Consider the following 532,903-nt stretch of genomic DNA (forward strand, 5'->3'; position numbering starts at 1 on the left):
CCGTCTGATCCATAATCTTCCTACCGAGACTCAGCATACATCGAAATCTCTCGCTCTTGCTGAATGACTAGGGAAGGAATGGGCACAGACAGCAGGGATGGAGGGCTGGGTGGAAGCCAAAAGCTTGGCTTAATAGTTCTGCATTATGTCCTGTTTCTTTGGACGTTGGGGAAGCTCTTACATCTTTCCTTTGGCATGGGAAACTGAATCACGGTGTGTCACCCACCTCCTCTCCTTGGCTTTGCTTCATGGCCTGGGACCCTTGAATGCTGCAGAACTGAGGGCAGGCAAGGAAGTCCCCTCCTGGCCCCATACTTGTCCCCAGCACCTCCCTGAAGTCAGCGCATGGCAGCAGCAGGGTGAAGATTGGGGGCCCCAGCGACCTCTGGGGCTGGACCAGGGATGACAGCACATTTACTAGCAGGAGACAGAGTTGACAATAACAACCTCACATTGGGGGCCACAGCAGGCACTTCGCAAGTGATTCTACCCTCGCCGTAGCCCTGTGACATACAGGAACGGAGAAGCTCAGAGCTGAGGCAATTTGCTCAAGGCCACAGAGTGAGTGGGGGGGCACCTGCTATCCCATGGGTCACAGTGCCACTCTGCTCAGCTGTGCTGTTTGCTAGATTCCTACGTGCTCCCACCTTGACCCCCTCCCTTGTGTCGCCTGCCTACCCTACCTCTGCTTTTCAGACCACATTTTGGCCTTTTATCAATGCACAACTTTTGGGGAAGAGTTAACAAAAAGTGTGTGTGAGCAATACCCAGAGATCTCAGAGAAAAGGGGAACCCAAAGAGTCATTCAGAAGCAACCTCTTAGAGAAAGTAACTGTCCTACACGTTAGGGGGTCCTGGGCGCTCACGCCCACTCACTTCCCTGGTGAGGCTGCAAAGTGGTTTCATTTTTCCATTTAAGGAGAACTCCAGTGAATTTCTGCATTGTCTTTAAGGAAAAGGTGGGGGCAGGGGAGGTTCCAAGAGTTCAGTTCACATTTAGTAGAGCTGAGTCACAGAAATACTCTAAATTCCAAATTAGAAGCCAAAGACTGCAAGCTTTAAAAGCACAGTTGTCATACACACACACACACACACACACACACACACATATATACACACATACATACACACACACACACATACACGTACCTCTTATTCCAATTGGGAAAATAACTTTGCGGGAGAGTGTGAAAAATTAAATCATTCAAGGACAACCATTTGAATTCACATGGTTTGTGGGGAAGACAAGAGCACTAGCATTTCCGAATGCCTACTAAGATCCATTAAAAAAGGATTTTATTTCATTTAATCTTCCCAACAGTCCTGGGGGGAGATAATAGTCTCTCAATATTATACAGAAGAGATAGACTCAGGAAGCTTACGTAACTTTCTCAGCCAGAATTTGGCCATCACTCCAACTCCAAACGTGTGCTTGTTTCATAATACCATGTTGCCTAAACTGTTTTGTCACTTAACCTTCAGGCCCTCAGGACCCAGTTTTGGCAAGAGTGGGATTTCATACAAAAGTTAAGGACCTTGAGAGGATGAACTTATCCTGGATTATCTGGATGGGCTTTAAATGCAATCACACTTATCCTTTTAAGAGAGAGACTACACAGAAGAGAAGGGGGCAATGTGACCACGGAGGTAGAGATTGGAATCAAGGAGCTGTAAGCCAAGGAATGCCTGGAGCCACACGAGCTGGAAAAGGCAAGGTACGGCTTCTCTCCTAGAGGATTCACTCTTAGAGTCTTCATAGGAAGTGTGGCTCTGCCAACACCTTGACTTCGGCCAGGTGATACTGATGCTGTACTTCTGGCCTCCAGAACTGTGAGACAATGTGTTTCTGTTGTGTGTAAACCACCCATTCATGGTGATTTGCATTCAGTGTATCATAATTCCCTACTCATAATCAGTAAGCAGTCCCAGGAAGCTAATACATATGCTAAGTTAAAAAATCGCTCCTGTGACCACATGATGAGCTCATTGTTAGGCTGTGAAGTTCCCACCTGGTTTTCTTGCTTCCTGAACAAATATGGTGGGTGATCACTTCTGGGAAGTATGGGAAGAGGCAATTCTCTGGACCCATCTCTTCAAAGATGAATCTTTTAGACTTTATAAAAGATAACATTGGGACTCTCAACTCACAGGAATCATGGAAGAAAATCTCTGGTTTTATGGAAAGGCCACTGGCTGGAAATTAGAAAACCTACATTGTACATCCAGGTGGAAACCTGAGTGATCTTGGGAAGGTCTCAACCTCTCTGAGCTATTATTTCCTCAACTAGGTATGAAGGAGTCTGATAAGCAGTACCTTAAATATCTTTCCAGCATTAGGATTACTTAAGGTTATATATCTCACTCCGTTGTTAGCATAACAAGTCATGTAATTTTAGGTGAAATACATCAACTGTATTATTTTTTAAATAGATGGCTGTATTGACTTTCTAATGGATGTCCTTCCAGCTCCAAGAATCTGCACACCTCTAAGTTTTGGGGTATAAAGAATCTGACCAATGGCAGTGGTTAGTAACATCCCAGTCCTAACCAGTCTTACATCCTAACTTGACAAATGGTCATTGAACAAGTTGGTGGAAACCAAGAAAACCCACTAGTACTTAACATTAAGATGGATTTAAAAGATCAAGAGATAAAACAAAAATAACATTTATTTCCTGAGTTGTTTTAATACCTGGTATTAATAGTGACACAAGTGTGCAACTCAATATATATTTCAAAAGAAACCTGCACTTTTATTTTAGCATTAAAACTGTGTAGTTAACAATTACTTTATTTTGTTCAACTTGATTAGAATAGGATCTAATGCACACTCTTCAATCGAGTTGATCTGAAAAAGATAATCTAAGAACTGCAATAGAGGTTAGAAACTTAGAATTTTAGAGCCCAAAGGGGACTTAATCGGTCTGCTTCCATAATTTTACAGATAAAAAATACCCAGTGAAAGTTACTTGACTTACCCAAGGTAATTCAAATAAGAGCCTCAGTTGTCTGAATTCAGAGCCCAGCCATCTTTCTGAAACACAACATAGCAGTAAATAGAAACCTTCATAGAAAACTTTGTAAGTAGCAGGAAAGGGTTTAGTATTGAAATGTCAGTTTTTACCAATGTATATACAAAATTCAGAATTGAAACAAGCAGTACTACTTTTTTAAAAAAATCATCATAAAAAACCTAAAAACGTAATTTAAATTAGAGCCAGAGCCTGTGAAAGTATTGGCAATGTAAAAAGTTGCTCATCTTTCCTGGGCTGTTCTAAATGGATTTTGGAAAAAAAAAAAAAAAAGTATCATTCTCTACTCATAATCTTCCAAATGATGGAACATTACTTTGTTTTTAAAATGGACTTTTCCTTCTCCTGTAACATTTTTTGTGGTAATAGAAACATTGAGGTCTTTTTTTCATTCATCATTTTTTACATTTTTAACTTTGACCTATGCTAATATGCCTACTAACTCCTAGCACGTCCTGATTTTGTCATGAATTTGAGTTTACTTCTGAACAACATCTGATTTCTTTTAGTTTTATCTACATTGCCCAAGTGAACTGTTTACCAAAAACTAAACAGCACCAATTCAACAGGACATTTTGGTGAAGAACAAAGTGTCACCTATGATTACAGGCCTAGTTTATACTGCTCTTGGTGGTGATGGTGATGTTAGGAGGTAGGTTTTCATGCTCAGTGTAATTCTGTTGATTTACTGTATGAAAGCTGGGGGTCCAGCTTTCCTCTGGATTTTTCCAAATCCACATAATACTTAACTGTATACATAGTTGTTTCAGTTTCATTTTCCTTTCTACCTGGATTCTAAAGTCCTAAAGTAAAAGAGCACAGATTATGCAAACAACCTGACTGACAAAGAGGAAAGAAGGCAACAGTACAGAAATGCTCATTCATTCCTTCAGTGACTATGTGAGTCTATGCCAGGCATTATGCCAGGGATGAAATTTAAGAAAAACAACAACCTGATACCATGGCATCTCCTACAGATGATAAAATAGGAAGACTGAACACAGTACACTAAAATATTTGTAGTACACTTAGTTGACCATGAGAGCCAAACAAAAACCTCCATGTAAAGGGAAAACAATAACTAACAAAAAGCATCTATTTCTTAATTCATCCATTTCACGATGAATGTCAAGTCGATCCGTGACTAAAGAGATTCGTCATCCCATCTGTCATAGTTTGAATGAGTCCTCCAAAAGTTCACGTGTTGGAAACTTGGTTGCCATTGTGGTGATGTGAAGAGGTGAGGCCTTTTGAAGGTGATTGGGTCATAAGGGCTCTACCCTCATGAATAAATTAATGCCATTACCTTGAGAGTGGGTTAGCTGTTGCATGTTTGGCCCCTTTTTCCTCTGTCTTGCATGCTTGCTTGCCACGTGATGCCTTCCACCATGGGATGACCTCACCAGATGCCAGTGCCACGCTCCTGGACTTCCCAGCCTCCAGAACTGTGATCTAAATAAATCTTTCTTTATAAATTACCCCATCTTTGGTATTCTGTCATAATGCCAGAAATTGGACTGAGACACCACTCCTGCCCACTCCCATGGGTGTTAAGTGGGGAGGGAAGATGGTATGTTGGAGAGGAAGACCACAAAACTTGCAGCTTTTTCTTTCTAAACACCAAAACACCATTGAATGCTTTGGGAGGAAATGGATTTCATATTCTCGCCATCCATCCAGAATGGTATCAGAACAATGGAAGCAAATAAATCTATTACAACACTAAATTGTCCTTGGAGGAAGGAAAACTTACTTTGTCTAGTCTATTAGCCTATAATAATTAAAGACCAACTTTTTTTTATTTAGTTCTAGAAAGTTGAAAAACCTGGCTTGAATACTTAACATTCTCATTAGAACTATTAAGCTTTTCTCAATGAATTTAGTTATTAAGCCTGTTTTTATTGATCACAGGGGCAACTACAATCACATTTTCTGAATTTAAAGTCCTTTTAAAATTAGTTACATTTTAAACAAGCAGTTCTCATTTATGTAGGAGGCTAGTGTGGTAAGACAATGTCCTCCTAATCGAAGGAAGCTGGGGGAGAGGGATGTTGTGTGTGTGAGGAGTAGGGGAGGACAGGATTGTGGCTTTTTCTGACTAAAAATCGTCACTTTTACATTCCTCTTCTTATCCCTCTCTTGTGCCTACTTATAAATTCTGCAAAGGTTTGATTTGTTACTAACTACAATTATTGGCTGAATATAAGATCTAAATGCTTTCCAAAAGCTGCAACACACAATTACTGTTTTCACTCAGTAGATAACACATTGATATCTGAACTATCTGGAAGTATTAGGGGGCATTTTGAGTTGTCATAATGACTGGAAGGTGCTATTGACATTTAGAAGCAAAGGGCTTTGCTGTAACCCTCTACCAGGAAAAACTGCATCAACCAAAATGCCTATGCCTTGTTAAGAAATCCTGGGAGACATTTTAAAGGATCATACAAGATTTTAAGAATATTACCATTAAAACATAAAGCTAGAGATCACTGAACTGGCTTCACAAACACACAGAGAGTGAGGTCCAGTGGGGTTAGCTTCCCTTAGCTGGGAAGACTGGAGCCAGGACTACATCAGGCCTTCTGACTCTGGCTGGGGTTCTTTCTGCTCCACCAAGTTTATTTTCACAAAGCCCTTTACACAGGTCTGTGTGAGTTATCATGATGCCAGGGACTCTGCCTGGATGCCAAGGGCTGCATCTTCTAAGTTTTGGAACACACTTTGGGAATAGGACTGACTGGGATGAATGAGTTTTAACAAATGTCCAAATTCCATCAAGAAACTACAAGCTGAGCCCATTGGGTTTTCTTTACATTACTGTTAACTTTACAGATGATCATTTCAACTAACAGCAGCTGCCCCGTGTAACTCTACAATTGCCCACGTTAACATTAACCAGTGTTTAGACCCCTTGCAATCTGGACTTGTGTTTTCTGCCCTAATATTCCTTAGTACAATCTTCTTGATAATAAATTGTTAATAGTGGCCCTAATTAACATTTTGATGTATCATAGCCACATAGAAGATACCAAAATCGATTCCTGAAACCTCAATTCCCAATGGGAGTGCAAGAATCCAGCATGTGTGCCTGGGCCTCAAAGCCACAATGGGGCATTTGAGCTGGCTATGGGGCAGTTCTGGGACCTGCTTCCTTGCAATTTCTTGCATAGGAAGGACAGCGTTACTCCAGGCATCAGCACGACCCTTCTTCCTGCCCTTCTCACATGAAGTGAGAGGAGAAGCAACATAGGAGACCAGCCAATCTTGAGGTTACCAACCTGGCTCAAAAAAAGAGGAAGGAATGACACAGGCTTCAGTAAGCATGAGTTAGAATCGTTCTGCAATGGCTGAATCTCTCCCCTCCCAAAATGCCTCCTGCTTTTGTATGCACTGGCCTCAAGAGTTTGAAGAGACATTGTGCGTTCTACCAGCAGTGCCCCAACAACTGCCATCAAGATGGAAAACTTCTTCCATACACCCATTAACATGCCAACACTAATTCATACAATCACATCAACCAGAAATGCAACGCTACCCAGCTCCAAACACAGAATTGGTTATCTAGACAACATCAGATTGGTTATAAACTTCGATGCCTGTCTTGTGGTGAGCTTGTATTTAGTAGTGCCTTTCATCTCTGATTTAGAAATTTTACAGACCAAGAGATTCATCAAAGGAAATGTGTTTTTCCCTCAGACAGTTGTATCAAGACAATCTATGTGTGCGTGTATATGTGCACATACGTATGTGAGTTGTGTAACTGTACACAGACCTTTAAAAATAAAACTAAATTCAGTCATCACTCTTCTAACAAAAATCCATCTTTCACTTTTGTAAATCAATTCTACTTTGCTTTTTCTGTTTCAGTGAAATAGATTGGACATTTGCTAAGGGCAGAAGAGTCAGTCTTGAAAGTCAAGCACGATGACTTCATAGTGTTCCAACCAGTAGGCTCTATTGTCTGTGCACACTTTCAATGCCAATGGCACTATTTTGCCAGCGCACAGGGATACCTTACACAAACGCTCCACCAACAAGCAGGTAGCAGGGCCACCTTTTTTAATGTATTTGTTTTCTAAACAGTGTTCTCCACTATCTGCCTCCAAAAAAAGCGAAGTTCACCCACTGCATTACTTACCAAAATAGGAAGCTTTCCAAAAGTCACCCACGCAAGCACATACCACGTCTTAGAAGAACCCTCTAGTTGTGTATAATTTAATAAAACTGACCATGTAGGATAATGCTGTTTATTAAAAATATAGTCAGGGAGAAGGAAGTCAGTGCATTTATGCAATTTTACATACACATCTGTAGTTTGAGGTTCCATTATTCCAACAGTTCATATAAATCACTGTTTCAGATAAAAGGAAAAAAATGCTTTACACAGCAATTGGTTATAGGTTTGGAAATATGAGTCGGCTTGTAGTAAAAATAAAACCACCTCTTCCATTATTAAAGAATGTCTCCTTTATGCAGAACAAGTCTTTAGCGTTAAGAACTTTTCCTTGCATAAGAATTGTTAACTTGAAGTTCTTGGAAAACAGCCAATCCTGTTTTCTATATTTATAAATGCTATTTTGTCTGGATTTTTTTTTGAGGTAACAAAGGAAGCATCTTCAGTGATCTGTCACTAGGTTATCCTTTACCGTGTATGTCAACTACTGCAATGTCAAACCTAAGACTCATACAAAAGCATTTCTCAGAGAATCATAAATACAGAATATGACATTTCCAAACAATGTTCTCATTACAGCAGGGAAAACAAAATGCATCAAAAAACAAAGCCTAAAATAAATGAAGGCTTGATCATTTTGCTAGTAGAGAAATGAACAATAGCATCCAGAATCCTCCAAAAAGGATTTGGCATATGAATGCACTTTTAAGAAAAATTTCATCACATTTTTTTTTTGGAATAGACTCCACTCCCATTTCCTGAGCTCATGCTCACAGACAGGAGTCAAGAGTACAGCTGCAGCACCTGCTAAGCCAGAAGGAAGACGGCAAACTTACAACTTACTCGCGACACTCAGTGTGGAAAATCAAGAGTTTTGGATCTAATTTCTTGGATACTGAAGTTGGTGCTCTGTCCCTTGGCCTTCTGTGGTAGGATGTATAGGATGCCCTAGGGAAGTCACTCCACAATAGGGAGTGGTCACATTCATCTGAAGGCACCACTCCTTTCCATGTTATGTACCTAACTCAAACCCAGTAAAGAGGGACTCCAAGCATAGTTACTTTCTTTATATCCTGCTAGTGAAAGAAAGTTCTGTCACTACAAATGCAGGGAACCAGACACAAGCATGAGAAGAGAAAAATCTGCGTTTCTTACGATGAGTGGCTGTGTGAAAGGTTTCTGCTGGGTTTGGCTAAGGCATCTAAAACTCCATGTCTGCTCCCAATTAGTCTACCTAGAACTTACAGTTCAGTTTTCTGGGGGGATAGGAAGAGGGAATTACATTTAGCTACCTCTTCTTGGAATAGTTAAAAATATGTTCTCATATATAAAGCAGATCAAATCAGTAACTGTCTAAATGACAACACAAATTCGGTGTTAGCTATGACTAACATCTGACTGACTCCATCTCAGCAAGAACTAAAGGACAACAAAATCTCAGTTGCTACCCAACTAAGTATTTAAAGTATACTAAGAAATTAGTGCTTGTTCATAGGATTACCAAGCAAATAAATTTAAGGCATAACTGGAGTAATAGCAAATGAAGTATATACTTTTTCCCTCTGATGCAATAAGGCCTCTGCCAAGAGAGATTAAGAGTTTTCCTGCCCCAAATTAACCAAAGGTCCCATGTATTGAAGGAGGAATAAGCTAAAGGCTGAGGCTTTTAAACAGATAACGACTGACTTTGAAACACTCAAGACTTCAGAGTTTGAGTCAAAATCATCATATATACTCATTAGATGCTGGAATCAATGAGGCCAAATTTGCCAGGGCTGCAACATGGATAAAATGTCAAGTACAGATGAAACATTATTTTGTTTATACATGTCTAAATTTTAACAGAACCCTTTAAAAATCAGGAACAAAATGCTATGTTCACACAAAATTCTTTGCGCTTAGTTTGCAGGAAGATATCAGAACAGTTGAAAAGAAATTGTTTCAGTCTTTAACTTCACTTGATGAAGCTGCTCAGCAACTGTGCTGTTAGCGGTGAAACTGCAGAAACACAATTCCCTTCTTGGATTTCAGGGAAAAGCCATTCACTTGTCAGTCTCTGCAGAGACAGGGAGAGACTTCTCTGCCCCCAACTCCTCTGACAGTTCCCTTCCACTTAACGGGGTCACTGTCCAAGTGAACTCTCAGGAGGGGACATTTCCATATAAGGCCATTTCAGTGTAAATTGACACAGCAATCTATGTCAAACAAGCCACTGAGTTTCTTTTGGGTGATGGGACAGGGAAAAGGGCTTTTGTGTCAATTAAATAAGACTTACAAAACAGTCAAAGAAAATTGATTTCTCAAAGTTCAATTAAAAAAAAAAACTAGCTCATCTCTTATTTTCAAGGAGATGAATTATGGAAAATTCCTTCAAATTTAGGCCACAAGCTTGGTTTTGGACCTTAGGAAGGAATCTCCTCCCATTTTCTCTTCACATTTTAGGTTCTTCAAGTTGCTATTATAAATTGTTTGAATAGCAAAATCAGCCATGACCCGAATCATGGAGATACGTGGATTTCCTTGCATTGAAATACATCTATACAATTGAAAGTTATGCATACAGCACAAAACTATAAACAAAAAGGTGAAGCAAACTTTCTTTATTTTCAGGTAAAAACATTAACCTGATAGATTATTGCAGATTTGAGAAATCAGCACATAAAACGACTGGACAGCATTGCTTACAGGTGCTTTTATCTGCGTCGAGACAAAGGCTGAACTGTTTTGTCCCAAGTCAGCACTGGGAGAAGGGGAAGAGGAGCATGGAATAAAGAAGACTATGAACAAAAACGTAAAACAAGAACAAAGGGAAAAAAATTTTTTTACTCCAACAGGGAAGGAAAACTGCTTATTTTGTTTAAAAAATTTACATTAATTTAAAATGCTCTGGCCACAGAATAATAAATACCGGCCAGCCCAAGCTGTAGACTTCTTAACCTTCATAAAAAACAATGAGCTTTCCTTGTCTCATTCCAGAGGCTGTTGCTGCTGGAATTGCCATGTAAACAGTCCTTAGTGTGTCACCTGGGAAAAAGCCAGTAATACCCTAAACTATAAGAAAAGTCTACCTAGTTACAAAAGCTGAATTATATTCAATAAATTTCAATCCAATGAATTTTAACTTAGATCTTAACTGGGGAGAACATGGGACAACAGAAGCCCATGGGTAACGAAAATTTGAGAACTGTGAGCTGTATACAAAAAAAACCTGTGAGCTGCACAGATAATAATGAATCAGGGAGAGAAAATCAGAGGAAAGTGAAAAGCACATAGAGCTAGTCTACTAAACTATATTTGTCAAATACATGTGAGCTTAAATTTCTGTACTTATGTACAAGAGTTGTCTTTGGAGGAAACAAAACTGCAGACTTAGCTAGATGGATACACACAGCCCAGAATTAAACTGCACAGCGACATTTATTGTTCCAGCCTGGAAAAACATCCCTTTTTTAAATTTCACACAGCAAAGCATGTTAAAAACTTCACTCATCAAATAAATGATAATTTAAACAAGAACTTGCTAAAGAAACCTCATCACAACAACGTTTTAGGGCCTGATCACTTTAAGTCCATGGGGCCATTAATGAATATCAACCAAATGTCTCTTTATAATCTGCAAGCCGTTTTTCCTACAACAAGAAGGCGTAACATGTTTCCTTGACTCAGGTGATACATTAGAAAAGAAATCATGATTTGTTTCTTTTGCTGTAACAGGCAGACATTGCATTTCTTGTTGTGATCAGGAAAGATGGAACGACTGCTGCCCTTCTCTTGCTGCTATTAACAGTTTTTCACGCATTATCTCAATGCTTGAATAGTCCGGCAACTTAAGATAGTTCACACAAGTCATTACAGAGGGCAAGAAGTCATCTGGGTTTTCCGTTGATTCAAACGTCTTTCGGACAATTGTCAAAGGTGGATTCAAACTCCGGAATCCTGATTAAGAGAAAAAGAAAGACAAGGAACTTAAGTTTTTAAAAAACATCAACTATCAGAAAACATTCCACTGCTTTGCCGTACAATATTACACACAAGATATTCTTTCTTGCTTGGCAATTGCACATTCAATATACATTAAGTGCAAGGAACCTGCTTTATTTATCATTTAAAAACTCGCTGTATAACATGGAGGCAACAGTTCTTTATGTCTTCTGATTTTTAAAATGGAATACCCACAGTGGTTCATGCCTGTAATCCCAGCACTTTGGGAGGCCGAGGTGAGCCAATCGCTTGAGAGTTTCAGACCAGCCTGGGCAACATGGAGAAACCCTATCTCTACAAAAATACAAAAATTAGCCAGACATGGTACTGTGTTGTGCCCGTAGTCCCGGCTACACAGGAGGCTGAAGCAGGAGGATCTCGCTTGAGCCCAGGAGGCAGAGGTTGCAGTGAGCCAAGATCACGCCACTGCACTTCAGCCTGGGCGACAGAGTGAGATCCTGTCTCAAAAAACAAAACAAAAACAACAGAATACCAATTTAACTTATATTAGGATTCAATCTGAAAAACCAGATTTTAGAATCCATTCTCATCTAAGTCAACTAAGAGTTTAGAATGTACAAATGGCCTGGAATTTTATCGAACCAGTATTACATGTGCATTAGTAATCCTACTTCAATATGTTTAAGACAATCCCCATGGATTTCCCTGCTAGCGGTCTCAATGTACTATAATGATATTGGAATAACTAAGAGGCACTGCAAGTGAGATAAAGAATCTCCTGCTGATGGTACTGAAGTTTCACACTCACAAACCCACCCATAGGTAGAATAAATGCTAAACATCCACATTGTACCCACCTCCAACAGGCAATCTTGGGCTACCAGTCACAAACTGGAGAAATAACCTCTGCTGTTCATTATCAAAACTACTGAGAATCTCAAACAAAAACTTCACAGCCCGACTATAACAGAAATAAATATACCAAAATTATTTCATCAGGTTAAAATAGAGTTTTAATCACACTGCATCGCATCACATGACATAAAAATTAGATTAGCACTTTTAAATTACACATATATTTCCATTACAATGTACTCAAATCAAATTTGTTTCTGTTATGACTAGAATTCAAATGGAATGATTACAGTTGTAATAAGTAAGACTTCATCTGGTACTGTACAGATATTTCTGCTTTACTATATGTAATAATGGGGAACAAGATTAAATCTGTCTTCCCCAACCCCTAGTATTTTCATAGAAATACTTGAGAAAGAAATTCTTGGGTCTTAATTTCCCATCTTGAGAGAAATAAGGCCAAAACAGAAGTAAGCATCCATTAACAGGTAGACACATTTTAAAATGAACCACTCCAACTTTTGTTGTTTACACATGTGCGCATGTGTGCGTACACACACACCCCTCTCCACATTCTTCAGAATCAACAGAAAAACTGGCAGACCCCAGTACTTACCTGTCATGAGTATAACCGTGATCAGGCCTACAGCATTCCATCAGTGTTTTTGCATCCCAAGTGTCTGCTTTACTGCCACAAAGGAGCTGATCCAGCTGTGAGTTTAAATAAGGGTAAAAAGAATTACTAAAGAAACATTTGCTTACCTGAGTGAAAATAAAGGTCTACGTGTACCATACAAGAGTATCAGTCTCAGTACTAAAACCTGCTTGGGACCTCTTTCCAAAAAAAAAAAAAAATTTAGAGATTCCATTTCCTTTTTAGCTGTACACTAATTAAGTACCCTGCCCATCTGCAGGGACTTGGTTCCTGAGAGACCCTTCCTCTCACACCAAAAACACCTGATGACCCTTGATTTCAGTTTTCCTTTCTTCTCGTGACCTTAGGTGCTTTAAATGGATAATCTGCTTCTAATCAGGGAGATTTTATAAATCCTGGCTTTCAGAAACACAAAGGTATACAGTAACAGATGCCAAGGGAGAGAACACTGAGCTGGAGAAAGAAGTGGGGGAAGCAAGCTGAACTAGGACACAGCAAATGGGTAGGTCTTTACACTTTGTAGAGAGGCATGTCTGCGCTACATGGTTGGTTGTATGGGGACCAACCTAGATATTATAGAATGAATATTGGAAAGCAATAAATGCTTTCAAGTCCTTAGAAAATCTATCACCAGTTTCAAATTAAAACCATGCCTTTCTCTGGTTAACTGCTGATTTGTAGAAGACTGCATACTTTGAGAAAATCCAATTTGAGGCCAATGAAATGTAGTATCTGTTATATAATGCTCACTGTCCGGTCCTATATATTTAAAGACAAAGCTTTGCTCTGTTGCCCAGGCTGGAGTGTAGTGGCCTCATCGCAGCTCACTACCGTCATGATCTCCTGGGCTCAAGTGATCCTCCAACCTCAGCCTTCCAAGTAGCTGAGGCTACAGGTGCATACCACCACGCCCAGCTAATTATTTTTTTTAATTTTAGACAAGATCTCACTATGTTGCCCAGCCTAATCTTAAATTTCTGGGCTCAAGTGATCTTCCCACCTCCATCTCCCAAAGTGCTGGGATTATAGGCTAAGTCACTGTGCCCCGCCTATTTAATTTCCATTACTCTGTGATAGGGGTTATTCCAATTTTACAGATGAAATAGTCCTATCAGATACAGTAACTTGGATAAGGTTATACAGCAAGTGGTGAGGACCATGATTCTATTCCAGGTGACAAGCAGTGCCTGCAAGTATCAGGCACACTACATGCTTTAAAAAAGTAGTAAATCAAAGTAGACACAAATATAACTGAGATTAAGATGTTAAGTTACTCAAAAATTTACAGATTTAGTCAGTAGTGAACATACACTCTAAAACTAGTATTCAAACAATAAATAAAAAGGTTTCAAAACTGAGGGAAACTGGACACATTCTAGACCCTTTCTATATCTCACTACCAGTGAGTAGTTCTTTTGAGATTTGGCACTTGAAATAAAGATGGTAATATGGTTTGGCTGTGCCCCTATCCCAAATCTCATCTTGAACTGTAACCCCCACAATTCCCACCTGCTATGGGAATGACCTGGTGGGAGGTAACTGAATCATGGAGGCAGGTCTTTCCCAGGCTATTCTCATAATAGTGAATATGTCTCATGAGATCTGATGGTTTTAAAAAGGGGAGTTTCCCCGCACAAGCTCTCGTCTTGTCTGCTGCCATGTGAGATGTGCCTTTCACCTTCCACTATGATTGTGAGGCCTCCCCAGCCACGTGGAACTCTAAGTCTAATAAACCTCTTTCTTTTGTAAATTGCCCAATCTCGGGTATGTCTTTATCAGCAGCATGAAAACAGACTAATACAGGTGGCTAGGGAAAACCAAGCAAATAAATCCATTTCTTCCATTCTCGGAAGTATTCTCTGTATTTGGCAATTAGATAATTTATAATACTTTCTTAAAACTTCAAGGACTAACTTGGATTGTGAAACAATATCTCATCGAAACAAAGTTTAGTTAAGGAATAAAGTCAGGCCCCCTCCATGTCTCTTTGCTTCCACAGCAGTATAGAAACATGCAGAACATGCCACACACAGCACAAGTCCCCATTCTCCACTGAATGGCATCGAGGGTCTCAGCTGACAAAGATGCTATGCTTACTGTCATGCATGGAACCCGCTCCCCCAGTCTAAGAGGGGACACCTATTTAACATTCTTCCTTGCTCAGGAAATTTCCTTGTCTTTCCCAAACATCCATCCCCTGCTATCAAAACACCCATTTTTTTGTTTTTGTGCAACAATACGGCCTTTGACTAGGCAGCACAGAAACACTCCACTAAAATTATAGGTATGACCATTTCTTTTAGACATAAGCTACTCACTTCCTCCGGGTAGAAGTACTGAAGATGACTGAGTGGGAAGACTGATTCAAATCCATCTCTGAACGAATCAAATTGCCTAGAAACGCCTTCATTTAGTGCCCAGAATATAACCAGCTGCAAAAAGAAAGTTTTCAAAAAACTGTGACAAGATTTCAAATCTCTTTACTATTTAATATGTGGCAAAGTACAGTGAAACACCCTTTTGGATCACTTTATAAAGAACAAACAAGTTATTAAGTCTTTAAAATAATCTGCTAGAAAACTACATGAGTAAAACGTCAGGTCGACATCTAATGTGGGGCCCTTACCAATAACAAAATGTAAAAAAAAAAAAGAATGCCATGTGCACTTATATTTAGTGTGTTTTAAAAATCTATTTATGTAAAACCCATGCCATACAGTTATATTACCTCACTAGATGGGAATCAAATGAGAATTTCCCAAGAGGATAAAATGTTATTGAGAATTAAAGGTAATGTTTGAAGAATCACAATTAGCCACTATTAAGGGTTTTTAATTTTTAATGTAAAATGTTTAGCTCTAAATCCTGTGAAGTTCTTAGAACCCAACCTGTCTGCAGTGTGTGCTTCCTATTAGAAGTAGGCAAAGCCTGGAAATGAAGTCACATGCAACTGAAGGGTAAGAAAAAGCAACTCTTACTGGTCCAACATTATCTAGTCATCACTGACTTTGGGTAGTCCAATGGGTAGAGAAACAACATTTTCAGATAAAAATGAAAACATTAGGATTTTCTTGATAGAAAATTATAAGCATTAGTATAGATTATTTTGAGATAACCTTAATCTAAATGTTAACTCATTATGTGCTAGTAAGATGGAAGAATAGCTTTCACAAAGTCAGTAGAAGAAACAGGATGAGAAGACAGTCCTAATGAATATTAAAAGGAATTACTTACGAATCACAGAACTGTTAAGTAACAGGGGATTCTGGTTATTATTATTTTTGAGACAGAGTCTCGCTCTGTCGCCTAGGCTGGAGTGCAGTGGCACAATCCTGACTCACTGGAACCTCCACCTCCCTGGTTCAAGCAGTTCTCCTGCCTCAGCCTCCTGAGCAGCTGGGACTACAGGCGTACACCACCACGCCTGGCTAATTTTTGTATTTTTAGTAGAGACGGGGTTTCACGATGTTTGTCAGGCTGGTCTTGAACTCCTGATCTCATGATCCGCCCGCCTTGGCCTCCCAAAGTGTTGGGATTACAAGCGTGAGCCACCATGCCTGGCCAGTTATTATTTAACCTGTATACTCTCTCTCTCTCTTTTAAAGCTGATGAAGAAACTGGTGATCAAGTTTTTCAGAGGCTCCATCTAAAGTCACACAGCAAATTAGTGGAAAGGTCAGTTCAAGGGGTAAATGGCCATTCTGACCTAAATCCAATGCCCTTTCCACCCAATGTCAGGAATAAACCAAAACAAATTTTTCAAACATTGGTAATAAGGATCTATATAGTGGTAATTTAAAATACAATTTATGTTCAATATAAAATTACTTTTCCTGAATTTAGCAAATATAGTCAAGCATCACAAATTAATATATATATATATATATATATATATATATATATATGCTTTTTTTTTTTTTTTTTTTGAAACGAAGTCTCACTCTGTTGCCCAAGCTGGAGCGCAGTGGCGTTATGTCGGCTCACTGGAACCTCCACCTCCCTGGTTCAAGCAGTTCTTCTGCCTCAGCCTCCTCAGTAACTGGGACTACAGGTGTGTGCCACCACACCTGGCTAATTTTTGTATTTTTAGTAGAGATGGGGTTTCACTATGTTGGTCAGGCTGGTCTTGAACTCCTGACCTTGTGATCTGCCCACCACGGCCGCCCAAAGTGCTGGGATTACAGGCATGAGCCACTGTGCCCAGCCTAATATATATACGTACATATATATATGTATATATACATATAATATATATATATATGTATATATACATATAATATATATATATATATATGTATATATACACACATACATATGTATGTATTTCTAAGAGAAAGGATCTCACTCTGTCGCCCAGGATGGAGTGCAGTGGTACAACCTTGACTCACCGTAACTTTGAACTCCAGGGCTCAAGTGCCCTCCCACCCCAGCCTCCCAAGTGGCTGGGACTACAGGCTCATGACACCACACCCAGCTAATTTTTGCATTTTTTTGTAGAGACGAGGCCCCCACTTTGTTGCCTAGGCTGGTCTTGAACGCCTGGCCTCAAGTAATCCTCCTGCCTCTGCCTCGCAAAGTGCTGGGAGGATTATAGGCGTGAGCCTCTGCACCTCACCCATAAGTCAGTAATTTGAAAGGTGTCACCAAACATAAAAGTGTGCACTGCATGGTGCCTGGAGTAAATTCTGTCAAGCTAGCTGCCTTGATGGAAATGCAAAAATGCAATTTAGTAAGAACACAAAAAATGTCTCTTTTCACTTTTTTTTTTTTTTTTGAGATGGAGTCTTGCTCTGTCACCCAGGCTGGAGTGCAGTGGCGCGATCTCGGCTCACTGCAAGCTCCGCCTCCCGGGTTCACGCCATTCTCCTGCCTCAGCCTCTCCGAGTAGCTGGGACTACAGGCGCCCGCCACCACGCCCGGCTAATTTTTTGTATTTTTAGTAGAGACGGGGTTTCACCATGGTCTCGATCTCCTGACCTCGTGATCTGCCCGCCTCGGCCTCCCAAAGTGCTGGGATTACAAGCGTGAGCCACTGCGCCCGGCCTTCACTTTTTTTTGAACTAAGAAAATGTGGTGTAATTAGACAGCATTCAAGCCTGAGGAGAAATAATTCAAGGTTATATAAGACAGGAAATATCTGATACGTGCACTCAAGAGCAAAGAGAAGCTAGCGCCTTGTAAAGCAGCCTTCATGCAGTGGTCCTGGGGATGTGGAAGGTCTCAAGCCATAGCGTGTGCAGCCAGAAGCAAGGTACAATCAGGCAAAGTCCGCCATCTTCACAACTGGCCTACCCCCCAAAGACGCAGTTACATACTCTTAGATACTCCTCTAAATTGTGGATAGTGACTGGTATATCCTTCCCTCCTTTCTTCAGTTCGATATTGGGAAACCCTGGGAGAGTGAAATCCAGTCCTAGATCTTCAACTGAGCAGCCATTCATAGTCAAGGTTTCTAATGCATACTGTAGACTCTCTTTGGTCTAAAAAAACACAAATGGGGGAGAAATGGTGTCAAGCAAAATTAACTCATGGTTTTTTGTTTAAAAAAAAAAAAAGATATCCTAATAAAGCTGATGGGTTCCTTTAACTCTTAGCTTCTTTATTTTTTTCCTGGTCATAATCTACATATGAAAGAGTCACTGAGATCATAAAGGAAGTATAAGAAAAGAGAGCTGAAGTGCTTCCTCATTATGAGATGCTGCTGCTCAATTTAAGCACACACAAATTAAATTTCACAGTAAGTGCATAATAGGTTGCATATTTGTTAATTTTAAGAATGTGGACCCTAGAACTAGACAAACTTTTCATAAATTCTAGGCTAATCTTGAATCCAATACTGTATAAGTATACAGCGAATACTGATAATACGGTTGGGAAACTGTAAATATAAAAAACATACTATCTAGTGATAGTGATAAACTTTCTACCCCTGCAAAGCTCAAGTCTACAGAACGAAACCTGGAGAGGCTTCATTCAACTACTTGAGGCCTCTGATGCATAACAAGTTTGCATCTATGCAGCAACACTGTGATTTAAAAAAAAAAAAAAAAAAAAAAGTTCCAAGAAATCCCTAAGAAAAGGCAAGCAATACTTTATAAGACAAACGTTAAAAAAGTCTTTATTACTCACTTTTTAAAAAATGTCTAAGATTATGAAAGGCCTATGTAAATTTTTTTAAACTTAAGGATCAAAAACCAACATACAAAAATGCAAATTCCATCTAAAAATGAAGACATCAAGTTAGGACAAAGAAGACAAATGGCTTTCCAAACTGGAAATGCCTCCATGTACGAAATTCCTACAGAGTAACAATTAAGGTACAGAAAATTAGTCATTTAAACTAGAAATGTTTAGAACGTTCTGATTAAGTAATTAGTCATTTTTTAAAGAGCAAACTAAATGCTGTTTAGGATTCTAAATGATTCAGAATACCAAGGAGGTGGCAGATTATTGAAAGTAAATGGTCACAGAATTATGTCCATTTTTACTTCTCTGCAAAAACCCACTTTTAAGCCTCTCTCCATTTTAGGTGTCATTTGAAGACCTCTAAAGGCAGGCATTTTATTTTACATTTGAAGTATTCTTCAGCAGAAAGATTTAAAAAAAAAAAAGAAAGAAAGAAAGTTCTGCGTTTTCATGTTCCCCCCACTGGTAAGCTCTCAAAACGATCCTTGTACTCCCTGTCACAGATCAAGGTGATTACTATTACACTATTGGAAAGTCTTCTCTCATAGCTACCAAGGAAATATCTTATTTCTAAAGATGTGCATTACAAAGTGTTGTTATTAGATAGGAATCCAGAATTTACAATGTCCTAGAGATGTTTAAAAGGAATTTACATTAGTTTCTCTAGATTTTACATATTAAGTCAAGAAACTAATGTAAATTCCCTTTAAACATCTCTAGGACATTGTAAATTCTAGCACATTTTCCATATTTCTTTAGAGAATTTAAGCTACCAAGTAGAATCTGAGCCAGGACAACTTGCCCCATCTGTATATATACTTTATTAAAGAAACAGGATGTGGTTTTTCAGAATGTCACCATTTCTCATGCTCTTGTTCACAGTTGGTTATTATAATAAGTCAATTTCTGGAGTGTGGATTCTGTGCCACTCATTTTATATTTTAAAACTGACAGCATCAGGAATAATAGAGAATAGAACAAATCTCAAAAAACAAACAAGAAAACTACCGACAAGAGAATTGTGGCGGCATACTGCATTTGAGACAAGCATATATAATAGAGCTTGCATGGTGTGGAAGCATGCAGACAGCCTGGGTTTGAGTTCCTACTCTGTGTTCTCTAGGTGTGTGACCTTAGGCAGATTGCTCAATCTGTCTGCCCTGGTTTGCTCACCAGTAAAATAGAGATAACAACAATACCCCAACCTCACATGGTAGTTGTTGGGATTAAATAAATTAACATATATATGGTATCTAAAACAGAGCCTCCTGTTTTACTTGCTTTTTTGTTCCTCCTTTTTGTTTTGCCATTATTTACCTAAGAGATCATCCTAAACAACACTGTAATAGTTTAAAACTTACCAAGTTGTGAAGAGAAAATAAAAATGGTTCTAAAAATTCTAAAATGACAAATTCTGTACAGAAAAGGTGGACTTAGCCTCTTTGAATACCAATTTCTCTTAACAGACTTTTTCAAACAGCACCAAATAATTACAAATTAATATGGGAGATAAAGTGAATCTCCTTACAAATCTTCTAATAAAAAGACACTCTAAAATCCTATCCCTCTACTGTAAGATCCTCTCCAACTCATCAGGAGAGGTGACGCTCTCCCTCACCACAGAATCTTAACTTGCTATTCTTACTTAATTTATAAAATGAGACTTGATTTAATATTGGTCCATGTTACCAGCCCAAACAAGCTTTTTGGGTCTGTGCCACAAAAAAATAGAATCTTGTTTTCTTCTAATACCAGATACAGAACCATTATTAATCTCAGATTGAGTTAAATAATTTATCTATTGTTAATTTTATACATTAACATTATACAGTAATGATATGAAGTTCAAGGTTATTTATGAGATGTCACAGAGAAACCTCAAAATGTATTACCAAGGAATAGTTGTTGGCACTCAGTGACCTTTAAAAAATATCTTCCTGAGATCTCTAGAAATAAGACTGTTCCTAAATTAAGCTACCTTTCTTGAAAATAAATCTGTTCTGAGACTAGATTCAAATGCTAAAAGATGATATAATATCTGCCCAGATACATAATACTTCCATCTAAAATTTAGTTGAAAGGAGTCCTTATTTATGGTTTGACTTAGAATTGTATTTGCTAATCAAGATGTTTATAGCCTGCTGTGAGTATAGGTCATGTGACCCACTGTGAAATCATATGTCTTAGTATAATAAAAGAATTAATATCTTCTAAAATAAAACATTAATATAACAACTGAGTCAAATACAAACCATTTAACAAAAGCCTCATTTTTCTAAAATAAAGACTTGATCTATTCGACTGTTTCTTCTAAGCCTACCTGGGATTTATCTTGTTCAAGTCTTTTCTTCTGTCTGACAATGTCTTCTAGGTGATAAACTGATCTGGCTACAACTGGGTCGATGTCAAACAAATCGTGTGATGTCAGTGAAGTTTCTTGCCGTAGCATCCATTTATAAAAGGGTAAGCCAAGGGGAAGGTCCACCTGAAACGGAATAGGTCACACTGAGCTTCCAGCATTACCTCTATCTAAGGCACTTCAGGAGATCATTTAAATATTAATAGGTCAAGTAATCCCCAAGAAAGAAAATTCGATAGTTGGGAACTATTTCTCCCACTACACAAAATTGATTCTCTTGATTTGGGGCTCTAAATGCAATTCCATTGTAGTCTGTATTATTGAATATCCCAAAGCAAAAAATGTTAAGGGAAAAAACTTACTATATTTAAAATAGAAAACTAAATGGAATTTCTAAAATAACTGATAAACTGCCCACTCTTCAGTTAAAGTGAAATTGTAAACTTGTCAATTTGGCCACAGGTGAAAATGTCTTAAACATACTGATAAAGTGCCTCCGAAAACGTGAGAAGAGCACGGTGGCTCATGCCTGTAATTCCAGTGCTGTGAGAGGCCAATGTGAGAGGAGTGCTTGAGGCCAGAAGTTTAAGAGAAAAAGAAATGAAGAAATGTCCAGAAACATTCCAACCTCTATGAATACTGATCACTTGGGTTATTTTCACAACAGCACTCTAATGTAAATTTAATGAAGTTTAGTTACATGCACAAACTTTCCTACTGAATTAAAAAGGTAATGTCACACTTTAAAAAATAAATAATTAATACCACCTTAACTTGCCTGATTATCTGAACCCTTGCTATCCAAGAAGGGGTCCACAACCTGGCAATTGGGCATGCCCTGGGAGCTGACAGGAAAATTCAGAATCTCGGACAGTAAGACAGTCTTACCCCTGCCCTACTGAATCAGAACTGGCATTTTTAACAAAATCCCCAAGTAATTCATATGTGTATTAAAGTTTGAGAAGCATTGCTCTAAACTATAGCAGTAAACTACAGGGGACTGAGGTACTTGCACAGAACATTCTACAACAAAACTGCAAAAAGCAAACCATCTTAAACTTACCAATCTGAAATCCATGATAGCCTTGGCCATTAATTTTCCTAAGAAGCGAAACTTCATCTTAACCTTTGCGATATGAGCTGGCTTTGCTGTCCTGCCAAAGGGAAGCGCAAACAGGCCCTGGAGGTTTTGAATATACTTGGTCCCTTCTTGGCTCCCTGAAAAGCAAGCAATTCACCAAACTTTAGCTGATGTTTCCAAAAACAAAACAAAACCTGGTAACTAAGAACATTTAAGAAATTGAGTATTCTCAAAATTGGAGTGCAGATCACTGAATGAAGTCCTCTAGAACTGGACAGGCCTTCCCTATTTGATAAATGAGAAAACAGAAGCTAAAAGAAAGTAAGCACAGCTGTCCATTAGAAACTACATATGTTTAATAAACTGTCAGAGTCCATTACCTGATCTGAGTAACACAAACCAACTAACTTACAGATAGGCATTACCTTTTGGATTGCTAAGAGTTACTTCTTCACCTCTCCAAAGACCCAAGTCAGCTCTCTGTAGTTCCTGAGATACAAGTGCATAAAACTCCAGTGTAGGCCCAAGACCTGTACCAACCTACAGAAGAACACAAGTAGAACAATTTCAAATTTTAGGAATTGTGCTTTTTTACTGCCAACCTCTTGGAAATGTGGACACTAACAGCAACTGTTTACCAGGATGCATTAGAGATTATTTTCCAAAATGTCCTGATTGGATTTATTCTTTCAGTCCTGGTCACCTGAAACAAAAACTGGCAACTCTTTATTATTTCCTACCCGCTAGGGCCCCAACATGTCAGTTGAACAATTTCAGGTTGTACTCACAGAAGTGCCACTGTGGCTACATATCTTTCCTTCAGGAACAATATGGCACTGTCTGCATATGGATGTCTTTCCCCTTTTTCTCTTTAGTGAACTGTTACCCCAAACCAGCTCAAATGTCACCCTCTCAAGGGGAAGGCTCCCCCCAACATCTGCTCCCAACAGTTAGTCTGTTCCTTTTTTCTTGGGGCTTATTTTTCAGCTACTTAAATACTTTCTACATTACTTTACCACAATTTCAGTATATGCTTGCATATTTCACAGGATGATAACTGTTTTGGTCACCCTGTATCTCTGATAGTACCTGACACACAGTAGCCATTTAATAGAGATATGTCGAATAAAATACAAATAATGGAAGGTCTGATTCCACACCAGCACAGAAAGGACTGACGGCCTCATACAGGACACCAATGCTTCTCAACTCCCAGGGTGCACTAGAATCCCCAGAGCTTTATCAACATGCACATACAGGGGTGCCATGTCCTGAAGATTCTGATCTGGCAGGTACAGCTTACAGCCTGGGCACTGGTATTATTAAACAAGCTCTGAAGGTGACTGTGTAGCTTAAAGTGAAACTACTCCTCCATGAGACACCTGATGGTGGACATGCCTGAAGCAGTGTTCATAGCTTGCTCATTCCTTCATGTTCTGTCAAGGTCCCGCCAGATCAGACCATAAACAAAGATATGCAGGTAGTGACAAGTTCATATCATAGGTTATACACTAACTCTAATTGTAACCCTGTCAAGAAGGCAACATTTATGGATTACTTGTAAACAAAGGGTACTATTTTAGCATTATTACAGTTACTCTTAAAAATTACCCACACTAGCTTAAAACTTTAGAGGTAGTCCACTAAACGTTTAACTCTTTCAAAACAGAGATCTGCTTGGGCCTAGTGGTGCTTGCCTGATTAACCCCTAATCCTATTAGATTTCCACACCAGTAAATGGTATCACCATTAAACCCAAAATGAATAATCCAACCAAATCCTTAGAGCCGTCCTTGGCCATTCTCTAAACTCGCACAATCCAATCCATCAGTAAATACAATAAGCGCTGCCTTCAAAATGCATTCTAAACTAATTACCAACTTTACCCAGCTGCCATTCCCTGTCATCTGGTCTACTGTTAAAGCCTCCTAGATGGTCTCTGCACTAGCATTCCCGACATCTTATGTCCCATTCTCACAGGAGCAAGCGTAATCCTTACAAAACGCAAGTTCGTGGCATTCCTTTGCTACTTTCCAAAGGTTTTCCATCTCAAAGCACAGCTCCAGTTCTTACCACGGCCTACAAGACCCCTCTGCCCACCCTACTCAGTCTCTTTGACTCCTACCACTCTGCCCTTGCTCTCTATGCTCAAGCCACACTCATCCTCCAACAGGCTAGGAACACTGCTTCTCTGTTCTTGTGCTAGAGATACTCTTCCCCCAGACCGCAATGACTTGCCTCCACTCAAATGTCCTCAGACTGCCCTACGCGACCCCATAACGCTTCATCCTCTTATTCTGTTTACTTTTCTTCCACATGGCCTAACATATATGTGTACATGAATGTGTGTGTATGTATTGGCCTCCCCAAACTAAAAGATAAGCTCCATCATGGGGGTGGGAGTACTTTGTATATTCTGTTCTGCACTGAATCCCAGGCACGAGAGGACTGAGGAACAAAAGAGAAGCAAAGAAAAACCTGCAGTAACAGATGGTATCCACTAGATGGTGCTAGTTAATTCTCCTTTTGGCATAACATTATCCCAGGTTCAACAGAAGTCACAGATCAAATTAGTCTATTTCCTTCATCCAATGCTGTTGTTTCTAAAAGGACTCTTAAAATATTAAATCACTAAAAGTACTTCCTCTGTGAGCCTCTGCAGAAGGTGGAAGGCCCAGGTCATGTTTGCTTTGCTGATACAACCTAGGGGTGGCCAGCATCCCCACAGAGTAACCTGATCTCTTCAGAGATTATCATTCTACCCAACTACACCACTAAAAGGGTAGGTACTTGGTTGACCTTCATTTTTCTTTTTAAAGGAAAGGAAAGCATAAAACCCTAGAAACAGAAAAACAGAAGTTTGACAACTTGACTTAAAATGTAATCTTTTTCTCTCAAAACTAACACATACTGGCACTTATTACGTGACAATGTTCTCAGTGCTTCACACATTTCAGCCCATTTTATCATTCTAACAACATGAGGAGGCAGGTGCACTAATTATGTAAAGGGCTGAGAGGACACTGCTGAGTTTATGTTAACTTGCCCAAAATCGCATAGCCAGCAGGTGGGCAGGCCAGGCTCCACATTCCCTGCTCCTGATCTTTCACCTTTCCAAAAGGATACTGGGTCACTGGGTCATTTGTAACCCCAATCCTGGGGGTTTGTGAGCCCAAAGACTGGTATAATCCTTCCCTGGCTTACCAATCATCCCAATTCAAATAGGAGCCCACACTGTGACCTGACATTTTCATTGGGATTCTTCTAGAGCTAGTTAGAAATTCTTCCTAAAGGCCACTAGCTGACATGTACAGCTGAATTTGAATCATAACCTGAAGCCCTATGCATCTCACAAAGCCAGTGCTTGTGAGGTAGGGGTGGAGGTACTTCCCTCTTCCCCAGTGAAGCAGCTCCTGGAATCTTTTCTGAGGTCAACAGGTAAGACCCATGAAGGAAGGGCATAAAATCTTGACCTTACATTAGCAATCCAATCCTGCTTCTTAGAACAATCTGTGTGAAGCCATTTTGAGCTTGTTTAGGTTTCATGCAAGATACAATTTTAACAGAACCATGAGGGATGAGAGAGGAAAGATATTTCCTGGTAAGAGAAAAATATGCTGAAGAAAGTAGAATGTACGTTTAAAGAGAATAAAAACATACCAAATGGTTAGAGCAAAGTTCCTGCAGTCTTATGAGTAACAAACTTGGATGCATCAACATATAAGAATCGCATCCTCTGAGCAACTACCATGATCAAGCTAGATGCAAAAAATCCGTATCTCTTATGCCAGCAGTCCAGAGCCCCCACTCCATCTGGCCTCCTCCTTTCTATCCCCCTTCTCCCAACACTTCTACAGCAGTACTAACTTCTGCCACTCACCACCAAGCCTGACCCTTTGCTCAGGCCCCATCTCCTACTAGAAAATGGTCTCTCAATCTTCCTGTTCTCTTTCACTAAGGTCTAACTCAAGACATCTTGAGGACAGCACTCCTTGTCTGAATGCGTCATTCAGTTGGCACCTGTACCACTACCTTGCCACACTCTTTGGTACCTTTGTCCTGTCTCCCTAACTACACTGTAATCTTTTGAGTGCAGAGACTCTGCCATAACCTGGAACCCTAGCATGCAGTATACTTTCCAGTACACAACAACTTATAATTTTACCTTTGGTGAATGAATACTCTTAGCTTTTTAAAAGTCATGAAGAAGGAGAAAATGCTTAATAAAATGAATGAAAAATCAAAGTCATGATTAAAATTACTTAAATAGGCACAGTTAGTATCACACACTAAACTGCTAAATCTATGATACTTACCATGAGCCAGTTCATGTACATGAACTCAGTCACAACTTTGAGGTTATACTATTATTACCTACATTTTACAGATAAGAAAGCTGAGGGGCAGAACCTCCATAAGAGGTTCAGGGAAGCCCCAAAACTCTAAGTTTTGTCTTGAAAAAAAAAAAAAAAAAATCAGGTGAAAGAAGAAGGGGGAAGTATCCCAAGAGACTTAAATATACATAAAATACACAGAAAATCATTACTTGAATCTTTTGGTATACAGGCCTGTTTAAAAGTACATGAAAAGGAAGAAAAGACAAAGACTAGAAGTTTTATTTTATTCACAGATGATATGAATGTCTATGACACAAGGCAGCAAGCTATACAACTGGTGGGCCAAACTACAGCTCCAGCCCCAGGGTCTGTTTTTGTACTTTCTGCAAGCTAGGAATAACTTGTATTAATTTTAAGCGATTAGAAATAATTTGAATAGTATTTCACAACATGTGAAAATCACATGAACTTTACATTTCTGTGACTATAAAGGTTCACTGGAACACAGCCATGCTCATTCAGTGTCTATTGCCACTTTCACGCTACAAAGGTAGAAGTGAGTAGTTGTGATGGAGACCATGCGACCCACAAAACCTGAAATATTTACTATCTGGTCCTTCACAGAAGTTTTCCCAAGCCATGGGTCTACAATAATCCTAAGTGATTTATTAAAAAGTTTTAAGTTTATGAAGGTCACAGAAAACAAGGTTATGATACAAAAATGAACTATTTCTAGAAACCAACAAACAATTGAAAACAAAAGAACAGTATCATTTTCAGCTTCATCAAAAAACCATAAAATATCTGGAGGGAAACAAAATATGTGCAAGAAAGACCTCTAGATGTAAATAATGAAAAACTAAAGATTCAGGTAAGTGGACACGACGTTCATGGATCAGAAGACACAATGCTGTAAACATGTCAATTCTCTCCAAACTGATCTGAATTGAAAGAAATCTGAATCAAAATCCTGTCAAACTTTTTGTAGACACTGGCAGGCTGATTCTAAAATTCACATGAAATAAAAGTTGAAAATAACCAAACCATCTTTTAAAAAAAGAAAGAAAAAAAAAGAAGGCCAGGCACGGTGGCTCATGCCTGTAATCCCAGCACTTTAGGGGGGCCGAGGTGGGTGGATCACCTGAGGTTGGGAGTTCGAGACCAGCCTGACCAACATGCAGAAACCCTGTCTCTACTAAAAATACAAAATTAGCCGGACGTGGTGGCACATGCCTGTAATCCCAGCTACTTGGGAGGCTGAGGCAGGAGAATCACTTCAACCCAGGAGGCAGAGGTTGCAGTGAGCCGAGATCGTGCCATGCATTCCAGCCTGGGCAACAAGAGCAAAACTCCGTCTCAAAAAAAAAAAAAAAAAAAAAGAGAAAAGAAAAAAAAGGACTTATACTACCTGATTATGACTTACTATAAGGGTACGGTGATCATCACAGTATAGAATAATAAGAACAGAACAGAAAATCTAGAAAGAGATCCAGACATCACAGTCAACCGGTTTCCCACAAAGGGGTCAAGGTAATTAAATAGGAAAAAGAACGGTCTTTTCAGCAAATAGTGCAAAAAAAAATCTGAATAGCCTATGTCTTAAAGAACTTCAAATTGTAATTAATATACATATATAAATTAACTTAAAATGAATCACAGATGAAAAGCCAAAACGATAAAACTTCTAGAAAAACACATATAAGAAAAATCTGAGACCATGGTTTAGAGAAAGATTTCTTAGGATGCAAAAAGCACAAACAAGAAAAAAAAAAAAAAAGATAAACTGGATTTCATCAAAACTGAAAATTTCTGCTCTTCTAAAGACATTTTATAAATAAAAGATAAGCCACCAACTGGAAGAAAATAATGGCCAAAATTCTTGAATACTTCTCCAAAGAAAGTACATGAATGATCAATAAGCAATGAAAAGGTCACAATATCAATCATGAGGGAAATAAAAATTAAAACCACCATAATATGCCACTATACATCCACTAGAATAACTAAAACAATACCAAGTGTTGTGAGTATGAGAAGCAACTGGAACTTGATATATACATTACTGGTGGGAATGTAAAATGTGATGGCCACTTTGGAAAAGTTTTGTATCTCTTATAAAATAAAAACACATCTCTATCTTACCAAATGACTTAGCAATTTAGTTCTGAGGCATTTACCCAAGAGAAGTAAAAACATGTGTCTCCACAAGGAAATGAATACAAATGTTCATAGCAATGTTACTCAAAATAGTCAAAAATTGGAAACAACCCAAATGTGAATCAATTGGTGATTGTTAAACATATTTTGGTGCACTCATATAATGGAATGCTCAATATATAGTTCATATAATGGAACTACTCCATAATAGGAAACAAATTGACACATGCAACATGGATGAATCTCAAAAGCATTACGCTAAGTGAAAGAAGAATGACAAATGGCTACGTACTGCATGATTCCATTTATGATATTGTAAAAAAGACAAAATTACAGGGACATAAAACATATCAATGGTTATCAAGGGCTGAGGATGGGGTAGGGGATAGAATGACTGGTTTTGCAAAGTGAAATGGGGGCACTTTTTGTGGTGATCAGAGTATTCTTTATCTTGACGTGAAAGTGATAACAAACTGCATCTGTCAACCCTTAAAACTACATTTTTGAAGTATGCAGTTATTATTTATAAGATATCTCAGTAAACCTGATTTTTTTAAAAAGGTAATTCAAACATTTTGAAAGTTATCAGCTGTTTAAAATATCCTTTCAATTTATCAGCTTAAAGACTAACAACACAAATGTGTTCTTACGCCAGGAAAAAAACTGCCTTTCATTATTTAGTTGAACCTTTGAAAAATGGAGAACTTAGAACAAATCATTCAAGAGAAAAGAGAGCAAAGTCTCCCAATTGTCTTTCAGAATTTCATAGTACCAAGAAACTCAAATAACATTTAATCAAGAGCACAAGTCAAGCTAAATAACCATCACCGGACTCCATGCTCACCTCATTTTCATACTGGATTTCTAACATGGCCCGTGAGCTGCCGAGGTCCTGCATCACAGACTCCGCCTGTTTCAGCAGCTCCTCTCGGTTCACAGTACGCTACAAAGAAAGTACAACTGTCAGGAAACTATGCTCTACCAATATTACACTTTTATAAACAGGTGGCATTTCTTGAAATGCAAAAGAACAAAATCAACTCAACTGTTAACACTTATTTCCTTAAACAGATAACTCAGAAAAGGTTAAGAGGTAGCTGTATTGCTACAAACATCAATAGCACCCTGGCATACATTAAGGAAATCAGATGCAAGAGTAATTACTAATTTATCTTGTGGCCATGGCAAGTTCAGAAAATTCAAGTTGGGGAAGAAAAAAATCATCTTTGCCAAATATCAATGCAATTCTCAGGGCTGCAGTTTCATGAAATCTCCCTGGGTACATTTATATTTAGATAGAGAAATAGATATGGAGGTGACAGGTCAAACAGGTGAGCTGGAAACCTATTGGCTCTGATCTGCCAAGATCCTACAAGCACTACTACAAACACCTGCGAATGAGATTTTAAAAGGTCCTGCTAGATTTCTAATTTATGCTAATATCAGTGCTTATGGAATCCTAATAAAGATACAAATAGGATGACCTTTTTTTTTTTTTAGACGGAGTCTCGCTCTGTTGCCAGGCTGGAATGCAGTGGCACAATCTCAGCTCACCACAACCTCCAACTCCCTGGTTTAAGTGATTCTCTTGCCTCAGCCTCCCGAGTAGCTGGGATTACAGGCATGCGCCACCACGCCCAGCTAATTTTTTTTTTTTTTTTTTTTTTTTTTTTTTGTATTTTAGTAGAGATGGGGTTTCACCATGTTGGGCGGGATGGTCTCGATCGCCTGACCTCATGATCCACCTGCCTTGGCCTCCCAAAGTGCTGGGATTACAGGCATGAGCCACCACGCCGGGCCCAAGAAGATTTTTTTAACTACAATGTTTGCTTTATGTGGTTTTGCTTTTCAGTATACACTTTACTCCCTGCCATCCATCTAACTCCTTTATTTTATTACTAATGTCTCTTATGAAACTTTTGGAGATAAAGGCTTTAGGAAAGGAAACTTAAATCCCTAGCGGAAAAAAACACGTAAATGAACAGAAAAGACCTAAGTAAAAACAGTGCTGGTGAGAAACGTAGAATCGGTCTCCACTGGAAATGGCTCAGGGCCCCGTGGTTCAGAGCCACAAATGTGGAGCCAAGATTAAAAACACAGATTAAGTTGGCTACACTGGGGCTAACTGGTATAAGAGACTCAAAATATATTAAGGATTTTGTTTCAGGCTTTACTAATTGGAGTGATTTGTTAAGGGAATGAAATGGATCTGATTAATTCCAACTATTACATAAGGGATCAATTTTTAAAGGCAGGAGATAGTTTGAACTCCTAATTTACAATGAAAAAAGTTTCAGTGAGAGAAGGCAAGATTCTTTCTTGGTCTAAGAGTTACGGCAACTAAAAGAGAAAAGAGAATTGTAGAAATTATTTCAGAAACTGGGGGGTGGGGAGGAGAGAAACTCTTAATAAAGGATAAGGAAGAATCACAGCCCAGTTCCAAGAGCCTGAAAGGAAAATAGGGCTAGCTGACTATGACCAAGGCCTCCAAGACCAACATGCATATTTAGATACACTACATTTCTAGTTTTCCCATTATTTTGAAAAGCTCAGATTATTTAAAGATTTTGGGGAGAAACTTACTTTTTTTCTATCCAATCTAGGTGCAACTCTGCTATCTTGAGAATCAGACTGGTTGATTTCTGGGTTGGTATCAAGTAATCTTTGCATTGCTCGGTCCCGATCAAATGCAGTTACATAAAAAAGCATTTGCCGGGTATCAAAAGGAAAGAAAAATGGGCTGTAAAAAGATGCAATGTAAGTTTATTATCTGGATGAGAATCAGAAACTACTAAAAAAAAAAAATCCAAACTTATATTAGAAACAACTTTTGATATGATATAGAAAATTGTAAATAAAATCAGTAAAAATTGTTTAGGTCAATTTATTTATTTATTTATTTTGAGATGGAGTCTTGCTTCCGTCGCCCAGGCTGGAGTGCAGTGGTGTGATCTAGGCTCACTGCAACCTCCGCCTCCCGGGCTCTTGCAATTCTCCTGCCTCAGCCTCCCAAGTAGCTGGGATTACAGGCTCCTGACACCACAACCGGCTAAATTTTGTATTTTTAGTAGAGACGGCGTTTCACCATGTTGGCCAGGGTGGTCTTGAACTCCTGACCTCAGGTGATCCACTTGTCTTGGCCTCCCAAAGTGCTGGGATTATGGATGTGAGCCACCACGTCCAGCCAGGTCAATTAATTTTTAAGAATTTTCATACTTCTTATATGAAATTTCTAAGTGATCAAGTAATAGAGCATTAAGTAGCCTTTCAATGCAGAATCTGATATTTTATTTTTTAAATCCTACACTTAAGTTGACAGATCATCTTTAATCTACCTGAAGGAAGTATAACATGACTAATGAAAGCTCATTTTTAAAATATGACCACCACCTTCATGAGGCACTTGAATCATCCTGAAACCAGCCCTATCTCCCAGTCCATGTCTGTGGAAAAATTGTCTTCCATGAAACTGGTCCCTGGTGCCAAAAAGAGTTGGGGACAGCCGATTTAAATGTATATGGCCAGTGGCTTACATTTATCACTGCAGTTCTAGAGTCCCTGACCCAAGCAGGCTCAGAGAATCAAGCAACTACACCTTTGGAATCCAATTTTATGATAGCAGATAATTTTGACTATCCTCAGCCAAACTGCTATGTGACTTTCCTATTTCATACATAGACACATACTACCAATAAGATCCAGCCCCCAAACTTGCCTAGTCTGTTTACATGCTAAAGCCACACAATTAAGCAAGTTGTGATCAACAGTATTAATAAACATTTGACTAGGTCCAGTAAAGACAATGTTTCTGTAATAAAATACATCAAGACCAACCCAGTAACATTTCCAAGGCCACCATTACAGAAGTGATTGTCTTACCAGGTTTTTCCTAGCTCAGTAAGCCATGTTGGGATGTTTCCTGTCATGATTACTAAAGGATCTTGAAGTTGCCTATTTGCTTTTGCTGTTAACTTACTGTTAATAAATTCACTAGTTGGAATAATTTCCTTGCACATTGCATTCTGTAAAATGTTTTAAAAAAAAAAAAGTCTACATGTAGTAAAACATTAGGATTATATTCACAATCTCTTCCATTACCCCCAAATCCATGCAAAGTACCCTGAATTCACGTGCTGGTTTCCAACATACAACACACAGCCTCTCATTACTGTGTCCCAACTAAAACAACAATTCCCACAATACACTGTTAAGCCCTCACACGTACCCGCTGCCACTGCTGCGCACCCCCCCAAGCCACTGCTGCTGGCTCAATCATTCAGTGAGGTTGCAGCTAATGTTTCATACAGGGCCAATTCCTTTACTCTTCTCTATGCTATATAAATTTCAAAGGCAACATGCAACTTTCACCCAACTTCTACTTGATATATAAACTTCCGGTTATGTGTACCTAAAGAATTTTAACTACAATAAATCCATGTTCAAGTTTCATATTGTAGCTTAATTTCACAAATTTATTGCTAGAGAAAATTTTACAAATCTGCCAAGAGAATTAATCTAAGACTGTGGGCGAGGAGGAAAAAAAGTAGGGGAGAAGTTTCCACTGATGAGTACATTGTACTTTACTGGGCTAGGATCCCTGCATTTAGCTGAATCACTGTTTCCATTTCTAGTGCAATAGGAAATTTATCAATCACAGACCATGAAAACTTCACAAGTAGGCAACATTACTCACATCATACAAGTAATACCAGTATCGACTGATAGCATGTAAAACTCTTAAAAGAAGGATCACATCTAATGACGGGTCTTCAAATGTTATATTTTCAGGTGGTGTGGGAATGAGGTAAACTTCTAAAGGATTTGATACTGATGGGCACACTCCATCTAAAGGACAAAAGATCAAAGTAAGTTTTGATCAAAGTTAGAAAGGCTAAGCCAGTGCAGCCAAGGTCCTATCATCGCTAAAAGAGTAACAGAAGTTGTTAATAGTCAACGCTTGGAATCCTATTAGTAGGGTATTGATAAGTTTCACAATCTTCCCATTTTATCTTACATATAAAGTGCCTTGGCTTATAAAAATTTCACATTCCCCTCCCATACACAAACACTATAATGGAGAAAAGCTGACTCCTCCACATTTCTCCTTTATACCAGAAACAATGGCAAACAGTAAAATGGCTGGAGGAATAAAAACAAACTGTTTAAATTTAAGTTCACTGTTATAGAAATTTCCCAGATTTTTCATATCCAGTTTATAACTAGATGAATACCTCAAAATTAAAAATCTGATAAAAGAGACTTGGTTATTTAACCCAAGGCTTAGGACTGAACAGATTGTGAGGGTTTTCAAGTAGGGTCTGCAAATCCTTTGTTATTAGACTGCATTAAGTAAAGGCACCAAAAAAATAAATCTGAGGGATAGAAACAGTTGCCATTTACTTATAGCAAGCAAAATAATAAAAAATCATACCACCATTTCATAAAAGAAAATGGCATTTTTAACACCAAAAACATAACAATCTCAAAACTAAGAGCCTTTTATATTGAACAAACTTAGTTTTGTGAAAAAAAAAAGTGCTACAGGGCCCTTTTCTGTGGACCAGGGAAACCAGTGTGAGAAAATTACTGCAGTGGCGGCAGGGAGAAGGGTTGGCGGGGTCGGGGGGGTCCTCCATGGAACAATAATATTGTCTAACTCTAAGGCATTGTTAGTATCGTATTTTTAAAGGGAAGAGGTGGGGGAAGAGAGGAAAACTGTAGACAGGATGGAAGTATTACAGAGGAAAATAAGTCTATTAGAAAGTGACAGTTATATTCAATGGTCATTACATTACCTGCCATCACTTTTTATAATTACTATAATTATACTACTGTCATGGATGACAATAAAAAATTAGGGGCCAATTGGCCAATGATCACTACCTTCAGTCTCTTCTTTAGTGAACGTGTTCTACCAATGAAATTTGTTTCAACCTTCATAAAAACCTGAACTCTTAATGAATTGGGAATAAGTTTTTTCTCAATTTTCCTTCCCAATTTAATTTTGCAGGTACTTAATTTTTCATTTTCTAGATATTAAAGTTGAGGATTAAACGTGATCAAACTGTTTGTAATTTCACTTACTTCTCGATTATATTCAAAGATTTTACTACTAAATCCAAATCACTCTTTGAAAATCATGAAAATGGAAGACTGCCCAGTTGGCAATCCACTTTCTCCTTTATCTACCATCTTACCGTGCCATAACTCATCATGCTTTTTTGCATTTCTAGGGGAAGTTTTCGTTGGAGCTGTTTGGGCTCTTCCTCTTTTACCACCAACACAATCTTTATTACTTTCTTCATCCTCTCTCACAGGTTTATACCTAAAATGACAAGACAGTATATAAACCAAATGTAGATTTTGAAACTGATACAAAGCCAAAATCTAAGCCACAGACACCACAGTTACCAGAAGACCATTCTGAGATCTATTCCCCTCTCTCTCCCTAGTGTGAATTTGGAGAACTTCTTAGAAGAGATCACCTAGAGACCACCTTCCCAGGAGGGGCTGCCTGAGAAACTCCAAGGGTGGTTCTGGGAAGAATGGCTCTCTTCAAGCATATGTAGCAGACACTCACAGACAATGCAGGAAGCTGCATCCAAATGCCTCTTAAGGACTCAGAGATGCCCAACTTCAGATTACCTAATGGAACATCATCTTATGGCAACATTTTTGTCTTAAAGACCTGAAATAAATCTAGAAAAGTAGATGTAAACCATGATTACTGTCCATGAATATGTGTTTTCCAGTAGAATGAATGAGGAGGCTACATATACATATGCACCTTATCAAATATTTGAAATCATCTTTCAGAACTAAAATGTGTGATTTAGGGCCCCCTATCCTTATGAAAGCCAGCCATTAAGTTAACGTGAATTCTAAAACACAAGAACAGTTTCAAAGTTTATGAAAAACCAAAAGAAAGAATTTTCAGACTTGCCATATTGTATGAGTCTTTGTCCAAATACCAGCTCTGCCTAGAGGATTGCTCTCATCATCTGTGGATTCTCTTTCATCTTCAGCCTGTATACTAAACTGCCGTACTGCCTGATACACAGTCATGTTATACGGCAGCAAATGTTCTCCAATATAAAACTGCAGCCTGTGTCTTACATTTCCTGAATTCAGGAACTGAGCAGCCTGAATAAAGCAAAGCAAAAGCCATTTAAGTCAAAGGCCCTGAACTTTATATAGTACATTATGACATGGTGGGAATATAGTACCTTACCAGAGACTCATCTATTTCCTCATCTGATCCATCATCATCGCTGTCTTCATCATCTTCTCTTACTCTTCCATACCCTGAAGACCCAAGTAGACTTTTAAACTCATAGCAATTTTAGGTGTGAAAAAAAAAATCCTTTATACACTGGTTGAACATATTCTTAGAAAACACATATAGGTTGAGTATCCCTTATCTGAAATGCTTGAGCCCAGAATTGTTTTAGATTTCAAATTTTTTCAGATTTGGAATATTTGCATGTACATAATGAGACACCTTGGGAATGGGATACAAATCTAAATACGAAATTCATTTATATATCCTATACATGGCGTGAAAGTAATTATATACAGTATTTTCAATAATTTTGTGCATGAAACAAAGTGTATGTACATTGAACCATCAGAAAGCAAAGTTGTCAGGTGTGGAGTCTTCCACTTGTGGTGTCACAGCAGCAATCAAAGTTTCAGATTCTGGAGCATTTTGCATTTTAGATTTTCAGGTTAGGGATGTTCAACCTGTATATATTACACTCTGATCTATGAAGCAGAAAGGTCTAAGAAAATTGCCAAACACAAAACGTCATTTCTACTACATTTCACCAAGATAAATTAACTCATCATTCAAGTAAGCAGTCAACCCCTGGTAAGTTCAATGTATGACTATATACTAAATAGAAAATAAAAGACAGGAATATAAGTTCCTGCCATCTAGGTTTTAACAGAAACAACACTGAACAGAGAAATAATGTATGTATCTCTTTATGTAAATTTCTCCCAAATATACATATATAACACACAAAACAAATACATGGAAAGTACCTCTAACTACAAGGTATCTCTCGATGGCTTGTACCAAAGCCAGAGGGTCGATCTTGACAGGTCCACCCTTCCACTGCTTCACATTTGCACAGTCTGGATGTCTTTGTAACTGGCATTTTAATTGATGTGTGTTGAAAAATTTTAAAGCCTGTGATCCTCTGTTGAGAGAAAAGCTCAAGATAATTTATGAAAAGAAAGTTAGTCTATTATTTTCACATTAATATACATTAATTCAAATAAAGGCAAGTTAATACAAACTGCATTTTCATAAGACACACTAGTACTAAGCATTTACTTACCAGTTCTGTAAATGGTAAAGCCAACAATTCAAGTTATTTAGAAAAAATTTTTATACGTAAGAAATAAAAGACGGATGTGTATGCGTGCATATGAAAACCTTAAGTCAACATTTGATGTCTGTCCCATCATAAATCCATGGGAGCAGAAATACTTCACCCATGAATATTTAATTATTTTTCTGGAAGAAAAATTCCTGAACTATTTAAGTACACTCACTTCTGCAATATTTTGCCCGTTCCTACTGAATTATATTTTTAAAAAAGCAAAAAACAAAACAAAACAAAAAAAAACTGTTTATTTCAAAGATTTCAGCTACAAAATTACATTAAAAACTAACCTTTAAAATTTACTTTGCTATAATAGTTTTGAACGAAGCGGTTTAATAGCTACTGCAGTTGAAACCTGGTCATGATGTTTAATTGCTCATTTCAGAAAAGCTCTGGCAGGAGTCAGATACAAACTTAAACTATGATTATCTGTATGATTCCATAAAGCAAGCTTGTCCAACCTGCGGCCCACAGGCCACATACAGCCCAGACGGCTTTGTATACAGGCCAACATAAATTTGTGAACTTTCTTAAAATACAATGAGTGTTTTTTTTTTTTTTTTTTTTTTTTTTTTAAGCTCATCAACTAACTTTAGTGTTGGTGTATTTTATGTAGCCCAAGACAATTCATCTTCCAATATGGCCCAGGGAAGCCAAAAGATTGGACCCTCCTGCACATAAAGCATACAAATAGGGATGTGGAGAATAATATTCCATTTTATGAATATATACATATGCAAACATACTTTATATAAATTTGGACACAAATAAAAAGCTTCATGATTTTCTCAAGCACAGGTATGAAAATGCCCCCTTATTTCATGAACTCCTCCAGGAAATCATAACGATCAAAATTGAATACCACAAAAGCTACATTAAATTTCAAAGCAGAAAAGAAACCCTAGTCCATGATGTGATTGCTTTATCACTCAACAATGCATATTGTTTTTAATTCAAACAAAGTTTTTAAAATGTTTTTAAAACATCAAAATGTGGATTTAAAAACCAAACTAGGCTGAGTGTGGTGGCTCAGTAATCCCAGCACTTTGGGAGGCCAAGGCAGGGGGATCACTTGGGCCCAAGAGTTTGAGACCAGCCTGGACAACAAACTGAGACCCCGTCTCTACAAAAAATAAAAAAAATTAGTGGAACATGGTGGCACATGCCTGTGGCCCCAGCTACGTGGCAGGCTGAGGCAGAAAGATCTCTTCAGCCCAGGAGGTCAAGGCTGCAGTGAGCCATGTTCACACTAGTGTAATCTGGCTTGGGCAACAAAGTAAGACTCTGTCTCAAAATAAATAAATAAATTAATAAAAACCAAACAAATTTCCTATTTTCTAGGCTTCCAGTCAAAATATTCCATGAAACTTGTAACATTCCACAACATAGAACGATTCTTTCCTGTAGCACCTCGAGTCCTTAAAACTACATTAAAAATATATATATTTATTAAACTAATAAAACTTCAAACGTTTGACCCCATCAAAATACAAAGTTATAACCACTAATATTACATATAAATCATATTGCTCAAAATGTAAACGTTATTCACAGCTGCAAAAAAATTTTTATCCCTACTGAAGTTAAACTCAAAGTTCTTAAGGAAGTTTTGTGTGCTGAAATGTATCAATTTAAGGAAAACTAAGCCTATTACAAGTTACGAATACAATCACTGGATTATATATTTATAAAGCATCCTGTTTAAGGCACATGGTATAATTTTAAAGATAAGAAAGGACTTGATTCATTCTTTACAGTGCTTAATTTCTTTCATCATTACAGCTGAATGTTTTCTGGGCCGATCAAGATTTTACCAGACCTCCTGCCATCTTACCTCAGTGAAATTAAGTACCAAATTCCAGTGGCAAGGGTATAGCCAGGCAATGGTCCTTACCTGCCTCCTGTCCCATTTCCACTAGGGAAATCATGTACTTTGACTGGAAATTGTTCCATCTGGCTGAGGCAGTTGTTCATCTTGTGAACTAATGCCAACAAAGGTGCATTACCCACTGGTTCCACTCTTCCAATGGGCTCTTCTCCAGGAAGCTAAAGTTACAAATAAACAAACAGGTTAAATAAGGCCTTTTCAAAACAAACCTCTCCTCAAAGAGAAGATTTAATAAGCAGCTTTATAAAAGAGAATAATTCATCTATTCATCTTTATCTTTTATGGCAGATTTGGTTTGAATGATGTTACCACGTCAATTATTTCAATAAAGACAATTGTTTTGTACAGCCCACAATCCTGTATTCACAATCTCTACCATCCAAAGGTTCTGAAAACACAAGTCACTTGGTGGCAAAATCTGATCCAAACAGACATAAGGCTATTTACAGTCTTTATTTATCTGACTTTAGTAAGAATATTCATGTTATGCTATAAAAATATTTAATGCATATAATATAGAGTGCTATTCAGAAACTGCTGGGAATTTTAATGTACTATACACTGTAGGGCCTTTGAAACCCACCAAACTCCAGGGGTTTCAGAAAAGAGATTGCACATAATCTTAAGTATGTTGTAAAACTATACATAATACTGTCACGCTTCTAATGAATCTCCAATAAATACTAACTCTGCTTTAGGTTGACCCACAAGTTAAAATACAAGCAATGCTCAAATGCCTCTGAGCACAGCAAGCACATGGTGAAATAGTGTTAATACATAGGAGAGCTATCCTAAGCCCTATTACATAGATAATCCAGAGGGAAACATTCCAAGTGATGTCTTCTCTTTAAGCCACTGTAAAACAAGGAGAATGCTGTCAACAGCATCCAAGGATTACCCTCTTGCTCTGGCCCACTTAAGAGTGAAGGAAGGGGAGCCACTCTGTGGCTCCTGGCTTTGTAATCCACATTATAAACGGTGACATATATGGTCATTAAGCGCCCTTGATTGGAACTGTTACAACTGTATTTTATGTACAAAACAGGAAAATATATCTCCTCTATCTTATTATAGACGTCTGTTTCCCTAAAAGGAACTAATACAAACTTCAATACATTTAAAAACAAATATTGCAAGTAAAATACATTCACAGGTGAGAGACTACTATTAATGGCTCATCTTGCAAGCAAAAAAGACTCAAGATACTTCAACCATAGAAATAGTGACATGGGCTTTGTTAAATCCCCATTTCATTGTTTTACTATTTACTTTGATATATAGAAGTTGAAGGATTCCAACTGTGTAAAAACCTAGAAGTTTTCCCTCAATGTCTTGACCAAGACCTGCTGGAAATTATTACTGAGATGAAAATATATGCATTAGTGAACACTGATTCTTAAAAGATACACAGGCATTATTAGATAACTTACTGGAGAAGAAAAAAATACATGAAGAAATCTCTTTAATCTGATCTCTCTGCTCACAGCATCCTTTTCACTTTTAGATGTCAAATAAAGCAACAGCTGCTTCACAAATCCACTATGTTGGATTTCAAATGATGAAACATCTGACTCTGAGACTATGCTACGGATTTCTACAAGGCACTCAGCTCCACCATCCACCTGAAAGAGTTAGGAAAAGTATTTCTATATTGATTTAAACAGCACTTAAAAAATATACAACTCACATATCCTCAAAAGGAACTGGATATATTCTCAACGCCCTTAAAAAAGAGGGCAGGGGAGTGGTACAGTCTTAGTAAATCCTTGGAAATTATGATTTTAAGCACACACACACACACACACACACACACACACACACACACACTAAATATTTCATGAGGAAAACCAGGTATCCATAATAACATAAGAAGAAAATCTTCACATTCAACCAATGTAGTTTTCTTTAAAAAAGGGTATTTTTAAAGGATGAGAACAGAAAACTGAAGAATAAGTGGCTATAATACCAGGATGAAAAGATGAATCAAGATTACAAGGTGCGGTTTTAAATTAATACATTTAAGGTCTCAGCAAAATGAATAATTTCTTGGAAAACATACTACCAAAACTGCTCAAAGTACATCAAAAACAACAAAACAAACAAAAATAAAAACAAAAACTGAGAACGAGATGAAACGTAAAATACTTATTAGTAAACCTCTAGCCTCTCCTGCCACTCTGAGACCCCATGTGGAGAGAGGGCCTAAGGAAGGCCTATCATCTATACCTACAGTAGAGGATGACTTAGAAAACAGATGTGCTTATGAGGACATTTCTGAAGTTTCTTCATTTGTCAAGAATGATGAGATGTGAAGGAAAGAAAGTCAAAGATGAGGTTTCTAGTACGTTTAATACAGACTGATGAATCCTGATAGTCAAGGGATTAAGTAAAAGAAATGCCAGCACCAAGGGTGTATATAAGGCAAAAGTCGATGTAGGATAGCTAAATCCACAGGAAGCTAGAGAGTCATGAAGGAAAAGAGTAGCAGGAGATGCTGGGAAGAGACTGAAAAAGACCAGCAAAATGCACTGGACACAGCACCTGGAGGTTGAGTTGTTCGGTTGCAGCACAAAGTCTCTGAAGGACATTCAATGCAGGGTTGCTTCCATCCATATTCTCAGAACTGAAATAACGTTCTACAAATTTATGTGCCTGCTCCTTAATCCAACCTTTAATTTTTTCTCTACAAGAAACAAAAAGGAGATATTAAAGTCCCAGTGTATGTAGGAAGAATATAACTTCTGATCAAGGCAAACAGCTGCTACATTTAAAATCCGTCCTGGTCTATGCTTACAGACTAATAAATCCAGATTCCATAACCAAATTAACTTTCACTTTGAAAATGGGCTATGATGTACCACCTGGAGAATTGTTTAAAAACTTAAAATACACTGCAGGTCATTACATGAATTGTAAACAAAGTGTAATAATTTTTTGGAACCCTGCAATATAACACTTTCCTAAGTGTTCCCTTTACTTTCTAAAGTACATACATATCTGCATTATCCTTAACTTGTGTTTCCTGGAGAGCTGAAGTAAAGATTTACAGACCAGAAACATGCACCTATTAAGGATGTAGTAAGCTATGGCAAACAAGACCCGGCTGCTTAAATTACAAATGCTGATGGCTTCAGAAATTCATTCACTTAATTATTTTTATACACTGAAATTCAGAAAAACAACCAACAAAACCAAAGAGAGCATGTTTATTTTCTCAATGACATTTGGTCTTTTAAAATTTCTTATCTGCAGAGGGAAGTAATCATGTTGGTATGCTACATGCAGAACCCAAAAATAAAACAAGTCCTAAGGACTTTAAAAAAAAAAAAGGCTCTCCCCTAAAATCCCGAAGTTCCATTGTAATGGGTAGAGAAATTTTATCATAAAAGATGTGAAGAGTGTGGACAGAAAATGTCAGCTTTTCCTTGTCTGGAACAAAACTGAGGAAGAGGTTCCCCAAGGAACACAACTTGGTTTTGAACATATGAGACGTTCAGCTAGGTATGCTGGAAGGAGTTTCAAAGCGCGTGACTGGAACTTAGGACACAGCCAGATGCACGGTTCATAAACTGAGAACCTACCTAATTCTTGAACTATGCTTCTAAGAACAAATTAAAGTGCTGTGTCTATGTATCATCTCCACACAATAAACATACTGGCTGAAATAATGTTAAGTTTTTCTGATACGGGAATAGAAGCAACATAAAATTCCCCCCACTTCACCTATTATTGGAGATGGTATCCTTTGAGGCAGCCCTGGCAAGGCCACTACCTCCCGCAGTCCGTGCTGGCTCAATGTTGTTGCTGTTGGACTGTGTACTTAACCTTCCCCATGTTTTTGGATTCAAGCTTGCCAGGAAAGAAGATTTAGGTGACTGAGTAGTGGTGGGGCTTTTAGCTATGAAAAGAAAAAAGAACTACAGTTACGTCATTTTAGTTTAAGTGATGAAAAACAACTGATTTTTAAGATTCACAGTCTTAACAGATTAATTAACTAAAAGAACTAAGAACACTCAGTCCTCAGGAAACTTAGGCATACTTCAAGAGCTACTGGCAGTTTTAATAAAGTACATTTCTGCACCTGCCACCACCCTCCCCTTTACCTCCCCATAGTGTCATCAAAGGGGTTACCTTGATTGTCTACTTTGTCATCATCTCTTGGAGGTGAGTACTTTGGCCTTCTTGGCCCTCGTTTTGGCAGTCGTTTTCTCTTTAGAACATCACTTAATCGACTGTCCATGGGAAAATATGAGATAAGTTTAGCAATTACCACTGTTTTATATCTTCACTCACTGAAAAAGCAAACTAAAATGGCAGAAACAGTGAGTAATAAAATACTGTCAGGCCGGGCGCGGTGACTCACGCCTGTAATCTCAGCACTTTGGGAGGTCGAGGCGGGCAGATCATGAGGACAGGAGATCGAGACCATTCTGGCTAACACAGTGAAACCCCGTCTCTACTAAAAATACAAAAATTAGCCGGGCATGATGGTGGGCACCTATAGTCTCAGCTACTCAGGAGGCTGAGGCAGGAGAATGGCATGAACCCGGGAGGCGGAGCTTGCAGTGAGCCGAGATTGTGCCACTGCACTCCAGCCTGGGAGATAGCGAGACTCCGTCTCAAAAAAAAAAAAAAAAAAATACCGTCATAACAAGGTATGTTCTTGTTTAGTGATTATTTAATGCCAATTCTGTGCCAGTCATGTTCTAGAGGTGTACAGACACAGCAAATGACTATTCAGAAAATAACTAGCTGTTTAACTATACTGAATTATGAAACATAAAACCAAATAAGATGACTGATCAATTTTCTATGTGTTCAACTTTAAATAGTAGTATGTAAGTACATAAAACAAATATGCAACACAAAGGAGCAAAATAAAAATAAATGGGTAATCACCAACCTGAAAAAGAATGTTAAATCCGCATATCATACTTTTTCCCTAACCAAAATGGCCATGAGTAAAATATACATGACACTTAGTGTTCATGTTGTCAAGATACTCATCTGCCTCTAATATACTACCTAAAGTAATTTCGTAGTGTGACAATGGTAATAACACACTAAATAAATGCATTTATAAACATTTTAGTGGGTTTTTTTAAACCTATATACATATCTAGTGAGTAGTGTGAGTAATTTATTCTGAATTAGAATCATTTGCAAAATTAAAAACCTGTAGCCTGTTCTAACAACAGTAGAAATAGTTTGTAGTAGCAATAAATTTTTGGAATAACAAAGCTAAATAAGATGGAAAGGCTGAAAAATGTTGTGGTTTAGTTGGTCTGTGGCCCAAATAAAACTGGAAAAATCTGAAAAAAAAATTGGAAAGTTTCCAACACCTAATATTTCTATGGAATATACTTAATAATGTGCTCAAATGTGCTTGACAATCAGGAAAAATGAACTTTCAAAGGATGAAAAATGTAATTAACAATTTCCATTTTAAAAAATTAACATGAATTTTTCATTTGCAACCATGCTGTAATATGGAACCACTTAAAACTATTTAAAACCACATAAAAATATTTTAAGAAAAAAGTTATTTTCTCTTTCTTTGGCATAATCAACTGTTAGACTCTATAAGCCTGCACTAACTTATGTTACTGCAGCAGCTAGTGGGTAGGAATGGGGCTGGGAAGGAAGTAAAGGAGAGAGCAAGGTTGGAAAGGAAAATGGCAGACAAAAGCAACTGCAGAATCAGGGAAGTGGAAGAGTCCCCAGAACTCTCCAAGCCCAATCTCCTCAGACTGGTCAAATAACATGGGTACCAGTTAAACTCAGCATTATTTTAGTTTCCTAAAATAATACCCACTGTGCCAGAAGTTCAGTCTGCCACAAGTCTTGAAACTGCCAAAATTCATATTTAAGCTAGACTAGAAAACTGCCACCAGGCGGCACCAATTCCCCTCATCCCTTCTCCTACCTGAGCTGGCTGCCTGCACAAGACAATGCTACCCTGCAGATTATAAGATTAAATTTTTGGACCCCACTTATTATTACTATATTTTAGCATGATCTACTTTTCAGCTTAAAAGGAGCCAAAAGGAGTACTGCAGTGAATACATTCTGAATTTCAGAACTGAATTTGGTTCATCATGTACCACTCATCTAGTAATATTAAGCTTCTAATAGCAAGGAAATAAAAACACTTTTAGACTGTGATTTGTTTCTAACACAACAAAATGGAAACCAATGGAAGGTCTGGAAACACTCTTAGTAGCACGGTATAACAAAGATTAAAAGGTGATAAATAAATGGGAGTAGAGAATTTAAGAACTCTCATTTTCCCTTATTAAAAGCAAAGTATTTAACTCCCAGTTGCCAATTAAAGATAAATGGGAAAACAGTATTTTTTGGCCTTTATTCTAAGACTTCTGATTTTCAGTATTTTTAACTGTTATTAATATCTGGATGTCTCTAAGGTTTTATGTATGCAGCAGCACAAAAAATAGTCACAAGATTATGAAATCAGAAACCAGAATTCAAATCCCACAACGTTAGAGCCTGCAAGTAACATAAGTGTGTAACACTGTGCAAGTCACAAATGTCTCTGAACTTTAGTTTCCTTGTATGTCAGTGGGAATAAAACTAATCTCTTACAGTTCCTAAGCACAGCCCAATACAGTAGGTTTCCAATAAATGTTTTCTTCCCATTCTCATTAACAAAATACAAATGGAAAAATATAATATATATATATGCTAATATGTTAGCATTTTACTCCCTATATGATTCTTAGGTACCAAAGCAGTGCTAACAGCAAAGAAATAAAAATCATAACATAATTCTTACTTACCCTTGAGGGCTGAGATCTAAAGAATCATCTCTGCTGTGCTGCAAGCTGGGTGATCCCAAGTCAGCTGCAGCATGAGTGGCAGCTGTGGCCGTCCCACTGCTGACTGAAGTTGTGGATCCCAAGGATCCTGACCCATTCGTACATGCCTTTGGTGGACTTGTCAACAAAGACTCTGATTCTGCTAAGTGTTTTACTTGATGCATTACACCTTTATAATAACAGAGATGAAAGGGAGTCAGTTTTAATCAGGAACAGAACCTCCTCCCTGCCATTACAAAATCCCTAAATACCAACACTGACATAAAACACAAAAAGACTAAAACATAACTGGCAAAATAGGTAAAATAAATTAGGAGTCAGAGTTTTCAACTTGACTTCAATCAGAAAAAAGTACAAAAACTAAAGGTTAAAGAAAAATACTGATACTGAATGTCTTCTAATCTTCAAAACCAGATTATATAAAACTTAATAGGGTCACAAAGTCCTACTCAGAGTTCAAAATTCTCATTATAAAAACAATAATCAATAACAGAAATACAGTGCACACCCTGTGGTGTGACAACCAGAAGGGATGGAAAAGACCAAGAATCATCAGTTAACTTCAAGTGCTACAAAAAGACAAGATCACATTAACACTGTCACCAAAAAAAGAAAACAGCTATTGAAGGGTGGGAACTATCACAACCTTGAAGGTGTGTAAAGAGAGCTAAACATTAACTTGTGAGGCAGGGGTTCCTATCTGTCCCGGAATCATAGGAGAGTATGTATGAAAGAGTGTGACTAAGAACTATCAAATTGTATACCAATGTGTATGTCTGATTATCAGCTAGTATAAACTATATGCAAATATGTGGATATATTTAATGTGAGTGAATGAGCACACATTCACACTTTTCTGGAGAAGAGTCCACGGCTTCTATCATTCTATCAGACTCTTATTAAAAGACAAACTGTAATCCCATGCTGAGGCAGTAGGATTGCTTGAGGCAAGGAGTTTGACATCAGCCCAGGTGTGCACCACCACACCCGGCTAATTTTTGTATTTTTAGTAAAGACGGGGTTTCACCATGTTGGCCAGGCTGGTCTCCAACTCCTGACCTCAAGTGATCCACTTGCCTCGGCCTCCCAAAGTGCTGGGATTACAGGTGTGAGCCACCATGCACAGCCTAAAAGACACATTCCGTGTACACCGAGCTATAAGCTAACAGAGCTTTAAATGTCATTTTTAAATTGAAAAGCTATCAGTTTTTGTTCGACAGATTAAAACTTTATTTCTACTGAAGTACTATCTAGACTGAACGACTACTAATTTATATGACATTACCTTCTCTTCTGAAGTAAACACTAAAAATATCAGGTAACTTCTGCATTAAGATTTCTGCCATCTGAAGTGCTCCCACTACTATCTTCAGGTCTTGGCTTGACAGCATGGAAGCAATGTGACTAAAAAAAGAAAGCATTTGTATATAAAACTCTGCCTGAATTTGATGATTATTTTTGGCCATACTACTTTATATTGAGAGCAAAGCATTTTCATTGTGAAACCATTCTATTAACATAAAGATTTTTCTTAAATGCTCAACTTTTATATTTTATAAAACCTATATGTGAATATAAATAGACAAAAAAAGAGCTCAAGATACTCCAAACTTTTGTGCATATTTTTTCTATTATTACTTTAGAGGTTTCTGAAATTACTTGCAGAGATTTGAATTTGTAAAATGTTTCTACTATTTTCATTAACACACCTTGAAACAGCATGATTTTTCAGAACATCCTTCAGAAGTTCAGCATCCGCAAAATAAATTATCCTAAGAATTGCTCTAAGGCACTTATGTCTGACCGCAGGTCCTGCTGAGGAACTATACACTTCATAAAGAACACCAAATAATGTCTTAATAAAAGACTTAGCCAGTTCCGGATCCTCTTTCATAAGCTGTGCTCGAGCATCATCCTTCTTTGACTCTGAATATCCACCTATTACATTAAAAAAAAAAAAATTATGCAATCCTGAAGTGCCAGACTTCAGAAACACAATAAACAATAAAAAATACTCAAGCCAATGTAATTCTTGAAACGCTATGAAACTTTTTCATTATAAAACACATGAACTTCTATGATATGATCGATTAGGATTTACAAAGATGCTAAAGGCAACATTAAGACAGACAAAATTCAGCTGTCTAGAAAACCAGTGACCCATTCGGGCCAGCTGAAAGTAACAATTCATCACTGCACTGTACTTCTTTATTTTACTAATACACATTCAATGAAACAATAGGGAAATCCAATCCTAACCAACTAAACCAGTGATAAGAAACTGAGTTCTAGAAATGCACAGTATTTCACTAAAAGCTTTGTAAAATGGATAAAGAAGGTAATTCTCCCACTTTGCTCAGTGACATAAAGTGTAAGGAAAAGATAACTGATAAGCAGTAAGTTATATACAAGGGGTTGACAAAGTACGGTCTGTAAGCTGAATCCAGTCCACCACCGGTTTTTGTAAATATAATTAGAACACAGCCATGTACATTTGTTTACATATTGTATATGGCTAATTGAGGGCTACAATGGCAATGGTGGTGAGTATAGACTATATATAACCTGCAACACATATTATTTACTATCTGGCCCTTTATTTTATTTAATTAATTAATTTATTTATTTATTGAGACAGAGTATCACTCTGTCGCCCAGGCTGGAGTGCAGTGGCGGGATCCCGGCTCACTGCAAGCTCTGCCTCCCAGGTACATGCCATTCCTCTGCCTCAGCCTCCCGAGCAGCTGGGACTACAGGCGTCTGCCACCACGCTCAGCTAATTTTTTGTATTTTTAGTAGAGATGCGGTTTCACTGTGTTAGCCACGATGGTCTCTATCTCTCAACCTCATGATCTGCCTGCCTCAGCCTCCCAAAGTGCTGGGATTACAGGCGTGAGCCACCACGCCCAGCACTATCTGGCCCTTTTCAAAAACAAAAACAAAAATTTGCAGACCACTGTTCTCTAAACTAGGGCTGCAAAAGCAATCCCTGAGGGGACAGATAAATGTCAGAAACCTGGTTTTGTTTTGTTTTTTAAGTCACGATTATCTGTCCTTAATTAGTTGAGATAATTCTGGCAGGAAGGTATAAAATACAAGGTTGGAAAGAAATAGTCAATGGATCTAAAGGTATAAATAGTAATAACAAGATCAGATAAAAATCTGTATGAGCAAATTCTAACTCAAGTCTCAGGACACCAGGTAAGGAGTCAAATTGTGGAAAAGATATCAGTTAATACTGGCTCACTCATCCATTAATGGACATGATTTAAAAAATCGAAAACCAAATTATTGTTATACAATTGTCTTAAGCTTAAAAAGATACTTAATGAACCAATTATTATTATGCAAACCCAAAATGTTGCACAATAGTATAGTGCTATTTTAACTCAGAATGTACTTACTAGTGTTACTATTGGCTAAGGGGTTAGGTTTTCTCTGAATGGCACGTGCTGTTCCCGTGTCCTCATTGATTTGCTGCATAGAATTAAAATCAATAGTATAAACTCGTCCCAGAGTGGACAAGCTTATCTCATCCTCACCGACCTGATGGGCTGCCTGAGAGCAAAGAGAGAGAAACTTTGAATATAAACATTGAGAAATCTATTACCTTAAGACACAGTGGGGACCCTCCAAATATGCTATCTTACATATTTATTTCATCAGGTTTTAGATGGTGAAGTTAACAGAAGATGGAAAATTTAATAGTGTAGATATGACAAAACTCATTCATTCAACAAATCATTTTTAATTAGACATAGGTTATATGCCTCAAGCCTTATCAGGGACCCTTAGACATAAATGCAGGTAAAATCTTGATGAAAGATCCACCTATGTAGCATCACTGACACAAAGAAGACACCGTTTGTATTGAGAATGCTCTTGAGACATTGCTTATAAAAAATCAGTTATCCATAAATCTTAGTATTCTTACATTAAAAACGTTATTTACACAATGAATTCTTAGCGACCTACCAAAATCCTCCCTTAAACAAAATGATCCTATAAAATTGTCCTCATTAAACAAAGATAACTTTAAGATTGAAAGGGACACAACTGAAACAGTTTCATCACCAAGGTTGTGTGTGGTATATAGAACATATTTAAATTGAGACAGTTCAATTAGCACAGTTTGATTTTAAACAGACTAAGGAAGTGACAAAATATTCTCATTACAGAATCCAATCTATGGAACTCCTAGGCTGAATGGAAGACAAGACTCTCAGCGCATATGAGAGAGTAAGCTAATAATGAAGGTGCAATGATCAGGAAAATGCTAAAAAGAAGACGACTTAGAGTTAGAAACCAGGACCACTATTAGCAGGACTGGCCTGCTTACATACTGCTTATATATAATGCTGCACAGAAGACCAGTCAAAGTCAATTTTCTCATAAAAGCTGGATCTGAAATCGGATTTATTTTTAAAACTCTTGATTTTATGATGTAAGTCATTGGTTTAAAATTTTTTCTAAAATTCATTTTTAGAAACGAACTAGAAGGCACCTTTAAAGAAGACTGTCTATTCAAAATGTGTGATGTTCTAAAAAGAATTCAAACATCAAAGGTTGAAATTAGAAAATACATAAATTCTTACAGGTGTCTCATGTATTGAAAATAGTAAATTATGCATGGCATCACAAATAACACAGTGATCAACACCTCCTAAGCTAGAGCAAATATTATGCTAATTTAGTTTTAAAAATATGTCAGTGCAAACAATATATAAGGAAGTAAAAATAAAAATCACATTAAACTGTCACAGAAAATCACTGTCAACATTTTGGTATATTCCTCCCCTTTGTATTCTTCATATGTTCACTTATTTTGCTGAATTCCAAAAAGATCACATAATATTGTTATTATGTGATCTGTGTTTTTCATTCATATTTGATTTTACATCATTAAAATTTGTCCCAATAATATCTGGATAACCTACAAGCCTATGTGCATCACAATTTACTTAACTATTTACCCAGAACTAGCTATTTCATTTGTTTCCACGTTTTTGCTCTTAAAAAATACTGAAACTATTTCTATGTAAATCTTTGCTCATGGGACACTGCTTTCTGATAGAAGATAGATAAGTTTTAGAAACCTACAGCCTAAGTCTTCCAACGTTTCCTTTCAGAAATGAGGAAACTATGGAACAACAAACTTAAATTACTTGCTCCAAGTCAATCAGGTAGTTAGCAGCAGAAGCAGGACTAGAACATGAAGTTTTCTGACCTGAACAGAAATGAGGACCTTGTTCTCAGGAGACAAAATGAGAGAATCTTGAGTTAATTCAAAATCAAGCACATTCAAGTCAACATATCCACCTCCCCACTCCATCCCTACACCCACTCTCCAACAAAATAGACATATTTAAACGGTACGATGAAACTACTACCTCAATGATCCGGCTGTCAATCCTGTTATATGGATGCCAGAGGCCCCGATCATCACGCCACTGCCATATCGCACCATCTGTGTTCTGTGCATTTCCCTTCTTCAACATGGTATCAACTGCAAAAATGCCTTCTTTTGGTAAACATGGCATAAGTTCACTGAAAACAAAAAGTACAATAATTTTAGTAACTTTATGAAGTATTAGTAAACGTTAGGTCTGTAAAGAAAAATAATCTCACACAAACCACAAGTTATATTTAGCCCAATTTTTTTTTTTTTTTTTTTTGGAGACAGAGTCTCACTCTGTCACCCAGGCTGGATGGCAGTGGCACGATCTCAACTCACTGCAACCGCCATCTCCTGGGTTCAAGCAATTCTCCTGCTTTGGCCTCCCAAGCAGCTGGGATTACAGGTGCCCGCCACTACGCCCAGCTAATTTTTTGTATTTTTAGTAGAGACGGGTTTTCATCATGTTGGCCAGGCTGGTCTCGAACTCCTGACCTCATGATTCACCCTCCTCGGCCTCCCAAAGTGATATTTAGCCCAATCTTTACCAAATCAGAGATGTCAGTTCATACAGTTCTTGAGGGCTTCGTGGAACAAGATCAATCTGTTCCTGACAACTTCCATTAGAGGCACCACACAGGAGAAAGTGAAGCGTTTCTGCAATGTCTGTAAAAACCAACAACAAAAAACGAAAGCCTATTAAACTAGTTATACTACCTCATTCAAGGGCAAACATTGCCCAAGGGGGGAAAATAATCAGAATCATTTTCTTATAAGGCAATATAATGCAGAAATTAATGTAAAAAATGCAAAAGTGCTATAATAAAGGCCTAAAAAAAAATTTGTGTAGATTTTAACAATCTCTTTCTGGAGACTTCATTCTTTAGTCCAAACCTAGCTGGGTGCCTAATCACAATTCCTTCTCACCCCTGAGACTTTAGGAACCCTTTATTTCTTTCCTTGAGAAGCACCATACTTTGCACAAAAATGCATTCAGCATACCACAAATCAAATATATTCATGTATTTGTCTTCAATTCAAATATACTGAAAATATGTGGCCCACAGTATAAAACGTAACAATTAAATGTATCTGAATCTTACTATATTGTGATCAGGAAAACCACTACCTAAGCAACAATGATTACATGCAAACTTGATACAAGGATCAGGCAAGCATTCTCTACTGTAAGTCTCCATTCCCAGAAGACATCATTTTCTGGAGGACTCTGCATGATAACCACGCAGATGTGCTGACACTGTGAGTGGAGGGAACTCTCAGTCTCTACCGTTTAGTCAGTCTAAACCTAAGGAAAGCTGAAACCTAAAGACACAGCTGGGTCTTTGCTGACTGTGCGTGTGTTCTTGTAAATATTATACATATGCAAAATATACATAAACATTTTATTAGAATATTTTGCCAATAATCAGCAAGTTCATTTATCAAGAAAAATATTCATTAATGATTTGGGCAGAGAGATGTGGATAGTGAATTGCCTGCCACACAGAATTTCACAATTAGTGATTAAGATTTTTTTTTAATTACAGTTTTGCAACTTTATAGAGAAGTTTGCATACATGGCATGCTGCATTATAAGGATTTTATTTTTTTTAGAAGTCAAGGGATGACAAAAAAATAGAGACAAATAGAAGAGGTCTACATTTCCTTTTATAGGGTTATTACGGTAAGCAACTATGGTGACCTCCATATGATAAACATGTGGTAAACTGCCTGGAGCATAGAAAAGAGGTGAAAATATACTAAAAGGAAAAAAATGTTAAAACAAAAGGCAGCCAGCAATTTCCCAAACTAGTATTTAGGGATGTGCTGTAACAAAATGTACATTAACAAGAAATAATCTCTCTTAATGATTCAGGAAATGTTGGGATAAGCAAGGTTCAAAGAACTCCTAGAGACTTTAGTAAGTAAAATAAATTGTGGATACTCAAGAAGGAGTTGAACCTTTCCCAATCTTATTTAGGGAAAGAGCACTTTCTTCAGGACCACTCAAAATAGGGTTGCCTGGAATACCAAGTTTGGAAAAGACTCAATGCTTTACGGATAATCTTTCCAAGTAGCCACCTCAACAACATTATTTTTCTACAAAGTTCTGTGCCAGTGTGTTAATTCACAAGAAAAGCAACTAAATATAAAACTGAGTTCCCCTAAAACGAAAATATTATACTGCTAAATATACTGTCTCAGACAGTACGAGACCACTCAGACAGAGTGGGACCAAAGACCATTTTATCAGTTAATATCATCACTGACTCCCAAGGTAACATCCATAGAGATTAGAATTATGGCTATGAAATTACACGCAATTAAAGGTATTCTATACAAAAGTGATCAATACTCTACTAGAACTAATCATAACAGCCAGGTGTGATGGCTCATGCCTATAATCCTAGTACTATGGGAGGCCAAGGTGGGAGGAAGGCCTGAGGCCAGGACTTCAAGAACAGCCTAGGCAATACAGTGAGACCTTGTCTCTACAAAAAGTTAAAAAGAAAAAAAAAATTATAACATATAGATATTGTCTGATGCCCCACCATTCTCTGACATCAACTTAAGTCTACGGATTGAGAGAGGAATGGTCAACTGCAAGAGCAGTGCAATAAAATTTTATTTCCCACACACTGTATAAAGGTTTAGACATATCTTTCTAAATTTGAAAGGTTTGAAAGGTCTAAATTTGAAAAGGTTTAGAAATACCAAATTAGCAAACATCAGAGACATTCATCAGTATAAATACATTCCTACTTTTTGAGGGAAGTCAGCATTCGGAATCAGAAGAATTGCTAGAAAATCTAACATGGGCAGAAAAAGCAACCTATATAAGCTGAAGACAGCTGGTTATTGGTTAACATAAAACTCAGAATTCTCCTAATCAAGGATGGTTATATGACTAACATTGCATAGATATTAATGACTTTGTATTGTTTGCCCTAGAAACACCAAGGGCAAACATTTAATTTATACTTTAAAAGGAGTATGTTAGAAACATTAACATATTGTCCCAACACAAATTTATTACATATTAACACTTTACTATCCAGTGCCTATGATACTAGTAATCTCTTCCATTTGCTCGGCTCATGTTGACTTTACATATTAATGAAGAACCAACTTTTCCTGCTTAAAGTAGAACAGTAAATTTGCACTTACTTTGTTTCATAAGTTGAACAGCCAAAGTTGGACAGTTGGAACACATCAGAGAAAACATGCGAACCACCATTATAAACATCCCAGAACTTAAAATGGGTGGAGTCACTACCAACAGCTGTTGAACATTTGTAAGCAGATCTTTGGAAGCAACCTGCTGGAGTAAATTCTTCACAAACACAAGAATAAAGGAATTATTACATCAAGATTCAGCAATTCAACAACCTCATAAAAATACTACCAAAGACTAAACACTTACCTCCTCATGCTGGAAGTTGTCCACTAGGCGTGCAAAACAAAGGCAAGTGCTTTCTACTGACTTTTTATCCTATTTTTTTAATAAAGGAAAATAAAATTTATTAGCACAAAGCATTTTCACTGTCATGTATCACTGCTTTATCTTCTTCCTAACCCCAGATTCTTCAAGGCAAGCTCAATTAGTAAATGACAGCTTTGAAAGGGCGGTGGTCAGCTTGTAATCCAGACTTGGGGCGAGGGGGGATCAGAGGTCAGGAGATCGAGACAGGTGAAACGTCTCTAAAAAAAAAAAAAAAAGCGGACGTGGGGGGGGTGTCCAGCTCGGAGGGGGAGGAGAATGGGTGAAGGGAGGGGAGCTTGCAGTGAGCGAGACTGCGCCACTGCACTCCAGCCTGCGTGACAGCGTGACAGAGAGATCTTCAAAAAAAAAAAAAAAAAAAAAAAAAAAAATAAAAAAGCATTTCACTGTCATTATCATCTTATCTTCCTAACCCCAGATTCTTCAAGGCAAGCTCAATTAGTAAATGACAGCTTTGAAAATGCAAATGGGCCTAAGCAAGGTACAGTCAGTAACGTAACAATTTCAAAACAAACAGGAAACAAACCAACCTCTCTCTTGTATAAAGGCCCCTACTAGATAAAAGCAAATACACAGAAAGGAAGAACTATTATGCTTATGCAATCTCAATACCTAAACAAATGTTATACTAAAGAAATATATAAATATCCTACTTTCCTTTAAAAGCAATACAAGTAGAAATGTTTAAGTGGGTACACACTAACAAGTCAGAAAAGGGAAAGTTGCAAGAACCAGAGGTTTCTTGACAGTGTCAAAAATAGGGCATAGACTTGCAATATTCACTATAAAAACAAATAATTCACTATGAAAAAGTTACACTATAAAAACAATTTGCCATATTTGTCATAAAAACAGAGTGTCATCACTGACAAAACATTTGAAATAATTGTCATAAAAAGAAGGGAAAGAATGTTTCACTGGCTAGACTAATGTTTTGATAGACCTTGATTTTTCCTAACTTATAAGTGGACTTTTTGTATGTAAAAATTAGACTTGTTTCTACAAAAATGAGAATAATTCAGGTATTATAAAAGCCCATAGCCTAAACCTTCACTGACACTACATAAATCTATAAAGAGTGCTACAAATAGTGACTATTTAACTTCTCTAATTCTCTTATCCTATTTCTAAAGAATATCATATGGAACTGATTATCACATAACACAGAACACACTTTTAGACTACAGAAAAGATTATCTCAACTATGTTTTTATTTATTTTTTATTATTATTATTATTTTTGAGACAGAGTTTCGCTCTTGTTACCCAGGCTGGAGTGCAATGGCATGATCTCAGCTCACTGAAAACCTCCGCCTCCCGAGATCAAGCAATCCTCCTGCCTCAGCCTCCCGAGTAGCTGGGATGCGCCACCATGCCTGGCTAATTTTTTATTTTTAGTAGAGATGGGGTTTCACCATGTTGGTCAGGCTGGTCTCTAACTCTTGACCTCAGGTGATCCACCTCTTGACCTTGGCCTCCCAAAGTGCTGGGATTACAGATGCGAGTCACTGTGCCCCCAGCCAACTATGTTTTTAAAAATAAACACATAAACAGATTTTTAAAAAATGAATAGCACTACTTTGTCTGGATCATTTTAGAAGCAAAAGACTCTAGGGTGATTCAATGATCACTACTATTTTATCTTACATAAATGCCTTATTTGGTCGGGTGCCGTGGCTTATACCTGTAATTACAGCACTTTGGGAGGCTGAGACAGGTGGATCACTTGAGTGCAGGAGTTTGAGACCAGCCTGACCAACATAGCGAAACCCTGTCTCTACTAAAAACACAAAAATTAGCTGGGCGTGGTGGCATGCACCTGTAATCCCAGCTATCCATCAGGAGGCTGAGGCAGAAGAATCGCTTGAACCAGGGAGGCAGAGGCTGCAGTGAGATCACGCCACTGCACTCCAGCCTGGGCAACAGAGTAAGACTCAGTCTCAAAAACAAAAACAAAACAGAACAAAAAAAAAATTCCTAAATTGTTTAAAAATATTTTTATGAACCTATTTTCCCTGGCGTCTTAGACACACTTTGCAATGGCAATTTTAAAGCCAGGTTTCTAGAAATATCTTTAGCAATAACAAACAATGCTTTAAAATATTTCTCTGTAGTTAAAAAAAAAAATTCAATTTCTCCATAGCCTTGAAGCTGCACTCACAATTTGTCCTCACCATCCCCGGCCCATAAACCCTGCTTTTCACACTGTATCATCAGGTCCATTGATTCTGCCATCTAGATAATCACTTTTGCTCTTCTCCAACCCCAGATAGCCACAAACTACGTTTTTCATTTCTGTTTGCGACATAGTCTAGTCTCTCTTCTGGTCTTAACCCATATCCTCCTGCTCCCATCTGCCTCCTCCAATGCCTCTCAAGAAAGAGTAATCTTTTCAGAAGGAACTTCTGATCGTGTCACAGAGTAAACACTCAACGTGTGCTGAAATAACAAAGCCATCCCTTAAAGTCAAAATTGTTAAAGTCATCAAACAGATGAATTACTATTCATTTGAATCAATCTACCAAAATTTTATGAAATAACCTAATATGGCACATAACTGGATAAAAATAAAAAATATTAATCAGAACATTTTTGATTATATATGCAGTTAAAGATTTAAAATACTAATTGAAATTGCCATTTAAAAAAAGTGGCTGGGCGCGGTAGCTCATGCCTGTAATCCCAGCACTATGCGGGGCTGAGGCGGGTGGATCACCTGAGGTCAGGAGTTCAAGACCAGCCTGGCCAACATAGCAAAACCCCATCTCTACTAAAAATACAAAAATTAGCTGGGCGTGGTGGCACACACCTGTAATCCCAGCTACTTGGGAAGCTGAGGCAGGAGAATCGATTGAACCCAGGAGGCAGAGGTGGCAGTGAGCTGAGATCACACCACTGCACTGTAGCCTGGGTAACACAGCGAGACTCCCATCTCAAAAAAATAAAATAAAATTAAATTAAATTAAATTAAATTAAAAAAATAAAATACTTTATGGCACATAAAATAGATGCATATTTTACCTGATGTGTTAGCCTTTGGGTTAGCAATGGGAGGGAATCTGCCACAAAATGAAATTCATCTGGCGTGATACTCTGGCAGCAATTGGCTGCAATTGCTAATGCATTTCTTTGGGCATTTATGCTGAAGAATTCTAGGTACAGCAAGCAATCTGCCAAACCACCCTAAAATACAGAAAACTGTTAAGGTAAAGAAAAATCCTTTATCAGCAATAAAAAATAATTTAACTCATAAAAAGTCTAGCACATTACTTTGGAAACAACATTTGTATCTTACAAAAACTGCAATTAAGTAGTTTATACAAATGTGGATTTTAAAAATTCTACGTAAAGTGAAATGTAGTCCTTCAGTAACAACACTTACCGCCTGTAGAATGGCTTTACTGTGTCTCCGTGACAACATCTCCAAGGCAGTCAAGGCCTGCTCTGCCACATCAATACACTGAATAACTTGCAGCTGGGAGCATATAAATAATTACCATAAGGTTATCATTTAAGTTCTTTTCCAATAACTTGTCTTCTACATACTTTCTCTAATTTACATCAATGTATACTATCTCTAACATGTAACCCACCATAGGATGCAAGTCACTTAGCAGCTTAAGTTATAAAGTATAGCCAAAACAGTTTCCTTCTAACCAGTTTGCAGTTCTAAGATACTGAAAAATGTTTTACATAATAAACCAAACCCAATTACATAACTTTTAAGTCTTCAGATTTAAAACAGATGAGTTGTTTTACATAACAAAATTTTAAAATCAGATTTTAAGTTTCCACCATACTGCAAGTTTATCAGATAAAGCAAATTTTGTTGTGCGTTAAACAAACAAAAAGGTCCGTACACACACAGACCAAAAACACAATTTACTACAAACCATATGAAAATTTCTATTCCCCACTGATTCAACTTTCTCAGCTACATAATGAGGGTATAAATAGCTATCAACCTCACTGGGATGTTTTCTAGAAATTAGATTATTTTTAATCAAGTACTTTAAAGTTCTTCTCTGAAAGTTATTATATTAATGTGCTAATTATTAGTAAAAATTACAAAACTAGGCTATTCTCTAAATGATTTATCTTCACCTTCAAACTATTGATCTGCTGGACATAAAACATTTCTCGGGAATCTTGGCTAAAAAATATACTTTACTTAGATAATGAAAGCTAAAATTCAAGAGTTTGAAACTTGATTCCCTATGCCTGCTTTTGAACAAATGGGGTAAAAGTAGGATCACCTTTTCTAAAAAGACAGGAATAGCATCTACTACAACAGCAGAAGATCGAGGAAGTGCTTCCATCATGTATGTTAAGGCTCGACAAGCATGGTTCATCTAGAAAAGAAGAGATTTTAATGAGTAAAAACTCAAAACTTAAATATACACCATTTAAAAAAATACAATATATACTTACAATATCAAAATTATGCTCCATCTGAAGTAACGTAATCTGTTAAAAAGATAACAAAGTATTAGAAGCTACATTCCTTGAGAAAATCCTAGAGGTATTTCTTCCCCTTCTATTTGAACTTCAACTGAAATGGAAGTATTATTCGTAACTTTTACCACACAAAAATAACTTTAAGATAAAACCTAGTAGGTGTACACAGAAATGATTACACTCAGGATGGTTCATCACACACGGTGACTCCGACTTGAGTGTGCTGCTAGATAACCATCACCTCGTGATACAGGTCACAAACACAGCCTCCTTGTTACTTACAACCTATCCTTTTGGTAGCTCTAACCCCTTTCAGAAGCCTATTAATATATCCCTGAGGACTTACCAGTGTTAATAAATACTAGATACATAAATAAACAGGATCAGCAATGCACTGACATTTGTTGAATTAACAAATGTCAGCACAGATTCAGGATCATAACTCAAACTCTTGTGAACAAGCTTCTCTAAAACAGATAAGCACCATTTAACTCAGCTTTAAAATGCACAGTAATATAGGATTTAAACACAAGATAGACCACATTAGAAACTAATTATGCACTAATTAAAGCCAAATTAATATAATTACTCCATATATGCATGAATAAGTTTAAATATCTGATTTCATTTTAGTTTTTCTTGTGGAAAAGATCTTAAGCAGATTTCATCTATGTTTTTCTAATGAAGGAATGCAAAACTGCTGAGGATACACACTCTGTACTCTCGAAGCAGCTGAGTCACCAAAGAAATTTCCTCCTTGGGGGTAAGACAGTCATTCACTGTCTTCTGGTTCAATGGAAGTTTTTAAATGCACTGAATTTAAGCTTGTTAAGTACCCTTCAATTAAATTTATAACAACAACAACAAACATCAGATATTCTAACACAATACTCACTTAATAGGAATGTCTTCTCAGCTCTGAATTGTGCTGGGTAAAGTATACTTACATACCAGAAGTCCTAAGAACTATTTTTGTTTAAAAGCACGCATACAAACACCATAACACGTACACACACTCCATTTCAGGACTTAAAAAAAAAAAAAAAAAACTATCAAATCACTTAGTATCAGTCACTTAGAACACTTGGTCTAATTTGAAAGGGGTTGTCATGTTAAAAGAAAAGGTACTAAGTTCCCCAATTATTAAATAACCTTGTTATACTGTGTTTGGGAATGACTGATATAAACAGATTCCCTTTCACCAAAAATGGCTATTTATGTTACATGACTGTATTGTGATGAAGAGATATACATAAATAATATTCAACTGTGATAAAAGATATTATCTGGAGAACTCATTAATAACAGCCATTATTAATAGCAAGAGCATACTTGTATAAGTCAATTAGGTACTTAAATCTAATCAACAACCAGCACATTAAGTAAAGTGAATTATGTGTCAACATTTCTGCGTAGACTTAATGGCTTCTTTATTTAACTAATAAAAACTAAATTTTAACTGTAGATAGTATAAGGTAAGCCTAGTTATCTGTTGCTATTTATTAGTGAACAAACAACAACAACAATAAAACAAATGCAAGTTTGATTCAGGTCACAGAAGCCAGCTATTGAACAAATCAGCAATCTGAGAATGGACATTGACATAGGCAAAATCTTAAAGTTAAAAGGTTAATAATATTGCTATTATGACACACTCAGAAAGCAACATGTACAACTTTTACTAGAATGGAAATGATAAAATTTAAAAACTGGCTGTTACTATCTGCATCTGGGTGGCAGGTGAAGAAATTGTTCTATCCTTTATCAAACTCTGCCAGAGCTGAGCCATCCAAATAAGAACAAGCAGAATAAGGATTGTCACCTTGTATTTCATAGGCTTTTCTTTATTCAGCTCTCTCACCAAAACTCAAGCTATCTCCATAATTTGATAATCTCATGAAATGGGACAATATGATGTACAAACCATAACTTCATTTTCTGTCAGCTTTACTGGATATACAAAAAAGATTTACATAGCATTTAATTGTAATTTCCAAAATAAAACATGCTGCAAATGTAATCATGTTTGTTTGTCTTTTGGTAGTGTTTGATTTAGACTCAAATTTTAATCTTAAATTATAGCCAATTTCTTTAATTTTGGACAAAGAAAATTATCAATCCACTATTTAAATGCTGTATTGTGCTAAGATGCCTACATTTTATAATGGCAATTTTTCTTCCTATTGTTTTCATATGTAAAAGTTTAAGGAATCAAGCTGTTAATAAATCTATCATATCAAAATATCAACTCACAACTGTGTTGAAAAGGCATTAAGAAGATTTTTTAAAGTCTTTTATTTCTTTTTCTGAGACAGAGTTTTGCTCCTGTTGCCCAGGCTGGAGTGCAGTGGCGCGATCTTGGCTCACTACAAGAGATTAGAGCGATTCTCTGCCTTCCAAGTTCAAGTGACTGTCCTGCCTCAGCCTCCTGAGTACCTGGGATTTACAGGCACCTGCAACCATGCCCGGCTAATTTTTGTATTTTTAGTAGAGACGGGGTTTCACCATGTTGGCCAGCCTGGTCTCGAACTGCTGACCTCAGATGATCCACCTACCTCGGCCTCCCAAAGTATTGGTATTACAGGCATGAGACATCGCGTCTGGCCAACATAAAAGCTTTTAAACTGAAAGGATCCACATATATATCATATGGCTTGAGTAGTAGTCCCATGTAGACACGTACTACATATGAAACCTTTCTGGACCCCCGACACAACCCAAAGTGAGCAAAGTGAACTTCCCTGGCCTATTGCTCCGTGGATCACCAGGCTAAAAGAAAAAGCATGTACATTTTACACGGCAGGAGTCAAGGTTACTGATGAGGTGAACAACTTAAAACCAGTCATTTAAGTACCAAGAATTGGGTGACTATTCATCAAAAAATGATTTAGAAAATTTGCTAACTCATTAGCAATTGCTCACAATATCTGTAAGCATGAAATAAAAGCACCAAGTCTTATACTCCTCTCTTAACTCTATCATGTTTTAAAAATTAATAATGACAATAATCATACATTCAGTACAAAATCAGCAGATTTCAGAGGACAAATAAGGTAAAAACGAGGGAAAAACACTACGCTTACCAAAGCTGGAACAACACTCTTGACAGGAAACCCTCCCAGTGTCTCCTCATTTCCCATGACCAGTAACTGACACATCTCAATAACTGCCTGAAGCTGTTGACTTTCATCACTGGCTTGCAATCCTTGTAGTAGCTGCTGGGCCTTAGAACCTTTAGAGAAAAAAATAATTATCTTTAAACATTTAAGAAAATTATTACTAGGTATAAGGTGTGACTCAAAATGTAACTGATTGCTTATCTTCTTTGCATCCTAATGAAAAACTAGGCCTATACCAGGGTTAAGGCACACTGCTAATACATTGAAGGAAGAATTAAATTAGTTGGATCTACTCTGCCTTAACATGCTTTCACAGTTATATATTTCTGTCTTCTTAATTGAAAAGTTGACTGGTTTTACAGCAAAAACAAAAAATAATATCCATAAGACCAGTATGAACTGATAGCTTTAACATTGTCTGTTTTAAGGAAATATAAATTGTGAGCAAAGGCTTGCTACAATAATAAAAACCTGTTAAACAATGATGCCCATACTTCAAAGGAAACGTTATACACCTCTAAATATCTGTATCAGAATAAATAGAATCCAATTAACAGTGAAAGGGCAAGGAAATAAAAAACAAACACAACAACATATCTAACAAAAAAGAGAATGGAAATAATATTCTGTAAAAATAAAAACAAAACACACAAACACACATACACAGTTATAAACCCTTGCATCCTCTTTCATTTCCTGCACAGATGATGGCTATCAGAATGTTTCTGCTTTTAAGACTTAATTCCATTACTCTAACAATTGAAAAATGAATACTCGACAACCACAGAGAAGTTAGTTGTCATTAAGCTAAACAATACACTCCAAAATAAAGTCTACAGAGGCTGGGTGCAGTGGCTCATGCCTGTAATCCAAGCACTTTGGGAGGCCATGGCAAGTGGATCACTTGAGGTCAGGAGTTCGAAACCAACCTGGCCAACATGGCGAAACCCCCATCTCTACTAAAAATACAACAATTAGCCGAGCGCAGTGGTGTGCACCTGTAGTCCCAGATATGCAGGAGGCTGAGGCAGGAGAATTGCTCGAATCCGAGAGGAAGAGGTTGCAGTGAGCCGAGATCATGTCACTGCACTCCAGACTGGGCCAGAGACTGAGACTTCATCTCAAAATTAATTAATTAATTAATTAATTTTAAAAAATAAAGTCTACGAATGTGTTTCATTTTTCATGGATACTTTCCTACTTGAAACCACAATTAAATTAACACTTAACCAATCTTATATGATGTTACTTTTAAAGCCCCTTCACTTCTTACACCTTTTCAAGTTATTCTTTGCAAACTGGACTTTTCCAGTCCTATATCATTAAGTATTGAAATGTGTAGAAATGGGATATATGTCTGGAAACTGTCAATGAATGCGAAATTCTCAAAAAAACTAAACCTAATAATTTCAACTGAGCTTCAGTGATATTCCTGGGGGCATACACCTCTCACAGGGGCACATGGCAATCAATGGAAGTTGTTTTATGGTTTAAGATTGTGGCTACTGCATTCCATAGCTACTGCTGCCTACCTACCTTTACCATAATTAAACATCCATCCAAAAATACACCAGAAGAAAAGTTCGGGGAAATACAATTTAACAATTTTAAACTAAATAATATCAATTCTAGTGAGAGCAGGTTTATCACTTCTGTGTTGACATAGTGTGGAAGGAAAAACAAAATGATAGAAAAATAGTGAAAACAAATGAATCCTCCACTGATTCTAACTTGACTTTAAAAGGATTAAACAGTTCACATCAAGTATGACCTAATAGCACAACCCCCTAAAAGAAGGAACCGACATGTATGTGACTAGATGGAGGTCTTATAACCATTGGGGTTGGCAACTGTAAGGACACGGATCTTATACAGCATAATCAAAATTATCATCAATACCAGTAAAACATCTGGGATGTTCCTAAAAATAACTTACAGTAAACTCAAGATGACAACAAAAAGCCAAAATTATAACCAAAACCTGATTTATCCTCTGATCTATGAGGAGAAACCAACTCCTAGAGTAGTGGATTTTGAATTTAGAATCATTTTTACTCTTAAAAACTACTGAGGTACCACAAAGCACTTTTGTTTATGTGGGTTATATTTATTGATAATTTTAAAATATGTTAATTGAAATACAAAAATTTTAAATATTTGCCAGTTAACTCATTATATATTAATATAAACAATTTTGATTTTAAAAGACCTTATTTTCCAAAACAAGTGGCGTGGTCTCAGCTCACTGCAACCTCTGCCTCCTGGGTTCCAGCAGTTCTCCTGCCTCAGCCTCCCAAGTAGCTGGGATTACAGGCACGGGCCACCACACATGGTTAATTTTTTTGTATTTTTAGTAGAGATGGGGTTTCACCATGTTGGCCAGGCTGGTACTGAACTCCTGACCTCCGGTGATCTGTCCACCTCGGCCTCCTAAAGTGCTGGGATTACAGACATGAGCCACCGTGCCCGGCCCAAACACTATTTTCAATCTGAATTTGGTTGCTAATGTAGAACTCATGGATACAGAAAGCTAACTGTATTTATTTTTAAAATCCATGAATAAGTGGACCCAGCACAGTTCAAACTCATGTTGTTCAAGAGTCAACTGTATATAGAAAAGATTGGCCTTATTTTGTTCCAAAGATTATTAAAAAGACATGTCTTGGGAGTAAAGACCTAATTAAATTAACTTTGGTTCAGTGAGGGCATCTTAGATAAAAACTGAATTATATTTACTAGGAGTATGTGGCAGTGAAAAACACAATGACTGCTAGTACTGTTCAGTGCCACTGCTTTGATGCTTAAGATCCCACCAGTTTTACCCATTACAGCTTTTGCACCATCAGTTCAAACATCAATGAAGTAGAAAAGGAAAAATCTTGGTAACTATTATTAGTTTTGACCTTATGGAACTCATTTAAGGGTCTCTCTCAGGAACCAAGAGTCCACAGATCACACTTTGAGAACCGTTATCGTAGATCAGGGTTTGGCAGGAAAACGTTTTCTCTCGAGGGCGAGATAGTAATTATTTTGGGCTTTACAGGCATATGGTCTCTACTGCAACTACCCAACTCTAGCACTGTAGCTGGAAAGTATCCATAGAAAGTAAGACTAATACAAACAAATGAACACGACTGTATTCCAAAAAAAATTATGGACACTGAAATTTGATCTGCATTTAATTTTCACATCACAAAATATTCTCTTTTAAAATGTTTTCAGCCACATAAAATATAAAACCCATTCTTAAGAGTACACAGGTAGTATAAAAACAAGCAGGAGTGTGGATTTGGCCCTTGGGCAGTAGTTTGCTAATTTCTGATAGGAATGGAAAGAGAAGCCTATAATGCTTTAGGGAGTCACAAGAGGCTAATGTGTTGAAATCAACTGGCCCCACCAGACAGGTATTGAGTTGTGGAACTGTGAAAACTGATAGAGGGGCCAGACACCGTGGCTCACACCTGTAATCCCAGCACTTTGGGAGGCTGAGATGGGCGGATCACCTGAGGTCAGGAGTTTGAGAACAGCCTGGCCAGCATGATGAAACCCTGTTTCTACTAAAAATACAAAAATTAGCCGGGCGCAGTGGTGTGCACCTGCAGTCCCAGATACGTGGGAGGCTGAAGCACAAGAATCACTTGAACCCGGGAAGCAGAGGTTGCCGTGAACCAAGTTCACGTCACTGCACTCCAGCATGAGCGACAAGCGCGAGACTCCTCAAAAAAAAAAAAAAAAAAAAAAAAACGGATAAAGGGGAGAGTAAGACGTTTTGATAAGATAGAAGAAAATCTTCTGCAGTCTCACGGTGCTTAGAAGCCGACATCTCAACAGAGAGAGTAGGCGTCAAAGACACACAGCTGCCACATTTTGAGACTGCTCAACTATTCAAATCTGAACTCCCAAGATATTTGCCACATTTTGAGACTGCTCAACTTTTCAAATCTGAGACATAGATTTGCAAAGTTGTCAATCAAAATTCTAGGAGGGCCACAACAAAGAAAACAGGGACTAGCAAGAGATGAAATGAGTCATACCAAAATTACCAGAGGTGAAAGGAGTCATACCAAAATTACAACTCTGGTTAAAACAAGCTCAAGTCCTGATTAAAGTTAGAGTGATCAGCTCTGGACCCTTTATTTTTGGTAAAGAAAAAAGAAAGCTAGCACTAGCAGAAAATATAATTTTGGGCCACTTTAGTTCTTTTATACAAAACGTCTGTCACATAACCAAACAATTACTAGACTTACAAAGAGGCAGGAATATCGGACTGAGAATTAAGTGGGGGGAAAAAAGACAATAAAAGCAGACCAATACTTTTAGAGAGAAAAGACAAGTATTTTATAAAGTATTAAAAATACAAGCAAAGATGGACAAAATTGATTAAGAATATAGAGATTTTCAACAGATGATTGGCGTCTATAAAAAGAGAATCAAAAAACTATTCAAAACTGAAAAACATATCTGAAATTAAGAACTAATTGACGGGTTTAACAAAAGATTGAAGACAGCAGAAAAAAGAACTGGTGAATTTAAAAACTGATCAATAGGAAGTTTTCCAACTAGGCAAACAGAAAAAATTCTGAAAACAAAACCAAAAATAAAACAGAGCCAGAGAGACATGCTGGATGCAGTGCAAAGTTTCAGTGTGTATGATCCTGATACTCTCCAAAAGGAAAGGAAGGAGAAAATGTGACGATGAGATAAGAGAAACAATACTAGACGAAATAATGACCAAGAATTTTCTAAAACTGAAGACACCAACTCACATATTCTAAATTTTAGTGAAGGGCAAGCACATTAAGGGTCAAGGAAACATCACTTAAACCCTATATAGTCAAGCTATTAAAAAATAATAGTGGTTTTTACATTTTTTTTGAGACAGGGTCTCATGCTGGATTGCAGTAGCCCGATCTCGGCTAACTGCAACCTCTGCTTCCTGGGCTTGGCCGGGCACAGTGGCTCAGGCCTGTAATCCCAGCATTTTGGGAGGCCAAGGTGGGGTGGATCAGCAGGTCAGGAGATCGAGACCATCCTGGCTAACATGGTGAAACCCCATCTCTACCAAAAATAAAAAAAATTAGCCAGGTTTGGTGGCAGGCACCTATAGTCCCAGCTACTCGGGAGGTTGACACAGGAGAATGGTGTGAACCCGGGAGGCGGAGCTTGCAGTGAGCTGAGATCCTGCCACTGCACTCCAATCTGGGCAACAGAAGAGATTCTGTCTCAAAAAAAAAAAAAAAATTACAATAAAAAATAAGTGCAAATAAAGCACATGCCTGTAACCCCAGCAACTTAGAAACTGAAGCAGGAGGATCACTTGAGGCCAAGGGTCTGCGACTAGCCTGGGCAACATGGCAAGATGGCATCTCATTAATTCATTCATAAATTAATAAAGACACATCAAGGATTTCTCAAACACAGAAAGAAATCATTATTAATAGTCCGACACTATGTTAAAAAAAAAAAAAAGTTCTTTAGGCTAGAAGGAAACAATCCTTTAAAGAAAAAAGAAACTGCAAGAAGAAACTAAGAGCACTGCAAAGGTTAAGTATGTTGGCAAACATAAAAGAAAATAGATATTCTAAATAACATCTTATCAAGTTTGTAACACATGTATATACAGGTAAAACAAATTAAATACAACAAACATTAAGGAGGGCAGGGGGTAAAAAAGTGTTAATAAACTGTTGTAAGGTTCTTGTACTGTTTGAGATATAATAAAGTATTAATTTAAGGTATGCTATAATAAACCAATGAATTTGCATTATAGTCTCTAGGGTACCACTAAAAGAAATACATGAAGATATATGTAACTAAAAAAAGTTAGTATTAGAGAAACAATGAATTTTGGTAAAAATCCAAAAGCTTGATACCATACTACTGTCATTCACACATGACTGTTGGAAAAGCAAAATGGTACAACTCCAAATGGGAGGAGTTTGCAATACCTACCCAAACATCGTATGCATTTACACCCATTTAAGCAGCAAACCCACTTCTAGAAATCTATCCAAAAGATAATGCTTGAAAAAATACAAAAGCTACATTTCACTGAAGCCTTGCCAATAGAAAAAAAACCTGAAAATAACTCAAATGTCCAACAGGGGACTATATAAATAAACTATGTATACCCACACAATGGAGTAATGTGGCAGCTTTACAAAGGCCTATCAGCTGAACATGCAACATGCATGTGGCAGCTATGAAGGGTGAACACCAAAATACAGTGTCAAAAGCAAAGTGTATAAAGTTTGCTACTCTTAACTGAGAAAGGCAGTCCCATGGACAATTTAGATATTTATGGATTTTTTTTAAGGTAAATAACAGAAGGACAAGCCATAAAATTTAAAAGATTATTTATAAAATTTAAAAGAGGAAGAAGCAGGGAAAATGGAAAGCAAAAGAAGATTTTTCTAAATATATGTTGTTTGCAGATTTGACTTTTAGAACTACGTAAATATTACATAATTATAAAAGCAAAACATAAAACTTTAAAAAGCAGTCCCTAAAAATCAGAAGCAATATGAAGTAAATGAACCAATCCAACTTGGTGGCATAAACAAAGAGATGGATTTCAAATGACTTTAAAACACATTAATTTTAACACAAAGTAAAAAATATCCCAGGAACAGAAAGAACTGTAAAACCACTTTTTAACTTTTTTAATAATAATACTTTCAGTAGCAATTTGAAATCTTGTACTGTGGGATAAAGCAAATGAGTCACTATGTTATAATTATTGGGAATTAGGACACTCACCATTGGAGAAAGGAAATATAACATCAATGAAGTTAAATAAAAACCCTGTAGACCTAAATATGAATTGGTGGTATCAGGGTCAACTTTTAAAAGTCTACAAATAATGGTCAATCCAGTAGAAATGAATATGCCAGACTGTGGTCTCTAAATACAAAATAAACCAAGGATCTATGGGGAAATGAACAATTTCAGGTATGGGGAGTGTATTAGTCCATTCTCACACTTCTATGAAGAAATATCCAAGACTGGATAATTTATAAAGAAAACAGGTTTAATTGACTGAAAGTTTGGCATGGCTGGGGAGGCCTCAGGAAACTTACCATCAGTGGAAGGCACTTCCTCACAGGGCAGTAGAAAATAGAATGAGTGCCAACAGGGGAAATGCCAAATGCTTATAAAACCATCACATCTAGTGAGAACTCACTATCAGGAGAACAGCATGGGGGAAAACACCCCCATGATTCAATTACCTCCCACTGGGTCCCTTCCCAGTGGGGATTATGGGAATTGCAATTGAAGATGAGATTCGGGTGGGTACATAGCCAAATCATAGCAGGGAGAAAAAATAAGTCAACTGAGTTTGACACATCTTGTCATACCAGAAAATAAGAGGCTATCAAAAATTACTAAGGTTATGGTCAAAAGATTCAGAAGCCAAACTCAAAAAGATCCCATCATCCAATGGTGGGACAACTCAAGTATCAGTAAAAATCACTGAAATGTTTAATACACATCTAAATCCACTGCTTACAATTACACTTAAAAACAAACATGTTGGCTGGGCACGGTGGCTCACACCTGTAATCCCAGCACTTTGGGAGGCTGAGGCGGGCAGATCACGAGGTCAGGAGATCAAGACCAACCTGGCTAACACAGTGAAACCCCATCTCTACTAAAAATACAAAAAAAAAAAAAATTAGCCAGGCGAGGTGGCGGGCGCCTGTAGTCCCAGCTACTCAGGAGGCTGAGGTGGGAGAATGGCTTGAACCCTGGGGGGCGGAGCCTGCAGTGAGCTGAGATCGCGCCACTGCACTCCAGCCTGGGCGACAGCGAGACTCTGTCTCAAAAAAAAAAAAAAAAAAAAAAAAAAAAAAAAAAAAAAAAAAACAACAACAACAACAAAAAACATGTTAAAAAGCAAAACAAAAATGTAACAATGGCACTTTGGAGGATATAAAAATCACTCCTTTTATTAACCAGTAAAGAGTGAAAAATAATTTTTCCTATATCAACTATTGTCCTGGGCAATCAAATAGAAGGTGAGAAGATATCCTTTATATATTTCTACTACACTATTAATACTTTCTTTACTTCTCATAAATGAAAAGTGATTATTAAGTCTAAAATACTACAATTTTGTAACCCCTATTACATAGGTACTTAGTTTCAACAGCTTCTTAAAAGACAGACACTATGTACTTCCTAAGAACACACTATGACTTTTCAATAGGCTTTCTTTACCAAGAAAAGAAGATAAAGGCTCAAAACTCAATCTGAAGAGGTCTCTAGATCCAACAACCAGTTTGCAAGAAATACAGTTATGATATTGAGACAATGAAACTTTGACATCTATTGGGTATCTATTATTAAGAAATTACTGTTTTATTTTTTAAGTGTGATCATGTGACTGTGTGTTTTGAGGAGCATTATCTTGAACTACATGATGAAATTTTATAGATTAAAATTAGGTGTCACTTAACAAATGGTGTATGTTCTGAGAAATGCGTTGTTGGCCTATTTTGTCTTGTAAACATCATAGAGTATACTTAAACCAAGATGGTACAGCCTACTATACACCTAGGCTGTCTAGTTTAGCCCACTGCTCCTAGGCTAGAAACCTGTACAGCATGTTACTTTACTGAATACTATAGGCAGTTGTAGTAAGTATTTGTATATGTTAATATATCTACACATAGAAGAAGTACAGTAAAAATACGATATAAAAGATTAAAAAATGGTACATCTGTATAGGGCACTTACCATGAATGGAGCTTACCAGGAATGGAAGTTTCTCTGGGTGAGTGAGTGAGTGGTGAGTGAATGTGAAAGCCTAGAATATATACTACTATCAATTTTGTAAACTGTGTATTTACGTATACAAAATTTATAAGAAATATCTTTCTTAAAGAAATTAACGGCCAGGCGCGGTGGCTCACGCCTGTAATCCCAGCACTTTGGGAAGCTGAGGCGGGCGGATCACGAGGTCAGGAGATCAAGACCATCCTGGCTAACACAGTGAAACCCCGTCTCTACTAAAAATACAAAAAATTAGCCAGGTGAGACGGAGGGCGCCTGTAGTCCCAGCTACTCGGGAGGCTGAGGCAGGAGAATGGCGTGAACCCCGGGGGGCGGAGCCTGCAGTGAGCCGAGATGGCGCCACTGCACTCCAGCCTGGGCGACAGCGAGACTCTGTCTCAAAAAAAAAAAAAAAAAAAGAAATTAACTGGCTGGGCGCGGTGGCTCACGCCTGTAATCCTAGCACTTTGGGAGGCTGAGGCGGGCAGATCGCAAGGTCAGGAGATCGAGAACATCCTGGCTAACACAGTGAAACCCCGTCTCTACTAAAAATACAAAAAATTAGCCGGACGTGCTGGCACGCGCCTGTAGTCCCAGCTACTCGGGAGGCTGAGGCAGGAGAATCGCTTGAACCTGGGAGGAGGAGGTTGCAGTGAGCCAAGATTGCGCCACTGCACTCCAGCCTGGGCGACAGAGCAAAACTCCGTCTCAAGAAAAAAAAAAAAAAAGAAAAAAAAAAAGAAAAAAGAAATTAACTTTAGTTTCCTGTAACTTTTTTACTTCATAAACTTTTTTTAACTTTGACTATTTTGTAGTATTAACTAGCTTAAAACACAAACACGATGAACAGCTGTACAAAACATTTTCTTTCTTTATATCCGTAGAGTATAAGCTTTTTCCTATTTTGAAAAATTTTTTTTTTTTTTTTAGTTATTAAACTGTCTTTTAAAACACTCAGACACAAACATTAACATTAACCTAGGCCTGCACGGGGTGAAGATCATCAATATCATTATGCTCTACCTCCACATCTTATGTCCCACTGGAAGGTCTTCAGCAGTGACGACAGGCATGAAGCTGTCATCTCCTATGACAATACTTTCTTCTGGAATACCTACTACTGAGGTTTATAGTTAATGTTCTTCTTTAGTATATAGAAGGAGTACATTCTAAATCAAGCTTGTTCAATGCATGGCCCAGGATGGCTTTGAATGCAGCCCAACAAAAATTCGTAAAGTTTCTTAAAATATTATAAGATTTTTTTGCGATTTTTTTTTTAAGCTCATCAGCTATCATTAGTGTTATTATAGTTAGGGTTACTGTATTTTATGTGTGGCCCAAGACAATTCTTCTTCTTCCAATGTGGCCCAGGGAAGCAAAAAGACTGGATACCCCTGGCTCTAAATGATAAAAGTATGGTTTAAAAATCTGTACTGTATATTAGCTAGATGACAGGCATTTTTCAGCTCCATTATAATCTTGTGGGACTAATGTAGTGTGTGCGCGATCTGTCGTTGAATGCAACATCATCATGCAGCACATGACTGTATATAATGCCTGGGATTCACTTCAAACTAATATGGGAAGAAGGATGAGAATGAGGCTAGAGATAAAGATTAGATATGAAGTAGGCACTGTTGAAGCTGGGTCATGGGCACAAAGAGGTGTGGCATTGTTTTTGACTCTAGTTCTACTCTACGGTTTATATTAATTTAAGTTCATGTGTAAAGGTTGATGGGAAATACAGGTTTCAGATACTTTAAAATCAATACCCTTCGGGACCCCCTGCAACAGTATTTTTTTTTTTTCCTTTCCAGGCCTCTCCCCAGTGATAAATAAAATCAAATTTCTCTTAAAAACAAACAAACAAAAATCTTAAGAAACATTATTACCTGGTTGTAATGTATAGATCATATTTTGATCCCAATTCAAAGAAACAGACCAGGCACAGTGGCTCATGCCTGTAATCCCAGCACTTTGGGAGGTCAAGGTTGAGTGGATCACCTCAGGTCAGGAGTTCGAGATCAGCCACCCAACATAGTGAAACCCCATCTCTACTAAAAATACAAAAATTAGCCGGGCTTGGTGGCACACACCTGTAATCCCAGCTACTCAGGAGGCTGAGGTGGGAGGATTGGACCTGACAGGCAGAGGTTGCAGTAAGCCGAGATCACGCCACTGCACTCCAGCCTGGACGACAGAGCAAGACTCCATCTCAAAATATATATATATAAAAAAAAAGTACTCATGAGAACCAACATCCTTATGTCTAAATATTTAAAGCTATAAAAAATTCAGCTAGCAAAATGTTTAATGTTTTATCCTCTCACCTTGACAAATATATCATTATGACAAACTCAAGATTCAAATCTATGCAAAACATGCCATCAGGTGCCATAATTACCAGTGTAATTGTTTGAGATTCTTTATTCTTATTTTGTTCAAACAGAATCAATCGCTACAAAATCTGGATAATTCAGCAATGAGAGCTGTATTTAAGGTGTGATTGTGCACCAGCCTTATTTTTAAAAATGGGTTAAAGTTGATGAAAAACTTCTTAATACTTAACATCAATAGGTTACAAGTAACAATAGCAGTTGGCTAATTATTGAGGGGCTTCAGAGAAGGAACATTTTTACTTACTAGCTCCACTTCCAATTGTTCTATGGAAAAGCTGTGACATCCGAGGACCAAGAGGACCAAATAGGTGAGGGGGAAGACCCCTTGCCTCTAACAAAGCTAGAGAAAAAAGAAGGGCAGAGTCAACAACTAAGATGACTTCATGCAACTGATCTATCTAAAAATTTCAAGTAACTGATTCATCTCGCTTAACTCATTCAGTCAATGTTACTTTGCTTTCTGGACTTTTAAGAGAAGCTACGAACTTTCAAGACCACCCTAACATATTAAATCAGTGCCAGCAGGAATGTGTAAATATTTCAAGAAAAATCTAAGGTAAATATTTTGTTATTTTGAAGAGCTAATATGTTAAGCACCCTTGCTCTGTTTTCTGTATGACATTATTTCCCAATCAGATATTGGTCATCAGATCCTATAAAACCATATGAATGCAGTATATGATTTTTATTAGTTCCAAAAAGTGAAAACAAAACAAAACAGGCCAGGCATAGTGGCTCACACCTGTAATCCCAGCACTTTGGGAGGCCAAGACGGGAGGATCACCTGAGGTCAGGAGGTCAAGATCAGCCTGGCCAATATGATGAAAGCCTGCCTCTACTAAAAATACAAAAATTAGCCAGGTGCAGTGGCAGGCACCTGTAATCCTAGCTACTCAGGAGGTTGAAGCAGGAGAATCATTTGAACGTGGGAGGTGGAGTTTGCAGTGAGCTGAGATCATGCCATTGCACTCCAGCCTGGGCAACAGAGTGAGACTCGGTCTCAAAACAATCAAACAAACAAAAACTATGTGTTCCTGAGAGTCCGAGTCCTAGAGATACTTGTATGTTCCCTCAGGAACTTAAAAGCAATCAAAAATGATTTATAAATAATACATTTATTATAAGCCTCACACTGAGATCTGTTATAAATCAAATGAGATAAAAATACATACCCATACATACATACATAATATTAGGCTGCTTTTGTAAAAGCATTTGTAACATTAAAAAAACCCTATAATTTGTGTATACACTATACGTTCATTTTGAAACATGATCAAGAAGACAAAAACCATGGCCAAATGCCTTATTAAAACCCATTTATGCTGCAGGTTGCAATTTTTTGAATTTTTGCATGAGTGAAAAGTCAGACCTTAGCGATGGCCTTGAGCAGTAGGATATAAATAACTCCCACATCCTTAGTGTTCCAATAATGGAACACTAGGCCTAAGCGGGTTAAATGCATTCATAATGCTACTGGATACCAGACAAAAATATATTAAGGTACCCGTTTTTTAAGATTTTTAACTTATTTATTACAGAAACCAGCTACACATGCAACCACAATTAAAAAATTTTAAACAAAAATAAATATGTAAGGCTTCCTCTAGTTAAACAGTAAACGTGAAGAGGCGGATAGCTCATCTTCCAATTCCAAATCATGAAATTGCTACTAAAAAGAATAGTATTAACAGGTAGCTCATGGTAATGGTTTCTTGTAGGCTCAATAACTGTTTTTACCTTGCAAACGTCCCATCTCGGAATCATCTGATTCACTCTCCCCAGAGGTGGTCATGCCAACAGCCCCTGCAACAGAACTAGAGGCTTGGGGTGGAGGGGAAAGATGAGGGTTAGGAGGAGCACTTAAACACATTATGTCTGGCTTATCTTAGAAAAACCAAAGTTTTGTGGACTACAATTGAATAAAGGCAATTAAACTTGTCTTGCTACTGTACACTCAGCTATTCTTCTAGACTTTATCCTGTAGCTTTTAGGAATGAAAGGAGAGCTCAACTATTTTAGTATTAAAAAGGTTGTATTTTTATGCTTGTTCTTCATTTATACGTGGCTTTTGACAAATTTCTTGTGCCTTTGAAACTGTTCTTTAATTAAGATGTCCTGAATCCCTCTTCTGAAAGTCAATAAAGAACATACTGCTATAACAATTGTGATTATTTAACAGATGGCCAATTAGTAACAAAAATAATAAAAAGGCAAAATTGACATTTGAGGGTAATGTTGTATGTAGATATCTGCGTTCTAAGTCTGCTTTATTCCCGGACTACAGTCTTGATACAATTATTTATCTGTTTTCATTAACTTCAAGAGTGCAAAAAGATATTACAACTAACAGATGACTGCTATGAAGCATGAAGGAGGCTGGGCATGGTGGCTCACTCCTGTAACACCAACACTTTGCGGGCCATGGCATAAGGATCATTTAAGCTCAGGGGTTCAAGACCAACCCGAGCAATATAGTGAGACGTGTAGTCCCAGCTACTGAGTTGGGCATGCCTGAGTTGACAGCACTGCTTGGGCCCAGGAGGTAGAGGCTGCAGTGTGCCATGATCGTGCAGTGTGCCACTGCACTCCAGCCTGAGCGGCAGGGCCAGACTCTGTCTCAAAACAAAAACAAAAAGTATGAAAGACAGGGCAACTAAAGTGTCAAAACTAGTGTTAAATGAAGAGTTAAGATTCAGGATACTATTAATCGAAATACTAACCTGACCAACAATGACAAAAAAACAGTCTAAGCTAATGGAGGAAGAATCTATTATAAATCTGAACAGGAAGTAAAACCATATTCCTGCAAAACTAGCAGTTAATTGTGCCTCTATGTGTCTGCTGAGGTCAAAGGGTTTTTATTTTTTTTATTTTTGGGGTTTTTTTTTTTTTTTTTTTAAACACAGATGATTGATCTACATAAGCTCTTCCACAATACCTTAAGCCCTATATACTGCACAGATTGTGACAGAATGCAAGCCAGGAAGAATATTTTTGTCATAATTGTTAAAGAGGCATGTGTGAATAACATATGTGAATTTAAAGAGCTTGTCTGAAGAAAAAGATGCCAAAATACCAGCCACTGACTGTATTTTCATATTACCATTCTCTTCACACACCATTAAGTATTTTCTATGTAACTTCATTATTGGGATTAAAAAAAATTCTTGGAAAAACTTATGGTTTAGAACAGGGTCAGCAAAATATGGCCCAAAGGCCAAATCCAGCCCACCACATGGTTTTGTAAATAAAAATTTTATTAGAACACAGCTGTACTCATTCATTTACAAGTCTGTGGCTGCTTTCACGCTATAATTACAGAATTGAGTACCTGCAACAGAGACTACATAAAGCATAAAACATTTACTATCTGGCCTTTTACAAAAATGTTGGAAACTCCCCCACCACTCCGAAAGGTTTAGAGCCACAGAGAGACAGATTAACCAGAAATACTAAAGTTGTATAAAGGTTGAGCAAAATCCACACTTCTGGTAAAGAAAAAGGAAATTAACCAATAACTACACACTATAATGTTACTTACAGGTAGGCAGCATTTATGAAACGCTTACCATACATAGGCATTGTCTAAGTCTCCTCGTAACTGTACAAAAGGTATTATAATCATCATGCACATAAGGAAACTAAAGTTTTGTGACTTTGAGCATACTTGGCCAAGGTCAGATAGCTGGTTATGGATGAGAGATCTGAACTCAGGAAGTCTGACTTCACAGGTTGTACCCTTAGAAACTGTATGACTCAAATATATTCTTTAGCAGTGATTTTTAATTCAAATACAGTTGCTTCTTCACATTATACAGAAATGCTGTTAACGAATACTGTTACTAGGTACAACTATAACTGAAATGGCTCTTAAACTTATCTTAAGACTATTCCATCTATATGGGAAGCAAATACCAAGTTTTAACAAATGAAATAGTGGGTATTTTTAAAACACACTCTGGAACCCATACATCAAAAAACAAACACATAGAAATCTAACCTGTTAGAGTACTGCTGAGTTTTTAAGGTTATTTATCAGAGAATCTACTTGATTTTACTTTAAAATGTTCTCCAGACCTACAAACATTAAAGGTTTCTACCTTACATTACTTCTTAAATATTTTATTCTAATGACTCTCATAATGAGTATCTCGAACTGCACTGCCACAAAGACATCAATTAATCAAAACATAAAACCTATAGAAGAACATAATTAAAAGAGATGCTAAGGTTCTATTATAGCAGGGTCCCAACCTTTGGGGAGCCACAGAATCTTTTTTATTTTTATTTTTTGAGACAGGGTCTTGCTCTCTTGCCCAAGCTGAAGTGCAATGGTGCAATTTACAGCTCACTGCAACTTCCGCCTCCAGGGCTCAAGCGATCCTCCCGCCTCTGCCTCCTGAGTAGCTGGTACCAAAGGCACATGCCACCAAGCCTGGCTAAGTTTTGTATTTTTTTGTAGAGACAAGGTTTCACCATGTTGCCCAGACTGATCTCAATCTCCTGAACTCAAGTGATCCACCTGCCTCGGCCTCCAAATGTTGGGGTTACAGGTGTGAGCCACTGCCAGAAGTCTGATTATCAGTAGAGGGTAGGGTGCTGGTTTTGACAGAAACTGGAAAATAACTGTGAAGAAAAGGACTCTTTTGCCATGCCTCTGACAGCAAGTATTAAGCTTTTGTTCCCTTTTATGAAGTAGTTTAGGTTATCTAAAATGGGAGTTTAGATATGAGTCACGAGTTATTTAATTCTGTAAAACATATATAAAAACTATTTTTGTATGTTTTACAAAATTAGTTTGGTTTTACCAAAACAAAACAAAAAAACTACTAGTTTTCTAAGTTTTACAAAATTAGAAAACCTAAACCAGCCAAGCCTCTGGCTAATTTAAGTGGTAGTATAGAGATAACTGTTCTGTAAGGTCATGCAGATACGAAAATGTAATTAATCAACAGGAGTCAGCTACAGTTCTTTAGTCAAGGCTTCAAACCTCCTTAGGCATAGGCCAGATTTGTTCCCACAGTCAAATATAAAAATGTGACTATCACCGGGTGCGGTGGCTCACGCCTGTAATCCCAGCACTTTGGGAGGCCGAGGCGGGCAGATCACCAGGTCAGGAGATCGAGACCATCCTGGCTAACATGGTGAAACCCCGTCTCTACTAAAAATACAAAAAATTAGTCGAGCGCAGTGGCGGGCGCCTGTAGTCCCAGCTACTCGGGAGGCTGAGGCAGGAGAATGGCGTGAACCCGGGAGGCGGAGCTTGCAGTGAGCCGAGATCGCGCCACTGCACTCTGGCCTGGGCGAAAGAGCAAGACTCTGTCTCCAAAAAAAAAAAAAAAAAAATGTGACTATCAGTAGATAAAATCCAATTCCAGATTTTCAACAGATATTTCCCGTTTAGTCTTAGCCTATCTTCACAGTACCGTGTAAGACAGTTTACAATACACACAAGTGAAAACACTGGAGAGATATTGTCTAAATCAGAATACAAACATTCTATTATGGAGTGACAAGTTTTTATACTTAACCAATTGATGCAAAGTTAACAAAATTGGACCACTTTCTTTATGTGATCTAACCCTGATCATTTCTTCTGAAACTATAAAGCTACCCAATGCAAAATGAAGCTGACATTATTTTACAAGCATAAAAAAATAGTTCATTCCTTACTTTAGTACCCCTAGCATTTGCAAGACTTTATCAACACTATAAAGGTCTGTACAGTTCTGATTATGTCCAAATCTAAGAATGCGCAGGAGACCAGGTGCGGAGGCTCACGCCTGTAATCCCAGTACTTTGGGAGGCCAACGTGGGCAGATCACTTGAGGTCAGGAGTTGGACAGCAGCCTGGCCAACATGGTGAAACCCCTTGTGTACTAAAAATACAAAAATTAGCCAGGTGTGGCGGCAGGCGCCTGTAGTCCCGACTACTTAGGAGGCTGAGGCAACAGAATCACTTGAACCCAGGAGGCAGAGGCTGTAGTGAGCTGAGACTGCAACACCGCACTCCAACCTGGGCAACAGAGAGAAACTTTTCCTCAAAGAAGAAAAAAAAAAAAGAATGCACAGGAGTCTGCCTCTGACTCGTGGGAAAGTGTGGCAAACACTACTTCAACTTCGAAGGCTAGCATTTCTTACATGAAGAGCTAATGTGGTTGGGCTTTTTAAAATAATAACAACATTATTTCCAAATAAATGTTTCCAATGGAGTCTTACACATCGACTATACAAGTACTATCTGAAAACGTTTACTTGTCAAAAGAAGCTCTAAGTCCACAAACCTATATACACCATACTAATTTAGGTTTGTATTTTCTTTTACATTCCCATTTTACACATGCAGAAGCTAAAGCACATTATCATGAAGAACTTAATGCAAAGCTGCTAAATAATTAGCTTATTTCCCCACAAATACTTTCATGAGTCAGCAGAGAAATTCCTATAATTCATAAGAGATCTATCCTCCAAAATGTAATGAAGTCAGTCTTCTAATACAAGTGCACATGCCACATGTATTTTTATCACCAGCTACAATACACAGCTTGGGAAACACCTGTATCACACTGTAATTTCAAACATAAATGACAATGGAATGCCTGGAAGTGTTTAGAAAGGCAGTCGGATGAGCCTGATTCCCGTATGCTTTTATCCTCTTAGGTAAATAAATAGGGGAACAAAATTTTACACCCCGTTCCCATTCCAGTCTTCAATTATATATTCATATAAATTATATAAACTCTTGTAACTGCATTAGACAACAATGCTGTTACAAATATGCCTGGCTTTGGGAAGTCACACATCACAGCTTGTAACCCTGAGCAAGCATAAGCAATGTTTGTCTCCGTTTTTCCTCACTTAAAAAATAATAACAGCACTCATACCTCAGCAGGTTGTTTGGAATATTAAATGAGAGTATATGTAAAGTGCTTAATACTATGGCTGGACTGCAACGTAGTGTACACTGTGTATTAGTTATAATAATTACTGTAGTGAGTCTACATTAACAGCCTGCAGCTCCTTTTCTGTTACCCATTTGGGAATTGCCCCATTTCTACGTTCAGGCTTTGAATAAACATTAAAGGACTGGGAAGGAGTGTACAACACTGGGACAGACTGTGAGTAACAACCAGTTTTAATGAGTTGCAATGAAATGGACTTTCCAAATATCTACCATTTAAACCTTCAAAAAACTATTCTAGGAAAACAAATATGGAAAAAAAACTCCTCTCTCACCATGTAATTTATCATATAAAACTAAGAAAGTGTAGTGCTTAAAAGAAAAAAATGCTAAGCTAGACAAAACAAGAAGACATCAATAGCAGGTAAATCACAACCTTCCTGGCAAACTATGACATATGATCAACCACAGACATTAAAGAAAATGACAACGTATCCTAATAGTAAACAACAGTATCTGAAATATCTTTGTTCAAAAGGAAGTATATGCCTGTATCTAAACCTGTATGTATCATCTGATTTAAGGGACTCATATATATAAGCCTATAGTGATTGATTTTAACATTTTTTTATCTGTTGTTCATGTCATTGAGAAATGTCAATAGAAACTACATTTTGATATCCATCAGCAAGAATTAACAGTTGAAGTATTAGCCTTGTTTTGGTACAGGTAATGGGTACATATTTAAAGCTGAGAGAAAAGCCTTAATTTTTGTGCTTCTATTATATCAAGAATAAAAATGAGAAGCCCATAACAATATAAATACTATTCTTATAGCTAAGGTTCAGACTGAATACTTGTATTTTAGGGCTTACAAAAATTCTAAATTAAAATTTATATATGTGTGAAGAAATTTAAACTATATCCTTACATTTTTACTATGAATTTAAATTCTTTCAATCAGTGGGCAGTTATACACACTAGTCAACATATAAAAAGCTTAAACAGAGTTTACTTCTTCCTAAAAGCCTTTTGAATGTAATTAGTGCAAATTTGGATGAGAATTTTAAAATGGCAACTGAATCCAACTAATCAAAATATCAAACTGGTAAAGTAAAACAAAACAGAACAAGAAGTTTATACGATAGTAACACCTAGCATACTTCCCTCCCTCCGCCCATCAAATCTGTAAAAGACAGAAACACATTTTAAAGCTAAGAAGTACCAATCTACCTGCAGCTCCTTGGGGAGCTTCATCTGTCCGAGCAGCTGAAGAATTTACTGCCTCCTGGTTGCTTTCAGGGTCTGCCATTTTCTCCTGTCGACGAGCTTCAGCTGCTCCTCTTTTGCCCAGGCCAGAGCCTCGCCGACTACAACAGAAAAATGTCATCATGGGCAGCATTACCAGTGAACCAGGAGCAATGTATACACAACACAAAGCTCAAATTCATGGAGCACAAAGCCAGTTTCTTCTTCGTCCTCTTTTTAAATAAAAGTAAGTGCAGAAACTCACCATGTATAACAACCAAGACTTTGTATATTTAAAATTCTTCCAAGTTATATTGCATTTACAATACAAGCTTTTGTGTTACTGTGAGCTGTTGTCATCCTCAGAAACAGAAATGATTTTTAAAACACTTCCAGCTAAACAGAAAAGTGACTCTTCCTGCAGAGTAAATTCAATTCATTTAAAATAGAGCATCATTTCCAGGGTAAATAGTGGATTACTACTGGCTGGATGCGGTAGCTCACGCCTGTAATCCCAGCACTTTGGGAGGCTGAGGCAGGTGGATCACCTGAGCTCAGGAGTTCAAGATCAGCCTGACCAATATGATGAAACCTTGTCTCTACTAAACATACAAAAATTAGCCAGGTGTGGTGGCATGCGCCCGTAGTCCCAGCTACTTCGGAAACCAATTAGGCAACAGTACAGCCATTAAAACAGGCATCCTTTTTGATTCATTAATCACACTATTGGGAAATTTAACTACCTTTAAAAAAAAACAACCCAAATCTGCATAAAGATGCTCATTAGAAGTATATTTGGCAGACTAGAACTCTGTAAACAGCCAAAGGTCCTGCTACTGTCAACAGTATTGTGAAAATAGCATAACAACAAAGGAAAAGTAGAGGATAAAAGTATCGTCAAGAAATAGAATGATTAAAACTTAGTAAAAACATATAAATAATAAATAAATATTGCGGAGAAATTCACAAAGATAATACCAGTTATGTTAGAATATGTCTTTACTCAAGTAAAAAAAAATTTAAATAATTTTTTAAAAATCATCAGGCACGGTGGCTCACGCCTGTAATCCCAACACTGTGAGAGGCTGAGGAGGGTGGATCACTTGAGGTTGGGAGTTGGAGACCAGCCCGGCCAACATGGTGAAACCACGTCTCTACTAAAAATACAAAAATTAGCTGGGTGGGGTTGCAGGCACCTGTAATCACAGCTACTAGGGAGGCCAAGGCAGGAGAATCACCTGAACCCGGAAGGCGCAGGTTGCAGTGAGCCAAGATTGTGCCACTGTACTCCAGCCTGGGTGACAAGAGCAAGACTCCATCAAAAAAACAAACAAAACAAAAAACAACCTATGGAGTTAAGTATTTTGATGAAAGTTGAAACTGAGCAAAAGAAGATAAATGAACTCACTATAAACAAACTAACAAAAAAATTACCTGGTACTAGCACAGGAGCCCGTGGTCTTTTGGCGTGTGCTCCGCCTCAAACTGGGGAGCTCAGCAGGTGGAGACTCACTGCGTTTCTTCGTAGATTTTCTTAAACCTATCCATGGAAAATGGAAGTGTAATTTTATAATGAGAAATTATCATTAATTAAAAATTATAAAATTCTTCAGGTCATCATGTTCAAAACTTGACAGAATATTTTTATAACCTCTCCAACAGTATTGCTAGCTTTATTTCCACAGCCTATTCATAATGAAAAAGCTAATGGTACTTGGCACTCCAGTTCAGGATCAGTCTTCTCACTTGGACCCAACCTTGACCCAAGCTATCCCCAGAGTCCTGCCTAGCTCTCCTCTTTCAAAGTTCTTTTCTCACCTGCTCCTCTTCTCCACTAACAAAGGTGAGTTTTTTTGTATATACCATTTTATTTCAAGAATTTACTAAATGTCATTAAGTTTATCAACTTTGTTACACTGTTCTTGTCCCATTTCAGTTAGTTTATATAAGGTTCATCAATAAGGTATGAGAGAACAAAATGAGTTATACCACCCATCAGAAAGGTACATGCACTTGGACTGAAGGTTATTAGGAAGTCTGATTTATAAAATATTGTATAATTAGGGGGGAGAGTCAATTAAGCATACTTTACATTTTATTCTGGAAGCTAACTTATGCCTTTACAGGTCAATAGGCTCGAAAATGGTGTATCAATTAAGTAAAGTTTATTACTATTTTATGAACAATAAGAAAGCCAAGACAGCATCCACCCTCGCCCAACCCTCACGGTCTTACCATAAATGACATCCTAGGCTTTATACTCAATCTAAACAAAGACCTCCAACAGTGAAAGGTCTCCAAAGTTACCAATCATATTTCCATGAGAACTCAGCATCATCTGAAATAGCTGTTAACTTTTTCAGAGACCAATTAATTATAGAATTGGTCCTGGTCACTTGCTTCTTTTCAGGAAGTTTTAATTTTGCTGATTTCATTGCTTTAAAGGGGAAAAACAATTCTTTACTCTTTTGGGAAAAAACAGCAGTAAAAGAACTGGGAGAGAAACAGTAAAAAGGATTCTAGACATTTTCTTGATCTTTTAGACTCAAAACTTCAGTTCATTCAACTTGGGACGGTCTTTACAGCAGACTTAAAGGGAGAGTTGCTAAGTGAAAAATCAACTTATTCAAGAATCTGCAAACATGAAACAGAAGCTATATAGATAAAAATCTATGTTTAGACAGGCATTACCTTTTAGACATCTAAACTATATCTTTTGGGCCTTTTTCAAAATAACTTTCGTGAAAGATTATCTAAACAGGTGAAGCTGACATAAAAGAATCAAAGAATGAAACTTTAATTGGGAAAAGATGATTGGCTTAAGAGTTTATTAAATTTCAATCTTATTTTTAGGTTGGTTTTCTACACAGCATACTGCCAGAATTACTTGATATAATCATATGCCTGATATCCTATGCTGTCTTTGTCAGGGCACACAGTCTGGTCACCTAAGAGACAGGGCATGGAAACAGATCTAGGGAGCTAGCTTGGTAATACGTTTGGCTAATTAGCATCATGTTTAATATTTTAAAAATTCATAAATTATTTTAAAATAGTATTTCAGAAAGTATTCAATTTTACACTTGCTTTTCTATCGGATTTGTGTGACTAAGTTAAAGTAGACTTACGAATGTACAGTTTAGAGAGAAAAAAACGCAAACGTACATTATATTAAAACACACCAAAAAATATAGTGTTTTTGCTTATAACAAAGCACTTAAACCCTGTATTCTTGTCATTTAGTATTATATAGTACTTCATTCATGAATACTAAAATATCTTTATACATACCATGATACAGTAATAGACAGTAGCACACACTTTTGCATCTATTTAGTGACATTAAAAGTAAATTATTCAAACTAATGTACTGTGGGCTACACTGCTGATTTGAAGTGATGACATATTTTTTAATCAAACTTTATTTTACTCTTTCACTATTCATGTCCTAAAATAGACTTCACTGTTTAACTCTCTTTTACACTGTCTTCAACTATAACTTACATGTGATAATAATATACTTATTGTGAGTGGTTCAACGGGTTTGACAAATGTATTTACCCATATAACCAGCATCACCATTAAGACACAAACATTTCCATTGCTCTAAAAGGTCCTTCCTGATCCCTTGTAGGTAATTCTCTTATTTTCTCTTTCTCTCTCTCTCTCTCTCTCTCTCTCCACCCCCCTCCCTCCCTCCTTCTCTCCCTCCCTCCCCACCCCCCTTTCCCAGGCTCTGTAATGCAGCAAAACTACATTTATCGTTTACCTTTATGACGCCACTCAATAAGAATGTCACTGGTCAGATTAATATACTCTTACCCCAAAGGTTTTGTGTAATGAAGTTAGGTATAAATGTAGATGTACTCTTTCCCTCAAAATTCTTGACCTTATTATATTGGTATAGGTATACATGCCCTTGTTCCTATCATCTTTAAACCTCTGGATAAAGATGAAACTGGAGGTTAGTATTGTCTGCCTAAAAATCCTAATTGTTCTGTTCTCCAATATAGATGTGTCTATAAAACAAACAAACAAACAAAAACAGGCTGAGCATGGTGGCTCATGACTGTAATCCCAGCACTTTAGGAGGCCAAGGCCAGAGCATCATTTGAGTCCTAAGAGTTTGAGACCAGCCTGGGCAACACAGATCTTGTCCTCACAAGAAAACCAAACCAAAACAACAAACAAAAAACACAGGCTGGATATAGTGGGGCTCATGCCTGAAATCCCAGCAATTTGGGAGGCTGAGGCTGGAGGAATGGGGGAGCCCAGGAGTTTGAGACCAGCATCAACAACACTGTAAGACCCTGTGTCTCCACAAAAAATAAATAAATAAAAATAAATTAGCTGGGCATGGTGATGCATGTCTATAATTCCAGCTACTTAGGAAACTGACGTGGGAGGATCCTTTAAGCCCAGGAGTCCAAGGCCACAGATCACACTACTGCACTCCAGCCTGGATGATAGAATGAGACCTTGCAAAAGAAAAGGAAGAAAAGGAAGGGAGGGGAGAAGAAAAGAAGGAAAATAAAGAAAGAAAAAAAAGAACATGTATTCCTAATTTAAAAAAAAAAACTGATTTATTCAAAGTTCAAGGTTTCAGTCTTTCAAAACAGCGGCAATTTGCAAGGTTTGGCTTTCAAAATGTGATATAATTAAAAATATATGTATCCAGTTGCAAGCTTTGAATGTTTAAAACAACATTGTAAGAGAATCAGACTGAGGAGTGACAATGACCTTAGATATTTTACTTACTCTTATGTAAGAATAGTTAAGATGCTTTGGGGTACTTCCTACTTACATGATTTACTTGTCTACTTCAAATTTTATAAATTTTAAAATGTATTTCTCATTACATTAGACTATTATTTAATGATTCCAATCTCATCATTTTGCAGGAGAAATGAGCTCAAGTAATATGTCTGCCTACTTAAAAGGAGTCACCAAAGGTAGGTCACTACCAATACTGGAATGGCTTTTACTCTTAGTTATGTTACGTTACTTAAAAATTAGAAATAGACAACTGAATAATATATCTTCGCTGTCCTGTTTTTATGCTATCTTCCATTCTTACATGATCTATGTTAAAGGCATGTTAATCTTTCATATGGTAATCTGAGATACACATATCAGACCTATTACACAGTCCCACAATCAAAATATAGTCTCCCCCACCATGATGAAGTATTCTAGCAACGAACTAAGTAAACTTTCCAGCTTCTTCAAGATTCCCTCTGTTATACAAGAAGTCAAAACAAACATCAATGTCAATGTATTTGATAAGACTCTATAAAAATTGGGCAGGGACGAAGAGGTGAGGGAAGTTAATTTAAGATCTTCATTCCATAAGTAATTATTCCATTCAACTAATTACTGTTATCTTCCAACTTACATGTGCATTTTAAAGTGACTTTAGATGATCAAGTACACACACCTATTTTTAATGTACAGAAACTCTTTTTCTGAGCGCACTGCTTATTTATTTTTTAAGTTCTCTGGAAAGCTATCTCCTACCTCTTCTCCATGTGGTACCATTGGAAATGTATTTTCCAACACATTCCTACTACTGCTCAAGAGGGTCAAACACCAATCCTCACCATCATCCCCCTTTTTTCTCCTCTACCATACTGATTCATTCAAGGACAGGTATATAACCCAAGGAAATCAGGACTTCCTTAAATGTTGATATATAAATGAGTAGATATTATCCTCTTTTATTGTAAAGGGAGAGTCTGAGGGAGGTCACAAGAAGTGAGATTGCAAGTGCTATCTTCATTTGACCTCTGGATCCAGCCAAGCCTGAAGCTAGGCATTCTCTTGGCTTTACTCATCATGTGAACTGATTTGTACTTCCATTTAATTTTGGTTGAATATCCACCATTAATCCCAGAATTCAGACCATAAGTCATTATTAGAATTTTTAGTCTAGAGCAGGTGTTGACAAACAGCAGCCTGTGGGACAAATCTGACTGGCAACCTGAGCCTCTCAAACTATGAATGGTTTATACATTCCAGAGAGTCATAATAAATGAAGAAGAATATGTGGCAAAGATTGTATGTGGTCAGCAACGCCTAAAATATTTACTATATGGCCATTTGTAGAAAATGGTTACTGACCCAGACTTTGAGGAGGGAAAAAAAAACATGTAAGAATTCATCCAAATTTCAAAAACTAGTTAAAACTCTCCAAAACAAAAGAAATAAAACCTCTTTATATTTTAAAAGAATATAGTATACAAATTAATGTCTTAAACAAGGGTAGATATCAAAAAAATTGCTATAAATCATTTACATTTATAGGCATATCAGGGGATGACTATGATGGATCTTTAAAACACAAATGCCTGGCCGGGTGTAGTGGCTCACATCTGTAAGCCCAGCAGTTCAGAATGCAGAGGCAGGAGGATTGCTGGAGACCAGGAGTTTGAGACCAGCCTGGGCAACATAGTTTCTACAAAAAATTACGAAAAAAAAAAAATTAGCTGGGTGCGGTGACATAAGCCTGTAGACCCAGCTGCTCAGAAAGCTGAGGAAGGAGGATTACTTGAGCAGTGAGCTATGATCACAGTACTGCGTTCCAGCCTGGGTGACAGATCGAGACCCTGTCTCTTTTTTTCCAAAAAAAAAAAAAAAAAAAAGGTGGGGGGAGGGGGTAGTTTTTGTCTTGAGATGGAATTTATTCGTGGAAAGATGCTGTGGACATCACTGAAATGAAAAGAAAGGATTTAAAATATACATAAACTTAGTGATAAAGCAGCAGCAGCAGGGCTGGAAAAAAATTGACGCCAATTCTCAAAGAAGTTCTACTATAGATAAAATGCTATCAAACAGCATCACATGCTATATTGAAATCTTTCGTGGAAGCAAAAGTCAATTAACGCTGCAAACTTCATCGTTTTGAAACTGCCACAATCACACCAACCTTCAGCAACTACCACTCTCATCAGTCAGCACCTCTCAACACTGAGGCAACACCATCCACCAGCAAGAAGATGATGACTCGCTGAGGCTCAGATGATCATTAGCAATTTTTAGCAATAAAATATTTTTAACTGAGCCATGTACACTGTTTTTTTAGACACAATGCTATTTATTGCATTCTTACTAGATTACAGTATAGTGTAAGTACAACTTTTATGTGCATTGGGAAGCAAAAAAATTCATGGAACTCACTTTACTGTGATTTTAATTTTATTGTGGTGGCTGGGAACTGAGTGCATTAACATCTCCAAGGTATGTCCGTGTAACTACGTTGATGGTTACTCTGGTAAAAATAAATTCAAAAAAAATGAAAAGTAATCTATGAGGTTATAAAAAGGAATCACAGACTTTTATTTTAAAATAACTCAGTAATAAGACAGATTTTGCAGATGAGCTAAATCCCAAATGCAATTTTTAAAGCAAATTTTTATTTCCTAGTCAATGCACAGCCATTTCATGCACTGATTTGTCAATATGAATTACAAATATTGGAAATGTCCAAAGGTATTCATCTAAGCAGTATTTATAATAAGGAGAAACTAGAAAGGAGCTAGATGCCCAATAATAGGGAATAGTTAAATAAAACAGTATGGTAATTAAAGTTGCAAGAAAACAGTTATTATTTAATGAGGATGTGAACACTTTGGCACTTTTACACAGCTGGTGGGAATTAAATTCATATATTTCTAAGTGCAGTTTCAAAATATATGTCAATATCTAAAAAGAATATAACCAGTGACTTAACAAGGAAAGAGTGGTATAAATTACAAAGCTATACTTAATTAGGGTACATCCATATCTAGCCATTACGAATGATGTAATTTATAGTTATTTGAAAGGAAACCAGTCTATTACAAAGTGTTTAGACAAATAATGCACTTTTGTTTCTCCACAACTACAACTATTACCTTGCTCTGTCATTCTGAAGATGAAATTTAACGGACATCAAATGTCTATTTCAGAGCCTGGCACATAACAGGCACTCAAAAAGTAATGCCTACTGTCATGTACAGCGAGATCATACTTTTGCATATGCCTAGCGAAGTGTCTCCCTTCTGGGTAAAGAGAGAAGATTTAACACACATGCACTCACTTCTGTCTCCACATGAAATGCCACTAATATAGCATTAAAACAATCTGAGACATAAACCTACAAGGATGAGAATGGAAGACACTATCATTACAATACCATTTTAGGAAATGAACACCAGAAATGCCGGGGCTAAATGCACTGGGAAGTCCAGAAAGCTGAAAGTAGAAAGCTGAGATTAACTACCAATTAAACTGACACCAGAGAAACCCAAAAAGGCTCAGGATCTGATGATGCCAGATACCTCTAGGGCAGTGTTGGGATTAAAACTGAAGATTGGCTGATAGGCTGTTTATAAGGCATCAGATCCTCAGATCCTCTCCCACACTTGTACAGCTGGGTAACGATTCCTCTCCTGGTTCCAGCAAAAGACAAGACCTTTATTCTTTAGGAAGTATAGAATATAGAAATTCCTGACTAAAGTACACAGCACAAATAGGTTCACTATACCAAAAATAAGAGGGAGAGAAGGGAATCGAGTACAAACATACTGTCTGACAATATACATTATCCTGCCTCAGTCTGTGGCCTCTTCTACCACTTGGCCCCCAGAACTCAGGCACTCAGGGCTTCACCTTGAGGCAGAAGTTTGAAACAATCTTCTCTGTGGAATTTTACCAGCTAAAGAAAAAAAGATCTAAAAATAATGATAAGAGGAAGTTTACAACAAAATGACCCAACCAGATCACTAAACAATGAATCTTGGTCAAACCTCCCTTATGTACTCAGAGCTTACAAATTAGACTTTTGGTCTCAAATTACACTTGACTATGAGGAGACAACCAGGAATTACCAGAATTACCAGAATACGAGGAAAGTTCCTAACACGAAAGACAAAACCAATCCAAAATGCAGCCCCCCCTCCCCACACACACACAAATACTTAAGATTACACAGGCAAAGAAAACTCACCATTAATGTCATCAAAAAAGAAATGCAACCATAAACCAAACACATGATTCTATAAACAAGGAAATGAAAACAAAATCACCTCTTGGAAATAAAACATGGCAAACATGGGGGGAAAAAAAGCATTTCAAGAGAAAAGTTGGAAGATGAAGTAGAAATCTATCAGAAACAACGAAAAAGGAAAGCAATGTCAAACAGTAAGATCAAGACCATTTAAGAAGACAAACACTCAACAGAAAATCAAGAAAGAGAAAAGAAACAAGTACATAGTGACCAACAGTCCCAGTTTGCCTAGGACTATGCTGGTTTTAGAGCTGTAAGTCCTGAGTCTTCAGAATGCCCCAGATCCAGAGAAAGCAAAACCAGTTGGTCCCTATCAAGGAATAAATCGGAATCAGGAATGGTGCCAGTATTGCAAGACAGAATACACTATATACTACTGGAAAATTCTGAAGGAAAGTAATTCCCAACCCAGAACTCTATGTTCACCGATCTGGCAAATAAGTATCAGGGTGGTATAACATTTTCAGACATCTAAATTTTGAAAAAATAAATTTTATTAAAATCTCATAAATACTTTTCCTTAGAATCAGGAAGAAATATTCCACCAAAACAAGAAACCAAGAAAGATGACATGAAACCTAGAAAAGGGAAACTAAGAAGACTGAAGAAATCTCAAGGCTAAAGCAGTATAACCAGGCATAAAGAACAACCATCCAGAGGCCTCATTTCTTCAAGAAGATGAAACAAATGCATGCAGACAGCTTGAGAAAAGATTGTGGCAATTAGTAAGGAATGTGGAGTTTGAGTAAGTTCATGGGAAAGTAAGGAAAACAACAACAAAAAGGAATTTAAAATTCAGGAAAAGCAAAAATGTGTGAGAAAGGAAATGTTCCTACATGGCTCAGTGTAAATAACATTTAGATGTTCATGACACAATAAACCCTGCATGCTGATCACCACTGGGAAGACAGGAAGTATATAACAGTATGTGTTTGGTAGGTGAATGGGGTGGGGTAAGGTTAGAATGCAAAATCTTCATTTTCCATAAGGGGAACACAACAGGGATCAAACAGTTGGGGGTGGGGGAGAAGAATCAACAAGGGACATATAAAAGCACATAATCTAGACACTGAAACATCAAAATAATCAGCTATAGAAAAGAGCAAAGTGGCAGAAAGACTGCTTTAAAAAAAAATAATAGATCTGGCCAGGCGTAGTGGCTCATGCCTATAATCCAAGCACTTTGGGAGGCCTAGACAGAAGGATCGCTTGAGTCCAGGAGTTTGAGACGAACCTAGGCAACATAGTGAGACCTCATCTCCCCCCAAAAAAAAATATTTCTAAAAAAATTAGCTGGGTATGGTGGCATGTGCCTGTGGTCCCAGCTACCCGGGGTGCTGAGGTGGGAACACTGTTTGAATCTTTTGAGATCAAGGCTGCAGTAAGCTATGATTATCTTCTTGAAGAAGAAGAAAAAAAAGATCTCATATAACTCTTTCACTTTACACTGCACATAAGTGTTGATAAATATAAAGCGAAAATTTTTGGCATGATACACACCAAAAAAATAAATATAAAAAAAAAAAGAAAAAAAGAGGTAGCCCTTGGTGAATGAAATTAAAAATGATTTTGTATTTTTCTTCTTTGTATATTTTGGTACTTTCCGGATTCTTTTTAACAAACATATAGCAGAACCAGAAGTGTCAAAACCATTCCAGAATACACGTAAGAATATAAAGGGCAATTACTAATGTAAGTTGAGTAAAACATAATTTGGTTAATTTAATTCTTATTTTGACCTTGTATACAAAAAAATATGTAACATGGTCATTTATAATTTCCAAACAATGTAATACAAAGCAAAGTCTTGTTAACAAAGAAGTCAATGCTGTATTTACAATTAAATGATCTCTTTTTTAAATCTGGCCACTTCTGTTTAGTTTTTTCAAAGCCTCAAAAACACTAGGATTATTTGTTAGTAATTTTTCAAAGCGGTCACATATTGGAACTTTTAAACTTTTAAGTTGCTAAATTACTTTAATAGCTGCCTTGTAATATAGAAAACTGACACTCAACCCGTTTCCTTAAAAGCTCCCTGCCCAACTCTTCACAGGGCTCACAGATAATCTACTTTGTTCACGCAAGTAGAGATGATCCTACAAGATGCAAGTTGGTGAAACCATGTATCTAACTTAAATTCATCTCTCCTGCTCAACTCATTCTTATTTCCTCCCTCCATGCTAGGGGTGCAAAGCACTATGTCTTCCTAATCTAATCAGATCTCCTTTCTAGAATTTGGCTTTTGCCTGGTTCTTGTCTAGGTCTGATAAAAACCACAGGCTATATGCAAGTCACCAGGAGAATATGAAACTCAAGACAAAAGTAAGCTGTTAACTACTGCTATGTTACTAATAACGTGCACGTGATGTCCACTTTAAATAATAGAGAGTAAAGTAGATCTTCAATAGAACATCAGCCTGGAAATATAACTTAAGTTTTTCTATAAACAGGTTCCATAATTACTCAGATTTTGATCACCAATTGTTTCTTATAATTCTATACAACCATCACCTACTCGTTTTGAAATTATTGTAAAATTTTTTTTTAAATTAGCTTTTATAAGTAGATTAGCAAAATGTATTTTGAAGCCAAACTAGTTATAAAATTATTTAAAGTATATTAAAATATAAAAAGACTTTTGAAGCCATCTACGAATATCATTACATTACCCTACTGGTTTTATATCTAGGCTGTATAAAATTTGCAAAAATGTCTACTTACTTAGGCTAAACAACAGAGACAGCTATAACTTCCTAATGTACATTAAAAATTGTTACATAACACTCTTCTTTCTGGGGTATTCAGGAGACTTTTACCAAGTAACACAGAATGACCTTTGTCTCAGAGCTGTTTTGATGAGATATAGCTGGCAAGCAGCAATGCTTCAGGAAGTCTATCACTAAAGTAGCGGTTTCACTAGATCTTCTGCCAGCCCTAGTGCCTCGCCGAGAACTTGTTCACTGGCCTATCAACAATTGACTAAGCAGCACAATAACAAGGTCTTCCTGTTTAAGCTTCCTCACTAAATGTATTATATCATTTCCTGAGTGTATTCCATGAACCACTACTGATTCCCAAATAATAGCTGGTCAAATTAATTTGCAAATTATTGGGTGAAGAAGTTACTGCAAGTCTTCCCACAGCGTTCAACGTATTCCTGCTTATCTAGAATCTCCTTGAATAATACTTGAACACGGGGAATGGTTTTACACAAAGCATCTTAAAAATACTGTTGTTCCTACAATTTTTAAAACATTTCCTTTACTATGAAGCTCTCCTACTGACCAATTATGTCTTAGAGTAAGTCTTTACCTAAGGAAACACATCACATTCAAAGAGGTTCGATTCTTAAAAACTGGAAGAAAACAAAGGATATCCAAAATAAAATAAAATAACCTACCCAATGTGAAATTTCTCACAATGGCCTACTCTATTTTTAATATAATTTTTAGATTTTTATTCTACTAAGATTTGTATTAATCAGAAGCCCATCTCTCAACTTCCATCCACCCAGTGAATCTAATTCTGGCCTCTGGACTAACGTTAAAACAAAAAACCCTGATGCATACAAAAGCCCTTTAAATACATGACCTGGCCGGGCGAGGCGGTCAGATCACCTGAGGTCAGGAGTTCGAGACCAGCCTGGCCAACATGGCAAAACCCCATCTCTACTAAAAATACAAAAATTAGCCAGGTGTGGTGGCACCTGTGAATCCCAGCTACTTGGGAGGCTGAGACACTGGCTGTGAATATTACATAGCAGGACTGACAGACACAAAACACAGGGAGGAAAGGCAGTATAAAAGCTGACATATATAACTCCAATTATCAATAAAGCCTTGGAAGGACAAATAGTTGGGTTGTCCTTTTAACTTGGACCTTTTTTTCCTTTCTCACTTCAAGATACTGATCTAGCCTATCTTAATCCTTTAAACTTAAAACATTTTATACAGGTGTTCTGCATATTTAAAATACCAAAACAGAACAAAGTTCAATCTAAAAATAAAATATGTTACTTCACAATAACCTATCATACAGGTTAAACATAAAATTTTTTATACAGTACCTACTATTAATAGTATTGTCATTTCAGGTAATACGTGAATCAACCAAAAGTAGTTTTAGATTGCAGTGTTAAATTAAACAGAGCTAACAGTTCCGATTCAGTTTTAAGTTAGGCTGATTCAATATGAGCTATACTTTGACAAGAATGCTAGTAGACACTATATACAATCTTTTTAAACCAAGAAAACATTATAGCCCTACCCAAATGTAGATCTAAAATTCATCAAAGAAAAGATGCTTAAAAGCAAGCTTCCTAATTAGGTATTATAAAATTTAAACGCTTTTAAAAACTGTAGAGATAAGTGCTTTATTATCCTATTTGTCCTTTATAGGTTTCTGAAACAGAAATAAGCAAAGAAGCCTGGGCACAGTGGCTCACACTTATAATCCCAACACTTTGGGAGGCTGGGACAGGTGGATCACTTGTCCCAGTTCAAGACCAGCCTTACCAACATGGTGAAACTCCCTCTCTACTAAAAATACAAAAATTAGCTGGGTGTGGTGGCGCACACTTGTAATCCCAGCTACTCAGTAGGCTGAGACAGGAGAATTGCTTGAACCCAGGAGGTGGAGGTTGCAGTGAGCCAAGACCGCACCACTCACACCACTACTCCATCTTGGGCAACAGAGTAAGACTCTGTCTCAAAAAAAAAAAAAAAAAAAAAAAAAAAAGAAGGAAGGAAAGAAAAGAAAGACACTAGCATTCCCCAGATGAGCAGCTGGTTCCCTGGTAAAGAGAGGGGGAGAAGAGTTACTGGATATCTCCAAAACTGACTCATGAAGGAATGCACATAACACTATGTTTCTTCCATCTACTTTCTGTTTCTTTGCTTCAATGTATTCTCAAAACACAAATTCTTTCTACTCCACTGTAAACTTTTAGAGAGCAATATTCTTTCTCACTCAGGACACACAGTAGTGTATATAAGAGTAGTGAAACATAAGTAGTATTCATCTTTAGACAAAGCTCCTTAAAGACCATGAGATATTACATATGAATAAGGTTTAATTTATATTGCGGTATATTTATAGCAATAACTTAATTCATTGTATCTACACATCAAGAATATCTCATATAAAAAAATGTATTTGGCCAGGCATGGTAGCTCACACCTGTAATCCCAACACTTTGGGAGGCCGAAGTGAGCAGATCATTTGAGGTCAGAAGTTTGAGACCAACGTGGCCAACATAGTGAAACCCCATCTCTACTAAAAACACAAAAATTACCCAGGCGTGGTGTGCACACTTGTAATCCCAGCTACTCTGGAGGCCAAGGCAGGAGGATCGCTTAAGCCCAGGAGGTGGAGGTTGCAGTGAGCCGAGACTGCGCCACTGCACTCCAGCCTAGGCAACAGAGTGAGACTCTATCTAAAACAACATATATATATTTGATCTCTGATCATGGCAACTCATAACTAAAAAGAACTCCTAACTAAATGATAATTTTGTATGTGGTATAGAAGAAAATCCAACTTTATGTCCCATCCTGATATTAGGAAATCGGTGAAGTAGGAGATGCTGTGAGGACCAATAAAGACACAGACACTAAAATGTGATGGTTTCATAATAATGGGAAGGCAGTATTCCTTACCTGTCTCAACAAAACTAAATGTAGTAGCAGTTGCTACATGCTGTTATGTACTTAATTATATGGACAGTAATACATCTAAGATTATGTACAACTGGGGGAAAAAAACTCTTAACTTTAAAGAATAATTGCTTTTGACAAACCAAGAGAAACTTTCTTTAATTAAAGAAAAAGACCTTTTTGTAAACTTACTTGCTAATTTGGCCTGTAATCCAGAAGGTCCAGGTTTTGATGTCTCTGACTTAGAAGACCCTGGAAGAGACAGTTTTGTTTTAGGAAGGCTAACTTTAGGGCTGAAACGAGCAGCCCAATCAAATTTTGAAGAGCCACCAGTTTTACTCTGTTCCTTTTCCCTGCTACTTCTTCTGGGGCTGGGACTGGATGCTGAACGGGAACGCCTGGCCTTGTTCTGATCTTTTCCTTGTTTCACTCTGGCACCTGGTGGTACAGTGGAGGAGGCCGAGGCTACAGCAGAAGACGAGGAGGACGTAGAGGCAGCAGAAGAAGAATCAGTGATGGTGCTACACCCAGCTTTGGCTGAGGTGGCTGATTTTGAAGCCAGCTTGGTAGGTTTTGCAGATCTCTCTTCTGCACCAGTTGATTCAGACCCGGAGCCACTCTTTACACAAGAACTCTCTGTCCTTTTTCTTTTCTGACTCCGTGAACCGCCAGTGGCCCCACTCTTTCTGGTATGAGCCTTGCTTGTTGATGGTGATTGTGCAGATTTCAGTTGTTGCTCCTGGTCTAAATGTCTCTTCTTTGACTTACTATGTGGCTTATTTGTTTCTGAGGGAGATTCAGTATGCTGAAGTGCTTTTGGTTTTTTTGCAGAGCTAGGAGAATTGGTCCTGTTGTAGTCTGGACTAGCACTGCGCTTCACTCCTCGAGAATTGTCTTTCTTAGGCACCTGCCCCGTTTTTTGTCTTTCTGAAGTATTGGCTCTGTCTGGATCTTCTGGTTGTGGAACTATCACAGCAGATGATGAACTGCAGCTTCTAAGAGGTTAGATAAGAAAACAGTTAATATCAGCTTGTCATAATTACAACTGTCATACATAATGCTTTCAAAAAATAAAGTACGAATATGTCCCTACTAAGTCCAGTATTAAACATAGGTTTTCAGAAGGTTCAAATCTGTAAAACGCAATAAAAGAACAAAACAAAAGCAGATGTGACTTTGGATAGTAAAATATCTGATTAAAAGATAAGGGTGTTCTTTAGCCCAAAGATTACTGACACTAACACTCCTAATCACAAAACAAGAATTAAGATTACAAGAAAAACGACACTTAATTGTTCAGAACCAGAGGAAGCCAGAATATTGATGCCCTATTCACAAGCACAACTGCTTTGTCAAAGCTTAGAAGAAATAAGCATTAACATACGCACTTTCGAAATGAAGGTTAGAGATTTTTATATTGTAGTACTATCAAATCTTCACAGTTAACATTGCTTTCCAAAGTCTCTTACCAATTAGATCTTAAGAATCACTGACCTAAACCTAAACTACAGCTCTGACAATAAAAACTAAAAAAAGATTAAAAAATAAAAAGAAATAAAAAATGGCCATAACGGTTTGTTAAGCAAAGGGGGAATCTTATAGCTCTCCAAACAAAAATATCATTTTATCATTGACAAACTCATTGTCTACGGTATAATGCACTAATCAATGCAAAGGTGATAAACTGTCAATCCTAAAAGTTAGAGAATAATGAAAATATGTATCATAACATTTTGGAATAACCTCAAGTTTTAACATTATGCAATGATTTGAATGCAAATAATTCTGCCTTGAAAATGTATAAGCAACATGAAGATTTACCTTTTAGAAAGGTGTCCCCTTGACAGTTCGGAAGTAGTATTAGACTGCACTTTGGGTGCCTTAGAATTAGATTTTCTACTCTCAGGAGGGCTATATCCCTTATGTTTTGCCTGCCCTAAATGTGACCTGTCAGCAGAAAATCAAAACAGAAATCTATCAGGAAACTGAGATGCAAATACAATACTGAAAGTGAAATATTTTTATATATTTCTTAAAGCTTCCCACAATTCATTGTTGACCCTACCCTTTTTCCAAATATTTATAAGTTTTAATTATTATTCTACTAAATAATCTGGCAAAAAGAAACCGCCTCTTAGAACCTCCCCCCCCATACCAAAGAGTTTATTATCACCAGTAGTCATAATTGCACAGCGTTGTTATGGTCGCTTAAGCAGTAACACATTTTTCAGCAATTTTAGTGCAGATATTCAAATATGCTACATTTTAACAAAAAGCAAATTTAGACTTTAGATCTAAACACTACTTTTAATACATAATGTGACTGTAATGGCTTTAAAAGTTTACGGAAAAGACAATTGATGATTCCCACACTGATACCGATTTCCAATTTGTCCGTTAAAATTCAGGTAAACACAGCAAATGCAGAGACAGACGAACCAATTCTCAAACTGATTTTACACAGAAAACCATTTCAAGCACTACACAATAACTAAACCTACATGAAATCAATATAGTGATATTTGCTAAAACTTTAAAGTACTTGTCAACAGAAAGAACACAAAAAAGTCCTGGAGAAATATGGAATTTACCACAAAAGTTCCAAAAAACATTCAAATAATTCCATGATTGATATGGTGCATCATATTTACAATAAATCAAATCCTTATGCCAGCACTGTTCTAAAAGCAAGTTTGAGGAACATGAAAAAACTGTTTTCAGTTAGACTATTTTTTAGACCTTGGGGAACGGTTACATGAGATTTACACAAGCAATAAAAAACAAACATACGTTAATAGATATCCAGAAAACTGCTGCCATTTGGGTGAGATATTAATGTAATAAATGCAATTTATGTAATTCATAGCTGATATCCACCTTCCACATAAGAGCATACACTAATGAAAATTTAGAAAAAAGTTTCATTAATACCAAATTTACTTGTTAAAAAAAAGTTTAAGGCTTTTATTCCAAACACCATCTCAAAAGAACTTAGAAATGAGTCACTGAAAATCTCACAAAATAATTCTAACTCGATTTGTAAGGATGCCATAAATTTCTTAAGATATCATACAAGTACAACCATCTGTTCCAAAAGAGGACCTAAGGTTTCTCTTTTCTGTATCACTTCTTCCATCTTTCCAGAATTCATGAAAAGAGTCTTAAAAGAAGGTAAGAAATTAGCTTCTTAAGAAAGGAAATAGTTCCTGGATCCCTCATATCATTTTTATTTTTAACGTTCTAATCTGAAAGTAATAATATTTTCTAAAGACTTATTAGAATAGAGGGATTTCTTTAAAAAAAAAAAAAAAACTCTAGAAAGGACACATATACTTCAAGAAGTGTATTTTCTAAAGTTGTAGCTAAGCTGAACTTTGTAAGATTTTTTATACATTGTGTTTTTTTTGTTGTTGTTGTTATTTTTTATTTTTTGGTGTTTCAGACAGGGTTTTGCTCTATCGCCCAGGCTGGAGTGCAGCGACACCATCTCGGCTCACTGCAACCTCCACCTCCCAGGATCATGTGATTTTCCTGCCTCGTATATATTGTGATTTAATTTTAATTTTTCCTAGATATTTTCCCATTGCAGACTAAAATTTTGCTTTAACCGATGAGTTTCTTATTAGAGATTTAATTTCTAAGAATTGCTTTTGTTTTTGTTATATTTCTACTAACAGATCTCAGAGTTCAACTCTTTTTTCTTCAGAAATGAGACTATTTTTCAAATAATTCCATAGTTATTCTAAGAAAGAGTTGTAATGTTCTGTTTTTGGGGTATGGAATTTAACAGCTACAGGAAATATAAATTATGTCATTCAGGTCCTCTACATTCTTATTTTCTTAAAGATTGTTGCAGACAGATGTTTTAATTAAATCACGTTTTCTACTTTATTTCATTTTAAAATTTACAATATAGCTTGTTGCATTCCTTGATAATTAAACAACTCATTTTGAAAGAAAACTACATACAAAGCTAGACATCTTGTGAAAAATAAGTGCCCAAAACAATTAAAAATTATGATTCATTCCATTTGTCATCAGGAACTGGCCCATATGAAACTAAAGGTGAGGGCTGGGGCAGCAGCCCTCCTCTTTTTACCTCAAATAAATTGTTCTGTTGACTTTTATACAGCTTACGTTAGATCCACCTAATTCTACTCCTGTGTTATTTCTCACGCCCTTACTAATACCTTCAATGAACTTAAGAACTTAGCAGGTAAACTCTCTATATTATACCACAAAAAAGCAAACAGTATCCAAATCATTTAGAAAACCAAGGCTCACAAAACTGGCTTAAATTCAACAATGCCCAGCAGGGCACCGTGGCTCATGCCTGTAATCCCAGCACTTTGGGAGACAGAGGCGGATGGATCATGAGGTCAGGAGTTCAAGACCAGCCTGGCCAAGATGGTGAAACCCCGTCTCTAATAAAAACTACAAAAATGAGCCAGGCATGGTGGCGCACGCCTGTAGTCTCAGCTACTTGGGAGGCTGAGGCAGAAGAATAGCTTGAACTCAGGAGGCAGAGGTTGCAGTGAGCCGCGATCGTGTCACTGTACTCCAGCCTGGGCGAAAGGGCGAGACTCAATCTCAAAAAAAAAAAAAAAAAAAAAAAAAAAGAAAGAAAGAAAGAAAAAATCAACAATGCCCACACTGATCTTACCTAAAATTATTTTAAAGTGTGATATTCTCACTGAGGACTGTTTAAAAAATATATTTTAAAAATATAAAATAGTGATACTTAACTGTCCCTTCTGCCTATCTGTTTAGCCCATGGGACTTAATACATTTTCCATAAAGGACAGCAAATATTTTCAGCTTCCTAGGCAATACTGTATATCAAAAAAACAGGTACGGAAAATTCTCAAACAAATGAGCATGGTGGCTATACTTCAATCAAAATTTTATTTACAAAAACAGGCAGTGAGCCAGATTCAGCCCGTGCACTACAGTTTTCAACCCTGGCTAATAAGGAATAGACAACCAGATGGTACCATGAAGTGACAATATGGGGCCTCCCAAAATGGAGCTCTATTTTATTATGTCCACTTATAAATTATTAATGCTCAAAAATGCTGCAAAGTAAATCTCCATAAAATAATGATGTCCAATCTGGAATAGCCAATTAGAACATCACAGTATTCAGAGGTAAAGGAGTCTTGGACGCCTCCTTTTAGCTCATTTTACCACCTCTCTAATTTAGCAAGCCTTAATGCTCAACTTTAGCTTTTATTAAAAAGCATAATCTTTTTAAAACCTAGTAAAATTTATATTCACTATAAATAAAATTTGTAGAACAGTATAGTAAAATGCATGACAAACTCTTTTAAATAGCACTAGAATAGAGGCCATTTAGTAAATTATAGCCCAAAGATTTGGGTGAGAGACAGAGAGAGAGAGAGCAAGAGAGTGAGTGAGTGTGTGTGTGCGCGCACGCGCACGTGCACACGTGTTCAGGAGCTTCTATAACAACATATGGGTATTCTTGAAAAAAAACAAAAAAAAAACTCATGTCTCTGCAAAATTACCCACTAAAAATAACTGGGCTGATATGTTAAAAATAAGATAGGGCCCAGAGCACACAAACCTATGTTATTTTGTAATGAGCATCCCAGCAAAATCACATCAATTTTAATAAAAAATTAAATCTCCCAATAAAATTTGCACCAATAAACCCACTTGAGACTTATTTTTGTATTTTCTCCTTTTAAGTGTAACTTTTTAAAGGCATTTTTTAAAACGCTTCAAAAAATTAAAAATATAATTATTCTTGGGTAGACTTTCCTGTTTGTTATCTTCTTTCTTTAGAAACAAAGGAGTAAATGGTTTTGAACTTCCTGAGACTGCTTTCGACAGTACAAAGTATGGTGGTTTTAGAAACCACTGGAATAGATATTTCTTTCACTAAATTATCTCTGCCAGATTTGCAACTTTTTTTTTTTTTTGGTGTAATGTCTTCAAATATTACCAAACCTTCCTCTTTAATTGAAACGTCTTTCCCCATTTTCAGTTTATACATTAGCACTATGGGAAAAACTGCTTATGAACCAACACTACTTTCATGTTATATTGACATCATCTCTCTATTTACCAAGTGTGTATGGGCCAATTCACATTAAAGAAACCAACATTGCAACAGAACAGACTATAATCAACTCTGGGTTATGTGCTTTCGAGATCATCGTGAAGCCTCAAATGCCTCTGAGTGTTAACTTTTAGGCACATAGTATTGACTGTACCCTTCCACCTACATTTGTACTGCTATTTAGTCAAATTCTTTACAGTAGTCCACAGAATTAAAAACCATCTCTAGTCCAGAGGAGATCTAAGAGACCTAAACTTTGTATCAAGAGCACAATATTGGGCCAGGTGTGGTGGCTCATGCCTATAATCCCAGCACTTTGGGAGGTTGAAAGCAGGTGGATTGCTTGAGCTCAGGAGTTCAAACAGACCAGGCTGGGCAACATGGTGAAACCCTGTCTCTACAAAAATTAGCAGGGTGTAGTGGTACACACCTGTATTCCTAGCTACTCAGGAGGCTGGGGTGGGGAAGATCACTTGAGCCTGGCAGGTCAAAGCTGCAGTGAGCTATGGTTGCACCACTGTACTCCAGCCTGGGCAAGAGTGAGATCCTCTCTCAATTAAAAAAAAAAGAAAAAGAAAAAGAGCACAATGCTATCTTAATGTTAGGAAAAATGAGCAAAGTGGCTAGTTACAAGTAGCTAGTTAATTCCTATTATAGGTATTAAATTGCCTGAATTTAATTTTTATGCTAGACATTCACAGCTTATGTGATATTTGACATATTCACAGCTTGTATGATATGCATATATACAATATATGCGCACATATTACCACTTATATTTGGTAATATATGCACATATTACATAATACACATGCATATATTACCAAATATAAATAGAGCGTGGGTTTAATTACAACTCTAAACTTGTTTGTGTATATGTGTATACAGACACATTTTTATGCTTTTCTACTTTAAATACACAATTATAACATTATAGCTTTGTCTTCTAAAAATTAGATATTTTCTTTCAAATGCTGGAAAACACATGCTTTAAAAGAGCCATTGATTTTCAATAATGATAGAAAGTTCACTTTAAGCCACTTTAAATAAATAACTCACTAATGTTCCCTGTAAAATGTACTGTTTTTCTATTTCTATTACAAAAAGAAGCTTGATTCAACTGATCAATGTTCCTATCTTTAGTTATAGTGAAACACTAGCCCAAATGATTCTGTAATTTAGAGTAAAGCAATATTTCTAAACAGCAAAAATACTGCCCCTAGGAAGCTTTCTGAAAACATACACTGGGAAGCAGGGGTGCTATTCCTATTTAGCAGGTGTGGATTAGAGGTAAAGATGGGCAATATACAGAACAAAAAGACCCAACAAAGAACTGTCCCATGCCCTCATATATTTCAAAGTCTTGGTAATATATGAAAACCTGATGAAAAACCCTGACAATGTGGCAGTGACATAGGTGAAAAACGTGCTTGCAATTTCTCAGATTTGTTTTGCACAGTTCTTACATACTAAATTTTCTAGGAATGCAACAACAAGCGATTATACTATTTTTTTGGCAGCTTTACCAAGAGTCAGGCACCATTTTTAATGCCTAGGATGAAAATGCTGCTTATGGCATTTAAGTCTACTGTTGTAGCTGTCACATTCAGTGACTCCAAATACAGATGCACTATAATTTTGTGTCACTGTGTCCAAGCATTTACCTATTGAGATGTTATTTTTGTCATCAACTATTTTCCTTTTGTTTATCTTTGTAAAATGCTAAGACATTATAACAATATTTCTAAACTGTGTGTAGGCAGGTATTTTATTTCTTCATTTGTTTGAAGATATTAAAAGAGCATAATAATAAAGACATTTATATGATATACATTATAGACAGGGAGTACTGCCTCTTGATAGAGTTGAGAACCACTGTACTAAGCTACTCATTTCAAAAGATGTTAGGTTTGCCACCAACAAATATATGCAAGTCACAACGGGGCATATAAATATAGGTAACAAATAGTCTAGTCCCTGTCCTCAAAGAGGTCAGAGTCTCACAAAACAAAGTAATCTAACAGGTACTCTCCATAGACGTTTCCAACGAACCCTTTTAGCAGGAGAATATAAGCTTTATAGGCCACACTATTTAAACCTGGCCCTGAAGGATGAAAAGCTGAGGAAAAAAAGCTTTCCAGGCAAAAGCAGAATACAGGCAAAGGCAGAGGCAGGAAACTACAAAACCCATAGAGTAACTGGCAAATGATATAAACTGCTCTGAACATGGAGATACATCAGAAAATATGGATGAAAGGATGTTCACCACTATGCAATTCATTCACGTAACCAAAAACTACTTGTACCCTGAAAGCTACTGAAATAAAAAAAAGTATATATATATATACACACACACACACACACACACACACACAGAGTTTTGTGTTTTTTTTAAGGATAGGCCATGGTCAGACAGGGAAGGTTTTTGTTTTTGTTTTTTTTTTTTTTTTTTTTTGGAGACAGTCTCACTCTGTCACCCAGGCTGAAGTGTGGTGGCATGATCTCAGCTCACTGCAACCTCTGCCTCCTGGGTTCAAGAGATTCTCCTGCCTCAGCCGCCTGAGTAGCTAGAACTACAGATGCCTGCCACCATGCCTGGCTAATTTTTGTATTTTTAGTAAAGATGGGATTTCACTATGTCGACCAGGCTGGTCTCAAACTTCTGACCTCAAGTGATCCTCCTGCCTCAGCTTCCCAAGTTGTGGGATTACAGGTATGAGCCACTGTGCCCAGCCAAAATAAATGTCTGAAGACTTTAGAGATAGTATATGAGAAAAATGGAGGAAAACACCACTATTAATCTTCTAAAAAGAAGCCCTCTGCTTTCTTTTGCTCTCTGTATTACAAGAAAACAGGCTTCCAAATGTGATACAAAAGCTTGCAGTTAGTGTAAGAACCATTTGTATATATATTTTTAAGTGACACTGAACCCTTTCAAGAAGGCATTCCAAGACTGGGAAAGCTTTTTAAAAGTGGTTTGGAATATCAGAAGAATAAAAGCAAATCCTCAGTGAGGGATATGAGACAATCTATGGCAGCTGATAATTTCTTATAGGTTTTCCAGTAGGCTTATGATGCGACTTTGACTCAATTCCAAACTTGATTAAAATAAAGCATAGTGCAAAGGAAATTACTAACAGAAAACATATAAACTATTACTTTGTAGGCCCCCCCCAAAAATTTAACATGGGTACTATTAAGAATCAAATGTTTCTAACTTCCAACTACAGAAAAGTAGCCTCTGCTTCTCCTTAGACCAAGGCAACCATGCCATTGTTGAATACAGCACCATATTATCTTGCCTCCTGATCCCAAGGCCTGATGGGACAGGCTAGTTTCAGCATTACCAATGCAGCAGGCACACATGTCTCCACAGCTAAAACTCCAGTCTGCCTAATTAGAGTAGCAAGATTTACTATTACTGAAAAGAGCAAGTTACAAATTACCCAGCCAATTCTAGTATAAATACTTACTTTCATTCATTCATTCATTTTTTGAGACAGGGTCTCTAGTCCAGGCTGGAGTGCAGTGGTGTAATCTTGGCTTACTGCAGCCTTGACTTCCTGAGCTCAGGTGATCCTCCCACTTCACCCTCCCAAGTAGCTGGAACTACAGACACTTACCACCACACCTGGCTAATTTACTGTATTTTTAGTAGAGACAGGGTTTCGCCATTTTGCCCAGGCTGGTCTGGAACTCCTGGGCTCAAACGATCTGCCTGCTTCAGCCTCACAAAGTACTGAGATTACAGGCATGAGACACCGCCCCAACCAATTCTAGCATAAATATTTTTAAAAAGTGGCTCAAATTCAGTCATAAGAGGCATTAAATTATTTTTGCATCACATCATGTCTCCCCATAACATTCTCCTCCTCCCAAAGAAGCAGTTTGAACTTGCTTCTGACTGAACAAATGAGAGGACAAAAAAAGAGACAGGAAAGAAAAAAGAATTACAGAATATAAAAGGAAAGCACTCACACTGGTTAAACAGAAGCATGAAGAAAACACACAGGACCACTGGCTAAGTTTCACTAAGTAGGCTTTAGGGAAACAAACTATCATAGAGATGCAAATAAGAACGCAAAATAACGTATAAACATCCTATGACAGCTACATCTCAAGAATATTCTGTTTTTCCTTTTTCCAGATGCAAGGTAGGATGGTACTTGTCCAACCACTTGGAAGCACATACTGCTATGTGACTTGCTTCAGCCAAAGGAATGTGAACAGAAGTGAATCACTGCTGGGGGAAGTTTTGGAGATTCAAGAGTACAGTTCACCATATTCTCTTACTTGACAACACATCAAGGTATCTGAATATCTGAATGTGCAGACATGGAGCAGAGCTTACCGCTGACCCGGACAGACAACTTTTTTAGTGGCTAGATTATAACTACTAATATCTAGGAGATGTTTTTTTCCTGTAGTATCATCTAACCTTGCTACATAGCCCATTTTAACTATGCCCTATTTCAACCCTTCCTTACTCCAATCATGTTTTCATCATTTCAGTAAAAAAGAAAGTCACATTTCTGTGCCCAGAAATTCCAAGGAAACAAATATCCTTTGTAAACCCATACTAGTAATTGTTGAACACCTACCACTTACCAGCAAATTAACATGATACAAAAAACTTCGAAACAAAGCCCAAACTGTGAAAGGAATTAATAAGTCCACATGTCAAAGACAAATATAGTTGACATATACCACACCTGCTTTGCAACTGTTGCTTCAGCCTCAGAGCCCAGATCAATGAGGTCATCTCTAGAAATGTTTCTCATCTGACTCTAATAACAACCTGTATCCCCATTTCCTCTACCGAGCTGGGTTGCTTTCTGGGTTCTTTCCCTGGTAGTAGAAGAAAAACCCTATCCTACCCTCATTTCTGTAACTACTATACAGCACAGTGCTTACTAACGTGGTGTTCAACAGATGAATGAATACAGTCTTATACTGATGTTGTATTAAGGCAGAACTCTAAAATGCCAAAAGAGGCATTATTAAAATAACACATGCATTATCTCCAGAATCAGAACAACAGTGGAATAATCAATCCTAGAAAAGGCTAAGAGTCAACACGACTTTACAGAACTACTAAGGAATTTAAACTTGCCAGAAAGTTATTAGCACACACATACTCTTTGCTCTTCTCCACCTGTTCCTCCATAAGGCATGTACACAGCAGTTGGCAACTTCAGACTCACATCTTCCCATCTTTGTCACCAGAAAGAAAAAACCTAAATCTTCCAACTTTTCTCATCTTGATCATGTGACCACACCAGGCTTATCACTGTGCTCAGAAAGAGGGAGTACTGTCGATTCCCCTAGCTTTCACCAAAGGTTAAGGAATAGCTAACAGGATCAGAGTAAAACTATATTAGAACAGAGTAACTACCCATCAAAATGCATGGGAAGCCAGTCCATAAGACTACTGTTTTAAGGAGAGGTGCCATGCAGAACAAAAACCGTGAAGAACATTATTTATTGCCACCTCCATGAAAATTGTATAATCTTGTTAATAATACAAAATGAAAGAGGGCTTGATCTAGCTTAAGATGAGAGGCTGAAAAGTTAAGCCTTAAGGCACAGGGAAAGAAAGAAACATGGTGTACAAAGAGATGGTGAGATCTGCCTGGATGGACACGACATGGCAGGAAAAAGCAGTGACGTAAGGACAGATGAACAGAGAGGAAGCAGCCAGACAGACATTCAGTCTGTAGTTCCCGGGGATCTCCAAAATGTTACAATGCTTTGGGATCTGTATAAGATTTCTAAGACTGGAAAAGAGTATAAACTACATTGATGTGTAAACTTTTGAATGGATCTTGAAAGACTGGCAGAACTTCAGTAAGATATGGTCTAGAATACAGAAGGCAAGCATTTTAAAAGGAAAATGGCATGATCAAAATTACTAAAGAATGAAATTGCAAGGTATTTTAAGTAGTTAAGCATAGAGTAAAAACTATCAAATTTTAGTCTCTGAAACCAGTAGATATGAATTAAGTTTCGCATTTTATTTATTTATTTTTTTGTGGTATACTTCTTTCAAAAATCAAGAAAAGGAAAGTTAAGTTGATTGGTACACTGACAGCTTGTCCTGAGTCACATTCTTGAGTGTGGCTTCATTATTTCACTAGAAAACATCCTAATCCAGCTAGGCACGGTGGCTCACACCTGTAATCCTAGCACTACGGGAGGCTGAGGGGGAGGATCACCTGTGCTCAGCCTGGGCAATGTGGTGGAAACCTGTCTCTACTAAAAATACAAAATTAGACAGGCATGGTGGTGCACACCTGTAGTCCCAGCTACTCGGGAGGCTGAGGCAAGAGGAGGCTGAGGCAGGAGGATCACCTAAGCCTGAGAGATGGAGGTTGCAGTGAGTCAAGGTCAAACCACTGCATTTCAGCCTGGGCAACGGAGCAATACACTGTCAAAGAGAAGAGAAGAGAAGAGAAGAGAAGAGAAGAGAAGAGAAGAGAAGAGAAGAAGAGAAGAGAAGAGAAGAGAAGAGAAGAGAAGAGAAGAGAAGAGAAGAGTAAGAGATAGAGTAGAGAGAGAAGTAGAGAAGAGAGAGAAGAAGAGTAAATACTTGAAAACATACTCAACCCAGCATTCCACTTGCAATAACCTAGCTTAGAGAAGTACTAGTACAAGTTCACAATGACAGTTAGAATGTTCAGGTGTGGCATCATTTGCTATGGCAAAAACGTGAAACCAAATGATGAAAGGAGTGATTTTATATATATGCATAATTGATATATCCACATAATGGAAAATTATAGAGACATTAAAACTGATAATAGTCCAGGCGCAGTGGCTCACGCTTGTAATCCCAGCACTTTGGGAGGCCAAGGCAGGCGGATCACGAGGTCAGGAGATCGAGACCACGGTGAAACCCCATCTCTACTAAAAATGCAAAAAATTAGCCGGGCGTGGTGGCGGGAGCCTGTAGTCCCAGCTACTCGGACAGGCTGAGGCAGGAGAATGGCGTGAACCCGGGAGGCGGAGCTAGCAGTGAGCCAAGATCGCACCACTGCACTCCAGCCTGAGTGACAGAGCGAGACTCCGTCTCAAAAAAAAACAAAAACAAAAAACTGATAATATAGTTTTAATGACAGATATTGTAAAAAAAAAAAAAAAAAAAAAAAAAAAAAAAAAAAAGAGCCTACATTAAGGCCAGGTGCAGTGGCTAATGCCTGTAATGCCAGCACTTTGGCAGGCCAAGGCAGGAGGACTGCTTCAAGCTAGGAGCTTGAGACCAGTCTGGGCAACACAGCAAGACCCCCAACTCTCTTTTAAAAACAGAAGAGTCTGGGTGTGGTGGCTCATGCCTGTAATCCCAGCACTTTGGGAGGCCGAGAGGGGCAGATCACTTGAGCCCAGGAATTTGAGACCAGCCTGGACAACAAAGTAAAACCCTGTCTCTACTAAAAATACAAAAATCAGCCAGCTGTGGTGGCGGGCACCTGTAGTCTCAGCTGCTCGGAAGGCTGAAGCAGAACTGCTTGAACTCGGGAGGCAGAGGTTGCAGTGAGCCAAGATCCCACCACTGCACTCCAGCCTGGGCGACAGAGCAAGACTCTGTCTCCAAAAAAAATAAAGAAAAAATGTCTATGATACAGTTAATGAAGATAGCAACTCACATTACAGTTAAGTAAAATAATTCTATCCTTAAAAAGAAATGAACCAAAATACACTACTACTTTATTATTTATTTATTTTTTGAGACAGGGTCTTGCTCTATCGCCCAGGCTGGAATGCAGTGGCGTGCCCAGTCATAGTTCACTGAAACCTTGAACTCCTAGGCTCAAGCGATCCTCCCACCTCAGCCTCCTATGTAGCTAGAAATATCAGTGTGTTCCACTGTGTGCAGCTAATTTATTTTTTGTAGAAACAGAAAATTTCTACATGTGTCTTGTGATGACACATGATGTGTATTGCTATGTTGCCCAGGCTGGTCTCAAACTCCTGGCCACAAGTGATGATCCCACCTCAGCCTCCTCAAGTACTGCGATTATAGTCATGAGCCACCATGCTCAGCCTTACTCATGTTTTTAAAATATATGATACTAGGTTGGTGCAAAAGTAATTGTGATTTTTGCCATTTAAAAAAATGCAAAAATCACAATTACTTTTGCATCAACTTAAATACATAGCTGGGCATACTGGCAGGCGCCTGTCGTCTCAACTACTTGCGATGCAGTGAGCTATGATTCCATTACTGCACTATAGCCAGGACAATAGAGTGAGACTTTGTCTCTAAAAACAAAATAAAAACATAATACAATTAAAAAAATTTTTTAGGCCGGGCACAGTGGCTCATGCCTGTAATCCCAGCACTTTGGGAGGCCAAGGCGGTTGGATCAGGAGTTCAAGACCAGCCTGGCCAAGATGGTGAAACCTCGTCTCTAGTAAAAATACAAAAACTAGCTGGGCAAGGTGGCAGGCGCCTGTAATCCCAGCTACTACTTGGGAGGCTGAGGCAGGAGAATCACTTGAACCCGGAGGGCAGAGGTTGCAATGAGCAGAGATCACAGCACTGCACTCCAGCCTGAGTGATAGAGTAAGACTCTGTCTCAAAAAATAAATTAAAAAATTTTTTTTAATTTACGTAACACTGATACATAGAAAAAATGACCATGCTGAAACACTGTGGATTTTAGAAGCAATGCGCTGTTGATAGCCCAAAATGATTGTCAGTTCACATGCAAGAGTCCCAATACAACCTGAGGATTAATATGCATAAAACCGCAGTTGTTCTAAAGGTACAAGTTACTTATATGCACATACATACATATAGGTACATCTACATGCAGTTTTTTAAAAGACAGAAGAAATGTCAACAGTAACCAATGTCAACAGCACACATTATAAGTGTGGAATTATGTTTCTTTTTAGTTTTCTATATATTCAAAATTATCTAAAATGAACATGTAGCACTTTTATCACAGGAGGAATAATATTTTAAAATCATTCCCACGAAGTTGAGTGTGGCTGCTCCAAAGAATAACCTGAATGTAAAAGAGCAAAAATTTTCAGAACAGAGCTCTATATACTAAGTATAAGTGACAAGAGCTTAACATGCTAAAATACTGAAGTTTACCAATAATCCTATAAAATAGCTATCCCCATTCTGTGGACTAAGAAACTGAGGTTTCCTGAAACTCTTAAGAAAAGACACATAGCTATTTAATGGCAGAGGCAGAAATCACACACAAAGGCTGGGCGTGTTGGCTCACACCTATAATCCGAGCACTCTGAGGCCAAGGCTGGTGGATCACTTGAGGTCAGGAGTTCAAAATCAGCCTGACCCACATGGTGAAACACCATCTCTACTAAAAATACAGAAATTAGCCAGGTGTGATGGTGCGCGCCTGAAATCCCAGCTAATTGGGAGGCTGAGGCAGGAGAATCTCTTGAATCCGGGAGGCGGAGGTTGCAGTGAGCCAAGATCATGCCGCTGCACTCCAGCCTGGGTGACAGCAACCGTTTTTAAAAAAAAAAAGAAAAGAAAAGAAAAGAAAAAGAAAAACACACAAAGCTGCCCTAGTCCAAAGTCCCTATGCTTAACCACTGAATAGTCTGACATCACCATGATGTGCTTTTATTCTTTACATTTGACATTAAAAAAAATTTTTTTTTGAGACGGAGTCTCACTCTGTCTGTCGCCCAGGCTGGAGTGCAGTGGCGCAATCTCGGCACATGGCAAGCTCCGCCTACCGGGTTCACGACATTCTCCTGCCTCACCCTCCGGAGTAGCTGGGACTACAGGCACCTGCCACCAGGCTCAGCTAATTTTTTTCGTATTTTCAGTAGAGATGGGGTTTCACTGTGTTAGCCAGGATGGTCTCGATCTCCTGACCTCATGATCCGCCCACCTCGGCCTCCCAAAGTGCTGGGATTACAGGCGTGAGCCAGCGCGCCTGGCCTAAAAAATTTTTAAATACTTTACTAGATAATATGCATTCATGGTTATGGCCGCAAACTGCTGTATGAGATAATCCTATTAGAATTCAGCGGCTGAGCACAGTGACTCACACCTATAACACCAGCACTTTGGGAGGCCGAGGCGGGTTAATCGCTTGAGGTCAGGAGTTTGAGACCAGCCTGGCCACCGTGGCGAAATCTCATCTCTATGTCTCAAAAAACATTAGCTGGGTGCGGTGGCGCACACCTGTAATCCCAGCTACTGGGGGGGCTGAGGTGGAAGGATTTTTAAGCCTCAGAAGCAGAGGGTGCAGTGACCTGAAATAGTGCCACTGCACTCCAGCCTGGGTAACAGAGTGATGAGACTCTCAAAAACAAAAAAATTTAACCATTATCTATTACAAGCTAAACATAATCAATGTTAGTCCCAAAATTAGAGGACTAGGCCTTGCAAGAAGAGTTCCGAGTATTTTTACATGAAGTGACAGTCCTTGGCTAAATCTGACTTGGAGTATTACATTCAAGAAAACGCATCTGATCTGATTCTTCACACTACTTCATATGTAACTACTCCAACTAAAAACGAAACACCAGACCACTAAAAACATAAGACAACTTGTTCACTAACAAAGTCAGAGTGCCTCACTACCCTGTTAATATCTATGTTGTCAAAAGGCACGATGAGGACAAAAGCTGCTCAAAAGCTGAGTATCAAAACTCAAGTTCTTAAAACAAATGAGGCTTCTTTTCAATAAAGTATCATTAAGTGAACACATAAGGAAAAAGACCACGAATGGTGAAAGATGTGTTGTAACATACGCTTAACAAAGTGAAGAGAAAGGGCAAACAAAACATGACATACCATATGCTAAATGAGGTGTCTGATCATGTCAGTGGCTATGAACTACTTCTTTGAGTCTAGCCTATCTGGGGAAAAATTTAGGAACTGCTTTGGATTCCAGTTTGCTTTTAAGTACTTGGCTCACAAATCAGGAAAAATTACCCATATGCAATGAACCATTCAAGTTTTGGACCTCACAAGGAGGCTTAAAAATATTTTTTCTTTTACTCCCAATTCCTTTACAAATTACCATGAAATACATACCTTCCTCCTATTGAGTCGTCTTGTGGTTGGGCCCCGGCAGTGTTCCTCTGTGAACGTCGCAGTGACCCCCCTGGATTGTTATTAGGCCGGTTGGACATTGGCACCTCTCTCTTGAAGGGACATACCCTTTCTAGACACTACCATTCACTAAAAGAAAAAAAAATAAACAAAATTTATCAGATGTACAAAATACAATATGGAAAAGAAATGAGGGGAACTTACAGTGACGTGGAAATTTTCTGCAAACTATCTGATTTTACAGCCTTCACCCATGCTGCAATGTCTCACTGAACTGTGAAGCCTGACTGATCAATGTGTTCACAAAATGTCAGGGGTATAACATACTCAAGCCATGTGGTCCACGACTCAGTATATAAAATTAACTTAGATTTCACGGAATAGCCAGAAAATTCTCAATTCAAAGAAAACAGAGCACAGGTAGAAATATGTCTTCATTTCCACATTCTAGTATTGTGCAGAAACAGGCACTACACCTAAAGTCAAAAGATGATGGCTCAAGTCTTGTGACAGAATAGGTGTTAAAGAAGTTTGCCTTTGTACAAATCACAGCCTCTAAGCCTAGGATTCCTTAGACACAGAATTAACAATGTATGTCATGTCTTCTTCACAGTATTGTTGTGAATAACAAATGAAAAAATAAATACAAACAAAATTGTGGCCGGGTGGAGTGGCTCACACCTGTAATCCCAGCATTTTGGGAGGCTGAGGTGGGTGGATCATCTGAGGTCAGGAGTTCGACACCAGCCTGGTCAATATGGTGAAACCCCGTATCTACTAAAAATACAAAAATTTGCCAGGTGTGGTGGCACACACTTGTAAACCCAGCAACTCGGGAGGCTGAGGCAGGAGAATCGCTCGAACCCGGGAGGCAGGGGTTGCAGTGAGCCCAGATCATGCCACTGGATTCCAGCCTGGGCAACAGAGAGAGACTCCACCTCAAAACAAAACAATACAAACAAAATTGTAAAACTGTAGTATCTTAATGAAAAGATGAGGAGAAAACAGCTCAAATAGAGTAAATTGAGCAATGGTCCCAGATATTCTGGATTTTCAACAGCAGCTCTGCTGGCCGTGACCTTGGACAAAATAATCTCTACATTTAATTTACTCTTCTTTAAAACCAGTACGTTACCTACATCAACAGAGTTGTCGGCAACAAGAAATTGTGAAAGTATTTTTATAAGTTTAACAATTTAGCTCAAAACAGTTCTTAACCAAATTGAACTTTCTATAAGAAATGATTGTGCAGATAAAATATCGACACTCAGAAAACTAGTTTGATAAAACAAGCCAACACTACAATCATAGAATTACATGTATAAATAAAATCTTGCACTATTTTTTTGTAAGCCTGCAGTCAAATTTGAAGTGGAGTTCTTTCGTTACTTCTATTTACTGGGAAAGAGAATGAACATATGACATGATAGAAACTGGTGCCAAAGAGAATGCAAATTAATCATAATTAAATCTATTACTGTACTGGATTTTGTTTTAGAGATTCCTTATACTGAAATAAGAAAGTAGGTTTTCTTTTGGGTTATATTGTTGATACAGTTCAGTAGAAAAAGACTGTTTCTATCACATATGTCCAAATTAATATAATAAACTTTAATTAGAAAGTTCAAATTACTAATTTAAGGATAGTCAGTTTTAGAAAGAAAAAATAAATACAATTAAACATTAAAAGAGAGGCAGGCAGAGAGAGAAGAAGAGGTTAAACTTACACGTACTGATATGGAAAGATATGAAACGCTCATTTGTGTGTATGTATACAAAGAAGACTTGTATATAAATTTCTGTATACTGTCCTCATGTTAAAAATTCATGGAAAGATGCATGAAACATACTTCGTTAATAATGACTGCTCTTGAGAAAGGACTGGGGGATCCAGAGTTTAGAATGAAAGAAATCATTTTTGTTGTCACTGAGACTGATTGTTTGTCAATTTATAAGGAATTAAACAGGCTGCTCTAGCATAACAGCTTTAAGCACAGAGCTCTCGAGTCAAACTGTCTCTGCCCAAGTTGAGTTCTGGACTCTAACACTAACAAGTTGTATATAATCTTGCATATATGACTGTGTGCATACATACTTCCTTATGCTTCAATCTATCAAATGAGGATAAAGAACTCACATGGTAGTTGTGAAGATCAAATGATAAATCCATGTAAACTACTCAATACTGTGCCAATCATATAGCAAGTGCTCAGTACATGTTAAGTATTATTATTACTATAAACATTTATTCAAAAGAATAAAAATACTTGTGGTAAAATAAAATCTAATATATTGGGAGAGGCTTCACCATAAAAATCACTGTCTATATGAGTCTTAATTTTTGGCAAAATACTTTCAAAAGTGAAATGTTTTTAATTAAGGGAAAACATCTCAATCACCTGGGAAGCTTTGACAAAATATGAATGCCTGTCCCTAACCTCAGATCCTCATTCTTTGGGCACAAAAGTTGGAGATATAGTTTAAAAGAGCTTTCTTGGGTATACTGCAATACACCAAGAATTTCAGCACATTAAAGAATAAAAGGCCAGTCTTTTTCAAAATTCATCTTAGAAATTTCTCTACTTCAATCATCTCAATGCCATTTCACCTGGACCCAAACAGCAAGGACAGATGCAAGAGAATAGGATGAAACTGCTGCTCTCACTTTAAAAGGCAAAGAATAGTATTATAAACAAGGTTAGTAGTTGTCACCTGCCCACCTTCTGCTATTAAACGCCTACTGTATGTCATGGAGCGTTAAGTCATTCAAATGAAACTAAGTCACGCTAGTTATTTTGACCTAGAGTCACCTAGGTAACCTTAACAATGCTCCCCAACATCTTCAGTGCTGGTCAACCAGCACCATTATCAGCCAACAGCCTATTTGTGGATAATTCTTGAGATATAAGAGGAAGAATAGCAAGTAAGAACAAAGCTGTTTATCAAATTACTACCTGCTGTTAAAGCATAAATTCATCTTTTTAAAAAGAGGCCAGGCTCTGTAAAACATTGGAACTTTAATTTCCTGAAAGTAAATAAAAGATTAACATATGATGGATACAGGATCTCTCCCTCTGCCAGGTATCAATAAAACCACAGGGCTGGAAGGGACCCTCAGAGATGATCAAGTTCAACCCCTTACACCTTGCAGACAAATCCAAATGAAGAAAGTTTCAAGTAATCTGTTGAAGAACCAGTCTTCTGAATCCTGGTACTGAGCAGTTCTACACCCTTCATAGGTATCACCACCTCAACTTCAAAAAAAGTTTAATGCCTCTTTGGCTTCAGCTAAAAACCCAGAGGCCAAAAGTTTTCTCTACGCAATGAATTCCAGAATGATTTCCTTATAGAATATTCTGTACTGACTTGACCAATTACTTATGTTTACCATATGCTATTACTTTTTAAAACACAAGTGGGAATTACACTATTATACTGCTAAAAGTTATGTTTTCATAGCCGGTAGTGAATACGAACTCGAAGATTCCATCTTAACAGGTTAACTCCTAGTGTGAAACTGGAATTATAAACCCAATTTAATATCCCTATCAAATCCTGAAATGTACTAGTCTTTTCTAACCATGGCCATACCTTCATTTCTGTAAAACTGATCAAGATTTTTCACATAAAACCTTTGATATGCAGTCCTAAGGCACTGAAATAAAATAGAGAACATGTACGACTTTAACAGGAAAAACAAAAAGGCTAATGGATGTCTTCAAGGTTGAAAACAAATTCACGACAACTCTGATCACAGAGTGTACAACCAACTTATTCACTGTTTAAGTTAAACGACTTTTCCATTTTATGTGAAAAAGTATTTAACTCTACATGCAAATACCACATAGAAAAAAAAAATAAAAACAACCGGCTGGGCACAGTGGCTCATGTGAGGTCATGAGTTCGAGACCAGCCTGGTGAAACCCCATCTGTACTAAAAACATGGTGAAACCCCATCTGTACTAAAAACACAAAAATTAGCCAGGTGTGGTAGCACGCACCTGTAATCCCAGCTACTTGGGAGGCTGAGGCAGAAGAATCGCTTGAACTCGGGAGGCAGAGGTTGCTGTAAGCCAAGATTGCACCACTGCACTCCAGCCCAGCTAATAGTGAGTCCATTTCAAAAAAAAAAAAAAAACAAAAACCCAAAAACCTGTCTGTTGTTTTATATTTACATTTAAAAATTCATTCCTAAAATATGTATCAAGAATAGTCCTTCAGGGAAAACTTAAACTAAAAACATTTTGCAATTTTTCCTTTTTTTTTGAGACGAAGCCTTGCTCTGTTGCTCTGGCTGGAGTGCAGTGGCATGATCTCGGCTCACTGCAACCTCCGCCTCCTGGGCTCAAGCGATTCTCCTGCCTTGGCCTCCAGAGTAGCTGGGATTACAGGTGCCTGCCACCACACCTGGCTAATTTTTGTATTTTTAGTAGAGACGGGGTTTCATCTTGTTGGCCAGGCTGGTCTTGAACTCATGACCTTAAGTGATCTGCCCACCTCAGCCTCCCAAAGTGCTGGGATTACAGGTGTGGGCCACTGCCTGTGCCTGGCCGGAAATTAATTTTTCTTCTAAATTCTTAATATCATACACACACAAAGAAAGGCTAAAAAAAAAAACCCCAAAACATTTTTTAAAAATTCAATCCTTCCTCTGGTACAGAACTTTTAGAACACCGAAAGAAATCAACTGCAAAAAAATAAAGCCAGGCACGATGGTGGATGCCTGTAGTCTCTGCTGCTGGGAGGCTAAGGCAAAAGAATCACTTGATCCCAGAAGTCTGAGGCCAGCCCAGGCAACACAGGTATAGAAACCTTGTCTCTGTAAGAAACTTAAAAATTAGCCAGGCAGGACGGTGCACACCTGTGGTCCCAGAAACTCACAAGGATTACTTAAGCCTGGGAGGACAAGGTTGTGGCAGGCCGTGATAACACTACTGCACTCCAGTCTGGGTAACACAGGGAGACCCTGTCTCAAAAAAAACAAACAAAAAATACAGCCACACATTGCACTAGTGACATTCTGTTCAACAATTGACCAGAAATACAACGGTGGTGCCATAAGATTATATAATAACACATATTTACTGTGATTTTTCTATGTTTGGATACGTTTAGACACACAAATATTTACCATTTTGTTACAACTACCTACAGTATTTGGTAGAGGAACAGGTATGTTACAAACATGTATGCTACAAACATGTTGCTATGTTTGCAGCAGGTTTGCAGTGTAGGAGCAACAGGCTATACCAGATAGCCTAGGTGTATAGTAGGCTATACTATCTAGGTTTGTGTAAGTACATTCTACAATGTTCACACAAGGACAAAACTGCCTAACAATAAATTTCTCAGAACGTATGCCTATCTTTAAGCAAAGCGATGTCTGCATAGTAAGTTTTTAGAAGTAAATCTCATTTGCCCAGTATGTACCCCCTAATTTCTTATGGATTTATTTAGATTTGATCCTCCAAAAAGGCTTGGTTTAGCTTCAGATCATTAACTTGGAGGTAAATTACAGTAATAAACACAATTTGCAAGGTACTTTATTCATTTTGTAAAATTTAAATGTGACAAGGAGTCATGAAAACCACTGCACATTAGTCCTATTTTACAAATAAAGAAACTGAAATGTTACAAAATTAGTACCCTGCATGAAACAAGTAATGGCATCCAGACCTGCAGACTGCAAGCAAGAACCGACATCTGGAGCTCCCGTTCTGAACTACACACTCCAGATAAAGAAGGAAATGACTAGGTCCCAGAACCAAGTGTGGTAAGGGGCAGTATATATTAAACCACTACAATAAAACAAAATAGAAATCACCCTCGTGTATAACTGAAGTCATTCTTGCCTACCTAAAAACAGCAAGGACTTCAAATAAGCCTCTTTAAAGTGGGAATGAATAATCTTTAAGCTTCCCCAAAAGCACTGAGAGGTGCTGAGAAACAATGACGAGACAATCCCTCCTCACAAGGAGCTTACTGCTCTGTATCTCCCACCTAGGCTCATATTCTGCCTCTGCTGCTTGGTAAGACCTACAGGTACTTACCTTCATCTCAGTTTGTTTCTCCATTTAATTAGAGACAGTATTATACTTTGGGATTTAAGTATTAGAGAACTGCATATAAGGCTCTCAGAACCTTACCTGAACATGATAGCTGCCATTTAATGAGTGCTTATTAAGTACAATCTTAAAGAAAAACGGGGGAAATCATCAGGTCCATCATGTGCCAGAAAGGAACCGAAGAGGAAAAAGAACAAAAACTTTCTACAAAACCACTGGGACAGTTTATTATTTTACTTTGATTTAGGAAGGAGGTAATACAAAATCAGCAGTTTTGTATGGTATATTCATGAGTCAAATGTCAAACTCTTACATAGCCATATGTCAAACCTGAAATAGCTGTATCTGATATAGAACAGCACAATGCAGAGTTTATTAGTTCACGTTTGAATTAAGGGCAACAGAAATTTACTGCCTTTTTCTCCAGTTAATCAGAAAAGTTCTATAGAGAAATTAGGAGAGTAAGGGCCACTGAGTGCAAGAGAAGGGGCTACGTTAGGGTCTGTTAGGCACTGAATGCAACTTATGGGCATCAAAACCATTTGAATGGGATAACAGGATATTATACAACATGTAAAAATAGCATTTTTTTTTTTCATTTGAGGCGGGATCTCACTGGACACCCAGGCTGGAGTGCAATGGCGCAATCTTGGCTCACTGCAACCTCCGCCTCCCAGGTTCAACCGATTCTCCTGCCTCACCTCAGCCTCCCGGGTAGCTGGGACTACAGTCGTGCAACACCATGCATGGCTAATTTTTGTATTTTTAGTAGAGATAGGGTTTCACCACATTGGCCAGGCTGGTCTCAAACTCCTGACCTCAAGTGATCCACCCTCCTTGGCCTCCCAAAGTGCTGGGATTACAGGCATGAGCCACTGTGCCCGGCCAAACTAGTATTTTCAAATTGTATTTTTATAACACTAGAAAACAATATTTAATGGAAAAAATACAAGATTTAAGTCGAATAGTAAAGTATGGGTTATGTTTATTCTGTGCTTAGCATGTACCAGGCAATGTGCTTTAAATCATTTAATTTTCACACCAACTTTACAAAACTGGTAGTGAAAATAACCTTAAAAGGAAACTGTGACACACAGTAAGTTAAAATACCCTAAGGCTACAAAGCTAATAGGGGACAAGGCCAGCACTCAAATACAAGTTTGACTGAGCAAACAAGGAAAAATAATTATATATTTACCTTAAAAAAAATCAAAATACTAGAAAGCCATGACATCCCAAGCTTAAAGGATTATGGGGGATAGAAAGAAAACTCTGATCCTTTGCCATTTGGTAAATCAGCTTAGCTGGCCAATCATTAAGTGAATAATTATAAAATATGCTAAATTGATTTGAGAAGCAAGATCAAATGTACTACTTTAAACAAAGAAGAAAACGGTGGCTAACTTTGCCTTCACAGATTGAGGATGACCGCTCACTTCTGCTGATGTTCCTTGAAATGCTAGAGCAGTGAGGAAAGACATGGAGGAATGAAAGAATAAATTATAATGGAGGGATATGGAGTGGTTCCTTGAGCCCGAAAATAAGCCTAAACTCTATTATGAAGGGCCAGAAACAAAAAGTTTTACATTTAAGACCTACAGATAAGGAGGCAGATCAAATAGAAAGCTACCAAATAGATCTAAGTATAGATGAGGATCTGTTAACAATGGAAGAAGGCAAAATGAAGATGGGGTCAAGAAACATTTTGATGACAGGATCTACACAGTGAGAAAGAATAGTCTAAGACTGTGGTTCTCAGACTTCAGACAAATACAAACCCTAAAATGACTCAAATTTCTTACGCTGGTGACAAAGGTTAAGAAAAGTTATCTAAAACATATAAAGAAGATGACTGCACATCCTTTCAATGCCCTAGGAAATGCTACGTCAGAGGCTTACCTATGAATTATTTAATTTTCTCCAAGAGCATATTTTAATTTTGCTATTATATTTATTATTAATTAGGGGTTCAGACATTAAAGTTACATGTTAACCTGTAGATTTAAGTCTGGAGAAACACAGTTTATGTACAGAAGAAAAGACAACCCCAAAGATTGCAGTTTGTTGCCTGTAGGTTATCAGTAATCTCATTGTAAAATTCTTTATTAAATTGCCTATAAATACCCAGTTCCCCAAATGCTCTTTAAACTAGCTTTACCACAACAGCTTCCTGTCCTCATTAACTAGTCAAACAGTATCTTTGCTGTTTACATTCTACAGTTCTAAAAGTCATGCTTTTAACTTCAGAAAATTATACAAAATAATTGTAGCAGCATTATCAAATGATACACATGAGCAGAAAAATTACATTTAGCGTTAATCATATAAAACCTGACTCATCATGTAGGTATCTAGGTAAAGAGTTTCAATAAGCAAATGAAAGTAAAGATTGAGAATTATGTAGGCAACTGGATATGCAGATGGGAGAAATTACATTGACATGCAGGAGGTAGGAGAAACCAAGGTAATCAATAAGACTCTATTTTCTCTATGAAAAACAGACAGCATAAAGAGAGGAACATGCCCAGGATGAAATATTGGGAAATGCTAAAATCTAAGGAAAACATAAAAAAAAAAAAAAAAAATCCAGTCAAGGAAAATCAAGAACTTACCACAAGCATTGGGAAAATAAATCAGGATAATGGTGTTGGCAGACACCAAGAAGAAGATAGATAGGCAGAGTTCAAAAAACTCAACAATGTCCATCAGATTTAGAAAATGGTGAGAGCAGCCTAGGCAACATGGCAAAACCCCATCTCTACACAAAATACAAAAATTAGCAAAGGCATGGTAGCGCGCTTGTAGTCCCAACTGCTCAGGAGGCTAGGTGGGAGGACTACTTGAGCTCAGGAGGCGGAGGTTGCAGCGAGCCAAGATTGCGCCACTGCTCTCCAGCCTGGGGGACACAGCGAGACTCTGCCTCCAAAAAAAAAAAAAGAAAAGAAAATGGTGAGAGCTATTTCTAGAAATGGTAGGGAAAGAGAAGGTATATGGTAAGATAATAAATAACAACTCTCTTCTGGAAGTGCTAGACTTTATAAAGAGAAGAGACAATAGCCAGGAGGGAAGGGAAGGCAGAGAGGCAAAGGCTGTGTTTGCATGGATATATGTAATTTCCCTGTTTGCCGTTTTTAAAAAAATAAATTTTGAGCATATGTATTTAGGTAAAGAAAAGAATTACTGAAAGAAAGGGTTGGGAATAAAGGACAGTCTACTAACAGGATCCCACAGGGGGAAAATAATTAAGAGCATAAGCTTTGGATCAGAAGAGCACATCAATCTCTGAAGCATGAGAAGATGACAACTCCAAGTAAGGAAGTACGTGCCTAACTTGTTGAATCTGTGATTAACGGGTATGAGAAAAGCAAAGAAAGGAGGTAACCCTTCCCAAGGAGGTCCAAAATAGACCAGAAGTCTATTTTGTAGAACACTGTAAGATGATCAATTATCCTGAATAGCTATTGCTAAGCTATTTCTAAAATACAGAACCATTCATTCTCTAATATAAATCCTGTCTTAGTTCACATGGCTTGTATAATCCTTTAGAATACTAACTGCATTTATGTAATACAGGATATTCTTCAGGTCTCAAAAGCACATAGACAGCAACTTTTAGTCCACCAAAAATGGTGCACAGACCCAATTTTAACAGGTCTACAATCCTGCTGGCTACCATCACTAGCCAGTGAATGGGGATAGTAAGTCAGCTTATCAATAGCCTTTTTAGTTACCTCCTCTTAAGGGTATCAGACTAGATAGTCTCTAAAATCAGATTCAGTTTCAAATTTTTTAAGACTCCAACCTAATGTTTATTTCAGTTTTTCTTCAATGGGGTACTTTAAAAGTTCTTCCTTATAAAGATATAATAATACCATTTATTAGGGACTCATTAGGTGATTATGAAAAATGAGGAGCTGCTGAGGGAGCAGACACAGAATGATTTGTAAATGCTTCTCTCCCTTAAGCGACAGACAGAAACCTCCTGGCTAAGAATCAAAGTTATTCACAGTACAATACAAGGTATCCTGTAGATTACAGCAAGGTGCTCCCTATGGACAAAAACAATTTTATATTTGGTAAATGACCTTTCCAGCATTCAGACACACATAATAAGGCAATATTTTCAAAAATATTCTCTTCAATATATATTCTTGTCACTATTGTGAACTCCACCATAATAATGACATCACAGAGGTTAACTCTTTTTTTTTTTTTTTTTTTTTTTTTGAGATGGAGTCTTGTTCTGTTGCCTAGACTGGAGTGCAATGGTGCAGTCTAGGCTCACTGCAACCTCCGCCTCCCAGGTTCAAGTGATTCTCCTGCCTCAGCCTCCTCAGTAGCTGGGACTACAGGCACACACCACCACACCTGGCTAATTTTTGTATTTTTAGTAGAGATGGGGCTTTACCATGTTGGCCAGGCTGGTCTCAAACTCCTGACCTCAGGTGATCCGCCTGCCTCGGCCTCCCAAAGTGCTAGGATTAAAGGCTTGAGCCACCATACCCAGCCTACAGAGGTTAACTCTTTAACATAGTTCAGATTAGGACGTCTATTCCTGACTTGCAATAAAAAATATTTCAACATTGTGATAATCATGGATTTGTGTTATAATCTTTTCCAAACAAGTATGTAGCCTGTCATCAATGGAGCTACAACCTGGGGAACTGTCAGAAACAAAAATTATTAAGATTATAGTTAAGGTAGGGGGAAAGGAAGCATTAAAATGTAACTCAAAGTCGGGGAGAAAATACAGACTATAACACCTGGTGAATAATAGTGTCAAATTTTTGTTTAAGGTCATGCATTTCAGAGTAATTATACCTAAATTCATTTAGAATGTCTCGAATATTTTTCAAAAGTTAAAATTTTTAAATGCCATACTCTACAAACTAATGCCCCACATTTCTACATTTAGCATTTTTACCAAAAATAAGCAGATGCCAAAGACTGCCTCTATATTGAGCCAGAGTATGTACAAAACAGGAGCCAAGAAAAAATTCAGAGCTGTATTTCCCAAACATAAATTTCTATAATACAGATTCCTGGACCCTATCAGAATGGGGGTATGGGAAAATCAAACCATTCTTAAAATCAGAATAATAGGCTGGGTGCAATGTCTCATGCCTGTAATTCCAGCACTATGGGAGGCCAAGGCACAAGAAGGTGGCTTGAGCCCAGGAGTTCAAGACCAGTCTGGGCAATATAAGGAGACCCCATCTCTACAAAATATTTAAAAATTAGCTGGGGCTGGGCGCAGTGGCTGACACCTGTAATGCCAGCACTTTCGGAAGCTGAAGCGGTAGGATCACTTGATCTCAGGAGTTTGAGACCAGCCTAGGCAACATGGTGAAACCCCCTCTCTACCAAAAAAAAAAAAAAATTAGCCCGGCGTGGTGGTGCACATCTGTGGCACCAGCTACTCAGCAAGGTGAGGTGGGAGGACTGCTTGAGCCTGGGAAGTGAAGGCTGCAGTAAGCTGAGATCATGCCACTGTACTCTAACCTGGGCAACAGAGTGAAACCCTGTCTCAAAAACAAAAAATAAAATTAAAATAGCCAGGTGTGGTGACATGCACATGTAGGCCCAGCTACTCTGGAGGCTAAGGTGGTGAGGTGGGAGGACTGCTTGAGCCCAGGAAGTCAAGGCTGCAGCAAGCCATGATTGTGCCACTGTGCTCCAACCTGGGTGACAGAGAGAGACCCTGCGTCAGGCCCGGCGCGGTGGCTCACGCTTGTAATCCCAGCACTTTGGGAGGGCGAGGTGGGCGGATCACGAGGTCAGGAGATCAAGACCACCGTGAAACCCCGTCTCTACTAAAAAATACAAAAAATCAGCCGGGCGTGGTGGCGGGCGCCTGTAGTCCCAGCTACTCGGAGAGGCTGAGGCAGGAGAATGGCGTGAACCCGGGAGGCGGAGCTTGCAGTGAGCCGAGATTGTGCCAGGGCACTCCAGCCTGGGCGACAGAGCGAGACTCTGTCTCAAAAAAAAAAAAAAAAAAAAAGAGAGACCCTGCGTCAAAACAAAAACACCAAAAGAAATTAAAAAGGAAAAAAAGCTAAATAACAATTTATTTTTCTAGTATCAGCTAGGTTTGACAACTGTGACACAGATTTGCACTATTGTTTTGGTATCATTACGTATCATCTTCTATTCCTTTGTAATTTTTACATGACTTTCCCACCTCCCACAATTAAAAACTGCCACTGATATCCTTAGAAACTTCTAGGAAACTAACCTAAAGAAATACTTGCACAAGTAAGCAAGGATGTAATCACGATGCTCACTGCAGTATGTCACTGTGGAAAAATGGAGATGATCCGAATGTTCTCAGCAAAGGAAGAGTTAATAAGTATACTGTATCAATACTATGGCATATTTAGAGGTCCTCAAAAGCAAAGGGGTAAATCTGTATATACTGCACTGACATTCATGGACAGAACATTGTTAATTCCTTCAGCAAATATTTGAAGGCCTATTTGACAGGTGTCAATACTGTTTGCTACAATGGAGCTTACACTCAATTGGAAAGAGAAAATAAACAAACTATATGCACACTGTGGTAAGTCCCATGAAAAGTGAAACAGGAGAAGAATAGGAAGGAGTAGAGGATAATGGGAAGGAGGAAGGAAAAAGCTACTTTGGGTTGAATCATCAGGTAACAGCTCTCTGAAGAGACATTTTAAGCTGAGACTCAAAGCATAAGACAGAAACAGGGGGAAGGAAAGGTGTATCTATTTGTTTATATATGTGTAGGAAAAAAGTGTGGAAAAATATACCTAAACGTCAACAGTGGAGGAGAGAGAGAAGTAGTAAAAAGTACCTACGTCTTGAGTCTGTCCAAACCCTGGTTCTACCATTTTAAGTCATGTTATCTTGGAAAAATTTCATAACTAAGCCTGAGTTTTCTCATCTGTCAAAGAAATCATTATGCCTTTCAGAGGTAAAGACATTGTCACTCACCCATTTGAGAATAATGTGACTAAATACAAAAAAAATTAGGTCAGGCACGGTGGCTCACACTTGTAATCCCAGCACTTTGGGAGGCCAAAGTGGGCAAACTGCTTGAGCCGAGTTTGAGACCAGCCTGGGGAGCATGGCGAAATCCCTTCTCCACAAAAAATACAAAAATTAGCCAGGCATGGTAGTGCACATCTCTAGTCCCAGCGACTTTCGGGGCTGAGGTGGGAGGATCGCTTGAGCCCAGGAGATGGAGACTGCAGCGGGCTGAGATTGCACCACTGCACTCCAGCCTAGGTGAGAGAGTGAGACCCTGCCTCAAAAAAAAAAAAAAAAAAAAAAAAAAAAAAATTAAAGGCCATATTCATATTCAAATCAATAAGACTACAGCTACCACTTGTCTTCAAATGGGCATAAACATAAATTGAACAACATTTGTAAAACAGGCTAGTTATACAAATTGAATTATCTTCCTGAACTTTCCATTTTGATTCTTCTTTTACTTCTCACTACCTTTCCCCTGCATGCAGATTATAAAATTTCTCAAAATACAAAAAAGTTGAGAATTGCTCAATACCTGTAAGTCCCATTTAGCTTCTACAATGAAAAGTTTTACACATGCTTTATTATATATGTATCCATATCCTCATTTATGTACCCCTGTGTCTGCCATCTATCCATCCTATTTTTTTATGTATTTCAAAGTAAGCTGCAGGCATCATTATACTTTGTGTATCATAAAACAGTTTTCAAATTTTGCTTCATGTTTTCAGTTAAATATTCAACAACGAAATGCCCAAGTGTTAAGTGTAAAATTCAACGAGTTGTGACAAACACACACACCTGTGTAACCCAACTCCTTACCAGGATATACAGTCTATCACCCAAGAAACTTTCCTCACACTCCTCCCCAATCAGTCCCTGCACTTCACCTCTCAACTCTGCAACTACTGTTCTAATTTTTTTTTACCATTGTCTTGCCTATTCTAGAATTTTATGTAAGTCGAAACATATAATATGTACTCTTTTGTGTAAGGCTTGACTCAGCATAATAATATGCTGAGATTCATCTATGTTGCTGAGTTTTATCAATATTTTTACCTTCTTATTGCTGAATATTCTACTGTATGAATAAGAACATTTTGATTACCCATTTTTCTGTTGATGGACTAAGTTTTGCCCGTTAAGTTTAAAGCTGCTAGATTTTTCTACAAGTCTTTCCATGGATATATGCTTTCATCTCTTTCGAGCAGAATTAACTAAGAGTAGAATCACTAGATCATCATAAGAAAGATTAGATTAACTTCTTTTTTTTTTTTTTTTTTTCTGGTAGAGAGTCTCACTCTGTTACCCAGGCTGGAGTACAGTGGTGCAATCACAGTTCACTGCAACCTTTAATTTCTGGGCTCAAGCAATCCTCCTGCTTCAGCCTTCTGAGTAGCTGTGAGTATAGGTGTGTGCCACCATGCCTGGCTTTTCTTGTGGGAAGATGGAGGTGAGTAGAGACAGGATCTTGCTATGTTACCCAGGCTGGTCCCAAACTCCTGGACTCAAGCAATCTGCCCACCTCAGCCTCTCGAAGTATTAGGATTATAGGAGTGAGCCCCTCACCCGGCCTATAATTAACTTTTAAAGGAACCTCCAGATCTTTTTTCCAAAGCAACTGTACTATTTTACAGACTTACTAACAAGTATAGAAGTCCCAGTTGCTCCATATCCTCACCAACAGTTGGTGTTGCCAGTCTTTTAAATTTTGGTTATTCTAGGCCAGGTGTGGTGGCTCATGCCTGTAATCCCGGCACTTTGGGAGGCCAAGGCGGGCAGATCACTTGAGGTCAGGAGTTCGAGACCAGCCTGGCCAACATAGTGAAACCCCATCTCTACTAAAAATACAAAAAGTGGCCAGATTGGTGATGCATAACCATAATCCCAGCTAATCGGGAGGCTGAGGCAAGAGAAGCACTTGAACCCGAGGGGTGGAGGCTGCAGTGAGCTGAGATGGCACCACTGCACACTCCAGCCTGGGTGACAGAGTGAGACTCCGGCTCAAAAAAAAAATTTTTTTTTTCGTTATTCTGCTGGGTGTGTAGTAGTATCTTATTATTGTTCTAATATATATTTCCCTAATAACTAATGACACTGATTATTTGTGTTTGAAGCTAACCGCCCCCCTGCCAACTTTCCAAACCCAAAATACTCAAGAATCTAATTTCAAGCTTTTTAAAAAAAGTCTTTATCGTGATCATTTTGGCAGCACATACACTAAAAGTGGAACTATACGGAGAATAGCATGGCCCCTGTGTAAGGATGACACAATTTAATATTGTTTTTAAAGGCCTTTATCAACTCTCAACTCATGAAATAAGGGAAAAAAAACTATGGGATACACTTTCATGATGAAGATGACCAGAAATATTCCTGAACCCCATCCCAAACCGACTGCTGGGAAAGTTGCCTTGTTGCTAAAAAAGCAAGCAAGACAGAGGAGACATCAGGAGAAGAGAAGGAAGGGGAAAAGAAAATCTATACCTGAGAATTTATACATGCCTAGCCAAGATTTGTAGGCATATTTCGAATCAGGTGAATGATCCAAGGAACTTCAAATCTTACTGATCACTTAACGCAGCGATGCTCAATATTTAGCGTGCCTAAGAATTACCTATGGATCTTGTTAAAATTCACATTCTTGTTAAAATACAGGGATAGAACTTGAGGTGCCATGTTTCCTAAAAAAACTTCTCTGCCAGTCTGAGAACCATACTTTGGGTGGCAAGCTCTTAGTGCATCTAAATACTTGACAAGAGCAAAGTAAACCTTTAGAGAAAGGCACTTTTAGGCCTCGGAAAATGTTACACATAATCTAAGGACAATGAACAGAATATACATAACACTCAAGTAAACAAGGCACCATGAATAAAAACCTGCAAAAAGACACAAAACATTTCAGATAGGAGAATTATCAGATCTTAAAATACTCACAATGTGTAGACGCATAAACGACAAACATGAAAAAGATAAATGAAACAGAAAAACTATTAAATGTTACATAGATTTGGAAAACAACCAAACAGAATTTCTAATATGAAAAATAAAATAATAAAGCTCAGACAGGTCTGGCAGCCTATTAGACAAAGACAGCAAAGTGGAAGACAGAAGGAATTATATAAAATATATCACAGAAAGAACAAAAGATTAAAAATAAGATATGCAGAGAATAAAGTGAGAAATTCATATATAAGTTTAATAAAAATTCCAGAAGTAGAAGAGTGAAGAAATGTGAGAGACATATCTAAATATTATTGGCTGAGAATTTTCTAGAACCAGTAAATGATATGAATCCACAGATGCAAGGGACCCAACTGAGCTCAAACAGGATAAATAAAAGACATCTAAACCCAGACATGTCATAATTCAAAAGCAAAATAAACTAGCCACATGTAGAGGTGCGCAGGAGGATCGCTTGAGCCCAGAATTTTGAGGCTACAGTGACCATGACAGCACCACTTCATACCAGCCTGGGCAACAGAGTGAGACACCATCTCTAAAAAAAAATAATAAAATAATAAAATAAAACATTCTACACCAAGTGAAATTATCTCCTATGAATGAAGTTTTGGTCAGATTAAAACAGTGTTTCCACCAGCAGAAAGAAAGTGCCCCAGGAAAAAAAAAAAAGGTGACAAACAGCTAAATGTAAATGAATATTAACTCTATATTATACTATAGAGTAAGATTCAAAAAATTTATTCAAATGACAGTATCTTAAAGCCAACAGGAACTTGGTAAATGGAGTTATCATTTTCAGGTCGTTGTATTTTCCACAAAAAGACCTTGTTAAATATACTGTTTTACTTTGTAAAACAGGCAGGCAGAGACTAGAATCATCTATTAAAAATAATAAACTCAGCCAGGCGTGGTGGCTCACACCTGTAATCCCAGCACTTTGGAAGGCTGAGGCAGGTGGATCACCTGAGGTCAAGAGCTCGAGACAAGCCTGGCCAACATGGTGAAACCTCATTTCTACTAAAAATATAAAAATTAGCCGGGCATGGTAGGGAGGCTGAGGCAGGAGAATCGCTTGAACCTGGGAGGTGGAGGTTGCAGTGAGCTGAGATGGCGCCACTGCACTCCACCCTGGGTGACAGAGCGAGACTCCGTCTCAAAAATAATAAAATAATAATAATAAACTATTATGAAAGCAACAAATGAGAAAATAAAATGAAGTAAAACTCCATCTCTAGTTAAAATAATCAGACTAGGCTTTCAAAATACTCTACAAGAGATAATCTAAGAAACAAGAATACAGAATGAAACAAGATGAAAAATACCATACAAACACCAGGCAAAGCTGGTGTAGTATCTAAAAAAGACTTTACAATAAGACTCTGTTTTTAAAAGTAACAAAAACTTTTAGGGTGGTAAAAATTACAGTTTATAATACTACAATGGTAGCTGTATGTCATTACAAATTTGATAGAAGATGCAAAAAGAATAAATCCTAATGTAAACTAGGGACTCTGGGTAATAACATGTCAATGTAGGTTCACTGACTGTAACAAATGTACCACTTCCGTGGGGGATGTTAATCACAGGAAAAGGCTATGCATGTTGTGGGGTAGAGGAGTGTATGGGAAATCTCTGTACCTTCAGCTGATTTTTGCTATGTGAGCCTAAAACTACTCTTAAAAAGTCTTTTAAGGCATTAAAAGGCATTACTAGAGATAAAAAGAATACCTCCATAGTGAAAAAGGGTTTAATCCAGTGACACTGCAATTCTCAATTTATATACACTTCATTTATATACAAGGCCTAATATTACATATTAAAAAACTAAAAAATACCCAAATCCAAAGTGGATTTTAAAACACTTCTCTCAGCAACCAATATAACAAGACAACCAAAAAATAAATAACGGGCCAGTTGCAGTGGCTCACGCCTGTAATCCCAGCACTTTGGGAGGCCAAGGCGGGAGGATTATTTGAGGTCAGGAGTTGGAGACCAGTCTGGCCAACATGGTGAAACCTTGTCTCTACTAAAAATACAAAAATTAGCCAGGTGTGGTGGCACGTGCCTGTAATCCCGGTTACACTGGAGGCTGAGGCAGGAGAATCGCTTGAACCAGGAGGCAGAGGTTGCAGTGAGCTGAGATCGTGCCACTGCACTCCAGCCTGGGCGACAGAGTGAGACTCCATCTCTAAATAAATAAAGATAATTATCCATTCAAGTTTTACAAAATCTTCTTGTCTTAAAGTTCTCCATACTTCTGCATAATTACAACTCTGAAGAGCCCCATGGCACTTTGCAAACTTAGACATTTCGTTAGATGCCTCTACAAGTGGGTACTTACATTAGACAACCATGTTTGCCTCCTCTCTCTCCCCACTACATTCCCACAGACTCCTATGAATGCTGCAACATAATACCTAATACCCTTCCAGATAGTCACAACACCTGCCACAAGTTAACTAGGATTCAAGACTCAACAAACGGCTGGGCGCAGTGGCTCAAGCCTGTAATCCCAGCGCTTTGGGAGGCCGAGCGGACGGATCACGAGGTCAGGAGATCGAGACCATCCTGGCTAACACGGTGAAACCCCGTCTCTACTAAAAATAGAAAAAATTAGCCGGGCGTGTTGGCGGGCGCCTGTAGTCCCAGCTACTCGGGAGGCTGAGGCAGGAGAATGGCGTGAACCCAGGAGGCGGAGCTTGCAGTGAGCCACGCCACTACACTCCAGCCTAGGGGACAGAGCAAGACTACGTCTCAAAAAAAAAAAAGACTCAACAAACAACCTATGATGGACCAATGAGAGTCTCCTCCCAAGACTCTTTGGGTACCTAGATTGTAAAACCTAAGTTTGGCATTATAATGGCTGTATTTAATACAGTCAAATTAGAAAGCAGTCTTTAGAGAGAAAGAGAGAGACAGCAGACAGAGACAGTAGAGACAACAGGTGATAGTTTCTGAAATACTGGTTTCCCTAAGGCCCAGCTGCCTAATTCCATTCTTAAGGATTTCATTAGACACACACTGACAAGTCATTGTCAAGTAATAGTCTTAGGGTAAGCAGGCATTCAATTAATGTTTGAATTTTTTTTAAGTCCCACTTTATTTTTTACACCTCCAAATTGACATTAGTGTAAACTTGACTCAGAGATTTCCCCCATAACAAAGACAAAATGAAGCCACAGCACACGAAGTAACAACAGTGTACAAAGACTTCTGACATACGTCTCTCTCTTTAACCCTAATAACCCCAGAATTATAGCAAGAGAAAGCATTACTCACATTTAACACAAAAAGTAAGACGCAAAGGAAATTCATCTATGCTCAAGCATCTAAGGATTAGAATTAGAACTCCAGTCGCCTGACTCTCAGGCCAATTTACTTATATACTGACCTTTAAAAAGGTAAATTCATATCAAAACTTTCTATTTGTATTATACTATATACAGTAATAAAAAAATCAACTTTTTAAGTGATAATACACAGTATTAAAAAAAGATTCTTCTCTAAAATTTGTATCAGATAGCATTTTTTTTTTAATTTTTTTTTTTTTTTTTTTTTTTTGAGACGGAGTCTCGCTCTCTTGCCCAGGCTGGAGTGCAGTGGCGCCATCTCGGCTCACTGCAAGCTCCGCCTCCCGGGTTCACGCCATTCTCCTGCCTCAGCCTCTCCGAGTAGCTGGGACTACAGGCGCCCGCCACCACGCCCGGCTAGTTTTTTGTATTGTTAGTAGAGACGGGGTTTCACCGTGGTCTCGATCTCCTGACCTCATGATCCGCCCACCTCGGCCTCCCAAAGTGCTGGGATTACAAGCGTGAGCCACCGCGCCCGGCCTAATTTTTTTTTTAAAGACAGGGTCCCACCGTCCACCAAGGCTGGAGTGCAACAGCACAATCAAAGCTCACTATAACCTCCAGCTTCTGGGCTCAAGTGGTCATCCCACCTCAGCCTCCCCCGTAGCTATTATAAGTGTGCACCATCACATCCACCTAATTTATTTTTATTTTTTGTAGAGACAGAGGTTGGGAGGTGTCTCACTATTGCCCAGGCTGGTCTTAAACTCCTGGCTTCAAACGTTCCTCCAACCTTGGCCTCCCAAAGCATGAGCCACTGTGCTCAGCATTGCTGAATACACTAAAAGTCATCATCAAGAAATAATAAAATGGTAGATTTTCTTCTCCCATTCCTTATTGAAGTAAAAGAGAAAAATATTGAGAAACCAGTAAAGCAAGAAAAAGAGGGCTAAACAAAACCACAGCCATCAAATTTTTTTTTTTTAATACAGATGAGATTTCCAGGCCTGTCTCGAACTCCTGAGCTCAAGCAATCCACCCACCTTGGTCACGAGCCACAACACACGGTCTAGCCACCAAATTTCTATATGCAATCACTTTTTCAGCCACAGGGAATAGAAAAATAGTTAAAACTGTAAAAAGAAGAAGAAACAGGAGGTACTGCCACACCTCCGAAGTGTTAGAACAGTTAAGGTTTTCCTCAGGTAGAAAAAAATCAGGAAAACCAGCAAGAATGAGCTAGAATAAACTAGACCAAGATTCTACCCTGTGCTATCAGCTGTGAAAGACATGAGCTAGCCCAAGCCCTCTTTTAAAGACAACTTGAAGTAAGGTGTGCAGATAGCCAGCGGTGATATTGGAATCTTTGGTAGGATGCATGCAAGATTTAAAAGAATGCTGGGAAGCTCAGACCAAAGGAAGACCAAAGTGGAAACAAGTAACTGGAGTAAAAGGTGACAAACTACTACTTTAAGTACTATTAGAGAAGAGCAACCCGAGCCCTAGGGGTGGCAATACACATTCCAGGAAGGGCTGGTATGTAAGAACTCATGAAAATAAGGTATTTCCCCAAGAGAGAAGTGAAATGGTCTAGAATGGGAGGCAAAAAGGGAGTTCTAGCGAGAGACAACTTCAGAAAGGCCTAGGGGCATGAATGAATGAGCAATATATAACTGCTGAGCAATATATAACTGCGGATAGGTTTGAAAGGAAAGCCTGAAAACATGGAAACAACTGAAATGACAAAACAACCCAAAGATACAATTCACACCTATAATCTTCCAAACAAACTGCATACCAAATATATAGAAGGCGCTAATAGGTCTTTTAAAACAAGTTGTTCATATAAAAATAAAGTGTATGGAAGTTCTGTTGTTTTGTTTGTTTGTAACTAACATGGCTTTATTCAAAACACAGTTGCACAAAATAACTTCAAAGTTTTTAAGGAGAGATTCTTGAGAACTTAACACACTGTCATACAAAGGAAGTACAGACAGTACAGACTCATACAAAGGAAGCTCTTAAAAGTCCATCACACATCTCATGTTTGCTTTAGTTGAACTTCTACAACTTGGGAATTAAAAAACAAACAGAAACCTGGTAAATTGTTTCGCAAAAAGTAGGGTCACCACTATACTTGAATTTGGTTCTGAAATGAATTTGCCATCTTCCAATAACTGTTTCCTATCTAACCTTCTTGAAGTGACACTATCATAACCAACAAACGTTATTTTCTAGTTAACGAGATGTTTAAATTCAAATAATTTAAGTAGAAATAGTAAATTGAAATTGCCAATGGGGTATTTCTTCCTAAAGAGAAATCCAAATAACAGTTTCCATTTGCAGTCCCATACTACAGATGATTAAGATATTTTTCAGTTGGTAAGATTTTTAACTAAGAAGACAGCACATCATAACATTAATTCTAAAATTTAACCTAAAAGTTAACAGAATTTGGCCAGGCGCGGTAGTTCACGCCTGTAATCCCAGCAATTGGGAAGCCAACACAGGTGGATCACTTGAGGTCAGGAGCTGGAGATCACCCAGGCCAACATGGTGAAATCCTGTCTCTACTAAAAATACAAAAATCAGGTGGGCGTGGTGACACATACCTGTAGTCCCAGCTGCTCTGGAGGCTGCGGCAGGGGAATCGCTTGAACCTGGGAGGCAGAGGTTGCAGTGAGGTGAGATCGCGCCACTGCACTCCAGCCTGGGCGACAGAGCGAGACTCTGTCTTTAAACAAACAACAAAAAAAAGTACTGCCTACTGTAAATAGGTGAATTGTATGGCATGTGAACTCTGTCTTTAAACAAACAAAAAAAGTACTGCCTACTGTAAATAGGTGAATTGTATGGCATGTGAATTATATCTCAATAAAGCTTTTTTTTTTTTTTTTTTTTTTTGAGACAGAGTCTTGCTCTGTTGGCCAGGCTGGAGTGCAGCGGCGCAATCTTGGCACACGGCAACCTCCGTCTCCCGAGCTCAAGCAACTCTACTGCCTCATCCTCACTAGTAGCTGCGATTACAGGTATGTGCCACAACGCCTGGCTAATTTTTGTATTTTTAGTAGAGCCAGGGTTTCACTATATTGGCCAGGCTGGTCTTGAACTCCTGACCTCAGGTAATCCGCCCGCCTCAGCCTTCCAAAGTGCTGGGATTACAGGCATGAGCCACTGCACCCGGCTCAATAAAGCTGTTTTTAAAAATTCTATTTTGTTCAGAAAATGCTTTCTACCTTCAAAAGTATTACATAATAAGAAAACTTTGGCCAGGCGCAGTGGCTCACTTTGGCCAGGTGAGGTGGCTTATGCTTGTAATCCCAGCACTTTGGGAGGCTAAGGCGGGTGGATCACCTGAGGTCAGGAGCTCAAGACCAGCCTGGCCAATATGGTGAAACCCCCCCATCTCTACTAAAAACACAAAAATTAGCCGGGTGTGGTGGCACACACTTGTAAACCCAGCAACTTGGGAGGCTGAGGCAGGAGAACTGCTTGAACCTGGGAGGCGGAGGTTGCAGTGAGCCGAGATTGAGCCACTGCACTCCAGCCTGGGTGACAGAATGAGACTGTCTGAAAAGAAAAAAAAAAATGAGAACCGAATTTTATTTTTACTGTTACCCTACTTCAGAACGGCTTTTTAGGAACTGGAAGGTAATAAGACAGTCTTTTCCCTCGAGGAACATACACTCTATCAGGGTCGGCAGACAAATAGCAATTATCAGACAGTTCTGTGAGGAAAACTAAGCAGTGGGAAGAGAAGAAGATAATAAGTAGAGACTACAGACAGAAGATGGTAGCAGACAGGGTTCCCTATCCAAATTCCAACTACCCCACCTTTCTTCCCTGCAAAAGAATCCGGCTACAACCGCCTTTACCTCCCAGGAAGCAGGCTATTCCCTCGCCCTCAGGGATGAGTCATGATTGGGCTAAAGCCAGTTATTTGTTTCATACTTCAAGATTAGAGGCATGAAATCAATTTAGACCATTGGTTCATAATGAGGATTCTTATACTTGGAATAGAAGAAATAATTTCACTAATCTCTAACTGAAATTAAAGCCAAGCGTGGTGGCTCATGCCTGTAATTCTAGCACTCTGGGGGGCCAAGGCAAGTGGATCACTTGAAGTCAGGAGTTCAAGACCAGCCTGGCCAACATAGTGAAACCCCGCCTCTGCTAAAAATACAAAAATTAGCTGGGCATAGTGGTTGTGCCTACAGTCCCAGCTACTTGGGAGGCTGAAGCAGAATCACTTAAACCCAGGAGGTGGAGGTAGCAGTGAGCCGAGATCGCGCCACTCTACTCCAGTCTGGGCAATGCAGCGACACTTCGTCGTCCCCCCCACCCCCCCAAAAAAAAAAAAAAAATTTTAACATTTCTTTCTCATATGAATAGGCAACAAACCACAGCATTATTGGCGATACCTTTAAGTTTGTACCAGGAGAAATCACAGATATTATATCACATTACAATTGCTGCAGATACCTCAAACTATCCTTTACACTCAACTACTTTGAGAAGCTGCTAGATCGTTACTGGCAGTGCTAACAAACATATTACTGATTACATACCAGCTTTCACAGTTTGAGAGCTAGACTTCAACATTTTGAGATCTTTGGTTTTTTGAATCTTACGGGTATTAATTGTGTGAATTTAGCAATATTATTCTGAGGTATCCACGACCTTCAGACTGCCAAACAATCTATGCTTCAAAAAAGGTTAAGGGCATCCAGACTTAAAAGGTCCCAAGCAAAACTTTCAAATGAAACAGAGAAAAGAAAATAGAGCATGCATAATCATTAAGCACAGCTCGTCCAACTTACTTCAGTTACACAGATATGCCTTCACACACAGTGGTGACACACAGTAGGTCATTCATATTAGACTGCATATTAGAAGAATTTAAAAGCCAATGGTCTAAACTTGGCTGTGTACAAAATACCATTACTGTGTGTGGGTTTTTTTGGTTTTTTTTTTTTTGCCAGAAGTATGATCCAGTTGTCAGTAATAAGATATACAGGGAGACAGGCTAGGCATCCTCTAGGAATACTCTTGCTTTCTAGATAAACAACAATAGGAACACAACAGTATCTTTTCTTCTTCCTGACTCAAATGCAATGGACACAATGACTTCAAGCCTTGAGAGCCATTCAGTAACCGTGAGAACCACTTGCTGCTTAGAATGGCAGAGCAGAAACACAGAGCCTGGCCCTTGCTGGAACCACTGTGCAAATGAACCATGTCGTGCAAGGAAAAACAAACCCTAATCTGTTTAAGGCCTTGTTGGTCAAGTTTTCCATTTACTTGCAGGTGAAAATGTTCCTATCAGAAAAAGGAATTATTATGGATAGGGTGACCCAGTAAGGCCATCTGAGCTAAAACCTTACGCATAAAGAAACAGCCATTAAGATCTAGAAGATGACGTTCCACAGAGCAAGAGCAAGTAGAAGGCAAGAAAAGCAGGAGATGATGTCAGAGAGGTGGCCATGTAGGAGCCTGTGAGCCACAACAAGGCGTCTTTCTTACTCTTCCCATTGGGCTGCCACAAGCAAAGAGCCACATCCTGCACAAGGGTAATACAAAAGATATTACAATACAAGTATCCCAAGTTAATATAAGATATTCCAAGGTAATACAAAAGATAAGGGAGGAAAATTTCATTTAAAAACATGGCTTTGCCCGGCGCGGTGGCTCACGCCTGTAATCCCAGCACTTTGGGAGGCCGAGGCGGGCGGATCACGAGGTCAGGAGATCGAGACCATCCAGGCTAACACAGTGAAACCCCGGGCGCGGTGGTGGGCGGGCGCGGTGGTGGGCGCCTGTAGTCCCAGCTACTCGGGAGGCTGAGTCAGGAGAATGGCGTGAACCCAGGAGGCGGAGCTTGCAGTGAGCCGAGATCGCGCCACTGCACTCTGGCCTGGGTGAAAGAGCAAGACTCTGTCTCAAAAAAAAAAAAAACAAAAAAACAAAAAAACCATGGCTTTGACCAGGCGCAGTGGCTCACACCTGTAATCCCAGCACTTGGGGAGGCCAAGGCAGACATCACTTGAGCTCAGGATTTCAAGACCAGCCTGGGCAACATGGTGAAACCCCATGTTGTGTCTACCAAAAATACAAAAAAAAAAAAAATTAGCCAAGCATCGTGATGCACGCCTGTAGTCTGAGCTACTCAGGAGGGCTGAGGCAGGAGGATAGTTTGGGCCCAGGAAGTGAAGGCTGCAGTGAACCAAGATGGAGCCACTGCACTCCAGCCTGGGCAACTGAGCAAGACCCTGTATCAAAAAAAAAAAAAATTAAAAAAATTTAACTTTTTAAAAAAGCATGGCTTCACAGATGAGTACAAAGCTAATATTTTTAAAAAGGATTATTAACAATAGTTTTTGGCCAGGTGTGGTGGATTACACCTGTAATCCCAGCACGGGTGGCCAAGGAGGATGGATCACCTGAGGTCAGAAGTTCGAAACCAACCCGGTCAACATAGTGAAACCCTGTCTCTACTAACACTACAAAAATTAGCCAGCTGTGGTGGCGTGAGCCTGTAGTCCTAGCTACTTGAAAGGCAGGAGAATCGCTTGAACCCAGGAGGTACAGCTGCAGTGACCCAAGATTATGCCACTGCACTCCAGCCTGGGCAAGAGTGAGACTCCATCTCCAAAAACAAAAACAAAAAAATTTAATCTGACAAAGGGGAAAAGATTTTAACAATTATGGTTAAGTAAATATAAAGCACATTAATGAAGAACTAATAATGCAACAGGAAAATGTTCATCATATAATAACATAAGGAAAAACAATATGATCTATTATTAAAACAGAGGCTAGAAGGAAAGACTACATACAAAAATGTTTATAGTGGTTATATGACGTGGTAAAATTGGGGGTGGTTCTTAGTTTCCTTTATTCAAATTTTAACAATTGCTCTATACTTTATAATCAGAAATAAATGCCTCAAAAAGCATAAGTTTTAAAAAGTCATTCACTACATGTTACGTGACACCCTTGATAGGATCCTAGAACAGAAAGACATTAGGTGAAAATTAAGAAAATTCAAATAAAGTATAGGTAATAATAATGTATCAATACTGGGTTATTAGTTGGGTCAAATGTACCATACTAATGTTAAGATCTTCACAAAGAGAAACTGGATGTGCAGTATAGGAGAACTCTATCTCGGAAGCTTTTCTGTGAATCTGAAAGTGACCTAAAATAAAAAGTGTGTTTAGGCCAGGCGCAGTGGCTCATGCCTGTAATCCCAGCACTTCAGGAAGCTGAGGCAGGTGGATCACCTGAGGTCGAGAGTTCGAGACCAGCCTGACCAACATGAAGAAACCCCGTCTCTACTAAAAATACAAAATTAGCTCAGAGTGGTGGCACATGCCTATAATCCCAGCTACTAGGGAGGGTGAGGCAGTAGAATCGCTTGAACATGGGAGGCAGAGGTTGCGGTGAGCCGAGATCGTGCCATTGCACTCCAGCCTGGGCAACAAGAGCAAAACTCCGTCTCAAAAAAGAAAAAGTGTATTTAAAAAGACTCTTCAAGTGGGCAAGTGCAGATAATAGGAGTCATTACTAAGTTATAGCAGGCAAAAAGACAAAGTCGTTTAGGAAGAGAGAAGTTATATTTTGAGAGAGTCAAGGGCAAAACGTTACACACAATAATGTATGCCCAGCACACCACAGACTCTCACTTGTAGAATAAGGCCCTCAGTTATTTTTCTGTCTTTTCTGCAGTATCTTAAAACAGTTTTCAGACACAAAAGGTTTAAACCATCTTCAAAAACAATAAAAGCGTTATTGATCCCTTCAGGTAACAAAGTGCTGAGAATAACAAATATACTTTTAAAAATACCTTTGAGCTACCAAAATTATCACTGTCTTAAAGCCACATAATGCAAGCCTTTACGCTGAACTTAAGGTACGCAAGTCTAGAAAGTAGTTTTGCAACTCAATGCATATTAAAAGCTGGGGGAGGAGGGTGTAGCTCACAGTGCCTAAACACCAAGACACCCACCAATCAGAGCAAGGAGAGAACACATGCACAAAGCAAAAGCTATAAAAGCAGCATGGCCCAGCCAAAGCAATTAAGCGGCATCATAAATAGACATGCAAAGCGCCATTTAGGAGTATCCAATAGCCAATGAGGGCCTTAAGGCTAAGTATAATAAACCAATGTTTACTAATGACGGCCACAACTCAGGAACAAAACATTACAGTGCATTCAGAACATTCTGAAAAATCAACACCTATATAATAACTGTTGAAGAATCACATAAAGAAACATGTTCATGGCCAGGCGCAGTGGCTCACGCCTGTAATCCCAACACTTTGGGAGGCCGAGGTCAGCGGATTACCTGAGGTCAGGAGTTCGAAACCAACCTGGCCAACATGGTGAAACCCTGTCTCTACTAAAAATACAAAAATTAGCTGGGCATGGTGGCACACGCCTGTGATCCCAGCTACTCTGGAGGCTGAGGCAGGAGAACTGCTTGAGCCTGGGAGGTGGAGGTTGCAGTGAGCTGAGATGGTGCCACTGCACTCCAACCTGGCTGACGGAGTGAGACTGTCTCAAAAAAAAAAAGAAACATGTTTACTGTTTACTGCATCAATCTTTCTTCATCAGGTTTTACATCTATTTCTGAAAAAAAAAAAAAAAAAAAAGAAAAGAAAAAAAAGACTTCCATTAATTAAAAAAAAGAAATTAGGTTGGGCTCAGTGGCTCACACCTGTAATCCCAGCAATTTGAGAGGCTGAGGCAGGTGGATCACGAGGTCAAGAGATCAGGACCATCCTGGCCAATATGGTGAAAACCCTGTCTCTACTAAAAATACAAAAATTAGCTGGGCATGGAGGCGGGCACCTGTAGTCCCAGCTACTCAGGAGGCTGAGGCAGGAGAATTGCTTGAACCTGGGAGGTGGAGGTTGCAGTGAGCTAAGATCACACCACTGCACTCCAGCCTGCGCAACACAGTAAGACTCCATCTCGAAACAAAAAAAAAAGAAAAAAATTAAGAAATTTATCCTCCAGCAATTAAAAAAAGACCTTGAAACTAGGTAAAGAGGAATATGGGATGTTCCTTATACTATTTTTGCAAGAGTTTTATAAATCTGAGACTATATCAAAATAAAGACATCAAAAAATGTATGCCATATCACACTGCTCACACTGACCTTATTTGAAACTGTAAGTAGTCAAAGAGACTATAATTAGCAGTGATAAAACACTTGAATCTAAATCAAATTTAGAAACAGCCCCCCCACAAAACTTTTCTAAGTGTGTAATCTGGGTCAGGGTTATTTTTCCTTTCAATTTTTAGGTTCCACTTTAATTGTCCATTAAATTTACTCAAAACCTAAATTATAACATCTTAAAAATAAATACACACTGTTGACTGTAACTTTATAGATTGCCACCAACTGTGAAAATAGGTCACTGTTTAGGAGAACTATTAACATTTACAATAAAACAAATACTATTTGATCACTTAACTAGGAACCAGGCACTGTGCTAGGTAAGAACTTCATTTACTTATTAAAAATTGAAAAGAATCCTGAAAAGTATGTATGTTCTATATTTTACACAGTAACATGCTCAAGGTCAAACAAGGAAAAACGAGAACCCAAGTTCATCTTGCTGCAGAGTCCGTAACACTCGCAATGATCTCATTTCAACTCTAAAAGTCTACCACTCAAATAATTCAAGATACTATCAGAAAAATCCATCCTCTCAAAACTGTCTTTTCAGATGCAAAGAAAAGGAAAATAAAAACACTGTCTCTCAAAAGGCATGGTTACTAAAAATAGTATTCTTACAATGCTGAGGAAGCTGAGGCAAGAAGATTGCTTGAGGCCAAGAGTTCAAGACCAGCCTGGGCAACATAGCAAGATTTCATCTCTACAATAAATAAAAAATTAACCAGGCATGGTGGCGCATGTCTGTAGTCTTAGCTACTCCGCAGCTAAGGAGAGAGGACCACTTGAGCCCACAAGTTCGAAGCTGCAGTGAGATATAATCACACAACTGCACTCCAGTCTAAACAACACAGAGAGACCTTATCTCTAGAAAAAAATAACAAAATAATAATAATAATAGCTTACAAATGCAAGCACTTATCCTATACCAGGCATTGTTTTAAATGTTTTACATATATTAACTAATTTAATCCTCATAACAATCAGGATATAAATACTATTTTTACTCCCATTTTACAGATGGGAGAACTAGTGTCAAAAAAAAAAAGTTTATTCAACTAGTAACGTTGGAGCCTAGATTTAAACTGAATCTCAGTGTTCGCTCTTAACCACTTCACTAAACTTATTATTATTTATATATTATCACATTATCCTCCACCAGCAGAGACTGTGCTAACCTATATAAGGTACTACGGGCCCAGCCCTGAGCCAAGGGAAGGATTCAATACAGGTTAGTTACTAATATTATTCAAGATGCCTTTTCTTAATATTCTTATCCCATTTATTTTCCACACCAGTGGACTGACCTAGATCATTAGACTATATTATATACCTTTTTTAGTGACACATCAAAAAGGGAACCAGGAATTTAAATCTGAATTCAAGGTGGACAAATACATACAGATGCAAATAATGCAACTATTCTGAGAAATATCTTGGTAGTATTTTTACCATATTCTTTATTCCAAACAGTTGGTCATCTTATGAAGCATCTGCGTAACGTCTCACAATTCAGTTTAAGAGATTTTAGGCCGGGCACGGTGGCTCTCGCTTATAATCCCAGCACTTTGGGAGGCCGAGGCAGGCGGATCACGAGGTCAGGAGGTCAAGACCATGGTGAAACCCTGTCTCTACCAAAAATACAAAAAATTAGCCGGGCGTGGTGGTGGGCGCCTGTAGTCTCAGCTACTCGGAGAGAATGGCGTCAACCCGGGAGGCGGAGCTTGCAGTGAGCCGAGATTGCGCCACTGCACTCCAGACTGGGTGACAGAGCAAGACTCCGTATCAAAACAAACAAACAAACAAACAAACAAAAAAGGAGATTTCATGCTGCTGGACATGGTGGCTTATGCCTGTAATCCCAGCACTTTGGGAGGCTATGCGGCCAGACATGATGGCTCATGCCTGTAATCCCAGCAATCTGGGAGGCCGAGGCAGGCAGATCACTTGAGGCCAGGAGTTCAAGACCAACCTGGGCAATATAATGAGATCCCTCTACAAAAAATAAAAAAAATTAGCCAGTCACAGTAGCACATACCTGTGGTCCCAGCTACTGAGGAGGCCGAGGCAGGAGAATCACCTGAACATGGGAGGCAGAGGTTGCAGTGAGCTGAGATCACGCCACTGCACTCCAGCCTGGGTGACAGAGTGAGACTCTGTCTCAAAAAAGAAAAAAAAGAGATTTTATATGTTAGTTTTGTCCACGTTTACCACTCTCCCTTTAAGACTGTAAACTCCAGGCCAAGGACTACATTTTATATACCTTTATAATCCTAAATCTTGGCCTAGGGCCTGAAATAAGAAGTGTTCAAAAATACTTATTATACCCTGATAAGGGCCAGGAGTGGTGACTCATGCCTGTAATCTCGGCATTTTGGGAGGCCACAGTGGAAGGACCACTTGAGCCTAGGAGTTTGAGACCAGCCTGGGCAACATAGGGAGACCCTGGCTCCACAAAAAAAAAAAAATTAAAATATTAGTTGGATGTGGTGGTGAACACCTGCAGTTTCAGCTAGTCAAGAGGTTAAGGTGAGAAGATCACTTGGGCCCAGGAGGTTAAGGCTGCAGTGAGCAGTGATTGTGCCACTGGACTCCAGCCTAGGTGATAGCATTGAGACCTTGTCAAAAAAAAAAAAAAAGCCTGGTACAGTGGCTCATGCCTATAATTCCAGCATTTTAGAAGGCTGAGGCAGGAGGAGTGCATGAGGCCAGGAGTTCAGGATCAGCCTGGGCAACCAAAATTCTGTCTTTACCAAAAAACACCAAAATAGCCAGGTATGGTGGCGTGAGCCTGTAGTCTCAGCTACTCAGGAGGTGAAGGCAGGAGGATCACAAGATCCAAGGGCTTTCAAGGCTATGGTGAGCCATGATTGTACCATTATGCTCCAGCCTGGGTGACACCCAACTCTAAAAACAGAGTGAGACACCCAACTCTAAAAACAAAAAAAACTTAATAATATATACCATTTGCTTATAATTCACATGTATTAATTCTATATCCACTGCTAGAGTAACTTCACTGAGATGCCTTAAATGATTGCTTTTCTAGGTTTGAGAGTATTGCTACATACAATTCAAGCAACACCTTTAAGAGCAAAATGCAGCAGTTGCTGAAACCAAGATAACTTCTTTCCTTGAGCCATGATTCTAATACTAGCCCTTAAAATAGAAACAATTCCAGAATTTTTTTAGAACTGTTGTTTTACTAAGTCCTTGATTTTACACTCCTTAAAATAACTATAGATAGATTAAGCCATTCCTAACTTTACGACTGTCTGAAGAAATATGGAAAACTTCCCAAATCCTTTACTATTGCATTACAAATTTAAATAAACTCAGCAAGAATCATGAAAAAGTTCTAAGTTTCTTGAGATACAGTAAACTCTCAGAAGTTAACTCTGTAATTACAAATCACCTTCATTTTCTTTTTTAGTAATAAGAAACAAAACCTTAACACTATGGTTGAATATCAGTAAACACGTGAGTTAGGTAGTAGACCCATTTTACAGAAGAGAAAGAAACTCTGGTATTCCAGCAAACATAAGTTTACCAATCCCTTAACTGATTGAAAAAATAAACTGAGTGTCAATTAAAACAGGTACCACAATTAAAATATAAAATGATGGTGTATTATCTCCTCAGCAATTCCTTTCAGTAGTCCTTAGTTTCTGTAATGAAAAGATACCTGGAAAAAACATCATGGCCTAATATACAGGCAGCTGAAAAGTAATACTAGATGGTTAGAAGAGGCAGAAGCAGATTATCTTACAGCACCACACCAAAGGCTGAAATACCCCAAGTCTTAGTTCATAGCAGTAACTGGAAAGGCAACACTTTTCAAAAGGCAGGATGTAGAGTAAAGTAAAAAAGATGAACTCTGCAATTAACAGTCTAGTTTTCTGAAAGGATTTTTGAGGCCAGAATGTGAAAATCAACACTAACATTACTAATGACAGTTGAGAAATAATTAGCAAATAGGTCTGATCACCTATTCAGAAGTTAAGACTACTGAATCTTCTTAAACATCAGCCTACGTGTTGCCATCTACTGGGGGAAGGGCACAAATGCATTTGGACCTGGGGTGGAGGGGTAGAGATCAGGGTCAAATTCCCTTGAGACTAAGCTGTTTCCCTAGGTGAGAAGAAATGAAAATACATGCTTCATAAAGGAAAAAATATATGAAGCTGGGTGGCTGTTTTGCAGAAAAACAGGCACTCTTGTGCTACATACAGCAGTAAAACATATAGACTTCACGAATATTTTTATTCTAAAGTAAGTCCACAAAATGTTGGACAATACAACCTTCCTTACTCCACAAACAGGTACAATTCTGAGTCATAAATCTGCATAGCTAGCATCTCTGCTTTCTACATAAGAATCAAATAAATCCAAACTGCAATTAGGAAAGTCTGTAAGAACACACTAGAAATAAAAGCTGCTAAAGAAAGCTAAATATCATAGCTATCAGAACAATGAAAAAACTTTTTTTTAGTTTCTCTTCAGCCACCATATAACCTAACTTCTCATTTTTAAAATCCTGTGTACATACTTGTATAAAAGTAACGGTATTTGTTAAAGGATATAAAACTATGCTAGATAGGAAGAGTATGTTCTCCTGTTCTATTCCACTGCAGGGTGACTATAGTTTAATACATAGTTTCAAATAGCTAGAGGGAAGATAATGAATGTCCCAACACAAAGAAATGATAAATGTCTGCGATGATGGTATGCTAATTACCCTGGTCTGACTACTATACATTGTATGTATTGACACATTACTAAGTGCTCCATAAATACATACATATTATGTGTCGAAATAAAATTTTAAAAACAAAGGGGTAACAACTCTACTATGCAGAGTGCAAAGCAAATATTTTATTAGAATATTTAATTTGATTAAACTACGTAATATTAATTTGTACTTTTTACAAGTATTTACATATTTATCCCAGAGTCAGTAATGGCTAGAAAAAAAAAGTATTTAAATATTTAAGCCACAATTCACTTTTGTTTTAAACATAATTTCACTGTATTGAATGCTAAGCAAAAGTTTCCCTGTATAAGACTTACAAATTACTGAGGACAACTCACAAAAAATCATGCATTAGGCATCAAAAAGTATTTTGAATTACAAAAAATCTGAACAATCAACAGTTGAATGTACTGAGACAAAATGATTGATAGCTTCCACTAAAGGAAGACGTCTTGTCCAACAGAGGACTGGTGTGAGTCATTTAGACAATAAACCAGCTCCTGCTTATTTAACATTTTAAACAACAGGAAAAAACAAGAAGCTTTACCTTCACTACTTCTATCTCCTCCAAAGCTTAACACAAAAACTTTTATATTTAGTACCAGAAAGGGAAGCACTGTCATAAAAAATAACATCTAAAAGCACTTTTATTTTTGTTTTCAGTTCATTCATAAATATTTCTGTATACCTTTTTCACATCACCTATTCAGGGATCAACAATCATTCAACATCATCTGTTAAATCTAATTCCGTGATCTCCCATTTAAGAACTTCAATAATCTCAGCCCAATTTCCTGTTATTTCATATATATGGACCCTCTACTCCAGAGAGCCCATTTACCTTAATATTAGATCCTCACGACAATTACACCTTTAAGCTCCCCATTGTTCCATACCTTCCTCCAAACAATCAGGGCCAGTTTAAGCCCCTCTCTTCATAGTCTTCCTAAGTAACTTCAACCCAGAACTGAACCTCTCTAAACTTCCAAGTACCCACTGTATAAAACTCAATCTTGTACTTAATAACAAATATGCACAATGTTAGATGTTGTGTGCTGTTGTCGTAAGTTTGAACTCATCTACAGCAAAATACATTTCAAGATAAGGAATCTCCTTTTACAAATCTCTTCTTTTTCAGCACCCTCTAAGAGGGCAGATCTTGTATGGAACCAGATATGCACTCACATTAGCTGCTGATGAATATTTGTTTTTGTTTTTTGAGACAGGGTCTCACTCTGTGGCCTAGACTGGAGTGCAGTGACATGATCTTGACCCATTGCAGCCTCAACTTCCTGGGTTCAAGCGATCCTTCTGCCTCAGCCTCCCAAGTAGCTGGGGCTACAGGCATGCACCACCACATCAGGCTAATTTTTTTTTTATTTTTAGTACAGATGATGTCTTGCTGTGTTGCCTAGGTTGGTCCTGAACTCCTGGGCTCAAATCATCCTCCTGCCTCAGCCTCCCTAGGGGTTGGAGTTACAGGCATGAGCCACAGCACCTGGCTGAATATTTGTAAATGAAGATGCTTCAACAATTTATTTAGTATAGCCACAAATCATGCCCTAATTCATGTTTCTTAATTTACATTCTAATATCAGATTTTCTAAATGCAGAAAATCTACATTTAGAATATTTACACAATATTTCTCTATGCTAAATACTATACTCCTATATACAGTTTTAGACAAATAAGCTGTGATGGAATAAGTTAAATATCAACTATATGAAACATAACAGAACTTGGAAGACAAGGAATAACTTTCAGGTCCCCTTTATATTCTGCCAAGCACAACTGTGGCACACAGTAAGCACTTGATAAATATGTACTGATAAATAAATCATCATCTACTAATAAACATAATCTCCAAATGCTAAATTTGGGGTAACCAACTAACTAAAATATTCTAGGGCCTTAACAATTCCTTAAGTAGCTGATTTTAATGAGCCTAATTTTGAAAAACTTATATTCTACACGCAGCTGCCAACCCCTGAAAAATGAAAACAAGTAAATTATGGCAAAAGATGCTAATATTATTTCACAACATTGTTTCTCAATGTGTCACACCAAAGCACACTACCACGTACACCTACCATGTACAATGCATTATGTTGGAAGCCTTGTGCCAGACAATGTGAAGATAAAAGAATGAGATCTCTACCTTGAAGAGGCCAAAAATGCAGTTAAGAAGTTAAAATGTAAACAACTAATTATATAAGACACAATGTGAAAGTCATCCTGAAATATGTTACAGAAGGAGAATAGGAGAGTAAGGAGTAAAAATTTTAAAGGAGTCACTAGAAGAAAGTTAAGTGCGTGTATATATAGTTGCAAGAGATACAGGCCAGGCGCGGTGGCTCACACCTGTAATCCCAGCACTTTGGGAGGCCGAGGCGGGTGGATTGCCTGAGGTCAGGAGTTCGAGACCAGTCTATAATCCCAGCTACTCAGGAGACTGAGGTAGGGAATCGCTTGAACCAAGGAGGTGGAGGTGGAGGCTGCAGTGAGCCGAGATCACACCACTGCACTCCAGCCTGGGCGACAAAGCAAAACTCTGCCTCAAAAAATAAAAAAATAATAAAAATAATAGATACAAGATGTGAGAGGGGTATCAATTCAAGTAGACAAAAAACCAAAGCAAAAATGCTAAAAAGTTGCTGGGTGTGTTCAGAGAGGAAGACACAGTTCAATCTGATTGCAGCCAAGGATGCAAAACAAACATAATCACAAGATACTGGGGTCCTAGAAATTGATAGCATTTGCATATATTTCCTATTTACAAGGCTACTAGAAGCACTTGGTTTTTGAGAATCAAAAAAAGTAGGGGACCTTCATATGATCTCTATGAACCTGCTCTCTAAGGACACAAAGCAGCTTAAATTACAACTGAAGAGAGAATTTCAAGAGATGGGCTACTGTGAAAACTCACTTTAGGTTTCCAGGGCATCACACATGTTTACCAGTATAAAATCTTTAAATTAAGTTCATCTGACCTTAAGAACACAGCACAAGGTACATCTATTTATTCAGCGCACTGCCCACGGTTAGAATGAGTAGGAGTTTTGAAGTCAGGGTAGAACTCATTGGTTATGACAGCCAACAAGTTGATTAAAATACACACTGAAATGCTGTAACTTCAAGTCTTGAAGGCTTGTTGATGGACACTTACACTTATAAATAGCCTTCAAAAATCCATGTATGGGTAATAACACCATATTTATAGAAATATGTACATGCTCTCTAAAAAGAAACAGAATAAACTAGAATGATGTATACTATTATAAATTGGAAACACTAATCATTTAGCACTGCATTAAAACATATTGGCCAGGCACAGTGGTTCATTCTTGTAATACCAGCACTTTGGGAGGCCAAGGCGGGTGTATCACACGAGGTCAGGAGTTCAAGCCCAGCCTGGCCAACACGGTGAAACCTGTCTCTACCAAAAATACAAAAAATTAGCTGGGTGTGGTGGCAGGCGCCTATACTCCGGCTATTCGGGAGACTGAGGCAGGAGCATTGCTTGAACCCAGGAGGCGGAGGTTACAAGTGAGCCAAGATTGCACCATTGCACTCCAACCTGGACAACACAGCAAAACTCAATCTCAATAAAAAACTTACTTAGGTCCTCAATGTACTTTATCAACTATTATAATGCACATAATGGTCAATTAAAGAAAAACAAAATGGCTTGCCCTAATTCTTTTTTAAAATGTATGACTTAAAGTAACTTGCAGTCTCCAAAATATATACTGATTAAAAGTCTCAAAATCATTTTAGCATTAACGATGCAAAATGAGAATCAAATGTTTAAAAATAGGACATTAAGCCATTACAAAATATTTCCACTTACAGTATCTTATTTTATTTTCACAAAACTTATTCTATCAACAAACACTTAATCCCTATTATGGGCCAGGTACTGTGCTAGATGCAGAGACAAAAAGGGACACTACTTGAGATTAGTGTCCTCATAAAAGTTAAAAAAAGAAGGGTGGGGGCTAAAGACTTTAAAGAATTCATAATCAACTAAGGAATACTATTGTATACTAAAAAATATATATATATTTTTTGAGACACGGTCTCAGTGTCACCCAGGCTGGAGTGCAGTGGCACAATTATAGCTCACCACAGCTTCCATCTCCCAGGCTCAAGCAATCCTCAGCCTCCCAGGTAGCTGAGACTACAGGCATGTGCCACCATGCCCAGCTAATTTTTTATTTTTAGTAGCGACAAGGTCTCTACTAAGTTTCTCAGGCTAGTCTCAAACTCCTGGGCTCAAGTGATCCTCCTGCCTCAGCCTCCCAAAGTTCTGGAATTACAGGCATGAGCCACTGGGTCAAATGTTTCAAGTAGGATAACTATGCATATAACAGAGGTATGTTCGAGTTAAGAGTTTTAACAAATGAGGCAATGGTCGACAGTACTGTAAACCAGTGGAGAAAAGGCCTTGTGTTCCAATTCATCTGTGGAGCCTAATCTAAATACAGAATGTCTAGCATATAAATGACAATTGACTCTACATTAGGTGGTAATAATCAAATTTTTCAGATTAGGCACTTGAAGGTCACAAAGTACTAAGTTAAATTATTTGCCCAAGGTTGCAGAGATGGGAAGTGCATAGCCAGGATTGGAACCTAAGTCTTGCCTTCAAATCAGATAATCACTTGAACAGTGCTATTAAGGAAAACACACAGAGTAGCAGGTATTTTTCACTCTAGATCATCTGAATGACTTTTTAAATCAAGCATAACCATGATACCCGGGTGTGGTGGCGCCCGTCTGTGATCCCAGTACTTGGGAGGCTGAGGCAGGAGAATCACTTGAACCCGGAAGGTGGAGGATGCAGTGAGCCGAGATCACGCCACTGCACTCCAGCCTGGGTGACAAGAGTGAGGCTCCATCTCAACAAACAAACAAGCATAACCATGAAACTGACTACTGCCAATAGCTACTGCACTCTCAAGACAAAGCATGTAAGCCTGAATAATGAGTAAGTTCCTTTTTCTTCTATCCAATCCAGTTTAATGAAATCACTGAAATCACAAGAAACAACCAAAATCTAAAAGGCCTCAGAGAAAAATGACTGAACAGACTTATTTCAGTCTAGGAAACCTCTTCTTGCCAATAACCTAAAACTATCAGTAAGTTAGGATATTAAAGAACTACATTTTTTTAAAAACCCAAGACATTAGCGGAGTTAAATTTTACTTAAAAAAAAAAAAAAAAGAAAAATCAAGGGACAGGTCTAGCATCAGTATACTTATCTATTTATTACAAATAACAGCAAGCATCCATTATGCACAGAGAAACCCAGCAAAGAGGTAGAGAACAACTGCTTTGAGGTTATGTCTTCAAGTCTGTAACACAGCTTTTGAAATGATACACAAGTACCAAAAGAAAATACACAAGTAAAGCTTACATTAAACTACACGTTAAGAATTACCAAGCACTGGCCTGGCGTGGTGGCTCACGCCTGTAATCCCAGCACTTTGGGAGTCCAAGGCGGGTGGATCACGAGGTCAGGAGATCAAGACCATCCTGGCTAACACGGTGAAACCCTGTCTCTACTAAAAATACAAAAAAATTAGCTGGGCGTGGTGGCAGGCACCTGTAGTCTCAGCTACTGGGGAGGCTGAGGCAAGAGAATGGCATGAACCCGGGAGGCGGAGCCTGCAGTGAGCCGAGATTGCACCATTGCACTCCAGCCTGGGCGACACAGCAAGACTCTGTCTCAAAAAAAAAAAAAAATTACCAAGCACTAAGATTGTATACAACAATCTAAAAATTATACTTTTCTGTAATATCCACCAGATTTTTACTCTTCCACCCTATCTGGCCTGGACTCCCCTCAGGCTTGGCCTTATTAACTAAAGCTTGGCCTATGAAAAAAGTGGCACCGAATAATTCACTGGCTTAACACTAAAACATGGCAGTGACAGTTAATATCCATCCAGGCACTCTAATGGCACATTAGTCAGGGGAGATGTGAAGAGGCCATGATCACTGAACCAACCAAGAGAAAGCATTCTGAAGAATCTGCTGGGGTCAAAGAACCCTTCCAAGCAGATTGGAGTGCAGTGGCATGATCATAACTATTAACTTCCAATCTTTGGGTTCAAGCAATCCTTCCGCTTCAGCCTCCAAAGTTGCCTAGAACTACTGATGCATACCACCATGCCCAGCTAATTTTTTTTCTTTTTTGTGGAGACAGTCTCACTATGTTGCCTGGGCTACAACTCCTCGCCTCAAGCGATCCTCCCACCTCCCCATCTCCAATGCCACCTCACCCAGACCAATCAGGTTTATTAGTATACCTTCACACATACCACATTAACATGAAATCATCCTTGCCCTCAGGAAGCCTATAGTCCAATCAGGGAAACAAAAGCAACACATGTCAACGAATGCAATACTGTAATGCAGAAACGAAGCAAGTACAGTTAATCAGAAATACAAAGATCACAGGTAGAAATTTGTTTGAGGAAGTGATCTGAAGGGATGAGTTGTAAGTTGTTCTTTACATCCTTTATCTTCTATGTTTTTCTGTACATAGTGGGTGCCTGCTTGATTTAAATGAGGGAAAAGTCCATGTCAAACAGGCAATTGCAAAGAACGATTTCAGTGAAGATAAAAAAACCAAGTAGGTTGCTGTTTTGACTTGAGTCCATCAAATAGCAAACAAAAAAATAAAGGAGCAACTGTTATCACATTTGCTCAAAAAGATCCCTACCCATCCACTTAAAAGGGGGGAAGTTCCCTAGGTTCTGTAAAGAAAACAGGGACCAAGATTCAGACGCATTATTCCCTAATTGTAATCTTTTACGTTAAGTCAATTTCATTAGAGTCACAAACCAGAACAGGTACTTTGTCAATAAAAAACGTAAACGAATTTGAAGTTTCTTTAAACAGATAACAAGTTTTTTCGGTAGAATGTATGGCAAACAAGTATCTGGCATGCTGATACCAAAAAAAGAAGGTAACTTTAAAAAGACAAAAATGAGACCCAAATTCTACTACCAATTAAGCAGCAATTTCAAATCATAAAGTTCTATAACTTTGTACCTTCAACCTACTTTACATTAATTCTCCCCTGCCCCATGGACCACCACCACTAATGAGAAGCTGTATCTTTTAAAAATGACCTCAAAACAGCTAATGTAATTTTCTAAAATTAACTTATTTAGCATGTTGTTTTTTTTCAGTCTTTACATCTGTTGGGTCTCACAACCACCCAGTGAGGTAAAATAGAGATTACCTACTCCCATTTTACAGATAAAATAAATGAAGACCAGATAGGTTAAGTGACTGGCTCAAGGTCACAAAGCTACTAACTGGTAGTGTGTGAATTTCCAAGCCAGTGATGTTTTCTTTGCTAAGATGACAACCTTAAAATAAAGCAGAATATTAAAACCTTGTCTAGATAACATAAATACAATAATCTTAAAAGTTACACTGGGGCCGGTGTGGTGGCTATCCCCTGTAATCCCAGCACTTTGGGTGACCAAGGCGGGCGACACCTGAGGTCGGGAGTTCGAGACCAGCCTCGCCAACATAGTGAAACTCTGCCTCTACTAAAAATGCAAAAATTAGCCAGGCGTGGTGGCGCGTGCCTGTAATCCCAGCTACTCAGGAGGCTGAGGCAGGAGAATCGCTTGAACCAGGAGGCAGAGGTTGCAGTGAGCCTAGACTGCACCACTGTACTCCAGCCTGGGCGACAGAGCAAGACTCTGTCTTAAAAAAAAAAAAAAAAAGTTACAATGGGAAAGGAATCATACATAGAATCATACATTACTACAAATTTATTTTGCCAGGTGAAAGTACTGATTTTACCGTGATCTACCTAGCATCCCATTCGTTTTTTAAATGTAACTACTTTAGTTTAGCACCTTCTGGAACCTAACTGCCAAAACTGTTCTCAAACTTTCTGAAAGTAAATGAAAAAAACAAAAAACAAAAAACAAAAAAACGCCTGTTCATAGACACAGGCTAAGTAGTATAAATGTCAGCTGAACAGACTTAAAAACTGCTCACACTCCTGAAAAACTGGGGACTAAATGGAAACAATGATGATCAGTTTTCCAATTCTTATGGATATTGGCACATTCATAGAAAGGCAGACATGTACAAAGCCCAAAAACCCCAATCATATTATATACTCTTAAAAGCTTAAAATAAATGAAATAAAAATTCCCTCAATCTCACAAAGATAGTCACAGCAGTTCAATATTTCTGGGGCTGAACACAGCAGGAAGTGTCAAAAGAAAGAATTAGAAATTTTGTATACTTTAAAACTTGCACTTAATATTGATCACTTCGCATGCGGTAAATATGAAAATCAGCCTCAATAAAATCCTCTACAATTTATTGTCTCTAAACCTCTGCTAATTCCATTCCTCAACCCCCCCGGGGTGTTAATGCGACACACACAGGCCTCATATACAGGCCTCTTGCCTTTTTTTCTAACACAACTAGGACCTTTGTTCTGAGCGTCGTTTTACCCCACTCAATAGCTCTTTCAACTTTCTACCCCGTATTTTTTGTTTTGTTTTTAAAGAGGATACTCTGAGCCTCAACTTGATAGGTCTTTAAAAAATGAAATGCCAAAAATATCTAATGAGACTCTCGAGAGGAATAGAAAGTTAAACACATCACTAAAGGGCCTACAAAACGGAGTAAAGCCTGGAGATCGGGTGATCTGGCAGCCCAGGCAAGACAGAGGACCGCGACTAGGAAGGGAGACAGCAGGAGAGCAGTTAGACGTCCACTTAGAACGGATTCACTGCGCTATTAACCGTACACGCCCCGCCACCCCCCACCGGCCCAACCTTTATACACAGACACATTCCCTCCCTCAATTAACTAAAGAAGCAATTAAACTATGCCCACCACCAGACTCCATGCTTAGGCTAAACCTCCCCCAGACAAAGTAAAACAGCATTATCAAAAAAACAAACATCTGTCTTAAGGGTTTGGAAGCTGCCCCTTCCGTTCTCTCCTCACCACGTAAGGTAACCAATTCCCTCCTGTCCCCCACCAGCAGTTCAAACGTGTGATTTCCCCCCGATTTACATGTGTTTTTATGTTTTTCCGTCTAAGAAATGAAGGATTTCTTATTCTGAGGAAGGGAGAGACGCCGAGGAAGACAGGATTTGAGGTTTTACTACCTTCGTTATTCGAACTCCCCTCTAACTTCTTCCTGTACTAGAAACCCACTCACTATAGAGAAGGAAGGAGAGGGGCTCAACTGACGGACAAACGTTGTAATAGGTTTTATGTAATCCACATATAAATAAATTAATCGCCTGACTCGCTCTGAATGCTAATACGATTGGGGTGACAATTGGCCCACCTCCCTCCCCCAAGTCTAGTTAAACCCACCTACCACCAATTTCCATTCTGATCTATTTAAAAGGATACTCTATTTCTCTCAGTCAAGTTTCTCGGCTTCTTTAGGCCTCCCTGCATGCCCTCCTCCTCATCATCCTCCCTCAGCCTCAACTTCCCACGGCTTAAAAAACTGCCCCGCGCAGACCCCGTCTCCGGGCTCGCCCTCCCTCAACCGTCCCTCGCCATCCCCCTGGGCAGGAAACCCCTTACTGCGGTCTAAAGTCACTCCGGCCTCTCCCTCCTCTGACCCTCGCTTCCCACAACTGTTGTCACTCGAGCTGCTCCCTAGTTTCCATTTCCGGGCCGTCCATGGCCCCGGAGCCTCCCCTTTCCCGATTTCCGGGCCCCTCGTCCCATTTCCGGGGAACCCTTGCCGTCTTCACACCCCCCACCTGCACTTCCGGCCCCCCACTTTCTCTCTTCCCAGACACCCTCCAAGCTCCAAAGCCCACTTCCGGCCCCCCTTGGCCCCCGCCGAGCTCCCCAACACCCGCAAGCCTTACCCCGGTTCTGTGAAGGACCCTCCTCATTGCGGGGAGCCGGAGGAGGGACCCAGCGACCCCTGCCTCCCGCCGGGCCCCGGTCCCTCCGGCCGCGGCCGCCCTCGAGCGTCTCTCCCCTCCACCCCCGGCCCAGTCCTTCCGCGGCCCCGCCGCCGCCGGCGCCAGGAGCAGGCCAAGCGGGGGCCGAATCGCGGCGATGACACAACCGGGCTTCCTGGGACTTTCTGTTCCAGCTCCTCCCCCCGCCCCCCCAACCCCTCAGCTGGCCCCCTCCCCCAAGGCTTGCCCCCGCCGCCCGGAGTTGCGCCCCAATTACCTAGTTAGGCCCCAAAGTCTCCGGTCCAGACTCGGTGGCGCGGCAGTAACTTCCACTAGCTCCCCCCACCCCCCCCAGCGGCAGCGGCGGCGGCGGCTCCGGGTTCCTTCAATTATCAGCTGAGCCGCAGCACCGCGCCCGGCGTGCGCCTCCGCCCGTACCGCCTCCCTCCCCGCCCGCCCGCTCAGACACCCTCGGGGAACTACTTTGCCCTCGGGCTGCGGTGACGGGCTCGTCCGCGGGACCGGCCCCGCTGCCTACTGGCGGCCCATCACATCGCCCCTCCCTCCCCCGCCGTCCTGCTCGACTCTCTCAGCAGCCTCCGATCTCCGCCCGATCCCTTCGAGGGACCAGGAAGGGGACTGTGGAGAGCTTCTTGGTATCCCTCCGCCGGGGTCACCCCCTCCCCTCCGTGGTAGCAGGAACTAATTCCCCTTCGGGTCACCCGGGACCTAGAGCTGGAAATTTCACGGATCAGGGTTCCCTGAGACCTTTAGAAGAGGAGACGATCGCCCCAAGTTAGAAATCCTTCTGCCAGCTCATAAGCGTGGTTCAATTTAAACTAGGGTTTTGGCCCCTTGACCCCAACCAAGCCCCGCCCCTTCCTGGTTGTCTTAGCGACGGCGGTGGCGTCCAAAGATGGCGTCGTGGCTGCCGGAGACGCTGTTTGAAACTGTAGGACAAGGCCCGCCGCCGAGCAAAGACTATTACCAGTTACTGGTCACCCGGTCTCAGGCAAGTGCGAAACGCGGTTTACCCTCTCTCCTAACTCCCTACCTGGCCCGGTTGGGGCCCGGGACGCAGGCCGTGCTAGGCCGAGAGCAACCGCAGCCCGCCGGAAGCGCCCAGTCCCGGCTCCGCGCCGGGAGATTTCCTCGTCACCTCGGCCTCCTCGGTGTGGTGGCCCGCGTGTCCCTGCTCTCCCCGAGCCCGGCTAGTCCCTGGCAAGCCTTCTCTGCCTCCCCGCGGTGCCGCGCGCTCCTTTCCCGCCACCCTGCCTTCTTACCCCTAGAGTTCCCTCCGCGCGAAGAGGAAAACGGGCGTCTCCGGCTTGCGTGCGGCCTCACCTCAGCGTGAGGAGGGAAATAAAGACTCAGCCAAGTGTCCCAAGGAGGAGCTGGCTAGGGAGGGGAAAAGGAGATTGCCTCTTTTCCAGGATAGGAATTAATCATGGAGAATTTTGTAAATCTCTTTGTGGCCTTTACGCGTGCCACGGCCACATCAAAACTTAGTTATTTCTAGTAGCAACTGACGATTGGGAGCTCTTACCTTTTGGAGTCCCTTCTATCCCATTGAAAGTGTGCGGGTGGTGGTATAAAAATGTTTCAGCTGCTCTGCCCTTCAGCCCCACCCATAATGACATCTGCTCCACAACAATAAGACCGAGGATTATATTATCTCCAAAGTAACCGTCGGCCTATTTTTATGCCTACTTTGGTTATTGAAGGTGGGCTTTTGGATGATTTACTGTGTCCATGAAATTCTCAACTTGAGCGGGGCCTCCATTGGGAAGACGTTTCTAATCCTAGCTGAGCAGCCTGTCACTGAGTTATTCATGCACCCTGCCCTTTCAATAGATACTATTCCTATAAAATGAAATTTAGAAGTTTGTATATATTTGTTTTGGTGTGCATATTGATCATTCCCTCAGTTTTTCCAGGAGCCCTTAAAGTAGGTGAGTTAATTTTTTTATATTTTTAAAAGCATCTTTTAAAATATAAATGTTAATATATAGTTTTTAATTAAGATTTAGAAATATTACAAATGTAATATCAGCCTGTCCAAAAAAAAATTTTTTTAAAAACAGTACTGCTCCTTGCGGAGCGAGGCTAATTCATAGGCAGTGGGCCCAGAGTCAGCCTCAAGTTTTTAATTAAACTGTTTTTAGGGGTTTTTGCACATTTAGTGATTTATGAAATACTGAAAGGCATCCTTTTTTATACTTTTTTTAGTTTTTTTTTTTTTTTTTTGAGACGGAGTCTCGCTCTGTCGCCCGGCTGGAGTGCAGTGGTGCGATCTCGGCTCACTGCCACCTCGTTTCACCATGTTGGCCAGGATGGTCTCGATCTCTTGACCCCGTGATCCTCCTGCCTCGGCCTCCCAAAGTGCTGGAATTACAGGCGTGCGCCACCGCGCCCGGCCTTGTACATTTTTTAAAAGGATTATTGATTTTTCCATTGGCTTTAAGATTGTTTGTTTGTTTATCGAGAGGGAGTCTCCCTCTGTTGCCTAGGCTGGAGTGCAGTGGCGCGATCTCAGCTCACTGCAACCTCCGCATCTCCTGGGTTCAAGCGATTCTCCTGCCTCAGCCCCCGGAGTAGCTGGGATTACAGGCGTGCGCCACCACGCCCAGCTAATTTTTGTATTTTTAATAGAGACGGGGTTTCGCCATGTTGGCCAGACTGGTCTCCAACTCCTGACCTCAGGTGATCCAGCTGCCTCGGCCTCCCAAAGTGCTGAGATTATAGATTTGAGCCACCGCGCCTGGCTGGCTTTAAGATTTATGATCCTAACATTTCTTCACCTCCTAACATGAGTGGTCAAAAATATGATCTGTTCTAATCTTACATGATTTTCTATTTTTATCTACCTCAAGTAAGTTAGAATGTTTTAATTTTTACAGCCTTTAAAAATTTGTCTTCTTTAGCATTTTCTTTCCCTTGAGGGTCTGGTATTTTACAAGTATGCTTCATTTCTCTCATTTGTAAGCCTCACCAGGCTGAATATCTTGTTACCTTTTTGTTTTAGTAAATTATCCTTAGGAGTGCTCCTGGCCTTCGGCTTCCTAAAGAATAATTCTGTTGTTGGTGTTCTTCAGACTTTGCCCTCAAGTCTAACTTAGGCGCATGCCTTTAACTATTCTTTTTTTTTTTTTCTTTGAGACAGAGTCTCGCACTGTCGCCCAGGCTGGAGTGCAGTGGCTCAATCTCGGCTCACTGCAAGCTCCGCCTCCTGGGTTTCACAACATTCTCCTACCTCAGCCTCCCAAGTAGCTGGGACTACAGGCGCCTGCCACCACGCCCGGCTAATTTTTTGTATTTTTAGTTGAGATGGGGTTTCACCATGTTAGCCAGGATGGTTTCACCATGTTAGCCAGGATGGTCTCGATCTCCTGGGATTACGGGCGTGAGCCACCACGCCCGGCCCTAACTACTCTTTTTTAAGAAATCTTTCCCACCATCCCTTCAATGTTCTTAATTTTTCTTTTTCTTTATTTTTATTTTTTATTTATTTATTTTTTTTGCAAGTGAAAAACTCTCCTTTATCTCAGGTTCTGTCAGTTACATATACATAAAATCCTAAATTCTGATCCATTTTCTTTTTTAAGCATGCTGAATAAATCCACTACACTTCTACCAGTGAGAGTTAATCTCCAAGCTAATTAATTCACCCTCTTTTTAAAGTAAAATTTGTTGTAAAAAATGGCATGCCAAAAAAATATACTTTTCAGTCAACTGCCTTGAGAATATGCTATTTTTTAACCACAAGACAATTTTTCTGAGTCTCAGCACAGGAAACCAAACATCCAGTAAGAGGTGGCCTGACATAAATAAGTACTAAAAGACTAGCATTAAAATGTGTTTTATAAGATAGATTTTTTTCTGGAATGATTTTCTAAAATTATTTCTTGTACATTTCCTCCCCTTTCTCCTGTCTTTATTTTTTTAATGTTGTATATTATCCAAATTATGCCTCAGATTTAGATGAATCCTTCTTTCATGCTGATTCTGTTTTTTAGTCTCTTTTTCACTGCATCTTTTTCGTTGGCCTTAAATCCAAATAACTGCACATTTGACATGGATTTGAGGGCAGATATTTCTGTCATTAGTGTCATACCACCACTGACATAGTCCAGAATATAAATGTTATACATAAATATTTCCTTTGTTTATATAGTAACATTTGAAATATATTGTATGCTTATACAGGCACTTTTACTGCTTGATACCATGTTGTTTTGGGTTTGGGGGGGGGTTTATTCAAATAAATAACTTTCGGATTATAGCTTGGGGTCAGTTTAGTTTCTCAAAGCTGATCTTTATAATGATGATCTCCAGCTTTAGAAAAAATAGTGCACTGCTTTCTAAATCAAAGATTCACTCAAAGGTTGGGCACAGTGGCTCAAACCTATAAACCCAGAATTTTGGGAGGCTCAGGTGGGAGGATTGCTTGAGCTAAGGAGTTTCAGACCAGCGTGGGCAACATAGCAAGACCCCTTCTCTTAAAAAAATAAAGGGGGGGTGGGGCTGAGCGCAGCTCATGCCTGTAATCTCAGCACTTTGGGAGGCCGAGGCAGGCGGATCACTTGAGGTCACGAGCTCGAGACCAGCCTGGCCAACATGGCAAAACCCTGTCTCTACTAAAAATACAAAAAATTAGCTGGGCATGGTGATGCACACCTGTAGTCCCAGCTACTCGGGAGGCTGAGGCAGGAGAATCGCTTGAACCCTGGAAGCAAAGGTTGCAGTGAGCCAAGATCACACCACTGCTTTCCAGCCTGGGCAAAAAAGCAAGACTCAGTCTTTAAAGTAAATAAATAAATAAGATTTACTTGGCCAGGTGTGGTGGCTCACACCTGTAATTCCAGCACTTTGGTAGCCTGAGGGGTGGATCACTTGAGGTCAGGAATTCAACACCAGCCTGGCCAACATGGTAAAACCCTGTCTCTACTAAAAATACAAAAATTAGCTGGGCATAGTAGCATGAGCCTGTAATCCCAGCCACTGGGTAGGCTGAGGCAGGAGAATCACTTGAACCCAGGAGACAAAGGTTGCAGTGAGCTGAGATCTCACCACTGGGCAACAGAGTGAGACTCCATCTCAAAAAAAAAAAAAAAAAAATACTGTTATTCTTACTCTAGTTCTAGTAGTTTACATATATTTTCTTATATTGGATTCTAATTCTTTGAAAACTAGTAGATTAATAAAGTGTTAGGGGTGGAAAGGATCTTTGTGGTTTTTTTTTTGTTTGTTTGTTTGCAACAAGAGTCTCACTCTGTCACCCAGGCTGGAGTGCAGTGGGGCGATCTCGGCTCACTGCAACCTCCGCCTTCTGGGTTGAAGTGATTCTCCTGCTTCAGCCTCCTGAATACCTGGGATTACAGGCACCCGCCACCACGCCCAGCTAATTTTTGTATTTTTAGTAGAGATGGGGTTTCACCACGTTGGCCAGGCTGATCTTGAACTCCTGGCCTCAAGTGATCTGCCCGCCTCGGCCTCCTAAAGTTCTGGGATTACAGGGGTGAGACACCAAACCTGGCCAGGGCTAGAAAGAATCTTGAATATTATTTAGTTCCTACTTTTATCACATATATATTCTTATTTATAGTGGGGAGAATGTAGCTAGTATTTGATTTGTAAAAACACTTTAATGACTAATCTTTTGTATGTTGTATTTTTTCTAACTCCAAAGGAAGGTCATGACCAATTGGCAAGTTAACTAACGAGTGCAGGTGTTTTAAAATCTATGAGTCTAGAAGAAGCGAAAAATCACTTTATACTAAGTGGTCCAGGAGGGTACTGTTACCAGTATTGTACTCTTGAAATGTTGTCTTCTTTGTCCTCTCAAAATGGAAGTGTTGCTTAGGTGGCCAGAACAGTTAACTTAGGTTTAATGTGACAAGTACTGGAAAAGTGTTAGAAAGAGAGTAATGGTATGCTAAGTAGATGGGAACTGGCAGATGTGGCCTCTTGCAGCCAGTAACCCAGGTGGTTGTCCGAAGAGCACCAATATGTTATAGTTAACTCCAGCAGATGAAAGAAGGAAGAATTGGGCGATAGATTAGTCTTGTTTTATCTCTTTTACTAAATCCTATCCAAAGCTCCAAAAAGATATATGAAGCTAGTGTTCTTTGAAAAAAAAAAAAATGAAAAACTCAGCCCCCTAAAAGAAATGGCAATTATTTTTGAAGTGCATTAGAGTTGTAGCACTAACAGACTGAAAACACCTGAGGTTGCATGCCAGCCTGTGACAGGAAGCTGTCATCTCAATGACTTCTGACAAAAGAATTAAAACTAGACTTGGTGACGGCTGGGCGAGAGACAACAAAAAATTGAGCTAGTGCCATTTCAAACTGCAGACCAATTTTGAAGATTTAAAATGTAAATGCAGTCTAATAAAAATGTTAATGCACACACCCTTTGACCCAGCAAATCCATTTCTAGGATTTGGATATCTAAAAATGCTATCACATGTGCACAAGGATATGTGAGCAAGATTATTCACCAAAGTCAATAATTGTAAAAACATTTTTCCATGAGAGGAAATGTGGTTAAACTGTGATTCATTCATGCCGTAGAATACTATCCAACTTTTCAAAAACAATGCGGTGGATCTCTGTTTACTCAGTAGACCAAATAAAATCTTTAGCAAGAAAAGCAAGTTGCTGGATTAAACATAGCATATCCTACTTTTTTAAAAAAGTGTTTTAAATAAATGTTAGTGAGGTTTTAAATAATTCTTAAAAAGCTGGAATGTTGCACTCTTAGAGTTACAGATTTTTACTCTCTGCATTCGTATTTCTGGAAGATCTGAAGTTTCTACCATGAGCATTTATTTTTATAATCAGAGAAAAGCAATAAAGATTTAAAATGAAAGTGTAAATGGATAACTGTTACTTTGAGGTGGTGTCCTGCCTGTATTCCCCCTATTTGGCCAGCACCACCTTTCACCCACCTCCTTCATTGAATATTGAGGTTAAATATTGAATATTGAATATTGAATAGCTTTGACGGCTGTGTCCCAAACTCCTGCTGTTTTTGTGGAGGGAGGATAATTCTAATTCTACAGTTTTAGAGTGCAGATTGATTAATGATTAATTTTGCAATTTTCCTTGCAAAATTTTAAGGAGGATTTTTGGCATTTTTGTTTTAGAGGCAGAATCTGATTCTGTCCCCCAGGCTGCTATGCGGTGGTACAGTCAGCTCACTGCAGCCTCAAACTCCTGGGCTCAAGCAATCCTTGCACCCCTGTGTCCCAAAGTGCTGGGATTACAAGCATGAATTTCTGTACCCATCCTTAAGGAGAATTTAGTGTCTAGAAACTTCTGAGCTTTTTTTCTTTTCTTTTTTTTTTTTCTTTTCTGAGACAGAGTCTTGCTCTGTCACCCAGGCTGGAGTGCAGTGGCATGATCTTGGCTCACTGCCTCCCAAGTAGCTGGGACTAAAAGCATGTACCACCCCACCCGGCTAATTTTTGTATTTTTAGTAGAGATGGGGTTTCACCATGTTTGCCAGACTGGTCTCGAACTCCTGGCCTCAAGTAATCCGCCCGCCTCGACCTCCCAAAGTGCTGGGATTACAGGCGTGAGCCACCGCACCTGGCCTCTTTCTTTTTAATATAAGTAATAATTACTTTTGAGAAACTACAGGAGCCAGGTATGGTAGCTCACGCCTGTAATCCCAGAACTTTAGGAGCCTGAGGCAGGCAGATCACAAGGTCAGGAGATCAAGACCATCCTGGCCAACATGGTGAAACCCTGTCTCTACTAAAAAAAAAAAAAAAAAAAATATATAGAAAAATTAGCCAGGCATGGGGGCGGGCACCTATAGTCCCAGCTACTTGGGAGGCTGAGGCAGGAGAATGGCTTGAACCTGGGAGGCGAAGCTTGCAATGAGCTGAGATCAGGCCACTGCACTCCAGCCTGGGCAACAGAGCAAGACTCTGTTTCAAAAAAAAAAGAAAAAGACACAGCCAGGCGCGGTGGCTCATGCCTGTAATCCCAGCACTTTGAGAGGATGAAGCAGGTGGATCACGAGGTCAGGAGTTCAAGACCAGCCTGGCCAACATTCTACTAAAAATACAAAACAATTAGCTGGGAATGGTGGCGCGTGCCTGTAGTCCCAGCTACTCGGGAGGCGGAGGCAGGAGAATTGCTTGAACCCGGGAGGTGGAGGTTGCAGTGAGCAGAGATCATGCCACTGCCCTCCAGCTTGTGCAACAGAGTGAGACTTTGTCTCAAAAAAAAAAAAAAGAATGTTTTTTGTGGACTGCTAAGCTATCATGCCCATTCTGCCCACTGACCACCGTCCACCGCCAAAATGTTTCCACACAGAAAGAACTACTGCTGCTCCTTTTAAATTCCAAAAGTCAGTATCATACTTGTGCTTATTTATTTCCACAGCCTGGTCATCATAGCGAGATCCCATCTCTACAAAAAAATCTAAAAATTGTCCAGGCGTGGTGGCTCACACAGGTAATCCTAGCACGTTGGGAGACCTAGGCAGAAAGATCACTCGAGGCCAGGAATTCAAGACCAACCTGGCCAACATAGCAAGACCCCTTCTCTGTTTTTAAAAATAAATAATTAGCTGGGCGTGGTGACATGAGCCTGTAGTCCCAGCTGTTCAGGAGGCTGAGGCGGGAGGATCACTTGAACCTAAGTGTTTGAGGCTGCAGTGAGCCATGATCGTGCCAGTGCACTCCACTGAACAGAATGAGACCCTGTATCTTAAAGAAAAAAAATTACTTTCCTCATCTCTGTTGTTTGTGTTGATTTACACTCCACTTTTCAGCTGTCTTTGTTTTTCTTTCAAAGTCCCTTATTCTTCCCTCTTCCCTTAAGAAAGATGCTTTAGGCTGGGCACGGTGACTCATGCCTGTAATCCCAGCACTTTGAGAGGTCAAGACGGGCAGATCACCTGAAGTCAGGAGGTCGAGACCAGCCTGGCCAACATGGTGAAACCCCGTCTCTACTAAAAATACAAAAATTATCTGGTTGTGGTGGTGGGCGCCTGTAATCCCAGCTACCTGGGAGGCTGAGGCAGGAGAATCGCTTCAACTTGGGAGGCAACAGTTGCAGTGAACCACGATTGCGCCACTGCACTCCAGCCTGGGCAACAGTGATAACGCCGTCTCAAAACAAAAAAGAGAGATGCTTTACCCCTTCGCCACTGCACCTGAGAACCTCAGCCCAGCTCAGCTGTGCTGGAGCCCTCCTCAAGGTGTGCTATGGTTTTCCCTCCTGCTGTCATTTACCCCCTCACTGCTCCTCCTGATGGCAGCAAGTGCAGCAAACATTCCCTTCCCTGCCCTACAGGTTAGGCCAGGTGTTTATAATAATAAACTGCATTATTCTTCTGTTCCTCATGTCTGACACACTTCAGAAAAATGATTCCCAATCATTGTGTCTTATGACACTCCAGGATGTGCCCAATTTAAGTTGTGAAATCCCTTTTAGTCAGAAATTTTTAATTTCTTTTAATTTTTTTAAGCGGCATATGGCACTTTTCTGAGGAGAGGGATGGCATGATCCAAGTAAGGTGATTAAACTCTTAAAAATAACAGTATTCACTGTTTAGTTAGTCTAGTCAAGTGGCTCCTAAATCCTCATTTCAAAATCACATGACAACTGGACATAATTCCGGTATCACCTTTTCCCAGGTAAATTGTTCACTTGGTACCTGTGAGTGCCTGCTCAATCTGGGCAGTTAATTTGGTCTCACCCTACATTGACACAGATTTGCTTCATAATTATATGGGGCAGTAGAGCACTTAACTGGAAGTCACTGAGTCACAGATCCTTTCATTCCTCCTGCAGTCTGCAAGCTCTTGACCTGGGGCAAGGCACTTAATTTGTCTGAGCCCTATTTGCCTCATCAGCATAATAAGGTTACTAGTCTAAGAGATCACTAAGCTTTATCCCAGCTCTAAAATGATGTTTCACGACCGGCATGTTGGCTCACACCTGTAATCCCAGCATTTTAGGAGGCCAAGGCAGGCGGATCAGGGGTTCGAGACCAGCCTGGCCAGCATGGCGAAACCCCGTCTCTACTAAAAATACAAAAATGAGCTGGGTGTGGTAGCGCATGCCTGTAATCCCAGCTACTCTGGAGGCTGAGGCAGGAGAATCGCTTGAACCTGGGAGGTGGAAGTTGCAGTGAGCCAAGATCATGCCATTGCACTCTGGCCTGGGCAACAGAGTGAGACTTCGGTCTCAAAAAAATAAAATAAAATGCTGTTTCACATGAAAGTAGTGTTTTGTTTTTTGCTTGTATTTGTGTATATAATTTTTTTTTTTTTTTAGACAGGGTCTTGATCTGTCACCTAAGCTGGAGTGCAGTGGTGCAATCATAGCTCACTGCAGCCTCCCCATGCTCAAGCGATCCACCCACTTTAGCCCCCTGAAAATAGCAGAGACTACAGGCCCGTTCCAGCATGCCCAGCTAAGAAAGTAGTGTTTTAGGCTGGGCACGGTGGTCACACCTGTAATCCCAGCACTTTAGGAGGATGAGGTGGGCGGATCACGAGGTCAGGAGTTCGAGACCAGCCTGACCAACGTGGTGAAACCCCGTCTCCACTAAAAATACAAAAATCAGCCAGGGCCCGGCACGGTGGCTTATGCCTGTTATCCCAGCACTTTAGGAGGCTGATGCGGGTGGATCACCTAAGGTCAGGAGTTCGAGACCAGCCTGACCAACATGGAGAAACCCTGTCTTTACTAAAAGTACAAAATTAGCCTGGTGTGGTGGTGGGTGCCTGTAATCCCAGCTACTCAGAAGGCTGAGGCAGGAGAATCGCTTGAACCCGGGAGTTGGAGGTTGCAATGAGCCAAGGTCATGCCATTGCACTCCAGCCTAGGCAACAAGAGTGAAACTTTGTCTCAAAAAAAAAAATTAGCTAGGCATGGTGGTGCACCTATAATCCCAGCCACTCAGGAGGCTGAAGCAAGAGAATCGCTTGAGAGACGGAGGTTGCAGTGAGCCGAGATCGCACCACTGCGCTCCAGCCTGGGCAATACAGCAAGACTCTGTCTCAAAAAAAAAAAAAAAAAAAAGAAAAGAAAGTGGTGTTTTATACTGGAAAAAGCACTGGAGTTTTGTTTTTTTTTTTCCTTTTCTTTTAGACAAATTGAGTTTGCATAGCCGGGCACAGTGGTTTACGCCTGTAATCCCAGCACTTCGGGAGGCCGAGCCGGGTGGATCACGAGGTCTGGAGTTCAAGACCAGCCTGACCAACATGGTGAAACCCCATCTCTACTAAAAATTAAAAATTCGCCGGGCGTGGTGGCGCACGCCTGTAATCCCAGCTACTCAGGAGGCTGAGGTAGAGGAATCACTAGAAACCAAGAGTCGGAGGTTGCAGTGAGCTGAGATTGCGCCATTGCACTCCAGCCTGGGTGGGCGACAGAGCGAGATTCCGTATCAAGAAAAAAAAAAAAATTGAGTTTGCATCGAAGATTGTGTATTAGAGGCTGGGCGCGGTGGCTCACACCTGTAATCCATTTGGGAGGATGAGGTGGGTGGATCACCTGAGGTCAGGAGTTCGAAAGCAGCCTAGCCAACGTGGTGAAACTTCTACTAAAAATACAAAAATTAGCCGGGCGTGGCGGTAGATTCCTATAATTCTAGCTACTCGGGAGACTGAGGTAGGAGAATCACTTGAACCCAGGTGGTAGGGCAGAGGTTGCAGTGAGCCGACATCACACCACTTCACTCCAGCCTGAACAAAAGAGCAAAACTCACACACACACACACACACACAAAGATTGTGTATTAGTAGCTGTGTGACCTGGCGTAACCTGCCTGATGTTCCATTCCGTTCTTCTGTGAAGTTAAGTTGTGGCTACTTCACAAATATAGTGAGAACCAGATGTATGTAAAAAGCACTCCAGGCCAGTATTTCTCAAAGAGAAGCATCATGAACCTGGTGCAGGGGTGCGAGCCTATAGTCCCAGCTATTGAGAAGGCTGAGGCAGAAAGCTTGAGCTCAAGAGTTGAATACAGCCTGTGCAAAATACTGAGTCCCCCTCTATGTTGTTATTTTTTTTGAGATGGAGTCTTGCTCTGTCGCCCAGGCTGGAGTGCAATAGCACTATCTCAGCTCACTGCAACCCACACTTCCCAGGTTCAAACAATTCTCCTGCCTCAGCCTCCCTAGTAGCTGGGATTACAGGCACGCACCACCATGCCCAGCTAATTGTTGTATTTTTAGTAAAGACGGGATTTTGCCATGTTGGCCAGGCTGGTCTCCAACTCCTGAACTCAGGTGATCTGCCCCCTTTGGCCTCCCAAAGTGCTGGGATTACAGGCGTGAGTCACCGTGCCCAACCCCCCTTTAAAAAAAAAAATACACCAACATTAAAAGAAGTTTCGTGATTAGAAAAGATTGGAAAATTCTAAGTAAAACAAAATTATATTTCCTTCGTTTCTCTGAAATTTCTCAGAGCCTTTAAAATCCTATTTTGCAGCCGGGTGCGGTGGCTCACGCCTGTAATCCCAGCACTTTGGGAGGCCGAGGCAGGTGGATCACGAGGTCAGGAGATCAAGACCATCCTGGCTAACATGGTGAAACCCCGTCTCTACTAAAAATACAAAAAATTAGCTGGGCATGGTGCGGGCGCCTGTAGTCCCAGCTACTCGGGAGGCTGAGACAGGAGAATGGCATTAACCTGGGAGGCGGAGCTTGCAGTGAGCCAAGATTGCACCACTGCACTCCAGCCTGGGCGACAGAGTGAGACCCCGTCCCAAAAAAATAAATAAATAAATAAAATAAAATGCTATTTTGCATATGAATCTCCAAGAGACTACTGCAGAGTGGAGCTTTTCCTATGACCACAGAACTGTCTTTTCCCTGAGCATCTTTAGGGACTGTGACTGGAATGCTGTTTGGAAAACCACTCAGCAGTCTGCCTGGTACACAGCAGAAAATGCTGAAGAAATGTTAAATACCGGCACCAAATCAGTCAAATTTTACCCTTTCCATGACTGTTTCATTTTCCTTATTTATTTTTACTTTTATTTTTATTTTTGAGACGGAGCTCTGTTGCCCAGGCTGGAGTGCAATGGCGCGATCTTGGCTTGCTGCAACCTCTACCTCCTGAGTTCAAATGATTCTCGTGCCTCAGCCTCCCGAGTAGCTGGGACTACAGGCACTTGCAACCACGCCTGGCTAATTTTTGTATTTTTCATAGAGACAGGGTTTCGCCACGTTGGCCAGGCTGGTCTTGAACCCCTGACCACAGCCTCTCAAAGTGCTGGGATTGTAGACATGAGCCACTGCACTCAGCCTTTCCTTTGGTTTTACAAATAAATATGCTGCTGAGTTTCTGCAACCATTTTATTCTAACCTCCTCTTTAGAAATATTTTAAACTAATAATCCAAAAGAAAATACCTGTACCCTCAAATGTGTTATATGCCACATTTTAACACCTTAACTTGTGCTTCCAAAATCTGGATGAACATGTTTTGATGCACGCCACAGAGGAAAGCATCTGTCATCACTGTGAATATGGTAGAATTTCTTACAAATGCTTTATTGTTTAGGAAAGCTCAGCTCTGACCAACCCCCTGGATTTGTGCCTATACAAAGCAGGTATAATTGGAGCAGAGAGTAAGCCTGAAAATCATAAGAGTCTCAGACGCACCAGCTCAGCACAAAATCTTGGAACGCTGACAGTTCACAAAAACGCACTGACCACCGTGTGATAATAATATCGAACATTAGCCAGATGTGGTGATGCATGCCTGTAATCCCAGCTACTTGGGAGGTTGAGGCAGGAGAATGTCTTGAACCTGGGAGGTGGAGGTTGCAGCGAGCCGAGATCGCACCATCACACTCCAGCCTGGGCAACAAGAGCAAAACTCCGTCTCAAATAAGTAAATAAATAAAAAAATAATAATAATATGGAGCTAGGGAGAGTATTAACACATAGTAATTTTCAATGCTTTTTTCTGAATTTGGTATTTGATAAGGAGATAAGAATTTGGTAGATACTGTTAATGATTCAACTCTGTTAGTGATTCGAACAGAAGTCTTCCTGTCCTTACATTAGTGGATCTTTTGGATCCTTGGAATTGAAAGGTATCCTAAAATCAGCAGCATGAATCATTTTTTAAAAAATGGACTTCAGCTCATTCCGTTACCAAATGTTCAAGTATCTTCTGTATATCAAGTGCTACCATGTGCTGTGCCAAGCACTGAGGATATGGTTGGGAGCAAAAGTATGTAGTCTGCCCTCATGGAGCTTACAGCCTAGTGGGAGATAGAGATACTGATCAGAAGGCCAGGTGCGGTGGCCCACCCCTGTAATCCCAGCACTTTGGGAGGCCAAGGCGGGTGGATTATTTGAGGTTAGGAGTTCAAGATCAGCCTGGGCAACATGGCAAAACCCTGTCTCTATTGAAAATACAAAAATTAGCTGGGTGTGGTGGCAGACGCTTGTACTCCCAGCTACTTGGGAGGCTGAGGCAGAATGCTTGAACCCAGGAGGCGGAGGTTGCAGTGAACCAAGGTCACGCGCCATTGCACTCCAGCCTGGGCAACGAGTGAAACTCCGTCTCAAAACAAACAAACAAACAAAACAAAAACTAACCCATCCTCTCTCTCCCATTCTCACAGCACCTTCCTGTCTCTCCCCATCATGCTTCTATATTGCTGTGGCCAGAGTCACAGTTCTATCCTACAACTTCAATCATTTTATTCTCCTGTGCAAAAATCCTTGGCTAATGAATCCCTATTACCTAGACCAGCAGTTTCCAAACTTTTTAAAACAGAACACTTTTATGAAGAAAAATTCTTTACAGATTTTAGCTGTATCTGTTTACAAATATCCATGTAAATTTATGCTTATCTATTAAAAGGGGCATTTTATAAAGATAGATTGTTTTATAAGTTCAGATTAATAGTATTATTATGAAGTTAATGAGAACAAAGGAACTACTGTGATAAGAAAACTTCAAGCTGGGCACAGTGGCTCATACCTGTAATCCCAACACTTTGTGAGGCTGAGGCAGGAGAATTGCTTGAGCCCAGAAGTTCGAGACTAACCTGGGCAACAAAGTGAGACCTTGTCTCTACAAAAAAAATTTAAAATGAGCCAAGCGTGGTGGCATGCAACTGTGGTCCCAGTTACCTGGAAGGCTGAGGCAAAAGGACTACTTCAGCCCAGAAGGATGAGGCTACAGTGAGTCGTGATTGTGCCACTGCACTCCAGCCTGGGTGACAGATCAAGACCTTGTCTCAAAAATAAAAAAGATTTGAGATGAAAACATTAGTGTTACTCAGCATCAATAGTAAATTTCTGCATTTTATTATAAAATTAAGCCTGATCCATGTAGCTGATCATAAATCTATTCTCCATATTACATCTAACATGAACTTCTAAAATTGCAAATGTAATCACCATATCTCACCAACTCTAAAATGCCCCTGATATAGGTCACATCATTATTTTATATATAGCCCAGAAAGAAAACAATGCTAATTAAACTTTGATTTCAGCGATTTTGTAAGAAAAAATGTGTCTCACAATCACTGGAATATAGTATGCCAACCACCTCACCTCCTTAAAAACCAATAATTTGGCTGGGCACGGTGGCTCACGCTTGTAATCCCAGCACTTTAGGAGGCCGAGGCGGGCAGATCACTTGAGGTCAGGAGTTTGAGACCAGCCTGGCCAGCATGATGAAACCCCATCTCTACTAAGAACATAAAAACTAGCCGGGTGTGGTGGCGGGCACCTGTAATCCCAGCTACTCGGGAGGCTGAAGCAGGAGAATCACTTGAACCCAGGAGGCGGAGATTGCAGTGAGCAGAGATTGCACCATTGCACTTCAGCCTAGGTGACGAGCAAAACTCTGTTTCAAAAAAATAATAATAATTTAAAAAATAATAAAAACCAATAACCTTTCATCTTCTCAGTATCAGGACAAAGCTCCTGACCGTGTTCTACAAAGCCAGCATAGCCTGGCCTCTGCCTTGCCACCCTGGCTCTCCCTGCTTCAGCAGTGTTGGCTTTTTTTCCACTCACCCAATTTTCCTGATCTCAAGTCAAGCTTCACATCCTCTGAGGAGGCTTTCCTGACCTTCTTACCAAGGCCACATCCTATCATAACACATTGTAGAACACATGGGTTTCTCTTTTTTTTAAGCAGGCTCAGAAGGGAAAGGGTGTCTCTTCTTGCCCAGGGGCCATGCTAATCTCTGTATCGTTTCAGTTTTTAGTATACGTGCTGGTGAAGTGAGCACAGGTCTCTCTTCTTGATAGCACTTACCATGGTGGACATTCTTAGTTTTGCTTATATGTTTATCTGATCAGTATCTTTTGGTTTGTTTGTTTGTATTTTAGACAGAGTCTCACTCTGCCGCCCCAGGCTGGAGTGCAGTGGAGCGATCTTGGCTTTCTGCAACCTCCGCCTCCTGGGTTCATGTGATTCTCCTGCCTCAGCCTCCCGCATAGCTGGGATTACAAGCACCTGCCATCATGCCCGGCTAATTTTTGTATTTTTCGTAGAGATAGGGTTGTAGAGATGGCGTGAGCCACCGCGCCCAACCGGATTGGTTAGATACAACTTTCTTTTTTTGTTGTTGTTTTTTTTTGAGGCAGAGTTTCGCTCTTGTCGCCCAGGCTGGAGTGCAATGGCGCCATCTTGGCTCACCACACCCTCTGCCTCCTGGGTTCAAGCGATTCTCCTGCCTCAGCCTCCCAAGTAGCTGGGACTACAGGCACCCGCCATCATGCCCGGCTAATTTTTGTATTTTTTGTGTAGATGGGGTTGTAGAGATGGTGTGAGCCACCGCGCCAGACCGGATTGGTTACATACAACTTTCTTTCTTTCTTTTTTTTTTTTTTGAGGCGGAGTTTCACTCTTGTCACCCAGGCTGGTGTGCAATGACGCCATCTCGGCTCACCGCAACCTCTGCCTCCTGGGTTCAAGCAATTCTCCTGCCTCAGCCTCCCGAGTAGCTGGGATTACAGGCACCCGCCATCATTCCCCACCATCATGCCGGGATAATTTTTGTATTTTTTGTATAGATGGGGTTGTAGAGATGGCTCGAGCCACCGTGCCCGGCTGGATGGGTTAGTTTTCTTACCCCAAAGAACACCCTTTTTTTTTTTCGAGGCGGAGTTTCGTGCTCTTGTCGCCCAGGCTGGAGTGCAATGGCGCCATCTCGGCTCACCGCAACCTCTGCCTCCTGGGTTCAAGCGATTCTCCTTCCTCAGGCTCCTGAGTAGCTGGGATTACAGGCACCCGCCATCATGCCCGGTTAATTTTTGTATTTTTTGTAGATATGGGGTTGTAGAGATGGCTCGAGCCACCGCGCCCGGCCGGATGGGTTAGTTTTCTTACCCCAAAAAACAGATACACTTTTTTTGGTTTGTTTGTTTGTTTGTTTGTTTGTTTTGAGGAGGAGTTTCGCTCTTGTTGCCCAGGCTGGAGTGCAGTGGCGCCATCTCGGCTCACCACAACCTCCGGTTCCCGGGTTCAAGCGATTCTCCTGCCTCAGCCTCCCCAGTATCTGGGATTACAGGCATGAGCCACCGCGCCCGGCCCAACAGATACAACTTTCTACCTCGTAATAATGTTTCAAGGATTATATGAGGTAAGATATACAAATTTTTTGCACATTTTCTTGCCCTATTTTACATTTTTATTATGGTAACGTCCTTTCGTCCCAAGATGAGTCTTCCTCCTGTCTAAAACTGTATTAAAGTATCTGTTCAGCATTTTCTGAAAAGAACAACCTGGCCAGCATGGTGAAACCCCATTTCTACTAAAAAAAAAAAAAAAAAAAAAAAAAAAAAAGCCGGACATGGTGGTGTGCACCTGTAATCCCAACTATTCGGGAGGCTGAGGCAGGAGAATCGCTTGAGCCCGGGAGGTGGAGGTTGGAGTGAGCTGAGATCACGCCACTGCACTCCAGCCTGGGTGACAGAGCGCGATTCTGCCTCAAAAAAAGAGAGAGAGAGAAACAGATTGGCATTTGGCTGGAAAAGTCGTTTCCACATTCATACCCTTTAAAGCCTCCGCTCCCGGGTTCCTGTCTTCCACATGTTGGTTCCCCAAGGCTCCCTCTTCTGAAGTTGGCGGCCACCTTGGCCTTTACAGAAGCTCCTCGAGACCCTAAAGGAGCTAAGCCGGGCGTGCTGGCTCACGCCTGTAATCCCAGCACTTTGGGAGGCCAGGGTGGGCGGATCACCCGAGGTCGGGAGTTTGAGACCAGCCTGATCAACATAGTGAAACCACGTCTCTACTAAAACATACAAAAATTAGCCAGGCGTGGTGGCGCAGGCCCGTAGTCCCAGCTACTTGGAGGAGAGGTGGGAGGATTGCTTAAACCCAGGAGTCCAGGGTACAGTGTACCGGGATTGCGCCACTGCATTGCAGCCTGCTCCGCTGGAGTGAGACCCTGTCTCAAAAAAATATATAAAAAAGGGCTAAGAAGCTGTTGGCAACATTTTTAATGCGTTTACATTCTGCCTACTGTGTCAAACTAATTGTTCCCAATTAGCGGAGCTTAAGCTGTGACTAAAGGATGTTTTTATATATATAAGTGAAATAATTATTCCTAAATATTACTTTTAAACACGGATTTTGTTTAACCTTGTTTCTTTTTTGGAGGGTGGTTAGTAACACCAAGACTACTTTATTGAAAGCGTAACTAAGAGCGATTGATGGATACGTAAAGACATAGTAGGCACATCCATGTAATAGTACCGCAATGAGGAGCATTCAGGAGTAATTCCGCCATAATGCTTAGGTGTGTATCTGATTTATGGAAGATAGGCTATAGGCTGTATAACCCATGTAGATATATGTTAGGGGCTGAATTATGTCTCCTCCCAAAAAGATACTTGGAAGTCCTAACGCTGAGTACCACACACTGACCTTATTTAGAAACAAGGTCATTGCAGATGAAATTAGTTAAAATGAGATCCTGCTAGAGTAGCATGGGCCCCTAATCCAATACTATTGGTGTCCTTATGTGAAGACAGACACACAGAAAGCCATGTGATGATGAAGGCAGAGATTGGAGGGATGCAGCAAAAATTGCCAAAGATTTTCAGCAAACTAGCAGAAGCTAAGAAGAGACTTCCCGCCGGGCGCGGTGGCTCATGCTTGTAATCCCAGCACTTTGGGAGGCCGAGGCGGGCGGATCACGAGGTCAGGAGATCAAGACCACGGTGAAACCCCGTCTCTACTGAAAATACAAAACATTAGCTGGGCGTGGTGGCGGGCGCCTGTAGTCCCAGCTACTTGGAGAGGCTGAGGCAGGAGAATGGCGTGAACCTGGGAGGAGGAGCTTGCAGTGAGCCGAGATTGCGCCACTGTACTCCAGCCTGGGCGACAGAGCGAGACTCTGTCTCGGGGAAAAAAAAAAAAAAAGATGAGACTTCCCGTTCAGAAGGAAGGAGCATGGCTTTACTAACACTGTGATTTTGGACTTCTATCGCCAGAATAGTGAGAAATAAATTTGTGTTGTTTTAAGCCACCTCATTTGTGGTCCTTTGTTATGACAGTCCTGAGTGTGTAAAGCTGTTTGTGGCCCACCTACTTGATTCACCTAAATATGTTAGTGGGAAAATAGAGTTGCCTGGGTGTGTTGGTCATTTCACACCTGTCCAAGCCTCCACCTGAGATAAATCACTATCTGTTTGGCACAATCCGCCTGGCCTACTGCTTGCCACTGGACCAAGGATAGACACCTGACTCTAGTGCAGTGAATCTACAGACTGACCAGCAGCCATAGGACTTGGGTGGCCTGGTGTGGAAAGAGGAGCCCCTTCTTGAAAATGGGGACTAAGCCGGGCACGGTGGCTCACGCCTGTAATCCCAGCACTTTGGGAGGCCGAGGGGGGCAGATCACGAGGTCAGGAGATCGAGACCATCCTGGCTAACACGGTGAAACCCCATCTCTACTAAAAATACAAAAAATTAGCTGGGTGTGGTGGCACACGCCTGTAGTCCCAGGTACTCGGGAGGCTGAGGCAGGAGAATTGCTTGAACCCAGGAGGCAGAAGCTGCAGTGAGCCAAGATAGTGCCACTGCACTCCAGCCTGGGCAACAGAGCAAGACTCCGTCTCAAAAAAAAAACAACAAAAAAAAGAAAATGGGGACTAAGACACAGAAGAATATAGCTGCAGGGAGTAGCTTCAGGGAACTGAAATAGGTCCAGAGGAAGCTCAAAGTGGCCATTCTGAAGTTTATGCAAACTGCTGGCCAGGAGAGGCAGAAAAAAAAAATACTCAGAGAAGGGACATGACAGTGGGAAAGGGGAGATAGGAGGGGATTTGTTAACTCTCACTCGAGGCTGCAAGTTGCCTCTCCACAATTAATCTCACCTTTTAGTGGAGAACCCAACTTTTCTTTTTTTTTTTTTTTGAGACGGAGTCTCGCTCTGTCACCCAGGTTGGAGTGCAGTGGCGCGATCTCGGCTCACTGCAAGCTCCGCCTCCCAGGTTCACGCCATTCTCCTGCCTCAGCCTCTCCGAGTAGCTGGGACTACAGGCGCCCGCCACCACGCCCGGCTAATTTTTTTGTATTTTTAGTAGAGACGGAGTTTCACCGTGGTCTCAATCTACTGACCTCGTGATCCGCCCGCCTCGGCCTCCCAAAGTGCTGGGATTACAAGCGTGAGCCACCGCGCCCGGCCGGAGAACCCAACTTTTCAGGCCTGGCGCGGTAGCTCACACCTGCAATCCCAGCACTTTGGGAGGCCAAGGCAGGTGGATCACTTGAGGTCATGAGCTCAAGACCAGCTTGGCCAACATGGTGAAACCCTGTCTCTACTAAAATACAAAAATTGGCCGGGCGTGGTGGCGCATGCCTATAATCCCAGCTACTCAGGAGGCCAAGGCAGGAGAATTGCTTGAACCCAGGAGGCAGAGGTTGCAGTGAGCTGAGATTATGCCACTGCACTCCAGCCTGGGTGACAGAGCAAGACTCGGTCTCAAAAGAAAAAAAAAAAACTTGGATGGGCTTAATGCTTCCCAGTAAGACTGCGTGTCCTAACCTCCCTGGCAGCTAAGTGTGACCTTGAAGCTAAGTTTTTTTTTTTTTTTTTTTTGAGACGGAGTCTCGCTCTGTCGCCCAGGCTGGAGTGCAGTGGCGCAATCTCGGCTCACTGCAAGCTCCGCCTCCTGGGTTCACGCCATTCTCCTGCCTCAGCCTCTCCGAGTAGCTGGGACTACAGGCGCCCGCCACCACGCCCGGCTAATTTTTGGTATTTTTAGTAGAGACGGGGTTTCACCGTGGTCTCGATCTCCTGACCTCGTGATCCGCCCGCCTCAGCCTCCCAAAGTGCTGGGATTACAAGCGTGAGCCACCGCGCCCGGCCGAAGCTAAGTATTAACTAAGGACTTTTAGGAGGTTTCTTTAAAGGGAGGTGGAATAGGGCTGGGCCCCTTCGTCTGGCCACTTAGAAATAAAATCAAGGGTGAGAGGTAACATGGATAATAGGAGGCAGCGTCCTTCCCCCACGCACCACAGCCCTGTGCCGGAGCTCCCGAGAGTACATGGCATAGCAGTGCATTCTGCCACTCCGCTGTGTGCCACCCTCTGTCCTGTCTTGCCTTTCCCTTTCTCTTCAGTTCTTCTTTGTTTCCTTTTATTTCTTTTCCTTCTTGTTTGTCTTTACCTACCCTGCATAGAAATGCTGGTTAGGACCTTTGGGTTCCTCATTCCGGTTACCTGTTGCAGTGAGTCTGTATCCTGAGAAATTCATGGAGATCACCACGATTAGAAGTCGTGGCTGCTGAGCCAAGCGTCATAGACTTGAGGCCTAGCAGCTTCCAGGGGCTCCAGGACCATCAGGTGGGAAGGCCCTGGGGGGTCCGGGACAGCTCCAGCCTAGCTCCACAGGGGCAGAAGTGTACCAGGGCCTACTTGCTGCTCCACCACGGGCTCGGCCACTTGTTTCCCACCACATCTCTGGGTTTACGTGTCCCTCGACTTTTGCTGCCAATACCAAAGGCTCAGTCCTGAGCCTCAAGTTCCCTTTCCTCCCACTAGAGGATGTGACACTCTCATTCAGCCACTCTGCCCTGTTCGGGAGCTTTTTCCTACAGTCGAGCCGGTCTATTGCCCATCCTTGGATCATGTGGTAGGAGCTGTTGTTCTTACCACCCGCCTCTGTCCATCTTCTTGTGGTTACAGTACCCTGGTTTTCCACAGGAAAGTCATGCCTCCCTCACCCTCATTTTATACGGTCCAAATAGTCTCATATGGACCCACCATCCTCAGTGTCCATAGTAATGCAGAGATGGGTCCACTCCCCAATCCGAGCCAATGAGATGCTTGAGAAAGGCGCACTTCCTTTATCCCTGAACTCGTGGTTGTAGTGATGTTAACCAGGGTCTAGCAGCCATGCTGTCACCACCAGGGACAACCTACCTACAGATGCAGCCAATATGGAGGGAGAGGAGCCAATAGGTGAAAGAGAGGTGGGGTCTCTGTGGCACTGTTTGAGCCTCCACAGCCAGCTAGGCATTACCGTTAGGTAAGTCAGTAGGCCTCTCTTCTTTGCTCAAATCAGGTTGAGAGGGTTTTCCATCACCTGTAACTGAAAATGTCCTAACTGGTCCAGGTCGGATGGCCACCCTGGTCCAGTCAGCAGTGGCTGGAGTAGCAGGCCAGATGTCACCTGCAGAACAAAGTGTGCTCAAGTCAGTCCTTGAAATGGGGCTGTGGGACGGGCAGTGTGAAGCTGAGTCTTTCCACTATAAATAAGGCTGTGCAAGGCCAAGTTGATGTTTGGAGTTCGTAAATCGTGGTGGCTGTGGTTATCAAATAAAAAAAAATCAAACCAAAACCACCAGTAGCCTCAAAAAGCACATGATTGGAAATGTGAGAGGCTGTCAGGAGCCCTGGCCCGTGGGCAAACTTGCTGGAAGTGCTGTGACCGTGTGTGTGTTTGAACCTGGGCAAACTGCTGATGTAGACATCTCCCCAGATCCATTCCTCAAAACTCTATGAAGTGATTATGAAGCGGTGGCTCATGCCTGTAATCTCAGCACTTTGGGAGGCTGAGGCGGGCGGATCATCTGAGTTCCGGAGTTTGAGACCAGCCTGGCCAACATGGCGAAACCCTATCTCTACGAAAAATACAAAATTAGCCAGGCATATTGGCTCATGCCTGTAATCCCAGCTACTTTGGAGGCTGAGGCAGGAGAGTCCCTTGAACCCGGGAGGCGGAGGTTGCGATGAGCTGAGATTGCGCCATTGTACTCCAGCCTGGGTAACAAGAATAAAACTCCAGCTCAAAAAAAAAAAAAAAAAAAAAAAGACGAAACTGGTAATTGGGAGGATGAAAAGGAAGTAAAACAGGAGTAAGAACTTTGCATTGCAGCCCTAGGGGGTTGTAGTGGAGGGAAGGAAGCAGAGGTGGGTACCTGAGACCAGAGGACTGCACTTCCATGGGACATGTATGATCCAGGTGGATCCAAGCCAGGTCTTGATGCACTGCTGTGTTTAAGGTGTGCTGTGAGCTAAGCCTCTGCAGCATAGTTTATGGTCGTCCTACCGCCTTGTAAAAATTATCTTTTGAACTCACCCATTGTCACCTCTATCCTTCATTCAGCCTTTGCTTATGCTACTCTTCCACTTGGAACACTCTTTCCCCAATCTTTGCCTAGTCATTCGTCCTGTTAGATCTGCCTGCATCTCTGCCAAGAATCCCCTTAACTTGGCCTTTTTCAGGGGTGAGTTTGAGGAGAAAGCTTAGGAAATAATAAGCCAAATTTTTGTGTCTTTTTTTTTTTTTTTTTTTTGAGACGGAGTCTCGCTCTTTCACCCAGGCTGGAGTGCAGTGGCGCGATCTCGGCTCACTGCAGGCTCCGCCCCCCGGGGTTCACGCCATTCTCCTGCCTCAGCCTCCCGCGTAGCTGGGACTACAGGCGCCTGCCACCTTGCCCGGCTAATTTTTTGTATTTTTAGTAGAGACGGGGTTTCACCGTGTTAGCCAGGATGGTCTCGATCTCCTGACCTCGTGATCCGCCCACCTCGGCCTCCCAAAGTGCTGGGATTACAGGCGTGAGCCACCGCGCCCGGCCATTTTTGTGTCTTAAACATCCAGGTAACTCTGGATGGTGACAGCCAACAATATGGAGTCATAAAAGCAAAAATAAAAACTTGAATATGCAACAAGACATTGAAGAAAATATCTCTTGACATGATCAGCAACAGGCAACATTGGTTTCTTAGCATCTCTTAAAGACTGATAGAGGAGAGGCAGTTTCTTTTCTAGCAAACAAGAGATGGTGAGTGGAAATTAGCCTCTTCTAATGTAAGCTGTATAGACTAAACACTGTAAGAGCCTAATGTTCAGCTTGCACATGGTCATGAATCCAGCTTTTAGTACAATGCCAAGCACAGTGTGAACTCAGTACATATTTGTTGCATTAATAAATATTAGTCCTATTTGCTGTTGGATTAAAAGCAAGTATAGAGGTCAGGCACTGTGGCTCATGCCTATAATCCTAGCACTTTGGTAGGCTGAGGCTAGTGGATCACCTAAGGTCAGGAGTTCCAGACGAGCCGGGCCAACATGGTGAAACCCCGTCTCTACTAAAAATACAAAAAATTAGCTGGGCGTGGTTGCAGGTGCCTGTAATCTCAGCTACTTGGGAGGCTGAGGCAGGAGAATCACTTGAACCCGGGAGGCAGAGGTTGCAGTGAGCCGAGATTACAGCATTGCACTCCAGCCTGGACAACAAGAGCGAAACTCTGTCTCAAAAGTAAATAAATAAAAATAAAAAGCAACTATAGAGTACAAAAATGGCACAAAGCAAGGAAGTAAGTCAGGAAGGGTTTTAGGCGAGTTGTGACTATATGATACGAATCTCAAAAAAATGTTATATTTTACAGAGTAAAGAAGTAGGGAGCTGGAATAATTCTAGGCAGGAGGGATTCATTTTAGCAGTCAGTGAATTGTGATACTATAGTTTGGAAGTACAGTGATGTGCTGAAATGTAGGGCATAGTCAGTGGCTAGTATGAGATGATGCTGAAGAAGAGATGGACAGGGGTCACTCCTTGGCCTTCTATGCCACCCCAAGGATTTGGGCCATGGGGAAGAAAAAAAGATCACATCGACACCAGCATCTTAGTAAGCAGCCTTTGGCTGCTGTGTAGAAGATTTCTTGGATCAGTTCAAGCCCATGGAGGCAGAGAGCTTTCTTATTAGATTTTGTCATGATCCTCTAGAGTACCACGGAGTTGAATGTCAAGTTATATTAAGGCAGTGAAATCAATAGAATTTAGTCATGGAGTTGATGTTTTGTGATGATAGAGGCTAAGAGAGTCTAGAATGACTCAACTAGTGCCACCAAAATAAGGAATACAGGAAGTGGACTAGGTAGGTTTCAAAGGGAACATGATGAGATCAGTTTTTTATAGCTGAGTATAAACTACCCCTGTGGATTACAGGTGGGTGTGCACAGTAAGCAGCTGCATAATTTAGTAGGATTCAACATCAAGAGTGAAGATACAGATTTTGACTCAGCACTGAAAACCATTTGGATTAGATTACCTAGACAGAGGACGGATGTCACTAAGGACAGAGCTTCAACATTTAGAAGTCAGGCTGGGTGTGGTGGCTCACGCCTTTAATCCCAGCACTTTGGGAGGCCAAGACAGAAGGTTCATTGAGACCAGGAGTTCAAGAGCCACCTAAGTAACATAACAAGACCCTTTCTCTACAAAAAAATAAATAAATTATGTTTTTAAAAATAAACATTTAAGAAGTTAAGGCAGAGGAACACTTGTGTCCCCACATTTACATGTTCTTTTTACTTTTGGGGGGAAATGTACATCATTGATATTGGTGTTCTAATCTACACAAGTTATTTGAGGTTGGGTTAAATTTTTTTTTTTTTTCTTGAGACGGCGTCTCGCTCTGTCGCCCAGGCTGGAGTGCAGTGGCGCAATCTCGGCTCACTGCAAGCTCCACCTCCCGGGTTCACGCCATTCTCCTGCCTCAGCCTCTCCAAGTAGCTGGGACTACAGGCGCCCGCCACCACGCCCGGCTAATTTTTTGTATTTTTTGTAGAGATGGGGTTTCACCGTGGTCTCGATCTCCTGACCTCGCGATTCACCCGCCTCGGCCTCCCAAAGTGCTGGGATTACAAGCGTGAGCCACCGCGCCCAGCCAAATATTTTTCATTGTAAGTAACGAGTTGCGTTTAGAGCAGAAACAGTCTGAAAAAACAGTGTTGGTAAAGGCATGGGAAAAGGCCTCCTCTGTGTGATGTCCCAAAGAGTGTAAATGAGTACATCCTTCCTGTGGCAGAAACCATTAGTTGCCCTCAATATCCATGTTCTCTTTTCCTTAGTAAACAATTATCTGACTTTTAGCTGAACACATGGGCTTTAGAGAAAAAACAAAAAAAAGACTTCATTTCTCATCCTCCCTTGGAGCTACAGTTAGCCACATGACTAAATTCTGGCCAAGGGGATAGCAGTGGAAGGGGTGACTGGGACTACACAGAAGAGTCTGTGAGAGTTGGACCCTTTTCATCTCTTCCTCCTTCCTGCTGTCTAGAATGCAGATTCTATGGCTAGGACTTCAGCAGCTATCTGGTACCATGCAAAAGCAGCCAAATTCTGAAAGTGGCGGGAAACCCAAATGGAAAGGGGCCTGGTTCCCTGGGTTATGGACTGCCTACTGCCTCTTTTTTATTTATTTATTTATTTTTTTTTTATTATTATTTTTGTTTGTTTGTTTTTGTTCTTTGAGACAGAGTCTCGCTCTGTCGTCCAGGCTGGAGTGCAGTGGCATGATCTCAGCTCACTGCAGCCTTCGCCTCTCGGGTTCAAGCGGTTATCCTGCCTCAGCCTCCCGAGTAGCTGGGACTACAGGCACCCACCACCACGCCCGGCTAATCTTTGTATTTTTTAGTAGAGATGGGGTTTCACCCTATTGGCCAGGCTGGTCTCAAACTCCTGACCTCGTGATCCTCCCGCCTTGAGCTCCCAAAGTGCTGGGATTACAGGCGTGAGCCACTGCGCCCGGTCTCAGGATGCCTCTTTTTTTTTACATAACTGCCTGTCTGTATAAACCACCCTTTTGGATGTTTCATTCAACTGGACCTAGTTCTGTCTGATGTGCTTCCCAAAGACAGCTTAGCAATGTTTTGTCACGTGTAACATGTGCACATCCTTTATTCTGGTGTCCCACCTCAGGGAATTTACCCTAAGGAAATCATTACACAAATAGGGAGTGGGGAAGAGTAAAATAAAAGTCCTTCAAAGAAAATTGGTTAAGTAAATTAAAATTATGTAAAAAAGAACACTGTGAAGCCACTAAAAATGATGATGCTATATTTAGACATCACATGAATAGATGTCTGTGACATAAAGTATAAGAAGAGATTATAGACAAGCATGTTTAGAATTATCCCATTCATGTAAAACGTATACACACACACACACACACACACACACACACAGAAATTAACCTATATATGTATATAGATGCTGAGAAATACTTGGTGGATGTCTGTAAGTATAAAAATATTCCAATATTCTTTGCCAGGCATGGTGGCTCACGCCTGTAATCTCAACACTTTGGAAGTCCGAGGCAGGCGGATGACCAGGTCAGGAGTTCAAGACCAGCCTGACCAACATGGTGAAACCCTGTCACTACTAAAAATACAAAAGTTAGCCGGGCGTGGTGGTGCGTGCCTGTAATCCCAGCTACTCAGGAGGCTGAGGCAGGAGAATCACTTGAACCCAGGAGGCAGATGTTGCAGTGAGCTGAGATCGCACCATTGCATTCCAACCTGGGCGACAGAGTGAGACTCCGTCTCAAAAAAAAAAAAAAAAAAAATTCCAATATTTTTCAGTACCTGGAAATGGAAATTTTTTTTTTATAGTTTCTTCCTATGCTTTTTTTATTAAACTATGATCAGCTTTATTATAAAAACTATAACGTCTTTTTAATTTTTTTAAGTGCTCTCTTTAAAAAACTAGTATCATTAAGAAAATAGGCCAGGCACAGTGGCTCATGCTTGTAATCCCAGCACTTTGGGAGGCCAAGATGGGAGGATTGCTTGAGCTCAGGAGCTTGAGATCAGCCTGGGCAACATAGCAAGATCTCCGAGATCTCAACGGAGTTTCACTCTTGTTGCCCAGGCTGGAGTGCAATGGTGCAATCTTGGCTCACTGCAACCTCTGCCTCCTGGCTTCAAACGATTCTCCTGCCTCAGCCTCCTGAGTAGCTGGGATTACAAGCATGTGCCACCATGCCCGGCTAACTTTGTGTTTTTAGTAGAGACAGGGTTTCTCCATGTTGGTCAGGCTGGTCTTGAGCTCCCGACATAAGGTCATCTGCCCACCTCAGCCTCCCAAAGTGCTGGGATTACAGGAATGAGGCACCACGCCCAGCCTACTTTTTCTTTAGAAATATACTCACAGGCATTGGGAAGTCCTTGAAGGAATATGTAATGGGAGACATGCAGTGGCGCGATCTTGGCTCACTGCTATCTCCACTTCCTGGGTTCAAGTGATTCTCCTGCCTCAGCCTCCTGAATAGCTGGGATTACAGGCACGCACCACCTCACCCAGCTAATTTTTTTTTTTTTTTGTATTTTTAGTAGAGACGGGGTTTCACAATGTTGGCCAGGCTGGTCTCGAACTTCTGAGCTCAAGTAATCCACCCGCCTCGTCCTACCAAAGTGCTGGGATTACAGGTCTGAGCCACCACACCCGGCCCTGTGGTATAGGTTTTAATAGCCAATCTAAGGCAAGTAGTGTGTGACTATAGTGAAGGGGTGGATTAGAGGGAGATTTAGGAGTTGAATTGAGGTTTGGTGACAGATCGAATGAGGGATGAAGACGTATAGGGTCTTCCAGATTTCTGTCTTGGGTGATTGGAATTGGGATATCATTAAAATAAGAACAATAAAGAAATAAGGAAATCTAGCTGAGTGTGGGGTCATGCGCCTGTAGTCTCAGTTACTTGAAGCGGGAGGATCCCTTTAGTATAAAGAGTTAAGGGCGGGGCTCAGTGTAACCAGATTAGGCCACAGGTCAGAGAACCACGTGACCCGTCTCTAAAAAATACAAAAAAGGCCGTGGCGGCCATAGCTACTCGGAGAGGGAGGAGAATGCGGAACCAGAGTGAGTGAGGAGAGATGCCCACCACTCCGCTCAAAAAAAAAAAAAAAAAAAAAAAAAAAAAAAAGAACAAGGCAAATAGTGAAACCCATCTCAAAAAAAAAAAAAAAAGAAAAGAAAAAAGAACACTGCTCTGCCTACAGAGTAGCCATTCTTTCTTCTTTTACTTTCTTAATAAACTTACTTTTACTTTACAAACAATAAAATTTAAAAATTAAGAAAACAGAAGAAGAAAAAAAAAGAAGCAAATCTAAATGGACTTTCTCCTCCTACTAAAATATAAGCTCCATTGGAACAGGGACTTTTAAGCATTTTATATACGGCTGTATCCCTAGCACCTAGTAAGAGTGCATGGCACATAGTTGACACTCAATAAATATTTGTTGAATCATTATTTCCCGGTTAAGCCACTAAAAAGATCATTGCTGACTTAAGCAATAGCAGTGTCCATGAAGCCATGTGGAGCTAGGCTATAGTAGGTTGAAAAGTGATTGGAGGTGAGGAATTTGAGACAATACAAAGACAACACTTGAAAAGAACTTGTCTCTGGAGGCCAGGTGCAGTGGCTCACACCTGTAATCCTAGCACTTTGGGAGGCCAAGGTGGGCAGATCACGAGGTCAGGAGATTGAGACCATCCTGGCTAACACGGTGAAACCCCGTCTCTACTAAAAATACAAAAAAATTAGCCGGGCGTGGTGGCGGGTGCCTGTAGTCCCAGCTACTTGGGAGGCTGAGGCAGGAGAATGGCGTGAACCCGGGAGGCGGAGCTTGCGGTGAGCCAAGATCCTGCCACTGAACTCCAGCCTGGGTGACAGAGCGAGACTCCCTCTCAAAAAAAAAAACAAAAAAGCAAAACAGAAAAAACTTGTGTCTGGAAAACAAGAGACACATTAGATGGCAGCCAACGGGAAGAAATTTTACATTAACTTGTCTCAGGAAAAATTAATCATAGCGTGTAGCTTCAGTGCCTCCAGCAGCCACCCTGAGCTCTAGGACAGGGGAAACTGGCCCAGGGGAGCTAACAAGAGCAGTGAGACCAGGAACTTGCTTTAAAATCACAGCCCAGGCCGGGCGCAGTGGCTCAGGCCTGTAATCCCAGCACTTTGGGAGCCTGAGGTGGGTGGATCACGAGGTCAGGAGTTCGAGACCAGCCTAGCCAGCATGGTGAAACCCCGTCTCTACTAAAAATACAAAAATTAGCTGGGCATGGCGGCACGTGCCTGTAATTCCAGCTACTCAGGAAGCTGAGGCAGGAGAATCGCTTGAACCCAGGAGGCGGAGGTTGCAGTGAGCCGAGATCACTCCATGGCACTCCAGACTGGGCAACAGAGCAAGACTCCATCTCAAAAATAAATAAATAAATAAAATCACAGCCCAAAGGGAAAAGAGAGAGCTGAATGCAGGAGAGTGAGGGAGGAACGTGAGGTATGGAGGTAAAGTAAGTTCTTTGTAAGGTCAGAAATGTCAAAAGACAACATTACAACAAATTTTATCATAGATCTAATTAGCTATTATTCGCAATTCATGAGTCAGGGCAGCCTCCTTTCCACAGAACAGAATGAGAGCTCCCACTGAGCAATGGCCGAACAGTGGGTTTTGTAAGATGGAAAACAAGGAAACAGAACAATAGGGAAAAAAAATCATATTGGTTAACACAGGTTACTTCAGGCTACTTTTTTTTTTTTTTGAGACAGTCTCGCTCAGCCGCCCATGCTGGGGTGCAGTGGGGCGATCTTGGCTCACTGCAACCACTGTCTTCTGGGTTCAAGCGATTCTCCTGTCTCAGCCTCCCAAGTATCTGGGATTACAGGCATGCGCCATTATGCCCCGCTAATTATTTTATTTTATTTTATTTTTGAGACGGAATCTTGCTCTGTTGCCCACGCTGGAGTGCAGTGTTGTGATCTCGGCTCACTGCAGCCTCCGCCTCCCAGGTTCAAGCGATTCTCCTGCCTCAGCCTCCCAAGTAGCTGAGACTACAGGTGTGTGCCACCACACCCGGCTAATTTTTTGTATTTTTAGTAGAGACGGGGTTTCACCGTGTTAGCTAGGATGGTCTCGATCTCCTGACCTCGCTATCCACCCGCCTCAGCCTCCCAAACTGCTAGGATTACAGGCATGAGCCACCGCGCCCGGCCCAGGCAAGTTTTTTCTTTTTTCTTCTTTTTTTCAGATGGAGTTTCGCTTTTGTTGCCCAGGCTGGATTGCAATCGCGTGATCTTGGCTCACTACAACCTCCGCCTCCCGGGTTCAAGCAATTCTGCTGTCTCAGTCTCCCAAGTAGCTGGGATTACAGGCACGTGCCACCATGCCCGGCTAAGTTTTGTATTTTTAGTAGAGATGGGGTTTCATCGTGTTGGTCAGGCTGGTCTTGAACTCCTGATCTCAGGTGATCTGCCTGCCTCGACGTCCCGAAGAGCTGGGATTACAGGTGTGAGCCACCGCGCCTAGCCCAGGCTACTTTTTTGTAAAGCATTAAATCAGAAAGGACTTCCTTATGATGCTTACTCAGGTAGACTGGAATCTCCTGATTTCAGGGAAAATTGATCTGCTTTGGGATCTATCTTCTCCCTTGAAGTTTCAGTTGAATGATGCGGCATTTAGAAGAAGTGATTCTATTTTAGTTGGTCTGCTCTCTTTGGGCCTAGTGCAGGAGCACAGGCCAAAACAATGGTCTCCCATAATTTTGTTTAACTGAAGTCAGCAAGTGGAAACAAGGAAAGATCTAGATTATATGACTGGTCAAGTGATTGCAAATGATTTTGCTCAATTCCAATTTAGCTTAAACACAAAGGATCCTGGAATGCTTTGGCCATTTGAGCCTGAGAATGAAACCTCATAAATATTGACACGAAAGCTCTCGCCAAGTTTTTCACTGTGGTCATGGCTATAACTTGGTGAAAAAAAATTTTTGCATGAAATGTTTTATTTAAACTTTTTTTCAAGAAAATGTTTTTTTTCTCCCTGACAGAACATTTCATAAGTTATCTTAATTACTGTATCTAATTTTTTTTAGGCATTGCTTTATTTTAAATTGTATGTTTGAAAGTTTATAACTATCATAACCAGACTGCAGGCCAAACAACTTCAGGTTCGGTGGAGAAGGACATTCCCTTGAATTTTCTCGTCTTCTTTTCCCTCTTGTTTCTGCTTTCCTCCCTTAAATCCTCTTCATTCCTTGCCTTAGGGGAGTTTCCCAAGACAACACCTTGAGATGCAAGAGTTTAGGAGTTTTACATTTCAAAAGCCCAAACATTGGGTAGAGGCTTAAAGTTTAAGACACAGATAATAGAATGGTTAGAATATGCAGAGTCCATCTCTGTATTGTCTAATCAAGCAAACATCTCAGATTGCAAGAGGGAGAAGATATTCTCAGAGAAAGAAGTTAGATACTGCTGTTTCCCACGAGGCATCTTCAGTTTTCAATCAAGTTGAGGAGTGAAGGTCAGTAAACCAGTGGCTGAGCAAACCTCCACCCTGACCATTCTCATAGGGCGGCAGATGAATGGGAGAGCCAGCCGAGAAATCCGAAGTGCCTCGCATCCCCAGCACTTTGCTAAAGGAGGTGGTGGCTGGACAGGTTAAGACACCCTCCCAGCCCCCCAGCCTCCTGCAGTACTCAGGGAACCATTAGGCACCTTCTTCTGCAGCCACCAGTGGGGCAGTGTTGCCAAGAGGGTACCAGGAGGAGAATCCTGCAGCCTTGAGCTGTGCAACTGATAACGAACTACAGATGGGATGGACGGCATCTTACCTGATGCTGGCCAGTAGATCATGACATGGAGAACTCACCACTATTCCTGAGAAACTTGGACTTTGACTCAACAGAGAGGTGAGGGATGTGCCAACGTGACCAATATTTGGTTTTAGGAAACATTTTCTCGGGTTGGGATGGAGAGAGATGTTTTTCCCTGTTTCTGTGTTCATTTTGCCATGTGCATGTAATGCCTATTTGAAAAGAAAAAGGCTGGGTGCGGTGGCTCACGCCTGTAATCCCGCACTTTGGGAGGCTGAGGCAAGTGGATCACCTGAAGTCAGGAGTTCGAGACCAGCCTGGCCAACACGGCGAAACCCTGCCTCTACTAAAAACACAAAAAATTAGCTGGACGTGGTGGCAGGTGCCCATAATCCCAGCTACTTGGAAGGCTGAAGCAGGAGAATTGCTTGAACCCGGGAGGCGGAGGTTGCAGTGAGCGGAGATTGTGCCATTGCACTCCAGCCTGGGTGACAGAGCGAGACTCTGTCAAAAAATTAAAAAAATAAAAGAAAAATAAAATAACGTTCAGTTAGAAAAAAAAAATTTCTTGGCAGGTGTGGTGGCTCTTGCCTGTAATCTGAGCACCTTGGGAGGCCAAGGTGGGAAGATTGCCTGAGCTCAGGATTTTGAGACCAGCCTGGGCAATATGGCAAAACCTCATCTCTACCAAAAATTAAAAAAAAAATTGGCCAAGCATAGTGGTACATGCCTGTAGTCCCAGCTACTCAGAGGCTGAGTAGGGAGGGTCACTTGAGCCCTGGCTGCAGTAAGCTGAGATCATGCCATTGCACTCCAGCCTGGATGACAGAATGAAATCTTGTCTCAGAGAAAAAAAAATAAAAAAAGATTTTTTTTTCAAGAGGGGAAGGAGAGAGGAGGGAAAAGGAGAACAAGAAAAATTTATTTCTTGCACATCTTTGTTAGTGAAATGAGAATCCTGTACTACCTTAGTATAACAGTAAAAATTTAAAGTATTCAAAGCCATTGATTCATCTTTTACAAGTCAACATAATTATTTCTTTTTTTTTAAATTTTAAAGACAGAGTCCACTCTGTTGCTTAGGTTGGAGTGCAGTAGTGTGATGACAGCCCACTGCAGCCTTTAACTGCCACCTCAAGGGATACATATGCCTCAGCCTTCCAAGTGTCTGGGACTATAGGCATGTGCCATCACGCCAGCTAATTTATTTGTTTTTGTAGAGACGGGGTCTTGCTTTACTGCCCAGGCTGCTCTCGAACTCCTGGCATCAAGCTCTTTTCCCACATTGGCCTCTCAAAGTACTGGGATTATAGGTGTGAGCTACCACACTCAACCTTATTTAAGTGATAACTTTGTTGACCCAATAGGTAAATGAATGATGCAACTGTCATTACAAACCCTTTGAATTTTTTTTTTTTTTTTTTTTTTTTTTTTTTGAGATGGAGTCTCACTCTGTCTCCCAGGCTGGAATGCAATGGCCCGATCTAAGCCCACTGCAACCTCTGCCCCCTGGGTTCAAGCAATTCTCCTGCCTCAGCCTCCCTAGTATCTGGGATTACAGGCATGCGCCACCACACCCAGCTAATTTTTATATTTTTAGTAGAGGTGGAGTTTTGCCATGTTGGCTAGGCTGTTCTCAAACTCCTGACCTCAAGTGATCTGCCCGCTTCGGCCTCCCAAACTACTGGGATTACAGGCATGAGCCACTGCACCTGGCCTTTTTTTTTTTTTTTTTTTTTTGAGACGGGAATCTTGCTCTGTCACCCAGGCTAGAGTGCAGTGGCGTGATCTCGGCTCACTGCAAGCTCCCCCTCCTGGGTTCACGCCATTCTCCTGCCTCAGCCTCCCAAGTAGCTGGGACTACAGGCACTCGCCATCATGCCTGGCTAATTTTTTGTATTTTTATTGGAGACGGGGGTTTCACCGTGTTAGCCAGGATGGTCTCCATCTCCTGACCTTGTGATCCGCCTGCCTCGGCCTCCCAAAGTGCTGGGATTACAGGGGTGAGCCACCGAGCCCGGCCTTTTTTTTTTTTTTGAGACAGAGTCTCACTCTATCGCCCAGGCTGGAGTACAGTGGCGCCATCTCGGCTCACTGCAACCTCTGTCTCCTGGTTTCAAGCAATTCTCCTGCCTCAGCCTCCTGAGTAGCTGGGACTGCAGACATGTGCCACCACACCCGGCTAATATTTTTGTATTTTTAGTAGAGATGGGGTTTCACCCTGTTGGTCAGGCTGGTCTTGAACTCCTGACCTCAAATGATCTGCCTTCCTCGGCCTCCCAAAGTGTTGGGATTACAGGTGTGAGCTACCGCACCCGGCCTGATCACCCTATTTAAAATTGAAACCTCATCCCCTGCCCAGCACTTTTTATCTTTTCCTTGTTTATTTTTCTTCACAGCATTTTTCAGTAACACACTATGAAATATGTTGGCCAGGCATGGTGGCTTATACCTGTAATCCCGGCACTTTGGGAGACTAAGGTAGGCAGATTGTTTGAGCCCGGGCAATATGGCAAAACCCTATCTCTATAAAAAATTAGCTGGACATGCTGGCACATGCCTGTAGTCCCAGCTACTTGGGAGGCTGAGGTGGTAGGATCACTTGAATCCAGGAGGTCAAGGCTGGCGTGAGCCCTGCTTGTGCCGCTGCACTCCAGCCTGGGCAACAGAGTGATACCCCGTCTCAGAAAAAAAAAAAAGGAGAGAGAAATATGTTTACTTGTTTTATGTATTGTCTGCCTCCCTTTTCTCTCCCTCGTCAAAGAATGGAATCCCCATGGGAGTCGGGGGTTTTGTCTGTTTTGCCTAAAACAATGCCCTCTGTGTTTCTGGAATGAATGAAATACTATGATTGCTCAAGCACACCATTCGAATTCCTATCAAATTTAAGTACAAAACCCATCTAATTCCAAACATAAATGATTTGTGGATTGGCGTCATATGGATTATGAACACCACTACTTCTCTACATTATCATGGCCAATGAAAAGTTAAGGCTTTCTGTCATTCCTGTAAGGTCACATATTTAACAGGTTTATGGACTGTGGGACCAAATAGACCTGGATTCAGGTCCCACTGAGCAGTGAATGGTTGAGGGCAAGTTCTTCTAAACTTCCTTGCATCTTGCTTTATTCATCCCAGCACCACAATCCTAATTAACCTCTTAGGGTTGTTGTAAAGATTAAATGGGATTCAGTCCAAAGCACTGTGTACATGTCACATGGTAGCCACTCAGTAAAATCTATTCTTACAATTATCATTTTGGGAGCTGTATTAGTTTTCTCAGGCTGCCATAACAAACTGCCACAGACTCGATGACTTAAACAACAGAAATGTATTTTCTCAGAGTTCTGGAAACCAGAAGTCCAAGATTAAGGTGTTGGCAGGTTTGGCTTCTGCCAAGGCCTCTCTCCTTGGCTTTCAGATGGCTGACTTCTTGCTGTGTCCTGCCATGGTCTTTTCTCTGGGCATACACATTGTCAGGGCAAAGGGAACTTTCCCATCACCCTCTGAAGGTTCCGTGATTTGAGTCTATGAAATGAACTGACTGTAAACAGATTAACAATAGAAAAGGGGCATCACAAGAAAGAAAATATCCGCAAAGCAGTGAGATTTAGAAGCTTATATGCTCTCATCACAGGGGAAGGGAAGGAGGGATGCAGACAGCTTAGGGGAGCATAAATGATTTGAGGGAGAGAAAGAATGGGCCAGAAGAACAGGTGATAACTTGTGACAAAGTCTGTCCGGATATTTGATGTTAACCTTTGGTCTTCTTTCCTGGGTAAGTCAGTCTCCCTACATGATGGGATTCTTGTGGAGGGGGATGCAGGACAATTGAGTTCTTTCTGAAGGATCTCAAGGCAGATAAGGGAAATTTAGGGAATGCCTCTCACTGCACTTTGGGAGAGAAAAAGGGACAAGAGACAGAAGGGCAGGAAAAGGTCAGAGAGACTCTAGTTCTCCTTTAGTTCAGAGCACTCAGCGCCAAACCTCATAAGGTGGGGTATTGTTTTCTAAGCCCCAACAACACCCCTGGGGTCTCTTCCCCTTATTCTAAGAACCCCAGTCCTATTGAATTAGGATTCTACCCATATGACTTTATTTAATCTCGATATCCTTCTTACAAGTCTTATCTCCAAATACCATCACACTGGGGGTTAGGACTTCAAAGTATGTATTTGGGAGGGACACAGTTCAGTTCCTAACAGGAGTGGAGGAAGATTTCATGAAACTATATCCAATTTTGTTATCTTTCATAATTTTAGAATATTTAATTCCCAGAAACACAAGTGCATTAGTGGATATTCTTTTCACTGGCAGATAGGCACTGAAAAGGGCATAGATGCAGGCATCCCGCAGCAGGAAGAAAGGAAGCCACACAGTAAAGAGAGAAACGTTACATATGCAGAGAGACTGAAGGAGGCTGAGAAATCAAACTATGAAGTAGGCCAGGCACGGTGGCTCATGCCTGTAATCCCAGCACTTTGGGAGGCCAAGGTGGGCAAATAGCCTGAGGTCGGTAGTTTAAGACTAGCCTGGCCAACATGATGAAGCCCCATCTCTACTAAAAATACAAAAATTAGCTTGGCGTGGTGGCGGGCGCCTGTAATCCCAGCTACTCAGGAAGCTGAGGCAGGAGAATTGCTTGAACCGGAGATGCGGAGGTTGCAGTGAGCCGAGATCGCACCACTGCACTCCAGCCTGGGCGATAGAATGTGACTCCAAAACAATACAAAACAATGAGGTGACCCTTTCTGAGTGACAGGACTCTACCTGAGGATGCATTTGAAGCAAGCAGTAATAGGGAATGAGTCAATAACAAGAAGAAATTAAGAAGCTGTCACTATTGAGAAAGGGACAAGAGAAAGAAAAATTGTGTTTCTGACAGCAAATGTTTGTCTGATCCAAAGTTAACTGTCAGCTTCTCAACCAGCTGGACCTGGCATTTCCCTCATTCCCCACCAGGAGATTAGACACTAACAGAGTTCCTTCCAGCTGTGCCTTCAAGAAACTTGGGCAAAATTTTTAAAATAAATTTTTTATTACTAGATTACAATTTTGTACCAGAAGTAAAAGCATAGACACCTTCAAGTTGTAAATAGTAACTTTTTGAAGAAGCAGCTTGTAGGCTTAGAGTCAGGTTTATCCCAAGATGAATTTGGTACAGTGGAGCCACAGACACTTGGGGGCTTTGTACTACCTTAGTCACTTTGCCTACCCATATCTGGGAAGGTTTTGGAAACAGGATTCCAGGTTGTATTATTTTTTCAGAGGTTTGTTCTGGAAGATAATATTGTACTAATGCAAATTAAAAAAAACAAATTTTATAAAAAACCTTCACTTCCATCTGTTTGACCTTTACAATTTTTTTTTGTTGTTATTGTTTATAGAGGGCTCTGACTTTCTTTTTTCTTTTTTTTGAGTCAGAGTCTCACTCACTCTGTCATCCAGGCTGGAGTGCAGTGGCACAATCTCAGCTCACTGCAACCTCCGCCTCCTGGGTTCAAGCAGTTTTCCTGCCTCAGCCTCCCGAGTAGCTGGGACTACAGGTGTCCACCACCACACCTGGCTAATTTTTGTATTTTTAGTAGAGACGGGGTTTCACCATATTGGCCAGGCTGATCTCGAACTCCTGACCTTGTGATCTGCCCACCTTGGCCTCCCAAAGTGCTAGGATTACAGGCGTGAGCCACCGCACCTGGCCGAGGGCTCTGAATTTCTTTGAAATTTTTAGCACACTTATCTGCAGACACCTTGAGTGTTTTGGGGTTAGGCCTCTATAAAGCGTGTGTTAGAATTGTTGGTGTGGCATTGACTCACCCTGTCCCTCTGCACTTGGGAGTGATGTCTCACAGTGTCCCGCTGCAAGAGTGGATCTGAGCTTCTTCCCATAAACCTTAGGGAAGTATGACTACATTCTCGCCCTATATGTAAACAAAGTCCAGTAATAAGTTAATGGGAGAGGAAACTAAAAATGTTCCTGGTACTGTGCTAGGCATGTTTACATGTATCATTTCATTTCCATCCTCCCAAAACATTGTGACCAAGGCATTATTATCTCTTTGACACTGAAGAAACAGATAATGAGACTCACCCAAGGTCTCCCAGTTAGTAAGTCCTTGAGCCGGAATGTCCCTCTAAGTCCAAAACTGCTTGGATGCTCTCAAAGTCTCCTTTGTTCCTTCACACTGTAGAACACAGTGACATTCCATTCACTTAGGTTATCCATCTTGTAGCCTCTTATTGCTTATCTGAATCGTAATTACCCATGTTAGATTTTGCCCTCATTTTCTTTTTTAAAATAATTTTTAATCTTTAATAAAAAGAGGTGGAATCTTGCTGTTTTGCTCAGGCTGGTCTTGAACGCCTGGCCTCAAGTGATCCTCCCATGTTCGTCTCCCAAAGTGCTGGGATTACAGGTGTGAGCCACTGAGCATGGCCTCCCTCATTTTCTTTTTTTTTTTGAGACGGAGTCTTGCTCTGTCGCCCAGGCTGGAGTGCAGTGGCGCCATCTCGGCTCACTGCAAGCTCCCCCTCCCGGGTTCACGCCATTCTCCTGCCTCAGCCTCTCCGAGTAGCTGGGACTACAGGCGCCCGCCACCACGCCCGGCTAATTTTTTTTGTATTTTTAGTAGCGATGGGGTTTCACCGTGGTCTCGATCTCCTGACCTCGTGATCCGCCCGCCTCGGCCTCCCAAAGTGCTGGGATTACAAGCGTGAGCCACCGCGCCCGGCCGCCTCATTTTCTTTTGGAAAGATTTTGACCATTTGGTATTTACACTTTACTATGTATCCTTCTTCCCTTGTGCAAAATCTTGTGCAAGTTTTGCTTTCAGAAAATCTGCCTAATGTGAGATTGTGTCTGAGGTGTAAACATCCAAGTCTTTATGCATGGTGAGGAGAAAATGACAGCAATCATGAATTCTCCAGTTTGCTTTATTGTAATAGAACATTTTTCTCTAAAGAATATTGCCAAAGTAGGCCGAGCACGGTGGCTCATGCCTGGAATCCCAGCACTTTGGGAGGCCGAGGCGGGTGGATCACGGGGTGAGGAGATCAAGACCATCCTGGCTAACACGGTGAAACCCCGTCTCTACTAAAAATACAAAAACATTAGACGGGCGTGGTGGCAGGCGCCTGTAGTCCCAGCTACTCGGGAGGCTGAGGCAGGAGAATGGCGTGAACCCAGGAGGTGGAGCTTGCAGTGAGCCGAGATCGTCCCACTGCACTCCAGCCTAGGCAACAGAGCTAAACTCCGTCTCAAAAAAAAAAAAAAAAAGAATACTGCCAAAGTTACATTTCTGGATCTGAAGACCTAGGAGAGGAAGCAAAATGAATAACTACCATCTCTAGTGAATTGTACAGTTAAAATAACAGCTTCTAATCAGTCAACTCTAAAGTTCTAATTTCAAGGTTTCAGCCTGATAATAAGGATGGTATTGAAAGTAGGCATAATGATTCTTAGTGTGGGGGTGCTATCCCTGTTTCCTGTACCCTTTTCTGAAATGAAAGTGATATTATAATTATTTATTATTATTAAAATACTGTAGTATTACTTTGGCATTTCTCATATCCATCTAGAATTTATTTATTTATTTTTATTTATTTATTTTTGAGATGGGGTCTCGTTCTGTCATCCAGGCTGGAGTGCCGTGGTAAGATCATAGCTCACTGCAGCCTCAACCTCCTGGGCTCAAGTGATCCTTCTACCTCGGCCTCCTGAGGAACTGGGACTGCATACAGGGGCACGCCACCACACCTGGGTAATTTTTTATTTTTGTAGAGGTGGGGTGAGCTGTGTTACCCTGGCTGGTATCAAACTCGTAGGCTCAAACCATCCTGCCATCTTGGCTTCCCAAAGTGCTGGGATTACAGGTGTGAGGCACCATGACTGGTCTTTTTTTTTTGGGCGGGGGGGTGGTGTTGGGATAGGGTGTCACTCTGTCGCCCACACAGCAGTGCACTGTTGCCGTCATAGCTCACTGCAGCCTCGAACACCTGAGCTCAAGCAATCCTCTTGACTCAGCCTCATTAGTAGCTGAGACTACAGGCATGTGCCGCCATGCCTGGCTAATATTTATTTTTACTTTTTAGTTTTTTGTAGAGATGAGGTTGTGCTGCATTGCCCAGGCTGGTCTCAAACTTCTAGCCTCAAGCCACCCCAAAGTGTTGAGCCATGACACCCAGCCTAGAATTTATTTTTGAGTGTCATTGGAGGTAGCAGTTTAAATGTATTCCTTTTAGGCTGGGCACAGTGGCTCATGCCTGTAATCCCAGCACTTTGGGAGGCCGAGGCGGGCAGATCACCTGAGGTCAGGAGTTCGAGACCAGCCTGGCCAACATGATGAAACCCCCATCTCTACTAAAAATACAAAAATTAGCTGGGCATGATGGCGGGCACCTGTAATCCCAGCTACTCAGGAGGCTGAGACAGAATAATTGCTGGAACCTGGGAGGCAGAGGTTGCAGTGAGCCAAGATCACTGCCATTGCCCTCCAGCCTGGGCTTCAGAGTGAGACTCCATCTCAAAAAAAAAAATAATAAATTTATTCCTTTTAGATGGGTGGCTTATCATGTTAATACTGTTTATTAAGTAAATCATCCTTTCTTCCCAAATTAAAATACTACCTTTTCCATATATACCTGAAGATACTGGTGAACTCTTCCACCGATATATTTATTATATACAAATACCATGCTATTTATAATAGCCTTATATTACTTTCTAATATATTGCAAGACACAATTTTTTTCCCAAGATTTTCTTGGCAATTTTCACACAACTATTTTATTTTATTTTATCTATTTTTGAGACTGTGTCTCGCTCTGTCGCCAGACTAGAGTGCAGTGGTGCGATCTTGGCTCACTGCAACCTCCGCCTCCCAGGTTCAAGCTATTCTCCTGCTTCAGCTTCCTGAGTAGCTGGGATTACAGGTGCCTGCCACCACGCTCAGCTAATTTTTGTATTTTTAGTAGAGACGGGGTTTCACCATGTCGGCCAGGATGGTCTCGATCTCCTGACCTCGTGATCCGCCCGCCTTGGCCTCCCAAAGTGCTGAGGTTACAGGCATGAGCCACTGCACCCAGCCACATTTATTTTACTACATGAATTTAAAATAATTTTGTCCTCTTTCCCCGAAAAATGTGAATTTTGATTGGCTTTGCATTAGGTTTACATATTCATTTGGGAAGGGATAGTTTTTTAAAAAGGAAATTAAAATTTTAATCTTAGACTATAAAATGCCTCTCAGTTTGTTCAGGTATTGGCTTTAGGGCCATCAATAAAATTGAATAGTTTTAAAATTAGGTTTTCGGCCAGGTATGGTGGCTCACGCCTGTAAACCCAGCACTTTGGGAGGCAGAGCTGGGCCAATCACATGAGGCCAGGAGTTTGAGACCAGCCTGGCCAACATGGCGAAACCCCATCTCTACAAAAAACACAAAAATTAGCTGGACACAGTGGCATGCACCTGTAATCCCAGCTACCAGGGAGGCTGAGGCATGAGAATCACTTGAACCTGGGAGGCAGAGGTTGCAGTGAGCCAAGATCGTGCCACTGCACTCCAGCCTGGGTGACAGAGTATCTCAAAAAAAAAAAAATTAGGTTTTATACTACTTATGTTATTTTTTAGGTATTTTATTGTTTTGAACTGTTGCATGTAGGGTATATTTCTTCCCATATTCATTTTCTAACTACTTATAAATAATTAGATAATGAATAAAGTTAATTTCGGTATCTTTTTTTCTTTTGAGACCAGGATCTTGCTCTGTCATTAAGGCTGGAGTGCAGTGGTGTATTCATAGCTCACTGCAGCCTCAAATTCTTGGACTAACGCAATCCTCCTACTTCTGCCTCCCAAATAGCTGGCACTACAGGCATGCACCACCACACCTAGTTAATTTTTATTTTATTTTATTTTATTGTAGAGATAGAGTTGCACTGTGTTATCCATGCCAGTCTCAAGCTCCTGGCCCCAACTAGTCTTCCTCCCTCAGCCTCCCAAAGTGCTGGGATTACAAGCATGAGCCACTGCACTCAGCAGCCTAGGCATTTATTTATTTATTTATGAGACGGAGTTTTACTCTGTTGTCCAGGCTGGAGTGCAGTGGTGCGATCTTGGCTCACTGCAACCTCCGCCCCCCGGGTTCAAGCAATTCTCCTGCCTCAGACTTCCGAGTAGCTGGGATTACAGGCATGCACCACCACATCTGGCTAATTTTGTATTTTTAGTAGAGACAGGATTTCACCATGTTAGCCAGGCTGGTCTCGAACTCCTGACCTCAGGTGATCCACCCACCTTGGCCTCCCAAAGTGCTGGGTTTACAGGCATGAGCCACCACGCCCGGCTTCATCATTCTTTTTCAGGGTAGCACATAACTAACAGAGTACTCCTTTGTGAGGTTATGTCAAAGTTCATTCATCCAGTCCCTATTGCTGGACCCAGGTTGCTTTTTTTTTTTTTTTTTTTTGAGACTCCGTCTCACTGTCATCCAGGCTGGAGTGCTGTGGCGTGATCTCGGCTTGCTGCAACCTCCGCCTCCCAGGTTCAAGAGATTCTCCTGCCTCAGCCTCCCAGATAACTGGGATTACAGGCGCCTGCCACCAAACCCAGCTAATTTTTGTATTTTTAGTAGAGGTGGGGTTTCACCATATTGGCCAGGATGGTTTAGATTTCCTGACCTCGTGATCCGCTCACCTCGGCCTCCCAAAGTGGACCGTGCCCGGCCCCCCAGGTTTTTTTTTTTTTTTTTAGCTTTTGCCAGTAATACCTCAATGAAGAAACTTATACGTGTATCCTTTTCATTTCTTTTTTCTTTTTTTCGAGGCGGAGTCTCGCTCTGTCGCCCAGGCTGGAGTGCAGTGGTACAATCTCGGCTCACTTCAAGCTCCGCCTCCCGGGTTCACGCCATTCTCCTGCCTCAGCCTCTGGAGTAGCTGGGACTACAGGCGCCCGCCACCATGCCTGGCTAATTTTTTGTATTTTTAGTAGAGACGGGGTTTCACTGTGTTAGCCAGGATGGTCTCGATCTCCTGACCTCGTGATCCACCCGCCTCGGCCTCCCAAAGTGCTGGGATTACAGGCGTGAGCCACCACGCCTGGCCCTTTGTGTTTCTTATGTGTGGCACTATTGTCTGTAGTATGTAATCCTATGAATGGAATTGCTGAGTCACAGGATGAAAGCATCCGTAATTTTATTAGATTATGCCAAATTTCCCTCCATACATTTTGTACCACAGTGGTGAGTTCCTGTTTCCCCAAATCCTTGCAAATGAAGTGTGTTTTTATTCTTTTGGATTTTGCTAGTCTGGATGGATGAGAAATAATATTTCAGTAGGATTTTAATATGCTTTACTATTATGAGTGAAATTGAGCATCTTTTTATATGTCTATGAGGCTTGTGAATTTTTTTTTTTCCCTGTGAACTATTTGTTGATATTTTCCCTCTTTATACAAACTCTTTAGGGAGATTGCCTGTTTGTCTGTAATATTAATTACAAATGTTTTTTACAGTTTATCATTATTTTATTTTTTACTTTGTTTTGATGGTTTTTGTTTTCAAATCACATTTGAGATATGCTTTTAATACAGTAAAAATCACTCTTTTCAGTTTGCATGAATTTAAAAAAATGTATAACCACCATCATTATCGAGATATAGACTATTTCCATCAACCTGAAATTGTCCTCATACCTCTTTGTGGTCAGTTTCCTCTTCCATCCCTAATCGTTGGTATCATTGATCTGATTTCTGTTTTTTTCTTTGTTAGCCTGCCGTAAATGGAATGTTATGGAACATAGCATTTTCTGTCTGGCTTCTTTCACTTATCTTAATGCTTTGAGATTCAACTGTTATTGCATGTATCAGTATTTCTTTTTTTTTTTTTTTGAGACGGAGTCTCGCTCTGTCTCAAAGTGGCTGAAGTGCAGTGGTGTGATCTCGGCTTACCACAGCCTCCACCTCCCGAGTTCAAGCGATTATCCCGCCTCAGCCTCCTGAGTAGCGGGGACTAGAAGTGCCTGCCACCACACCCGATTATTTTTTGTATTTTTAGTAGAGACAGGGTTTCACTGTGTTGGCCAGGCTGGTCTCGAACTCCTGACCTAGTGATCTTTCTGCCTCGGCCTCCCAAAGTGCTGGAATTACAGGCGTGAGTGACCGCGCCCGGCGCATGTATCAATATTTCTTTTTATTGTTGACTGACATTTTGTCATATGGATGTACTTACCCATTTACCACTTGATTGTTTTCGTTATTTCCAGTTTGGAGCTATGATGAACTAAGCTGCTTTAAACATTTCTAAAAAGGTCTTTGGAGATTTTTCCATGCAATAAGTTTTTATGTTTATTTAGTAGAATTTATCAGTCTTTATTTGATTGTTTCCGGATTTTGAGACATAGTTTGAAACATGTTGAAGGAATTCACCATTTTTTTCCTTCTAGGACTTATATGGTCTGATTTTTTAATACGCAGACCCCTTCTTTCTTCCTTTTTTTTTTTTTTTTGTAGAGATGCGGGTCTCACTATGTTGCCCAGGCTGGTCTCAGACACCTGGGCCCAAGTTCCCACCTCAGCCTCCCAAAGTGTTGGGGTTACAGGCTGAGCCACTGCACCTCGCCTGTATGCTGATCTTTGATCTACTTACAGTTTTTCCTGGCGTGAGGCATGAATGAATTTTCTTTTTTTTTCTTTTTTCTTTTTTTTTTATATTTATATTCTTTTATTATAGTTCTAGGGTACATGTGCACAACGTGCAGGTTTGTTACATATGTATACATGTGCCATGTTGGTGTGCTGCACCCATTAACTCGTCATTTAACATTAGGTATATCTCCTAATGCTATCCCTCCCCGCTCCCGCCACCCCACAACAGGCCCCAGTGTGTGATGTTCCCCTTCTTGTGTCCAAGTGTTCTCATTGTTCAATTCCCACCTATGAGTGAGAGCATGCAGTGTTTGGTTTTTTGTCCTTGTGATAGTTTGCTGAGAATGATGGTTTCCAGCTTCATCCATGTCCCTACAAAGGACATGAACTCATCATTTTTTATGGCTGCATAGTATTCCATGGTGTATATGTGCCACATTTTCTTCATCCAGTCTATCATTGTTGGATATTTGGGTTGGTTCCAAGTCTTTGCTATTGTGAATAGTGTCACAATAAACATACGTGTGCATGTGTCTTCATAGCAGCATGACTTATAATCCTTTGGGTATATACCCAGTGATGGGATGGCTGGGTCAAATGGTATTTCTAGTTCTAGATCCCTGAGGAATTGCCGCATTGACTTCCACAATGGTTGAACTAGTTTACAGTCCCACCAACAGTGTGAAAGTGTTCCTATTTCTCCACATCCTCTCCAGCACCTGTTGTTTCCTGACTTTTTAATGATGGCCATTCTAACTAGTGTGAGATGGTATCTCATTGTGGTTTTGATTTGCATTTCTCTGATGGCCAGTGATGATGAGCTTTTTTTCATGTGTCTGTTGGCTGCATAAATGCCTTCTTTTGAGAAGTGTCTGTTCATATCCTTCGCCCACTTGTTGATGGGGTTGTTTGTTTTTTTCTTGTAAATTTGTTTGAGTTCCTTGTAGATTCTGGATATTAGCCCTTTGTCAGATGAGTAGATTGCAAAAATTTTCTCCCATTCTGTAGGTTGCCTGTTCACTCTGATGGTGGTTTCTTTTGCTGTGCAGAAGCTCTTTAGTTTAATTAGATCCCATTTGTCAATTCTGGCTTTTGTTGCCATTGCTTTTGGTGTTTTAGACATGAAGTGCTTGCCCACGCCTATGTCCTGAATGGTATTGCCTACGTTTTCTTCTAGGGTTTTTATGGTTTTAGGTCTAACATTTAAGTCTAATCCATCTTGAATTAATTTTTGTATAAGGTGTAAGAAAGGGATCCAGTTTCAGCTTTCTACATATGGCTAGCCAGTTTTCCCAGCACCATTTATTAAATAGGGAATCCTTTCCCCATTTCTTGTTTCTGTCAGGTTTGTCAAAGACCAGATGGTTGTAAATGTGTGGTATTATTTCTGAGGGCTTTGTTCTGTTCCATTGGTCTATATCTCTGTTTTGGTACCAGTACCATGCTGTTTTGGTTACTGTAGCCTTGTAGTATAGTTTGAAGTCAGGTAGCATGATGCCTCCAGCTTTGTTCTTTTGGCTTAGGATTGACTTGGCAATGTGGGCTCTTTTCTGGTTCCATATGAACTTTAGTTTTTTCCAATTCTGTGAAGAAAGTCAGTGGTAGCTTGATGGGGATGGCATTGAATCTATAAATTACCTTGGGCAGTATGGCCATTTTCACGATATTGAGTCTTCCTATCCATGAACATGGAATGTTCTTCCATTTGTTTGTATCCTCTTTCATTTTGTTGAGCAGTGGTTTGTAGTTCTCCTTGAAGAGGTCCTTCACATCCCTTGTAAGTTGGATTCCTAGGTATTTTATTCTCTTTGAAGCAATTGTGAATGGGAGTTCACTGATGATTTGGCTCTCTGTTTGTCTGTTATTGGTGTATAAGAATGCTTGTGATTTTTGCACATTGATTTTGTATCCTGAGACTTTGCTGAAGTTGCTTATCAGCTTAAGTAGATTTGGGGCTGAGACAGTGGGGTTTTCTAGGTATACAATCATGTCATCTGCAAACAGGGACAATTTGACTTCCTCTTTTCCTAATTGAATACCCTTTATTTCTTTCTCCTGCCTGATTGCTCTGGCCAGAACTTCCAACACCATGTTGAATAGGAGTGGTGAGAGAGGGCATCCCTGTCCTGTGCCAGTTTTCAAAGGTAATGCTTCCAGTTTTTGCCCATTCAGTATGATATTGGCTGTGGGTTTGTCATAAATAGCTCTTATTATTTTGAGATACATCCCATCAATACCTAATTTATTGAGAGTTTTTAGCACGAAGGGCTGTTGAATTTTGTCAAAGGCCTTTTCTGCATCTATTGAGATAATCATGTGGTTTTTGTCTTTGGTTCTGTTTATATGCTGGATTATGTTTATTGATTTGCATATGTTAAACCAGCCTTGCATCCCAGGGATGAAGCCTACTTGATCATGGTGGATAAGCTTTTTGATGTGCTGCTGGATTCGGTTTGCCAGTATTTTATTGAGGATTTTTGCATCAATGTTCATCAGGGATATTGGTCTAAAATTCTCTTTTTTTGTTGTGTCTGTGCCAGGCTTTGGTATCAGGATGATGCTGGCTTCATAAAATGAGTTAGGGAGGATTCCCTCTTTTTCTATTGATTGGAATAGTTTCAGAAGGAATGATACCAGCTCCTCCTTGTACCTCTGGTAGAATTCTGCTATGAATCCATCTGTTCCTGGACTTTTTTTGTTGGTAAGGTATTAATTATTGCCTCAATTTCAGAGCCTGTTAGTGGTCTATTCAGAGATTCAACTTCTTTTTTCAAATGGCCACCCAGTAGTTCCTAAATCATTTATTCCGAAATCAATATTTTTAATCTGATTTGAGTTCTATTTTATAATTATTTATATTTAATTAGTATTAAATATTATATTATTCAATTAAAGTTATGAATTAAAAACGTATTTTCCCTTAAACTTTCTTTTTTTTTTTTTTTTGAGACGGAGTCTCGCTCTGTCGCCCAGGCTTGAGTGCAGTGGCGCGATCTCGGCTCACTGCAAGCTCCACCTCCCGGGTTCAAGCCATTCTCCTGCCTCAGCCTCCCGAGTACCTGGGACTACAGGCGCCCACCACCACGCCCAGCTAATTTTTTGTATTTTTAGTAGAGACGGGGTTTCACTGTGTTGGCCAGGATGGTCTCGATCTCCTGACCTCATGATCCGCCCGCCTCGGCCTCCCAAAGTACTGGGATTACAGGCGTGAGCCATCCCTTAAACTTTCAACACACAACTTACAAACCTAGTAAATTCAATTATAAATCAAATAATTTTGTGTTAAAACTTAAAACTCTTATTTTCATTGTACTTTGATTAATGTTTAATTATACATTTGACAAATTAAAATCTCAAACATTTATGCACTGTTCACAAATTTAAACTGTCTTAAACACATTAATTAAAGACACAAAACTTATACATCTAGCAAATTTAATTCTCTTAAATTTTTGTTTTGTTTTGTTTTGTTGAGACAGGGTCTTGCTTTGTCACCCAGGCTAGAGTGCTGTTGCAGGAATACCACTCACTGCTGCCTTGACCTTCGGGGTTCAAGCAATCCCCTTGCCTCAGCCCCACTACAAGCTGGGACTACAGGCATGTGCTACCATGCCTGGCTAATTTTTGTATTTTTTGTGGAGATGGTATTTCGCCATGTTGCCCAGGCTGGTCTCAAACTCCTGATCTCAAGCAGTGTACCCACCACAGCCTCCCAAAGTGCTGGGATTACAAGCATGAGCCACCATGCCCGGCCAAATTATTATTATTATTGTTTTTTGAGATGGAGTCTCACTCTGTTGCCCAGCTTGGAGTGCAGTGGTGCAATCTCCACTGACTGCAACCTCTGACTCCCAGGTTCAAGTGATTCTTATGCCTCAGCCTCCCGAGTAGCTGGGATTACAGGCATGCACCACCACATCTGGCTAATTTTTGTATTTTTAGTAGAGACAGGGTTTCACCATGTTGGCCAGGCTGATCTCGAACCCCAGACCTCAAGTGGGATCCAGCCACCTCGGCCTCTTAAAGGTATGAGCCACCACACCAGGCCCAAATTATCTTAAATGTATATACCCCTTATAAACTTGAGTAAATTCTGTTAAGCATTTCGGTCTATAATCACGAACTGAATATATTTAATTTTCTCAAGCATTACCAAAATCTAAAGACGCATAATTAGAATTCTACCAAGATCAAACAAGGCTTTTTTTTTTTATTTTTTTGAGAGAGGGTCACACTCTGTTGCCCAGGCTGGAGTGCAGTGGCACAATCAACAGCTCACTGTAACCCTGACTTCCCAGGCTCAAGCAATCCTCCCACCTCAGCCTCCCTAGTAGCTGGGACTATAGCTGGAGGCCACCACACTCACAAATTAAAAAATAAAAATAAAAAAAATTTCAGGCCAGTCACGGTGGCTCACACCTGTAATCCCAGCACTTTGGGAGGCTGAGGCGGGTGGATCAGGAGGCCAGGAGATTGAGAACATCCTGGCTAATACGGTGAAACCCCATCTCTACTAAAAATATAAAAAATTAGCTGGGCGTGGTGGCACATGCCTGTAGTCCCAGCTACTCAGTAGGCTGAGACAGGAGAATCACTTGAACCCAGGAGGCGGAGGTTGCAGTGAGCCAAGATCAGCCACCACACTCCAGCCTGGGTGACAGAGACTCTGTCTCAGAAAAATAAAAAATAAAATAAAATTGATAAATTGGGCTTTGTCAAAATTAAAAACTTTTGCTCTGTGAAGACCCTGCTAAGAGATGGAACAGAATAGGAGAAAATATTTGTAAACCACATATCTGACAGAGGATTAGTATTTACAATATATAAACAAACAATCTTGTTAGAAAATGGACAAAAGATATTAAGAGGTATTTCACTGAAGAGGATATATAAATGGCAGATAAATCCATGAAAAGATGTTGAACAATTAAAATCACAGTGAGACAGCACTACTCACCTATCACAATGGCTAAAATAAAATAGTGACACTACCAAATGCTGGTGAGGACCCAGAGAAGCTGGATCATTCATATACTGCTGATAGGAATGTAAAATGCCCATTACCATTTTAAGTGCCAACATTTTGACAGTGGCAAAAAAACTAAATATTCAGCTACCATATGGCCCAGCAATTGCACTCCTGGGCATTTATCCCAGAGAAATGCAGACTTATATTCATATGATAACCTACACACAAATGTTTATAAAAACTTTATTTGGGGCCGGGCGCGGTGGCTCACACCTGTAATATCAACACTTTGGAAGGCTGAGGTGGGAGGATTGTTTGAGCCCAGGAGCTCGAGACCAGCCTGGGCAACATAGTGAGATGCTATCTCTATTTAAAGAAAAAATATATATATATTTGTAATAGGCAGAAACTGGAAACAACTCAGAAACCTGAGCATCAAAGTAGCAGTGTGGAAGAAAATCCAGAAGCTAGAGAAGAGTGCACTTTTAACCTAGGCTGTAAATAGTTATGGGAGGGCATAGTGTGAGCCCTATATGTTTACAGCATTCTCAGAGTCAAAATCAAAAGGAAGCAATCTCTATGTAATTGCAGCGCCAGCTTAAGAGCCCAGCACCTCATTACTGTTATCACCAATGCTCTTGACATCACAGAGGACAATATTCCGTGTGAAACACTGCAGACACTCATTTAGGACATGATTCAGAACACTCAGATCCTGAAGACAGATAACTTTTAGGAGAACTTTCGTCTGTTTATTCCACTTATATTTTCCTTTTTTAGATATATTCACGGGTAATATAGATTTGTCATATTAAAATTAATATAATGTTACTATAACTTGTAAAATGAATGAATTAGTATAATTACTAACAATAATGTTCTAAAATACATGCCTAATGAAGAATTAAAGAGATCTTTCAGTAACTCTGAAATAAGTGATGAAAAACCATTGTCTTAATTTCCTGGCTCCCCTCATAGTCCAAAATGGCTGCAGCAATTCCAGCAACTGCATCAACACACAAAAATTATCAGTGCCCCAAAAGGAGCTGTGTTTTATTGTGTCTCTTCTTACAAGTGATAAAATCATGGCCGGGTGAGGTGGCTCACGCCTCTAATCTCAGCACTTTGGTAGGCTGAGGCGGGCAGATCACCTGAGGTCGGGAGTTTGAGACCGGCCTGGCCAACATGGTAAAACCCCATCTCTACTAAAAATATAAAAAATTAGCCAGGCATGGTGGTGAGCGCCTGTGATCCCAGCTACTCAGGAGGCTGAGGCAAGAGAATTGCTTGAACCCGGGAGGTGGAGGTTGCAGTGAGCAGAGATCGTGCCACGGAACTCCAGCCTGAGTGACAGAGCAAGACTCCATCTCAAAAAAAAAAAAAACAACAACAAACAAACAAAAAAAACAAGTGATAAAATCTTTCTCAGAGTCCCAGCAGACCTCTGGTATCTCATTGGCTAAAACGTTATCACATGCCTATGCCCATACCAATTGCTGGCAGGGGGAAAAAAATCTACCCAGAAATGACTTAGACCAATCAGGGCTTGCCTCCTAGAGCTACTGATGAGGCCTATACTCTGAGCACAAGCTATATGCAAAAGAGGATACTGGAGAAAAGGAAGGGCAGGTGGGCAAATGAATGCTGTGTGGCAAACAGCATCTGCCACAGATTCCCAATCACATCCACTGTGTTTGAAGATTATTAATTTAACTTTTTTTTCTTGAGATAAGGTCTCATTTTTTAACCCATGCTAGAGTGCAGTGGTACAATCATGGCTCACCACAGCCTCAACCTCCTGGGTTCAAGTGATCTTCCCACCTCAGCACAGGCACGCACCACCATGCCCAGCTAATTTTTTTTTTTTAATTTTTTGTAGAGACAGGGCCTCACTGTGTTGACTAGGCTTGTTTTGAACTCCTGGGCCCAAGTGCTCCTCCTGCCTTGGCCTCCCAAAGTGCTGGGATTGCAGACATGAGCCACTGCACCTGGCCCAAGTATCCAATTCTTTTTTTTTTTTGAGATGAAGTCTCGCTCATCTCAATGATCGCAATGACGCGATCTTGGCTCACTGCAACCTCTGCCTCCTGGGTTCAAGTGATTCTCCTGCCTCAGCCTCCCAAGTAGCTGGGATTACAGGCTCCTGCCACGGCGCCCAGCTAATTTTTGTATTTTTAGTAGAGACTGGGTTTCACCATGTTGGACAGGCCTGTCTCAATTGAACTCCTGACCTCAGGTGATCTGCCCGCCTCGGCCTCTCAAAGTGCTGGGATTACAGGCATGAGCCACTGTGCCCGGCCTACCAAGTACCCAATTTTTAACAATTACTAGTAATTAGGAAAATCAAATACCAGGTCCGACTGAAAGCTGAAATAATTATCTTTGAAGATTATGATTAGGAAAATAGATCTCAATGAAGTATAGCTATGATTGAATACTATTAGACAGTTGATGAAAAAATATGGTTCTGACCTCCTGGCTTTTGGGGCTGAATTTATCACTGTAAATATGAAGGACTGACCAGTAAGTGACCAGCAAGTGAACAAAGGGAGAGAGGAGGAGGGAAGACCTGCCCTTATGGAACATACTCTGTGTCTGGCATCATGCAGGGCACTTTGGATATTCTCTCATGTCATCCCACCAAAATTCAGTGGGATGAGTATCATCCCACTGCCTCAGCCTCCCAAAGTGGTTACAGGTGTGAGCCACCACGCCCGGCTGGATTCTGAGTTTTTATTATCATAATTCAGCTATGACAACCATCTTTATTAAAAAATATTGTGGCCAGGCGTGGTGGCTCACGCCTGTAATTCTAGCACTTTGGGAGGCTGAGGCGGGAGGATCACGAGGTCAGCAGTTCGAGACCAGCCTGGCCAACATGGTGAAACCCCATCTCTACTAAAAATACAAAAATTAGCCAGGCATGGTAGTGTGCGCCTGTAATCCCAGCTACTCGAGAGGTTGAGGTAGGAGAATAGCTTGAACCCGGGAGGCGGAGTTTGCAGTGAGCCAAGATCCCACCACTGCACTCCAGCCTGGGACAGAGCAAGACTCTGTCTCAAAAAAATAAAAATAAAAAATACTGCGTACCTTGTCAATAAATTCCTTAGGAAAAACTCTTCCAAGTTGGATGTCTGGGTCAAAGGGCATGGATACCTGAAAGGCTTATAATAGCTATTGCCAAACCAGTTGACACTCCTCTCAACGATTTTTTTAAAGGGCTTCCATTTTTCCCTGTCCTCACCAATATAGGGTTTTATCACTTAAAAAAATTACCAATTTGAGAAAAAATAAGTGTTAGAAAATATCTTATTATTGTGTTCGCTTTGGCAGCACACATTCTAAAACTAGAACTATACGGGGAAGATTAGAATGGCCCCTGCGCAAGGATGACATGGAAATTCGTGGAGTGTTCCATATTTTTAAAAAATGTCTTTAAAATTTTAGGCCAGGAGTGGTGGCTCATGCCTGTAATATCACCACTTTGGGAGGCCAAAGTGGGCAGATCAGGAGGTTAGGAATTCAAGACCAACCTTGCCAACATGGTGAAACCCCGTCTCTACTAAAAATACAAAAATTAGCCAGGTGCAGTGCGGGCACCTGTAATCCCAGCTACTCAGGAGGCTGAGACAGGAGAATTGCTTGAACCCAGGAGGCGGAGGGTGCAGTGAGCCGAGATCACGCCACTGCACTCCAGCCTAGGGACAGAGCAAGACTCCATCTCAAAAAAAAAAGTCTTTAAAATTTTAAATGTGTCTATTAGGCTGGGCACAGTGGCTCATGACTATAATGCCAGCACATTGGGAGGCTGAGGTGGGCAGATCACTTGAGCCCAGGAGTTTGAGACCAGCCTGGGCAACATGGTGAAACCCCATCACTACCAAAAAAAATACAAAAATTAGCCTTGGGGTGGTGACACGCGCCTGTGGTCCCAGCTACTCAGGAGGCTGAGATGAGAGAATCACTTGAGTCCAGGAAGTCGAGGCTGCAGTGAGCTGGGGTCGTACCACTGCACTCCAGCCTGGGTGACAGAACAAGACCCCGTTTCAAAAAAAAAAAAGAAGAAAATAGCTATTAATTCTGTTTTAATAAGCACAATACATGGAACATAATTGAATCTTGCAGTTAAGTTGTGATTGTGAACATTAGTTTTCTGTGTACTGTTCTGTAGAGTGGTCTGATGGGTTGTAGTGTGAAGGTTATACATAAAAAAAAAGCGTCAGGCCTCCAAAGAAACTCTGTGTTTATGAGTTAGCAGAGAGGAAACTTGGATTCTGGTCCTAGCTAGCCGTGTTTCCTTAAGCAAGTGTTACATTCTCAGTAATTTACTTTAAATACCTTGGAGGGGCCAGTGGGAAGCTTATCTGTGTGTGCGACTTAACTTGAATGTGTGCCATGGAGAGCGTCCCTCCAGTGGCCATTGTGACAAGCACTGCAAATGTTGCCTTCTAAATCAGTACCAGAGGGTTCATTAGTTAGTATAAGGAATGTCAAAATAATTTTTCCTTGATGAAATGAATGGTATGCAAGATATGAGGCCAACAGATTGTACAGGCATCTCTCTGCCTTTTCATGAACAAGTTAAGAGGCAAGCCCAGCAGTGTAACATTTCTGGAGCGGTGCCCTGGGCTCGATCTCCATTTGTTCAGGAATCCCCCACTCAACCAAGGATTTTGTTGCTTGATCTGGCTGGAAGGATCACCGACTGTAATTATAACATAGAGGCCTTGCCTATTAATATTAAATAATGTTTAATGGAAAGGAAACTTGCAGTGCAGAGAGATTGTCCAGGCCTGTGTTGCTGTAAAATGCATGCCAATTCTACTGCAGTGCTTGATACCCCTCTGTTGTTAATTGAATTGTGTCCCTGCCAAATTCTAATGTTGAAGCTGTAGCCCCCAATGTGACTGTATTTCCCATCTTTCTCCTCCTAGCCTTCATCGAAATGCAGGCATAATTTGGTCTGTTTCTCAAATCGGAGGAAGTTTTGTCATCTTAATTACCTACCCAGCTCCATTACAGGTTTAAAAACATAATATAAGATATGTTTCAAGGGGCTTCTCATCAGGCCCATTAGTTGACACTGCCATGAAATCAACACAGCCTTTAAGTGCAGTCTATAACCATGGAAATGAAGTTTGCTTCAGATAAACCAAAATTCTCAGAGAAGACAAATGTGCTATCAGCAGATCCATTACCAAGAAGTGTCCTGTGTAATGACACTTTTTCATGCATCAAACTAAGCATAATGATGCTTTCCCTATGTCTGTCCATGTAACGGTTGCTCTCTGTGGGAAAATTATCCACTCATCTTTTCTGTCCCTGTAGACGGGGAAGGAAGGAGGAGAGCTGAGCAATTTCTTTGGAATTAGCTCCCCAAATTATGGAGTGTTTATTCTCAGACATCTTCCGGAAACAGATAACCATTTGGCTCTGGGTGATTTTAACATCAATTGACCTGATGGATTTTTTTTTTTTTTTTTTTTTTTGAGACAGGGTCTCACTCTGTCACCCAGACTGGAGTACAGTGGTGCGATCTCAGCTCACTGCAGCCTCAACCTCCTAGGCTTAAGGGATCCTCCCACCTCAGCCTCACAAGTAGTAGGGACTACAGAGCACACCACAATGCCCAGCTCATTAAAAAAATTTTCTTGTGGAGATGGGGTCTCACCATGTTGCCCAGACTGATCTAGAACTCCCGGGCTCAAGCAGTCCTCCCACCTCAACCTCCCAAAGTGTTGGGATTACAGACGTGAGCCACTATGCCCAGCCTTTGACCTGATCTATTTTATTTTATTTTTTTTTTTGGTTGGGTGACGGGCGGGGGATGGAGTTTCACTCTTGTTACCCAGGCTGGAGTGCAGTGGCGCAATCTCGGCTCACTGCAACCTCCGTCTCTAGGGTTGAAGCAATTCTCCTGCCTCAGCCTCCCTAGTAGCTCAAGTGATCCACCCACCTCAGCCTCCCAAAGTGCTGGGATTACAAGTGTGAGCCACTGCACCCGGCCGACCTGATCGATTTTAAAGGTTCCTTTCAGCACTATGGTTTTGTGATTTTAATCTCTAAGGAAAATGTTCTTTGATGCCCAGACCTTAATTCTAATTTGATGTGATGCTAGACTGCAAAGTTATAGCTAATGTTGGACACATAGCCTTATGCGAATTTTCAAAACCCCAAACTTAATGTAACTGTTAGTATTGAAATCAATTTTAATTCATATCACTTTGTATTTAATTATAGGTAATCTTTAGATGGTGGAAGATCTCTCTAAGGAGTGAGTATTGATCAACAAAACCTGGAGAAGCAAAAGAAAACCATGAAGACTTCCTAGAGAATTTACGTCTTCAAGGTAAGGAAGGGAACATATTATATACCACCATTAAGTTCTCATTAATTAGCGGTAGATTTTGTTAAAGAAGTTTCAAATATATTATCACTTGAAATATTGATATGCAATTATGTACTTACATATACAATGTTAGATTCTTAAAAACCTGAAAACTGTTATTTTTTTCTCTTGGAAAACATTAGCGTTTGGCTGGGTGCGGTGGCTCACGCCTGTAATCCCAACACTTTGGGAGGCTGAGGCAGGTGGATCACAAGGTCAGGAGTTCGAGACCAGCCTGGCCAAAATGGTGAAACCCTGTCTCTACTAAAAATACAAAAATTAGCTGGGCATATTGGCACACGGCTGTTATCCTAGCTACTCAGGAGGCTGAGGCAGGAAAATCACTTGAACCCAGGAGGCAGAGGTTGCGGTGAGCTGAGATCAGACCATTGCACTCCAGCCTGGGCAACAAGAACAAAACTCTGTCTTAAAAAAAAAAAAAAAAGATCCTAGGTTAACATGTGGACTCCATTAATGAAGTTAAAATCAAGTAAATATAGTTTTATGCTATGATATTTCTGAATTGGGCAGTGGCAAACAGCCAAGTGGTTTGGGCTTTACTGGGAAGGGCTTGAGGGGAAAACTTTTATATGGTGTTTTCTGAAGGAAGACAAAATATTTGATTGGTTAGAGTGGAAATTCCCTGGTTAGAGGTTAGTTGGCAGTTTCTGACTGGTAAAGTCTCTAGTTAGAGGTTAGTTGGCGGTTTCTGACTGGGTAAGCAGAAATTTCCTTTTCCTATGCTACAACCATCTATATTTAAAAAACATTTTTTTTAATTAAAAAAACATTTTGTAGAGCCAGGGTCTATGTTGCTCAGGCTGTTCTTGAACTCCTGGCCTCAAGTGATCCTCCTGCCTCAGCCTCCCAAAGTGCTGGATTACAGGCGTGAGCCACTGCACCTGGCCCAACCATCTGTTCTGAGTTGGGTTTCAGTTTGCTTACATAAGAACTCAGGACACTGGAGACATCTAAGCCCAATTGCTTCCCAATTAATTATTTTAACACTTCTCAATATGAATAATTCAAACATAAAAAGCAGACAGAATGGTTTTTTTTTTCTTTTTTTTTTTTTTTTTTTTTGAGATGGAGTTTCACTCTTGTTGCCCATGCTGGAATACAGTGGCATGATTTCGGCTCACTGCAACCTCCACCTCCCAGGTTCAAGTAATTCTTGTGCCTCAGCCTCCCGAGTAGCTGGGATTACAGGTGTACACCACCATGCCAGGCTAATTTTGTATTTTTAGTAGAGATGGGGTTTCACCATGTTGGCCAGGCTGGTCTGGAACTCCTGACCTCAGGTGATCCACCCGCCTCAGCCTCCCAAAGTGCTGGGATTGCAGGCGTGAGCCACCGCGCCTGGCCAGAATGGTTTTTAACTAACTCCCATATACTCATGACCCAGCTTCAGCAATACTCAAAATGTGACCCAAACCTATAGATGAAACCCACTGTTCTCACTGGATTATTGTGAAGCAAATCCCAATTGTTATGTCTTTTAATCTTAATCTACTTTAGAATGTGTCTCTCAAGGGACTGTCTTCGACTAAACTCTTTAATAATTACTCCTTAAAAATAAAAATTTGCCAGGTGCAGTGGTTCATACCTGTAATCCTTGCACTTTGGGAGGCCAATGTGGAAGGATTAGTTGGGCCCAGGAGTTCAAGACCAGCCTTGGCAACAGAGTGAGACCTGGTCTCCACAAAAACAAAACAAAACAAAAAACAAACAAAACTTTTTAATTAGCTAGGTGTGGTGACACGTGCCTGTAGTCCCAGCTAATCAGGAGGCCGAGGTGGGAGGATTGCTTGAGCCCAGGTGGTTGAGGCTCCAGTGAGCCCTGATCGTGCCACTGCACTCCAGCCTGGGCAACAGAGCAAGAATATCTCAAAAATAATAATGATAGCTGGGCACGGTGGCTCACGCCTATAATCCCAGCACTTTGGAAGGCCAAGGTGAGCAGATCACCTGAGGTCAGGAGTTCAAGACCAGCCTGGCCAAGACGGTGAAACCCCATCTCTACTAAAAACACAAAAAATTAGCTGGGCGTGGTGGTGGTGGGTGCCTGTAATCCTAGCTACTCAGCAGGCTGAGGCAGGATAATTGCTTGAACCCAGGAGGTGGAGGTTGCAGTGAGCCGAGATCACGCCATTGCACTCCAGCCTGGGCAACAAGAGCGAAACTCCATCTCAAAAAATAATAATAATAGTAATATTTTAAAACTAGAAAACACCTTAGAGATTCTTATTATAGTTAACAATGTTATTTATATTAATATCCAGTACTTTTGCTCTCATTTTATTGTTATAATATCCTTGTGAAATAAATATTATTGCCATGAGATTCAGAAAGGAGGATCTTACAGCTAAATACCAACATTGCCAGGACTAAGCATTGAAACTCAAAAAAATCAAGCATGTTAATCTCATTTAGAAGGCAAACTCTGAGTGGATCTTTGATAATCAACACTCTTTAAAAAATTCCATTATTTAGACCAAGCGCAGTGGCTCATGCCTGTAATGCCAGCACTTTGGGAGGCCCAGGTGGGTGGATCACCTGAGGTCAGGAGTTTGAGACCAGCCTGGGCAACATGGTGAAACCCCGTCTCTACTAAAAATGTAAAAATTAGCCGGGTGTGGGGGCGGGCGCCTGTAGTACCTGCTGCTCAGGAGGCTGAGGATCGCTTGAACCTGGGAGGTGGAGGTTGAAGTGAGCAGAGATCATGCCACTGCATTCCAGCCTGGGCAACAGAGTGAGACTCTGTCTCAGAAAAAAAAAAAAAATCCATTATTTAACAATAATAGTATGCAATAGGCCAGGTGTGGTGGTTCACACTTGTCATTCTAGCACTTTGGGAGGCTGAAGTGGGAGGATTTCTTGAGCCCAGGAGTTTAAGACCAGCCTGGGCAACATGGCAAGACTCCATATAAATATATATAGTGTGTGTGTATATATATATGTGTGTATGTGATAGTTTTGTTTTATGTATGTATATATATATATATGTGATAATTTGTTGTTGTTTTTTGTTTTGTTTAGAGAGGGAAGGTTTTGTTTTGTTTTGCTTTCTTAAATAGTTAAAAGTTGGGCTGGGTGCGGTGGCTCATACCTATAATCCCAGCACTTTGGGAGGCAGACGCAGGTGGATCACCTGAGGTCAGGTGTTTGAGACCAGCTTGGCCAACATGGTGAAACCCTGTCTCTACTAAAAGTACAAAAATTAGCCGGATGTGGTTGTGCAAGCCTGTAATCCCAGCTACTCGGGAAGCTGAGGCAGGAGAATCACTTGAACCCGGGAGGCGGAGTTAAAAAAAAAAGAAGTCTGGTGGATTGAGTGGTTCACTGTCTTACCATCTGTATGCAATATCATTAACTCCTTTATGGCAAATACTTATAAAATCCATTGTTGGCTTAAGAACAACCATGTTGTCAAATAATGAAAGAGAAGAAAATGTGACTGAGATTAGAAGAAAAAAAAAAGAACGATCATATTGGCAGAAGACTATTTACTTTTGATTGAATTTCCATCAGCCCAGGCATGCCTAACTTCTTTAATTGTGGACCAGACATGTCTCTATGCAGCTCACTATAAAGTAAACTTCCATAAAACACATTTCATTTTCAAGTTAAGATTCGTTTTTTTTGTTTTTTGTTTTTTTGAGACAGAGTCTTGCTCTGTCACCTAGGCTGGACGGCAGTGGCACGATCTCAGCTCACTGCAACCTCCACCTCCCAAGTTCAAGCAGTTCTCATGCCACAGAGCCCCCGCCCCCTGCCCCTGAATAGCTGGGACTACAGGCGCACACCACCACACCTGGCTAACTTTTGTATTTTTAGTAGAGATGAGGTTTCACCATGTTGGCCATGCTGGTCTCGAACTCCTGGCCTCAAGTGATCTGGCTGCCTCAGCCTCCCAAAGTGCCAGGGATTATAGACAGCCACGGCGCCCTGCCTCCATTTTATTTTCTAACCACTGTAGGACCTTCCCCAGAGCTATATGTCTAGTGAATGCTGCATTGTTCCTTGAGACCATGTGGTTTTCTGATTGTCTTCCACAAAAACCTGGAGATGGGGATTTGGGCCAGAGATTGGAGTCAAAAGCCTTCCACTGCCTTCTGAGTGCTGGCTTACTTGCAGACCTCACCAGTCTCTTGCCTGCTCCAGGCACCTTCCAAGCCCTGCCCTTGATAAGATATTGGGGGTAAGGGTCAAGCTCCTCATAAGATACTGGGGGAGGGGTTTCACTTCAGGATAACTACTTGAGGGGTTCTGATAATGGAAGAGAAAAGCCAATATAGTGAAGATTTTATGAGTCTGACAGCAGGCCTGCCTCCCTGCTGGCTCTGTTCCTGCTGGACAGCAGGAGAGTTGAGGGATTCAGCCAAGGCATGTACTAACCAGGCTTTTTAAATGGTAGTTTACAGAGCTGCAGTCTCGGGGCTGCCAGGTGGTTTCCTGCCAGCAGCAGCACTGTGATACCAAATTAAATCAGCCCGGCAAGTTCAAAGGCTCCTGTGTCTCTAAGGGGAAAACTCCAAACCATGGTGTTGGTAGTCTCTGTACACCTTCTTCTTACAGAATCCTTCAGGAAGTCCTCTGTCTTCAGAGGAAGGTGGAGGGTTCATGGTAGCACAGATTGGGACTCAGTAAGCTGGCGTTGAAATCTCTGTCCTGCCACCAGCCCGCTGTGTGATCACAGCTGATTGCTCCTCCTCTCTGTGAGTCAGTTTCCTCATCCTTAACTGGAGATAATGGTTACTCCATGTAGCCATGGTGAGCATTCAATGGCCTGATACAAGGTCAGGCGCAGTGGCTCACGCCTGTAATCCCCTACTTGGGAGGCTGAAGTGAGAGGATCACTAGAGGCCAGAAGTTTGAGACCAGCCTGGGTAACACAGTGAGACCCCCCATCTCTAAAAAAAACTTTAACAAAATGAAAAGCAAGACAAAATAACCTGATACATGAACAGATTTTTTTTTTTTTTTGAGACAGGGTCTCACTCTGCTGCCTAGGCTGAAGTGCAGTAGCACGATCACGCTCACTGCAACTTTCACCTGCCAGGCTTAAGCGGATCACTTGAAGCCAGGAGTTCGAGACCAACCTGGCAAACATGACAAAACCCTGTCTCTACAAAAAATACAAAAATTGGCTGGGCGTGGTGGTGCCTGCCTGCCCAGTTACTCAGGAGGCTGAGGTGGAAGGATCACCTGAGCCTGGGAGGTCAAGGCTGTGGTGTGCAGTGATTGTGCCACTACACTCCAATCTGGGTGACAGAATGAGACCCTGTCTCAAAAAAAAAAAAAAGGAAAAGAAAAGAAAAAAAAATTTCCCAGCATGTCCTTATTGTTTGCTGTTGTATTAGTCTGTTCTCACATTGCTATAAGGAAATACCTGAGAATGGATAATTTATAAAGAAAGGAGGTTTAATTGGCTCATGGTTTTGCAGGCTATACAAAAAGCATAGCAGCTTGTTTTTGGGGAGTCCCCAGGAAGCTTCCAATCATGGTGGAAGGCAAAGGGGGAGCAGGTGTCTTACATGGCAGGAGCAGGAGCAAGAGAGAGTGACAGGGTGAGGTGCCACACACTTGTGTGTGTGTGTGTTTTTTTTTTTGGAGAGACCTAGCCTCACTCTGTCACCCAGGCTGGAGTGCAGTGGGGCCATCCTGGCTCACTGCAACTTCCACCTCCCAGGCTCAAGTGATCTTCCCACCTGAGCCTCCCAAGTAGCTGGGACTACAGGCATGTGCCACCATGCCTGGCTAATTTTTTTGTGTTTTTTGTAGAGATGGGGTTTCACCCTGTTGTTCAGGCTGCTCTCAAACTCTGGAGCTCAAGCAATCTGCCTGCCTTGGCCTCCCGTAGTGCTGGGATTACATGCGTGGGCCGCTGTGCCCAGCCTCCTTCCTCTATCTGCAAAGCCAACAATGGCGGGTCTTGTCTTTCTCACGAGGCATCACTCTCACCTTGCCTCCGTGGTCATGTCTCCTTCTCTGATTATGACTCTCCTGCCTTCGTCTTTCCCTTATAAGGAACTTTATGATGACATTAGGCTCACCAGATAATCCAGGATTATCTCCCATCTCAAGATCCTTAATTTGGCCGGGCACAGTGGCTCACACCGGTAATCCTAGCACTTTGGGAGGCTGAAGCGGGTGGATCACTTGAGGTTAGGAGTTTGAGACCAGCCTGGCCAACATGGTGAAACCTTGTCTCTACTAAAAATACAAAATTTAGCCAGGCATGGTGGTGGGCACCTGTAATCCCAGCTACTTGGGAGGCTGAGGGAGGAGAATCGCTTGAACCTGGGAGGCAGAAGTTGCAGTGACCCCTGACAGAGCAAGAGCTTGTCTCAAAAAAAAAAAAAAAAGATCCTTAATTTAATCACATCTGCACAGTTACTTTTGCCATGTGAGGTCCCATATTCACAGGGTCTGGAGATTAGGACATGGACATCTTTGGGGCCGGGCATTATTATGTCTACCACGGTGATTTATGTTACCAAATTGCAAAATCAAAAATGTTGCTGAATTCTTTTTCCAGATTTGCATTTTTATTTTATTTATTTTTGAGACAGGATCTCACTCTGTTGCCCAGGCTGGAGTGCAGTAGTGCAATCACAGCTCACTGCAGCCTCCATCTCCTGGGCTCAAACAATCCTCCCGCCGGGCGTGGTGGCTCACGCGTGTAATCCCAGCACTTTGGGAAGCCGAGGCAGGTGGATCACCTGTGGCCAGAAGTTCAAGACCAGCCTGACCAACATGGAGAAACCCTATCTCTACTAAAAATACAAAATTAGCCAAGCATTAGTGGCATATGACTGTAATCCCAGCTACTCGGGAGGCTGAAGCAGGAGAATCGCTTGAACCCGGGAGGCAGAGGTTGCAGTGAGCCAAGATCGCACCATTGCACTCCAGCCTGGGCAACAAGAGCAAAACTCTGTCTCAAAAAAAAAAACTAAAACTAAAACAAACAAACAAAACAATTCTCCCACCTCAGCCTCCTGAGTAGCTGGGACTGCAGGTGCACACCACCATGCCCAGCCAATTTAAATTTTTTTTTATTTTTTAGTAGAGATGAGGTCTTGCTATGTTGCCCAGGCTGGTCCCAAACTCCTGAACTCAAGCAATCCTACCTGCCTTGGCATCCCAAAGCGCTGGGATTACAGGTATGAGCCACCCAGCCTGGCCCAGGTTTGCATTTTTAAGAGTCAAAACTGTCATGTTTATTATTTTAAACATTACTCTTAACACTACCAAGTATAGAGAACTGTTAGCATGTGAATAAGAGTGTTGCTTAGTACAGACTACCTCCATTCAAATCCTGGCCCTAAACCCACTAGATATGTGATCTTAACCAAATTATTTAATCTTTCTAGGTCTCAGTTCCCTCAACTGCTGAAAATGGGAATAATAATGGCATCTATCTCACAGGATCCTTATGAGGACTAATTGAATGAAGTGCTTAGAATTTGCCTGGCACGTAATAAGTACTCAAAAAATTCTAGCTGTTGGATTTTTTAATATTTAAAAAGTGAAAATTATTTCTCTCCTCCAAGCTCCGTTCCCCAGAGACAACCATTCCAAATAGTTTCATTTGTATTTGAATTCTTTCTGTTTGAATTGTATATATGTTTATAAAAATAAAATCAGGTCGAATGCGGTGGCTCATGCCTGTAATCCCAGCACTTTGGGAGGCCGAGGTGGGCGGATCATGAGGGCAAGAGATGGAGACCATCCTGACCAACATGGTGAAACCCTGTCTCTACTAAAAATACAAAAATCAGCTGGGCGTGGTGGCGTGCACCTGTGGTCCCAGCTACTCAGGAGGCTGAAGCGGGAGAATGGCTTGAACCCGGGAGGTGGAGACTGCAGTGAGCCAAGATCATGCCACTGCACTCCAGCCTGGCAACAGAGCAAGACTCCATCTCAAAAAAAAAAGAAAAAAGAAAAAAAATCCATTTCATCTTTAGGTTTTTAACTTGTTTTTGCTCTTCATATATTATGATTATTTTTCTGTTAGTGTACATAAAGTCATCTGTTCTTTTGCAAGGATGTATGGTATTCTGTGGGTACAGATACACAATCCTCACTTGATGGGCATTTTCGGATGGTTTCCAGGTTTTGCTGTTCTCACTGAAGCCTTTAGGTACATGCTGGGACATCTATATCTGCACACTTACATGAGAATGTCAGTAATATGGATTCCTACAGGTGGAATTGCTATATCCAAAGAGATATACCTTATAAATTTTGATAGATTTTATCTGAGGAGTGCATTCTTGAAAATCTTGCAAAATTCAAGGTTAACGTGACCAAGGATGGTCTTTCTGTGAACTGGCTCGCATGGCACTGCCACGGGATGCAGTGCAAATGGCATTTGCAACACATTTGACCTTAATAATTATGCCAACTTTATAATTATGCTACTCTTGAAAGAATTTTAAGTTGTGTGATTTACATTATTTTAACATTTGCACCTAAAATGAGACTTCATTAATATTTTGATGTCACAATATTTCAATTTAGAGTAATTTAAAAGTTACATAAAATACGTTACTTTCTTATCCTCACAAATTGCCCTCCAAAAAACCGCAGTGTTAATTATACTCCATTCAATAGGAGGTAGGTGTTTTCTTACCCCTTTTGCCATCATGCCTTGTTCCATAATCCATTTTCTCAGTAGCTCACACTTGTAATCTGAGGACTTTGGGAGGCTGAGGCTAGAGGATCACTTGAGCCCAAGCAGTTCACGACCAACCTGGGCAATGTGATGAAACCTGTCTGTACAAAAAATTAGCTGGGTGTGGATTCACATTCACCTGTGGTCCCATCTACTGGGGAGGCTGAAGTGGGAGGATCACTTGTATACAAGAGGTCACGGCTGCTGTGATTGTGCCTCTACACTCCAGTATGGGCAACAGAGTGAGACACTATCTTAAAATAAATAAATAAATAAAATAAAATAAACATTAAAAAGAAGAATTTTTTTTTTTTTTTTTTTGGAGACAGTCTCCATCTGCAGCCCAGGCTGGAGTGCAGTGGTGCCATCTCGGCTCACCACAGCCTCTGCCTCCTGGGTTGAAGCGATTCTCCTGCCTCAGCCTCCCGAGTAGCTGGGACTACAGGCGCCCACCACCATGCCCAGCTAATTTTTGTATTTTTAGTAGAGACGAGGTTTCACCATGTTGGCCAGGCTGGCCTTGATCTCCTGACCTCAGGTGATCCGCCCACCTCAGCCTCCCAAAGTGTTGGGATTATAGGTGTGAGCCACTGCACCCGGCCAAAAAGAAGAATCTTATGCATCGTAAGCTTGCTGTAGCTTGCTCTTTAAAAGTTTTCAAATTCAGAAATATTTTAAACCTACAGAAAAGAACATTACAGAGACTCTGGCTGGGCACAGTGGCTCACACCTGTAATCTCAGCACTTTGGAAGGCCAAGGTGGGCAGATCATTTGAGGTCAGGAGTTGAAGACCAGCCTGGCCAACATGGTGAGACCCATCTCTACTAAAAATATAAAAAATTAGCCAGGCATGTTGGCGCACGCCTGTAATCCCAGCTACTCGGGAGGCTGAGTCGTTCAAAACCCAGGAGACAGAGGCTGCAGTGAGCTGAGATTGTGGCCATTGCACTCCAGCCTGGGCAACAGAGCGAGACTCCATCTCAAAAAAAAAAAAGAATATTACAGAGACTCAATACCGCTAACAAAAATGTTAACATTTGTCCTATTTACTTCATTTTATCTAAACTATCACTTTTTTTGTTGTAATTTGTTCATAATATCCTCGTCTTTTGATGTCTGTAGGATCTGTAGTGTGTTCTCTTTTTCATTCCATGATAATGGAAATTTACATTTTCTCTATTTTTTTTCTTAATTACTCTTGCCAGGGGTTTATTTCTTTCATTAATTTTTTTCATAGAACTAACTTTTAGCTCTGTTGATTTTGTTTTTGTTTTTAAAAAGTGATTTCTGTTCTTACCCTTATTTCCTTTCTACTACTTTCCTTAGATCTGGTTTGTTGTTCTTTTTTAGCTTCTGGAGATGGAAATATAAATCATCGTTTATTCATTCATTTTGTTTTATTTTTGAGATAGGGTTTTGCTCTGTCACCCAGGCTGGAGTGCAGTGGTGCGATCACGGCTCACTACAGCCTCAGCCTCCTGGGCTTAAGTGATCCTCTTGCCTCAGCTTCTGGAGTAGCTGGGACTACAGGTGTGCACCACCACACCTGGATAATTTTGTAGAGACAGGGTCTCACTATGGTGTGCAGGCTGGTCTTGGGACTTATCTCTAACTCCTGGCCTCAAGCGATTCCTCCCACCTTGGCCTCCCAAAGTGCTGGGATTATAGACATGAGCCACTGCACCTTGACTAAATCATTGTTTAGAGCCATTTTTTCTCCTCTAAATTTTCTTTAACTGCTGCTTTACCTACATTAGACAAGTTTTGATAACTTGAGTCTTTATTCTCATTCATTTTCATTCAGTTAAAACATTTTCTAATTTCCATTTTTTTTCTTCTTTGACCCTTAGATTATTTAGAAACATATTGTTTAATTTACAGGTAGTTGGGGATTTCTTAGTTACTTTTTTTGTTCCTAATTTTTAGCTAAATTACATGTAGTCAGAGAATCGACTCAAAATTGTAACTTATTTTTTTAGATAACCATCTCAAAAGTATAGAAAATTATTTCATATAAATATTTCTACCATCTATTATAAATGAAAACTCCTAGAAAGCTAGTAATAGCTTTGTCCTGGATGTAAACACGTGTGCTTTTATTTACTGTTCCAGTGTTTCTTTCTGCAGATATAAACAAATTCATAAATATGTTTATATTTTGCTACCCGTTTCTCATACAAATAGCATTCTGCTCCTGCTGTTCAACACTTTACTTTTTCACCAGTATATCCAGGAAATCACTTCATGTCTTTGGAGATATTCTTTGTTTTGTTTTTGTTTTATTTTTGTTTGTTTGTTTTTTTGTTTTTGAGACCGAGTTTCACTCTAGTTGCCCAGGCTGGAGTGCAGTGGCACGATCTCGGCTCACTACAAGCTCCGCCTCATGGGTTCAAGAGATTCTTCTGCCTCAGCCTGATAACCTGATACATAGGAGTTACCAAAACCCAATAACAGTAACAATAATAATGAATGGTACAAATATGGGTTGGTATCATCTTCAATATTTGCCAGGTACTGCTCTAATATGTATATATATAAAGTGTGTGTAATATATATAAATATGTATATATATATATATATATATATATATATATATATATATATCTGGGATTACAGGCATGCGCCACCATGCCCAGCTAATTTTGTATTTTTTAGTAGGGATGGGGTTTCTCCATGTTGCTCAGGCTGGTCTCGAACTCCTGACCTCAGGTGATCCACCCGCCTCAGCCTCCCAAAGTGCTGGGATTACAGGCATGAGCCACTGCGCTGGCCTGTTTTTTTTTTTTTTTTTTTTTTTTACTGCATAGTATTTATGGTTTAATAGAGTATATATGCTTTATACTAAAGCATATACTATATACATATCATATATATGCTTTATCTGCATATAATATTTCTTTATATGTAGGCACCAAAATTCTAATGATAAAAATTGGGTTGTTTCCAATCTTGTTGTATCACAAATAATGCCAAAATGAATAACTGTGTGCACAGATCATTTCAGTGTGAGATTGCTGAGCCAAAAGATAAATGCTTAAGTTATAATTTTGAGTTAATAGTTGCTGGTATATAAATAAATGATACTGATCTTTTTTCAGTAGGATTTCTTGACTTTTGTATGTTGACATTCAGATCATTTTGTGGTAATGGCAGTTTTTCTTTCTGAAAAACTCCCAAAGTGCTGGGATTACAGGCGTGAGCCACTGCACCCAGCTCATGATGTATTTTTATATTTTCCTTGTTTTGTTCTTTCTATGACCTCTAAAACAATGTTGAGTAGAGATGGTGATAGTGGGCATTCTGTCTTATTTCTGACATTAGAGGTTACATACCATCATGATTGGAGGGTGCATTGTAGAGCAAACTCCCTGGGTTCAATCCTAGTTCTGCCACTTTCTAATTGTGTGATCTTGAACAAGCCACTTACCCTTTCTGTTCCTCATTTCCTAATTTCTCTCTCTGTCTTAAATTCTCTCCATATTCCAGAACTCCTTTTTTTCCTCTATAAAAGGGGAATAATAATAGTACCCATCCAATAGGGTCATTGTGAGGGTTAAATGACTATATATGTTATATAATATATATATTACACACACTTTATGTATATACATATTAGAGCAGTACCTGGCAAATATTGAAGATGATACCAACCCATATTTGTACCATTCATTATTATTGTTACTGTTATTGGGTTTTGGTAACTCCTATGTGTCAGGTTATCAGGTTAAGGACGTTCCCTTTTATTACTAGTTTTCTAGGAGTTTTCATTTATAATAAATGTTAGAAATATTTATATGAAATAATTTTCTATACTTTTGAGATTGTTATCTAAAAAAATACGCTAATGTGGCAAATTCTGTAAGATATTTACCAAAGTTATAACATCCTTGGATCATTCCAGGATTAATCCTACTGGTCAAAATTTGTTTACTTTTTAAATATGTTGGTGAACTCAATTTCCTAATGTTTTGTTTAGAATTTTTACCACGTATGTTCCTAAGTAAAGTTTAGCATACAGTTTTCCTTTTGCCTACCATCATTGCTGGTTTGCACAACTTCCTAATTTGAGCTGGGGAGTTCTTCTATTTCTATTCTTTGGAACAAATCGTATACCATATGGATTGGTATACAATTCTTTGAGAGTTTATAAAGCTAATCTGTAAACCAGTATAGACCTGAAACTTTAGTTAAGGTTTCCTTTTCTTAATTAATCAGTGAATTCGTTTTATTTACTAGTCACAGTCTCTTGGGTTTTCTTCCTTTTTTTTTCCCCTCCCCTGCCCCAAGATGGGAGTCTCACTGTCACCCAGGCTGGAGTGCAGTGGTGCAATCTTGTCTCACTGCAACCTCAACCTCCAAGCAATTCTTCCACCTCAGCCTCCCTAACAGCTGGGATTACAGGCAAGCACCACCATGCCTAGCTAATTTTTGTATTTTTAATAGAGATGGGGTTTCACCATCTTGGCCACTCTGGTCTAGAACTCATGACCTTAAGTAATCGGCCCACCTTGACCTCCCAAAGTGCTGGGATTACAGGCATGAGCTACTGTGCCTGGCCTGATATCTTTTTTGACTCCTTAATTATTCAGAAATGTGTTTAAAATTTCCGAATGTTTCCCAGGATTGTGAACTGAATGTGTCCCCCCTCACATTCATATGTTGAACCCCTAACTCCCAGTGTGCTATATATTGGACATGGAGGCCTCTAAGGAAGTAATTAAGGTTAAATAAGGTCTTTAAGTTGGGGCCCTAATCTGATAGAATTGGTGTTCTTGTTAGAAGTCGGACCAGAGGCTCACTCCCTGTCTCCTTAAGCTCACAAAGAAGAAGTCATGTGAGCACACAGTGAAATGGCAGCCCTGCACAAGCCAAGAGAAGAAGCCCAAAGCTACCTTGCTGGTTGAGGGTCCAAAGTCTTCTCCTCTTGTACTACGTGTGACCCTTTCAGTTCAGGCTGGATAGCAGTATTTTTACCAATATAATTCTCTTAAAAACATCATGGGTTTTCCATAATTCTTATTGGGGTCTACTGCATTAGAGAAAACCATACGTATATATTTCTTTGAGATAAGCACTTCTCTACCTTGGGTTTCCGCTCTTGACTCTTGAGTGACAACACCCTTAAGCTTCATGAAAACCCTAAGGTTTGACTGAATGGTTTTTGACAGAGCATCTTGTAGCCACCTTTCCCCACCTCCAATTTCTTCTTTATACCATGTTTTTCTTGCATTGTCCTAGATTTGATCTTTGCCTGAGAGTCACTTCTTAATTTTAGCATTGTTTGACAGCTGAAGAGGCAGAGAATGTTCAAAAGCAGTAAATCCTGTGTCCTTTTTAAGAGACCTTCCTTTAGCTTGTCTCTTTTCTCTCATCTTTTACTTTAAATATCAAGAAGAAATCAGGTAGTGTGTTCCTGCTCTGCTTGGACATTTCCTTAGCTAAATGGCACAACCCATAAGGTGCATTTTTTTTTCTCACTTAATCCTTTTTTTTTGTGTGTGTAAGGTGCATTTTTTTTCTCACTTAATCCTTTTTTTGTGTGTGTGTTGAGATGGAGTCTTACTCTGTTGCCCAGGCTGGAGTGCAGTGGTGCAGTCTTGGCTCACTGCACCCTCTGCCTCCCGGGTTCAAGCAATTATCATGCCTCAGCCTTGTGAGTAACTGGGATTACAGGTGCCTGCCTCCATGCCCAGCTGATTTTTGTATTTTCAGTAGAGATGGGGTTTCACCATGTTGACCAGGCTGGTCTCGAACTCCTGACCCCAAGTGATCTGCCTGCCTTGGCCTCCCAAAGTGCTGGGATTATAGGCATGAGCGACCACACCTGGCCCTCACTTAATCTTTTGTCTTCATCTTTAAAACCTCAGAGTCCATTAGGCTTCTACTAATGGTTTCTTCTTGGCTCTTCAGGCTTTCACCAACCCTCTCCTCATACTCATTCACATTTTTGTGGACTTTTCAATATCAAAGCCACTCCCACATTTTAGGTTCCATTGTGGCAGCACATCTCTTGCAGGTACCCAAGTCTTTATCATCTGTTGCTGTGTAACAGATTATCCCAAAACGTAATGACTAAAAACTATAATAAATGTTAATTATCTCAGTTCCAGTGGACCAGAAATTTGGGAGCAGCTTAACTGAGTGGTTCTGATTAGGAGACTTGTGTGGGGTTGGATGGCACCTCAGTCATCTGAAGGCTTGATTGGGGCTGGAGGATCCCATTCAAGGATGGCTTATACACATGGCTGACAAATCACTGGTAGTTGTTGGCAGGAGGTTTCAATTTCTTGTCTCATGGACCTCTCCATAGTGCTGCTAAGTGAGGACTAAACTCTGATTTTTTATCTTGCCCAAATTCCTGTCTAAGGGGTCTGGGGAGTCATGCCCTACAAATCATAAAGTCTCATCAGATGGGTTTTATTTAACCCTATATATCCTAATTTACTTTCCAACCTGACTCTGGCATAACATTATGAGACAAACAAGAAAATCAACATATTTTACCCCAAAACATGTTGATTTGCCATATTTTGAAATGGCCCTGCAAAGCTGTTCTTTGTGGGGGAAAATTTGTATCTGTAAAGAATCTCTATTAACATAGCTAGATCTTTTTCTTTCAGACCCTCCCAATCCTAACGAGATGAACTAAGATCTGAAGAGGAAACACTGGTCATTTATTGTCTCTAAGGGCAGCCACTATAAGACTTCAGAAGAACTTGTGGGGACATGGCCGTTGGCTACTTGCAGAGTGAATGATCCAAGAGCAAAGCAGAAGGCTTTATGATGACCTACCCTTTGAATATCATTTCTGCAATATCCTCTTTGTTAATAGGGCAGCCCTATTCAGGGTGGGATGGAAATATGCAGGGGCATAAGTTTAGGAAAAGAGAGTCACTGAAACTGTCTTGGAGACTGTCTACCACATAATCCAACAAGTAGGCAGTGATTTTATGTTTCAAAACAGAGTTTGTTTTAATATACATTTTTTTAATTTCAAAAGAAATATATGTTAGTTATATTTAAAAATACCAAAAAAGCAAGAGTATTTTTTCGAAATACTCTAACCACCTTACACTTTCAAACCATCACATTTCATACCTAGCTGTACATGTCCTAAAACTTTTACACTTTATTTATTTATTTGTTTGTTTATTTATTTTTGGCGAGGACGGAGTCTGGCTCTGTCGCCCAGGCTGGAGTGCAGTGGCACGATCTCGGCTCACTGCAACCGCCGCTTCCCGGATTCACGCCATTCTCCCGCCTCAGCCTCCTGAGTAGCTGGGACTACAAGAGCCCGCCACCACGCTCGGCTAATTTTTTTTTTTTTTTAATTTTTAATTTTTTATTTTTAGTAGGGACAGGGATTCACTGTGTTAGCCAGGATGGTCTTGATCTCCTGACCTCGTGATCCGCCCTCCTCGGCCTCCCAAAGTGCTGGAATTACAGACGTGAGCCACTGCGCCCGGCCAACTTTTACACTTTAAATACTTTATTGGTGGAGACTTTCTAAAGTATGTTTGAGCATGCTTTGAACGCATTTTCTTGTCATTTTAAAGTATTCAAAAATTATCTTCAATTATGTCAAGGGCTTTAAATGAGCACCGCTTTTTCTTCTTATTCTGCTGGTGGGCAGAGGATCATCACAATACCTACTCTTTAATGCTGAGTTTTTGAAAGGGCTATTCCTCACCCCCAAGAAGGCCCTTGTACTTTAGAGGGGCTTTGAATGGGAAGCACTTGGAATTCAGAAGCAACTTAAATCCTTAATGCCTCTATTTTCTATTTCTATATTAATGCCTTAATGTAGGCTAACCTGTTTGGGAGAGAAATCTTATATAGCTACTCTTCTAAGCTGGCACAATTGAGCTTTTACATAAAAACAGCCCACACCTTACATCCATTCTGAAATCAGAGAGCCCAACTTCTAGGATCACAGTTCCGCCTGCTTCTGCAGGGAGCATAATGCCCTTGACAGCTCTGTCCTACTTGCTCCAGAAGGAATGGTTCAGGTTGAATAGGGAAGGTGGTCGCCAAATATTGGACACTGAATCTGAGAGAGTGCACTCTTTCTCTTCTAAGAGCCGTTTCTGGAAAGACTCCATAGTGGAGCTTTCAGAGTCAGAAGGGGAGAAGAGAAACTGACACAGTCCCCAACTTTGGGGCCCCTGTGATCTACATGCATACCCCAACATCACCCTGTTTTTCTCTCTCTTAAAAGGAGATAGTCTTGGCTGGGCATGGTGGCTAATGCCTGTAATCCCAGCACTTTGGGAGGCAGAGGCAGGTGGATCACCAGGTCAGGAGTTCAAGAGCAGCCTGACCAACATGGTGAAACCCCATCTCTACTAAAAATACAAAAATTAGCCAGGCGTGGTGGTGTGTGACTATAATCCCAGCTACTCAGGAGGCTGAGGCAGGAGAAGTGCTTGAACTCGGGAGACGGAGGTTGCAGTGAGCTGCAATTGTGCCACTGCACTCCAACCTGGGCGACAGAGTGAGACTCTGTCTCAAAAGAATAAAAAAAAAAAAAGAGGTAGTCTTTTTTTCCAATATTTAAAAAAATTACACTGGTAATATGGGTTTATTGTACAAAGATCAGAAAATACAGATAGACAAAAGGAAGAAAATAAAAGTCACCACATTTAACCACTGTTTACATTTAAACATCTATCCTTCCAAACAAGTTTTCATTTCTTGTTTATTCAGAGAATTGGGGGGAAATCCTTTTTTCCTACATCAAACATAGTTAGATAGATCATTGATTGGTTGATTCTTTATGAACTATTTTTTAATTTGGAAATAAGTGAACAGGTACAAAAAATGTCAGGCAAAAGTTAAAATACTATGAAGCATCCAGCCTGAGCAACATAGTGAGACCCTGTCTTACAAAAAAATTATCATAATAACTTTTTTTTTTTACTATTATACTTTAGGTTTTAGGGTACATGTGCACAATGTGCAGGTTTGTTACATATGTATCCATGTGCCATGTTGGTGTGCTGCACCCATTAACTCGTCATTTAGCATTAGGTATATCTCCTAATGCTGTCCCTCTCCCCTCCGCCAACCCCACAACAGTCCCCAGAGTGTGATGTTGCCCTTCCTGTGTCCATGAGTTCTCATTGTTCAGTTCCCACCTATGAGTGAGAACACGCGGTGTTTGGTTTTTTGTCCTTGCGATAGTTTACTGAGAATGATGGTTTCCAGCTTCATCCATGTCCCTACAAAGGACATGAACTCATCATTTTTTATGGCTGCATAGTATTCCATGGTGTATATGTGCCACATTTTCTTCATCCAGTCTATCGTTGTTGGACATTTGGGTTGGTTCCAAGTCTTTGCTATTGTGAATAGTGCCGCAATAAACATACGTGTGCATGTGTCTTTATAGTAGCATGATTTATAGTCCTTTGGGTATATACCCAGTAATGGGATGGCTGGGTCAAATGGTATTTCTAGTTCTAGATCCCTGAGGAATCGCCACACTGACTTCCACAATGGTTGAACTAGTTTACAGTCCCACCAACAGTGTAAAAGTGTTCCTATTTCTCCACATCCTCTCCAGCACCTGTTGTTTCCTGACTTTTTAATGATGGCCATTCTAACTGGTGTGAGATGGTATCTCACTGTGGTTTTGATTTGCATTTCTTTGATGGCCAGTGATGATGAGCATTTTTTCATATGTTTTTTGGCTGCATAAATGTCTTCTTTTGAGAAGTGTCTGTTCATGTCCTTCACCCACTTTTTGATGGGGTTGTTTGGTTTTTTCTTGTAAATTTGTTTGAGTTCATTGTAGATTCTGGATATTAGCCCTTTGTCAGATGAGTAGGTTGCAAAAATTTTCTCCCATTCTGTAGGTTGCCTGTTCACTCTGATGGTAGTTTCTTTTGATGTCCAGAAGCTCTTTAGTTTAATTAGATCCCATTTGTCAATTCTGGCTTTTGTTGCCATTGCTTTTGGTGTTTTAGACATGAAGTCCTTGCCCACGCCTATGTCCTGAATGGTATTGCCTAGGTTTTCTTCTAGGATTTTAATGGTTTTAGGTCTAACATTTAAGTCTTTAATCCATCTTGAATTAATTTTTGTATCAGGTGTAAGGAAGGGATCCAGTTCAGCTTTCTACATATGGCCAGCCAGTTTTCCCAGCACCATTTATTAAATAGGGAATCCTTTCCCCATTTCTTGTTTTTGTCAGGTTTGTCAAAGATCAGATAGTTGTAGATATGCGGCATTACTTCTGAGGGCTCTGTTCTGTTCCATTGATCTATGTCTCTGTTGTGGTACCAGTACCATGCTGTTTTGGTTACTGTAGCCTTGTAGTATAGTTTGAAGTCAGGTAGCGTGATGCCTCTAGCTTTGTTCTTTTGGCTTAGGATTGACTTGGCGATATGGGCTCTTTTTTGGTTCCATATGAACTTTAAAGTAGTTTTTTCCAATTCTGTGAAGAAAGTCATTGGTAGCTTGATGGGGATGGCATTGAATCTATAAATTACCTTGGGCAGTATGGCCATTTTCACGATATTGATTCTTCCAACCCATGAGCATGGAATGTTCTTCCATTTGTTTGTATCCTCTTTTATTTCATCGAGCAGTGGTTTGTAGTTCTCCTTGAAGAGGTCCTTCACATCCCTTGTAAGTTGGATTCCTAGGTATTTTATTCTCTTTGAAGCAATTGTGAATGGGAGTTCACTCATGATTTGGCTCTCTGTTTGTCTGTGATTGGTGTACAAGAATGCTTGTGATTTTTGTACATTGATTTTGTATCCTGAGACTTTGCTGAAGTTGCTAATCAGCTTAAGGAGATTTGGGGCTGAGACGATGGGGTTTTTGAGATATACAATCATGTCATCTGCAAACAGGGACAATTTGACTTCCTCTTTTCCTAATTGAATACCCTTTATTTCCTTCTCCTGCCTGATTGCCCTGGCCAGAACTTCCAGCACTATGTTGAATAGGAGTGGTGAGAGAGGGCATCCCTGTCTTGTGCCAGTTTTCAAAGGGAATGCTTCCAGTTTTTGCCCATTCAGTATGATATTGGCTGTGGGCTTGTCATAGATAGCTCTTATTATTTTGAGATACGTCCCATCATACCTAATTTATTGAGAGCTTTTAGCATGAAGGGTTGTTGAGTTTTGTCAAAGGCCTTTTCTGCATCTATTGAGATAATCATGTGGTTTTTGTCTTTGGTTCTGTTTATATGCTGGATTACATTTATTGACTTGCGTATGTTGAACCAGCCTTGCATCCCAGGGATGAAGCCCACTTGATCATGGTGGATAAGCTTTTTGATGTGCTGCTGGATTCGGTTTGCCAGTATTTTATTGAGGATTTTTGCGTCAATGTTCATCAAGGATATTGGTCTGAAATTCTCTTTTTTGGTTATGTCTCTGCCAGGCTTTGGTATCAGGACGATGCTGGCCTCATAAAATGTGTTAGGGAGGATTCCCTCTTTTTCTATCAATTGGAATAGTTTCAGAAGGAATGGTACCAGTTCCTCCTTGTACCTCTGGTAGAATTCGGCTGTGAATCCATCAGGTCCTGGACTCTTTTTGGTTGGTAAGCTATTGATTATTGCCACAATTTCAGAGCCTGTTATTGGTCTATTCAGAGATTCAACTTCTTCCTGGTTTAGTCTTGGGAGGGTGTATTTGTCGAGGAATTTATCCATTTCTTCTAGATTTTCTAGTTTATTTGCATAGAGGTGTTTGTAGTATTCTCTGATGGTAGATTGTATTTCTGTGGGATCGGTGGTGATATCCCCTTTTTCATTTTTTATTGCATCTATTTGATTCTTCTCTTTTCCTCTTTATTAGTCTTGCTAGCAGTCTATCAATTTTGTTGATCTTTTCAAAAAACCAGCTCCTGGATTCATTAATTTTTTGAAGGGTTTTTTGTGTCTCTATTTCCTTCAGTTCTGCTCTGATTTTAGTTATTTCTAGCCTTCTGCTAGCTTTTGAATGTGTTTGCTCTTTCTTTTCTAGTTCTTTTAATTGTGATGTTAGGGTGTCAATTTTGGATCTTTCCTGCTTTCTCTTGTGGGCATTTAGTGCTATAAATTTCCCTCTACACACTGCTTTGAATGTGTCCCAGAGATTCTGATATGTTGTGTCTTTGTTCTCGTTGGTTTCAAAGAACATCTTTATTTCTGCCTTCATTTTGTTATGTACCCAATAGTCATTCAGGAGCAGGTTGTTCAGTTTCCATGTAGTTGAGTGGTTTTGAGTGAGTTTCTTAATCCTGAGTTCTAGCTTGATTGCACTGTGGTCTGAGAGACAGTTTGTTATAATTTCTGTTCTTTTACATTTGCTGAGGAGAGCTTTACTTCCAACTATGTGGTCAATTTTGGAATAGGTGTAGTTTGGTGCTGAAAAAAATGTATATTCTGTTGATTTGGGGTGGAGAGTTCTGTAGATGTCTATTAGGTCCACTTTGTGCAGAGCTGAGTTCAATTCCTGGATATCCTTGTTAACTTTCTGTCTCGTTGATCTGTCTAATGTTGACACTGGGGTGTTAAAATCTCCCATTATTATTGTGTGGGAGTTTAAGTCCCTTTGTAAGTCACTCAGGACTTGCTTTATGAATCTGGGTGCTCCTGTGTTGGGTGCATATATATTTAGGATAGTTAGCTCTTCTTGTTGAATTGATCCCTTTACCATTATGTAATGGCCTTCTTTGTCTCTTTTGATCTTTGTTGGTTTAAAGTCTATTTTATCAGAGACTAGGATTGCAACCCCTGCCTTTTTTTGTTTTCCATTTGCTTGATAGATCTTCCTCCATCCCTTTATTTTGAGTCTTTGTCTGTCTCTGCACGTGAGATGGGTTTCCTGAATACAGCACACTGATGGGTCTTGACTCCTTATCCAGTTTGCCAGTCTGTGTCTTTTAATTGGAGCATTTAGCCCATTTACATTTAAAGTTAATATTGTTATGTGTGAATTTGATCCTGTCATTATGATGTTAGTTGGTTATTTTGCTCGTTAGTTGATGCAGTTTCTTCCTAGCCTCGATGGTCTTTACAATTTGGCATGTTTTTGCGGGGGCTGGTACCGGTCGTTCCTTTCCATGTTTAGTGCTTCCTTCAGGAGCTCTTTTAGGGCAGGCCTGGTGGTGACAAAATCACTCAGCGTTTGCTTGTCTGTAAAGTATTTTATTTCTCCTTCACTTATGAAGCTTAGTTTGGCTGGATATGAAATTCTGGGTTGAAAATTCTTTTCTTTAAGAATGTTGAATATCGGCCCCCACTCTCTTCTGGCTTGTAGAGTTTCTGCCGAAAGATCAGCTGTTAGTCTGATGGGCTTCCCTTTGTGGGTAACCCGACTTTTCTCTCTGGCTGTCCTTAACATTTTTTCCTTCATTTCAACTTTGGTGAATCTGACAATTATGTGTCTTGGAGTTGCTCTTCTCGAGGAGTATCTTTGTGGCGTTCTCTGTATTTCCTGAATCTGAATGTTGGCCTGCCTTGCTAGATTGGGGAAGTTCTCCTGGATAATATCTTGCAGAGTGTTTTCCAACTTGGTTCCATTCTCCCTGTCATTTTCAGGTACACCAATCAGACGTAGGTTTGGTCTTTTCACATAGTCCCAAATTTCTTGGAGGCTTTGTTCGTTCCTTTTTATTCTTTTTTCTCTAAACTTCCCTTCTCGCTTCATTTCATTCATTTCATCTTCCATCAGTGATACCCTTTCTTCCAGTTGATCGCATCTGCTACCGAGGCTTCTGCAATCTTCGCGTAGTTCTTGATACTTGGCTTTCAGCTCCATCAGCTCCTTTAAGCCCTTCTCTCCATTGGTTATTCTAGTTATCCATTTGTCTAATTTTTTTTCAAAGTTTTTAACTTCTTTGCTATTGTTTCGAATTTCCTCCCGTAGCTCGGAGTAGTTTGATTGTCTGAAGCCTTCTTCTCTCAACTTGTCAAAGTCATTCTCTGTGCAGCTTTGTTCCGTTGCTGGTGAGGAACTGCATTCCTTTGGAGGAGGAGAGATGCTCTGCTTTTTAGAGTTTCCAGTTTTTCTGCTCTGTGTTTTCCCCATCTTTGTGGTTTTATCTACTTTTGGTCTTTGATGATGGTGATGTACGGATGGGTTTTTGGTGTGGATGTCCTTTCTGTTTGTTAGTTTTCCTTCTACCAGACAGGACCCTCAGCTGCAGGTCTGTTGGAGTTTGCTAGAGGTCCACTCCAGACCCTGTTTGGCCGGGTGTCAGCAGCGGTGGCTGCAGAACAGCGGATTTTCGTGAGACCACAAATTCAGCTGTCTGATAGTTCCTCTGGAAGTTTTGTCTCAGAGGAGTACCCCGCTGAGTGAGGTGTCAGTCTGTCCCTACTGGGGGATGCCTCCCAGTTAGGCTGCTCGGGGGTCAGGGACCCACTTTAGGAGGCAGTCTGTCTGTTCTCAGATCTCCAGCTGCGTGCTGGGAGAACCACTACTCTCTTCAAAGCTGTCAGTCAGACAGGGACATTTAAGTCTGCAGAGGTTCCTGATGAATTTTTGTTTGTCTGTGCCCTGCCCCCAGAGGTGGCGCCTACAGAGGCAGGCAGGCCTCCTTGAGCTGTGGTGGGCTCCACCCAGTTCGAGCTTCCTGACTGCTTTGTTTACCTAAGCAAGCCTGGGCAATGGCTGGCGCCCCTCCCGCAGCCTCGCTGCCGCCTTGCAGTTTGATCTCAGACTGCTGTGCTAGCAATCAGCGAGACTCCGTGGGCATAGGACCCTCTGAGCCAGGTGTGGGACACAGTCTCCTGGTGTGCCATTTTCCAAACCCATTGGAAAAGCACAGTATTAGGGTGGGACTGACCCGATTTTCCAGGTGCCGTCTGTTACCCCTTTCTTTGACTAGGAAAGGGAACTCCCTGACCCCTTGTGCTTCCCGAGTGAGGCAATGCCTCACCCTGCTTCAGCTTGCACACAGTGTGCTTCACCAACTGTCCTGCACCCACTGTTTGGCACTCCCTAGTGAGATGAAACCGGTACCTCAAACAGAAATGCAGAAATCACCCATCTTCTGTGTCGCTCAGGCTGGGAGCTGTAGACCGGAGCTGTTCCTGTTCGGCCGTCTTGGCTCCACCCCTCTATCATAATAATTTTTGTGAAATACTCATGTTTTTCTCTTTGCCTCTTTATATTTTTTCTCTTTCTTTCCTTCCTTCCTTTCTTTCTTTCTCTTTCTTTCTTTTTTTTGACTGAATTTTGCTCTCATTGCACAGGCTGGAGTGCAATGGTGTGATCTCAGCTCACCGCAACCTCCGCCTCCCGGGTTCAAGCAATTGTCCTGCCTCAGCCTCTCGAGTAGCTGGGATTACAGGCATGTGTCACCACGCCTGGCTAATTTTGTATTTTTATTAGAGACAGGGTTTCTCCATGTTGGTCAGGCTGGTCTCGAACTCCCAACCTCAGGTGATCCGCCTGCCTTGGCTGCCCAAAGTGCTGGGATTATAGGGGTAAGTCTCTGCGCCCAGCCCTCTTTCTATTTTTTTTTTTTTCCCTATGAAATGAAGATAGGGATGAAAGGAGATGGTAAAGAAGGAAGAAAGTTTGGTGTAGACACAATGTATAAAAATAACAGGCTGGGTGTGGTGTCTCATGCCTGGAATCCCAGCACTTTGGGAGGCCGAGGTGGGAGGAGTGCTTGAGCCCAGGAGTTCTAGACCAGCCTGGGCAACATAATAAGGCTCCATCTCTAAAAAAAAAATTAAAAAAAAAATAGCCAGGCATGGTGGCACACACCAGTAGTCCCAACTACTCGGGAGGCTGAAATGGGAGGATTGGTTGAGGCTGGGAGGTCGAGGCTGCAGTGAGCCGCGATTGCACCACTGCACTCCAGCCTGGGCGACCCCATCTAAAAAAAAAAAAATTAAATAAGAGATCAAAAGTCAACTAAAATTAGGAGACAATGTGTTTTAGACCAATGGAGAGTAGCAGGGCTGGCAGAAAAGCCACGTGGACCAGCATCTTTTTCCTCCACATAGCTGCCTGCTTGCAGGGGCCGTGAGTACAATGGTAATGTCAAGACCAATTAAGTTCGTGGTAAAGACTGGAGTTTGGTGCTGATGAGATCAAGGGGATGCAGAAATCACTGTGTTAAACAGTGAGTGTCCCTAAAAGATTCTGATCTCCAGGCAGGGACAGAAATTGGAAACAGACGCCTCAAAAATGCATTCGGTTAGTCCCAAAGGCAGCTCGGTGAAAGTAGGAATGACTTAGCATCATCTAACATCACTCCCAGGGGAAAAATGCCCTGAAGCTTGTATTTCACTGATTGTTATTATAGTTTTTATGTGACTGTACCTGATAACCATGTTGGTTTGTTGGCTTCTCTGAATTACAGGTCAAACTGCCTTAATATTTGGTGCAAGAATGTTAGACTATGTCATCAATTTGCGCAAAGGTAAATTTGACTTCGTTGAACGGCTCTCAGATGATTTGCTCCTGAATATCATTTCTTATCTGCATCTTGAAGATATTGCCAGGCTTTGTCAAACATCACACAGATTTGCAAAGGTAACGGTCAATTATTTTATGTCTATATGGAATTTTCCATGTGCTTTCTAAAAAAAATTTTTAACATAGCAATCATTTGTTGAGTACTAACTTTGTGATGGACACTGTGTCAGGTGCACAAGCAGCAGAGATGAAATGACATTCCTCCCCTCAAAGAACTTACAGTCTTATAGTAGAGATTTATGTAAATGCAAAGAATTACAATACAGCGTGATCAGTTCAACAAGGAATGTGTATGCAAGGTACAAAGATAGTGCAAAGTGATTTTCTCTGCCTGGCTTCACAGAGGCAGATTACTTTATCTGGCTTTTGAGGGTGAAGTTGATGAAGACAGGTGATCTGGGTTAGGGGGCATTCCAAGGAACAACCAAGCAGAAGCACGGTGGCATAAGAGAATAGGGCACTTTGGGAGGCCGAGGTGGGCGGATCACCTGAGGTCAGGAGTTTGAGGCCAGCCTGGCCAACATGGGGAAACCCCGTCTCTACTAAAAATACAAAAATTAGCCGGGCATGGTGGCAGGCGCCTATAATCCCAGCTACTCAGGAGGCTGAGGCAGGAGAATCACTTGAACCCGGGAGGCAGAGGTTGCAGAGATCTGAGATCACACCACTGCACTCCAGCCTGGGAGATAGAGTGAGATTCTGTCTTCAAAAAAAAAGAGAGAGAATAGGGCAAGGAGGACTACCTGACATCCGTTTCCATTTCTTCTAGTAATAGCCTTTGCTGCATTGCCTGTCTCCCAATATATGTGTTTCGGTAGGCTGCCCATTGCAGTACCCCATTTTCTTCCCTGCCCAAAGCTGACAAGATGCACTGTCTCACTGCTTCGAATCCTCAGCAGAATGACCCAAGAGCAGGAAGCACAGTTAGTGCTGATTTCAGCCAGTGTCAAGGCTTCAGTACAACCAGGGAGTCAGTTGTACTCCCTGGATCCTGGAAGATGTCTTGGTCCCTACCCCTTCCATTGTTCCTTCAATTCTAGAACCCCCAACCCTACCCCACAATCACACATGTACTAATTTTCCATTAAATCTCTTTTTGGCTTAAGTTAATCAGAATGGCAATCTGTCGCTTGCAACTGAGGAACCCTGACTAGCTCGGTATTTAGCTGTAATGTATTGGGGCAATGTCCATTTATAAAAGAACATACAACATTTTCCAAGATGATTCAAATCATAATCTTATTATCTAAAAAGCCAACAATTTTTCCCAATAATGCAATAAAATGTCTTGATTTTAAAAATTAATTTTAGTTCAGGCACGGTGGCTCATGCCTGCAATTCCAGCACTTCAGGAGGCTGAGGAGGGAGGATTGGTTGAGCCTAGGAATTTGAGATCAACTTGGGCAAAATAGGGAGATTCCATCTCTATAATACATTTTTAAAAAATTAGCTGAGTGTTATGGCCGGGCGCGGTGGCTCATGCCTGTAATCCCAGCACTTTGGGAGGCCGAGGTGGGTGGATCACCTGAGGTCGGGAGTTCGAGACCAGCCTGACCAGCATGGAGAAACCCTGTCTCTACTAAAAATACAAAATTAGCCAGGCGTGGTGGCACATGCCTGTAATCCCAGCTACTCGGGAGGCTGAGGCAGGAGAATCGCTTGAACCCGGGAGGCAGAGGTTGTGGTGAGCCGAGATCGCGCCATTGCACTCCAGCCTGGGCAACAAGAGCGAAACTCCGTCTCAGAAAAAAAAAAAAATTAGCTGAGTGTCATGGCATGCCCCTGTAGTCCCAGTTACTCTGGAGGCTGAATAGGAGAATCACTTGAACCCAGGAGGTTGAGGTTACAGTGAGTTGTGTTCACACCACTGCACCCCAGCCTGAGCAACAGAGCAAAACCGTGTCTCAAAAAAAATAATTTTAAGTAATATAATTTTTTTTTTTTTTGAGACAGAGTCTTGCTCTGTCGCCCAGGCCAGAGTGCAATGGCATGATCTCAGCTCACTGCAACCTCCACCTCTTGGGTTCAAGTGATTCTTGTGCCTCAGCTTCCGAGTAACTGGGATTACAGGTGCCCACCATCATGCCCAGCTAGTTTTTATATTTTTAGTAGAGACGGAGTTTCCCCATGTTGGCCAGGCTGATCTCAAACTCCTGACCTCAGGTGATCCACCCACCTCGGCTTCCCAAAGTGCTGAGATTACAGGTGTGAGCCACCTTCCTGTCCAAATATATATATATATTATTTTTTAACTTATATTTTGGGTTTGGGCGTACATGTGAAGGTTTGTTAACAGGTAAACTCATGTCACAGGGTTTTTTTGTATAGATTATTTAATCGCTCAGGTTAATTATTAAACTCAGTACCCAATAGTTATGTTTTCTGCTCCTCCCCTTCCTCCCACCCTCCACCCTCAAGTAGACACCAGTATCTATTGTTTCCTTCTTTGTATGCATAAGTTCTCATCATTTAGCTCCCCAAAATATATTTTTTACTTGATTTTCCTCCCTAAAAATGGAAAGCTGAAAACAAGCACTATTGTATATATTTTTGCCATTAAATAAGTATCCTAAAGTTGAAATTTTGTGCTTGGTGCTGATAAGAAGCCGATTTATTAGGGCTGGGTACGGTGGCTTATGCCTGTAATCCCAGCACTTTGGGAGGCCGAGGCAGGTGGACCACCTGAGGTCAGAAGTTTGAGACCAGCCTGACCAACATGGGGAAACCACATCTCAACTAAAAATACAAAAATTAGCTGGGCCTGGTGGCACAGGCCTGTAATCCCAGGTACTTGGGAGGCTGAGGCAGGAGAGCTGCTTGAACCCAGGATGCAGAGGTTGCAGTGAGCCAAGATCACACCACTGCACTGCAGCCTGGACAACAGAGTGAGCCTGTCTCAAAAAAAAAAAAAAAAAAAAAAAAGCAGCAGCAGCAGCAGCTGATTATTCATATTTTAAATGAAAAGAGAATTCTACGTAAATAAAATATACTAGTGGGGATATAGTAAAAGTTTCTGTGCTGTTGCAGGGCCTGGATTTGATTTTCTATCAAATCCTTCCATTTACTTTCAGTAAATTTCTGCTCCTGCAAGTAAATGGAAGGATTTGATAGGAAACAGCAGCAAGTGAGTGGCTTCTGGTAGTTATTTCTCACGCTGAGTGGCTGCCTTCTCTCCAAGTTTTACTCACTTCCACTATTAACTTTCACTCTCAGTGTCCTGCTATTATTTCAGTGCAGTCTTGAAAACATTCTCCATAATTTAGCCAGTGCTCTGAAGTAGGGCTTCTCTGAGTTGCTGATTTCAGCCCTGAGCATCTTTACAGAGCAGAATTATTAGAAGATGGAACATGACTCAGGGCTGCTGCTTTTATTCTCCCCACATAACATTAACCACTTTTTTAATTTTTTATTTTTTTTGAGTCAGAGTCTCACTCTGTCACCCAGGCTGGAGTTCAGTGGCGAGATCGTGGCTCACTGCAATCTTTGCCTCCTGGGTTCAAGGGATTCTCCTGCCTCAGCCTCCTGAGTAGCTGGGTGGGACTACAGGTGCTTGCCACCATGCCTGGCTAATTTTTGCATTTTTAGTAGAGACTGGGTTTCACCATGTTGGCCAGGCTGGTCTTGAACTCCTGGCCTCAAGTGATCCGCCTACCTCAGCCTCCCAAAGTGCTGGGATTACAGGCGTGAGCCACTGCACCCAGCCAACCACTTTTTTTTCTTGTTTGCACACAGGGAAAGAAGGAAAACCAATTATTTCTGCTGTCAATCTAAGTTTTATCTCTGTTCCATTTACCTGTTACACACTTCATTTATAAGTTATTTTCTTCTTTGTTTTTCTTTTTTTTTCTTTTGAGACAGTCTCACTCTGTTGCCCAGGCTGGAGTGCAGTGGCACCATCTCGGCTCACTGCAACCTCTGCCTCCTGGGTTCAAGCAATTCTCCTGCCTCAGCCCCCCGAGTAGCTGGGATGACAGGCGCCCACCACAGAGCCCAGCTAATTTCTGTATTTTTAGTAGACACGGGGTTTCACCATGTTGGCCAGGCTGGTTTTGGACTCCTGACCTCAGGTGATCCACCCACCTCGGCCTCCCAAAGTGCTGGGATTACAGGCATGAGCCACCGTGCCCGGCCTTATAAGTTATTTTCATTTAACTACTTTATTTTTTTATTATTATTTTTTTTGAGACGGAGTCTCGCTCTGTCGCCCAGGCTGGAGTGCAGTGGCGCGATCTTGGCTCACTGCAAGCTCCGCCTCCCTGGTTCACACCATTCTCCTGCCTCAGCCTCCAGAGTAGCTGGGACTACAGGCGCCCGCCACCGCGCCCGGCTAATTTTTTGTATTTTTAGTAGAGACGGGGTTTCACCGTGGTCTCGATCTCCTGACCTCGTGATCCACCCGTCTCGGCCTCCCAAAGTGCTGGGATTACAGGCGTGAGCCACCGCGCCCGGCTTAACTACTTTATTAATGAAAAAAGGGCTTCCTTTTCAAATTCTGGGGGACAAGTTTATTACCAAATTATTTGTGTCCAGTGCAGCTCCTTCCTCTGACCTCGGGGAGGGAGGTGCTCCTCTCCTGCTCAAGATCAGTGCTACCTGACACCTGGTTCCAGGGCCTACTCCTGGGAATTCCACTTATTTCCTTTCTCTTCTGTTTGTTGTTGTTATTATTATTGATTTTTTAAGAAACAAAGTCTTACTCCATCACCCAGGCTGGAGTGCAGTGGCGTGATCTCTGCTAACTGCAATCTCCGCCTCCCAGGTTCAAGCGATTCTCATGCCTCAGCCTCCTGAGTAGCTGGAATTACAAGTGGAAGCCACCACACCTGGCTAATTTTATTTTATTTATTTTTATTTCTGTATTTTTGGTAGAGACAGGGTTTCACCACGTTGGTCAGGCTGGTCTCGAACTCCTGACCTCAAGTGATCAGCCTGCCTCAGCTTCACAAAGTGCTGGGATTACAGGCATGAGCCACTGCTTGGCCTATTGTTATTTTTTTTTAACTTTTAATTACCCAGCTTCCCTCATGTTGACGTCTTACATAACCATGGTACATTTATAAAAACTAGGCAATTAATATTGGTACAATACTATTAACTAAAATAAAGATGTTATTTGAATTTCATTAGTTTTTTCAATAATGTCCTTTTGCTGTTTTATGTCCAATCTAGCTTACTACACTGCATTTAGTAATTAAATCTTTCTCTGTTTTTTCCCCCCATACATTAATTTTTTTTTTTTTTCCTTTTTGAGACAGGGTCTTGCTTTGTTACACGGCTGTAGTGCAATGGCATGATTATAGCTCACTGCAACCTCCACCCCCTGGGCTCAAGTGATCCTTCCACCTCAGCCTCCTGGGTAGCTGGGACTACAGGCCTGCGCCACCACACCTGGCTTATTTTTGTATTTTTTGTAGAGACGGGGTTTTGCCATGTTGCACAGGTTGGTCTTGAATTCTGGGGCTCAAGCAATCCTCCTGCTTCAGCCTCCCAAAGTGTTGGGATTACAGGTGTGCACCACCATGTCCAGCATTAATTTTTTTCTTAAATCAGTTTCATCCTTCAAAAAACAAAAACTCTTTATCCTTATCCAATCTCTCTTCTTCAAAAATGGTTTACATAGCAGTGCATGCTCAGCAAACCAGCAGCATCAGTGACTTTATAATCCATGATGAAATGAGAATAATAAGGATGTTATAAAGTTTTTGATAAAGCTAAACTTGTTTCATATAAATGACCGTCTTTCAGTGGATGTTAGGTCTTTCCTATTTTGGGGAGGGTTAAAATGTTCTTTCTTGGCTGGGCATGGTGGCTCACGCCTTTGGGAGGCCAAGGCGGGTGGATCACGAGGTCAGGAGATCGAAACCATCCTGACCAACATGATGAAACCCCATCTCTACTAAAAATACAAAAAATTAGCCAGGTGTAGTGGTGTGTGCCTGTAGTCCCAGCTATTTAGCAGGTTGAAGCAGGAGAATCACTTGAACCTGGGAGGCAGAGGTTGCTGTGACCCGAGATTGGGCCACTGCACTTTACCCTGGGCTACAGAGCAAGACTCCCTCTTAAAAAAAAAAAAAAAAAAAGTTCCTTTTTTTATGAAGTGGTGGCAATAATACATGATTATTTTAAAAATTGTTCTTATTTGACAAAATGTGAGTCAGCAGCACCCTTATTTTGGTTCTTTATTATCATTTTATTTTGTTCTACTTTTTAAAAAATTCACTGGTCTTAGGATAACCCAAAATTCTGAGAGGCGTTGATCTAATGTCAGCCTACAGCTCCTCTTTCATTTTCCCCTCCATCCGTGCCTGCAAAATATCTCTGGCTTGTTCACAGCAACCCTGTGTTTGTTGTATCAAAAGGGCCTGTTTCAGGCGTTCTGCTTCTTTTTTTTTTTTTGACAGAGTCTTGCTGTGTTGCCCAGGCTTGAGTACAGTGGTGTGATCTCAGCTCACTGCAACCTCCACCTCCCGGGTTCAAGTGATTCTCCTGCCTCAGCCTCCCAAGTAGCTGGGACTACAAGTGTGTGCCACCGCACCCAGCTAATTTTTAGTATTTTTAGTTGAGACAGGGTTTTGCCATGTTGGTCAGGCTAGTCTTGAACTCTTGACCTCAGGTAATTGCCTGCCTTGGCTTCCCAAAGTGCTGAGATTACAGGCATGAGCTACCCACGCCCAACCAGGTCTTCTGCTTCTTGACTCATCTCTGCTTCCAGGACTCTGGTGGGTTTTCTCCTGGGAACCCCTTCATTGCTTCAGTGGTTGCTTGTCCATGTGAGTCAGGGTGGCCATTTTACATTGCACTCTGGTCATGCCATTGTCCTGCTCACTGGCCCTTAATGGCTTCCTGTCATTTTCAGAATGAGGTCCACAGTCGTAGCCAGCACAGCCACGGGGCCCTCGCCCTGCCTCCTGCCACCGTCTGCCCCAGCCAGGTCAGCTCCTTGCGGCTCTCTGTGTGCTGTGCTCTACTGTGCCTTTTGCTTTTGCTTACACTGCTCTCTTTTCCAGGAGTATTCTCCTCCTGACTCATCCACCACCTGAATCTCCCAAATGCCCATTGATTGGCTTTTGTGCTTGCTTGCCCCACCCCCTTGACTTGTCTCCCTGCCAAGCTCAAGGGCAAGGATTATGTCACCTAACTTCATATACCCACCTTAACGGAGTGTCTAGCCCAGAGTTACCTCCCAGAAAACGGTGGTTGAATGCTTCCATATCAATTTTGTTTATATTTTTGAAAAAGAAAGTTGACATCCATTGCAATGGTCAGATTGGAAATGTTTAAAAATTATGTATCCTTGTATATAAACTAAAAAGTTATTGCCCTTCCCAGTCCTGACCCTCATTCCTCTGATTCTCGTCTCTAGTGGCAACCATATTAACTGTGTTTTGTATGTCCTTCCGGAGATATTCTACACATGTAGAACCATATGTGTGTGGGATGTGCGAGTATATATACCGATACACACACCCTTCTAAAAAGCATGTGGTAACATATATTTTTCTTCATCTTCTACTTCACAACATATTTTAGACACTTTTAAAATATCAGTACTGGCCAGGCATGGTGGCTCACACCTGTAATCCCAGCACTTTGGGAGGCCAAGGCAGGTGGATCACTTGAGGTGAGGAGTTTGAGACCAGTCTGACCAACATGGTGAAACCTCATCTCTACTAAAAATACAAAATTAGCTGGGCATGGTAGCACACACCTGTAATCCCAGCTACTTGGGAGGCTGAGGCAGGGGAATCGCTTGAACCCGGGAGGCAGAGTTTGCAGTGAGCCGAGATTGAGCCATTGCACTCCAGTCTTGGCAATAAGAGTGGAACTCCATCTCAAAAATAAAATAAAACATCAGTACCTATCAATCTTTCTCCATTTAAAAAACTGCCATAGGATATCAATGTATGGACAGATTATTTATTTATTTATTTATTTATTTATTTATTTATTTATTTTCCTGAGACAGGGTCATCTTGCTGTGTCGCCCAGGCAGGGTCATCTTGCTGTGTCGCCCAGGTGGCACAAACACAGCTCACTGCAGCCTTCACCTCCTGGGCTCAAGCAATCCTCCCACCTCAGCCTCTCAAATGGCTGGGACTACAGGTGCACACCACCACACCTGGCTAATTTTTGTGTTTTTTGTAGAGACTGGGTCTTGCTATCTTGCCTTAGCTGGTCTCGAACTCTTGGGCTCAAGCAATCCTCCTGCCTTGGCCTTCCAAAGTGTTGGGATTACAGGTGTGAGCCACCACACACAGCGTAGATAATTTATTTAACCAGATTTTTTGTTTCCCCTCTGTATTTATAAATGATGCTCCATACTTTATATACAATTTGCGTTGTATGTTTATCTGTAGAAAAAAATTGCATAAGTGTAACTATTTAAAATAATCAAATATGTTGAAATATGCATGATATAGGTAGTGTACTGGGACTATAATATGTGCCTCCATGCATCTGGAAAAAAGGAAATAAGTGTACAGCTTGGGTCACAGACTATAACATTTCATTCATTCATTCATTCATTCATTTGAGATGGAGTCTCACTCTGTTACTCAGGTTGGAGTGCAGTGGCACGATCTTCATTCACTGCAGCCTCCGCCTCCCAGATTCCAGTGATTCTCCTCCCTCAGCCTCCTGAGTAGCTGGGATTACAGGTGCCCTCCTCCATACCTGGCTAATTTTTGTATTTTTAGTAGAGACAGGGTTTCACCATGTCGCTCTGGCTGGTTTCAAACTCCTGACCTCAAGTGATGTACCCGCCTCAGCCTCGCAAAGTGCTGGGATTACAGGCATGAGCCACTGTGCTCGTCCTGGCCCAAGAATTTGACCAATCGATATTAAGATTGTACAGATCAAATGTCTCAGGGGACTCTAGAAGGCTGGAAGCTTGCGGGAGGGGATCTCCTAGCATCACTGTGTGCAGGCAGTGTGGTGTGTTTAAATAAGCGGGAGGCTGGAGAGCTGGGTTCTGTTCTGTTCTTAGCTCAGCCACTCCCCAGCATGAACCTGGAACAGCATCGTTCTCCCTTCTCTTCTCTCAGCCCTGGTTTTCCTATTTGCAAAGGGAGAGGTTTTAAATAGATAAGCCCTAGGATTCTCTTCAACTTGACAATTTATGTATGCAAAATTCATGCACCACCACCAGGGGGAGCTAAACCCATGGTTAGCTGGGCTTTGGATCAGAGTAGCTAGAACTATGGAACCTTTCGTTTTGCAACCTGGCAACTACTAAGCAAAAGATCGTCAGGGTTTGGGAGTCATAGATGGGGGTATTTTGTACACCAACTTGTAATATAAAACAGAACTGTAAATATTTTCAGTATAAAATTTGATGAGTCATAAATGAAGTTTTACTAGTGGAAATTTTAGCTCTTTTGAGAATTACTTCCTTTCCCCCCAAATCTTGTAGTTTTCTCCCATAATCTCTATTACAAGACACATTGATATCCTGAAACGTACTGTGCTAGTAATGGGATAGTAATCCACATCAGTGCTGGAGTTCAGATCTTTTAAAGGAGGGTCAAATGATCTGTTTTTCATATTAAGACATTTTTAAAGTTTTCCTTTGTTTATGTTTAGAATAGGTTGTAATCTGAGTAGAGGAACTAAACCTTGAAGGACTGTTAAAGGAGAGGTAAGTTAATGAATGACCCATCTAACATCAAAATGTTTTGGGGTCTGTAGATACCGTATGATTCAGTGTTGCTGGTTAGCAATAACCATTATGTGAATATAATAGCTGTTGCTTTGATGTTTATGCAGAAAGGATCTTAAAAAATTATGCCTTATTGTACTATTCATTTCTATTTGTAATTCATTCTCTTCCCTTATTGGAGCACTTTTAGAAGAGCATGAAGTATGGAAGGAAGGAGTGGTGACCGCTTTCTGTTCAGAAGTGAATATAGTGGTGTCAGGAGGTAGAGATCACACTTACCCATTTCTTCCTCCCAGGATGTCAGGACACGGGGGCACAGCACAACAGGGCTGGCCAGGGCTGGTGCTGTTTGGGATAGGAGGTAGGATGGGCAGGGGGAAGCTGGGTATGGGCCAGGGAGGCTGCCCTGGTGCTCCATTATGAGGGGACAGCAATCATGCCTATGTTTGTGTGAACCCAAGATTTAGCTCCCACTTACAAGTAAGAACATGCGCTATTTGGTTTCCCATTTCTGTGTTACTTTGCTTAGGATAACAGCCTTCAGCAGCATCCACATTGCTGCAAGGACATGGTTTCATTCTTTTTTTATGGTGTGCAGTGGCAAAAGTTAACAGAAGAATAGAACATCTACATTCAAGACCAAGAAGTGCTCACACCTTGCAAGAACTGGAGAAGGTTTGGATCACATCACTGGGTGTAGCATCTTGATGAGTTGAAGTGCTGGCTAAAGACAGAGAGAAGATGGAGTGATGGTAGAGGGAGAAAGTTATAAATACAACTTCTGGCCGGGCACGGTGGCTCACGCCTGTAATCCCAGCACTCTGGGAGGCTGAGGCGGGCAGATTACAAGGTCAGGAGTTCGAGACCAGCCTGATCAACATGGTGAAAACCTGTCTCTATAAAAAAAATACAAAAATTAGCCAGGCATGGTGGTGTGCACCTGTAGTACCAGCTACTTGGGAAGCTGAAGCAGCAGAATCACTTGAACCCAGTAGGCGGAGGTTGCAGTGAGCTGAGATCGCACTCTTGCACTCCAGCCTGGGCAACAGAGTGAGACTCCATCTAAAAAAAATAAATAGATAGATAAATAAATAGATAAGGCTGGGTGCAGTGGCTCATGCCTGTAATCCCAGCACTTTGGGAGGCTGAGGCGGGCAGATCACCTGAGGTCGGGAGCTCAAGACCAGCCTGACCAACATGGAGAAACCCCGTCTCTACTAAAAATACAAAATTAGCTCAGTGTGGTGGCGCATGCCTGTAATCCCAGCTACTCGGGAGGCTGAGGCAGGAGAATCGCTTGAACCCGGGAGGCAGAGATTGCAGTGAGCCGAGATCGCGCCACTACACTCCAGCCTGGGCAACAAGAGCAAAACTCCATCTCAAAAATAAAAATTAAAAAAAAAATACATGCATAGATAAATAGAGATGAATTGGAATTAACTAGAGGCAACAAATTTCACCCAGATGTTGACAGTGACTGATGGGACTTGGCCACAGTGGGGTGGGGGTGAAGATGGAGAATAAACACATTTTCCCTTGCATGAGAGAGTGTTGCCTGGTGTTGGTAGGGGCATGTTCTTTCTACTGCCGTCACTGGGAAGTTTAAGTGTGTGCGGAAGGGTATGTCCTTTAGATATATGTGCACTTAGATATTTGTGTCTGGTTCTTTTCCTCAAAGAGGAGGTTTCTCAAGGCAGGACCTGTGTCTGGCACAGGTAGTGTTTCTCCCAGTATCGCACAGGCAACAAGAGTTTGATAATGAGTTTGAGTGAGTAAATGGCTTTTACTTAACACATGTGTGCTGTAACCCACCTCTGACTTTTTCCACCCACAGCTGTGCATGTCTGATAAACTGTGGGAACAGATAGTCCAGTCGACCTGCAACACCCTCACTCCTGACGTGAGGGCCCTAGCGGAGGACACGGGCTGGAGGCAGCTATTCTTCACCAACAAGCTCCAGCTCCAGCGGCAGCTCCGCAAGAGGAAACAAAAATATGGAAGCCTGAGAGAAAAGCAACCGTAGGCACATGTTTTCCTACCAGCAGGGAGCTGAGGCATGGCTGTGTTTCTCTTCAGTGTCCAAATCTCTTCCGTCTCCTTAAGAACTAAGAGGTTTTGTTGATGCATGGAGCCATTTGAAACTCATAGAGGATTTGCACACAAATGCAGCAGAATCTGGCTCCCCAGTGCCTTGCTAGAGTCACCGTCATTCTGAGGTCAAATCATGGTCCAAGGACAAGGGCTGTCAAACAGGGAGCCCCACAGGCCATCAGCATCCTTATCCCACACCCATTAGAAAAGAGGCTTCTATTGTGTATAAACAAACAATAAATGATTATTAGCAGGTTTTTATTCAGTATCTATTTTATCTAGGCATTGGAAAGGGTAATGGGGCTTTTGAATTTTTTCCTGGCATTGTGTCATCTGAGTCCAGCCACGAGGCTGCTGGCTGAGTGTCCCCACCAGAAACCGTGAAGGGCGGGTACCACAGGAGGCACTCAGGGTGGGTGCAGTTGCCTTCCCAACTTTGTTCTACTCAGTCCACATTCAAGGCCCTGTCCTTGTGGGCCCAGGATGCCAGGCTCCATCCCCGCATGTAGACAGCTTCCGACCTGGTGCTGGAGCATGACTGGAGAAGTGCAGGCATCCTGCCTGTGGACCTTGCTCAAAGTACCACTTCCCAGGACTACTTCACATTGTTAAATAAACCTATAAACTTTTCTTTTTTTTTTTTTTTTGTATTTTCTTTTTAGTAGAGGTGGAGTTTCGCCATGTAGGCCAGGCTGGTCTTGAACTCCTGACCTCAAGTGATCCACGCACACTGGCTTTCAAAGTGCTGGGATTACAGGCATGAGCCACTATGTCTGGCCAAAACCTATAAACATTTCTTAGAGAAATGCCATTCCCCAAAGGAATGTGAACAGCTGCCACTTTTAACAAGGATATTTAAGAAAACAGGCTATGAGTTAACTAAGTAAAAATGTAAATATGGTTTGCATGCTGTTCACATGGCAGAGGGGTAAAAAGAATACAGTCCTTGGGGAGAAAGGTCACTTCACTGAGAAGGCTTACTTAAAAATGTTTTTCTCCCTGCACTTTCATGATTATTAAGTACCCCTAGAAAATGAACTCATAGCAGCAAATCATCTAATGACTCCTTTTAGGTTACAGAGCAAGGTAGCTTTCTACTTCCACATCACGTTATAATATAGCCTTATAATTTCTTCTTTCCTGCAACCTCCACTTTCCTACCTAGGAAAACTCACATACCTCCGGTGCCAGAGAAACTGCCCAGGATGCACCAGGGCCCCGTGAACAATACAGAAGTTGTGGACTCTGGCTCTTTGTCCCACCTAAGTCCTTCCAGAAGGGCTCTACAGCATGGCTTAGTGACATTAAAAGAAAAAACTGAACCCATGTTAATATCAAAAAAGATTTTAATCTTCATTCACGCACCCTTAAAACCCAGTCACGGGGCTCCCCGGTGCCAGTTTGAGACCCTCAACCTAGCCCTCTCTGCTTCTCATTGCTGGAGGTACACACAGTCAAAAGTTTTCCCTGACTGTGAAATCCAGTGCAATCTGCTACCCGGCAGATGAGGAGCCTGACGTGGTTATGTCTGGACTTAGTCCAAGAACAGAGCAAAGCTTTAATTGTCAAGAGACCCAGGCCTCATTCTCCACTCAGGAGAGTCTGCTAGGGCAGGTACCGGTGACCAGCAGGCAGCTGAGATCAGGAAGGCACGTGCTCTGCAGAGCTCTGGCTGCCTTGGCTCTCCCTGAGCTCCCAGATTTCACTCATGGCCTAATTTTCAATGACAGAACATAGGTTTTATCGTGAGGATGCAGACACAACCACAATTATGTATGTCAACTAACTTCATAAATATGTAACTGTAACTTATTTGTAACATCAGTGCAAGGTGATTAAAGCTTCATGTGTAGTATTTTATCAACAAACAGATTCTGAAATCTTATGGACATGCGCAATAGTCAATTCAATGTCAATCAATAAGAACACAAATATGGCAATTTGAAAACGCTACGTATACACCTACTCACATAATATACTTACAATATATACTTATATGTAGTATATAATAATACTACATATAAAAATGTTATAAAAATAAATGCCAAAGTAAATAAAAAGCCATTAATATGTTGACTATTGTTAAATAATAGCTAAAATAATACAGATTATTAAATTATTTTAATACTTACTTGCCCTAATAATCTGAGTGCCTTATTACTTGATTACAATTGTTTTTGCCGAAATAGAAACAGTAGCATCAAGTGAACATCCTGTGTGTCCCCAGCATCCTTAGTGGTTGAAACACTTTGTCCCTCCCTACCCCATCTCATTTTCCATGTGAGGTTCCATGTGATGCTCCCATAACATGGTAATAGGCAGCGATGGTCTTGACTTTCTGCTTCTATTAACAGCTGTCATGTGGATGGATCAATCTGCTTTATGTCTTAACATTTCAGAGTGAAATGCCACATAATTTTTTTTTTTTTTTTTTTTTTTTTTTTTGAGGCAGAGTTTCGCTCTTCTCACCCAGACTGGAGTGCAATGGTGCAATCTCAGTTCATGGAACCCTCCACCTCCTGGGTTCAAGCGATTCTCCTGCCTCAGTTTCCCAAGTAGCTGGAATTACAGGCGCCCGCCACCATGCCCTGCTAAATTTTGTATTTTTAGTAAAAACAGGGTTTCACCATGTCGGCCAGGCTGGTCTCGAACTCTTGACCTCAGGTGACCTGCCTGCCTCAGCCTCCCAAAGTGCTGGAATTACAAGTGTGAGCAACGGTGTCCGGCCTTACAACATTTTATAATCTTGCCCTTTCTCATCTTTTCAATCAAATGTGTTTCTACTCTGTTCTCATTTACCATTGTAATTATACAATACTGAAAATTTCTGATGGTTTATATATTTAGTGTTATAAGAACAATCTATTAACAATAGAAAATATGTATTTTTAATTTATAACGAAATAATGAACATACTTTACTTAATGTCAAGTTCTACTACTACTTTTTTCCCCAAACAGGTTGGCATATATATGCATTAAGCCTCAGCAATATAGAATCCAAAATGTTTTCATTCTCTTTTTTTTTTTTTTTTTTGAGACAGAATCTTGCTCTTGTCACCCAGGCTGGAGTGCAATGGTGCAATCTTGGCTCACTGCAACCTCTGCCTCCTAGGTTCAAGCGATTCTCCTGCCTCAGCCTCCCAAGTAACTGGGATTACAGACACGTGCCACTGCACTGGGCTAATTTTTGTATTTTTAATAGAGACGGAGTTTCACCATGTTGGCCAGGCTGGTCTCAAACTCCTGACCTCGTGATCCACCCACCTTGGCCTCCCAAAGTGCTGGGATTACAGGCCTGAGCCACTGTGCCCAGCCTAAAATGTTTTCTTTTACTGAGTGGGCCCCAGAACTGAGGCTGAGATGATCATGTGGGGAGGGACTGCAAGAAGGGGTAAGGACAATGCACCAGGTACCACTTGTCATTGTTTTGCGAGCTGCTTGTGTACATAATGGTCATCGGTCTTTATTTATTACCCCAAACTGGCTCCTGAAATACTGAAGAATAATATAAAACAACCTTACTCAAAACATAAAACATGTGCATCACAGTTTTTTGCTCTGAGTTTTAGTATAATGACCTCTATCTTCAGTTTGTATTAATATACTGTTAGAGAGTATCCAAGCTTTTCAGTTGTGAGTAGTTGGTTTCAACTTGAAATGGATGTCTTTGATGTCATGTTAAAAACATCAAGTGATAAAAAATATCTTGAGACAAATGACAATGGAAACAAAATATCAAAACCTATGGGATGCAGCAAAAGCAATCTAAGAGGGAAGTTTATAGCAATAAATGCCTATATTAAAAAAGAAGACAGACCCCAGGCCAGGTGCAGTGGCTCATTCCTCTAATCATAGCACTTTGGGAAGCTGAAACGGGAAGATCCTTTGAGCCCAGGAGTTCAAGACCAGACTGGGCAATATAAGGAGACCCTGTCTCTACAAAAAATAAAAAGATTAGCCCAGCGTGGTGGCACAGGCCTGTAGTCCCAGCTACTTGGGAGGCTGAGGTGAGAGGATCGCATGAGTCCAGAAGGTCGAAGCTCTGGTGAGCTGTGATCACATCCCTGCACTCCAGGCTGGGCAACAGAGTAAGACTGTTTCAAAAAAAAATAAAAAGGAAAAAGAAATACCCTAAATAAATAGCCTAACATTACATCTCAAGGAGCCAGTAGAAGAACAAACTAAATCCAAAGTTAGCAAAAGGAAGGAAATAAAGATTCAAACAGAAAAAATCAAATAGAGAACAGAAAAACCATAGGAAAAACTCAATAAAACCAAGAGTTAGTTCTTTGAAAAAATAAACAAAATCAGCAAACCCCTAGCTAAACTAAGGAAAAAAGAAGACTCAAATAAAATCAGAGATGAAAGTGGAGCCATTCCAACAGATGCCTCAGAAATAAAAGGAATCATAAGGGACTATTATGAAGAATTATATGCCAACAAATTGTATAACCTAGAAGAAATGGATAAGTTCCTAGAAAAGTATAACCCACCAAGATTGAATTGATGGGAAATAGAAAGCTTGAACAGAATAACAAGTGAAGAGATTGAAGAAGTAATTAAAACCCTTCCAGTGAAGAAAATCTCAGGACCAGATGGCTTTCGTGGTTGATTTCTACAAACATACAAAGAAGAATTGTCACCAATACTTCTTAAACACTTCTGAATAGTAGAGCTAGAGGGAATACTTCCAAACATATTTTATGAGACCAGCATCATCTTGATACCAAAGCCAGATAAAAACACAAGACAAGAAAGGAAAACTTCAGGCCAGCATCTCTGATGAACATTGATGCGAAAATCCTTCATAAAATATTAGAAAACTGAATTCAACAACACAAAAAGATTGTACATCAAGACAAAGTGAGATTTATCTCTGGCATGCAAAGCAGGTTTGACATACACAAATCAATCAATGTGATACATTATCTTAACAGAATGAAAGAGAAAATACACAATTATCTTAATTGACAAAGAAAAAACATTTGACAAAGTTCAGTATCCTTTCTTAATGAAAACTTAACAATTTATGTATAGAAGGAAAGTTCCTCAACATAATAAAGGCAGTTTACAAAGACCTCACAGCTAACAACATAACCAACAAGGAAAAACTGAAAACTTTTTCCACTAAGATCCAGTACAAGGCAGGGACGCCCACATTCCACTTCTATTCAACATAGTACTGCAAGTGCTTGCTAGCAAGAGCAATCAGACAAGAAAAAGAAAGAAAAATATCCAAGTTGAAAAGGAAGAAGTAAAATTATCTCTATTTGCAGATGACATGATTCTATAGGTAGAAAACCCCAAAGATTTGACAAAAAACTGTAACTAATAAATGAAGTCAGTAAAGTTGCTGGATACAAAATCAGCATTCAAAAAAATCAGTAGCATATCTATACACAAATAGTGACCTAGCTGAAAAAGAAATCAAGAAACCAGTGACATTTACAACAGCATCACAAACTATCTGGCCAGGTGAAGTGGCTCATGCCTGTAATCCCAGCACTTTGGGAGGCCGAGGCGGGTGGATCACCTGAGGTCAGGAGTTCAAGACCAACATGGTGAAACCCCATCTCTGCTAAAAATACAAAATACTAGCAGGGTGTGGTGGCACGCGCCTGTAATCCCAGCTACTCAGGAGGCTGAGGCAGGAGAATTGCTTGAACCCAGGAGGCTGAGGTTGCAGTGAGTCAAGATTGTACCACTGCACACCAGCCTGGGTGACAGAGCAAGACTCTGTCTAAAAAAAAAGAAAGAAAAAGAAAACAAACTTAAAATATCTGGGAATAAATTTAGTCAAGGACATGAAGGATTGATACACTGAAAACTGTAAAACTGATGAAAGAAATCAAAGAAGACACAAATAAATACATATCTTATATTCATGGATGGGAAAATTTAATATTGTTCAAATGTCTGTATTACCTAAAGAAATATGCAGATTTAATACACTGCCTATCAAAATTCCCAAGGACATTCTTCACAGAAATAGAAAAAAAAAAAAAAAAAAAAAAGCCTGGGTAGTATAGCAAGACCCTATCTCTTAAAAAAAAAATTAAAAATTAGCTGGGTGTGGTGGTGCATGCCTGTGGTCCCACCTACCACGGCGCTGAGGCAGGAGGATTGCTTGAGCCTAAGAGTTCAAGGTTGCAGTGAGCTATGATCATGCCACTGCACTCCAGCCCGGGCAACAGAGCAAGGTCTTGTCTCTAAATAAAATAATAAAGAAAAAAATCCTGAAATTCATGTAGAACCACAAAATACTTAGAATAGCCAAAGCAACACTGAGAGAAAATGTTTGAGGCCTCACACTTCCTGATTTAAAATTATATTACAAAGCTATAGTAATCAAAACACTATAGTACTGGCAGAAAAATGGAAACATAGACCAATGGAACAAAATTGAAAGCCCAGAAATAAGTCCAAACACATAGGGTCAATTAATTCTCAACGAGGGCACCAAGAGGACAAAATGGGGATAGGATAATGTCTTCAATAAATGGTGCTGGGAAAACTAGATTGCCACTGCAAAAGAATGAAATTTGACCCTTACCTGACACCATACATAAAACTCAACTCAAAATGGATAAAAGACCTAAATGTAAGACCTGAAACCATAAAACTTCTAGGAGAAAACTCCTCCTCCTGGGCTCAGTCCTTGACATGGGCCTTGGCAATGACTTTTTGGGTATCATGCCAAAAAACCAGGCTACAAAAGCAAAAATAAAGAAATGGGATGATACCAAACTAAAAAACCTTTGCAGAGCAAAGGAAACAATCAACAAAATGAAAAGGCAACTTACAGACTAGAAAACAATATTTGCAAACCACATATCTGATAAGGAGTTAATATCCAAAATGTATAGAGAACTCTTACAACTCAATAACAATAAAAAATAACCTATTAATAAATGGGCAAAAGATCTAAAAAACAGACATTTCTCCAAAGAAGACATAAAAATGCCCAACAGTGGCCGGGCATGGTGGCTTATGCCTATAATCCCCGTACTTTGGGAGACCAAGGCAGGAGGATCATGTAAGCCCAGGAGTTTGAGACCAGCCTGGGCAATATGGCAAGACCTGTCTCAACTTTAAATTTAAAAAAAAAAAAAGTGGCCAGCAGGTACATAAAAAGGTGCTCCACATCACTAATCATCAGAGAAACGCAAATTAAAACCAGATCGAGATACCACCTCACACCCATAAAGGTGGCTCTTGTCGAAAAAACAAGTGGTAAATAACAAATGTTGGCAGGGGTATGGAGAAAAGGAAACCCTAGTCACTGTTGGTGAGAATGTAGATTGGTACAGCTATTATGGAAAACAGTATGGAGGTTCCTAAAGAAATTTAAAATAGAGCTACCATGTGACCAGCAGTCCATCTTCTGGGTGTACATCCAAAGGAGACGAATCACCGCCTCGCAATGATGTCTGCAATCCCATGTTCATTGCAGCATTACTCACAATAAGCAATGTGGAAACAAGCTAAATATCCATTGATGGGCAAATGGATAAAGTAAATGTGGTAGATGTATACAATGGAATATTATTTGGCCTTAAGAAAGAGATCCTAGCATTTGCAACAATACAGATGGACCTGGAGGTTATTATACTAAGTGAAATAAGCCAGAAACAAAGAGAAAAACATTGTCTGATCTCACTTATATGTGAAATATATGTTGTTTTTAATTATATATATAAATATATATTCACATATATCTGTGTGTGTATATATATGTCTGTGTGTATATATGTGTGTGTGTGTGTGTGTATATATATATATATATATATAATTTTTTTTTGAGGCAAAGTCTCGCTCTGTCACCCAGGCTGGAGTGCAGTGGCATAATCTCGGTTTACTGCAACTTTGCCTGCCGAGCTCAAGCGATCCTCCCACCTCAGCCTCCTGTCCTGAGTAGTTGAGACTAGGGCGCCACCATACTCAGTTAACTTTTTAGTTTTTTGTAGAGATAGGGTCTCACTATATTGCCCAGGCTGGTCTCAAACTCCTGGGCTCAAGTGATCCTCCCACCTCAGCCTCTTAAAGTGCTAGGATTATAGGCATGAGCCACAGTACCTGGCCCTAGAATATATATAAATATAAAAGCACTCATATACACTGAGATAGAGAATGAAACAGTGGTTACCACAGGCAAAGGCTAGGGAGAGAGAAAATGAGGAAATATAGGTCAAAGCACGTAAAATAGGAAATATATAGGATAAAAAGTTTAGAGATCTGATGTATAACATGAGGACTAATGTTAATAAAATTGCATTGTATTGGGGATTTTTGTTAAATAAGTAGATTTTAGCTGCACTTGTCACCAATAAAAAGGAATTATGTGAGATGATATTGTTAATCAGTTTCACCATAGCAACCATTTTACTGTCTATATATATCCCATAACATCATGCTATAACTCTCAGATACACACAATAAAATTTATATTTAAAAAAGCCAAAAACATCAAGTGAACAAAGTGCCACCACATTGAAGAAAAATGGCACCTGCAGTTAAAACCCTAACAATATGCATTGTCATTTTACGAAATAAAATTAATAGCTTCACTTCTACTTCATTTTAAAATAAGATCATCTGCACTCTGAGGCAGCATTCGTCTGCCCTTGCAACGTGTAACTGTCAGGGTGGGGTGCTACAGAGGACGACCTGTATTATATTCTCTCAAAAAATGGTTTTCCACTCAGGAAAGTTATTTTCAATTGGGAAATCTGTTCTGCCCATTCAAAAAGTCTTACAGCCACTGATCCATGGCCACAAACTGCATTGGAATAACCTCAGAAAAAAAAATAATATTAGCGGTTTCTATCTATTGTCTACTGTGTGCCAAGAAATAAACAGATAGTAAACAATTGAATTCTTAACAGCAATCCTTAAAGGTAAGTGATATTATTTCTGTCATTTCTCTCAGGGGTCTACAAACTATGGCGTGGACCTAATCTGACCAGCCTCCTGATTTTATAAATAAAGCTTTATTGGAACAGTATTTATGTGTTATCTATGATGGCTTCCACACTACAATGGCAGCATTAGGTAGTAGTCGTGACACAGACTGCATTGCCTGCAAAATCTAATTATTCTGAGAGGACAAGTTAATTTTTTCAAAGTTTCATAAAACTGATACTCAAATCTCTACCTAAGTCTTTGTTCTTAACCACAAATGCCACAGCACCTCTCCTTTCAGAGCCAACACCACATCTCACCAATAGAACTCGAAAAGGTGATGGGATTTGTACAGGTCACATTTGAAATTATAAGCAGAAGGCCTTGAGCATAATATGAGATCATTCAAGATTGGTTGCCCAGAGAATACGCCAAGCTTTTGATGAACTAAATTATTGCCTATTTTTAATAAAGTATCTTTTTGTTCTTGTTGTTTTTGAGACAGGGTCTCACTCTGTCAGCAGGCTGAAGTGCTGTGGCACAAACACAGCTCACTGCAGCCTCAACCTCAAGGGATCCTCTCACCTCAGCCTCCAGAGAAGCTGGGACCATAGGCACACATCACTACACCCAAGTAATTCTTGCATTTTATGTAGAGATGAGGTCTTGCCATGTTGCCCAAGCTGGTCTCAAACTCCTGGGCTCGAGTGATCCTCCCACCTCAGCCTCCCAAAGTGTTGGGATTACAAGCATGAGCTACAGCACCTAGCCTAAAGTGTCTTAAGGCATTTAAATAATGAGTAAGGGGCAAATTCTTCTTTGAGCCCCTCATACACTCTTATGGAAAACTACCAGGATGATTAAAGGGGGTGAGTAAATACAGCTTACTGGTTCTTTCCCAAACTCAGTCCTCTCTTCCTACCACTTTCTTCTACTTGACCACTTGGAAATCTGCCTCTGTCAAGAAACCCTTACCTCTTTCTATTTCACCTGGCAATTCAAGAGGAGGTGGGATTGGCTCTCACCTTGCTCGCCAGTGCCAATTGGAGACCCTCAAACCAACTCTCTCCTCGCAGTCCAACTGTAGCACCTTTCCTGCATTGCAGTGGTCTCTGCTCTCCACCATGGCTCAATTCCCTTTTCATAGATGGCAGCTGCTTCCCCGTTCCAGTCTTTGCAATTCAACATCAGCATTCCCTCCCCAACTCACTGTTCTCCGAACATTTTGACGCTGGAGACCTCCCATCCACACATACCACGCTCCAACCTGGCCAACCTGGAATGCTTCTCCTTCCACGGCCTTCACATCTGAGCTTTCTGGTGTGGAGCCATTGCTTCTGGAGGGAAGCCTCCTTACCTTCTTGAGGAGTTGCCTCATTTCCAAAGCTTCTTCTAAGCTTCCGTGAATCTGTAGATGTGACCGGTTTGCTCTCTGCCCTAACCTGGGTCCCTTACCGGCTGTTCATCCAGTAGCCCCTCCCTGACTGTACTTGATTGCCTGCCCTCTCTGAATCCTAGGATTAGTGAAACGCTCAACGCGTGAAATGCTCTTGCCCTGTAACCTGCAGGATGTCCACCCGATGGGCGATTTATGTCTTTTTCCCTATGGTCGGACAGCAGAGCATAGCTGGAGCACATCAGATGTGCTGCCTTGGCCCCCGACTGACCTAGCCTGGCTTCCTTTGGCTTCCACCCATTGCCTTAACAGGCCTTGTATTATCTATTTCCTGGGCTTCTCACAGTGGATCTTCAAGCCTTATCTCCCACTTCGCAGAGACTAAGCTTTTCAGTGTGAACGTCACAGCTTCTCTTCTCTCCTGCGTGAAACCTCCCTGTCTTGGGCCCACCTTGTCTTTCTTCTACCTTCAGAGGGAGGAGTTGACTTATTTACAGTGCTCACCTCTCCATTGTTAGGGATTCTGGTCTTTCTCATCTCCTTGTTCTGTATATCTTCCATCTCTCCTCTTCACAGATTCTCTTTCCTTTTCTTTTTTGAATACTTATGTAAATAGAGACAGGGTCTTGCTATGTTGCCCAGGCTGGTCTCGAACTCTTGGTTTCAAGTGATCCTCCTGCCTTGGCCTCCCACACTGGGATTACAGGAATGAGCTACCGCACCTGGCACCCTTTTCTTTTCTTAAGAACATAGGAATCAGCCAGACTGTAATCCCAGCACTTTGGGAAGCTGAGGCGGGTGGATCCCTTAAGCCCTGGAGTTTGAGATGAGCCTGAAAAATATAGTGAAAAGTAACTCCTTACCTCATGATCCACTCCACCTCGGCCTCCCAAAGTGCTGGGATTATAGGCATGAAAGCCACCACGCCCAGCCTTTTTTTTTTGAGACAAGAGTCTCACTCTGTGGCCCAGGCTGAAATGTGGTGGTTCGATTTCAGCTCTCTGCAACCTCTGCCTCCCGGGTTCAAGTGATTCTCCTCCCTCAGCCTCCTGAGTAGCTTGGATTACAGGCATGTGCCACCACTCCCAGCTAATTTTTGTATTTTTAGTAGACAGGGTTTCGCCATGTTGGCCAGGCTGGTCTCGAACTCCTGACCTCAGGTGATCCACCCACCTCGGCCTCCCAAAGTACTAGGATTATAGGCATGAGCCACCATGCCCGGCCACCATCCTGTTCTTTTGATTAATACTTAGAGACTCATGACTTGACAATCAATGTGACCTCCCACTTTGCAGAGATTAAGCTTATCAGTGTGAACTTCTCTTAGCTTATCTGTCAAGGTTTTGTATAAACAACCTTCCCCTACCTTTGCAGCCTGGCCTCATCCCTATTCTTGCTTACTTCAGGCTATTCTTTGAACCTGAGCTCCTCCTATGCTTTCCGGGTCTGTGTTTTCACCCATGTTGTTCTCCCCTTGCCCCGTCATCATGCCAGCCCCCTAACCAAGTCATGCCCAGCCTCCAGGGCCACTTCACACTTCAGCTATCTCTCCTTCTGATTCCTCTAGCACAAAGTGTGCTGCTGGGATCCTGGGAGTCCTCAAAACCCCTTTGGTGGTCTGTGAGGTCAGACCTATTTTCCTAATAATACTAAGACATTATTTACCTTTTTCATTCATTCATTCATTCATTCATTCTTTTTTTTTTTTTTTTTTTTGAGACAGGGTTTCACTCTGTCACCCAGGCTGGAGTGCAATGGCGCAATCTTGGTGCACTACAACCTCTACCACCCAGGCTCAAGCAATCCTCCCACCTCACCCTCCCAAATAGCTGGGACCACAGGTACGTGCCACCATGCCTGGCTAATTTTTGTATTTTAGTAGAGACGGGATTTCACCGTGTTGCCCAGGCTGGTCTCAAGCTCCCGGGTTCAAGCAATCCTCCCGTCTCAGCCTCCCAAAGTGCTGGGATTATAGGGAAGAGCCACTATGCCTGGCCCCTTTTGTATTCATTCTTTCACGAGTAAGCAGTGGAATTTTCCAGAGGCTATGTGAACTGTGATGTTGCTATTCTGATGACTAGTGGAACGTACGCTTGTCTACTTTTGTGTTTTCTAGACTTTCTAAGGTAGTAGGTTTAGGGTATGAATATGTTGAATTTTCAGAGGCTAACCTAGTTTGTTTTCAGTACTTCTACTGTGCTCTTGCTAGTTATCTTTGTTATACCTGCTATCTTTTTTTTTTTTTTTTTTGAGACTGAGTCTCGCTGTGTTGCCCAGGCTGGAGTGCAGTGGAACGATCTCGGCTCACTGCAACCTCCACCTCCCGATTTCCAACGATTCTCCTGCCTCAGGCTCCCAAGTAGCTGGGATTACAGGCACCCGCCACCACGCCCGGATAATTTTTTGTATTTTTAGTAGAGACGGGGTTTCACCGTGTTAGCCAGGATGGTCTCGCTCTCCTGACCTCGTGATACACCTGCCTCGGCCTCCCAAAGTGCTGGGATTACAAGCGTGAGCCACTGCGCCCGGCCACTCATTTTTTTAAAAAGTGGTTACTTTTTCTCCCTCCGTCGCCCAGGCTGAAGTGACACTGCCAACCTCCGCCTCCCGGGTTCAAGTGATTCTCATACCTCAGCCTCCCAAGTAGCTGGGATCATAGGCACCCGCCACTACGCCCTGCTAATTTTTGTGTTTTTAGCGTAGACGGAGTTTCACCATGCTGTCCAGGCTGGTCTCAAACTTCTGGCCTCAAGTAATCGGCCTGCCTCAGCTTCCCAGGGTGCTGGGATTACAGGTGTGAGCCACCGCACCATCTTTAATACTGTGTGACAAAGAGGGGAGGAAGCAAGAGCACATCTGCTGCACATCAGAGTGTCACGGTTGTCATGAGGAAAAGCAATTGTGTGAGGAATCACGAGCTCAACTACCCCTTTTTTCATGAAACACCATGTTTATACTTGGCAGACACATTATTGGAAATGAGGCTATCCCTTCAAGGAAAACAAGTGCAGTTTTCCTTGCCAATGATAATATTCAAACTTTCAAAAGGAAAATAATATTTTGGATAACTTAGACCAACTTCCATGAGCTTGTGCACTTTCCAATACTTAAAGTATTTTTAAATACTTTAAAATACTTTGAAAGTCTTATTACCACCCATCTCATCAGACTGCCTAGTAGTATTAACACATGTGATTCTAAAAATTGAGATATAATTCATATATTATAAAATTTACCCTTTAAAAGTATATATGTCAGTGTTTTTTGTATTATATTCACAGAGTTGTGCAATCGTCACTGTTATCTAGTTCCAGAACATTTTCAGTACCTCAAAAAGAGACCCCGTACTTATAAGGTGTCACTTTCTACTCCCATCTGTCCCCAGCTCTGGCAATCACTAATATAATTTCTGTTTCTGTGGATTTGCCTACTCCGGACATTCCATATAAATGGAATAACTGATTTTTTACACAAATAATAACTGTGATTTTCAAAATATTGTATAAAATATGAAAAAATTTCCATTGTGGAAGTCAGTGTGGCAATTCCTCACGGATCTAGAACTAGAAATACCGTTTGACCCAGCCATCCCATTACTGGGTATATACCCAAAGGATTATAAATCATGCTGCTATAAAGACACATGCACACGTATGTTTATTGTGGCACTATTCACAATAGCAAAAGTTTGGAACCAACCTAAATGTCCAACAACAATAGACTGGATTAAGAAAATGTGGCACATATACACCGTGGAATACCATGCAGCCATAAAAAATGATGAGTTCATGTCCTTTGTAGGGACATGGATGAAGCTGGAAATCATCATTCTCAGTAAACTATCACAAGGACAAAAAACCAAACACCACATGTTCACACTCATAGGTGGGAACTGAACAATGAGAACTCATGGACACAGGAAGGGGAACATCACACTCCGGGGACTGTTGTGGGGTGGGGGGAGGGGGGAGGGACAGCATTAGGAGATACACCTAATGCTAAATGATGAGTTAATGGGTGCAGCACACCAACATGGCACATGTATACATATGTAACAAACCTGCATGTTGTGCACATGTACCCTAAAACTTAAAGTATAATAATAATAAAATTAAAAAATAAATAAATAAATAAATAAATATCCATTGAATTGTAAAAAAAAAATATCTCGGAACATGGATGTTTTGAAATGTTAAAATCATGAAGAATTGTAAGCTAATATTATTAACATCTTACATATCTAATGAAGAATAAGGAAGAAAGGAACTGTATGTTGAATATCGGTTATAAGATTTAGAGTATAGAGTTTTAAAATGTATTTCCTACTAATAAAACAAATATTCACAATAAAAAAAATGTTGAGACCAGGTGTGCGATTTTACTATGCATAAGAATCTACTGAGAAGCTTATCTAAAAGGAAGATTTACTGGTCCCATTCTCAATTCTCTAGGTTTTAAGTAGGCCCAAGAATCTGCATTCAAAATAATTTTGGATACAAGTTTTAAATCGAAGAAGCATTATGTACATATGGAAACAAAAAAATCAGACCTACCTTAGTCCCCAGATTTTCTTCCCTGGAGCCAACAACTGTTAATGTTTTCTTATGTTTCTTTATGTTTCTTCCCAGCAATTTTCAATTCATGTCTAAGCCTATTATATATATGAATGACTTTTCTTGTAATGAAAACATATAATTGGGGGCATATTAAACATATTGCTTTATCTTGCCTTTTTTTTTCCCTTTTTTCTTGAGACAGAGTCTTGCTCTGTTGCCCAGGCTGGAGTGCAATGGCGTGATCCACCTCCTGGGTTCAAACAATTCTTCTGCCTCAGCCTCCTGAGTAGCTGGGATTACAGGTGCCCAGCACCATGCCCAGCTAATTTTTGTATTTTTAGTAGAGACGGGGTTTTGCCATGTTGCCCAGGCTGGTCTCAAACTCCTCAACTCAAAGTGATCCATCCGCCTTGGCCTCCCAAAGTGCTGGGATTACAGGCGTGAGCCACCATGCCCAGCCTATCTTACTTTTTTTTTTTTTTTTTAAGCACTATATCTTCAGGCTGTTTCCGAATTCTACATATAGATCTGCCTTTTTTGTTTAATAATTCCATAAATTCTGCTGTATTATTATTAGGTCTATACTTTAAAATACTTTATACTGTACTTTAACAGTTATACTACTTCAACAGTTCTCTAATGGTTATCTGTTGGTAGACATTTAAATTGTTTCCAGTCTTTTATTTTTTTATTTTTCTTATTTGAGACGGAGTCTTGCTGTGTCGTCAGGCTGGAATGCAGTGGCGCAATCTCAGCTCACTGCAACCTCCACCTCCCGGGTTCAAGCGATCCCCTTGCCTCAGCCTCCTGAGTAGCTGGGACTACAGGCGCCTGCCACCATGCCCGGCTAATTTTTTGTATTTTAGTATAGACGGGGTTTCACCATGCTGGCCAGGATGGTCTTGATCTCCTGACCTCATGAACCGCCTGCACCCGGCGCAGTCTTTTATATAACAAACCATAAACAAAAAATCCTTACATATTAGTCTGTGTTCATATGTAGAAAATGATGTTAGAAATGCAATTGCTGGATTCAAAGATGTGTGCATTTTAAATTTAATACTTAGACTCGGCACTTTTCATAATCATTCTAGGTGATTTCTGTCCACGTGGTTTGTGACCACACCTAGAGAAATAGTTTTTCAGGGGAAAGAATGAAACAAATAGTTACCACCTGCATTTTAGGAGTATTCTCTTCAAAGCCAACAAAATAGAAATTTTATACAAAAACTCACTGACCGTCTTCAAAGAGGACAACATTTATTTGGTTGTATGTAAATAAAAATTACTTGGATACATGAGGGGAAAACGATAAAGCACACGATATAAATATACAATTAACCCTTTATAATATCTTCAAAGAATGGCAAATAACATAAACAGGAAATATTTGCAGTAATTCTTACCAGTATTCTCTTTCACTCTGTTGTCAACATGAATACTGCAAGCAGGTCTTTATTTTTTTTGACAATGGGAACTTCCACTCATTTGGTAGAAGTCACCACTTTCAAAACATAGTAAGTCAACAGACAACTGTACAAATTGAACGTGAGCAAGTCTAACTTAGATGTAATTAGAGTCGAGTCATTGGATAAAAAGTTCATATTGATGATACACAACCAGCAGTGCAAGCATCCAAATACATTGGCTATAGCACCATTTAAAATATTTAACACTGCCTCTTGTTAATTTGATGTTGTCGGAAAATGAAAGTAATGAAGCCACGTAGTTTTTAAAACATACAACATGTGTTTCAATCTAATCATCCTAATTCTATGGTAAATTACATAGAGAGAGATAGAGGAGGGAGCATTGCCTCAGCTTTAAGATTATCTTTATCAAAATAGAGAGCTGGATTCTTTAACAGCAGCCAAAGCTGTAACGATAACACATAGGTTGTTGTGTTGAACCAAATGGAGTATGACATGCAATCTATTGTCTATAATAATTTACAGGCAATTCCCGAGTCATTGGAGGTAATATTAAGTGTCTATATTAACCATGCTTTTGTCTCTCCTTTCCATTAGCTGCCTTTTATTATTTTGGTGGTCCTTTCATTATACAACCCCTACCACTAGACATTAGAGCAGGAAATAATGGAGATGGAACAAAAAGAGAACTTGTCCATTGAATCACTTGTTAACAGCTCGGAAGGGCATGGTTGAGTATAACTGAAACTGCTGGCTAAAATTACGCTTGGGGTGGCATTGTTTGATTCCAATTCCTAGTAGCATTCCTGCCTCTAATTGTCAAGGATAATTGAGAATGGGCTGTATTCACTTTAGATAAATTTGACCTAAGACACTGGCAATGATATTCAAGGATTTGTGTGTGTGTGGTGATCAAATTGTGAGTAGAAATTTAAATAGTCTTAAACTATCTGTAAACAAGTAAGGCAGCCAGAAATTTCAAATGATCTGGGAAGAACATTCTGCAGTCTGAAAAACGTTTGGCTTAGAAAAATAGACATCTCAGATAAAGAAAGGGCATTATTAGATGTCATGGATCACAGTCATCTTCTGTATGAAATCAATCAAGAGAACTATTTTTAAAACTGTGCCACGCTCAGGAAAATGAATGGTCTATATAACAACACAAGAGTCTAGAAATGGGCTATTTGTTATCACTACTCCAGTTTCAGGTGTGGCACAGACATCTACACTATGGGCATTCCATTTATTATCCTCACAAATTGATCGTGTTATACTTTGGATTAGCAATATTCCTTGGAGATGATTTAACTATTAACTTTATTTGTCAGTTAGCAATTAGTTCTATATTATATTTTTTTGGGCAGAAAAAACTCAGAAAAAAATATTGCAGGCCCCAGATAATGCTTATCATCTAAGAGGCCAATGATATGAATAAAAGTGCTTGAATTGTAGCCCTTGATTTAATGTTGTGTGTACAAATACAGCTTCTGCTAAGGAAATCATTACTGTTATTTCTTTGTCAAGGTTTTGTCTCAAGATTCCATTTATAACTGGATAGCACTGAATTAGGATTAATGGCAAATGCTTTCTTTTAGAGGAGGATTTATGAGTCACAATCCCTAGCTGCAGAATTCCCTCATAAAAATACAAGCCGTGTTTCTTTAATTGCACTAAATTGTATTACCTGTGGAATTAGAGCTTGCCTTTGTTTGATGCTAGCAGATCAATAGCTCCCTGTAATAGTTAATTTCTGAAATCTAGTCATATTCTTGTGCATGAAACCCATTTATCTGTAAGCTTTCTGGAAGCACACAGATACTTCAGTTTTGTCTTACAAAGAAGTGGTTGAGTTGAAAAGCTTTTATTCCCTGTTTTTGTTTTAGAAGCTGTATTTAAAACCCTAGTCCCAGTAGATGACAAGGGAATGGTTTTTATAAGGGCATTTCTACCAATTATTTACTAGGCTGTCTTTGAATAACACTGTCATCTCTAGAATGTATGTAGTCCTTAAGATCTTGTAGCATTACATCTCCCCAGAGAGGCAGTGCTGCTTACAAATGAGGCTGTGACAATGGCATTTACAAATGACAGTGCCAGTTACCGTACAAATGCTTTCCCACGTCCTGTCATAGGTGCCTCACAGCAACCATGCGAGGTAGGCATGAGTATTACAGTGAAACCCACACGGAACATTACATGATACTAAACATGTGCACCATCCATGTATTTTCTTCTGGATTGTTCTATAATTCGAATGCACGGCTGAATAAGTAAAAAGAGTATCCCTATCATATAAAGCAAACCACATATGTAGAAGGAAAAATCATATTTTTGCGTGATGTCATAGATCCACCCTACAAAACAAAAAAGAATATATTGAGTGTCATGGAGTTGATACAATAAAAGTCAAGAACATAAAGCAGGCATTTATTGCTGCTATAAATGTTTCTAAAAGAATTTATATGTCGTTTCATACCAATATAATGTTTCATTTATGCATTTCTTTTCCTTTTTTTTTTTTATATTTTTTGGTTCTCATTTAGCCATTTTTAAGGGTGTGCTGTACACCAGCATTCCCTGCGCCTGGGGAGGGCTGCATTCATTAAGCCACTTGGTTGCTTTGGAAGGCATCTGAAGCAATTCCCGGCTGACTCATGGGGAGAACCTTCCGGTTCACTCAAAGGCCCGCACAAGGCCAGCAGTGAAAAGCGAATCCAATGATTTTCTTTTTTCACAAGTGCAAACACGAATTTTTCTAAAATCTACAAAAACGATTCTGAAGTTTTTAGTGTGTATCAAAGGAGGCTGGGCAGAAGACATTTGAACTTTCATTCATTCTGAAATATTTGAGGGTACACATCTGCTCTAGAAAGAATCAAAATCTTCAGGTGTTATAAAATTCACATTTACAGCCACAAAACCTTAATATTTACACTTATAGGCCGGGCGCGGCGGCTCACGCTTGTAATCCCAGCACTTTGGGAGGCCGAGGCGGGCGGATCACGAGGTCAGGAGATCGAGACCACGGTGAAACCCCGTCTCTACTAAAAATACAAAAAATTAGCCGGGCGTGGTGGTGGGCGCCTGTAGTCCCAGCTACTCGGAGAGGCTGAGGCAGGAGAATGGCGTGAACCCGGGAGGCGGAGCTTGCAGTGAGCCGAGATCGCGCCACTGCAGTCCAGCCTGGGTGACAAAGCGAGACTCCGTCTCAAAAAAAAAAAAAATTTACATTTATAAAACTCTAAGTTGCCAAAGATGCTGACTAAATTATGTTATTTTCAAATAATAATTTAATATTATAATCAACAGCTTAATATAATAATCTTATTAGACATTCTGTAAAATACCACTATATTTCACGAATTCTAAGACAATGATGTGCCATTATTTTATGTATCAGTAAGAAATAAATATCCTTGTCAATTCAAATATGACTCAATATTTCCTCAGGACTTTGTAAAAGGTATTCTAATTTGAGACATTAAAATATGAGAAAAATGTGTCTCCGAACCTATGAAATATGTTTCCTATATTTCAGTGATTAATTCTAAGAATGGGTCACAAGTCATGGTTCCCACATAGTCACTACGCAAACTGAGAGGATTGAGCTACACACAAGAGTTTTATTTATGGTAAAAATGTAAATTTTGGCCGGGCGCGGTGGCTCACGCTTGTAATCCCAGCACTTTGGGAGGCCGAGGCGGGCGGATCACGAGGTCAGGAGATCGAGACCACGGTGAACCCGTCTCTACTAAAAATACAAAAAATTAACGGGCGTGGTGGCGGGCGCCTGTAGTCCAGCTACTCGGAGAGGCTGAGGCAGGAGAATGGCGTGAACCCGGGAGGCGGAGCTTGCAGTGAGCCGAGATCGCGCCACTGCACTCCAGCCTGGGTGACAGAACGAGACTCTGTCTAAAAAAAAAAAAAAAAAAAAAAAAAAAAAAAAAAAAAAAAAAAAAAAAAAAAAAAAAAAAAAAAATTTTGAACATTCATTTTTTTTCCCCTTTAGTAAGTACATTAATTAGCAAAGACTTAAAATATAAATGATTTAGTGGCCAGGCTCAGTGGCTCACACCTGTAATCCCAGCACTTTGGGAGACCAAGGCGGGCAGATCACATGAAGCCAGGAGTTCGAGACCAGCCTGGCCAACATGGCAAAACCCCCATCTCTACTAAAAAATACAAAAATTAACTGGGTGTGGTGGTGCACGCCTGTAATCCCAGCTACCCAGGAGGCTGAGGCATGAGAATTGCTTGAACCCAGGAGGCAGAGGTTGCAGTGAGCTGAGATCATGCCACCGCACTCCAGCCTGGGCAACAGAGCAAGACTCCGTCTCAAAAAATAAGATTTTATGATCAAACATAGTGTTCCGTGGCCACTTTTCAGAAACATCTTTAAAAAAATTGAATTGGCAAATGAATGCATAAATGCACTTAAACTTCCCCTATCAAGAAACAGCCACACAAAAGCAACCAGGAAAGGTGTAAACCAGTCCCTCCAACTTCCTGGTTGTTATCTGTATCGCTTTGTTTATTGTATCTAGTGTGTGATGAATCTGCCTGGATTATGTATTTACAGGGATCAGTCAAGGCATTCATAAAGAAAAACAAACAATAGCATACAAATTTATAATCTTTTTTTTAAAAAAACAACACGTTAAAAGGTATGAATTCTGGATCTACTTTAAAAGTAAACCAAGTTTTTGAATTTGTTATTTGATGTAAAAAATAGAAAAGAAAAAAAAATCTGACTCTTTAGAAGTGGCTCAGTAAAATGTTCTATCATCTTTTCTTAATCTATAATTGGAGACAAGGGGGACAAAAAAGATGAAATATAATCCAAAAATAATGCTTCAGCTTCAGAATTGAATTGGAAAGGCACATTGACACTGACCTATGAACAAAAACACACCCAACTTCTACTCAGTGTTACCAGCTGGCAACTGTGGACCATTGTGAATTAGGACAAAATGAACAATTCACTTGCAGATAATGCAGAGTGATCTGTATCTACAGAATACATGATGGGAATAACTGCAATCTACAATGTAAAAAAAAAATCAATAAATACAAATGAGGTTCTCACAGTCCACTCATCTCCATATGAAAGCTGACCAGGTCATTTTAATGGCTAAATCCCCGCTTTCCACAGGATCAAGTGATTGAGAGCAGAAATGATGGCTGTAAGTAACAAACATCTGAATGGCTTGTTTCAAATGGCTGAAACAAGTTGAACTATTACTGCTGCTTAATGTGAACTTTGGAAATAGGACGAAATCCTACCTGGCTGGAAAATTAAGCTGTATTTCGTTCAGACTATTTATTTACTTTTTGGTGGAAGTGGTTGATTTTAAGCTCCAGGCTCTGTGATGTGGCCCCTGCCTACCTCTTTCCCCTGCTCATCAGCACAAGCCATGCTGAATTTGTTAGCATCTCAAATACATTTCTCTTGGCTCCTTGTCTGATCACGTCCTGTTCCCCCTTCTGGGTGGGATAGTAATAAATACCGTCACCCTTAGAGCATCCTAGGATTCCCTTTTCCCCATCCCATCCTTCATCTTTACTCCGCAGAATATAAAAAATGTCTGTTAAGTATATTACATATTGCAACAGACTTAAATTGAATTCATTATTATTACTATTATTATTATTATTTTTTGGGACGGAGTCTCACTCTGTCACCCAGGCTGGAGTGCAGTGGCACGATCTCAGCTCACTGCAGCCTCAACCCCCTGGGTTCCAGCAATTCTCCTGTCTCAGCCTCCCGAGTAGCTGGGATTACAGGCATGCACCACCATGCCTGGCTAATTTTTGTATTTTTAGTAGAGACAGGGTTTCCCCATGTTGGCAAGGCTGGTCTCAAACTCCTGATCTCAGGTGATCCACCCGCCTCAGCCTCCCAAAGTGCTGGGATTACAGGCGTCAGCCACCGTGCCCAGCCAAATTCATTATTATTATTATTTTTTTAAAATGGTCCTCTTTCCTCTAAAAATATAAGCATTTGTAAAAGTATCTCCACATGCCCAAGCTTCAAACGTAACTCATGTCAGTTTTTTTTAAAAAAAGCACACCCAACTTCACCGAACAATTTAACATAGTTCAAATTGTAGGAGTAGTCCTAAATTTCATGTTAAGTTAATCCCATAGGTTTTCTCCAATCTACCTTTAGGATTTATTTATAAATAACTCTGGATCCTGCCATCTCCCTTTGGTACCTGTTTTAATATTTCTGCTCGTTTGAATTCAAACCCAGTCGGATGTAAAGCAGGTCAAGAGAGACAGGACTCTACCAGGAGCTTTGACTCTCAGCACATGTTGACACAACTTTTTCAGAGAGAAGACAGTTCCTATAAGCTGCCCTCCTCATGCATCCTTCACCACCCCTCCTGGAGGTCTGACCTCAGTTCCTGGATTGGAAACCCGGGATTCTTGGCAACCCTGGATTCTTGGCAACCCTCATCCAAGCACCAATTCAAACCTACAGCTTCAAAGTAAAATCTGGTTCCCTATTAAAATGCATTTTCTTTTCATTTGAGTCTGTCAAATAAGTAATAGCTGTTTTTTGTATTAATTAAATAAGGGCCCCCAGCTTTTGGTGGAAAACGTTGCAAATTATTGTTAAGGTATTAGATTTTATGTGAATGGAAGAGACGTGTGTGGAATATTGGTCAGTCAAATCTGATGGCTGAGGTTTTGCCATAATATACACTGAAACATCTAGGAAAGTATGTACTACTATTACATAATTTTGTTTTATTTTGTTTTATTTTATTTTATTTTAATTTTGAGACAGAGTCTTGCTCTTGTCGCCCAGGCTAGAGTGCAGTGGCATGATCTTGGCTCACTGTAACCTCCGTCTCCCGGGTTCAAGCAATTCTACTGCCTCAGCCTCTCAAGTAGCTGGGATTACAGGTGCCTAATTTTTGTATTTTTGTCGAGATGAGGTTTCACCTTGTTGGCCAGGCTGTCTCCAACTCCTGACCTCAGGTGATCCACCCACCTCGGCCTCTCAAAGTGCTGGGATTACAGGCATGAGCCACCGCACCCGGCCTATATTACATCTTTAAAGGGGTTGAACAAAATGCCCAACAATATTATAAATAAATTAGATCAAGAAGTCCATGCTGCTGAATGACATGGTTGAAATGTCTGTTCAATATCTCTGATTATACATTCTTGAAACTGTTTTTTTTAAAAAGAAGGTAATGTGAACAGTAATTTTCCTTGCAGCAAACCCAGCTAAGTAATAATTTCTAGCGCACCTCGAATTTCTAGCAAGAGTGTAATGTGGTCATTTAGTCACTCATGTTGCCAGTCACTCTGAGCCTACAGTGCACATAAATGGTGGCTTGCATCTCATTGCAATCTTGGCTCCTTGGTCTGGAAAGTCAATAAATGAAACATCATGCAGGTAGCCAGTCAATGTTATGCATCATTCTTTAGTGCATGAATTCAATGGAAGATGAAGAAACCAACAAATGCAAATAAAGAAAGTCCCCTTTAGCTTGCTGGCCTAGACAGGCACATCCGAATGTTGATTTTGGGGTTTCCATAGCAGCATATGATATGCATCATAGAAGGCTCCCAACCATTAATACAACAATTTCTACCATCCATGGTGGATCCCATTCCACTAAGGAATCCACCTCTAGGGAGGAAACTTGAAGCAGTCAAGAGATAAGACCTGATGACTGAGGGTTGGGTATAACTCCCTGTCCTCTACTTATCATTCCTTTCTCTTCCACTCAGGAAAGCTCACTAGAATGCAGATGAGTGGACAGCACATGACCACAGGGAAGGGAAAAGGAAACTATCCTGGCAAACTCTGGTGTTTTGATTAACATCGATCTTGAGAATTACTCATGCCATACCTCACAGTTGTGTTGTGATGCCACCATTGAAATCTGACGGATCAAGACAAAACGACCCGAGCCTGCCCATTAGAAGAAAGTACCCCTGGATCATGCAAAGAACCATCAGTGACAGAGTGCATTTCTGCATATTATGTATCTGAAGGACCTCCAACAAGAGGGTGGAGGAGCCACCACTAGGTCCCCATACCTCCAATGGATATTTAACATCTCTAGCAGGCACCATTGGCTGACTGATTCAACTGCCAATCCTAATTCTTTTCTCCTTTCCTTCCTCTAGTACAGAGGCTAGAAAGCAAAATACTCCATTCACAGCTCCCCTTGAAGCTTGAACTAGCTATGTGACATAGTTCCGGCCAATCAGATATAAGTGGAATTTTGCTGGGACTGAGCCTTTCCCCACTTGCTTCTCCCTGCTATAAATGATGATGTGGTGGCTGGAGATACAGCAACCATTGTGTCACTATGAGGCAGTCAGCATGAGGAAAGGGTCAAGAGGATCTCTGAGACATTGCCCCAATATCCTCCAGTCCCTGAACTCTATATTTCTGGTTATGTGACAGAAATCTGCTTAAACTATCATTGTCAGGATGTCATAATCAAATGCATTCTGACCTGACAGAGAATTTTACATAATGAGATCAGTGAGCAATTTTAGACCTTTCAACTGCCAATATAGTTTGCCCCATGGCTATAGTCATTTTCACCTAAATGCTCCATTTGCACTTCTGTGCACAGGCAGACAACAGGAGCAGCTTGCTCCAGGAGGAGGCCTATATGTAGCCCTGGGGATTCCTAAAGTGACTCTTGGACTTTAAACCTTTAGTCAGCCAACTGCTGGTGTTGTCTGCCGTATAGGCAAAAATCTATGATTTCTTGTACTTCAAATTTCAAGGGGATTTAAAAGCGTGTTTGTTGGCACAAGCTCTCTGCCAGTGGGGGTCTTAAGGGAGGAGGTGACTTATGACTTATAGAAAGACTGGGAAAAAAGGGGGCAGGGAGGGCTTTGTCCTGTACCCATGGGATTCCTTCACCCACTGGGGAGAGATATTCCTGCCAGAGGATATTAGAATAAAGGGCCTGGAGGGCCCAGACAGGAGGGTGCTTGGGGGTGGCTGGGGAGAGGGGACATCTGAACAGGTGAGGCTCCACTGGGTTAGCCTGAGGCTCTGCACAAAACCTCTAGCAGCTCTGAGGTTTGCACAAAACCTCTGAGCTCTGACAATCACCACCAGCCCTGGCTGTCTGTCTGAGGGCCACCACCAGAGAGCACCTTTGTGTTGGCCTTCTGCCATGCTATGCAGACTCCTGTCTCCAGTTCTTGGACAGAAGATAGACCTCATTATCGTCACACAGTACCTGGTGTCTTGGGGCATGAGTCTACCTGCCGAAACCTGACTTGCCTTTCCACGAAGGCACTGGCCCAGACACAAGATTCCTTGGTACCCATGGCTTCTGGTATGCCCAAATACCAAGTTCTCTGGTTAATTTGCTTCTTGCAAATGAAGGGAATACATGACAGAGAACGTATCCTAGATGTTGCCAACTAGTGGCCTCCGGGCCTGTGGTAGGCAGAATGCTTCTATCCCCCAAAACACCAAAGTCCTAATTTCTGGACCCCATGAATATGTGACCTAATAGGGCAAAAGGGACATTGCAGGTGTGATTAATTTAGGACCTGGGCTGGGGAGAGAAGCCTGGATTTCCCAGGTGAGCCCAATATAATCACAGGCACCCTTATAAGTGAAAGGAGGTGGCTGGGCATGGTGGCTCACGCCTGTAATCCCAGCACTTTGGGAGGCTGAGGTGGGAGAGATCACAAGGTCAGGAGTTTGAGACCAGCCTGGCCAATATGGTGAAACCCCGTCTCTACTAAAAATACAAAATAAAAAATTAGCCAGGCATGGTGGCACATGCCTGTAATCCCAGCTACTCAGGAGGCTGAGGCAGGATAATTGCTTGAACCTGGGAGGCAGAGGTTGTGGTGAGCCAAGATCAGGCCACTGCATTCCAGCTTGGGTGACAGAGGGAGACTCCGTCTCAAAGAAAAAAAAAGTGAAAGGAGGTGGCAGGGAGTCCAAATCAGAGAGAAGTGGGAAGATGTTACACTGCTGGCTTAGAAGATGGAGCAAGAGGGCACACGCCAAAGAATGAAAGTGGCCTCCAGATGCTGGAAAAGACAAATTCCCCACTAAAGCCTCAAGAAGGAATTCAGCTCTGCTGACCTCCAGAACAGTAAGATAATAAATCTGTATTTGTGTGTGTATGTGTGTGTGTGTATGTGTGTGTAGATGGGGTCTCACTGTATTGCCCAGGCTGGTCTTGAACTTCTGAGCTCAAGTGATCCTCCTGCCCCGGCCTCCCAAAGTACTGGAATTACAGGTGTGAGCTACCACTCCTGGCCAATCTGTATTGTTTTAAGTCACCATAAGTTTCTGGCAACTTATTATAGCAACAATAGGAAGCGAATGTAGGGCTGGATTGAGTCCATGGATGTGTTCTGTTGCACCTGCCATATGGTGTTTTGGAAATCTGTTAGGGCTACCTAACAGTACAGATTCTTAGCTTCTCCTGGGGGAGAAACAACAACAGAAGATCTGGCAACAATTCTCAGTATTTCTTGGTGACAGAAATCAGCTGGAACTGCCCAGAGGCCACCTTCAAATGGGTAAGGAGCCCGTCAGTATTCCATCACCCCATCCGCTTTATTTCCTCACTGTACCAGCCTGGCTGCTTTATCATGTGGATAGGATCAAAAGTTCGTCTACATTTCATCTGTATTCTACACAAAAGAATGGCCTTGGCCAGGCGTGGTGGCTCACACCTGTCCACCACTTTGGGAGGCTGAGGCGGGTGGATCACTCGAGGTCAGAAGTTAGAGGCCAGCCTGGCCAACATGGTGAAAACCCATCTCTACCAAAAACATAAAAAATTAGCAGGTCGTGGTGGTGCACACCTGTAATTCCAGCTACTTGGGAGGCTAAGGCAGGAGAATCGCTTGAACCTGGGAGGCAGAGGTTGCAGTGAGCTGAGATCGCACCACTGCATTCCAGCTGGGGCAAAAGAGCGAGACTGTCTCAAAAAAAAAAAAAAAAAAAAGAAAGAATAGCCTTTAACTTGCTAAAATGTATAAATGAGAAAGTAGGGAGCAGGAATGGGAAGATAAAAGGAACATGTACAAAAATGGAAACCTCCTTATCTCGGACTTTATAACATAACACACCATATCTGCACGCACTCTGAGCTCTTAAAACCTCAGAGAGTTTACCTGCAAAAGGTGGTCCCAGCAACGCAGAGATGCCATTAGCACAGATGATGATGCCATAGGCATTGGCCAGGTGTTCAATGCCAACCAAGTCTTCAGTCACTACGGGCATTAGGGAGAAATAACCGCTGGAAAACCCTATCAGCGCACAGATGACCGCCAGGCCAGCGTACGTGTGCATCAACGGCAGAATAAAAATACTGAGGACAAGGGTGAAGTTGGCCAACAGGAAGACATTCCAAACACTAATGCAAGGCAAGTCGGCTATGACGCCCAGGATCACTTTTCCAAAGATGTGAACTATTGCTATAATTGACGTCAGAGGGAAAACGTCATTTTGCTCCGATAAGTTATACAAATTGACGATTTCTGGGAGGTGAATGAAGGGGATGACAAAGCTGCTGTATGCAAACAAAGCCCAGAAAATAAAGGCTACAAACATTCGATTTGTAAATAGAGAGGCTGTCCCAAAGTAGCCCGAGTACCAGTCCTCGAAGCCCTTTCGGACTCTCATGGTGAGCCAGCTGACAGTCTTCAGAATCCGGAGAGCACACATGTTCTTCCTGTGCCCGGTCTGATGGGGGCACTCCTGGGCTTGTAGGTCGCAGAGGGTCTCCTCGTTCCCGGGCCCACCATCCTTCTCTTCTGTTCTTCCCTGCTGTCCAGTTGACTTCACAGATTCCGTGGAGTGCGCTGGCAGGACGCGCAGATCTTTCTCTCCTGGGTCGTTTGGGTTTTTACCAGGAGAGAGGGGCCTCATGAGCGCCCCACAAACACACAGGTTTAAGGAAACGGCACCTTGGATCAACATGGCATTCCTCCAGCCGTACTCTGCGCACAGGTACTTCAGCAGCACAGTCATTAGGAACGTACCGAATCCGGTCCCCGTGGTGCTGAGGCCCTGGGCGAGGGCGCGTCTCTTCTGGAAATACCTGCCCACCATGACCACAGCTGGCAGGTAGGCCATCCCGCTGCCCAGGCCTGCACAGGCCGACAGGGGAAGAAAAGACACAGTGCAACATCAGTGGCCATATCCAGAATTCGCAGCAAAGATCACCTGCATTTCCTTAATTAGTATCTATTTATGCTTTTATTTCTAACAAAGCAATAACAGTGATTATTAAAAAAGCAGCCCCCAGGGATAAGCAGCAGAAAGACCATCCACCCAAGCAGGTTTCTAGCCCACCGTTTTCCCCAACAGGCTTTGTGGCACAAGTTCCTCCAATAACAAAATGGAGCAGCATTCTCACATCAGAAAAATATAAGCTCCAGGCAGGCAGGACCATGTATTTTCACCACTGGTATGCCCAGGACTGCCCAGAACACACAGCATGTGCTTAGCAAGTTGCTGGGAGAATGAATGTCTTCTCTGAGGGCCTCTGCTGTCTTAAGCCTCCCTTGATTGCACTGTGTCCAGAGACCCTGACCTGGCTCCTTAGTCTCCGCAAAAGGAGTATTTATTTCCTCGCCTATAACACAAAAATCCCAGTGCTAGCCCTATTCATTGGACTATTATAGGGAAGAATTTCTAATGTACTCAGGGAAAATATCTGACTTTTTTTTGTTTTTGAGACAGGTTCTCACTCTGTTGCCCAGGATGGAATGCAGTGGTGCAATCACTGCTCATTGCGTCCTCGAACTCCCCAGGCTCAGATGATCCTCCCACCTCAGTCTCCCAAGTAGCTGGGACTATCACCGTGTGTGGCTAATTTTTGTATTTTTTTTGTAGACACGTGGTTTCACCATGTTGCCCAAGCTGGTCTCAAACTCCTGGGCTCACGCGATTCACCTGTTTTGGCCTCTCAAGGTGCTGGGATGACAGGTGTGAGCCACTGCTCCTGGCCAACATCTGACATTTTTAAAGAACTGTTTTCACCAGAGGAATATGTTCTAGTGATCTATTGTACAATATGGTGACTGTAGTTAGTAATAATGTATTCTGTATTTTTCAAATTGCTAAATGTAGATTTTAAATGTTCTCATCACAAGTATGTGAGGTGATGGATATGTCAATTAGCCTTATTCAATCATTCTACAATATATACATGTATCAGAACATCACATTTGACTCCACGAATGTTTACCATTGTCAATTATGACTAAAATAGAAATATTAAAAATGTATTACATATAATGAGGGAAAAAAAGAACTGTTATCAGGTCCTTCAGTCAATGGTTTTTAAACTGTGCTTCAAAGGATACAGAAGTGCTTTATGTGTGTGTGTGTATAGACATATATTACAAGAAGCAACTTGGGGATTTATATGGACAGTAGGTTATTATGTTCACTTTCTTCTCCTATCAAAAGATACATACTTAAGCTTATATGTTTTATATATATGTGTATATATATAACCATATTTACCTATTAGCTAACATTTACTGAGCACTTTGCTAAGTGCTTTATACAAATTATGTCATTTAATGGTTTCAACAACCATGTAAACTAAGCTCTCTTCATTAGACCCATTTTGCAGATAAGGAAACTGAGGTATAAGTAGGTTAAATAACTTGCCCAAAGTCACACAGATAATAACAATGAAAAAAGAAAAGCCAGAATTCCAAGCTAACTTTTAACTCTTATGCTAACGCATTCATTGTAGCTCTGCACTCAAAAAGAATGTCAAGCTGGATTCAGTTTATTTAAAATGCAATTGTACAAGTAATTACTCATCTGTGTGAATCACACTACCTGTTGATAAAGGAAATTGTGGCTGGGAATATATTTTGCATAATGGATATGCAGATTGTGGTGCCTGGCAGCCAATATTAACCTCTTCACTGGGGAATGACAACTTAACTGTACTCTAGATTTGCTTGTCTCTACATATATGTGTGGTTTATGCTATTTTATGAATTTGAACAGGGCTAAAAGAGTAAATGATTATAAGGCCGGGCGCTGTGGCTCACACCTGTAATCCCAGCACTTTGGGAGGCCAAGGCAGGCGGATCACCTGAGGTCGGGAGTTCGAGACCAGCCTGACCAACATGGAGAAACCCCGTCTCTACTAAAAATGAGTAATTAGCTGGGCATGGTGGTGCATGCCTGTAATCCCAGCTACTTGGGAGACTGAGGCGGGAGAATTGCTTGAACCCAGGAGGCGGAGGTTGCAGTGAGCCGATATCGTGTCATTACACTCCAGCCTGGGCAACAAGAGTGAAACTCCGTCTCAAAAAAAAAAAAAAAAAAAAAAGAGCAAATGATTATTAAAGAGTAAATGAACGTTTTTGGTTTCCTTAATCTTTTTTTAATGTTTACTTATCTATTTATGTTTTTTATTTTCTATTTTCACACAGGAGGCTTTATTATTATTATTATTATTATTATTATTATTATTATTATTGAGACAGAGTCTTACTCTGTCAACCAGACTGGAGTGCAGTGGCGCAATCTTGGCTCACAGCAACCTCTGCCTCTTGGGTTAAAACTATTCTCATATCTTAGCCCGCTGAGGAGCTGGGATTACAGGCATGTGCCACCGCACTTGGCTAATTTTTTTTTTGTATTTTCAGTAGAGACGGGGTTTCACCACGTTGGCCAGGCTGGTCTTGAACTCCTGGCCTCAAGTGATCTGCCCACCTTGGCCTTCCAAAGTGTTGGGATTACAGGCATGAGCTACTGCCCCTGGCATATTATTTAGCTTATTTCCCACACCACACCGATGTAATTTCCTTAATCTTTGGTCCATTCACCTAAGTCAACGTTACTGCCTTCCTTTTCCTCTTCCTCACTGGAGATAGCATTGGCATTTAGAACCAGGCATATGGAAATATAATTTGATTCTATTAGGCAGGCCAAGTATTGTTGTTAGGTGGGCTTCCCCCACTTGAGGCATATTAAAATGTAATGTTAAAATGTATTTCCAGGAATGTAGGGAGGGGTAGGGGTGAAGTGGGGTGGAGGAAACAGAACAGAATGTTTTAATGTGTCTCTTTTCTCCACAATTAAATCCATTGCCAAGATGTCTTATAAAACATTTAAAATCGAGTTTAAAAAAAGCCACATGCTTACCAGCTGCGACTCCAAAAGTAATGAAGAGATAATGCACGTTTGCAGCATAGGCACTCAACACCCAGCCCAGGGAATTGACGAGCCCTCCAATGATCGCAGTCTGGCGGCACCCACAGGTGTTAATGAACAAGCCGATGAAAGGGCCTGTCACAGAGCATTGGAAAAGGAATTGACTAAAGGCGCTTCAGTTTCATTCTTTCTGATAAATCTTCACGTGAAGACAAAGAATAAAATGTTACTAGAGCTGTTAAATGAAACAAAAAGCCCCCATTGCTTTATGTGCCAAACATTTTTAGCATGCAAAGATGATTTCAAGTAATTTCATCAGAGAGCACAAGGTTCTAGGTTTTCAAGAAAGGCAGACCTGAAATAAATAGACATTCATTCTTTCATCTACAAGAAAACCAGTGATCTAGGAGCTATCTCTAGCCTGTGGATGCATTTTGTCGATCCCATACAAAGTCTAAAAAATGTCTGGAATTAGTTGCCAATGTTTAAAAATTAAGAGGATTCACAAAAAGTCCAGTGGCAACACAGACTACCTTCCCACAGGACCAAAGTTAGTTGGAGCTGTGCAGTGGCTGAGCGCATTTGACTGGGACACACCCTTTCCGGTTTGCTGCAGTCTCTATCCTTCCCTCTGGTCTTAAACCTGGACTCACTTCCATTATTTCTTTGGCTTCTTTCAAAATAAAAAACATTTCAGTTTTTGACTAAAATAGAAATATTAAAAATTTATTACGTATAATGAGGGAAAAAAAGAACTGTTATCAGGTCCTTCAATCAATGGTTTTTAAACTATGCTTCAAGGATACAGAAGTGCTATATGTGTGTGTGTGTATAGATGTGTATTACAAGAAGCAACTTGGGGATTTATATGGACAGTAGGTTATTATGTTCACCTTCTCCTTCTATCAAAATATACATACTTAAGCTTATATGTTATATATATATATATAACCATATTTACCTATTAGCTAACATTTACTGAGCACTTTGCTAAGTGCTTTAAACAAATTATGTCATTTAATCGTTTCAACAACGGTGTAAACTAAGCTGTCTTCTTTATACCCATTTTGCAGATAAGGAAACTGAGACCAAAAGGGAGTACAGGAAGGGAGTCTTCAGAACTCCTGTGCTTCAGGCAGAAAACTAATAGCTTGTTTTCATGAGGATACCCAGATTGAAACCAAGCTGAAAAGAACTAGTTGTCATCACTTCATACAGACTCCCATCCCTGCTGGTGTGCACAGTCTCTGACCAGACCTATCAGGCTATGGAAATTCGGGAATCCATTTCCATTGTGTAAGATGTGACAACACTCACAGCTGCACAGTATTTTATGAGATGCATTCTGATTGTTTCCTTTATGCTGACTTTCTAGTTTTGTTTTGTTTTCTCGTTTTTGTTTTTGTTTTGATACAGGGTTTCCTGTGTCATCTAAGCTAGAGTTCAGTGGTGTGATCAAGGCTCACTGCAGCCTTGACCTCCCTGGGATCAAGCGATCCTCCGATCTCAGCCTCCTGAGTAGCTGGGCCTACAGGCTTGTGCTATCATGTCCCGCTAATTCTGTATTTTTTATAGAGATAAGGGTTTCACTGTGTTGTTCAGGCTGGTCTAGAATTTCTAGGCTCAAGGGATCTGTCTGCCTTGGCCTCCCAAAGTGCTGGGATGACAGGCTAGAGCCACGGCACCTGGCTGACTTTCTAGTTCTTAATTGTCAACCTTCTTTATTCTCCTGCTGATTTTGTGGTAATTTCTGATGTCACTGAAGCTGAATGCTTATCTTGTGATCAATGATTCCTTGTTTAAATAGGAATCCAGATTTATATGAGCTAGTACTCAATATTCAGTAAGATGGCATATTTTAATCATCTTAGTTTTGATCATTACAAAGTTATGAAACCTTATATGCAGATGAACTATGTTAAAAACTTGTTTAGAGAGCTTCCCTTTTGGCTTAAACTGAAATAAAGTTTCCTTTAAAGTTCTAACTATATTCATGTGTATATCTGGGTACAGTCAGCTAATGAGTTTATTTTGTCTAGTGGTTTTGTGGGTGCCTAATGCTAAAAACTATGAAGGTAAAGACTTATTAATTTAATTAACTCTGTTGCATTACAGGAAAAATTCAGTAAATTAACTCCTTAGAATAGACTTAATATATTAAACATAATTTATATAAATGTCATTTGTTATTAAATATGCACATTATAGAAATAATATGTAAAATACATGCCCTGATAAAAAATCTGATGGAATTACTGGGGTTAACTGAAATTCACATACCATAAGTTAGAGATACTCATTTGATTTCTTTACACATTTTTATTTTTGTTTTTCTAAACCCATGGTTACTTGACTACGCCTAGCTTGGATGAGTGGGTAAAAAAGAGAAAAATGCATGACTTGTCAGTTTGCTGTTTGTAGCCCTTTGAAAGGTCAACAGATCACAGTTCAGTAGCACAATCATATTTTCCACTTCACAGAAAGGGCCCAGAAGCAAATTTTTCTGAGGTGCTTTATGAAACATTACATTAAAAAGGCGTTTGAGAAAAAAAAAAAAAAAGAAGAAAATTCCAAACTCAGTGCAAATATTCATGTCTGGAGGAATTTTATAAATTAAAAAAAAGTATAACTATTTTACTGCTAAAAACATTAACTAAACAGCCAGGCACTGTTATCAATTTAATCAACTCTCGCATGCTGGGGCTTCAGTCATTTATGATTTGCAGATGAGCAAAGCGAGACCCAGAAATGCTGTGACTTCTCCATGGTTATAAAATATATGTACATTGAAAAAAAAATAAAAACCCAAGCTTTTTGACTCTCAGTTTCCTCCCTCCCTCCCTTCTTTCCTTCCTTCCCTTTCTTTCTCTCTCTCTCTCTTTCTTTCTTTCTTTTTTGAGACAGAGTTTCACTCTTGTTGCCCAGGCTGGAGTGCAGTGATGCCATCATGTGATCTTGGCTCACTGCAACCTCTGCCTCCCAGGTTCCAGAGATTCTCCTGCCTCAGGCTCCTGAGTAGCTGGGATTACAGGTGCTCGTCACCATGCCCAGCTAATTTTTTGTATTTTTAGTAGAGACAGGGTTTCACCGTGTTGGCTCGGCTGGTCTCGAACTGCTGACCTCAGGTGATCCACCCGCTTCAGTCTCCAAAAGTGCTGGGATTACGTGAGCCACTGTGCCAGCTCAGTTTCATTTTCTACCCACTGTTTACTGATGGTCCACTAGCATTGCCAAAATCAAACCACCATTTCAAGAAAATAAAAGAAGTCCCCTCACAATCTAAGGAGAAGGGAGAATCATACAATTGAGACACAATCCTTTGACCATGACTCACACTTTTATAGAGTAATTCAGTGTTTTAGGATGAGATTATTCACATTATCTGACTTTTTCATTTTCAGAAGGAATCTGAATCTTGGACCATTTCCCACTGTAAAAAAGTGTCCTGGCCAGGTGTGGTGGTTCACACCTGTAATCTCAGCACTTTGGGAGGCCGAGGCGGGTGGATCACAAGGTCAGGAGTTCAAGACCAGCCTGGACAAGATGGTGAAACCCCGTTTCTACTACAACTACAAAAATTAGCCAGGTGCGGTGGCAGGTGCCTGTAATGCCAGCTACTTGGGAGGCTGAGGCAGGAGAATCGCTTGAACCTGGGCAGCAGAGGTTGCAGTGAGCTGAGATCCCGCCACTGCATTCCAGCCTGGGTGACAGAGTGAGACTTCGTCTCAAAAAAAAGTGTCCCATTGCTGTGGGGAACACCCTCAGGAAGTTATATTTTATTGACCCATCCTGGCAGCTGACAGGTTGGAAAAAGCGCCGGTGAAGAGAGGAGCAATCACAGGTGAGCCTTGGCAGTGCTCAGGGATGGTTACAGGTGCTTTGAACTCCAGGTCTCTTAGGGTAACCCCTCACCATAGTAAAGAGTTAGGAGCCTCTAAATCAATGAACTGTCTGCCTTAGCTGAACAGTGGTGTCGCTTAGGAGCTTAAAAAAAATCCTGATACTTGGAGCCCATCCCAGGTGCAGCCTGAGGGGGGAAGTTAAAGCTCCCCAGGTGGATCTGATGTGCAATCAAGATTGACAATCACTGCTGTAAGGTGATTTAACAAGTAATTTATCTTGTGTAGCCTGTGGATTCCCCCAACAATAGGGCATCCACCAAGAATGATTCAGAGAGCTAGCATCACAAAGGCTGCTGTAGATACTGTGAAAGGAAAATACAAACTTGGCACCCCAATTCACTCTGCCAAAAGAAAAAAATTAAGCTGAAAGCTGAGTCATGCAAGCAACTGCCTTTCCTTTTATTCCTAAGCAGATAGCCACAGAGAAAGGGTTATATAGCTCCACAGGTAGCTACTCTATGTTCACCTTATTTTATGTAAAAGTGCCGATTTACTGAGTGTGAGATGAATACAAAATTGATGATTCCCCTATCTGCACCTTTTCTCTTGCAACACGTGGGTTACTGTACCCTCCCTTTCCCCTCCAGCCCACTTTTCCCCTTTAAATATTGAAGTCCTCAAAATCATCTTTGGAGAAAGGCACAGGTAACAGACTGTTTCTGTGATTCTGTGTTTATTTCTTTTGGGCACGTCCCTACCCTTGGCAAAATTAACTTCTGGATTGATTGAGACCAGTCTCAGATATTTTTTGGTTTACAATACAAATGAGGTGATTACATTTTATTAAAAGTTGGGACCTTCTGCAGGACAGTGGCAGATTCATGCTACTCATGGGGCTGGGGCAGGAGAATCGCTTGAACCCAGGAGGCAGAGCTTGCAATAAGCCGAGATCGCGCCACTGTACTCCAGCCTGGGTGACGATGCACATTTATTGAATTTGCCATATGCAAACCACTGCCCGAGAGGACTTTCAACTACTGTCATATAAATCATGGATTTTTTGGCTGGGCCCAGTGGCTCATGCCTGTAATCCCACAACTTTGGGAGGCCGAGGCGGGCGGATCATGAGATCAGGAGATCGAGACCATCCTGGCTAACATGGTGAAACCCTGTCTCTACTAAAAATACAAAAAATTAGCCGGGTGTGGTGGTGGGTGCCTATAGTCCCAGCTACTCGGGAGGCTGAGGCGGGAGAATGGTGTGAACCCGGGAGGCAGAGCTTGCAGTGAGTTGAGAGAGCGCCACTGCACTCCAGCCTGGGCAACAGAGCGAGACTCCGTCTCAGAAAAAAAAAAAAGAAGAAGAAAAAAGAAAAAACCACGGACCCTTTTAAATTTAAGAGACTGCCCAAATGTGCTTACAATGATTAGAACGTAAAAACCATTTGTATTTTCATTTCAAGTATGTTTTCAGTTCTCATTTGATGTAAAGGCAGGCAGTGTCATAATAGACACAATTTTGGAGTCCCACGGACCAGGTTTAAGGCCAGTCCTACACTTACTGGCTGTTCAACCTTCAGTAAGACTTAATGTCTCTGAGTGTTGCATATTCTTCCTCTGTGAGATACAGACAATGGTCTGGCCTCCAGTGTCGTAGGATCAAATGAGATCATGTACATTAACGTGCATTTGGCATGCAGTACGTGCTAAATAAAGGGGAGCTGTTACTGCGCGTTTCTGGCTTGGAAAGTTTCCCTGAGGTTGCTCAACAAATCTGCAGCCACCCTGTACCAGGAAGCTTGGGATAATGAACAGTAATTTTAGGTAAATAGATAGAATAAAAGACCTTTCATTTATATAGCTATGAGGCCTGCTGTGTTAGGATTTCTGAAACTCAGAGCAAAAAATGTTTATCTGGCAGGCAGCTTTCCCTGTAGAAAGATTAGTCTAAAATTTGAAATTCCACAGTGTGGAATTCAGGGACTCTCAAACAAAATTCTGAACACACAGTTACCTGTCAATTAAATTAAGTATGACCATCACATTTCACCATGAGTTAGGGGTTCTTATTTTGGGGATCATCTTTAAAACCATATGGAATAATTTCAGAACTAGTTTCTGTTGCTTATTTTCATAGGACTTATGAAACATAATATCTAAGACCAACTTATTGGATGGTTTGGAAAATATTGGGACAGTTCATATCCTGGCCTTCTTCCGAGTCTTTTTTTGATGTTACTGCATGCGTACACTTCCAAGATTAAATCTACATGTGTTTTGTTTTACCCCTTAAAAATATATTTTTAAAAAGGAAAGAAAGCTGGATTTTAAGTGTTCTAGAAACACAGTTTTCCTTTACTAACTTATTGAGAAAAGTAGAATTACAACTGACGTAAAACTTGAACATGCCTGACACTGAAATAAACCTACCTGCGTGTTTCCTGTGACAAACAGTCCTAGTTTAACAAAACAATGCAGATTTGAAGAAGTCAGTTCAATAATGTTACAGACAAAAATGATTTCTCAGTAATTTTCTGACATACATAATGATGCCTTTATTTAATTTTAAAACTATCAGTATTAATTCCCTTCGGTAAACATACACACATGCGCACACACATATGCCACACAACTTGAGAAATAACATTTTGTCCTTGTTGTCTGTCATTAGGACTACCATTGTTACTAACATTGGTTTTTTGTTTTTTGTTTTTTGTTCTTTTGTGATGGAGTCTCACTCTGTTGCCCAGGCTGGAGTGCAGTGGTGCCATCTCGGCTCACTGCAACCTCTGCCTCCCGGGTTCAAGCAATTCTCCTGCCTCAGCCTCCCGAGTAGCTGGGACTACAGGCGTTTGCCACCATGCCCAGCTAATTTTTTGTATTTCTAGTAGAGGCAGGGTTTCACCATGTTGGAAAGGCTGGTCTCAAATTCCTGACTTCAGGTGATCCGCTCGCCTCAGCCTCCCAAAGTGCTGGGATCATAGATGTGAACCACCGTGCCTGGCCTAATATTGTTTGTATTATCAAAAATAACATTGCTGGTGGAGTGGCTCACACCTGTCATCCCAGCACTTTGAGAGGCTGAGGCAGGAGGAGCTCTTAAAGCCAGGAGTTTGAGATCAAACTGGGCAATATAGCAAGGCCCCATCTCTACAAAAAAGTTTTAAAAATTAGCAGGGCATGGTAGCATATGCCTGTAGTTTTAGCTGCTCAGGAAGCTGAGGTGGGAGGATCGCTTGAGCCCAGGTGTTCAAGGCTGCAGTGAGTTATGATTGTGCTACTGCACTCCACCCTGGGCAACAGAGTGACACCCTGTCTCTACAAAAAGGAAAAAAAAAAAAAGAGTTGAATGCCAGCCAAGATCAACAAGTTTCTGAACTGCATTCGAGCAATTAATTACTAATTGGGAATCACTGAAAAGACACAGATTCCAATCAGACACACATTGGCCTGGCATACACATACTTGCACAAAACCGAAAAAGATTAGAGGCCATTTATGTTTCCAGTATAAAATATATTATAAATATTTTAAATTCAAACAATTAGATATAAATATATGGCTTTCACCTTCAAGTGAAACAACTGAAAAACGTCATAGTGGTGGTTACCTCAGAGCATTGTTAAGGGAAGGAAATAAAATTAAATGAGATAATGTAAGGGAAAGCCCCCTAGTATATCATAGATGCTTATTAAATATTAATTGACAGTAAGAGTTATTTCATTTTCAAACTGAAACACATTAGCCATCATAGCATTATATTTATAATAACTTCCCAGATTTAGTATCTCCAGCTGTGTAAGACTTGACTTCATAGATTGCTGTGTGGTTAGGTTTAACTAGAAAATACAAGAATAGGGAGTGTATATTCAGGAAAACTTGAATTTATGCTTCCATGTTAAACAATTTTTTTAAAAAAGAAAATGCAGCCAGCTGCAGTGGCTCAGGCCTGTAATTCCAGGACTTTGGGAGGCTGAGGTGGGCAGATCTCTTGATGCCAGGAGTTCGAGACCAGCCTGGGCAACATGGAGATACCCCGTTTCAAAAGAAAAAAAAGAAAATACAAGAATATATTGTTATTTCTTTCTGTTAGCTATATATCAGTAAGCTTTCTAGAAACAATTTAGAAGATTTTTCAATAATGAATAATCAATAATATTTCAAATTGAAAACATCAGAACTCAGGCTGGGCATGGTGGCTCACGCCTGTAATCCCAGCAATTTGGGAGGCCAAGGCAGGTGGATCACTTGAGGTCAGGAGTTTAAGAACAGCCTGGCCAACATGGTGAAACCTCGTCTTTGCTAAAATACAAAAAAATTAGCCGGGCGTGGTAGTGGGTGCCTGTAGTCCCAGCTACTAGGGAGGCTGAGGCAGGAGAATAGCTTGAACCTGGATGGCCGAGGTTGCAGTGAGCCCAGATTGTGCTACTATGCTCCAGCCTGGGTAACAGAGCAAGACTCTGTCTCAAAAAAAAAAAAAAAAAAAAAAAAAAAAATCAGAACTCTGAAATGAGATTGTTACTGGACTTTTATAGTGTTTTATCTAAAATTTTTATCTTTAAAAGTATTCATAAATGTTAAATAAGCAGAGATTTATAATGGTAGATAATGAATTATAATAGTTAGGCAAACAGAGTTTGGGGCTAAATAAAGTTGTTTAAATGATAGTTTTTGTTTTTAAAGCCAGTTAAATTTAGCAGTTGGGGGTTGTATACCAACTTTAGTGACACTAATGTTAATAAGTTCTGATAATCCACTACCACTGGACCAGCCAAAATGATCAATTTTTAAAATACTCCAAATGTTTAAAATATTTAAATTGTTATATCACACAAGAGACAAGAGGACAAATATTGTATGATTTCACTTACATGAGGTACCTAGAATAGTCAAATTCATAGAGACAGAAAGTAGAGTGGTGGTGGCCGGGGTGAGGGAAGATGGGAATGGGGAATTCGTGTTTATTGAATACAGTTTCCGTTTGGGAAGATGAAAAAAGTTCTGAAGATGGATGGTGGTGATGGTTGTGCAAAAATATGAGCGTACTTAATGGGACTCAAAATGCTTAAAATGGTAAAATTATTTTTTTTTTGAAAGGGAGTCTCGCTTTGTCTCTCAGGCTGGTGTGCAATGGCACAATCTCGGCTCACTGCAACCTCCACCTCCCAGGTTCAAACAATTCTGCTTCAGCCTCCCGAGTAGCTGGGATTACAGACACACGCTACCACACCTGGCTAATTTTTGTATTTTTAATAGAGACAGGGTTTTCCATGTTGGCCAGGCTGATCTTGAACATCTGACCTCAACTGATCCCCCCAACTTGGCCTCCCAAAGTGCTGGGATTATAGGTGTAAGCCACCGTGCCCAGCCTAAAATGGTAAATTTTATGTTATGCATATTTTATCACAATTAAAAAATAGTAGCTAGTAACATCCAATATCGAATGTTACAACAATATAAAACATCACTTACAGTGGGGAATTGTCATTTGATAACGATTCAGTTTTACGACAGGTCACACACGAACATACCCACTATCAAGGTGATGCCCATGCTGAGGGAGCTGACCCATGCGGTCAGGCCACGGCTCTGGTGGAATTCTTCCAGCCATTCTACGTTGAGGACACCCAGGGCCATCTGGGAGCCCATGATGAGGATGTGCACAAAGAAAGAGGAGAGCACCATCATCCAAGCCCATCCGCCATCAATGTTCGGGTGGGGCTTCAGTGTCTTTTTGTCTTTGGGGCCATCTTCAAAATCATACCCAACATCTTCATGACTGGTATACATTTTCCAAGATTTTTCTGAAATACATATAACAAATAATTTCATGGAACATCAAAAGGAAAAATAATCTTCATCTTCTTTGTACAGCTCTACCTCCCCATCAGGGTCAAAGTGGCTCCAGTATCACATCTGATCTTCAGGTTAATCTTTGTCACCATACAGATTTGAAAACACTCCTTACTGTTTCCCAGGATCAAGTGCTTTTATGAAACCTGTTTCATCTTACAGCCATCACATATATAGGTATTACAATCTTGGGAATAGACTCACAGAAGTAAGGTGATTTTCTAAGGCCTGTATTTAGTGTGGTCAATTGGGAAACTAGGATTTGACCCCAGTTAGTCCTGACTCCAAAGCCCATACCCTGTCTCCCTTATAGAGATGATACTGACAGGTGACAAGAAAGATGTCAGAGAAGGAAGATCTGGCTTCAGGCAGCCTTTCAGGGTAGGTTCACCTTGGTGGGGCCCCTAGCAAAGGATCTGGTTCTCAGTTTTTGTGGGTGCAAGTGTTAATTTGTTCAGTGCAGCCAGAGTGGATTAGCCTCAGGGGGTCTGGCTCATACTAACTCAACTCAGGAGAGACTGATAAGGCCAATTGATGACAATGAAAGACATAGCTTTCTAATAATGGTGGTACTTATGTCTCATTATACAAGACACATACTTTACTCCTCTCCACCCAACCCCATTCCTAGTATTTACATGGGGAACTTAATTAGTTGCTAGAAAATTACTTCAAAAATAGGGTATCAGACTAAAGGAGTTTGAATAGATACTGTGGTGACATACAGGTCACCAGGTGAGGTTACCAGGCAGGCAGGGGCTAGATCATGCAGGGCCCTTGTGAGCCAAATAAGGAACTTGTAGTTTATCTTGTACATAATGAACATCCATTGGCTGAATTTACATCAGGAGGAGACATAATGAGATGGGTACTTTGCATAGATCTATCTCTCAAGATGTTTGAATGAGAAGAGGGAGGCTAGATGGAGCTAGAGGATGCTAGTTCCTCTTTTGTTTGTTTGTTTGTTTTCTTGAGACAGGGTCTTGCTCTGTCACCCAGGCTGGAGTGCAGTGGTGTGATCATAGCTCACTGCAGTCTTGAACTCCTGGGCTCAAGGGATCTCCCACTTCAGCCTCCTGAATAACTGGGACTACAGGTACATGCCACCATGCCTGGCTAATTTTCATATGTATGTATGTATGTATGTATGTATGTATGTATGTATGTCTGTATGTAGAGACAGGATCTCACTATGTTGCCCATGCTGGTTTTGAACTCCTGGCTTCAAGTGATCCTCCTGCCTCAGCCTCCCAAAATGCTGGTATTACAGGTGTGAGCCACTGTGCCTGGCCCGTTTCATTTTTCATGGTTTTTTTTTTTTTTTTGGATGAGAATTAAGTGTGTGTATAAAGACTGAGGATAAGGAGCAGGAGTTGGGGGGTGGAGAGAGAGAGATATTATGATGATAATGACTAATCCTGGAGATGGTGAAACAGATTGGTCTTTATTAGGAAGAGAGACCCATCCTCTGAGTCTGGAGAAAGGAGGGGGTGGATGGACCTATGATGGTAAGTAGTGGGATGAAAAGCCACATCTGATGGTTTAATTTCTTTGGTGAAGCAGGAAGTTAGGTTATCGGCTGAGAATGAGGAGGGTGGAGGTTGTGTAGGAGCCTTAATTCTCAGAATAATGGAAAAGACTGTTGCCTACAACAAGTGGAATGATTGCTGGGCAGTTCCAAAGGTCAAGTTGAGCCCTGCAGGGTCCCACTGCCCAGCTATGGCCATGGAGCACCAAGGACAGAGCCAGGGAGCACTCTGCCCCGGAGCTTGCAATAAGCTGGAGGACTTCAAAACAACAAACAACTAAACGTTGGTCTGCTTTCTAAATCATCACTGCATGCCAGCAATTCTAGACAGTTACATTCAAAAAATGTTTAGCTGGTCTAAGTTCCAATTATGTTGAGTTTTAATTATGTATATGTATATTTCAAATTAGCCAGTTTTAATTTCTCATCCTTTTGTAAACATTGTATTCTACATGGAAGTTATTTCAAGAACTCCTGGTTTTACAGTTGACCCTGGCACATGTGTAGCCCCAGCTACACACATTAGTTGGGAGAGGAAGCTCCTAAGAGTTCAGAATTGTTGACAAAACAATACCCACTTGGCAAAATCCACACCCACAACCCCTGTGGCATTATGTGTCGCCGCCTTTCTCAGAACACTCTAGGTGAACTGTGCCAGCACAGCTATTGTCCAGAAAAAGAACCAGATCTCGAGTCACTTCACTTCTGTCACTCTATGTACTCACTTGGATATTCTAGTTTACAATTTATAATAGTGAAACAGTGAAGACTACGAGGTACAAAACCTTGGTTTGGAAAGTGACATTTTAAATTAATACTCAAAATGTTTTACTCAATTTGAACAATATCTGTTTTTTTTTTTTGAGAGTGTTGCTCTGTCACCCAGGCTGGAGGGCAGTGGCATAATCTTGACTCACTGCAACCTTTGCATCCTGGGTTCAAGCAATTCTTGTGCTTCAGCCTCCTGAGTAGCTGGGACTACAGGCGTATGCCACCACACCTGGCTAATTTTTGTATTTTTATTAGAGACAGGGTTTCGCCACGATGGCCAGGCTGGTCTTGAACTCCTGACCTCAAGTGATCCTCCTGCCTCGGCTCTCAAAGTGCTGGGATTACAGGCATGAAGCACTCTGCCTGGCTCAATATCTTTAAAATCGAAATATATTCTTCTTTTAATTATTTTAACACAGAAGAACAATAACATAATGAGTATTACTGACCATTACATGATTATCACTGAAAATCATTTTGTTGCCATGGCAGAGGGTGATGTAAAAACACTATCCATTCTGGGTGTCAAAGGCACTAAGAAGTCTCAAATTGTAGGGCTTTTCTCAGGAGCGTTCTGATGTGGACAGGTAGGAGAGAGGAGCAGATTGTGGCAAACTGCACAGTGCCTACAGCCTATTTCTATCCACACCTGAGTTAAGAACTTTTTTGTTTGTGTTTGTTTTTACCTTTTTTTTTTTTGAGACAGGGTCTTGCTCTGTCACCCAGGCTAGAGGACAGTGGCGTAATCATAGCTCACTGCAGCCTTAAACTAGCAGGCTCCAGTGATCCTTCTGCCTCAGCCTCCCGAGTAGCAGGTACTACAGGCACGCGCCACCATAACTGGCTAATTTAAAAATTTCTTGTAGAGGTGGACTTTCACCATGCTGCCCAGCCTAGTCTCAAGCAATCCTGCTTTGCAATCCCAAAGTGCTGGGATTACTTCATCTTTCTAAAGGCTATGTTTCCCAAAAACCCTAAAATACTCTGACCACTTAGAGGAAAAGTTTGCTGACCTCTGGACTAGAGCATTGGTTCTGGCTAAGGGTTTATTGGGGGAAAAAATGAGTGTAGGGGAACCAAGGGTACCAGCGGAGGAGCAACTTAGTGGATCTCTCTGGGGCTCATCTTCTTTCTTTCTGTCACACCTTGTTCTCATTATTATTTTTACGTTTTAAATTATTCCATCTCCTCAACAGCTGTCCAGTCCTCAGCCACTACAGCACCTATGTGCAGTGCTGCTCTTGGCCTGGGTCCTTCCTCCTTCACACATCCGGCTACCTCCCATTATCCAGATTGCTGGGAGTGATAAAATGTTAATCTCAGAAGCCAATTTCCAGGCCGGGCGCAGTGGTTCAAGCCTGTAATCCCAGCACTTTGGGAGGCTGAGGTGCGTGGATCACCTGAGGTCAGGAGTTTGAGACCAGCCTGGCCAACATGGTAAACCCCGTCTCTATTAAAAATAGAAAAATTAGTTGGGCATGGTGGCAGTTGCCTAAAATCCCAGCTACTTGGGAGGCTGAGGTAGGAGAATTGCTTGAAGCTGTGGGGGCGGAGGTTGCAGTAGTGAGGTGAGGTCACGTCACTACGCTCCAGCCTGGGTTAAAGAGTGAAACACTGTCTCAAAAAAAAAAAAAAAAAAAGCCAATTTCTTCATCCCTTCAAATTATCATTAGGATGGAGTCCCTTCAGCACCTTCTCCCAGCTATTGTGTGTGATTTTCTCTCCTTCCCCTCCTCTCTCCTTCCAGCCTCCTCCCCTCTTCTGCTGATCCTTCAAGATTCAGCTAATTTATAATAGCAAAACCCAGAAACAGTGAAAAAAGACCCTGAAAACATCTTTACTATCTAACATCAGAATACTTGTTAAATCCATTGATTGTAGCATAGCTAGACAATGTAGGTCTGTCATCAATAATCAAGTTCACACTTTAGCGTGACCCTCTACCTTTTCAAAGAGCCCAGACAGCTTTTTTTTTTTGACATATGTAATAATCTCTGTTATTTCTACCAAGACATGTATCCATAGGAAAAAAGACTGGAGCAAAACAAAGAAAAATATTGATGGAGATTATTCTTTGAAGGATAGCCTTAACAGGAATTTCCCCCTTCTTTCTACTTATCTTTGTGGTGAGAAATTTCCTCAATATGCCAGGTGTGGTGGCTCATGCCTGTAATCCCAGCAATCTGGGAGGCTGAGGCCGGAGGATTATGTGAGCTTAGGAGTTTAAGACTAGCCTGGACAACAGTGAGACCTCATCTCCGTAAGTAAAAATTAGCCAGGCACGTGGTGGCGCATGCTTCTGGTCCCAGCTGTCTGGAGGCAGAGATGGGAGAATTGCTTGAGCCTGGGAGGTTAAGGCTGGAGTGAGTCGTGATCGTGCCACTGCACTCTAGCCTGGGAGACAAAGTGAGACCCTGTCTCAAAAAAAAAAAAAAAAGTTCCTCAATAGATACATATTACCTGTATTACAAGAAAATAAAAGCCTATCTTTTATATATTGTCTGGATCAGCCTCTTACCTCCAGGTAAATTAGTGGCTGACTTGTAAAAGAGAAAACAAAACAAAATGACCTCTGTTGGGATGTCTTCCAGTCTGTCTTGGGTTTCAGGCTCGTGTGTGTGTGTGTGTGTGTGTATGTGTGTGTGTCTGTGTATGTGTGTCTGTGTATGTGTGTATCTGTCACCAATGTCTGAGTCTGCTTGGTGCTAGAAAGGGATGGGGCAGCCCTTGCTCTCCAAAGCTCACAGCGCAGGGCAGAGCTGCATTGTCAAAGGGCCAGTGGATGAGCCCAGAGAGGGTTCAGAAGGGATGGTTGGTGGTTGTCTTCCTTCTGCCTCTGTTGTGTTCAGAATCCTGAGGAGCCAGAAACAGGAGAACCAGGCAGCTTGACACAAGGTGTGAATAGCTCATAAAAATGTCATTTTGCTATCCATGGGAAAATGCTCAGCTATGTTTAATATGATGAAACAACAATACGTGGCATTTTCCTGAAGTTCATTTACAACCAAGGAAGGCTTTGAAGTAATACAAATTTAAAAGAGTTTTTTAGGCCGGGCGTGGTGGCTCATGCCTGTAATCCCAGCACTTTGGGAGGCTGAGGTAGGCGGATCACCTGAGGTCGGGAGTGTGAGACCAGCCTGACCAACATGGAGAAACCCTATCTCTACTAAAACTACAAAATTAGCCGGGTGTGGTGGCGCATGCCTGTAATCCCAGCTACTCGGGAGGCTGAAGCAGGAGAATCTCTTGCACCCGGGAAGCAGAGATTGCAGTGAGCCGAGATTGCGCCATTGCACTCCAGCCTGGGCAACAAGAGTGAAACTCCGTCTCAAAACAAACAAACAATCAACAACAACAACAAAAAGTTATAGTTTTTCAGCCCATGGGTTGAAATATTAAGCACTTTTCTAAATCAATGATAAGAACTTTATATTCTTACTGAATTATTTATGGGTGAAGAGATGTAGGTGCCATCAAACTGCTCTTGATATTTCCAGTTTGTTCATAAATAAGTGACACTGAATAGCATTTAATGGACAAATTTTATTCAAGAGGCTCAAGGGTGCATATAGAATATAGTATCAAATGCGTAGCACTGGTGGCAGGCAGGGGTGGGGCAAAAAGTTCTTTTTTTTTTTTTGAGATGGAGTCTTACTCTGTTGCCCAGGCTGGAGTGCAGTGGCATGATCTCGGCTCATTGCAACCTCTACCTTCCAGATTTAAGCGATTCTCCTGCCTCAGCCTCCCCAGTAGCTGGGACTTCAGGTGCGCACCACCATGCCAGATAATTTTCGTATTTTTGTAGAGATGGAGTTTCACCGTGTTGGTCAGGCTGGTCTTGAACTCCTAACCTCAAGTGATCCACATGCCTTGGCCTCTCAAAGTGCTGGGATTACAGGTGTGAGCCAGCATGCCTGGCCCAAAAAGTTTTTGGATTCTCAGGAGGCCGCTATAGGTGTGCTGAGCAATGGAGTCATTTGTATTTCACACTTAAATCTCTCCAAAAGTACTGTTTTGACTATTCATGGTTAACTTCTAGACCAACTAGTTAATGAAAACAAAAGACAACAGAAAAACAAATGTTTATCCCTCCAACTCCAAGATTGCTTGTAGCATTCATATAATTCTATACATGTATAATTATATATGTATTTATATAAGATATAAGAATAATTTGAGTATTAGAATCCCACTCCACACCTGGAAAGAGGGAGAACTTAGAGGGTGTATCTGTACCCCCAGGCTCCATGTCTTTGTCCACCATAGGGCCTTCAAGCTCCCTTACATTTTCTCCATCCTGACATACATGTAAAATGACGATATGCATGTGGCACACTGAGGCAGTGAATGCGGGGCTTCTGCTAAGGATTAATATGTAAAATGTGGCAGAACACGGTGGCTCACGCCTGTAATCCCAGCACTTTGGGAGGCTGAGGGGGATGGATCACTTGAGGTCAGGAGTCTGAGACCAGCCTGGCCAACATGGTGAAACCCCTTCTCTGCTAAAAATATAAAAATTAGCCAGTGTGGTGGTGTGCACCTATACTCCCAGCTATGCAGGAGGCTGAGGCAGCAGAATTGCTTGAACCTGGGAGACGGAGGTTGCAGTGAGCTGAGATGGCACCACTGCACTCTAGCCTAGATGACAGAATGAGACTACCTCAAGAAAAAAGAAGTGAAAGGTAACCCACTCTAAGCAAGCTTGCTATTGGAAGCTTGACAAAAAATATTAGGGCTTCATTATGAAGAGGGTGAAATAAGAAAATGGGAAGATTACGGGAGCAATAGTCAGCCTTCCATTCTTCCCAAATGAGTTCATAGACGATGAAAAAGAAATTGTAAATGGGCGGTAACATATATAGGCTATGAAACTGGGTCAGCTACATATTTACGTGATAATAGGCAGAAATGAAACTAACAGATCCTTCTAGGGTGTTTCAGATATTAGAACAAAATTAAATTTTCTACAGTAGTGAAGAAAGTTTTACAAGAAATCTTTTTTTTTTTTTTGACAGAGTATGGCTTTGTCGGTCAGGCTGGAGTGCACTGGTGAGATCTCGGCTCACTGCAACTTCCGCCTCCCGAGTTCAAGCGATTCTCCTGCCTCAGCCTCCCGAGTACCTGGGACTACAGGTGTGTGCCACTGCATCTTTAGTATCTTTAGTAGAGAAGGGGTTTCGCCATGTTAGCCAGGGTGGTCTCGAACTTCTGACCTCAGATGATCCACCCGCCTCGGCCTCCCAAAATGCTGGGATTACAGGCATGAGCCACCGCGCTGGGCCAAGTCATTCATTTTTAATTTGGCTATTGTCATTACATTGCATGTGGTGAGCTCATTACACATAAGGAAAGCGGGAAGCACGAAGCTAAAATTAAAATTACAGTCTTCCCCAAAGCTACGCAGAGCGTGGTGGTAGCGGCTCTGCAACCCATGCAGGTGAGTGCGGGGTTCACCTTTAATTCTGCTCTGCAGGCGCTTCCGCGCTCTTCACCTGGTGTGTACAGGGCATTTGGGGCCTTTAGAGGGCGCGCTTGCGGCCAGCAGGCTGAAGAGGCTGCCGCAGAGAAGGCTGGGGAGCTGAGCTGAGCTGGTGCAGACAGCACAGGAGAAAAACAGAACCGAAAAATTCACACCGAATTAGGAGGACTCAACACATACATGCTTCGCTCTGGGTCAGGGACTGTGCTTGGTGGCTTCTCCAGCTCGATCCAGTCCAATTGGCATGAATGTCCCCATTTTACAGATGAAGAATCTGAGCCATCAAATGGGAGCAATGAAGCTTAGAGAGGTTAAACTAGCAGGCTGTGGAAACCAAATCGGAACCCAGGCCTGCAGGATCCCAAGCCTGTTTTACCTCCTCCCACCCCCAACACTCCCTCTCTCCCCTCTCTTCTCTCTCTCTCTCTCACACACACACACACACAGCCGCACACGCACGCACACGCAAACAAAGAAGCCAGACAAGGCAAAGGAGAATCTCTCTAATCCCCAATAATGGCCCTCAGTCATCCTTGTTAATGAGCGCGAATCAACTTTTCCTCAGGGAGAAAATGGCTTAATTGGAATGCAGAGTTCAGCTCCTAAAACATCGTCATGGTCTTGGCAGCGTTTAGCCCCGAAATGGCCGTCCCCGGTCTCTCACCCCATTTCAGCCTCTCTTGAGGAGCCTCGATAGCAAGCGCTAAGGGGGCCCAACCTCTGCGCGCCCTGGGTGCGGGATCGTGCCCGCGGGGTCCGGCCTCGCGCCCCACCCTTCGAGCGCCCGCCCCCTCCCGCGCTCGGTGCTCCCGCTCCCTCGGCACCGCGAGACCACATCCCCACTTCGGGCACCCCGCATCCCTTGGCGCGTTCGGAAGCCAGCAGCCCCGCGGGGAAGCTGGGCCGGCTGCAGCACCACAGCCTGTGCAGAGAGGCATCCGCAACCCCCGAAGTCCCTAGGCGCAGCCCCAGGTCCCCCGCTCTGCGCCTCATCACTGTCCAGTTCGAGTCCCAAACGGGCCTAGAGAGCAGCCGGACAGCGAGGCTGGGCTCTGGGCAGAGCGCGCTTCTCCAGCCGGACGGGGGTGCCCCGGATGACGCTCGCGGGGCCCCGGCCAGCTTGAGCAGCAAGGCGCGCGTCCCCAAGCTCCGCCTGGCGGTCTGCCCTGAACCGCCGGTTACCCTGCCCGTCCGCAGTTCCCGAGCCCCCGCGGCGGCCTTGGCACTACCACCTCCCCCGGCACAGCCTCGCTCTCCACCGCCCGGGCAGCCTTTCCCGAGCCTTCCTTGGGCTGGGGCTGCCCCTTCCCGGGGGTCCCTGAGGTGCAGCGGCCATCCGAAACCTAGGCTCCGATGCCCCCCGCGCCTCTCCATTCCTCAGGCCCGCGGCGCGCGCGGCCTCGGATACTCACCGCCCGAGGCCCGCTGGGCTGCGGCCTCACTCGGCTCCACGCCCGGATCCTAGAACTTGCTGCTCTGCTTGGAGCCCCCTGAGCTGCTGGATGTAGAGATTTGTTGCAACGTCGCCTATCATCCTGGAGATGCGGGTGCCTGCGGCTCAGCTCTCCTCCCGGCTCGGTGCGCTCTGTGAGGGGCTCCCGGGCTCTTCCGCCGCTCGCTGCCAGGCCAGGTGAGCGTTTGGTGGAACTGAAAGCTCGACGCCTCAGTCCAGGTAGCTTTAAAAAGGGTGCGTTTGGAGGTGCCCAAACCTAACCTGGGCTTCCTTCCAATCGGAGCAATTTCAAATCTTCATGCTCGTTCATTCCTATACCGGCTAATTCTGGTTTGGCAGGGGAAAAAAAATGCAGTCACCTCACATGCACACTCTTGTGGCCGGTTGAAGTTTATAGCTTTGGCTGAGGTTCCGCTAAGGCGCTGCACATTTATCACTGGAGGAAAGGTCCTGAAATCTAATCTAGGATGCAAGTGAGACTAGCAGTAGCCTCCATTTCTCTGAGATGGGAGAGAAGGGATGAAACAGACCCTCACTGCAATATTTTTGGCCAAAGAGGACTCAAAGTCCCTTATTCTCTCTCTTTTAGAGACATGGGTTTCACTATATTGCCAGGCAGGTCTCGAACACTTGGACTCAAGGGATCCTCCGGCCTTGGCCTTCCAAAGTGCTGGGATCACAAGCTGAGCCAACGTGACCGGCCAGTCCCTCATTCTTGGTTCCACCCTGGGTCCCACCTCTCCCTGCTCTTTCTGCACATCCATTACCTACCTTCGTGGGCACCAGGCACAACTTTCATCTCAATGCCTCCCTACCTCATTCCCAGCAGGGCACACAACACAGTGCTTTGCCTTGGACAGTTTTCTGTATTATTGAAGTGAATGCATGAGTCGATGAAGCCTGTGCTGTTTTTTCCCACCTGAAGGTTTTGCAGTAATTCTCTACTGCTGTTGTGATAGACTGCCACAGTAATAGCAGAGGAAAACCATACAAATTCACTATTTTACAGTTCTGGAGTTCGGAAGTGTGAAATGGGTCATACTGGGCTAAGATCATGGTGTTGGCACCTTGAAGGCTGTGTTCCTTCTCGTGGCTGTAGGGGAGAGCCACCAGCTTCTGCAGGCCGCCCACATTCCTTGGCTGGTGGCTCTTCCTCCATCTTCAAAGCCAGCACTGCTGCGTCATTTTGTCTTCTTTCCATACTCACATTGCCTTGTCTCCTCTTTTCTGCCCCCACCCTTTTCCACTTTTAAGGACCCTGGGGATTACATCGAGTCTAATGAAATAATCCAGATAATCTCTCTATTTTAAGGTCGGCTGATTAGCAACCTTAATTCCATCTGCAACCTTAATTCCCCTTTTGCCATGTAAGGTAACAAATTCACAGGTTCCAGGGATTAGGATGTGGACATCTTTGGGAGACCATTATTCTGCCTACCACAGATTTCCTTCTTTCTTCCTTTCCTTTTTCTTTTCTTCCTTCTTTTTCATTTCTTTGAAAAAAAAATTCACATGTATTTCACATTGCCTTGCTCGGTCACCCAAACTGGAGTGCAGTAGCATGATCACAGCTCACTGCAGCCTCAACCTCCTGGACTCAGGCGATCCTCCCACCTCAGCCTCCTGAGTAGCTGGGACTACAGGCGCACGCCACCATGCCTGGCTAATTTTTTTGACTTTTTATAGAGACGGAGTCTCATTATGTTGCCCAGGCTGGTCTTGACCTTTTGGATTCAAGTGATCTGGCTGCCTCAGCCTCCCAAAGTGCTGGGATTACAGGCATGAGCCACTGCACCCGGCCTATATTGCTACTTCTTATATCAACTCTCTCTCTTTTTTTTTTTTGAGATGGAATCCCATTCTGTCGCCCAGGCTATAGTGCAGTGGCAATCTTGGCTCACTATAACCTTTGCCTCCCAGGTTCAAGCAATTCTCCTGCCTCAGCATCCCGAGTAGCTGGGGTTATAGGAGTGTGCCACCATGCCCAGCTAATCTTATATCAACTCTTGATTTAAAAATAATTGAGGCTGGGCACAGTGGCTCACGCCTGTAATCCCAGCACTTTGGGAGGCCAAGGTGGGTGGATCACTTGAGGCTGGGAGTTAAAGACCAGCTTGGCCAACATGGTGAAACCCCGTCTCTACTAAAAATACAAAAATTAGCTGGGTGTGGTGGCGCCTGCCTGTAATGCCAGCTGCTTGGGAGGCTGAGGCATGAGATTGCTTGAATCTGAGGCAAGAATCACTTGAACCTGGGAGGTGAGCTGACATCGTGCCACTGCATTCCAGCCTGGGCGACAGAGTGAGACTCTGTCTCAAAAAAAAAAAAAGAAAAAAATTTTGAGAAAATTGTGAGAAATTGTGGCCAAGTGAGGGCATTTTGATGAGGTGCTAGGCTTCAGTGGTTTACATATCTTACTTTTGCTAATAAGAACACGGGCAACTGGATGGTTAGTGTTCCCTTGGGCGGTGCCTCTCATATCCACTCATTTCAAGCAGACTTTTGATAGCAAGATTAGGGTTCCTGACAAGCACTTCAATTCCCAATGATCTATTTTGTTTGAAAAGAAGTCTGTAAGATTTTTAAGTCTGTTTTTTTTTTCTCTGAAAACTTGCCCACTTATGGAGGTATGATGGATCTCATATGAACTGTGCATATTTAGTGTCCAATTTGATGAGTTTCAGCATATGGAGGTAGGATGGATCTTGTACGCACTATGCATATTTAGTGTACAATTTGATGAGTTACAGCATGTCTGTGGAACTACTACCTCAATCAAATGATTCCAAAACTTTCCTTGTGCTGCTTTGTAATCCTCATCCCACCTCCACACACCCAGGCAGTCTTTAATTGGCTCTCTGAGAAGCTTCTACTCTGGACCATGAAGGCTTTTCTGATCAATTATTTTGTCCTCATAAGTTTCATTGCTCTTACCTGTCTGTTGGTCTCTCAGTGACACAGGTGGATTGAGGACAGGCCCAAAGCAAAGAGGACTGTGACCCATAAGTTGGTATGTCTCGGTTAAATAAATAGAAATCCACTATCAGACCAGGCGCAGTGGCTCAGGCCTGTAATCCCAGCACTTTGGGAGGCCGAGGTGGGCAGATTGCCTGAGGTTGGGAGCTTGAGACCAGCCTTAATTTTGGTGGTTTAATGGTATAGAATAGGCACAGAGTGGGATAGAATTAGCTTTTGAGGAAGTTGCTAGCACAGAACATTGAAGGGGTTAGAGAAATGCCTTAAAGTGTCACCGTGACTGCCTCATTGTCATAGCCAGCCCAGATGGAAAGATGACCCACAACCCACATGGTCACCAAGAATATCCTCTGTCTCTCAGTGTGGTCCTCTTCCCCACTCCTCTGAGTTTAATGTGGGAGATCAAAGACTAGAATCCAGAACACATGTGCCTGAAATGCAAGTGTGATCAGAAATCACAGGGCAAGCCACACGCTGCACAGCCAGGCAAAGTTTTATGAAGGAGGAAGGAAATGCTTTCTCTTACACAGGGCCAGAAATCCAGTGCTGTACCCAAATCCATGCCACCTCTTGGCTTGGGGGGTCAGTCTGTGCCCACCCAGCATTCTCCCTATGACTGGATTTATCTTTCCTTAAGTGCAGATGCTTTTACCAAGTGGGGACGTTAGTTACATCTGGTCTTGGCAGGTATCTTCAGTCTTTGCCTGCTCCCAAACCAGCCTCCAGGGATTTCGGACTTCAGCATGGCTTGTGGGGACAGAAGGAGGTTGCAGGGCTGATAGCAGCCTTCAGCAGCCTGGAGTCTCGTGAGAACCACCACACTGAGATGACATTGGTCATGGCTCCTGGGTGCCTCATAAATTTACTTTCAGATTTCAGCAAGGCCTCATTTTTATGCTTTATCCGTGAACCATACGTGCTAGTAGTTACTTTATAGCTATTCGTTTATTTTTTCATTCAACAAATATTTGCTGAACGTGTATGATGTGATTTTATGAAGTGGTGGGGATACAGCAATGAACAAAACCAACACAAATGCTTTTCTGCACTAAGTATATGTTCCAGTGAGCAAGACAAACAAGTTATATATATGTAATGCATATATGTGTATATGTATTTATTTCTCTCTCTCTATATATATGTATATATATACATACATATATATACAAAAACTAAGACAAAAAATTAGGCAAGGACAGGGAAATTGAAAGGTTGTTGTGATGGGAAACTTTAGAAGGGAGAGAAAGCATCAACAAGAAGTGCAGGAATGAGCCATGAGAATGACAGGAGGAAGCTCATCCTAGCAGGAAGAGTAACAGGTGCAAAGGCCATGAGGCAGAGGGAAGTGTCTGTAGGCCTTAAAAATCATAGAAAAAAAGTTGGCTTTTATTCAGAGACAGGAAGCCACTGGAGAGCTGAGCAGAGTGGGCCGGGCACGGTGCCTCACATTTGTAATCCCAGCACTTTGGGAGGCCGAGGTGGGTGGATCACTTGAAGCCAGGAGTTTGAGACCAGCCTAGCCCGTGTGGCGAAACCCTGTCTCTATCAAAAATACAAAAGTTAGCTGGGCGTGGTTGTGCACGCCTGTAATCCCAGCTACTTGGGAGGCTGAGACATGAGAATCACTTGAACACAGGAGGTGGAGGTTGTAGCGACCTGAGGTGGCACCACTGCACTCCAGCCTGGGCAACAGAGAGAGACTCTGTCTCCAAAAAAATAAGAGTTGAGCAGAGGGGTGACGTGACACTCACCAAGATATGTCTGGCTACTAGATTGGAAAGAGGATGCAGGACAACAGAGCAGATGCAGAAAAATCAGTTAGGAGATGACTACAATAATCCAAGGGAGAGACAATGGCTACTGGGACCATAGAAGTGGCAATGAAGGTTGTAAAACAAAATTGGATCTGAATATACTTTGGAGGCAGAGTTGTAGGATTTGCTTTCAGATTGAATGTGTGAGAGAAAGAGGAGTCAAGGATGACTCCAAGGTTTTGGCCTAAGTGATTGGAAGAATGGAGCTGACGTTAACAAAGATGGGAAGTCTGCAGGAGGACCTTGTTTGGGGGAGATATTAGGAGTTCAGATTTGGACCCGTTACTATTTTAATATGGCATACATAGTTACTCTTTTAATAGTTACTATTTTTAATAGTTACATGGGATATATAGTTATGGCTTACATAATTACTATTTTAATGTGGCATACATAGTAGTCACACAATGGAATATTATACAGCAATCAAAAGGATCAACTCCATTAACACACCATATGTTTGAATCTTAGAAATTACATATTAAGTAGAAAAAAGCATAATACTCTTTGTGCAAAATTACAAAACTTAAACCAAATATTTTTGGAATGCATCTAGGTGCAGTGCAACTATCCAGAAAGGGAAGCAAGGAAAGATGAACATGGGATTTAGGTCAGGGATGACAGGGAGAAGGGATGGGTATGATTAGATGTGCCTTATTGTTGTGCTGGTTTCATGGACACTTATTTAATTATTAAAAACAATTAACTTAGCCAGGCGTGGTGGCTCACCCCTGTAATCCCAGTACTGTGGGAGGCTAAGGCAGAGTGACTGCTTGAGGCCAGGAGTTCAAGACCAGCCTGGGCAACCTCAATAGTGAGGCCCCATCTCTACAAAACAAAAATTAAAAATAACAGCTGGGTGTGGTGGCGTGCACCTGTAGTCCCAGCTACTCAGGAGGCCAAGGTGGGAGGATTGCTTAAGCACAGGAGTTTGAGGTTACAGTGAACTATGATGGTGCCACTGCACTCCAGCCTTGGTAACCAAGCAAGACCTTGCCTCTAAAATAAATAAATAAATAAATAAATAAATAAATAAATAAATAAAAATAAATGAGCTCACTATGACCAAGTGGGACTTATCCCAGGAATGCAAGGTTGGTATGTATTTGAAAATCAATTAATGTAATAGATAGTATCAATAGAATAAAGGATGAGGTGTGGGCCTATAGTCCTAGCGACTCAGGAGGATGGGGTGGGAGGATTGCTTGGGGCTACAGTGAGCTTTGATCCCACCACTGCACTCTAGCCTGTGCGAAAGAGCAAGATCTAAAACAACAACAACAACAACAACAAAACAACAAAAAGAAAAACAGCCTGGTGCGGTGGCTCATGCCTATAATCCCAGCACTTTGGGAGGCCAAGGCAGGTGGATCACTTGAGGTCAGGGGTTCAAGGCCAGCCTGGCCAACATGGTGAAACCTTTTCTCTACTAAAAATACAAAAAGTATCCAGGCGGGTGTGGTGGCATGTGCCTGTAGTCCCAGCTACTCAAGAGGCTGAGGCAGGAGAATCGCTTCAACCCAGGAAGCGGAGGTTGCAGTGAACTGAGATCATGCCACTGCACTCCAGCCTGGGTGATAGAGCGAGACTCTTTCTCAAAAAGAAATAAATAAATAAAAATTTTAAAAAAGGAAAAAATCAAAATAATATGATCATCTTAATAGATGCAGAATAAGTATTTGACAAAATACAACACCCTTTCATGATTTAAAAAAACACATAACAGACTAGCAATTGAAGGGTACTTCCTCAGCCTGATAAAAGGCATCTACAAAAACTCACAGCTAACATCATACTTGATGGTGAAAGATTGAATGCTTTCCCCTAAAGATCAGGAACAAGATAAGGATATCCACTTTTGCCACTCCTATTCAATATAGTACTAGAGGTTCTAACCAGGGGAATTAGGCAATAAATAAATAAAAGATTAAAAATTAAAAAAAGAAAGGGCATCCAGAATAGAAAGAAGAAAATAAAATTATCTCTATTTTCAGATATATGATTTATATACAGAAAACATAAGGAATCCACTAACAAAAATAGGACTTAAGAAGTGCATTCAGCAAAGTTGCAGCATACAAGATCAGTGTATGCAAATTAATGATATTTCTATACACTAACAACTCCATTTACAATAACATCAACAAGAATTTTAAAAATTGGGAATATGCTTAAAGGAAGTGCCAAGCTTGTACTCTGAAAATTACAAAGCATTACTAAATGAAAATAAAGACCTAAATACATGAAAAGACATCTCCCTGAACACCAGTGGGCCTTACAGCCCAGGCAGATTCTGTAACCCTGGTTCACCAGGCCAGTCCCCAGCTGGGCCTACTTTGTCTCCTCTGCAAGAAAGGATCAGGAGATATCAACGTATTGCCAAGACCAAATACCAGCATTAGAGAACTTTTAGGACTGTGTAATCAGTGATTATGAAAATAAAGAGCTCTCCTCTTCCTTGTTGCGAAGTAGCAGAGCATTTATGGTGAAAGCCAAGAACGCACAGAGTTGAGCTGTTTCCGAGGTCAGCCAGACCGAAAGCCCAGCTCCTCCATCTGTGTGTACTTGGCCTGGCATCAGCGCTGGAGTGGGTGTAATACCAGCACCTACATCAAAGGGTTGTTGTGAGGATTAAATAAGACAACACATGGATAGCACTGTGCCTGGCGCATCATTAGGGGACTTATTTCTAAAGTAGTGATAAGAGCGTCATCCAGGCCTATTCCACCTCAGAGAGAGAATTGCCTGACATGAGAGCCCTCTTGAGAGGCAGCATATATTAGTCATTAAGAGTGTAAAGCCTGGAGCCTCACTGCTGAACTGCAATCCCAGCTTTCACCACTCACCTCTTTATCTGTTAATGAGGTTACTTAGCATCTCTACATCTCACTGTCATGTTCTGTAAGATGAAAATGTCTCAGCTCATTTGGACTGCTATAACAAAATACCATAAACTGGGTGGCTTATGCACAACAGACATTTATTTCGCACAGTTCTGGAGGCTGGGAAGTCCATGATCGGGGTGCTGCAGATTTTAGTGTCTGGTGACGGCCCATTTCCCAGTTCATGGACAAAATCTTCTCACTGTGTCCTCACGTGATAGAAGGGGCAAGGGCAATTTCTGGGGTCTCTTTTACGAGGACACTGATCTCATTCATAAGAGCTATGCCCTCATGACCTAATTATATCCCAAAGGTCCTACCTCCCTAATACCATCACCTTGGGGGTTAGGTTTCAATGTATGAATTTGGGGGGATACAAACTTTCAGACCATAGCAGATTAATAATATTAATACAATAATAAAATATATAAATATTTTAACAATATTTTATTATTTTATAAATAATAAATATAAATTTTATTTATATTTTATTTTATAAAAATATAAATATATTTTAAGAATAATAATAATACCTACCTCTTGAGTTGTTGTGAGGAGTAAATTATTTAAAGTATGTGAAGGCTGGGTACAGTGGCTCACACCTGGAATCCCAGCACTTTGGGAGGCTGAGGCAGGAGGATTGCTTTTGTCCAGGAGTTTGAGACCAGCCTGGGCAACAAAGTGAGATCCCTGTCTCTACAAAAAAATGAAAAAATTAGCTGGGCATGGTGGCATGTGTCTGTGGTTCTAGCTACAAGGGAGGCTGAGGCAGGAGGATCACCACAGTCCAGGAGGTTGAGGCTGCAGTGAGCCACTGCACTCCAGCCTGGACAACAGAGTGAGACCCTGTCTCAAGAAAAAGAGTATATGAAGTCCATTGACCTGTACCTCCTGATGAGATATACTGAGAGGAACACAGTAGCCCTTCTGTGAGATCGTTGACAAAAAATACGTAAGTCTAATCATGGGGAAACATCAGACAAAGCTGAATTAAGGGACATTCTACAAAATAACTAGCCTATCCTTCCCAAGAAGGTTGGCATCACCAAGAGTAAGCAAAGATTCATGAAGAGTCCAGCTTCAAGGAGACATGAGAGAAATGACAAATAAAGGCAACACATGATCCAGGGTTGCTTTTACCAGTTGTGGTGGGACCATCGGCTAAATCTGATTAAGGTCTTGAGATTAGGTAATAACACTATAAGCCTATTAGTTTTTTAAAATTTTAACAATTACAGTACTGTGGTTATGTAAGAGAATTGTCTTTTTTTAAAAAAAGAAATGCTCACTGAAGTATTTAGGAGTAAAAAACAATTTTTTAAAAGTATGAAAAGCTCTTAGAATGATCCTTGGCACATAGCACCCATGGGTGTTAGCTATTATTTTCTAGCTGAATTTTTGCAGTGCCAAATTCCATTTAGTATCCAACAGTGCTATTGTGACCTTCATTAACAATGCTGCAGGAAACTGGCTAATCTAACTGCTTTTTCTTTTCCTGTTTCCCAGCATTTGGTTTCCGATCTTATGCAGTCCCAGAAAATATGTACCCCATAAATATACACATCCACTAAGTATGCATAATTTTTTTAAATTAAAAAAGTAAAAAAAAAAAAGAAAGCATAAAAGAAAATATAGAAAAGCTACAAGGACTTTCCTTTTCTCACACTTAACACCTCTCTATTCCTCTTGGTTCCTTCTGCCCTCCCTACCTCTCTCCACTCCCCTTTTATGGGTCTCAGTTTATTGGTGGAAGCTGAGCCCACCTGTGGCTCCCGGGAAAGGAATGGGTGGATCAGGCTCCTCTGCCTCAGCAGGGAAACCTGCTGCTGAGCATGGAGAGGGCTGCTCAGCAGAGAGGAGTGGGGACATTTGCAGAGAAGTGGATCTCCCGAAGAAGGCTTTTAAATAGTTCTGTATGGTCTCCTCTCTTGCGTGGGATTGGATAATCAGGTGAGACATGGGGGAGGGGTGGTGTCACATAAAAATGCCTAACTAAGCCGTGTGCTGCTTCCCAATTTATTGTGTGACTAGCTCCCTAGGGACCAGGATGGCCAAACAACGGCAAGAGAACTTAGGGTTAGTTAGTTAGGGTTAGTTTTCTCAAAACTCTTGTCATGCATGGATGGCTAAATCTTGAACCTAGTCCTCAGTGACTTTTACCTTGGGATGAGAGGACCAAATTATTGTGTTTGTTGGTGATTTGACAGCTCCTAATAAAACATAGTCATCTGGATTCACTGTAAGGAAGGACAGCACTGATATGGATGTGTAACTAGCCTGGAGTCCCACATACTTGAGCCACAGTGGGGCCTTCAGAATACTTGCGGTAAAACAAAAATCATAATTGAACGCAGTTCATGGGGTTTTAAACCTCCATGGAAAGAGGTCTGCCAATGGGAAGGATGAAAAAAATGGTTTGATCCGGCCAGGGGTGGTGGCTCACTCCTGTAATCCCAGCAGTTTGGGAGGCTGAGGCGGGTGGATCACGAGGTCAGGAGATCGAGACGATCCTGGCTAACACGGTGAAACCCTGTCTCTACCAAAAATACAAAAAAAGAAAAAAATTAGCTAAGCGTGGTGGCGGGTGCCTGTAATCCCAGCTACTCGGGAGGCTGAGGCAGGAGAATGGCATGAACCCAGGAAGCGGAGCTTGCAGTGAGCCGAGATTGGGCCACTGCACTCCAGCCTGGGCGACAAAGCGAGACTCCGTCTCAAAAACAAACAAACAAACAAACAAATGATTTGATCCCCTCAATACGTATAGAGGTGAGAGGACGGAGAAGGACATTGTTCATAGAGGTTATACTGGCTGCAAAAATAGGAGGGTGTGCTTCTTGGGTATCAGGACTGTCAGAATGATTTGAGGCAGTATCTTCTGGAGGGTGAACTGGTAGCATTGGTGATTTTATACCCACACTGACTAGCAGTAACTAACACTAGGTCTCCTTCAGGCATTTTAAAAGAGTACTGAGCTTCTACAAGGTGCCAGACACCAGGTGTCTAGGTGCTGACATATCAGTAATAAACACGTGCATGTGCAATTCTTTTTCAGTTCATTCAATACTCAAGGAGAAAGCCAGGGTGGAGTCTTTGACACCTCTAATTTATTAAGAGAGAGAGCAGTCTTCAGATTCAGAATCGTCAACAAGTAGCCCTACCTAGTTGGAATTTAATAACCATATATTGTTTTTATGTACTTATTTGTGGTTTCTCTTATTGATTTATTTAACAATAGTTATTGAGGGCCAAGTGAGTCTTGGGTGACAGAGAATACTATATCGGACAAGCTGACAGGAGTTCCTGTTCTCATGGAGTATGCATTCTAAGGGAGAGTGGAACAGGCAGTATTTCAGGTGCTAAGCGTTATAAAATAAAACAAAGTAGGGTGAGGGGAGTGACGAGGAGGTTTCTTTGCTCTTTTCCATATTTACAAGTGGTAGACTTGCTTTCCATTTACATAAATGATAAGACAAAAAAAATTTGTCTTATCAAAACAAAATTTAAGTTAAACCTGATTTCATTTAAAGAAAGTGATAAGTAAGTAATTGTTCAGCAAGGTGGTAGGCAAATAACTGACATGTGGCAGGCATTGCTTTAAGGCAATAGTTCCCTGCCTTGGCTACACATTGGAACACCTGGGAGCTTTTGAAAAAAATCCAGACAGTCAGGCCAAACTCCAGACCAATTGCATCAGAAGAATTAGCCAAGAACTCCTCATCCCCTAGCCTCACAGGGTGTTTATTTTCTGGAGAAATTGAACCAGAGAGGGTCCAGATTCAGATATCAGGCAGGGCAGAAGGTGGAGCTGAGGATCCAGAGATCTGTGGGGCATACTAAGTGGTAGGACACCACCACTAACCTTTCACCTCTCCTGTTCCCAGGAGGGCAGCCTGGCTTATTTTCCCAAAAAGGAGACTAGAAGATTCTTCCCTGGAGAAACTGAATAAGTTCAAAAAGGCTGAATTGAAAATAATGATGTTTGGGGGTACCCAATGACAAAGTAGGCTTTCCACCGAATAAAAACCAGTGAAATATAAGCATTGGTATACCCTTCCCTGCCCAAGAACACAGAGCTTCTAATTAGCTATAGGATGGAGGTCTAAATCTATGCCTGCTAAGCTAATTGGGTTTTTAAAAGTTGGTTACGGCAGTGGCATTGGAGGGATGGCCCATGCTTAGAGTGTGGGCATTGACTAATCCCATCCTGAGCGAAGTAGGTTACATAGAGGTGCCAGCCGGCTGGAGGTGCCTCTCCACTGGCCCACCATTGGTGTGTGCTCGCTAAGAAGAGTAATTGACCATGCTTACAATGAGCCTGGCTTGATTCTCACATCTTTATGAATTATTTTATTCAATTGTCACAATACCTCCACAAAGGAGAGGCTATTATTTTCTCATTTTCAGGTGAGGAAACAGGGGCACAGACGGTTAAGGAACTTGCCCCAGTTTATGAAGCCCCAGTTTATGAAGTGGCTGAGCTGGGATTTGAATCAAGCAGTCCAGCTCTACAGTCCCTGCGTCAACCATGAAAGCATGCTGCCTTTAGTTGAGTACACATTTTAAGTGGGGGAAAAATTGCAAGAGACATGTCCCTGGTTCCTGCAGGCTACAGTTGGTTTGAGGAACAGGTGTCCCTGTCTCCCTAACCAGGTGCTTAAAGGCTTCCTTGACCTGACCCAGCTCACGTTTCAAGCGTCCTCTTCTGCTACACCTGTGTTGTCACTGTTCCAGGCTGAGTGGGTTGCCCTCAGTTTCCAGGAGACATTTATGCTTTGTGTTTCCATGTGCTTTTTCCTTGGCTCGGGATCTCCTTCTACTGTACTTTTTTATTTATCATAATCCTTTTCTTTTTTCTTTCTTTTTTTTTGGTCATGACTCAACTCAAGCTAGCTCCTTCGTGGCCACATCTCTTAGATCAATTTTTTTTTTTGAGACAGAGTCTTGCTCTGTTGTCCAGGCTGGAGTGCAGTGGTGTGATCTCGGCTCCCTGCAACCTCCACCTCCCAGGTTCAAGTGATTCTCCTGCCTCAGCCTCCTGACTAGCTGGGATTACAGGTGCCTGCCACCATGCCCAGCTAATTTTTCTGTATTTTTAGTAGAGATGGGTTTTTGCGATGTTGGCCAAGCTGATCTTGAACTCCTGTCTTCATGCGATCCACCTGTCTTGTCCTCCCAGTGTTGGGTTTACAGACGTAAGCCACTGTGCCCAGCTCAGGTAAAAATGAACAGGACCTCTTTTGTGAACCCATGGGATTTGTCTCGTACTCTGTGGAACACTTCTGCTGTTTTCGTCTGTCTGTCCAGTGCACATCTTCTTTTCTTCTACTAACAGCAACCTGGTTTTCCCCATGGTGAGCCATCTCTGATAAGGGTTGAGCTGCTTTTTTTTTTTTTTTTTTTTTTTTTTTTTTGAGACAGAGTCCCGCTCTATCACCCAGGCTGGAGTGCAGTGGAACGATCTTTGCTTACTGCAACCTCTGCCTCCCGGGTTCAAGCAATTTTCCTGTCTCAGCCCCCCGATTAGCAGGGATTACAGGCATGTGCCACCACATTCGGCTAATTTTTGTATTTTTAATAGAGATGGGGTTTCACCATGTTGGCCATACTTGTCTCAAACTCCTGACCTCAGATGATCCACCTGCCTTGGCCTCCCAAAGTGCTGGGATTACAGGCCTGAGCCACTGTGCCCGGCTGGGTTGAGCTGCTTTTACAGGATCCCAGGCCCATCCTGTCAGGGCATTCTTTTTTTCTGACTATAGAAATTGGCTTGGGAATAGAACTATGACCCAAACCAGGCCAATTATACCTCAAATCTCAGCTCTTTGACTATAACTGTTGGGGAAGAGGCATTGTGTGCTGGGCTTGCCAACCTGATAGAAACTAAGCCTCGAAATGCTGGGGGAAACTTTTACTGCCTTATGGGAGCACACCCCTATCTAAAGTTAAAGTCAGTGAAAACAGAACAGAGCCAAAAATTGGAGAGATGAAGAAATCATGGCCTCATTTAAGCTGCTGGGTCCAGCCTTGCTTTCTAGAATCTCTGTCTGTGTTTTTCTGTTACTTGAACCGATACGTGCTCTTCAGCCAGTGTGAGCTGCAGTTCATCCTATGCAAGTGCAGGAATCCTGACGCACACATGGCCCCTGTGCCTTGTATTAGGATGATTCATGGTTCTGAGTTCTAGGGGGAAAGGATACACATGTGATTCTCTGTGCAGCACGGGGCATAGAGTAGGTATCCCGTCATACCTGCGGACTTATTGGGCCACTCACACTCACTGCTGTTGGGTGTGTTTGAGGATCCCATGGTGTTCCTTGGGGCCTTGGAGAGCGTTCTGTGGTTTGCTGATCTTGTTCTCTACTTCCTTCTCTGGAAATCAAACTTTCCCTAGTTGCCGACGGCAAAACCAAGTTGCTGTGGAAAAACATCTTTTTACTTGTTCAGTCCAGAACCACCGCTCCCCTGTTCCCTTTTCCTTGGAAATTCCACCTTGGCAATGAGAAGGGTGTGTTCTTCTCTTGAAGTTTCTCTCAGGGCATTTGAGATTCTTGGTAGATAATCTCTATGTTTTGTTTAAATTTAACAGGAAACCCAAAGGTTTGTGAGAGGATGGGATTTGGAGGGAGCCATTTTCTGATCAGGAAAGGAGAAGAAAGGAGAAGTCTTAACATAAAGGACTGAAGTTCAGAACCTCAGGACTGTCTGTACACAAGGTCAGTCCACAGCAACGTTGTAAAGTAAGTTAAGTGTCTTTGGAGCCCAGTCAGTTCCCAAAGCAGTGGCCCATCTTTTCCCTCCTGCAGTTCCTCTCCAGGTGGTTTCTTACCCCTCAAGCCTGTGAGGTCAGTTGGTCCCCTACTCCTGTCCAGCTGGCTCTCCCACACCCTTTACCTTAGATGGCTGAAAATTACATTCCTCATTCTCCATTCAATTTGCCCATCTCCCGAGTCCCCAGTGTCTTAGTGGTAACATTACTGTTGGTCACCCAGCTAGAACAGATGGGCATTTCAGAAGTAAGGGTCAGATAATGTCGTACCTCTCTGGCCCACACTGCTGAATCAAGCCCTCCCATTTGAAGCACTCTTTGCCCCCACTTCACCCCCCTCCCTCAGCCTCAGCTCCCATCAGTTAGGCCTCGGGCCTCTGCACGTCCTGGGCTCCAGCCCTGGGCTCTTCATACATTGGGAAAATAATAGTTAAGGACAATATTCTCAGTCCCCTGTGATCTGTCCCAAACTGTCTTCTAGTCTATTTTGAGGACAGCAGGGCTGATGCCCAGCTGGTATTTCCATTATGGCCGTACAGGGTATGAAAATGTTGACGCATGACTATCATGACTGGTCAGTAGGTAAATAGCTGCTTCCTGGTTCTTTGCTACACCTTACCTGCCTCCTGCCAAGGCTGGGTTTGTTCTGATTGGTGGGTGATCTTGCCTTACCAGATATGAAATATTTTGAATATCTCTCCTGGGATGCCTAAAATTGCTGTACAAAATAGCTATAATTCTATGTTATACATTTATATTTTATTATCTTTTTAAACATTTTTTTGAAGAAAATATAGATGAGGTCTCACTACGTTGCTCAGGCTGGTCTAAAACTCCCAGGTTCAAGCAATCCTCTTGCCTTGCCTTCCCAAAGTGCTGAGATTACAGGTGTGAGCCACCATGCCCGGTGTATTAGACATTTAGACATTTAAATGTACTGAGTTAAGTCATTTGCTGCAAGGCTGGGTGTGGTGGCTCACACCTGTAATCCCAGCACTTTCGGAGACTGAGGTGGGCAGATCACCTGAAGTCAGGAGTTCAAGACCAGCTTGACCAACATGGCGAAACCCCTCCTCTACTAAAAATACCAAAATTAGCCAGGTGTGGTGGTGCGTGCCTGTGGTCCCAGCTACTCAGGAGGCTGAGGCAGGAGAATCACTTGAACCGGGGAGGTGGAGGTTGCAGTGAGCTGAGATCGAGCCACTGTGCTTCAGCCTAGGCGACAGAGTGAGACTCCGTCTCAAAAAACAAAAAATTCATTTGGTGCAAATATATAGTTTTTGAGTGTCTGCTATGTGTAAGCCTTCCAGGGTCTACCTGCCAGGCCTAATGCAGGAGAGAGCTACGCCTCCCCACAGGGATGTACTGTACCCCACATGGACACACTACACCCCACAAAAGCCCAGATGCTTGCATGCCCCCAGTCTCTCATTCCGTGTGGCACAGAGAAACAGGAACAGAGAAGACAAAAGGTGAATACCATGATGCAGGGGCCACTGGACAGGTTTCTGAGTCTGGTGGATGAGTGGAGGCTATGGGAGCTGGACAGCTGCGTGGCAGAGTCTGCCGGGTGACGTCGCAGGGAAGAGACTGCACAACTTGGGAAGAACCTCCTAAAATCTATGGAATTTGGGAACAAAAATCTCAAGTTTCTGACCATGGATAATATCTTTGCAGTGAAGGCTCGCTCCTGCCCCCAATTTTTTATTTTCCTTAAAATGCACATGTTATCCTTAGATGATTCCTATGCCACTGACTCAGTTTGGTATGGCATAAAATAAAGCTAGTAGATGGAAAGAATTTTTAAAAAGCCAAACGGAAAAAAATGCTGATGTGCTCAGTTTTTCTCCTTGTTATTAACCCTTTGAGAGCTGGTTTATTCCTCTGCGGTTCCCCAGGCCCCATCTCAGTGGCCCTTAGAGTGCAGGCTCTCCTCGTTGAATGCACACCCAAGTAAATCTACAGCGTGAAGGTTCCTGCTCTAGGGGTTAGCAGGTTTTGGCTTTCAACTTGCCTTACTACTGGGAGGATGAAATTGGCCTTTCCTCTGCTCTTGCTGTGAACATGCATCTGTGTCATTCATTTCAACACACAGGGTGGTGGAAGCAAATAGCACTGTTCTTGTTTCCGAACTGCATCTGGGGGTGGCGGGCGGGGGGGTGCTGGCAGTGGGCAGTGGGGAGATTGGCTGGAATAGAAGCTGGGCACATAGAGACCATCTCTGTTTTTAAGACATGTACAGCCTGTTAGTCAAGCAGGACCAGAGTTTCCAGCAACTCTTTCTCTTCCTCTGCACACTGACTCTCCCCACTGGGGGCCCACCTGTGTCCATTCTCATGGGCCTGGATTGCAAACTAATTCCAGGCTAGTGTTCAAATTGTTAAGGGACCACCATTGGGGAGTGCTGGCATTCTAAAAGTTAATTTGCCAGTATCCAAGGGTCAAAAGAGATGTTGGAGATTAACTAAACCAGGAGTCAGCAAATTGGGCCAAATCCAGCTTGATACCCATTTGGGGGAAATAGTTTTAGTAGAATACAGTGTCCACTTATTTATTGCCTAGGGCTGCTTTTGTGCTATAATGGCACAAAATAGTTGCAATAGACACCACATGGTGTCACGGTGTGCAAAGCTGAAAATAGTTATTATTTTCTCCTTTTCAGACAAAGTTTGCCAACACCTCATCCAATCTAACCCTGTTTACCTCCCCATACAAGTGATTGTTCAATTACAGAACACCTGTGATAGCTCATTTCCTAATACTCACCAGCTCTTTAATTCTAGAAGATTCCTTCTCATGTTAAGCTGTATTTGCATTCTCTTTTTTCCCTACCACTTTATTGGAAAACTAGAGTCAGATAATCCCAAAGAGCTAGCCAGCTAGTTTTCTTTCTTTCTTTTCTTTCTTTCTTTCTTTCTTTCTTTCTTTCTTTCTTTCTTTCTTTCTTTCTTTCTTTCTTTTTTTTTTCTCTCTGTCCCTTCCTTTCTCTCTCTCTCCCTTCCTTTCTTTCTCTTTCTTTCTTTCTTCTCTCTTTCTCTCTTTCTTTCCTCTCTCTCTCACTCTCCCTGTCTCTCTCCCTCTCCCTCTCCCTCTCTCTTTCTTTTTTTTGAGACGGAGTCTCAGTCTGTTACCCAGGCTGGAGTATAGTGATGTGATCATGGCTCACTGCAGCCTGGACCTCCTAGCTCAAGTCATCTTCCCACCTCAGCCTCCCGAGCAGCTGGGACCACAAACTTGTGCCACCATATCTGGCTAATTTTTGTATTTTGTTTTTTTTTGTGTAGAGATGGGGTTTTACCTGTTGCCCAGGATGGTCTCAGACTCCTAGATTCAAGCGATCTGCCTGCCTTGGCTTCCCAAAACACTGGGATTACAGGCATGAGCCACCATACCTGGCCCGAAGATTAGTTATTTCATTTTCTTCTCACCAATTATCTCTTCCACCAATCTGTGAAGATGTTGGTAATTCCACCATTAGATCATTGGCAAGAAGGAAATGAAATAACAACCTTTCAGACCACCTGACATAGGTAGTTGCCTCTTTTCTTCACACTTCAGGGTTTACCCTTGTGCTGAAAATTTGGAGATTCAGCTTTGTTCTAAGCAGAGCCAAATCAACCCAACCACCAGCATTCTCTTTTTAGCCCTTTGAAAGTGGTCAGCTTATAATATTATCATGATTCACACATACATGGAGTATGGATTTCAGATCTTTCTCCCAGAAAAGGAAAAATACTAAAATAGAAATAATTATGCAAGGGAAGAAAACAGTCTGAGATTTTGTAATTTCAGGGTTTCAGTTAGATACTATTCCCTTTACTAGTGCTATGTGACAAATCACACCAAAACTTAGCAGCTTAAAATAACCATTTAATTTTGGGCAGGCCCGGTGGCTCATGCCTGTAATTTCAGCAGTTTGAGAGGCCAAGGCAGGAGGATCTCTTGAACCCAGGAGATTGGGACCAGTCTGGGCAACATAGTGAGACCTCGTCTTTACAAAAACAAAAACAAAGTAAGCCAGATGTGATGGCGTGTGCCTGTAGTCCCAGCTACACAGGAGGCTGAGCTGCAGGGATCACTTGAGCCTGGATGTCCAGGCTGCAGTGAGCTGTGAATGAGCCACTGCACTCCAGCCTGGGTGATGGAGTGAAACCCTGCATCAGAAAACAAAACAAACAAACATTTAATTTTGCTTACAATTTAGTGGATCTGGATCTTGGGAAGGGCTCAGTTGGGCCATTCTGATTCAAGGCTCCTCATGTGGACAGTCAGATGTCAGCTGGGCTCGACCTGCAAGGTGGCGCACTCTGATGGCTGGCAGCAGATGCTTTTTGTCAGCTGGGTGCTCAGCTGTGATGTTGGCTGGAGTGCCTACACATGACCTCTCCAGCATGGCAGCCTCAGTGTCATTGGACTACTTACATGGCAACTCAGGGCTCCAAGTGTGAGTGGTCTGGAGCATGGCAGGTGCATTCCTGATTGGTTGAAGCAGTCACTAGCCCATTCAGATGCAAGGGGAAGGGGACTAGAATCCCACCTTTCAATGTTAGGAATGGAAGAGATATTGTTGTGACCATCTTTGGAAAATGGGATTTATCACAGGTACTGTCCTGAAATTGTATTTTCTATTTCTTCAGGAACCATGGCACACCCAAAATATGACCCAACTGAGAGGAACTTTAAAATAAGTTTTCTCCACTTTCTATTCATTAGTCCTTCTCTTCTCAATTGCTTCCCACCCTCCATCCATAACAATGGTACAAATGAACTATCCTCATACGCTGGATGGCCTATAATATTAGTTCTAGACATCAATGGCAGTGTCATTCAGTCACAGTCTACTTTGATACTAAATTTATGGCTTTGCACAATCATTTTATCTATTGCAAGTTGCTCAACAGTTTTGTTTTCCTGATGTTTGTGTCAGGATTGGTGGACAATAGAGGGTAATTGATCATTTTCTGGAAGAGGTTCTGAAAAATTTCCCAGAAGAGTGAGAGGACCCATTGCCCACCTGCCCCAAGAAAGGCACCTGACTCTGGTACTCTACATAGTGTATCTTATGCAGTCTTGCCCCCGAAACATTGCCATAAGCCACACATCTGCTCTTCTTTCCTCTCTCCCTTTTCCTTAGGCCTCACAGCTATTCTACTGTTTCTTAGAATTTTTGAATAGTGGTTTTGGAGAAAAATTTTTATGCAAAATATATAAACACATGAATCACATTTAAATATTTCCTGTACCAGCTATTCTAGTGCTTGCTAAGCTATTTAGGAGAAACAGGTAAGAACCTGTGGGGAAAGAGTGGATTAATTCTTTATAAGTATTTTATTCATCATTTGTATATGACTGTCTTAGTCTGTTTCCTGCTGCTATAACAGAATACCACAGACTGGGTAGTTTATAAAGAAAAGAGATTCAGTTGGCTCATGATTCTTGAGGCTGGCTGGGAAGTCCAAGGGTGTGATACTCAGCCATCTGGTGAGAGCCTTCTTGTTTGCATCTTCCTGTGGAGGAAAGTGCAAAGTTATGTAAGTGCTCAAGACAGAGAAAGAGAGGGCCAAACTTATCCTTTTTGTCAGGAGCCCACTTCCATGATAACTAACCCACTCCTGAGATAAAGACATTAATCCATTCATGACAGCAGACCCTCACTGATGACCTAATCACCTCTTAAGGACCCTATCTCTTAACATCATCACAATGACAATTAAATTCCAACATGAGTTTTGAAGCAAACATTCAAACCATGGCAATGACTAAGCTGTTTTCTAACTTGATATAATTCAGGTCTGTATAAAAATTAAAGGGAGAGGTTCCCTGCAAAAAATAAAGTTTGCATTTTTTTTTTTTTTTAGACAGGGTCTCACTTTATCATCCAGGCTGGAGTGCAGTGGCACAATCACGGCTCACTGCAGCCTTGACCTCCTGGGCTCAAGTGATTCTCCCACTTCAGCCCCCTGAGTAGCTGGGACTACAAATATGTGCCACCATACCTGGCTAATTTTTTATTTGAAGACACGGTGTCTCACTATGTTGTCCAGGCTGGTCTTGAACTCCTGGACTCAAGAGATCCTCCCACTTTGGCCTCCCAAAATGCTGGGATTACAGGCATGAACCACTGTGTCTGGCAGTTTGCAATATTTTATGAAAGCATTAGGAAAATGTGTGTGTGCGTGTGTGTGTGTGTATACTTTCTGTACACCCATTCTATGAAATCACATGACTTGGGAATAATTTCAATCCCCTCACTGTTGGGAACTAACTATGTATTAGTATATATGCTTGCTATGTTGTCAGCTAGTCCACCTCTACTTGGTTTTCCTCCAGCAGCACATCTTCCCTTAAAGCCATGTACTAGTACTTGCTGGTGTTCAGACAAACTAGGCAGCAGGTAGAAGATACAGTTTGGGAGTCTGTCATGCCCAATATCTACTTTTTCCATCCTAGAGTTGAAGAGCCATTTTCTTATGCTATAAATGCACCCAAACTTTATTTGCATGAAAATCACTGCAGGTGTTTGTTCAATCACAGCTTCCTGAGATCCGTCTCTGAAGATTCTAATTTAGTAGTCTGAGGTGTGTCCAAGGGATCATTTACCATAAACGATTCTGCTGATCCAAGCTCTCCCAACCTACTGCCTCACTGACTCTCATGTACTCCTTCTCCTCTTATCCCAAGCTTCTATTTTCTGCTAGGTTATACCCTAGTTGTTTAAACCATCAGAGAATGAGAGAGAGAAAAAAAGGAGAGAGAGAGAAGAAAAGAAAGAGAGAGGGAATCCAAGATCTGATGGGCGAAGACATAAACAATCTTCTCTATGGCCTTCATTTAGTTGAGCATAAACCTGATTTCTTAGCCTGAAGGGCATCTGGCCAGGGGTGGAATTGGACCAAAATAAGCAGTTTATCAAATGATATGGTTTGGATATTTGTCTCCTCCAAATCTCATGTTGAAATGTAATCCCCAGTGTTCGTTGGAGCTAGAGCCTGGTGGGAGGTATTGGATCACGGGGACAGAGCCTTCATAAATGGCTTAGCATCATCCTCTTGGTGACAGGTGGGTTCTCACTCTGAGTTTTTGTGAGATCTAGTTGTTTAAAAGTGTGTGGCACCTCCCCACGCTTGCCTCCTCTCTCACCATGTGACACGTTGTCTCCCCATCACCCTCTACCATGATTGGAAGCTCCCTGAGGCTCTCGCCAGAAGCGGATGCTGACACTATGCCTCCTGTACAGCTGAAAGAACCATGAGCCAATTAAACCTCTTTTCTTTATAAATTATCCAGCTTCAGGTATTTCTTTATAGCAATACAAGAACAGCCTCATACATCAAATGAGCCTTTCTCTTCATTCTCCCTCCAGCCTCTTGCTGAACAGGCTTGGCGGTATCTGTGAAATGACCTGGCAGTGAAAACAGCCATTTCAGGGGGCGCATCCAAAAGGTGGGAGGAGGTAGAGCTCTCTTCCCTCAAGCTCGGGAGGTGAGAAGTTTTTTCTACTCTTCTGAATTCAAGGGAGAATTAGGTCATCCTAACAAAAATCTCAGTGGTCTCCAGAGCTGTGCTATTCAGACTTCGATGTGTCTATAAATCATCTGGATCTTGTTAAAATGCAGAACATGACTCTGCAGATCTGGGGTGGGGCTGGAGATTCTGATGTTCTCATAAGCCCCCAGGTGATTCCCATGCTTCTGTTCTTGGACCACACTTTGAAGCAGGAATAAATGCCAGAGTCTCATTGGAAGAAAGCACCATGATCACTTCAGGAAGCCGTGTCACCAATGGACTGTTTATGGGGTGGAGTGGGTAATTAAATAAGTTATGGAACTGAGGTTGCTCAAGAAATAGAGCAGGTGAGGGTTGTCAGAGGGCCCAAGATAAGGAGAACAGGAAAAGAGAAGCAGGATGAAATGGAGGAATTAGTCTGGGATAGGAGAGGGCTAGCTTGTAAAGAGGGCTTTTTACCAGCTCCATTTTGAAGGGCTCATGGTGGAATGAAGCCACTCTCCTGTGGACCCTTCTCCTAGGGGCGGAGATGAAATATTTAGCAAATAAAAAATAGAGTACCCAGAAATAATAATAACTGTCATAAAAGATTATGAACGCCTCTGCACACATACACTAGAAAACAGATGGACAAATTCCTGGACACATACATCCACCAAAACTGAACCAGGAAGGAATTAGTTCCCTGAGAAGGCCAATAACAAGCTCCAAAATTGAATCAGTAATAAATAGCCTACCAACAAAAAAAACCCAGGACCAGATGGACTTACAACCAAATTCTACCAAGTGTACAGAAAAGAGCTGGTACTATTCCTACGGAAACTATTCAAAAACACTGAGGAGGAGGGACTCCTCCCCAACTCATTCTATGAGGCCAGCATCATCCTGGTACCAAATCCTGGCAGATACACAATAACAACAAAAAATAAAACTTCAGGCCAGTGTCTTTGATGAACATTGATGCAAAAATCCTCAACAAAATACTTGCAAATTGAATTCAGCAGCACATAAAAAAGCTAATCCACCACAATCAAGTAGGCTTCATCCCTGGGATGCAAGTTTGGTTCAACATACACAAATCAATAAATGTGATACATCATATAAACAGAACTAAAGAGAAAAACCATGATTATCTCAATAGATGCAGAAAAGGTTTTCAATAAAATTAAACATCTCTTTATATTAAAAACTCTCAATAAACTAAGTATTGAAGGGGCATACCTCAAAATAATAAGAGCCATCTATGAGAGCCATAGCCAACATCATATGAAATGGAGAAAAGCTGGAAGCATTCTCCTTGAAAACTGGTACAAGACAAGGATGCCCTTTCTCACCACTCCTCTTCAACAAAGCTTTGAAAGACTTAGAGCAATCAGGCAAGAGAAAGAAATAAAGGGCATTCAAATAGAGAGTTCCCCTTCCTTCCACTATATACAAAAATCAACTCAAGGTGGATTAAAGACTTAAATGTAAAACTCAAAACTACAAAGTCAAGCTATCTCTGTTTGCAGATGACATGATTCGGTATCTAGAAAATGCCTTAAAATCTCCTGCAGCTGACAAACAACTTCAGCCAAGTTCAGGATAGAAAATCAGTGTACAAAAATTACTAACGTTCTTATAAGCCAACAATAGCCAAGCCGAGAGTCAAACCAGGAAGGCAATCCCATTCACAATTGCCACAAAAAGAATAAAACACTTAGGAAACAGCTAACCAGGGAGGTGAAAGATCTCTACAATGAGAATTACAAAACACTGCTGAAAGAAATCAGAGATGATACAAACAAATGGAAAAACACACCATGCTCATGGAATAGGAAGAATCAATATCATTAAATGGCCATACTGCTCAAAGCAATGTATAGATTCAATGCTATTCCTATCAAACTACCAATGTCATTCTTTACAGAACTAGAAAAAACTATTTTAAAATTCATATGGAATCCAAAAAGAGCCAAGGCAATCTTAAGCAAAAGCAACAAAGCTGGAGGCATCACACTACCTGACTTCAAACTATACTATAGGGCCACATAACCAAAACAGCATGGTACTGGTACAAAAACAGATACATAGAACAAGGAACAGAATAGAGAAACCAGAAATAAGGCCACACAACTATGACCATCTGATCTTTGACAAAGCTGACAAAAACAAGCAATGGGGAAAAGACTCCCTATTCAGTAAATGGTTCCGGAGTAACTGGCTAGCCATATGCAGAAGATTGAAACTGGAACGCTTCCTTATACCATATACAAAAATCAACTCAAGATGGATTTAAATGTAAAATCCAAAACTATAAAAACCCTGGACAACAACCTAGGCAATACCATCCTGGACATAGCAACAGGCAAAGATTTTATAATGGAGATGCTCAAAGTAATCAGTATAAAAGCAAAAATTGATGAATGGGACCTAATTAAACTTAAGAGATTCTGCACAGCAAAAGAAACTATCAACAGAGTAAACAGACAACCTACAGAATGGGAGAAAATATTTGCAAACTATGCATTTGACGAAGGTCTAATATCCAGCATTTATGAGGAACTTAAATTTACAAGGAAAAAACAAACAACCCCATTAAAAAGTGGGCAAAGGACGTAAACAGACACTTTGCAAAAAAAGACATACATGCAGCCAAAAAGCATATGAAATTATTTCATCACTGATCATTAAAGAAATGCAAATCAAAACCACAATGAGATACCATCTCACACCAGTCAGAATGGCTATTATAAAAATCTAAAAAAAAACAGATGCTGGTGAGGTTGTGGAGAAAAGGGAACACTTACACACTGTTGGTGGGAGTGTAAATTAGTTCAACCACTGTGGAAAGCAGTATGATGATTCCTTAAAGAACTGAAAGCAGAACCACCATTTGACCCAGCAACCCCATTATGGGGTATATACCTAGAGGAATATAAATCATTCTACCATGAAGACACATGCACATGAATGTACATGGCAGCACTGTTCACAATAGCAAAGGCCTTGATTCAACCTAAATGCCCATCAATGACAGATTGAATAAAATGTGGTACATATACACCATGGAATACTATGCAGCCATAAAAAAGAGACCATGGCTTTTGTGGGAACATGGATGTAGCTGGAGGTCATTATCCTTAGCAAACTAATACAGGAACAGAAAACCAAATACCGCATGCTCTCATTTATATGTGGGAGCTAAATAATGAGAACTTACAGACATGAAGAAGGAAACAACAGACACTAGTCTACTTGAGGGTGGAGGGTGGGAGGAGAAATAGGAGCAGAAAAAATAACTATTGCATACTAGGCTTAGTACCTGGGTGATGAAATAATCTCTACAACAAATCCCTGTGACATGAGTTTATCTATATAACAAACCTGCACATGTACCCTTAAACCTAAAATAAAACTTTAAAAGAGTGCCCAGTTAAATTTGAGTATCAGATAAACAATGAATACTTTTTAGTATAAGTATGCCCCTAAATAGTGCACCTCCCTCCCACCCTTTCCCCTGAGTCCCCAAAGTCCAATATATCATTCTTACACTTTTGCATCCTCATAGTTTAGCTCCCACTTATAAGTGATAACATATGATATTTGGTTTTCAATTCCTGAGCTACTTCACTTAGAATAATAATCTCCAATCCATCCAAGTTGCTGCAAATGCCACTATTTTTTTATGGCTAAGTAGTATTCCATAGTGTATATATACAACGTTTTCTTTATCCACTCATTGGTTGCTGGGCATTTACGTTGGTTCTCTATTTTTGCAATTGCAAATTGTGCTGCTATAAACATGTGTATGCAAGAGTCTTTGCATCTGACAGAGGACTAACATCCAGAATCTACAAGGAACTCAGTCAAATCAGCAAGAAAAAAACAAATAACCCATCAAAAAGTGGGCAAAGGACATGAATAGACAATTCTCAAAAGAAGATATACAAATGGCCAACGAACATATGGAAAAATGCTCAGCATCACTAGCTATCAGAGAAATTAAAATTAAAACTATAATGAGACACTACCTGACCCTGCAAGAATGGCCATAATTAAAAAATCAAAAAATAATAGATGCTGGCAAGGATGTGGTAAAAAGGGAACACTTTTACACTGCTGGGGGGAATGTAAACTAGTACAACCACCATGGAAACTGTTTAGAGGTTCCTTAAAGAACTGAAAGTAAGACTACCATTTGATCTAACAATTCCACCATGGAGTATCTATCCAAAATTTTTAAAAACAAATTTTAGTGTATTTTTTTTGTGGGAGGAGATCTATTAGAATAACCTAGTTCATTTTTTAAGAATCAAATTTGTTGATATATAATTTACATACGGGAAAAAAATCACCTTTTTTTTTTCCCTTTTCCAACCTTTATTTTAGATCCGGGAGTGGGTACATGCGCAGGTTTGTTACCTGGGTATATTGCATATTGCTGAGGTTCAGGTATGAATTATCCTGTCACCCAGGTACTCAGCATAATACCTAACAGTTTTTCAAAACTTGTCCCCTTTCCTCCCTCCCCTGTCTAGTAGTCCCCAGTGTCTATTGTTGCCATCTTTATGTCCATGAGTGCCCGATGTTTAGCTGCCACTTACAAGTGAGAACATGCAGTTATTTGGTTTTCTGTTCCTGTGTTAATTCACCTAGGATAATGGCCTCCAGCTGTATTCATGTTGCTGCAAAGGACATGATTTCATTTTTTATGGCTGTGTAGTATTCCATGGTGTATATGTGCCACATTTTCTTTATCCAGTACACTGTTGATGGGCACCTAGGTTGATTCCATAACTTTGCTATTGTGAATAGTGCTGCACAAATTGCAAGTGCATGTGTCTTTTTGGTAGAATGATTTGTTTTCTTTTGGATACATACCCAGTAATGAGATTGTTTGGGTTGAATGGTAGCTCTACTTTTGGTTCTTTGAGAAGTCTCCAAACTGCTTTCCACAGCGGCTGAACTAATTTACATTCCCTTTAACCATGTATAAGCATTCCCCTTTCTCTGCAGCCTCAACAATATCTGTTGTTTTTTGGCTTTTTAATAATAGCCATTCTGACAGGTATGAGATGGTATTTCATCGTGGCTTCAATTTGCATTTCTCCAGTGATTAGTGATGATTGGCATTTTTCTATGTATTTGTTGGCCACTTGTATGCCATTTTTTGAGAAGTGTCTGTTCACGTCTTGTGCCCATTTTTTAATGGAATTATTTGTTTTTTGCTTGTTCCATTAAGTTCCTATAGATTCAGGATATTAGACCTTTGTTGGATGCATAGTTTGCAAATATTTTCTCCCAGTCTGTAGGTTGTCTGTTTACTCTGTTGATTATTTCTTTTGGTGTGCAGAAGCTTTTTAGTTTAATTAGATTCCACTTGTCAATTTTTTTTTTTTTTTTTTTTTTTTTGCAATTGCTTTTGAGGACATAGTCATAAATTCTTTCCTAAGGCCCATGTCCAGAATGGTGCTTCGTAGATATTCTTCTAGGATTCTTACAGTTTGAAGTCTTACATTTAAATCTTTAATCCATCTTGAGTTAGTTATTATAAATGGTGAAAGGTAGGGGTCCAACTTAATTCTTCTGCATATGGCTAGCCTGTATCCCACCACCATTTATTGAATAGGGACTTCTTTTCCCATTGCTTATTCGTGTTGATTTTGTCGAAGATTAGATGGCTGTAGGTGTGTGGCTTTATTTCTGAGTTCTCTTTTCTGTTCCATTGGCCTATCTGTTTATTTTTGTACCAGTACCATGTTGTTTTGGTTACTGTAGCCTTATAATATAGTTTGAAGTGGATTAATGTGATGCTTCTGGCTTTGTACATTTTGCTTAGAATTGCTTTGGTTATATAGGCTATTTTTTTTGGTTCCATATGAATTTTAGAATAGTTTTTTCCAATTCTGTGAAAAATAACCTTGGTAGTTTGATAGAAATAGGATTGAATCTGTAAATTACTTTGGGCAATAATAAAGCCATTTTAATGATACTGATTCTTGCAATCCATGAGCATGGAATATTTTCCCTTTGTTTGTCTCATCTGTGATTTCTTTTAGCAGTGTTTTGTAGTTCTCCTTACAAAGACCTTTCACTTCCTTGGTTAGATGTATTCCTAGGTATTCTATTTTTTGTGTGGCTACTGTAATGGGATTGCTTTTTTTTTTTTTTTTGGACAGTCTTACTCTGTCACCCAGACTGAAGTATGGTGGCATGATCTTGGCTCATTGCAACCTCTGCCTCTAGAGTTCAAGTGATTCCCATGCCTTGGCCTCCTGAGTAGCTGGAATTATAGGCATGCACCACCACACCAGCTAATTTTCGTATTTTTAGTAGAGACAGGCTTGTCTCAAACTCCTGACCTCAGGTAATCTGTCCTCCTCGGCCTCGCAAAGTGCTGGGATTATGGGCCACCGCACCCAGCTGGGATTGCATTCTTGATTTGGCTCTTAGCTCAAGCTAATAACGTTCAAATGTTTTTGCTGTAAAGAAATGCTACCAATTTTTGTACATTGATTTTATATCCTGAAACTTTACTGAAGTCATTTATCAGTTCCAGGAGCTTTTTGGCAGAGTCTTTAGGCTTTTCAATGAATAGAATCCTATCATCTGCAAAGAAAGATAGTTTGAATTCTTCTTTTCATATTTGTATGCTTTTTATTTTTTTCTCATGACTGATTGCTCTGGCAAGGACTTTCAGTACCATGTTGAATAGGAGTGGTAAGAATCACTTTTTGAAGCACACAGTTCTCTGAAATTTGATGAATGTTTACAGTTGTGTAACCACCACCGCAATGAAGATGTAGAACAATTTCCATCCAACCAAAAGAGTTCCCTTGTGCCCTTTTGTACTCAACTATTGCCGTCTCTACTAACACCTGGCAACCACTCATCTGAGTTCTGTCTAGAGTTTTGTTTTTCCAGAATGTCATGTGAATGAAATGATACACTTGATATTCTTTTGTGTCTGGCTTCTTACAGTTGGTATAATGCCTTGAGATTTACCCACGTTGCATGTGTTGGTGTGGATTACTATAGCATAACTGTTCCTTCTTACTACTGAGTAGTATTCCATTGTATGAATATATCACAAAGATTTGTTTATCCATTGATGGATTAATGGACATTTGGCTTGTTTCTAGTTTTTGACTTTTAGTGAATAATACTGCTGTAAACATTTGTGTACAGGTTTGTGTGTGGACATATATTTTCATTTCTCTTGTGTCAATACCTAGGAGTGCAATGTCCGGGTCATCTGTGGTAAGTGTATGTTTAACTTTTTTAAGAAGCTGTCAAACTGTTTTCCAAACTAGTTATGCCATATTACATTGCCACCAGAAGTCTATGAACATTCCAGTTGATTCGCATTTTGGCTAACATTTGATATTGCCATTTTCCCTCACAGTTTTAAACATTCTAATAGGTGTGTAGTGAGTGGTCTCTTATTGTAGTTTAATTTATATTTTCTTAATGATGTTGAGTGTTTTTTCATGTGCTGATAGCATTGTTTCTAAACTTTTTTTGGTAAAATGTTCAAATTTTCTATGCTTTTGAAAATTGGATAGTTTTCTGACCATTGAGTTTTGAGAGTTTACTTATATTCTAGTTACCTTTCTTTGATCAGATCTATGATTTGAAAACATTTCCTCCCACTCTCTGGCTTATCTTTTCATTTTTCTTAATGTATTTCAAAGACCAGACAATTTAAAAGATCTGTTTTTTTTTTAAAAAAAAGGAGATATAATTCACAGAACATAAAATTCATCCTTTCAAAGTGTACTATTCAGTTGTTTTTATCTACACACAAAGCAATGCAATCACCATTATCTAATTCCAGAACATTTTTGTCACTCCAAAAAGAAATGTCATACCTGTGAGCAGTCACTGCCTACTCTCCCCTCTCCCTAGATCCTGGCAGCCACTAATTTTCCTTGTATTTCTATAGATTTGCCTGTTCGGGACATCTCATGTAACTAAAATCATATAATATGTGGCCTTTGTTTCTGGTTTCTGTTATAATGTGTTCAGTGTTCATCCTATTGCAGCAGGTATCAGAACTTTATTCATTTTTATAGCTCAGTAATATTCTATTGCATGGATATATTACATTTTGTTTATTCATTATTCATTTGAACATTTAGATCATGGCTATTATACATAATGTTGCTATGAACATTTGTGAACAAGTTTGTGTGTTTATTTGTTTTTGAGACCCAGTCTTGCTCTTTTGCCCGGGCTGGAAAGCAGTGGTGTGATTTCAGCTCATGGCAACCTCTGCCTCCTGGGTTCGAGTGATTCTCCTGCCTCAGCCTCCTGAGTAGCTGGGATTACAGGCATGTGCCACCATGCCTGGCTAATTTTTGTATTTTTAGTAGAGATGGGGTTTCACCATGTTGGCCAGGCTGGTCTCAAACTCCTGACCTCAAGTGATCTGTCCTCCTCAGCCTTCCAAAGTGCTGGGATTCCAGGTGTGAGCCATGCGCCGGGCTTGTGTGCAAGTTTTTATGTGGATATATGTTTTTATTTCTTTTGACTATATACCTTGGAATAGAGTTGCTGGGTCACATAGTAATTCTTTGCTTAACTTTCTGAGGAAGTTCCAGTACTATTTATTCTCTGTCCTTTTCATACTACCTATCCTAGTGGATGTGAAGTGGTATCTCGTTGTGGTTTTAATTTGCATTTCCCTAGTGCTAGTGATTATGAACATCTTTTCATGTCTTCTTTGCCAAATGCATATGTATGTTTTCCTCAGAGAAATGTCTATTCAAATCCTTTGTCCTTTTACAAAGCTGGGTTCTTTATATTATATTTTATTTTTTTTTAAGAGATGAGGTCTTGCTGTATTGCCCAGGCTGGAGAGCAGTTTCACAATTTTAGCTCAGTGTAGCCTCAAACTCTTGTGTTTAAGTGAATCTTCTGCCTCAGCTTCCAGAGTAGCTGGGACTACAGGTGTGTGCCATCACGCCCAGCTCTTTTCATTAAGTTGTAAGAGTTCAAAAAACTGAAGTTTAAATTTTGAAAGTATACATTTTTTATTCTATGGTTTGAGCTTTTTGTTTGCTATATAAGCAATATTTGCCTAACCTAAGGTTGCAGAGATTTTTCTTTTTTTCTCTCTCTCTCTTTTTTTTTTTTCTTTTTTGAGAGACAGAGTCTTGCTCTGTCACCCAGGCAGGAGTGCAGTGGTGTGATCTCAGCTCACTGCAACCTCTGCCTCCTAGGTTCAAGCCATTCTCCTGCCTCAGCTTCCCAAGTAGCTGGGACTACAGGTATGCACCACCACATCAAGCTAATTTTTGTATTTTTTAGTAGAGTTGGGGTTTCACTATACGTTGGCTAGGCTGGTGTCGAACTCCTGACCTCAGGTGATCTGCCTGCCTTGGCCTCCCAAAGTGCTGGGATTACAATCATGAGCCACCACACCGGGCCTGTTTTCTTCTAGAAGTTGTTTAGTTGTTGGTTTTACATTTAGGTCTATGATCCATTTAAGTTGAATTTTGTATATGATTCAAGGTACAGGTCAAGATTTATTCTTTTTTTAAAATCAATGTTTTATTTTTGATTTTTGTGGGTACATAGGTGTATATATTTATGGGGGACATGACATATTTTGATACAAGCATCCAATGTTAATAATCGTGTCATGGAAAATGGGATTATCCATCTCTTCAAGCATTTATTCTTTGTGCTACAAACAACCAAAGTATACTCTTTTAGTTATTTTAAAATGTACCATTAAATTATTTTGACTATAGTCACCATGTTGTGCTATCAAATATTAGCTATTATTCATGCTTTCTAACTATTTTTTTTTTGGTGACCATTAACCATCTACACTTCCCCACCACTCCCCACTCCCCTTCCCAGCCTCTGGTAACCACCTTTCTACTGTCTGTTACCACGAGTTCAATTTTTTTTGGATTTTTAGATCCCACAAATAAATGAGAATATGCGACGTTTGTCTTTTCTTGCCCGGCTTATTTCACTTAACATAATGACCTGAAGTTCCATCCATGTTGTTGCAATTGACAGAATCTTATTCTTTTTTATGGCCAAGTAGTATTCCACTGTATGTAAGTACCACATTTTCTTTATCCATTCATCTGTTGATGGACACTTAGGTTGCTTTCAAATCTTGGCTATTGTGAACAGTGCTGCAACAAACATGGGAGTGCAGATACCTCTTCAATATACTGATTTCCTTTCTTTTGGGTATATACCCAGCAGTGGAATTGCTGGATCATATGGTAGCTATATTTTTAGTTTTTTGAGGAACCTCCAAATTGTTCTTCATAGTGGTTGTACTAATTTACATCCCCACCAGTGTATGAGGGTTTCCTTTTCTCCATATCCTTTCTAGAATTTGTTATTGCCTGTCTTGAATATAAGCCTTTTTTTTAAAAAAAAGTTAATTTAATTTTATGTTCCGGGATATGTGTGCTGAACATGCAAGTTTGTTACATAGGTAAACAAACGTGCGCCATAGTGGTTTGCTGCACCTATCAGCCCATCACCTAGGTATTAAGCCCCGCATGCATTAGCCATTAGTCCTGATGCTCTTCCCCTCCCCAGCCCCTTGACATGCCCCAGTGTGTGTTGTTCCCCTCCCTGTGTCCATGTGTTCTCATTGTTCAGCTGCCACTTATGAGTGAGAACATGTGGTGTTTGTTTTCTGTTCCTGTCTTAGTTTGCTGAGAATGATGGCTTCCAGCTTCATCCATATCCCTGCAAAGGACACGATCTCATTCCTTTTTATGGCTGCATAATCTTCCATGGTGTATAGGTACCACATTTTCTTTATCCAGTCTATCATTGATGGGCATTTGGGTTGGTTCCAAGTCTTTGCTATTGTGAATAGTGCTGCAATAAACATATGTGTGCATGTATCTTTATAATAGAATGATTTATATTCCTTTTGGTGTATACCCAGTAATGAGATTGCTGGGTCAAATGGTATTTCTGGTTCTAGATCCTTGAGGAATCGCCACACTGTCTTCCACAGTGGTTGAACTAATTTACAATCTCACCAACAATAAAAAGGGCATTTCTATTTCTCCACAGCATTGTCAGCATCTGTTGTTTCTTGACTTTTTAATAATCGCCATTCTGACTGGCGTGAGATGGCATCTCATCGTGGTTTTTATTTTCATTACTCTAATGATCAGTGATGTCCAGCTTTTCTTCATGTTTGTTGGCCACATGAATGTTTTCTTTTGAGAGGTGTCTGTTCATGTCCTTTGCCCATTTTTTGATGGGGTTGTTTTTTTCTTGTAAATTTGTTTAAGTTCCTTGTACATTCTGGATATTAGACCATTGTCAGATGGGTAGATTGTAAAAATGTTTTCCCATTTTGTAGGTTGCCTGTTTGCTCTGATGATAGTTTCTATCGCTGTGCAGAAGCTCTTTAGTTTAATTAGATCCCATTTGTCAATTTTAGCTTTTGTTGCAATTGCTTTTGGTGATTTCATCACAAAATCTTTGCCCATGCCTATTCACTGAGTAGTATTGCCTAGATTTTTTTCTTGGGTTTTTATGGTTTTGGGTTTTACATTTAAGTCTTTAGTCCATCTTGAGTTAATTTTTGTATAAGGTGTAAGGAAGGGGTCCAGTTTCAGTTTTCTGCATATGGCTAGCCAGTTTTCCCAGCACCATTTATTAAATGGAGAACCTTTTCTCATTGCTTGTTTTTGTCGGGTTTGTCGAAGATCAGATGGTTATTTCTGAGATCTCTATTTTGTTTCATTGGTCTATGTGTCTGTTTTGGTACCAGGATATAAGCCATTTTAATTGGGGTGAGATGATTCTCATTGTAGTTTTGATTTGCTTTTCTCTGATGATCAGTGATGTTGAGCACTGATTGTCATGTGTATGTCTTCTTTTGAGAAACGTCTATTCAAATATTTCACCCATTTTCAAATCAGGTTATCAGATTTTTTCCAATAGAGTTGTTTGAGCTCTTTATATATTCTGGTTATTAAACCAAATATTTTCTTCCATTTTGTAGGTTTGTCTTTTCACTTTGCAAATATTTTCCCTCATTTTGTGGGCTGTCTTTTCACTTTTTTGATTGTTTTATTTGCTTTGCAGAAGTTTTTGAACTTGATGTGAGCCCATCTGTCCGTTTTTGCTTTGGTTGCCCGTGCTTGTGAGGTATTGTTCAAAAAATTTTTCCTAGGCCAATATCCTAGAGATTTTTCCCAAAGTTTTCTTGCAGTAATTTCGTAGTTTGAGGTCTTAGATTTAAGTTCTTAATCCATTTTGATTTGCTTTTTGTATATGGTGAGAGGTAGGGGTCTAGTTTCATTCTTCTGCATATGGATATCCATTTTTCCCAGCACCATTTATTGAAGAGACTGTTTTTTCTCCAGTGTGTGTTCTTGGTGCCTTTGTCAAAAATGAGTTCACTGTAGGCATGTGGATTTGTTTCTGGGTTCTCTATTCTGTTCCATTGATCTACGTGTCTATTTTTATGCCAGTATCATGCTATTCTGGTTACTATAGCTCTGTAGCATAATTTGAAGTCAGGTAATGTGATTGCTCTAATTTTGTTCTTTTTTTAAAAAATTTTCTACTTAACCCTTCGGTTCTGCATAGCCTAAGGTGGTTTTTTTTTTATTATTATACTTTAAGTTCTGGGATACACGTGCAGAAAGTGCAGGTTTGTTACATAGGTATACATGTGCTATGGTGGTTTGCTGTACCCATCAACCCATCATATACATTAGGTATTTCTCCTAATGTTATCTCTCCCCTTACCCTCCACCCCCTGACAGGCCCTGGTGTGTGATGTTCCCCTCCCTGTGTCCATCATGTGTTCTCATTGTTCAACTCCCACTTATGAGTGAGAACATGTGATGTTCAGCTTTCTGTTCCTGTGTTAGTTTCCTGAGAATGATGGCTTCCAGCTGCATCCATGTCCCTGCAAAGGACATGAACTCACTCTTTTTTTACGGCTGCATAGTATTCCATTCGTGTAAAAGCATTCCTATTTCTCCACATCCTCCCTAGCATCTGTTGTTTCCTGACTTTTTAATGATCACCCTTCTAACTGGCATGAGATGATATCTCATTGTGGTTTTGATTTGCATTTCTCTAATGACCAGTGATGATGACCTTTTTTTCATATGTTTGTTGGCTGCATAAATGTCTTCTTTTGAGAAGTGTCTGTTCATATCCTTCACCCACTTTTTGATGGGGTTGTTTTTTTCTCATAAATTTGTTTAAGTTCCTTGCATATTCTGGATATTAGCCCTTTGTCAGATGGATAGATTGCAAAAATTTTCTCCCATCCTGTAGGTTGCCTGTTCACTCTGATGATAATTTCTTTTGCTGTGCAGAAGCTCTTTAGTTTAATTAGATCCCATTTGTCAATTTTGGCTTTTGTTGCCATTGCTTTTGGTGTTTTAGTCATGAAGTCTTTGCCCATGCCTATGTCCTGAATGGTATTGCCTAGGTTTTCTTCTAGGGATTTTTATGGTTTTAGGTCTTACATTTAAGTCTTTAATCCATCTTGAGTTAATTTTTGAATGAGGTGTAAGGAAGGGGTCCAGTTTCAGTTTTCTGCATATGGCTAGCCAGTTTTCCCAGCACCATTTACTAAATAAGGAATCCTTTCCCCATGAAGGTGAAAGGAGTATTATTAGGAGTATTGATTCACATGATCACAGGCGAAGTCCCACAATAGGCCATCTACAAGCTGAGGAGCAGGGAAGCCAGTCAAAGTCCCAAAACCTCAAAAGTAGGGAAGCCAACAGTTCAGCCTTCAGTCTGTGGCCAAAGGCCTGAGAGACCCTGGCAAACCACTGATGTTAGTCCAAGAGTCCAAAAGCTGAAGAACTTGGAGTCTGATGTTTGAGGACAGGAAGCATCCAGCATGGGGGAAAGATGAAGGCTCAAAGACTCAGCAAGTCAAGTCTTTCCACACTCTTCTGCCTGCTTTATTCTAGCCACTCTGGCAGCTGATTACACGGTGACCACTCAGATTGAGGGTGGGTCTGCCTCTCCCAGTCCACTGACTCAAATGTTAATCTCCTTTGGCAACATCCTCACAGGCACACCTAGGAACAATACTTTGCATCCTTCAATCCAATCAAGTTGACACTCAATATTAACTGTCACATAGGCGCTTATGGCTATACATTTCTCTCTTAATACTGCTTTCATTGTAGCCCACAGGTTTTGGTATGTTGTGCTGCCATTATCCTTCATTTAGAAAATTTTTCAATGTTCTTGTTAATTTCTTCATTGACTCGCTGCTCATTCAGGAACATATTGCTTAATTTCCATGTGTTTATATAGTTTCAAAAATTCCTCTTGTTGTTCACTTCTCATTTTATGAGAAATTCTTTATCAAGATAAGATGCTTGATATTATTTCCATTTTTTGAATGTTTTAAGACTTGTTTTGTGCCCTAACATCTGTTCTATCCTTGAGAATGAGCCATGTACTAAAGAGAAGAATGTGTATTCTGCAGCTGTTGGATAAAATGTTCCATAAATATCTATTAGGTCCATTTGGTCTATAGTGCAGATTACGTCCGATGTTTCTTTGTTGAGTTTCTGTGTGAAAGATCTGTCCAAAGCTGAAAGTGGGGTGTTTAAGTCTCCAGCTATTATTACATTAAGATCTGTCTCTCTTTAGCTCTATATGCTAAAGAGAGCATATAGCGTTCTCTTCATATATTTGCTTTATATAAAGCAATATGTAAATTTTTTTATATAAAGCAACATGTAAATATCTGCTTTCTATAAAGCGACATGTAAATATCTGCTTTCCATAAAGCGACATGTAAATATCTGCTTTCCATAAAGTGACATGTAAATATCTGCTTTCCATAAAGCGACATGTAAATATCTGCTTTCCATAAAGCGACATGTAAATATCTGCTTTCCATAAAGCGACATGTAAATATCTGCTTTCCATAAAGCGACATGTAAATATCTGCTTTCCATAAAGCGACATGTAAATATCTGCTTTCTAAAAAGCGACATGTAAATATCTGCTTTCTATAAAGCGACATGTAAATATCTGCTTTCTATAAAGCGACATGTAAATATCTGCTTTCTATAAAGCGACATGTAAATATCTGCTTTCTATAAAGTGACATGTAAATATCTGCTTTCTATAAAGCGATATGTAAATATTTGCTTTATATGTCTGAGTGCCTCAGTGTTGGGTGCATATGTATTTACAATTGCTATATCCTGTAGCTAGATCGACCCCTTTATCATTACATAATGACCTTTTTTTTGTCTCTTCTTACAGTTTTTGTCTTGAAATCTGTTTTGTCTGATATAGATATAGCTGCCCCTGCTCTTTTTTGGTTCCCATTGGCATGGAATATCTTTTTACATACCTTTATTTTCAGTCTATGTGTATCTTTATAGGTGAAATGTGTTTCTTGTAGGCAACAGATCAATGGGTCTTGTTTTTTAAATCCATCCACCCACTCTATGTCTTTTGATTAGAGAGTTTAGTCCATTTACATTCAATGTTATTATTGATAACTAGAGGCTTACTCTTGCCATTTTGTGATTTGTTTTCTGATTGTTTCCTGGTCTCCTTTTTCTTCTTTCTTTCCTTCCTGTCTTCTTTTTAGTGAAGGTGATTTTCTCTGGTAGTATGATTTAGTTTCTTGCTTTTTGTTTTTTGTGTATCTATTGTTTGTACACTTTTTCATTTAAGGTTACCATGAAGCTTGAAAATACTATTTTATAACCCATTATTTTAAACATATGGCAACTTAACACTGATTACATAACCAAACAAACACACAGACAAACACACAAAAAGAAAACTAATACAAACTCTACACTTTAACTTCATTTTCCTGCTTTTTAATTTTTTGTTGTTTCTCTTTATGTATTATTATACTGTCTATGTCTTGAAAAGTTACTGTACTTATTATTCTTGATTGGGTCATCATTTAGTCTTTCTACTTAAGATAAGAGTAGTTTACACACCACAACTACAATGTTATAATATTCTGTGTTTTTCTATGTCCTTACTATTACCAGTGAGTTTTGTTCCTTCAGATGATTTCTTTTCATTCATTAACATCCTTTTCTGATTGAAGAACTTCCTTTAGCCTTTCTTGTAGGACAGGTTTGGTGGTGATGAAATTCCTCAGCTTTTGTTTGTCTGGGAAGGTCTTTATTTCTCCTTCATGCTTGAAGGATATTTTCATTAGATATAATATTCTAAGATACAAGTTTTTTTTCCCTTCAGCACTTTATGTCATGCCACTCTCCTGGTCTGTAAAGTTTCCATTGAAAAGTCTGCTGCCAGATGTATTGGAGCTCCATTACATGTTATTTGTTTCTTTTCTCTTGCTGCTTTTAGAATCCTTCCTTTATCCTTGACCTTTGAGAGTTTCATTATTAAATGCCTTTAGGTAATCTTCTTTGAGTTACATCAGCTTGGCGTTGTATAACTTTGTTGTACTTGAATGTTGATTTCTTTCTCTAGGTTTGGGAAATTCTCTGATATCCTTTTGAATAAACTTCCTATCCCTTTCTTCCTCCTCTTTTAAGGCCAAAAACTCTTTTTTTTTTTGAGATGGAGTCTTGCTCTGTCACCCAGGCTGGAGTGGAGTGGCACAATCTCAGCTCACTGCAACCTCTGCCTCTCAGGTTCAAGCTATTCTCCTGCCTCAGCCTCCCAAGTAGCTGGGATTATAGGTGTGTGACACAACACCTGGCTAATTTTTGTATTTTTAGTAGAGATGGGGTTTCACCACATTGGCCAGGCTGGTCTTAAACTCCTGACCTCAAGTAATCCACCTGCTTTGGCCTCTCAAAGTGCTGGGATTACAGGCATGAGCCACTGTGCCTGGCAGGCAAAAAACTCTTAGATTTGCCTTTTTGAGGCTATTTCCTAGATCTTTTAGGGTGCTTTATTCTTTTTTCTTTTGTCTCCTCTGACTGTGTATTTTCCAATTGTCTGTCTTCAAGCTCAGTATTTCTTCTGCTTGATCACCTCTGCTATAAAAGTCTCTGATGCATTCTTCTGTATGCCAATCACATTTTTCAACTCCAGAATTTCTGCTTGATTCTTTTTAATTATTTTAATCTCTTTGTTAAATTTATCTGATGGAATTCTGAATCCCTTCTCTGTGTTATCATCAATTTTTTTGAGTTTCCTCTAAACAGCTATTTTAAATTCTCTGTCTGAAAGGTCTCATATCTCTTGTTACTCCAGGATTGGTCCCTGGTGCCCTGTTTAGTTCATTTGGTGAGGTCATGTTTTCCTGGATGGTGTTGATGTTGTCAGATGTTCTTTGGTATCCAGGCATTGAAGATTTAGATACTTACTGTAGCCTTTGCAGTCTGGGCTTGTTTGGGCCCATCCTTCTTAAGGAAGCTTTTCAGGTATTCGAAGGGACTTGGACCCAAAGCCCAATATTGCTGTAGTTTTTACAGACTCATTGAGGTACCACCTTGGTGGTCTTGGATAATTCAGAGAAGAAAGAGAGTCTCTCTCCCTCTTTGCTGAGAAGCCTGGAACTGGGGATGTGGTGATCTAAGCACTCCTGTGGCCACCACCACTGGAACTGTGCTGGGTCAAGCCTGAAGCCAGCCCAGCACTGGTTCTTGCCCAAGGCCTGCTGTAACCACTACCTGGCTACCACCTATGTTCATGCAAGGCCATAGGGCTCTACGATCAGCAGGTGGCAAAGCCAGCCAGATTTATGTCCTTCCCTTCAGGGCAGTGAGTTCCCCCAGGCCCTAGGCAGGTCCAGAGATACTGTCTGGGAGCCAGGGATTAGAGTCAAAAACCTTAGAAATTTGCCAGTATTCTATTTTACTGCAACTAAGCTGGCACTCAAACCACAGTACAAAGTCTTTCTCACTCTTTCCTTCCCTTTCCACAGGCAAAGGAGCCTCTCTCTGTGGCCACCACCACTGGCCCATGGGAGGTTTTTCCAGGCCACCACCGATGTTCACTTAAAGCACAAGGGCTCTTCAATCAGCTTGTGGTGAGTGCTGCCAGGCCTGGGACTCAGCCCTCAGGGCAGTGGGCTCCCCTTTGGCTCAGGGCAGGTCCAGAAATGCTGTTCAAGAGCCTAGGCCTGGACTCAGGGACCCCAAGAGGCTTCTTGTTGCTTGACCCCACTGTGGCCAAGTTGGTACCTAAGGTGCAAGACAAAGTCCCCTTTACTTTTCCCTCTGCTTTTCTCAAACAGGAGGAAACTTTTGCTGTAGTCACCACAGCTGGGAATGTGCTGGGTCACACTTGTAGTCAGCACGTCTCAGAGGCCAAGGCCCACAGTGTTACTGGTGATTATCCAGTGCCCAAGGGTTCTTTATTCAGCAGGTAATGAATCTTAGTAGGACTGGGTCCTTCTCTTCAAGATAGTGGGCTCCCTTTTGGCCCAATGTGTGTCTAGAAATGTTGTCTGAGAGCTAGGGCCTGGAATGGGGAACTCATGACTCTGCCCAGTGCCCTATCATATTGCGGCTGAGCTGGTATCCGAGATGCAAGACAAAGTCACTGTTACTCTTCACAGTGAAAGACTTTTGTTGCTGTGAGCTACACTCCCTGTGGTTGGGAAAGGGGAGGTGCAAGTACTCTTTTAGCTACCCTGGCTAGTATCTTCCTAGGTCACCTGCCACCTTAGTCCTCTGGCTCTGAGCCCAGCCCAACACTGGAAGTTACCTAGGAATTGCAGACCTTGTGTTCTAGGCTGCCTTTCAAGTTTACCTAGGACCCCAGAGGACTTTGGCTTGCAGTGGCGAGGCTTGCTGAGAGACTCAGGTGCTGACTGCTGGGATGGGTGACTCCCCTCTGGTGAGGTCTGGTCCAAATGCTCCCTCTGTGCACAGACAGTGCCTGAGCCCAGCATGGCTTTGTTCTCTGCTGTGACAGGGCAACACTGAGTTCATTGTAAAGTCCCCCAGTTGCCCCACCCTCCTTCCCCAAAGTGCACAGATTGCTGTGGGGATGGGTGAGGGATGGCGTTGGCAATTCAAGACTGTCTCTCCAGGCTGGGCACAATGGCCCATGCCTGTAATCCCAGCACTTTGGGAGACTGAGGTGAGCTCATCACTTGAGGCCATGAGTTAGAGACTAGCCTGGCCAACATGGTGAAACCTCGTCTCTACTAAAAATACAAAAATTAGATAGGCGTGGTGGCACATGCCTGTAATCCCAGCTACTCAGGAGGCTGAGGCATGAGAATCCCTTGAACCAGGGAGGCAGAGGTTGCAGTGAGCCAAGATTGTGCCACTCACTGCACCTCCAGCCTGGGTGACAGAGTGAGACTTGGTTTCCAAAGCAAACAAACAAAAAACCCTGTTTCTTCTATTCTTTCCAATGACTCTTTCAGCAATATGAAGTTACAACCAAGTACTGTGAGTGCTCACCTAATTTTTGGTTCTTGTGATGGTGTTATTCTATGTGCAGGCATTTGTTAAAGTTAGATGTTCCTTGCGGGGGCAAATGGTGTAGGCTTCTATTCTGTTATCTTGCTTGCTCTACTCCCTCAAGGTTCATTCTTTTTGAATATATATATATATATGCTTTTGAGCACACACACACACATATATATAATATATATGTATATTTTATATATATATATATATACTTTTGGGATATTTAGTCATAGTCAATGGAACCAATAATAGTATGGAGTAAATACATATATATGACTATGTATGTATAATACAATTGTTGCCTCACTGTTTGTTGAAAAGATTTTCCATTTACTTGACTTTTACTTGATTTTCTGTGAATCAAGGAGTATTCTGACTTTGAAGTTTTGTGATTTAAGAATTACATTTAGTAAGGCTATAGGTGCTATACATAGTGAGTTCTCTGATGGATCTGGAGAAAATAAATGGAAAATGTTTTGGAAAGGATTCACCATTCTAGTTGCCATTAAGAACATTCGTGATTTATGGGAGGAGGTCAAAATATCAAAATTAATAGGGTTTGGAAGAAGTTGATTCCAATCTTCATGGATGACTTTGAGGGGTTCAGGACTTCAGTGGAGAAAGTAACTGCAGATGTGGTGGAAGTATTGAGAGAAGGAGAATTAGAAGTGGAGCCTGAAGATGTGATGGAATTGCTGCAATCCTATGATAAAGCTTGAATGGATGAGGAGTTGCAGATAAGCAACTTACAGATAAGTAAGCAAAGAATATGGTTTCTTAAGCTGGAATCTACTCCTGGAAAAGATGTTGTGAACACTATTTAAATGACAACAAAGAAGTTCTCACTCATTTGTGGGAGCTAAAAAAATTGAACACATGGAGGTAAAGAGTGGCAAAATAGATAACAGAGATTGGGAAGGGTGAGTAGGGAGGATGGGCAGGATGAAGAGAAGTGGGTTAAAGCGTACAAATAAATGCAGTAAGACAGAAGAAATAAATTCAGTGTTTGATAGCAGAGTAGGATGACTATAGCTAATGAAAATTTATTGTACTCAGGTAATGGACACCTTAAATATCCTGACTTGATAACTATGCATTGTTTACATGTAACAAAATTTCTCGTGTATCCCATACATTTGTACAAATTTAAAAAAATAAAAAGGCTCTCAAAGAAAAAAAAGAATGTAGAATGTCACATAAACTATATTACACAAACCAGCAAGGTTTGAGACAATTGACTCAATGAAAGAAGTTTTACTGTGGATAAAATGCTATCAAACGTCATTGCATGTTACCGATAAATATTTCGTGAAAGGAAGAGTGAATCAATATGGCAAACTATATTGTCTTATTTTAAGAAATTGCTACAGCCATTCCAACCTTCAGCAGCTGCCCTCTTGATCAGTCAGCAGCCGTCAACATCAAGGCAAGACCCTCCTGCAGCAAAAAAGATTATGACTCACTGAAGGCTCAGATTATCATTAGCATTTTTTAGCAAAGTATTTTTAAATTAAGGTGTGAACATTTTAAAAGATGTAATGTTATTGACAACAGATTATAGCATAGTATAAACATACCTTTTTTTATTAACTGGGGAACCATACAATTAGTGTGACTCACTTTATTATGATATTTGCTTTATTGTTGGGTGGTTTGGAATGAAGCCTGTAATGTCTCTGAGGTATGCCAGTGTACATATATATATGTGTGTGTGTATATATATATGTGTGTGTGTGTATATATATGTGTGTGTGTGTGTGTGTGTATATGTGGGTGTGTATATATATATAATATTTTAAGTTCTAGGATACATGTGCACAATGTGTAGGTTTGTTACATAGGTATACATGTGCCATGTTGGTTTGCTGCACCCATCAACTTGTCATTTACGTTAGGTATATCTCCTAATGCTATCTCTCCCCTTACCCTCCACTCCCCGACAGGCCCTGTTGTGTGATGTTCCCCACCCTGTGTCCATGTGTTCTCCTTGTTCAACTCCCACCTATGAGTGAGAACATGTGGTGTTTGGTTTTCTGTCCTTGTGATAGTTTGCTTAGAATGATGGTTTCCAGCTTCATCCATGTTCCTGCAAAGGACATGAACTCATTCTTTCTTATGGCTGGATAGTATTCCATGGTGTATATGTGCCACATCTTCTTAATCCAGTCTATCATTGATGGACATTTGGGTTGGTTCCAAGTCATTGCTATTGTGAATAGTGCCGCAATAAACATACGTGTGCATGTGTCTTTATAGTAGAATGATTTATCATCCTTTGGCTATATACCCAGTAATAGGATCACTGGGTCAAATGGTATTTCTAGTTCTAGATCCTTGAGGAATCACCACACTGTCTTCCACAATGGCTGAACTAATTTACACTCCCAACAACAGTGTAAAAGCATTCCTATTTCTCCACATCCTCTCCAGCATCTGTTGTTTCCTGACTTTTTAATGATTGCCATTCTAACTGGCATGAGATGGTATCACATTGTGGTTTTGATTTGCATTTCTCTAATGACCAGTGATGATGAGCTTTTTTTTCATGTGGCTGTTGGATGCATAAATGTCTTCTTTTGAGAAGTGTCTGTTCATATCCTTTGCTGGCTTTTGAAGGGTTTTTTTTGTTTTTTTCCTGTAAATTTGTTTAAGTTCTTTGTAGATTCTGGATATTAGCCCTTTGTCAGATGGATAGATTATAAAAATTTTCTCAGGTTCTGTAGGTTGCCTGTTCACTCTAATGATAGTTTCTTTTGCTGTGCAGAAGCTCTCTAGTTTAATTAGATCCCATTTATTTATTTTGGCTTTTGTTGCCATTGCTTTTGGAGTTTTAGTCATGAAGTCATTGCTCATGCCTAGGTCCTGAATGGTATTGCCTAGGTTTTCTTCTAGGGTTTTTATGGTGTTAGGTCTTATATTTAAGTCTTTAATCCATCTTGAGTTAATTTTTGTATAAGGTGTAAGGAAGGGATCCAGTTTCAGCTTTCTGCATGTGGCTAGCCAGTTTTCCCAGCACCATTTATTAAATAGGAAATCCTTTCCCAATTTCTTGTTTTTGTCACGTTTGTCAAAGATCAGATGGTTGTAGATGTGTGGTGTTATTTCTGAGGCCTCTGTTCTGTTCCATTGGTCTATATATCTTGTTTTGGTACCAGTACCATGCTATTTTGGTTACCGTAGCCTTGTAGTATAGTTTGAAGTCAGGTAACATGATGCCTCCAGCTTTGTTCTGTTTGCTTAGGATTGTCTTGGCTATGCAGGCTCTTTTTTGGTTCTACATGAACTTTAAAGTAATTTTTTCCAATTCTGTGAAGAAAGTCAGTGGTACCTTGATGGGGATTGTATTGAATCTATAAATTACCCTGGGCAGTATAGCCATTTTCACGATATTGATTCTTCCTATCCATGAGCAGGGAATGTTCTTCCATTTGTTTGTGTCCTCTTTTATTTTGTTGAGCAGTGGTTTGTAGTTCTGCTTTAAGAGGTCCTTCACATCCCTTGTAAGTTGGATTCCTAGGTATTTTGCTCTCTTTGTAGTAATTGTGAATGAGAGTTCATTCATGATTTGGCTCTCTGTCTATTATTGGTGTATAGGAATGCTTGCGATTTTTGCACATTGATTTTGTATCCTGAGACTTTGCTGAAGTTGCTTATAAGCTTAAGGAGATTTTGGGCTGAGACAATGGAGTTTTCTAAATATACAATCATGTCATCTGCAAACAGGGACAATTTGACTTCCTCTTTTCCTAATTGAATATCCTTTATTTCTTTCTCTTGCCTGATGGCCCTAGCAGAACTTCCAACACTATGTTGAATAGTAGTGGTGAGAGATGGCATCCTTGTCTTGTGCCAGTTTTCAAAAGGAATGCTTCCAGTGTTTGCCTATTCAGTATGATATTGGCTGTGGGTTTCTCATAAATAGCTCTTATTATTTTGAGATATGTCCCATCAACACCTAGTTTATTGAGAGTTTTTAGCATGAAGGGCTGTTGAATTTTGTCAAAGACCTTTTCTGCATCTATTGAGATAATCATGTGGTTTTTGTCATTGGTTCTATTTACGTGACGGATTATGTTTACTGATTTGCATATGTTGAATCAGCCTTGCATCCTGGGGATGAAACTGACTTGATCATGGTGGATAAGCTTTTTGATGTGCTGCTGGATTCAGTTTGCCAGTATTTTATTGAAGATTTTTGCATTGATGTTCATCAAGGATATTGGCCTAAAGTTATCTTTTTTGTTGTTGTTTCTCTGCCAGACTTTGTTATCAGGATGATGCTGGCCTCATAAAATGAATTAGGGAGGATTCCCTCTTTTTCTATTGATTGGAATAGTTTCAGAAGGAATGGTACCAGCTCCTCTTTGTACCTCTGGTAGAATTCGGCTGTGAATCCATTTGGTCCTGGACTTTTTTTGGTTGGTAGGCTATTAATTATTGCCTCAATTTCAATTAATTTCAATAATTAATTACTGCCTCAGTTGTTATTGGTCTATTTAGAGATTCAACTTTTTCCTGGTTTAGTCTTGGGAGGGTGTATGTTTCCAGGAATTTATGCATTTCTTCTAGATTTTCTAGTTTATTTGCATAGAGGTGTTTATAGTATTCTCTGATGGTAGTTTGTACTTCTGTGGGATTGGTGGTGATATCCCCTTTATCATTTTTTATTGTGTCTATTTGGTTCTTCTCTCTTTTCTTCTTAATTAGTCTTGCTAGTGGTCTATCAATTTTGCTGATCTTTTCAAAAAACCAGCTCCTGGATTCATTGATATTTTGAAGGGTTTTTTGTGTCTCTATCTCCTTCAGTTCTGCTCTGATCTTAGTTATTTCTTGACTCTTGCTAGCTTTTGAATTTGTTTGCTCTTGCTTCTCTAGTTCTTTTAATTGTGATGTTAGGGTGTCAATTTTAGATCTTTCCTGCTTTCTCTTGTGGGCATTTAGTGCTATAAATTTCCCTCTACACACTGCTTTGAATGTGTCCCAGAGATTCTGGTACATTGTGTATTTGTTCTCATTGGTTTCAAAGAATATGTTTATTTCTGCCTTCATTTCGTTATTTACCAGTAGTCATTCAGGAGCAGGTTGTTCAGTTTCCATGTAGTTGTGTGGTTTTGAGTGAGTTTCTTAATCCTGAGCTCTAATTTGATTGCACTGTGGTCTGAGAGACAGTTTGTTGTGATTTCGTCCAGAGCTGAGTTCAAGTCTTGGATATCCTTGTCAACCTTCTGTCTTGTTGATCTGTCTAATATTGACAGTGGGGTGTTAAATTCTCCCATTATGATTGTGTGGGAGTAGGTCTCTAAGACTTGCTTTATGAATCTGGGTGCTCCTATATTGGGTGCATATATATTTAGTATAGTTAGCTCTTGTTGAATTGATCCCTTTACCATTATGTAGTGGCCTTCTTTGTCTCTTTTGATCTTTGTTGGTTTAAAGTCTGTTTTATCACAGACTAGGATTGCAACCCCTGCTTTTTTTTTTTTTTTTTTGCTTTCCATTTGCTTGGTAGATCTTCCTCCATCCCTTTATTTTGAGCCTATGTGCATCTCTGCACATGAAATTGGTCTCCTGAATACAGCACACTGATGGGTCTTGACTCTTTATCCAATTTGCCAGTTGGTGTCTTTTAATTGGTGTATTTAGCCCATTTACATTTAAGGTTAATATTGTTATGTTTGAATTTAATCCTGTCATTATGATTAGCTGGTTATTTTGCCTGTTAATCGATGCAGTTTCTTCATAGCATCCATGGTCTTTACAATTTGGCATGTTTTTGCAGTGTCTGGTACAAGTTGTTCCCTTCCATGTTTAGTGCTTCCTTCAGGAGCTCTTGTAAGGCAGGCCTGGTGGTGACAAAGTCTCTCAGCATTTGCTTGTCTGTTAAGGATTTTATTTCTCCTTCACTTATGAAGCTTATTTTGGCTGGGTATGAGATTCTGGGTTGAAAATTCTTTTCTTTAAGAATGTTGAATATTGGCCCCCACTCTCTTCTGGCTTCTGCTGAGACATCCGATGTTAGTCTGATGGGCTCCCCTTTGTGGGTAATCCGACCTTTCTCTCTGGCTGCCCTTAACATTTTTTCCTTCATTTCAACCTCGGTGAATCTGAAAATTATGTCTCTTGGGGTTGCTCTTCTTGAGGAGTATCTTTGTGGTGTTCTCCATATTTCCTGAATTTGAATGTTGGCCTGCTTTGCTAGGTTAGGGAAGTTCTCCTGGATAATATCCTGAAATGTGTTTTCTAACTTGGTTCCATTCTCACTGTCACTTTCTGGTACACCAGTCAAACACAGATTTGGTCTTTTCACATAGCCCCATATTTCTTGGAGGCTTTGTTCATTTCTTTTCACTCTTTTTTCTCTAATCTTGTCTTCTCACTTTGTTTCATTAATTTGATCTTCAATCACTGATATCCTTTCTTCCGTTTGATCAAATCGGCTATTGAAGCTTCCATATCCATCACGAAGTTCTTGTGCTGTGTTTTTCAGCTCCATCAGGTCATTTACGGTCTTCTCTACACTGTGTATTCTAGTTAGTCATTCGTCGAACCTTTTTTCAATGTTTTTAGCTTTTTTGCGATGGGTTAAAACATGCTCCTTTAGCTCGGAGAAGTTTGTTATTACCGACCTTCTGAAGCCTACTTCTGTCGACTCGTCAAACTCATTCTCCTTCTGGTTTTGTTCCCTTGCTGGCAAGGAGCTGCAATCCTTTGGAGGAGAAGAGGTGCTCTGGTTTTTGGAATTTTCAGCTTTTCTGCTCTGGTTTCTCCCCATCTTTGTGGTTTTATCTACCTTTGGTCTTTGATGATGGTGACCCACAGATGGGGTGTTGGTGTGGATGTCCCTTTTGTTGATGTTGATGCTATTCCTTTTTTTTTTTTTTGAGATGGAGTCTCGCTCTGTCACCCAGGCTGGAGTGCAGTGGCACAATCTTGGCTCACTGCAAGCTCCACCTCACAGGTTCACACCATTCTCCTGCCTCAGCCTCTCCAAGTAGCTGGGACTACAGGCACCCGCCACCACGCCAGGCTAATTGTTTGTATTTTTAGTAGAGACAGGATTTCACCATGGTCTCAATCTCCTGACCTCGTGATCTGCCCGCCTCGGCCTCCCAAAGTGCTGGGATTACAAGCATGAGCCACTGCACCCAGCCGATGCTATTCCTTTCTGTTTGTTAGTTTTCCTTCTAACAGTCAGGACCCTCAGCTGCAGGTCTGTTGGAGTTTACTGGAGGTCCATTCCTGACCCTGTTTGCGTGGGTATCACCAGCAGAGGCTGAAGAACAGCAAATATTGCTGCCTGATCCTTCTTCTGGAAGCTTTGTCCCAGACAGGCACCTGCCTGTTTGAGGTGTCTGTTGGCCCCTACTGGGAGGTGTCTCCCAGTCAGGCTACATGGGGTTCAGGGACCCACTTGAGGAGGCAGTCTGTCCGTTCTCAGAGCTTGAATGCTGTGCTGAAACAACCAGTGCTCTCTTCAGAGCTGTCAGACAGGGACATTTAAGTCTGCAGAAGCTGTCTGCTGCCTTTTGTTTTGCTATGCCCTGCCCTCAGAGGTGGAATCTAGAGAGGCAGTAGTCCTTGATGAGCTATGGTTGGCTCTGCCCAGTTCAAGCTTCCCAGCCACTTTGTTTACACTGTGAGATACTCAAGCCTCAGCAATGGCGGATGCCCCCCACCCCATCAAGCTGCAGCACTGCAGGTTGATCTCAGACTGCTGCGCTAGCAGTGAGCAAGGCTCTGTGGGTGTGGGACCCACTGAGCCAGGCGCAGGAGGGTATCTCCTGGTCTGCCAGTTGCTAAGACCATGGGAAAAGCACATTATTTGGTCAGGAGTGTACCAGTTCTCCAGGTACAGTCTGTCACAGCTTCCCTTGGCTATGAAAGGGAAATCCCCCCACCCTTTGCACTTCCTGGGTGAGGTGATGCCCTGTCCCACTTCAGCTCACTCTCCATGGGCTGCACCCACTGTCCACCCAGTCCCAATGAGATGAACCAGGTACCTCAGTTGGAAATGCAGAAATCATTTGTCTTCTGTGTCATTCTCGCTGGGAGCTGCAGACTGGAGCTGTTCCTATTCGGCCATCTTGGAAGCGACCTTGTACATACATTTCAAAAATATAACTTACTTGCAGCCGGGGATGGTGGCTCACGCCTATAATTCCAGCACTTTGGGAGGCTGAGGCAGGTGGATCACGAGGTCAAGAGATCGAGACCATGGTGGCCAACATGGTGAAACCCCATCTCTACTAAAAATACAAAAATTAGCTGGGCATGGTGGTGCCCCCCTGTAGTCCCAGCTACTTGGGAGGCTGAGGCAGGAGAATCACTTGAACCTGGGAGGCAGAGGTTGCAATGAGCCCAGTTGAGCCACTGCACTCCATCCTGGCAACAGAGTGAGACTCCATATCAAAATATATATATATTTTAATAAATTCTATATATAACTATATATAACTAAATATATATATATATATATATATATATATATTTCCACCAAAGCCCAGTAATAGGCCAGGAGCTGTCTCTCAGAAGGAGGGTAGTTATCTGCAGAAGAGGGCAGGGCCTTGCTCCAAAATCCTAGAGGCCTCCTCTCTAAGCCTCACCTATGCGGGCCTACCAAAGGCTCCAAACAGCATCCCTGTCTGCCACTGACACCTCAAGCACCACTGGATTTGCTGGGTCATATGGCCTAAGTGGCAGAGCAGCTTGCACAGCTCTCTGTACACACATATATATATATACACACATACATAACTATATATATATATATAAAACAAGTTATATATATAACTTATGTATAACTTAATGTTATATAACTATATATAACTATATATATAACTTATATATAATATATACTATATATATAACTTATTAAGATATATACTATATATAACTATATATATAACTTATATATAATATATACTATATATAACTTATTAAGATATATACTATATATAACTTATTAAGTTAACTTAATAACTTAATGTTATATATATATAACTTATATGCATGTTTATAGGTACAGGTCAATAAATACTTAAAATTTGTAAGAACTTTTAAAATATAAGAATTTTTTTGTTACATATGTATTGAAATTGTTTTAAAGATTTTTTCCTTTTATGGGAAAACACTATATTGAGATATATATTATATGTTATATCTTAGAACCCAGTAGATACTTCTGCAGCAACTTTCTAGTAACCTTTTAAAAAGAGATAAAATACACATCTGGAAAGAAACATATAGATGCTGTGATGGTTAATACTGAGTGTCAACTTGATTGAATTGAAGGATACAAAGTATTGATCCTGGGTGTGTCTGTGAGAGTGTTGCCAAAGGAGACTAACATTTGAGTCAGGGGGCTGGGGAAGGCAGATCAACCCTTCATCTGGTGGGCACAATTTAATCAGCTGCCAGGGAATATAAAGCAGGCAGAAAAACGTGAAAAGGGAGACTGGCCTATCCTCCCAGCCTACATCTTTCTCCTGTGCTGGATGCCTCCTGCCCTTGAACATCAGACTCCAAGTTCTTCAGTTCTGGGACTCAAGACTGGCTCTCCTGGCTCCTCAGCTTGCAGACAGCCTATTGTGGAACCTTGTGATCTTGTAAGTTAATACTTCATAAACTCTCACATATATCCTATCAGTTCTTTCCCTCTACAGAACCCTGACTAATACAGATTTTGGTACCAGGAGTGGGGTCACAAACAGGAGAAGGCTCTACAACAGGTCCAGGCTGCTGTGCAAGCTGCTCTGCCACTTAGGCCATATGACCCAGCAGATCCAATGGTGCTTGAGGTGTCAGTGGCAGACAGGGATACTGTTTGGAGCCTTTGGCAGGCCCCCATAGGTGAATCACAGCAGAGACCTCTAGGATTTTGGAGCAAGGCCTTGCCATCTTCTGCAGATAACTATTCTCCTTTTGAGAGACAGCTCTTGGCCTATTACTGGGCTTTGGTGGAAACTGAACGTTTGACTATGGATCATCAAGTCACCATGAGACCTGAACTGCCTATCGTGAACTGGGTGCTTTCTGACCCATCTAGCCATAAAGTGGGTCATGCACAGCAGCATTTCATCATCAAATGGAAGTGGTATATATGTGACTGGGCTCGAGCAGATCCTGAAGGCATAAGTAAGTTACAAGAGGAAGTGGCTCAAATGTCCATGGTCTCCACTCCTGCCACCCTGCCTTCTCTCCCCTAGCCTGCACTGATGACCTCATGGGGAGTTCCCTACGGTGGTCAGAGGAAGTGAAGACTAGAGCATGGTTCACAGATGGCTCTGCACGATATGCAGACACCACCCGAAAGTGGACAGCTGCAGCACTACAGCTCCTTTCTAGGACATCCCTGAAGGACAGGGGCGAAGGGAAATCTTCCCAGTTGGCAGAACTTTGAGCAGTGCACCTGTTTGTGCACTTTGCATGGAAGGAGAAATGGCCACATATGCGATTATATACTGATTTGTGGGCTGTAGCCAATGGTTTGGCTGGATGGTCAGGGACTTGGAAGAAGCATGATTGGAAAATTGGTGACAGAAATTTAGGGAAGAGAGATGTGGATGGATCTCTTGGAGTGGTCAAAACTGTGAAGATATCCCATGTGAGTGCTCTGTGAGTGCTCACCAATGGTGACCTCAGCAGAGGAGGATTTTAATAATCAAGTGGACAGGATGACCCGTTCTGTGGACACCACTCAGCCTCTTTACCCAGCCACCACTGTCATGGCCCAATGGGCCCATGAACAAAGTGGCTATGGTGGCAGGGATGGAGGTTACACATGGGCTCAGCAACATGGACTTCCACTCACCAACGCAGACCTGGCTACGGCCACTGCTGTGTGTCCAATTTGCCAGGAGAAGAGATCAACACTGAGCCCTTGATATGGCACCATTCTCGGGGGGATCAGCCAGCTACCTGGTGGCAGGTTGATTATATTGGACCTCTTCCATCATGGAAAGGGTAGAGGTTTGTCCTTACTGGAATAGACACTTTGGATATGGGTTTGCCTATCCTGCACACAATGCTTCTGCCAAGACTACTATCCATGGACTCATGGACTGCCTTATCCACCATCATGGTATTCCACACTGCATTGCCTCTGACCAAGGCACTCACTTTATGGCTGAAGAAGGGTGGCAGTGGGCTCATGCTCATGGAATTCACCTGTCTTACCATGTTCCCCATAATCCCGAAGCAGCTGGGTTGATAGAACGGTGGTATGGCCTTTTGAAGTCACAATTAAAATGCCAACTAGGTGACAATACTTTGCAGGGCTGGGGCAAAGTTCTCCAGAAGGCCGTGCATGCTCTGAATCAGTGTCCAATATATGGTACTGTTTCTCCCATAGCCAGGATTTATGGGTCCAGGAATCAAGGGGTGGAAGTGGAAGTGGCACCACTCACCATCACCCATAGTGATCCACTAGCAAAATTTTACTTCCTGTTCTTGTGACATTACGTTCTGCTGGCCTAGAGGTCTTAGTTCCAGAGGGAGGAATGCTGCCAGCAGGAGACACAACAACGATTCCATTAAACTGGAAGTTAAGATGGCTACCTGGACACTTTGGGCTCCTCCTACCTTTAAGTCAACAGGCTAAGAAGGGAGTTACAGTGTTAGCTGGGGTGATTGACCTGGACTATTAAGATGAAATCAGTCTACTACTCCACAACAGAGGTAAGGAAGAATATGCATGGAATACAGGAGATCCATTAGAGCATCTCTTAGTATTACTATGCCCTGTGATTAAGGTCAATGGGAAACTACAACAGCCCAATCCAGGAAGGACTACAATTGGCCCAAACCCCTCAGGAATGAAGGTTTGGGTCACTCCACCAGGAAAAAAACCACAACCCACTGAGGTGCTTGTTGAAGGTAAAGGGAATACAGAATGGGTAGTAGAAGAAGGTAGTCATCAATACCAGCTACGACCACATGACCAGTTGCAGAAATGGGGACTGTAATTGTCATGAGTATTTCCTCCTTCTTTTGTTAAAAACATGTTTGTGCATGTATACACTTGTACTAAGAAAATGTCTTTATTTCCTTTTTTTATCACATGACATAAGATTTATTGACTTCATATCAGCATTTGTGTGTTGTTAACTCTGTGTAATAGTATTTGGGTTGGGGATTGGTGCATTTCTGGTTGTACAAAGGATAGTTGTATTATGTTAGATGTAATTATGACCTGACCTTATTATTGTCATTATTTGAAGATTATGTATCATCTCAGGAGATGTGTATGGGTTCAAGTTGACAAAGGGTGGACTTGTGATGGTTAATACTGAGTGTCAACTTTATTGGATTGAAGGATACTAAGTATTGATCCTGGATGTGTCTGTGAGGGTGTTGCCAAAAGAGATTAACATTTGAGTCAGTGGGCTGGGGAAGGCAGTTCACCCATCTGGTGGGCACAATCTAATCAGCTGCCAGGGAATATAAAGCAGGCAGAACAACGTGAAAAGGAGAGACTGGACTAGCCTCCCAGCCTACATCTTTCTCCCATGCTGGATGCCTCCTGCCTTCGAACATTGGACTCCAAGTTCTTCAGTTTTGGGACTTGAACTAGCTCTCCTTGTTCCTCAGCATGCAGACAGCCTATTGTAGGACCTTGTGATTAAGGTAATACTTAAAAAACTCCCCTTTATATAGACATAAACATATATATAAATATATATAAAGGAGAGTTTTATATAATATGGGAGTTTTATATATATATACATAAAAATATAATATTAATATAAATACATATAATATAAATATAAATATTTATATTATAAAGATACATATTTATAATATAAATATAAATATATAAATAGAAATAATATATATTTATATAATATAATAAAACATAATTTATATATATTTATATCATATAATAAAATATATGATATATGATATAAATATAAAATAAATATAAATTTATATTATATGTAAACATATACATCATATATAAATATATAATATAAACAAATATATGTATATATCCTATTAGTTCTGTCCCTCTAGAGAACCCTAATACAAATGCCATTAAATATTGGTCCATAGTAATAAAACACATATTTGCTGTTAATTATGTAGTCCCAATTTCAGCCAGTTCTGTCAGAATTGGAGACTATTCCACTTGTAATTTTTATACCCTTTTCTCAGTTACACTTTCCTTCCACCTATAGAGACTAGGGCTGTGACATTTAAGTAAATGGGGCTATTTTAAAAAAAATATGGTGTTTAGCCATCTGGGGTAATGTGAGTTATTGAATTGGGGCTACTCCAATTTTTTTTTTAAAAAAACCTTATTAAAAATGTTAAACAAATCAATGTTCCAATGTTAAAAAGAAAAATTTATAAATTTCCCCCACATTCCTACAATTCCAATCTCTGAATTAATTGATGTTAACACTTTCATATATAATTTATCTTCTCTTATGCTAGTCTCTGTGTGTGTGTGTGTGTGTGTGTAAAATGGGACCATGTTTTTTTTTTTCTTTTTTTGTTTTTGTTTTTTGTTTTTTTTGAGACGGAGTCTCGCACTGTCACCCAGGCTGGAGTGCAGTGGCGCAATCTTGGCTCACTGCAAGCTCCACCTCCCGGGTTCAAGAGATTCTCCTGCCTCAGCCTCCCAAGTAGCTGGGACTGCCGGCACCCATCACCACGCCCGGCTAATTTTTTTTGTATTTTTACTAGAGACAGGGTTTCACCATGTTAGCCAGGATGGTCTCGATCTCCTGACCTTGTGATCTGCCCACCTCGGCCTCCCAAACTGCTGGGATTACAGGTGTGAGCCACTGCGCCCGGCTGGGGCCATGTGTTTTTATAAAAATATCTACATGAGTCACTTAGGATGCATTCAGTTATGGCGAATAGAAAACTTAATTTAATTGGCTTCAACAAGCAAATGTATTGGTTCATATAGCTAGAAACTTCAAAAGTTAAGACAAGTTTTGGTGTTAGTTTAATTTGGCAGCTCAGAAATTTCTTTAAGGACTGAATTTCTTTTTATATACCTTTTCTGGGATATCTGCTTCATCCCAAAGCTGGTTCCCCAAGTGATGAGAACATGGCTACCAACAGCCTCCAGAAACACCTCTTCTAACCCGAGGAGTGAGTGTCTCCTCCCCAGCCACTGGGCAGAGTCGTAGGCTTCCCTCTGATTGGACCATGTTGATCATGTGGCTTTCCTGGGGCTGTCGACTGTCCTACGTTGATTGGCTTAGATCTGGCTTATGCGCTGGTTCCTGAAGTAAACACTGTGTCAAGAGCAGGATATACTTGCAGTTTAATTTAGCCAAATCTGGACCTATGCAGGAGCTGAGGATGGAGCAAATACCAGCAAAACTGCCTGGATGTTCCCCAATGCTGTGGGGGTGGAACGGTTGCTGAGAAGCTCACCCTAATATCCAATTCACTATAGAAAAAAGACAGGAAGGATATACAGCAAAGTGCCACAGTTATTTTCAAGTGGTGATATTATGGGGAATTTTTATCTTCTTTTTTACGCTTATCTGTATTTTACATTTTTGACAACAAGCATATATTACTTGAATAACTTCAAAGAGAAATGAAAGCTATAAATATGAGGAAAAGCTGGCATATAACATTGGCAAGTAATTAGCAGCTTGAGGGATTTAAAGCAGACGTGTTGGCAAACAGGAAACATGAATTTTCAGAATGGTACCAACGGTGCCTTGCAGAAGCTTCCAACTGCCTTTCTCTTGCCCCTGTTAGGCAATTCCATCGTTTCTACAGACTTAATCTGGGATCTCTGAAGGCTAGTCTGGCTTAAAACTACCAGTTTCAGCGGCTTGCATTTTTCTCTTATATTTGGGTGGGGAAGATTTTTCAGTTTTCCCTTAGAGACACTTTCCCTTGTGGGGCATGATAGTGTGTGCCTCTTTGCAGAAGGACCCCGTATGCAGAAGTAGAGACACTGGCCTCAGGCTCCTCCACTTCCTCTTGGACAGAAGCCGCTGAGCATTTTTTCAGGAAGTGGTCACCCCAGTGGTCCCCGGCTTCCTCAGACTTCCTGCAGCTCTCTACACAGTGAGACACTGGCAGCAGGCACCACGGAAGGGACCCTCAGATCTAAAGGCTCAAGGTCCTGGGAAAAGATGAAGTGGAGCATGCCCCTTGTTTCCTCCTATTAGATGCTGAGTGCTGGAAGTTCTTCCTAGGATTCACAAAGAAACTCCTGCTCTTCTTCCACATACTTTTTCCTGGGAAAGATAGCTTGTTTCACTGGCATGAAAGATCCCCACTGTTAAAGTGAGGTAAGGATATCTCATGTCAGGGTAGGCATCTGCATTCTCACTTTGATTTCTGCTTGAAGCTGATTCTCAGCTCTGCACTTTCAGGAATTTGATTTTATCTAACCCATGCCCTTCTGAAGTTTATTATGTTGTGATGTAAGCAATAAACTGGCACTTTAGTGTCATGATGAGAGCTATACTTACCGAAAGGATGGAGATGCTCTAGGTTGAGCAGTCATGCTCTTTTTCTCTTCTCAGTAGGAAAACACAGTGTGGGGGAGGAAATGAGGCCAGAAGATGGACACTGGATGGTCTTAAGGAAGCATTTTGTTTCTCCTGGTTATGTCTCCACCCTACCAGAATGTAAATTTCACAAGAGTAAGGACCTTGACTGTCTCATTCAGTGTTGTATCCACAGCATCTAGAACAGGCAGAGATACTCAGTGCGTATGTAATGAATGAATGAATCAAAGGCAGCCTAGCTGGATGGATGAATCCTTATATTTCAAGGGTCAGTGTCCTCTGGGAAGTCTTCTCTAACCTTTTTTCTGGAAATTAGATGCCCTCCTCTGAGTGTCTACAAGTGCTGGGATTCTGCAGCATTTTTTTCATTTAATTATAGGCATTTTGGCATTTTGCACAGAGCCTGGCACATAGTATATAGGTGTTAAATAAAATAATAATACTGTGGAAGCCTCATAAATATCTCTTAGCATGTGAAAATACTTTAAAATACTTTAAAGTAGATCAGGATCTTACATTAACCAGAGCTCCTTTGCTTCTTCAGTGCTGGTGATGCATTAGCAAGTTCTTGCTCCTTGATTTTCTTTTCTTTTTTTTTTTTTTTTTTTTTTTGAGACAGAGTCTCGCTCTGTCACCCAGGCTGGAGTGCAGTGGCGTAATCTCGGCTCACTGCAAGCTCGGCCTCCCGGGTTCACGCCATTCTCCTGCCTCAGCCTCTCCGAGTAGCTGGGACTACAGGCGCCCGCCACCACGCCCGGCTAATTTTTGTATTTTTAGTAGAGACGGGGTTTCACCGTAGTCTCGATCTCCTGACCTCGTGATCCGCCCGCCTCAGCCTCCCAAAGTGCTGGGATTACAAGCGTGAGCCACCGCGCCCAGCCTTCTCCTTGATTTTCATGGCTTCTAAGGGAATAACCACCCTTCTATTTTCAGCTGTTATTACAATACCATCTATATTTGTTGAACCCACAAAATGTGCTGAATGATTTTAGCGAATTACGTTTCTGGGATCAAATTGGTCGTCTCCCCTTGTTGCATAAAGAGGCACCTTCATCTCATCAGCAAACCATCTGCAAGTCTTAGGGTAGGACATCTGATTTCTAGTGGGACCTCCTTGAAACAGTACATTCCTCTGGGGTTATGTGGCTTCTTACAGTTCTGCTCACACAAACAGAAGCCCCCAATCTGGTCCCTACTCAGTTTTGGTCCCTCTCTTCTATTGTCTGTGGTCTTCTGTCCACAGCCCACACTCCCTCTGACAGGTATGCTTGCCTGACCAGACCACACTTCCTTGGGGTCCACGTGAGGATTCGCATGACACCACTCTGAACACACTGAAAGGTCAAATAGCTTCACGTGACCCACAGGCTTGGATCATCCAGAAGTAATATTCAATGTTTTAAGACCAGTGATCCAAAGATCAAATCATAGACCAAGTGGCAAACAGATTTAAGATGAGGGCAGCCTAAAGTCTGAAAAAAGCTAGATACTCAAGTTACATAAAATTGGCAATAACCAGAGAATGGTCACGTGGGCCTGATTCTTTGGCAGAGTTTGCCACAGCAGAGGATTTAATATTCTCTGTTAATTTATGTGGGCCTGGGCCCATGGATGTGGATGGCTTAAGTGGCCAAGGAAGTGGTGAAAAAGAAGATAGGAACTTCATAGCTCTATTGGAAAATTCTTTGATAGAATAGTACTGAAGCAACTCTCACTAGACCAGAGTGACACAGTCTTGGATTTATTGAGTGCACATTATGAGCTTTAGGCATCCCAGTCATTGTTCCCTTATCTAAAGGCCACCCTCCTTTCCCAGGGTGGGGAAGGTGCATCTTATACCGACGTTGTCACTTAGATCTGTCCAGTTGTGTTGTTCACTGAGAATCCCTGTAATGACTGGTTATTCATGCTGTGATCGGGTCCTTCTTAACCTGCATCCTGATGGCTTTAAAACCCCAAATGACAAGTCACTGAGCCAAACCCCAAAGTTGGCTAGAATCTAAATTTAGTTAACTGTACCCTTCAAACACTTGTGTTTCCTTAAATTAGGTTTTTTGTTGGCTGACTCCCTTCTGCAGGCATCATTTATAAGTTTGCTTTTGTCAGATTTGCTGTCATTTCCTATCCACAGTGCCAGCCTCTTTGCACAGTTCTGGGTTTCTGGAGAGCCTCTTTACCTGCTCTGTCTCCCTCAAACAGCCTTATTAACCTTGTGGTGCCCTTGCTTTTTCCAGGAGGCTTTTCTTGCTAGCCTGTGTCTGTACTGACTAGGATTCATCCCAATATTCCTGCTCTGGCTTTTCATGCAAGAGAAGGAAGACTACTTTCCCCAAATCTTCTTGGTAAAAGGAAAAAGGAACTTGCTTTTCTCTAATCCAAGGTTTGTAGTTTTCATACATTTCCTCCAATTCAAGAAAATAGGAAATTGATATGTTTTTGCCACCTCTCTCACAAGCCATACCAGTGTTCACTCCTGATCCATCCCCAAATCAATGAAATAAATTTTTTGAGGACAGAGGTCCTATCCCATTCATCTCTGCAGGTCCAGTGCTTAGTGTAGTGCCTGAAACATGGCAGGTACAAAATACATGTTTATTGAATGGATTAATGGATAAATGAATGAGTGAATGTATAAATGGAGAAATTGAGATGGGGCCATATATTGGAAAATTGTAATTGATTATAAGTTATTTGCTCATTCAAAAGTGGTTTAATGATAATATAGCTGGGGTTTTCAAAGTTAGTAATTTTCTTTGTCACTAATACTTAGAATGTAAGTTCTTTTGAAAAATACAAAATATAGTTACAAATAATGTTTTCAAAAATAGCCCTAATTACAGTAATATAATTTCTACTTGGAAATAAGTTTATTAAATTAAAAGAGAAATATAATGATCATTTAAACAAAATCACAAGGATAAGTATTGAATTAGCTATTTTCTCTCCATATATGATTCAAATTTGTATGCTGATTCTAAAAGGCAAATATAAATGCTAATGAAAGTAACCAAAAACGTTAATAACTTGACTTACATGGACTTTGCTATGGAAAAATGCAAGTCCATTCAAATAGTAATAGAATTCGCTGTGATAGGTCAGCTTATAACTCTGCCAAAAAAAAACTTTATAAATATATCAGCTTCCAGTAAGTGAGATAAATCAATTAAACAGCAATTAAGTAAAAGTTCAAGTTAATAATCAATTATATGCTAAGTAAAAGTTCTTAGAGCAGGCAAAAGTTTCAGTTATTCCATGGATTTTCAGTTTCAGATATTTAAAATCATATAGCTTTCAGATCTGGGGAGGCAACTCTGCATGGTGTGAACAAACACAACATGCATTATGCAAAGACATCTAATAAAGATAGAAGTATCTAACCAAGCAATACATATTACAGGCAGATTTCGAAATTGAGGGATTTCTTTTTCATCAGTGAAACAAATCACAGCATGTATAAAAGGTTAGTAAAAATAGCTATGTTTAAATTGTGCTTTGATTCAGGGAAATAGAATTAAGCCTGGAAGAAAGTTCACACTAGTCTCCAATGCTAAGTCAGAGAGAGAACATGAAAGAGCTTTGTGGAATCTGCCAAGACTCTTTGTGGATTTCAACTTTGCCAAGATTGTTCCGATAAAGCGTCTGGTTTATGGCTAAGGAGAGGCGTGGCCTGCTGAGACAGAAAAGTTGTGTCTTGTTGCGTTAGGATGAGGCAGCTATCTCAACTATGCTATGAGGGAAAGCCATTTGACTGTGGAGGATAGCCTACCAGCACAACACGAAACCCACCATCTTGGCTGCTCTGTGTTGTGTTACAAGCTCTAATAATCTAAAGGTCCTACATAGGCAAATTAACTTGTAACTAGCTTAATAATTGCAGTAAGGCAACATTAAAATAGCTTCAGCATATTTTAGAAGTAAATGTTAGAAGATGAACTCAATAGAGACAAGCCAATTGACCAAAGACAAAATCCTTTCAGATGTTGGGAAATATTATTGGCAATGAATCATATGCTCAGCCACATATGGCTTGCTGTTTGCTCTTTGTAGTTTATTGACATCAATTGACCTTTGATATCTGGAGAGACAAGGAGAAAAGGAGGAAGATCATATGTTTACTGTCTGCCGGGAAACTGTCACAGGTTTTGGATTGTATAAACTCCATGACATCAGAGACTTGGTGTGTGTTGGTCAACCCCAGCACTTAGATCCATGCTGGGGACACATAGGTAGTTGGAATTCACCACTTGATTGAATAAGTATTCATCTGTTGAGCTTGCTACTTTTGTTCCCTGGTTAGTTCTGTGCCTGCAGAGAACTCAATCCAAGTAGAATTGACTGACTTTTATTTTAGCCAGTATATTATGATTTCTTATAAGTGCATTACTTAAATTTCAATTAGAATTTATGAAATATGTTATTTGTTACATATGACACCATTATAGTTAATATTGAACAATCTTTTTCTGAAATCTTGGAATGACCCCTATGCCTTATTTCTCTTATGTCTCTCTCTCTCTATATATATATATTCTCTCTCTCTCTCTCTATATATATATAGATATATATACTCTCTCTATATATTTTTTGGGAGACATAATTTAGTCTGTATATATAGACAGAATATATCTATATATAGAGCATATATAGTAAATGCTTGAGCATATATATTATATATAATAGCATATATATACTATATATATAGTAAATGCTTGATCACATATATGTATATATAAAGGATAGTAAAATATGTCATTAAATTGTATCCTGTTTGTTCATATGGGTGTCATTATTACTGTAATAAGTTAGAATCACACATACTTATCGTTATCAAAATTGTAAAATGAGAAGAGCTTCTCCGCCATTAATAGCAGCTATTTCTTTCCAATACTTGCCTCTTGAATATTTATTTATATTCAAGGTTTGGGAATTTGTTTCACCCTGCCCTGTCCACGAGTAGTGTTCAGTAAAGATGCATGTGCATATTGTTTTTGAAAATATGTTTTTAAACATAAAGTATTTTAGAAAAGGACGATGTTCTATTAAAGCAAGGTAGTGAGTCTCTAGATTAGCGAATCTTATGAGTACTTAAAGAATGTCTGTAGACCAAAATTTTGGTCAGAAAAAAATGGGAAAGAAAGCTGGAGAATTTGCTTTATATGAAAAGAGGCAGGTTAAGACTATAAAAGCCAACTGCCTGGGAAACCACTCATTAGAAAAATGTGCCATTCTCTGTCTTCAGAAGTTACAGGATATATCTAAAGAGGCTTTGTGATTTCACCCAGTTCTCCGTGTCACACCTCTGAAGTGCCTCCAGAGGATTAACAATCACAGTGAATATTTAGTAAATGTTTGATCTTGATGTTGAGTTCCTGGTGCTCAGTAAACACTGGTTCCCTCCCTTCCTTCCTGCCTGCTTTGAGGAGGAGAACCCCAGAGCCTCATGGACTGAAGTGATTTTTAAAATACCAAATAAGTAAGTCTACAATTAGATCAGAGGAAAAGACGAGTTTGAAGAGAAGGGAGCATGTTTACTGTGGGCGAGGAGGAGGTCTGATCATTAGGGTAGATTGTAACAGCCATTTTGGAATGGCCTTCGGCCAACAGCTGCTGAGCATTCGAACTCATTTCTGCAGTTCTTTCTCAGCTGATGTGTTCTTCCCATCAGCGGTGAGTCAGGTTCTGGCCCTGACCCTAGTGGCAGACACTGGCCGACTGACCGTAAGCACCGCCCCTGCCCCAAAGGCCCTCCTCCCTCTCAGAGATCAGAGATCTTTCCTCCTTTAGAAATTCCACATGTAGGTTCTGGGGGAGTCCAGCTGGACCCATGGGAAGCCATTCTCAGCCTCCTGGCAATACAATAGTAACTGGTAGATGCTTTTCCCTATATTCGTGTGCTCAGGCTGCCATAACAAAATACAACAGATTGGATGGGCTAAACAACAGAAGTTTATTTTCTCACAGTTCAAGAGGCCAGAAGTCCAAGATCAAGGCTCTGGCAGGGTTGGTTTCCCTTGAGGCTCCTCTTCTTGGCCTGCAGACGGCTGTCCCCTTGCTCCCCCTCTCCATGGGGTTCTCTCTCAGTGTGTGCAATCCTGTTGTATTTCTCTGTCCTAATCTCCTCTTGTCTTCTTGTAAGGACAGAAGCACACCAGTCATATTGGATTAGGGCCACCCTAATAGCCTCATTTCATCTTAAAGGCCCTATCTCTAAATACAGTCATATTCTGAGGTAGTAGAGGTTAGGACTTCCACATATGAAATTTGGGAGACATAATTTAGTCTATAACAACCAGTCAGTTGCTCAGTCTTTTTTCTGTGTTTAAATTCACACACACCAATATGACACTTGGAAAAAAAGCTAAACAAACAACAATAGCAAAAGCAATGGTCTCAGAAATCAGAAGAGCTGGGTTTGAGGCCAGGCTTCGCCATTAACCAACATCTCCCTTCACCTCCATATTCCTGGTCACCTCCTCTCATGAAGCAGGGATGAGACCACCACTCATTTTTCCAGCCTCTGCAGCCTGTTGGGAGGACCGAGTAAGAAGATGTGTGGGGAGCCCTTCACGGCTGTTCAATGTTGACCATCACTTATGTGGGGGCTTCTGGTCCAGTGGCTTAGAGAGTGGGCTCTGGAGTTGAACTGCCTGATCCAAATTCCAGGGTCACTGTCATGAGCTGGTAAACCTTGGCTAGGTGATTTCCTTCCTCTGTCCCTCAGTTTTCTTTTCTGAAAAATGGGAATGATGATAGCTGATATGGTTTGGCTGTGTCCTCACCCAAATCTTACCTTGAATTGTAATAATCTCCACCTGTCAAGGGTGACAGGTGTAGATAATTGAATCATGGTGGTGGTTCCCCCATACTCTTCTCGTGGTAGTGAATAAGTCTTGTGAGACCTGATGGTTTTATAAATGGGAGTTCCCCGACACAAGCTATCTTGCCCGCCACTGTGTAAGACATGCCTTTTTCCTCCTTTGCCTTCTGCCATGATTGTGAGGCCTCCCCAGCCATGTGGAACTGTGAGTCTGTTAAATTTCTTTTTCTTTGTAAATTACCCAGTCTTGGGTATACCTTTATTAGCAATGTGAGAACTGACTAATACAGTAGCGCTGACTTTATAGGCTTGTTGTACAGATTAAAGAAGTCAGCACTCACTAAAGCTGCGTCATAGTAAACAACCCAGCACGTATTTTCTATGATTATGTTTTGTATGTGTCATCAACCTCTTGTGCTCCCTTCCAGTCTAGCCCCATCTCTCACATCCAGTGCCCCCTTGGTTTTCTCCTGAAGGGGGGTGTCTTTAGCAATGGTGGTGGCCTTATGGTCCCTCAGAGATGAGAGAAGTGGGAAATTTCCCCAGCCTGGTGCCCCAAGGCCTGTGATGAGGCCAAGTGTATTAGTCCATTTTCACAGTGCTGGTAAAGACATGCCTGAGACTGGGAAGAAAAAGGTTTAATGGACTTAGACTCACAGTTCCACATGGCTGGGGAGGCCTCACAATCATGACAGAAGGCAAAAAGGAGCAAGTCGTGTCTTACATGGATGGCAGCAAGCAAAGAGAGAGCTTGTGCAGAGAAACTCCCATTTTTAAAACCGTCAGATCTCATAAGGCTCATTCACTATCATGAGAACAGCGCAGGAAAAACCCATCTCCCATAATTCAATCACCTCCCACTGGGTTCCTCCCACGACATGTAGGAATTGTGGGAGTTACAATTCAAGATGAGATTTGGGTGGGGACACAGCCAAACTCTATCATTCCACCCCCGACCCCTCCAAATCTCATGTCCTCACATTTCAAAACCAATCATGCTTTCCCAACAGTCTCCAAATTCTTAACTCATTTCAGCATTAACTCAAAAGTCCACAGTCCAACATCTCATCTGAGACAAGGCAAGTCTCTTCTGCTTATGAGCCTGGAAAATCAAAAGTAAGTTATTTACTTCCTAGATACAATGGAGGTACAGGCATTGGGTAAATACAGCTGTTCCAAATGGAAGAAATTGGCCAAAACAAACGGGCTACAGTCCCTATTCAAGTCCGAAATCCAGCAAGTCAGTCAAATCTTAAAGCTCCAAAATGATCTCCTTTGACTCCATGTAAGAGGTGGGTTCCCAGGGTCTTGGGCAGCTCTGCCCCTGTGGCTCTGCAGGGTACATCCTCCCTCCTGGCTGCTTTCACAGGCTAGCGTTGAGTGCTGCTTTTTCAGGCACACAGTGCAAGCTGTTGGTGGATCTACCAATCTGTGGTCTGGAGGATGGTGGCCCTCTTCTCACAGCTCTATTAGGCAGTGCCCCAGTAGGGCTTCCCTGCCCACATTTCCCTTCTGCACTGCCCTGGCAGAAGTTCTCCATGACACCAAGGTGGCAATTGCCCTCCATGGAAGGAAGCTGTCTCACTCTGCCCAAACTCCCTGACACGTCTCTGCTGCTGGCCTGGAGGTGCACAGGACAGAGAGGAAGTCCCTTTCAGAGATGTCATGATAGTGGCTCTAGAATTTGGACCAGACAGTTCAACTAGAGAGCCCACTCTCTAAGGCACCAGGCCAGGAGTTCCCACATAAGTGATGGTTGACATCCAATGGCTATGAAGGGCTCCGCACACAGATTCATCAGCCTCCTGGAGAAATGACTCAAGGTGCATGTACTGTTGTGGAGCCACCAGAGCCATCTTTTCATACTGATGTGGAAATAAAGACCAACCAGATGAGAACAAGCAAAGGCTGTTTATTCAGAGCTTGGATTTTGGCAGAGACTCAAAGGCAGGCAGAGTAAGAAAGCTTCATAATGGAAAAAAGGGAAGGCTTCAGGTGTGCCTTGATTGGAGGCTGTTAACATGGGGAAGCTGTGGGCAGTTAAGTAGAAACGACATCCTATGTGATTGGTTAGGGGAGCATATTTAGCTCTCTCTGGCTGGTCCTAAGTTGGAAATTTGGATTTAGGAAAGCTGTCGGTTATTAATCAAGTCCTGGCCCTTGGGGGTGGGTTATTACAGGGGCTATTGTTTGCTTCCTGGATTGTTACTAGAGATAGCAGTCTGACTCCTGCAAGTCTGACTTACATCAGGCTGGCTTCCTAGGTGTTTACTGGAGATAAGGGGTGGTTTCCTGGGCTGGGGGCTGCAGGTTATGAGTCAAAGTTCTATTTTTATATGTGGTCTGGTCATATTTGTTTGTATATTCAGTTTCTCTTGGAGGGAAGCATGTTGCCCACAGGGCTCTTACAAGGAGACTTCGCAGGCTTCATTGTTCGTGTATAAATCTGGGCCAGTCCTTAACACCCATCTGCTTCCTACAGGACTTTTGCAGAGAATGGCAGTGGCTGCCTTTTATTTTGTCAGGGTACTTGTGGATATAATGTAATTTTTTTCTGAAGTCTCTTGGCTCCAGGTCTTATTTCAAAGCTGAAACCAAAGTAACATTTTGGGCCAGAAGGAAGCAGGTGTTTCCCATTTTAGAATTTCAGAAGAAGAAGGCTCTAAGAACGTGGCTAAGTGGAGTAAACATGTATAGATGGGAGCTAATTACATAAGTTTGGTTGCCATAAGCTCTTGATCTATGCAAATATGCTTCTGAGAAGAAATGTTAATTTGGAGACTGGGAGATTCTTTCTGCATGTATGATACTGAATAAATTACTAACCTTCCTGAGGTCTTATACATAAACTAAAGGCAATAAATCCAGGCCTCAATGATTTTGCAGATATCCAACCCTCCTGGAGATACCACGTGTACAAAAAGTATTCTGAGCCACTTTCTATGGTAGTATTGTCCTCATTGTGCAAATTTCTCCTTTGCTGGCCTGCCTGCTCTGCAGACAGAGCTCATTTCAGATGCCACTATGCACAGGTGGGCATCTCATGCTGGCTCTTAACCCGTGGCATGTGCTGCTCCTAATTTTAATTGTGCAAGTCTCTTTACTGCTTACAAAATGGATTTTAGCCCTTGGAATAGTATCAAGGTCCTCCAGGTCTGGTCCTGGCCTTAGTCTGTCCCTAGTGCTCTAAACAAGTCCTTACTCTCACAAAACCCAGATATATACTCATTGTCTCCTGAACATACCAAGTATGGTTTCACTTTGGCTCTCACAGTTTTCCTTTGCCTGGAATCTGCACGGCTCCTTTTCCCTCCCCAACTCACCCCTGACCCTGCTTTGCTCTGGTTTTTATCCATGAAAGGCCTGATTCAAGCCTCACCTCCTCAAGGATGTCTTCTCTGACTGTATCAGACCACGGTGATCTGATTCCTTTTATTTCCGAACAACTCTCCCATAGCACGCCTGGCTTTCTTATTCTTTTGGTAAGTGGGTAAAACTATACGTAATGTTTTTGGTTATCTAACTATATCATATTCTGCGTCTTCCACTGGACAGTAAGCTTCAGTATGTCAGCAACTTTTTTTTTTTCCACACAGGGTCTCACTCTGTTGCCCAGGCTGGGGTGCAGTGGTGCAATCATGGCTCACTGCAGCCTCAACTTCCCTAGGCTCAGGTGATCCTCCTGCCTCGGCCTTCTCAGTAGCTGGGACTACACGTGTGCACCACTATAGCTGGCTAATTTTTCTATTTTTCATAGAGACAGGGCTTTGCAATGTTTCTCAGGCTGGTCTCAAACTCCTGGGCTCAAGTGATCTGCCTACTTTGGCCTCCCAAAGTGCTGGGATTACAGGTGTGAGCCACTGTGCCCGGGCTCAGTGACCGTTTTACTACCTTATAACCTCACTGCCTAGGATTACGCATTGTATGTTTCAATGCTCTATAAAGGTTCATTGAGTACAATGATGAAACAATGTTGATTAATGTGTTAAGCATATTAGAAAACTAAAGGAACCAGTCCCTGCTGGTCCCAGCAATAAATAGCTGCCTGAAACCATTTCAGATCCAGAGGGAGGGGTTTTGGGGACTTAGCCTTTATTATAGTTGCATCTGTAGTAATTCAAGGGGAAAAAAGAATAGCTTTAAAAATTTTATTGTAACAGAAACACAATGACAGCCACTGCATGCCCTATGGAGGGTTTTGGGTCTTGGAACACAGCTAAGCAAAGCCCAACCCATGGCCCTGAGGGTTCTGACAAATGGAATGGGGCAGGTGTGGGGGGGCAGGTGGTGAGCCTCCATGCAGGTACAGGGAGTCTTTTTGAGCAGAAATGAAAAATCTAGCAGGGATGCTTCAAAAGATGACTGGAATTCTGGGCAGAATGGAGGTGAGGAGCAAGACCAAATAATGGGGACTATCACCCATCAGCTGGGCCAACCCTGGCAACAGTGATCCCGGGATTGTGTGTTAAGAGGCCCAAGCAGACAGGGAGACCAGCACTATTGTGGACTCTGCCGGCAGCCACCTCCCTGTGTCTTGGGGTCGGCTGGGTTTCAGGTCCGGGGAGGGGACATTGCAGGACAAGGCAGGCTCTGTCCTAGAGAGCCAGGGCTTCTATTCAGATCAGCAAGAAAAGGCTCAGGCATGGAGAAATATCATGAGGGTGTTTTGGGGTTGGGGCAGGGGTGATCTTGTTCTCAGGAATAAAGTAAAAGCGCAGATGCTCTGGGCCCAAGTTCAGAGTTGGCTTTGAGGATGTGAGTGAGGATGACTGTAGAAATAGAACGGATGTGGAGCCTGGTGATGCCACACAGCTCCAAGGACCACAGAAGCAAAGCGACTTCAATATCCAAAGTCACAGTCCTTGTTAGCAGCAAATCTAGGCTTCGAGCCGCATTCATGTGATCCGCCTAGTCCAGGGGCAGAGCATTTGTTCTAACTTACCAGGATTTTCATACAGTCTTCATTAGGGCTCTCAGTTTCTGTGGTGGTGCCAAGACAGTTTCAGGGTATGCTCTGAGAGTGAGCGATTAAGGGAAAAGGATTTAGTGGAAGCAGATATGCATTCTCCTGCCTAATATTGAGAGGTTTTTGTGTTAGATCTTGATCAAAAAGCTGACCTTAAAAGACATCTGCAGTTCAAAGATGGTGACTTTGACAATGACAATGACCATTACAATTTCAGTTCCTCTCTGAAGAGCTGGAGAGAAGAGAAAATAAATGCCTGGAGTTCAAAAACAAGACAATGGCACCAAAAATCCATCAGAAAAAAGAAAGTTTTCCTCAAAAAGAGGATAACACAATACCCGGCGGGGGGGGGGGGGTGGGGGATTATGCCTTCAGTGAGGGATTTCATAAAGAGTTATGACATTTCAGATTCTCAGGAAGTTAAAATAGTTGTATCTTCATTGTGATATGCCCCTTAGGAAATCAATATAATTTATTGTGCCTCTTCAGGGCCCATTTTTTATGCTTTGAAGTCTACAGGACAGAGTGAAGGAATAGAAACTCATTTAAGATAGCTCAAATAATAGATGGGTGTATTATATTTTCGGAATCCAAGGACAGAAATTGCGGGGCATCTCAGTGGAACTGGAAATTCAGGAGCAAAGATTGTTTTGTCTTCTTGCAAGAGCCTTTGTGGACACTCAGGGGCCTCATACTCTCACTTCTCTCTGCTTCTCTCCTACCTCCCTCTGTGTCTTTCTTCTGCTCACAACATGACTGGCAGGCTAATTGCATGGCATTACTCCGAGACTACATTCTTTGTGTACCTTGGGTTGGGTTTTTGAGAGACATTCTCTGGCTCAGTGCAGTCTATTGAATGACTTGCAATGAGTCAGATGCCAATCAACTTTGCTGGGGGAGAAGATGATGCTGTAGTTGAGGATGAAGGAGCAAGGCAGCAAAGGCTTACAGGGTACATCACTTTGGATGGGGTACAGGTGGGGAGGGGGAGGCAACAGTCAGTATCTGCATCATAGACTATCACGGCAACAACAATGCTATAATTTGGGTGTTCTCCCAGGCTGCCACACAGGGGCATTGCTGTGCACACTTGAGAATACTTTATGAAGTTACCATGCACAGCTTGTCATTTTGGCGGTCCCATTCCCTCAGCAACCCTGAGATCCCAGTATCTTCCTAGACGTGCAGTCTTCTAGCTTCTTATGCACAAAAATGATATTCCTACAAATGGAGTCCAGTCACCTGGTCAAATGACACTGGCCAAGGGAGAACTCAGAGAATGCATTTATTTGGCCTTGCATTTGACAGTAGCTTCCTTGCAGTGGCTAAGGGTATAGGTGCTGGAGCTGTACTACCAAATCCAAATCCTGGCCCCACTATGCAATAACCATATGGCCTTGAGCAAGTGATTTAGCCTAAGTCTTCGTTTCTCCACTTGTGAAAAGTGCATAATAAAACCACTCGGTGAGAAATAAAACACCCAGGAATAGTGAGAAATATGCTCTGAAAACAGTTTTTGATTCCTAGAAAGTACTCAGTAAATGTCACCTATGATTACTATCATTATTGTGAATCTCTCTTTCATGTCCTATGGACCTAAATGAATTGAAAGCTCTAAGTCAATGACTTCCCCACATTACTCACAGCTCTTGACCTAACTCCCTCCCTAGACCTTTGCATGTACTTAATGTTAACAAGTGCTTGGTGACTAATCAATTGGTTTGATAATGTTGCACTTCATGCTCTGTATTGAAAAGGCTCTCACAATCAAAGATAGAAAAGGATGCATAAGCAGTGAAACCTTGACCTGAATTTGAGCAATTTTCTAAGTACAAAGAGTATATCTTTCAAAGCTTTGTGTGTGTGTGTGTATAATTTCTGTATATGTCCCTCCCCTGAAATATTAATATAAAGAACACCCAGAATGATTTCTCCTATTTCTTTGATCCCTATCAATACTATCAAAAATTGTTATCTTCTATACTGAAGAATGTTCAATCTGTTCCTTGAGCCTGAACATAAGACCAGAGAGCTGGAAAACCCACAAGAAGCTTTAACACAGATTCACTCTTTCTTGTTCTTTTCTCCTCCAGGAGCCAAGCTGTTTCCGAAGATCATGAACCTGTCTTCTGAGCACTGTAACATATCAGATTGGCTGAGGCTAGAAGCAACAGTGAAGGCCTCTGTCTATGTGGTCACCTTCTCGTTTGCCACAGTCATCACTGTCATCATTCTGGCAATAGTGTTACAGAATTCAAAGGTGCGGGGAGAGGGCTGATACATCCTCCTTTGCCAGCATCTGCTGTGCATCTCTTCCTACTGTGGCCTGGGGATTGTTTTCTAAGGAATGTGGGTGCTCCTGGCCAACAGCCCCCTGCTGATATGCTGGGTTGTGTTTGGAACCAAGCTGAGCATTGGAGATGGGATTCTCTTCATACTGGCTTTGATGGCTCTCAACACTTATGTGGCAATTTGCTGGCCACTGAAATATCTGTCCTTTGTAGATTCAGTTAAGTATAGGATTCCGGCTGGGACTTGGACGACCATTATACTCAAGAATGTTTGCTTGTTCGTTATAGAGGGCACTAAACCCACTGTGGGTGCAGTTTTAAAATCGGAACCCCTTTGCCCTGTGATCTTGAATGGCACTCCTGTCAGGGCCACTGGCATGGTTTGTATTTTCCTTCTTTTGTCTGTCATTCTTATAAGCTACTCTCTGATATACCACAAAGGAAAACGGGCTGGCTATTTTAATAGGCCAAATATCAAAGCAAGGAAAACAGTCCTTATTCATTTAGTGCAGATAAGCTTACATATCATACCAACCCTGATATTCATAGGTTTGGGGAAGGTGTGTGGGGTATTTTTCTTTGCTTTAAATCTTGTGGTTTTTGGCGTTTTTACATTTGCCCAGTGTTTTAATCCTCTGATCTATGGGCTCTGGAATAAAGAGCTGCAAAGCAGATTACACCATTGGATGTGTTGTCAGCTATGGTGTGGTCACACTTTCAACAGCGGAGGGCTAGTTTAGAAAAAAAAACTCAGCCATTTGAATCAATAACTCTAGTCCTAATGGTCTCATCAGCTAAGGCTGAGGACCTATCTTTCACTCAACCTAAAATTGGTGCCTTCATTTGATTTTGAAAGCAATATGAGTAAGTCAAAGTCATTTGTTTGGCTTACAAACTAGACTACTGTGTACGCTGAATTGACCTCAGTGAAATCCTTTTAATGTCTTTAACTTTAAACCCAGGCCAGTGTTTTTAGCAGTGTGCACTACTGTGTTTGAGCAGTTAGGCAGATCTTGGGAATATACTTGTTTTTAGAAACCGAGAAATAGTCCATGGTTAATGTGAAGGGAAGAAGTTTGGCATTTCCCATTATACTAATTAAGGGTAGGTTCAGCTGCATATAATAAAAATACAGCAACAAAATAACAGTGGCTTCCAAAAGTTAGAGATAGATTTTTTTTTTTTCTTTAAGACAGGTCTGGCTCTGTCACCTAGACCTGAGTGCAGTGGTGCAATCACAGCTCACTGCAGCCTTGACCTCCCAGCCTCAAGTGATCCTCCAGACTCAGCCCCACAAATAGCTGGGCTTACAGGCACATGCCACCACACCTACCTAATTAAAAATAAATTTTTTTTTTTGTAGGAACAGGGTCTGAATATGTTGTCCAGGCTGGTCTCAAACTCTTGGGCTAAAGTGATCCTCCCACCTCAGCCTCCTAAAATGTTGGGATTACAGGTGTGAGCCACAGTGCCCAGCCATTTTTTTTTCTTATGTAAAACAAACCTGGAGGTACATAATCCAGGCCTATGTGGCAGCTCTGCAGTCAACAAGCTCATTCTCTTCTGTTGTGCCATGATTACTGTGCCACCTCATGACTCAAGATGGCTGTTTGTGTGCCTGTCATCACGTGCACACTCCAACAGAAAGCAGGAAGGAGCAAAGAAGGGTCTGCACCTTTCTTCTGTAGATACTTCCTAGAAGTTACACAAAATACTTACTTTTTCTTATATCAAACTGGTCAACATTTAGTCACATGGGCATGCCTAGTGATATGGTTTGGCTCTGTGTCCCCACCCAAATCTCATGTTGAATCATAATTCCCAATGTTTGGGGAGGGACCTGGTGGGAGGTGATTGGATCATGGCGGTGGATTTCCCCCTTGATGTTTTTGTGATAGTGAATGACTTCTATTGAGATCTGGTTGTTTGAAGGTGTATGGCACTTCCGCCTTCACATTCTCTCTCTCCTGCCACCAGGTAAAGAAGATTCTTGCTTCCTCTTCACGCGTCCAGCATGATTGTAAGTTTCCTGAGGCTTCCCCAGCCATGCTGAACTGTGAGTCAATTAAACCTCTTTACTAATTACCCAATCTCATGCAGTTCTTTATAGCAGTGTGAGAATGGACTAATACAGAAAGTTGGTGCCAGAAAAGTAGGGCATTGCTATAAAGATACCGGAAAATGTGGAAGCAACTTTAGAACTAGGTAACAGGCAGAGATTGGAACAGTTTGGAGGGCTCAGAAGACAGGAAGATGAGGGAAAGTTTGGAACTTCCTAGAGACTTGTTGAGTAGTTGTGACCAAAATGCTGACAGTGATATGGGAAGTGAAGTCCAGGCTGAGTGGTCTCAGATGGAGATGAAGAACTTATTGGGAGCTGGAGTAAAGGTCATTCTTGCTGTCCTTTAGCAAGGAGACTCGTGGCATTGTGCCCCTGCTCTAAAGATCTGTGGAACTTTGAACTTGAGAGAAATGATTTAGGGCATCCGGTGCAAGAAATTTCTAAGCAGCAAAGTGTTCAAGATGTGACCTGGCTATTTCTAAAAGTGTACCCTCATATTTGTGAAGAAGGACATGGTCTGAAATTGGAACTTATATTTAAAAGGGAAGCAGAGCATAGAAGTTTGGAAAATTTGCAGCCTGACCATGTGGTAGAAAAAAAAAAAACTCTTTTTCTGTGAAGGAATTCAAGGCTGCAGAAATTTGCATAAGTAAAGAAGAGCCAAATGTTAATAGCCAAGACAATGGGGAAAATGCCTCCAGGACATTTCTGAGACCTTTGTGGCAGCCCCTCCCATTGCAGTCATGGAGGCCTATGAGGGAAAAATGGTTTCGTGGGCCAGGCTCAGGGCTATGCTACTCTGTGCAGCCTCAGGACATGATGCCCTGTATCCCAGCTGCTTCAGCTCCAGCCATGGCTAAAGGGGGCCAAAGTACAGCTTGGGCCATGGCTTCAGAGGGTGCAATCCCTAGGTCTTGGTGGCTTCCACGTGGTGTTGGGCCTGCAGGTGTGCCAAAGTCAAGAGGTGAGATTTGGGAACCTCCACTTAGGTTTCAGACGATGTATGGAAATGCCTGAATGTCCATACATAAGTCTGCTGCAGCGGCAGAGCCCTCACAGAGAACCTCTACTAGGGCAGTGCAGAGGGAAATGTGGGGTTGGAACCCCCACACAGAGTCCCCACTGGGGCACTGCCTAGTGGAGCTGTGAAAAGAGGGCCACCACCCTTCAGACCTCAGAATGGCAGATCCACTGACAGCTTGCACTGTGCACCTGGAAAAGCCACAGGCACTCAATGCCACGCTATGAAAGCAGCTAAGGGGCTGCAGAGCCACAGGGCTAGAAGCTCCTAAGGCCTTGGGAGCCCACCCCTTGCATCATTGTGGCCTGGATGTGAGACATTAAGTTAAAGGAGATTATTTTGGAGCTTTAAGATTTAATGACTGCCCTGCTGGGTTTTGGACTTGTGTGGGACCTGTAGCCCCTTTGTTTTGCCCAACTTCTCCCTTTTGGAATAGAAGCATTTACCCAATGCCTGTAACCCTATTGTATCTTGGAAGTAACTAACTTGTTTTTGATTTTACAGGCTCATGTGTGGAAGGGACTTGCCTTATCTCAGATAAAACTTTGGAATTGGACTTTTGAGTTAATGCTGGAATTAGTTAAGACTTTGGAGGACTATTAGGAAGGCATGATGGTATTTTGAAATGTGAGGAGGACATGAGATTTGGGAGGGGCCAGGGGTAGAATTACATGGTTCGGCTCTGTGTCCTCACCCAAATCTCATATATTGCATTGCAGTCCCCAGTGTTGGGGGAAGAACCTGGTGGGAGGTGATTGGATCATTGGAGGCAGATTTCCCCTTGCTATTCTCATGATAATGAGTGGATTCTCATGAGATCTGGTTGTTTGAAGGTGTGTGGCACTTCCCCCTTTGTTCTCTCTGTCTTCTGCCAGCATGTGCAGAAGGTGCTTGCTTCCCCTTCGTCCTTCCAACATGAGTATAAGTTTCCTGAGGCCTCCCAGCCATGCTTCATGTACAGCCTGTGGAACTGGGAGTCAATTAAACCTCTTTTCTTCATAAATTACCCAGTCTCAAGTAGTTCTTTATAGCAGTGTGAGAACAGACAATACATCTAGCTTACGTGGAGAACAGAAATAAATTTTAGCTGGTTAGCTGTGTCCTCAGCCAAAACTTGGGATTCTTAATACTAAGGAAGGAAGAATGGATATCAAGAGGCAAAATTATTTCAAGGATCAGTTTGCTTTCAACCAAGTAAATATAAAGAAAGACAGTGGATGGGTTATGATCACCACAAACATATACTCTGCTTTTCAACATGACATACAAATACAGAGTTAACTGTTCAGGATGCCAGAGAACTTTAGTTGTGTTATATTCACAGTTTTCAAAGAGAATGGCATCAGTAAGAACACTGACTTGGTTTAAACATGGAAATCAACTAATAACTTTAAGCAAGTTTGAGGCAGCAGCATGAAATATATTCTTTCACAGAAGTTTATGTGTGGCATTTCTTTAGAGAAAGCATCCATTTCTGAATCAGTCAGGATTCAGTTCTAGCAATAAGAATCATCACCCTAGGTATTTTAAGCAGAAAGGATGTAATACAGGAATCAGATGCTAACAAAGTCCCTGGAAAGCTGAAGGAGAGAAATTGGGACCCCACCCCCCATGCCTGATTGATGTCAAGAGCAAACCGCTGCAACCAGCATGATCTGGAGGTTAAGCAGCTGCCACCACCACAGCTCCTCCTGCCCCTTGACACTCATGCCTTTGTGACTTTGCTTGCCAGAAGAAATAGAGGGAGACAGCCTCCACTCCTTTCCATCTTCCAAATCTTACATCATTGCTTCTAACTGGTAGAACCTAAGTGGCATCCAGAACTCTAAAAGTAAAGAAGTCTTGGCAATGTAGTTCTGAGTTTCATAGATTTGGCAGTGCTGGAAGTTACCACAAAAGGAGGGTAAAATGAAGATTGAATGAGCCAATCCATAGGATCTGCCTTTACTGCATTTAATTTTACCTACAGGCAACAACAGCAGCAAAAACAGCAGATAGCATTTATTGAGCAAAAACTGCAACCCTGACATGATGCAAGCTATTTTATAAACAATATGTCACATCCTCACAACAACTTTATATATAGGTGTAATTATTTCTGATTCTAAAATGAGAAAAAGCTGAGGCTTACAATGGCCTTACATAAACCTAGGAGGTCGGGGCCTTCCCTTTAACATTTGTCTTATACACTACTTGGCCCAAGGTGATCATTTCCTCACTGTTGAGAGTTGGGCCAATTGCGTGGGAGATTCAGGCCTCGATTCTCCACTGTGCTTTGGGTGTGGACGCCTGGATCATGGAAGAAAGCCTTTTTCACCCACTGTTTTGATTACATTCTCCTGTCCTCAGGCCTTGTTTTCAGGCTCTAGTGGTTTTTACTACATTTTGACTTCAAGTTTTCTTGCTTCTCTCTAGGTGTTCTAAGTCTTGCCCCTCTCCAATCCCAACTTTGAGAAGACAAAGCATCACTTTTTCTTTTCCAGTGTTCAAGTATCTTTCCAGGGAAGGCATCAAGTCTTAGTACCTTTGTCCCCCAGGGGACCCAACATGGGGCCTGGTGGACTGCAGGTCCTCAGATTAAGAAACGGATTCATCAACCAACAAAACATGCCTTTCTACAAACCCCTTCCCCACAAAAGCCAAGCTCTCTCTTTATTTTGGTTAACACTTTTTTTTTTTTTCCTGAGCCTGCTTGCTAGGGAACTGTTGAAATATTAAGCCATCTAAGAGCAAAGGATATCTTTGTTCCCCAGAAAGTAAAAGAAAAAGTAAAAACATTTACCAGGCTTAACTTATATATAAGTCCTAGATCTAATACAAGTCATTTAATTTATCCTTAAAACATAGAAAACTATTAAAACTCTATTTTCTGATCTCAAAGGTGACTTCTGCTTGTAACATTAAGTGCTAAGTGGTAGTTTCATACTTTCAAATACAAATTATCAATTTTAAAATTAAAAAATTTTTGAATTGGGAATCTAAGTGGTATAAAAGTCAAATGGTTCAAAATGATATTTAGTAAAAAAAAAAAATCTTTTCCTCTCCTCCCAGTGGGAGACCTGGGAAAATGGAGAGGAAAAGAGTCAACCAATGCTAACAGTTTTTTTGTGTTTTCCTTAAGAGATGATCTACAAAAGGCAAAGTATTGAGAATTTATCATTTGTAAGATAATTTTGGTTTTGATATCATAGATTTAGATTGGAAAGTTGTTTAAACTGGTATTTAGAGTTATAATTTATGTCACAAATGAGAGTTCATGATATCAGCAATAATTAATTTCATGATGTGAAAATCCTTTGCACCCCTGGGAACCTTAAACTTGGGCAAGATACAAAAGGGAAGGGAAGAGAGGAAGTGGTAGGTAAAGTTACTTGCAATTGTTGAGAGTTCTTGTAAAATGTTCTTTGCTCATATTGAATGGTGCAATGATAGTGAGTTTAAAGTCAGATAGTGTAGGAGGTTTGGGCAAATGTTCAGAGAAGATATAGCTTTCATAAAGCTCTAAGAATAAATTGCTTTAAGGATAAAATGTGAATTATCTCAAAATTTCCAAGTTCTTATGAATATTTTATTTACCATAACTGCAAACACATTATTTCTGCATGAAACTATTTCTGGCTTCTATGTAGATATGCTATATAAACACATATTGACTAATTTAAGAATAAACTTAGGCAAAATCTTAAAAGCCAGAATAGAAAAGTAGTAGTTCATAACACTCATCATAAGAAAATGTAGAATGAATTCAGGCCATTGTTTAGAAGAAGTTCAAGACTGTAAAATCAGCCATGCTTACAGATTTTCAGCTTTTTTTTTTTTCCTCTGAGAATGTCAAAGTCTGTTTCTGGAACTACCTGCCTGATGGCCATACAAAGACATATATATGCAGTGGAGAGAAAACTGAACATTGGTAGGAGGTGGGGAGAGGATGCCAGAGTGTTCTTGTGAGCCAAGAGGACTTACAGGTAGGGTCTGGCTTTGGGTTATTGGAAACGACCTGTCCAAAGGGCTTCATGCCAAAGGAGAGGGGCCTCAGCCGAAAGAGGCTGGAGGTTACTATTGGTAGCAGAGGATGAAAATGGAGTGAGAAGCACCTGGGTAAAGACAAGGATTTCCCAAGAGTCCAAAGGGGATATCTTAGACCTAGGATCCCACAATGTGGTATAGAAAAGAAAGAATCACTGCTGGGAATCTGCCCTACCCAGAAGATGCAAATGTCATATTACATCTGCCTTTGTTAAGGATGGCCTTTCCTGCCCATTTCATGTTCTTCCAAGCTCTGTTCCAACCCTGAAGGAGTCATAGGTGGGTAGGGGAAGCTGATAAGAAGCTTTAATTCCACCTGCAACCTTAATTCCTTCTTGTAATGCAGCACAACATAGCCATATAACACAGCCATAAGCTTTGTGGGAGTGGGGGATGTTATTCTGCCTATTATATTTACTAAAATAAGATTGTTCTTTGGAGCTGATAATGACCAAAGGACTTTTTATTATTTAGAATAACTAGGCAAAATGCAATTCAAAACCATAATGAGTTATCTCCTCACATCCATTATGACAGCCACCATTAAAACAAAACACAGAAAATAATAAGTGCTGCTGAGGATATGGAGAAATTGGAACACTTGTGGATTGCTGGTGCAGTTGTAAAATAGTATGACCACTGTAGAAAATAGTATGAAGGTTCCTCAAAAAATCAAAAATAAAATTACCATAAGATCCAGCAGTCCCACTTCTAGGTGTATATCCAGAAAGAATTGAAAGCAGAGCTTGAAGAGATATTTGCATGTCCATACTCATTGTAGCATCATTCGCAACAGTCAAGAGGTGGAAGCAACCCAAATGTCCATCATGCCTCATGGATGAATGGATAAATGCAGTGATATATAAATATATATATATCCTATATATATGTATATATATATCCTATATGTATGTATATATATATCCTATATATATGTGTATATATAGCCTGTATATACACATATATATCCTATATATATGTGTATATACAGGCTATATATACACCAAATTATGACATAATTTCCTTCCTTTTTAAGGTTAAACAGTGTTCCATTGTGTATATATATATATGTAATTTCCCAATGGCTTAAAGAAGAAAGGAACAAATTATGGGTAAATGTCTTGATCTTATTACATATTATAAGATATAGTATAAACAAATTATAAGTTGTGTGTATATATATACACAAAGGAATATTTATATATACACAAAGGAATGTTGATATATATACACAACAGAATGTTGATATATATATATCTCATTAATAATATATGTAACTTGTAATTGATATATATCTTATATAATATATGTAATTATATATGTATGTAATATGTGTAATCTTATATATAAGATATATATCAATATTATAATATATGTAATATAGTATGTAATAAGATATGATATGTAATATTGTAGTATGTACTATCTATATACACACAATGGAATATTGTTTAACCTTAAAAAAATCCAGAATATTGTTTAACCTTAAAAAGGAAGGAAATTATGTCATAAGCTGTAGATGGATGAGCTTTGAGGACAATAATGCTAAGTGAAATAAACCAGTCACTCAAAGACGAATACTATATGATTCCATTTATCAGAGGTGTTTAAAGTAGTCAAATTCATAGAAATGGAACATAAAATGGCAATTGCCAGGGCTGGAGAGAGCAGGGAGAATGAATAGTTCTTTAATGGGAACAGAGCTTCAGTTCTCAAGATGGAGAAGTTCTGGACACTTGTTTCATAGCCATGTAAACGCACTTAACACTACTGAGCTATACCTAAAAATGGTTAAGATGGTCTTTTTTTTTTTTTTTTTTTTTTTTGAGACGGAGTCTTGCTCTGTCGCCCAGGCTGGAGTGCAGTGGCGCAATCTCGGCTCACTGCAAGCTCCGCCTCCCGGGTTCATGCCATTCTCCTGCCTCAGCCTCTCCAAGTAGCTGGGACTACAGGCGCCCGCCACCACGCCCGGCTAATTTTTTTTGTATTTTTAATAGAGACGGGGTTTCACCATGGTCTCGATCTCCTGACCTTGTGATCCGCCCGCCTCGGCCTCCCAAAGTGCTGGGATTACAGGCGTGAGCCACCGCGCCCGGCCAAGATGGTACATTTTATGTTGTATTTTTTTTCCACAGTTTTTTAAAAAAGTGACTAGACAAAACTATGGGATCTCAGATTTCATCCTAGGGAGGTAAAGGTTGGATTCGAAAATGGGGTTTGAATGGGCCCCAGGAAAAAGAATCAAGCTGTTTCTTGCTTGCATTCTAGTATGTCTTGCTATTTCAATATAAAGGTTACCAGTTAACTACTAACAGGATCACTATTCATCATTAAGAATCTGTTAATGGCTAATTCGAAAGGAAATTTTATTTCTAGTTGTGATATATAGGTATACATGTTACCTAAAGCTAAGTATAGTATAGATACTATGTGTGTATGCATATGTGTGTGTATAGAGAAATTTATATTCCTGTCCGTATATACAATTATAGGACCATTCTGGGCCAGTTGAATCTAGAATATTTCCATGAGTTAAGGTCAGATGAACCTTAGTTGTAATTATTATACTTACAGTTTATGTAGCACTAACAATTTTTTAAAGTTCAGAAACATCAATCATTTGCTTTACTTTGGATATGAGGACGTTTTCTGCCCATGTTCTCACATTATCTCCATATCTACCACCATAGATCTCCTAGTTAAAGGCAAATAACCACAACACAGGCAAAAATAAGAGAGCATGTGACTGACAGACAGTGATATATTATTTCCATGGATCCCCAGGTGCTCATTCTTTTTACATTTTAATGTAAAATGTAAAATCTAGATGTGTTTTTCAACAAGACTAAGAAGTGCTGTCCAGCTTCCGTGCCACGGCCTGCACATCTATGACCTCAGACATTATTCTGGGGAGTATCTTAGGGCAAGATCAATCCCCTGATGTTTCAGTCAACAGCCATTTACAAACCATTAGAGGAAGGAATGTGAGTCCAGGTTTTTGTTTGAAAATTCCTCATTGACACCTTGTTGGAATAAGATCAAGACATTTGCCAATAATTAGTCCCTTCTTTAAGCCAATGGAAAACTCGAACTTCCCCCATCTTTTTGAGATTAGGTGAAGCCATGTGTACCATTCATTGTCTATTCCTGTGTAATAAATCACCCCCTAAACCTAGAGGCCTATTATCTCACTGTTTCTGTGGATTGAGAATTCAGACAGGACACAGACATATGGGAGATGCCTCATCTGGAAGACTTGAAGGCTCAGAGGCTGGGATCACCTGGAGGTTTGATGGAGGCTGGAGGATCCACTCTGAGGGACCCACTCACACAGCCAGTGGGTTGGTACTGGCCAACTGGTTCCTCTCCACACAGGCTTCTCTTCATATGGTGCTCTCAAAGGGTTGCTCAAGTGTCCTTGTGACATGATGGCTGGCCTTCACCAGAATGCACCATCTGAAAGTGGGCCCACACCGGTTGAAGGCATCCTTTTTCATTTGGCCTCTCAGGTCACATATTTCAATGTCTGCCGTAGTCCACTTATTCGCAGTGAGGCACTAGGTCTGGCCCATATGCAAGGGAAGGGGAATTAGTCTCTACCTTTTGAAGATGGGTAGATACATTTTTCAAACACTGGTCCATGTGACTGGTTTTGCAAATAGGAAGTGACACCTGTCACTCTTGAAGGAAAGCCTGTAAGAGGTGGTGTGTGATTTTCCACGTTCTTGTGCCCTGTCAATATTGAGGGTGCACGTGTTCACACGGAGGACTAAAGCTGAACTGTTACACGGGGTGGCTATCCTAGAAAGTAGCCCTGACCCACCAGGGATCTTGTATGAGTAAGAAATAAACCTTTGTTTTAAGCCACTGAGATTTTGGGGGTAGTTACTGCAGCATAACTAACTCTATCCTGATGAATATTCTCCTGCAACCAAATGTGAGAAACAGCTGTCAGTGGCCCAAAGAGAATCCTGGAGACTGCAGTATATCTTTTTAAAAGATACACTTGGCCGGGTGCGGTGGCTCACACCTGTAATCCCAGCACTTTGAGAGGCCGAGGCAGGCGGATCACCTGAGGTCAGGAGTTCGAGACCAGCCTGGCCAACATGGTGAAACCCCATCTCTACTAAAAGTACAAAAATTAGCTGGATGTGGTGGCAGGCACCTGTAATCCCAGCTACTCAGGAGGCTGAGGCAAGAGAATCACTTGAACCCAGGAGGCAGAGGCTGCAGTGAGCTGAGATCGCGTCACTGTACTCCAGCCTGGGTGACAAGAACGAGACTCCGTCTCAAAAATAAATAAAAGATACACTGCATTACCAGTTCTCCCAGTGGCACACTGTCGGGGCTGACAAACCACGGTCCACGGGTGAAATCCAGCCTACCATTTGTTTTGTATAGCCTGCGAGTAAGAATGGTTTTTACATTTTTAAATAGCTGAAAATAGTCAAAAGAAGAATAATAGTTCATGACATGAAAATTATATAAAATTCAAATTTCTGTGTCCATAAAGATTGTTTTTGGAACACACCCACACCTTCATTTCAGTATTGTGTATGGTCAGCTTTGCCTCACAGCGGCAGAGTTGAGTGGCTGTCACAGAGAGCACATGGCCCGGCAAAGCCTGAATTATTTATTATCCATCCCTGTGCAGAAAAAGTTTGCCAACTCTTGACCGTAGGAGACAAGAAAGTCTGATAAAATATGAAATTTGATGACTTTGAATTGAAATGTGATTCAGAAAAGTTGCACAAAACAAATTTAAGGAACACCCTAACCAACTCATTTTCTTTGCATCTCTTTTAATGTGACAAAGGTGATATAGGATGAAAATCTGTCCGAATAAGCTTCAATAAATATACAGTGCAACTCCTAAGAAATAAAAAAGCATGGTGGCATAGTTTACCTTGCAACTTATTTTCCTGCCTTACACAATCTATGGTGTCCTAGATGCAATGATATATGGTAGCATAGAAGATAAAAAGTGAAAAAACAGTCCTCTGGAAAAGCCTTTGAAAGCTCATTGTGATTATCAGCCTGAGTCAGTAGCTCTTTTTCTTTTGAAACAGTCTGGTTCTATTGCCCAGCCTGGAGGGCAGAGATAAGATCACAGCTATTGTAACTTCGAAGTCCTGAGCTCAAGGGATCCTCCTGCTTCAGTTTCCAGATTAGCTGGGACTACAATTGCATGTCACCATGCCCAGCTAAGTTTTTCCTTTAGAGATAGGGTTGGGGGGAGGGGGAGTGGGCTCATTATTTTGCCCAGGCTGATCTTGAACTCCTGGCCTCAAGTGATCCTCCCGCCTTGGCTTCCCAAAGTGCTGGGATTACAGGTGAGCCACCGCGCCTGGCCAGTAGCTCTTGGTTTCATTTATTCTACCCCTAGCAGTTGGCAGAATAAACAACGTGGTGGGCTCTGATTTTGTGCACGTGGTCTGATAGCTAATTAGAGCATCAGCATCCTGAAGTCCTCAATCTAGGGTGGTCCTGGATTTTATTCAGCTATTTAGAGTACCTGGTTGGGGGCTGGGTGCCTGTAATCCCAGCATTTTGGGAGGCTGAGGTGGGCGGATCACTTGAGGTCAGGGGTTTGAGACCAGCCTGGCCAACATGGCGAAACCCCGTCTACTAAAAATACAAAAATTAGCCTGGTGTGGTGGCGGGCACTACTCGGGAGGCTGAGGCAAGAAAATCGCTTGAACCTGAAAGGTGGAGGTTGTAGTGAGCTGAAATGGCACCACCACACTCCAGCCTGGGTGACAGAATGAGACTCCATCTGAAATAAATAAATAAAATAAAAATTAAACATAGAGAACCTGGGCGGGATCTGCAGCAGCGCTGCCCAGCAGGTGCTTTTCCTGCTCTTTCTGAGAAGGGCTCCTCTCCACCAAGAAGAGTGACTGCAGCCAAAAAAGGTCTGGGCTGAGCATGCATTTATTTTCTGTGGTCTCTGCTGTCAGTACTTCCAAGGATGATAGCCAGAGTGTCCTCGCTTCAGAGAATCCAACCATGGCTTTCCAGTAAAATAAACAGAAACAAATGCCCTGAGTCAATATAGGCTGTGCTCTCCCTTTAAAAACAATTCTCATTTACTTTGGCAATAAAATATTAATCGCAGATGAGAGAAAGAAAAGTAGGCAATTAATTCTAAATCATTACACTGGGTTAAAGTGGGGAAGAGCTCATAATGACACACTGATCTCTCCTGGGAACTTCTCCTTTCAAGGGGCCCTCCTCTACAAGATAATTGCGGGAAAAGCCTAGAAAACACGTTACTTTGAAAAGTGTGAAAAATAAGAATGATCAATTTAGGGGATCATGTGGGCCAGGTGGGACCAAATAGGGGGTTTTATTTTTAGTGGAAGTGGGGATCATCATGTAGTTTTTCAGAAGTCAGATGTATTCAGGTATAATTGACATACAGTAAAACCCACTCTTTTTTTATTTCTTTTTTTTTGAGATGGGGTCTTGCTCTGTGGCCAGGCTGGAGTGCAGTGGCATGATCTCGGCTCACTGCAACTTCTGCTTCCCAGGTTCAAGTGATTATCCTGCCTCGGCCTCCCAAGTAGCTGGGATTACAAGTGCACACCACCACGCCTGGCTAATTTTTGTATTTTTAGTAGAGATGGGGTTTCACCATGTGGCCAGGATGGTCTCGATCTCCTGACCTCATGATCCGCCTGCCTTGGCCTCCCAAAGGCTAGGATTACAGACATGAGCCACCACACCAGGCCAATCCACTCTTTTAAAATGTAGGTTTGTTTTGTTTTGACAAATGTAAACCACATGACGCCAATACAGTCGAGAGCCAGGGCAGTCCCCTCATGCCAGAGATTCCCTCAGTCCCTTTGGCAGTCACTCCTCTTTTGCCATGCCATCCCTGGCAACCACCAATCCATGTTTTGTCCCTGTAGTTTTGCCTCCACTAGAATGTCATATAATTGACATCATATAAATGAAATTATATCATTACCAGCCTTTTGAGTCTGGCTTTTTTCAGTTAGCCTAATGCTCTTGGAGTTCATCCCTGTTGCCGCATGTATCAGTAGCTTGTTATTCTTCATTACTGAGTAATGTTCCATTATATGGATGTGCTACAATTTACTTACCAATTTACTTGCTGATGGGCGTGTGAGTTATTTCCAGTTTTTGGCCATTACAAATGAAGCTGCAGTGATCATCCACGTACAGGTCTTTGCGTGGACCTATGTTTTTATTTCAGTGCCTGGGAAGGGGTTGCTGGGCCAAATGATAAACATTAGTGTAATTCTGTAAGAAACTACCAAACTGTTTTCCAATGTGATTGTTCCATTTTGCATGCATGAGATTTCCAGTTGCTCTGCCTCGTTGTCTGCTCTTAGTATTGCCAGTCTTTCTAATTTTAGCCATGCTAATAGGTGGGTAACAGTATCTCATCAGGGCTTTCATTTGCATTTTCCTGATGACTAGTGATGTTGAGCATCTTTTTATGTGTTTAATTTGCCATTTGTATATCCTCTTTGATGAAGTATCTGTTCAAATCATCTTCCCTTCCCACTTAAAAAATATTGAATATTTTGTCTCTATTGAGTTCTAAGATTTGTTTTTCTTTCTTTTTCTTTTTTTTTTTTTTGAGATGGAGTCTTGCTCTGTTGCCCAGGCTGGAGTGCAGTGGCTTGATCTCGGCTCACTGCAACCTCTGCCTTCTGGGTTCAAGTGATTCTCCTGCCTCAACCTTCTGAGTAGCTGGGATTACAGGTGCCCACCACCACGTCTAGCTACTTTTTGTATTTTTAGTTGAGACAGGGTGTCATCATGTTGGCCAGACTGGTCTTGAACTCCTGACCTCAGGTGATCTGCCCATCTCTGCCTCCCAAAGTGCTGAGATTACAGGCATGAGTTGCTGCACCTGGCTGAGGATTTCTTTATATATTCTGGATTCCAGTCCTTCATGAGATATGTGTTTTTAAATATTGTCCTCATCTTTTCTTGTTTCATTTTTAACTTTCTTAAAAGTATCTTCCAAAAAGATACTTTTTAATCTTTTTGGTTTAAAACCTAAAAGAGGTTCTAATTTGATGTTCAGCTTATTCTTTTTTTTTCCCTCTTACAGTTTATGTGTTTTATGTTCTAGCTAAGAAATCTTTGCCTGACCCAGGGTCTCTATTATTTTTCTACTGCTGCTGTGAAAAACTACCACAACTTTAGCGGCATAAGACAACACAAATTTATGATCTCACAGTTTTGTAGGTCAGAAGTCTGAGCTCCTTGGCTGCTTTCTGTACTCTGGGTCTTACCAGGCCAAAGTCAAAGTGTTGGCTGTCTGGGCTCTTACCAAGAGGCTTGGGAAAAATCCACTACAGTGTTCACTCAGGGTATGGGCAGAACCCAGTTCCTCGAGGTTGTGGGGCTCAGCTGCCAGCTTTATTGCTGGGGTCAATTGGGGTCGCCCTTGGAATTCTCTCCGATCCTCTCTCTGGGCCTCTCTCTGATCCTTGAAAATGAGGCCCTCACTCTGCTAGCTGGCAATCCTGACTCATAGAATCTTAAAGAACGTCTCATGACTGGAATATCTAATTTTCCCTTCTGCTGCAGCTAGAGAAAGTTCTCTGCTATTAAGGGGTCATGTGATTAGATGGGGCCCACCTGGATAGCCCAGGATACCCTCCCTATTTTAAGATCTGTGTCTTTCCTTGCATCTGCAAAGTCTCTTTTCCCAGGTAACATAACATGCTCATAGGTTCCAGGAACTAGGAGGTGGGCATTTTTGGGGAAGCATCCAGCCTACCACCTCCTCAAATATTTTCTCTCCTGTTTCTTCTAGAAGCTTTATAGTTTTACATTTAGGTCTATAATCCATTTTAAATTAATTTTTGTATATGGTATGAGATTCTTGGATTATGATTGAGATTTTTTTCTTTCTCTCTTTTTTTTTTCGCATTTGGATATCCAATTCGAGAAACATATGTTGAACAAGTTAGGTTTTCAATTTCTATCATGATGAAGAATTTGTGATTTGTATAGCTTCAGAACCAACAGAACCATGGCTCATGTTTCATCATGATCACAGCTGACTTCACGGACTGATTTCATGAACAGTCCCATCATGTTTTGACACTCACAGAAAATATTTTTCTCTGGGAATTTTTAGGACTGGGAACGTATGCTTCCCTGTTCTCTGCCTCACCTCTTGCACATACACAGCATTGCAGATGGCACGGAACCCCTGGTTCAGCAGGCTGCGGGTGCTCTGCAACACTGAAGGTGAAGGTAGAAGGAAGCAGTGAAAAAAACCCCTGGTCCCTGATCCTGTTTTGGGGGTTGGGGTAGGCATTTCCTTGGGAGCATTTAAAGGATAGCACATCGAGGAGGGACAAAACTCCTTGGCCAGACAGGTAAAGGTCAGAATTTGAAGGCAGGAATGGAAGTAGCAGGCGAATTCTAGGCTGATGTAATTCAGGTATAGGGGATTGGGATGGGCACAGACAGGATTGGGATCAGATTGGCAGACAGGGAAGGACAAAGCTGCAAAGGTGGAACTGCGGACAGACCATGGCTCGTGCTGCTAGCTGTGCCCACACCCACACCCTGCAGAGAGGCTCTTGGTGACACGGGGCAGAGCCGTCCCCACCCTCTGGAAGCCAGAGTGCCCCAAAAGTTTCCTTGGAGGAGGACAATGGGACAGGCCCAAGTGCCCCACAAGGCACTCAATCCCCAGGAGACTTGCTGGTTCTTGGCACCTGCAGATGAAACCCAAGGGGCTGTCTCAGGTCCCCAGCCCCTGTTGCTGCCCCCAGCTCTGACCCTGGCTTAGGGGCAGATGCCTCAGGCTGCTGTGCCTGCAGATTTTGCAGAAGGAACAAGAGGCTTTAAACTCAGTACGCTTAGCCAGTGCAACTCTCTTTCACTAAGGAAAGAAATCGTTAAGAAGTCAAGACTCCTCACCTTATCCATTGATCTGTGTCTGCTCTTTGATTCCAAAGACAGGACGGTCTATGAGCCAAGCCAGAAAATTTCACACTGGGTCCTAGACTCTTAATGGATCCCTTCAGGCACCAATACTGCTAAGAGAGGCAAGAGGCGACAGGCCCTGGCCTAGATGTGGGCAAATTCCTATTTGAAGTGGCATGAGCTGTGTTCTGTCTGACTTCCACCTTTTTAGCTTTTTCTTTCCAGGCCATTCTCAAGAACCCCATCCACAGGAGTTTCCCCCAGTCCCCAGCCATCGGCCTCCCTGTGCTGGGGCTGAAGTCACTGCTGTTTTTAGGATCCCCCTGCCAACCTTATCTGGGGTCACTGATTCTGGCTGGCATGACAGAAGCTGCCACCTGTGCTGTGGCACCTGAAGCCTCGTGGGACCTCAGTTCCAGGGACTCCTGATGAGAAGGGTGGGGAGGGAGAAACCCAGGACACTGCATGTGAAGGGAAGGGTACCCTCGCTGATCCCAACCACAGCAGTGACTCAGCTTTACCGAGTAGCTATGGTGTGCTAGGCACTTTGCCTGTGTGGTTGGATCAAATGGCATTTTTTCTTCCTTTCTGAGAAACTAAAATGATTAATTTGGGCACTTCCACTATCTGTCTGCAAAAGAAAACTTTACATAATCTGATTCTGGAGGCAGGCGTTTCTTTAGCATAATAAAGCCCAAGCCAGGCTTAGTGTGGTTGTCAAGAAATAGTTATTTGTTGAAATAGACCAGGTTAGATAGTTCAACAGAAGAAAGTCAAGTAGAAGGATGATGAATCTCTCCTGGGGATCAGGATGAGGTGTCAGAGGGAAATTAAATTTTCAGGGTAAGGTGTTTTTTTTTTTTTTTTGGAGATAGGGTCTCCCTTTTGCCACCCAGGCTGGAGTGCAGTGGGGTGATCTTGGTTCACTGTAGCCTTGACCTCCTGGGCTCAAACAGTCCTCCTACCTCAGCCTTCTGAGTAGCTGGGACTACAGATGTGCGCCACCACACCCAGCAAATTTTTATTTTTATTTTTTTGTAGAAGAGATGGGGGGCGGGGGAGGGTCTCACTATCTTGCCCAGTCTGGTCTTGAACTCCTGGGCTCAAGCGATCCTCCCTCCTTGGCCTCCCAATGTGCTGGGATTAGAGGTGTGAGCCACCACGCCTGGCTGGGTATATTTTGATTTTAGGTATTTTAGGACAGAAGCTGAAGCCCAGTGTTCATTCCAACACCCCCCTCCTGAATCCTGAAAAGTCCGGGTAGTGACAACTTGATCCTTTGAAAGCCCCAGCCCCCCACCCCATCTCCCCTCCTCACCTGGACCCTTGGCAGTGGGGGTCCCAGGGCTGCTTTCAGGAAGTCCTGTCTCAGGGCGTCCTCGGGCCTCTGGTTCTCAGCTCCAATCCCTGCTGTCTTCCCCGCCTTCCCCATGAAGCACGGAGTCAGGCATTTCTTCCCTGGGCCTGACCACACTCGTCACTGCTTCCTTGAGAGAACAATGACGCCAGCTCCAGTCCAGGAGGGACTGTGGGCCTAGAGGGGCCGCTGGCTAGGGGCTCAGAGGAGCTCCCGGAGGTGTGGTTCCCAAGACTGGTCTTCTCCTGTTCTGTTTTCCTGGGTGTCATTTTCATGGCAGAAAACCTTTTTAGAAAGGGAGGGGGGCATATTTTTCTCAAGGACATTCACAGCAAGGCCTCATCCTGCCCCATGTCCCAGAGCTGCAGAATTTTCTGGCCTGGTCCTGTTCTGGATCTGCCTGATTCTCAAGGCACAGCAGCAGGGGAGGGCGGGCTCCGCACCCTGGTCAAGCTAGGGCAGGCGCTTGCCTTGCCAGCAAAAGGTCCCGCTTCCCAGAACAAAGACTTGCTCTGAGGCTGCACTTGAGTCAGGCTCCTTGAAGCTCTCTTTCAGCGAGGCCTCGACCCTGGGCTTCTGTGCCTGTCCTCGTTGGGCCTGCATCAGCCAGTTTTAGCAAGTCCCTCCTAAGTCAGTGTGGCGAGAAGCCCCCACCCTTGGCATCTGACCACCCTGGCCTGCCTTCAGCAAGAATCCTAAGCCTGTTTAACCAGAAGCTTTCCTTCCCCCTGGCGCTTTCTCTTAGTAATTGCCTCCATCCCGACTGCCAACCTGCTCCATGGCTATAAATCCCCACTCGTTCTGGTTGAATTAACCACTGAGCCCGTTCTTTTTTTTGTTTGTTTTTTTTATACTTTAAGTTTTAGGGTACATGTGCACAACGTGCAGGTTTGTTACATATGTATACATGTGCCATGTTGGTGTGCTGTACCCATCAACTCGTCATTTAGCATTAGGTATATCTCCTAATGCTGTCCCTCCCCCCTCCCCCCACCCCACAACAGTCCCCGTGTGTGATGTTCCCCTTCTTGTGTCCATGTGTTCTCATTGTTCAATTCCCACCTATGAGTGAGAACATGCGGTGTTTGGTTTTTGATCCTTGTGATAGTTTGCTGAGAATGATGGTTTCCAGCTTCATCCATGTCCCTACAAAGGACATGAACTCATCATTTTTTATGGCTGCATAGTATTCCACGGTGTATATGTGTCACATTTTCTTAATCCAATCTATCGTTGTTGGACATTTAGGTTGGGTCCAAGTCTTTGCTATTGTGAATAGTGCCGCGATAAACATACGTGTGCATGTGTCTTTATAGCAGCATGATTTATAATCCTTTGGGGATATACCCAGTAATGGGATGGCTGGGTCAAATGGTATTTCTAGTTCTAGATCCCTGAGGAATCGCCACACTGACTTCCACAATGGTTGAACTAGTTTACAGTCCCACCAACAGTGTAAAAGTGTTCCTATTTCTCCACGTCCTCTCCAGCACCTGTTGTTTCCTGACTTTTTAATGATGGCCATTCTAACTGGTGTGAGATGGTATCTCACTGTGGTTTTGATTTGTATTTCTCTGATGGCCAGTGATGATGAGCATTTTTGCATGTGTTTTTTGGCTATATAAACGTCTTCTTTTGAGAAGTGTCTGTTCATATCCTTCACCCACTTTTTGATGGGGTTGTTTGTTTTTTTCTTGTAAATTTGTTTGAGTTCGTTGTAGATTCTGGATATTAGCCCTTTGTCAGATGAGTAGGTTGCAAACATTTTCTCCCATTCTGTAGGTTGCCTGTTCACTCTGATGGTGGTTTCCTTTGCTGTGCAGAAGCTCTTTAGTTTAATTAGATCCCATTTGTCAATTTTGGCTTTTGTTGCCATTGCTTTTGGTGTTTTAGACATGAAGTCCTTGCCCATGCCTATGTCCTGAATGGTATTGCCTAGGTTCTCTTCTAGGGTTTTTATGGTTTTAGGTGTAACCTGTAAGTCTTTAATCCATCTTGAATTAATTTTTGTATAAGGTGTAAGGAAGGGATCCAGTTTCAGCTTTCTACATATGGCTAGCCAGTTTTCCCAGCACCATTTATTAAATAGGGAATCCTTTCCCCATTGCTTGTTTTTGTCAGGTTTGTCAAAGATCAGATAGTTGTAGATATGCAGCATTATTTCTGAGGGCTCTGTTCTGTTCCATTAATCTATAACTCTGTTTTGGTACCAGTACCATGCTGTTTTGGTTACTGTAGCCTTGTAGTATAGTTTGAAGTCAGGTAACGTGATGCCTCCAGCTTTGTTCTTTTGGCTTAGGATTGACTTGGCAATGCAGGCTCTTTCTGAGGCTGTTCTATATGCACTGAGGCCTCTTTCCCCCTTTGCAATAGTTCCTGAATAAAATGTGCTTTTCCTACTTTACCTACTCTCAGGTCCTGGGTTTCTTTAACAGGAGGGCAACCTTCAGTCTGGGTCTGGGTCAGTGGCATAGAAGGGGAAGTGGCACAGTGTGTCCACAGGGGGCAGAGCCCAGTGACAGGAGCCCACAGCAGAGACGCCCAGGCTGCATTCGGGAGGGCAGTGGCACAGATGAGAGGGGCATAGGCAAGGACACCACGGAGCAGGATGCAGAAGGGAGTCCTGGGGCAGAACCAAAGCAGGAGCCCAGCCCATCAAACATCAAGACGTGGCTTGGTGCATGGGGATGAGATTCCAACGACCCAATGGGGACCAGGAGGGGAGATGCTGCTCGGAGAAGCTCCAACCTGCAAGCCAGCCTGCTCTGACTGACTGGGAGCCTAGAGGCATTCATTCATTCATCCATTCATTCTACAAATCTGTATTAAGCGCTGATGAGTTTGACGGTAGGGATATACCAAAAAACAAGAGACAAAAAATTTTGTCCCTGTGGAGCTTACATGATAGTGACAAGAGACAGACACCAAACACAATAAACAAATCATGTTGCATGTTAGAACATGATAAATGGGATATTTTGGGGGAAGAAAGGACACACGTGAGAGGGAGCAGTAGAGCCAGGTGTGGGAGGTTGCAGCATTAGGGGTGGTTGGAGCAGGCTCCCCCAGGGACATTTGAGCAAAAACATTAAAGATGTGAGGGTGAACTGTGGGGACTTCCAGGGGGAGGAAGCTCCAGACCCAGGGGATTGCTGGTGTAAAGCCCTTGAGGCAGGAGTGGCCTGGGTTCCAGGGAGGCCAGTGGGTGCAGCAGATCTACGAGGGAGGGGAGAAGCCCCTCATACAGGCCTCAGAGGGCTCTCACCCTGAAGGCGGAGTAGGTAGCATTGGACTGATCTTATCAGGCTGAATCTGGCTGCCATATTGAGAATAGGCTTTGGGGGTAGGGACTGGGGTTGTGACGTGTGTTGGGTGGGGTAGGAGCAGGCCATGTACCACTGCCATTAAAGCATTTCAACTGGGGACCTGTTAATATTCTTAACTGCTCCCCTGCATTTCACAGCTGCCTGTATCCAAATACAATGGGGGCACCTGGCAGCACACCTCAGGGTGACTTCATGTTCAAATATAATATCAACCAAATATCCAATAAAAAGCTTCAAAAATCATGCCAACATCTTAAGTCTCTCAAGGCGGTGTCAAAGCAGCAGCCAATCCATGACCTACTGAGAGAGGAGAAAGGAAGAAGCCAGTCAGGCAGGCAGTTAGGGTCGGCCCTCAGTTAAATTCTTTCAAACAAAAGAACAGCCAACTTGCACAGAGGGGCTTGCCTAAGACACGCCCACAGCCACATAGATAAAAGCTACACAGGTGACTCACCCAGACGTGCCTGCAGTGGAAAATTCTGTCCCCTAACACATGTACAGTAAGGGGAACAAAGCAATATGGAGTCACTAAGCTAAGGGCCCACATGCACACTTGGAACATGGGGTGGAGCTAACAGAAATTTGTGTCTTGTGCAAATGAGATGCCCAGCCCTCATCAGTTTCTTATAAAAGCCTTTACATTCAACTGTAAAGATGGCAACCCTCTTCTGGGCCCCCTCTCCATGGCAGAAAGCTTTCTTCTTTTGCTTAGAAAACTTTTGCTCCAATCTCACCCTTTGTGTCCACGCTCCTTAATTCTCTGGGTCATGAGACAAAGAACTCCAGGTAATACCTCACAACGAGAGACTGCTACGTTGTGGTGCATTGGTGAGACTTTAACACTAAAACAGAATACCACGTGGGCCACCTCCACTCATCCATCTCTCTCTGAAGTTCTCATGACCACGGCTCAATATTAATCTCCTCCCTCCATCCACATGCTTGCTCCCTGCATCCCCAAATCTCATCTGCCCAGCTGCTTTTTTATTTAGTTCCCTTCTCAATTTAGTTTTTTCTTCTGCAGTTGGCTTCACATTCTATTCTTATTACTGTTTCTGAAAGCTGTTAATAAATAAACAATTAAACTACAAAACATTACAATTAAACAAACCAAGCAGTCAACCAAACAGCCCTCGGCTGTCACCTCACAGGACAAGGGCAGCTCTTGTGATTAAGTTGCAGGTTCTACTGCTGCCCACACCACAGATAACCTTAGTTAGATTTACTCCTTTGTCAGATGTTTAAGTCAGATAAAGGACCAGTCGTAGGGCAGTGGATCTCAAACCGAATTGTGGCAAAATAAAACAAAACAAACAAAAATCACCTAGAAAACTTGTTCAACTGGTTAAAAACACAGATTCCTGGGCCTGAATCCTAGAGATTCTCACCCAGAGCCAACATCCCAGAATCTGCATTTTAGCAAGTTCCCCGTGATTCTGAAGCAGCGGGCCACAGGCAATTCATTGGGAAGTGGTCAGTGTCCAGATATTTCAGAGGACCCCTCTCTAAGCACTCTCGATTGGTCCCAAAGACCCCCCTTCCCGCAGTAGGCTGGCTTCTTCACCCTGTGCTCATCCTCTAGCATCCCTGAGAGGAGGTCACCTGGGACATTCTTGCAAATGGGAGGATCTAGAATCCAGGTCTCTGCCAGCTGCCGGCCATCCCCAGGCGGGCCTCCTGCCAGACTCCAATCTGTGAAATGAAAAACTGGGGACCCTCTTCCAGCCCATGTCACTGAGTGCATCTCAGTTGTTTCATTATGCTAGCTGTGACGTTTTGCACTTGTGACAAACAACAGAGGGGACCTTTTGTCACAGTAAGGAAATCCTCGCAAGCATGTGCCTAAACGTGACTGTCTGCTGCTTCGTCTTTGCCGGTCTCATCTAGAGAGGACCTGGCGCATGCTCTTGGTTGGTTTTCCTCCATCTGCATGAAACAGGAGCCACTGAGAGCATCTTCTTCCCCTTCAAACCCTTCACAACTTCCTTCTCCTAGTTTCTTGTCCTTGCAGGAGCTTTAATATCTCAATTCCTTTCCGTCTCTGGAGGGGCCCACAGTGCCCTCTGGTGGTTGAACAGCATGCTACGCTTTTTTTTGAGGGGTTGGGAGGGCTTGGACAGAGTCTCCTGTAGCCCAGGCAGGAGTGCGGTGGTGCAATCTCGGCTCACTGCAACCTCCACCTCCCGGGTTCAAGCGATTCTCCTGCCTCAGCCTCCTGAGTAGCTGGGACTACAGGCGCCCGCCACCACGCCTGGCTAATTTTTGTATTTTTAGTAGAGACGAGGTTTCACCATGTTGGTCAGGCTGCTCTCAATCTCTTGACCTCGCGATCCACTCGCCTCAGCCTCCCAAAGTGCTGGGATTACAGGCCTGAGCCACTGCGCCTGGCAGACCACCTATATTACTTTTAACCACAAATGAAATAGATGACTTCTTAGAAAAACATAAAAGCAGAGCTGTGTCAAAAACCAACAGAATATCTGCATAGCCTAATAACCATAAAGCAAAAAGCATATAATGTGGTCAACACTGTCTCCCCAGTGAACTCTGGGTCACACACTTTTGGTTAATTTAAAACACTATAAATTATTCCAGAACATATTAAAAGGTAGAAAATTTTACAAGTTATTTTACTGAGGTAGAATAACCGTAAATCTGACTATGACAGTATGTAAAAACTATAGACCAATCTCATTTATAAATACAAATGTAAAATCCTCTGCAATGGTATATTAAATACCCTCTGCAACGGTATATTAAATCTATAACAAACAAAAATAAACTCCACAGAAATTTAGAAATCAACTTAGCTGGTTTTTCATAGTGGTCTGAGTGTTGAAATTCTGTTAACTTTTATTGTTGTACCTGGGGATTGAGCAAATGAGTAAATAATACTGTTGGAGAAGGGAGATACCAATACAGAACCGAGGAAGACAAGGAAGAAGCCTGTGGGACTGGATGGGAATTAGAGGTATATAATACATATAAATCAGGTATCAAGGAAAATTTCCTGCCCTGAGATTAGGGGGAACTAGCAACATGTGCTTGACTGGATTTCAGAATTGCTATAAATGAGTAACTGCTGCTTCCTTATTCCCCGTTTGAATGGAAGTGTCTATAGTGGTTGTTTGGTCCCTGTTTCATCACTGAATGTTGGCAGCAGGGAAGAAACAATTTTTCAGCTCACAGGCCTCTAGTTCAAGAGGAGGTGCACCCAAGGAGCTGCACCCAATGAACCATACCTGAGGAGCCTATTTCTTTTCTTTTCCTTTTTTTTTTTTGAGGCAGGGTCTCTGTTGTCCAGGCTGGAGTGCAGTGGTGCATTCTTGGCTCACTGCGACCTCTGCCTCCCAGGCTCTTCCTTCCACCTCAGCCTCCTGAGTAGCTGGGACTACAGGTGTGTGCCACCATGCCCAGCTAATTAAAAAGTTTTTTTTTTTTGTAGAGATGAGGTTTTGCCATGTTACCCAGGCTGGTCTTGAACTCCTGGACTCAAGCGATCCACCTGCTTCGGCCTCCTAAAGTGCTGGGATTTCAGCTGTGAGCCACTGTGCCCAGCCCCAAGAAGCCTTATCTGATCTGAACCTGATTTAGATAAGGAGGTCCTGGACTTTGTTCCAATGCTGCAGAGAGTGAGATTTCTGTGGGGAGAGGAGAGTCCTTTGCATATGGGAAAGATGTGAACTACTGTGGCCAGAGGGTGAACTATTGCTTCTAAAGATGGGAGCAGCCATGTTTCTTCCCAAGCAACATTATCCTTTGAAATGTGACTTTGCTACTCATTGCATCAAGAGGTAGGGTCTATTCTCCCTCCTTCTGAATCTGGCCCTGTGACTTGCTTTCACCAATAGATCGTGGCAGAAGTGACAGTGTGCAAGTATGAATGGGGTCTGCCAGTACCATGTGGAGCAAAGGTAAGCATCCTTGTGGATGATGCCTGAATTCTTGACCCACAGAATAGTGAGCAATAAAATGTTTTTTTCTTTTTAAGCAGCTAAGCTTTGAGGTCATTTATTACACAGCAATAGATAGCTAATACACCATCAAAGAGTTCTGGGGTCATTTCAAAACAACTCAGGAGGCAAATTGAGGAGTTTCTCACTAAAAGTGGGGAACTTGCACCTGCCTTTAATCCCAGCTACTCGGAGGCTGAGGCAGGAGAATCGCTTGCACCCAGGAGGAGGAGGTTGCAGTGAGCCAAGATGACGCCACTGCAGTCCAGCCTGGGTGACAGAGTGAGACTCTGTCTCAAAAAAAAAAAAAAAAAAAAATTGGGCAACTCAAGCATCAACAAAGGTATTAACTGCAATGGTTTGTAGCATACTATGTATATTTAAATATTTGGGTTCAAGATAATTAAATAAAAAGAATCCCTGGTTACCTTTAGAGGATATTAGGAAAGCAATTAATTATTTTGAACATTGCTAAATAAAAAAACAAGCATTTATCCTATTTTTTGTACAATCTGTATTTCAAGGTAACCGAATATTGTTAAACAGAAGCTATTTGCAGAATAATTCTGACCAATAATGATGTTAAAAAAAAATCTGAATCTCATCATTTTGCAACCCCTGATGTTATCATGGATTTAGGTATTGCTAAAACAGTCAGATGATAGATGCTCAGGCTGATAACACTGCACCTGCTGCCAAGCTTAACATAAGAAATAATACTAAATTCCCCTGTGAAGCCTGTATGTGCCTTAAAACCCCAAATCAAAACAAACCCCTCAAAACCTGAGTTAAAGCAAGCTTCCAGATCTAACTTCTAGCTTACAAAAAATGAGAGGAAGAGACTATACCACTAAGAAAATGCAACCAGAAAATTCCAGATTGCAAAAAATGTAATAGGACCAAAACCGAGTTTCAATAAATACACAGCAATTTATAGCTTAAAAGAGACATAGGGACAGGTGAGCCAAATGCAATGTGTGGAACTTGTTTAGATCCTGATTTGAACAAATCAACTCTAAAAAGACTTATGAGACAGTGGGGAGAATGTGAACTATGATGGGATATCTGATGGTATTAAGGAAGTATTAAATTTTTTTTTTTTTTAGTGTAGTTATAGCCTTTTAAAGGTAAAAAGAAAGAATAAAGGTGGTGGAGGGTGCGATAATCCTATGAAGTGTCTGGGTTTGGGTCCTGAGGGCAGCCAATTACATCCCAGACTCACTGGCAATCAATAGTCCAAGCCAGGGTCCCATCAGCTGAATCCTGAAGTGGGGATGCTTCAGTCTTTTCAGAACAGGGTCAAGGAAGAGTCCAGAAACCGCCATCATTGGCTTCATGAAAACCGAGCATGTGTTTGAGATCTTTTTCAAATTCTGCCTCTAAGTCAAGTCCTACCTGGCCAAAGTCAGAAGCCTGAAAGAGAAAAAAGCAAACAAACACGTTGAAGGATGAAGGATTACAGCCATCAAATCACTCATTCATTTTTTTTTTGTTTGTTTTTTGTTTTTGAGTCAGGGTCACCTGACTTTCCCTGTCACCCAGGCTGTGGTGCAGTGGCACCGTCATAGCTCACTGCAGCCTTGAATTCCTGAGCTTACATGATCCTCCCACCTCAGCCTCCTGAGAAGCTGAAACTACAGGCACATGCCACTATGCCCAGAGTTTTAAAACATTTTTTTTTTCTTTCAGAGAGCGGGGTGAGGAGGCCTTGCTATGTTGCTCAGGCTGGTCTCAAACTCCTGGCCTCAGGTGATTCCCTCACCTCGGACTCCCAAAAAGCTGGGATTACAGACGTGAGTCACCATGCCCAGCCTCACTCTTATTTTTTTAGGAGCCCAGCAGTGAGGCAGAATGGATGGGGAGATGCTGCTACTAAAATGTTGAAAAGCATGAGACTCCACCTGGTTGTTAACTTCCACCTGACAGGTGATTTGGACTGAAGGGTTAGTTTTGATCATGGCAAATCTGAGCATGATGCAAAATAGCTTAAAAAATTTTTTAAATGCATTTCTTGGAAACCCACTCACTGAGGAAGGATGACCCTCTGTTCTCCAGGACTACAGATACGCCAGGCACTGAGCGGCTCTCTGGTCAACCCTTTCTCCCTGCAGCTCCATGAGTGGGTACCAGTTTATAATTTGTGGTTTGTGAACATGCCAGCTCCTGGCATGGAAGAAGGGAAGGAAGCTGGGAAGGAAGAAGGGTGGAGGTGAAAATCTTCCTTAGGTACTTCCCAAGAAATATCTACAAGTGAGGATAAAAATCAGGACAAACCAAAGTTACAAATGTCTGGGATTGCAGGATAGCTCAACTAGCTCAACTATGTCCCTCCCTAGTAAAGGAGGATGAAACCAACACTGTATCTGAAGGCAATTCCAGATGTTTGCGTCCAGTGAGAAATTGATGTGTAAAAATATGCAAGCATGATTATCCAGGAAGTTTAATTGATTTTATATTGTTTACTTATTTATTTTCATAGTTCTGAGGCAGGAAGAACAATGTAGGCATAAACTGCCTTTCCTTCCAGTTTGAACAAAGAGGCTGGATGCCATTTACTGCTCTCGCTGGGAGCGAGCTGCCCATCTGGGAACGGGGCATGGTTTTCTTCAGCTCGTGTTCCAGAGATCCCTCCCCTGTCCTGCTTGCCGTTCTTTTTGCCACTCACTCCTTGCCTCCAGGAATGCCGAGGTGGTTTTCTTCTGTAATCCTTGTCTCGTTTGAGCTCTCCCCAGGATGAAACTGAGTGTAATCCTTGCAAAATTCTGCTGTCCCAGAAATTAGGGGAAAGTAGAAAAGACACAAAAAGGAAGCAGGAAATGCCCTTTACCTTGTAAAATGTTTTATGGTTGCGAAAGATCAGGCGCATGTCTCGCACGAACCATGCCACCGTGTACATTTCCGTAATCAGCCTTTCCTTAACCAGGTCCAACCACATTGCTTCCTGAAAGGGCTCACCGTAATCTCGAATCTTGGGGACAAAGCCACCAGAGAGGTGACGTTAGCACAGCTGTCATCACTGGAAGGGATCCAACTTAAATACAATCCAAGCCTTCATTTCCAGGGTCATAATGATAATACCATCTGACTTCTTTAAGCCAGCTATTGTTCTAGGCACTAGATAAACTAAATTCTAAGCCAAGTATATGAATATGTAATCTCCACATTTATGGATACCATAAATAATGATACCCATTTCATAGATGAGGAAACCGAGGGATGGAGAGGTCAAGGAACCTACCCAAGATGTCTCAGCAAGAAAGTGGTAGAGCTGGGATGGGAACCCACACACTTTGGCATCTATGGCTCTTTGTTTTCTTTTGAGATGGAGTCTTGCTTTGTCACCCAGGCTGGAGTGCAGTGGTGCGATCTTGGCTCACCACAACCTCTGCCTCCTGGGTTCAAGCGATTCTCCTGCCTCAGCCTCCTGAGTAGCTGGGATTACAGGTGCCCGCCACCATGGCTGGGCTAATTTTGTATTTTTAGTAGAGATGGGGTTTTGCCATGTTGGCCAAGCTGGTCTCAAACTCCTGACTTCAAGTGATCTGCCCGCCTTGGCCTCCCAAAGTGCTGGGATTACAGGCATGAGCCACTGTGCCCAGCTGGCATCTGTGACTCTTAATTTCTAGTAGGAAAGACATTCTTCCTAAAGAGAAGATGAAACAGATACACAGGAGGAGAAGCAACTTGCCCGGTATCCCAGAGCCCGTGAGCAGTGGGGTGGAGTTTGAACCAGGTAGTCCCTCTCCAGAGTGTGCAGCAAAATCCCTGCTGCCCTGTTCCACTGCTGCCACGCTGCCCTTCTCTCCTGTTCTCCAGCTTCCTGAGCAAACTGCAGCACCTGCCGGACTCAGCCCCCAAATTTCTCAAAATGCATTTTATGCAAGAGAACTGTAAAATGTGACTTACATTAAATGGGATGCCCGTAAAAAAGGAGCTTTGTGGATGACAGTAGGCCTTCAAGAGGAGGAACTCACATTTCTGTAAAATGTGAAGAGGGCTTGAAAGTGAAATGCAGCTTAGAAACAGTGAAGTCAGGCGAGTATCTAGACATGCACACGGATGGGGCTGCCAAGCCCAGTCAGCATTCCAACTGTGCTTACCAAGGCTTACAGGGTGTGTGGGATTTTGTTTAGACTCTGTGTTTGGGCAGTAAATCGTCATCCTCTAAAGGCAGACATTGAAGGCTCCCTTTGGTACATTGCCCTGACCCTGTGCCTGTTTGTGCTTCTCGTGTGAGAAGGGAAAAGCGTAGGTTTGGGGTTCGCATCCAACTCACCAGCTGGTCCTGAGGCTGCATCTGCCTCTCCAGGATCTTAGATACATGATGGCACTGTGGGCTTCCTGAAGACCTCTTCATCCTGCAGAAGGTGCAACTCCACAGCGTCCTGAGAGGTTGGACATAAGGTGAGCGGAGGGCAAAGGCCCTGGAAACGGCCACCATTCCTGTGGCTGCCACTGTCTTCCCTCAGGAAGGATGGGCTCAGCCATGAGGGTGGGACACCTCCCAGAGTGTCCAAGATCCCCACATGGGCTCTCCAGCATTGGCCCTTCCCTCGCATCAGTGGTAGCGGCAGGCGGGCAGCCTGAGGAAGGTGGTGTCACTGTAAGCGTGGGCTCTCTTTTCCCTGTCTGAGCTGCTGGGAGCACAAAGGAACCCTGCCTGCCAGGCTAGAGTGTCAGAATCTGGGCTTTCACCTGCAGGGACTTCAGGCCTCCATCAGCCAGATGAGACCGTGGTGAACTGTGTGACAAGCTATGCTTCCTGTCTTTCCTCAGCAGGCACAGAACATAAGCTGGCTTTTCCCGTCCCCAACTCCTCTTGGAAGGAGTCCCTACTGTCCAGGGAATAGCACACTAGGAAAGGGCACCTCCAGGGACAGAAGCAGTGTGGGGCCGAGAGGCTCACTGGCAGTCTCAGAGACCCAGACAGCCCCAGAGTCTCTGGCACCAGACTGCTCTGCGTCACACCCTTGTCCCCGACGCTCACAGGTCCTGCCCTTTCCATCTGGAGGTGAGTGCCGTGTGCCCGAGGCGGGGCTGCAGCCCACTCACCTCTTGGCTTCCACAGGGGGGATGTGACAGTCCTCATGGAAGACTCGTGGACAAGTACCGCAGCAGAGAAGTTGTCCCCCTTTACAGCACACCTCGCATTCATCCGAGTTTTTCCGCTGCAAGGGCAGATAATGTGGGCACCGCTAGGACCAGGGAGACCTACGAATGCTGACCCTGTGGGGTTCTAGAACACATCATTTTTGTGTGTGCCAGAGTGGATATCCAAACCCAATATTTGGTGGGGGGAGCTGATGCCACCTCCCTGGGGGGAAACTGCAAGACAAATGGCACAATAAGCAGAGAGTCTGGGTGGTGACCACCACCACCAGGACTTTTCTTCTCTGGCTGTGGCTAGCTAACAGGTTCTGTTGCATTTTGAGCTGTGCTGCTGCCTGCTGGCAAGCTTGTGCTTTGAGCTGGGCCACTCTGGGCAGCATTTGCTGAGCCCACCAAGCCTCTATTAATAGATCTAGTGACCAAAGTAAGAAATGATGATAACTGGCATTTAGGTGCAGGAGTGCGGGAACTGTTGTTCCTGGTGCCTTGCCTAACTGCCCCATGGTCGTAACATAACACGGCCTTAAAATGTTCCACAGTGGGCATGGATGCTATGACCCAGTAAATAACATGTTAAAATAATTAAAATTAAGTTATCTTTGGCACTTACAATCGGCTTTACAAAATGGAACTCCATGGACCTTCTCTGTTAAAATATTTAATACTGATCAATATGAATTAAAACATGGTTTTCAAGGATTGAAACTCATTATGGAAGATCTATTTAGAGAAGGGATGATTATCCCCACTGTTTCTCCATTTAACAGCCTTATTTGGTCTGTTCTTAAGCTTGGAAAGAATGAATGGTGCCTTGCGGTGAATTACTACAATCTGAATCCTGTGACCCCACCTGTGAAGGCCCAATGTTATTGAAATTACTGACTCCATCCACTTAGCAAGTGGTAAATACTCTGCAGGCATAGATTTGACTAATGTGTTCTGTTCAGTGCCTATTTCAACAGATCTCAGCTGCAGATTGCTTTCACCCCCAAAGGGACACAATAGACCGTTATCTGGCTACCACGGGGTACCTCGACAATTCTGCCATCACATATAATCTTTGCAGGCAGGATTTGAACTGCATCTGACATTCTCTAGGAGCACAGGTGTAACATCACCCTGAAGACACCCTTCTCTCAGCAAATTCATTTGATGCACTCAGGACATTACTCACAAGGAGCTCACAGAAAAGGATGGGGTTTGTGTTTCCGCATGGATGTGGGATTAAACTAAAACAAAAAAGTATGGGCCACTGCCCCAGGCGTAGTACAGGGATCCACCAATTTCTGGCCATTATCTGGTCAGTCGAGGGATGCTCCATCCCTGACACTGTCAAAAAATAATTATTGACCCTCTGAGTACTCACAGTGTTCTATTAAACCTCCCAGCATCCTTTAGGCCTCTTGAGTTTGAGGAAACACATCCCTCATTTATAGATTTTAGGTAAGCCCATTTATGCTGTTACTTGCAAAATAAGCCCACTTTGAATGGGGCCCCTTCTAACAAAAGGTTCTAGAATCTGTCAGATTGCAATACAGCAGGCATTAGTGCCCTCCTGAGTCTCATTCACTGTGGAAGCTTTGGCAACCTCCTCTCACGCCTCCTGGCATCTCTGGACCACCCATGATGGCCATGGGCTTCTGATACAAAAAAAACAAAACCCCAAAAGCTGTTTTCCTCAGCCTCACACTATATGCTGATAGAGTGGCAACTGCTGGCTGCATCCAAGCCCTTCTGGAGATGGAGGCTCTCATAGGCCAAGCCCGTGGCTCTTTACACCAGCTGCCCATCATGTGTGGGTCATGGAAGCAGCACGCTGCAGGGCAACCACAAAACACATTTTGGGAGTACCAGCATCGGTCTCTTTGTTGTACACATACATAAGTGAGACTGCAGTGGAGACAGACGGACGTGCTGCAGAGCAGCAGTGACACTGGATGATAAGGCTGAGAGCAAGGCCCGCGCTGGCTCATTCTCAGTCGGGTAAACTTTCATCTTATCCTCCCAACCTGGCCCTGGAAGGTGGGACTGAGAGGCTGGGTCAAGCATGCCCCTGGCTTTTATGTGCTGACGTGCGGCATTAGGAGAGTTAGAGGGTATTATCATGTTGGGGCTATTAATTAATGATCTGGATTTTAAAGTTTTTTTTTCTGGTTGCAAAAGTAACAAACGGTCATTATAGTAATTCCAACTGTACATAAAGGTATAATACAGAAGGCATATGTCCCTGTGATCTCATCTCAAAATAAGTGCAGTTGATTCTTTTGGCTATTTTTTCACTCATAGAGCTACCTACATGTTCACATAAGCAACAATGGGCTCCTTCCCCACACATCACAGCTAGCATTAAGTGTCCTGAAGCTCTCCTGACCGCAAAACCCTTTGGTGGCTTTCCATTGATGGAATGATATAACTCCATAGTTATGAATCCATGTATTTAAACAAATATCTACAGCAAAGGTCTAATATTCTATAAGAAAAGTTAAAAAAAAAAACCATTCTGTAGCTGTATCAGTTTATTCTGCAATACTGATAGAACTTGTGTTTGTCCCTAATTTTTTGCTATTATGATGTTACACTGAGCACCCCTGATTCTCAGGGTATTTCAGATCAGCATGGGAAAGATGATTTATATAATAGATGGCATTGGGAGACCAGTGCCTTAAACTTTAAATGAATCCAGCTTGGTCAGGCCAGCCTCCAGGGCAAGATGGTGGAGGCACCATTATCTCTGCTGGAAGTTCACAACTAATGGGAAGCTCATGAGTGGAACTGATGTCTGGAGGACACATCTAAGCAAGTAGAGGAGGTTGAGGAGGGGGAGTTAGTGCAGCCAATAGATGACTGCCATTTCCAGCTGTAGGGAGGCCCTGTAGAGACAAAGCTTAGTTCAAAGGCGTCATTCCATCCTGGTGCTACCAATAAGAAGCATGGAGGATTCAGCAATACTCTGTATGCAATCATGGATGATCCTCTTGTCCTTTCATATACTGTTCCTGTCTATTTCAATGCTTTTTTTTTTGCTTTTCATGCTGCAGCATTCTTTTTTTTTTTTTTTTTGAGACAGGGTCTTGCTCTGTTGCCCCAGCTGGAGTGCAGTGGCATGATCTCGCCTCACTGCAACCTCTGCCTCCAGAGCTCAAGTGATCCTCCCACCTCAGCCTCCTGAGTAGCTGGGACTACAGGTGCATGCCACCATGCCTGGCTAATTTTTGTATGTTTTGTAAAGAAGGGGTTTTGTCCTGTTGCCCAGGCTGGTCTCAAACTCCTGGGCTCAAGGGATCCAACCACCTTGGTCTCCCAAAGTGCTGGGATTACATCACTCTGTATAGCAATACAGAGTCTCACTATATCTCTCAGGCTGGTCTTGAACTCCTGGGCTCCAGCAATCCTCCTACCTCAGCCTTAGCTGGGACTACAGGTGTACACCACCATTCCTGGTTGATTAAAAAAAATTTTGTTAGAGATGGGGTCTTGCTATGTTGCCTAGGCTTAGAGCATTTTATTTCCGACACCTTTGGTTTATAGCCATCCAAATATCCAGATCTTTTTCTAAAACACGTGGACATGATGAGCTTTTTCATTTAATTTTTATTTTAGAGTCATTTGCTTCCCCATCCCAAATTAACTACGAAAATTAATTGTTTTGAAGATGCCATGCCCAAATGTGGAGGTGACTCAGAGCTGGGAAACTCAGAAGCTCTAAGGTGAGCCTCCAGACAGGGAAAGTCTGCAACATGGTGACTGAGAGGGTAGTAGAAATTCACTTGCTATTTACCTCTCTCTTGAGATTTATTCTTGGAGGACAGAGCACAAGTCCATTCTGAAAGACAGAAGGAGTCAATGAATGAGGTTATTCTGGAGGTTTTACTTTTGTAGATACTGGCCTTCCCACTTCCTAGTGAATATCTGTACTCAGACATCACACTGGATCTCAAACCCAAGAAGTCAAAAAGAAAAATTAGCTCCCTCCCCCAGTCAGTTTTTCTTCTGGACCTCACTTAGTGATAAAATCACTTTTTCCCCTGTCACTCAAACCCATGACCCAAGTTCTTCTTTCTTACCCTTTCCCATCCATTCCTTTCTCCTTCCATTTCTCCCTCTCTAGATTAAAATCTTTATGATTTCATCCTAGTGATAATTTCTTGAGTGTTGCTGAGAGGCGCCTTGTGTTGGGTCCTGGGATCATAGATACTAGTTGTTCTCAGGACAGGAATAGTGTGCTGTGGACATGCAGCAGAGAGACAGACCATGGACTGGGCAGCCTGGAAATGCTGCAGGGGGGCCAGATGAGCTGGGCCTTGAGTAGGTGTCAGGTAGAGGATGCAGGGGAGTGGTTGCAGGCATCTGTCTTCAGCTAGTTTCTTTTTAGCTTCTTACATCTCTCTTGACCTCAAAGCCCTCTGCCAGCATTTAAAGTTCCTGGACTCCTTTACTTGCATTTAAAGTTCTCCACCATCAGGAACAATCTGTGCTCCTAACTTTGTCACCCACAATTTTTTTTCTATGCACATTTAACTCCTTATAAATCATGCTGTTGAATCCTAACGGGAGCTCTTCACATTTCTGCTCTTAAAGCTCCACTTCTCCTTCAAGGATTTAAACCTGTCACCTATCTGTCCCTTGTCATTATAATACCTTCAGCAGCTCTCCTAGGGTCGTTCCTCCACAACGTATATTCCGTTTCCAGTTCTTTGCGTTTCTTCCTTTTCCTTCAATTTCAAATTCATTTGGTGTTAACCAAGTTCCATCTTCATTCTGAATGCACTTCATTAAGGATCCTGTAAGAAAAGGACAGCCCATTCTTGGATCTACCCCCATCCTCTGTGAATTCACCCTGAACCTCTTCATCCTAATTGTGGCCTTCTACCTTTCCAGGTCAAGAGAGACTTCCTCTGTGAGGTGGAAGCAGTAGCAGGGGAGTCTGCGGGCCTCTTCTCTTGGACTGAAGTCAGCCCTAAAGCCTGACTGAATGGTGAGGGAGTGGGACAGAATTTGCATTCGTGTAGTGCCTACATGCAGCAAGGACATGGCTGTCAGTACAGCAGGGCCCATGGGTGACTTCCAGGTGGGAGTGGAGGGCCTGATTGCCAGAAATACCATGATGTGGAAGAGTTTGGAAATTCCTTCCTAAGAAGCGTTTCTTCTGCAGTCTAGCTAGCAGGATCCATCTCCTGATCTCAATTACACACACAGGTATTTTCCTCCCTTCTAGTGAGTCCTTCATCTAGGGATTCCAAACAGCAGAAGACCAAGGAACTCACCGTGTTTCATTTTCTTCTTATATAAAATCCCTTTCGCCTCACCACAGGTCACAGGGAGCTTAGAACAGTGAAAATCCACAGTGTCACTTTTGGGTTTTCCTTAAAGTAGAAGAGAACAGTTTCGTGTTATTCAGTCTTCATTCCATCTTCCTTTTGAATTCTCCCCTCCATGAATTCCAATAATGTACAGGGTATTGGGGAACATTCTCTGGTTAGTTTGCAGGAACTCTTTTGTCTCGAGTGACAGATAAGCTATGTGTACACAGTGGCCTGCAACAAACCACCACCACCACCACCAACACTATATAAAAAAAAAAAAAATTTTTAGTAGAACATGTAGGGCATCTTCAGTGAATGTGTCTTAATTTGCAAGTGAATTGGCTGTCACTGAATAGTCTTCTATAAGCATCCTGCTGATCTCTCTGTGCTGATGGAAGTTGCCTACCTAAAATGTTTCTTTGCATTCATGTTGCCAGAGGAAAAAAAAATCTTCATTTATAATCTTATTTCCGACTCAAATGAAGACTTGGGTGAGTGAGGTGGCTGGCACTGAGGGGATGGTGTCAGTGTTAATTATTTGTTGTTTCTTTTCATTTTATTGCTTCCCTGCTTCTTCCTTGATGAAGAAAAGAAAATCCTGGAAAGCTTTGAACTAATTTCCCAGTTGCTCATGGAGCGGTCTGGAAACTCGGAACACCTGGGTAGAAATCCAGAGTTTAGATTCAGGAGAAGCAGTTGCAAGAGGATTTAAAATAAATCTCAGCAATTCCTGCTGCCTTCCCCTCCAACCTCACTATGGGTGAATTCATTAAAGAGAGACAACAGGGGCTGTTTCTCTGGGGAGAAATGAAGGGGCTGTCCATGTCTTATGTTGAGTTACAGAGGATTTTACCCCTAAAATGAATCTAGGAGAACATCTGGTCCAACTCTCTCCCTTGCCTCAAACAGTTATTGAAAGAGCTAAAGGAAAACAAATGGCAAAACAAGAGCATTGATGGAAAGAGGAAGGAACAGTATCAGTGGCGAAGAAGCCATTCATTTCTCCGGAAAGACACAAGGCAGATAGATTGAGACTGAGAGAGGAGGGACCCTGAGAAGTGAGGACGTGATCCCCTGACAGAACCCTACAGGATGCCTGGCCTCACAGGAGCGGGGGCTGGCAGCAAGGCTAGGCATGGGAGTGGAGGGTAGGGGGGCTGTGGGAACTTAGGGTGGGAAAAACTTTGTTTCAACAGTCAGCCCTCTTGCATGGAGTGGCCAGCTCCACCATTTGTCTCTAGACTCAAGTCAGTAAATATGGAACAGCAGATGAGAGCGTGGCCTTGGGAGCCAGACTAGGGGGCGGGGAGAGGTGGGGGTGGGAGGGGCTTGTAATCCTGGCTCTGCAACTTACTAGAAGGATTACCTAAGCGTGCATTACTGTTATCAAATTTGAGTGGGAAATTTGCTGCCGCAGGTTCCTAATGTGAGTGAAAGGCAGAGCTCCAGGTGACTCTGGACCATTATGGCAAACCTTGAGGGAGATTAGCACAGCTCTGGGGACCTTCTACACTTCTCTGTCTCCATAGAAATGTCTTCTCTAATTCCCTGTGGTGAATATAGCTTTAGGGAACAAAAATGTCCCAAACACATTCACAAGCAGATGAGGGAGCAGGGGGTGGCTTTGGGGGCCACAGGTAGCAAGCCGACGTGCAGAGTCATGGGGACAAACATCAGTCCCTTCCTTACCCAGTGGAGGCAGGCCATCAAGTGAGGTGGTGCCTTTAGACCCGAGGACTTCCAAAGCCAACTGTCCTATGCCTGAGGGCAGCCTGTTCCTAATAGTGCTGAGTCTGGCTCAGCCTCACCTACTCATCTTACCAACCAGGCCTTGAAGGATGGAACCCTGCGGCCCCAGGAACCCAGTGGGGGATGCCTGGGGCTCTCTAACATCAGCAGGCTTGTTTGTAAGGTGAGCTGCAGCAGCGGTGAATTTAGGTCCCCATTAGGAAGCATGAGCAAACAATGAGGAGCCTGCTGTGAAAAGCAAGCAATTAGAGAACAGAGAGCTCAGGGAAAGGAAAAGCAAGGTGGAGAAAACTAAGAAGAAAAGCCTAATCGAGATGAGGAATAGTGGCATAGTAGAAAACGAATTCATAATCCAGAAGACCAACTCCAGGAATTCCTACAGAACGTGGGGAAGAAGCGCAAGGTGGAAATTATGCATGGAAAGACCACAGGCCTGGGGAATGATTTGGGAGCTCTATGATGTATACGTGAGGGGTCTAGGGAGGGGATGATGCGGGGCGGAGATGGGGCAGTGGGAGGAAAAGTGATAGTCAAGGAAACAGTAAGAGCAGCAGATGCACTGTGTCATCTATCTGCACAACAATGTGTAAGAATGAGAAGGCAATGACTGTCCCCATTTTATAGATGAGGGACTTGGGCTCAGATGTGGAGAGAGAATTGCCGGTGGTCACCATATTACATGAGGTGGAGCTGGCACTGGAATTTACACATGCCAGACCCAGTATCTAGTGCTCTTTCCACATCATCAGAAATGCCATGAGACTGCACATCATACAAGCAACAACAGCACAGATACTCTGCATTTAATGAGAAGTTACAGTGCAGAAGGGAGAAGAAACTGATGTTGAGGGACAACTGTCAACGTTTACCGGGGCTCCTGCCTCCACCAGTGTTTGAGAGTAGGTGCTTTCTGGGTTCATTTACATTTTTAGTGTAGAGGATAAAGGGCTTGAAATTGGAACACATAGATTGATTTTAGCTCATTCAAGTCTTTTGCCCTTTAATTGAATCTGTAAAATGGGCTCACACTCACTTATTATGGTAATTAAATGGCAAAATGTAGATCAAAGTTCTTTGCCAACTGTGAAGTAATGTACACATTTATATGGTTATCAGGACCTCTGCATAAAGTTGTATGGGTTGTGCCCTGAGCAAGGACTCCACCTTTAAGGGGTGCTCTAATTCATATTAGAAACAGAATCAGTTTACCTGCTTAGTACAACAATTTTCCAGCAGAAGGCAGAAAAGGGTTTGGTTTCAAGAACTGGCTCTGACAGATGAGGTAGTGAATTGAGGAAGGGGCACCTTTTTCTAACTCACACACATGCATCAGATAGGCCCAGATACTGGTATTCATACTTGATGAAGAAGTACCAGCTGTGTGAGGCATGGGGAGCTGGACATACAGCAATGCACAAGACCCATCCACTTACTGACCTCACGTGACGTGAACAGGCTGTGCACAGATCATTCATCACAGTTAAAATAAGTGCCATGAAGAAAAAATGCAGGTCTCCACAAGGGCGTGTCAGGGAGACCCACCCCTACCTGCTGGGAGAGAGAATGCTTCCCTGTGGAAGTGACATTTAAGGTGAGGTCTGAGGGCAAAGGTCTAATATCCAGAATTTACAAGGAACTTAAACAAACTTACAAGAAAAAAACAACACCTTTATAAAGTGGGCAAAGGACATGAACAGACACTTCTCAAAAGAAGACATTTATGCAGCCAATAAACATATGAGAAAAAGCTCCACATCACTGAGCATTAGAGAACTGCAAGTCAAAACCACAATGAGATACCATCTCATGCCAGTCAGAATGGCGATTATCAAAAAGTTAAGAAACAACAGATGCTGGCAAGGCTGTGGAGAAATAGGAACACTTTTATACTGTTGGTGGGAATGTAAATTAGTTTAACCATTGTGAAAGACCTCATAGCAATTCCTCAAAGACCTAGAACCAGAAATACCATTTGACTCAGCAAGCAATCCCATTACTGGATATACACCCAAAGGAATATAAATCATTCTATTATAAATATACATGCATGTGTATGTTCACTGCAGCACTATTCACAATAGCAAAGACATGGGCTCAACCTAAATATCCATCAATTATAGACTGGATAAAGAATATATGGTACATATACACCATGGAATACTATGCAGCCATAAAAAGGAAAACGGTCATGTCCTTTGCAGGGGCATGATTAGAGCTGGAAGCCATTATCCTCAGCAAACTAATGCAGGAACAGAAAACTAAACACCGCATGTTCTCACTTATAAGTGGGAGTTAAACAATGAGAACACATGGACACAGGGAGGGGAACAGCACACACTGGGGCCTGTCAGGGGAGCAGGAGGGAGAGCACCAGGATAAATAGCTAATGCATGTTGGGCTTAATACCTAGGGGATGGGTTGATAGGTGCAGCAAACCACCATAGCACACATTTACCTATGTAACAAACCTGCACATCCTGCACATGTATCCTGGAACTTAAATTTTTTTTAAAAAGGTGAGGTCTCGGGGAGGAGGATAAGGGAATTAGCTTTGGGGTTGGGTGGGTGAGCTGGGAGGCTCATGTGAGGAGGCCCTGAGCAGGAAGGAGGTGGGAGCATTCAGTATCTGATGACCTATGCTGTGAGGAATCAGGCTGGTGTGACCCTAGAGACATGGGTAGTGGTGGTTTATGGGTGCTGGTGACATCCTGTGTCTTGAGCTGTGTGCTGGGTATGCGGGTGCTTTTTCTGTGTGTGTGAATCCATCAAGCTGTACTCTTAGGATACATGCCTTTTCTGCAAGCACATACACCAGTGCTACTCAGTGCTTCAGCCCACAATGCGACAGGGGCTTGATCAGAATCAATGCACTGTTGTCTCCACTGAGGAATCTTGCTATGAAAACAGTGTGCTTAGCATCACAGTTCGTTTACAAGCTCCTTATTCTCGTAGACCTGCAACCAACATGCTTGTAGATGGCACCAGTCTGGGGACCTCACCTTGGGTAGCACCTATTATACTTTGATAATGAATAAAAAGGGCCAATGTGGCTGGAGCCTAAAAAAGGAAGAGAGGTGACAAGAAATGATGCTGAAGAAGTGAGGTTTAAAAGCAGAAGAAAAATAAATGCAAGAAGAGGAGTGGGAGGGAGAGGACAGAGATGCAAAGAGGACTGAGGGTGCAGAGAGGCTGAAGCAAGCCCAGGGTCCCAACCAGCACAGGAAAAGGAATGAGAACACTGTCAGGCCGTGCTTGAATAAGGGTTTCCTTTAATTCCTAGAATGGAAGACATAGAAGTTTATTTTAGAATCTGACTTAAGGGTTTAGTAATCATCCTTAATCATCTTTGGGTCTTTGTATAGCTCTGTGTTAAAGAATCCCTCCAAGTATGGAAATAGCCACCATGCACAAGGGGGTGGGTTAGGCTGGCAGCACTCCTGATGCACCCAATTCAGCTGGTACCCATGAGGGTGGAGAACAACTTTAGAGGAGAAGGACAAGGACAGTGGAAGAAGGGAGAGAGGAGAAGGAGAGGGCGAGTGGAGCCTTCAGCAGAGGCCAGGGCTCTGGGGAGCCCAACGGGGAGGCGCTGTGGCTTGCTCGCTTACTTCTTCAGTGAATATTTTTCTGAAATTTCCTTTTTGAACTTGAACAGATATCTTTCTGCTTTTTCTTTTCTAAAAACAGAATTAATAATCACTTACAGCTACAAACATAGATTTATAAGCCTCATAGGTTAACAATCTTAAAGTATTTTTTCCTGTTTTTCTACCAGTTTGGAGAGACAAGTTACATGAGTCCTTATGAAAGGACTTCCTTGTAGCATTGACTAAGGAAATACAGCAAGCTCATGTTAGTAGACAGAAAAGCTAAAAATACTACAGAGGCCAAATTTCCACTCATTAATATATGTCGATACATTTACTACAAATACTAGAATAAAGGGATGTACAGGAGTCCCCCCTTATCCACAGGGCATATGTTTCAAGCCCTCCAGTGGATGCCTGAAACCACGGGTAGTGCCCACCCCTGCAGATACTATGTTTCTTCAATCTGATAACCAAGATAGCTACTAAGTGACTGATGGGTGGGCTGCGTATACAGCAGGACACACTGGACCAAGGGATGATTCACATCCCCGAGTGGGATACAGCAGAATGGTGCAAGACTTTGTCACGCTGCTCAGAACAGCGCATCATTTTTAACTTACAAGTTGTTTATTTCTGGAACTTTCCATTTAATATTTTCAAACTGCAGTTGACTTCAGGTAACTGAAGTCATGGAAAAAAAACTGCTTATAAAGGGGGGCTACTGTACGGCCTTATAAATATCACATAGGAAGGGCTTTTTAAGGAGGAAGTAATGGGCATAAAGCAGTGGTTAACTTTGGGTGATTTTGCTCTCAGGGGATATCTGGCAATGTTTGGAAATCTTTTTGTTTGTCAGAACTGGGATGCAGGTGCTACTGGCATCTAATGGGTAGAGGCCAGAGATGTTGCTAAACATCCCATGACACATAGGACAGCCTCCAAAGCAAAGAATTATTCAGTCCAAAATGTCAATAATGAGAAACTCTGGCATAAACCATACTGCTAAAGGTAAACTGATTTGTCTATCTAACTAAGCAAATGGCTCCACAACCAAAGGCTTCTTAAGTTCAAAGATAGAAACCAAATCAGAAAAACTGTAATAATTATAACAAAGGGTTAATTTCCCTAACGGATTAAACAAACAAACAAAAAAGGCCAGTCCTATAGAAAAACGGGCAAATTCAAACAGATGACCCTCAAAAGAAAAAATTCCAATGTCGAATTTATTTAAAAAACAGGTAAATTGGTAAAGATAGGCTAGGTAATGCTGTAGTAATTCACGATCCTCCCAAATCTCAGTGGTTTATTACAGTTGTCACCAAACTATGGTCTAAGGGCCAAATTGGCCTACTGCCTGTTTATGTAAATAAAGTTTTATTGGAATACAGCCACGCCCATTTGTTTACGTATTTGCCTCTGGCTGCTGTCACGCTACAAAGGCAGAGTCGAGTAGCTGCATCTTCTGGTCCTTTTTGGAAACAATTTGCCAAGCTCTGGTTTGCAATGACAAAGGTTTACTTCTCTCTCATGCTGTTTGTTCATCATAAATTAGATGAGGCTCAGCCCTACATTACTGACACTCATGGCTCCTGCAGAAAGAGCAGCCTCTGTCTAGAACATCCCTGGTCTTGGGCAGAGAGAAAGAAGACAAAGGGGCTCTTAAAGCCGTGGCCTGAAAGTGGCTCTCTAACTTGGGTCCACATTTCTTTCGCTAAGTTATCACATGGGCATTCCTGAGTCCACAGGGCAGGGCTGTGGACTTCTGAGGAGGTGGGGCACTGGAACACTGGAGAACCGTAATACAAGCTACCACAGCATGTTTGATCACCTGCCAAGTGAAAAGAAATTCAAAGGGAAACACCGGTGGAATATCACTCTTCACCTTTGGCCGTCATCATAGACACATCTTGTTATTTCTAGTGTTGGTGAAAGTGGAGGGAAAGGGTGTCTATATGATGTTAATGGGAGTATAAACAGACAATTTAGGCAATTTGACAACAAATATGTCCTAATTTAAAAATGCAGACTTGACCAAGCAACTTCATTTCTAAAAATGAAACATAAAAATCAGTCCTGCAAATGTGTCCACTTTGAGGATTGGTGCCACTTCCAAGACTGGGTTGGCCAGAACCAGAAAGGAGTCTCCCAAACTCAAGAGAGTAGTGGCGACTCTAATAACAGAAATGAAAACAGCAGACGGTGGGGAGTAGTCATGTCAATCCACATGGCAAAGCCAAGGTGAACTGCACCCCGAGAACACTTCTTCCAACAATCACTGTCACATCAACAAATCCGTGCTCTGTCTTCATGTCCCTCTTGTCTGTACGTCTCCCTCCTTCTACTATTGACTTTACATATCTATCTGACCCTGTACTGCTCCAAGAGACTCCCCTACATTGAGCTATTCAAATAGCAGATTCCATCATTAGCCTTACCTTTCGATCCGGACTTTCGGGCACATTCAGTTCTTGCCTTTTGGACTCTCATCATGACCTTTGAGTTCCAGGTTGAGTCGTCTTTCCTTTGAGTCACCTTATCCACCACTCGGAGCTCCTCTTGGATGCCATGCCCAGGTGAGGTTGCCCCTGGACCAAATAGACTTGTGAATAGTTTAGTGAGTTCCCTTCTCATGTTCCCAGCCCCTACCCTTTCAGGAGTTATCTTGCCATTTCTCTATAATTCTCTCTTTTCTTGTGTGTATCTTTCTTCTCCCCCAGACTCATAATACTTCCTTCTATTTCTCTTTTTCAAGTCCTCATTTTGTTTAGTAATTATAGGTGTATCAATTAGAACACAAGCTCCACTAGTGTAGGGATTTGTGTCTGTCTTGCTCACTGCTGAGTTCCCAGGACCTAGGACAGATACCTGGCCCACACCTTACACTCCATTGCTGAATGAATGTTTAGTGGCCACTAAAGTTTTGAAAATATTAAATGTATTTTTCCTTTTAATTTGTTTTTATTTCAATAGCTTTTGGGGTACAAGTGGTTTTTGGTTACATGGATGAATTATATAATGGCAAAGTCTGAGACTTTAGTGCACTCTTCGTCTGAGTAGTGTACATTGTACCCAATACATAGTTTTTTATTCCCTCTCCTCCCTGCCCCCCCTTCTGAGTCTCCATAATCATAATCCATTATATCACTCTGTATGCCTTTGAGTACTAATATCTTAGCTCCCACTTATAAGTGAGAACATACAGTATTTGGTTTTCCATTCCATTACCTCACTTAGAATAATGGCCTCCAGCTCCATTTAAGTTGCTGCAAAAGACATTATTTCGTTCTTTTTTATGGTTGAGTAGTACACCATGGTGTATATATACTACCTTTTCTTTACACATTCATTGGTCAATGGGCACTCAGGTTGGTTCCCTATCTTTACAATTGTGAATTATGTAGCAATAAATATGTGTGCAGGTGTCTTCTTGATATAATGACTTATTTTCCTTTGGGTTGATACTTAGTAGTGGGGTTGCTGGATTGAATGGTAGATCTACTTTTAGTTCTTTAAGAAATCTCCATACTGTTTTCCATAGAGGTTGTACTAATTTGCACTCCCACCAGCAGTGTATAAACATTCCCTTTTCACCACATCCATGTCAACATCTATTTTTTTTGTGACTTCTTAATAATGGCCATTCTTGCAGGAGTTAGGTGGTATCTCATTGTGGTTTTAATCTTCATTTCCCTGATGATTAGTGATGTTGAGCATTTTTTCAGATGTTTGTTGGCCATTTGTATACCATACATATTTCTTTTGAAATATGTCTATTTATGTCATTTGCCCACTTTTTGATGGGATTTTTTTTTCTGTAATGTTTGAGTTTCTTGTAGATGCTGGATATTAATTCTTTGTTGGATGCATAATTTGCAAATATTTTCTCCCATTCTGTGGGTTGTCTGTTTACTCTGATGTTTATTTCCTTTGCTATGAAGAAGCTTTTCAGTTTAATTAAGTCCCATTTATTTATTTTTGTTTTTGTTGCATTTGCTTTTGGGGTCTCAGTCATGAATTCTTTGCCTAGGCCAATGTCCAGAAGAGTTTTTCCTAGGTTTTCTTATAGAATTTTTCTGGTTTCAGGTTTTAGGTTTAAATTTTTGATCTATCTTGAGTTAATTTTTGTATAAGGTGGGAAGTAGGGATCCAGTTTCATTCTTTTACATGTGGCTAGCCAGTTTTCCCAGCACCATTTATTAAATAGGGTGTCATTTCCCCAATTTATGTTTTTGTATGCTTTGTCAAAGATCAGTTGGTTGTAAGTATTTGGCTTTATTTCTGAGTTCTCTATTCTGTTCCATTGGTCTATGTATCTATTTTTATAACAGTATCATGCTGTTTTGGTAACTATAGCCTTGTAGTATAATTTTAAGTCTGGTAATGTGATGCCTCCAGATTTGTTCTTTTTGCTTAGGATTGCTTTGGCTTTGCAGGCTCTTTTTGGGTTCCATATGAATTTTAAGATTTTTTTTCTAGTTCTGTGAAAAATGATGTTGGTATTTTGATAAGAATTCCATTCAATCTGTAGATTGCCTCGGGCAGTGTGATCATTTTCATATTGATTCTTCCAATCCATGAGCATGGGATGTGTTTCTACATGTTTGTGTCATCTATGATTTCTTTCAGCAGTGTTTTGTAGTTATTCCTGTAGAAATCTTTCATCTCCTTGGATAAGTATATTCCTAGGTATTTTATTTTATTTTATTTTGTTGAAGTTGTTTTAAAAGGGATTGAGTTCTTGATTTGATTCACAGCTTGGTCACTGTAGGTGTATAGCAGTGCTAATTTGTGTACATTTCATTTTGTAACCTGAGACTTTACTGGATTCATTTATCAAATCTAGGAGTCTTCTGAAGGAGTCTTTAGGGTTTTCTAGGTATACGATCATATAATCAGTGAACAGTGATACTTTGATTTCTTTTCCAATTTGGATGTCATTTATTTCTTTCTCTTTTCTGATTGTCCTGGCTAGGACTGCTAGTACTATGTTGAATAGAAGTGGTGAAAATGGGCATCCTTTTCTTGTTCCAGTTCTCAGGGGGAATGCATTAGACTTTTTCCCATTAAGTATCATGTTGGCTGTGGGATTGTCATATATGGCTTTTATAACTTTGAGGTAAGCCTCTTCTATGCCTAGTTTGTTGAGGATCTTTATCTAAAGGGATGCTGGATTTTATCAAATGTTTTTTCTGCATCTATTAAAATGATCTATGGTTTTTAATTCTGTTTTTGCGACGTACCACATTACTGACTTGCACGTGTTAAACCATCCTTAAATCCATGGGATTAAATCCATTTGATCATGGTGTATTATATTTTTGATGGGCTGTTGGATTCAGTCTCACAGTTTGTTATTTGTCTGTTCATAGTTTCTATTTTTTCCCAATTTAATCTAGGAGGGGTGTATGTTTCCAGGAATTTATTCATTTCCTCTAGATTTTTCTAGTTTTTGTGCATAGAGGTGTTCATAGTAGTCTTGAATGATCTTTTGTATTTCTGTGGTGTCAGTCGTAATGTCTCCAGTTTCATTTCTAGTTGAGTTTATTTGAAACTTCTCTCTTCTTTTTTTGGTTACTCTGGCTAATGTTCTATCAATTTTGTTTATCTTTTCAAAGAACCAGATTTTTGTTTAATTGATCTTTTTTATTTTTTGTTTCAATTTTATTTCATTCTGCTCTCATTTTTCTTTTTTTCTGCTATCTTTGGGTTTCTCTAGTTCCTTTAGGCATGACATTAGGTTGTCAATTTGTGATCTTTCAGACTTTTTGATGTAGGCATTTAGTGCTATGAACTTTCCTCTTAAAAGCACTGCTTTTGCTGTATCCTAGAAGTTTTGCTAATTTATGTCACTGTTACTGTTCATTTCAAATAATTTTCTAATTTCCATCTTAATTTCAGTGTTAACCCATAAATCATTCAGGAGCGGATTATTTAATTTCCATTTATTTGTTATGGTTTTGAAATTTCATTTTGGAGTTGATTTCTAGTTTTATTCCACTGTGGTCTGAGAAACCCCCCTAAATGGGATACATGCACAGAACGTGCAGGTTTCTTACATAGGTATACATGTGCCATGGTGGTTTGCTGCACCTATTGACCCATACTCTAAGTTCCCTCCCCTCACCACCCACCCCCCAACAGGCCCTGGTGTGTGTTGTTCCCCTCTCTGTGTCCATGTGTTCTCAATGATCAACTCCCACTTATAAGTGAGAACATGTCGTGTTTGGTTTTCTGTTCCTGTGTTACTTTGCTAAGGATGATGGGTTCCAGCTTCATCCATGTACCTGCAAAGGACATGATCTCATTATTTTTATGGCTGCATAGTATTCCATGGTGTATATGTACCACATATTCTTTATCCAGTCTATCATTGATGGGCATTTGGGTTGGTTCCACATCTTTGCTATTGTAAATACTGCTGTGATAAACATATGTGTGCATGTGTCTTTACAGTAGAATGATTTATATTCCTTTGGATATATACCCAGTAATGAGATTGCTGTGTCAAATGGTATTTCTGGTTCTAGATCCTTGAGGAATCACCACACTGTCTTCCACGATGGTTGAACTAATTTACACTCCCACCAACAGTGTAAAAGTATTCCTATTTCTCCACAGCCTCACCAGAATCTATTGTTTTCTGACTTCTTAATAATTGTCATTCTGACTGGCATGAGACGGTCTCTCATTGCAGTTTTGATTTGCATTTTCCTGATGATCAGTGATGTTGAGCGTTTTTCCATATGTTTGTTGGCCACGTAAATGTTTTGTTTTTTTTTTTGAGAAGTGTCTGTTCATATTCTTTGCCCAGTTTTTGATGGGGTTGTTTGTTTTTTTCTTGTAAATATGTTTAAGTTCCTTGTAAATTCTGGATATTAAACCTTTGTCAGATGGGTGGATTGCAAAATTTTTCTCCCATTCTGTAGGTTGCCTGTTCACTCTATTTCTAGTTTCTTTTGCTGTGCAGTAGCTCTTTAGTTTAATTAATTCCCATTTGTCAATTTTGGCTTTTGTTGCAATAGCTTTTGGCTTTTTTGTCATGAAGACTTTGCCCATGCCTATGTCTTGAATGATATTGCTTCAGTTTTCTTCTAGAGTTTTTATGGTTTTGGGTTTTACATTTAAGTCTTTAATCCATCTTGAGTTATTTTTTGTATAAGATGTGAGGAGGGGGTCCAGTTTCAGTTTTCTGCATATGGATAGCCAGTTTTCCTGGCACCATTTATTAAATGGGGAATCCTTTTGCCATTGCTTGCTTTTGTCAGGTTTGTTGAAGATCAGATGGTTGTAGATGTGTCGTGTTATTTCTGAGGTCTCTGTTCTGCTCCATGGTCTATATGTCTGTTTTGGTACTGGTACTGTGCTGTTTTGGTTACCGTAGCCTTGTCATATTGTTTGAAGTCAGGTAGTGTGACGCATCCAGCTTTGTTCTTTTTGCTTAGGATTGTCCTAGCTTTATGGAATCTTCTTTGATTCCATATGAAATTTAAAATAGTTTTTTTTTCTAATTCTATGAAGAATGTAGAGACAATATACCAGAATCTCTGGGACACAGCTAAAGCAGTGTTAACAGGTAAACTTGTAGCACTAAATGCCCACATCAGGAAGCTAGAAAGATCTCAAATGGACACCCTAACACCATAATTAAAAGAGCTAGAGACACAAGAGCAAGCTAATCCAAAAGCTAGCAGAAGACAAGAAATAAGTAAGATCAGAGAAAAATTGAAGGAGATAGAGACATGAAAAACCCTCCAAAAATCAACGAATCCAGGAGCTGGTTTTTTGAAAAAATTAACAAAATAGATCACTAGCCATATTAATAAAGAAGAGATAGAAGAATCAAATAGAATAAAAATGATAAGGGGGAATATCATCACTGATCCCACAGAAATACAAACTACCATCAGAGAATACTATAAACACCTATACACAAATGAACTAGAAAATCTAGAAGAGATGGATACATTCCTGGACATATACACCCTACCAAGACTAAACCAGGAAGAAGTTGAATACCTGAATAGACCAATAACAAGCTCTGAAATTGAGGAAGTAATTAATAGCCTACCAACAACAAAAAACCCAGGACCAGATGGATTCACAACTGAATTCTACCAGAAATACAAAGAGGAGCTGGTACCATTACTTCTGAAACTATTCCAAACAATTGAAAAGAAGGGATTCCTCCTTAACTCATTTTATGAAGCCAGCATCATCCTGATACCAAAACTGGGAAGAGACACAACAAAAAAAAGAAAATTTCAGGCCAATATCCCTGAAGAACATCGATAAGAAAATCCTCAATAAAATAATGGCAAGCTGAATCCAGCAGCACATCAAAAAACTTATTCATCATGATCAAGTCAGTTTCATCTCTGAGATGAAAGGTTGGTTCAACATACACAAATCAATAAGCGTAATCCATCACATAAACAGAACCAAGACAAAAACCACATGATTATCTTGATAGATGCAGAAAAGGCCTTCAATAAAATTCAACATCCCTTCATGTTAAAAACTCTCAATAAACTAGGTATTGATGCAACATATCTCAAAATTATAATAAGAGCTATTTATGACAAACCCACAGCCAATATCATATAAAATGGGCAAAAGCTGGAAGCATTCCCTTTGAAAACCAGTACAAGACAAGGATGCCCTCTCTCACCATTCCTATTCAACATAGTATTAGAAGTTCTGGCCAGGGCAATCAGGCAAGAGAAAGAAATAAAGGGTATTCAAATAGGAAGAGAGGAAGTCAAGTTGTTTCTGTTTGCAGATGACATGATTATATACTTAGAAAACCCCATCATCTCAGCTCCAAAACTTCTTGAATTGATAAGCAACTTCAGCAAAGTCTCAGGATACAAAATCAATGTGCAAAAAATCACAAGCATTCCTTTACACCAACAATAGGCAAGCAGATAGCCAAATCATGATGAACTCCCATTCACAATCACTACAAAGAGAATAAAATACCTAGGAATACAGCTAACAGAGGATGGGAAGGACCTCTTCAAAGAGAACTACAAACCACTCCTCAAGGAAATAAGAGAAGACACAAATGGAAAAACATTCCATCTTCATGGATAAGAAGAATCACTATATTGAAAATGGCCATACTGCCCAAAGTAATTTATAGATTCAATGTTATTCCCATCAAACTATAATTTCAATTTATAAAAATTTATTGAGACTTGTTTTGTGGCTATCGTATGGTCTATCTTGGAGAATGTTCCATGTGCTGATGAGAAGAATGTAATCTTCTGTAAATATCTATTAGGTCCATTGGTTCTAGAGTGTAGTTTACATCTATTGTTTCTTTGTTGACTTTCTGTCTCAATGATCTCTCTGGTGCTGATAGTGGAATACTGAAGTTCCCCACTATTATTGTGTTGTTGTCTATCTCTTTTCTTAGGTCTAGTAGTAAATGTCTTATGAATCTGGGAGCTCCAGTGTTAGCTACATATAAATTTAGGATTGTAATATCTTCCTGTTAGATTGATCCTTTTATCATTATATAATGACCTTCTTTGTCTTTTTTTACTGTTGTTGCTTTAAAGTCTGTTTTATCTGATATGGGAAAAGCTACTCCTGTTTGCTTTTGGTTTCCATTTGCATGGAATATCTTTTTTCACCCTTATACCTTGAATTTATATGGGTCCTTGTGTGTTAAGTGAGTCTCTTGAAGATAGCAGATATTGGGTTTGTGATTTTGTATCCATTCTGCCAATCTGTATCTTTTAAGTGGAGCACTTAGGCCCATTTATGTTGAACATTAATATCAAGATGTGAGATACTGTTTCAGTCATCATGTTAATTGTTACCTACATACTTTGTTTTCTTCATTGTGTTATTGTTTTATAGACCTTGTGAGTTTTATGCTTTGAAGAGTTTGTATTCTGGTGCATATCAATATTTTGTTTCAAGATTTAGAACTCCTTTTGGCATTTCTTATAAAGCTGGTCTGGTAGTGACAAATTCCCTCATTTGTTTGTCTAAAAATGACTTTATTTCCCTTCATTCATAAAACTTAGTTTTGCCAGATACAAAACTCTTGGCTGAGAGTTATTCTGTTTAAGGAGACTAAAGATAAGACTCCAATCCCTTCTAGCTTGTAAGGTTTCTGCTGAGGAAGCATGTATTTTTCATACTTGCAAATAGTAAAGATTTCCCTGACTATTACATCAATAGGTTTCAGGGCGAGGGCAGATGCTTGCTAGAACTGAGAAGCCACTGCTCAGTTGGGGCCATTTTGGCAAGCTTAGACAAAATCTTGAAGCACAGTATTTGTTGGGAGCAAAGAGGAATTTATAAATTCCAAAAATTACCTGTACCTATCAAAAGAAAACTTTGGAGGTCTGAATGTCAAGTTTTCCTATAAGTCATTGGTAGTCGACACTCAGTAAATGACAGAGAGTATGTTTTCTCCAGCCTAGGGAAGCAGTGGGGTGGGGAGCCAGGAAGAAGAGGCCAGGGAGTGGAAGTGCAAGCAGGCAGATATGACTTTCCTTCCAGGCCAAACCCCAAGATTGAGGGATGATGGGAACAAGCAGAAAAATTAGAGGGATTTCCAAAGCAGTGATCCTTGTGTCCTAATTCATGTTTGGGAGCTGGGACAAGATCCCTTCCCAGGCTGGCTCCCATAAAGGTACAGAATCCAAGAGAATCCCCACTGACTGGCATATCTTAGGCCCTTTGTAAATAATTTTGAGTAAAAGAATAAAGAAAAAGGGGCCAGGTGCAGTGGCTCACACCTGTATCCCAGAACTTTGGGAGGCTAGGACAAGAGGATCACTTGAGGCCAGGATTTCAAGACCAGCCTGGACAACATAGCAAGACCTGGTCTCTACAAAAAATTTACAAAATAAAAAAAGGAAAAGGGAAAAAGAAGTGAACAGAGAAAGGGAAGAGGGAGAGAATACAGAGAAGAAAAAGAAAAGTGGGATGAAGCAGAGGAACCAGAAAAATGCAGCTTTTTTGTTTCTTATTCTGCAAGTAACACAGTTTGTGCACTGGAGTAGACACATGCATGCAGGCATGCAAGCAAGCATGGGTTGACTGATGTAGCTCTGAACACTCTATGACTCCAAATCTAATCCAGTTTGGAACTGAAAGTCTGAATCCTGCTTGGGGATTTAGGTTTCTTGTGTCTATTCTTCTGAGCTCTGACCCTAGACAGGAAACAATTCTAATCTCAAAATTGTCTGATGCCTCATGTCCATCTCAACCCCATTCCCTCCCTATGGTAAGAGAAAAGAAGACTAGGTATAAACCAAGTTGGTGTTAGGTTTGCTCTTCCTTTGTGGGGGAGTCTACTGATGGGGTGGCCTAGGGGACAAGGTTGGGGCTGGCTGTGCTCCAGGCCCATGTGGCTGGAGAGGAGGTCATGCCAGCTGGTCAGGTGAGGGGCCCGATAAACACCAAGGGAGTAACCACTTCACTTTTCTTTCTTACCTCTTGGGCGTTTTTTTTTCTGTTTTCTTTTTGAACTTGACTGGCCATATTCTTTTCTCCTTTTTTCTAAAAAAGAAAAAAACCCACATCTTTTATGGCTACGAATATTGATCTACAAACCTGCAATGTCAATACATTTTTAAGTAATTTTTTTCCTGTTTCTCCATGACTTTGAGAAGGCAAGAAAACCATGTGACCTATGTGAAAAAAGTACTCCATTTTACCTGGAAATTGAATTTGGGGATTGAATAAAGATGGGTCAGGAATATACTAGAGAACTAACATTTAAAATACGTCATTAAAAAAATTTTTTTGGGGAACAGAGTCTTGCTCTGTTATGCAGGCTGGAGTGCAGTGGCATAATCTCAGCTCACTGCAATCTCCACCTCCTGGGTTCAAGTGATTCTTGCACCTCAGCTTCCTGAGTAGCTGGCATAACAGGTATGCACCCCCAAGCTAACTTTTGTATTTTTAGTAGAGACGGGGTTTCACCATGTTGGCCAGGCTGGCCTTGAACTCCTGGCCTCAAGTGATCCTCCTGCCTCAGCTTCCCAAGGTGCTGGGATTACAGGCATGAGCCAGCACGCCTTATTAATTTTAAAATTAATAAGCAGTTTTTCAAGACTAGAAAAAGATTGTTAGAAACCATGGATATTAAAAGGTTTCCTAGCCAAAATTCAGGGCCAGAAATTATACAGTTAAAAGATAAACAGATTTGAATGTTTAAAAAATTAAAAATATACAGAAGGAGGACTGAAAAAAAAAGTTCACAGTTCAAAAAACACCCCGACACTATTAAAGCAAAAACAAAATTTAAATATACATAACATATAGAAGGTTAATATCCTTATTAGATAAAGCAAAAGATGAATGGTAATCTAGGAAAATAAGCAAAAAACGTAAGTTAAAAATGCTCAAGGAGGAAATGAAGATGACAAATTTATTTAGAAAGCATCTCTACATTACTAATAATCAAAGAAACTCATTGTTTGGATGTTAAGGATACCTAAACATTTAAAAAGTTCTATTACATCCAGCATTGAGGATGTAGGAAATGAATACTCATATATTGTTAAAGGGAACATAAATCATTATGTTTTCTGGACAGCAAATCAATAACATGTATAATTAAGATATAGATTCTAACCAAGTAAGCTTGTGTTTAAGAACCAATTCTAAGGAAATTATTGGACAAGCGTGCAAAGATATAAATACACACAAACCTGATTTCTATTTTCATATAAAAATAAGAAACTGTCCACTAGTAGGTGATTATTTAAACAAATTGTGGTGAATCATACGTAACGTGCCATGTAGTTAAAAAAATAGATAACATTGATACAGAGATGATACACAATGAAAAAAGTTATTTATAGAATAGACTATATAGTGTAAGCTTATATATAAAAAGAAAAATGTATGCATACTTATACAAAAATAAAGTGGGGGAAGCAGATTAAATAGATGTTTATGATTTATAATTTTCTTTTTCTTTGTTTTGAGACAGGGTCTTACTACATTGTCAAGCTGGTTTCAAACTCCTGGGCTCAAGCAATTCTCCCACATTGGCCTCCCAAAGTGCTGGGATTACAGGTGTGAGCCACCATGCCTAGCCTGATTTACAATTTTCTACACTGAAAATTTTATTAGGAATATTGTATCACACAGGACAGGGTAGGCTGTGCTGCAGTAACAGATGAAACCAAATTTTGGTGGCTTAACATTGAAAGGTGTATTTCTCTATCACACGAAGTTCTCTGTAGGACAATAGGACCCTCTGTAGGACTGGAAGTCCTCTGTAGAGCCCTCCAGGGCCGCTGTCCTCTATGTGGTAGGTCATGCTGCTTTGGCCTTCTGGCGCCTCCCTCTTCCACACACTTCCACAGGCAGGAAAAGAGTGTGGAGAGCTGCAACGGGCTCTCACATGCTGTGATCCAGAAGTGACACCCATCTCTCTGGCTTATTTGCCAGAGCTAGTATAGTGGAGCTGCCTCCTGCAAGGGGGATGATAATGGAGCTTTCCAAGTGTCTGGGAAGGGGAGAAGAATTGGAACTAGAGGAGGGCAGTCATAATGTCCACCATAAACATGGGCAGGGTGAGCACTGCTAGTTGTTCTTCTTTCTCTGGTCTCCCTTTTTCTTTAGTAATAAAGCCCCTGATTCTGAGCCCCTTATTCTTATAGATTAAAGATTACATTTCCCAGCCTCCTTTGAAGTCAGGTGTGGCCATGCAACCAGTCCTGGCAATAAAATGATGGCAATTTTTTTTTTCTCTTTTGAGATGGAGTCTCGCTCTGTTGCCCAGGCTGGAGTGCAGTGGCGTGATCTTGGGTCACTGCAACCTCTGCCTCCCAGGTTCAAGCAATTCTCCTATCTCAGCCTCCTGAGTAGCTGGGACTACAGGTGCACACCACCAGGCCCAGCTAATTTTTTTTGTATTTTTAGCAGAGATGGGTTTTCACCATGTTGGCCAGACTGGTCTTGAACTTCCAACCTGAAGTGATCCACCCACCCTGGCCTCCCAATAGCAAATTATTAATGACAGCAAATTACTATCTGTGACCGGAAGCATTTAGGGTCCTTCAGTGGAGGAGGTGTGCCCTTCTTTGACATTGTCATTTTCTCTTTAGCTGGAACATAGACATGCTGGCTGGACCTCAGTGAAGGGGATGCCACATGCTGAGGATGATGAAGCAACAAGCAAGAATAAGCCCAGGACCCTACAGTGTATGATACCAGCTCTTGACCACCTACCTCTCTTGCTTTAGCTACTATTATTATTATTTTTTTTTAGTGGGGTGAGGTTTGCTGTCACACATAGCAGCATAATCCTCTTTTTTTTTTTTGAGACAGAGTCTCGCTCTGTCACCTAGGCTGGAGTGTAGTGGTGTGATCTTGGCTCACTGCAACCTCTGCCTTCTGGGTTCAAGTGATTCTCCTTCCTCAGCCTCCCATGTAGCTGGGATTACAGGCGCCCACCACCACTCCTGGCTAGTTTTTGTGTTTTTTAGTAGAGACAGGGTTTCATCATGCTGGCCAGGCTGGTCTTGAACTCCTGGCCTCTAGTGATCCACCTACCTCGGCCTCCCAAAGTGCTGGGATTATAGGTATGAGCCACTGTGCTGGGCCAGCAACATAATCCTAATGGTGACAGCACACTGCTTTTAGAAAAGTCCAGGAACTTTTCTATGTTGAAAAAAAGTGAAATCATGATTTTAAAAAGCCCATAATGCTTTTTCTGGCTTGGATGTCTTTTATGGCCTAGAATGGCATAATAACAGTAAGGTAACAGTAATCCACACCACAGAGACCAAATAGTTTCTTCTTTATACTTATGCTCTGCCCTGGGAGATTTTCCCGGAAAGAGTTTATTTCTATTATCCATAGGATCTTGGAAGTAATGAGAAAGTAATTTTTGAATAAGCAGTTTTCGATTTTGGGCAATAGTGAATTGACAAAGGTTTGACAGTATTCTTTCTGCCCCTTCCTTTCTATGGAGAACGATGGCTCCTGGAAAGAGTTCCTGGGGACCAGGCTGTTAATCCTGTGGCAGCCAGCCCTTACCCAGGGGATCCTGAAAAAAACCCATTAATCCTTTCCATGTCTTAATTTCCTCATCTGCTAAATTGGAATAAGTCATTCAGTCTTCTCCAAGGGTGGTTGTGAAAATAAAATAAAATTAACCATGAGAAAAGTTGAAATACTACTAGATAAGCCAGTGCAATATAGGAGAAACTGTTAAAATGATAATTTAGATTTTAAGGTGGTAAAATTTAATCCATTTTTCCTGACAATAATTAGATATTTGTTGTTTGAAAATCACATTTGTCATGTGAGAGTTCTGTGATTTTTGTGACAATGACCATATCACCAGCAAACAGATGGATATCCAGCTGTTTTTGCCCCCCTGAGGATAGTGGTATCAACTTACTCCAGAAATGTGAACAATGGTAGCGATGGTGAGGGGTGAATTAACATGCACAATTTTACCAGCACATGCCCACAATTCCACCAGTTGTACATGCTCAGTCATAGTGTTACATGTGTGTTTGTAATGAGTTTTTCGCTTCTCAATTTTCTCAGAAAGGCCACATGAGAAATATGGAGATTGGAATTCTAGGAAAAAGCTTGATCCAACCCATGGGTTGGATCAAGCTGTACTTTGGACAAGCTGTACTTTCAGTACAGTACCATGAATATTCTTAGGACACTCATTCTCAATAATGGTGATACTGTTGCCAATAGTGGAAAAACTCATTCTTGAGTGCTGAGAAAAATCTTATAAAGCACAGATATACATACATACATATGGACACATTACATAAAATGGACATACATTTGTAGTAAATATCATGGGAAGGGTCTTGATTAAGAAAAAAAATCCAGAAGGGCTCTCTAGCACAGTGATAATGAAAAAAAGAAAGAAATATTGCCTTAGTGTAAAACAGCTCTGAATTTAGATTCCTGGTGACTGTACTCTTGAGACCAGCGATCTCCAAGTTTTACCTTGTGTGACCCTTCGTGGTGTGCTAGGCGTCTTCTGGGACCTCTTTCCTTCATTCATTTCTGAAGTGCCATCAATGATCTCTGGAAAATGAAAGATCTTAGTAAATGCTCCTTGGGAAGCTCCACGGAGAATCTCCCAGAGACCCAGGAAGGCCCTTGCGCACTCTGAAGTTGAGTCCTGGAGGCCCCAGGTCTTACCCTCCTAAGAATGCATCTACCAAGAGATTTGGTGCTGCTCATGACACTATGCCTGTCTGCCACTCAGGGGAGGAGCTGACCACAGTTGGTTAGCAGTGGTTACTCTACCAATGGAGACATCCACAGTGTGGTGCAGCCGTCTGAACCCCTTGGCCACAGTCTCTCAAAGTAAGGTCTGTGAGCCCCTAGGGGGTCCCTCAAACCTTTTCAGAAAATTTGCAGGGTCAAAATCGTTTTCATAATAAGATGTTATTTGCCTTTTTCACTATTTCAACCTTTGTACAGATTGAGCAAGAGCAATGGCAGATAAAACTGCTGGTACCTTAGGACACATCAAAGCAGTGTCCCCAAACCTCAGCAGGAATCACTGCATCCTTTATTGCCACCTACTCACTGTACCAAAAAAAAAAAAAAAAAAAAAGCAAGATTCACTTGAGAATGTTCTTGGTGAGCCAGTAAAAATTATTAATTTTATTAAGTTTCTACCCTTGAGTACATATCTGACATCTTAATATTCTATGTGAAAAACTGAAGAGCACATATAAAGCCCTTCTATTGCATCCTGAAGTACCACAGTGGCCCCAAGAAAACACTTGTGTGATTGAGTTACAAGCTCACCGTATAATTCCAAATGTATATTTTCCAAACAGCTGTACTATTATAAAATCTTGCATTAGTAGAAGGTCCATTCAAAATGCAAGATGGATTAATGTATTTTATTGTAACAGAGTATGAAGTTAATTGATATGGTTTCAAATTTTACATTACAACTAATATTTAAGAAACTATCACTTGTTGAGTGTTGGTGTAGTATTAAAGCTGAATATCCACAGATATTTCAAAAGACTATTAAATTACCTCACCCTTTTAAACTAGAAATCTGTGTGAGGCCAGATTTTCTTTCTATCCTTCAATAAAAGCAACATATCACAACTGAATGCAGAAACAGTTATAGGAATCCAGCTGTCTTTTTATAAAGCTCACTCACAATCAAAGAGATTTGCACAAATATAAAATGATGTCACTCTTTTCACTAATTTTTTTTTGTTTTAGAAAATATATTTACTTTTCATAAAATAATGTTACTTATGTTAACAGGCAATTGGTTTATTATTGTTACTTTTAAATGAATTAATATTTTAAAATTATTAGTTTTAATTTCTAATCAGGTACATGTAGATAGACATAAACAACATAAACAGAAGCTCTTTAGGGTCCTCAATAATTTTTGAGAGCATAAAGGAGTCCTGAGACCAAAAAATTTGAGAGCTGCTGCCCCAGGCCACAGCTGTCCCTGTGAACATGTCTGTTTCTTCCACAAAACTTTTCAGATGCAACAGATGCTTGCTCTCTTTGTCCCTCTTGTTATACCCCATCCTCATTCTCTGTACTTTTTCCTTTTACTATTGACTTTACATATCTACTTAACCCTGTACCTGCTTCAGGAGAAACCCTCCCACATTGAGCCATTCAAATGGCAGATTCCATCATCAGCCTTACCCTCTGATCTGGACGTTCGGGCGCATTCAGTTCTCGCCTTTTGGGCCCTTGTCACTACCGTGGAGTTCCAAGTTGAGTCGTCTTTCTTTTGAGGAACCTGATCCACCCTTTTGAGCTTCTTTTGGATTCCATGTCTAGGTGAGGCTGTCCCTGGACCAAATAATGACTTGTTAATAATTTAAACTGGGGTCTTCAGTGAGCCTCCTACAGTCCCAATCAGTGACTTCCCTTCTCATGGCCCTAACTCCCACCCTTTCAGATCTCTGTACCCCTGTACCTCACTTTTCTCCTGCTATTTCTCTATAATTATATCATTCTTCTTATGTGTACCTTTCTTTGCCTCCCCAAATTACCATCTGCTTTCACTCCTGGTATGACTTGTTGCAATCAACTAGATAAAGCTGGGGAAATCCTAGAGCTTATTTCCTGATTTTCGTTTGTGTCGGCCTGCACCACGAGGTGGCCACACAGTCTCCTCTAGGTGGAGAGGTGTCTTATAAAGCACCTCTCCAGGTTCCCCCACGGCCCGTGTGTGGTACAGGAGATTTCCAAAAGTTTCTAGGTGCCTTCAGTGGGCAAAGTGCAAGGTATTAGAAAAACTGAGAGGCAAGGACTCTGCCAAGAAGGCGGCTACCACAAGGGAGAGATGGAAGGTGAGGCTGAGACCCAGAGGAGGTGCAATGCCAGAGGATGCAGAGGTGAATTTGCTTCATTGTGGAAAGAGAACACAGTTTTCACTGGCTGTTGACTTTAGAAGCTGATCCCACAGGATGACCACTGTCTTGTTGAACAAGAACGTTTCTCTGCAGGTTAGAAAGGACACAGAGCGTGCAGCCATGCCTCCCGCACGCAAGGGCGGTGATATCCGCAGGCCACTTCCGGAGGAAAAGGCATGGGTGAACCCTTAACAGGCGGCGGAAGCGAAAGCCCAGTGGGACCCAGGGCTGGCAGGAAGTTCAAACACGGAAGTTACTGAATGTTTATCCAGAAGAGGTGGGGCAGGCTGATAGAGCCTAAAACTTGCCTTTCATTATCAAGTTTAGGGTTTTTTTCTGCATAACTAAAGGAGGGTTTCAGAGATGAGAACACTTAACAGAAAATACGAGAGTGCAGCATGTATATATTTTCAGCACTACTATATGTATTTTTTCTCTTACAATTTTGAAACATCTTTTTATGTGTTTTTTTTAAAAAATAAAGCTGATTAATTAAATGTAAAATAATATGACTCTTAAAAATATCTCTCTGTTGGGCTGCGGGCAGGGAGGAATGGGGAGTTGTTTAATGGGTACAGGGTTTTAGTTTTACAAGATAAAAGAGTCCTGGAGATGGATGGTGGTGATGGTTGCACAACATTGTGAATGTATTTTAATACCGTTGAACTATGCACCTAAAAATGGTTGAGATGATAAATTTTATGTCATGTGTATTTTACCCCAATAAAAAATTGGAAAATGGGAAAAAAGAAAATTAAAAGCACATCATCTGTCACATTTAAAATAAAATGGTTCTTTTAAAAAACCTGAAACATTTCATTTAAATACAATATGAAGAAAGGCAAATCTGAAAGGGACTGGTGTCTACTCCTTTCGGTAGCCTGGCAGAGAGATGTCAAAAGGTCAGAGTTACCTCAACAGAACTGACCACCTGACACTGACTCCAGAGGTTTCCCCTCTCTGACAAAGTCACTTCTCTGACCAGGGAGTGTTCATAATTGTATAGTTGCATAGACATTCCCTGTCTCCCTAATCCTATAATGTGTAGAGCACTGTGAGAATGGGCATCTCAGTACTGGGCTGCTGGCCATGGGGTGTGCAGAGTACGTATGTCTGCCCTAAATGTGGGATAATAAGAATTTGGAGAATTGTATTGGAAATTTCCCTCCAATAACCTTTAGTTTGTATCTACACCATGTGGTGCCCATAATGTCTATGACCCCTTTTCATAACACAATAATAAATTCATAAACTATCCTTTGTCAGATCATTATTCAAATTTTGGGTTACAGAAAATATGGTTTCTTTCATTTGTTTTTCATTAAAAAAATAATCAGTAGCTCATTTGTGCCAGGACATTACCATCTAGCCTAGAAGAGACACATTATATAAGTAATTACAATAGAGTATTTGGAATCTTCCAAAAGAGCCAGTGCTGGGTGCTGTAGAAACTGTGGGACCAGCTTGGCTAATTTAGGGGTCAGAGTATGCATTCCTGAGATAGACATAAGCCAACACCACTGATGAAAATGAGATAACTAAACATTTATGGGGAGTAGTGTAGGTTCAGAATATGCATCCAAAAAGAATAGCACATGCCAAGGATCAAAGGGGAGAGAAATGAAATGGGAAGAAATGAAAGTTCAGAGTGGTCGACTGGAGTTTTGAGTGGAAAGAGATATATTAATAGTTGGAGGGTAAGGCATGGGTTAGACTGGATGGAGCTTTAACAATCACATTAAGGACAGTGAACATTACCCTAAGGGCAATAGGAAGCCATGGACAAGATTTAAGCATGGAAATAAACTAATTAGATTTTGATGTAGGAAAGAAGAGGGTGAACCAATAGACCTTGTCAATATGCTAATAGAGTTCAGTTAGTCACGGATGACTAAGGTTTTTGCTTGGCACCTGGGTAGATTAAGTTCCTCATTTCAAGTTAAACAAACTACAAAAGGCTCCCAAGGGCCTGTGAAACCCTGCATAATCTGATTCTTGTCTACTTTTTCACTTTCTACCACCTTCTTTCTTCATCATCGCCAACAACACTGGTCTTTCCTCTCTGCCTCAGGTTCTTTGCACTTTTGAGTCCCTCTGCCTGGACCATCCGATCCAAAGTGACTCCCACCCCAACCTGCAAGTCACTATTGTAATCCTACCCATTATTTTCTTTCATCCTGTCATCAGTACTTGAAATTATCTTGTTTATGTGCTTTCTAGTTTATATTCTTTCTTTCCCCCAGCCAGGATGTAAGCTCCATGAACTTTCCCCTTTGTTTTTTGCTCACTTTCTTACTTTCTCTCTTTAAAAAAAACCTGTCTTCAGCTTTCAGAATGGGTATATACAGTTAGTGCTCACTGCATATTTGTTGGAATAAATGTCTGAATGGTACTTAGAAGACTAGGTTTTTGGTGAAGAAGGTGAATTTAATTTCAGGCATATTGAGACTGTAGTGTCAATGGGAGACTTGCAAACAAAGATGCCCAGTGTGCAGTTGGCTATGTGTTTCTTGAAGACAAACCTGAGTTGAAGATGTAGAGTTGGGAGCCATCAGTGTAAAGGTGGTCATTGAAGTTGTGAGAGTGATTGACAAAGCTCAGGAGTGTGAGTTGAATAACCTGACTAGTTTACAATAAACCAAGGAGGCCCATAGAGAACACACACAACATTGTGAGAGGGCATTGACTAATAAGTAGAATTGGGGAGAAAGCAGCTTTTCTCTCCTTCCTGCCCAGGAAGGTCACTTACTTTTCATAGAATGGAATCATTTCTCTTAAGCATCTTAAAAGGACACCAGCCCTGTGATTTTGGACATGGGATCATACTAAGGGTAAACTAAGTCAGGGAAGAGGAGCTTTAAGCCACTGTCTTAGGCTGCCATCTATTGCTCTGTTTCCCTTTACAGCTAGAGTTGTCTACATATGTTATCACCTCCCATTCATTATCCTCCCCACACAACTGGCTCCTGCCTCCATCATCAAAATTTTTCTTAAATTTTCCAGTGATTCTTTGTGACCAAACTCAAGGCCCTCTTCTCTGAATTTATCTTAGTCTCTCAGTATAGTCAACCATTCGCTCTTGGCTTGCTAACATGTTCTTTCTTGGTGCTCCTCTGTCTTCACTGGTCTTCACTGTCTCATTCCCTCAGTCTGCCTTGCTAGATTCCTCTTCCACTGGGATTTCTTAGAGCAGGGCTAGGTCTGTGGTTCTCTTTTCTTCTCCCATAGATCAGAATACCTTTATTTTATTGCTAACTCATGTATATACATATATCTGGTCCAGATATTATGTATTATCTGGTCCAGATTTTATTTATATATATATATATATATATATATATATATATATTTATTTTTTTTTTTTTTTTTTTTTTTTTTTTTTTTTTTTTATTTTTTATATATATTTTATATATATATATTTATATATATATATATATATCTGATAACTCATATATATATATGGACCACACTTTTTCAATGAGTGCCGAATTGCCATATTGTGGGGAATATAACTTCCTGATTTCTCAGTGTTCCTGTAAAAAGCCCTAGCCGCGGAGACATAGAAATGTATACAATATAAATATAGGAAATACTTGCTTTCACTTCCCCCAGAAACATTTTCCTCTTCACATACCATGAGAATTAGAGCTATAGCTATTTTTCTAGTTAATTACTCTGAGCTAAAGGGATAATAAAACTTCTCTTATCTCCCGAGATGGCCAAATGGGTTCACCCAGGACTAGCTTCCTAGGTTAAATCCTAAAGTACCAGGAAAACTGGATTGGTCTTTCCGTAGGTATTTATATATCACAAGGGATAAAGCCCAGAACTTGGAGACATCTTTAGGTTGTAAAAGCCAGCAACACCTGGAGTTTCTCTGGCCTTTGGAAAGATGCATTTAAATTCCAAAGGTTAGGATGGGGACCTTTGGAATCAGGATCTTTTCCATTTTGTCTCAAAGCAGCAAAGTTTTTTCTTTTCCTTTCAGGAGGAGAGGATGATGGCTATCACTCTCATGTATCTAAACAGAAAAATCCATCATTCTACATCCCTTATATATGAGTTGTAGTCTATTTTGAATAGAAAGATTCCATTAGCTCTCTTACCATTGCCTTTGAGTTTGTGTATGGGAGAGAGATGCTGCAATGTTGCTCTTGCTGATGAGCTGGTTGTGAATATCAGTAAAGAACTATTTTCCCTGACCCAGATACCTTGTGTTCCTGCAGCACTCATATATATAAGGAGATACCAATGCAAGTGGAGTAACATCTCAGACCCTTTACAGTTCTTGACAAAACACACATCTATACGCAGCTGCGTAGATGGCTAGCAGTAAACCTCTAAAGGAACAGGTCAAAAATTGAACTCTAAGAGTTATCCCCCAATCTATTTGCATCTTCCCTCAGCAGTGGGCATTACCACTTACTCATTCAAGCCAGAAATTGAAGAGTGGGCCTTGATTTTTCTCTCTTTCTCATCTGTAGCTAATGATATGTCAAATCCTGTCAACAATACCTGCAAAACTGATCTTGAATTGGCACTCTTCTCTGCATCTCCACTGTCAGATCTGAATCCAAGCCACCAAGAACTCTCATGGCATCTGCCCCAAAATGGCTGCCCTGCCTCCATTCTTTCCCAGCTCCAACTCATTCTTTACATCATAGCAAAATTGAGCTTGCATTGTGTCAATTCACTGACTAAATCTCTTCAATGGCTTCCCATTGCATTTAGAATAAAATTAAACCCTCCACAGCTTGACCTATAAGCCCTGCATGAGCTGTTTCCAGCCTCCAGCTTCCTCTTGTACTCTCATCTTACCTCTTGGGAGGCTTTTTTTCTTAGGTCTCTTTTTTGGAGTTGACCAGATACATCTTTTTCTTTTCTTTCCTAAAAAGAAAGGATACTGTTTTATAATTACAAACATTGACCTCCCAATCTTGTATGTCAGTGATATTCAGCTTTTACTTTTGGCCTTCAAACCACATTGCTAGGAGGTCATTGGTGACCTTAGGTGATGCTACTTCAGGGAGTAATAGGGGAAGAAGGATTCTAAAATGACAGAGGAAAAGGAGAAATGAAGAAATGGAGACAGGGAGTTTAGGTAGCTCATTTCTAGAAGTTTGGTTGTGAAATGAAGGAGAGAGCTATGGAAGTAGTTGAAGTGAGATGAGAATCAAGAAAAAGCATTTTTAAATGAGCTATGATACAGGTAATGCAGACTCTTGTGTGAGAGATACTGCTGTAATGAATACTTGAGAGAGAAGGGATCATGGATACTATTAGATGAGGTGGAAGGATTGTCTTAGAAGAGAAGGAGGGAACTCAGAGAGGAGGGAGACAGATGTAGTTAGGGTTTGTAGGGCTAGCAGCACAAATAAGGGGATTCTCATCTGATATCTCCTTATGGTGCAGGAGGGAAAGTCATTGATTGAGCAAAAAGCAGCAGGTGAGGGGGTCAGGTTTGAAAAATAGGGCTTGAGGTTTGAAAGGATTATTGCAGGAAGTAGCATTGTTACACAGTAAGGAGAGATGATTTGTGCTGGAACCATGAAGACCAGTGAGTGCACTCTGTCCTGCTGTGGAACTCTCTCCAGCACTGCTGGCTTTCAGATGCAGTATACAGGAAATAGGTAAGTAGGGTGTTCCAAGACTTGCCAGAGAGTTCTAGGAAAAGGCAGAGAGGAAAAGCGGGTTTAAGATAATGGCAATAGGTTACTGAAATGATGAATCTTGGACTGTGAGTTAGTGTCAATGTTAAAAAGCTGGGAAACAAAGAAAAGCAGATGAAGGCTTGGAAGGAGGAACGGCCAGTGGACTGGTGATCCAAATGAGGTTGAAGGACAGCTTCACACAAATAAATAAGAACAGACAACAACAAATAAATAAGAACAGAAAAATATATTTTTGATTCTTTTTTTTGTTAGAATTGGGCTGGGAAAGAGTGATCGGAGGTTGAATGATAGCTATAGAAGGAGAAAAGCTCAAGGATAGGTATCAAAAAAGGAATTCTGAAATTAACTGTTGGGAAATCAAGCCAGGTTTGAATGATGATAGGGTCTATAGCTTGCCTTTGGGTATGGGAAGCCAAGAATTGGTGGAGGAAAAAGTCATGGAAAATGAAAAGAGGAAGGATTTGAGGGGCCAGAGTATGGGATAACAGAGTTGTCTGTTATCCATGTGTACCCTGAAGGCATCTAGGATGATGCTGGGACTTGAAATGACAGAAAAACAGCCTTTGAAAGGATTATTGGGGAAATTATTGGATGATATTGATGATGAGTGAGTGAACATTTTAATTGAATGGTTAAGCCTCAAAGGAGAGGATCGAGGAGGAAGGGGCTGGATGGGGTCAGTAGGCAGCAAAGGGTGGACATCTAAGGGGCCTCTCACCATGAGGTGTGAGTGATGGACGGCAGAGAATGCCTAGCCATGTCTTAAGAGGAAGTGGGTTCCTCTCTGGGGAACCAACTTTCAGTTAAAGAGGGAAGTGCAATTAACACTCTAAGAAGTTGTGAATATAGGAGATTGATTTTTTCAGAACAGGCAATCCCCAAATGCCTTCTGGTTTCCTGATAATTTTCATAAAGGCCTTTTTGGAAGATGCAGTGAACGGAAACTGCAGAAACAAACTGTGTGTGGCATCAGGACCGTGGTCACATAGTAGTGCTCTTGACAAGATACAGTCAGAAAAACAGAAAGCAACTCTGAATTCACCCTTCTGACCTCTACAGAAGAAAGGCTTTTCTTACCTTTCTTGTTTGGAGGTGTGCTGGACACCTCCTGGGGCTCTTCTGCATCATTTGGTTCTGGAGAATTATCTCTTATCTCTGACAAAAGAAATATAAGTTATTTCAGAGCTCAGATCCAGTGAAGAGAAAGTGCTGAGGGAAGTCAATGGAAGAACTAGAAAAGTAGAAAGTACATGCAGCTCAGGGCTGGGAATCTGCTCGCCCTAAGAATTCCCTGGCTCTGTCTTGATTTTTACCAACTTGTGGTTATTGTTACCTGTGCGACCATCACAGGGAACTAGGGCACAACTGCCCCACAACAGAGGCTCAGTCTGATCCTTTTAGAGAGATTATTTTATGGATGGAAGAGAAGTGAGTGAAGAAGGTGCAATGAATGGAAATTGCAGAAATAAACTGTGCTGGGTATCATAGCTGTGGTCACATAGTTGCTGCTCCCAGCAGCCCTTGCTCAAGGAAGGAAGCTGAGAGTGGAAAGTGGTGACATTGAAATCTGATGTCCACGATGAAGGGGAATGTCTTTGCTGTATGAAAAATACATCTTATTGCTTTGATGTCTGTGTATGGATATTCTTTAACTGCTCTATCTGGAGAAATAGTGAAGAAGGCTAAGTGCCTCATATATTTCTGTATACAAGGATTGTTTGAAGAAAGCAGGAGCTAGCCTGTGCTTGCTCGCACCTGTTAACAGCAAAGATATATAAAGCTCTGCTAGTTTTTGCTGCACAAAGAAAGACAGAACTTGAAGCCATAACAAATAAAGGCTCATCTCACATGAAGCTGTCACCTTTTTTCTTTACACACTGCTATCAGATTGGTCTCAAATGCTGGCCTGTTTAGGAATAGGTGACTGAGGCAGGTGGCAAGCAGTCATTAGACCTTTGGAATAATTTATTACCTTTCAAATTGTATTAGTAATATCAACTCTTTAAACTCCAAATGATATAGAAATGACCAGGGTTGAAAGTGAAAATTCCCCACTGTCAGGTTGGGGCTTGGAAGGAGGACCATCCATGTCTGCTGCACCAATTCACTATTAGGGCCGCACAGTGTTTTTGTTCATTTGCTTTGCATTTTGACAAAGCAGTTTTGAGCACTACTTTATTGACGTGGCCTCAGAAGAGTGGCTCTGTCAAACAGTCCAGCCTGACTCAGTTCCCTGTGCTTTTCCCTGGGGTTCCTGCCACAACCCTTTGTGGCAGGTGAATGTTTCCCTTTCAGGTGCTTTGTGGCATTTGGAGTCCAAACCTACAGATACTGGTGGGGCTCTGTCCATCATCATCCGTGGCCCTATCCAAGTCTACCTTTTCCAGACTTGCCTCTTTTGCCCTCCCCGGGGACTCTATCCATTCAGAGGTCAGGTCTCCCGGCCTGTTCAAGCTCCCAAGTGCTGGGTGAACTGGAAGCTGGGCCAAGATTGCTGTTGAGAGGCAGGAGGAGAGCCCCCTCCCTAGAAGATCCAAATGGCTTTTCCTCTCAGTAGACACAGAAACAAAGGTAAGCTTTTAGGTTGACCAAACCAAGATTAGCTGGCATAGAGCCCAAGGGAGAGTGGGGCATCTCTTGAGGGTCTTTATCTTTTAGTTGGGGGATCAGGTTGTCACTGGCCACTGAATGGAGGAAGAAAAAGTTTTAGATCTCAAGAACAGCAAGCAGGGACCAGAATGAGGAGGAAAGAGAATGCTCTATTCCAACAAGTAAAAATGATGGGGTAACTGAGCAACCAAGGCCTGGGGAAGGATGGCATAGAGTGGGAAGGTAAGCAACCATTCACTCTCAATTAGCCACTTGTTCTTCCATTGCTGTTAGCTTCCTGATTATACTAAGCTTTTTGGATGGTAGGTATTAGAGGAGTGGATGAAATATTATTTGGATCGAAGAGGACCCCTCTTCTCAGTACTGGAGAGCTCAGAATCCATGATAGCATTTTTGACAATGCCCAATATGATACCATTCTTATATTTAATGTAATCAAACTCCATTATGATGACGGTTTGGGGAGGACAAGTGATACCATTTTAGAAGCTAAATATCAGGTCTAGCAGACCTTTAAACATTTTGCCATCTTTTCTAGTAATTTTGATAACATTGTTCTTAGAATCCAAACCATACAAAAATGAAGAATGTTGAAACTCAAAGGCCCCCATAATCAGGTGGGGCTGAGGAATCAGCTAAGGGTCACTAGTGTGAGTGTTATGCAGGTTACTTGTCAATTCAGAATGGCGTTTTGGTTGTTGGTTTGTTTTGCATTGCTGCGTCGGTGAATTGGCCCCTTCTGTTTCTTTTCCTTTGTATCGCCCAGTTCTTTCTCCCAGGGTTCCCACCACAGCCTCTTGGTTGGCAGATGCATGTTCTGCCTTCACGGGCACCTTGAGCTAAGCTGTATCAGCCCCAGTCGGTGTTACCTTGCACAGTGCTAGTGAGGAGGCTCGGCATCTCTTCTGAGTCTTCTTCCTCATTCATTTTGGATGTTAACTTGTCATTGGTCACTGAAGGAGGAAAGGAAATTATTACACTTTACAGAGAATGGATGTCAGGGAGGAGAGTGAATGTTAAAAGTGCCTGAAGCAGATAGAGCATCTAGGCACAAGGACAGAGGGTTGGAATGATCCAGGAGTCAGAAGCAGGTGTTCTAGACTCTAGGTCTTACCCACCCTCCTGGCAGTGCTCATAATCCCTCTTGAAAAGGGTTGTGTATGGGTAGGTGGGTGCAAGAGAAGAACTAGGACAATAAAAGTCAAGCTGCTGGGATTGGAGGCAACATGGCACAGGCACCTTAGGCTGAGGCTATATGGGTGTTGGATGGGATCTGTTTCTCACCTGAAGTGCTTCTTCCTTCCTGGTTGAGTCCAGGGAGAGGCAGGACAGGGTCAGATGGGCTGGGCGACTCACTCAGGATCTCATCACTTTGCTGCGAGGATGTTCCAGGCTCACTGACTCTTGGCGCACAGGGTGAACAGCTTGGTTGAGGGGGTTGTGGTGGGGGCAGCGCCAGTGGGGTATGGAGGGAGCTTCCTTCTGCTAAGCCAGCTGGGGCTTCAAGTAGGATTGGTGTGTCTCTGCTCTGCCATTCATAGGAAGCACCAACTGGGATTGGTGAAGGGACACACATCAGTACCCTGGAGACTCAGAATTACTTGGGGAAGGGGATTTCTTAATACATGCCTTCTAATAGGATGGGGGCATGGAGTTATTCATTGTCCCCCAAGTACAGAGAACTGATTCATTGTCATCGTTATCCATGTGTGGCCCCTTTCTATTTTATTTATCCGGTTTGGGCATTGAGTGCTTCAATAACTGCATCTAAGCCCTGGTCTAATACCAAAATGGTTTCACACATAAAAGTTGAGTTTGGGTTTGCACCCAGGGATTTAATTTTCTTTAATCTTGGTGTCATATAATTTAGTCAATAATGAACATGCTATAATTTTAAAAGAGGTCTCTGTTTTAATAAATAAACAGATCATACTTCCCTGAAGCAAATAAGAGAAAATAAAAATTCCTTAGCAGGGTGTATTAGGATATTTATATTCTGGTTTCTGCTCACTTCTGCAGAGTCAGCTTCTGTGCCTTCTGTTGTACCCTGTGATCTGGTCACACCCAGGTTTCTCTCCCATCCACAATACCCCAGACCCTTGGCTTTCCGCATGCTATTCCCTTGCATGGCTAGTGCTGGGTTTCTCTTAAGATTCTTCTCCATCATTTATTTCAGAAGTAAAATGGTCTCAACCAGTGAATGGAAAAAGGAAAGTAACTTCAAATTTTGGAAAGGGATTCAGAACAAAATCGTCAAGTTGAAGATCCTGGAAGATGACTGAAGCTCAGCCAGGTCAGGGGCACATCAGTGTGTGGGTCCCCATGGCTCTCAGATGTTCTTAGCATAGCCTTTAAGGCCATGCCTCTCCTAATGTTGCCCGGATGCTGCCAGGACAGTGGGTCCTCTGTAGCTGCCCCTACCTGGAGGTGGACTTGCCCCTTTCACTGTCCGTTTAGCTCAAGAAATCATCTCTTCTTTTAGGGGGAAGCCTTTTGATGGTGAAGTGTCAGAGAGCAAAGGAGGAACTGTCAACAGTGGTGATTCCACTAATGAAAATATCACAATCCAACGTGAGCTGGTGGTCCTTTGCTTGTTGTTCTGAGGTAAGTGAACATATGATTTGGCCACAGTGTTTATCTTCCAACCTAAAATGACTTTACTGCCTGCTCTCTTTCCCTGGCTGCTTTCTTCCAAGCTCTGCCACTGTTCTTTTTCCTACTCCTTTATTTATCCAGTCTCTTTTCTTTCTCCATGTACTTCATGATCCATTCTTTCTCAGACCCTCTCTTTCTGTGGCTATGTCTGCGATTCCCTCCCTTTCTCTGTAGCTACCTTTTTTCCCTTCTCTAGCTTTACAGTCTGCCTTCCAGCTGTCCTTGTCTGGACTAGTGGCTAAAATCTTGGGCCCTGGTGTTGGGAGACCCAAGTAGGACTCTTGCTCTGCTTCTTAACCGACAATTAATTTTGGGAAAATTACCTCTGGGCTTTAATTTCTCTGTCAGTCAAATGGGGATAAAAATGACTTCAAAGGGTTGTTTTAAAGATGACATGAGATAATCAAATAAAGTGTTTGAGACAATGCACCAAAAAAAGATACTTACTATTATCCATCCTTATTCTTTTTTCTTCCTCCCTGACTCTCCTTTTCCTTCCACCAGACCTGATCTCTGTAACTTTGCATTTCTATCACCTTATGCATTCCCTATAGATTGTCCAGTATGCCAAATTCTATGATTTTTTCCAAATTCATAGAACACGTAAGAAATGTTTATGTCCTCTAGAAATTCATTTTAGAGAGTTGGGATCAGCTTTAGCAAAGGGCTGCTCCTGCAGCTGTACCAATGAGAGAATATGGTCCATTCCTCCCCAGAGAGAAAGCGGGGGATTAACATGCATATTCCACAGGGCTAGAAGTAAACCCAGACTTTTACCATAGCAACTTTTTAAATACAAAAAGCAGTTGAGAAATCTCATTACCACGTTTGAAGCTTCTGTAAATCGTCACCAGATTGGGATATTCACGCAGGTTAATTTGACTGAACAATGTCACCAGAAGAGACAGGTTAAAAGTCCTCTCCAGTTGCGTGAGAATGTTGTGCACGACTCTGGATACAGGGACCAAATTTCTACAGGCTTCCAGAGATTCCTTTAAAAATGGAGTGAAGGTTTTTATAAATGACTATAAAATTGAATGGGAAGTTATACATTTATGGTTTTCTAAGTTTTAAGAAAGCTACCTTACTCTTTTAAGAAGAAATTTAACATAAAATATATAGTCACATTCTCTAAGGTAGAGCAGTCACAGTTTTACATGCTTATTTTTGGAACTTTACACATATTTGGATGACTAGCAACAAAAATAAATAATTTAGCTTTCTTAAAGTAAGTCTATATTCTGAATCCAACTTTCAGGCACATTTGAGACAAGAGAGAAATTTGAAGGAAGGAAAGTGGAGTTAAAGGATGCTACTATGTAATTGATTCTTTAAGGCACTGGGCAGGATACTTCAGCAATGATTCTAGTGATGGTCACAGAGGCAATTCTGCTGGTTGCTTGTTAGCCTCTGCCCAGTCTCTCCCTGTGTCTCTCAAACTTGAGATGGCCTGAACGGATTCCAGCCACAGAGAAGTCACCCTGAGAATTTTCTTTGCTGAGAGGATGGACAAAAGGAGAAATATGGCAAGATGGAACTGATTGCAAATACTTATTGAATATCTGCTAGGCTTGGTCAGTGAGTCTTTGGGTACACAGCACTGAATAAGACCAACATGGAGCCGCCTATATTTGGGGGGCAGGGTTGGCAGTGTCAGGTGGAGAAAATGAGCATTAATAAACACAAATAAGTACCCATTTAAAGTTGAGAGTAGTGTTATGGAGGGAAAGCATAGATTGCTATGGAACTGAATAACTAAGGGGTCTTAATGAGATGAGTGGGCCAAGGAGATGTCTCTGAGGAGTGCTCTCTGGGCTGTGATCTGAAGACGGCGTTGGGGCCAACCAGACTAAGACTAGGGGAAGATTGTTGGCACTTCCCTGAGTCTAGGGCTCAATAAATGCTTTTAAAAACCAAAATTATATAAAAATAGGTCCACTTTTGTCCACATAGCATATCTCCCAGTGCCTGCCTGTCTCACATCGGAATGCACTGTGAGCAATATAAGCTGTTATAAATTGGGATGATGCCTGTAGTGAGTTGAATGGTGCCCCTCTCAGCCAAGATATATCCATCCAAAATCTGTGAATGTGAACTGATTTGGAAAAAGTGTCTTTGCAGTTGTAATTAAGTTAAGGATCTTGAGATAAAATCATCTTTGATTAGGGTGACCCTAAATCCAAGTGTCCTCAGAAGATTAGGTAGAAGACTCAAAAGAGAGGTGATGTAGAGATGAAAACAGATTAGAGTGATGCGTCTACAAGGCAAGGAACACCAAGGATTTCCAACAGCCACCAGAAGCTAGGAGATAGGCAGGGATCGGATTCTCCTCAGGGCCTCTAGAAGGAACCAACCCTGCCAACAACTTGATTTTGGACTTCCGGCCGCCACAACTGAGAGAATATATTTCTGTTGTTTTAAGCTACCTGGTTTGTAATCATTGTTACAGCAGTCCTTATGACACCGTAGAAACCAATATAGCCCCTATGACACCCTCTCTCCTAACCATCCCCACCTTCTGTGATAATGAACATGCCTGGGCTGGGCCTTCCAAACTCTGGAAGCCGTGGTGGTTTGTGGTTTGAGACCTTACTAATCAGGCATACTTAGTGGGGGCTGAGTTGCCATGGAAGGGTTCAACATGACTTACCATGTACATTCTGTTAGTGATGATGGAGTTGTCTAGGAGGCTTTCAAAGAAGGGAAATGGCTTGTGTATGGCATAGGCGATCCCCAGCTTCTGGTGCATGAAGTGCTGAAAAAGAGCCTCTTCCATGGCTCTTGTCATGGTGAACATCCTATGGAAAGAGGCGTGATACAAAATAGAAGCAAAGGCTGGGCACAGTGGCTCATGCCTGTAATCCCAGCACTTTGGGAGGCCGAGTGGACCACCTGAGGTCAAGAGATGGAGACCATCCTGGCCAACATGGTGAAACCCTGTCTCTACTAAAAATACAAAAATTAGCTGGGTGTGGTGGCGCATGCCTGTAGTCCCAGCTACTTGGGAGGCTGAGACAGGAGAATCACTTGAATCTGGGAGGTGGAGGTTGCAGTGAACCAAGATTATGCCACTGCACTCATGGGCAGATCTAAAGGTAGGCATTCTTGTCCGAAAGGCATCCTTAGTAGCCTGCAAAGCAATGTCTGCCTAAAAGGCTCATGGGTATAGGAAACAATGACAATTCCCAGCAACAATGGAGGCTGAGAGTGACTGAAAATGTAATGACAGAATCCCAAGGCGCTGCAGGTAAACATAAGGAAGATATTAAAAGTAGCTAATATGTATAGAGTGTTTCCTGTGTGCCAGACTTTCTTCTAAGGGTTTCATATGCAGTAACTTATCTGATCTTCATAAAACCCTTGTGAAATGGTTCCTATGACTACACCTGTTTATACTGTTGTGGACACTGAGACATAGAAAGGTTTAATAATTTGCCCCAGGGTTGCACAACCCGAGAGTGGAAGAGCTGGGAGCAAATCCTGATTCTAGGCTTAGAGTCCTAACTATGTGTTCTATGGCCACACTGATCTGGATTAAACAAGATGACCTGGGCTGCAGCTGAAGCCATTAACTAGCAATGCTCATGCAACAGGGACCACCCTAAAATGGGTAGAGTCCAGCTGGAAACCCGGTAATATTTAGAAACTTTAACAAACCACTCCCAATCTTCAACACAAATGGGTCAAGCATAAATAAAACCATGAGGGCTGAGAAAGGCATACTTAGTAAAAGTGACTTAACCGACTTGTTCAGTGCAACCATTTCATATCTCAGACATGTGCCTTTTCCCATGCCCATGCAGCATGTATTAAAGATTGGCCATTTATGGACCATGAGGAGATATCAGTAGGTTATAATGGGAAGAAAGTTTGCAAATGACATTCTTGACAAATTGTCAAGAAAAGGAAAAGCGCTAACAAAACATTCAATCAACTTGAGAGTTTTTAACAAACAGAACAAACATGGATTCCACTTTTCCAACTTCATTTTGTGTTGAACAGAAAACTAAATTGTAATTAACAACTGTTTCCGGGGATTTAATGCCGATGGCAGATTAAGCATCCTAGTTTCTTTCTCCTCATTCCCCAATTTTTTTAACTTGGCAGAAAAAAATACTCATGAAAAGAATAATCCGCAATAGCATTGGAAAACAAGAAAAGATGCCATTGAGAGTCTGTGATGGTGAAGAAGTCTTGGAAGAGAGAGAACAGATAGGAGAGAAATCTACTATCCACAATATGCATAGGGGAAGGAGATGGTGCAAAGATCAAGTGCAAAGTCAGAGAAAGTCAGAATAAACATATATTAAGAAGAGGAAACGGTCTTGGGGGCTCCTTTTAGAACAATTCATTATACAGCAGCACTCAGAACAGGAAGTCTGGAGCTTCCTCATTCTTCATCTGTCATGAGTCCCAAAGATGAAAGGGAGGCACAGAGAGGTTTAGTAACTCACCCAAGGTATTCAGTGGCAAAGCAGAGCTTGTCTGACTCTAAAGTCCTGTTTCTTTCTATGCAAGATACTACATCTCATATATGACTGTTCAGATTTTTATTATGTAAAGAGATTTTGCAAACAAATAAGCAAAAGACAAACATACAACTCGAAAATAAAAAAGCAAAGTACATGAACAGAGAGTGATAAAAGAATAAGCCAAATGTGCAATGAATATACGATAAGCATGTTAACTAACTAGTAGAAAGCATAAATGAAGGCCAGGCATGGTGGCTCATGCCTGTAATCCCAGCACTTTGGGAGGTCGAGGCAGGTGGATCACCTGAGGTCAGGAGTTTGAGACCAGCCTGGCTGACATGGTGAAACCTGTCTCTACTGAAAATACAAAAATTAGCTGGGCGTGGTGGTGCACACCTGTAGTCCCAGCTGCTCAGGGGGCTGAGGCAGGAGAATCACTTGAACCTGGGAGGCGGAGGTTGCAGTGATCTGGGATGGTGCCATTGCACTCCAGCCTGGGCAACAGAGCGAGACTCCGTCTCAGAAAACAACAACAACACAACAACAAAAACAAACAAAAAAACAAAGTGTAAATGAAGACAATTTGATAACATATTTGTCTATCAAATTGGCCAAGATAGAAAATAATAGCAATAATCTCAGACACTGTGAGTGGGAAGGTCAACAGGTCCAAATGTTCTGGGGGCTGATTTAGTCATCAGTGTCAAATGCCCTAAAATATGTGCTCCTTTGAATTTCCACTTCTAATAATTTATTTCAAGGAAATAATCATGTGTTTAGAGAAAATATATAAAAAGTTCATGATACACTAGAGAGGAAATTAAATGTACTTTCATTTTTTTCTTTTCCGCCAGCTTCCCAAGTACCTCTAATCATTTACACAATGGGTAACAGATGAGCCGCCTATTGCGGGCAGTGTAGGATCAGAGCTTAGGTGAGGGTAGAGGGCAAATCTCGGTTCCATTCACAATAACAGGCTGGACTCTATGGCGAAAAAAAGAGGTATCAGTGTTCCCTCCATGTGCCCCCTTTTAACAGTCTCCTAATAAGTACCACGTGTCTGAGCTCTGAGAGAGACTCAGAGTTTAAATAGTTAAACTCCACCCTGCAGCTGCTGCCGGGAAGTTAACTCTAAGAGCTGCAGTCACCAAGAGCGAAGAATAAAGCAGCAAAGACAGAAACTCACCTGGACTTCGAGTTTGTCGTTCCTGCCCCTTTCCAGGGGCTGGGACAGGGATCACTCCTGGAAGATTGGAAGAGTTACAGGGAGATGCCAGCAGGCAAAACAGGAAGTCTGTGCTTTGACAAACGCAGTAAGGGGCCGGGCTTCCGAGAAAAGAAAAGTGAAAGTTTTCGGAGTTTGCCAAGCAGGAAGCTGAAGGCAGGTCGGTGCCTGCAGCCTCTCTCCACCTCCTCATGGGCACTTGTAAGGCTCCCAGGACGTCTTGGCAGTTGGGGTTTGGGGGAGGGCGTGTTGCCAGTTGGGATCAGCACAGAGAGAGGAGTATGGGAGGAGGAGGCATAGGGGTCCAGCCCCAGCAGCAGTGGGAACTGGGAACTCAGCGTCCAAATGCTTCCCTACCCACGTCTGTTTTCCCGTGACTTATCCTCATTCTGTACATTTTAGGTTGATGAAAATGTTCTCAAATTGGATTGTGGTGATGTTTACGTAACTGAATAAATTCACTGGAATTTATCCAGTGTGTTATCAAACTCTAACAACACACAAAAAAACAAAGAGAATGTGCCAGAAATGCCTAGAATTTGTCAGGATAAGATTATTACGTGAAGAAATTGAAATGAAAGGGAACCTGCACATGAACTGGAATTGTGCAGAGGCAGGCAGACCTCCAGGCAGAAAAATGGCTGAGAGCTGGGCAGGTAGTTGGGAGCCGGGAGTCTGAGGCAGAACTGGGACCTGCTGATTCCAGAGCAGTAACCCAAGGGCTGGCAGGGACACCCCTTCTCATGCCCCTTTTAAAGATCCCTAATGTACATTGACATGTGGGGCCTATGAAAAATCCTAAACTATTGGCCAGGCACAGTGGCTCATGCCTATAATCCCAGCACTTTAGGAAGCCAAGATGGGAGGATTGCTTGAGCCTAGGAGTTTGAGACCAGCCTGGGCAACATAGTGAGACCCCATCTCTACAAAAATTAAAAAAATAAAAAATTAACTGAGTGTGGTGGCATGCACCTTGTAGTCCTAATTACTGAGGAGGCTGAGGCTGGAGACTTGCTTGAGCCCAGGAGTTCAAGGCCACAGTGAGCTATGATTGCACCACTGCACTATAGAAATCTGTGTAACTTTGGGCCAGGCTCGGTGGCTCATGCCTGTAATCCCAGCACTTTGGGAGGCTGAGGCGGGCGGATCATGAGGTCAGGAGTTTGAGACCATCCTGGCCAACGTGGTGAAACCCCATCTCTACTAAAAATACAAAAATTAGCCAGATGTGGTGGCGGGAACCTGTAATCCCAGCTACTTGGGAGGCTGAGGCAGAATTGCTTGAACCCAGGAGGTGGAGGTTGCAGTGAGCCGAGATTGCACCACTGCACTCCAGCCTGGGTGACAGAGCAAGACTCCATCTCAAAACAAAAAAATTCTCAAATGTATTTGACCCACAAGTTCCCCTACCAGGACATCCACAAACTCCTCAGATAAAAGATGGGAGACATGGATCTAAAGTTTAAGAAGCTTTGAAACCAAGGCTAACTGCACAACAGCGGGCCCTTCTATGCAGGCACAAACAGCATATCCCACCCTAGTATGTACAGAATAGCAGACCCGGCCTTGCAGGTAAGGGCTGTGGGTGAAACAGAGGCATGGAAGCCACAGCCAGGAAAAATGCAATGCTAATAGCTGAGGAGAGGGTGCATTGATGCCTCAGCACGCAGTAACCTACAGTGCTGTGATGCAGGGGATGGTGGTGGTAAAGGAATTAAGGTTATTTTATGCAAAGGTCACATGTCACTTACCTGAAGCCCCTCCCCATCACCTGGAAAGCCCCTTCATGGGCATCTGAGGATCCTGGCAGCAAGAACTTCTTCCTTTAGATCTATTCAGAGATATACCAGGCAAATGCAAAACAAACAAAACAAAAGTAAAGCAGGAGTGGGAAAATAAAGTCAGTGTCAAATCAGGCAAAAATTGTTACATGAAAAAAAGACAGCTGCGAATGAGGATGAAAGATGTTTATTCTAAGCCATATATGCTTGGCTGGGCACAGTGGCTCAGGCCTGTAGCTTAGCTAGCACTTTGGGAGGCTGAGGCAGGCAGATCACTTGAGGCCAGGAATTCAAGACCAGCCTTGCCAACATGGCAAAATCCCGTCTCTACTACAAACACAAAAAAATTAGCTGGGCGTGGTGGCACATGCCTGTAATCCGAGCTACTTGGGAGGCTGAGGCATGATAATCGCTTGAATTCGGGAGCTGGAGGTTGCAGTGAGCTGAGCCTGCGCCACAGCAGTCCAGCCTGAGCAACAGAGTGAGATCCCGCCTCAAAAAAAAAAAAAAATGCATGCTTGAGAACATGGTAATAATGGGAAAACCTCACCTGTTAATTCACATGCTAGTGATTATGTACTGCGATAAATTATATATAATTCTTTTTAGCTCCATTTTATTGAGGTATAAAATTTATTCATTGTAATGTACATTTTACCAAATGTAATTACTACACCAGTCAAGATGTAGACCATTTCTAGGCTGGGAGAGTCGCTTGTGCCTATAATCCCAGCATTCTGGGAGGTCAAGGCAGGAGGATCGCTTGAGCCCAGGTGTTTGAGACCAGCCTGGACAACAGAGCAAGACCTCATCTCTACAAAAATACATTTTTTAGAATTAATTGGGCATGTTGGCATACACCTGTGGTCCCCGCTATCAGGGAGACAGAAGTGGGAGAATTGCTTGAGCCCGGGAGGTCCAGTCTCTGGTGAGCAGTGACAGAGTGAGACCCTGTCTCAAAAAAAAAAAAAAAAAAAGATACAGACCATTTCTGTTACCCTAGAAAGTTCCCTGTGACCTTTGCAAATAATCCCCTTCTTAAGGCCAGCACCAGGCAACCACTGATCTGCTTTCTATCACCACAGATTAGTTTTGTGGGTATTAAAGTTTTTGTGTTTTTCAATGAAAGCACATGGAATGCACTTTTGGTGTATGGCTTTCTTTTCCTCATCATCATGTTTTTGAGAGTCATCCCTATTTTTGTGGGTCAGTAATTCCTCTTTAGCAGGTATGCTAGCCACCAAGATCTTGCTCATCCTGTCTGATCAGCATGATGTCACCAATCAGTCTGACATTCTTTTTTTTTTTTTTTTTTTTGAGACAGAGTCATGCTCTGTCACCAGGCTAGAGTGCTGTGGCGCAATCTTGGCTCACTGCAACCTCCGCCTCCCAGGTTCAAGTGATTCTCTTGCCTCAGCCTCCCGAGTAGCTGGGACTACAGGCATGCACCACCATACCTGGCTAATTTTTGTATTTTTAGTAGAGATGGGGTTTCACCATGTTGGCCAGGATGGTCTTGATCTCCTGATCTCGTGATCTGCCTGCCTTAGCCTCCCGAAGTGCTGGGGTTACAGGCATGAGCCACCGTGCCCAGCCCAGTCTGACATTCTATGGGATGTCCAGGTGATCCAGATATCTTTCAACTATATTATGACAAAGGGCAAGTGAGTCAATATAACCTGGACTGCCTACTTTCTTAACCTAGTCCTCTGGCTTTCCCATACATTCTGTGAGCTACCCAATATAGTTCTAAGAAATTGACTTTTTGCCTGAGTTAGCCAGAGTCGGTTTGGATTACTTTTACTCCCAAATTCTGACTGATAAAAATGTTGGGCACCAGAGGTTGAATTATAGGCAAGAGATATTCAAGGAAATATTATCAGTCTGGGATTGGTTATCTGACATAATTGGACATAAAAACAGTGAACATCCCCATTAGCATTCAGAGTCAGGAATTTGGGAGTCGTGGGCAAATAGGGGTAAGTTGGCAAATTAAATTACAGCACTGGATTGTGATCAAGACTCTATACAATTCATTTCCCCAGTTCCAGGTGTCAGATTCTAGCATGCTTAGCAAAATGAAGATAAATCTTCCAGGTAGAATGAAAGCATTGATTTACCTTTGGGGATTATGACCTACTAGGCCTAAATCTGGATGGGGGAGCAGAGCCAGGAGGCAGGCTGGAGCCTTCTGACTCCACTGGTCACATAGCAGTAAAGGAAGACGTTGGGAACCAGAGATGGTCTGATGGTCCTACATGTGCCTGGCCCAGGAATCTCTTACCCAGGAGAGGTTCTGTAGTGAGCATAGGGAAAAACAAGACAGTGGGAAATAGAACTGAAATTCCAGGCTATCCTTACCTGGGCTAATGCATGGTGTTGCAAAGTAGGGCTTTCTGGTAGCAGCAGTACCCCTGAAGTACCAATCTTACCACCAGTCAGCTGAGGAACACCAATGGCCTTGTGCTTATAAGCAAAAGAAGCTGGCACATTTTCAAAAATGTCCAGTTCATTGGTGTCCTGGGTCTGCCTGCTGCCTAAGGGCAGAGAGAAGAGAGAGAGGGGATGCTGGAGCAGGCGGTATAGTCTGTACCAGGCCTTGTTGGAGCCCCATGGAGGCTGAGAACAGAGGACAGCTGTGTCTAACAGAAGCCCAGCATACTATTCCTTCTGTTTTAAAGAGGGAGGGAGAGGGAGGGAGAGAGAGGGAGAGAAAGGGAGACAGAGGAGAGAGAGGACAGAGAGAGAGAGACAGAGAGAAAAGAGAGAGAGAGATACTGGAAAAGGTGTCCTCATCAGTGTTCTAGAGTTTGTCTCAACCAGATCGGTGTTTGTTCCTTTGGTAGAAAGAAAGCAGAAGTGTGGAAGGGGTAGAAATTTCTTGCACTCTATATTTTGCAAACTTATGTATGCAAATTTCCTTGCATATGTGTAATGAACCAGAAAAAGTAGGATTCGGGAGCACATGTTTTGCAAAAATACCGCTTTGCCTCTGGCTTTTCAATCCTCACTACTGTTCTGTCACTGGCCCTGGGTTCTACCCATACCCTGGCTCTCATCAGCCCCCTGTCTTTGACCCATTTTTCTGCCTGGATTTCTAGTCCTGTGGTTTTATTTTTTATATTTGCCCTTTACTTCCATTTGTTTATCACTTGACTTTATGCTGATATAGTGTGTTTTTGTAAATTGTTTCAAATCCTTTACAGAATAATTGTGTGCAAACATAAATGTAATACAGCTATCCTCCTGTATCATATTGTCCTTGAAGGTCTAGATAATCTCAGCTCCAAACCCTTTCCCCATCCAATGAGAAGGATGTCACTCTCCTCAAGATTTCAATGAAATGGTTGAAGCTCATTTTTTTTCCCAATCACCCCGGCTGCTGTTGTAAAGTGCCCACATATTTGAGAAAACTTAGAATTGCATCTCACTTATCTGCCCAACCTCAGCACTTGCCTTTGGTTGGAGGAGTTGAGAGAGTTGTCTTTTACCTCTGTTGAGAGAGCTTTCGTGGAGCGCTAAGAGCATCTCCCCCACTTTATAATGCATGCTATTTCAGTTCTCTCTGGCCCCATGTCCAAACACTGGGCCTAACCCATCCAGCCCAGGCTCACTAAGGTGCATGGCCAGCCCTGGAGCCTGACTGAAGATTTGAAATGTCTGGTCTTCACTTATCCTTCTCAGCCACCTCAGCAAGGGATAGGGACAAATACAGAGTTTACTTCCTCCTCATGATGCCACCTTACCTCAAAACAACTTTGATCTGCTTGAGTTGAATGACTTTTCCACCCTCTTTCCTTGGCAGGAACAAGTGACCCTGTCTTCCGTGGCCTCGTGGGGCTGGCTCTGCTCCTCCTCCCTTGACTGAGAGACGTCATGGAGATTGGGTGGAGGGAGGACTGTAGAGTTGGTGCACCCACGTCAGCTGGTTAGGCAATTTCACTTTTCTTTTCCTCTTCGACTGAGCACCGAGGGGCAGTTGGCTGCTTCACCTCAGAGCTGCAGGAAGGGACGGGGCAGTGAAAATCGAATCGGGTGTGATCCTAGGCCAAGCTCATGGCCCAGCAGGGCCAGCAGGGGCAGATGGCAAGTGGAGACAGCAATCTCAACTTCAGGTGGGTCATCGTCTCCTTTCCCGTCTGTCCTTCATCTCTGGTAGGGTTCCCATTCATACTTGTTATTTAATGTCTACCCAGCTTCACTCTACAGGTATACAATAGAATTAGGTTACAAATAAATAACGAGGCAATCAGATTTTTTAAATTGCAGGGATTGGTTGTTGGAGAAACTCAAGGATGCCGTGACTCACATCATCTTCCTATTCTCTTACATCTGCAAATGGCGGGACTGGAGCTGTTTGAACATCATGCCCCTTCTGAGGCTTTGCTGTAGGATTGGATGATTCCCCGTGACCTCTGAACCCTCTCTTCTCCCCCAGGCCTCCTTTATCCCCACTCCAAAAGACAACTCTGTCTAAAAAAGATCTTTTTAGAAGAATTAAAGTCGAAATGCCTGTCTGTTGTCACACTTTCCAGGCTGTGTAGTTGGGGACCGGTTCTGCTCTGAGCCCATCTATGTGGCTCTTAACCCTAGAGTCAGTTCAGGATCTCTGAATACTTGGTAGGAGGAAGTGAAAGCAGAGACCCAACAAAAAAGGCAAGCAGGTAGAGAGTGAGTGCTGCTTCTGCTTTTTCTATTCTTTTTCTGGTATGTTTTACATATCTGGTCAGAGAAGCCTGGAAATCATCTTTAAAACATATAAGACAATGAGCCTGACCACCATGGAGAAGCCCTGTCTTTACTAAAAATTAGTAAATAATTTTGGGATTACAGGTGTTAGCCACCACGCCCAGCTAGACTTTTTTCTTAAGACAAACTTTCTTTTTGTTTTAAATTTTGGTTTCATTATAGTATTATAGCCAGAGCGTGTAACCTGTTCAATTTCTCTTCATTATTATTTATTGAAATTACTGCAGGGCCAAATACATGGTATGATCTTGTGTGTTTAACATAGAGCTATTAAAAAATCAATTTTGCCAATTTTTAAAACTTACATTTTGTGTATCTTTGTTCTTTTATTTTTATCTACTTGAAAAGCTAAGAATTGGAAGTAAGATGTTTTTTAACAGCCTTGAAAGATTTTCCCATTACTAATCTTTAATCTTGCTTTTTAAATGTGAGTATTGAGAATTTTACCTTCTTTCTCATTTGTATTTGCTTAATGAAACTTATCCATCTTTTGACTGTTAACATTTTTAATGTTACTTTATCTCTGTTGTGTCTCTTGTAGTTAGATTCTATTTTGAACATTTATAATTTAAGATGGTAACTTAATCTGTTTTAAATATCTTGTTGCTTATGGATTTTTTATTTTTATATTTTATGCCTCTATTTTCTATAAGAAAAAGAGCGTGTTTTTCTTTCTCATTATTTTGTAAAGTTTGTAGCCTCATTTTGACTTTATTTGTTAGACTTGGGTAATTAATTCTTTAATGTATATTTCTCTAACTGAGAGCATCAAATTTATAACTATATCATTTGAATTTTTATTTGAAATAAGTTATTTAACTCAATTTTTTACTTGTCCTCACTCAACTTAAAAAACTTTACCAAGATATTGCACCACTGCACTCCAGCGTCAGTGACAGAGTGAGATTCCGTCTCAAAACAAAACAAAACAAACTTTAAAGTAGAATCTAAAGTTGAAGATTGAAATTACTATAATTTTATTATATGCAGTATATATCCTCTCTTTTTAGAACAGTGCTTCTCAAATATTTGGATTCAGGATATTTTTATATTTTAAAAAATTATCGAGAACCCCAAAGAATTGGCTTTTGTTTATTGGGTTATAGCTGTTGCTATTTACCATATTAGAAATTAAAACTTTGAACACTTAAAATATGTATTTATTCATTTAGAAATAATAGTGGTGAATTTATTACCCGTGAATATAAGTGATGTGTTTTTATGAAAAATAATAAAACTTTTCAAAATAGAAATAAATTAGCCAGAGGATTAGCATTGCTTTACATTTTTATGCATCTTTTAAATATCAGTAGAAGGCAGCTAGACTCTCCTATCTGCTTCTGCATTCAATCCGTTGTGACATCACAGGCCATTTAGCCTCTGAAAAATTTCATTGTATATTCATGAGAGAATGAGAAAGAAAAAGGGAAAATAATATGTTATTATGAGAAGAGTTTTACTTGGTGACACCTGAAAGGGTCTTGCACAATCCTAGGGGTTCTCTAAACCCCACTTTGAGAATTACTGTTCTAAGATAATTTATACATTGGAGACATCAGTATTTTAACTGCTTTTAATGATGCTTCCAGTTCCTTTACAATAAGGCTTTACTGATACTGATTTCTTGATTCTGTTATTGTAGTACATCATCAAATAATTCGTCCCACACAGTGTCAGTAAAAATGTAGTAGGATGCTCTATAGGAACACACAATTCCCAAATCTCAATGGGTCACCAGGCCTCTGCACAGAGGACCCTCATCCTGGACTCAGTCTCTGGCTGAGGAGCAGCCACCCCATCTGAAATGACAGTCACTGTGGTAGAGGAACAGAGAGCATGCCTAACCAGGTGCTGCCTCTGAGCTCTTCTGCCAGAGTGATACCCATTGCTCCAAGGGAGGTACAATCTTACCTTGGCCCAGAAGAAAAGAACATTGAAAAATGTGTGATCAACACAGAAGGTGCATGAGCAAAATATTTTTTGAGTCCTTGTCTATCTAAATATTGATTCTGCCCTCATACATGAATCATTGAATAAGGTATACATTTTTCCATTTCAATTTTTGGACCCATTCTCAAGAATTGGATGGGTATACACTTGTTTTTTTTTAGCAGTTTCCTCTTACCTCTAGGTTTATAGGCTTGCATCATTGTTTTAGACACTTAGGGTTTCAAATTTACTTATTTTTCCCTTTAGGGCTTTTCCCCATATGTTCTGGGAAATTCTGCCTCCTTTATCTTATAACAATTTTAGTTCACTTTTTAAAAATTTCACAATCATTTTGAATTTCCAAGGTCTGTTTTATTTTCTGGTTGTTTCTTTTCTGCATGGAATTTTTGGTACAATATATTCTCTTTCTGTATGATAATATTTGTCGTTTAGAAATTCTTTTTTTGTTCCCTGAAACATCTCTATTTCTGCTAGGGTAATTTTTTGCCTTTTGCTTATCTTGGTTTTACTCCTTAATGTTGTAGGTTTCCACAAATGCTGTGGTCTGTTGTAGTCTGTTCATGCTTACCAGCAAGATGCTGAAAAGCAAACTTGAAACTCCATTTAATGAGATGGGCTTGCAAACTTGTGGGCTTCACTGAGCAAATACCAAATCCCTGAGGGTAAAGGCCTTTTCTCTGAGTCATTTATATTTTTCTTAAGAAGAAACCTCCAGTCTTCTGCCTGATTGTGGGTGTTCTGTGTCGTAGAGCAAACTGTTTTTAATTTTGCCTTTGGAACAATCTCTCGATTTTCATCTCTGCATCTCCTTCTCAACCACCACTGCATCTCTGGGAGGCTGCAGGACACGCTGGATCCTTTTCTGACCTCAGGAAGCATCGTCCACCTTCAATAGCAATGAGTACCCCTCTGACCACTTTTTCTCTTTCATACTTAGGTTAAAATTTCTTATCTAATTCCTTTGTCTTCATCATTGTGACTTTAATTCCTTTACTATCATTTTAGGAGATACTCTAGTGAGAGAGGAGAAAAACAGTTGTCACTAATCAACGATTTTAAACCAGAAGTCTTTTTCTTTTTTAAAAGAATTCAGTAGATAAATGGTGCATGTTTGGAGAATGGCAAATCTTAGTGATCCTCTATTCTATCCTGATGCATGTTTAAGGAATGGAAAGTCCTAATGACCATTTCCTGGTGGGATAAAAAAAATCCTGGAAGTCTTTGTACCGTTTAGAAATACAGATAAACTTGTTAAGGCCTATTAACAAGGGGAACAATTTAGCAAGTAAGAATCAGAACTACAAACTTTTGTGATTAAAAATTAGTTTCCCAAGCACAGCCTTGACGTCTGAAATCCAGAGGTCTCCAAGTTTAGACAGATCAATGTGTCCTAGTTTTGCATATTCACACAAATCTCCATGTTGGACCAGAGAAAGAGTGATTTTCTTGTGACTGTTTTTTTTGTTTTGTTTTGTTTTGTTTTGTTTTGAGACAGAGTCTCTCTCTGTCGCTCAGGCTGGAGTGCAGTGGCGCAATCTCAGCTCACTGCAAGCTCTGCCTCCTGGGTTCACGCCATTCTCCTGTCTCAGCCTCTCGAGCAGCTGGGACTACAGGCACCTGCCACCACGCCCGGCTAATTTTTTGTGTTTTTAGTAGAGACAGGGTTTCACCGTGTTAGCCAGGATGGTCTCGATCTCCTGACCTTGTGATCCCCCTGCTTCGGCCTCCCAAAGTGCTGGGATTATAGGCGTGAGCCACTGCGCCCGGCCTTCTTGTGACTATTCTTAATCAAACCTTACCAGATGAGAGTCTTTGAACCAATTTTATGTGCAGAATGCCACCCTCCCTCTGCAGTTACAGATGGAGGAGGTACATCTCCTTTACGTCTCCTGAGATTTCCTCTCTTTGTTGTTAACTAAGAAGACTTGCAGTTCAGTGTTAGGTTCTGTAATATCTCAGCCAGATTTTTATTTCTTTCTCTGTCAGTTAAAGTTATCCAGAGCAACAGAACCAACAGGATGTGTATATACAGAGAAAGAGATTTGTTATAAGGAATTGGTTCTTGCAATTATGAAGGCTGGCAAGTCCAAAATCTGTAGTGTGGGCCTGCTGGTTGGAGACCTGGGAGAGCTGATGGTGCAGCTCCAGTCTGAATGCAGTCTACTAGAAGATTCTTTCTTTCTTGGGGACACTAGTCTTTTGGTTCTATTCAGGCTTTCAATTGGTTGGGCAAGCCCTACCCACATTATGGAAGGCAATCTGCCCTACTCCAAATTCACCAATTTAAATGTTAATCTTATCCAAAAACACCCTCCAAGTTGGCATATAAAATTAATTACCACAGTATCATGTCAATTCCTATAAAGATGTTGATATCTTTTAACTGCATATTTTCCCTAGAGAGTTCAGGTGAAGGTCTCTTTATAATAGTTTGATTGGAACAGGGTGAGCCTTTTTACTTCTGTGTACAGGTCTTTCTTAAGTTCACCGTTTTCATCTTTTCCACCTTGATTTTTCCCAAAATAAATAAATTCCATTCATTCTGGTCTCCCCATAAGAATGCCTATTTTACACATGTTGGCTCTCCATTGGCCATCCTTCATGTCTAAAATCTTCTAGCCACCACAAACCTCTTGGAAACTCAGTGTCTACTTCCACGTTGTATCTTTGTTTCTTAGGATGGTCGCAGAGATCCAGAACGTAGAGGGTCAGAACCTGCAGGAGCAGGTTTGCCCTGAGCCCATTTTCAGGTTCTTCAGAGAACACAAGGTGGAGATTGCAAGTGCAATAACAAGGCCATTTCCTTTTCTTATGGGCCTCCGAGACCGCTCCTTCATCTCTGAGCAGATGTATGAAGTAAGTAAGAATTTCCAAATGATGGTAAACCAGGTCCATACTCAATTATGCCAGACTTCAAGATGCAATGAACAGGCTAAAGGGCCTCCTGTGAGTGGGGACCTTCACCATCCCATAGGTTAGGAGGTGACAGGAGAAGCAGGCATCATAGAAAACCTCCCTTCTTCTGTAGTAAATGTTGGGGGAGGGCCACAGTGAGGGAGGTGGGGCAGGAGAGAGAATGGGAATGTTGTATGGGTGCAGGTCATCCTAGGTACATGTATACAATCTACTAATGGTAGCCATAATTAAAATAAGTGAGCTAGGCAGCGTTCCATTCCAAAGCCTACTTATTTGAAACACTTGAAACTGAGATTTTTTGAAACTCACAGGGAAGTTGTGTCATGTTAGGTTACATTTGGAAGTGGATGCTTGCTACTGTCTCTCCAAATTGTTGTTTGATCTTTGGACATTTCTAGAGCCCTAGAATGCAAGTTAATGTTAGCAGTGGATGCCCTTAGGGATACTGAGGACAAGCCTTCTTGTCTTTGTGAATTTTCTGTGCCCTTTGGCCAGGCGTCACAGTAGGGGGCTGGTTGATTGGTTTCCTGGAGCTCGTCAGGCCAGGCCAATCCTAGTAGTGGTTATTGTCCACACAACAGAACAGCCTTGTTAAGGCCACTCCTGAAATAACCTGACCAGGCTTTAAAGCCACACACAACATTCAACTTTGAACCCACATTTATTGTTTAAAATTACTCTCTCCTCTTAAGTGTACAACAATGTCAGAAAGTCAGGTTCAAAAAATTAGAGTGTATTTTTTATGGTGGAGGACATTTAAGAAGTCATCCAAATATATGCAAAATTCTAACATTTCACAAGAGAATAGATGTTCTATCTACAACCTGAGAGTCTTTTGTAACCCATAAATCTCTAGCTACATAATTCTCCATTTAATATTTTTAAGCATTTTCAAGAAGCTTTTAGAAACCTGGTCCCAGTGACAAGAGTGATGTATTGTGTACTCAGTGAACTGGAGAAGACATTTGGCTGGTCACATCTGGAAGCAGTGTTCAGCAGGATTAACCTGATGGCCTATCCTGATTTAAACGAGATTTATAGAAGCTTCCAAAATGGTAACTATAGCTCTCAACAGCTTTGGGGGATTCAAACCCATTTCATTCATTGATTCATTCATTCACTCTTCATTCATATTTGACAAATGTTTGACTGAGTGACTATTACATGCCAAGCCTGGGGGAATATAATGATGAAAAAACACACATGTCCCATGTCCTTATGGAGTTTACATATAGTGGGAGTGACAGACGTTAACCAAGTAATCCTGCAAATGGTTGCTCAGCCAGGACTTGATTTTGATGCTGTAAAACATAGGGTTGAAGTCTCCATTTTTTTGAAGGAAGACATGAGTGATGCCTTTTCATAGGAAAGGAGGAAGCCTTCTCTGATATTTGCAGATATGTTCAAAGATAAAACAATTTTCTTTGTATTAGAAAATTTATCATTCAGTGCAGTCCTGTGTCAACTTGTTTCTCCAAACGAAGACTCGAGAAGTCACGAAGAGAGCCTAGCACATACTGGTACACTGAGGAGGAGCTGCATGTGAAAGCTATGAAGACAGAAAAGGGGGTTGGTGGGGGCCCTTCCAAACCACGTGGTTGAATTGCAGAGTGTGGGAGGGAGGGTTTGGGAGCTGATTCCAGAGAAAGAAGCTGAAGTGGATTCTAGAGGGCTTGACACCCTGTGCTAAGGAATCTGGAGTTTAGTTTTTGGAAAATAAAGAAGCAATAAAGGGCATTTAAACAGGGGAAAAGTAAAAGAAGTCAGTATGAAAAATGGGATGTGTTGATTTGTGAATACTATACCTTGATTCAAAAAAGAGGTATCTCGTTTTCATATTATGATACATCCAAGTCAGAGAAAGGTCTAGAGGAAATCAAATACTGTACATGCCTCCTTTGGTATCCACGAGGGATTGGTTTCAGGAATACCCACCACCCTCAGTCCTGGAGGCTTAAGTCCCTTATATAAAATGGCATCGTATTTGTGAATAACCTATGCACATGCAGCAGTATACTTTAAATCATCTCTAGATTACAATACCTAATACAATGTAAATGCTATGTAAATAGTTGTTAAATTGTATTTTTCATTTGATTATTTTAAATTTTTTTATTGTTATTTTATTTATTTATTTATTGAGACAGAGTTCACTCTGTCACCCAGGCTGGAGTGTGATCTTGGCTACTGCAACCTCCACCTCCTTGGTTCAAGTGATTTTCCTGCCTCAGCCACTTGAGTATCTGGGATTACAGTCACCCACCACCACACCTGGCTAATTTTTTTGTATTTTTGGTAGAGACGGGGTTTCGCCATGTTGGCCAGGCTGGTCTTGAACCCCCGACCTCAGGTGATCTGCCTGCCTTGGCTTCCCCAAATGCTGGGATTATAGACATGAGCCACCATGCCTGGCCTGTTATTATTTTTAAATTTTGTCCCATATTTTTAATCTGAGGTTGGGTGAATCCACAGATCCCAAGCCAACTGTACCTAGGCACAAATTTTGAGTCAATATTTGTATTTTAACCAGGGTGTTCCAGGCTGTGGCAATGAAGGGAATGATGTTACTTCTACTGCCCACATCTCAGGGGCTCTGATTCTGTTTGTGGACTGTGGGGATCCTCCTGGCCCCAGCATCCACATCTCATATGTTAGTATCTGGCACTTCCTGTGTTTGGGTGACAGGCACCTGAGGCTCACCACTGCCCACTGCCTCAGACTATGAGTAGAAATGTGAACAATTGGCAGAAGTAGAATGAATTGTAAAAAGATTGAAAAAAGAAAAAATAAACCTCTACTTATAACTACACATCCACAAAAAATAATTCAAGTTGGATCACAAATCTAGAATTTAAGACTACAAGTATGAAGCTGCCAAAAGAAAACATAAGACAGTGTGTTTGCAAACTGTGAGTAGGCAGTAATTTGCTATACAGGACACAAAGAAACATGGATCATAAAAGAAAAACTTGGTAAATTAGATGTCACCAAATTAAAAACTATGCATCCAAAGTCACCATTAAGAAAAGGAAAAAACAAGCCATAGACTGGGAGAAAATATTTGCAATACACATATCTAACAAAGGATTGTACTCACAAAATATGAAGAACTCCTATAAATGAATAATAAAAGGACACATCACCAATTCAAAAAATGGACAAACGATTTGAACAGACATTTCAGGACCGGAGATATAAAATGTCCAGCAAGAATATAAAGTGTATGACATTATTAATCATGAGGGAAATGCAAATTAAAGTCATAGTGAGATATCATTCACTCACTAGAATTGCTAAATTTAAAAAGACTGACAATACCAAGTGCTGATGAGAATATGGAACAATTGGACCTCCCATCCCTTGCTGGTAGGAATGTAAAATGATAACGACCACTTTGGGAAAGTGCCTGGCAATTTCCTATAAAGTTAAATCTAACCTATGATCTTGGCAGTTTCACTCCTAGGTATTTACATGAGAGAAATGAAAATACGTTCATCCAAAGATTTGTATAAGGATGTTTATGGCAGCCTTATTCATAATAACTAAAATCAGGAACCAGCCCAAATGCTCATCAACAGGAGGGTAGATAAACTATGACTAATTTATAGAGTATAATACTATTCAGCAACAAAAAGAATGAACTGTTATCACATAGAGCAACATGGATAAATCTCAAAAACATTATGTTGAGCAAAATAAGCAAGTTGTAAGAGTACATACTGCATGATCTTATTTATATAAGTACAAGTACAGACAATACAGACAAGTACAATGCCAGAAAGGAAGGAGCCATTGCTGGTGATAGGAACCAGAACAGTGGTGTCTGAAGCACAAAGCAATTTTCTGGGATGGTGGAAGTGTTCTGAATCTTGACTGGGATGTTGGTTTCACAATGATTTACACTTAAGATATGTGCATCTCAATGAAAAAAAGGGGAACAAGGCTCTGTTGGACCTCGGGGGCGGGAGATCCTGGGGCTTGGACATCAAGTTCATCTTGAGCACACTGAGGTCTCTCCTCTGGTCACTGTCTGAGTTTGGTGATTTTCACATTGTTTTCCTCAGTATGCCATGAACACTCACCTCTCCAAATGAATAATGTAAGCGAGTTAGAAGATAGACCCAGATTACTACCATATGGTAAACAAGGTAACTATCATTTAGCTGATCAATGCCCTTATTAAAGTTTTGCTTCCTTGTCTTCATAGAGGCAAATCTTGTATTTTCTCTCCTATCTTAGCCCTCTGTTATCTTCCAGTCCTCCTCCCCTCACACAGCCATGTACCTGCCCTTATCTGCCAACAGGTGTGAGAGAACCAATGAAAAAGGAGATCCAATCTCTTGAATAAATGGAGTCTCCATTGGTGGAGAATATAAAGAGAGAAAATGGGAAAGGTAGACAGAATAATAGAGGACAAATTATATGAATGGATTCCATCTTCTAAAGGAACATAAAAATTCTACCCTCTGAGGTTGAGATAAGGGGATTATTTTTAATTAATTTCATAGAACTATTAAGAGAAACTCAGAAATAACCTAAGCCATATCAGATTCAGGTGAGAGATGTTCCTTATGGAGTTGACCAGTTAGGGATCCCTAGTACTGTGGTCACAGTCCAAGAGGGGGGTTTTGGATATGGAGAGAGAGAGGAGCGTGAAAGATAGAATTGCGCAGGGAGACAAAACTGATATAGTGTTGGCAGTTAGAAGATCAAAGTGAAATGGGAGAAACAGAAATGGAAAGAGAGGAAGTATAAGATACAGCAGAGAAAAGGTAAACCGAAACATCTGCCAAGGATCAGAGATAAAAATGGAGAGAGAAGTATATGGGAAAAGAAAGATGAGAGGAAAATAAATACCAAGAAATGGGGAAAGTGGAGAGGTACAGAGGCAACTATGTAGATAAAGAGTTAAGAGAAAAAGGGTGTAAAATCACTTGAGAGTGAAAAGTGGATAAAAGGGAGAGAGAAACAGACGGGGACAGTGTAGGTTTGAGGTAACAGCACTGGGTATCAGTAACTTTACAAGGGTTGGCTCCATTAACCGTAAGTTTTCAGAATGAACTGTTCCCACATCAAAGTGGCACTTGCATCATACTTGGATTTCAATAGGTCTCTCCCAGAATAGTCCAATGATTCCCAAGCACAAATCTCCACTCTAACTTATCTTTAGAGTACATTTATTCATGGACCCGAGGACCTTTACTCAAGGGTCAGATAGACATCTACACTTGAATTTTTTCAAGAACCTTAAACTTGGTACTTTGAGAACTGAAAGCAACATCTTCATTGCTCGAGTTAGATCTAACTCCTCTGCAGGACTCTTTCTCTCAGAAATGGATCACTATTATCCCATGGTTTTTCAAGTTGGAAACCTAGTCAAGTCATCATGGATGACTCCTCCCTTGCCCTCAAATACATGCCAGTTATGCAGCCAACGTAATCATTTCATCTTCAGGTTGCCCCTGGCCTGTCCATCTTTGCATCACGAAGACCAGGTCTCTGGTCCAGATCTCCATCACTCTCATGATTCTCAGGGCAACATCCTTTGCTCATCTCCTCCCTCTAATCTTGCTTCCATCAAATGTGTTATTTGCACTTCAACTAGATGGGATATTTTAAAATGCACATCAGATTGTATCATTTTCCTACTTACCTCCTTAATACACTAAGGATTAAATAAATGGGCTTTTAAGTAGCATCCAAAGGCATCCACAATGAGCCACCTGCTTACTTCTCCAGCTTAATCACCTGCCTCCTGAAATATTACTTCAAGGTAGAATAAAATTTCCCCCAATAACTTCAATTGTTAAATCTCTCTTTCAAACTGAGCCTTTCCCTGTGTTTTCTCTATGCTGCCTTATTTAGAATTGTTTTCCTGTCCCACTATCCTCCATTTACCCTTCTCCAATCCAGCTAAATCCTACTTAGAATATACGATCAAAGGGAGGTCTTTCTTTAGAGAAAGCTAGAAAGGCACAATTGGGAGACCAAGGATGGGAGAGAAAGAGCAGTATCAGAGAAAGCAAGAGAAAAATTTGCAGGAGCAGAGAAGAGAGAAAGGCATCTAGGAAAGAGAGGCTCCAAGAAACATCTGCAGAAAGAAACAGAGGCAGAGGTTGAGGAAATGTACAGAAACAGATGGAAAGACATGAGTGAGAAAATGGGAAAGAGAACAAGGTATAAGGAAAGGAAGATTCCTCCACAATGGATGAATTATTCTCAGCCTCTGGTGAAGGTTACTGAAGGACTTAATCCTCAGGTCAGGTTGTTTGGGGAGAGGGGACCTTCCAGTTTATCAGGTTTTCTTAGTTTTCTCATTATTTGTTTTCTTGTTTTGATGCCTTCTTGACCATAAATCAAGACATCTGAGGGATTTCATTCCTTTCTGCAGAGAACAGCAATACCTGTCATGAAATGGGTGGTGTAAAAGTGCCTCAGGAATCCTTGAGCTCCTCGCCAAGGTGTGAGCCAGGTAAGGAAGGAGTGACTTGCCCTCCCTGACCTGCAGGGTGTCAGGAGGTGGAATTCAGAGCTGGTGTTTCCTAATGCGTTTTACTCTGAGTACATGCCACAGGCAAAAGATCTATTTTGTCCTTGGATCCTATAATTCTGCTAAATGTTCCTAAGTGTATGTTATAGTAGAAATATGCTAGAGAAGGATGATGTCTTTCATGTCTACTAATAATAAAAACTTGATTATACCTACCCACCATTTATTTTCTCTAGAGAATAAAAACTATTATTGTTTGTTACTATTATTATTTTGTCCCTTACTATAGAAGGCCTTCAAAAGAAACATCTTCCAGCAGACCAACTACTCGAAAAACTAAATGATAATTTTTGTCAAATATTTTCCATTGTGTTACTATCTTACATAGTTATTGTTCAAAGAATTTTGGCAAACAAGATGCCATTTTATCTCCACAGCTTATGAATTTAGATGGTTTATTTCTATTTTATAGCTAAATAAAGTAGAAGTAGAAGCATAGAAAGGTGTAAGGTCTTTTACCAGGTCAAATTAGTCAAGCAAGAACATGACCCACATCCCTGCTGAGTCACTGTGGTGATGGTTGTGTGAGTTTGGCAGAGATCAGGGTAGCCAGGGTCACGGGTTGGAGTTCACACAGGAGACCCAAGGAGGCCTGCAGGTTCTTAGGGCAGTGGGCCAGGGCCTGGTGCAAGGAGACTCTTATTCAACAAAAGTATTTCCGTGGCCAGAGCAGGGAAAAGCAGAGAGAAACGGTAAGATGGGAATCTGCCATGCGGGATGCAAGAAATCCTGAAGAAGAGAAATGGAGACAAGTAGGAAATGAAAATGAAACATAGGAAAATGTGATGGAGGTCATTGAAGAGCAACAGAAAAGAAAAAGAGAGGGAATCCCAGGGAGTGAAGGAGATGGACAGTGCTTCATGGCGTAGAAGCAAGAGCATGTGGCAACCAAAAAATGAGGAGAAAGGAGGTAGCAGAGAGATGACCAGAAGGAAAACAGGCAGAGCAAGGCTGTGGCAGGGCTCAGGCGAGGTCCTTGGAGCAATGGTGTTTTTTTTGCAAGGAGAAGCTCACCTGAGTGCTGAACACCAGGATTCAGCAGGAATTTCCTGAGGTCTGTGCTCTCATCACTGTGACTTGTTTATTTCCAGGTTTGTCTTCAGAGTCTTGTGAGCAATTAGCTCTCCCAAAGGCTGATGGAGGAGATGTGGAAGATGCACCCAGCCTACTACCAGGTGTGGGAGGTAATTATGATTTAAATGACCAATTATCTCATTAAGTTAGTTGGCCTATCTCCATGCAAACAACACTTCCTTCTTTCCACCACCACCCCTGTAACACACTTTTGTTCAGCCTGTGGTTGTTTTCCCCAGGTGTGTGGGAGGCAAGAGGTAAAGGAGGGCTGAGCCCTTTAGTGGAGGGGCTCCTGGGCAGAGAGCATAAGGGTACAGAGTAATAAAAATTACTCTGATTGGAGGCATAAAATGGTGTTGCCTAAGTGGGCCCAATTTTATCTACATGAATATGGAATCTAAATCCTACCAGGATGGGGTTTGAGAAAAGAGAGAATTTTAAACTTACTTGCCAGGGATTATTTAGGAATAATGAAATACTGTATATAGAAGAGGCAAAGTGGAAGTGACAAAGTTAGAAGAATGAATAGGGATATAATGGGGCAAAGAGGTAACAAATATCATGAAGGAAGAAAGAGACAGAAATGCAAAGAGATGGTAGAAGTCAGGGAGAGGAAGTCAAGTCAAAGAGATCCTGGAGGTGGTTTATGGTGCAGATGCAGCAATGTGTAAAGATGGTTAGAGGGAGAAAAAAGAAAAAGAGAGAGAGGGAGAGAGGGGAAAGGGGCCTGACAAGATGCTAGAAGAAGTGGAGCCACTCTTATTTGGTGCAAAGATACCTTTATTCCCAGGGAGCAGTTCTACACCTGAACATTAGAGCTCAGCATGGATCCAGGTAGGTGTCCAGGTCACTGTCAATTGTCTGTCATGTTCCTCCTTCACTCTGCAGTGTCCTGTGAACTTGCTATACAAATAGATGAAGGAGAATCAGAAGGAATGCCCAAGTTACTGCCTTATGATACAGAAGGTAATTAGGATTTAAATTAAAGCTTTATTTTTCTGTCTACCTACAAAAACACCTACTCTTTCATCTCCCTTCCCATTCCCCCATCTATTCATGTGTTCATTCATGTGTCTATCCATCCATCCATCCATCCATCCATCTATCCATCCATCCATCTGTGTATCCATCCATCCATCCATCCAGTCATCCATCCAGCCATCCATCCATCCATGCATCCCTCCCCACATACAGACACAGACAGTCTATGCCCAGCTTCTTCCTACTTTCCTTAAGAGACACAAGTAGCAAAAGAAGGATGAGCTCAGACTGGTTGGGGCTTTCCTGCATATAGGACGTAGGGAAAGAGAGAGAGAAAGGAAAATATAATTTGAGTCATTAAATAAAGAGAGAGCTGAGTGATTGCCAGTTTTACCTAAATAGTTGTGGGATCCAAATATTACCATGTTGGGTAATATTTGGGTAATAATACCACATTGGGTTATAAGGAAGGGGAGATAATTTTCAACTTGTTTTCTCGAGGTTATGCCAAGAGCATGGATATAGTGAGTATATTGCAATATAGAAAACTCAGTGAAAGACTGTTGAAATGAACTTCACAAAGGGAAGGGTCCCTGCCCTTTGTTAATGGCAAAAGATGACACCTTTGATGGTATAGGAGAAAAATAAGACAGAATATACAGAAAGACTGAAATTTAAATTTTTAGATTTAAATTTTGGATTGAAAAATTAGGAACAGAAAGCTAATTAGAGAGAACAGATAGATGCATGGAAATGAGCACCATGGAAGAAAGGAGATAAGCTTGATTATTAAATAAGGCACAGGACTTAAAAGGTGGAGAAAATATTATGAGAGGAACAGAGAGAAGAAAAGTGCTCCGAGACAGAGACAGTGGAGGAGAGGCACAAAAGTTATACACAGAGAAAAAGAGAAAGGAGAACAAGTGAAAAGTTAGCAGAGAGTGAAAACTGCTTGCAAGAGATGGGGAACAATATGGAACATTGTAGGGATGGAGGGAAGATTCACTGGACAGAAATAACTTCTGGCCCAAGAATGAGACATGTTAGCAGCGAGTTTTCACATTATGGTATCCCCAAGCTATCAAAATGGCACCTGTAATGTCCTCAGAGGCAGTCGACCTCCCCCTGAGGCTTTCATGTCTCTCCCATCTATAACTTAATGATTTCAAAACACATATGTCCAGATTTATCTTCTAAGTTCATTCATCTGAGTACCTGAATACATTCATGAAGATATTTGAAAGACCTCTCCATTTGGATGTTTTTCAGGAACCTCAATACAAGACACCTCCAAGAGTACATACCATCTTTCCTGACACAGATCTGACTCCTTTCCCAGTGTTCCCTATCTCAGGATGAAACACTATTACTCCATTCTTCAAGCAGAAACCTAGGAGCCACTCATGACTCTCCCCACCTCCCTCAACTTAAACACCCCATCAACCATCCAGTAGACTTTTAGTGAGTTCTACATATCTCACCTGTCCATTTCCTTCCACCCCAACACAAAAACTCTGGTAAGATCTCTCTCTTGGACTGGAGCAACAGCCTCTAGACTCACCTATTTCCTCTGGTCTTGTACCTCTCACATCCATTCTTTCCAACTCAAGCAACTCTTTCAAAAATGGAAGTTGGCTTATCTTATGTTTCCACTTTAAATCAATAACTACTCGGGGTCATAAGGACTAAATCTATTTTTCCCCCAAGGCTCCAGCTTCATGTCTGCCTCTCCTGCAATTGCTTCAAGGTTTATATACAAATTTTCTAGTGATTGTCATTTTCTGATGACTCTTTCTCAACTGAGCCTTCCTAAAGCCTTAGCCCTGTGCTTGGAAAAGTCATCTTGTTTCACTAAAATCTCCATCATGCTCACTAATCTAGTGAAATCATATGGAAATTACATATGCTCTCAGAGATGCCTTTTTTGATCCCTAGTTCTAGAAAGCAACAAGATGATAGATGTGGCAAAGACACACAGCACAGCACCGGGGAAGAAAGAGGGAGACGAGGAAGGCAGGAACAGTCCCGGAAAAAGAAACCAACACAAGGAGAAGTACCAAGAGAGTCCAGTGGCAAGAAGTAGAGGTAGAAACAGAAGAAGCAGAGACATGTGTCAAGGGTGAAAATGGGAGTGCCAACATGGGGTGGGAGAGCAGGTGGGCAAAGTTTCTGACAGTCTCTATCAGATGACTGGATTGCACAAGAGCTCCTTTTACCCTCATGAAATCTTTAACATCGGTATGCAAACAGCTAAATGTCTATCTTACAGACTGAGAAATAAAGCACAGAAATGCAAGCAGGATATTATCGCAAAGGCAAAGTAGAAAAGGAAGAGTGGGCACCAGTGTCCCGGATGTGTCACTGGGTGATGGTTGTGCAAGGCCAGCTGGGGGTTCAGGGCCGGGTCACAGGGTCAGAATAGAAAGAAGCCCAAGGAGTTCTGCAGGTTCCCAGAGGAGTGGACCAGGGATCAATGTAAGGCTTTAAGGAAAAAAAAAATGCTAATGGGAGGGAAGGGAAATCATGGAAACACAGCATGGAAATAGAGCCTGCCCTTTGGAATAGGAGAGGGATCTAGAATAAGAGCTACAGAAATAATAGAAAAGGGATACGGTATCACTGAAAAAGAAAAAAGACATAGAAACAGGAGACAAGAGAAGCCAGTTGGAGAGAAGACTAGACAATCCAAGTGCTGCTCAGCTAGGAGGGAACTACGTGGAGGCAGAACTGTGAGGAGGACGCTGAGAATTAGAGAGAAGGAGAAAGAGGAGCTGCAACAAGATGGAGAAAAGGCAGAACAAGACAGGGGTGGCTCTCAGCATTTGCCCATCTTGGATGGCATGAACGCACTGAGGTCTGTGTCCAAGTCACCCTCTGTGGTCTGTCAATTTCTTGTTTATCTGCAGAGACCTTTGATCTAAAAACTCCCCAAGTCACTAATGAAGGAGAACCAGAGAAGGGGCTCTGTCTACTACCATGTGATGGAGAAGGTAATTGATTTAAGTTTTTAAATATTTCAGTACATCTTTGTTTTCTAGTTGGCATGGAAAAAAAGTTTCCCTTTCTCCCATCCTACCCTTCCCTTCTTCACATTCACATACATACAGATGGAATTATGTCAATTTTCTGTTGTGCCTTTTTGAAAACTGTGAGAGACAAAGGATCAAGGTGAGCTGAGCCCCTGAGTGGGGACCATATTTCTGTATGGGGAACGTAGGGAGAACAAATATACCAGAGGTAGGCTGGGGCACCAGAGAAGAACTACCTGGGTGATGTTATTAAACACACATTAAACCTAAATAACAGCAGATTATGGCAACTGATGCAGGGGAGAATGTTTTCAGCCTACTTCCAGAAGAATCTGGAGCACAGACATGTTTTGTGAAAGATCCTTTGCAATTGAGGAAAGTCATGCGGGAGACACTTGGGATGGCGCTGACAAGGGAAGGACCTGTGGTGCTATAGCCCCTGAGTGAACAGAAGATCTTTTCCAACCTGAAAGAAGATAACTTTGAGAATGAGGAAAAAATATAAAATAAGGGACATTTTACCAGCATCTAGGAGCATAAGCTAAAACCCAAAGAAACAGAAAAGGAGAAAGTAGAAGACACATAGAAAGGTGATAACCTCAAGGAGAAAAATTAGAGAAAATTGTACAAATGGTAGCAAATACAATAATAACAACAATATGGGAAGGAAGCACAGAAGAAATTATGCAGAGAAAGAGACAGATCAAAATAATTAAAGAACTCATAAAGAGTGAAAACTGTTGTCCAAGGAAAGGAGCAGGTCGAGGGCCTATGGAGCTGGAGTCAGAGTCACTAGATAGAAGCAGCTCCCAGCAAAGGGCGTCTCTATCAATAGTGAGTTTTCTGATCCAGGTCCCCCTAGGTAGAGAGTGGCTTGGAAGCATACTCAGAGAGTAAGAGTACTCTTTCCCCAGTCTCATCTGCTCAGGTAGTGGAATGATTCTCATGTACATGTCTGCAATGCAGACCTGCTTTCCAAGCTCTTCCATCCATGTGCCTGAAGATATTTATCCCAGGACCCTGCCCATTGCAATGTCTTTCAGGAACTAAACACATCCAAAAGGGAAACCAACACCTCCTCTGAACCTAGAAACTCCCCCTTCTCCAGGGTTTGCTGTCTCAATAAAAGGATGAATGTCCTGTTTGCTCTTGTACTCATCAGACTCTTTTTCTCTGCTTTAGCACAATTGTTATTTGAAAGATATCAATCAGATCATTTTCTTTTCCCCTTAGACGTGGAGATCTTTGTTGCACAGGATTAGATGAGTTATCCTTCCTGTGGATTTCAGTGGCTTCCACCCTTCGTGGGGCCCCAGCCCATATCATCTGTCTCGTCTCTACTAATGGCATCAATTGTTTCGGGAGCTGGAATGATCTGATCTCTCTTTTATGTGTGGGCCCTTGAGCCACACTTCCCCTGTACTATGTGTTGTTGCCTTGGCCCACTCTGCTCCTGATCCCCTTCCTTATCTGGTTCATTTCCACCATCCCAGGGATGCCTTTCCTGATGCCCAGTACAAGAAAGGGGGTGACAAGGAAATAAATGAGATGGGGAAAGCCAGTAAAGAGCAGAGTCAGGGGTGCAAGAGAAAAAGACAGGAGCAGAGAATGGAGCAGAAACACATGGAAACAAAGAGAAGCACCCGGAGCCACTGGCAGCAGGAAAGCAGGGCAGAGGCAGAGGAAATGTGCAGAGGAAAGGGGGAGAGGGAGAAGGAGAGAGAATTAGGAGTCCAGGCAGGAAGTGAGCTGATGGATGGTTCTCAGCCTTGGTGACAGCAACTGGAGCGTGTCCACCTACAGGCCAGGTGAACCCACCTACAGAACCTACCTACAGGCCAAGAGGGTCTGGGTGATGGACAGCCCCACCTAGGAAATACTTTAGCTTCCCACATCTTCACTAAGTTTTCTCTTCATAATTTCTTGAGGGATTTCTTTTCTTTCTGCAGAGGGCAGTGATGACTGTTCGGAAATGTGTGATGGAGAAGAGCCCCAGGAAGCCTCTAGCTCCCTAGCGAGACGTGGGTCAGGTAAGGAAGGGGGGCATTTCTGGCCCTGGGCTGCAGAGTGTCAGGAGATTGAATTTGGAGCTCGTGTTTCCTGATTGACTTTCCTCTGTGTATAGCTCACAGTGAAAGGATCCAATTAATCCTGAGGTTTTTCACATTTTCTGTACATGGATCTTTTGGGAAATGCAGGGAGGAATCTTTATACGGAAGTCCATGTTTAACAGAATGGGATTTATTGTTTGAACATATGTGTTCAGGCAGTCTAGTGGTAGTCAAAATATGCCAAGGCAAGGCAATGTGTTCCCTCCTTTATATTCTCATGCCTTTCAATACTACAGTATTAAAATATTTTACCAAATAAGATCTCCTAATACCCTCACAAAACCTTAAGATGGGGGCAGGCAAACTGAGTAATCCTATTTTATAGGTGAAGAAATAAAGGTCAGAAATATGGTAGGAAGAAGCAATGCTCTTTTGCCTTTATTTTTTCTAGCTATCAATACTATTATTTGAATTCATATAAAATTTCTATTCTCAGGAACGCTTTTACACTGTTGGTGGGACTGTAAACTAGTTCAACCATTGTGGAAGTCAGTGTGGCGATTCCTCAGGGATCTAGAACTAGAAATACCATTTGACCCAGCCATCCCATCACTGGGTATATACCCAAAGGATTATAAGTCATGCTGCTATAAAGACACATGCACACGTATGTTTATTGCGGCACTATTCACAATAGCAAAGACTTGAAACCAACCCAAATGTCCAACAATGATAGACTGGATTAAGAAAATGTGGCACATATACACCATGGAATACTATGCAGCCATAAAAAATGATGAGTTCATGTCCTTTGTAGGGACATGGATGAAGCTGGAAACCATCATTCTCAGCAAACTATCACAAGGACAAAAAAACCAAACACTGCATGTTCTCACTCATAGGTGGGAATTGAACAATGAGATCACTTGGACACAGGAAGGGGAACATCACACACCAGGGCCTGTTGTGGGGTGGGGGAGAGGGGAGGGATAGCATTAGGAGATATACCTAATGTAAATGATGAGTTAATGGGTGCAGCACACCAACATGGCACATGTATACATATGTAACAAACCTGCACGTTGTGCACATGTACCCTAAAACTTAAAGTATAATAAAAAAAATTTCTATTCTCGCTCCCTCTATGGAAATAAAAAAGAGTATCATTCCTCTGCTGGTAGATACTTTTTATGATTTTTTCACAAACTTGACAAAGCCTTCAGTGTAACGGTATTCTACCATCTAATTGGCAGAACTTAGGTCAACTATTTATGAGACTAAATGGTATTTTTGACCAGTACTCTCCATTATGTCGTTGGATCATGCAGTGTTTTTTCAGAGTACTCTGAGAAGTGTTATAATTTTACCCACAAAAACCTCAAGACTTAGATAGGGAAGGTGCTGTTATTGCTGTTTTAAGGAGCCAGAAACATAGACGTGCATGTGACACGGGTGTTTGATAAGACCAAAGAAAAAAGAAAGAGCAGAGACCAGTGTCCTGGGTGACTCCTTACAGGCTTTCAGTTCTGTGAGGTGGGCATGGGTTGGGGTGGGGTCCCATAGTCTGAGTCCAGTGTGGATGCCCAAAGGGTTTTTAGGAATCCAAGAGACTCTACCAGGGTTCAATGGAAAGATACTTTTATTTAACAAATAAAGAAAGATTAGGGAGAGATAAGGAAACATTATCAAGAGTTGGAAAATACTTGAATGTAATCTACGATACGAGATAGGAGATATCCAGAAAAATAGAACCAGAAAAGAGAAACAGAGAGGCAATATGAAAAGTATATGTAGCACATCACTGAAGGAGGAAGAGACAGTAAGGGAGAGGAGATGTTAAGAAGAGAAAGTCCAGAAAGCCGAAAAGAACCACAGATGCCTTCATAGAGTAATAAAAAGATATCACTAGTAGAAGGGGCTATCACTTAGGCTGGGTGCAGTGGGTCACCCCTGTAATCCCAGCACTTTGGGAGGCCAAGGCAGGTGGATCACTTGAGGTCAGGAGTTCAAGGCCAGCCTGGCCAACATGGCAAAACCCCATCTCTACTAAAAATACAAAAATTAGCTGGTTGTGGTCGAGCACACCTGTAGTCCCAGCTACTCGGGTGGCTGAAACAAGAGAGTTGTTTGAACCTGGGATGTGGAGGTTGCAGTCAGCTGAGATCCCATCACTGCACTCCAGCCTGGTGACAGAGCAAGATTCCATCTCAGAAGAAAAAAAGAAAAAACAAGGGGCCACCACTTAATAGCAAACAAAAGGCTGAATTTATTGTTCAATTAAGGGACAGTTGCGCTTGTGGGTCAGTTTCTCTGAACAGAGAACGTTTGTGGAAGTGTGGATCTTGGTGATTGGCAGCCTTCAGAAGTGAGATTTGTTAGTGGTTAGCTGACCTTTAGTGAAAGCAGGGTCACTGGAGTGTGGCTGTTACTGACTGTCTGACTTTCAGAAGCATGGGGAAGTCAGTGGTTGGCTGGCTTTCAGAGGCCTATGTACTGGCCAGAAGCTATTGTTGATTAATTGGAATGATTCTGATTGTTATTGACCATATGGCCAAACAGAAGTGTAGGAACTTTCAATGATCAGTTTCCCCTTTAGGAAATCTCTCATCTAAAGCTGCAGGAGGCACCATCAAGTATCGTCCCCATCCAAGATGTCTTTTCTGGAAGAGAACCCTGGAAACAAAATCCTAGGATTCCCCTTTATTGAGTAGGAGTTACAGAGTTGTTAGATTAAGAGTGTCACCCTTGCAGAGGATGACATAAGAAAAAGTAATGATGTTTTACAATAAGTTAATGGAATGGCAGACAACTATTGAATGTTTTTAATTAGCAATAGAATTGTGCTGCTTGCAATACTATCATATTTAATTCCCGTTTGCCCCAAGAATACTCACCAGCCACACTTGTGGCTGCAGCGTTTATCCCAAGTAAACTTGCCATTAAATATCTTGCTTTTATTAGTATTTTCACATCACTCTAATATATTGACTTTGGGAAACAAAAGACATTCTTGTAATTATAGCATTCTGGTTTTAGTAGTGGTATTTCCATTTACAAAATACAGAAATTGTTGATCACTGAAAATGTCAAATCCTGGAAAACGTAGCTTTCCCACATGTTCTGTTAACACTGTTATTGAACAATTGTTGGCCGAAGATTCATTTGATAAATCATATATTTTTAAAATAGATGATTCTGATATTGGTTCTGTTTAAAATAACTCCAAGAACAGTTTATATATTTTATTTTCACATTGAAAGTCAATTATGTTTGTTTCAACCTCAAAGAATGTGTTTATGTAAAATTAAATGAGTGCAGCAAGCTGCACTTTTTTTTCTCTAAACAGGAATAGAGTTAAAGTTGATCCAAGTACAAAATCTCCAGAAGCATGGACTAATGCAGTCACCTGCAATTGCTTTGAGGCAACTGGGATGAGCTGTGGCTACTAGCAATGGCCCTTTGATGTCTGTCATGTTTTGAAGTGATACCCCTAGAGCATGGCCTGTTTGTTTTATTAATTTATTTTTATTTTTCTGTTAAGTTATTGGGGTACAGGTGGCATCTGGTTACATGGGTAAGTTCTTTAGTGGTGATTTGTGAGATTTTGGTGCACACATCACCTGAGCAGTATACGCTGCACCATATTTGTAGTCTTCTATCCCTCGCACCCCTCCCACTCTTCCCTCCAAGTCCCCAAAGTCCATTGCATCATTCTTACACCTTTGCATCCTCATAGTTTAGCTCCCACATATCAGTGAGAACATGCAATGTTTGGTTTTCCTTTCCTGAGTTACTTCACTTAGGGCATGGTGGCTCACGCCTGTAATCCCAGCACTTTGGGAGGCCAAGACGGATGGATCACCTGAGATCAGGAGTTTGAGACCAACCTGGCCAACATGGCAAAACCCTGCCTCCGCTAAAAAAAAAAATACAAAAATTAGCCAGGCATGGTAGTGCATGCCTGTAATCCCAGCTACTAGCAGGGGCTGAGGCAGGAGAATTGCTTGAACCCGGGAGGCGGAGGTTGTAATGAGCTGAGATCACACCACTGCACTCCAGCCTGGGTGACAGAACGAGACTCCATCTCAAAAAAAAATAGTCTCCAATCTCATCCAGGTCACTGCAAATGCTGTTAATTCATTCCTTTTTATGGCTGTATAGTATTCCATCATATCTATCTATATATATATATATACATACACACACACACATACATACATATATACCACAGTTTCTTTATCCACTCATTAATTGGTGGGCATTTGGGTTGGTTCCACAATTTTGCAATTGTGAATTGTACTGCTATAAACATGCGTGTGCAGGTATCTTTTTCGAATAATGACTTCTTTTCCTCTGGATAGATACCTGGTAGTGGGATTGCTGGATCAAATGGTAGTTCTATTTTTAGTTCTTTAAGGAATCTCCACACTGTTTTCCATAGCAGCTGTACTAGTTTACATTCCCATCAGCAGTGTAGAAGTGTTCCCTATTCACTGCATCCATGCCAGCATCTACTGTTTTTTGATTTTTTGATTGTGGCCATTCTTACAGGAGTGAGGTGGTATCGCATTGTGGTTTTGATTTGCATTTCCCTGATCATTGGTGACGTTGAGCAATTTTTTCATATGTTCATTGGCCGTTTGTACGTCTTCTTTTAAGAACCGTCTATTCATGTCCTTAGCCCACTTTTTGATGGGATTGTTTGTTTTTTTCTTACTGATTTGTTTAAGTTCATTGTAGATTCTGGATATTAGTCTTTTGTCAGATGTATAGATTGTGAAGATTTTCTCCCACTCTGTGGGTTGTCTGTTTACTCCGCTGACTGTTCCTTTTGCCGTGCAAAAGCTCTTAGGTTTAATTAAGGCCCAGCTATTTATCTTTGTTTTTCTTGCGTTTGCTTTTGGGTTCTTGGTCATGAAAGCCTTGCCTAAGCCAATGTTTAGAAGGGTTTTTCTGATGTTATCTTCCAGAATTTTTATAGTTTCAGGCCTTAGATTTAAGTCCTTGATCCATCTTGAGTTGATTTTTGTATAAGGTGAGAGATGTGGATCCAGTTTCATTCTCCTACATGTGGCTTGCCAATTATCCCAGCACCATTTGTTGAACAGGGTGTCCTTTCCCCACTTTATGGTTTGTTTGCTTTGTCAAAGATCAGTTGGCTGTAAGTATTTGGGTTTACTTCTGGGTTCTCTATTCTGTTTCATTGGTCTATGTCTATTTTTGTACCAGTACCACACTGTTTTGGTGACTATGGCCTTATAGTATAGTTTGAAATCATGTCATGTGATGCCTCCAGATTTGTTCTTTTTGCTTAGTCTTGCTTTGGCTTTGTGGGCTCCTTTTTGGTTCCATATGAATTTTAGAGTTGTTTTTTCTAATTCTGTGAAGAAGATGGTGGTATTTTGATGGCGATTGCATTGAATTTGTGATTGCTTTTGGCAGTATGATCATTTTCACAATATTGATTCTACCCATCCATGAAGCATGGGATGTATTTTCATTCATTCAGGTTGTCTATGATTTCTTTCAGCAATGTTTTGTAGTTTTCCTCGTAGAGGTCTTTTGACTCCCTGGTTAGGTATATTCCTAAGTTTTTTTTTTTTTTTTTTTGCAGCTATTTTAAAAGGGGTTGAGTTCTTGATTTGATTCTCTGCTTGGTCACTGTTGGTATATAGAAAAGCTACTGATTTGTGTACATTAATCTTGTATCCAGAAATTTTGCTGAATTCTTTTTTTTTTTTTTTTTTTTTTTTGAGATGGAGTCTTGCTCTGTCGCCCAGGCTGGAGTGCAGTGGCTCAATCTTGGCTCACTGCAAGCTCTGCCTCCTGGGTTCACGCCATTCTCCTGCCTCAGCCTCTCTGAGTAGCTGGGACTACAGGCGCCCGCCACCACGCCCGGCTAATTTTTTGTATTTTTAGTAGAGATGGGGTTTCACCGTGGTCTCGACCTCCTGACCTCGTGATCCGCCCGCCTCGGCCTCCCAAAGTGCTGGGATTACAAGCGTGAGCCACCGTGCCCGGCCGGCTGAATTCTTTTATCAGTTCTAGGAGCTTTCTGGGGGAGTCCTTAGGGTTTTCAAGGTAAACAGTCATATCGTCAGCAAACAGTGACAGTTTGACTTCCTGTTTACCAATTTGGATGCTCTTTATTTCTTTCTCTTGTCTGATTGCTCTGGCTAGGACTTCCAGTACTATGTTGAAGAGGAGTGGTGAGAGTGGGCATCCTTGTCTTGTTTCAGTTCTCAGAGGGAAAGCTTTCAACATTTCCCCATTCAGTATTATGTTGGCTATGGGTTTGTCATAGGTGGCTTTTATTACATTAAGGTATGTCTCTTGTATGCTGATTTTGCTGAGAGTTTTAATCATAAGGAGATGCTGGATTTTGTTGAATGCTTTTTCTGTGTCTATTGAAATGATCATGTGATTTTTGTTTTTAATTCTGTTTGTGTGGTGTATCATATTTATTGACTTGCATATGTTAAGCCATCCCTGCATCCCTGGTATGAAACCTACTTGATCATGGTGGATTATCTTTTTGATATGTTGTTGGATTCAGTTGGCAAGTATTTTGTTAAGGATTTTAGCATCTATGTTCATCAAGGATATCAGTCGGTAGTTTTCTTTTTTGGTTATGTCCTTTCCTGGTGTTGGTATTAGGGTGATGCTGGCTTCATAGGATGAATTAGGGAGGGTTCCTTCTTTCTCTATCTTGTGGAATAGTGTCAAAAGGATTGGTACCAATTCTTTGACTGTCTGGTAGAATTCTGCTGTGAATCTGTCTGATCCTGAACTTTTTTTTGTTGGTAATGTTTAAATTACCATTTCAGTCTTACTGCTTGTTATTGGTCTGTTCAAAGTATCTAATTCTTCCTGATTTACACTAGGAGTGTTGTATTTTTTCCAGGAATTTATCCATCTCTTCTATGTTTTCTAGTTGATGTACATAAAAGTATTCATAGTAGCCTTGAATGATCTTTTGTATTTCACTGGTGTCAGTTGTAGTATTTCCTGTTTCATTTCTTAGTGACGTTATTTGGGTTTTCTTTCCTCTTGGTTAATCTTGCCAATGGTCTATCAATTTTATTTACCTTTCCAAAGAACCAGCTTTTGTTTCATTTATCTTTTGTATTTTTTTATTTCAATTTCATTTAGTTCTGCTCTGATCTTTGTTATTTCCTTTCTTCTGCTGGGTTTGGTTTTGGTTTTGGTTTGTTCTTGTTTCTCTAGTTCCTTCAGATGTGACCTTAGAGTGTCAGTTTGTGCTCTTTCAGTCTTTTTGATGTAGGTGTTTAGGGCTATGAACTTTACTCTTAGCACCACCTTTGCTGTATCCCAGAGGTTTTGATTGTCATTCAGTTTGAAGAATTATTGTCATTCAGCTTGAATAATTTTTTAATTTCTGTCTTGATTTCGTTTTTGACCCAATGCCATTCAGGAGCAGGTTATTTAATTTTCATGTATTTGCATGGTTTTGGAGGTTCCTTTTGGAGTTGATTTCCAGTTTTATTCTACTGTGGTCTGAGAGAGTGCTTGATATAATTCTGATTTTCTTAAATTTATTGAGGCTCATTTTATGGCCTATCATATGGTCTATCTTGGAGAAAGTTCCATGTGCTATTAAATAGAATGTATATTCTGCGGTTGTTGGATGAAATGTTCTGTATATATCTGTTAAATCCATTTGTTCCAAGGTATAGTTTAAATCCATTGTTTCATTGTTGACTTTCTTTCTTGATGACCTGTCTAGTGCTGTCAGTGGAGTACTGAAGTTCTCCACTATTATTGTGTTGCTGTCTATCTCATTTCTTAGGTCTATTAGTAATTGTTTTATAAATTTGGGAGCTCCAATGTTAGGTGCATATATGTTTAGAATTGTCATATTTTCCTGTTGGACAAGGCTTTTTACCATTATATAATGTCCCTCTGTGACTCTTTTAACTGCTGTTGCCTTAAAGTTTGTTTTGTCTGATATAAGAATAGCTACCCCTGCTTGCTTTTGGTGTCCTTTTCATGAAATACCTTTTTACACCCCTTTACTTTAAGTTTATGTGAGTCGTTATGTGCTAGGTGAGTCTCCTGAAGGCAGCAGATGGTTGGTGAGTTCTTATCGGTTCTGTGGTTCTGTATCTTTTAAGTGGAGCATTTAGGCCATTTACATTCAATGTTAGTATTAAAATGTGAGGTACCATTGGCATTCATGGTGCTTTTTGTTGCTTGTGTACTTTGTTTTTGTTTTTACTTTTTAACTTGTATTTTATTTTTGTTTTATAGGTTCTGTGTGATTTATGTTTTAAAGAGGTTCTGTTTTGATGTGTTTCTAGGATTTGTTTCAATATTTAGAGCTCCTTTTAGCAGTTCTTGTAGTGGTGGCTTGGTAATGGCGAATTCTCTCAGCATTTGTTTGTCTGAAAAAGACTGTATCTTTCCTTCATATATGATGCTTAGTTTTGCTGGATACAAAAGTCTTGTCTGATAATTGTTTTGTTTGAAGAGGCTGAAGATAGGGCCCCAGTCCCTTCTAGCTTATAGGGTTTCTGCCGAGAAATCTGCTGTTAATCTGATAGGTTCTCCTTTGGAGGTTACCTGGTGCTTCTGTCTCACAGCTCTAAAGATTCTTTCCTTCGTCTTAAATTTGGTTAACCTGATGACAATGTGCCTAGGCGAAGATCTTTTTATGATGAATTTCCCTGGTGTTCTTTGTGCTTCTTGTATTTGGATGTCTAGGTCTCTAGCAAGGCCAGGGAAGTTTTCTTCGATTATTCCCCCAAATACGTTTTCCAAGCTTTTAGAATTCTCTTCTTCCTCAGGAACACCTATTATTCTTAGGTTTGGTCATTTAACATAATCCCAGACTTCTTGGAGGCTTTGTTCATATTTTCTTATTCTTTTTACTTTATCTTTGTTGGATTGGGTTAATTCAAAGACCTTGTCTTTGAGCTCTGAATTTCTTTCTTCTACTTGTTCAATTCTATTGCTGAGGTTTTCCAGAGCATTTCACATTTCTAAAAGTGTGTCCAAAGTTTCCTGAATTTTTTATTGATTTTCTTTAAGCTGTCTACTTCCTTGAATATTTCTCCCTTCGCTTCTTGTATCATAGTTTGGATTTCCCTGCATTGGGCTTTGCCTTTCTCTGGTCCCTCCCTGATTAGCTTAATAACTAACCTCCTGAATTCTTTTTTGGGTAAATCAGGGATTTCTTCTTGGTTCGGATCCATTGCTGGTGAACTAGTGTGATTTTTGGGGTGTGTTAAAGAGCCTTGTTTTGTCATATTACCAGGGTTGGTTTTCTGGTTCCTTCTCATTTGGGTAGGCTCTGTCAGATGGAAGGTCTAGGGCTGAAGGTTGTTGTTCAGATTCTTTTGTCCCACAGGATGTTCCCTTGATGTACTACTCTCCTCCTTTTTCTGTGGATGTGGCTTCCTGTGAGCCAAACTGCAGTGATTGTTGTCTCTTTTCTGGGTCTAGTGACCCAGTGAGCCTACCAGGCTCCAGGCTGGTACTTGGGGTTGTCTGCACAGAGTCCTGTGATGTGAACCATCTGTGGGTCTCTCAGCTGTGGATACCAGTGCCTATTCTGCTGGAGATGAAGGAGGTGCAATGGACTCCATGGGGATCCTTAGCTTTGGTGGTTTAATGTTCTATTTTTGTGCTGGTTGGCCTCTTGCCAGGAGGTGGCGCTTTCCAGAGAGCGTCGGCTGTGGTATTATGGGGAGGAACCGGTGATGGGCGGGCCCTAGAATTCCTAAGGTTATATGCCCTTTGTCTTCAGCTACCAGGGTGGATAAGGAAGAGCCATCAGGTGGGGGAGGGGCTAGGCATGTCTGAGCTAAGACTCTCCGTGGACATGTCTTGCTGCAGCTGCTGTGGGGGATGGGGGTGAGATTCCCATGTCACTGGAGTTGTGTACCTAGGAGGATTATGGCTGCCTCTGCTGAGTCATGCAGGTTGTCAGGGAAATGGGGGAAAGCTGGCAGTCACAGGCCTCACCCAGCTCCTATGCAAACCAAAGGGCCAGACTCACTCCCACCATGCCCCGCCCCAACAGCCCCCAGACCATTTCCAGGCTTGAAAACCTGCCCCAGGCTATCAGCCTCCCAGCTGCAAAAGAAAAAGGCTTGGTTCTTCCCCACCTGTGGAGTCTGCACACCGGATTTGTGCCCTCACGAGAGTTCTGTCCAGGAGGCTTCTCACCCTGTTCAAATTGTTACAAAGTTCAGCTAGAGATTTGCTTCTCCCTGTGTAGTTTTACCCCCTGCTCCTCTCCCGTTGGGTCCCTGTGGTGGCAGGCAGGAATGGCTTGTTAGGGGACCCAGCCAGCTCCCAGGCCCTTTCCGCTGCTTCCCCTACACCTGTATTTCCCTCATCTCTTCAGATTGACTCAGCTCCAGGTAAAGTCGGAAACTTCTCCCACAAACAGACCTTCAGCTTCTCCAGTGGGGGTGTGTGTTCGGGAGAGGAGGGTCTCCTTTTCCCACTTCTGCAGTTGGGGCACTCACAGTTTTAGGGGGGGTCTCCTGGGTCCTGCAGGTGCAGTCTGCTTCCTTCAGAGGGTCATGTTGCCTAGGCTGGTCACGAACCATGGCCTATTTTTTAGGTACGTATAAAAGAAAAGGATTATGATAAAGGAGAAAGGGAGACAGGAGACCTGTCTCCTGATAATGTGATAATGGAAGATTCAGTGTAGGTGACTGATGAAGGAGTATTTTAAAATCATGAAGATCTGTTCCATTTCTGTGTTCCATGAGAATGGCCCCAAGATATTTGGGTCAAATGTAGGGAGGCCTGGTATTTCAGAAAAGATTGACCCCCATTGTCTTCAAGACTCAGTTAATCCTAGAAATCCTCTTATCTTTCCTTTAGTCATTGGTCTCGGGAAACTTTGGAGACATTGTAATATTTCTTTATATAATATTATTTCCTCAGCCAATAGATTATGGCTGAGAAAATAGCCTAGTTTTTGTTTCGTTTGATTTTGTTTGTTTTACAAAATTGGAGTTTTTCCTTAGAAGTTTTGTGTCCATTTTTGCCCAGCTCAATGAATAGATTAAGAAATGTCTAGATCTATAGAGTATAATAGAGGTGACCTATGTATCGGATCAGAGAAGATGCATGTATGAGTTTTGTATCCCTTAGCCCTTAGGTCGTATTTAAAACTTGGGAGAAGATGGTTGTGTTCATTTTTCATTGCTGCATGACAAATGACCACAAACGTAGTGGCTTACTACAATACCCACTTGTTATCTCACAGTCCTGCCAGCAGAAGTGTGGGTGGGCTCAACTTAGTTCTCTGCTTAGAGTCTCCCTAGGCTGAAATTAAAATGTCAGCCCAGCTGAAGTCTTGTCTGAAGGCTCTGAGAATCTTGCAATCAAGCTCATCCAGGTTGTTGACATAATCCACTTCCTCGTGGTTGTTGAACTGAGATCACAGCTTTGTTGCTGTTTGTTGGTCATGGACCACTCTCAGCTCCTGGAAGCCAATCATATTCCTTAATACATTGCCCCTCCATCTTGAAGCCAGCAATCTTGTGTGGAATCCTTCTCACACTTTGAATCTCTGACTTCCTCTTCTGCTGCTGGCTAGAGAAAACTCCCTGCTCTTAAAAGGCTCATAAGGTTAAACCAGATCCACTCTATTAGTCTCTCTTAAGGCCAGCTCTGCCATATCACATAAGGTAATTATGGAAGTAATATCTCATTATGTTCACAGTCCTCAGGATTAGGGAAAGAAATATTTGGGGGCCATCTTAGAATTCTGCCTATCATCAAGGAAATTCCTAGAAAATAACTGTCCAGATGAGCCATTGATTTTCCCAAGCAAATAATACTTATCTTTATTAAATGAGACATTAAACAAAGTTGAACATAAATATATTGAAAATTTTGGCTTTAGGTGAGACTGAAGAGATTGTAGTAATCTGGTTAGGAGGGACAGGGAAGTGAGGTATACCTATTTTGTTTATGGCTTGCAGATCTCAAATCATCCATAGTGTAGGTATACTAATGTTCAGGTCAACTACACATAGATCATGTGTCAGAGAATTTTCCAGGACTTCTCAAATTAGTCCTTCTGCTGAACCTTTAATCTGGTAGTTCTATTTGCAGAATAGATCCCTACCTATTACATTTATAGAGGTTTTGTTGAAAACAGTGTTCCTCAGATAATGGTCTGAAAGTAATAGGTTACTGGTTGAGACGTGGAAACATTCAGTGATTTTTTTCTCTTCTTCTATAGACCTACTTGTCAAATGTGTTACTTACTTTGGACATGACAAAACTTCCCCATTGTAAGCCAGAGTCATTTTAGGGAAAATTTTGCCAGTTATTAAGAAAAGTACAAGAGTTAGAATCATGATGAAAGTATACAGAGGAAGTGAACATTTTGTCAGGGGGAGATTATGGCTTTGGCAAAGACAATCCCGTGACAAACAGCAAAGAGGCCACTATATTTCAGTATAAGTGTGAATGGTGTGTTCCACATGAATGAAGCAGAAACAAAAAGGGGACATATGATTAATTACATGATTGTAGTTGACTCCAGATTACATACTAAACAAAATGATTTTCTTTCACAAATTGACAAGACACTAGGTGCCCTCATGAAGGTTTTGATGAGGGACCCAAGATAAAATGTGACCAAACATCTTTGCAGTTTGGCCCACAACCATTAGTTTTAGGGGCTGGCTTGAATTGAGGACTTATCAGACCTTGGCCATCAGCTGTTTGCTTTGGATCACTATCTTCTAACATTCAGAAAGCACAGGAAAATCAGGAACAAACACACATGAAATAAGACTTTTTTTTTTTTTTGGTGGGGTTTTGCTATGTTGCCCAGGATGGTCTAGAATTCCTGAGCTCAAGCCATCTGCCTGTAATATGACCTATTACAGGCATGAGCCACCATGCCTGGCAGAGATAAGAGTTTTTAAAAATAGACAGAAGAGGCCGGGTGTGGTGGCTCATGCCTATAATCCCAGCACTTTGGGAGGCCGAGATGAGTGGATCACCTGAGGTCAGGAGTTTGAGACCAGCCTGACCAACATGGAGAAACCCCCTCTCTACTAAAATTACAAAAATTAGCCAGGCGTGGTGGCAGGCACCTGTAATCCCAGCTACTTTGGGAGGCTGAGACAGGAGAATCACTTGAACCCGGGAGGCGGAGGTTGCAGTGAGCCGAGATTGCACCATTGCACTCCAGCCTGGGCGACAAGAGCAAAACTCTCTCTAAAAAAAAAAAAAAAAAAGAGACAAAGGAAAGGTAATAGTAGATGAAGTAGTGAATAAATAAGCACATTAACTGAGAAAATGTTTGCTAAGTGGTATACTTCCAACTGAAAATATCTAATTCTATCTAATTGTATACCCATCTTTAAATAAGATAAATTCAGAACTAGGAGCTCAGTGAAACAAGTCACAGTTCGAGTTGTTGTTGAGAAAGTTTCACTTGGCAGTAGGTCAGAAAAATGACCTCAGCTGAACACAGTGGCCTGAGATTCATGCTTGTGGATCCAAGGCCCCCACAGGACACTCCCCGGCAAGAATCTTCAAGATAATCTCGGCAGGAACTCCAATTTTTGAAGGGCTAGGCTACTACTCATATTCTGAAACTAAAAGCTGATTTATTCCTTGCTGAGCAAGGCACCTGGTGGGAGGAGGCCTGTGCTTATAAGACACAGTCTCTATAGAAAAGGAAACTGCAGTTTTATATAGAGTTTTAGGAAGCATATTGTGGGACTCCACGGACTCCAAACCTTCAGAAACAGGAGTGTTTATGAGTAATTTAGCATTTGGCCATCAGTGCAGGCTTTGTGGAGGGGGTGTTGCTGACTGGCTGAGCTTCAGATATGTAGAACTGCCACTAATGGGCTCGCTTTCAGAAATGTGACTAGTGATATAAGTAGTCAATGGCCAATTGGGATGAGTTTAAATAGTTGCTTTTCACTATTGTCAAAGAACAGTAGTATTTTCTGGAATGATAAGAGTTTTCTTGCTTCATTCTCAGGACTACAAGTACAAAAATAAAAGTAGAGAAAAGGAGGATGAGGTGCATAACATGGGGAGAGCATGGCTCTGTTATGTGTCAAATGTGATTATTGGAGCAGGTATATTTTTTTCCAGAGAACAGTTCATCTTAGCTCAGAATATCAGTGTGCAGTATGACAGCACTGGAAACTCCTCTATGGTCATTGTCTCAGGATCCTTGGACAATAATTTTCTTGTTTCTCATTAGTGTCTGGTGAACTAGAAGATCACCCAATGAATGGAGAAGGAGAATCAGAAGAGCTTGCTTCTAGCCTGCTACATGATGATGTACCAGGTAATTATGACTTAAAAATAGTGAAAACAGAAACAGAGTTCTGATAAACAGAAAAAGGAGGAGAAAAAAATAGACTTAAAGGAAGAGTCAGATATAAGGAGGAGCAGTGAAAGGAGAAGATTTCAGAGGAAAAAGTAAAGAAGGGGGAGCAACAAGGGTGCGGAAAATAGAGTCACTGGGTCAAACTGAAAGTCTTCATGAATCACAATTTTGGCCCAGGAGCAGAGCAATCAGCATATGAAAATGAGAAGTGTTCCTGTGTCATGTGTTTCTCAGAAGAGGTGCCAGGAAGCCCAGAAGCAAGGACGGAAAGTGATCAAGCGTGTGGCACAATGGGTAAGGCTGTCTAAGGGCTGTGGGATGGGGGTGGCTCAGTGGGCCCCACAGACCCCCAGTAGGGTGGAGGTAGGTGCTCCAGTCTGTCCAGAATTCTATTCTCCGCATTTGCTTGACCTGAGCCTTTGGGGAACTGCAGGGAGGCAAGAGATCGTTATAAAGTACTATTTAAGAGGATGGACTCTGTTGATTAGACATAGATGATGTCATAGAAATATACTCTTTGCAATGGCACTTATCTTGTGTATTGCATTAGTATATTAAGTTACACCCAATCTTCCATGAAGCCCAGGATACCCCAGTGAACTTCTGCTGGTAGATAATAGTGTCACTTTGCTACAACTTAGAAAGGCCACACTCAAAAGACAACTAATCCTGTTACTTAATTGTCAGGAGGAAAGACTGCAGGTCTACTCTTCTTAGCCCAACACGTATTTTTGATAGAAGACCCAGGGCCCATCCTAGACTCCTAGTTCTCAGTTCAGTGGGTTTTTGGTTCCTCTAGAAGAAAGAGAGGAATGAGTATCCAAACATCTTTATAAACTCAAGCCTTCTGTAGTATACATTGTCCTAAAGTCTATAACTTTTATTTATTAGTTTCTGTTTCCTCACCACCACTTGTTATTTTCTAGATACTGTGGATATTGGAAACAACTCTACTTTGGGAAAACCCAAGAGGAAAAGAAGTAAGAATAAATAAGAATTTACTTGCTTTTGGTGTTACAAATACGTTTTTAATGCCAGAGTTTTATTTTTGTCATTGTTACTATTTCTGTTATTATTTGTAATACTGTGGTAGACAGAAGGATGACCTCCCTAAGATGTCTACCTCCTAATCCCTGGACCTGTAATCTGCTATCTTACATGACAAAAGGGACTTTACAGATACAATTAAGCTAGAGACCTTGAAATGGGGAGATGATCCTGGGTTATGGGGTGGGCGCAATCTAATCTTATAGGCCTTAAAGAGTGGAGAACTTTTCCTGGCTGTGGAGAAAGGAAAATGTGACTATGGAAGAATCATCAGAAATATGTAATGTTGCAGGCTTTGAAGATGGAAGAAGGGACCAAGGAATATGGGTGACCTCTAGGAGCTGAAAAGACAAGGAAATAGCTTGTCCTTTCCAGCCCCCAGAAAGGAATTACTTTAGCCAGTGAGATCCATGTCACACTTCTCACTGACATAACTGGAAGAAAATACATTTGTGTTGTTTTAAACCACAAATTGGTGGTAATTTGTTATGGCAGCAATTAAGAGTAATACAGATTTTTGTACTTAGAAGTAGGGTGTGGCTATAACATATTCCTGAAAGTGTTGGCGTGCCTTTGGGATTGGGCAATGGACAGAGGCTGGAAGAATTTTAGATTATGATAGGAAAAGCCTATATTGCCTTGAGTAGTTCTTAGTAGAAACGTGGATGCTAAAGACTGTGCTAGTGAGGACTGAGAATGAAGTGAAGAACCTGGGAGAGAAAGCCTATATTGCATTAGAGAAAACCTGGATCATCATGAGCAGACTGTTAGTAAAAATATGGAGGTTAACTGTGTTACTGGTGAGGGCTCAGAAGGACATAAGAAAGATGTGGAAAGGGCCTCCTTATTATATAGCGGTCTGTCCTGTACTCATGTGAAAAGCAGAACTTTCTGGATCTATAGCTAAGGAGATTTCCAAACACAGTGATCATGGTATGTTGTGGTGTCTTTTGCTAATTATAATAAAATGCAAGAAGGAAGAGGTATATTGAAGGAAGAGCTGCTAAACGAAAAAGCATCAAGTCTTGATGATTTAGAAAATTCTCAGCCTATCCAGGTCAAAAAACATGATAAAATTAGGAGATTCACTGTCAGGGACATGTGCTTGGTAGAAACAACAAAGACTTTTTGCCAGTTCCCTGGGAAGTAGTGAAAGGTCAGATTATTCATTCATAAAAAAAGTTATTTGAAGAGATGAAACATGTGACTCATAAGTCCCTCCGCCATCTCAGCAGAAGTCAAAAATAGATGTGTGTTGCTACAAAAAGAATAAAATACCTAGGAATACAGCTAATTAGGGAGGTGAAAGATCTCTACAAGGAGAACTAAAAACCACTGTTCAAAGAAATGACAGATGACACAAACAAATGGAAAAACATTCCATGTTCATGGATAGGAAGAATCAATATCATTTTAAAATGGCTATACTGCCCAAAGCAATTTATAAATTCAATGCTATTGCCATTAAGCTACCATTGACATTCCTCACATAACTAGAAAATACGATTTTAGAATTCACATGGAACCGAAAAAGAGCCTGAATAGCGAAGGCAATCCTAAGCAAAAAGAACAAAGCTGGAGACATCATGCTACCCAATTTCAAGCCATACTACAGGGCTACATTAACTGATATGGTTTGGCTGTGTCCCCACCCAAATCTCATCTTGAATTGTATCTCCCACAATTCCCAAGTATTGTGGGAGGGACCAAGTGTCAGGTAATTGAATCGTGGGGACCAGTTTTTCCTATGCTATTCTCATAATAGTGAATATGTCTTCGTGAGATCTAATAGTTTTATAAGGGGGAGTTTCCCTGCACAAGCTCTCTCTCTTTGCCTGCCATCATCCAAGTAAAACGCGACTTGCTCCTCCTTGTCTTCCACCATGATTGTGAGGCTTCCCCAGCCACATGGAACTGTAAGTCCATTAAACTCTTTTTCCTGTATAAATTACCCAGTCTTGGGTGTGTCTTTATCAACAGTGTGAAAGCGGACTAATATAGTAACCAAATCAAGATGGTACTGGTACAAGAACAGATACATAGCCCAGTGGAACAGAAGAGAGAACCCAGAAATAAGATCAAACACCTACAACTATCTGATCTCCAACAAACCTGACAAAAACAAGCAATGGGAAAAGGATTCCTTATTCAGTAAATGGTACTGGGATAATTAGCTAGCCATATACAGAAAATTGAAACTGGACCCCTTCCTTACACCATATACAAAAATTATCTCAAGACAGATTAAAGAATTAAATGTAAAACCCAAAACTATAAAAACCCTGGAAGATGACCTAGGCAATACCATTCAGGACATAGGCATGGGCAAAGAGTTCATGACAAAGATGCCAAAAGCAATTGCAATAAAAGCAAAAATTGAAAAATGGGATCTAATTAAACTAAAGAGTTTCTGCACAGCAAAAGAAGCTATCATCAGAGTAAACAGACAACTTACTGAATGGGAGAAAATTTTTGCAAACTATGCGTCTGACAAAGATCTAACATCCAGCGTCTGTAAGGTACTTAAACAAATTTACAAGAAAAACAAACAGCCCCATTAAAAGGTGGGCAAAGGATATCAATAGATAACTTTTCAAGAGAAGACATACGTGCAGCCAGCAATCATATGAAAAAAAGCTCAACATCACTGATCATTAGAGAAATGCAAATCAAAACCAAAATGAGATACCATCTCACACCAGTCAGAATGACTATTATTAAAAGGCCTAAAAACAACAGATACTGATGAGGTTGTGGAGAAAAAGGAATGCTTATACACACTGTTGCTGGGAGTGTAAACTAGTTCAACTATTGTGGAAGACAGTGTGGCAATTCCTCAAAGATCTAAAGACAGAAATACCATTTGACCCAGCAATCCTATTATTGAGTATATACCCAAAGGAATATAAATCATTCTATTATAAAGACACATGCACATGTATGCTTATCTCAGCACTGTTCACAATAGCAAAGACATGGAATCAACCTAAATGTCCATCAGTGATAGACTGGATAAAGAAAATGTGGTTCATGTACACCATGGAATACTGTGCAGCCATAAAAAAAGAATAAGATCATGTGCTTTGCAGGAACATGGATGGAGCTGGAGACCATTATCCTTAGCAAACTAATGCAGGAACAGAAAACTGAACACCACATGTTCTCACTTTTAAGTGGTAACAAAATGATGAGAACATATGAACACATAGAGGGGAACAACACACACTGAAGCCTATCAGAAGGTGAAGGGTTGGAGGAGGGAGAGGATCTGGAAAAATAACTAATGGGTATTAGGCTCAATACCTGGTTGATGAAATAATCTGTATAACAAACACCCATGACACACGTTTACCTTTGTAACAAACCTGCACATATATCCTTGAACTTAAAGTATAAAAAAAAAATAGATGTGTAAATTCCTAGGACAGATCTGTAGGGAAGCTTCATGTTTAATTGAGGAAATCGGAAATCCCCATGATATATGCAGGAGATCCATAAGATTCTTGAGGGTTTTGTACCAAGAGAAACAAAGATGTCCATGTCCTATCTCCTAGAACCTATAATCTGTTACATTACATGGCAGAAGGGACTTTGAAGGTGTGATTAAGTTAAGGATCTTGAGGTAAGATCACACGGGCCCCTAAAGTCAGAGAACATATCCTCCTGTCGAGAGAGGGACGTGTGACTATGGAAGAATGGTCAGAGAGAATAGAGCTGGATGTGGAGATGGATGCAATGGTCCATCAACTAAAGAATGTGGGCAGCCTTCCAAAGCTGGAAAAGGCTCCTCTGTGGCCTCCAGAAAGGAGCAAAGCCCTGCAGACACCTCGATTGATTTTAGCCCTGTGAGGTGGATGTCAGATTTCCAACCCACAGAATTATGAGACCACAAATTTGTGATTTTTTTGTCACTAAATTTATGGTAATTTATTACAGCAGCAATACCTTTTGTAAGACCAAAAAAAATTTCACCCTGTGTGGTTGTATTCGATCTTCTAAACTAACAATTTATATTTTTTCAAATTACTTACACCTTTATGCTGTTTTTTTTTCTGATTTTAAAATACATGTTCCCTGTAAACTTTGCTGTACATATTTCTATCTTTTTTCTATGCTTTGTTAGCACATTTAGAATTATGTAATATATCTAAATGAATACATTTAAACTGTTACATTTCTCTTTAAATCAATGTAACATGCACTAGATATTAGAAACATTTAATATCTTGCCAACTTAACGGTGAAAAAAAAGTTTTATTTCATTCCTATTTTAACTTGCATTGCTTTCATTTTTGGTGCAGTTGAGCGTTCTTCATTTGTTATTGGCCATTTTTGTTTCTTCTTCTACGAGTGCCTGGAACTTATATTTTGCCAGTGTGTTGTCTTTTTTCCCCATGCTTTAGGACAACAGGAATACTTATATATGACATATACTAAATGTTGCCTATGTGTGTTGTCATATTTGATGTTATTCTTTTATGTTTCTTTGTGGTATAGGCACATCTCATTTGATTGCACTTTGCTTTATTGTACTTTGAGGATATTGTGAGTTTTACAAATTAAATGTTTGTGACAACCCTGTGTCAAAAAAAGTCTGTTGATGCCCTTTTCCCAACAACATGTGCTCACTTTGTGTCTCTGTCACATTTTGGTAATTCTCACAATATTTCAAACTTTGTTATTATTATTATTTCTGTTATGGTAGTATGAACAGTGGTAACAGTGATCTTTGATGTTACCATTCTAACTGTCTATGGCACCACACACTGTGTTCGTATAAGATGGCAAACCTAAGAAATGTTGTATGTGTTTCAGCTGCTTCACTGACCAGCTGTTCCCGTCTCTCTCCCTCTCCTTGACTTTCCTCTTTCCTGAGACAAAAAAATATGGAAATTAAGTCAATTAATAATCCTACAATGGCCTCTACGGGCTCAAGTTAAAGGAAGCGTCACATGTGTCTCACTTTAATTAAAAAGCTAGAAATGATGAGGCTTAGTTAGGAAGCCAAGTCAAAAGCCGAGATAGGCTGAAAACTAGGCCTGTTGCAGCAAACAATTAGCCAAGTTATGAAGTGCTACTCCAGTGAACACATGAATGATAAGAAAGTGGAACAGTCTCATTGCTGATATGGAGAAAGTATGAGTGGCCTGGATAGAAGATCCAACCAGCCACAGCATTCCCTTAAGCCAAACCTTAATCCAGAGTGAGGCCTAAACTCTCCTCAATTCTATGAAGACTGAAAGATGTGGGAAGCTGCATAAGAAAAGTTTGTGGCTAGCTGATGTTGGTTCCTGAGGTTGAAGGAAAGAAGCTGTCTCATAACATTAAGTGCAAGGCGAAGCAGCAAATGCTGACGTAGAAGCTGCAGAAGGTTGTCCAGAAGATACAGCCAAGATCATAGATGAAGGTGGCTACACTAAACAACAGTTTTGCAGTGTAGACTAAACAGTCTTCTATTGGAAGAAGATGCCATCTAGAACTGTTATAGCTAGAGAGGAGAAGTGGTGCTCCCAGAAGGGAAGTGTATACAATTGTTGGGCTTCCCTGAGTGGGATGTACATTAGTAAGGGAGAAGGTGAACAGTGTCTCCTACGTGACTCCTGGCTGACTCTAAGCCTTGGAGTTCCCAGTTCTGTTCATCCTTGATTTGTTTGTGTGTGGCTGGGGAGAGGGTGGGCATATGGGGGCACTGCTTGAGGACAGTCTGTCCAATATGTCCTATTTGTTCAGGTCACCAACCAGGTGGCAGTCCGCCTCTAACAAATGACTGAGAACAGTGGTGGAGACGATGTCTAGAGGGTTCTGTGTGGGACCTCAGAAGCTGGAGGTCACATCCCTAGGAATGACCAGGGTCACAACAGAATCCTGCAGTTTCAAGATAGGTCTACAGAACACTCGCAATCCCCACCACTTTTGTCCTGGTCACTGTCCGGGAAGGAGATGATCCCTTTCTGGGGACTGCTCCCTTCAGTGAGCCTACTGCCCTCCCATAGTGTGCGGACAGGAGGAGATGAGGGACAGTCAGAAAATCAGCGCACTGTGGAGTCACTTTTCTGATAAAGGGCACATCAGACTGCAAATGGTCCAGACGGCCAGATTCAGGACACTGATGAGTTCTGGGGTCACTATAACGTTCCTGGAGTCAGCTGCTCTGCAGCCTGAAGGAGGGCTGACAGTGTGGAGGCACTGCTGAGATTATTTAATGAACTTATATAGGGATTCTATAATGATTATGTAATTACATAATGAAACTCTCCACATCAAGTTCAGAATATCTCCCAATTTCCAATACAGAATATTATCCATAACACCATCAGCTTCAAGGAGGATGCCCTCTCATTGCACATTCAAATTTACACAACAAACACTTGAAAAAGGAACATGCAACAGCAGTTATCATTTACTCTAAGGTGCCAGCAAGAGTTAATTTTCCATTAAAAATTTTGTTCAAAGGAAAGTCATCTCCTATAGTCTCTCCCAAGCCCATGGCCCAAGGCTCATGCAGAGGTAAAATATAACTCTGTACTCAACCTCCACACTGCTACACTGATCATAAAGTATTTTGCCCCATTCCTGTGGACCAAAGTATGAAAAAAAACCTTTAATACTATTGGCATATAAAACTCAGAGAATTATATTTATACCTCTGCATAATTAACTTTATTCTCTTTGGTTTGAAGGAAAAAAGAGGGGGCATAGCTGGAGCAGAATGAGAAGGAGAAGGCAGAAAAACAGCCAACAAAATGGTAAGCAGGCAAAGTGAAGTAGTTACAGCTTTTGAGTTTATTAGGGCACTGTCCATTGTATTCTGGAAGGCCTGCAGTTCCCGAGGGCCAGGAGAGTTCTGTGCCTCCTGTGTCCGTTAGGATGTAGACTAACAGGCTGTGACAAAGAGGCCTGAGAATGCAATGGCTTCAACAAAATGGTTTCTAATGCATGTTATAGTCCAGAGGCCCACAGTTAATAGGGAGCTGTTATCATCCTCAGTATGACTTTCTTCCCTAGCTCAAAGTATTTTTATTGATTTGGAAAGACATTCCTAAGAGGGCTAAATGAAGAAATCAGGGTGTATGTGTATGTGTGCACAATTGTAAAAATATATATATGTATAACCATATTTTATGTGAAATTCATACTTGTGAAGTATATTTTTATGTATCCTGATATATACATATGTAATTATTTATCTGTACATATAAAGAGACATAAATATAGAAAAATGGATGGCAGTTCATTCATAAAAATATATGCAGTGGTTATATTTGGTCAGTGTAATAGAGGTGATGTTTATATTTTTATCTGTGGTTTTTAAATGTATGTGTATATATTAAAATATTATGAATCTTCAACATTTTTAATGAAAAAGTGTTATTCAAAAAATAACATATGCAAAAAGAAAAGACTAGGAGAATATTTTTGCACAAATCATCATCTGGGGATAGCCATCCTCTTCTGTGGCTATCTCCAATGGTGATGTTTCATATCATTTTATTTTCTGAATTTCCTGTAAATATATATATTCTTTACAATCAGGCCCCTGAAATTTTGGAAATTTATTTTAGCCATGGTCTGGGGACTGCCTTTCTTCTAGATGATGAAGGCTAAGTCTCATTTTCTAAATGATTGTCAGTTTTGAATCAGTGGATCTAAATAGTAAGATTTTAGAGTCCTGTTGAAAGTTATTAATTTTTACCAATCTTGCCAGTTGATGTGGCTGCCTGGTTGGTGGATGTGATAGCTTTGTTTGGAAAGAAAAAAAAAGTGGCTGCTTGCATTTTAAGAATGGCTGTTTTCAAACTGAAAATTTGTTTGGACTGAATCATTATAACATTTTCATTTAAGTCTGTGTGTATGTAGACAAATTCTAAGAGACTTCAATGTACAATTAAATCCTGTGTGTAACTTAAAAGTTGACACTCCCAAAAGCAGAAAATGCTCTGGACACCTGCTCGAGGGGATCCAGAATGAAACCTAGGACTCCCTCACTTGGGTTTGTTCCTGCCAGACAGCTGTTGTTCTGCCCAGTTCTATTAATACATTTTCCCCTGCCTATCCCCAGATAATAGCAAAGCCGACGGCCAGCTGGTCTCCAGTGAAAAGAAGGTGAACGTGGATCTGAAAGGCCTCTCCAAGATTAGGGGTAAGGTAAAGTTTGTCCGCTTTCCCTTTGCCCTACAGGTCAATACAAATTTTACTGAGCTATTGACGAGCCTAGATCCACCTTAATTGTTTACTCGTCAAGCTTAGTCAATTGGAGAGCAGCGAAATCTAAAAAAGCAAACTCATTATAAGCAAGGGTTGTAAGTTGATTGTATTCATATCATAGATCTTATCTGCCCATTTTCTAAAATAATTTTCCTCTGTGTTTTATCTCATTTTCCTGGAAATTTCTTTGCCTTAAATCATTGTTTTATTAAAATGGCTGGACCTGGTAAATTGTAAGCCGAATACAGGTTTATTCTCTCACTGCCCTTTCAAGTCCTCCTCCTAGATGAGTTATTTCCTATCTTGGAGCAAGCACTGTCACTTTCTTGTTCCCTTTTAAAAACAGTAAGAGTCTCATTTCAGTAGTTGAGACCTTTCTGACCTATTATTAAAACTCCAATGTCCTCCCCAGTTTAAAGCACCTTCCCTCCTAAGCCTGGGCAAGCCTTAGTCTGGAACACATAGAGTCGGGGGTGATATGGTCAGTGTCTTCTCTTACTCTCTCTTGGCCCTACCCCCACTCCATAGCTGTTGGCTTGGTCCCATCCAGGATTGGGGAGGTGAGAGAGAGGGGTGAGATCAGAGTGTGGAAGTGTCTTGCCTGACAGGTGCAGCCGTGAAATGACATTGCAAGTGGTTGATGCACAATCACTAGCTCTTTATTCCATGAGATGCTTTCATCAAGTCCACTGCAAGGGAAGGGGAGGGGTCAGGCATCACAGCTTGACTAATTTTAAAAGAAATAGAGCTTTACTTCTACAACCTGGATATGAGTGAAGGACTGAACCTGGCATAATCAGTTCCATCAACTCTTTCTAAGGTTACATACGTGGCCTGGTATATTGTCCTAGGATGTGGGTGCTCAACTCAACCTACTTGCTTGGGACTTTCTCAATTTTGCCCATGAAACTCTCATTTCCAAGCCACAGGTCCACTTTGGGTCTGATTGGTCCTTTTTACTTTGGTGGCCTAATATGCTCATGATATGCTTAGAATTTATACTACTTAGGAATGCGTAGGCTGGAAAATATTTCCTCATGGGCCTACATGACCCTGACGAGCACCCCCAGATGGTGGTCATCGGATGGTGGACATCCAGCACAAGAAGGAAGGAACATTTTGCTTTCCTGCATTGGAAAATAAAACACATTTGAATGATAGTAAACATTGAGATGCCCACCCACAGCCAATTAACATGCACATGGGAGAACATCGTCGGCTGCAGTGTCTGCCATGTTAATCCTTAATTACCATTTGGAATGAAGGTTGTGGAAGTCTCAATTCTACCCATTCCTCATGGTTAACCTTCTTCTGATTAGTTTCTTAGATCCTAATATTTCTTTTGTCCAAAGCCATGTGGATGAAGCCCTGGTCACATTTACCATCACTTTCAGCACAAGGGTACAAATATCTTCCCTCAATGTGATATGTGCAGCATACATCTCACCTATGGAACACCTAATAGGGTTTCCCTTAACTCACAAAACTGTCATTTATTTGTGTCTCTGCTAAGATAAACCCAAATGCCTTCACTTAATTTTGTAGTTTTGTCTCAATTTTCTCTGAATATTTTAGTTTCTGTAATGACAATAATCACCATTTTGATCTTGCAAAGATTAAAAAAATTAGTGGATATGTAAGTGTTTAACCTGTATTATATGCCATATATATTTCAAATATATATATTTGGAATGAAATATGAAATGAACCTTCAAAATATGGAATGAAGCATTTATACTTTTCTTGAGATATACGTGAAATACTGATTTCAATTAGTTTTTTTCCTAATATAAGAATAGGAAAATGAAATATAAAGTGAACCTAACATTAGCTATCTAATTCTTCATACCTTAAAGGCTAGGGTTTAAATCTTTTTATTTATACATTAAACAGGCTTTTGGAAAGTTACATTTAAACGGAATTTTTGAAAAGCTGTAATATGTGTAATACAGCTGCTCATAAATGACTGTGATTATATTATTCTACTTTCTCAGGGAGAAAGAGAGGCAAACCTAGAACCTGCTTGACTCAGAGTGACAGAGCTCCACAGAAAAGAGTCCGATCAAGAGGTAAAAAAGAAAAGAGGAATGCACTTTCCATAACTAAACATCTAATTTCCTGTGCGGTACACTGTACTTTCAGTAAGAAACCCATTTCCTTAATTGTTTTATGAAGCTGTACTAACTAGTGAGAAATGTATCCTATTTAGTCATTTTCCAGAATGTGTCAAGGAAAGAAGGAAGTAAGTTGGTGATGGATCTCCAACCAGACCCCACGGGCCCAGGGGCCACTAAAGTGCTACTTTCACTGAAATGATAAATTTCAAGGCTGGAGATAGTTCATTGCCGTCTAAATGTTATAACCCATAAGTGATTTTGCTGACCTTCCCCTGGCTACTCAGAAAGCCACAGGTTGCACACTAAGGGGGAAGCAGAGTTGTGGTTAGAGATCTGTGTCCCAAGGCTTTCTTTTTCTTTGTGTGGGCTTAGGCTGATCATTTGACTTTCTTTGTCTCAGTTTTCTCATCTGGAAAGCAAGAACATGAATTAGGCCAGCCATCTTTCTTTCTTTCTTTCTTTCTTTTTTTTATTCTTTAAGTTCTGGGATACACGTGTAGAATGTGCAGGTTCTACAACCCGTCATCTACATTAGCTATTTCTCCTAATGCTATCCTTCCCCTAGCCCCTGACTGCCGCCAGGCCCTGGTGTGTGATGTTCCCCTCCCTGTGCCCACGTGTCCTCGTTGTTCAACTTCTGCTTATGAGTGAGAGCATGTGATGTTTGGTTTTCTGTTCCTGTGTTAGTTTGCTGAGAATGATGGTTTCCAGCTTCATCCATGTCCCATAAAGGACATGAACTCATTCTTTTTTATGGCTGCGAAGTATTTCATGGTGTATATGTGCCACATTTTCTTTATCCAGTCTACCATTGATGGACATTTGGGTTGGTTCCTAGTCTTTGCTATTGTGAACACTGCTGCAATAAACACACGTGTGTGTGTCTTTATAGTAGAATGATTTATAATCCTTTGGGTATATATCCAGTAATGGGACTGCTGGGTCAAATGGTATTTCTGGTTCTAGATCCTTGAGGAATCGCCACACTGTCTTCCATAATGGTTGAACTAATTTACACTCCAACCAGCAGTGTTAAAGCGTACCTATTTCTCCATATCCTCTTCAGCATCTGTTGTTTCCTGACTTTTTAATGATTGTCATTCTAACTGGTGTGAGATGGTATCTCATTATAGTTTCATTTCTCTAATGACCAGTGATGATGAGCTTTTATTCATGTTTGTTGGCCAGATAAATGTCTTCTTTTAAGAAGTGTCTGTTCATATCCTTTGCCCACTTTTTGATGGGGTTGTTTGTTTGTTTCTTGTAAATTTGTTATAAGTTTCTTGTAGATTCTGGATATTAGCCCTTTGTCAGACAGATAGATTGCAAAAATTTTCTTCCATTCTGTAGGTAGGCCAACCATCTTTCTTGTTAGTCCTTCCCAGTCCTAGTAGTCTGCCTTTCTAAAAATTTGTCTCAGGACCAAGGACAGCTCTCCTGTTTATCATGACTTCTGTTGCCCAGGCTGGAGTGCAGTGGTGTGATCTCACTGCAGACTCCACCTCCCAGAGTCAAGCAATTCTCCTGACTTAGCCTCCCAAATAGCTGGGATTACAGGTGGGCACCACCATACCTGGCTAATTTTTGTACTTTTGGTAGAGATGGAGTTTCACCATGTTGGCCAGGCTGGTCTCGAACTCCTGACGTCAAGTGATCCACCTGCCTCGCCCTCCCAAAGTGCTGAGATTACAGGTGTGAGCCACCATGCCTGGCCCTACACCTTTGGTTGGAAGGGAAGGATTCACTGCTCACCCTCCTGGAGTTCCTTTGAAGACCTTTCACCCCCTTCTCTGTGAAATCAGATCTCCAGTCCCCCATCTGCCACCCCATATAATTTTCAGATTATTCTAGAGCTCCCTGAGCTCTTCTCTTAGCTATGGGGAAAGCAGACAGGATGGAGAAATGAACTAAAGCAGAGAACAAAAATAGAAGGCAGACATAATTTCCATTAGGTTATGCCATCATTACCCTCTCCCTGCTTGCCCCGTCAGTGCTCAAATGGGGAGATTGAATATGATCTCTGGCTTCATCTAAGGCTACCTAACTGCAGCAAAACAGCATAGCTGGAGAGCTCCTGTCAGAACAGTGACAGCAACTGTGTTTCATTGTCATATAAGAATCAGTGGAGCTTACGAGATTAGGAGTTAAACCAGTTTTACTGAAGTCTAATTTCTCTGCTAAAGCATTCTATTTTGTATGAAATTTGAAAGGTGAAATTGGGGTAGACATTCTGTAATTATGTATCAAAAATGCCACTTGGAAGAAAGACTTTGAAACTCTAGAGGTTTTTGGAATAGAATTTCCTAAGTATCCCACGTGTCTTTATAGGAATTACCTCAGTAGGGAGGGGGGACGTGCCTTTGCAAAGTAAGACAGAATGAAGAAATCCTCTCTTTCAGCTTCAAGAAAGCACAAAGATGAAACTGTGGATTTTAAGGCCCCTTTGCTTCCAGTGACCTGTGGTGGGGTGAAGGGAATTTTACATAAGAAGAAATTGAAACAAGGTAGGTTTTATGGTCTTCTTCAATTTGCAGCTCCTATCTGAAGGCATCACAAGTAGTGGAGAATTATCACGTGACTTACACATCATTCAAGGAGTTTGGTCCCAGTTTGGCTTGAGGGAAGGAGGAAGGGGTTTCTAAGATAACATTTTCAGACTTTAAGAAATCACACCCATTAGATGCTCACTCACACATGGAATGTCCAGAGGGTGCCCAAAGAACCAAAGAGAAGGCAGGAACATCGATTCACAGATGGAAAATGTCATGTATTTTACTTTGAATCAGACAGAAAAATGAGGAGGCCCTCAACCTCGACCTTCATATTCTCTCTCCCTTCTGGAGTGCCATCACCAGGGCAGGGTGCTTGGTATAGGGAGATGATCACAGAATTTGGGATCAGGAAGCTTGAGTTCCAGCCTTGGCTGTGCCAGGAGTGACTGTTCCATTCTGAGTAGAGAAGGGAACCTTTCTGAACCTGAAATTTCTCATCCAAGAGAGGGAACAATAATGAAAAACCTGCCTCATGATGTAGCTGTGAGAATTAATTTACATATTGATGTAAAATATGTAAATTTACATGTTTTTACTGTAAATTATAAAACTTGGCCAAAAAAATGTCTATTAGAATGGCCGTCATCTCAGACCAATCTTAATATGACTCTTTGGACATCAATTAACAGAAATGTTTGCATTGTGACTATTTCTAAACAGCTTTACTAAGATATAGTTCACATATCATACAACTCACCACTTAAGAGTGTACAAATCAACTATTTTTTTGTATATTCACAGACTTGTACAGCCATCATTATCCTCTAATTTTAGAACAATTTGTTCCCCACTGAAAAAAAACTCCATGTCAATTAGCAGTCAGTGCCCATTCCCACCCAAGCAGCCACTAATCTATTTCCTGCTCTATAAGTTTGCCTACTGTAGGCCTTTCTAGAAATGGAATCCTATAATACATGCCCTTTCCTGACTGCCTTCATTCACAAATTGTGATATTTTCAAAGTTCATCCATAATGAATGTATTAGTATTTCATTTCTTTTATTGACAAATAATGTATTTCATTGTATAGATATACCACATTTTGTTTATAAACTCATCATTTGGAACTATTTTCACTCTTTGGCTATTATAAATAATGCTGTTCTGAACATTTGTGTAACAAGTTTTGTGTGAACATATTTCAGTTCTTTTGGATATATATTCAAGAGAGGAATTACTGCATCGTATGGTAATTCTATGTTTAACTTATTGAGGAATCACCAAAGTGTTTTCCACAGTGGCTGCACTATTCTGTATTCCTACCAGCAATGTATGAAGGCTCCAATTTCTCTACATGCTCACCAACTTTGTCATTGTCTGTCTGTCTTTTTTTATTACAGTCATCCTGTCATCCTAGTGGGTATGACATGGTATCTCATTTTGGTTTTGGTTTGTGTTTCCTTAATGGCTAATGGTATTGAGCATGTGACTATCTTTTACATATAAATTAAATTTTTAATCAGATAACATTTCACAATTAGTTTTTTAATATCAGCTACCCGTGATTGCAGGGATATGAAAATCTCTGTTCAATAATGCCACTAGACTGCATAAAACATGTTATAATTGAGAGTGCAGATGTTGCGGGAGTGACCCCCTGAGCCACAGGGCACCCATCTGAGACCGTAGCCACAAGTTGAGGATTCTGCCTCCAACAGTGCCCTCACAGCCACCTGGAGACTCAGGCCTGGTCTCTACTTCCAAATTTGAATAGCAAGTTGGAGTCCTCTCGTCTTTCAGAATCACTTGCTTTTCTTTCTGTAAGTGCTTTTGAAATGCTTAAAAGGTTGCTCTTGATGATAACCATCACTTTCTTCATGGATGGAGGTCAAAGAAATGTGCACCCCCACCAGGAAATATCCTTAGAGGGGACTTTCAGGCTGGATTTGGGGCCTCTGTAGTCTGAGAGGGAAGGCCAGACCCTCCTGCTATTGATCTTCACCACAAATTGGGTGGCTCTAGATCCAGTGTGGTTAGTGGCCACAGTCTGAGTGCCGGGAACAAAGAGGGCTCAGGATCAAGTTACCCTGGTCTTACAGGAATCTTGGTGAAGTGTATACAGACTGAGGATGGAAATTGGTTCACCCCCACGGAATTTGAGATCAAAGGAGGCCACGCAAGATCAAAGAACTGGAGGCTGAGTGTGCGCTGTGGCGGGTGGCCCCTACGATGGCTGATGGAGGTATTCCAAGGACAAGGGGCCAGACCTGCGTCCCTTCTTGTTCCCTAATAATGAGGAGACTGTTTATTCACCAAATATTCGTTAGGTTATAGCTAAAGCCTTGATGCCAGTGGGTTTATCCTTTCTCTCAGAAGAAAGGGACCCCACATTCATAACCACACTACAGTGCAACACATTGATGTTGTCCCAGGGGCTCCGTCAGGATAGACTCAGCAGCTTGGAGGAGGAAAGGGTCGTTCTGACTGGGGTGCATGCAGACAGCTTTGTACACTGAAAGAAAGAAAGGAGTTGACAGTCAAGCAGTGGAAGAAGACACTTCAGAGAAAGAATGGTATAAAAGCCAGAATGCCATGAAAACCAGAACCATGGCAAAAGTAGCTCTGTGGATTTAGGTAGCACAGGTTGTATGCAATTAGGTATAATTTAACAATTGGGGCAGTTTGTGGAGGGCTTTAATGCCAGGCTAAGGAGTTTAAACCTGTAATTGAGATAACAAGGATTCAGTGAAATCTTCTAGGATTGGAAATGACATTTAAAACAATATTTTATTTTATTTTATTTATTTATTTTTAGGAGACAGTCTCACTGTGTTGCCCAAGCAGGAGTGCAGTGGCTCAATCTTGGCTCACTGCAACCTCCACCTCCCAGATTCAAGTGATTCTTGTGCCTCAGCCTCTCGAGTAGCTGGAACTACAGTCGTGCACCACCATGCCTGGCTAATTTTTGTATTTTTAGTAGAAATGAGGTTTTGCCATGTTGGCCAGGCTGATATCGAATTCCTGGCGTCAAGCAGGAGGCCTCCTCGGCCTCCCAAAATGCTGGGGTTACAGGCGACAGCCACCTCGCCTGGCCCTACAACAGTATTTTAGACAGCCACGGGGCTTTCACCCTAGCAAACCTATACTCAGTCTAGAATGCTCAGTTCAAGTGTTACCCCTTCCTGAATGTTCATTGACCTGGCCATGGGTCATCACTTCCCAGGGCTCCTGAGCCCTCTACTAAGGCCTTTCATTCACTGTTTTATACATATTCTTCTGTGAGTGCTTTTTGTCTGTAGACCCCTTTAGATTTTCCCATCTTCATGTGCCCAAGATTGATCAGAATTACTGATACCCAGTAGCAGGCAACAAGTGTGTGCTGCTTGGATAGCTCTGGTGTAGGGACTCCAGCTGGAGTGGCACTGGTGGAACTGGAAAAGAGGTGATAGATGGTATGAGATTGTGAAGGAAAACCTCTTAGGACTTAGAAAAGAAGCACAAGAGAAGGGAAAATGGTCCTGAAGATGCTTTTCTGGCTTCTATTGATTGAAGTCTAGAAGAAGCACAGGTGAAAAGAGGGAGATGGTTTCTCATTAGACAACTTGGATTTGAGCTGGCAGTGGAACACTCAGGTAGAGATATTTGGGAGGAGGTTGGAAATGCCAGACTCACAAAACAGAAACACAGGCTGACCATATACCTGAATCTTTTTGTCTTTCAGAATGGATTTCTGCCTGATCCTCCAAGAATACATTACAGGAAAAAAAAGGTGATTATTACATAGCTTTATACAGCTTCTTGTCATATAACTGATTTAACATGCACAAAATCTTATTTTATGGGGTCTGAAATTGGGTAAGAATAATTAAGCTTTCACCTTCTTCACTACCTACCTTAAAATACTTTTTGCGTGTATTCCTTCAGAGTCGCTAATTTGAACACTAAATATATAAAGCTAGGTCCTCTTTGGATTCAACCATTTCATATGAAGATGATAAGGAGCCATCAGAATATACCTCCTGGAAGTGTTTTAGCAATAGATGCAGTTGTTTTAAGGGCGTCAAAGTTGAAAAGTCAAGCATGGTCATGGGATACATAAAAATATTTCATAATAAGGTGAGAGGATCATCTTCAACTCAAACTTCAGATTTTTTTCATTGAAGTTACTATTTTCTAACTGTAGTGAAATAGGATGGAGCAGATGTTTACTCACATCCATTTGAGACATACATGAAACCATATATCATTTAATGAAATAGGCAACAAAAAGAATATTTCTTTTCTGATCCTTCACATTCTCTTTCACCTTCCAAAAAAATGTACACCCAGACACACAGAATGTCTTCTCAAAGTGAAATTATTTCCTGTTACCACAATGGTACCACAGAGGAGGAAGATCTCCAGAGGCAAATGTATTTTATAGGAGGAGCTGACCAGGAAAATCTTTTATGTTGATGCCACCTCTTTGGCTCTACCAGAGGGACCGTGCAGACCTGCTTTTTATCTGCGAAAGTGATTTTTCCCTCTCTTGAAGAACGCAACAAACAAATAGGTTAAGTGCAGTGTAGATTCAGAACAAGGTGATGGTTTTTCCAAGACTGGATATGAATGAGAACCTGAGGAGGGGGAAGAGAAAAATGTCATCCTTATGCACTTCAGGTAGAAATACACATTCAGGACATTCACAGACTTCTAAAACAGCTCACACGTAGCTAGCCACCAAGTTTCATATTCCACTGGGAACCTGAGATCCAGGCCTTTACATTATCTGATATACTGGCTGATTTGAATTCTCAGCCACTGAGACATTTCATCCACTGGGTTTCCCGAAGGGAAACTATTATGTCACCTATTCAGTGAGTACACTAAAGACCAGCAACTCTAGCTTTCCCCAGGTGCCACGAGTAACTCAGCCTGGATGACCCAAATGAGCTGGCAATTTCCGAACAACTGATTCTCCCCCTATTCAGGGGTGCAACACTTAGCAGCAACAAGCTGCAGTTGCCTCTACATGTTGTATCTCCTCATGAGGAGAACAGAGGTCCCCCAAGTGGCAGATCCAGGATCCATTATGAACTCCATGGGTCCTCTGTGCCTCTCAGAGCTTCTCTTACTTGCAGAGCCATTTGGCTTTAGGAAGTTTCAGTGTCACTATGAGTGCCACATAATAGCATCTCTGCTCATGACAAGGGCCACATAGACCTTTTGGTGGCAGCTGAGATATTGTAAAACAATCTGATATACTCACCCAGAATAATTGTTGTATGCTAATGTTTGCTTAAGAGCCTCCAGTGATTTCTAAGGGAATCAATATTCAGTTATTCACCCACTCAACATACAATTATCAAGCACATACTAAATGCCAATGGCCATTACAGAAGATTGACCTCAACAATTATTTCAGGCCAAACATGGTCACTTGAGCCTATAATGCCAGCATTTTGAGAGGCTGAGATGGGAGGATCATTTGAGCCCAGGAATTTGAGACCAACCTGAGCAACATAGTGAGATACCATCTCTACAAAAAAAAAAAAAATTACCCAGACATTGTGGTGTACACCTGTAGTCCCACCTACTCAGGAGATTGAGGTGGGAAGATCACTTGAGCCTGAAAGGTCAAAGCTGTAATGAGCTGTGATTTCATCACAGCACTCCAGCCTAGGTGACTGAGTGAGACTGTCTCAAAAAATTAAAAAAGTTTTAAATTTATTGTCAACATGGATGAATTACAAATGGGGTGGGGTGGGAGATTCTAGACCAGTTGGAGAGGCATTCAGTGACAAGGTCACCTCTCAGGTGCTTGTCCTTTGAATCACACTTGTTTATGGCCTCTGTGCCCTGGGCTATAGACAAAAGCTGAGGCTGCCTGTATCCCAGAAGGGAAGGATGCCAAGTCATGCCATGGATATCCAAAAGCAATCTAGATAAATGTAGTGGGTTACTTCTTAAAAGTCAGTCAACTTGGCATCTTCTTGTGATTTGGATAGAAGGGAGAGGGGGAGACTTTCAGGAAAAAGAGCTTCAGCACAGAGGACCTTGGAGGCATTTTATCACCAGGGCTGTGTCCCTAGGGGAGCTGCAGAAAGCAGTGTTCTTCTTCTCTGGAACACTTGCATGGCCTCTGGGACTCTGGGCCCTGTGGTCCCAGGAGGCTGTGGGGGATAAGTCCTCAGCCTGATTATTATTGCGGCTCCTCTGGGTGGGATGACACAAAGGCCAAGTTTAGGAAATATGCCTGAGGGCCCCTTGGAGTAAGAGGACAAGTAGAGCTTCTCTGACTTGGCCTGTGCAAACTAGGTCCAGACTTCCTGCAGGGAATGGGACTTGCACTGGGCTTAACGGTAGTACTTGCACACTTTTTATTCTCTCAGTAGATGTATAGGTCCAGAAAATCAGATATGAGGTAAAGGGAAGACTGTTAAAAAAAATAAGACTTTAGACAAAATAAAATTTATAGCATTTATTTGAGCAAAGAGCAATTCATGAATTGGGCAGCACTCAGAACAAGGAGAGGTTCAGAGAACTCTGCTGTAGCAGCCCAAACAGTGAGGCCAACACAGGAGTAAGACAGAGAAACTATATTTAATGGGTTATCATAGAAAGATGATAATTAGAGGTTAAATGGCAGATTCTAGTTGGTAAAGTCCCTAGTTTCATTTTACTGTTTACATCAGGTTTCAGTTTGCTTACTTAGAAACTTAAACCACTGGAGCCACCCCAGCCTACTGGCCTTCTTCTCTTCCCAATTGTTTTTGAACAACTGGTTCCTGAATCCCTTCAAAGAATACTATTTAAATTTAAATAAGTGATAGATGGAAACATCACATTCAATATTGTAAATCAATCTTTCTGTTTTTTTCAACAGAGAATACTGAAGTCTCAAAACAATAGCTCAGTTGACCCTTGTGTAAGTACAAATCCTGAACTATGAACCCCAGAATATTCCACTCCTTTCTCCAGGCATATGTTCTGTGTCGTGACTGCTGTTGCCTGAAGCATGTTCAGTCTCAGTTGGAGTATGTTGCTGTGTGTGATGACCAAAGAATGCCAGATGCATCACCCAGGCCAGGTAGATGTGCCTGGGCCTTGGATGTCTCATTATGAAAGCACCCTTTCCATCTGTTTTAGTAGAAACCTTCCAATTTCCTTATTTCCCCTGGAAAGTGAGTATGGGAGGCTGAGCTCTAGACCACTGAGGTCTCTTGAGACAGAGCCTGAAGTGGTAATGGGTAGGGCTGGCCTGATCATTAGGGGGAAGGAGAAAATGTGAGAGGATAACAGCATTTTCAAGTAAGTGGTGTGGATGAAAGGGAAAGTCCCAAAAATGCACTCCAAGGTGCAGGTAGAGTTGAAGATGGTCATAAGCATCAGCCAGAAGGAAGAGACCAGGCCAAGCTATTATGTTCAAGGTGTTGATCCTGTCATTAGCCCTGTAAAGAAGTACATACAGGGCAAGGGGTCCTTTACAGAGCTCATTTGGATGGTCTCAGGGGAACCATTAGGGTGCTGAGCTGGTTAGGACTGAAACCATCACGACCTAGCAAATCCTGAGGCATTTTAACTCAACTGCTTATCTGGTGCTCAGTACTATGCAAACTTTCTGATGCCATGGGTCCCATTCATTCTCTGCTTGCTATATCACTACCTGCTTTGGGTTCTGCCGAAATCATGGATGAGTCCCTTCTCTAAATGAAATCATGATTTGATTCTTTTCATTGCAGTGAGATGTCTGTTTTAGGCAGGGTCACCTTCTTGCACAACTCCGGGGGACAGCACTCACATAGAATATCATGCAATAGCACTGACACATGATACTTAACAGAGGAGGGATACTCAAATAGTTTTATACACACCTTACCTCCAAAGCAGTACTCCAACAAGATTTAGGTCTTTTCCACACTGATTTTGATGTCTGGCCAACTGAGGGACTTTTCAACAATTAAAACAGCCCTGGAAGTCAGTGTTTGTGTGGCTAATTTTGGATGGACTAGGCATGGAGGTTTAGGTTTCACAGCCCACAGCCAGATACGTGTGGGGAGAAGAGGGAAACAGTTCCAGCAAAGGTATGATCACCCCTGTTAATAATTTTTCCAAGGCCAGTAACAACATTGACTTATAATATCCTCATGCCTCCATAACCAGATTTTGCTCAGGTTGAATCTCATATTGTCTTGCAGCCTGGAATCACTTGAAGAGCTTTAAAAATATATTGTTTCCTGAATCCCACTTCTGGGGAAATTCTAATTTAATCATTCTGGAATATGTATGACTTGAACATTAGGATTTGTTTAAGATCCCCAGATGTACCAATTCTGATATATAGAATTGCCCATTCTGTCACCTAAAGCATACCAGTGCCTGTGCCTCAACCCTGACCCAGTGATTCAGAATCTCTGGTGTTGGGTTCAGGACATTAGCATTTTATATACTCTCCCGAGATGAGTCCAATGTACAGCCAGGCCAACAACCAAAGAACCAGAGAAATCAGATCTCTTCTTGAAAAGATATGGGTTTGGAGAACAAAATGGCAGATAGGAGGCAGGACTAATTTGCTCCTGCTACTCAGATGGACAGTACAGCGTGTTGAGACTCACATTGTGAACTTTTGCTCCGAGAACCACTGCAGGAATATACCAGCAACACTGAAGGAAGTCACACACCCTTTAAAAGAAGTGGCTTGCCGCTGCAAACTCTGTGAGACAGCCAAAAAACTGAGTTCTCCAAGTGTGAGAGGGAAAAAGTCCACCTCTGAACACATATCCTCGCTGGGGAACCTGGACATCCAGATCACAGGAGAAGGATTTCACCTAACCTAGAGCTGAAATGAATTTAGAGAGCCGGGTGAAATATAAAAGTAGAATAAGCAGCAGGAAGAGGTACCTTCCCCAAGGATCCGTATAGGCATTTCAGTCCCCAGGGAAGCCATTTCTGACTTTATCTCACAGGAGTCCTTGGGGAGGGCAGCCAGTACAATTTGGGGAGAGCCATGGGGAGAAGGAGGCTTCCAGCTGAACTTTGTAATAATTTTGACCAAGCACAAATTTTCCTGGTCAGAATCTGGGGGTATGAACCTGAAGTACAGATATAAGCACAGAAGCCATGGCAGGCAGAGAGGGGTGAGACCTGAAAGCCCTGCTTGTTTTCTCAGTAGGGATGCTTGTTGCTAGGGCAAGATCTTAGCTCCAGGCAAAGGAGGCCTGGATATAAATTTGGCTCTGTTGGCTGTTGGGCACCACAGCGGGAGTGAGACTGGCCTTGCTGGCTGCCTGGGTGCTGGGTAAAGCCTGTCACTGCTGGCTTCCATCACTTACCTGGTGAACTGTATGAAGCAGCAGAGGCAGCCATAATCCCCTCTGGAACATAACTCCATTGGCCTGTGAGCCAGCCCCTCATCCCCCAGAGTGGCCACAGCAAGCCCTGTCTGAGAATCTGAGCTCAGACACACCTAACCCTGCCCCTAGCTGATAGTCTTTCTCTACCTGCCCGTGTAGCTGAAGACAAAAGACATGGATTCATGGGAGCTCTATGACCTCACCCATCACCTGAGAAAACCAAATACTTATCCAGTGAACTTAGGTCAAGCTTGTATCCCCCTCATATTACTTGCAGCTGATGGTCTCTTGAAAGTGCCACCTCCTGGCTGAAGGCCAGCCAACTCAAGTCATTACAGACACTCATAACAGAACCACCTTGCTCCAGGAAGGAGAAAACAACAGCTAAGTATACTGCCTGTAACATTCTGGCTAACCAGAGGTCCCAAGTCTGTCCATGTAACAACTTCACTGCTAGCATAACCAGCATTTGAGAAAACCAGTGTACTAAACAAAACTACAACCAAGGTCTCTCACAGAATCCACTTCACTCCCCTGCTACCTCCACTGGAGCAGGTGCTGGTACTCATGATTGGGAGAACTGAAGACAGATCACATCACAGGACCCTTTGCAGATACTCCCCAGTACCAGCCCAGAACCCAGTAGCTCTTCTGGGTGGCTAGACCCAGAAGAGCAATAATAATCACAGCAGTTTGGCTCTCAGGAAGCCCCATCCCTAGGGGAAGGGGGAGAGCACCACATCAAGGCATCACCCTGTGGGACAAGAGAATCTGAACAGCAGCCCTTTAGTTTCAGGTCTTTCCTCTAACACAGTCTACCCAAATGAGAAGGAACCAGAAAAACAATTCTGATAATGACAAAACAAGGTTCTATAACACCCCCAAAAGATCACGTTAGCTCACCAGCAATGGATCCAAACCAAGAAGAAATCTCTGAATTGCCAGAAAAAGAATTCAGAAGGTCAATTATTAAGCTACTCAAGGAGGCACCAGATAAAGGTGTAAACCAACTTAAAGGAATTAAAATAATAATACAGGATATGGATGAAAAAGTCTCCAGGGAAATAGATATCATAAATAAAAATCAATAACAACTTCTGGAAGTGAAAGACACACTTAGAGAAATACAAAATACACTGGAAAGTTTCAACAATAGACTAGAACAAGTAGAAGAATGAACTACAGAACTCAAAGACAAGGCTCTCAAATTAACCCAATCCAACAAAGAAAAAAGAACTTTTTAAAAAATGAACAAAGCCTCCACGAAGTTTAGGATTATGATAAATGACCAAACCTAAGAATAATTGGTGTTCCTCAGCAAGAAATCTAAAAGTTTGGAAAACATATTTGAGGGAATAATCAAAGAAAATGTTGCTGGCCCTTCTAGAGATTTAGACATCCAAATACAAGAAGCTCAAAGAACATCTGGAAAATTCATCACAAAAAGGTAATCACTCAGGCAAGGAGTCATCAGGTTATCTAAAGTCAAGTTGAAGGAAAGAACCTATGAAGCAAAAACATCAGCTAAATCACAAAGGAAAACTTATCAGATTAACAGCAGATTTCTCAGCAGAAACTCTGCAAGCTAGAAGGGATTGGGATCCTATCTTTAGCCTCCTTAAACAAAATAATTATCAGCCAAGAATTTTGTATCCAAGAAACTAAGCTTCATAAACGAAGGAAAGATAAAGTCTTTTTCAGACAAACAAATGCTGAGAGAATTCACCACTACCAAGCCAGTGCTACAAGAACTGCTAAAAGGAGTTCTAAATCTTAAAACAATACCAAATATACCAAAATAGAACGCCCTAAAGCATAAATATCACAGGGCCTATTAAAAAATAACACAATGAAAAAAATAAGGTATTCAGGCAACAGCTAGCAGGATGAATAGAATAGTACCTCACATCTCAATACTAATGTTGAATGTAATGACCTAAATTCTTCACTTTAAAAGATACAGAATGGCAGAATGGATAGGAATTTACCAGGCACCTGCTGTCTTCAAGAGACTCACCTAACACATAAGGACTCACATAAACTTAAGGTAAAGGGGTAGAAAAAGATATGCCATGCAAATGGACACCAAAAGCGAGCAGGAGTAGGTATTTTTACACCATACAAAACAGACTTTAAAGCAACAACAGTTTAAAAAGACAAAGAGTGACATTATATAATGATAAAAGGACTAGTCCAACAGGAAACTAGCACAATCCTATATATGCACCTAACAGTGGAGTTCCCAAATTTATAAAACAATTACTCACTTTGGGAGGCCGAGGTGGGCGGATCACAAGGTCAGGAGATCAAGACCATCTTGGCTAATGCAGTGAAACCCCATCTCTACTAAAAATACAAAAAAAAAAAAAAATTAGCTGGGCATAGTGGCAGGCACCTGTACTCCCAGCTACTCAGGAAGCTGAGGCAGGAGAATGGCGTGAACCCAGGAGGTGGAGCTTGCACTGAGCCAAGATTACGCCACTGCACTCCAGCCTGGGTGACAGAGCGAGATTCCATCTCAAAAACAAAAACAAAAACAATTACTACTAGACCTAAGAAATGAGATAGATGGCAACAGAATGATACTGGGGGACTTCAGTACTCTCCTGACAGCACTAGACAGGTCATCAAGACAGAAAGTCAACCAAGAAACAATGGACTTAAACTGTACACTAAAACAAATGGACTTAACAGATATTACAGAACATTCTACCCAACAACTGCAGAATATACATTCTTTTCATCAGTACCTGGAACATTCTCCAAGATAGACCATATCATAGGCCACATAACAAGTCTCAACAAATTTAAGAAAATTGAAACTATAGCAAGTACTCTCTCAGACCACAGTGGAATAAAATTGGAAATCAGCTCCAAAAGGAACCCTCAAAACCATGCATGTACATGGAAATTAAATAATCTTCTCCTGAATGATAATTTGGTCCACAATGAAATCAAGATGGAAATGAAAAAATCCTTTGAACTGAACGATAATAGTGACACAACCTATCAAAACCTCTGGGATACAGGAAAAGCAATGCTAAGAGGAAAGTTCATAGCATTAAATGCCTACATCAAAAAGTCTGAAAGAGCACAAATAGACAATCTAAGTTCACACCTGAAGGAACTAGAAAAAGAAGAACAAACCAAACCCAAACCCAGCAGAAGAAAAGAAATAACAAAGATCAGAGAAGAACTAAATGAAATTCAAACAAAAAAATACAAAAAATATATGAAGCAAAAAGCTGGTTATTTGAAAAGATAAACAAAATTGATACACTATTAGCAAGATTAACCAAGAAAAGACTAGAGAAGATCCAAATAAGCCCAATTAGAAACAAAATGGGAGATACTATAACCGATACCACAGAAATACAGAAGATCCCTTAAGGCTACTCTGAACACCTTTATGCACACAAACTAGAAAACCTAGAGGAGGTGGATAAATTCCTGGAAATATACAACCCTCCTAGATTAAAGCAGGCAGAAATAGAAACTCTGAAGAGACCAGTAACAAGCAGTGAGATTGAATGGTAGTTAAAAAATTGCCAATACTAGAAAGCCCAGGACCAGATGGATTCACAGCTGAATTCTATCAGACATTCAAAGAAGAATTAGTACCAATCCTACTGAAACCATTCCAAAAGACAGAGAAAGAGGGCATCCTCCCTAAATCATTCTATGAAGCCAGTATCACCCTAATACCAAAACCAGGAAAGGACATAACAAAAAGAAACTACAGAACAATATTCCTGATGAACATAGATGCAAAAATCATCAACATAATATGAGCTAACTGGAATCCAGCAGCCTATCAGAAAAGATAATCCACCATTATCAAGTGGGCTTCATACCAGGGATGCAGGGATGGTTTAACATACTCATGTCAATAAATGTGATACACCACATAATCAGAATTAAAAACAAAAATTGTATGATCATCTCAATAAAGACAGCAAAAGCATTTGACAAAATCCAGCACCCTTTTATGATTAAAACCCTCCACAAAATTGGCATAGAGGGGACATACCTTAAGGTAATAAAAGCCATCTATGACAAACCCATAGTCACCATAATACTGAAATGGGAAAAGTTGAAAGCATTCCCTCTGAGACCTGGAACAAAACAAGGATGCCCACTTTCACCACTTCTATTCTACTTGATACTGGAAGTCCTAGCCAGAGCAATCAGACAAGAGAAGGAAATAAAGGGCATCCAAATCAGTAAAGAGGAAGTCAAACTGTTGCTGGTCGCCAATATGATTGTATACCTAGAAAACTCTAAGGACTCATCCAAAAACCTCCTAGATATGATAAATGAATTCAGTAAAGCTTCAGGATACAAAATCAATGTACACAAATCAGTAGCACTGTTACACACTAACAACGACCAAGCTGAGAATCGAATCAAGAACTGAACCCCTTTTACACTAGCTGCAAAAAATAAAATACTTAGGAATATACCTAACCACAGGGATAAAAGACCTCTACAAGGAAAACTACAAAACGCTGCTGAAAGAAATCACAGATGACACCAACAAATGGAAACATGTCCTATGCTCGTGGATGGGTAGAATCAATATTGTGAAAATGATCATACTGCCAATAGGAATCTAGAAAGTCAATGCAATTCCCATCAAAATACCATGATAATTTTTCACAGAACTAGAAAAAACAATTCTAAAATTCATATAGAAACAAAAAAGAGCTCATGTAGCCAAAGCAAGACTAAGCACAAAGAACAAACCTGGAGGCATCACATTACCTAACTTCAAACTATACTACAAGGCTATAGTCAATAAAACAGCATAGTCTGGGTATGAGAATATACCAGTACACACAGACCAATGGAACAGAAGAAAGGACCCAGAAATAAAGCCAAATATTTAGAGCCAGCTAACCTTTGACAAAGCAAACAAAAGCATAAAGAGGGGAAAGGACACCCCATTCACAAATAGTGCTGGCATAATTGGCAAGCCACATTTAGAAGAATGAAATTGAATCCTCATCTCTCACCTTATACAAAAATCAACTAAAGATGGATCAAAGACTTAAATCTAGAAACCATACAAATTCTAGAAAATACCATTGGAAAAACTCTTCTAGACATTGGCTTAGGCAAAGAGTTCAGGACCAAAAACACAAAAGCAAATGCAAGAAAAATAAAGATAAATAGATGGGACTTAATTAAACTAAAAAGCTTCTGTACAGCAAAAGAAATAATCAACAGAATAAACAGACAACCCACAGAGTGGGAGAAAATATTTGCAAACTACGCATCCGACGGAGGACTAATATCCAGAATCTACAAGGAACCCAAAGCAATCAGCAAGAAAAAAATCAAATAATCCCATCAAAAAGTGGGCTAAGGACATGAATAGACAATTCTCAAAAGAAGACATACAAATGGGCAACGAACATGAAAAAATGCTCAGCATCACTAATTATCAGGGAAATGCAAATCAAAACCGCAATGCGATACCACGTTACTCCTGCAAGAATGGCCATAATTTAAAAATCCAAAAATAATAGGTGTTGGCATGGATGTGGTGAAAATGGAACACTTTTACACTTCTGGTGGGAATGTAAACTAGTACAGCCACTGCGGAAAACAGTACAGAGGTTCCTTAAAGAAGTATAAGTAGATCTACCATTTCATCCAGCAATCCCACTACTGACGGCAGCAGCAGGCAGTCTGAAGTGCCTGCTGCCATGAAGCTGGCTGCAGTGAGGTGCAGGCACTGGCTGTGGGTCCTCGGGGCAGACACAGGGGCAGGCGATCCCCAGAGCCAGTCGCCCTGGGAGCCTGCCTCTGGGAGCCGCTGCAATGGGGCTAGGCCCGGCTGCCCATAGGGTGTGGTCAGGCAGAGAGGGGTGAACAGAGAGAGGCCCCAAGACGGAGCTGGGCCAGTGGTCGTTCGGCACTTACACACGTAGCGTGGGGGTCGGGCCCGAACGCGGAGCAGTGGCCGCGCTTCAGGGGCCGGGGTGGGAAGTGGGAGTGGCGCCCACTTCCGGGACCCAGCCAGCAATGCGGCCCCTGCACCCACCCTGCCCACAGCGCCAGGTTCCTGCCCCTTGCAGGGGGCTAAAAGAAGGGCCACCAGAGGCTGTATCCCTAGGATCTGCCCCGAGTTAAAGTGACTGCTGTGCCTGGTGCTTTCAGCAGCCGAAACTGGGGAGGCAATCGGCTCCTGGAGGTTTCCCCCTGACAGGGTCACAAGCCAGGAGAGGGCGTGCCCCAAGCAGTCCCTGAGCCTTGGGGCCACAGGAGGGACTTGAGGCAACATCACCTCTGCCCCAGACACTGGCCTGGGCCTGGCAAGGGCTGGAGCCCCCAACCCAGGCTGCAAGGAGGCAGACAGGGAAGCAGGAATGGCTGCAGGAGCAGCAGTGGCGGCAGTGGGTCCCCTGTGCCCTGTGACCCTGAGGCAGCTGACTGTGTCATCCTCACCCTTACACAGCTGGCAGAACCTGCTCCCAGGCCCAGAGCCTCTATCACAGTCTGGACCTCTTTCCCCACTGTGTCCTGGGAACCTGCAAGCACCTGGCCAAAGGTGCAGCCGGGACTCACCGAACTGGCCCCTGAGTGTCAGGTTCCTTTGTGTGAGGTTGGCTGGGGCACTGTGCCACCTGCACCTCATCCACAACTGCTGCAGGAGACACAGAGAGGGGGCATGGCTGAGGCCACCACACTCTGCAAAGCCAGGGACAAGCAGGAGCCCTGCCTCTCCCGAACTGGCAGGGCAGGGGCTCGCCAGGCACAACTGCAGGTGCCCAGGTCGCAGCTGTAGGCCTGGGCCTCCTGGTGCTCTTGGGGGCCCAGGAGGCCACCCTCCCCCTGCCATGGCAGGCTAGAGGGTGTCTGCTTCTGCTGCCTGGCCTCTCCCTGCTCCCAGCACCCACTGCAATCTTGGAGCAGGGTTGGGGCTGAGCCCAGGTGTGGTTGCAGCCCAGTCGGGTGTGCACATGCTTGGGGCAGGGCTGACACACCAGGCCCTTGCCGCCTGCACCCCTCTGGACTTTGGGTGCTGATGAGCATAGGAGAGAGGCCAAGAATGGGCTGAGACCAGCGGGCCCGCAGGTGCCCCTTGGGGCAAGGGGACTAGGCACCATGGGTGGCGGGGGAAGGCAGACAGGCTCCTGGGTGGGCAGGGGCAGGTCCCTGGTGTGGCACCACCTTCAGGCAAGGGAGGGCCTGAAGGCTGGGAACTGGGCTGCCAATCCTATGGATCAGAGTGGGAACTTGTAATGCCTTTCAAAGGCCTGCTCATGGTCACCCATGGACCAATCAGCATACACTTCCTCCCCTCTTGGGGGCCCAGGAGCCCACCCTCCCCCTGCCATGGCAGGCTAGAGGATGTCTGCTTCTGCTGCCTGGCCTCTCCCTGCTCCCAGCATCCGCTGCAATCTTGGAGTGGGGTTGGGGCTGAGCCCAGGTGCAGCTGCATAAAAGCTCTGGACTCAGTCAGACTTGGAGGGAACATCCTGGACAACCAGCAGCAGAGAGCTTTGCACTCCAGGGACTACCTGCCAGCAGAGAGAAGCCACCCACCCCAGGACCTCCTCCTCTCTGCTGAGGGCTGAACATTCATCAGGACACCCTGGCTGCAGAAAGGAGCTACCCACAGTGGTTCTCTGAGCTGTTCTACTGCTCAGTAAAGCTCCTCTTCATCTTGCTCACCCTCCACTTGTCTGCATCCCTCATTCTTCCTGGTCGCAGGACAAAAGAACTTGGGATCTGCTGAATGGCGAGGCTAAAAGAGCTGTAACACAAACAGGGCTGAAACATGCCCCTTGCTCACCACATTGTGGGTGAAGAGAAGGAGAGAAGAGCTGCAGCCCTCTGGGGAGCCCAGACCTGGAAGCTCCCTGAGCCAGGGCTGTGACTCCCTTTTGGAGGCTCTGCGGTTCCTGGCATCTTCAAGCTTCCAGGTGCCACCACATTCCCTGGTGCCAGCCATGGAAGCTGCTTGCAGAGTGCCTGGTCCAGACACAGCCTCGCAGAGAGCCAGTGCTCATGCCAGCACCTGGCGTTGCCTGCCCTTATGCAATAGCAGGCATGTCTGACTGTGTGCAGTTGGCTGGACCCCACGCTTGCTCACACACCCCTCCCCGCTCTATGCCTGACCTGCCCCATGGCAAGCCCTTGGTAGGTGTGTGATCCAGGCCAGTAGCCTGAGCTAAGTGCAGCCTGCCAGGCCAAGTGGGTGGAAGGAGCCCAGTGGGCCCGAGCAAAATTCAAGCAAAGGCACCACTGGCTACAGAGGTTTCTGGCAAGAAAAAGCAATACCCCAAGGATTCCATAACACTACTGGGTATCTACCTAGTGGAAGAAAAAGTCATTATATGCAAAAGACACTCGGACATGCATGTTTATATACACACACACACACCATGGAATACTACTCAGGTATAAAAAGGAATGAAATAATGACATTCACAGCAAACCTGGATGGAGTTGGAGACCATTATTCTAAGTGAAGTAACTCACGAATGGAAAACCAAACAACATATGTTCTCACTGATATGTGGGAGCTAAGCTATGAGGATGCAAAGGCGTAAGAATGATACAATAGGCCTTGGGGACTGAGAGGGAAGGGTGGAGAAGGGTGAGGGATAAAAGACTACACATTGGGTACAGCCTACACTGCTCTTGTGATGAGTGCACCAAAATCTCAAAAGCCACCACTAAAAAAATTATCCCTGTAACCAAAAACCACCTGTTCCCCCAAAACTATTGAAATAATAATTTTTTTAAGAGATTAAGGATTTGACGTACTTAAACATTTGGTACTTCATTCCCACCCTAGGGTTTTGAAGATGGTGGAACACACAACATCTGACACTGGACAGATGAGAATGACAGCAGTTTATTAGTCACATTTACTCAGTAGCCCAGTGGGGGTGGGCAGGCATCCCACACCACACAGGGCCACATGGGGGCTGTGCTCAGAACAGAGGAAACAGTCAGTGGCTGTGGAGGGTGGGCTGTCCCCTGCTTCCAGAGGGAGAGTGTGATTGGCTTGTTTGAATAATTCCATGGCTGGCAGGGAAATGAAATCAGCTATTCAAAAATAAGCAGAAGGTGCAGGCGGTCCTCTTGATCAGAAGTGTTGGTAGGAAACCTTATCTGCAGGAGCAGAGCCGGCGGAGGACTTGTTGATAGACCATTCTAGGCCCTCCCAGTGTTACCAGATGTCCAGGCTGCACATAATATTGAACTCTAATTTTAGTCCTTACAGCACTTTTCCCTGGAACGACAAAGGGCTCAGTCACAGACTGGTTCTTTGTCGTGAATACACATGCATTGTCTACAATACAGCATATATGTATTGGTCTCTATATTTGCTCTATAAATTCTGTTGGTTTTTAATGACTGGGATTTGCTCCACAACACGTGAATGCAAATACTATCATATTTTAATTTCCCCAAATGAAATTAAATCTGGCTAAAGGTCTCACATAATGAGACTTGTGAGAAATGCAGAATTAGTTGATTTACCATTCCTTTTATAGAACAAAGCACCAGCTCTTTTATGGGCCCAGGAAATGAGGGGAGGGCCTCCGTCTTCAACACCGTATGGTGCTGTTACCACTGTCCTTGGCCATTAGAGATGGCACCTTCCCACCTTACAATCCAAGTTAGCTAAGTCACGGGGGATGTATGCCAGGCTCCCAGAGCCGAAGAGCTCTGTGCTCCCTGGGACCCACCTGGTCATCTCCACCCACGGTCCTTCCCCCTCAGAGGTCGGCGTAGAGCCCTCCAGGCACAAAACCTACAGTCTAGGAACCCCTAACTAGGCCCACTCTTCAACTCATTGGGAACTTATGGCCAAGAATATGGGATGTGATGATATCTCGGGAGCTTATTCCATCATATGTAATTATCTAGGTCTCCTTTTCACCAGTTGATTTGTGGTATAGGCAAATGGATTCAACACTTTATTTCAAAACCTGGTTTTATCTGCAGAATAAGGAAATTATTCAGATTCCTATAAAATCATCATCTTGCTTTGTTGCTAGTCTTTCTGCATTACAATCTCTGGTTTCATAAGGAAAACTTTTCAATTCTGACCCATACCCCTTCCTCCTGAACTTCACTGCAGACCAGGATTTGTTCTGAAATCTCCATGCCATGCTTTTCCTTCATATCTCAGGCAGAAGCATACGCCTGTCCATGCAGGTTCACACAAAGGCATTGTGTTCTAGATGCCCAGAGGGGTGGCCTTCCTGAATCTTGCGGTTCCCAGTGACGTGGACACTGTTTTACCTTCTAGATGAGAAACTTGGATGAGTGTGAGGTGTGCCGGGACGGAGGGGAGCTGTTCTGTTGTGACACTTGTTCAAGAGTCTTCCATGAGGACTGTCACATCCCGCCCGTGGAAGCTGAGAGGTAAGTGACATGCAGGTGCCTCTCTTTTTGTCCTTTAAGGGACCTTCCACCTGCCATGCGTACTCTCCAGCAGAGTGCCTGCTTGTGTCTAGATGGGGAAGGAGCAGGTTCATCGGGTACTGGGACTCAGCAGTGTGATCCAGAGAGCAGTGGGAGACGCTGGCAGCAGGAGGTTAATGCTCTCTGTGCTCTCAGGGACACCTCCTCTGATATGCTGAGGCCAGTGTTGGGGACCTTTGCCTACATACTGGCATTGTCCTTTCCTTCAAGTTTTGCAGCTGGGTGGGTTGGAGACCAGAAACACCAGTTGTTTATATTTTGTGCTTATTCGTACAAGACAGGAAGCACGGTCTCAGGCTGATGGAGGTCCGAAGTCCCCGGAGCTGAAAGCCCAGTTTCTGACACTCAGACCTAGCAGGCAGGGCTCCTTGTGCTCCCAGCAGCTCAGACAGGGAAAGGATAGTCCACACTCACAGTGACACCACCTTCGTGAGGCTTCCCTCCCGCTGCTACCACTGATGCGAGGGAAAGGCCAATGTCTGGAGACCTCATGTGCGAATCTTGCATACTCTGGGAGGTGTTCCCCTCCCTCCCATGACTGAGGCTATTGGCCATTCCTGAAGGAAGACAGTGGTAGCCACAGGAACGGTGGCCATTTCCAAGGTCCCTGCCCTCTGCTCACCCATGTCCAATCTCTCAGGACCCCGTGGAGTTGCATCTTCTGCAGGATGAAGGAGTCTTCAGGAAGCCAACAGTGTTGTCAGGAATCTGAGGTCCTGGAGAGGCAGATGTGTCCTGAGGAACACATGGTAAAGCAGATGCAAACCCCAAGCCTTCTCCTTTCCCCTCACACGTGAGAATCATGAATAAGCGCAGGGGCAGGGGAATGTACCAAAAGGAGCCTGCTCTTCCGCGCCACATTTCAATGGCACTGATAGAACACCACAATTTGTTTGCACAAAAAATAACTCAGCCGTGACATGTCTGTTTCCAAGAGCCACACATGTTAGAGAAACTTGTGGAAGAAGGGTGTGAGTCGTGTGCTCTGTCTCATGCGTGTGGGCTCATTCTCTCCAAGCTGCTTTTCACTTACGGCCTCTTTCTTTTGCAGAAATGTGAGTTCCTCCTCTTGAAAGTCTATTGCTGTTCTGAGAGCTCCTTTTTTGCCAAGATTCCATACTATTATTATGTAAGTAACAACAGCAACCCATGATTACAGGCTGCCATGACATTACCTGACCCTGAAATGGGCCCTCGTGAGATTTGTGATCTTAATCCCACGGGGCGAGAGCACACACTGTCGTTAGTTGCCTTCACCTTGTTGTATTTCTGCTGGATTTTATGGGAATCCACAGAAGGTAGACGTTGAACTATGCTGGTAGCTTTTCCGCTGGTATTTTTGTCACCAGATTAGAGAGGCGTGTCAAGGCCTGAAGGAGCCCATGTGGTTGGATAAAATCAAGAAAAGGCTGAATGAGCACGGTTACCCCCAAGTGGAGGGGTTTATACAAGACATGCGCCTCATCTTCCAGAACCACAGGGCCTCTTACAAGGTAGGTGGCTCTTCCCGCTTCCATTTCATTGCTTGCCATCCTTCCCCTCATTTTCTGGTGTCTAGAAAAATTTAGTTTCCCTCATCCTGTAATAAGCTTGCACGAGCAAGGGTTCTGGAAGTGATTGATTGGTTTCAGTGCAGAACTTAAGCTCTTCTTAGCAAAGAAACAGTGAATCAAAAGGTGTCTCTGCAACCAAAACCCCAGGTCCCTGAGAGCTCCTCCCCGACCTGCCCCAGAGGAGACAGGAGCTCAGAGAGAGCAATTGAGTCCTGCCTGCTGCAGCATATAAAGAGAAGAGAATTTCATCTTAAAGTGGTATTGTGCTTCTTATCTGCGCCCAGTCCCAGAAATCCCAAACTCCAGATTCCTTTGCATGTGAATAGACCATATCCCAACAAGGACTGCCAGCAAGGAGTAGAAGTGACAGGGAAAGGAACAGATCAGTGATCTTACCTTATACCCTTCCACTATCTGAATTGTTGAAAGAACCTAGATTGCTTTTCTAACCCACTGAAATAAGCAATCAAAGCCAAAGAAGTAATAATCCCAACTGTGGAAATGATTTCACTTTTCTGCCCTGTTAATAAGAAAGGATCATGCTGGTGAGAAACGGAAGTTACTCTTAGCTGCATGAGTTTTCAAGTTTAACCTGGTTAATGTAACTTAGGGTGTTTAAGATAAGAGTTCTACCTAACAATAGTGTATTTCACATTTCAACATTGTTAAGAAAGTAAATTTCAAATGTACTCACCACAAAAAAATGATAACTATTTGAGGTGATGAATATGTTAATTAGTTCAATTTAATTATTCCACATAGTAGTCATAAATCACAACATTACTTTGTACTCCAAAATATATGCCATTATAAATTGTCGACTTACAGTACTTTTTTTTTAAAGACAAGAGTCCTGATCATTCTCAGTTGAAAGGTGTCTAATGACGCTAATGATGAGGAGCATTGTTTTTGTCTTTATTATTTTTTCAGTACAAGGATTTTGGCCAAATGGGACTTAGACTGGAGACTGAGTTTGAGAAGAATTTCAAGGAAGTGTTTGCTATTCAGGAAACAAATGGGAACAATTGACTGGATTAGTGGATGCTGAAAGCATTCAGCAAATGGCACCCTAAAATATGCTGCTGGTTTGCCACTGACTTCAAAATGAGGTCACTTGGGCACAGCACATGCAGGGAGGGGCTTTTCTTGGAGCTCCCTCATCTGCCCAAAGACAAATCCTCAAAAGGAAATTCAATCATCATGAATCACAACCCCAAGTATCTCATCAGCCAGGGAAGAGTAAGTGGGATCACAGGGAAGGATATTGGCAGTGACAACGTCCCATACAGGCTCTTACCTCTTCTCCTGAGGGCTGCTCCAGACAACATTTATTACCCGGAAGACCTTTTGTCTGAAAACCAGCCAAGCTTTATTCAGGACACACTTCTTGCCTTCACTCTCCCACTTCCGTGGCCACCTCCATGCAGAAGCCCTAAGCCCCCATTCTTTTGATAGCTCACGATGGTGTATGAGTGTCCATCATCTGACTCTTCTTGGAGTCTCATATTTCGTGGGACTCCTATGCAAACATATATTATTAAAATTTTTTTCCTCCTGTTAATCTGCTTTTGTCAATTTAATTCATTCGTAGCTCAACCAAAGAACTTAGCAGGGTAGAGGGAAGCCACTTTTTGCTCCCTTGCAAAGCTGTTGGCATCCTGGCACCATTTCCTCTTCTGGCCAGGCCTTTTCATCCCCAGCTGCTGAGTGGTGGCTGCTAATTAATGCCAGTAGTCCCCAGAGTATTACCCTGGGTCAAGTGGAACCAGCTTCACCTGGAAGTGACACCCTGTGGCCTGAGGCTGGCCCCCTTGCCTCAAAGCAGGCCCAAGGGTGTGGTGTGCGGCTACTCTGTGCTCCCAGGTATCAGGCTGGAGCTAGTCTCCAGCTGTGGCCACACCCTGGCTTAGCTTTTGGCCACACGATGCTGCTTCCCCTACTCCCTTCTGAGCAAACCCTCACCATCAATCTCTTGCTTAAGGGACTTCATCCCAGAATGTGCTTCTAGGGAATGCAACCTAAGGTAATGGCCCCAGGAAGCAAGCTCTGAAGACAGGATTCTGGAGTTGGATCACTGTCTAACCCAGTGGTGCTGGGTGGAATATGGATAGTCCCAGAAGTGCCATCACTGAGCAGTTGCCCAAATATTCACCTGTAGTAAATTGGATGAGCTACAGGTCAAGAGGTAAAATAGCTGGTACAATTGTCTGGCATTTAAGAAGTGAGGAAAAGTAACTATAAGAAGTATGGGTTTTGGTGGCTATTGCTAAGTGCCATTAATGTCCTGAAAAGAGTAAATGACAGGTTTAGATCTAGTCATTACCAACCTAAAGAGAAGAGACCTTCATACACCTGCAGCTGGAAGGCAGACAGCAAGGAAGGCCTATTATAGGACTTTATTTTACAAAGAGTCAAACTTCAGAGAAGACTGAATTCTAAGTTCAGGGTGGTCTCTTATGCCAATGTCAAGGCCTTGAAACTCAGCATGGGGCTATCTAGATAGATGTACCTGAGAACTTTGACTCCAGATGCCCGCTGAACTCACTGGGCCTACAGAAAAGTCCTCTTGCCCCTTGTTGGAAGAACGAGCTACCACCCCCACCCAATTCCCGATTTTTCTAGAATGAAGACTGTGTAGAGACCGCTCAGGACAATGCAAGTGAACAGTCATGGGTAGGGTGGCAAAGTGAAGAAAGCGTTTATCCTCCGAAGGAGCTGTAGGACTGGCCAGCATGCATCAGCAGAAGCACAGAGATTGTGTCTGGGAGTGGATCCTGGTCCAGGAAGGGTGAAATATGAAACCAGATAAGTGAGGATTATTGACAAAAGGGCATGCTTCTCTACCACAGAGTTTAACTAGCCTGGCATGGGCCAAAGGTGATGATTCTGATATACTCCTGGGTGGCTCCTAGAGACTTAGTATAAGCCATGGTACACGTTAAATCAAGTGGAAGCAGAGACACCAGAACAACTGTGGCAGAGTCTGAAAAAGTGGGTCCCAAGGATAGAGAAGTTGGTGTGCTAGAATGACTCTGCACTCTACAACTGGAGAATACGTCCATCAGGCAACTGAGTTCCTCCTAAGGGGGACACTACTAATGTGTCTCAGACACTAACTAAGGGGAGAAGGAATGCACTGCTGAGGCGGCAGCACATCCTTGAGAAGCTCAATGGTGGCTGTCCCCTGCAGGCTGGAATAATGCTAGGGATGTTTTATAGAACTGGATCACCCAGTAGTGAGCAAAATGATAGAATTCCAGAATAACAGAGGCCAAGTGGCAGCATTTAACTGTGAGGGCAAGATAAAGTAATTTCCCTGAGGGGCATGAAAGAGTGACAGCTGGGAGGCCTGGCCTGTAGGTATCTATGAAGATAGACATGCATGGATATGCTGTTCCTACAGGCAAGACAGATGAGCAGCTGACAAGGATATTGCTTTAGACATATAATCAAAAAAGATTGGAAATCGATGAGCAGAATGCTGAGGTCAGCTCTCTAAAGGTAAAGTCTAGACCACTTGCCCAGCTTCCAAACCTCAGCCAGTTCTCAATGGAATCCACAACCCACTGATGGAAATGAGGGCAGTTTCTCATAAGAAAGAACCTTGTTAATGTGCACAGCACTGATTCCCTCAAGTTTTCGTGGGAGGGCTCTATGGCCATTTATTCAAGTAACTCACATGCTGGGGAAAGGAAAATACACAGATCTTTCAAGGGATGTTGAGTATGATATCATAGTTGATGCTAATCCCTGGGGACTCAAAGCCCTATCATAGCCCCTCTTAGAGTAGAGTATGTGGAGATCAGGTAATGTCCATCTCACAATGGGCCCTCTAGATCCACAAAGCCACCCAGCAATCATTTCCCCTCTTCCTGAATGTATAATCAGGATATACATTCATGCATACATCATAATACATAGCAATTGGCTGATCCGGTTCCTTAACCTGTGGTTTCCTAAACTATGAAATAACAATGACTGTCTTAGGGAAGGCCAAGCAGAAGCCTCTGAAACTGAAGTTTCATGATGAAAAAAAGTAAGTTAAAAGCAATATCACATTCTTGGGGAATGATAGAGATTAGTGCCACCTACAAAGACATGTCAAACAGACTTAAATCTCAAATTCCTTGGCCATGTAAACACCATAGTATGGAACACTGACTCTGCCATGATAGCTACCCACCATTCTCCAATCCAAATTTCACTGAAAGATCCTAAGCACTATATAGTGGTCCCAAAATATCCCCTCAACCCTAATGGATTACAGGGATTCAAGCCCATCATCTCCTGACTTTTGGTCTTTGGGGACACTGGAAAATGGACTGCCCCCAATGGGAACACCTTCCCCATTCAGATGAGGCTCATAATTAAGCCCCCCAACCATCACAGGAGGAAATTTCTTCACTGCTGGCACTGACAGCGGAGAACTAAAGGTGCCCAGGATTCTTTGCCCCCATGTCTAGTAAGTCAATGGAGTCCAGGGTAGTTGGTTGATATCTGGTAAAATTATTTCCTTTCTTTTGGATACTGGGGTGAGCCTATTGGCATTAACTGACTATCAAGGCCCATTAAAATGTTCATCTGTTTCTGTTGTTGACAAGAGGGGCATACAAGAAACCCCATATAAAACACTGCCTCTATACTGCTCATTTTGGGGAGTCACCCTCACTCACTCTTTCTTGGTCGTTCCTCATTGTCCCACTCCTTTACTAGGAAGGGACACCCTACACAAACTAGGAGGATTCATTCATTTATCAGCCCTACAACAAAGCCACGCTTATTTATTATTATGTCAAGAACAGAACCCCTCCTCAGACACTCCATGTCAAACAGACTTAAATCTCAAATTCCTCAGCCATGTAAACACCATAGTATGGAACACTGACTCCTATGTTCTCCCCACTGCACTGTCTCCTTCACAACCTCACCAAACTTGCCTTATGGGGGAGCCTAAAGCCAATATGTTTTTATTGCAACACAGCCTGGCCCCAATATAAATTAGATATTTATATAGGTTCAATTTTGAACCCCAACTAACACTCATGGTCTAATCTAATTAAAAGTTCTCACACCATGTTTCACTACCTTACTGCCACTCACATAAGGGGAGCCCCAGATTGGTTTATAGATGGCAGTGCATCAAAAAACCTTCCCCTCCAAGCAGGATATGCTATCTTTGAAAAAATCATGATAACACCCACTCTCTCCTGCCTAGAAAAGTCATAAAGACTGCCCCCTAACTTTGGGCACATCCACACAACAAGCAAAATTAGTTGCCCTAATGAGAGTGCTAATCCTAGCAAAACACACACAAGTTAATATATACACCAATTCTAAATATGCCTATAGCATCATCCATTCCAATGCCCAAATTTAGAGTAAGCAGGGCAATCTCACGGCTAAGGGAACCTCTATCATTAATGGAAAACTCATCCATCATCTATTAAAGGCAGCTCTACTTCCAAAAAAGGTTGCAGTTATCCATTGCAAAAACCATCAGTCAAACAAAAGCCACATTTCTTTAGGGAACCATAGGCTGACTATTGGGCAAAACATGCCTCAACCAATAACCCAATTCCCCAATACTTATTTCTCCTCATATAACATATCCCCTCCTTTTATCCAGAATACCAAACACAACAACTAATCACAGCAGGGGAACAATTCAAACCCCCATACTAGTTCATACAAAACAAATTAGTCCTGCCTGACTCTGAAAAAACAACTCCTCTACGGGACATTCACAACTTCTTCCACACTAGCCATTCCCCTCTGCAACATTTCTTAAGTTCCCATATACACATAACCCCAGATATAAAGGAACAGTTAAAAGCCATTTCCCATCAATGCTGTATTTGCCAAAAAGCTTCACCCCACTCCAACACTAGACCCCCTTCTTTCCCAATCCATCGAGCCAGGGGACACCTTCCAGAACAGGATCGGCAAATTAATTTTACCCATGTGCACTAAGTAAAAAAAAGTTCAATTCCTTTTAGTTCTGGTTAATACCTCTTCAGGATGGGTCAAAGCTTTTCCCACAACCAACAAACAGGCTTTTACTGTCACCGTCCAAATTAGTAACAGAAATCATCCCCAGGTTCAAGGTGCCTCTTTCTTTTCAATCTAATAATGGTCCTTAATTCATTTCTCAAATTACTCAAACACTCGCACAAGCCCTACAAACTACCTGAAAGCTAAACATTCCCGATCGACCTCAACCTTCAGGAAAGGTTAAAAAAATGAATGGCATTTTGAAAAACACCCTCACCAGGTACTCACTCCAAACACATAAAGACTGGGTTACACTTTTGCCTTTAGCCCTTCTAAAAATTTGGGTGCTCCATGTAAACCTTTAATGTTCAGCCCCTTTAAACTCATGTATGGGAGACCACTTGCCCCTTTTGCTCCCCATCATGATGAAGCCCCACCTCTACCAACCCCTCTTGTTTCCCCTCTTTTACATACCATCTGCCATTTCATTTAGGAATACGCTGACAAATACCTGCCACAACCCATTGCCAACTCCTCTAATCCCTTCCTCCAGCCAGGAAACTGGGTTATGGTAAAAAAAATCCCAGTCCTACCCCCAATTTCCTTCTTACACTTAAATGGAAGGGACCTTACCAGATCATCCTTACTACACCCACAGCAGCAAAACTCCAGGGACTCCCTAACTGGTTTCATTATACTTCTCTCAAGAAAACAGACTTCCCTTCACCACATACCCAAACAACCAAATCTAAAACCCCTTCAGCCTTCTCTTGTGTTTCCACAAGACCCACTTCCCTTTGCCTTACCCAAGTCCCAGAGGAAAAGGAGGAAAAATCCACATAAGCCACTTATGTCTCTTTCTCTCCCAAACTTTCATTGCTTCCTAAACAACCTTGTTATAGACCTTCAGTGGTGCCCTTACGAAGCTCCCATTATACATCCTGATCAGCTCCTTACTGTTCTATGAGACCTATGGCTTCAGTGAACTTTCCAGGACTTTACTCCTACCCAAATAACTTTTTTTCTTTTTGCTTGTTTCTTTCAATATAAATTCCCTAATCACATCAACCTCACCAATACAACCACTCCTCACTGCTCTCAAACGAAAACACTCTATAAACCCTACACAATGCCTCTTGCTTCAGGCTAACCCTTCCTTTGCTCCAGAATGCTCAATGTGCTTATCACTGTCTTCCTCAGCTTATACAGCCCTTTCTACACCCCTTCATGACCTTTTAACAGGAAACATAACCGCAATTTATAAACTCCAAAAAGGAGCTTCCTTTTTAAAAAAGCTGACACCCTGGTGAGTGACTGTCCCACTTCCAGGGCCAATCAGGACAACAAATTATTTCAGACCTATTAAAACATCTTACAATGCCTCAAGCCCCAATGCCCTCCCATGAAAAGGCCCATAACTAAATACACCCCCTTCTACAACAAGCCTCACTTTGCTTTTTAGTCTCTAAGGGAAATTTCCTTGTAAGGTCCTTAACATCTAACCAATGCAACCGCACTATCATTGTTAAATACCCCTCTGATCGTCAAACTAACCGGATTAATTTCCAAGTATCACCTGAAGCAAACGGAGCATTTCTGCAACCGGCTCGTTTTACAGCCTCTCCCTCAGCCAGTGTCTCTAGCCTAACTTGTACTGCTCCTAGTGCCCACCTTTCTCCATGGCTCAGTATCAATGGTGCAACATCCAATCCCATTAAATATGTAAAAAATAACTCTTCCTATATCTCTATTATAGTGGGTGTCTCCCTAGCCTCCTCCTTGTCTACCTGGAATAATGAACCACAGGAAAAAAAAAACACCCCATCTTTAATTCACTTACTTTCTTTCCATATCCCCACCTGTATTTACAACAAAGTCTTATTCTTTTTGTGTGGCACCAACACATATCTTTGTCTCCCCAACAACTGGACTGGAATCTATACCCTAGTTTATCTTTCTCTCTCCATTGGACTAGTTCCTCCTAATCAATCTTTACCCATTCCATCTGTTCAATATGTTAAAAAAAAAAAAAAAAGGAGGGCCATCCAAGTCATTCCTTTAATGGCTGCCTTAGGTATAACCTCTGGGTTTGAAATGGAAACAGGCAGATTGGCCACCTCCTTAACATACTTTAAAGCTCTTTCAACAGAACTACAGGGTTTATTTAAAAATATAGCGCAAAGCCTTATAAAAGTTTAAGACCAACCAGACTCCTTGGCTGGAGTAGTCCTCCAAAATAGAAAGGGATTAAATCTTATAGTGGCTAAAAAAGAGGGCCACTGCTTCTCATTGGGTAAGAAATATTGCTTCCATCTCAACCAATCGGGCCTAGTAAAAGATGCTGCTGAAAATCTTAAAGAAAGAGCTAAAAAACTAAGGGAATACCAAACAACCAAATAGATTCTTGGTTTAGGAACAAAATCATAACATTGATCATCTCATTCCTGGGCCCTCTCTTAATAATATGTCTAGAACTAATGTTCTTACCCTGCTTAATTCACCTTTTTCAAAACTTTTTAACAGACAGGATCATGGCCACCTCACAGACAATTACCCAAAAACATCTACAGATGGTGTTACTCTTACAGTCAATCCAAGACCAAAGAACTCTCCACATGCCCTGCCCCCCACCACAGGAAGTAGCCAGAAAAAAACAGGCCACCACTCTTCCTTTTATAACTATAGGGACTGAATTGACAGAGCAGGATCATTGCCATCTTGGACAAACACCACCATTTTAAGTTCCCCTGAATTAAAAAATCGCCTAAATCCAGCTCCAAAATATCAGCCTAATGGCTAATGTCAGCATAACCAGAAACATTTCAACCCTAAGATAAATCACCCCCCTCCAGCCAGAAACATGCCAACCCCGATATAACCTCCCCTCCGACCAGAGACATTCCAAACCCACAATAAACTTTCCCTCACGTAGAAATATTCCAGGCTTCCCCCTTCCTAAACCCTTAAATACTCTTAGTCTGTAAAAGAAAATGCTTCTGACTGAAATCGGCCAGAATCCCCTCTCAGGTTTATTCTCCAAAATAAACCTGTCTTTAACTGTTGAGCCACTTTTCATGTTTCTTTCCCCTTTCTTTAACTTTTACACCCTGGGGGTAAAGGAAGGTGAAGCTCTTTCCCCTCATTCAGGGAGACTGGGTTTGGGGTGGGGGACATTGCCACACTTGTCTGTATGAAACGCTCTGCATGAAACCTCATGTCTTCTAATTCACTCCATGCCACCCGCTTTTGCCATTTGTCCACTATTTTTGAATGTTTTGAACTGCTCAGCATCGAGTCACATCAGCGTGCCCTGCAAGGACTGCAGGAGTGTCCTGCAGGGCATCAAGGTGCGGGGCAAGCTTGAGGGCTTCAGCCTTGGGGGAGGTGCAGAAGGCAGGGCCACCTTGGAGTTCCAGAAGGAATGAAGTTCTCAGGGAAGAGGACAGGGACCAGGAGGAGCGAAGGGCAGAGTCCCCTGCCCCTCACGGGCTGAACAGAGGGCAGGTGGTGCCCTGGTGATGCTCGTGAGCTGCTGGATGGCAAAATGATCTCAGAATCTAGTCCTTACGTGGGTTTGACTTTATTTAGAAGGAACTATGGCACTTCTACCACACATTTCAAAGTGTTTGGTGAGCTATAATCCCAAGAAGAGGAGGATTTTCAGCTTTATTTCCAACCAGCCCTTAGGAGGCTGCAGTGCCCTGCGTCGCCAGGAGAGGGGGCGCAGGCCCAGTGGGGGGCGGAGCCTGGAGGAGCACGGGGTGGCTGCTTGGATGGGAACACTGGAGGCTGACATGGGGAATGGTGGTCACTGGCCCCTTGCTTGCTGCACATGCTCACAGTGTGTCTGTGGCAGGCCTCGCTGGCTGGGTGGCCTTGGGAAGGAGGCATGAGGTGGCTTCCATGGGCCACCAGGAGCCTGTGGTGCCCGTCAGTACCAAGGGACAGGGATCTGTGCATGTCCGGCTGCGGATACAACAGAGGATCAAACTGAAAGACGCTGTGTGATGATGCGGACTCAGGGGTGGCCCTGGGCCAGTCTGTTTCCTCCTGGTGCTGCACAAGGACTGAGGGCATCCTCGGGGTTTCTCATGAATGGTCCCCACCTTCAGAAGGTGGCCAGAAGGACTTCCTGTGTTGTTCAATGCTCCCCTTGTCTTTCTGG

At 41.3% G+C, this 532,903-nt stretch overlaps 5 protein-coding genes, 1 long non-coding RNA gene, 2 other non-coding genes and 1 pseudogene across 33 annotated transcripts; 5 read left to right on the forward strand and 4 right to left on the reverse strand.

The window, feature by feature from the left end:
- Positions 1-7,268: 7,268 nt before the first annotated feature.
- TRIP12 (thyroid hormone receptor interactor 12) lies at positions 7,269-157,158 on the reverse strand. Of its 23 annotated transcripts, none has more exons than XM_030803893.1 (43): positions 156,997-157,158; positions 113,515-113,661; positions 98,219-98,344; positions 96,737-97,392; positions 96,590-96,649; positions 83,132-83,237; positions 81,683-81,819; positions 75,286-75,369; positions 73,790-73,885; positions 62,336-62,484; positions 59,226-59,261; positions 59,051-59,146; positions 58,177-58,269; positions 57,816-57,977; positions 54,718-54,786; positions 54,462-54,627; positions 51,842-51,959; positions 51,286-51,445; positions 49,303-49,456; positions 47,608-47,836; positions 47,184-47,302; positions 45,860-46,067; positions 43,194-43,294; positions 42,786-42,960; positions 41,604-41,745; positions 40,493-40,684; positions 39,069-39,220; positions 36,828-37,000; positions 36,013-36,086; positions 35,725-35,924; positions 34,979-35,106; positions 33,475-33,626; positions 32,661-32,803; positions 31,365-31,521; positions 29,626-29,724; positions 22,713-22,827; positions 22,270-22,424; positions 21,168-21,332; positions 17,977-18,141; positions 14,980-15,093; positions 12,623-12,717; positions 12,009-12,112; positions 7,269-11,145 (listed from the first exon to the last, which is right to left on the reverse strand). In XM_030803893.1, the coding sequence occupies exons 2-43, from the start codon at positions 113,610-113,612 to the stop codon at positions 10,949-10,951; spliced, it is 6,120 nt and encodes a 2,039-aa protein (XP_030659753.1). In that variant the 5' UTR covers positions 113,613-113,661; positions 156,997-157,158; the 3' UTR covers positions 7,269-10,948. The 23 variants fall into 23 exon arrangements, with proteins under 23 accessions (XP_030659753.1, XP_030659740.1, XP_030659743.1 ...); XM_030803894.1 differs by having other exon boundaries at positions 10,608-11,145; positions 36,828-36,985; positions 51,289-51,445; positions 156,997-157,127; XM_030803880.1 differs by having other exon boundaries at positions 96,590-97,392; positions 156,997-157,127.
- Positions 128,793-128,897, forward strand: LOC115832571. The gene has a single exon (XR_004028101.1). It is a non-coding gene; the product is annotated as a U6 spliceosomal RNA (small nuclear RNA).
- Positions 157,159-157,623: 465 nt separating the features above from the next.
- Positions 157,624-252,567, forward strand: FBXO36 (F-box protein 36). The gene is given in 4 exon segments (XM_030803903.1): positions 157,624-157,731; positions 213,423-213,531; positions 238,572-238,744; positions 250,180-252,567. Coding segments are annotated over 4 exon segments (567 nt in total). The 5' UTR covers positions 157,624-157,635; the 3' UTR covers positions 250,369-252,567.
- On the forward strand, positions 210,500-210,606 carry LOC115832540. Its single transcript, XR_004028072.1, has one exon. It is a non-coding gene; the product is annotated as a U6 spliceosomal RNA (small nuclear RNA).
- A 13,955-nt stretch (positions 252,568-266,522) lies between the features above and the next one.
- Positions 266,523-301,211, reverse strand: SLC16A14 (solute carrier family 16 member 14). Of its 2 annotated transcripts, XM_003274718.2 has the most exons (5): positions 300,766-301,211; positions 291,254-291,526; positions 281,873-282,016; positions 277,864-278,841; positions 266,523-269,078 (listed from the first exon to the last, which is right to left on the reverse strand). In XM_003274718.2, the coding sequence occupies exons 2-5, from the start codon at positions 291,510-291,512 to the stop codon at positions 268,927-268,929; spliced, it is 1,533 nt and encodes a 510-aa protein (XP_003274766.2). In that variant the 5' UTR covers positions 291,513-291,526; positions 300,766-301,211; the 3' UTR covers positions 266,523-268,926. The 2 variants fall into 2 exon arrangements, with proteins under 2 accessions (XP_003274766.2, XP_030659764.1); XM_030803904.1 differs by lacking the exon at positions 281,873-282,016 and having other exon boundaries at positions 266,527-269,078.
- LOC115832302 lies at positions 300,903-372,413 on the forward strand (annotated as a pseudogene).
- A 26,303-nt stretch (positions 372,414-398,716) lies between these two features.
- LOC115832320 lies at positions 398,717-400,402 on the reverse strand. The gene is made up of 2 exons (XR_004027728.1): positions 400,176-400,402; positions 398,717-398,761 (listed from the first exon to the last, which is right to left on the reverse strand). It is a non-coding gene; the product is annotated as an uncharacterized LOC115832320 (long non-coding RNA).
- Positions 400,403-406,030: 5,628 nt separating this feature from the next.
- On the reverse strand, positions 406,031-448,202 carry SP110 (SP110 nuclear body protein). The gene is given in 15 exon segments (XM_030802388.1): positions 406,031-406,280; positions 407,096-407,238; positions 407,722-407,820; positions 413,118-413,186; positions 415,535-415,684; positions 429,063-429,143; positions 430,761-430,910; positions 436,295-436,363; positions 438,226-438,303; positions 439,743-439,832; positions 440,628-440,711; positions 441,043-441,309; positions 443,237-443,405; positions 445,064-445,211; positions 448,072-448,202. Coding segments are annotated over 14 exon segments (1,656 nt in total). The 5' UTR covers position 445,211; positions 448,072-448,202; the 3' UTR covers positions 406,031-406,220.
- A 5,604-nt stretch (positions 448,203-453,806) lies between these two features.
- SP140 (SP140 nuclear body protein) lies at positions 453,807-524,308 on the forward strand. Of its 3 annotated transcripts, XM_003274762.4 has the most exons (25): positions 453,807-454,006; positions 459,269-459,446; positions 460,393-460,561; positions 463,571-463,654; positions 465,898-465,978; positions 467,148-467,240; positions 468,019-468,096; positions 470,047-470,196; positions 471,018-471,101; positions 473,090-473,170; positions 487,419-487,505; positions 487,725-487,841; positions 488,474-488,527; positions 495,275-495,340; positions 496,654-496,734; positions 498,794-498,868; positions 501,316-501,420; positions 503,507-503,649; positions 505,129-505,176; positions 508,273-508,314; positions 521,019-521,134; positions 521,835-521,943; positions 522,246-522,323; positions 522,544-522,687; positions 523,678-524,308. In XM_003274762.4, exons 1-25 carry the CDS (start codon positions 453,948-453,950, stop codon positions 523,774-523,776), a joined length of 2,421 nt encoding a protein of 806 aa, XP_003274810.4. In that variant the 5' UTR covers positions 453,807-453,947; the 3' UTR covers positions 523,777-524,308. The 3 variants fall into 3 exon arrangements, with proteins under 3 accessions (XP_003274810.4, XP_030658245.1, XP_003274770.1); XM_030802385.1 differs by lacking the exon at positions 470,047-470,196; XM_003274722.4 differs by lacking the exons at positions 463,571-463,654; positions 465,898-465,978; positions 467,148-467,240; ... (17 more) ...; positions 522,544-522,687; positions 523,678-524,308 and adding an exon at positions 460,940-461,253.
- The last annotated feature ends 8,595 nt before the right edge of the window (positions 524,309-532,903 follow it).

This window comes from Nomascus leucogenys, chromosome 22a (genome assembly GCF_006542625.1).
Source record: "Nomascus leucogenys isolate Asia chromosome 22a, Asia_NLE_v1, whole genome shotgun sequence".
Taxonomy (NCBI): domain Eukaryota; kingdom Metazoa; phylum Chordata; class Mammalia; order Primates; family Hylobatidae; genus Nomascus; species Nomascus leucogenys.

Excerpts from the sequence above, each read along its gene's own strand:
- SLC16A14 (XM_003274718.2), bottom strand. The coding sequence starts at position 291,512 with ATGTATACCAGTCATGAAGATGTTGGGTATGATTTTGAAGATGGCCCC. Across the intron at positions 282,017-291,253 it reads GGGCATCACCTTGATAGTGG|GCCCTTTCATCGGCTTGTTC; the intron begins GTATGTTCGTGT and ends GCTCTGTGACAG. Across the intron at positions 269,079-277,863 it reads GCTGGGACCACCTTTTGCAG|GGTGGATCTATGACATCACG; the intron begins GTAAACTCTCTG and ends TTTGTTTTGTAG.
- SP140 (XM_003274762.4), top strand. The coding sequence starts at position 453,948 with ATGGCCCAGCAGGGCCAGCAGGGGCAGATGGCAAGTGGAGACAGCAAT. Across the intron at positions 467,241-468,018 it reads CCTACTACCAGGTGTGGGAG|TGTCCTGTGAACTTGCTATA; the intron begins GTAATTATGATT and ends TTCACTCTGCAG. Across the intron at positions 470,197-471,017 it reads TCCAGTGGCAAGAAGTAGAG|AGACCTTTGATCTAAAAACT; the intron begins GTAGAAACAGAA and ends GTTTATCTGCAG.
- TRIP12 (XM_030803880.1), bottom strand. The coding sequence starts at position 113,612 with ATGTCCAACCGGCCTAATAACAATCCAGGGGGGTCACTGCGACGTTCA. Across the intron at positions 97,393-98,218 it reads AGGGGACACCTTTCTAAAAG|AAGCTGCAGTTCATCATCTG; the intron begins GTAAATCTTCAT and ends CTAACCTCTTAG. Across the intron at positions 46,068-47,183 it reads TGTTTACTTCAGAAGAGAAG|GTGTAATGCATCAAGTAAAA; the intron begins GTAATGTCATAT and ends GTTATTATAAAG.